A 576716-nucleotide genomic window follows, 5' to 3' on the forward strand; every position below is an offset into this window, starting at 1 on the left:
AATGCAAACCAGCTAGAAGTAGTCCAAAAGTTCAGCTATTTAGGTTCTATAGTAACCACCAACCTCTAACTGGATGAAGAACTAAATGTTCACATTGGAAAGGCTGCCACCACCTTTAGCAGGCTAACTAAAAGAGCATGGAACAACTCAAAGCTTACCATCAAGGCCAAAATGCTGGTGTACCAAGCCTGCATCCTCAGCACCCTCATGTATGGTGGGGAAACATGAACAACTTATGCTCATCAGGAGAAAAGGTTAAACAGGTTTCACCTTTCAGTTAGCTCCCTTCTCTTGGAGTCTTCAGGGCACAGGGCTCATGAAGCCAAGTTTTCAACCAGAACAGCAGAACGGTGTGCAGAGAGGAGCCACATGAGTGATTCTAGGGCTGGAGAAAATGCCGTACAGTGAGAGACACAGAGTACATCTACACTGCAAAAAACACCCACAGCTGTGAGGCTCAGAGCCTGGGTCGACTGTTTCAAGCATGTGGGGCTCATGCTACAGGGCTAAAAATGGAGAAGTAGACATTCTCAGTGGGACTGGAGTTCAAGACCTGAGTCCTGGTGAGGCAGGTGAGTCTCGGTGCTTGAGCTCCAGCCCCAGCAGGAATGTCTACACTGCTAGTTTTAGCCCTGTAGTACGAGCCCCAGTCATCGGAGTCAGCTAACCCTGGCTCTGAGACTTCTGCAGCAGGGTTTGGTGTTTTGCAGTGTAGACACATCTGCAGTGTACCACACGGTTAGTTTATCACAAAGAAGATGGAGAGGTGACATGATTACAGGGAGAAAATACCAGGGACCAGGGCTCTTTAATTTAGCAGGAAAAGACATAACAAGCGCCAATGCCTGGAAGCTGAAGCCAGACATTCTAATTACAAATTAGGCATATGGTTTTAATGATGAGAGTGATTAACCAATGGAACAACCTGCCACAGGAAGTGGTGGGCTTTCCATTGCTTGCTGTCCCCAAGTGAAGAGGGGAGGCCATTCTGGAAGAGATCCAAACACGAACCATTGGGCTCAATACAGGGGTAACTGGGTAACACGTCCTGGACTGTGCTATACAGGAAGTCAGAGTACATGATCTAACGGTCCCTTCTGCCCTGCAACTCCTTGGAGTCTATGAATCTCCACTCTGGCATTGCTTTATGCAGCCCCTTCCCCCATCCATTTCACAGGAAAGTCAGTCACAGTCTGTCAAGTGTTTCTTTCAGATTTAAATTTTAACCAACTGTACCATTGTGATCACCCCAAGACTGAGGCAGATGAGATGATTCCCATGCAGAGCACATCTCTGTTATCAGCTGCCTTGTCAGTGTTACTAGACAATTTTATTACTATCCACATCAATTAACTTCTTCAGTGCCCTGGCATTGCTCCCAGCTGCAGTGGGTCCTCGGAAGCTGAGAGCTGCCAAATTCCATCCAATTCTGGCGGGCAGTCAAACAACTCGTTAGTGCGCAGAAGGTGATCACAGAGAGGGGAAGATCTTCTAGGATGTCTGCATCCTCAGTGGCAACGTCATCTGCTCTGGGGACCAATCACTTGGGAGCTGGTTTTATTCCAAGACTAAATGAATTCTTGTACACACTCCACCTCCCTGTGAGGTACAGGCTGTCCCGTCGATCTGTCCGAGTACATCTTCTGCAGCTGCGACTGGGTTTAGGCCAGATGTCATAGCTGGCTGCTTCAGCTCTTAACTGACCAAACAGCCCTTGGGCTCAGTACAAATAACTGGGAAAGTCTCCTGTGCAACTGCCGTCCCGTGAACCGAGGCTGGGATGGGAGATGAATGGAGTCTGGGTGAGAGAGTTGGTGGCGTGGACAGAGAGAAAGGAATGGATCTGAGAGATGCTACATAAGAAGGAACAGCAAGTTTTGGATGTGGCCTGGATAGGGAAGCCTAGATAGGGCGGAGGTGAGGCTGATGCCCAGGTTATAGGCCTGACGCACAGGGAGGGTGTGGTGTCAGTCCATTTTCATTAGCACTAAAAGAAATCAACCAACAATGAAACATCAGACCAGTTCTGATGATAGGAGCTGACCAGATCCCTCACCCCAAGCTGGCTTGACCCCAGCCAGACCGGTGCTAAGTGAAGTCAGGGATGTCATGTTCCGCCCAGAGCCCCAGTAAAATGTTTACCCAGTGTTGATGCTGCACAGAAACTAACACCTTTGCTCATTATTGATCACAAAAGAAACACACAGACCAACACAAAGATGATGAGTCTGCTACGTGTTGCCCTGCCTCCGTCTGCTCACCTCTGACCTTGGCCAGTCGGTGCCCTTCTCCTGCTGCCTGATCATTCCATATGTCTCTCTCTACCCTCTCCAAGGGAGTCCTCTTGGAGACAGCGGCCTGGTCACCTGGCTTCTTGGGCCTGGGTCTGGGCCTTTTCCACTCCTCTCAGACAGTAGGAGGATGTACCCCCCACCTGGGTGGAGCAAACTTATTTTCCCCAGGTGCTTAACTGATGATCACTGAGGACTGAGAACCAACTCCTGTCCCTGGCCTGATAGATGCCCCAGCCCTGCCGGCTGGTGGTGGACACACATGCAGAGGGACACTCATGCTACAGCAATCTGCACAGTGACAACCTGAGAATAACCTTGTCCTGGCAATGAGAATTCACAAAGTTGTACAGAGCCGCCACCTGGTCACATCCCATCACTAGCTGTCTCGTCCGTCAGCATCATCCAATGAGGTACTTTCTTCCTCTTCAGACAGCAGGGCCACTTCCCACAAGAGCTCCCCAGGCTGCAGGGGTCAGTGGGCTGGCAGTGACAAGACCTTGGCTCTGTCCCCAGCTCTACCATTGACCTGCTCTGTGGCCTTGGGTAAGTCACTTCACCTCCTTCCCTGGGGGGAGCTGAACTGTTCCAGACTGGGGGTGGAGTTTGGGACAAGGACGGAGCCTCCAGGGGAAAGCTTTAAGCCAAATGTTTAATGTGCTGCCATTCCAGACTCTCCTTAGCATTAAAGCAGCTTTGAAGCTGGTTCAGCCCTGGGGCACGGGGCTCCTACACAAGGATAGCAATTGATCCCAGGTAGGGGTCAGAGCAGCGCCAGCTTGAATTCCACACCAGCACCATGTGGATTGGGCAAAATCAGGGTAAAAGTCTCACTAGTGCTGCCCCCGGGGGAATGACACTTCAGGATGTCCTGTGGGCAGCGGTGTCTGGTTCTTTGGCCCCTTTCTCTATCTCCCCAGGGGGCAGTTTTCCAAAAACCATTGTGCAGTGCAGCTCTGATATTTTCTGTAGCAGCGGCTTTCCAGGGGAGGGAGCAACTCTGCACTTCTCTTTCCCCAGTCACACTTGCCATTCCCTCATCAAGCTTTTATCTATGGAGCTGACGGTTCCTCCTCTCCATGCTCCATGTTGTACACTCCAGGGTGTCTCTGTGCAGCTCCATTTGCTCACACGCCTGCAGGTTTACATCCCCGGTAGCCCCCTTTGTGCCCTGATCACTGCTGGACACACCCGTATGTGCTTTGAGATCTGCCATGCATTACTCACCATGTCCTGGGGACAGCCCCGGCCTCTCCCCGGGCACTACAGGTCAGGGAGGGTTGCAGAGCTGTAAAGCAGGAGAGGCCTGTTTGATTGGGATTCTTCTCACCTTTGCTCCTCCCTGTGCTGGTTTCCTGGCAGGATGTCAGTAGCAGAGCCGGGCAGGCTGCCTGCTGGCTGTGGAGGAAAGCACCTGCCTCTGGGAGCCGAGCAGAGAATGAACCAGCACCAGGCCAGCCGGCTCCGATCATTACATCAGTACACAAATACATATCTAGGCTGTGAGCTCAGCCCGCGCCCTGCCCCTGCTGAACCCCACGCAGGAGAATGGCAGCTCTGCAGAGGATGCTGCTCAGGGCAGCCAGCAGCACTCCAGGGCAGGAACTGATCGGGATTTGCTGCCCCATTGCTCTGGGGGACCTGCCTGGGACTGCACCAGCTGATGCTGGAGCACTGGTTCTACCAGTGATGATGGGCGCCTGGTCCCTGGTGCTTCATGACTCGCCTCTGCCGCTGTGCTGGGGGGCGGGGGTACCATGGAGAGCTAATATCGAAGAATGGGAATTGTGAATATGACATAAAAAGAAGAAGTGGATACTAGCTCTCCATGGTACACAAATTATTCCATTTGTTCTAGTTCCTTGTCTCTGAGTTTGTTCTTTCCCTCTCTCTCATCTTCTAACTGCCATAATTTTTGTCTTCTCTGTTCTTCTCTTCAACCTGAATTTTCTGCTTTCCAGGTCTATCATGCTAGTTATGTTCTGTGAATCCTCCTTGGTTATTATCATCTGCAAATCTAAGGTTATATACTGTCTTACCACATAACATGTCTCACGTTTCATCTCTCAGTGCTACAGCCATTACAGCTTTGAGTACCTAGTTGAACACCTCTAGCAACAGTGTGCATCCTAACACGTGGAAAAGTGGTGCACAAGCCATTCAACAAGATTTACAAACAAGAGCAAGTGCTGAATGAATGGAGAAGAGATAATAGTGCCAATCTAGGAAAAGGGAGATAAGAGTAAGTGTAATCAGCTTATTGAGTCTGCTGGGGAAAACATTCACCCAGCCGTGGCAGAGAAGAATGAAGAGGTAAGTGGAAGTGGTGCCTGCTGGATCGGAAAGGCTGGATTGAGGCCAGGCTGAAGTACAATAAATCAGTTATTTCTGATAAGACAGATATTGGAGAAGTACATAAAAACACAATCAAATCATTTACAACAATTTAACGGACTTCAAACAGGCTTTTGATAGTATGTGGCAGAAAGTGTTATGCAAGTTATGAGAATCTATGGCATCCCTGAACGCTTGATAAATCTGATAGAAAACATCTACAGCAAGTCGATGAGTGCAGGACAAATAGACAAGAAACTGATGGAATGGTTCAGGATGACTGAAGGAGTGAGACGAACGCATTACAACCTGCCCCTACTCACCAACATCACAGGGGGTGTGGATGGCCCCTCCTGGACCCTGTTAATCCACCCCATTAATCAGTATCACTTTGCATAGGGACAGCAGCTCCGAACCCCTGCAAACCTGCCCCTACTCACCAGTATCACATGGCATATGGACAGGCCCTCCTGACCCTGCCAACCCACTGCTACTTACCAGTATAACGTCATATGGACGGGCCCTCCTAATCCTGCCAACCAGTCCCTACTCACCAGTATAATATGAGGTACGGACAGCACCTCCTGGCCCTGCTAACCAGCCCCTACTCACACATAACACATGGGGTATGGATGGCACCTTCCAGACCCTATTAACCCAACCCTACTCCTTAGTATCACATGGGATATGATGGCACCTCCCGAACCTGTTGTCCAATCCCTACTCAGAAGTATCACATGGACTATGGACACCGCCTCCCAAACCTTACCAACCTGCCCCTACTCTCCAGTATCATATGGGGTTTGGACGGCCCCTGTCAACCCTGCTAACCTGCCCCTACTCACCAGTAGCACATGGATTTGGACAGCCCCTTCTAAACCCAACAAACCTACCCCGTCCACATGAGTTTCTCCTACTTTCTGATGAATTTGTTGTGGGCCTAGAAGTTTCTTAAAATTCATTTCCTGCTGTGACAGGGTGGGATGGTCCCATTTTTCTGCCGTATAGCAGATAGCTGGGTCCTTCTGGAACACTTCCCTTTCTGGTGAGAGAAGGGCCAATTTGGAGCCCGTGCCTCCCACTCATAGGGTTGCTTTGGGCCCAGAGCACAGACACCTACCCTAGGCTTACAGTAGCAGAGCCGAGTTCAGGGACTTGCACCGGAAGTACATGGAGAGAGCAATACAAGCTTCAAAGAGACACATGAATCCCAGTGCATTCCTGCAGCTTGGTGCATGCAGAGCACTCTCTCCTGGGTCTGCCTGGCTGGCCAGGCCACGTTCCCATCCACAGATCCATGTTTCCCATTGACACACAGCAGGCTTCATCACTGCACTGTGGCCCAATGGCCCCTTGGCATGGAACACTGCCCACCAGTGCAGCGCCAGCTCTGCCAGCCTTGCCCACTACCACAGAGACCCAGCAGGAGGAGGTATAACCCAGACGCCTCCTGGGTGTGGTGCTCTGTCCCATGTAGTGGCACTGAGACCACTTAGAGAGAGATTAATGAGTCTGCTCTATAGCCTTAGCTAACAGGCTTATGGCTTTTAGCTCATGCAGTAGAGGCTCATGCACTAAGCTCCAGAAGCCCCAGGTATGATCCCGCCCACCAACGACCGGGTCTGTTGGTGTTACAGAGGCAGGGCATGCGGAGGCTGGAGTGGGGAGGGGACACGCTGGGGCAGACATGCACACCACTGTCACAAGCCCCTTGTGGGAGTATGGAGGGGGAAGGTGGAAGTTGCCCATGCTCAGTCCCTGCTCCAGCACAGGGTGACTCTGGCCTGGTTCTGAGTGTCTTATATAAACTGACAAAGGAGACAATGTCAATGAGAGCATGGAGGGGGGCAATGGCTCAGCAAGGGGACAGCAGCCTCTGCCTCTAAATGGTCTCTCTTGCCTGTAGGTGCTGGGGAAGACACTCTTCAAAGGGTTGAGAGCGGCAGCATTATTAGGTCCCTGGTGTCCCAGGGTGGACCAGTGCCCAAGGGCCCAGAGAGAAAAGGGCTGAGTTCTGGTGGAAGAGGCAGTGACATCCCATTGCATCCCTCACTCCAAGCAGCTCCACCGGCCCTGACATTCTCAAGCAATTCTAGTTTGGAAATAAAATGACTACTGGCCTTTTTGACCAATATCCAGCTCCTTGGGGTTAGACATTCAACATGCTCACCAGTAAATCAGCCACTGCACTGCATCACCCCCGCCATCCTCAAAACAGGTGGTGGTGGGGGGTGTGCTCAGGGCGCCTGCCATCCCCTGTACTCCTTCCTCATTAATCAATGACTCAATTAGCTTTTCAAAGTCAGACAGTCCACAGAACGCATTCAGTGAGACACCACAAACAGCAATTTATCTCTAATTATCTAATCCACCTCCTCTAAATCTGTTTCTTATTACCAATAATCTGATTAACTCCAGAGCTCATTAAGTACACAGAGCACAGTAAAAGGGTATACATCCCAACTACTTGTAAATGCCATCTAAATCGGGTAAGAATGGGGGATGGAGAAAGCTGAGGCAGGATTTCAGAAAATGACATTGTGCCGGTAAGCCCTATTCTGATCTCTAGAATATTTATGTAAATATCTCTACATATTTATGTAAATATCTAAAGTACAGATTTCCCAGACTTGTGACAAAACTGGCCATTCACTTCAATAATTAGACATAAATTCACATTGTTGAATTCCAGACCGTCTTAACCCAAACTGTCTCTGACCCATCGCGTCCCCAGTTATCCAGACTCGCATGTTGACAAATGTTTTTGATCTCCCCAGAACAAGAGAATACAGTAAACTCTTGTCTCTCTTGTCAGAATGTTTGTCTGTGAGCACCCTGTCCTGAATATTGTCACTCTGCTGTCACAATCCCATCCCTCAGCTGTGCGTTGTGGGGCTTGTGGGGGACATAGATGAAGATGAGGATGAATTGGGATTTTGCTCTAACACCTCAGAGACCAGGTTTCTGTTCCTTCCTCTTCCACAATCTTCCTCTATAACCTTCGGTAAGTCACAAACTTTCCATCTGGCAGTGGTTCTGGAAAATTATCTTATGCTCATTCCCACTAGGCCCAGGGTCATTTTGGTGGGGGATACAAGAGAGGGAACGGCATTACAAAAGTCTGGAGAGTAGGTCACAAAGTTGGTGTTTTTCTTCACTGACCAATTGAGATCTCATTGAAGAAAATAGTCTCTGACACTAACAATTTTTCTCCATTGATTTATCTTACAGAGAATCAGGTCTAGTTTTCAAATGACGGTAATTTCTTAAACATTTGCGTATTTCTTCCTTTGAAAACTGCTTCTTGCATTGGCAATATCTACCTACAGATGTGTTGGAGAAACAGAAGGATACATAGGGTATATCTTCACTGCTATGGGAGATGTGATTGCAGCTGGGGCAGATGTTACCACTCTAGCTTTACCTATGCAAGCATGGCTAAAAATAACAGGAGAGCTCTGGCAAGCATGGGCTTTGACGCAGGCTGTACAAGTGTGCTCGAGACCCTGGCTAGCATGTGAACCGGAGTGGCAATTACACCTCCGACTGCAGTGCAGACAGACCCAAATAAACATTTGACACTTTTTTGCAAAAATATCAGAAAGGAGTCACTTTAAAGTGTTTTCAGCTAAAAAAAAAAAGAAACACCCTCAGTTTAATCAACATTTTTCAAATGCACTCTAGTTGTCAAGGAGACAAGAACCTCTCTCTTTGAAAGCATGGGGAGTTTTCTTTTCTTATGCTTTGGAATCCCAAGAGGGATAGGCAGGGCAGTTTTATAACAGGGCTGTGTTTGCTATTAGCTCTCCATACCAGTTAAACACTTTTGCAAAACAGGACTAGAACCCTGGTCATACATCTTTAAAAAAAAATCCACAGGTCTCTGGCGTGCAGGCTACAACAAAAACCCTGTGTGCTTGCTAAACTGCAGCCAGCCAGCAAAACAGAAGGTGTACAATATTGTGCCTGATCCTGCTGTCACTGAAGTCAATGGTAAAAACCACCCATTGATAAGATAAGTCTCCGAACCAGACACAACAAAAATTATTACAAACTTTATAAAGTTACAACTTATTTTCTATAAACAGACCCAGTACCTGGGTTTCCAGGAGATGCAACATATGGAAAGTCTAACCAAACTAGTTTTGAGCTAGAAGGAGACAAAGAAACATGGAGAAAAGACATGCCCAATCATGATAATTTTTGATAACTTACAAATAAAGAACAATTTGATACATTTTCTTTAGACTCTGCAGAAATTCCCTCCTTTGCCTTCCAACTATATCTCATAATTTTCAGGCACAATGCATATTGCAAGCCAAAGCTGGAGGGATGGGCAAGTAAAGTTGGCCTTTGCAATGGAAATTATGTGCAACCTTAACTCTGGAGAGACTAATAGCTCTTCGTGTTTTGCACTTTTAGAACACCTGTCAGGTGAATGTCTGAAGGCACTTTGGACTGTTCACTTCATATTTCTGTTGTGGTGGTCTTGGCCTGCCTTAAATTTAGAACAATCCTCCTTTTGTGGCCAATTTTGTCACAGTTCCAGAATTTAATGGAACAGTTTCCTTTAATTTTTGCATTATTGCCAATTTCCCTTGTTTCATAAAGCAAATTTATCAGTTTTTCTAATTGTTCAATATAGTCTTGAACCAGATTAGAATCCTCTTTATCATACATATTAGACAGATACCAATTGTACTTACAAGGATGATGGTGATCAGCAGCCATCCTCCTCACCAGTGGCTGCTTCCTCTTCTGATGCACTGCCATAGGGTGACCAGATAGCAAGTGTGAAAAATCGGGACATGGGGTGAGGGGTAATAGGAATCTATGTAAGAAAAAGCCCCGAATATCAGGACTGTCCCTATAAAATCAGGACATCTGGTTACCCTACACTGCCACAAAGAAAGATTCAAGTTCTGTTGCAAATTCCATAGCTTCCTGGAGTGTCTTTGGCTGATCTTGATCTGCAAGTCCAAGTCCAGATGAGTATCTATAAATTAGTCCATTGACAGTTTATCCTGGAAGATCTCATTGATATCTAGATATGCCAGGAACAAAGTCTTCACAGGTCTTGTTTTAATTATTGCTGGCCATTTCTGATTTCTGCAAATACTTTGACTGTTTGTTCCATCTTGCTTCCCCAGGTACACCAGCTCATAATCTCTCTCTTTGAAAGTTGGATCCCATTTCTCACACCAGTGTTGCCCCTTTTTGACCCGAGCAGTTAGTTAAAGTTCGGGGCCCTGAGGATGGTCTAGTTAGGCAGATAAATTTGTGATAAGTATTTACTTTGATGCAATCTTGTTAATTCACAAGGAATGTACAAAGTCCTGCTTCTCTGAAGGCAGGAGGAACCAGGAACAAAACGAGCAGTTTCTTAGCTTGCCCCAAGCCTCTTTAGCCAACAGACCCAAAAGCTGTTGCTCTAGGTTTTTGCAGGGTCGCACTGTGCTCACAGGCTACTCCTTGGCTTTCTTGCTTTCTGTCTCTGCCTCTCTTTCTGTCTGGTCTGTTCTTCATTTTTGTGTGTGTTTTGCTTTCCCCATACTCGCCCCCACCCCTAAACCATGCGCTCACCCATCCTGAAAACAATACTCAGCAAAACCCCTCCACCCCTCAGTCCTAACTCTTGGGCAGGTTCACAACACCCTTTTGCTCTAGATTGGTGCTTATCCTTAAAGTTATGTTAATTAAAAGGTGAGTTCACTCTTGCCACTCTCAATGAGGGTTTTACCTCAGTCCACATGTGATGGGGTTTACAGACCCCACTCTAAACCAGAGCAAGGCATGGGACAGTACTGGGCCAGACATGGCCCACCCCTAAGCAGCTGCAGGGCATGCTCCAAGTGGAGGGACATTTTAAAATGGCTCTGGTCTCCCAGGGGAAGTGGGAAGGAGTTACAGGCTGCACCAGATGCCTGGAACTGTGGGCAGAGTGACTACAATGTTGGTAAGGCCACTCTGCAAAGTGGTGATCCATATCCAAATTTTCAGATGACACAAAGCTGCGGTGGGGGGTGTGCCAAGACTTCGGAGGATAAGGCTAAAATTCAGAGGAATCTTGATAAATTGGAGAACTGGGCTATAGACAACAAAATGAAATTAAAAAAAGACAAACTAAGGTGCTACACTTAGAGAAGAAAAACCAACTGCACAATGATGGGTAACTGGCTTGGCAGCAGCGCAGCTAAGAAGGAGCTAGGAGTTGTGGTGGATCACAACCTCAACATGAGTCAGCAATACAATGCTGTTGCAAAAAAACAAATGCAATTTTAGATTGCATTAATAGAGACATAACATGCAAGTCACAGAAGATGATAGTACAGCTCTACTCAGCGCTGGTCAGGGTTCACATCCTTGGGCTATCTCAGAAGGGCTCTAAACCCAGATGTCCAGCATCCCCTAGAAGTGCCCTGGCTAGTAGGTATCATGGGCTTACCCTAGCTCTGGCTTTCACAAGAATGGGCTGCCCTTGGCTTGGGCGTTGAACTCCAGCACAGGGTTTACAGGCGGGAATCCCAGTGGAGGAAGGTGCCCAGAGGGCCAGATGGTGGGAGTTAGGATGTAAAGACCTTTCAGGATTTGGGCCCGAGCCCCACCCCTGTGCTCTGCATGTCACTCCTGGCTGGCTTAGGCGGCTCAGCATGCTGCCTTCTGAGGATCCTTTTCTGAGGCACTCAACCCTTCCCAGTGCAGTGGGAGGACAGACCACCCCCCTTTCCCCCAGGTAACAGGGGATGGGGAGAGAGCAGGGGCCTGGGCTGGGGATGGGGTGGGAAGGAGTCACATGGGGGGTTCACATGGCGGGTCTTGTGGGGAGGTCATGTGTCGTCCCCCCCTTTAGCTGGTGTCCCCCTTTGTGTCCCTCCCATGATTTGATACAAATCCCAAAGTGGGCAGGAAATTTGGCAGCTTTGCAGCCTTTGATAGAGCATTAAAAACGAGTCCCAGGTTCGTGCTTTGCTGCTGTGTGTGATCTCTGGCTATTTCCAGCAGCTGGCTGCAGCAGCCAGCAGGGGTGGGGCACAGACTGTTCCTCCAGATACAGCAGGATAAATCAGTCACTGGCTGAACCAGTCAGCAGGAGTGCTCGCCTCACCCAGCCTCTCCTCTCACAGGCCAGCCAGGTGAACCTCTTGTGGTTTGTGCCATCAGTTCAGACAAGCAACCAGGCTGTTGGATGCCTATTGTTCTGCTCTGAAAAATCGGACTGCAGGCCTGGAGCACAGGACCCGGCAGGGCGTGCTCGGTGCTGCCCACACCACCTAAATGGGGGAGCAAGTTAACAAACAAAAGGAAACACTGCTTTGTACAGTGCACAATCAGCCCGTGGAACTGCATGCCACAGGACTGTGTGGAGGCCAAGAGCTAAACAACCCCCAGAAAGGCCTAGGCATTTCTCTGGCTAGTGAGGACACAAACTGGTATATTAAAAAAGACTAACAAATCAGGGCTGGAATAACCCCTGCTCCTTGATAGCCATAAGGTGAGTGCAGGGCTCCCCAGCTTGTGGTCCTGGGGAGTGACTGCATGAGCAGATCCTGTGCTTGGGGGTAGTTGAAAAACAAGCCCCAAGCCACCCTGACATTCCTCAGTGGAATCAGCCCCATTGTTGAGGGGAGGCAGGATGGGGAGTCGCCTGCCCAAGTGCTTCCCACCCCCACAGCTGGGCCAATTCCAGGGGTGCCACCTCAATGCCCGCGTCCTACCCACCCCTGCAGTGGGGCTGGTTCCACAGAACTTCATGCACTCACTCCTGTAATAGACCCCTAACCACTGGCTGAGTTACTGAAGTCCTCAAACCATGGTTTAAAGACTTAAAGTTACAGAGAATTCACTATTTACACTAGTTTAAACCTGCAAGTGACCCCATGCCCCATGCTGCAGGAGAAGATGAAAACCCCCTACAGTCTCTGTCAATCTGACCCGGGGGGAAATTCCTTTTTGACCCCAAATATGATGATCAATTAGACCCTGAGCATATGGGCAAGACCCACCAGGCAGACACCTGGGAAAGAATTCTCTGTAGTAACTCAGAGCCCTCCCCATCTAGTGTCCCATCTCCAGCTGTTGGGGATTTTTTCTACAGGCAGTCACAGATGGGCCACACGCCACTGTAGGCAGTCCAGTCATACCATCCCCTTCATCAACTTATCAAGCTCAGTCTGGAAGCCAGTTGCCTCCACTGCTCCCCTTGGGAGGTTGCTCCAGAACTTCACTCCTCTCATGGTTAGAAACCTTCACCTAATTTCAAGCCTAAACTTGTTGATGGCCAATTTGTATCCATTTGTTCTAGGGTCCACACTGATGCTTAACTTAAATAACTCCTCTCCCTTCCTGGTATTTATCCCTCTGATATATGTATAGAGCGCAATCATATCTCCCCTCAGCCTTCTTTTGGTTAGGCTAAACAAGTCAAGCTCTTTGAGTCTCCTCTTATAAGGTAGGTTTCAATTCCTCAGATCATCCTAGTAGCCCTTCTCTGCACCTGTTCCAGTTTGAATTCATCCTTCTTAAACATGGGAGACCAGCACTGCACACAGTATTCCAGGTGAGGTCTCACCAGTGCCTGGTGTAATGGTACTAACACTCCCCTGTCTCTGCTGGAAATACCTCGCCCGCTGCACCGCAGGACTGCATTAGCCTTTTCACAGCCGCATCACATTGATGGCTCATAATCATCCAATGATCAACCAGTACCCCCAGCTCTTTCTCCTCCGCTATCACTTCCAACTGATAAGCCCCCAGCTTATAGCAAAAATTCTTGTTGTTAGTCCCTAAATGCATGACCTTGCATTTTGCATTATTAAATATCATCCCATTTCTATTCTTCCAATTTACAAGGTCATCCAGATCTTCTTGTATGGTATTCCAGTCCTCCTCTGTACTGGCTGTACCTCCCAACTTTGTGTCATCTGCAAATTTTATTAGTACACTCCCACTTTTTGTGCCATGGTCAGTAATAAAAATGTTAAATGAGGTTGGTCCCAAGACTCATCCCGGAGGAACTCCACTAGTAACCTTCGTCTAGCCTGAGAGTTCACCTTTCAGTATGACCCATTGTAGTCTTCCGTTTAACCAGTTCCCTATACTCCTTTCAATTCTCATATTAATCCCCATCTTCTCCAATTTAAGTAATAATTTCTCATGTGGAACTGTATCAATGCCTTACTGTCATCCAGGTAGATTAGATCAGTGGTTCTCAACCACAGGTACGTGTCTACCAGCGGGTCTTCCGGGGGTACATCAACTCATCTAGATATTTGCCTACTTTTACAACAGGCTACATAAAAAGCACTAGCGAAGTCAGTACAAACTAAAATTTCATACAGAAAATTACTTGTTTATACTTCTCTATATACTATGCACTTAAATGTAAGTACACTATTTATATTCCAATTGATTTATTTTATAATTATATGGTAAGAATGAGAAAGTAATCAATTTTTCAGTAATAATGTGTTGTGACACTTTTTTACTTTATGTCTGATTTTGTAAGCAAGTAGTGTTTAAGTGAGATTAAACTTGGGGGTACTCAAGACAAATCTGACTCCTGAAAGGGGCACAGCAGTCTGGAAAGAACCACTGGATTAGAACTACTGCATTTCCTTCATCTAAAAACTCAGTTATTGTCTCAAAGAAAGATATTAGTAACTTTGTTGCCATTTCTTGAATACAACAATTGAAACAGATGTAGAAAAAAACTACAATTACTTTCTATCATTTAGGCTACTTACTTTTTGCAGGTTTCAGAGTAGCAGCCGTGTTAGTCTGTATCTGCAAAAAGAAAAGGAGTACTTGCGGCACCTTAGAGACTAACAAATTTATTTGAGCATAAGCTTTCAAGCGCTACAGCTCACTTCATCGGATGCAAGCTTATGCTCAAATAAATTTGTTAGCCTCTAAGGTGCCGCAAGTCCTCCTTTTCTTTTTACTTTTTGCAGTTCACCAAGCTTGGATCAGATCATTTAACTTTAGGAAATATCTTTACAGCCCTTTCTTATCTTAATTACCCATTAATCACTCTATTTATAAACAACATTCTGACTCCCTGCCTCAGGGGAGCAAACTGGGAGCAGCACATCTCCCCTCCTCTGCAAAACTCATTACATTGCACACTCAGGCTGCCGGCCTCCGAGGCTTGCAGTCTGGGGGGTGTCAAGGTTCCTTCCCCACTCTGAACTCTAGGGTACAGATGTGGGGACCTGCATGAAAACCTCTTAAGCTTATTTTACCAACTTAGGTTAAAACTTCTCCAAGGTACAAACTATTTTCCTTTTCCCCTTGGACTTTATTGCTGCCACCACCAAACGTCTAACAGATATATAACTGGGAAAGAGCCCGCTTGGAAACGTCTTTCCCCCCAAAATCCTCCCCAAACCCTACACCCCCTTTCCTGGGGAAGGCTTGATAAAAATCCTCACCAATTTGCATAGGTGAACAGAGACCCAAACCCTTGGATCTCAAGAACAAGGAAAAAGCAATCAGGTTCTTAAAAGAAGAATTTTAATAGAAGAAAAAGTAAAAAGAATCACCGCTGTAAAATCAGGATGGTAAATACCTTACAGGGTAATCAGATTCAAAACACAGAGAATCCCTCTAGGCAAAACCTTACGTTACAAAAAGACACAAAAACAGGAATATCCATTCCATTCAGCACAGCTTATTTTCTCAGCCATTTAAACAAACAGAATCTAACGCATATCTAACTAGATTACTTACTAAGTTCTAAGACTCCATTCCTGTTCTGTTCCCAGCAAAAGCATCACACAGACAGAGAGAGCCTTTGTTTCTCCCCCACTCCAGCTTTGAAAGTATCTTGTCTCCTCATTGGTCATTTTGGTCCGGTGCCAGCGAGGTTATCCTAGTTTCTTAACCCTTTACAGGTGAAAGGATTTTTCCTCTGGCCAGGAGGGATTTTAAAGGGGTTTACCCTTCCCTTTATATTTATGACAGGGGGGCAATGCCGTCCCTTCCCCTCTCCCCTGCCCCGAACTCTGTGTATACCTAGGGCAGCCAGGAGAGGAGAAATGAGAATAGGCTGAGATCCAGCAAACAGTTACACTCCCTGAGTATTGGTGCCAGCCCAACCTGGGGCTGCTCTAACTTGTGCCAGGTGGCAGCAGACCTCCAGAGACCATACACCAGTGGGGGAAGAGCCAGAGCACAGCAAGTACTAGCCTTGCCCCTCCTCCTGCCCCCCTGCCCCCCATCCCCAACACGTCCCAGTACTATTGACTGGGGGAAGAGAAGGCAGGAGAGACCCAGTGTGGGTCTGTTTGTAGGCAGTTCTGCTCCCCTCACGTCACCTGAATGGTGCCATGGGGTGAAGCAAGACAGAGAATCTGCCCCAACCTTGACTGTAGTCCCTTGTCCTTTATGAAATAACATCTTCTACCCTCCCTCGTCCCACACCTGTTGTCGTAGACATTGCCCTGCCCTCACCTCAACCCCGCCCACCCCCATTTAGGAAGAAATGTCCCCTTGGTCAGGTTATGCCACTATTGTCTATGGCAGTGATTCGTTCCTGGGCCATGGCTCATTTTAATTCATGCTGCACCCTGGTGGAGCCATTGCAGATGCTGAGGCCCGGAGCACCAAGAGGGACATAGCTATTGCGATCCTTACGAGTTACAACATCTAACAAGAAAATCATAGGAACAAGAATGGGATCCCCAGAGCCTGAGCTGGGCTCCCAGGCTCCTACACAGCAAATGGGGCAAGACTGGCACCTCACAGACTGCGCTACATAAAGGCTAGCATGCTAGGCAGGAAGCCTCCTAAGCTAGCCAATAGGAGATGCTGAGGGGAGGGGTGAGTCCAAAACCCCACCTCTCTCTCTCCAACATAGGTGCCTATGTCCCAGCTGCAAGGAGGTGCCTAGCTCTGCCAGCGATCCATGGACAGGAACCCCTCTCCTGGAGCCAGGCAGCTTCGGCACCTCTGCCACTTTTAGTGAGAATGACTTTGGCTCCTATCTCAGGCCACACAAAATGGTTGGAGGCGAAGACCAGGGCCTACCTATCACATCTAGCCCAGCAGTTAGTGCATTTGCCTGGGGTATGGGTCCCCCAAGTTCAATTCCCCCTCTGCCTGGGGGAGAAAGGATTTAAACAAGGGCCTTCTGCCTCTCAGCAGACTGCTCTAACCACTGAGTTATGGGATGTTCTGATGCAAGGCTCCCCCAGTCTGTCGGGTTGAAACTGCTCCAGTATGGATAAATAATTAAAGAGTGGAGGGAGCAAATGCTGGGTCCTTCACCTCTGGGTGTCTACCCTAACCATCACTCTACATAGTTGTTCGCTCTGTTTCTCTGGGAGAGAGGAGAATTGAACCTGGGTCTCCCATGCTCCAGAGAAGTGCTCTCACCACTGAGCCAAAAGTCATAAGGAGAGCATTGCCACCATTGCTTGCTCCTCCAGCAAGCTTTCGAATGGGACTCACTCCAGTAAGCGGCCGCCCAGTGTGAGCCACACACCTCCTGGGTGTGGTGCTCTGTCCCATGTAGTGGCACCGAGACCATGTAGAGAGAGATTAATGAGTCTTCTCTACAGCCTTAGCTAAGAGCCATGTGGCTTTTAGCTCATGAACTAGAGACTCAGGCATTTAGCTCCAGAGGTCCTAGGTTTGATCCTGACTGGGGACTGTTGGTGTTACACCAGCACGCCTAGCAGATTGGGTCCTGCACACAAGTTAGGCAAATGCCTCTCTTCCCCTGATTTATGGATTGCTCTGAGATTTAGGCAGGAGATAGGTGTCCAGGCACCATAGGACAGGCATCCCCAGAGGCAGAAACATAGATACTGAGGAATCATTTACCATGCAAATTTAAGCTCAAGAGAGTTTAGGCGCCTCTGGGGTTTGTCGAGAGTTTTGTGGATCACAGTGGAGCCTAAAACTGGACTGAGGTACCTAAATCCACACTTGAGTCTGAGATTTAGGCACCTCAGTAACTTTGTGAATCCCACCTGGGATCCACTGCAACATATGGCTCCCCAGACCAGCTCTGCTCCACTCAATGCTTTAAAGGGCAATATTTTGCAGTTAGGAAGCTAATCCACTCACCCTGGACTAGCCCACTCTCAATCCACCCCTTGAAGCTCTCTGTAACAATCTTGATGAATAGGCTGAGAGTTTCCAACAATGAACCCTGGAGACATTGAATGTTGGTAAACAGGCTGCAAAGAGGCCCCAGACATGTTAATGCTTCACACATGCTTTATAGCCCCAAACCATTCCTCCACACAACAGGCATAGCCATTGCTTGTTGTGTTATGAGGGCTGCCCATGGCTCCCTGAAGGTCTTATCTCTGCAAGAAACCATTTCAAATAAAGTGCACAATCCTTAACAAAGTAAATGCATTTGTCGAGTTGCTTGACCAATTATAGCCATTTCAGAAACCATTCATAATAAACCGCACAAATCTAATAACCCAGTTCTAATTACATGTGCTAATTCTGCCATTCTTATGATAAAGGAAATGCATCTGGAGCTGATGAATTATGGCTGGTTTTGTACACTTATTTAACCATCACTGTGGGCTGGCTATCAATGGGATTTGTAATGTGTTCATTAAGCATTGTATTAACTTTGTCCCTAAACAAACCCACTGTCCATCAGTCCTTGATTCAGCTGGGGTTGCTTCCCCCTTTCATACCCTCACCCTCTTCATACCTTTACCCATGCCTCTCGTCTCTCTTTGAGAAATGGTTGCTGATCTGTTGTACTGTGGGGTGGGGGGGGTGACCCCCATATTTAGATTGTCTAACACTTTCCATGATACAGGATTCTTGTCGCCTTTTCTTTGAAAAGTTCTTGCACTGCCCTTGTTTGTAGCAGGCCTTTGAGATTTAGCAGGCAGAAAGCCCTCAGGCTAGAGAAGTACCTTTTCTTTGGCCCATGACATTTTGTTCAGCATTTGCTGAGATAAATTTTTGAAAATGACCATTTCCCAGCTCTTGCTTTCATTCCTTAGGGAAATTTTGGCAGCCTGTCAACATGTAATAATCGATTTAAACACTGTGAAGAGCGAGGCCCACACTATGCCCAAAGCTGCTCCGTATAACGGACGCATACACTGCACAGTGAACTCCTGGGAGCTGCCAGAGCAGCTGTAGAGTGGGAAAGCTGGGCTGGGCTGACCATTGGACTCCATACATGGGCCCAGTGGCCAGTGGCACCTCATGGGGTGGGAGCTCCCCCAATGCTGAGGCTGGGGAGGAAAAGAACACGCTGGCCCTAGCAGTCCATCCCCACAGGGGGGTAAAACCTATCTCCTGCTAGCAGTTAATGACCTTAGTGCTGCCAGTGGTGTCAGCCTCTGCTGAAGACACAGGGTTGACACTCGGCTGGTGCTACAGGAGGAGGGGTTGTACACAATAAGATTGGATTTTACCTTTTTCCTTAAAAAAGTCCCTAAGAAATTACATGCAAAGCCCCTGTTAGTTAGGCTGTAACCTAAAGCTCTCAGAAGTTAGGACATGCCAGACTTACAGGTGTTCATACAACTTTAATTCCCGCCCCCCCCCCACCCCCTTTTGCATATGCACCCAGAGACAGCTTTAGTGGCATGATCCCGTACCAGTTTTTTCCATAGGACCCCTGCCTCATTCAGTGCCCAGGCTAGATGCATGAGGGGGCTGAATTGAAGTTGTTCAGGGAGCCTCAAATACGGCATTCCCTCACTGTCAGTGCTTGGTGGGCTCTAAGGCAGTTTACAAGCCTTGCTTTGTCCTGGTCGCTGCAGTACAGGGGACTGGAACGCCTGGCACTGTAGTGGATCTGTCATAGGCATGACAGTGAGGCAAATCAATTGAAACAGCTTTAGTGCTACATGCACTCAGCTCAGGGATTACACGGTGCCATAAAGGTGACATTGTACAAACCAGTATTAAATGGAGACACCCACACAGAGAATTGGTCCTTAGAATCAAGGGCACTGAAATTCATTTCCTCTGCACTTGAAAACTAAACTGGACAAAGCAGAGGACAATAAAACCTGCTTTAAACAACGGAAAGTCCTGTACCAAATGGGCACGTGGGGCCTATTGCCACCAGGCCTTTTAACAGGCCACGATGCAGGTCCTACAGCCCAGAGGCATATAGGTACGTCTTAATTTTCATCTGGCAGCAGACTCAAGCAGTTAACTTGTCTAACATTGTTCCAGCGCTGCCTGGCTATGACAAGCATAAGGTGCTTCAGTTATTTTGGCTGGCAGCTGGCTGATCCCCCTCTCAAAGCACCCTTCCCTTCAGGCAAAGGCTGCGTGCTTCTTTCATGGCAGTTCATAAAGGGACGGCATCCTCATTTCCTCTTGGTCTCCAGTGGTGCCCAGAAGGCTCCAGGTGTTTTCTGAACCCGTGGCTCCGGGAACGCAGTAGGGATGGGTGAACTGACCAGACCCTGAACTGAATCTTGGAGCAGGCTTGAAAATGTCTGTGTAAGGCCTTTGGTCTGCGTAAGGCCTGTGCAGTGTCTCCCCTTAGCCCGAGCCACACAGGACACAGGCATACTGCAGAGCTGGGACCCTTAGCTCAAGCTGCCAGTCTTTCAGCCCTGGTGTTGGGCAAGATGGCGGCTGTCATATTTGCATTATGGCAGGTGTCTCAGCATGGTAACGCTGTCCAAGCTCTGTGTGACACTGCACCTCCACACTTGAGCTGGGAGCTCTCCAGAGCACTGGGTCTGTTGGGCTGCACAACACTGTGCCTATAGCTTAGGGGTTTATCCTGCGACCCAGGGCTGTAGTATTTGGGCATCTTCCATGTAAAAGCAATAGCAATAGAGAATTTCCCTAATGGGGACTGTCAAGGGTCCTTCCCCACTCTGAACTCTAGGGTACAGATGTGGGGGCCTGCATGAAAGACCCCCTAAGCTTATTCTTACTAGCTTAGGTTAAAACCTTCCTCAATGTACAAAATTTGCCTTGTCCTTGAATCCTATGCTGCCACCACCAAGCGTGTTAAACAAAGAACAGGGAAAGAGCCCACTTGGAGATGTCTTCCCCCCAAGCCCTACACCCCCTGTCCTCAGGAAGGCTTGATAAAAATCCTCACCAATTTGTACAGGTGAACACAGACCCAAACCCTGGGATCTTAAGAACAATGAAAAAGCAATCCAGTTCTTAAAAGAAGACTTTTAATGAAAGAAAAAGTAAAAAGAATCACCTCTGTAAAATCAGGATGGTAAATACCTTACAGGGTAATTAGATTCAAAACATAGAGAATCCCTCTAGGCAAAACTTTAAGTTACAAAACGACACAAAAACAGGAATATACATTCCATTCAGCACAGCTATTTTACCAGCCATTAAACAAAAGAAATCTAACGCATTTCTAGCTAGATTACTTACTAACTTTTTACAGTTCTGAGCTGCATTCCTGATCTGTTCCCCCAAAAGCATCACACAGTCAGACAAACCCTTTTTCCCCTGCCCCCTGCCCCCTCCAGCTTTGAAAGTATCTTGTCTCCTCACTGATCATTTTGGTCAGGTGACAGCGAGGTAATCTTAGCTTCTTAACCCTTTACAGGTGAAAGGGTTTTGCCTCTGGCCAGGAGGGATTTAAAGGTGGCTACTCTTCCCGTTATATTTATGACAGGGACCCTGTCTGGAGAGAGCCCAGCTGGAGATTCTCAGGCTCTGTGAGCGTTGATTGATCCCTGTCTGCTCTGTATGATCAGAGCAAGTGCTGCTGGGTAAATGAGCAGCACCATGCACCAATGCTCTGTTCAGGCACGGCACACATGGAGGCATCAGGGTCTCCCAGCCTTCTAACCACAGGCTCCACCCTCCCTCTGGGCTTCCCTGCTGCCCCAGGAGGGTGGGGGAATCCAAACGCTTGTTAGCCATCACCCATCTCCTGCATTCAGCCAGTAACCCCAGGGTGCCGTATGAATGATGGGAAGCTGGCTCCGTGTACTGCTGCCTTCTGAAGCTGGGAGCAGCTGGGTACAAAGCATGACTGTCTTGGGCAGTAATCTCACCAAATACCCAGGGCAGCTGCAGGCCAGCTCAGTGCTGGGGAGGCAGACCACAGTGTAGGTAGCGATGGACACTGAGGTCTGTGTACTATGCCTGTACATTTCTGAGAAGCTGCTATCTGCAGAGCCAGGTGCCATTCTGTGAGCCTGTGGCTGAGCAAAACACCCACCATGGAGCATAGAGCTGGGCAAATGTTTTCTGTCAGCCCAGCAGAGAGCGGATTCGATGGAATTCAAACATTCCATGGAAATGTGGCGATTCTCTTAAAACTTTCAGTGGAAACCTGGCCAGCCTGCCTTTCCGCCCACCCACCTGCCTCCCATGGCTCCTGAGCTCCCCGGGCTACTGATTTGGGTTGGAAATCTTAAAACCTTGATGTTTTTCACAGTGCTGAAACCCCATTTCTTGGCCAGCTCTAGTGGAAATTTTGCTTTTGTTCTGTCTTCTTTTGTTGTTTCCCTTAGTCGAAGGTAAAAGTCACTCAGGCTGAGAGTAAGTGGCTGTTCCCTGTGTGGAGGAAAAACCTAGCACAGACCACTAGGGAATGCCCAAGGGCTACAGTGATCATTTGTGGTAGGATTTTATCCTGCTGGCCATCACCATAGTATCTGGGAGCTGTCTATGTAAAATCAATAGCAAGAGCAAAGTCCTTAGGGCACTTCACGTCTTTTCTGGCTCTTCTTCATTTTTCGTTCCAAACACTTCATGGGAGAGGATGGTTGGGTCTTCTGTCCTTTTAAAAAAAGATTTTATTAAGTTTTCTTTTTTGTGTGGTTTGTTTTGGGGCAAAAAGGGCTTGGGAGTCAGGCTTGGGAGTGGAAGGAGGGTCAAGGGTGGGAGGCGGTATCAGTATATGGGTGTCATTCTTGTGGCGCAGCCTTGTCCAAGAGGGAGGTGTTTGCAGTGTTTCTTGAAGCCACCCAGATGCTGGACGGGCCTGATAGCCTCTGGAAGGTGACTGCACAGTTAGATCCCCTCAGAGAATTTTGACGGGACACACTCATCTCCCATGAGCGCCTCCCGTTGGGTGAGTGTGAAACTGTACTCTCTCTCTTTTCACAGTGCCCTGTGGGCTGTTGCCCTCATTAGGTGGGTCCTCAGTGGCTCAGCTCTCCGGCAAAGTCACACAAAATCTAAAATGGATGAACCCCTTCTGGGGTAACAAAGTCCAACACAAAGTCCAACATACTCCCATCTCTGGGCCTTCAGTACTGAGTCTTATCCCCCTTTTGGGGCTTAACCATTTCCCTAGTGGCCAGTGAGGGTCCGGCTCTGCCCACAACTCCTCGTCCCAACTCAGGGACCCTACAAATAGCAGCCACATGCTGCTTTCTTTAATAGTTGCTGTGACTGCATTCGCTGAGCTGCTTCCCACTCTGTCTCATCACCTTCTTGGGTCCTCTGTTTGTTTCCCATTTGAGCAGGCTTTCTCCCAGGTGTCCTTTCCTGGAGAGTTTCTCAGTCTCAGTCCTGTTTCTCAGAGTCTTCTCCCAGGCTTCCACTTGGGGAGCTTGTGTGACAGTCTCTGCCCCCTTTTAGTCAGGATTCTCCCTCCCAGGCCTCTGCACCTGGAGAGCTCCACAGTCCTGTCCCTCCTTGAGCACGGTTTCGCCACAGTCTCTACCTGTGGTGTCTCACAGCCTTCTACTCCTCCTTTACCCATCTGGTCACAACAAGCAACTGCCCTACTCTGCCCCTGCAGCACCTTTTAACTGGGCCTGCTTCACTCTGATTGGCTGCTTCCCTGCAGCCTCTCTAGGCAGGCCTGGAGGACCCACCTTCACTGCTCTGTTCTTGGGTCCAGGTGTGGTAGGCCTGTGAGGCCTCCATCAAGGGGCCTCAAAGGGCCTGGTACACCCAGTCACAAGAATGCTTTAGCCCTGGCTTGCCTGGGCTTTTGGGCTCTCTGATCCAGGCTGCCCTGGAGCACTGCTGTGGCTCAGAGCCGAAGGCCTCTTTACTGCAGCCAGGGCTTGAGTCTCAGCCCTCCCTGATGTACATGGGAGCAGGGCCCTAGCCACCACTCAGTTCCTTCCACTCCTATAAGGCTCCACAGAGTGGGGAGGGAGGTGGGCAGGATAGCTCTATGCAAGCAATTACCTTGAAGAGCCATGCACAGCTCATGCCCAGCAGATGCCCACCGTAGACTAATGCATTGCTCCAAGTGAATAGCCTGGCCAGCTGCATTTCATTACCTATTTTAAAGCCACACAGTTAGGAAAACACATAGTTTTTTTTCTCCTAAAGCACCAAATGATTTGCTCTCGAGTTTCTTGAAACATTTCCCATCCGAATCCTAGCTGCGATGATTTTCAAAAGGATGAGTTGAGCACCCGGGTGACATTTCTAGTGTCTATAAATATCTCCCAAACACCCAGCTAGCCCAACTGGTGAATTATGCAGGAAGAGCTTTATCCATAATAAAACAATTGGAGCCGTTTTGGTGTCGGCATCCCATTCTTTTTCAGATGGCAGGAGAGCAGAACAGGCGATTTACTCTGGAAAGAGCAATCGGTGCTTGGGGAATTTAATGAACTTTTCCCTTTCCTGCAGATAAGTGGGCATCTCAGAGGGCAGCACTGAGCAGAAAGAGGGGCTAGTCCACTGAAGAAAGGATTTAAAATCAATTCAATGCAATACAATGGGCCCAGCATTTATACACACCCAGCCTCTATAACATGGTCCAGAGTTCCAGTAAAGTGAACGTACAGATCTCTGGCCTTGCAGTATTAAAGAGAGGTGTCAGGCCATGCAAAAGTTAAGGCTTTTATAGCTACACCACTAGGCTCTAACCACTATGCTACTAGGGCATTCTTGTGTCTTTGCACTCACTTTCTCTGGCCCAAATGACTCTTTAAGAAAGTGAGAGACAGACAGAGCTCACCCCCATGAGCATGCCTCCATAGCCTGGCGGTAGGGTTGCCAACTTTCTAATCGCACAAAACCAAACCCTTGTCCTGCCCCTGCCCCACCCCTGCCCCGAGGCACCACCCCTGTCCCTGCGTTGCTCACTCTCCCACACCCTGATTCACTTTCACTGGGCTGGGGCAGGAGGTTGAGGTGCGGGAGGGGGTGAGGCCTCCAGCTGGAGGTGTGGGCTCTGGGGTGGGGCCAGGGATGAGGGGTTTTGGTGCAGGAGGGGGCTCTGGGCTGGGGCCAAGGAGTTCAGAGTGTGGGAGGGAGTGTGGGGTGGGTGTAGGGTCTGGGAGGGAGTTTGGGATGTAGAAGGGGGCTCGGCTCGGGCAGGGCATTTGGGTGCAGGCTCTGGGAGGGAGTTAGGGTGTGGAAGGGGATTCTGACCTGAGGCAGGGGGTTAGGGTGTGGGAGGGGGTTTGGGGTGCAGGCTCCAGGTGGCACTTACCTCAGGTGGTTCTCAGAAGCGGGCAGCATGTCCCGCTGGCTCCTAGGTGGAGGAGCTGACTGGAGCCACCAGGGTCCTTTTCAACCGGGCGTTCCGGTTGAAAACTGAACACCTGGCAATCCTATCTGGCAGGTACAGCACTTGTCGTGCCCAGATCAATGTAGCTATAAGAGCCTTAACTTGTGCATGGCCTGACCTTTCTCTGAATCATTGCAAGGCCACGGCCTGGAGCCCTAGGATGCAGGCCCGCTGCTCCACTAGTTCTTTCATTATGTATCCAGCAGGCAACAGCTTCAACCGGTGAGAATGAGGGCGCCCCACAGCAGAATAGCCCAGAGCCTGATACTTCGAGCACTTCTGTGAGCCGTGTCAGCTCCTTGTTCAAATCCCTTCTCCCACTCAGCCAGAGGGGGGGCTCCCACATGATTACCGGTGAGGACCCTCACCACTGGGCTAAGCATTAAGAGGGAAGTTTTTGCCCTGATTTGTGTGATGTTGCCTGAGGGGCCCACCCTGTCAGGAAGTCTCTGAGAACACCCACCAGACCGGCCCCACATGCGACAGGGCTGAATACCTGGCTTACCCCAGTTTGAGACCTGCTCCGCAGCTCAGGTGGGAGATAAGCCCCTGGACGACTGCACTGCACATGTCCAGAGGCAGAAACATAGATGTGGAGGGAACTTTTACTGAAATCTTAGGGGCCAAGTGAGTTTAGATTCTGCCAAGATTCAGTGGGAGTTTTATGTATCACACTGATTCTCAAACTGGGACTTGGGCACCTAAAACAGGGCCATAGGCACCTACCACCTTTTGTGCATCCAGGCCAAAGTCATGCAGCTTTGCAAGACACTCGAGCTGTGGTGAGGCATGCACAGAAATGCCCATAAGGCAATTCAGCAGCCTGTGCAGGGTTTGGGTGGTGGCAAGAAGCCACGTGCTGAATGATGAAGACAAAAAATACTAAGCAGTGGAATTAGGCAGGTTGCCTGAGGGGGAAAAGTGTCTGATCATGTGACTGAAGACTGGTGCAAGCACACGGGGGCAGAGTTAAGGCTGCCTGGGAACCCATATTCTGGCATTTCTGGACTTTCTGCTTGACTTTGCAACCTAAACACCAGTCTAGTTTTCTGTGTGATCTCATGTATAGTCAGCATGGTCATTGGGTTTGCGGCCCAGGATCACACTGGCTCTAACCACTTCAGGATACACTCACAAAGAAACGTAGGTGCAGTGGCCCTCAGTGTCGCCATCTCTAACTTTTAGGCACCTAGAAATCCCCGGAATTCACAAAGCCTGGGTTAGGCGGCACTCCGGCTCCTGGTACAATGCACAGGGGGAGACAGGCACCTAGACTGCAGTTCACAAAAGCCAGCATCCTAGGCCTCTCCTTACCTCAGCGATCCTCTGGGAGGTGCCAAGCCAAGGGGAGGGCAGAGCCCCACCATTCCCCTCTCACGGAGGTTGGTGCCTACATCTGGGCTGCAGGGAGGCACCTCCCTCTGCTTGGGACTCTCAGCTGTGAGCCTGCCCGTGGGGGTAGGTGCCTACACCATTTGCTTCATAGGCAGTGGCGGCCCTTCTTTACGGCTTCTCAGGGACCCCCAGTTCAAGTCCCCTCAGCAGCTGCAGGGGAGAAAGGGTTTGACTGTGGACCTGGTACCTCTCTGGTGAGTACGCTGGGCTTTGGGCTAGTCTGATGGGGAGTCTCCCAGTCTCTCCTGTTGAAGCAGTTGCATGCTGGATAAATAATTTTTAAAAGGCATTGAAGGAGGAGGACTGGCTCCTGGGTCTCCCCGGTGAGTGCGCTAACCCCAGGCTAGAGTCAGGCCCATGTTTATGCTCTCTCTCTTTCATTATTAATCTACAGCAGGCTGAGGGAGCCCCACATCTGACTACCCCATAGCCCAGCCGTTAGGGCATGCCCTTGACAGCTGGAAAATCCCGTAGCCCGCCCAGGTGAGTGCCCAGATCAATGGGCTAAACGTTATGAGGGAGCACCTGGTTGGCTCTTTTGTGTGTAAGCAAAGTCAGAAGGAGGAGGGACAGCTTAGTGGTTTGAGCATTGGCCAGCTAAACCCAGGGTTGTGAGTTCAATTCTTGAGGGGGCCATTTAGGGATCTGGGGCAAAAATTGGGGATTGGTCCTGTTTTGAGCAGGGGGTTGGACTAGATGACCTCCTGAGGTCCCTTCCAACCCTGATATTCTATGATTCTATGAGAATGAGCTCTACCCTGACATCTGCTTGTTTCCCAAGCAGAAGCCTGGGAAACAAGCAGGGAAAACTGGAAGTCCTGGCACAGTCAAGGAATTAGGATGTGATTGGAATAACAGAGACTTGGTGGGATAACTCACATGACTGGAGTACTGTCATGGATGGATATAAACTGTTCAGGAAGGACAGGCAGGGCAGAAAAGCTGGGGGAGTTGCACTGTATGTAAGAGAGCAGTATGTCTGCTCAGAGCTCCAGTATGAAACTGCAGAAAAACCTGAGTGTCTCTGGATTAAGTTTAGAAGTGTGAGCAACAAGGGTGATGTCATGGTGGGAGTCTGCTATAGACCACCGGACCAGGGGGATGAGGTGGACAAGGCTTTCTTCCAGCAACTAACGGAAGTTACTAGATCTCACGCCCTGGTTCTCATGGGAGACTTCAATCACCCTGATATCTGCTGGGACAGCAATACAGCAGTGCATAGACAATCCAGGAAGTTTTTGGAAAGTGTAGGGGACAATTTCCTGGTGCAAGTGCTTGAGGAACCAACTGGGGCAGAGCTCTTCTTGACCTGCTGCTCACAAACCGGGAGGAATTAGTAGGGGAAGCAAAAGTGGATGGGAACCTGGGAGGCAGTGACCATGAGATGGTTGAGTTCAGGATCCTGACACAAGGAAGAAAGGAGAGCAGCAGAATACGGACCCTGGACCTCAGAAAAGCAGACTTTGACAACCTCAGGGAACTGATGGGCAGGATCCCCTGGGAGAATAACATGAGGGGGAAAGGAGTCCAGGAGAGCTGGCTGTATTTTAAAGAATCCTTATTGAGGTTACAGGGACAAACCATCCTGAAGTGTAGAAAGAATAGTAAATATGGCAGGCGATCAGCTTGGCTTAACAGTGAAATCCTTGCTGATCTTAAACACAAAAAAGAAGCTTACAAGAAGTGGAAGATTGGACAAATGACTAGGGAAGAGTATAAAAATATTGCTCAGGCATGCAGGAGTGAAATCAGGAAGGCCAAATCACACTTGGAGTTGCAGCTAGCAAGAGATGTTAAGAGTAAGAAGAAGGGTTTCTTCAGGTACGTTAGCAACAAGAAGAAAGTCAAGGAAAGTGTGGGCCCCTTACTGAATGACGGAGGCAACCTAGTGACAGAGGATGTGGCAAAAGCTAATGTACTCAGTGCTTTTTTTGCCTCTGTCTTCACGAACAAGGTCAGCTCCCAGACTACTGCACTGGGCAGCACAGCATGGGGAGGAGGTGACCAGCCCTCTGTGGAGAAAGAAGTGGTTCGGGACAATTTAGAAAAGCTGGATGAGCACAAGTCCATGGGGCCGGATGCGCTGCATCCGAGAGTGCTAAAGGAGTTGGCGGATGTGATTGCAGAGCCATTGGCCCTTATCTTTGAAAGCTCATGGCAATCGGGGGAAGTCCTGGACGACTGGAAAAAGGCTAATGTAGTGCCCATCTTTAAAAAAGGGAAGGAGGAGGATCCTGGGAACTACAGGCCGGTCAGCCTCACCTCAGTCTCTGGAAAAATCATGAAGCAGGTCCTCAAGGAATCAATTCGGAAGCACTTAGAGGAGCGGAAAGTCATCAGGAACAGTCAGCATGGATTCACCAAGGGCAAGTCATGCCTGACTACTCTGATTGCCTTCTATGACGAGATAACTGGCTCTGTGGATGAGGGGAAAGCGGTGGATGTGTTATTCCTTGACTTTAGCAAAGCTTTTGACATGGTCTTCCACAGTATTCTTGCCAGGAAGTTAAAGAAGTATGGGCTGGGTGCATGGACTATAAGGTGGATAGAAAGCTGGCTAGATTGTTGGGCTCAACGGGTAGTGATCAATGGCTTCATGTCTAGTTGGCAGCCGGTATCAAGTGGAGTGCGCGAGGGTCAGTCCTGGGGCCGGTTTTGTTCAATATCTTCATTAATGATCTGGAAGATGACGTGGATTGCACCCTCAGCAAGTTTGCAGATGACACTAAACTGGGAGGAGAGGTAGATATGCTGGAGGGTAGGGATAGGATACTGAGGGACCTAGACAAATTAGAGGATTGGGCCAAAAGAAATCTGATGAGGTTCAACAAGGACAAGTGCAGAGTCCTGCACTTAGGACGGAAGAATCACATGCACTGCTACAGACTAGGGACTCAATGGCTAGGCAGCAGTTCTGCAGAAAAGGACCTAGGGGTTACAGTGGATGAGAAGCTGGATATGAGTCAACAGTGTGCCCTTGTTGCCAAGAAAGCCAATGGCATTTTGGGATATATACGTAGGGGCATTGCCAGCAGATCAAGGGATGTGATCGTTCCCCTCTATTCGACATTGGTGAGGCCTCATCTGGAGTACTATGTCCAGTTTTGGGCCCCACACTGCAAGAAGGATGTGGAAAAATTGGAAAGAGTCCAGCGGAGGGCAACAAAAATGATTAGGGGACCTGAACACATGACTTATGAGGAGAGGCTGAGGGAACTGTGATTGTTTCTTCTGCGGAAGAGAAGAATGAGGGGGGATTTGATAGCTGCTTTCAACTACCTGAAAGGGGGTTCCAGAGAGGATGGATCTAGACTGTTCTCAGTGGTAGTGGATGACAGAACGAGGAGTAATGGTCTCAAGTTGCAGTGGGGGAGGTTTAAGTTGGATATTAGGAAAAACTTTTTCACTAGGAGGGTGGAAACACTGGAATGCGTTACCTAGGGAGGTGGTGTAATCTCCTTCCTTAGAAGTTTTTAAGGTCAGGCTTGACAAAGCCCTGGCTGGGATGATTTAGTTGGGGATTGGTCCTGATTTGAGCAGGGGGTTGGACTAGATGACTTCCGGAGGTCCCTTCCAACCCTGATATTCTATGATTCTGTGATTCTATGATCTGGTGGTGAACTGTGGAAAAGGACTTCAGGGGCTGATCTCGTTTGCATGGGCACACCCATCCTGCCTAGCATGATGGACTGCTTGCCCAAATGGTCACTTTGGTTGCTGTGGAATCCCCAGGCTCTTTGTTATTGGGGCAGGAGTAATAAAGGGTTGTTATCCTGGTTATGTGAATCAAGGACAGTAGAACTGTACTTGGCATTTTATGACAGAGGGACTCGCCCTCAACTAAATAGCACTTGCTAGGCAAGGGACATGGGTTCCAAAACCCAGTGAATGGTGAGAGGCTGGGGACAGGTATGTGTACCTGGTAGTGTGGTGCCCTTTTGAGGGTTTGAAACACTACTTTGACTGTGTCTCTCCCCCCTATGTAATAACAGAGCTAATTTTGGTTCTATGGGGAGTCTTGTTACATGCTGTAGAGCTGAAATCACTAATACCTAGGTCTAAGTATTAGACCTACTTTGGCCTACTGGTGCCACAGCACAGAAGCTCCTCTACTACTGCCTAAAAATCACTGAGAGCTGTGTTAAGGTGGGGGGCTGAAGACAAGTTGGTGAGCGGACAGCGGGATGGCTAGTATGGAGAGTGGAGCAGACAGCAGGGCAGATGGCGGAGAGGAGCGGACGGCTGGCAGAGAGGCGCAGCTGCCGGTGAAGACTGCAGCAGAACCCCATGGAGAGGTGTGGCATTTGGCCATCGACCTGAGCAGTGGAGCCTGTAAGATGCCCCCCATGCCTCCCTTCACTTCCAGCCTGGATGGGAGGTAAACTCTGCAGATGAACTTCTGAACTTGGGGGGTGCGGGGGCTGCACTGACCAAGGACAGAAACTGGGCGGGGTGTGTGTGTGTGTGTGACTATTGGGTTGCTGGACTTAAGACCCTGAGGGGAAAAGGACACTGCCAAATTTACTTGGGGGTGGGTCTTTTCTTCGTGGTTGGTGTTATGAATCCTGTTTGTGGTGTTTCCCCAACAAAAGGCTTTTGCTTCACTCAGACCCTGTGCTTGCGAGAGGGAAGTATTGCCTCTTAGAGGCGCCCAGGGTGTTGGTATGTAATTGTCCCAGGTCACTGGGTAGGGGCTCAAGCCGGTTTTGCATTGTGTTTTTGAAACGGAACTCCTAGATACTGAACCCGGCCCTTGTTGCTGCCAACTCTGACCGGCAGAAGGGTTATATGTGTAAGCTTGCCTATAGGGCCTGATCCAGTAGGTGTGCTCTCAGCTCACGTTCCAGATCAGTTAGGTGGATGAGCGCCTATCTTTCCCCAGTTCCTGACCCGCTCTGGCTGCCTGGCATGGGGTTGCAGTGCGCATGTGCAAAGGCAGAATCATTTGCTGCAAAAATTAGATGCTAAGCAAATTTACGTGTCTACAGGGTCCAGGAGTAGTTGGGGCAGAGGGGTTGTGAGTCCCAGTGGGGCCTGATTCTGGGATTTAGGCTCCTAAAGTGGCAGTCAGGTGCCTAAGTCCCTTTTGTGAATCTAGCCCTTGCAGTAGTGATCATGAGATATTTCTAAGCTGCAACTACCTGCATACTTTCCCTGGCCCCTTACGTCATACACATGATTCATACTCCCCGTGCAGTGGGATAATGTTGATATTTGAGACAAAAAGAAACAAACGGGAGTTCTAGAGGCAAATCCAAGAATAAAGATTTTATTAGGAAATGTACACCATTCTGAAATGGTTTGCTTTACTTAAATAATCTGCATCTCCCTCATTCAGCGTCATTAATAGCCTGGCGTCGTTCTCTCTCCTTGCAATGTTCCTAGAGTCTAAAGGGATATCAGTGAGGAATCCTAAATCATTTAAAATCACTTATTCCCCTAAGGAGTACTGGGCTCCCTGGCTTTCTGAATTTTTCTTCACAGGTCACTGAAACATTTGGTTGGATTAAAAAAAACCAGCGTATAAAGAATTAGAAAGCTTATTCAATTTAGCCAGATCCAAAGCCCATCAAAGTCAATGGAAAGACTCCCTCTGACTTCGACTGGCTTTGGATCAGAACTTACACAGAGAAAAATATACATTAGGTCAAATTTGAGCCTAGCAGCCCTTTAATCCTCTGGATGTGATAGATATGGGGCCACTCCTTCAACTGGTTTAAATCCACATAGCTCCATTGAATGAATGGCAATACCCTGATTTGTAGCAGCTGAGGCTCTGGCCACAGTGTCCAGTCACATATAAAAATACCTAGTTCTTATGCAGCACTTTTCATCAGTAGATTCCAAAGCACTTTACAAAGGTGGTCAGTATTATATCCCCTTTTTACATATGAGGAAACTGAAGCACGGAAGGATAAAATCATTTGCCTACGGTCATCCAGTAATTGAACTGGGAATAGAACCTAGGTCTTCTGAGGCCTACACCAAGATTCTATCCATCAGGCCACACTGCCTTTCCCATAGATGCATCTGCTACTGCATGCTACATCCTCTTAAGAATTCATTTGCCAAGCTCACTAAATGCCCGCACTCGAAGAGTTAAGAACACAGGGGTTTTTTTTACTCTACGTATATTATTTTAGAAATTCCTTGAATGTGAAATGGTTCAACGCTCCCATTGAGACATTCTCTGTTGGTGAAACTCTGTGTCAATTGGGACCTAAATTTGCAGAAGCAGGGCCACACCGGCGAGGACCCACTTGGAAGGGTTTTCTTTAGTTTTCAGGTTAAAAGTCCACACATAGGTTGGCCCTCTCTGACGTGTTTTGTACACGGGACATGGGTACATGCTGCGAGGGTCCTGTTTGTCAGCGGGAATGGCCTTGATGAAAATAACGGGCATGGCTGGAGTCAGATCCTTCAGCCTGGCATCCGTCATCATCCCTGTCTGCAGAGGAAAGAAGAAAAGGTTTTAAATGCTCTGAAGAATGCCAAGACTTACCACCAACTGTGTCCTCAATATGCATGATCATTTATAGCCTCCAGCTCCTTCCACAGCCTGCCATGTTTCCTGCCATGTATTACTTCTTGTCTGTGCCCTTTTACAACTTCTGCTGCTTGTGCCCTGGCCCAGTGAGGACTATATTATATCAAAGTAAAATGTCAGATAATTCTAACCTCTGCACATCTGCCATCTCACCCTCCCCCACTCCTGCACCAATCACTTCCCCCAGATTAGATCCCCGCTCCACTTGAACTCCACAACACTGTTCTGTGCAGACACCCCCTCCTACCAGGCCCAGAGGGAAGAGATGATCCAATTTGCATGGCTGTACATTGAGCATCTAGTCATTTGGTCTGACTAGAAAAGACCCCAGGAATGATGCTCAGTGTCAGTTCGAGGGGTGACAGGCATGAATGTTTCAGTGCAAAGTAAGCATGTGACTTCGGTCAGGTAAAAGCATCTTCTGTGGGGTGTTAAACTATGCATGGAGGTGCCAAGATCACGTGTCCAGCCACTTTCATCAGCTGCCTCTCTCTAATATAGCTTATTCAAAGGGAAAAAATGCAGTTATATCCTGACTCCAGCTGTTCTTACATCACAGGGTCCCCAAACCCCCTGGATCAGGGCTCCCCAGGGAAAAGACTCTAAGATTGGGGGACGAATCCTGAAGTCCCCATGCAGTGGTTTTTCAATCTTTGACCTCACTGGGCTCTTTGCCAGAGCAAAGACGAAGAGTGGCTTCAGGATCAGTCTGTAGAGTTGTAACCAATGGGCTTTTACGGCTATTGCTCTTGAAATGCACTACAAATGAATAATAGTAACACTCCAGTTACATCCTGGAGAACATGACCCGATCCTGGGGGCTGTGTCCAGCAATGCCCCTGGCCTGGGAGAGTGAGGAAATCAGTCCTCCCCACCCCCTCACCTACACTCTTCTCCTCTGGCTTGATAAACACCTGATCTCAGACATAGGATTTATGCACCAACATGAGCAAACTCCCCATGACAATGGGATTGACTAGGCTCTGATACACTAAACTAGAAAACACAGTGTGCTAAATTGCAGTGACTTTCATCTTGTGAAACTCACTGTGGTTGCACTGGGTATTTTCAGGGCAAAATCTGGCCCAGTGTTAAAACATGTCCTAATAAACTTGTATTTGACCAATGTGAAATGATGGCGTTTCCCAGAAATGGGGGGCTCCAGCTTATTTATTGGCTCTCAGACAATGTCCATAGGGACCCACAGCTGGGCAGGGTGCTGCTGGTTCTTTTTTAATATAAGCCCTGACTAATTAGCTGTATACAAAGCACAGCACCCAAAGGGGCAGAGAACATTAACAAGAAAGGAGCACCAAGGGCCCTGTGGGCTCACTGTATCCTTGGCAATTAGAAGGGGCTTCAGGAGGCTCATTCTGAACCCTGCATGGGGATTAGTTGAGTGGCCTCAAGGGCCCTGCCTGCTAGAAGAGCCTGAGTTCTACTACCAGGGATGCTAACGTGAAGAGCGGGGATACGCATGGGCCATTCTGATGGAGAATTGTCTGTAGTGAGTGAGTCTCTGGTGTCCTCTACAGCCCAGCTCTGCATCGGCAGGTTGCCATGACCTAGCGGAGGAGGCCAGTATGTGGGGAGTGCATCAAACTGGCTGGTTTGCTTCCTCCACTCTGGTCTCTCAGGCAACCATTGTCCCTTTTTCCGACTGTAAAATGATTTGTCTATGAGTCCTCTTCTGGGAACAGCTTGTATAACTGCCTAATGTGGGTCAGAGAGAGGGAAATACAAACAAATATGGAGTAGGGACTCGTACCTCACTGTGCTACAGGGACTGCCTCTCTGAAGATTAGCTTCACAGATGATTTTCTTTCAAATGTCCCCAAACCAGAGTTGTGTGTTGAGATTGAACCTATCTAGTGATTTATTCAGTCCTGGCAATAAGCGAAGCGAAGTAATCACTCTTGCACATAACCCCGCAATCTTAATTTAATTTTAACAATACCATTTGTTATAATAGGATAGTAATGATAATACAGGGCTCTTATATAGGACTTTATATTTTCAATGCACTGTACAAACACTCAGTAATCCTTGCAACTGTTCTTGAGGGTGCTACATGGCAAGTGTTGTTATTATGTATTATTTTTACACATATCCCTTTAATTTTTTATGACTGGATTCTGATCAGATAGGTTGTTTATTGATGGCAATAATGAAAATAAATTTTCCATGAAATATTCCATCTGTTTCTAGGTTGACAAGGGTTTCAATCTCTCTGAGATATCTCAAATGCACTTATCCCTGTTCTATCTCTGGACTGATTTTCATTTGCATTTTTATCTCCCTGATGATCAGAAATGAATTCTGCTTTGAAAACAACTGTCCCTAACTGCTAGCAAGGTGCGCTTGTTACATAGCTGCCCTGGGTGTCCCCAGAGACACAGTCTCTCAGATCCCAATGGAGAACTCTTCTCCAACAGCAGTTTGATCTGATCTGCCTTTTCAAAAGTTAGTTGGAATGATGGACAAATTATATTGCCACATTACACGGGAATGGGAGCCCAAAGCAAGCTACAAACTGGGGGATATTAGCAGTAGGATTAAATCTATAGATCAGTGCAAGAGTCGCCTTTCCCCTGGCTGTATCTACAGGTTCTACCAGCACAGCACCATTTGCACGCCATCAAGTTGGGGTATAATTGCCTTTATATCGTTTTCTTGGTTTCTTTACAGCCCCATCCACACTGTTTCGCTGCCTTTTAATTGGACTTGCCTCTGACCTCAGGTTATACAGGTTGTGTGTGTGAAAGGTGAGATGATATGCTGGGCGCATGGGTTGGTGACACATGGGCAGATGGAGGCCAGGGGAGAACCCCATTTCAAGTTGGGGCAGGTGAAAGTTTTCAGTGCCTGCTGGCTTCGGGTTCTGCAGGAGATGTATAGGGGGGAGAGACTGTCCCTTGGCCAGGAGCAGTCCTACCCATTTTGCCAGCCAGAGTGGAAAATATTTTTGGTGACTCCCACCCCTCACGAGTGGCTGAGCCAAAAAACCAACCCCCAAAACAAACAAACAAAAAAACCCAAAGAAAAAGAACAGAGGGAAAAAAAGCGACTGCTCTCCTCTCCTGCCTGAGAATCAGCTGTGCCCTTGTGCTCATGTGTCTGAGCGACAGGCAGAATCCAGCAGTGGGAGGGATGCTTGATTTGTGCTACCGAAGTGGGCATGTGGGAGATAGTCTTGCCCTGGGTTGATTGTGGGGTTCAGAGACAGAATGGGGTTGCCAAGTTAACTCTACATCAGATTAACCACAAATAACAGCCCATGCATCAGCAGGGGTTGACAAGTATTCCCTCTGAATCTGTCCTGAGACTTTGGGGCTCTCAGCTGCAGTGAGAGCACCCAGTGTGGGCACTAGCATGGTGGCCATGGAAGTAGAGCAGCATTGTTGGTTGCTGGTATCTGGTGGACCGGGTACATGACATGAGCGGAGACATGAGCTTTCAGTTCATGTGATTCAATGCACAGGCAGCTGCCCATAGGAATGTATCATCCACAATTTACTGGGGAATGGAATTCCAGATCTTTCTTGTATTACAGAAGCCTGGATGGGAATGCTGCTGGCCCTGTTTGACTAGCGTTTGTCTGGCTAGGGCCTAAGTGCAGGCCTCAGATAGGTCAGGCAGAGTTTGGCCAAGCTTCTTTGCATTGGTCTTAGCCTTTGGGATGTGCCCCTTCCTAAACATGCACTCGTCAGGAACTATGGAGGTGCATGGGCCACCTCGCCATCCCCATGACTCTTCTCCAAGCTGACTATTAGAAGCATCTAGGCTAAATTCAGACTCTGGTTGTTCCTCTTCAGGGTGGACCCCATCACAGGGATCTAAGCCTTTGTAATTCCCCCACAAGCTGGTTTACTGCCGCGTGCTTTACACGGAACTACTACGGAAGCATCAGCTGGTGCCAAATGCAGCAGTCTCTTTGTGAAGGCAGCATGGGGCCATGAGTGTGGAACACCATGCTCAGTGCACTCTTCAGTAGCCGTGTATTTGCTTCCAAGGGCAATTCAGTGTGTCACGTATGATCTGCAGAGCACCAAGTGGAGTGATGCCCAGTTATCAGAAAGATCACCTCTCCCACTCTGTCCCATCTTGGTATCATTATTACAGTCCCCTGGGCTGGCATTGCTGTTGGCTCCTAGGATTAACCTCTCTATGGCTAGTTGCAGGGCATGCAGTGAGCAGACCAAAACTGTTAGAGCAGCCTTGCACAGCGCGTGTCTAATCAGCTTCATGGCACCATTAACCAGATTCTCTGCAGAAACTCTACTGACTTCAGTGGAGCTACACCAGCAGGAAATTTTGTCCCCTGTGAAATCTGGTGGGTTTGGCTTAGTTTAAAGCTGGTTGTTATTTATAATGATTGATTTATAAATGGAGGTAGCCCAGATGCAAATACAAATAGAAACAGTAAAAAAAAATCTATAGAGGAGTTTTTTATCTTCTTCCTCTGGACATAAAATTGGAGGTATCGTCTTAAACATGAAATAGCTTTTCTAAAAGCAGAGAAACTCCTCAAAATACTTACTCTAAATACTAGTTGTCATTCTTATCAGAGGATAAATTTGCAATGGATATATAGCCCAGATGGGCTGTGCATCTGTGATACAAATTCTTCATTGATTAATTTATACTGGCCCCCTCTAGAATGCAGGTAAATGAATAGCTCCATCAGATGTGGGATTGATGGTTCAGTGTGAACTACAACATATGAAAATGTTCTTTTTCTTTCTTAAAAAAATGGAAGTGAAATGCTCTGAGATTGTGAATGGTTCTATTAATGTTTATGTTCAGTGCTTTTCAACTACAGAAAACAAAATAACTGGAAGCATACATTTGTAAAAGATGAGATCGTCTTGGGAACACATCGCTTGAGCTGAACAGAGTTACCTAGACGTGAGAATTAGCAGCAGTTGGAACCACGGCATGATCCATACATGATTGCATGGAATATACTAGCAAACTTCCCACCTGTGATCCATCACTGATGCAGCTCCAGCAGTGGTAACAAAGGTGCAGGCTGAGCCCCGACAGGACTCAGGCATTTTGGTCACCATGTTATCTAACCCTGCTCCGACGATAACTGCAAAACTACCAGCAACCATTTCACTAAGTTTTCAATAAGGCAGGATTAGAACATTCTTCCCAGATGAGCTGTTCTACAACCAAGGCTCCATTATTCTGCTTTATCCTTCCTGGTTGATATCACTAGTTGAAAAAGTCAGTTCCTGTGGGCACTTGAAATCCAGTGGCGCTTACAATAGCGTCAGGATCTCATGCCCTACAAAGGGGTCAGGGCTTTCTGTGGACCCACCCTGTTGGCAGTGGTTAGAACCCTGCACACAGCTGCTGAGAATATTCCACAGATTAATTGTGGCAGGTGTATCTTGTTAATTTCACCAGACAAGGAGGGAGGTGAGTGTGAATCTCTGGTCAGAAAGAATGGGGGGCAGAGAAAGCGAGGATGCAGGAAACCCTAGGGAACAGCCAGATTCAGGAAGTGCGCTGAGGTTGGTGTATGTTCAGTTACTGAGATTTCAGTTACCAGTAAGGCCAAACCCAGCAAGGAGGTAAGTCTGAGCTTATGCAGTGTGTGAAGTCTTTATCTGGAGCAGGATATGAACTCCACCTGCTCACAGTTCGTCTGTACTGCTGTTACTGTCAGAGTTCCTAGCCTTCCAAACTCACTGTGCATTGCTACACACCCTGAGATGGAACGGGATCTGGAGCCTTATCTTTCCCTGTCCTCTTACAGTGATCACATTTTGAGCCTTTTCTAATTTCCCATCCTCAGTGATAAACTATTTTAAAGAGAGAAAGCTTAGAAGCTTAAAACTCTTCGGAATGCATTTGATTTGAACTGCAAGGTCAGGACAAGATTCAGCATTTGAGACTTCAGCCTTTCTACACGGAATCCTAGTACCAAGCCCCATCAGGGGGGATGGTCTTCAAGGTTGAGTCTGTGCACCTTGACAAGAGCTGCTACTGAAAGAAAAACTTCCCCATGCCAGGGGGTGGAGGGGAGAACTCAGCATAGCTAAGTGAGTGACCCACTTTGATCAGAGCTCACTCACAGAGCACTGGCTGCAGAAGCATAACACAAGCTGCCTAGAGTAAGAGCTGCATGAATCACTGTCACTTAGTTCCTGCGTGCAGCACAAACTGGGAGTTATGCTACCACCGGCATGGCAACCTCCAGGAGCAGTCTTGATGGGGATTCGTCATTCTAATGGCTTCCACTCTGCAGACTGAAATCCCAGCAGCTGACAACTGTCAATGGGAATGTCAGTGACAATTGTTCTCCTTCAGGATGCTGGCCCCAACGCAGTACACTGTAGGAGCAGTCTGGCTGGCTGTGTAGTCACCAAACAATGTCTGAGCACTCCTGTGGGTAGGGAGTGTGGATACAGCCCTCTAGACCTGCCTTCTACTGACTGATACCCCACCATGGTCAGGCCAGCCGCTCCTCTGCACTGGGACCACTTTCAGATCCATCTGCACAAAGGCTCAATCCCTTGAAGCACTTTGGTGAAGGGTATGCCTGAAGACTGATGTATCTTTGGAGCCGACCCAGTCCCTTCTCTTGTGGGATCCACCATGGCAGCATTGACAGCATTCAGACCAGACCTGTCACCTGGACTGAGGAGTCCATGGACACTTAGGTCCGTGCTAAGTTGGTACCATCAGTGGGTCCTTGGGATCCTGGGTTCTGGCCACATGTGGAATTGCATTTGGATCTGTGGGACTCTCAGAACTGAGAAAGCTGGTTCCATCCCATCCTCTTTCTGCTACTCCCAGGGCTCCGAAATTGGGCACTAGAGCTTCTCTCCAGCCATTGCTTTCTGTCGAGTTGACAGGCTTATCTGGGGCAGTGTCAACTCTAGGGTATTGCACCCCTCGTGCATTTTGGCTGCTTGGTCCTCCAACTCCTGCCTCTGTGACATTACTGAAAGTGCAGCTTCAATGGGAGGGGTGATAAAAGCCCTGGCTCTCCCTCCCCAGCTCCACTCACATCTTAACTCCCTTATCTTCATCCTCCTAGCTCTGTGCTTTTACAAGCTGAGGTGCTGAAATGTTCTCTGGGAAGGGGAGTGCATGTGTATCTCATGGCAGATCTTGACCCCTCATGTGGAAAACTGGTACAAATTGCTCCAAAAGTCCTGGAGCCCCTGGAGAGAGGAGACTGTAGCAAGCATATCAGCACCAGTACAGTAACAGTTTGCCTTGTAACACGTGTAGGTCACGTGTGCAGCGATACCATGGCCATGTAGAGAGCCTGCAATATCCACATGTGCAGGGATGTCATGGTCACGAGGAGACTGTGGTCTCTATGGGCATGTCTACACAGCAGCTGAGAGGTGTAATTCCCAGCTAGCTCGAGCAGAGCTAGTACGTATATATCTACCTGAGCTGGGCATCACCCCGCACCGCTCCTCAGCTGCTGTGTAGATGTTCCCTAGTTATGCAACAATAGCACGAGTGCCAGTAGCTATTTTTAGTGCACTAGCTTGAGCAGAGTTAACATGTGTCCATCTGCGCCGATAAGCCCCGCCGACCTGGTGTGTAGATACACCCTTAGGTGAAACAGAATGTGGGCTTCAGCTGTAACCATAAACACCCCAAACAAATAGTGTATACGCTGCAGTGACTCGTCTCCTCATCAAGCAATTGCTAAGATTACCTGCATATCCCAGCGTGCACCCTCCATGAATAAACCATGTACGTAGGCGCCCTCACGGGGAGGGCTGCTCAAATCTTCGCGGTTCCTCTTTGTCACATCGCACTGTAGAGTCATTTTATCCAAAGGCCACTCGTTCTTTCGGGCCATGGACTGCATGATGGCTGTCAGGAAAGACTGAGGATTGAAGAATCCCGCTAGCCACACAACAGAGGGCAAGACAAAGTCTCCTGTCCACGTCTCAAGCTCCTTGATGCGGCTGAGCAGGTCAGCAAACCAGCCAGCCAGGCCAGCCATGGAAGGATAAGCCCTCCTAGTCCAGGACTCGGGCACAGTGTCCAGGAAGATGGCATTCTGTAGGTTCTCCATATCACTTGTCATTGTCAGCTCTCCCTGGTGGAGAAGAAGAAGGAAGAGGATAATAAGCGGATGCACACTATTGAAATGCAGCCACTTCTTGAGTGAAATATGGCAGCTGTTTAACACTGACCACCAGCTACCTTTATCAGGCTCTGCTTTTGAAGTCGCACCAGTGGTAAAAGAAAGGCCTAAGTATTGTCTACACCAGCGGCTCTCAAACTGTGAGTCGGGTCCCCAAGTGGGTCATGACCCCATTTTAATGGGGTCGCCAAGGCTGGCTTAGACCTGCAGGGGCTAGAGGCCAAAGCAGGTCTGATCCTGCAAACCGTCCTGTAGGTGTGTAGTTCCTACATGCCTCAGACTTCAGCTGCATAAGTATGGCACATCCTGTGAGTAAAGGTTGCAGGAATGGGACCTGCAAAGGTGACTGGTCTTGAAGTTAAAGGCAACAGGCCAAGTTAAATGAAGATATTAGAGGAGTCGGGCCATTTTCAATTAGTCCTAAATCAACAGGAACAATCTTTTTGCCTTTCAAATATGCGGGCTTACTTAGTTCCACAGGCACTAAGTGCCATCAAATGGCCCTGAAATGACAAGCTTACCTGGTCTGTATAAGTACCTGACATTAATTCATCTAGTTAGTTCTGTCCTGTGTGTGTATGTTCTCCTGGACTAGTTACCCGGTAAGAAATCTTAGAAGTGCCTGCTAATTTCAAATATTAGGCCCAAGCACAAATGACAAATCTCTCTTCCTTTGGTATTTGTCATGTAATTACAGAGGAGTAATAGGGCTATGTGTGCTCTGTGAAATAAAGGGCAATTGTGTATTTCCCTTTATATATTTCAGCTGTTTTCACTTGCCAGTAGCTTGTTTTATTGCAATGTGCTGAACCACAGTTTAAAAAAAAACAGAAAAGCAGGGCCAAGATCAGGGGGACTGGTAATGGGGCTCACCAAAGTGCACCTTTAAGGCCAAAAATTTGGATCTGATCCAGATAAGTGGTGACTAAAACGCTTTACTATCTAATGGCTGTTTGGTGGAGAAGGTGTGCCTCTCACCAATGACACTGGGGGCAGCCATCTCAGCAGAGACCAAGGATTGAATGGACCACTTCCCTCACCTCTTCAGGTAGATCTTTCAACTCTAGGTTAAAGCCATTGGCAAAACAGGCAATGAAGTCTGGGAGAGAAAGTAGTCTAATGGTTACAGCAGGACATTAGGAATCAGGAGACGTCAGATAAAATTTTTCCAAAACATGTGAGTCACTTAAGAGTCTAAGGGCTAGATTCAAAAAAGGATGTAGGCACCTAAGTCCAACTACAACGGTTAGGTACATGTTAGGATATAGATATTCAGGCCTGTCTGTAAAGGCCTGTACTTTAAGAATTTAGGGGTATTCTTATCACTTCGCTAGTTCTAGAAGTATAAAAGAAAGAATCAAAATCACTGTCTGCTGGTGTAAGGGCTTCTCTTACTGTGACAGTTTGAGGCCCTGTTCTTAGGCTAAGGCCTTTGGCTAAGCAGCAGAGGCAGCCATAAGCTGGGAAGTGACCGGTCACATCCTCACATTCCAACCTAGTCACATTGAAAGAAGGTGCTATTGGGCTGTTAGGAATACAATCCTGTCCTGATAATGCCTATCACCTCCAGAGAAAGGGAAGTGCCTAGAAAATGTAAAAGGAAACAGCATCCTGTCTGGCAAGAACTCACTTATCAATACTGGGATGTGAAATCCTCACTTCTGTATTGTTTTGTCATTATAGTTCCCACTTTGCTATTGTTTGTCTGTATAATCTCTGTCTGGTTCTGTGATTGTTCCTGTCTGCTGTATAATTAATTTTGCTGGGTGTAAACTAATTAAGGTGGTGGGATATAATTGGTTACATAATCATGTTACAATATGTTAGGATTGGTTAGTTAAATTTCAGGAAAATGATTGGTTAAGGTATAGCTAAGCAGAACTCAAGTTTTACTATATAATCTGTAGTCAATGAGGAAGTGAGTGGGCGTGGGTGTGTGTGTGTGAGGGAGAGATGGGAACAGGGTATGGGGGTGGAGAAATTGGAACCATGGTTTGCTAAAGGGGGAAATGGGAACAGGGAATGGGAGTAAGGAAACTGGAATCCTGTTTGGTTAAAGGGAGAAATGGGAACAGGGACACAGGTGTAAGGCTCTGTGGTGTCAGAGCTGGGAAGGAGGATACTAAGGAAGGAAACTGGAATCATGCTTGCTGGAAGTTCACCCCAATAAACATCGAATTGTTTGCACCTTTGGACTTCGGGTATTGTTGCTCTCTGTTCATGCGAGAAGAACCAGGGAAGTAAGTGGGTGAAGGAATAAGCCCCCTAACATCTTGGTGCCGTGACTCGGATGCATCGCATTGGATAGGTGAGTGGCAGCCTGTAAGTCCCCTTCCCCAACAGTCCGCGCAGCTGCTTGGAGGGGGTATCGCGAACTCTCGTGATGGTAGTTGCGGGTTCTGGCAAGCCAGGGTAAAGGATTTTTTGGATAAATGGATAAGGAAGAACCAGGACCCATACCAGGTGCAGGGGTCAACCTGGGATGAGATTAAAAAGGAAATGGAGGAAGTGTTAGGGGACTCAGAGGTATGGGGGGTGGCTGAGGAGCCCACCCTCCTTGGTATATGGGTAGTGGAAGAAGGTCCCTGCCCATGGGGACTGAATGCCTTCCAGGGAAAGGAGGCACTTCAGTCTGCTTGTGAGAGGTTTGAAGTAAGGGCAGCATTATGGGGAGTTGCCAGTAATCTTTCAAGTTTGGTGCTGCTTCAGCAAGGGCTGCTGAAGGGTTGTAAATTAGTTAGGGGTAGTGAAAGATGATTTGGCACAAAAGGGTTTATAGTCAAAAGCAGAGTTAACAGACCACCTTTAGAGACTGGAGCTGGGACTTGGTCCTGGAGGAGTGGAGAGAGAAGAAAAAAGTTTCAAAGTGCAACCTGCCTTTCCACACTCTTTTGTTTTTCTGAAGTTTTAATGGAAGGTACTTTGGATACTTATGTGAGATGTCAAGAAGGAAGTTTTTGTTTAATGATAAAACCCAGTTCTATAAATGTAACTGTATGTGCAGCTCTGTGCAGTCACATTGGATGGAAGCTTGGTAATTAAATTTTCCAAGGGGGTCAGGTAGAGTGGCTACTACCACCACTATGCTTCTGTCCCCAGAAGCCTTTACAGCTATTCTGAGGGAAAATGGGCCCTTTTCCCACAGAAATGGTCTATAGGGGACTGCTGCAGGCAGCAGGCAGAGAGAGAATCTGATCAAAATTATTTGACTTTTGGGTAATGTAATCAAAATCAATAAAGGATGTAAGGGGTTTCTATTGGAACTTAACTTGGCTGCCCCTGGTTGTGTCTAGTTGTACAAGATGGAAGTGTAATTGGGGTACAGTTGTGTAAAAGAGTAATCACAGTGCAAGGGATGTTAGGCAAAAGAGAATTTTGTGTGTGCGCACAGGTAAAAGAGAAGGAAAAGGGGAGGAATGAAGGGAACACTGAGCCTTGGGGTGGCTCTGGGAGATCAGATTGTTGCTTTGGTGGGTGTGCATGAAAACTCTGTGGGCATGGGGGAGGCAGTTACACCTTGTGTAAAATTAATATGGCTAATATGTTATGGAGGTCAAACTATATGGAAGGAATGTGCATATTCCCAGGATGTGTGCAGTGTGTATTGGAGAAGGGGTAAAAGAAATGCAAATAAAACATGGTACTTCATTAAAATCCTAATAGGGCTCCAAAAGGAGCCACAATAGGTTGTGCTTTCTTTTTCAGATCTGTGTGTTTTGGAGCAGGAGATGAAAGTGGAAAGTAATCAGAACTCTAGTGGAAGTGGAATGTTTCCCTTTTAAGACACTCTCTAAACTGCTAACAGCTTTGGATCCAAAAGCAAGCTAGTAAGCCTCTGTGTGTAAATGCAAATTACCTAGCTGATGGGCACAAAGGAGCTGCAAATAATGAATACATCTGGTCAGCAAACAGGCTACTAGAAGACTCAGATTAAGGCCCTCCAGGAAAGGGAGGTGAAAAAAACAAGTCAAGCCTGAAAATAAGGGGGACAGGTTAACCTTAAGGGGTGTGTGTGTGTGTGTGTGTGTGTGTACAGTGCTAGAATCTGAAGCTGTGTCTCAGCTATTACCTGAGAATAAACTTAAAGCTTGGTACAGCAGAGAAACTATTGCAAACTTGGTCTGTTGTACAAGAGGGGAAACTGAGGTACACCATCTCATGAATTTCATAAATGACCAGTGAGTGAGGTAATTCACTAGCCTGACTATAGAACAAAATAAGGACAGCCTGAAGGTAATTCTTCTGTTTATCCTGCAATTAGCAAGGAAATTTGTAAAAGAAAGTGGTATTATTATTAAGCAATAGTCTGTCCCCACCATGGGGACGGAAATTGTTTCTTTTGTTTTTCAGACACTCTACAAGCAAGCTGGCGCCAGCGGGAAAAATAACCCAGAATACCATGGATCTGTGTTTTGTGTTTGTCTGTGGTGTTTGTCTTATTGCTTGCATTGCTGTGTTTTAATGAACAGAAAATCTCATGATGTGGGTGGGGGATGGCTTCAAAAGGCTGACCTTGGGGGGGAAGATGTGTATGGGAATGCAAAATGCTCAACTAGGAGGCCAGCACCTGTGTAATAGCTACCGTGGTACCTGGAAAAGCCCTATGGAACTAATGAGAAGGGGAGGAGCTCACTGGGAATCAATGGAGGGGTGTGTAAAATAGTGTAAATCAACAGAAGATGTTTGGATGTGCCCCTCTCCTGTGACTATAGAGGAGCCTATGCAAGGGGTGGACAATTGGGTGTACTGTGTATAAGGGGTTTTGCTGGGAATGTACATATTACTGGGGGCACAATTACACCAGCCCATAACCAAACTACACACATTTACATGCTGCTATCTGGACTTTGGTGCACAAATGGATCTGTGAATCTTATTGCTGTGAATAATCAAACCAGGGCATACTGCCTGATTCCACACCAAGTGGTCAAGCTGGTTTGGACAATGTCCCATTTCTCTGTGAACATTCAATGGACTTATGATATGGACAAAAGCAAACAAAACCTCCAGGGGCAGCTTGTTGCAACTGCCAGCAACTGGACACATCAGATCATGACCCCGTCGAAGGAGGAGAGGCAGTGTTTTGGGGGTGTCTCGAATGTTGGACCATACTGCAGTGGTCAGGACTCGGTGTTGCTGTGGATTTTGTATTGTTAACTGTACTTGTGTTACGTTGCATAGGGAGATAACCTATAAGTAATGTAGTAAGCCCTCCAAACCCTGCAGTGTACTAGACAACCCAGACTCAACCTTCTCGGGCCCACTCTAATGGGAAGTCTGGAACACTAATTGGAATAGGTGTGGTATGCCCGTACGAGAGAAGGTGCAGGGCACTGTACTACACAAGGGGCAGTGGGACAGATGGAGCATCGACACCTTCCACCTTGATGCCTGGCCCCATCAGGAAATGTGTCGCCATATGTCCTATGCTTTTCCAGGGATACCTGGGCAGGAGGATCCCAAAAGAAAAAAAAAAGGGGGTGGAGTGTTAGGATATAGATATTCAGGCCTGTCTGTAAAGGCCTGTACTTTAAGAATTTAGGGGTATTCTTATCACTTCGCTAGTTCTAGAAGTATAAAAGAAGGAATCAAAATCACTGTCTGCTGGTGTAAGGGCTTCTCTTACTGTGACAGTTTGAGGCCCTGTTCTTAGGCTAAGGCCTTTGGCTAAGCAGCAGAGGCAGCCATAAGCTGGGAAGTGACCGGTCACATCCTCACATTCCAACCTAGTCACATTGAAAGAAGGTGCTATTGGGCTGTTAGGAATACAATCCTGTCCTGATAATGCCTATCACCTCCAGAGAAAGGGAAGTGCCTAGAAAATGTAAAAGGAAACAGCATCCTGTCTGGCAAGAACTCACTTATCAATACTGGGATGTGAAATCCTCACTTCTGTATTGTTTTGTCATTATAGTTCCCACTTTGCTATTGTTTGTCTGTATAATCTCTGTCTGGTTCTGTGATTGTTCCTGTCTGCTGTATAATTAATTTTGCTGGGTGTAAACTAATTAAGGTGGTGGGATATAATTGGTTACATAATCATGTTACAATATGTTAGGATTGGTTAGTTAAATTTCAGGAAAATGATTGGTTAAGGTATAGCTAAGCAGAACTCAAGTTTTACTATATAATCTGTAGTCAATGAGGAAGTGAGTGGGCGTGGGTGTGTGTGTGTGAGGGAGAGATGGGAACAGGGTATGGGGGTGGAGAAATTGGAACCATGGTTTGCTAAAGGGGGAAATGGGAACAGGGAATGGGAGTAAGGAAACTGGAATCCTGTTTGGTTAAAGGGAGAAATGGGAACAGGGACACAGGTGTAAGGCTCTGTGGTGTCAGAGCTGGGAAGGAGGATACTAAGGAAGGAAACTGGAATCATGCTTGCTGGAAGTTCACCCCAATAAACATCGAATTGTTTGCACCTTTGGACTTCGGGTATTGTTGCTCTCTGTTCATGCGAGAAGAACCAGGGAAGTAAGTGGGTGAAGGAATAAGCCCCCTAACAGTACAGTACCACTGAAGTCAGCAGGAGTTCTGCAATTGATTTTAGTGGGACCAGGATTAGGTCCCAGCTGTATGGCAGAAAGGGAGAAAATCAGTAAGGAGTTCACCTGCCTCCACAGTCAGTCATTACTCTGGGTGCAACACTATGCAGGAGCATCAGTCACATGGAAGCTATTCTGAACTAAGGCTTTTTAAACATGAAGCACCAGTCATTGTGGATGGTTACCATCCTAACTGGATGGCTCCTATTCCTGGACCAGACAATGACTTTGTAGTTAGATGCGCACAATGAACTATTCAAAGATTAAAATTAGTCTTGAAATATCCAACTCGCCCTCTGTTAGCAGATACTCAGTGAGCAGCAAAGAGGCATACTTTCTCCCCACGATATTTATTCTACTACAAATCCATGGTCTCTGCTAAGTAAGCTTCCTTTCTCCTCTGAGTCCTGTCAGTACAGATCCCCAGCTGTGGGAGGTCAACAAGCATTAACAACTCGCCCAGGAGGGGTTTGGGGAGTAACAATTACACAAAGGTTTCACTCCTAAACTGGGCATGAGTCTGAAAGGAACTCCAGATAGTAGCCTTATATATCCTAATAGAGACATTCAAATCCTCAGACATGCAGCAGAGGTGGCTTTGAACCAGGGAGAATGAGAAGATGAAATGCAAGAGGCATGAGTTGATGATGGACATGCCTGCCCAAAACCAGACAAATTCCTGGGATGGGGTAGAGAGTAAGTTCCCGCTATTGGCTGATGTTGCCCAAGATTATGGTACTGTCCCTGGTGCTACACTGCTTTTCTCCTGATTTGCGTGAGAGGTTCTGCCAGGTGAATTGTTGACTCAGCTCTAATTTCCATGCAGCTTGTTTTCTGAATTTCCAAAGATCTTGAATTGTGAGATGGCCTGAGTGAGCTCCCCATGCTGCCTGCAGCATCTGTCACAATCACACCTGAGGGTAGAGGAGAGCTGAAGGATACGTCTCTGTAGATGTCTCAGGCACTGTCCACTGCTATCAAGTGTCCCGGATCTTTTAGGGCATGTCACAAGAGACTGAATGGGTGGGGTTTAGTGCAGGAGGTCAGACGGGATGATCTGGTGGTCCCTTCTGACCGTAAACTCTATCATCACTGTTGTGCTGAGGCTGATATACTGACCTTATCAAGCGCCAGTACATCTCATTCTGAGTCTGGCACACAGCATTTACACAGAAGCAAACAAAAACAAAACTTAGAAAGTCTCATGAAAAATCACATGGTTGATTTATTGACTGAGAGTTCTCACAGAGTCCACTGATCTCTGCACCTCCAGAAACCTCTCTTCTGGTGAGTGAAGTCCACAGTTTGAGTCAGAGAAATGGCAGTCTCCTCGCTGGACGATCTACCGACTGGAAGAGGGGACAGACACGATTCGGGATGAAGAGTGTGGTCAACATTTCCAAAGGTGAGTGTCTAGTGTTAGGCACCTAAGCCCATATTTAGGCATCGAAATAAGTGATCTGATTTGCCAAGTTGCTGGGGACCTGCAGTTCCCATTTCCCATGCTGGGCAGTCAAACGAAGGATCAGATATAACACGAAGGATCAGACTGTCTGGGTCTCTGTTAACGTATCATGCCTCTTTGTGTCTCTTGAGACCATTCCTCACAGTCAGGATTATGACTCAGCTGCAGACAGTGATGTCATGTTTAGACTGCTGGGCCAAGCACTGCACTGGGCAGTCTGAGCAGAGTGTATAGTCATTTCAACACACTGGCCGGAGGCTTCTCAGCCATGGGGTCTCTCTATACATCTCTGCATCTCACTCAAAGGGTTACATTACATCCCTGCTGTAGTTTGTGGCAGCGTTTCTGGAAGACGTGCATGTTCTGTTACTGCCTAAACTCTGTTCAAAGCCTTTGTGGTTTAGTTCAGGGCCATTCTTCTCATTGTTTTCCCTGGCCAATATGTAGTGGCTTGCGTTTCTCCATATTAAATCTAATTGCTACACATTGTCCCGTTACAATAATATCTTGTTTGCTACTCAAAGATCGAAACATTAAATCACTTCTGTTTACCTGTCTCAAGAAACGGAATTTCCAGTTCAACTGCCAAATACTGGTAAATAAAGTAAATCTGTTTAAAATAATTGGCAGCATAAATATCAGGCTATTTTAAAGTGGATTGTGTATATTGCAGAACTACAAAGCACACACAACAACATTTTTATCTCTTTAGTCAACAGAACAAACACAAATTTTTCAGCAGTAGACAGATGTCACTTAAATGCTTGAATTTCAGTTTTTAGCACCTTCTATTTACAGGAAATGCATATGAAAAACGTGCTTTGTATTCACCACTTGGCTATTTTAAAAATAAGAGACAAACTGATTAAAACAGATGAGTTTTTCCATGCCATACTGATCCCATACTTTCACTTTCATGTGATTTTCTAAATGGTGGGACAGCTGAATTATCTGCAGCATATTAATCAGTCCACAAAATTACGATAATAAAATAATATTTCTAGAACTTTCCTCCACAGATTTCAAAGATCTGCACAAAAGTGGTTAAGCATCATTATCCCCATTTCACAGATGGCAAAACCGAGAAGGGGGGTGGGGGTGCTAAATAGACCAACATACCAGAGTCCAGCTGGAAGAGGTTACATCAGCTGTGTGTTTCAGAGTGTACTAATAGTAAGCCTCTTTTAACCCAGGAAGCAGAGTGTTACTATGTAAGCAGGAAAAGATGCCAAAGAATTAAATGGCAGTTTTTTTTCTGATGTTAAATTTCTAGTACAGCAGGCTGGAAACGAGTTTAAGAAATACTTCGTCTGATTGGTCACTTTCTCTTCTTTGAGAAGGAGTATATCTGCTGACCTTTTATTTGCAGGTCGAGTTCTCACTGCTGATTTGACTGGAGAAGTTACAACTTTGCATTGAGCGAGTCTGGTAAGAAAGGAGCCTGCCCTCCACCTTCCCATCCAAATGAGTTGCTATAAACTCCAAGAGTTCGTCAGCTATCATAGGTTCTGCGGAAGGGACTTTGCTGTAGGGAACAGAGTACAGTTATCGGGCTGTACATATGTTTCTCAGGAGACTTCCCTTCTGATGTGTCCTATCCATAAGAGCCAAGGGTAAGAACGGCATCTCCATCGCCATATTGCCCTCACAAAGTGACTGATGGATTGGTTCTATTAGCCCCTCTTTGGAGAAGAGGAACAGACAGGCTTTCTCTGTCCTTCGAGTGATGGCACGTCTGCTGATCCTCTACTTGTAGGAAGCTGTCAGTAGTAAAAAGAGTAAAGGCAGGGCTGATGAGGATATGGAATTTAGGAGCTATCCAGACTATGCAGACAAACAGGCTAATAGTGCTACCTGTGAATTGAAGATCCCTCTGCCAAAGGCTCCATCAGCAGACCTGGAAGTTGAGATTATAATGGTTACCAAAAGTATGAGTGCTGGACCAGGCAGCTGCCTCATTGCTCACCTGCTGGTCCTTTCCACCCATGATGCTGTGGTTATTTGGGACAAGTAACCTCCAGTTCCTTCAAGCACGGAATTCCTTTGGCTGTGCATGCCTCACTGACACAGCTATAGATCCAAGTACAGCTGCTATTCTGGTGTGTTTCCTGGCCCACACACCTCACATAATAGTTGCTAAACAGGACATTTGGGAGTCCCTCCTGATGTCTAATGGGCCATAGTAATGTCTTGACCAGGCTCGGGGGAGTGTCCATAGCTGCCTCTATGCTGGCTGTTTTGCTTCGGAAATATCCGAGTTGTGACACGGAGGCAAAGCATGGGGATTATTACTGCAATGCACTGGCGATTGCAAGCAGGCTGAGGAGTGGCTTAGTGACCCCGCTCCAGGGCATAGATTCTTTGCTTCTGCAGTTAGCTGTCTTGACAACCTGTCCAATGAAACAGCAGCATCACTTCCCTGTGGAACCTGGCTCCTGCCTCCCCTCCTCTCTGAGGTAGGGTGTTGCTCCAATCCATTCTTCCTTTTCTCTCAAATTCTCTGTCAGTAGCTCTGTAAAGCTTTGCAGTTAGGGGGAAGTGAGAGGTGCCTGGGGTCTGTATAGACAGCAGTGGAATCCATCAGTTCTTTGGCTTCTTGTTCCCAATAGATGACCCTACAATACCAGCTGTCATGACAGCCTCTTATGGGATGGCAGCAGCCATACAACAAAGGAATGTTAACTCTGTACATTTGCATGTTTCACAATGTCTCAATTGTCTCACACCAGACAATGCATTGTTTCGGTGACCTGTAGCGTCCCACCATCTGTTTGGGATGGGATTCGAGTGCACTGAACTACACACCGGAGTTAGCATCCACCAGTCCAGCAGTCTCAACTCATTGTCACTAATATTACTGAATCAAAGAATCTCACCGGTTTGTAGCCCATCATCCATGCAGGCCACTCACTGTTTTGCATAAAAAACCTTCCAAAGCAATAGCTCCTAGGAACATGGGCGTTGCCATCCTGAATCATAGAATAACAGAGTTGGAAGGGACCTCTGGAGGCCATCTAGTCCAACCCCCTGCCCAGAGCAGGACCAATCCCAACTAAATCATCCCAGCCAGGGCTTTGTCAAGCCTGACCTTAAAAACTTCTAAGGAAGGGGATTCCACCACCTCCCTAGGTAACGTATTCCAGTTTTTCCTAATATCCAACCTAAACCTCCCCCACTGCAACTTGAGACCATTGCTCCTTGTCCTGTCCTCGTCTACCACTGAGAATAGTCTAGAACCATCCTCTTTGGAACCACCTCTCAGATAGCTGAAAGCAGCTATCAAATCCCCCCTCATTCTCTTCTGCAGACTAAACAATCCCAGTTCCCTCAGCCTCTCTTCATAACTCATGTGTTCCAGTCCCCTAATCATTTTTGTTGCCCTTCGCTGGACTCTCTCCAATTTATCCACATCCTTCTTGTAGTGTGGGGCCCAAAACTAGACACAGTGCTCCAGATGAGGCCTCACCAATGTTGAATAGAGGGGAACGATTACGTCCCTCGATCTGCTGGCAATGCCCCTACTTATACACCCCAAAATGCCATTGGCCTTCTTGGCAACAAGGGCACACTGTTGACTCATATCCAGCTTCTCGTCCACTGTCACCCCTAGGTCCTTCTCTGCAGAACTGCTTCCTAGCCATTCGGTCCCTAGTCTGTAGCGGTGCATTGGATTCTTCCGTCCTACGTGCAGGACTCTGCACTTATCCTTGTTGAACCTCATCAGATTTCTTTTGGCCCAATCCTCCAATTTGTCTAGGTCCCTCTGTATCCTATCCCTACCCTCCAGCATATCTACCACTCCTCCCAGTTTAGTGTCATCCGCAAACTTGCTGAGGGTGCAATCCACGCCATCCTCCAGATCATTAATGAAGATATTGAACAAAACCGGCCCCAGGACCGACCCTTGAGGCACTCCGCTAGATACCGGCTGCCAACTAGACATGGAGCCATTGATCACTACCCGTTGAGCCCGACAATCTAGCCAACTTTCTACCCACCTTGTAGTGCATCCATCCAGCCCATACTTCTTTAACTTGCTGACAAGAATACTGTGGGAGACCATGTCAAAAGCTTTGCTAAAGTCGAGGAATAACACGTCCACTGCTTTCCCTTCATCCACAGAACCAGTTATCTCATCATAGAAGGCAATTAAATTAGTCAGGCATGACTTTCCCTTGGTGAATCTATGCTGACTGTTCCTGATCACTTTCCTCTCGTCTAAGTGCTTCAGAATTGATTCCTTGAGGACATGCTCCATGATTTTTCCAGGGACTGAGGTGAGGCTGACCGGCCTGTAGTTCCCAGGATCCTCCTTCTTCCCTTTTTTAAAGATGGGCACAACATTAGCCTTTTTCCAATCTTCTGGGACTTCCCCCGATCGCCATGAGTTTTCAAAGATAATGGCCAATGGCTCTGCAATCACATCCGCCAATTCCTTTAGCACTCTCAGATGCAATGCATCTGGCCCCATGGACTTGTGCACGTCCAGTTTTTCTAAATAGTCCCGAACCACTTCTTTCTTCACAGAGGGCTGGCCACCTCCTCCCCATGCTGTGCTGCCCAGTGCAGTAGTCTGGGAGCTGACCTTGTTCGTGAAGACAGAGGCAAAAAAAGCATTGAGTACGTTAGCTTTTTCCACATCCTCTGTCACTAGGTTGCCTCCCTCATTTAGTAAGGGGCCCTCATTTAGTAAGGGGACCAGTGCTCTGTCTCTGCAGCTTCACAGCAAGGTGCAAGAACCCTGCAGAGGCAGTTATGGGATAAGCTGTCCATAAGGGTAGTTTCTTCTTGTCCCCCTTCATTTAGAGATTAACTCATGTCCTGATGTAGAAGGTGTAATGTCCCTTCCAAAACTCTTGGCTTTTGAAATCTGTGCCATTGTTACTATTTTTTTTATGTAAGAAAGATGTGGACAAATTGGAGAGTCTGGAGGACAGCAACTAAAACCAGAAAAGGTTTAGAAGACATTGGCATTTTTAGTCTTGAGAAATGAACACTGAAAAGGAGGACCTGATTAGCGTCTTCAAATAAGTTAAGGGCTGTTATAAAGAGGACGTTGATCAATTGTTCTCCATCCCCACTGAAGGTAGGACAAGAAGTAATTTGTTTAATCTGTAGCAAGGGAAATTTAGGTTAGACATTAGGGGAAACTTTCTTACTATAAGGATAGTTAAGTGCTGGGATAGATTACCAAGGGAGGTTGTGGAATCTCCATCTTGGTGAAACATCCACAAAAAGAAAAGGAGTACTAGTGGCACCTTAGAGACTAACCAATTTATTCGAGCATAAGCTTTCATGAGCTACAGCTCAGACTCATTGTAGGCCATGTTCTCCATCAAGATGGAGACCTTTGGTGGGGTATGGGGGACCATGTGCATTTTTCATAGATTCCAAGGCCAGAAGGGACCATTGTGATCATCTAGTCTGACCTGTGAAGAGCAACTGTAAGTTTTCCCCCATGGACTCAAGTTACCATTGCAGCACACTGTGCTATTTGTTAGGTACCATTTTAAAACTGTTTAAAACGTGAGACACTTTTGGTTTCTCTTCACATCCTCATCACCTCTGCTTTCCAGTCATTCAGCACGCACATGAGATTTCATAAGGCTGCAACCTCTAGCAGAGAGAGCGCCTACCTTCAATCCCAGATCTAGCTCCTTAAGGGAGCGCTTTATCTCGCTGGTGAGGATGTTCATGCGCTCACATTCCTGGAAGGCAACCACAATGTAGGGCGTCCTCTCCTCCACCTTTGCCATCAGCTCCAGGATGTTAAACTCATCTGTTAATTTCTCTAAAATCTCATCCAGAAGAGCCTTCACCTGTTTGCCAAAGGGAAGAGAGAGAGGAGTCAGTGAGTGTCCCATGTGCTTCCTCTACTGAATGGTGGAAGAGAGCTCCACCTGCCACTTACTGCATCGGAAAGTAATCAGTGTCTTGCTGAATCACACATGGCAACTTTCAAAACAGCTTGTCCCAGCCTAGGAAAATTCAAATGCCTACCAAACATCATGTCAAATGAGGCTCTTTTAAAAGGACTACTTATAAATGCCCACGTGGCATGGCATACTCTATTTTGCATCCAGGTTTGCATTGCTACTTCTTCCAAGGCCAGGTTCAATGCAAGAAGATGGATGAAGCTATAAAGGTAAAATCAAATACTGGTGCCTCCAGGATTGCTGACTTTATGAACTATTCTTTAATGTTTTAGTGACAAAACTTGGAGATTATTTTAAATGGAATTTTAAGCTGAATTTGGTATTCTGAATGAATACAACATGGGGGAAAAAGCATAACAAAGCAAGTTATTTCCTGTCTCCTTCACAGCTGCATTTGGAAATATGATCGTTTGTGTGTAACTAAAACAGAAAATGCACCAGGAAAAACTCCAAAGCATCAGGCTAGCATTTTGTGTACGGTGCGTCCTGGGAGCCTGTACGTATGCCAGCCAGACTGCTATCCCCCATGGTTGATGGCTGTGTGCCAGCAGAGGCCACAGCCCGGTTTATTCGCAATGCTCTCACATCATCATCTTCTTTCATATGGCTTGGGTAGGTAGCAATGACTACAAATTTGTATGTCCTCACATGATGATAATTAAGACACTGGAGCGCAGAGGACCAGTTAAAGTCAGGCCCTAGCACTGGCTATGATACAATTACACTAATCATGGGGAACTCCTGAAGAATGCCAAACTGGTTATTTCTGTTTCTTGTACGCACTGTACAAAGGCTGACCAGGTTATAATAAAGGGTCATGAGAAAAAACAGAGACTAAAATGCAGCCAAATTAAACAAAGTCACCCAAGTGGGAATGGCTCCCTCCTCTGCCCATCTTACCTTTTCTTCCCTCGTAGCTCCTCCTCCTTCACCCACATTACTGTCATGAGGCTGCATCTCCAACACGGTGCGGAAGAGTTTCTCTGAGGTCTGGGTTAAGAAGCCGATTTCAGCGTTTGGATGGAGACCATACAGGTACGGAGACTCGGCAGGCAGGGCATCGTCTATGTACTACACAGAAAGATCACACCTCCCATTATTGTTACGTACAGGGTTAGGGACTTTACACGTACTGATTGCATTGATGGGCTGGACAGCCATCACACACAGTCAGCCCAATGCAGTGTATCCAGCTGGACTGACCTGCGGTGCTAACAAACTGCTAGGAAGCAGGAGGGTGGAATTAGTAAAGCTGTTGGAATAATAATAATTTCTGCCACAAGAAAACAAGCCTGGCCGTTGTTGCAGGATGTCTTGGCTACATATCTCAGAGATGAGCCTCTTCTACCTTTTTGTTTGCTACATATTTGGGCATCAGTACTCTGAACTCTTTGCTGGGAATTTCACTTCCAGGAGTAGAGATTGTTTCACCAACTTTATGAACAAAAACAAACTAATACGCCAGCCCCTGCTGCTGCCTCTGCACATAAAGAACGGATGAAATCAGTAAGTAGACATCCAAGAGTCTTGAGTGTTTCTCATCAGACCCAATGCTAAAAGGAGCTTGAAACGGCCATTTTAACAAACGGTATGCGGATGTAATTTTCCACTAGACCTGCTCAAGTCCCAAGAACTAATACAGTTGTTCTATTCATGCATGAACAGAAGAGCTCATGATGAAGTATCAAATTACCATTAAACTTGGCTCATCCAAGGGGATGCTTAACAGCTACAGAAAAAGAACATAACAGGAAATAATACAAGATGAGCTGGAACTCTGCAATCCTATTCACTGTCTCCTATGACAGATTAAAAGGTGATTATGGAGGACATTAACTTCAGCAGTATAAATAATACCAGCAAACAAAGAGGCTACCTGATGATAACCATTGTAGTCCATGTTCCCCGGGAGAGGGAATCCTGGAGCTAGGAAAAGTTCTCCCTCCAGCATTTCTGGCTTAATAAATTCCTCCAAGTAGGTTTTGCACAGTCGTCTGTCCCAGTCATCTGTGATGTGACCTCCATACATAATCTCACCAAAGAGGTAGCGCAAATCGTCATAGGGGACCTAAATAATGAACCAAGAGGGAATGAAAGAGTCCACGCAGATGCAACTCCACTGACCTCATCATGGGGCTGCAGACAGGAAAGCAAAGAACTGATCTACAGGGTGAATGTTTTCATTTCACCACTTCATTTTTCTAAGTAATTGCATATCATGTAGCAGTTAAATCACTACATGCAGGAGAGCAGCCCAGAGAAACCCAGCCTGTAGAACAGATTTTGTGGGGTTTCCCGATGAGAAGTGAATCTCTCTTTGAAGTTCCATACATTAAACATAGATGCCTAGGCAGCCAAACATTTCCAAACATTGTCCCTAAAATGGCAGTGAGGAGACTTGCACATGCCAGAGCTGATATTTTATCTAAGTGTAGTTTGTAAGCTGCAACAGATGCAAGTGGAGCAGAGGCCGCTCAGTATCCCCCTAAGATACACTGAGTTCTTAAGCTAGAAAGCCTGACGATGCCGGGGAATTGGCACTTAATGAAAAAGATTTCAGACGTTTCAACAGATGTGTAATAAGCATATGGGCTACAATCTGCACACATAGCTGATTCCTTTGTTTCATGCACCTTTGAATTGGCCTCCAGGTAATTGTACAGCACATTGACTGAGATAGTGAGGTCTCCAGTGTTAAAGGGGTAGGAGCGGTTCCAGCCCTGGGGCCCAAACTTGCGTCTTTCTGCCACCACGGCATGGAAATAACAGAGGGCAAACAGGATGCTTTTGAACTCGTTCTCCCGAGCACACATCTCCAGGGTGTCCTGAAATGGAAACAGATCAGCAATGTTGTGCATTTCCACCATACCCTCCATCTCAGGGCTCTACAGGGGTCACAAACACTAATGAACTCAGGGTCTGGCGAATCCTCTTGCCCAGTGGCCTTGCAACATAGCAGCCTCATCCACTCATTTCTGCAGCAGCTAAGCAGTTTGGGGTTTTAAATTAAGCTTTGAGCCCATATAGTACTGAACAAACCTTCCAAATGTTCCCTGGTACAGTGATGAGTGCCCAGGTCTGCAGACTACAGAGTGCCGTGAGCTAACTGGGGTGCAAAGCTTGGGCAGAATGCATGGCCTGGGGGGCTGGGCTGGGCCCTGGTGAATTCCACCAAGGCTGGGGGAAGAATCTCCCTTCACCACATACACACACTTCACAGCCCTGCTCCTGCCTCAGCTAGCCAAGGGGGAGCCTCTCTGAGCTCTGATTAACTCATGAATCAGGGTAGGTCCCTGGTTTCTATGAGACTGGAAATGCTGTGGCAGCTTTCTATGTTACTGCAATATTAAATACCCCCTGAAGCACTGAGCGAGCAGGTCTAACTATTGACTGCAGAGCTCTATTATTGAAGTTGTCATGGGGACAGCAGAAGGTTTGGACAACCAAGGCTTTTGGTCCCTGGAAAGGTGAGGGGACAGCTTGGGCTTTTGGCGCCCAGGGGGAGTTTAGACCTTTGACACTGAGAATAGACACATCTCCTCTCCCCCTCTCCTTATGCATAGCAATCAAGGGGACCTGATGTTCTTTGCTGTGCTTGAATTCCTTGTTCCCCATCTCACTAGCTCTTACAGCAACTTAGCTGCCTCGCTCTCCTCTGCTCCCATATCTGCTGCTGCACCTAGCAATAGTGGATGAGCACTTTAGCTGGATGTTTCCACTGAAATGATCAGCAGTGAACCGACACCACACTGAGATCAATGGGGCAGTTCACATCTCTTCTGCAGGAGTGCTTTAAGCAGACACTGCTGCCAGGGTTACACAGAGGTTTCTCTCAGAGGTTTCTTAACCATGGCAATTGCTACGCATGAAAGCTCGGGGTCTGGCAAATGATTCTTTGGTCACAGAATCATGGGGCATGGAGGGCTGTGCTTTGACTCCTCAAAACTGTTGTCTGTCAGGGACTTCCAGAATGCTTCAGCCTTCCCCTCCCACCTGTCCCAAACCACGCATGCATTCACCCATTGGCAGTCTGCTGGCTGCAGACTGGCAGGATGAGTTGTCAAAGGCTCAGTAAACTGATTAAAACCAAAGAGATGTAGTGTTGAGGGCCCCAAAGAGAAGAGAACAGCCCAGAGCCTTTCACCCCTGCCTCAGTCCCTGGGTCTGAGACTCCTGGCTTGTGAACTGGCACTGCCCACCTGCCATAACCATAGGCCTCTGTAGTGGGCATGCCTAAAGTACTGACTCTGCCTTCTCTGACTAACGTAATCCACCACATAGACTGGCTGCCTGCAAAGCCCTCTTGTGTTCCGAGCTCTACGGGTGACTAGTGCCCGCACAGCTGACTGGGAACGAGGGGTGCAGCAGGCCAGAGCAGAGATCTAAGTCTGGGACAGAGAACTGTCCAGGAGTCACCGTTGTAACAGAAGCACTGTAGCACTGCGGCCTGAAAACAAACTCTTTGGTGCTCCAGGGTTTCATTAGCATTATTTACCCTGAGGGAGGTCAGGGCCAGAGGAAAGAGAGGGGCTTCCTTTCCATGGATGATACATTCTGAGGAAAACAAGCCTAACTGCCCTCTCTCTTCCAGCATGTTCACCTGATAGATACAACCTTCTTGTACTGAGCAACACACCCAGCATGTACCAGCAGGAACTGCCAAGTAGTGGGGAGAATAACAAAACTGGACCTCTGACGCTATGCACTGAGGGCAGCTCTGCTGCCCATCTTCCAGGCTGCGCTCTGCATAGTGAGTAGGTAACGGGCAGTGTCGAACTATTGGCAGGCTGGGAGGTGGAGGGGCGGAGAGCCTGAGTCATTGAGTCACTGAAGAGGAACAAAGGAAGCCAGCTTTCAGGGCTGAGCTGGGAGCGTGCAAGCGATGGTTCAGCGATAAGGCTTTGAGTGGGAGGCAAGCTGCCTGGGTCCATCTCTAGTGGAGTGAGTCTCTCTAACAGCAAGGAAGAGGATGTACAGGGCATAAAGTCAAAACACAGAGCTCTACACCCCAGCAGCCCCTAAACATGAGGGAATTGGAGCCCTCCCAGCAGGGAATTGTGAGCCTGATCCTACTTGGGATGGGAGGCTCCGTTAGTTGAAAGTGGGAGCTGATTCCATCGCTCCCAGCCCAGCTGGGCACCCGTTGTAACTGTCACCTTGTTTCCCCGTGTGACTGTCATTGCATCTTTGACTAAAAGCCAGAGAGGATCAGGAGTTTTTGCTGTAGCTAAGACACCATCCCCCCACTATGGCTTCTGGCACACGAGTGCCAGAGGTACGGCTCTACACTGCTTCTGAAAGCTGGTCTTTCTGTTGGTCTCTGCTCCCTTCATGCACCCAAGTCATGGTAACGGCAGCCACGGGAGCACCCTTATTGCCATGGAACTGTGCATTGGAATCCAAGCTGCCATTTAAAAATATTTCTATTTCTTGTGACTGGGGAGAAAACCTTACAGTGCGACGACCCTGGTGTGAGCCAGTGCAGTGATGTCTCCTTGAGTCTGCAGTCAGCCTGAAACCATAGCTCAGGGAGGAGTGTATTACCCATTCACCTCATTGGGGCATTCACGTGGAAAGCTAATGACAACTATTTTAGTGCCTGCCTTGTTAACTATTTCACTGCTGATTTTTTGGGCAGACACATCCAGCCCATGTTTTCATCCCACAATCCCAAATGGCCTTCCATGTCTCCTCAGTGCCAAAACTTCCAGCTTTCCACCTCTCTGATGCAGCTGTGTGTTGCTGATACATTGAGAACTGAAGATGGGAGTGAGGTTAGCATAAAATAAACAAAATTTAATAGCAAAATATGTAAAACAAAGGGTTGCTGTACTGATTATATGATTCAACTTCACACCCATTCGTTAACAATTTCCATTTCTTAGGTTACCCAACTCTGCAGCAGATTCCCAGGCTGCTGCACTGCCCCACTGCAGAATTCAGGGACCTTGCTAGGGAATAGAGGTCCTGCTTGCCATGAAATGTGCCGATCCTTGTTTAATGGGAATCATGGGCATCATGAGCAATCACTGCTCTGTTGTCCCCTCAGTTAGGGAGCAGCTTCTAAACTCCCTTGGTTTTTAGGGCACTGCTTTGCAGATATTATGAAAGAACAGGGTCAAAGCATCCTACCATGCTCGGAGCCCATTCTTTCCTCCGGCAACCTCCCAGTGACTTCAAGGGGACTTTGGTCTGAATGAAACCTGAGAAAGGATCTGGCTCATAGCCTCATTTGGCCTCTCTCTCTATTTAATCCCAACCTTTTCTTTAGCTACAAAACCAGAACAATATTCCCCGTGTACAATAATAAGCCTTCTTGTGGCTTTCAGCTGAGCTAAATTTGAACATCCATTCCGTACGCTGAGCAAGAATGGAACACAAAGCAGTGAAATGAGGTGTAAAAGTTCTCCTCCCACACATTGCAGGATTTTGTGATAAGAGGCATTTTATAATGCTCTAGCAATTTAGAAAATGTTAATTACTATCTGATTGAAATGAGTACAGGCAGGATGAAAACATTACTTTGGGGGAAGGTTCCCCCTCCCCTATTCTGTGGGACTTTCTGTGCAATTCAAAATGATGAATGGCTGTGGATAAAAATGGAATAATCTTCACTGACTGTTCACATTAACCCCTACCTAGAACCTCCCACCTGTACCTCCCTGGAGGCTCTCTTCCTTATACTGCAGATGCCTTCAAAATCAGAGCATCTAACAGAGTACACATGACACAGCACCTTCATCTGACAGGCCTGGATCCCCTTGTGCTCCTGGGCTGCAGGCTACACTGCAGCTGGACCTGAACAACTACACAGGGGTACACCCTGCAAAGCTTGATGCTTGTGCTCCCAACGAGCAATGACTGGCCATGCCAACAGTAGCCTTAAAACCTTCTCTACTGGCCAGAAGCACCATGTGGGCACAGGGGGCATCTTTTAAGGAGCATTCCACCTGCTGCTCTGTCATGCGTAGAAGCAGCTGACAAGGTCAGAATACCCCTAGGGACTGCTCTGGGGTAGATAGTCTCCATCTCCCTCACTTCCCACAACAGGGGCTCTAGCTGGGAGACCTCTGCATGGGAAAGCGTGACTTCACTGCCCAACTGTGGGTGGATCAAGGCAGCTGCTCTGCACCAGCTGGTGATCCAGGGCTGTCGTAGGATAAGTGAAGAATAGCATGGGGATTTAGGGAGACAGAATACAGCTAGCCAGCTGGGATTTGGCTAAGCCTGGGGATAATGCCCCAGTCTCTAGGGAACGATGCCATAGGATTCTTGATACACATGAGTGGCCAGGGCCTTGGCTTTATCCCATCCACAAGAGAGGACAGGCAATACCACAGCAGTCCCTAGCATGAGAAATGGCATTGCCCCAGTGCTGACTCGAAGTGAAGACGGCTCTAGACTGAATCTCCATACCAGTGCCCAGGGATTTCCTTGTAGGCTCCTGTCCAAGCAGAGCGCATGAGATTCAGGTGGTTTGATCACTCACAGGCTATCAAGTTGTTCCCTCTTTATTTAAATATTCAGCTGAAAAATGAATCTAATTCAGAGTCGGTCCCTATTCTCCGTACACAGTGGTTACCAAGAAAAAGGACATTTGTGAACAGTTCCCACACTGTGGTCTCAGAGATACCATGTACTTAGAATAAGAGACAAGTGCCATATCTCAGATACCACGGTACAGTAATAACTGGGGGCCCATGCTGAGTTTTAACGTCTACTCTGTGTGGTTGTCTATTGATATAGACTGTGTATAATACTCGTGTAGTAACATACAGACATAAAATTAAGGGCTTCCTACCAACAACTGCTGTTGTTCTTATGGGGCTGGGATGTTGAAGAGGGCCTACTTGTCCCTGGTTGATAATGGAGCCATGATCTGAAGAGAGATCTGAGGGTCTCTCTCAGAGGGTCTGACCTCAGTGAGGCCTGCAGCTGAGTTTGCCTGCCTTTTTGGGCCAAGGCACAAAGCTCGATACTTTGAATAACAAACAAGAGCATGGCCTGCCCCAGGGCACAAGCACACATGTGCATCTGACTCCAGGTACAGAGAGGGGCAAAAGATACCAGGCCTTCTTTTCCAGGTCTTTGGGGCTCAGATCAGACCCAGCATCTGCCTTAGTTACTGTTGGAATGCAAAGTTTTTCATATGATACAAATACATCATCTGGCTTTTTCCTAAATATGGAACAGAAATATTTATTGAGCACTTCTGCCTTTTCCGCATTATTATGGACAATTCTACCATTTCCATCTAGTTACAGATCAATACCATTGTTAGGATTTTTTTTGTTCCTAACATACCTGAAAAACTCCTTTTCTCTGCTGCCCATAGATTTCTCCTCGTATCCTTTTGCTTCTCTTTTCAATTTTGTACAATTCCTAGCTTCTGATTTATATTCATTGCTATCAAATTCCACTTTCTTCCATTTGTTATACACATTTTTTGTAAAGGGACTGCTAAGTGCTAATATGTACAAAAAGAAAAGGAGTACTTGTGGCACCTTAGAGACTAACCAATTTATTTGAGCATAAATTGGTTAGTCTCTAAGGTGCCACAAGTACTCCTTCTCTTTTTGCAAATACAGACTAACATGGCTGTTACTCTGAAACCTGTCAATATGTACAAACCAGCTGGAGGAAAACACACACTAACTGAAAAATCAAGTAAGGGGAGAAGGTGGCGTATGACTCTAACCCAAAAAACTTTGAGTAACCTAGTTACCCCTTAATGAACACTTTACTACAATTTATTTTTATTTTTTACACTTGCTTTTACTTTCTCTCTAAGCCAGGTTGTGGCTTTTTAGGCATCTAGTAAAATGTCCTTAAACAATTTTAAATTATCATTGGGTTTGGTGTTATTTTGTTTGTTTCTTTGTTTGAATTCTCTCTCAACTGATCTGGCTCATAATTCTTTTTAGCTTTTTGAAACTGGCCCTTTTAAAGCACCAAGTATATATTACTGATCTGGACTTTATTCTGTTGGCACTTTATTCTTTATTCTGTTGGCACTTAATAAATGAGATCAAATCATGATCACTTTTACCTAAGTTAGCAGTAATTTTAGTTCTTTGATCAATTTCTCTTTATCTATCAACATGAGGTCTAATACAGAATTCTCTCGAGTTGGATGCAACCCTTTTTGAATTAGGAAATTATCATCTAAAATCTTTAGACATTCCAAGGAGATTTTAGGACTGGCAGCATGAGACCTCCAGAATGTGTCACTCAGATTGAAGTCCTCCATGGTCACACAGCTTTTTCCCTACACATTTATACATAGTTCTGTAAGGAGCTGATCACCTATAGCAGACATCACGCCTTGTGCTTTATCTGTTAAGACAGTGATCCATAAGCATTCTAGATAAGAACATAGTAACATAAGAACGACCATACTGGGTTAGACCAAAGGTCCATCTAGCCCAGTATCCTGTCTTCTGACAATGGCCAGTGCCAGGTGCCCCAGATCACTTACTTCTGAACTGTCAGTGACTTGGAAACAGGTAATGCTACTTTGGACACAGAGTGCCACTCCCCCGCCCCTTTTGCCCACTCAATGCTGCCTAAATAGATTGTAAGCAGAGATTCTACAAGGTTATGCAGTGGCCACCTGGGAGCAGAAGATAGCAGATATGCCACGTACATTGTGCTGTGCATCTGGATACACTCATTCTTAACTAATCCAGCAATCTGTTTGGTTACTGTAGCTACCTCATGAAGGGAGCCAGTGATTCCTATAGAATGTCACCATACCTGGTTGAAGTTATCCAGGGCCTTGTGCAGGTTGGCATGCATCCCAGTTGGAGGTTCATTGGTGATTTTGATGGAGTTCTCCAGGATGCCCTGGGGGATGATGTGGCCATCAGGTGAAGGAGCAGGCTCTGCACTAATGAAGATGCGGAACTCCTGGTGGCTGCCTTCACTGTGCTGCTCAAGTTTTTTCTCCAGAGAACTCAGCCACTTGGCCACCAGATGGATGTTCTAGTATGGAGAAATTGGACAATACTTTGTCAACTGCTGGCATTTACATCTGGAGTGAGCAGCCATCAAATATAGCACCAAGATGAGATTAAGGAGTCCCCTCACACTCCAGAAGTCAGTACCTTTCCTAACAGAGAGTGTAATTCATGTCCGCAGACATACAGTGGGCTTAAGGCCTGAGATTTTATACATTCTAAAATTAAAAATAATCAAGACAAAGAACTAGCGATTAGAGAAACAGCTCTCAGATTGTTTGTTTTCTTAGGCATGATAATCTTCTGTTTGTTACATTAATATAAGGCTGTCGAAGCCGCATTATTTTCCCAGAAAAGGGAGAGTTTCCTTAGACAGATGCAATGAAACTGTTTGATAATTTTTAGTAAAATAATTCACGCTCAGTATCAATAGATGTCCATTCCCAGGAAACCAAGTTTAACAGGCTTTTCAGCATCACAACATCCAAGCTTTGTTTATTCGTACAACTGGGCTTCTAATGAGAATGGGCTTCTAACGCCCATCAGTAAATTAACACACGCACTCGTTCAGGGCTACACAGAGGTGGGACATTGGTGGAAACCCTGTAGTGTTTCCCCAGCTGACCATTCTACTGACATGACAGGAAATGGGCCTTTCTTCTGAGAGACTCAGGAGGAGGCAGGGCACAGACAGCTGGGGATTGTGGGTAAAAATGATCTGGCAGCATGACTCGCCTTTCCCCAGTTATTTATTAGTTGAGGATGACAAATACTGGAAAACACCTGGCTAAATTCTGGAGGCCTGGGACTGATCCAGACCCTTAGTTGAGGGGACATAAGGTGGATAAAAGCACAGGTGCCATAGAAACTGACAATCCATCAAGATGATCAACACCACCTAGAACACAGAAACCAAAAAGAGACGAAATCTTACACAGAGGTTAATGGGGATAAGAAGAAAAGATGCTTTGGGAGGATGTGACCACTGCTGCTCCAGACTCCATTTCTGGTCCCTCTTGTGAGACACGGATGGAGAGGTTGTGGCCAGGAGCAGAGGAGAAGGTGAACAGCAGTGTTGGTTTGTTTGTTTGTTCCATGGGAAAGGAGGGAAGCCTGAGACAGTATGATAACAGCATGGATCAGAACCACAGCTGTTAGTACTTTTGCCCAGGAATCTGGTTCGGGGATGATCTAGCACTGAGGCACAGAACCTGACATGAGGCACGAAGGACTGGCTGGTGTTACATTATCTGCAGGCTGCTGCAGGTGGCACATTGAAGAAAAGGCAGAGTGTGCTAGGTTATATATAGAAACAGGGCTGTGCGGTGTGCTAAGCTGGGCCAGTGAATGTGCCCTTTCCAGTTGCCATGTCATGACTTTGCATTTAGGGGCAAAGGTCCTGTGTGCAAGTACAGATTTCTTTACTGATATTGTACAATAGTTGCCATTAAAAGTCAGCATTTACCCAGGGTATCTGAGATACTGCAGTTATATCCCACTGATGTGCAAGGTACCTACTGGCAAAGATTGACCCCTAATGGAGACCACAGCCTGTATATAGCTGATGCCAAAGAGTGAAAGGAGACACAGAAGCAAGGCTTCCTCCAACCTTGCTGATTAACTCAGTTAGACTACACATTTGCTATGCCCAGAAACCACTCCCTGAACCAGTTATCTTGCTAGTATCAGAAAATAGGAGCCATATTCTCTTCTGGTGTTACTTGGGGTAGCTCCACAGACTTCAGAGTAGCTTTCTGGATTTGCATCTTGCTGTGTGAGAACCAGATATTCAAAGGTATATAGGCACTCCAAAATAGGCAACTGGTGGGACTGTCAGAAATGCCTGTGGAGGTTGGGTATGTAACTCCACAGATTTCAATAGACATGTCCACTAGACATGTTTGAAAATCACACTAAGTTCCAGTCTGCATTTGTAGGCACCTAATAATCTTTGAAAATCTGTCCCTGAGTGTCTAATTACTTCCCACATCTTTTTAGTGCTACCTGCAGCATGCTTTGCCTGCAGTTCAGCGTGGAATGTGCCACAGCAAAGCCACAGGGACTGTTTAAAATATCGGGAGGCAGGGGGAGGTGCAAAGGGGAGGCAAAATGCAGAGACCACAACAAAACCCATGGGGCTGTGTTTAAATGGGTAACAAGTCAATGGGTCTCTGTTTCTTTGACCCAGGCACCGTGTTTTTCAAATGCAAAGATCACTATCCTTGCAGCGTGGGGCTCTTTGTAGAAGGCATTCATCCAGGAGCTGGGACTGAATTCTCTCTTGGCAGGCACCTAGTGATGACGGTGCACTTTAGTCCAGTTTGCAAGGCAGCTAGTGTGTGTATTGTGTTTTGATGTTAGGCAGATTTTTATTGAGGCCTGTTATCCTACGTCAGTGGTTCCCAAACTTGTTCCGCTACTTGTGCAGGGAAAGCCCCTGGCGGGCCGGGCTGGTTTGTTTACCTGCCGCGTTCGCAGGTTCGGCCGAACCGGCCCGGCCCGCCAGGGGCTTTCCCTGCACAAGTGGCGGAACAAGTTTGGGAACCAGTATCCTACATACAAGGCAGTGTTTAATCAATACAAAAATCGACATTAAAATGTTATATTAAAACTTCAAAGTCATACTCAGAAGCTAGGAAATGTCAGCATTTAGGCTGTCCATGGACCTTTAATTTGGCCCCCATGTGCATATGCATCACAATGCAATCTATGATTATGTGATCACCTGGTTCTTTTTCACAGGACCTCTGCTGGAGCCTAGTCTGGGCCAGAAGTGAGGTTTATGAATAAGTATGCAGCTTCCGCAGTGGTGGCACTTCAGGAACGCACGTAGTACTAAAGAGAAGAATAATTGTCCAGGGAATGAACAGACACTGGATGGAGAGGTTAGATACGTCTCTCCCACAGGAAGTGGCTTGCATCCCTCAGTTCCAATCAAATGAAAACCCAGAAGGAGAGGGTGTGGGTATGGCTTTCATTCATGTTGACAGGATGCAAGGTTTCTAGTTTAGAGCTTAAATAAATAAAATAATAAATAAATAAAATCACAGCTTTCCTTTCCTTTAATGATTTGGGACCATGCTAGTATTAAGTGGAGCAGAAGGGAATCATGGGTCCCGAGGGGTCCTTTCTGTTGTAAAATATAACAGTGAGAAAAACAGCGGACAAAATGCAATTATACCCTGAGCGTTAATGCAGCAGTTCTTTCCCACCGCAGTCAGGGCTAGAAATGGCAAGGAAATCCCACAGAGTCCAGGCAACCAACATGCTCTATTACTACTAGTCCAATAACAAAACAAGAATTGAGAGACATACACAACCAGCCATAAAGAGCTAACATTTTATGTATAAAGCTCAACACCAACACCAAAAATATTGTGCCTTAAGTATCAGAATAGATACAGAATGACAATGGTTTTATTTCTACATCAGTTTTTTTTACAGAATCATGTGGTTGAAAAAAATCTTTTGATTCAACTTGTGTTGATGTGATGCTACTGAATAATACTTGCCAGTATTGCTAGCCTTCTTCTGAAGATTGAGGCAAAGAGCATTTCTGATCTGATGGCTAATGGAGGGTCAGTGCTGGGAGAAACAACTCCAGACAGTCTATTTATGCTTTATTCCTTCTTTTTTTATGTAACTATTAAAATTTAAATAGAGTGAAGGGGGGGAAAAAGGAAAACAGATAGTATACAATTTGTTGGCATTAAGGATTTATGGCCTCGGTCAGATGAACAGTCCCTCAAAGGAAAGAAGTAAATAAGAAAATGGGGCAAATTTTCATAGGAAAAAAGTCTGTAATACTGTGAAGATGATTTATAACTCCAAGGGGAACTCTGCAAATTGCTCCACCGCATGAGCCTTTCCCGCCAGCCAAACAACATTCTCCACCACACTTCTGAAAGCGTATGTTGCACCAGTTTTCTATCTTTTTCGCTTCCACAAATTAACTCTGGAGGCCCCATAGTAAATGGGGTTAAATAGTCATGTCATTCCTTTCCCATATATTTTTCTATGTCAGATTTTGAAGCCTGTGACAGAGTCCTTCTGTGAGTCAGGTCTGGATGAGTGCACATCAGTAGGCATCGGAAAGCACTTCTGAATCCCCCATATATTTACAGCTAAGGCTTATGGCTAGCCTGCATGCAGAGGGATGCAAATCTCGCAGGCTGCGTTTGCGGAATTGTCTCAAGTGGAAGTGAAATTGAAGTTTCAAGTGATTTTTTTCCTTATTATTTGTTTAGCTAGCCAGATCTTGCAGCTGGATCCATGCAGAAAGGCCAGCGCCTGCTCCAAGCACTGGTGAAGTCAAACTACTGGAAAGGCAGAAAAAAGGAAGCTAAAGAGAGAATTACCACAAATTTACCCCTGCGGTAACGTCACCACTTTTGCAATAAAATGACCATTTGTTCTACAGAGGGTGTGTCAGCCAGAGCGAGTATGCCTGTGTACACAAGTGAACCTGAGTGTGCATGTGCAACATCAAAGTGCTTCTTCAGCCATATACTTCAAAGCAGCTTTACTCTGACAGAGGATGTATATCACACGATGCTGGGGTTGCCATAGTAATGATCAGAAATAGTAACACACACAAACCAGCATTTACTTAAGAATTCATTCCCTTCATCTACAGTGTGAGACTGTGTGGAGCCCCTTCACATTTTGGAGACTGCTGGGAATTTCTGCTTCATGCCTTATCCCAAATTGCCTTCCAAAGTAATGACAATTAGCCATTTTTACAAGGTCTGATCATCTCAAGAAACACACTGTGAAAACCATAACTCTGTACAGTAAATCTGAGAACTAGGCTAGACAATGAGAACCCCTAGCATACAGTCCAGGGAGGGCTCCCTTCATCAGTTAAAGATGGTTACCTACCTGTATTGTAACTGTTGTTCTTCAAGGTGTGGGTGCAGAGGTGTATTCCACTCAGGTGTGTGTGTGCTCAGCACACCAAAGCCAGAGAACTTTGCTTAGCAGTACCCTTAGGGGCAGTGCTCAGGCCCTCTGGCTCCGTAGCTCCTCCCTGGGCAATTTAAGGGCACTGTTGCCCTGACCAGTCTCAGTTCCTTTGCACCGAATTGCAATGGGGCTCAGAGCCTAAAGAATGATTGCAGAACTGCCTCCCTAAAATTTGCATCTTATCAAGTTGCAGTCATAATAGCATACTTGGCAAAAGTACATATTGAAGACAAAGTAGCAGTTGTGACTGCCTGTATCTCCATGTGTACACATTTTACAAACCTAGGATGGATTTTGTACCAAGTATGCCTTCTGAGGTATCATTTGAAAACTCACAGTTTGCTGATCATTATTGTCCTGGTAAAGTATGTGTGGCAACATTGTATGTAAAGTTATAAGAGTCTACTGTACAACATTTGCTCAAAGTTTAGAAAAGCAGACACAAACCAGTTCCTCAAAGACAAAAGGTAAACTGACACCTCAGCCAGGTGTCAATAAAATCAAATGGACTATCACCTGGTTAAGTGGCTATTCCTTGGCAGAAAAAGAATCATCAGCAGATGATGTTCAGGGAACAGAAAGTCTGTGGAACAAAAACCTCCAGTTGTCTTACATCTTGGCAAAGAAACAACTGGAGGTTTCTGTTCCACAGACTTTCTGTTCCCTGAACATCATCTGCTGATGATTCTCAGAGAGGAGGAAAAAAATATAAAAATGGAGAACAGAGGCCCCAAATGATCTCTCCCTTCATCTATACTCATGGCAATGACAACACTTGAAGGGCAAAGGAAGCATTATTAGACTGGGGAGAGAGCCTGTCTAAAAGGAGTTCAGCCAGTGAGACTGCTACAGCATGTGGTCAGAGAGATGCTTTGCTTTGAATTCACTTAGCTTGTTAAATTAGGTATTAGATGCATTTTACCTTTTGTTTACTTGTAACCAATTATGATTTTATGCCTCATTACATGTAATCACTTAAAATCTTTCTTTCTGTAGTTAATAAACTTGTTTTATCTAAACCAGTGTGCTTGGACTGAAGTGTTTGGGAAACTCCATTTGAGATAACAAAGTTTATGCATATAATTTTCTATTAATTAAATGACAGATTTTATATGAGCTTGTATTGTCCAGGTAGGTGTTGGGCAGTACAAGACGCACAATGCTGGGGGAAGCCTGGGACTGGCAGTTTGCTGGTGTTGCCCTGCAGTGTAATTCATGGGTGGCTGGCTATAGCTGGGAGTGATTCACACGCTGGACGCTGTGTGAGAGCAGATCAGGAGTGGTGGCTCTCACAGTGTAAAACGCAGTGTAAAACACTGCAGAATTGGGGGGACACAGTTGTTCAACAGACTATATTGAACCCTTGGGAATATCACACCTGCTAATGTCCAATATAAAAACATCACCGAGAAATGAGATCGATGTTGCTTTGGCCCTTGTCTAATGAGCTCATAACCTCTGTGGAGGCACAGTCCAACCTATCCCTTACACCAGTGAAAAGCAGGATGTTATCCACCTGGAAAACATTTGCATGGAGACTGCTTGACCCTTCATCCCATCTTCAAAGAAAATAAAAAGTCAAGGCTATGAAAAAGGCTGCAATTCTGTGATGAAGGTGGTGGGAATCACAGATTCCATGACTTCCCTTGACCTCTGTGACTTTTGCAACTGCAGCTGACCCAAGGCTGCCCGAGCAGCTGGCCCCAGGGAGCACCCAAGGAGTGGTCCTGGGTGCTGCAGGGTCAGTCACATCAGCCACTGCTGGAGTGGCCCCAGGGCCAGTTGCACTGGCCACTGCTTGGGCGGTCCTGCGGCCAGCCGCATCAGCCACTGCTGGCGCGTACTCTGAGGCAAGCCGCACCTGCTGCTGCTGGGCAGCTGGCCCTGGGGTTGCCTAATCAGCGGCTGGTGCCACTGTTCCTGGGAGCTGCCAGAGCAGCAGTGGTCCCAGGGGCCGCCCTGGAGGCCTTCAGAGCAGCAGTCCCATAAGGCCTTGGAGCAGCAGGTGGCTGGGGGCAGTTAGCCCCTGTTGCCAGTGAAGGGGCTAGCCATTGGCCCCGTGGGGTTCCCCAGAGCAGTGGCCAGGGCCCCAGGAACTGCTAAGTATTAGTCATGGGTATTTATATAATAAAGTCATGGACAGGTCATGGGCCATGAATTATTGTTTACTGCCTGTGACCTGTCCATGACTTTTACTAAAAATACCCTTGACTAAATCTTAGCCTTAGTGATGAATGAAATGGCTTAACTGTTTCCAAATACAATGCCAAGCAATGTCTGACATCCAAGGAATGAAGATGCTGTAGGTCTGTATTTGAATAAAGCTTTGGAAAAAATACAGGTGAGTGTATTGTCTGGTTAATATGAAATTGTGACATCATTTTAAACAAAGGGCTGAGGCCTCAAGGCCACCTTGTTTTTGAAAAACTGAGTCTAGGGAGGGTCTGCCATTAAGGACTGCAGGTCACTAGCTCTCCTTGTGGAAGTTACGGCCTCAAGAAATGCTATCTTTCAGATGAAATCCTCTTTTTTCTGAGCAAGGCTGCTACTACAGCCTGCATTTGGTCGCATAGAGCTGAGGACAGGCCAAAGGGGAGCACAGTGTACTGACCGTGTTGACCTGCCAAGACAAATCTCAGAAACCACTTGTGGCTTGGGGAAATTGCCACATGGAAGTAAGTGTTCTGAAGATCCAGGACAGCAAGCCAGTCATTGTGATTCAGTGTGGGAAGAACAGAAGTGATGGTGACTAGGTGGAATTTCACGTATGTGATGTACTTATTGAGATTGTGGAGATCGAGGCTAGGTCTCATTCCTCCCGTGGATTTGGGGACCAAGAGGAGGAGGAGGAGAATCCCTTTCCCTCCTGCTGTGGGGGGACCTCCTCTCTGCTCCTGAAGAATGCAGAAACGGAATCTGCGGAAGGAGCAGTGGCTTGTGAGAGTGGTCCCTGAAGAGAGAAGGAGTGGGAAGGGGGAATCCAAAGAAATTGGATTTCTGAACCCAATCTCACAGTGCTTAGGATCCATTTGTCCATGGTTACTGTGTGCCAAACATGGTAAAAGTGAGACAGGCTGTCCCCAAACTGAAGAGATGGGGATTGAGAGATCGCAGTTGGAATGATGTCCTGGATGTGCAAGTCAAAATGGCTGCTTGCTTGACATTGGAGGAGGGCGGCCTGGCTGGTTAAAATTGGATCCAGAAGACCTCCTCCTCTGTGACCTATGACCCGTTCTGGAGAAGTCTTGCTGTCTAACAGTAATGGATGACTGCTGGAAAACCCACTGTGAGCAATACTGCTGCTGTTGCTGAAAACCCCCATAACGACGTCTCTTTGGGGATGGGGTATAAGACCCCAACAAACATTCCGTAGCCCAGTAGTCCTTAAAAGAATGTCAAGTCTTGTCAGTTTTTTTGGAAAACATAAAACAACCATCAAAAGGCAAGTCTTCTATGCTCTGCTGAACCTCAGGAGCAATGCCAGAATTCTGTAACCATTAGGCCCTTTTCTTAGTCACAGCTGACACCATAATTCTGGGGGAAGCATCTGCCACATCCAGTGCTGACTGTAATAATGTTCTGGCCACCAGATGGCCCTCCACAATGAACAGCAAACTCTTACCTGGATGATTCTGGCAATTTATCAGTTAATTTCGACACAGTGTCCCAACCAACGAAGTCATATTTAGATAGCAACGCTTGCTGATTTGCAATGTGCATCTGTAACAATGAGGCTGAATAAATTTTCCTCTCCATCAATTCACTCTCTTAGATTTCCTGTCCTTAGCGTGGACTTGTATCTCCCCTGCAATGATCTATCATTTACCGTCATTACAACAAGAGTGTTTGGGGGCTGGATGGGAATAGAAACACTCAAAACCCTGCATCAGGACATAATATTGTTTGTCAGAATGCCTCGCTGTAGGTGGCAATGAAGCTGGGTATTGCAGTCTCCAAAAGAGCGTTATTTATGGGAAGAGCTACTCTGCCTGAGGTTGAGGACTGGAGAATATGCAACAACTTATGGGTATTCCCCTGCACGAACTTGGCCTGCATGCTCAAGGTGGAAGCCTAACACCTCAGGAGGTTCTGCTATGACTTGAAATCCTCAAGCACAGGGAAGGAGAGCCCACTACTGTGAATCACTCAGTGAGGAGAAGGAAGGGCCAGTGGAGGCTCCCTGTGGCAGCACTTGTTCCTGTATGAGGGGTTCAGGCTGAAATGGCCCAGGGGGAATGACCTCCAACTGAATCTGCAGTGGAGGTGGGTCAGAAGGACAGGCTGCAGATTTGGTCGGCAACCTTATCCTGGACTGGGTCGAACAGGATCTTGTAGATCAAGGAAGGTCCCAAATATTCCAAGGAGGCCACCGGGGAGAACGATATGGCAATTATGTCCAGGAGGTATGGGGCCAGGAGTCCCTGTCCCTACTGCAGGAAAGATGCCTATCTTAGTACTGATGATGATCCAAGGATGGCCTCAAGGACTTCCGAGAGTGTTGCCTTCAAGGAAAGGGAGAGGAGAAAGATGTCCCCAAATGTGGACCAAGCAAACAACCAGTCTCATCCAAATGCCAATATGGGAATGGCATCAGAACCAAGGATGGAAGAACAGTCAGCAAGTTGAGTACTGTACCAAAATAGGCATTGTACTTCCACCTGACACAGGAGCAGACAACGATACTGAAGCTGGGACTGGTATCAATCCCAAAAATGAGGTGTGAACTGAAGCTATTATCGGTACTGAAGAGAGTGTCTGTGCTGATGGACCCCTTGGTACCAAAAAGGGGACTGACCTCAACTCCGCACTCTGCATCTTAGGTGGTGTGGAATATGGTGCTGCCGACTGAGACAATTCTGCAAACAGACCAGGCAGCACAGAGGACACAGCCAAAGCAGAAGAAGCCACAGCAGCTGAGTGCTCCTGAATTATCGATGAATCAGGAACAGAGAGGCAGAGCAGGTCTGATGTAACCTGGGATGCCAACAGTGTAGAGACAGTCAGTGCTGATGCCAACATTGTCAGTGTCAGACTCAACACATGCCCCATGCCCAGTACTGAGGTCGATGGTACAGTGTCCAACAGCTCTTGGTGTGGTACTGGGAAGTGGTTAGATGGGCCAACTCCATCCCGCGAACCTGAAGAATCATGGTGCAAGTTAAAAGATGAAGAGGAATCTCTCAAGTCCTGGAATGGCCTCGTCTGTCTTGCAAGACCTCTTCTTCAGAGGACCAGAGGAAGGAGAATAATCCCCCTTCCTCTTAGGGGAAATATCAGACCTTGAGCCTGGAGCAACATCTTGAGTTGGGACTGGACGATCTGTGGAAGTCCACAGTGCCAAAGTGGATCTCATGTCCTGTTTCAGAAGGTATTGCTTGAGGTACAAATATCTTGCTACCTGTGTTTTCTTGAACCATTTACAGATGGAGCACCTTTCCATAATGTGCCCTTCACCAAGGCACAATAAACACTGAGTGTAGGGATCATTACTGGGGATAGCCACCCCATATGACAGATGGCGTTTAAAACTTGGTGAAGGCATCTCAGCAGGCTAAACCCTACTTAACTAACAAAAACTTAAGGGTGTCACTATAATTAACTATATACACCAGAATCACGGAAACTCTGGTGACAGAAAAAAGTGAGGTAAAATACCACACAGAATGTTTCAACTCAAGCAGCGGGTGGCGAGAAGGAACTGAGTAGAGTTGGGGTGGTACTGCCCTTACATAGCTAGAGGAGGGGCTACAGGACACAGGTACTGTGGGCACTGCTAAGAAAACCATAGTATCTGAGCTCCTTCCAAACGTGTATGGCTTTATCTTCACGACCCCCCTCTCAAATATGGAAGGATTATGGGGTGCATGAGTAGTTCAAATATTCTCCTCCAATGTCTATTACTTTGTATTTATCAACATTTAGTGCCATGTGCCATCATGTTGCCCAGTCACCCTGATTGGCTGGGTGCTTTCGAAGTTCCTCACTTGTCTAACCTAAATCATGTTGTGCCATCTGCCAATTTTCCCACTTCCCTGCTCCCTCTCTTTTCCAGACAAGAACTAATCTGAGTACAGAACTTTGTGGCTGCCATTGTTAACTTTTTGCCAGGATGAAAATTGACCATTTATCCCTACTCTTTGTTTCCTATCTCTTAGCCAGTTTCTGACCTATGACAACACTTTGCCACTTTGCTTCTCACTTCAAGGACTACTTAGTTTCTTTTAGTAGCCTCATGGAAGGGACCTTGTCAAAGGCCTTTTGAAAGCCAACATGAAGGAGTTCTCCTTATTTTCTACCAGACTCATATGCTCAAAAAAATGAGAAAACAAGACTGATATTTGAAGAAGCAGTGAAATACAACTGTTTTGGGGGCACCTACCACACTTCACCACTGTTGTGTCCCTAGAAAGAGTCAATTACATGTGCACATTTTTCAGGGCTTTCTAGGAGCAGGGAACTGGGGATGGCAAGTAAAAGATGCAAGATGTACCTGAGAGTCATCTGTTTTAAAACCAGAAGGGATCCCTCTGATCAACTTCTCTGGCCTGCATGACACAGGCCAGAGGATTTCACCCAATGATTCTTGCAGCAGAGGCAATGTTAATGGCTCTTTTCTAGAGATGTGCTGGTGTCACATTAGTTATTATTATTAACTATTCCGTGTATTATGGTAGTGCCTAGAGACCTCAGGTGAGACTGAGGCCTCATTGTGCTAAGTGCTGTACAAATATATGCTGAGAGATGGTCCCTGTCTGGAAGAGTTTATAGTCTTGGTAGACAAGAGAGATACGGTGTGGGGGAAAGAGATACAACAGAGTGATAGTCTGAAAGTGCTGTTCCATGATCTCTGTTGTCAATTTTGGGGTGGGGCATTGTTTATTTACATTGTATTTTATAGTAGATGTTCAATGTGTTCTAGGGCAAGAGTGGGAGAGAAAGGAAGACAGGAAAAGATTAGCTAAAGGAAGAAAAGGAAGAGCGGTAAGGGGATTGGGGATGAATGAAAGGGAAGACGATGGCAGGCATGAGGATAGACAGAGAGATACTGAAGTAAGCTGAATGGCAGGGGTTAGGATTGGGGTTGAAATTGGCAGGTACTCAACAGAGAGGGAACAATATTCAGAGTATAAGCTAGCCAGCTGTCTGATGAGTCTGAAGGTCCCTGATGAAACTGCTTCTGCAACTGTAAGTGGCAGCTTGAGTCTCTGGCTCTCTCCATCCTCAAGGATTTTTTTCTTTCCTTGATCCCATATCTTCGGTGGGGAGATGGGCCTGCCTGGCAGAGTTCTGGGCCTAAGGGGTGATGGAGGTAGCCCCAGCAAGGCCTCCTATTTCCTGTTTCCCCCACCCTAGAGCTGCAGCACCTACCACAGCCCAGAGTTCAGATCTGGAACTGAATCCGAATCCAAACCTCCAAGGAGTTTGAAGCTGCTGGGGCTCGGGGTTCCAGTTTGGTTCTTTATGAAAATAGGGTTGAATGGCAAAGTCCCTATCTTGATCTGACCTTCCCCAGAGTTTGGGACGGAGAGCTCTGGTCTGACCCAGTTGTGACAGTGCTATGGGACACAGCTTACGCTGCAGGGCAGTGCTGACAATCTGACCAGGAACTAAGTCTCTCTGCTGAGCAGTGCTAAGCAGTCAGATGAGGAGAGGCAGGGAAGGCAAGCAGGCATCAGAAGTCTCACCCCACCCACAGCCTTGGTCCAAAGGTATGACTAGAGGGGTCCTCTCCCAGTTTGGAGCACTGAAGAAGCCAAAAGGGCAAGCCGGAGACACGGATTGGAGGTGGTGGGGGTGACACCATCTCTACTCTTTTCAGCTGCACCCAGCGACGAGAAGGTCCTGGGGACATGAGCTGATCAGCGCTGTCATTGCTTTGCTGGGGCTCTCCTGAAAGAGAGCGATCTCTTCTTTATTGATGGAGAGGTATACTGGACATTAGTGGTCAATACATGTGCGCCCTCAGGGGAGTGTATCCCACAGTTCTGCTACACTCTGCTGCAATGTAAACACCACATGCTGAGAGAGGTCCCGATCGGTCCTTGGGGAGAAGCATACGGCATACACCACACGTGGCTTACACTGCGTATGGAACGCACACTGAAAAGGGCCGAGTGTGTAACATGTAATAAGAAGTGCTCTGCAGCCTTTAGATTTGCATACAGCTTTGGTCTAGGAGCTCATTCTTATTTAATGCAATACATGACCCTATCTTAGTGAAGCAACAGTGTATGAAAATGGAAAGACACTCAAGAAAGAATTAAATTAACTTGATCACAAAGTGAGGGAAATGGCATTTTGGCTAATGGATGGGGACTGTGGTTAAATTGGGAATCACTAGCATTTGAACTCTTCCTGGCATCAAATTGTCAGGATCTGCTAATGGCAGATGCTAATGCGGGGAGTTTATTTCTCTGGGATTAGGCTCGTGAACATTGTTTACTGATTGTGATGGCTACTTTCCTAGCCTGAGGTTCTGAAGTAGGAGCAGAGAGTTTAGCTCAAAGGTCAAATGTGGCCCACAGCATCATAAAATTCAGCTCCTGGGTGCTCCTGTCCTGCAATGGGAGGCTCTTTGCTTCTGGAGAGTCTTCCTGTGCAGAGGAGACCCTCGGGAGGCCAAGTTAGCCACCTGAATAGCTGCTTTGCACTAGGGGGAATTGAAAAAAGCTGCCTTAATGAAGCTGAAGGTGTGGCCCCTGCCTTCTGGCTGCTCTTTGCATCTGAGGCTGGGTTTGTCTGGAGACAGATCCACAATGGAAGTTTGTATAGAGGGAGCCCATTCTCCCAGAGGGACTGTGTTAGTGAGGGGCTAAAGGTAGTGCTGTGCATATGCTGCTGTGCTGCAGAATGGATCCAGACGGAGTTAGCTTTGGAGAAGGCAGGTGGGAAGAAAGGGGTGAGCTGGAGAGACAGGCTGCCCAAAGCAATGCTCTTGATGTATATATTTTACCTCAACATGGTCTAGTGTTTCTAATTGCTCTCTCTTGAGACCATAATTATTACTATTCTTCTGTGATAGTGCCCACTATGTAACAGGTGATTCCCAAACAGAGAGAGGTCAGGCTAAGGGGAATCACAACAGATAGAATTTAGACAGGGATCCATTTTGTAATAAGAACCCCACAGGCCTTGAATGCTGAGCCTGCAGTGTGGCAATAGGACTGTTCTCTCCCACCCTTTTCTCCCCATTGCCCAGGGCAATGTGATGGACAGTTAGTCATCTAGCAAAGGCCTTCAGGAGTACAGCCACTGACAGATACTGGGCAGCTTCCTTTCAAGGCCAGCCAGAGAGAACAGCTGTTGGATCACCCAGGGGCCAGCACAGGACTACTCCCTACTCTGGGGTTACCGGTCCAGTCTCAAATGATGGATTGACCACTAGGTCTAGATCCATTTTAAAATTACATGTCACCTCTTCACGCATGAACAGAAAAATGGAGATGAGGGAGAATGCTGGAAAGATGCTCTCAGTGTGACTTTGGTGATAGATTATGTGGACCCCCCCTGTGTGTATAACACAAATGGACCAGAGCCATCCATTTCCCCTATTCCTGTGCCTTAGCGTGCTGATTTGGGGGCACTGTCTGTACAACCTAGGAGTTCTGGTTGACATTATGAAGTTATTCTAAAGTTATCAAGAAATTGCTGAATCATTGAAAGCATCTGTGTATGTATGCAGCACTGTGGACAGGACCTGCAGCAGGTACACACCCGATTGAGGACAACAAGGAGTGCTTAGCTTTAATGACTGTGCTTTGACCACACAATAATTATGCTAGCGATAACTGCACACTAAAAGCAACCAGCTTTACCCTACCTCTCAGAGGGGAGCAGTGGAAAACATAGAACAAAGAAAGTCAGGTCCTGGTAGGGGATATAGAAATACATAGAGCCACACAGAAGGAGCTTGGGGTGTGACACACAGAATGTCTGGACAGGAGTAAGGAAGACCATGGACCAAGGTCAGAGGGGACAAGCTGAGGGGAGAAGACTCCATGTTTCAGCACACACGTTTCAGCTCTGCAGCCAAAGGACCTGGATGACCCCAATTATCCTGACCCCAGTCCAAACAATGCTCTGGCGTGATGAGGAAACTGAGGCAGGAAAATGTACGTAGGGTTTACTAATTTGTCTGCTCTGTATTCTGTTGTGATTTATCTGTTAAGCGAAAGACTGAATAAGGTGTTAGACTCTGTGCAAAGTGCATCCGTGCATTATCTGCTTCACAACTGCCATCTGGCCCTCTGAGAGGGTTAAACTGTAATCCAGAAGGCTCTCACCTTCGGTGGCATTCTGGAAGAGGGTGTCATTAAGGCTACTGAGGTATCTTGAGGGTCAGCACTGGTCCTGGGGCGCTCAAGCAAGTGGGCTGAGCAGTCCATTGCCATGAAGGGATAGCAGATTGTAAGTCACTGCCCAGGAAATGTGCTGGAAAGGCCAAGGGAGGAAACATTGCTGCAGCCTTCTGAGAACCAAGGGAGCTTAAAATACCAAGGGGCACAGCAGCTGAGTCCCCTCACAGCAGTCTAAAAGGTTTAATGCAGTCCTAGGATGCATTGGACAAGGTATTTCCAGCAGAGACAGGGAAGTGTTAGTACCATCACACAAGGCACTGATGAGACCTTATCTGGAATAGTGTGTGCAGTGCTGGTCTCCCATGTTTAAGAAAGATGAATTCAAACTGGAACAGGTGCAGATAAGGGCTGCTAGGATGATCCAAGAAGGAGACTGAAAGAGCTTGGCTTGTTCAGTCAAACCAAAAGAAGGCTGAGGGGAGATATGACTGTTCTCTGTAAAAACATCAGAGAGATAAATACCAGTGAGGAAGAGGAGATATTTAAGTTAAGTACCAATATGGACACAAGAACATATGGATATAAACTGGCCATCAACAAGTTTAGGCTTCAAATTAGATGCAGGTTTCTAACTATCAGAGGAGTGAAGTTCTGGAGCAGCCTTCCAAGGGCAGTAGTGGGAGCAAAAAACTAACTGGCTTCAAGACTGAGCTTGGTAAGTTTATGGAGGGAATGGTATGATGGGACTGCCTATGATGGCATGTAGCCGATCTGTGACTGCTAGCAGCAAATATCCCCCAATAGCCTTTGATTGGACACTAGATGGGGAGGTCTCTGAGTTACTACAGAGAATTCTTTCCCAGGTGTCTGCCTGGTGAGTCTTGCCCACACGCTCAGGGCCTAACTGATCACCATATTTGGAGTCAGGAAGGAATTTTCTCCTTGGTCAGATTGGCAGAAACCCTGGGGGATTTTCATCTTCCTCTGCAGTGTGGGGCACGGGTCACTTGCAGGTTTAAACTGGTGTAAATAGTGGATTCTCTGTAACTTGAAGTCTTTACATTAGGATTTGAGGACTTCAGTGACTCAGCCAGAGGTTATGGGTCTATTACAGGAGTGGGTGGGTGAGGTTCTGGGGCCTGCAGTGTGCAGGAGGTCAGATTAGATGATCACGGTGGTTCCTTCTGGCACTAGTGTCTATGAGTCTAGTGAGTGGCCAAGGGGGGCAATTCAGCTGCAACCTGTGATGCCTCATGATGATTAATTTTGTATTTTCTCTGTCAGGGCTGCACCGAGAATCCAGCCCTGCCCCAGGCCTGGACAGACTCCTGGGAGCGGGACAGGCACAGACCCTGCATAGGCACAGCTGAGGTGTGACAGGCAGGGAGTTCATCTGCATGAGGCTCCCTTCCCCCGGGCAGCTGCACCGGCCCCTGCTGCAGGGCTCGCCTGCCAGCAGGAGGCTGGGCTAACTTGGCTTCGCTGTTGCACACTGTGAAATCCACGTTTTCTCACATCAGATGTTCACAGTGTTGTGGCCACTGGGTCCTTAGCACCCATTTCAGGGAGCTCCATGACCAAGGACAAGCTATACAAATGCTCCATCCAGCTGCAAAGCCCACCCCATCTCACCCTGTCTGGCCAGGCCTGTTGGAGTGAGAACCTGACCCCCATCATTAGTGTGCCTCTGCCATTAGACTGTGGGGGACGTGCTGCCTTCCCTGAATACTAATTATTTAGCTCTGAGTCCTATGGTGTAGGAGAAAGCAGCCGGTGTTCATCTCCCCCAGCTCTGAGAAACGTAGCCTGTGTACATAAACAAACGGGAAGTGCGCATTACTTGCTGTCCAAGCTCATTATTTTCTTACAAGAAGATGTCAGGAGCCCCCACTGAAAAGGGCTGCATGGCTGATGACAATGATTTCTACATGGATCTAAAGTGAAGCTTGAGAACAGGATGCGCGGTTTGACTTTAATCAGGGCAGGAGGCACCGGTGACACTTGGGAATTCTGAAAAGGAAAATTGTTGTCTCATTAAGGGCCGCTACAGATCTTCACAAAACAGGAAATGACAGAACTTGCTTTTCCCCCTGTGCACAGGACTCCAAAGAATATTTTAAATTCCTGTTTGCTTCTTTCAGGTTCCTGGGCATTTGTAGAGATACATCAGAGGTGGGGAAGGAATCTAGTGTTCGTATTTGTGTTTATTTAAAGCAATCGGGGTTAGGGGGGGGGGTTGTCAGAGAGAGGCAAAGCAGACAGGTTGTATACTCAAAAGAAATGCAATAACAGCAGCTTCACACCCTTCTCCTATCTCAGCTTGTTAATGCTTTCTCAGTGAAGGAAAGAATGTTACAATGAGAAGTCTGATTGTAAGATCTCGCTATGGAACAATCCTGAGCAAAGCATCCACTGCTACCTGCTGGCAGAACTGCCGGGGCCACAAATGGAAATCGGTAACTCATATATAGCTAAGTTAGAGCCCATCGGGACGTCTGTGTCAGAAAATGCTGATTCATCAGACCTGAAACTGCTTGGGCGAAGGGCCAGTCTGATGACTTTCTTGTTTCAATATTTTTTTAAAATGACATTTGGAAATTATCAAAATGTAGCATTTCCACATTTTGAAATGAAAAACTCTGTTTTTCCCTCCTATAGGCTCCATGGCATCCCATGTAACCATAGTCCGACTAGGCCCATACACAACCAACCCACAGCTAGTTGAGACAGAAGGGTGCACTTAGAATAGTTGGTGGCTGCTGTATCTCACACACTGCTTGATGGTACCTGGAAGTAAACAGGAAGCTTTTTAATGGTACAATTCAGAAGGCTTAATCCCACCCGAAATTGGTGGGTATGTGTACAACTGGACCAGGATGTAGATAGTCAGGCCTAGTGGTCAGAGCAGGTGTAAAGTCTAGTGGGTGGAGCAGGCATTCAGCTTAGGGAATGAAGCCGAAGATCAGCACCAGAGTCAACTGCCAGTTACCAGAGCCAGGGGTCAAGCCAGAGTCACAACCAGGAATCAAAGCCGAGGGTCAGAGCCTGGGTCAGGTACTAAATGCCAGAGCCAAAGGTCAAGCAAGAGTCAGGGTCAGAAGTTGGAGGCCGGGGTTGGAGCCAGGCCTGGTCACTGAGGATTGGAGGTGAGGCATAAGGGTAGGAGGAGAGGCAAGGTTCAAGCAAGGAGCAGGAACACAGTGGGAACAGGAGGGAAGCAGGTGTGAGGCAGGAGCCAGGAGCGGAGCAGGAATCAGGAACAGGGCTGGGTGCCGGAGGCAGGCGGCATAAGCAGGGTCCGATACCGCCACAACAGGAAATCAACTTGTTGCTCGGACAAACTTTCTGTTCCTTTTTCTGGCGATCCTCCAAACAGAGCTCCCGTGGGTGGCACTTTGGCTAGGGTTATAACCCTAGTAGCTTCTCAGCCCACTCAATTTAAGTAGCCATTGAATGGAGGCCAGGATGTGGCAGCTGTCTAGGGGCTCCCAGGCCTGGGCTCAAGACCCGGGACATCAGAGTATGTACTTGGCATGGTTAGGCCGTGCCTCTGCTGCTGCCACCCTCTGCGCACAGAGCAGGTAAAGCATGGGCAGATGCAGCACAAACTTCCCGCAAAGGAATCCCCAAAGGCTACTCCATGACAGCAAAGGGACTTGAGCCTTCAAAGCAAAAGCAAAGCTTTCGACACGGTCTCCCACAGTATTCTTGCCAGCAAGTTAAAGAAGAATGGGCTGGATGAATGGACTATAAGGTGGATAAAAAGCTGGCTAGATCACCGGACTCAGCGGGTAGTGATCAATGGCTCCATGTCTATTTGGCAGCCGGTATCAAGTGGAGTGCCCCAAGGGTCAGTCCTGGGGCTGGTTTTGTTCAATATCTTCATTAGTGATCTGGAAGATGGTGTGGATTACACCCTAAGCAAGTTTGCAGATGACACCGAAATGGGAGGAGTGGTAGATACGCTGGAGGGTAGGGATAGGATACAGAGGGACCTAGACAAATTAGAGGATTGGGCCAAAAGAAATTTGATGAGGTTCAAAAAGGACAAGTGCAGAGTCCTGCAGGGTTCTAAAGAGGATGGATCTAGACTGTTCTCAGTGGTAGCAGATGACAGAACAAGGAGTAATGGTCTCAAGTTGCAGTCGGGGAGGTTTAGGTTGGATATTAGGAAAAACTTTTTCACTAGAAGGGTGGTGAAGCACTGGAATGCGTTACCTAGGGAGGTGGTGGAATCTCCTTCCTTAGAGGTTTTTAAGGTCAGGCTTGACAAAGCCCTGGCTGGGATGATTTAGCTGGGGACTGGTCCTGCTTTGAGCAGGGGGTTGGACTAGATGACCTCCTGAGGTCCCTTCCAACCCTGATATTCTATGATTCATGCCCATTTCACTGTTGGCCTTGCTGCTGAGACTGCCCACACAGCAAGCTGTAGATGTGGCTGATAGCATGTGGACATCAGGCCACTCTTGGGATAGCGTGGGAAGCTCAGTTCCCACAGGCCACCCCTCATCTGCCATCTGATAGAAATTTGCAGTGCTGTAGCCATAGTTTGAAAGCTTGTCTCTCTCACCATCAGAGGTTGGTCCAATAAAAGTTATTACCTTGCCCACCATGTCTCTCTATTCAGTAGAATTCACTTCCAGTGTTCCTATTTATTTGGTCAATTTTGTAACAGGTGACTCAGAGGTGTTATTTTTAAAGTTACCTTACCTGAAGGATAACCCAGTGACCCTCCTTTGCAGCCATGTCTAGAGCTTCCTCTGCTACTACCTCTTGACCTTGTCCAAGGGAGACATTGTGGAAATTCCTGTTGTTAAATGTGTAACCAAGTTTCTTCCCTATTAGGAGAAAGGAAAATTTTCAGCACTCTTTACCAGAACAGCTCATGAAGCATTGCTGATCTCAAACAGTAATAACAAGGCAGAGCTCATGCTTATCAAAACTCCTTCACAAAACAGCTACCGCATTTCTTATAATTATTATCTTATTTCTAATGCACTCCTTGCCTAGGCATTGAAAACAGCATTGGCTGCTTCCTAATTATTTCCAATTGCAGCATGACATCAACACAGAGGTACAGGGCCACAAAGTGCCTTTGTTTAAAGAACATTATTCCCCCATAACCTTGTGTGGAGATGCATTTTTAAATTATATGAAATTAAAGTCATTTCCATCTGATTAAACAGGCTTTAAGCCAGATGTCATTCAGTGGTGAAATTCACCCTGCCAATCCACACCGTAGTTGGCAAGGTATTTAGAAATACATTCACTCTGGAAAAGGAAACTGAGATGCCTTTAAATATTGGAAATGGTTGGCTGAAATCTGTTCTGGTGCCTTGTGCCCTTAGGTCATTTCCTTCTCTAGTTCCCTCATAACAGCCAGTCCTTCTGGGGCACTGCTCAGGAGGAAGGACTCCTGCTATCTACTGGCTGTGTTCTTGTACCACACACGGGTGGTTCCACTCCCCCATCTCAAGAGAATATATCTCAAGAAATACATTTCCTAAAAGAGCGCTAGCCACTAAATCCCACAACAGTTTGCATTCAATACCAATGTGGCTTAGATCAAACCAAAGATCTAACTACTGGCAATTTACAGGAGAGAAAGCAGAATTCATCACAGTGAACTCCTGACATGGAGGAGACATAACATCCCTTCGAACTCCACTACCCTCACACTGAAGAATCATATTGTTTACTTTGTCCCTCACATGGTAGAAATCCCAGTAGGCTTCCCAGCAGCCAAAGCTGGATCTCTGTTTCTACCCAAACTGTCAAAGCTGGCTGTGGGAGTGATTCTCGCTGACTGTGGTGCAAAATTTACAACATCTGTGACAGAGATGGCAATTTCCTGCAGTATCTTTGGGAGCGCTCAGTGCATTAAGTTTCTGTATCATTGTGGGTCAAGGATTGTATGTAAGCCCATGGAGGAGAGTGACCACAGCTCCTGCAGGAACTAAGCATCATGGGAGGTGATTAGGCAGATTTACACACCTCCAGAGAAGTACCCCCACATAGAAAGGTTCACATGTACTAGTTCAAACTGCATTCTCTGGAGACCAACAAACAAAGAAAGGACTTTTGGATAAATAGCCTGAATTTAAATTAACTCAGGGCCTGCTTTCAGATCCAGCAAATGGACAGGACCTTCTGTCCAAGGAGGGGTCCAGTTCTTCCTGGGAAGGGTTGGAAGGACTTTAGCTTATTGAATCCCTGTAAGACTGATGAGTGTCCTCTGGCAAGCTTTTAGTGTGTGTATAGGGACTTTTATTGTGTTTAATATATTTTCTCTGTAATGCTTTCACCTCAAGAATAAATGTGCTTGCTTACAAAAAGCTGTATGGGAACCTGTAACTGCTGCCAATTACAGCTGTTCATAGCCAGCAGGGAGAGAAGAGCACACATACTGGCCTGGTTAGACAGTCTGGCTTGCTGGAGATATCACAATGCAGGCATGGAACTGTGCAGCCTGGAAAAACCTCTGTCAGGAAGGAGAGAACATGGGTCTCCACCCACAAGAGGGGATGGCTGGGGCTGGGAGCCGGGAACCTGAAAGGGTTGCCCTTGGTGGACCACAGGTGCAGTTGCCCTTAACTGTGTCTAGTCCATTAGCTTTTGGATTACCACATTTTCTGTTTTGGAGTCAGTCAGGTCAGAAAAGTATAATTTCCTCCTCCCTGCTGTCAGGCACATGACATATGATAGCAATAACTTATACCCAAGACCCTGCAGGGTATGATTATTTCAGGCCCTGGTGGGGCCTGTGGTTATTTCTATAGGCTGGGGAGCTACAGAGAGGAAGGATGGTCTAATGGTTAGCATGCTAGCCTATGAGTGGGGAGAGTTGGGTTCAAGTTCCTGCTCTGCCATAGGCTTTCTGTGTGACCTGAGGGAAATCTATGTCCCACATAGACAGGAACACCATGGGAGTTAGGCACCTAGGCACTGTTGGAAATCTCACAAGGCACCAATCTTCATCTTTAGGCACGAAAAACACTTTACAGATGGGGAAGTGCAGCCCAGAGAGACTGAGGGCCAGATTTTTAACAGCTCTGCCCTACCCCATAGGGAAACTTAGGGTTGTGAGGCGCTGTGCTAATGGGGACCTGAGTAGTCCACTGGGATCATCCTGCACAGAACACAAGCCATCAGGAAGGCATTCAGTTACCTTCATATTTGTCCAGGGACCCTTGTTACTTCTAAAACATGCACACATGGAGCCCTAGTGGCTGGTGGTGTGGAAAGGCACCACCTTGGAGCATTTCCTGGAGGCTCTGTGCCAGGTCCGTCTGCTGTAGCAAGGGGGACCGGGACACTGCACTACTCTGTGTAGGAGACAACATGCGCTCTTACCCCAACAGGATCAGCTCTGATCGAGGGAGAATGGCCAGTCCATGGCACTGACCCTGGGGAATCTAGTGCCAATGGGAAGAAATCTACACTATGCAGGGCTGCAAGGTGCCAGGACCCCTGCCAAAGCTGGGCACAGTTGAACCCATATTCTGCTGGTGATTGGCGAGTTCAAATTGCTATATTGTTAAAGCAATTCTGTTCCCTTTCCAGTGGACCTGGACCTGGGGGTGGCGGGGGCTGGATCACTATGGTCAAGAGGTTGGCAAATGGCTCCATTATGCAACTGAAAAACATTGACAGCAGAAGCCGAACATCCATGTAACCAGATTGAACCAAGATAATACTGCAGCAGGGTTGGGCATACTCTGTTTACAACAAACTCTCCAAACTCCTAAGGCCTGCACTGATGGAAGAGGAAAAACAGAACCATATCATTGATATGTAAGGGCTGTTGCAGCCCAGGAAGATGTATAAAACAGAAAATATTCTTATAATATTGTTATATGCTGGGGTTTGGTAATGACACCAACTTGCTGAAAGTGTTGGACATGACACACCCACCTCCCTAAACGAGGGAACAATCAAATGCCCCTTTGTTCAGTGATAGTTGAAACAATGGAAAACCAGCACTCAAGGACTCAACCACAAGCAGGCCTGGGCAATGGGTGTGGGTTTCCTGGGGGTGGGGTGGGGGGAAGGAGAGTCTTATAACATACACAGGCATGTGAGGATTGATTTGATTGCAGTTGTGTGTGAGAGCACAAGGAGACAGAAGAAGACAGCAGAAAAGCCAAAGAAAGTAGGAAGAAAAGTACTTGCAATGTTGTCCTGAGAGAAACCAAAGAGAGAGAGCTTTTTGGGCAGAGTCCTGGCTGGAGAGGTTTGGAACGGTGAACAAAGAAATTGCCTCCTGTCTGACTGCTACTGTGTCCAGGGACTCTGGACTCTGTGAATATTCTTTACAAACAAACAGGACTGCTTCAAAGAAATACCATCATCAACTTCTCCTCCTAATGGAAACAACCCACCTGACCCCGAATATTGGCTAAGTGCTTGGGTCAAAAGGAATAGCACTATAATCTTCACCCTCTGGGCAGACTTTAAAATGTGCTTACTAGGACATACCTGAAATATGAGGATGTGTAAGTGGACATTTGCACATGTAAATCAGACAACTGTGAACATAAGTACCTATTTGCATACACACTTTCCTGTTTTGCATATGAAAATGTTGGCACCATTATTTAGTAATGTGACATTAAGCCTGGCATTTTCAAAGGGTCCTCGGGGAGGTGCCCAACTCCTCTTCATTTTAATGACACATTTCTTTGAACTTATTTTGTTTTTTGAAGGAAAAAAATATGGAAACTAGAAAACTGAAAGTTTTTGGCAATGAAGATTTCAACAAGCATGATATGTTTCTTATGAAAATCTCAGTTTCATTGAAAGCCACTTATTGTCAAAAAAATGTTTGGAAGAAAATTTTCAACCAGCCCTCTCCAAAATGTTATACTTGTAAGCCAGTAGTCTGAAGGAGCTCTCCCCTGGCATCCAATGATGAATTGGGGGAAAATATATCAGGCGCAGACCATATTTGCAGAGACACCTACTCTGCCTAGGTGATCAGCAGACAGACCTGCTTTGCCAAAGTGATCAGTTTTTGCTATTTTGGCTTAAAATTCACTTGAGCCTTGGATGCCGGGGTAATGAAATATCATACTTATTACATGACTAAAGGGCAGCAGAACTGTACTTAATATGCCCCGAGGAATCATCATAATGGAAACCTCACTAGTTAAGCAGGTGTAGTAATGCCAAATGCAAGTGAAAGGTGAAGGGAAGGATTGAGAACAGGTGTCCTTACTTGGTGGTGTAGGTGTCTCTGTTCGAAAGGTCTTGTATGTCATTTGATCTCCACCCCCTCAAGTTTTTAAAACAGAGCTGACTGGACTCAGCTGAGCCCTTGTTTCTTCTCAGTGATCATGAGAGCTGAAATCACTGATGAGCAGGTCTAAGGGGCTGAGCCATAGATGTGGTGCAGTGACAGTGTCGCAGTGAAAGACAACACAGAAGATGCAGCAGCAGTGGAGTTCCCCACTAACTGGTGTAATCACTAAAAGCTGAACTCACCTAGGACTGGGCGAACTACTGCAAACTCAGAACACGGTTTCACAGCTAAAGGTGGCAACAGCAGAGGCAACCTTGGTGATACTGGCAGCAAAAAGCAGTGACCGCGACCAGGTAAGTGGCATCACTCAAACCTTCCATCCCCCTCAGGGGCTGAACCCACCCAAACGCATTCCGGGACTTTACTGACCTCGGATATCAAATGTGAATGGGATGTAGCGGAGGGAAAAGAAGAGGCGCATGTTAAAGGGACATTTGTCTGTTGGACTTTCACATTGCAAGGTGGGAAACCGAGGCAAAGGACACTACCCAAGATACTGTGGCACAGGTGTTTTACTTTGCATACTTTTCAATCGCAGCAGTGTTTCCCCAAATTATTGCTGTGTTCCCTCTTCTCTTAATAAAAGTTGTGGGGGAGGGGTTGTTATACACAGACTCTGTACTTGCCAGTAAGGAAGTATTGCCTCTTAGAGGCACCCAGGGGTGGTGTGTAGTTTCCCCACATATTTGGGTTGAGGCTCAAGCCAGTTCTGTTTTGTAATTTTAAGAACACCCCTCGGTACGGGACCCAGACTTTCTTGCGGCCAACACCACCTGACAGAAGGGTTACATACGAATATCTCATAGACAATCTTTGCCTTAAAGACTCTCAGTCTGAGCAGGCAACAGAGGCACAGCTGCAGATGTAGCTAAAGCAGGTGCTGGTACACTGGGAGGAAAGAAGGTAAAACTGGGCCCTATTGGGGCCTTCCCTCATTCTAGCACCCGCTGGACCTAGAGTGGTGTAGGGACATCTCCCTCCCTCACCACGTGGCCTTGTAGAAAAACAACAACAGAGAGGAGCCAGCTAGAGACCGAAGCAGGCAGGGCTGCTGCAGAAACAGCTGAAGTCAGGCCGAATTTTCAACAGTTATGACTAGCTTTTCTCTGCCCAGTGCTGACTGGCTGTTTGCTCCAACCCTCCCTTCACATCTGGCCCTCTTACTCTCTGCTCCCCACCCAGCCCCTTCCCTTGGATGTCCCAGCACCCTTTACTTTCCTTTCAAGTCAGCTCAGCTGGTGTAAACACACAAACACACACACACACACACACACACGAAAAAACCCTCCGTGGCACCAACGTGACGTTTGCCACCATCACATCGTTCACTCTGCTGGTGTGTGCTACCTCATCCCCCACTCTGTGTCTGTCTGGTCTATGGAGACAGTCGGCTCTGTGGGGCAAGGACCATCTACTGCTTTGTGTCTGTGTCTCAGGTAGCACAATGGGGCCCTGTTCTTGGCTGGTCCTTTGGTGCTACCACAATACATAGGATTAATAATTATAAGTAACATCATTACTTCCACTTTACAGGTGGGGAGCTCAGGCACAGACAGCCTGGGCAATTTGCCCAGCATCACTCAGAGAGTCTGCAGTACAGCAAGGAGCTGAGCCCCACCTCCTGAGCCACAGGCCAGCCCCATAACCATAATGCCCCATAATGCCAGCCTTCCTTTCCAGCAGGCTTTAGAATCTTCCAGCTCAGACAGAAGAGGAGAATGTGCACTCAGGATCCTATGGCTAGGGAACTCGGAAAGCATCTGGAGTTAGAGTTATAAACTTGTTGCAATGTCTGAGCAGAAAGCGGTGGGATTAGGACAGGACTCAGGAAAGGAGAGCACCTGGAAGGAGCTCTCTTCCATTTGCAAATATCTATCCTGAGTTTCAGAGAGACTTTAGTCTGCAGTAAAAGCTCATGGAGGACACATAAAATATTAAATAGAGAGATTGAACCAAAGTCCCAGTGGGCCAGGTTCAAGACTGGTGTAACTGCATGGAAATAATGGCTTTGTTTTCTTTCATTTTTTCCCCTTTTTTTCCATGCATAAACTTTGATTGCTGACAAAAGCCTGGTTCTTAATTACATGAGCCCTTTGCAATTCCAATTAAATCACTCATGTTGCAGGTCACAGTGCCTGACTCTTAGTGCAAGAACAGAACATAATGAAGACAATTTCACCTGCAGAACTATAAAAGTACAGGAACAAATACTCATTTTCCAGCTACTGCCTTATCTTTTGAGGAAAAACATATAAAGGACAGGGCTCTCTTTGGGGTTCTGGCAAGCTCCATTTTCATGTAATTCAGTATTAATGGGACTTGATGACAGGAAAGGAAGGGAATAAAATGTACAGAAATATGTAGGGCTCGTAAGCGCAGACTCCTGGGCACCATGCAATACACCACAGGTAGGTCTACACTTGGAGCTGGGGATGTAATTTCTACCTCGAAGAGACATACCCATGCTAGCTCTGATTGGGCTAGTGTGCCAAAAATAGAAATGATACTATTGAGGCATGGGCAGAATGAGCAGTGGTCGCAGCACCATGGCTACTCCTCTATTTTAGCACACAAGCTCTGATGGAAGTAGTATGGGTATGTCTCCTGGAGCTGGGAATCACAAGAAGGAACTGGCTACAATGATCTGGGCATGCCAGCTCAAAGTGCAGACATGCCCAGGGGGCCCTTTCCTCTCCCAGTGCAATGAGAGCAGAGGCCCATCATGTGCCTCGTGCTGCATTCCAGGAAGCCGTTTTCTTTCTGCATCTTATTAACATTCTTGACAGACATTTATTTGACTTTAGTGCTGGTGAAAGGGGCTGGGCAGACAGCCCTGGAAACTAAAGTCACTCTCTTCATATACAAAAAAGGTGCATTGCACACAGAAGCAGAGAGAGCCCACTCCCTGCAAACGAGTCTTAGCTCTGGCACTAAGGGACCACCTCTAGGGAGATAGGCTAGTTCAATTTCACTACCTTTGTGGTGCCTGGATTTTCTGCTGAGGCTACCAGCTTTGTTGCTGTTTGGTGTGGACAGTGACCCACTAAGGATTGGATGGAAACACATTGGCTTTGTGCATACAGGCCACTTGAATAACTGATGGTTTTTTTAATATTCCACCTCCCACTCCGAGGAGCCAAAGCCTCCCCTGCATTGGTGAGGTCTGAGGTCACCAATTACAGAAGGGGAAAGCATATTGGATGAACATGACGAGGTCCTGAGAAGAGCTGGAGCAGTGGCCAATGAACAAAGGATGTAGCCATACTTATAGGACGGGGGGAGTCTATCCTGGGAAACAGTGAATCTGAAAAATATTTGGGTTCATGGTGGATAATCAGCTGAACATGAGCTTCCATGTGACGTTGTGGCCAAAAGGGCTAATGTGATCCTGGGATGCATAAACAGAGGAACCACAAGTAAGAGCAGAGAGGTTCTTTTATCTCTGTATTTGGCACTGGTGTGACCACTGCTGGAATCCTGTGTCCTTGTAGTGGGGCGGCTGCCCCACTCCTGGAGAACAGCGATTGAGAGCAGCTGAGTGAGTAGGTGACCACAGCTGTGGCCAGCTCAATTAGGGCCCAGCTGGCCCTGATAAGAGGGCTGTGGGCCAGGACCTGGAAGTGTCTCACTCTAGCCGTGGAGTGGGAAGGGCTAGCTGCTTGGGAGCAAGGTACCTGAACTGGAGCAGTGCTGAGGAATAGGGTAAGGGAACTGGGGAGGTCCAGCCTGGTAAAACTCCAGGCTACAGGCCTTGTTGAAGGCCTACTGAGGTACTGGGACTGCAGAGATACAGCCTGGGAATAGGCAAAGGCAGCAGGTCCTAACCCCTTGCCAATGATGAGTGGCCATGACAGACTGCAGTCTGCCCCAGTGAGCAGGGGCTAGATGATGACTGGCAGTAGCCACTGAGGCAAGGTGGGTCTAGAGGGTTGGGGGTTCCCCTGGGAGGGGAGACCGAGGGGGTACTGCTGGGGCAGAACCCTGAGGTAAAGGGCACCGGGGCCTGGGAGGGACATAGGGCCAGCGGCAGGTGAGTCACCGGCCTGCAGATGGTGCTCCGTATGCTGGAAAAGAGCTAATTCCCAGGCAACCAGCAGGAGGCGCCGTGCTGGTGAGTCCTCATCTTGCTGCAGTCCTGTTCAACTGCCCACAATTCAAAATGTTGATAAATTGGGGAGGGTTCAGAGATGAGCCACAAGAATGATTGAGTTCTTTGAGTCTGTCATGATAAGGCAGGTTTTCTCATCCTTTAATCTATTGTGCTTAACAAAGAGAAGGTTAAGGGGTGACTTGTTCAGACTATAATTACTTACATGGGGAACAAGTAATTAACCATTAGAACAATTCACCAAGGGTTGTGGTAAATTCCCCATCACCGTCAATTTTAAAATCAAGATTGGATATTCTTCTAAAATCTCTGCTCTAAGAATTTTTTTGGGGGCCGGTCTCTGGCCTGTGTTATACAGGAGATCAGACTAGATGATCACAGCGGTCCCTTCTGGCCTTGGAATCTATGGATCTATGAGATTCAGTGTGACAAAAGGAGCCTCTTTGCCAATGGCAGTCAAGAAGGAACTGGCTACAATGATCTGGGCATGCCAGGAAAGGTCCTGCAGGGATCTGGGCTCAGGCTCTACCTCATGATCACTAAATTCAAGGGGAAAGAAACCGTAAGGATTAGGGTGTTCCTGAAGCTTACACTATGGAGCTTAGCCCTTCAATGAGAATCCTGCATAGCTACCAGCTTTGCTAGAACATGTATTGACAACAGCAGTTCAGTATGTCCCTGAAAGCAGTGCTTTACCAAACGCAGCACCCTTCTAGAAACCCCTTCTGCTTTGTAGTCAGCAGATCACACTGGCCAAGGTGCTAGCACAGCAGAGTGAGGGAGAGGTCAAAAACTGGAAATTCTGCTAGTCTTTTTGGGGGAAAATGTTATAGGAAAGTGGTTACTATTTGTAGCTAGCTGATAGCAGACTAAAAACCTCTGATGTGGGTTATAAGTTGTATGGGAGACAAACTCAGAAACTACAGCAGTGTGAACAGTGTTGTATTCTAGGCAATACACGGCAGAGAGAAGTTTAACTTAAGCTTTCGGTGAAAATTCAGAAAACTCTGTAAAGCACACTCTGGGCATTATCTATTTTTAACAGGTTGCTCTATTATCCATGAGGAGCCAAGAGCAAACCCAGGAGATTCATGCCAGGATAATGACATAGAAGATAACAAACCAGGATGCTGTGGATTGTTCAGAGACTTGATTTATTTACCTTGTTTCTCCACATCCTTCAGAGGGTCAACCCCTGGGGACAGGATAAAGAACATTGGGGTTGCGGGTCCTGACTCCTCAAATGACGTTGCAAAATCTAGAGATCTTCCAACCACATATTTACTTCCCAGCTTTTCTTCAACAAAATCTCTGCCAGAAAAACATTGCAAGACTGTTAATATTCAGAAAAGCCAGAAATACCCAGAGCAGACAGTATATTCCTAAGCCGATGCACAATCTATTAAGTGTATTTATTGTATCTTTCAAACGCAGAGAAATAAGAAACCTCATGATAAGCTGGATGCAAAATGCAGAATCCTAATCAGGATTTGTAGCTTACCATTAGGAATTGCTATTTCAGTAGAAGTGTCCCTGCACATGATATATGTTTTTGAAGCCCCTGTGTGACATAAACAAACAGAATGAGAGGAAAAGAAGAGATAACCAGCCATGGCAGGGGCTTGTCAGGGCTGTTGTGGTGAGAGGGATATGTTGGGAGGTTCTGGTGACTGTCTGGATCACAAACCTCTTTGAGACTGGATGTGAACACATCATCAATTAACTATCAGGATTAGTTAATCAGAAGCCCCCCACTTGAGATAAACGGTGGTTGTGAACCCACCCAGGAGTTTGAATGGAGTGGAGGAAGGGGTTTTGTGTTTTGTGGGGTGGAAGGTAGGCAGAACAGACAGAAACTGAGGACACACAGAACAGAGACTGGAAGGCAAAAAAGCAAGAAAGCCAAGCAGAAGCCTGTGAGCACGCTGTGACCCTGGGGAAAAGCTAGAGCCTTTGGGTCTGTTGTCTAAGGAGGCTTGGGGCTGTACAGCGAGAAACAGCTCCTTTTGTTCCTGGTTCCTCCTGCTCCTGGGTTCAGAGAAGCAGGACTTCATAAATTTCTTGTAAATAAACAAGATGACATCAAAGAAATTACCAGCCTCCATCAATTTCTACTTCCACCTGGACATCTCCAGGGTTCCAAAATCTGATTAGCTGCTTGGATCAAAACAGTATAGAACATACAGAATGGCAGAACAGGAAGTCAAATAGAATCCCCATTTTCTGGAGTCCCTTACAAAGTTAGTATTTTCAGCTGCCATTTATTTTCTCCCCTATCTCGGGTCAATGACATTAACCAGCCTCTTGAAACTACAGCTGTTTCCTCCTCAAACTCGGTGAAGAACTCTGTGGTTCCCTAGTAATAATTATACTTCTCACTTCCCTCTCAGGGCAATGGGAAGCCCACAGTGATGAAGAAGGACAAGCTTCTGTTTCAGACCAATGGGGCTCATTTCATTAATGATGAAGGGCAGGATCCAAAGACATGCACATGATAACAGACAGCAACACAATGATGGAGACATCAGGAGAGCATCACACACACATACACAATTTGTATGTGACACTGTTGCTTTCTAGGCCAGGCTGACATACACCCAATGGGATAGTCTATTAGATCCTGGTTGTAGAAGAAACTGCATCTCATTAGTCCATGCCCCTTTTCAGGGTACAGTTCCTATTTCTGACACGAGGCTAATTTTAGCAGGAAACACCCAGAAAAAGTGCATGAAAGGAACATGATCACATAGCACCTAAGCCATTTAAATGGGGTCATTCCTTGTCTCAACGATGCCTGCAGCAGTTACCTAGGGAATGGAGGTGGGAGAACTGAACTTAGCCTGTCTAGCAGTGTAGGTGGGAGTGGTCGATCTAGCTGGTGTAGGGATGCAGATGTGAGAGCCAGGTGAGGACTGGATCCTTTCGGGAGCAGTTAGGTAGCTCTTGGGTGCTCTCATACTCAGCATGCAGAGCGTTTACCTTGAGGAAAGAGGAATAGCTTCTCTAGAAAAACATGGCTGACTTCCATGAGAGTAGGATGTCTCAGCCTCTGGAAGGCAGGCCACTTCTACCTAGCTACCTAAGTGTGGATTCAGAAGCTTAACTTTGGGTATCCAGGTTGGAAAATGTTGGGCATTAGAAGTATATTGGCTTCATGTTCATTTTGTATTTAATGTCCTTGGTTATTTTAGGCAGCCCTACAGTAAGCATCTATAATACGGAAGTCTTTAATGAAGGCATCATGAATTACCCTTATTGTGCTCTAAAACAGCTCCATGATAAGTACAACATATTCTAATGCATTTACAGTAACGTCAATTTTACATGCCCAGAACTGTACAGATACTCATCTGATTTCTTCCACCTTGGATTCTTTTTCCTTATCATCAAGAAGTACTGTTACCAGAAGCTAAACTTCCCATTTCTAGGTTCAGCCATTTTTGAGTAATGTGAGTACAAATATTCCAGTTGGAATGAGTGGGGGAAGACTAGTAAAATGTAATACCTATTCACATAAACTCAGAAACAGCTTAGTTGATGTTAAACTTTCAAGAAATAAAAGTTACCTTTGGGATGAGACAAGGCAGGACAATCCAGCCCAAAAGGAGTCTGAGAAATGTGACAGGGTCGGGCTAGATGGCTACAGGAGAGTAACAGAAGGCAGATATATTAGCCCCAGGCTAAGTAGGTCCCTTTTCCCTGGGTAAGGTAACAGGGAAGGTTTTTTTTTTTTTTTTTTTGAAACAGAAAAGAAATTTATTTGTAACAATTACAGAGATTACAAAAAGATAAAGAAAAACTTAGCAACAAAACAACGCAATCAGAAGGTATAACACAACAGCTTTCAGGAGGGAGAGGTGTTCAGGCTAGCCCAGGCCCAGAGCGGGGGGGCTTCCTCGACACTCGTGGTCTTCCACCCTCCTGAGTTACCTGGTGGCCTAGAGCGGGGGGGCTTCCTCGACACTCGTGGTCTTCCACCCCCTCGAGTTACCTAGTGCCGCGCCCAGGGTCACCGACCCTCCCTCTCCTGAGAGTGCCCGACAAGATGGGCACGGCTGCGGGGTGGGTGGTTGGGAGGGAGGGGGGCACACCCATGTATTATAAGACCCCTCCTAAATAACAATAATGATGGTATTCACAGCAGCTAACGGCTGTGGCTGGCGTCTCTCGCTCTGTCCCTCAATCAGAGGGTCAGACGGAGGGAACCGGACGGGGTCACCGAGCAGAGAACCCCGGACAGCGCCCACCTTTCCTCGAAGGTGTCAAGGGAGTCGGTGGACGCCGCCCAGAGGAACTCCGCCCGGATGCGTGAATGTACTGAGGATCGGAAAACGGCCCTACAATCGCAGGACGCCTCATGAGCCAACCTCCGCTCTCTGGTCTTATAAATGGCTGTCTTAGCCAAGGCTAGGAGGAGGCTAACCAGGAGATCTCGCGACTTGGTGGGGCCACGGATGGGGAGTGTATAGATAAAGAGGTGAGGGGAGAAATGAAGCCAAAAGCGCAAAAGAATATTTGTGAGGAGCCGAAAAAGAGGCTGCAATCTGGCACACTCTAAATAGACATGCGCCAGGGTTTCCCTCACATTACAGAAGGGGCAAGTCTCCGGAACGGAGGTGAAACGTGTCAAAAACACGCCCGTGCTCACGGCCCCGTGAAGGAGCCGCCAACTGATGTCCCCGACGGGTCTCGGGACCAAGGTGGAGTACAGGCTGGCCCACCGAGGTTGCTCCCCCTCCAAGGGTGGTAGGAGATCTCGCCACTTTGTGTCGGGGCGGGACACCAGGGTGCGGGCGTGAAGGGTATGGAGCGTGAGTGTATATAGATATTGCCGCGATGCAACTTGAAAACCGACCGGTTGCAATTCATGCAGCCGGCTTGCAGTGAAAGGATGAGGGGTGTGTTGGGATCGGCAGGGCAGGGGCCCGATGGAAAGGTCCGGCGGGCCTGGGGTATAGGATGGGCGGGGTGCGCCCTCGCGCAAGGCTCGGCTGACATAAGCCCGAGCAGCGGGGGTCAAAGCGGCCTCCACCTCCTGAAGCACGCGCCGGGGGGTGCGAAGGCTGGAGAGCCCCATGCGTCGAGCGAGCGTCAGGGGATCCAGCCAGTCCCCCCGGTCGTAGTCCAGGAGGTCCCCGACCCTCGTAACTCCCGCCAGGACCAACCTCTGGCGCACCGTGCGGGACTCCGCCGCCTGCACACGAAGTTGGGGGTTGTGTAGCAGGGGCTCCGTGAGGAGATCTGCCCCCACGATGGCCGCCACAGACCTGGTGGTTGAAAACAGTTTCCAGGTCCGGAGGAGGTCCTGGTAGAAATCCGGCAGCCCGGAGAGGTCTCGTGGAAAACCTCTCGGACAAAGATAAAAGAGCTGCCGGTCATATCGGAGCCCATGGAAGCGGCGTAGGAAGGCGTGCGCCAATATGCTCCACGTCGAACTACCTGCACTATAAAGGAGCCTCTGCAGGGCCTGGAGGCGGAAAACGCGGACCTGAGTGTACAGACACTTCAGGCCCTGCCCTCCTTCCTTCAGGGGCAAATGAAGAACTCCAACAGGGGCCCAGTGCAATCCTGACCAAAAGAACTCCAGAATCAATCTCCGGAGGTGGGACAGGAAACCCGGGGCCGGGGCTAGGGTGTTGAGCCGGTACCAGAGCGTGGACAGGACTAGTTGGTTAAGCACCAGTGCTCTCCCCCGAAGGGAGAGACAGCGGAGTAGCCTCGTCCATTTCCTGATCCGCTCAATCACGCCGCCTTCCAAATTTTGCCAGTTCTCCGGCGGAGAAGGGTGCGTGGCAGAAAGGTAAACGCCGAGATAGAGCAGAGGGCCGGCACTCCACCGGATGGTCTGAAGCGCGGGTGGGAGGGAGCTTACCTGCCGCCAGCCCCCCACCGCCAAGCCAGAGCTCTTGACCCAGTTGACTCGGGCGGAGGAGGCTGCTGAATAGATGGCTTGGCATGCCTCCACTCGCGCCAAGTCGCCCGGGTCCTGGACCACGAGGAGGACGTCATCGGCGTACGCCGACAGGACCAGCCGCAGCTCCGGCTCCCGCAGCACCAACCCCGTCAACCTCCTGCGGAGGAGACAGAGGAAAGGCTCGATCGCCAGAGCGTACAGCTGGCCCGAGAGGGGGCACCCCTGCCGCACCCCTCGCCCGAAGCTGACCGGTTCGGTCAGGGTCCAGTTGAGCCTAACCAAACACTCCGCGGAGGCGTACAGCACCCGGAGAAAACTCACAAACTGAGGTCCGAATCCAAACGCCCGCAGGGTGCTCAGGAGGTACCCATGATCCACTCTATCGAACGCCTTCTCCTGATCGAGAGACAGGAGGGCGAACGACAGACCGTCTCTCCGCCCGAGTTCCAAAAGGTCTCGGACTAGAAAGAGGTTGTCAAAAATGCTGCGACCCGGGACAGTATAGGTCTGGTCTGGGTGGATCACGTCCGCCATCACGGACCCTAGCCGCAGCGAAATTGCTTTCGCTACGATTTTGTAATCCGTGCTAAGGAGTGAGAGGGGACGCCAGTTTCGTAAGTCGCGGAGGTCCCCCTTCTTCGGCAGCAAGGCAAGCACCGCTCGCCTGCACGACAGAGGGAGGACCCCGCCCTGCAAAGACTCAGCCCAGACAGTGACTAGGTCTGGGCCGAGGATGTCCCAGAACGCGCGGTAAAACTCCACGGTCAGCCCGTCCATGCCCGGAGATTTATTGGTGGGCATGCGGCGGAGGGCTTCCGAGAACTCGGCCAGGGTAAGAGGCAGCTCTAGCCGGTCTCGGTCGCCCACGCTGACCGTGGGGAGTTCCTCCCAGAGCACCCCGCGAGCGCCAGGATCGGTCGGATCCGGGGAGAAAAGACTTGCGTAGAAGTCACGGGCCCTCCCACACATCTCCTCCGGATCCGTGAGGGGGGTGCCGTCTTCCGCTAGAAGGCAGGTGACGTGTTTTTTGGCCCCCCTCGTTTTCTCCAAGGCATAGAAGAAGCGGGAGCCGCGATCCATCTCCCGAAGGAGGCGGATGCGGGACCGGACAAAGGCACCTCGGGCCCGGTGGTCCTCGAGGGCTCGAAGTTCCTCCCGCTTCTCCCGGCACGCTCCGCAGAGGGACGGGTCCCCGGGGCTGGCGGCCAGGCGCCTCTCCAGCTCTAAGACCTCCCGCTCCAACTGCTCTATCGTTGCATTTCTCCGTCGGCTGGCGCCCCGAGTGTAGTTGCGGCAGAAGAGCTTGGCGCGCACCTTCCCTAGATCCCACCAGCGCCGCACCGAGGGAAAGGCACGCCACTGCTCCCGCCAGGCCAGCCAAAACTCCCGGAAGGACATCACAAAGCTCTCGTCCTCCAGCAGGCTGTTATTAAAGTGCCAGTAGGCCGGCCCCGGTCCCTCCGCACGGAGGGAGACCGTGACGGTAACTAAATGATGGTCGGAAAAAGGGGCCGGCCGCACGGTGGAGGAGTGGGCCTGTGAAAGATGGAAACGGGATAGGTAAATACGGTCTAACCGAGAGCGGTGTGACCGATGGGCCTCCACCCGGACAAAGGTAAACGTGGAAGTGTCATCTGGGTGATGGTCACGCCAGACGTCCACTAGGGAGTGATAATCGACTATGTCTCGGAGAATGGTCGCGGCGGCCGGGCTCGGCTCGGCCCCCGAGCGGTCCCGCTCCTCGAGGGTAGTGTTAAAGTCCCCTCCCAGGATCAGGCACTCGTGCGAGTCTAGGGTGCCGAGAAAATCGGACACCTGCTGGTAGAATTGTGGCCGCTGTGAACTCACTTGCGGGGCATAGATATTAACAAGATTGACCACGAGCCCCTCCAGACGAACTCGGAGGTGCAACAAGTGGCCCGGTACGACCTCAGTGACCCCTAGCACCTCGGGCCGCAGGGCGGGGGAGAACAGGGTCGCCACTCCAGCTTGCCAGGTCGTGCAATGGCTGAAGTATACCCCGTCCCCCCACTCCAGCCGCCACCTATCCTCGGCGGTTGGGTCCGTGTGGGTCTCCTGCAGGAAAACCACAGAGTACCCCCCCTCCCGAAGGTAGGAGAGCACCTGGGACCTGCGGAGAGCCATCCTACAGCCCCTGGTATTCAGGGTTACAATAATGAGAGGCGTCATGCGGAGGGCCGGGGGGGTGGGGAGTTCTCATTGGTGGGGGTGCTCATGGCCCCCGGCGGGTCGCGTAGCAACCCGTGTCCCATCCCGTAAGTAAGTAGATCTTTCCGGAAGCCGCGGGCCCGCTCGTAGGCCGCGGCACCGCGCCTCCCTTGCCCTCTGCCCTCCTTCATAAGGGCCCTTGCGGCCTGAACGAGTTGATCGAAGTCCCCCCATCGCTGGAGAGCCAGCTGTGCCCTATTGCGGGCACCACGGGTGTGCTCTAAGAACTTCCGTAGTGCATGCCGCAGCTCATGGGGGGATGGGGTTACGGTTTCCGGGGTACTCCCCGATGGGATCCTTAATACAGCCTCGAGGTCCGCTAAGGCGGGTAGGCAGGGTGCGGACCGCCGACGGGGCGTCTGACAGGCTGGGGTTATTAAATCCATCTCGTGCCTTGGGGTGGACGGGGATGGCAGGGGGAAAAGCGCAACTCCTGATGAGTCGCAACTAGAAAACGTAAAGACTGCTCCCTGGGGGGAATCTGCAAAAGGCGGAAAAGAAATAACCCCAGGGGCGGCAGTAGCCTTGCAGGAGGAGGGAAATTGAACCGGGACAGGGGGTGGGGGCAGGGGCAGAGGTAAGGCCCTGGGCTTCAGGAGGCGAGCAGCAAAAAGAAGGTGCCTCCTGAGCAGGGTCGGGGGTTAAGGGGCAAGGGAGGGGGCTCCGAGTAATGCTAGATGCTGGCTCCGGGGTGGTCGTGGCAGCCATGGCATCAGGTGGTAAACCACTTTCCGTGGGGTGCTCACCCGGAAAGGCAGTCAGGGGGAGAGAACATGGGGAAAGGGGGCCTGGGGTGAGATTGCCTAAATCGAGGCTGGCCGGCAGTAAATCATCCCCTCCCTGGGTGACCGGGGTCAAATCTAGGGCCTCAATCTCTGCATACACAGAGGAGAGGCCGACTCCTACTACCCTGGGGGCCTCTCCGCTAGGGCCCGCCTCAACGGTCACGTCGGGGTTCGTAGGGAGTTCAGGTGGTATCCGGTTAGAAGGGGCTTCCTCCGGGGCTTCGGAGGGGAGGGTCCCCCGCAGAGGGGGGATTCCTCCCTCCAATGCCAGTCTATCTTCACCTCCCGACACCAGCGAATGGATCTCACTCGTGGCCGAAGCGGGAGGCTCAAGGTCAGTACCTCCCTTCCTGGTCTTCCGGGGGGCTTCCGCGTCAGATGGATGCAGCGGGGCTCGAGCCCTCCGCTTGCCTCGCTTCCCCTGGACTACAGTCCAGCCCTCCATAGCGTCATCTGGGGGTTGAGTAGCAGGGGGCGGAGCGGGGCGCGGAGGCAAAGGTTCAGCGGTTCGGGGGGATAGCGGTGAGGCAGCAGGAGGGGCGGGGGGTTCTCCTTGGGGCGAGCCCTCTCCTGCACCTGGTAATAGCTGTGCCACACTCTCCTCCAGAGGCTCTGCCGAGGTGGTTACAGCAAGAGCGGGACTCCCGTGGTCGCCCGGGCGTTGTTGGAAAGGTACCTCTTGGGCCCGGACGGGGGCAGCGTTGGATCGGGTGGGAGGAGGGGTGGTTTCAGGTGCCGGGTGGCCAGGGGTGTCGGCAACGACAGGGCCGATATCCTGCCGGGTCTCGGGGGTCTCAGGTGCCCCTCTCCCCCGGGCCAAAGGGCAGTCCCTGCGGACATGCCCCGCCGAGCGGCAGAGGTAGCACCGGGCCTCTCCGGTGGAATAAAAGACCCTATAGCGGGCTCCCTGGTAGGGAACTAGGAAGGACCCCTCAAGCGCCTCTCCGTCACGCACCCCCGCCGGCAGTGAAATCTGCACTTGCCGGCGGAACGAAAGGACGTGACGGAGGGCGGGGTCCTTGCAGCCTAACGGGAGAGGGCTGATAGCAGAGACGAGCTTTCCCAGGGCAGAAAGAGCGGGTAACAGGGCAACATTAGGTAAAAAGGGAGGAACGGAGGTGAGGACGAGGCGAACGCCCAGATCTTCTAGCGGTTCTAGGGGGATAAACACCCCTCCTACCACTAGGCCCTTCTCCACCGCCTCCTGGGCGGCAGTCTCCGAAGCCAGAAAGAAAACGACCTTCCCATACATCTTGGAGGCCGCCACAATGGCCATGGGTCCTACCACCTTCGCCAACGCCTGCACGTATGCCTCCACGTGGGGCGAGGCGGGCACCAGGAGGCAACGGACACCGTGCTTCCTGGTCAGGGCGGGAAGAGGGCCCCGGGCGCTAGTGATGGTAGCGGAGGTAGTGGGTGGGCGAGATGAGGAGGCGGCAGGCGAGGGGGAGCCTGCCGCCGCCCGGGCATACGTCCTGGGGGCCGGGGGAGGGACGGTCGCAGAGCTGGTGGAGGGAACAGCTGGGAGGGGTGCCACGATCGATGATGAGGCCACAGTGGTGGGGGCGGCCTCTGCCATGGGGGGCCCAGCGGCATTAGCGGGGCCCTTTCCTTTCGGCCCGCCCCGACCTTTCCGTCGAACTGGGGGGGGGTTCCTAGAGTCTAATGGGGCAAGAACCAAAGCAGCAGTAGTAATTGCCCCGGTGCCTCCCACTGCCGAGGCCCCAGCGGGGGCGGGGGCAGGGGTACTAACAATGGAGGCGGTGGGGAAATCCTGAGGGGTGGGCAGGGGGGTAGATGGGGAAGGGACAACCAATTTCGTTGGAGGGGCCTTGCGTCTCTCCATCTCTGCCATTGTAAGCAGGGAGAGACAGGGAGACACCGGAAGGAGGGGGGGGGCAAAAATCGGGGTCCGGTAGTAGGGGTAAACTATGGGATAAACAATCTGGGGGGTGGGGGTGGAGGGAGGACGACCCACCACAATTGTCCAAAGAGTCTCGTTTGGTTGGTTGTTATGCCCGGTCCGAAAGGCAAAGTCCAAAGCAAACAGCTGGATCCGAAGGCAGATGGCAGATTGCCAGCAGGGACGAGGCAGCGGGGGCCGTGATAGTCGTAGTAGTGGTGGGGGGGTTGGGGGCACCGGTGGATCTGGGGGTAGCTCCCTGCTACACCCCTGTGCCGCCACAGACGCAGCTGGAACGCAGTCAACTCCCCCCCCCCCGAGGGTATAATTCAAAGGAAATCCCTCAGTCTTACGGCCTCTCTCCACGATGATTCATAGCTGCTCGGGCGAGTTCTCCGGCCTCTGGCATCTGTTGCAGCTGTTGGCTCTGTCCCAAGGCTCTCGGCAGCTAGGAATGTTGTAATGATAAGAAAAAAGTCCAGGCAAAAAACAAAACGGCTGGGTCTGGGGGCGTCCACTCCCCTCTCTGGACAGCGGGTCGGCAGTCCTCCCCCCCTCCTCTGGGGGTTTCAATTAAGCAAAGAGCAAAGTCCAAAAGCAGGCGTCTGGGGGGGGGTGCTGGCGACCGGCCAGCACACTGACGCAGCTCAGAAAAGCGGGAGAAAACGAAACCAAAAAAACAAAGCGTCCGGCCCAAACGCGGGGGGGGAAACTAAGCGAAAGGAAAAGTGTGAAAAATCTGGGCCAGGGGGCTTCAGGAAAGAAAGGAAAGCAGATAGCTCAGGAGCGAGCGAAGAAACGATTCCGTCTCCTAACAGGGAAGGTTCCAGAACAATCAGGAACCTTCTGGAGACAATTAAGACAGGCTGATTAGAACACCTGCAGCCAATCAAGAAGCTGCTAGAATCAATTAAGGCAGGCTAATCAGGGCATCTGGGTTTTAAAAAGGAGCTCACTTCAGTTTGTGGTGTGCGTGTGAGGAGCTGGGAGCAAGAGGCACTAGGAGCTGAGAGTGAGAACGCAGACTGTTGGAGAACTGAGGTGTACAAGCATTACCAGGAGAAAGGTCCTATAGTGAGGACAAAGAAGGTGTTGGATAAAGAAGGAGGCCATGGGGAAGTAGCCCACGGAGTTGTAGCTGTCGCACAGCTGTTCCAGGAGGCACTCTAGACAGCTGCATTCCACAGGGCCCTGGGGTGGAACCCAGAGTAGAGGGCGGGCCTGGGTTCCACCCAAACCTCCCAACTCCTGATCAGACACAGGAGTTGATCTGGACTGTGGGTTCAGAAAACCGGCCAAGCTGAGGGCTGCAGTGAAGCTCCAAGGCAAGCAAATCTGCCAATAAGCGCAAGACGCACCAAGGTAGAGCAGGAACTTTGTCACAGAAAGTTGTGAGAAAAGGGTGGGTTAGAATGACAATATTTTTATTCTACTGTGGTATCTCCCAAACGCCTCAGTCAGGATCTTGGGGTACAAGTACAAACAGAGATCTAGTTCCTGCATGGAGCAAGTTACAATGTGGACCTCAACCTAGATATACATATATAGGATTGTATAGCAGTATAAAGCTATTCAACAACCTTTTCAGTGAAAGACTAATGTCTTACAGAAATGCCAGAACTTGGAAGACAAGGACAATATACATGAAACAAGTCCTGATGAGTGAAAGACCTTTAATTTTTCCTGGAACATCTGTCCTGTGTTGTCCGCCTAAAGTTTGCCTATTTTCCTTCATTACACAATTTATAACTACAACTTTTAGAACCAGCATCACATATTAACCCAATCACCATTAACCCAATCTATGAAGTGAGCTGTAGCTCACGAAAGCTCATGCTCAAATAAACTGGTTAGTCTCTAAGGTGCCACAAGTACTCCTTTTCTTTTTTCTTTTTACCAATCTATAAGACATCTCTTTACTCCAGCACCTAAGGAATAACAGCTATAAACAATTTAATAACTAGTATCAATTATAATGAATTATACAGTTTGATTCTGCTAGAGTTATTTATTCTTAACCATTACAGACAGGGACTGATGTGTAAAACCAGAGAATGCTAGGATGAAAAGGACAATTGCTGTGGAAGTCACAGCCTGTTCTTGTTTCTCTTCTTGAATCTACAGTTTGTGAAGCAAAACTTGAGTAATTATGGTAGATAGTATCCCACAGCCATTCATAGTAAGTAACTGTAGTGAGTCTGCTGCTTATTCAAAGCAATAAGACAAATCCATTAATACAAAAATAGGCGAGTTTTCTGTTTGATTTGATGTTGTAAACAGCAAGGCACTGACACAAACAATAATAATTGTGAAGTATTCTGCTGCAGCTGTGCTTTATTTTTCATGTATAATACAGCAGAGGTATTATAATGAAATCATGTCTGTTCAACAAGAGGTTCCATACAGCCCAATCTGTTCATCTCAGATTCTGTGGGTGTTTTTTTCATCCATTGCTGAAGAACTTATTGTGAAGTAGAAAAGCTTCTCTAAAGATTTAGGAATAAAGGACCATTTATGCACAAAAAGGTGCACAATTCCTGTTCGATATCCCCCAGTTTTTGACCATATATGTCTTCTCTTCACACAGTTTAAGATGCTATTACGTATGACTAGGTTCCCTGGCAGTCATCCTGATGAAATGGGTTTCCTGATTAAGAGGGTCCTGATTAAGTGGAGTGGGTGCATTGCACTGCAGTTAGAGATGATTCATTTAGGACCATGAACAAGAATCTTTTAGAACAAGATTGTGTGAGATTCATATATTAAGGTTAAACAAATGTGAACACATTTTCTGAATCAGCTCTGCTTTCTTTAGCACATGGTTAAATAGTTTCCCACCCTGAAAGGAGAGCATTACAGGGAGGGCCACTGGGTACCCTTACCGGACAGCGTAAGTCATGCGATCAGGCCGGATGGCTCTCAACATGCACAGCCGCTGCAGAGCTGACTTGCTCTTCCATTCCTGAGGGAACTTCTCCTTTTCAGGGCATTCAGATTCTACAAATTTTTTCCAGCGTTTGGCAGATCCCTCGATATCCCGATCCAGGTTCCGGAATTGCTCCATGGACGACAGGCTCTGGAAAAGTTCAGTGAACCCCATTTAGGACAGACATAATATGTGCCCCTGGGAAGCATTTCTTACAGCTACTAGCTGCTACAGTTTTGCTATGTTGGAATGGTTAAAGCAGAAGCCAAGGAACCAGGCTCCTGGGTCCTATTCCCAGTTCACTCACTTCCTTGTTGTCAGTCATCTAGCCTCCCTATGGCTCAGTTCAGCCATCCGTACAAGGTGAAGAAAAAGAAGAATACAGTACTTTATCTCAGAGGTGTGTTGTGAGGCTTACTGAATTAGGCCCTGATTCAGGAAGGCATCCTACTCATGACAGCACTTGAGCATGTACTTAAACTTTAAGCCAATGGGACTTAAACCCATGGTTAAGCATTGTCCTGAATCAGGGCCCTAATTAATAGGTATAAAGTGCATGAGATCCTTAGAATCATAGAACCATAGGGTTAGAAAGGACCACAAAGGTCATGTAGGATGAAATTAACTCTGTAAATGCAAAGTATATTACGTATCAGCCCAAAACAAAATCTGGACACCCCTGAACTATGGGGAAGTTCAGAATAAGAACTGTATTGCTCAGAGCCATTGCTAATTACTATGGGATACATCCTGAGAGATGCTGAGCAGTTATAACTCCCATTTACCTCATAGGTAATATAATGTGTCATCCCAGGCCACGTGAAATATGCACCAAAACAATAAATCAGCAAGCGGATCTTCACACAGGCCACTAGAAATGGTATTTGATGTTTTGGCAAGTATAATTCCCTGCTGGATACCCAGGATTCTTGAGGTGATTGCACATACCAAATCATAGCCTTTGGCTATGCACAATCAGCTGTGTGAGTCTCTAGAAAGCAGGGTCTACTAGATCCCTTGTTGCCCATATAGGGTTTGAAGGTAAAAATGGAAGCATGGCCTGAACCTCCCTTCAGCTCCTTCTGCAAGAAGCTTTAATCAGACACTCCCAAGATGGGTGAGGAGAGTGGGTCCTAGGGGCAATCATTTTGAAGCAGCATAGGGAGGAGGGTAAGGAGCCGTTTTTTTCCTCATGGATACCCACTCTGGAGATTAACAAGTGGCAGTGAGCATCACTCACTCCATTTTCCTCCCCACCCCATCCCTCAGTCCCACCACATCCACCCATCTGGGTTGTGACCTTCTCCCAAGCACCAGACACATCAAACGTGTCTATAACAGACATCACAGTGTCACACTATGCACAGGACTCAATGTCAACTTTCTTAGCCACCTCAGCCTGTAGGATCCAAGGCCCCTGAGGAAAACATCTCAGCAGGGAAATCATCCTGGCAGACTGACAGCAGGAGACAGGGAAGCAGCTCCAGAGGGCTGAGCCCAGACCATGTCCACAATGGTGCAGGCCCTGACAAATACTGCTCTGTAAAGAGCAACAAAAGGGGCAGAAGCAGGGGAGCGTCGAGGGCTGGGGGTGAATTCCCAGCCCACTACCAGACAGAACTAAGAGGCAGTTGGGGCCATTCCTGTTTTTTGCCCCTGGAAACCCTCTCCCTGGGAGGCGCAGGGGAGTGGGGGCGGGGAGGAAGAGGACTATTGTGTTCCAGAAGATTCTGAGCTCATGGCCAGCACATTATCCCAGCTATGGGAATCAGCACCAGGCATTCCTGGGGACAGTGAATATCCTCCCACATCAGCATGCACAGCTGAGCACAGAATTTGGCTCAGGTGGTTACTTTATACACAGTTCAGATTCAGACCCATGCCTGGCTTTGCTGCAGTCAGAAAGCTACACCTCTCCTTTAACTCTGCATAGGATCTCAGGCTCCGCTACCTGCACCTCCTCTCTAGTGATCCTGGGCTTGATTGCCTTTACAGGCTGCCTCATGGGGTACTAACTGGAAACCAAACTGCACCTCACTTCTCAGTCTTGCCTTTGGTGTCCATGCCTGCACTCTATCCAGGGACACTGGGGAACTGATGCCCTCACCCACCAGAGGGGGTAATGACTCTCCCTATTCCCAGCCAATATAGAAGTGATGTCCATGGACTGCATCTAGGCCTCCATGGCTAAAATATGATCACTGCAACGGAGAGTTTGGAAGGAAAGGTATAAGCCAACAGAGAAAAAGATTAGACATATTCTACAGAGTATCCACCTCAAATAAATAGTTAAAATAAATCTGCATTCACATATCCACGCAGACGGTCTCTAAAATGCCAGGCAAGAGACACTTCTTCCTGGGCACGCTGCTGTCAGCAACAGTGACACAAATGGCTAGGACTGGAATTTCTGGGCCCAGTACTGGCAGGAGGTGCTGAGGGTGATATCTCTACAGAGAATGAGTGTGGAAGCAATTCCCTTGTAGCATTAACAATCACAAAAAAAAAAGGGAAATGGAAATGTTAACACTGCAATGAGCATCAGAAGGGAAATCTGGTTAGCTTCAGCACTGAGATATTCAATGGCTGCAGCCAGCCACAGGTTCAGGAACACCATCTTCATCAACATGTGCAATTTCAAATAGATTTGATAGCTGAAATCTGTCTCTTTCTACCCCCAAACACACTTGCTGTCTCTCCCCACATACACACTCTCTCTCTGCCTGTCCAGCTTCTCATGTTGGTGCTCATCACCATCACATCTGAGCACTTACAGCAGCCATAATACATCACTCTTCCCAGAAGGAGCTCAAAAATAGTGCTGATGAGCACACATAGGCACCACTCCCCAAGCTATGAAATACAGCCATTCTGCATCAACATGCCATGACAGCGTCAAAGAGGGAAAGTGGAGAGTAACTTCTCCAAGTTAAGCCTCTGAGGCAAGGGAGAGAGACAGAATGTATTAACCATGTTGGGATGTGGCCAGGAAGGGACCAGGGCTATTGTTCCTTCTCTTGCAAAGGTGCCACAGCATGGTTAGCGGTTGCAAGTATGAAGGCCCTGAATTTGTGTCTCACCCAAAAGGTGGCCCCTCCAGCAGCACACTGCCACTAGCAGCACAATGAAGCACCACATCAGTGTTATCTCGGAGAGAATTCCACCCACTGAATCATGTATCACTATTGTTTTCATCAGAAATCTCACATCCGAGTCGTGAATGGGTCCAACCCTGATGGGGCGTGGCTCTAGGTCTGTGAATTTCACATATTCACATATGCAAAATGAAGTCCTCCCCTGCCCTCACTGTAGCAAACACAAGGGGCATGCTAACATTTTCCTTTGAGACAGAATTACCATTTTCCATCACAATACAATTTGGTTTATTTTTACATTGTGTCCTTTATCTGCAGTATCGCAGGGAGTTGATCTGAGGGCAGAGGGAAAGGGAGAGCTTTACAGAGAGATGAGGATGTGACAGTGTGGCTCAAAGGGATGAGAAGAAGAGCCAGGCAGATGGGGCAGCAACACACAATGCCTCACTGGGCTGCTGCCTCTAGGGAATGGGTTGAATGTTTTATGCACAAGAACAACTTCAAAGGTTTGGTGTCATTGTTACTTCATAGAACTTATCTTCCAGTGCCAGATACACAAAGGCCTACAGTAGTGTATTTATTGGAGAGAATACTTATTCTTATCACTGAACGCAGTCATTTTTAAGGACACTATCAGGTCAAATCTGACCCAAAATGTGTCGCTAAAACGAGTTTTTACAAAGCCTAAGACAAGTAGAAATAGGTCCATGGATTTTTTTCATCTTTAGTTTTAACGGAAATAGTTTAAAATACAAACCAAATAACCCTCCCTCTGTAGACTTTCAACCCAGACACTGCAGCATTGTTCTGTTGCACCAGAATCTGAAAGTGAAAGTGACAAGTCTAGTTTCCATGTCCTACCCTGGGGTTAATAATATAAACAAGTAAAATAGTATCAATAGCAAACTGTTTGCCATCCCCAAGTGTTTAAAAATCATGAATTGGGCCCCCCAAAATCCTGAGACTTGTTTAAAAACGAGTTTTTTAAAAAGAATAAAATGTGGGCTCTTCTTATATGCCTTCTGCTTTTTGAGCCCTTTGGGTTCACTTGGTTTCATGTTTTCAAGCTTTTCTCCCTAACCACGAGCACTAGAAACTCCCTATGGGGGAAAAAAAAGAGAAAGAGAAAGCTGAGCGTTTCACCTAATCCCAGGCTTCCAGCTTCTGCGGCTTCAAGAAACACCCCAAATGCCACAAGACTCATGACAGAATTGTGAGAGTAAGCAACACTGTGAAAACTAGGAGATTTTAAACACCCGAGCAGTTTGAATAATCTAGGGTATTATTTGTGAGATGTGTTTTTATCAAGTATCCTGCTTTGAACATGAGATTGCTCCTGTACTGTCACTATTTTATATTGAGCACCTTTGAACAGGTTTTAGGAGTAACTGCAAGGTTGTAGCTTGTAGCCGAGGCTCTCAGCACAGAGCATTATGGTCTCTGTGATTACGTTTAAGGAAAGATCCAGTACACAATGGTGAGGAGAAAGTAACAAGCAACACAAATACATGTAATTTATTTGTGATTGTTATAGGTTCTACATATGTTTTATTTAACCTTGGAAAATTCTCCTCCCTCACTCCAGTCCAGTAATTTGTCAGGTGAATAAAAATAGCCTTATTTTGTTCATCATTATTGTTATTATTATACCTAAGTGTCCCACTTTAATAACAGATCCTGTACAAATAAATAACACAAACACTCCCAGACAGCTCCCAATCTAAGATTTAAACAGTGCATGATAGATGAGTAAACAGGCCAATGAGGAGGACAAGGTTATGGTGGACACAGATGTGTTTGCATGAATTGCTCATAACAATGTTGCCAGTAGTCACAGGTGGCCACCAGGCTAGGCAATGCCAGACCCTAGTGATTTATAGGCATCTTGGCAAAGGCTGACTTTAAGGAAGACAAACTGGCAGTTTTGTGAATGTTGACAAGTAATTCTGAATGGCAGGGGCAACCCACAGAATAGTCTGTGAAAACTTACAGGGTCCTGGCTAGCCGTAACTGAAGCCAATGGCAGATCAAATTATTTCAGTGGGAGCAGCAGGACTATATCTGCAGTCTGGGAATGTTCATTTCTATTCCAAAGTTCTAAATGTTCAAGCTCTGCATTTAACTAGTCGTCTAAGCTATGGATTCTCCAAGTGTGCCATAGTATTACTCTACCAATGGGCCAGAGATGCAGGCCTCCCCAGTGGAAATAAGGGAAAGACTCCCCACAACCTTAGCATCCCATGATGTGTTTAGAGCAGTACTCGGGGGAAGAACATGCAGTCAGTTCATTACGGTCCTTGTTTGAACTTTTAGAACTTGGCAAAAGCAGAATTGCTGAGTTAATGTTCAGTGTTTGATATCTTACTTAACTAGCTGGGATATGACAAGGCTCTTCTTACCACTGCATTCCTATCTTGGGCACTGGGCACTCAATCCCTCCTATTCTGTGCCTGTGGCACATAACAGTGTAGTCTCCTGGGGGCTGTAACACTTTGGTCTAATTTCAGTTCAGTAATTTAGTCTTGAATTTAGCAGGTGCTGGCTGGTGTTGGTGGCCTGTGATATCAAGAGATCTGACTAGATGATCTGATGACCCCTTCTGGCCTTAAGCTCTATGACCTTATACCTTCCATATGCATTAGAAAGGTCTATTTTCTTGAGTGTAAATACATTTTTCCATTTCTCTCCTCCATTTGCTGTGGGTTTGCTCATGGCTCCTCAGGGAAGCCAGCATCCTCACAGCTCAAGATACACCGCTCCACGGAGGATGGTAAAGCCATGCCTATGTCCAACTGAGACTGATAAATTGGGTCGTGCTGGAAGCTGACACATTGGCAAATGAACTATTCCATTTGAATAATGTTAACTAGATGGATTAGAGAATGATGGATTATTTTCCATCTTCTCAGACTAGGTTTTGTTTTGTATTATTCATTTGCCGGAGGTGTTGTTTTTGTTTAGCTGCACTACCTGAATTATTCAGCTCAGGAGTACAAAACTAATGAAGGTAAAAATAAAGACATGATGCGTTTGTCAAACTTCAATCAGCAGTCAACACAAGCGGTACATTTTAATCATCCTCATTACTTTTATAGAGGCTGACAAGCTCACTGCACCTTATGCCCCCATCTTCCTTCAAAGCGTTCACCACTTTCTCCCCTTGACTAAGTTATTACTGTTATTTTGGGATTCAAGTGTGCATAGCACCATTAATTTATGTGACTCAGTACAAACACCTCCTTCAGCTCATGCGCACCCCCTTTCTGGGCTACCATCTGCTGCCATTTTAGCTGGCCAGCCGTAGGTGTTCTAGGAGTGATGGACCGCATCATGAAACTCCCAGAGAAGCCTGAGTAAGGAGTTAGGAAGTAAGGACTCCAGGACTGAGGCGGTTAGTATATTTGTGTGGGTATCTCCATTGAATAAAAAAGGTCAAGAATGAAAAATTATCCATAAAAAATCACCTGACCTGGGACCACAATGTTGCCATCATATGGTCATTGCATGGTGTCACTCATGGGCAGACTTAAGGGTGTGGTAGTGTGTGTGAACTTTGTATTTCCATCATCTAAATGTCTGGATTGCTTTTAAATTTACCCTTAACTCCAGAATGGGATTAAGGCACAGCCATTATAGGCCCACCTCTCAGGTCCCACTCCCTGGAGTCATGTGATTACATCCGGCCCTGGGGTTGTATTTTAAAGAGAGTCACTAGTTCTCATGGTTGAAAAGAAAATCCTGAAATCCTAAAAACATGCCCTGAGTGTAATCAGTTCACGGGTATCTGCCTGAGTCTGCAGACTACCTGAAACTATAGCTCAGAAAGGCAAGAATGGTGCCGCCCCAAATGACCGGCTGCCCTGCCAACACCTCCCCTGAAGAGGACTCTGTATGTGGCAGACCCTGCCCATGTACCCTCCCAAGCAGTTACACTCCAGCTGCTGGGGTAAGTACTGAAGAGGCCCCCTCCTGCCATTCCTGTGGGTGAGGTGAATCTGTGCCACTGCCCCTGCTTTTGGGGGGGGGGAGGGGGGGAGAAAGTGTATATTTGAGGATATGCTGTATTTTTCATATAGAACAAAGTTGAATTCTTGCTTCAAGAGCAAACTGCTCATTCTTAACACTCTGTGGCTGTGACAACCACCTCCATAACATACAATCTGCTATTTGTCCAGTGTCCATACTTTGGTATCACAAGGTTTCTGGCCCCTTAAGGGGAGTTGCTCCTCAGACCCACTTGTGACAAGTTTAGCTCTTCTCCCCAGATGGGGAGGATGAGTAACAATGAATGATGTCATGTGACAGATGGCTCAGGTGGCTGAATCAGGTCTAAGGTAGATAAGGAAGAGGCCTAGAGAGAAAAGGTGTGTGTTAGCAGATGTCTGCAGACACTGCAGAAAGTGAGTTCTCCTGCAAGGCCCTGCGTGAGCAGGAGAAAAGGCACAAAGAGAAAAGAGGCTGTTGAAGAAGGCAGACAAGGCCTTGGGTCCTCTCCAGGACCAGAAGGCTTAGCTCTAGGAAAGGAGGCTGGGGAATTACTGCTGGAAGAGCAGGAAGACAGATCGTCAGGAAGGAGGGGCCCGGACCCAGCTTGGGACTGGGGTGAAGACTCTGTTGTTTGAGTTTTATTTTGAAAGACTGCAAGATTTAACCATTTGGACCCCACAAGGGGAATGCTTTGAATGTTTCGACTGTATGGAGTGACTAAAGTGCCCTGAACAGAAGGTGATATTAAGGCAGGGCACCATAGAGCCATCCAAGGTCGTGAGGGGGAGCTTGTACAGCAGGTGACCCAATTACACTTGGGATGAATGCCAATCTTGAGCAGATAGCACAGAGCTCTGGAACCTGGGATATGTTAACCTTCTGAAGGACTGCAAACAGAATCTCCATGGAACTTTTGATCCTTCTAGAGTTTGCTGTCCTTCTAAAAGTGCGGCTCTCCAGCTCTGCCTGTCTTTCATGTTTATAAGAGCAGATATCCAAAAAGGGACAAATCTTGGCCCCAGCTTGGTGTGTTAAGCCAAATATCTCAGCTCCCTCCCCACCTGCCCTCCCCCGCCCCATACACAGACTGGAGCAGAGAGATCTGGTTGGCAAAATTATTACCAAGCTTAGCTGAAATAACATGTGCACTTGAGCCTTTTCCTGTGAATTGCCAATTAGGAGCTGTCTCGCTAAATGGCTTAGTACAAACTTGTCATGTAAATTGAAGATCATACTGTAGAATCTGCACTTATGGATATCATGTGGATTTATAACCCCTCCTGAAGGACTTTGGGTCCATAACCCACTGAACAGATCATACTCATCCTGCCAGGTAATTTCATTAACATTTATATTAATCTTTATATAATAATGAAGCCAATTACAATTACAAATATATTTATCGTATTACTCAAAATTCAAATAATGATACTTGATTAAAATATTGAACTGATTCCAACTACCACACAGGCATGGTCACAACAAAATGGGAATGGCTTCTATAAAAATGTTGCAATATATTCTACAGTGGTGAGGTACAGAATCTGACTGGGCTTTCTCTATTCATTTTGTGATTTCAACAGTCTCTATTGGAATCGAGAATAAAAGACCATTTATTGAGAAGATGGTAAACTGGACCCTATTTGCAAGGTTACCTAATACTTCACGTTATAACCTGTTTTCAATTGCTTTTAACTTTACCAAACTTTAATTAGTTGGTCTGAAATTTTTCATGCTTTGGCAGATATATTTTTTTTAATTTAAACTGAAATGTTTGAGCTGTTTTTGAGATAAGGTTAGGAAAATTAGGTTGTTTTGCCACTGTAAACGTATTTTCCCAACTTTTTTTTTTTTTTTTTGGAAGAGCTCTAGCACTACAAGGGTTTGGAGCAGGAACTTGCAACTTGGCTGGGGGATAGTGCTGAGGGTAGGGAGGTGAATTTTGCTGTGTTTCTGAAAATCCATCCAGATTTGGCCAAGTTATAAATTATAGAAAATCACCATCTGTACATGCGCAGTAGAACCTGTTAGAAGACTGCTCCTAAAATCTCTGACCATTCCATCTACACTGAGCATGTGCCCAAGCCCCCTTAATCCTTTTGTATCATTCTAAAGCAGCCCCACAGAACTGAACATTTGGATGGGACATAGACAAAATGGCTTGTTTCTCCTTCCCCTATCTAAATATCCTTTGGCCTAAGGGGTGACGCACTGGGCTAGAAGACTATGAGTTCCCGTCTCACTTCTCTTGACCACTGTTAATCATTTTGTGCACTTCACAACTCTGAATGTGGAGCAAGGCTTCATTCTCATACCTGACAAATGAGGCAAATATAAGCCACTCTCTTTTACAGATGGAGTAACTGAGGGGCTCTACTAGCTCATTTCTGGCAGAAGTCAAAATAAAAGCAAGGTCCCTAACATGGCAGACCCAAATCTAAGCCCTGGTCTACACTAGGAGTTGAGGTCGAATTTAGCAGCGTTAAATTGATTTAACCCTGCACCTGTCCACACAACGAAGCCCTTTTTTTCGACTTAAAGGGCTCTTAAAATCGATTTCTTTACTCCACCCCCGACAAGGGGATTAGCGCTGAAATCATCCTTGCTGGGTCGAATTTGGGGTAGTGTGGACGCAATTCGATGGTATTGGCCTCTGGGAGCCATCCCAGAGTGCTCCATTGTGACCGCTCTGGACAGCACTCTCAACTCAGATGCACTGGCCAGCTAGACAGGAAAAGACCCGCGAACTTTTGAATCTCATTTCCTATTTGGCCAGCGTGGCAAGCTGCAGGTGAGTGCAGAGCTCATCAGCAGAGGTGACCGTGCAGCGCTCATCAGCAGAGGTGACCATGATGGAGTCCCAGAATCGCAAAAGAGCTCCAGCATGGACCAAACAGGAGGTATGGGATCGGATCGCTGTATGGGGAGAGGAATCCGTGCTATCAGAACTCCGTTCCAGTTTTCGAAATGCCAAAACATTTGTCAAAATCTCCCAGGGCATGAAGGACAGAGGCCATAACAGGGACCCGAAGCAGTGTCACGTGAAACTTAAGGAGCTGAGGCAAGCCTACCAGAAAACCAGAGAGGCAAATGGACTCTCCGGGTCAGAGCCCCAAACATGCTGCTTCTATGATGAGCTGCATGCCATTTTAGGGGGTTCAGCCACCACTACCCCAACTGTGTGCTTTGACTCCGTCAATGGAGAGGGAGGCAACACGGAAGCAGGTTTTGGGGATGAGGAAGATGATGAGGAGGAGGTTGTAGACAGCTCACAGCAAGCAAGCAGAGAAACCGGTTTTCCCGACAGCCAGGAACTGTTTCTCACCCTGGACCTGGAGCCAGTACCCCCCGAACCCATCCAAGGCTGCCTCCCGGACCCGCCAAGCGGAGAAGGGACCTCTGGTGAGTGTACCTTTTAAAATAGTGTACATGGTTTAAAAGTAAGCGTGTTTAACGATTAATTTGCCCTGGCATTTTGCAGCCAGTACAGCTACTGGAAAAGTCTGTTAACGTGTCTGGGGATGGAGCGGAAATCCTCCAGGGACATCTACATAAAGCTCTCCTGGATGTCCTCCCAAAGCCTTTGCAAAAGGTTTCTGGGGAGAGCAGCCTTATTCCGTCCACCATGGTAGGACACTTTACCACTCCAGGCCAGTAGCATGTAGTCGGGAATCATTGCAGAATGAAGCATTGCAGCGTATGTTTGCTAGCGTTCAAACATCATCCGTTCTTTATCTCTCTGTGTTATCCTCAGGAGAATGATATCATTCATGGTCAACTGGTTAAAATAGGGTGCTTTTCTGAAGGGGACATTCAGAGGTGCCCGTTCCTGCTGGGCTCTTTGCCTGTGGCTGAACAGAAATGTTCCCCACCGTTAGCCACGTAGTGGGGGGAGGGGGAAGTGGTTAGCCACGCAGTGGGGGGAGGCAAAATTCAACCTTGTAACGAAAGCACATGTGCTATGTATGTAATGTAAACAGCAAGGTTTACCGTGAAAGAGTGTACCTATTGTTCTATAAAATGTGTCTTTTTAAATACCACTGTCCCTTTTTTATTTTCCTCCACCAGCTGCATGTGTTTCAAGGATCACAGGATCTTCTCCTTCCCAGAGGCTAGCGAAGATTAGAAGGCAAAAAAAACGCACGCACGATGAAATGCTCTCTGACCTCATGCTGTCCTCCCACACTGACAGAGCCCAGATGAATGCATGGAGGCAGACAATGTCAGAGTGCAGGAAAGCACAAAATGAATGCGAGGAGAGGTGGCGGGCTGAAGAGAGTAAGAGGTGGGCTGAAGATAGGTGGCAGCAGTGTGATGAGAGGAGGCAGGATTCAATGCTGAGGCTGCTGGAGGATCAAACTAATATGCTCCAGTGTATGGCTGAGCTGCAGGAAAGGCAGCTGGAGTACAGACCGCCCCTACAGCCCCTGTGTAACCAACTGCCCTCCTCCCCAAGTTCCATAGCCTCCACACCCAGACGCACAAAAACGCGGTGGGGAGGCCTCCGGCCACCCAGCCACTTCACCCCAGAGGATTGCCCAAGCAACAGAAGGCTGGCATTCAATAAGTTTTAAAGTGCTGTGTGGCCTTGTCCTTCCCTCCTCCACCACCACACCCGGTGCTTCCCTCGTCCACCACCCCTCCTGGGCTACCTTGGCAGTTATCCCCCTATTTGTGTGATGAATTAATAAAGAATGCATGAATGTGAAGCAACAATGACTTTACTGCCTCTGCAAGCGGTGATCGAAGGGGGGAGGGGAGGGGAGGGTGGTTAGCTTACAGGGAAGTAGAGTGAATCAAGGGGGGGGGGGGCGGGTCATCAAGGAGAAACAAACAGAACTGTCACACCGTAGCCTGGCCAGTCATGAAACTGGTTTTCAAAGCTTCTCTGATGCGCACCACGCCCTGCTGTGCTCTTCTAACCACCCTGGTGTCTTAAAGCCAGGGCATTAAGGGGTAGGCTGGGTCCTCAAGGATAACCATAGGCATTTCAACATCCCCAACGGTTATTTTCTGATCTGGAAAAAAAAAAGGAGTACTTGTGGCACCTTAGAGACTAACCAATTTATTTGAGCATAAGCTTTCGTGAGCTACAAGTGAGCTGTAGCTCATGAAAGCTTATGCTCAAATAAATTGGTTAGTCTCTAAGGTGCCACAAGTACTCCTTTTCTTTTTGCGAATGCAGACTAATACGGCTGTTACTCTGAAACCTTTCTGATCTGGGAAGAAAGTCCCTTCCTGCAGCTTTTGAAACAGACCAGAGTTCCTGAAGATGCGAGCGTCATGTATCTTTCCCGGCCATCCCACGTTGATGTTGGTGAAACGTCCCTTGTGATCCACCAGAGCTTGCAGCACTATTGAAAAGTACCCCTTGCGGTTTATGTACTCGGCGGCTTGGTGCTCCGGTGCCAAGATAGGGATATGGGTTCTGGCTATGGCCCCACCACAGTTAGGGAATCCCATTGCAGCAAAGCCATCCACTATGACCTGCACATTTCCCAGATTCACTACCTTTGATATCAGCAGATCTTTGATTGCATTGGCTACTTGCATCACAGCAGCCCCCACAGTAGATTTGCCCACTCCAAATTGATTCCCGACTGATCGGTAGCTGTCTGGTGTTGCAAGCTTCCACAGGGCTATTGCCACACACTTCTCAACTGTGAGGGCTGCTCTCATCTTGATATTCTGGCGCTTCAGGGCAGGGGAAAGCAAGTCACAAAGTTCCATGAAAGTGCCCTTATGCTTGCGAAAGTTTCGCAGCCACTGGGAATCGTCCCAGACCTGCAACACTATGCAGTCCCACCAGTCTGTGCTTGTTTCCTGGGCCCAGAATCGGCATTCCACGGCATGAACCTGTCCCATTAGCACCATGATGCCCACAGTGCCAGGGCCCGTGCTTTGAGAGAAGTCTGTGTCCATGTCCTCATCACTCTCGTCACCGCGCTGATGTTGCCTACTCGCCCGGTTTCGCTTTGGCAGTACTGCTGGATAATCCACGTGGTGTTTAATGTGCTCCTAATTGCAAAAGTGATCTGAGCGGGCCCCATGCTTGCTGTGGTATGGCGTCTGCACAGGTAACCCAGGAAAAAAGGCGCGAAACGATTGCCTGCCATTGCTTTCACGGAGGGAGGGAGGGAGGGCCTGACGATATGTACCCAGAACCACCTGCGACAATGTTTTTGCCCCATTAGGCATTGAGATCTCAACCCAGAATTCCAATGGGCAGCGGAGACTGCGGGAACTGTGGGATAGCTACCCACAGTGCCACGCTCTGGAAGTCGACGCTAGCCTCGGTACTGTGGAAGCGCTCCGCCGAGTTAATGCACTTAGAGCATTTTGTGTGGGGACACACACAATCGACAATATAAAAATGATTTCTAAAAAACCGACGTCCATAAATTCGACCTAATTTCGTAGTGTAGACATACCCTAAGTCTCCTAGCCACACTGCTTTTCAGAAAGAAGCCACCACATCCATGTGCTTGAGTATGCTGCCTGTAAAATGGGGCTACTCCTGCATATGCCAGCTGATTCTGTAATGTCTTTACCTCAAGTGGTAGAGGTGTGTGCTATAGACCCTAGATTTAAACACTGCTGAGGACTACTCTGGAGAGTTGTTACAGCTGCACATGATGGAATTTGTATTTATTATTTTAAAACCCTAGGAAATTAGATTAATCTGCCCCCCCACACCCAAAAAACCCCCAAACCCTACAAGCTGGTGCGCCTGTGTATTCTGTGACAGTTTTGCACGATTCCCTCCAGATAGAGGGTGGATTAATATTTCTAGAGAATGGACATGACCTTTGCTTCAACAAATCCCAAGACAGTAGAATCCATATTTGTGATGGTGGGTTAGAAATAACCCCCCACACTCTAGCAGGTTATGTCCTTGTTTGGAGAGTTATTGAGGCACAAAGGCTGCAGGAATCATTGTGAGAGGCATGGAAGCACCTGAAGAAGCCACATTTCTATGCTGCCACCCAGGTGAGAAGTCACCACTTCAGAGGTTCATCTCTGATCTGCCCAGCAGCAAACCTTAAGATGGAGACCAGTGTCAGTCTGCCAATAGGAAGAGTTCAATCAGATATAAAAATTATTTCAGCTAACAGGTTAAAATGAATAACTAAGTGTTCCCATGCAGCACAGAACATTTCAGTGAGGATAGGTCCATCAATGGCTATTAGCCAAAATGGTAAGGGACACAATCACATGGTCCAGCTGTCCTTAAACCTCCAATTGCCCGAAGCTGAGACTGGGCAATAGTGGATTGATTACTTGAAATTCACCATTATATTCAATCCCTCTGAAACATCTAGCAGTGGCCACTGTAGAAGGCAAGTGGATTAACTGGCTGCATTGGGTCGTACCAAGGGCCCATTCTTATGCCCTTAGGAAAGTTTCAGATGAGCACAGATAAATACATGTGGGAGAGTTGTAATCTGTGTGTTTGCCTGGACACTGCTTTTGAACCCAGGCCCATGGGGTCTCTAGATTGCATCCTTGGCCACAACGGTGCACTGAACCATCAGCCATAGAATTACAGAATCATAGCACTGGAAGGGACCTCGAGAGGTCATCAAGTCTAGTCCTGTGCACTCATGGGAGGACTAAGTAGTATCTAGACCATCCCTGACAAGTGTTTGTCTAACCTGCTCTTAAAAATCTCCAATGATGGAGATTCCACAACCTCCCTAGGCAATTTATTACAGTGCTTAACCACCCTGACAGTTGCAAAGTTTTTCCTAGAGTCCAACCTCAACCACCCTTCCTGCAATTTAAGCCCATTGCTTCTTGTTCTATCCTCAGATGTTAACGAGAACAATTTTTCTCCTTGTAACAACTTTTTATGTACTTGAAAACTGTTATCATGTCCCCCCTCAATCTTCTCTTCTCCAGACTAAACAAATCCATTTTTTTTCAATCTTCCCTCAGATTATATTTTCTTGACCTTTCATCATTTTTGTTGCTCTCCTCTGGACTTTCTCCAATTTGTCCACATCTTTCGTGAAAGGTGATGCCCAGAACTGGACACAATATTCCAGTTGAGACCATATCAGTGTGGAGTAGAGCAGAAGAATTGCTTCTCATGTCTTGCTTACAGCCTGCTAATACATCCCAGAATGAGGTTTGCTTTTTTTGTAATAGTATTACATGGTTCAGTCTTATTTAGCTTGTGATCCACTATGACCCCCAGATCCCTTTCCGCAGTACTACTTCCTAGGCAGTCATTTCCCATTTTTATGTGTGCAACTGATTGTTGCTTCCTAAGTGGAATACTTTGCATTTGTTCTTATTTTCTCTTGTGCACTGAATTGCATCCTATTTACTTCAGACCATTTCTCCAGTTTGTCCAGATCATTTTGAATTTTAATCCTATCCTCTCACTTGCAACCCCTCTCAGCTTGGAATCATCTACAAACTTTAAAAGTGTACTCTCTCTGCAATTTTCTAAATCATTAATGAAGACATTGAACTGATCCCTGTGGGACCACACTCAATATGCCCTTCCAGGTTGAATGTGAACCACTAATAACTACTCTCTTGGGACAGTTTTCCAACCAGTTATGAATCCACCTTATAGTAGCTCCACCTAGGTTGTATTCCCCTAGTTTGTTTATGAGGAGGTCATGAGAGACAGTATCAAAAGCCTTACTACAGTAAAGATATACAACATCTACCACTTCCCACCCCCACCCCCCAGCCACAAGACTTGTTATCCTGTCGAAGAAAGCTCTCAGGTTGGTTTGACATGATTTGTTCTTGACAAATCCATGCTGACTGTTAGTTATCACCTTATTATCGTCTAGGTGTCTGCAAATTGATTGCTTAATTATTTGCTCCAATATCTTTCCAGGTACTGAAGTTAAGCTGACTGGTCTGTAATTCCCAGGTCCTCCTTATTTCCCTTTTTATTGATTGGCACTATATTTGCCCTTTTCCAGTCCGCTGGAATCTCTGTCTTCCATGACTTTTCTAAGATAATCACTACTGGCTCAGATATCTGCTCAGTCAGCTCCTTGAGTATTCTAGGATGTATTTTATTAAGCCCTGGTGACTTGAAGACATCTAACTTGCCTAAGAAATTTTTTAACTTATTCTTTCCCTATTTTAGCTTCTGATCCTACCTCATTTTCACTGGCATTCAGTTAGATGTTCAATCACTACTAACCTTTCTGGTGAAAACTGAAACAAAAAAGTCATTTAGCACTTTTGCCATTTCCACATTTTCTGCTAGTTTCCCCAACCCCTCATTGAGTAACGGGCCTACCCTGTCCTTGGTCTTTCTCTTGCTTCTAATGTATTTGCAGAATGTTTTCTTGTTACCTTTACATCTCTGGCTAGTTTAATCTCAGTTTGTGCCTTGGCCTTTTTAATTTTGTCCCTACATACTTGTTATTTGTTTATATTCATCCTTTGTAATTTGACCTAGTTTCCACTTTTTGTAGGACTCTTTTTTGAGTTTCAGATCACTGACGATTTCCTGGTTAGCCAGATAATGACCATCCTTCCGATCTCGCCAAACTTCCTATCTTTCCTGTGCAGTGGGGTAATTTGCTCTTGTGCCCTTAATAATGTCTCTTTGAAAAACTGCCAACTCTCTTGAACTGTTTTTCCCCTTAACCTTGCTTCCCATAAGATCTTACCTACCAACTCCCTGGGTTTCCTAAAGTTTGCCTTCTTGAAATCCGTTATCTTTATCTTGCTGTTTTCCCTCCTACCATTCCTTAGAATCATGAACTCTATCATTTCATGATCACTTTCACCCAAGCTGCCTTACACTCCCAAATTTTCAACCAGTTCCTCACTATTTGTCAAAATCAAATCTAGAACAGCCTCTCCCCTAGTAGCTTTTTTCCACCTTCTGAAATAAAAAAATTGTCTCCAGTACATTCCAAGAACTTGCTGAATAATCTGTGCTCTGCTGTGTTATTTTCCCAACAGATGTCGGGGTAGTTGAAGTGGCCCCTCACTAGCAAGTCCTGTGCTTTGGGTGATTTTGTTAGTTCTTTAAAAAAAAAAGCCTCATCCACCTCTTCTTCCTAATTAGGTGGTCTGTAGTAGACTCTTACTATGACATCACCCTTGTTTTTTACCCCTTTTATCCTTACCAGAGACTTTCAACAAGCCTGTCTCCTCTTTCCAGCTTAACCTCATTCCAAATGTATACACATCTTTGATATATAAGGCAACACCTCCTCCCTTTCTTCCCTATATTTCCCTCCTGAGCAAACTGTACCCTTCTATACCAATATTCCAGTCAGGTGCATTATCCCACCAAGTTTTTGTGATGTCAACTATGTCATAGTTGTGTTTAGTAATTAGCATTTCAAATTCTTCCTGCTTATTCCCCATACTTCTCGCATTAGTATACAGACATCTAAGATACTGAAATGATCCCCCATCCCCGCCATGTTCTCTCTGGTCTTTCCCTTATCCCTGCTATAACAGCCCATGCTCCCCCCAGATTCCAACCCTTCTCCCAGGTTTCCATGTTTTTGACTTACCTGTGGGCTTTTGTCACCTGCCCCCATTGAACCTAGTTTGAAGCCCTCCTCACTAAGCTAACCAGTCTGTATCTGTTACTGGGTCAGCACCCAAACTCTTGCTAGCGCCCCCTTTCTCTGGCCGACAATGCCTGTATACACAGTTCTTTTTCACAGGGTGGCACCCACCTCTCATGGATGGTCCCCTTTTTCTTGGTTGGGTGTGAGCCTATTTTTGTTTTTTGGTCATACATCGAGTGCCGTGCCCCCCAGCCAATGTTCTTTTGGCAGATCTTCAGCAGCTCAGCCCTCCAGCCGAGCTGCACACACTGTCCCTCATTCAGGGGTATACAGTCCAAGTTCTTATCATGGCCCTGGTATGGGTCCATAGCTCTAAGGCTTCTCCCAGAGGCACTCCCTTCTTCAGCCAACCAGCCAGGGCCCATCTCAGTACCCGCAGATGGTGGTTTTTCAGCTGGCCTCCCTGGGCTCAATTCTCAACCAGACCAGTGGGGCACATCTTGGCACCCTTGCTGGCCTTGCCAGGCCCTGTGCTCAGTCCCCCTGGGCTTCAGCCAGCCCACATTGACCTGTCCGTGGTCCTGCTGCTCTTCCCGCCAGCCAGGCAACGGGTCTTCAGCAGCCTTCCCTGGGCTTCAGTCCTGTCTGCAGGGAGCTGTCCATGGTCCTGCTGCTCTTCCTTCCTTCCTTCCTTCCTTCCTTCCAGCCAGCCAGCCAGCCATTCGGTCTTCGCTCCTCAAACGCCGAGCTCTGCTGCTTGTCTTATATATGGCCTTTCTGGCTCCTGATTGGTCTCTCCAGCAGCGTCTTTTATTGGCTACTCCTCTGCAGCCCCTGTAAGCTGCCTGGAGGACGTCTCACTACTTTTATTCTGGGGCGGGGTAAGGCAGGGCCATGAGGCCTCCAGCAGGGGGCCTCTGGACCTAGTCAATCCTCCCACAGTATCCAAATATGCTCTTCCCCTTCCTCGATAGATGGACCCCTTATCTGCTTAGCAGTCTTCTTCCCGGAACAGCATCCCATGGTCAAGGAAGCCAAAGCTCTCCTGGCGACACCATCCTTGCAGCCAGGCATTCACCTCCCAGATGCATCTGTCTCTGTCTGGGCCCCTACTCTAACATCCTGACAAACACAGAGCAAAACCTTAGTGCAAAAGGCCCACAGCTGCTATACCCCCAAACCCCTGATTGGCCAGACAGACAGCATTCTCACAGGTTACCTGAACTATACGAAGACCTCAACAAGAAGTGGAAGCTGTCTGAGAAACACGCTGTTCCCACTGGTTGCTGCCTAGACCATCTTGTCTTGCTGCCTTGCCTGACTTGACTTTTCACCTTGCCTCCCTAATCCACTGACTCAGCCCCTTGGATTGGATCTTCCAGCTACTGACCCCTGCGAGAACTCTGAGTGTTGCTCCGACCCTGAACTCCTCTGATACCAACTGGCCTCCTAGTTAACAGACTATCTGCAGACACTTGACTACTGCTCTGGACTGCCCTCTGGCCCACCTTGGCCACCAGGCATTACAGTTTGCTCAGATGAGTTTGGTCTCCTTCTAGGCATGGAATCCACAGATATGGCATCACAGGTGCCCCAGGGTACGCTGAGCCTCCAGGAGTAGAACACTTGCCTACAGGTGGAAAACCAAGCCTTACAGGCCACAATGGATCAGTTTGGGGTGGAAAACTGCACTCTGAGGGAACAGATCACAGAACTACAAGTGGGAAGGTCTTTTGAGGCCCCACGGCCTACACTGACCTTCAGGACCCAAACCCACGGTACTGTTAACAGAACTCTGTGATGGATATGGCTTGGAATGAGCCAGCCCAGCTACACCAATTTCATCTTGGTCTCATTGAGGAAATAAAAGACGAGCTTGCCTGCATGGAGCCTCCTGCGGATCAAGATGCATTTAATGAGCTGTGCCTCCGAAGCAACACCTGATTTAGTGAGCAGTGACATGAGAGGAAATGGATTCCATCCCACATCCAGGCACTGCCCACATCCCTTGTAAAGGCTCCCTCCCCCACGCAGGTGAATACAACATAGGCCTGACTGGACCCTTCCAAACAGGAATGCCAACAGCATGTGAACTTATATTTTTATTGTGCTGGCACCAGCCACGTGGTGTCTGTCTGTCCTAACAAGTCCCCGAACTGCATGATTCTGGGAAATGACCATGCCCAGCCTTGTTAAGGGGGTCAAGCCTGGGCAACACTGGGAAAACTCCACAAAGCTTCCTCCAGCAACCTATTCCAGGTGCCTGGCCTGACATCTTGAAAATATCCCACACCTACCACTGTAAAATGCCAGCTCCGGGATTCTGGACAGGTACGTCCCACCAACAAGGCCCTGACTGACTTTCAGGCTGGCAATAACTTCATGGGCGCTACCATGCCTCACATACTTGGCCTACCAATACAGCCTAAGACTGCTCCTGATTTAGTTGAGATGGATGATGGATCCATCACTGGATCACTGCTTGCCTCTAGCCCCATCAGTCAAGAAACTACAGTTTTGGAGGTCATAGCTGGGGAGCACCAGCAGCTCCTTCAGTTTAACCTGATCTGGTCCCCACCCTTCCCTTGGATACTCAAGAATCCCATGGTTGGCAAAACATGACCCTCATATCTCTTGGCGTCAGAACACTGTGGCGTTTCATTCCGAGTTTTGCTGAGACAACTACCTCCTGACTTTCAAGCTTGAACCACTGGAACCTCAGGCTGGACTCCTTGCTCAGGCTTTGGAATCAGGGGGAGATGCTCAGGCAACAGAGTGGGCTTCCTTGCTCTTAGGGTCAGCCATCACACTCCCCTCAAAATACCAAGAGTTTTCAGATGTATTCACAAACAAAATGCAGACACGCTACCCCCACACCAGGAATCCAACTGCCTGCAGCCTGACGCCAAGATTCCATTCAGCCGAATATATTCCATGTCAGAACCCAAATTAGCTGGCCTTAAGGGCTACATCCATAAGAATCTGGAGAAAGGTTTTTCCTGTGTTCTATGTCCCCAGCCAAGGCCCCTGTCCACTTTTTGAAGAAGAAAGATGGCTCCTTAAGACAACGTGTGGACTACCATACCGTAAATAAAATCACCATATGGAATCAATACCCTCTACCCTGATCCCAGAGCTCTTGGGCCAGGTAGGAGCAGCCTGTGTATTCACCAAGGTAGATATCAGAGAGGCTTGCAATCTTGTCAGAATCTGCTCAGTATGGCCCCTTTAAATACCTGGTGATGCATTTCAGACTTATTAACATACCCGTGATCTTTCAGCATCTACTCAATGATGTCTTACGAGATATACAGCACCACTAAAGCTGGTACCTCACCCACCTCATCTCTCTAATGTCCTGGGACCAACACAGCTACAACAACGCTACATACAATCTCCTAGATGACAGTAGTACTTTGTCCAAGAGATCCTAGACTTCCATATATGAAGAGGGAAGATATGTTACCTGTTGAGTGGGAAAGGTACAGGCCACAGGTGCAGTTCTGGGAACAAAACCATTATGTGCACACTCCTGAAAAGATTGGAGCCTTCCACATGGATAAGTCCAGTCCTTTGGAACCCCCAAGGTCACCCCAAGGGATGGGGGTGATGTGAGGATCCCAGTATTGAACCCAGGCTTGCTGTGTCTCTAGATGGCCTCCATGCCACAGCAGCACATTGAGACACTGCCTCTCATCGACAGCCTTAGTGCTAAAGGCTTACAGCTCCACAGCAGCCACACTCCAGGCCCCCGCTTGGCTGCACAGACATCATTCACATTAGATATATGGATATATACAGACCCCAACAGGAAGAGGAAGCTGTCTGAGCTACCGGCTGTTGCCTAGACCGCCTTGCCTGGCTGCCTCACCTGACCTCACATTCCTAACTCTCTGACCTGGCCCCTTGGATTGGATCTTCTGCCTAGTGACCCCTGTGAGAACTCTGAAAATTGCACTGGACACATCTGATACTAATTGACCGCCCGGCTACCGGACCACCCATGCACACCTGACCACTGCTCTGGACTGCCCCTTAGCCTGCCTCAGCCACTGGGCTTTACAGTGTTCTATCAAAGATATTCCAAAAAATACCATTACATATTTAGAATGGAGTAAATGAAACGGATTTAATTAAGACTATGATATTCTGTCATTAATATTTTGAACATACAATGTAGCCAATGAGCTGTTAGCCTTTTATATCTGACCCACTTGATCAAAAGACCCTGGCGATGTTCAAAGAACACAATGTGCATTATATATATGCAGCAGTTTGTGTCAAAATGAATCTTTGCGAAGAATGGATAATATAAGTGACTAAAAAGTACTCAGAGGGAGAAGCAAAAGAGAGTCTTCAGTTCCTTTGTCAAGAAAGCAGTTTTCTTAAATGCAAAATATATGATTCAGTATTTTATCTCATAAGCCACATGCACAATCTTATCATCTGCATTTTGCAAAATTATAAATATGGAGTTAATATGCTACTTTGTCTACTGCTGTTCTCCTCAAAAGCTGAATTCAGTATTTAGAGCTTATTATTTGACATCACATTTATTAAACTATGTCCTTTCAGTTCCTTTTTCATATCTACATAATGAAAATTCTTCCTTTTCAGAAAGAGATGATGGGAGTGATTGAGATGAAAAAGTAATCCTAGTCGGCCAGGTGTATTCTTACTTATTATAATACGTTTTACTTATCCTATGGGATGCATTTGCATTCAGTAAGGAATAGAGGCTGCAGAAAATATCACAAAAGAAATCAGACCTGGAAAATGGGCATCTACATAAAGAAGACCAAAAATGCCTGGGTAGAGTCATCAGGCACAGGATCGCATAGGGGGAGAAAGGGTTAAAAGAGGAGGGGTCCGAGTCAAACGACATTTATTGCAGCCCTAGCAGAGGGTGGTGGTGGCAGAGAGTCCATCAGGGGATGACAAAGACAGGGAGAGGGAAGAATTGAGATGGGAGCAAAACGGGTGTTGTGGCAGCTGGAGCATGAGCTAATTCAACACCTTCACCCAGGAAGACCAAGGCAGCACTTAAAGCTGTCCCCTCCCACCACCAGAAAACCTGAGGAGCAGCAGCAGTGGACACAGCACAGGTGGGATTTCTCCACCTTGGGCACACAGAGGCCAATTTCCACGACCCTGCCCCAGTCTGAGCGTATGTCTACACTGCAATTAGAGACATGAGTGCAGCACGCGTAGGCATACCTGAGCTAGCTTTGATCTGCTAGCTCAAACAACAGTAACAGTGAAGCTGCCACAGCACAGGCTAGCCCTAGAGTACATACCCAGAGTCCTGGCTGGCTCGTACCCTACTGCTGCCTGTGCTGTGGTGGCTTCATTGCTATTGTTACTCAAGTTAGCTGGAACAAAATTAGCTGAGATATGCACATACTGCAATCACATCTCTTACTACAGTATATACATACCCTGAGTGGCTCTGGTCTGCGACCTACAATCAAGTTATTCTAAAAGGAGCTGATTTGGATCCACTGCACCATGAAAATGAAGGACATTTATACATTTTTATCTTAAGCCACAGAATAATCTGAATTGTAAGAAGCCATATTAACAGTGCATCAGAGGTTTCCTATGATTTGGCTGTTGTGGAGAAATACTAATCTCTCTCTAATTCAGTTGAAGAACAAAAGAATGGCCATACTGGGTCAGACCAAAGGTCCATCTAGCCCAGTATCCTGTCTTCCGACAGTGGCCAATGCCAGGTGCCCCAGAGGGAATGAACAGAACAAATAATCAGGTGATCCATCCCCTGTCGCTCATTCCCAGCTTCTGGCAAACAGAGGCTAGGGACACCATCCCTGCCCATCCTGGCTAATAGCCATTGATGGACCTACTCTCCATGAACTTATCTAGTTCTTTTTTGAACCCTGTTATAGCTAGCTTCTTTCCACCACAAGGCTGATTTTGCCCCATTCCCCCTTATTTCACCCAAGTCAGACAGATCCACCTATTATTTCAAAAGGATGTTTTATGCAGAAAGATTAGCATTGCCTCTTAACTCCTTCTTAATAAAGTTTCTTGCCTGATGATTCGTATTTAAAGCTAACTACAGAGCCATGCAAACATAAAGATATTTTCTAATAAACTCTGCACTACAGATTCCAATCCCCTTTCTTCTTGATCCAGGCCCAGACTGGGCTTCAGGGCCTGTGACCATTTGGACTATGACTGAAGCACTTTTACTACCAGGTCTGATGCCTGAGAACTTCATCATCAGCCGGGTCCTGCAAAACACACTAACAGTTGCTAAGGGCAATCTGGAGTCTGATCTGCATTTTTTTGTCATTGAACTCCTTTACTGTTATAACACTCTTTTTGTTCATCATTGTGATCTTTTTTTAGTTTAAGTTGTAATCTGGCCACTAAAGATAATTATCTGAGCCAACATCTGCTCCTCTGCTGGCTCTGACATCCCTCAAAGAAGGTGCCATCTCTGAGATACACACATCGTCTATTTGGTTGACAGTCACATCATCTGGTGATTTCCATGTGGGCTTCTGAATCCTCTTGTTCTGGAACAGACTGTCGCCTATGTTTGTGCCACAGAGATTCAAGAGCCATTCGCCATTATCAGTTCAGATGTCTTCCACTGCTGTACCCATAACTTCTTCCCAGATACTGGAGCTGTTGCACACCTATCATCAACTTGATGTCTTATTTAGGCACATAAGTCAATATTTGCTGTATCTGCTTGTAGAATGTGTCCTTTTCAATGTCACCTGCTGCATTTGTTTGCAGCTTGACTATTGTTATTCTGTTGTTAACTGGCTTCCAAAACAGCAGGGTCTTCAATGTGATGTTATCCTGCATAATTCCTACACTTCTTTCATGCATTCCTCCTCCTGAGTATAAGAACATAGCATCATCTGACACCATCTTGCCACTCCCTACCCATCTTGTCTCACCAACACCAAGTATATTCAGATGGTATTTTTTTCATTTCTCATGTAAACTGTGCCAGGTTACATATTAAAGTATGTACGTTGCATATGCCTGCTCTTGTTACGATTTACTTATCAGGATTCAATGTCTCAAGATCTTAGCATCCATTTGGCTTTTGCTGAGATCTGTCATTCTTAGGTTATGAGCTCCCTCTGCATCTACAGTCCTCAAGTTTTGGTTTAACTTAACTGAACAGTTTCTGTTGCAGGAAGGTTTTACCTACATGAAAGAAGTGGAAGTGGGAAGAAAAGTGGGAGGAAAAAGTGGAAGAAGACAGTAGTTGAGACAGCAGAGAAGGAAGTGGGCCACTAAAGAGGGTGGAAGAAAGATGCATGGATTACATCTGGAAAATAGATAGCAACTGAGGAGCTTCTAGCTCTGAAAGAAAAAAAGGAACAGTGCAAGACACAGGCAGAACTCTTACAGGTGGATGCAAGATACAGAGAAAATGACAAAGAGATAAAGAAGAGATATAGGCAAGATAGAAATGCCTGGGCTCAGGAGAAGGCTGCAGAGGCAGAAGAAGCAGCACAGAGAAGAGACTTCAAAAAACTCTATAGAATAATGAAGGACCATTAAGAAAGAACCAGACTAATGCAGATGATGCCCATCAGGCAATCTCATGGACAAATGTTGAAAATGCATGAAGAACAAGTCAGAACATGGAAAAAACATTTCCATTCTATATTAAACTGTCCAGAGCCAATGATCATGGACAGATTTGAGAGAAATGCCAATGCTAAGTTAGAAATAGAAGAGGAACCAATAACACCTGATTAAATTAAAGCAGCCATGTAACCCTCTTCCCCCTCAGGGTGACAGCACCCTCTTCCAGCAGCATCAAGAAGTTGGCACGGAAATTCATTGGGTGGAGTCTTGACCTGCAATTGTGCAAGTTGGCCTAATAGCAGTTCAGGTCTCTCACAGGAGGATTTGGCACACCTCCAGTCAGCATCGGCCTCCCGGTCTCGCCCCCTGGGCGTGGGCTAAGCACTTAACCAGTCTATAGCCCTCAGCCTCCAGGCCAGGGCAAACAGCAACAGTCTATGGTTAAGGCCTTCTGGCCTAAGGTGAGTGCACAGCCAGTGCCACGTGTGGGGGCAGGAATCAGGGGTATGGAGACCCGGGTCCACCCTACTCCACTGGGTCCCAGACCAGGGCCATAGAAGTGATGGGCAATCCTGCCACAGGGTCAGCATGGAATCGTGTGGCTGCTGATTCATGTCTTGGCAGCACAACTGGACCAATGTCTTGCTTCCCTAGGCTATTTCCTACCAGCTGCTGCTGGCACTGCTCTGTCACCACTAAGACTTGGCTCTTAGTCTCACAGACAGGCGGCCCTTCCTCCAGTCTCTCCCCAGAGTCTTCTGCCTCCTGAGCCAATGGTTTGCCTGTTCTCTCCACTGTCGATCGTGGGTTCAGCTAAGGGTTCAGCTCCCTAGGAATGACATCTGCCTCCTTCCCTAGTCCATCCCCAACTGAGTGCAGGGCCCTGCTCTTATATTTCCTGCCCTGCCTCTGCACTTCCTGTGAGGGAGATGGGATGGGGTTAGTTGTGCCCACCAAGAGGAGTTAACCACCTCCATACTGGAGGGTGGCTACTCTGCCTCACTACAAGCCATCAAAGGCCTCAAACAGGAGAAAGCTCCTGGGGTTGACAGAATTCAAGTAGAACATGTTCATCAAGAATGGAAAGATGGTATCATTAAGGCATTGCCCAAAAAAGGGTGATTTTACTCAGTGCAGGAACTGGACAAGTATTGCAATGTTATCAGTCCCAGGCAAAGTATTCACTACTGTTATGCTGAACAGCATGAAGAAGTTAGTGAATGAAACATTATGAGAAGAACAGGCTGGGTTCTATCCAGGTAGATCATGTTGTGAACAGATATTCACTCTGAAAGATCATCAAAAATCCATCCTAACCAACTTTAAAGGAAGTGTTCAACCGTGTCTACACAGAGACCTTGTGTAATATGGCTAGAAACTATGGGACTCCAGATACATTGACCAAGGTAATAAGGAGTTTATATGATGGAAGTACATGAGCACTAAGATCAGATACAGGCCTTACTGAGTGGTTTTTTATCTGTGCATTAGCTGGCAACAAAAGACATAATGGACAGGGTAAAACGTGTTAGCCAAAATGAGTTACATGACCTTGACTTTGCCAATGACATTGCTTTACTAAATATGACATGGAATGGAATGATTGCCTTTACATCAGAGGTAGAAAAGGAAGCAACAAAAATTGGATTGAAAGTAAATGCAGAGAAAACCAAGATTATGTAGGTAGGAAAGTGGACAACAGATGCAAAGTTGTACATGGACAGAAAAGAAATCAAACAGGTGGACGAGTTCTGCTACCAGGGGAATGTGATGACATTGGAAGGTGACTCTGATAAAGATATTCGTATGGGATTAGGAGAAGAAACACCATTTTTGGAAGGATGAACAACATCTGGTCAGAGCTCTCCACACCAAATTAAAGTTCCACCATATGGAAGATGGGAGACATGCTAAGCAAGCATTGAATTGGGTACCAAAGCGAGGAAAGAGAGAGCAAGGAAGGCCAAAGAGGAACTGGCAGAAGACAGTAACAGAAGGTACTGAATGAACTGGCATTGCCTGGGAAGGAGTACAACAACTAGTGAGCAACCATAAGTAATGGAGGAACTGGACGTCTCAGTGTATTAGCGGCACAGGTCTTTTGTATTAACGGCCCAATGTATTCGCGGCACTTTCCTTCTCACGCATCTTTGAGAAGGAAAGTGCTCAGAGGGATACTTGAGAAGGAAAGTGCTCAGTTTGACTCTTGGATCCCAGGCTAAGTGTGAAATGTGCAATTAGAAAAAAAACCAAACATGTTTTTATTATAAACTAAGCTAACTTGCTCTAGAATCAATGAGACACAATGACCACTGACCCTCCTGGTGCTATTTTTACATCTCTTTTCCAAGTAGAATTGTGAACAGTAGGTTTTGGCTGTGTGAAGTACCTGGGGAACAGATGGGCAATTAGACTACATTTTGAATGGTGTCTGATGGGCTGGGAGTACATCAAATCTGCGTGAAGTGATCTTGATCTCTGGCCTCCAAGAAGTGGCGTAGATGAGTTTGGAAAGGACTCTCATTCAGCCCTCCTCCATTGAAATACAGCCTCAGTGATGGGAGGGAAGAAAAATGGGGATGATCCTCTGCAAAGTACCCCAAAGACAGAGTCAAGTAGGAGTCTGTTTAATTTAATGTTGCCGTGAGGAACCTGAGTATTACAGTGCACAGGGCTGTGCATAGCCCTAGACTGCTGCCATTTTGTACAGTGCCAGTTGGCTCAATGGTTAAAGAGGGCAACAGGGATCCAAGCTTCCTGAGTTCTGTCCATGGGTCTGTGAAACCTTGGACGAGTTCACAGGGAGCTGTGAAGATGAAATCACGATTGTCTGAGATCACTGGATGGAATGAGCTATAGAACTGTACAGCATGATTAGTATGCATGCATTAGTAATAAAGTAATGATAATAGTTAATTCTGACATGGCTGTTTGTACACCAAGTCCCCCAACATGTTAATAAGGTTTTCTTCAAAGTCACTATGCCCGCCCAAAATGGGCCTCAAATATTAACGTCAGATATCCTTTGGCACAACTATCTTAGCCTGAAACCTCTGGCAACTGCAGCATTTAGCATAGTAACTTTTCAATGTTCCCATAAAAAAATTAAATAGAAGCCTAAATTCTATTTAGAATTTGAAATATGAATCTGAAATATACTTTATTCAAGCTTTATTGAAGAAACAATTTATTACAGCATTAATCTTCCTGATAAAAGGAAAGGAAAGTTTAGCCTGCTAATAAGCTGTATGGAAGCCATGACTAATTAACCTAATTATAGCAGACTGTGACAAAATGGTTGTACGAGAACTGTTCCTCAAGTAACCACAATTGCCAAAACCTCAAAAGCTAATAAATCAACACACAGTAATGGAACATAAACACTAATAAAGTCTACATCGTGCATATAATTTGTAGTAGAATCAATACTGTAAACAATGATCACAGAGGACAATCTAATGGCTATTTAGTAGTATTTGGTAACAAAGAGTTCATGAGCTGAACAAAGATTCTTTTACTGAGATATTTACACAATGCAACATTCTGTTACAAAAGGGTGAATTTGCTATGCTCAGAAACACGTGTTTTTATTGTGCACTAACCTGAAATAGTCATTGAATTTGTTTTTAAAAGGTCAAAAATAAAATGCTGCCATCTCAACATGTAAAACACCTCACTGAACTATGGAAGAACAGACGACTTGTGTTTATTTTTAAAAAAATCATTCATTATTATGCAACATCTCTGCAAGAATGAGCAGGGCTAGTTTGGCCTCAAAGTTCCAACAACATTTTACATGGCACTGCCAGTTAAAACTTAGAGCAGTGAGGACAACATTGACAACTTTGAAACAGTTCAGTGCATGTGTAAAATGGAGCAGATTTCAGCTACCTGCATCTTTAATATAGAGGTACAGCCTGTGGAGATGACAGGTCTCAGCCTGTGGCCAAGTTCACGCTGAGACCTGAAGTCCCTGGGTGCCCATCTTCTGCATTAACAATGAGGGGGATGGGGTGCATTAGCTGCCCTGGTTCATGAGCCCATGGTCCCTTTGCATCTTGAAGCTTTGATCCAATGGTTTCCCAAAAATGAAAAATGGGGGGAGGGGGGTTAATCAAGATGGTAGCAGGGCTCTCTGTTTTTTAACCACAGTCTAGTTTGAGTCTGTCCTGGTTCATAAGAATGTTTGATCTCAGAAGCAGTGGTTCCCACACTACATTGTACCACCTCACCCCAGCACAGAAATTAGGGGTCATTAATAGACAAGATATCAGGTCCAGAACCCACTGCAGCGCAGAAAGCTCAGTGGCCATGCTCCAGAATGCTTTAAACTAACACCTGCATGGGCATCAGGAGAGATGTGTCATAAAGTTCCACAAACAAACACCTTCATCACATTCCTAGATCACAGCAGTTACCAGAGATTGGTCATCAGCAGCAATACAACTACAGATATGGCTCCCGATTCAGCAAGATACTTAACCATATGTATAACTGTAAACAGAGGAGTCACCCACTGACATCAGTGGACTAGTCATATGCTTGAAGTTAGGCATATGTTTAAGCACTCTGCTGAATCAGGAAGTACATTCCATGCTGGTTGGCTGGCAAGCAGTCAGGCAGTCCAGAAGGGTCACTCCTTCACCCTCCCTCCCCCCACTGTGGCAGCTCTTAGACCGTTCCATTATGTCCATGTGCACAAGCCTTGCTAAGGTCATATCAGCTGGTATTGTCGGGGCTACAGCCTCCTGCAGTAGTGTCTGCACCACAGCCTCAGATACTTGTCTCAGCCTTAAATTGCCCATATCATCTTGACCATGCATAGCACCTGGGCACCAAAGGTCCCAAAGTGCTTTGCAAACTGTAACCACTCAGCATCTGCTGAGAGGTTACAGAGGGGGAAGCTGATGCATGGAGAGGGAAAGTGACTTGCCCAAGGTCATGCAGGGAGCCAGTGGCAGAGTGAGGAATAGAACCCATTGCTCTCACCACCAGAGAAAACTACTTTCCTAAAGCAACACTTTGTGCTAGCTCTAGACTGTGGCTGGTGTTCCATCTATTGACTGCTAGAGGGATTGATCCAAAGCCTACTGAATTAACAAGAAGACTCCCATTTACTTCACTGGACTTTGATTCAGAGATATCGATACGAGATATTGATGACATTTATTTTAAGTTAAACAGTTACCTTGATGCCACCCCATGAGTGATTAGACAGGAACTCCACTGGACTCGTGACTCCTGGCTGTGCTGGATATCGAAGCAGGAAGTCCAGCTCCACCATGTTAATTTCATTATTCATCAGAAGTATCTGCAATGTCCAACAAATGATGTACCTTAGCACTGCTATACGGATTCCTGGAGTGCAGCAGAACAGATTAGAACATTCATTGTAAGAGTCATCACATGCCAGAATGTGTGACTAAAATGTATAAACTGCCACAAGCCAAATGGGGCTGGCAAAATATGCATCACAGAGGCGTGGAGTAGAAAACTGAGGAGCTGGAACAAACACATGGAGTCTTCTGACCCAACAGCGCTAAGGTTCTAAAACAGGACTTGCATGGGGCTGTGGACCAGGTCCAAAGGGGCAACAGAGAGCAGCTGGGAATCCCTCGTGGCACGGAGGAAGCCTTAGGGATGTGGTTGGTTCTCCATCATTTGCAGTCTACGTCAAGACTGGGATCTTTCGCAAAGATATTTTATAGATCAAATAGAAGTTATGGGCTTGATGCAAAAATTGCAAGGCAAGGTTCTATGGTCTGTGCTATGCAGGAGGTTAAACAGTTACATACATAAACACAATGATTCCTTCTAGCCTTAAAATGCATGACCTTAGGGACAATGAGGTACAGTGAGCAGCTGTTACATAAACAAAACAACTACATGCAAGCATCCTTATTCCACTAAAGAAATTAAAGCATTTGCCCTTCTTTTTTCCAAGAGCTAATACATTTGGTATACAGGAATCATCTTAAACTAAATCCAGAACTTTATCAATGTACAGTCAGTAAACTGGCATCCAACCCAAATCATCTCAAAGTGATTTGTTGGATTTTCACATGTTCCACTGAAAAGAATTTTCAGTTCCCCAAAATACCATGAAAACTTAAACCTGGGTTGGGGGTGTGTGTGTGTGTGTGGGTGAGCACAAAATCACAAGAAAGGAATTGGCCAAAAATTTTGCACGATTTTTCACACAGATTATGTCACTGCAATGTGCCAGTTTTGGCCAGCTCTAACCATTTTGCCCACGTGGGATCACTTAGCGATATGAAAGAAACATTCAGAGTATGGTGAGAGCCTGTGGAATCTAAGCGAATAGTTCACATTTCCTGAGAGTGGGGTCTGCAGCAGCTGTGGGCTGGAGATGGTCATAGAATCATAGAATATCAGGGCTGGAAGGGACCTCAGGAGGACATTTAGTCCAACCCCCTGCTCAAAGCAGGACCAATCCCCATGTCTGCGACATGCACCCATTATTATTGTTCACATGTTGTCAGGGGATGATTGGTGACTTTATACAGTAACATCTCTCAAACTGTCACTCACTGCACATACTTTATAGCAATTTTACGGCATAACAGCAGTCAGTATTTATTTACTTATTTTCATTTCAATGTGTAGGCATAAAAAGGACTCGCACTCTGGGCTGTTGACATACGAACAAATCACTAAAAATACAGTCAAGTTAAGATGAAAACAGCAGCAGCAAACCAACTACCCTTTCTCCACATACAAGCCGCCTGTCCCTAAAGGCCACCTTCCCCATCAGTTCCTTGGGTTCCACAAGCAGGCACCACTGCTTAAACAGCAATTTGCAAACTTAATGCGAACCAAAGCATCTGTGATTGTTAGCAGTGAGAGAAGCACAAGGGGAAAGAACTTTCCCAGGCCACAAGTATTAGCTGCACATATGCTGAAGGGCAGGAATGGGGCTTGGGTTTTCTCCTGGAGGACAGCATGCAATGCCAATAACTTGACTTATCACACATATTATTCCATCTACATGAGGCTGCGCCTGTTCTTTACCTGGAAGGTCACTTGGGCGGTGTAGGTCAGTTTGTCACACTCAAACAGCCCCCGGGTGGTATACTGGAACACAGAGAAGGTGATGCTGTCGATCAGGTTTAGAATGCGCTCTTTGAGGCTCTCGTCTGGAGAGGCCCTCTCCACTGCCTTCTGAAACACGACACTGAACGCCTGGGTCAGGGAACAGGAGGAAGATCTTCGATGTTTTACAATTACTCTTTTAATGCCCTGAATATTGTATGTAACATTCCCACAGTTTCTTCTATTTCATATACAAAGCGAACAGCCAAGTGGTATGAACTGACAGCTCTAAACAGCTGTGTAATGGGATTGGACACTAGGACTTGGACCAGCTTTTTTCACACACACACACACACACACACACACACACACACACACTCTCTCTCTCTCTCTCTCTCTCTCTCTTTTCTACGGCAAAAACATTTACTTGTTGCTCTTTTGAGAAGTATTCAGCCATAAAACAATGACACTCTCCATGAAATTATGCTCATTTGGGTTCAAGAAGGTAGTACATAGGCAGGCTCACTGAATTAAAACAGAATGTCTAATGGAAATATTTCACATGATCTGTCATAGGGATTATAGAGCCCGTTTTGCAAACATTGAGCTGAAAGACACTGGAGTCCCCAGAGGAGAACACACCTTTACATTGCAACAAGACATGTGACGTGGGAGGTAACAAATTCCCTTACGTACAAACCACCCCCTCAACCCCATGACTTTTTTACTGCCTGGATTCAGCAGAAATGACAAGAGAAGACGGGTAGATGATACCCAATGATCTGGGAATTATATTAACCCAATAAGGTACCCTCCCCCCTTGAGGAGGAAGCTATTATGTAAAATATGAAACATTTCTGATGTAAATGGGAAAAGACTCAAAAGCCTTTGGAGCACGCTGGAGAAAACACATTTGCAAATTACCAAATGCTACTGAAGAAAACCCCAACCACAGCTTGGTTAAAAACGAGAAGACTCCATAGAGTGGAAACTAGCTAATCTGAAATAACCAGGCCAGTACATATTAATAACACTAAACAAGCCAGATATGGCTGTGCAGATAGAGTTATTTTTAGGATTTTATAGGCCCAAGCAAAGAGAAAACAATACAGTTGTAAATTAGACTAATATTGATACATATTTTATTGCTCAATTATTTGTAGAATGTATTTTTCCTATGTAAATTTCTTGTTAGAACATGTGCAGAGACCCATGTAAATCTTATGTACTCCAATTTATAACGGGCTTTGTAGCTAAAGTTATAACATCATTTGTGAAGTATTTTGCAATCATCTCTGCACATCTCTACAAGATAAATTATAATGAGAAATTATGAAGTATTAGTTAAAAACATTTTAGGAATCATTTTCTAGGTATTTATACACACTATTAATGTTACTGAAAAAACTCCCATAGTACAGATGAAGTGAATGAAGGGTGAAACCTCAGATGTTTCTGTACCTGCTATGTGTGGAATGGATCTACTAAAATGTGTTCTTGTAAGGAAGATACTCTGCACATTTCCCTGACAAAATAATCTCAGCATGTGTGACAGGGTCGGGCTGGATGGCTACAGGAGAGTAATAGAAGGCAGGTATATTAGCCCCAGGTTAAGTAGGTCCCTTTTCCCTGGGTAAGGTAACAGGGAAGGTTCCAGAATAATCAGGAACCTTCTGGAGACAATTAAGACAGACAGGCTGATTAGAACACCTGCATCCAATCAAGAAGCTGCTAGAATCAATTAAGGCAGGCTAATCAGGGCACCTGGGTTTAAAAAGGAGCTCACTTCAGTTTGTGGTGCGCATGTAAGGAGCTGGGAGCAAGAGGCGCTACTAGCTGAGAGTGAGAACGTGCATAGTGTTGGAGGACTGAAGAGTACAAGCATTATCAGACACCAGGAGGAAGGTCCTGTGGTGAGGATAAGGAAGGTGTTGGGACGAGGCCATGGGGAAGTAGCCCAGGGAGTTGTAGCTGTCGCATAGCTGTTTCAGGAGGCACTCTAGACAGCTGCATTCCACAGGGTCCTGGGCTGGAACCCAGAGTAGAGGGCAGGCCCGGGTTCCCCCCAAACCTCCCAACTCCTGGTCAGACACAGGAGGAGTTGACCTGGACTGTGGGTTCACGAAAACGGCCAAACTGAGGGCTGCCGTGAAACTCCAAGGCGAGCAAATCCCCCAATAAGCACAAGACCCACCAAGGTAGAGGAGGAACTTTGTCACACATGTGAACCAGTCCCATATATTGCAGGAGAAAACCTCCTCAAGGCTCTAAGGGGTTTTTCAAGCTCACTTAGCAGGGTTTACAAACTGTTTGGAAGAAGTCCTAGACCAGGAGGCAGACTCCCCTTCACCCTCACAAAGCTGGACTCCATCAATCAACATCTCCTGTCCTTTGTGAGCGTGTAGCATTGTTATATTTACACTGGAACTAGCTTGTCATCTGAAAGACCTATGCAGTAATTGCGCCGAAGCTGCCATGGCCCAAATGTGTGTCCTCCTCTGATGGACTTCTTTGCAGGAAAAGACCCAGAAGAGCCTCTGGGCACCATCTGACTGGCCATGAAGACGACTCTGGAGGGTTATTTTGTCAAAGCAAAATTTTTAATTATTATTATTATTATTTGAATTGCAGTAGCAGCTAGGAGCCCCAGTCAAAACCTAGGGCCCCATTGTGCTAGGTGCTGCACAACCACAGCATACAACAATAATCCATACCCCAAGGAGCTTACTGACCAAGTATACATCCTGAAAGTCAACCTCTTTCCCCACCAGTCAAGGCAGGGGGAACTGGCTGGTGAAACAATGTCCAGACTTGAAACCAAGAAACAATTAACTATGAATTTACAGCTAGCCACACATTTTAACATATACCAAAAGACTAACTCTCCTACTCTAAATCCCAGTGTAGAGCAAATACTGGATTCTGTGTCCACTCAGGCTGGCAAAAGAAGGGAACTTAAGGATAGAAAAAAAAGATGAGTTCAACAAATTGGCAGCTGGCCTGGAGGGCTGTGATCTGAAGCTGACATTTTGATTCTCAGACGAGGGGTTTAGGCTGTACAGAATTGGGAGGTTCTCTTTTTATGTCTGTATGCTGTCCCTTTTGTGACTGTGATTTCTGGTTATTGCCATCAGAGGAGTGAAGTTCTGGAACAGCCTTCCAAGGGGAGCCGGGGGGAGGAGGGGGCAAAAAACCTATCTGGCTTCAAGACTGAGCTTGGTAAATTTATGGAGGAGATGGTACGATGAGTTTGCCTACAATGGCATGTAGCTGATCTGCGACTGCTAGCAGCAAATAACTCCAAGGGCCAGAGATGGGACACTAGATGGGGGAGGCCTCTGAGTTACTACAGAGAATTCTTTCCCATGTGTCTGGCTCATGGGTCTTGCCCACAGGCCCAGGGTCTAACAGATGGCCACATTTGTGATCGGGAAAGAATTTTCCCAAGTCAGATTAGCAGAGCTAGCTTGGGGGTTTTCGCCTTCCTCTGAAGCATGGGGAATGGGTCACTAGTGTAAATGGTGGATTCTCTATACTCTGAAGTCTTTAAATCAAGATTTGAGGACTTCAGTAACTCAGCCAGAGGTTAGGGGTCTATTACAGGAGTGGGTGGGTGAGGTTCTGTGGCCTGCAATGTGAGGGTTGCACCCCCCCCTTACCCCTGTCTGTGCCCCCCGCCCCCCCCCCCCGGTGTCTGGTCGGGCATGGGGCTGCGGCTCCATGGCGGGGGGGGGGAGCAGACATGGACACATTGCACAGCTTTTATCTGGGTCTCTAAAAGCTCCTCAGGGTTATTACTGATTTGGTGTAGCCAGGTTAATCATGGATGACTGTGTGGCCACTGCCAGCCAATGGCCAGCCAATGTCCCCTCCAAGTCATCATAGAATATCAGGGTTGGAAGGGACCTCAGGAGGTCATCTAGTCCAACCCCCTGCTCAAAGCAGGACCAATCCCCAACTAAATCATCCCAGCCAGGGCTTTGTCAAGCCTGACCTTAAAAACTTCTAAGGAAGGAGATTCCACCACCTCCCTAGGTAACGCATTCCAGTGTTTCACCACCCTCCTAGTGAAAAAGTTTTTCCTAATATCCAACCTCAACCTCCCCCACTGCAACTTGAGACCATTACTCCTCGTTCTGTCATCTGCTACCACTGAGAACAGTCTAGAGCCATCCTCTTTGGAACCTCCTTTCAGGTAGTTGAAAGCAGCTATCAAATCCCCCCTCATTCTTCTCTTCCGCAGAAGAAAGAATCCCAGTTCCCTCAGCCTCTCCTCATAAGTCATGTGTTCAGGTCCCCTAATCATTTTTGTTGCCCTCCGCTGGACGTTTTCCAATTTTTCCACATCGTTCTTGTAGTGTGGGGCCCAAAATTGGACATAGTACTCCAGATGAGGTCTCACCAGTGTCGAATAGAGGGGAACGATCACGTCCCTCGATCTGCTGGCAATGCCCCTACTTATACATCCCAAAATGCTGTTGGCCTTCTTGGCAACAAGGGCACACTGTTGACTCATATCCAGCTTCTCCTCCACTGTAACCCCTAGGTCCTATTCTGCAGAACTGCTGCCGAGCCATTTGGTCCCTAGTCTGTAGCGGTGCATGGGATTCTTCCGTCCTAAGTGCAGGACTCTGCACTCGTCCTTGTTGAACCTCATCAGATTTCTTTTGGCCCAATCCTCTAATTTGTCCAGGGCCCTCTGTATCCCATCCCTACCCTCCAGCGTATCTACCTCTCCGCCCACTTTAGTGTCATCTGCAAACTTGCTGAGGGCGCAATCCACGCCATCCTCCAGATCATTAATGAAGATATTGAACAAAACTGGCCCCAGGACCGACCCTTGGGGCAATCCACTTGATACCGGCTGCCAACTAGACATGGAGCCATTGATCACTACCCGTTGAGCCTGACAATCTAGCCAGCTTTCTACCCACCTTATAGTGCATTCATCCAGCCCATACTTCTTTAACTTGCTGGCAAGAATACTGTGGGAGACCGTGTCAAAAGCTTTGCTAAAGTCAAGGAACAACACGTCCACTGCTTTCCCCTAATCCACAGAGCCAGTTATCTCGTCATAGAAGGCAATTAGATTAGTCAGGCATGACTTGCCCTTGGTGAATCCATGCTGACTGTTCCTGATCACTTTCCTCTCCTCTAAGTCTAATCAAGACCTCAAGTCCAGTCTTCAGGGCTCAGTGTGTGGAGACTTTATCTCTGAGGTGGGCTATATGACCAAAAATGCCAGCTGGCTGTGACAGCTGATGACTTGAATCTTATTGAGACCAGTTCTCAATAATACATTCCAATCACTGATAAAATCATACCATCTTGTGCCCTGTAGTAACCGCTGGCAGTGCATATGAAATGCCTCAAGCAACCTGATGTCTTGTTTAAGGAAGACAGATCATGCCCTGCAAACATAATGCTGACTCCTAGGGATGCCACCCTTCAATCTTTAATTGAACTATCGCCACCTAACACAACACACTACTGCACTGCACAGGCATGACTCACATAGTTGGGAGGGGGTAGCTTGTCTCTTTCAGCCATGTAGACTGTGCACTGTTTGTAGGAGAGACCATCTTGCAGATGACACAAAAATTGGGAAAATGGTAAATAATGAAGGGGACAGGTCACTGTTTCAGAGCGATTTGTATCACTTGGCAAACTGGGTGCAAGCAAGCAATATGTAAACGTATACACCTGGGAACAAAGGATGTAGGCCATATTTACAGGCCATACTTACAGTAGTGACTATGAAGGTGATTTGGGGGTCGTGGTGGATGATCGCTGAACATGAGCTCCCAGTGGCCAAAAAAGCTAATATAATCCTGGGATATGTAAATAGGGGAATATTGAGTAGTAGTAGAGAGGTTATTTTGTCTCTGTATTTGGCACTGCTACAACCACTGCTGGAATACTGTGTCCACTTCTGGTGCCCACAATTCAAGAAGGATGTTGATAAATAGAAGAGGGTTCAGAGAAGAGCCACGAGAATGATTAAAGGGTTAGAAAACGTCTTATAGTGACACAGACTCAAGGAACTCAATCTATTTCACTTAACAAAAAAATGATAGAAGTGATTTCATTACAGTATCTACATAGGGAAGAAATATTTAATAATGGGCTCTTCTATCTAGCAGAGAAAGGCATAACACAATTCTGTGGCTGGAACTTGAAGCTAGACAAATTCAGATTGGAAATAAGATGTAATTTTTTTAATAGCGAGAGTAATTAACCATTGGAACAATTTACCAAGGGCTGCGATGGATTCTCCATCACTGACAATTTTTAAATCAAGATTGGACATTTTTCTAAAGGATCTGCTTTAGGAATTATTTTGGGGATAATTCTCTGGCCTGTGATCTATAGGAGATCAGATTAAATGATCATAATGGTCTCTTCTGACCTTTGAATCTATGAGTATTTCTGTTGTGTTTGTAAAGCACCTAGCACAATGGGATTTGCGGGGAGGAATAGCTCAGTGGTTTGAGCATTGGCCTGCTAAACCCAGGGTTGTGAGTTCAATCCCTGAGGGGGCCATTTAGGGATCTGGGGCAAAAATTGGGGATTGGTCCTGCTTTGAGCAGCGGGTTGGACTAGATGACCTCCTGAGGTCCCTTCCAACCCTGCTATTCTATGATCCTGGTACAGGACTGGGACTCTGAGGTGCTACTGAAACAATAAAACCATGAAGTGCCTTTAGAAAGCCATAAATAACAGCAACCTCCATGAAAACCAAGTAATAAAAGGGATTAGGTAATATCTACTTTTATAGTGGGAATTAAAATACCCTCTGCTCCACCTAGCCCAAGAAAACAGATTCCATTCCACCTTAGTATGTTAATGAGGTAACTAAACTGTCCAGCAGAACTCTGGGGAGCTGGGAGAGCTCTTGTCACTCACAAGGGCAGTACCTTCAAAGAGAACTGGTACATGGGGTGAATGGCGTTGAGGTCATTCATGATGAAGTATAGCAGAGAGGCCCGTGCTGCCGCAGGCCGGTAGTGCTCCCTTGCCTCGTTAATCTTTGTTTCTGTCACCTTGGACTCCTGGACCTGTGAGGAAATTAAAGACCAAAACAATCACGAAACTATTTTAATTGTGCGACTCTCTCTCACCTCAGAAAAGATGGGGATGGGGAGAGCAGAGCTCTTCTGCTGCCCCTGTGAGAGGTTAACGCCTACCACAAAACTGGGTGACCAAAGACAGGACAAAAGCCCCTCTGATCATGGCTACACAGCAATTCTCTGTACTGCCAAGCAGTGAGAATTGGCTGCTGTGATTTCACACAGACTGCAGAGTGAGAACTTGAGTTGTTTAGCCATTCAAATATTCCCCCTCTGAGCCACGCAGGTTTGTTTTCTGGGTGGTAAGCAGTGACAGTTAGATGTGGACAGTGCTTATACTAGGAACAGCTGGCCTTGGCTAATTTCTTTGGGTTGTGTTCTGTGAGGCAGGTTTTGGTACATGTTTGTGTCGGCTCCTCCCCTGCCTGTCTCTTTCTGGAATTGAAAAGTGCTGTCACAAAGCGGCTGGGAAAACCCAAGATCTGCCAGCTGCAGGTAAGCACTCTGCTGTATTTCATTTGACGATGCCCAATTACCTGCTTCCACTGGACCCCTCTGAGGTTCCCCACAATACACCCTACTCCTGACAAGCCTTAATCATTTTTGTCATCAGCTAATTTTTCCTCACTAATCGCCCCCCACATGTGGGACATTAATAAATGTAGGGTACCAAACAATTCTAGGCCTAGCTAGCACTGCTTCCAGGGTGACTCCGATATTAACTCCACTCCAAGCTGAGAACTGATCATTTACTTCTATTCTTTGATTTGCTTCTCAAAGAATTCAATCCAGGACAAGACCATATCTCTTGCCCGTGTGGCTACCAAGCTGTCTTCACAGCCTGTTGTGAGGAACTTTAGGAAAACTCTTTTGGAAGTCTATTAAACCCACCTGTTCTCTACACCCCCTTGTTCTAGTTAACTCTTTCACAGCACTTTGATGGGTTGAAGATGCATGACTGAGCCTTACAGAAGCTATTTTAGTTTGCCCTCCTCATCATACATGTATCTAAGGATTTTCTTGACTAATTCATTCACATTTCCTCTTATTCAAATAAGGCTCATCCATCTGTAGTATCCAGGATCAGCCTTAGCACCACATTTAAAGGTGCGTACAAACTGATATGGTTACTTGGTACAAAGCAGAGGTCGTAATGTGGTCTATTTTAATAAATGAAGATGTGAGCCAGTGAAGGGTTTTCCTGGGGAGTGGGGGGCCCTGACTGGCAAGGAGAACGGATTAATGCTACAGACAAAATGTTGAGGCCTGATCAATACAGGCTGCATGTGCAGGGTTCTGACAAGCAAGGTGCCGGGAGGCAAAACACTCCCATACTGTCTTGCACAGCTGGCTTAATGACTCATTTATTTTTCTTCACCTTTACCCTGCCAGTTTTAAGCTGCAGCTAGATTACAGATTGACAATAGAGAGCTGCAGCATGAGGGTCTGTGCAAGCAGCTTGCTGCAGAAAAGATGACAGAGAAGTTGCTAAATGTCACTTTTACCCTCAAGCTGCAGGACTTTTATTGCAGTTCCACCTTTACCTGACAGCAGATGCATGACTCAGAGGGAATTCGTAGCATACAAAAGAGGGAATCCATGAACTGCTATGAGAACTCCCATGATGGTGTTTGCATTTCAAGATACATGGAATTTAATATGAATAAGGGCCACAAGTGTATGGGGGTCAGGTACAAAAATAAATCTTTCCATTGTTAAGAATTAAAGTGAGAGACAAAGTTTGATTTACAGATTTGTAGAAACTTTAGGCCTTGTCAGCACAAGTAAGTTGCACCAGTTTAACTGAAATCAGTTTTTAAACCAGTGCAAGCCCCCATGTGGACACTCTGATTTTGGTTGAACAGCAGCTGATTTTGGTTTAGCAATTCCTAATCAACTCCAGCTAACCCAACATAAGCCATTCTGCCAACCCACAGCTCCCACACTATAGCCAGTAGGAGCTCGGGGACCCAGTGGGGGCAAGGCTACCAGAAACGGGGACTTTTAATGTCCCAGGAGGATGTACGATTTCCTGGGACAGTTACCTAGAAAAAGGGACGATCCCAGGAAAATCCGGAGAGGTGGCAGCCCTGCCTGCTGCTCCCATCCATCCTCCTCCAAACTAGGCTGGACAACTGTCAGTCACGCAACCACCTAAGGCCATGTCTAAGAAATGCCCACTAACGAGCAGCCTTCTTCTCTCTGGCTGCTGTGCAAGGAGGCATCTCCTGTGTGTGGAGTCTCTTCTACTGCTGCTTCTGGTTGGGGAAGGTAGCAAACACAGGCATATCTCTGAGACCAGTGTATCAACTTTATAAATGTTACCGGCATCTATGGGTGCCAGAGGTTGTATTCTAGCTCCATGGGGGAGGGTCACCAAGCTTCCCTCCAGGAGCTACAGCCAGTGGGAGGTGATTACTGCACAGCCTAGGACAGGTAAACAACTCCAAAGAACACTCCCCCAACCAGGGATTTTTACATATACTGGGTCAGGTCAGTTTCCAAAGGTCCAAAGAACAAAGAAAGGCTTTTGGCATAAGAAAGGCTTTTGGTCTGGCTCTTGTTCATGATCTGAATACTGGCATGAGCCTTTGTCCAAGAGGGCAAGCTCTGCTGGAAGGGTCTGAAGGACCTTGCCATCTACCTGACCCCTATGTGGAAGATGGGGGATCTCTGGTAAGCACAGCATGCATTTAGACCTTTTACTGTTTTATCTATTTACTCTGTAAATAAATGTACTGTGCTCTGTGAAGGCTGCCTGGTCACTGGTACTCCACTATTATGGAACCTGCAAGTGCTGAGCTACATCAGATGTGCTGGGATAACCACAGGGAATGGCAGGGGAACTGGAAACCTAAATCCCCAGTCTGGAGGGAGACAGTTGTGGGGCTCTGCCTGTTGGCTAGTTCTACACTTATTGCGGTGTGTAGAATACTTACTGCAGTGTGTAGAATTATACCCAGCTAGCTGGGGCATAACCAGTCGTGCAGTTGGTGGGGCATGGCTCAGGCAAGTAGAACAGAGAACCCTATGCACCTGAACTCCGGAGTATATACCTTACACTGGCTTTCTACATGCCCAGGCAGTGTCTTCCACATCTACCCTGCTATTTTTAGCAGCGTAGTGTCCTGCTGCTGGAGCCTTTCAATGCAGCAAGTAGCTTCACATGGTGGTGAAAAGTGTGGGCATGGCCTGTGTGGTCTACACACCACCATAAGTGTAAACATAGCCATAGAGAAGGCGATAGCTGGTGGCATGAGACCTAAGGGGGCATCTCTGCAGCAGAACATAGAGGGGTCCAAAACTCTGAGAGGTGGCATGGAAATTAACCTGGCAGCTCTTGTGTTGCAAGATCCATTGCCAGATAGCAAAGGGCTCTTACGCCTCGCGTTCCGCTAGCACTGTCTTTCCAGAGTGAGCATGGAGTTGACCTGCAGCATGTTACCCAGGAGTCCTGCCAGTAAAGCAACTCAAAGGCCACATAAACCGGATCCCAAGTGAGGTCTAATTCCAACATTCACCACCCCCAAAACAGGATGGGTGGAATTTGATTGTCCTTGTTTTAGAAGCTAAAACTGCTGGAAACCTGCATTTCGAAGGGAAAAGAGAAATGCTGAAAGAACATTGCATTCTCTCCACTGGAGCCTGATTCGGCCCCACAGCAAAGGCTAGTTCCCATCCCCAGTGGTTTGCAAGGAAGGTGCAGCCACATGAAACATTGCAAAGCTGAGGACGGAGGTACATAAAGTATTTCAATGGGTGTAAGCAAATGAGAAGGCAAACCATCCACAAAACAGAGTCAGAGGGAAATACACTGCTGGCTTTGGCTTTCCCAGACACCATCAATCAATGGCTCAGTCTTAAGGCTATGAGGACACTTGTTTCTAGAATTCACACAGCCTTGCTAAGATGTCCCCTGTGTTCTCCTTTGTGACTGAGTCAGGCCTGTAGGAGTTCAAACAAAATATCTTTGTCAAGCAGAATAAATATGATTTCACATTCAGAGCTGTTAGAAACTGCCTAAGAGTGGATGGGAAACTGTTAGCCTCTCAGCGAGGGGGGGGGGTCCCGTGCTGAGAAATGAGAGCTGTTGTTCATGCTTGAACCCCAGGCAAAATGATAGGGAAGGGATGGCTTATGCCTCACAGATACCGGGAAAATGTACAAACAGTAAGACAAGCTGTGTAAATAATAATGGTGACAGTGCAGACCGGTTTAAAAACCAAATTTACACCCAGGGGAACTGCATGGGAACTAAATATCTGAGTTTCTGCAGTCTGAATCTGGATCACATAAACACCAATGGATTCCAGCTTGCACCTGAGCTAAAATTCTGGCTTAATTGAGGAAGTGTAATGTCTTCAGAATTAATCGAATAAGTAAGTAAATAAATAAATAAAGGCCACAGTATTAAGCTGCAGCAGTGTAACCCATCTTGATACAGTGTTTAAGTTTTATTGTTTTACATCAGGCACTGCTGTTTTCTCTTCTTCCTAAATAGGCAATTTAACATACACACGCTCTTAAGAATTGAACTGCTCAGAGCCAGCCAGATTAGAGAGCACAGGAATTTATACTGATTTTGATTCTCTATGCAGCAGAAGGGGCAAGAGGAGCATATTCATCTTTAAGATGAATAACATCACCCGTGTTCCCTTTTTCTGGCCCAGATTTTGCTTTTACCTTTTCTTCAATTTCTGCGGCTGTCTGTTTGGTGGTCTCCAGGTTTTCCACCAAGGCCGTGTCCCCCAGGAAGTTCCCAGATGCTGAGGAGAGCCGGGAAAGCAAATTGTCCTCCAAAGTTTTTAAGGTGATTTTGAATCCATTCTGCTGCTTTGTGAGGTCTGACTGCAAATAAATAATGAGGGAAGTTTTAGCCACAGACCAGTGTCAAGGACAACATGTCAGTGTTAGATTGAAATTTTCACAACCCACTCGCACAGGCCAGTGTTTATCATGGCCTTTTGCAGCAAAAATCAATCCAATCCCTACTATGCAGCTCTCTCCAAGAAACACTGAACATGTATGGACTGAGAAGGGACAGGAGATGTACGCCCCACAGCTAAGAGAGCGCAAACTGGTTTGGAGAAAAAGAATTGGGTGAGATCTCACACGCACACACACCCTACATTCTCCCCACTGACACCTCCTGTTTCATGCTTGAGTCAGTCTCGATAAGGATGGCCTTCGGTGCAGTCCGACACTGCTAGCATGGCCGCCACTCTCTCCCATCCCCAAAGGTCCCAGTACCCCTGCGCATGACACATCAACACACGTCATCTCAGAACTGAGAGTAAAACAGGTAAAAGGCTGACAACTAGAAGCAAAAATGGCCAAAAAGCAGAAAGTTCACTTCTATTCGAAGAGATTAGTGCAAGACACATTGCCAGATAGTTCAGTTTCACAACCCAAGGCACAATAATGCCTCCACTTTGCTGTTACTATGGTTTGTATTCTAGTAGTCCCCAGAGATAGAGCCCCATTGTGCCAGAGAATCGAAGACAGTCCCTGACCCAAAGAGTTCACAATCTAAAAGACAAGACAATCAATCAGATATAGGTAAACAACTAAATAGTCACTTGCTGAAGTACAGACCTTGTAAATTACAGTGCTATTACAGTTTTCCTTCAGACAACAAATCCCTCCATAACAACCTGCTCTGCGTACAACTGCCACTCCATAATCTTTCCTCTGTAAATAATGGTTAATAGAAAATACGGTTTATGGTGAAATGAAGGTATCTCTTCCTCAGCTTGGTTACCCTCCACAAGTAGATTCTGCCCTTGCACAAGTGATTGCATTTACTGCTCAGCCTTTGCCAGGGGGCACAGTACCTGTACTGGGATGAAGGTACATTATCCAAGAGAGAAATTGTATTACAAATTCTCATTTTTTAACACTGTAGTGAGGCAGACTGGCCTCGCACGGACCCGGAGCAGGAGGAACCCCTCACTAAGCCCTGGTGGGCGGAGCCAAGCCACGCTCACCCCTCCTGCCGGAAGTCAGTAGGCGGGACAGGAAGTATAAAAGGTGGGTCTGAAAGCTCAGTTGGGCTGCAGTTGCTGGAGGAGCCAGATGCTTCCTGCTTGCTCCTGAGCTTGGGAGACCGCTGCTGGACCCTGGGGAGCCGAGGACTGACCAGAGCTGCCGGAGCCATACGCTGACCCGACAGTGGAGGAACTTCCAGCACTACCACAGGCCTTCTACCCGGATGATCTGGATGACCCTCTACAGGACCAGGTACACTCTGAGGGGAGGTCAGGAAGTGGCCCAGGGGCAGCTGACCCTAGTCTAACTGCAGCACCACCTGAGCATAGGTCAGTGTGTTCCTGTCAGGATCCCTGCTGACCCAGTGGCAAATCCTGCTGCCACTGTTAGGGCCCTGGCCCAGGGTGCAGAGGAGTGGGTGGGGCACAGGCCCACCCTGGGGTGGCAGCCTCCCCCTCTCAAGGCTAAGAAGCCACCACTTGTCGGCCATCTGCCTGAGCCAGGATGCCCGACCCCCTTGCTGCTCGGCCCTGACCCCAGACCCGAACTATAGACTCATTGCTGTGCCCTGACTGAGGACCTGGGCTACCTGTCTGCCTTTTTTGCTCAGACCCTGACTGCAGGCCTGAGTTATAGACTCTTGCCATGCCACTAATTCCCCAAGACAGGTGATGCCCATAGATGTAGTGAGGTGGACTGGCCTCCCATGGACCCGAAGTGGGAGAAACCCTGCTGCTGAACCACTACAAACATTATCAGACAAAAAAACATCCCATGGCAAGCCATGCACCTGTCTTGTGCACTGCTGGGTATAATATAAGCTTGGCCTTTCTGCTACTGTGCTGTCAAAAGGAAATAATCATGAATATTTTAGCACATAGAGAAGCCCTTTGAAAGATGAAGGCATTTAAATCCCCAGACTGTATTGAAGTAACATTGCTTTATGGCTCAGAGAACAGGCAACAGACAAGGAGCTTTTCAGCACTAAGGATCCAACCCAATTCTCACTAAAGAGAGATTTCAAATGCATTTGGCGCAAGCCTGAGGTCAAAGCTGCCATCAGATGGCAATTCAGTGTCAGTATGAAATGATCTGGTTTTCTGAGCTCGTTCCAGGCACACAGGCATCCATGCCACCAGAAAGCAGCATTTCTACCCTCACTGTGGTTGATAATCTCATTTGAGACAAGGGACAGAATGGTCCATGGAAACCAGCCTTTCCCTTTATTCTTAAACCCCTCTCAGTCCAGGGCTGAGGAGTTATGTACCAGGAGCCCTGCATTGCTCCCCAAATGGTATTTGTTTTGTATATAGAGGGGTTCAGGCTGTCTATTCTGAACCTTTAATAATAAATCAACTTGAAATCTTCCAAAATACAGGACTGAAATATTGCATATGATATTCACTCACACACTGTATACATGTTCCATATCAATGCAGCACCTACTGTACGTAGGACAGCTAATGCACTGAAGTGTGCAGGTTGTTGGCATTCCAACTAGAAATCCTTGTTTTCAGGGATGTATTTCTTGGGCATTACATGCAGGACTTTGCCCAGGGAAGTAAATATTTTATAAGTTTTTTGACACAGAAAACTAATTTGGCTATGATATTGCACGTTCCTGTCATTCAAATGTGGCCTGCATTTAAAACGACATTTTGCAGGCTATTAGTAGTCTAGAATGTGAGCTGGAGGCCCTGGAGTTATGAATAAGGATGGATGCTTCTCCCGCCCCCTCCCCCAATAGCTCATAATTCCTATGTAATGCCCTTAAGTGCAAACAGCAAACTGCACATGATGCTGTATTCCCCACAGATGTCTATACCTGATTACTGGTCTGTTATACTATTGTTTTTAATGTCACTGAGGCTATGGTTAGTTATTTGTGCAATGGCATTGTCCATTGTTTGATATTTCATATACTACAATGAAAACGGAATTTCTGAAAAAACAGGTTATCATGGGGCATTTTCTGTTTTGTTCCACCACCAAAAGTTAATCCCTTCTATGGGCTAGCTCTCTTCAGGGCTCACAAACCGCCTCCCCCTCTAGCCTCACTCACAGATGAAGGAATTTCTCTATATGCGCAACTATTGTCAGAGATCAAAACTGCTGTGCCTGCCTAGCTGAGCCGGCAAACAGCAGCCTTTCCCAAGAGTCTAACAAAGTTCATTCCATTCAGTGATGCTGCTGCTCTAGTTCTTTTGTCAAGGCCTCTCTCTCTCTCTCTCTCCAACCCTGTGAGGAGCAGTCTCCTCATCCTGTTCAGGGGAACGGTTTTCTAATATATCTGTAAAGATCAAGGTCTATTTTTGGAGTAGATTGTCTGTATAGCTCAACACCCTTGAAGTCTGTCCATCCTTGGCATCTAGCTGGAATCCTGTTAAAATTGGAGCCTCCCCATAGCCTCTCACATACCAATACTCAGGCCTGTGGGCAGCAGGGGGTCTTGGTTGCAGTGAATCATTGCCTGCTAGAGCACACTCCTGGGTCTTTGGAAACATTCAGATGATAGCTATGCTTGACGCTTCCACTCAAAATGGAATTCCATCTTTGACCTTTGGGGGGTTGATACTGATCCGAAATCTCAAGGTTTATCTAGAATCTTTGGCTGTCTCCATTGTAATATCACTGTATTCCACGACTCCTGACATCCAGACACAACCACTTGGCTTCTAGTAATTTCTTCTGGAAACTGGTTTCCTAATGCAATAACTCTGTCCCAAGGCAAGCGGTTGTACCATGTGAGTCCCATACTAATGTATTCCTCTAATTTGAAGCATGGCAGAGGAATATAATTTTCTCCATAGCAGATTGATATTTCTTCTTGTGTGTGTGGGAGGAATAATGAACCTTTCCTTGCTTCAATTTCTCATTAGCCACCACAACTCAAATCCTTATGGCAGGACTTTACCAAGTCCTGCCACAAGGATTTGAGTTGTGGTGGCTAATGAGAAATTGAAGCAAGGAAAGGTTCATCAGCCTATTAAGACATTGCCAGGACAGAGAGAGGGGTAATTCAGGGGATGAGCCACCTTGCCTTCTGCTGGAGTTTGGATGCAAGACTTATCATAAACTGTCGATAGCTGCCAATTTCAGGAGTTCTCATGAGTTAGGATCTGTTCCAACCACACTGAAATCAATGAGAGTCTTTCGATTGACTTCAGTGGGAGCTGGATCAGGCCCTAACTCGGGAAGATGGCAGTAGCAAACATACCTGACCTTCACATAGCCTGCTCTGGTGAAGAAGAGAATGGAGCAGTAATGTGACTGACTGCGCTCCTCAACTACACCTACTATAAATAAACAATGGCGTTTTAGGGTTAAAAGAAAAGGAGGACTTGTGGCACCTTAGAGACTAACAAATTTATTTGAGCATAAGCTTTTGTGAGCTACAGTTCACTTCATCGGATGCATTCAGTGGAAAATACAGTGGGGAGATCTTTATATACACAGAGAACATGAAACAATGGATGTTACCATACACACTGTAACAAGAGTGATCAGGTAAGGTGAGCTATTACCAGCAGGAGAGCAGGGCACGGGGGTGGGGGGCAAAAACCTTTTGTAGTGATGATCAAGGTGGGCCATTTCCAGCAGTTGACAAGAACATCTCAGGAACAGCGGGGGAGGGGTGGGGTGGGGGGAATAAACATGGGGAAATAGTTTTACTTTCTGTAATGACCCATCCACTCCAGTCTTTATTCAAGCCTAAATTAATTGTATCCAGTTTGCAAATTAATTCCAATTCAGCAGTCTCTCATTGGAGTCTGTTTTTGAAGTTTTTTTTATTGAAGAATTGCCACTTTTAGGTCTGTAATCAAGGGACCAAAGAGATTGAAGTGTTCTCCGACTGGCTTTTGAATGTTATAATTCTTGACGTCTGATTTGTGTCCATGTAGACTTTTACGTAGAGACTGTCCAGTTTGGCCAATGTACATGATGGCATATATCACATGGGTAGATGTGCAGGTGAACGAGCCTCTGATAGTGTGGCTAATGTGATTAGGCCCTATGATGGTGTCCCCTGAATAGACATGTGGACACAGTCGGCAACGGGCTTTGTTGCAAGGATAGGTTCCTGGGTTAGTGGTTCTGTTGTGGATGGCATAGGACAGATTCTTCTGCTGGGCTATCTTGGGGCCTCTCCTTCTGCCCCTCCACCCCCACGAACATGATATAGTTCTGTGGTGACCTAGAATCCTGTTTTCAAAGTCTCCTACTCAAGGAATATTTCCAACACACCTCTGAACAACATACTAACCCACAGACCTTCCTACCAAGACTACAAAAAGGACTCCTCCTGAAGGTCAAAACAACAGACTGGACTTCTACATAGAGTGCTTCCACTGATGTGCATGGGCTGAAATTGTGGAAAAGCAGCATCACTTGCCCCATAACCTCAGCCGTGCAGAACACAATGCCATCCACAGCCTCAGAAACAACTCTGACATCATAATCAAAAAGGCTGACAAAGGAGGTGCTGTCGTCATCATGAATAGGTCGGAAAATGAACAAGAGGCTGCTAGGCAGCTCTCCAACACCACTTTCTACAAGCCATAACCCTCAGTGGGATCGGAGAGTAACCAAAAACTACAGCATTTGCTCAAGAAACTCCCTGAAAAAGCACAAGAACAAATCTACCCAAGATCCATAAACCTGGAAATCCTGGACGCCCCATCATCTCAGGCATTGGCACCCTGACAGCAGGTTTGTCTAGCTATGTAGACTCCCTCCTCAGGCCCTACGCTACCAGCACTCCCACCTATCTTCGAGACACCACTGACTTCCTGAGGAAACTACAATCCATCGGTGATCTTCCTGAAAACACCATCCTAGCCACTATGGATGTAGAAGCCCTCTACACCAACATTCCACACAAAGATCCCCCAACTAAAAGCTCTCCAACGCATCAAGGGTCATCCTTCAGGATAGGTTGTAGATCCATCACTCTCACAGATCTTGGGAGACAAGCCAGTCCTTGCTTACAGACAGCCCCGCAACCTGAAGTAAATACTCACCAGCAACCAGACACCACACAACAGAACCACTAACCCAGAAACCTATCCTTGCAACAAAGTCTGTTGCCAGCTGTGTCCACATCTATTCAGGGGACACCATCATAGGGCCTAATCACATCAGCCAAACTATCAGAGGCTCGTTCACCTGCACATCTACCCATGTGATATATGCCATCATGTGCCAGCAATGCCCCTCTGCCATGTACATTGGCCAAACTGGACAGTCTCTACGTAAGTCTACATGGACACAAATCAGACGTCAAGAATTATAATCAAAAACCAGTCGGAGAACACTTCAATCTCTTTGGTCACTCGATTACAGACCTAAAAGTGGCAATTGTTCAACAAAAAAACTTCAAAAACAGACTCCAACAAGAGACTGCTGAATTGGAATTAGTTCGCAAACTGGATACAATTAACTTAGGCTTGAATAGAGACTGGGAGCGGATGGGGCATTACACAAAGTGACACTATTTCCCCATGTTTATTCTCCCCCCCCCCCCCCCCACCCCGCTGTACCTGAGACATTCTTGTCAACTGCTGGAAATGGCCCACCTTGATTATCACTTCAAAAGTTTCCCCCTGGCCCTAGCCCCGCTCTCCTGCTGGTAATAGCTCACCTTACCTGATCACTCATTACAGTGTGTATGGTAACACCCATTGTTTCATGTTCTCTGTGTATTCCACTGAATGCATCCAGTGAAGTGAGCTGTAGCTCACGAAAGCTTATGCTCAAATAGATTGGTTAGTCTCTAAGGTGCCACAAGTCCTCCTTTTCCTTTTGCGGATACAGACTAACACAGCTGCTACTCTGAAACCTTTTAGGTTACTAATTTTAGAATTAAACTTTCTCCTGATCCTGCCCATGCAGTTCATAAGGACCCAGTCTAATCCAGTAGCTCTGGAATTGTACTGCCTTACTCATTTTCTTCTATCACAATCTTTAGAGACAATGGCAGAATATTATCTCTCAACTTTGTGCCTTTTAACAGTAATGAATCAGCTAATGGTGCCAGGCTAGTTTAATATGCTGCAAGTAGAGCACTTTAGGTCATTCTGATATGAGTGACTTGGATTTTTTATCTACATGTAACAGTTTATCTACACTTTTTCAATTATTTTCCGCCAGTTTTTGAATAACTCTCCTCTTTTTCTTAATAGGATTGCACACACAAAGCTAAGTTAAATGGAATTTCCAAGAGGAAATTAATAGTTCTGTATTGAGAGCAGGGTTTGAACAATGTGCAATAAATAAGGCCTGGGGCCACACAGGGAACAAGGAGTAACAAGATATTGCATAACCGCTCACTCAGGGAGCATGTTCAATCCTGTGGGAAAATAGCATGTGACCATGTAATTCAAGACTATCAAAATGCATACACATCTGCATTCCGGGGGTTCCTAGTTTTTGAGTGCTTCAATGATCTGATAATTTATTAGAACAACTGAAGGATTAGAAGAGGGTTTGCCCTAAAGTGGTGATTTCGAGGAGCTCAATCTATTTAACTTAGCAAAGAGAAAGTTAAGGGGTGACTATCACAGTCTGTAAGTACCTATATGGGGAACAAATATTTGATAATGGGCTCTTCAATCTAGCAGAGAAAGATGTAACATGATCCAATGGCTGAAAGTTGAAGATAAGGCATACATTTTTAACCATAGGAATAATTAGCCATTAGAACAATTTACCAAGGGCCATGGTGGATTGTCCATCACTCATGATTTTTAAATCAAGATTAGATGTTTTCTAAAATCTGCTCTAGAAATTATTTTGGGAAAATTCCATGTCCTGTATCAGAAGTCAGAGCTGATGATCACAATGGTCCCTTCTGACCTTGGAGTCTATGAATCTGACTTTGCGACATTAATGTTTTTAAATATAGCCTAGATATTACACCCAAAAATGTTTATAAAAGGAAATTGAAAGCACAGAAATTCCATCAGGTGGAATCATACTGACACCCAAATGGGTCATTAGCATGGCTGAAAAATTATTACTACTTTATAACCTTCTATATGCATTCTACTTAGGTGACTCACAAGCAGTACCCCAGTCTGGAGGCACGGCTTAGAGTCTACTGGAATGGAGATTGCAGGACCACCCTTCCAAGGCCTGCATCTGCTCTGGAAGATGTGATAATAGCATAATGGTCCATAAACGTATCTATGGACAACCACATGGCTGCCATGCAAATGTCCAATATGGAAATGTCACTGAGAAACGCTATGAACATTGCTTGCTCCTTCATGGAGTGAGCCCATTATCTGTTGAGCTATCTCATATGCAGTCTTGATATACGATTGTGATGGGTTTGGTCACTGAGACCCCCTTGAGACTGTCACCTGATGTGCTGAGACTATCTCTGAGCCCTCTTGGGACTTCAGAACCCTGTCTTGTTGAGCCAGACATGCCAGCCTGCTGCAAATACAGACCCAGGTCTGAACCACATCCCCCAAAGCTGTAGACTTAACTGAAAACAGATTAGCAAGTGCTCCTGTCGCTAGCACGTAGACACCCAGGTCCCAATGGGATCCAAACCCCAAATGAATCCGTTTTACCCTGTATAAGCTTTATACAGGGTAAACTCATAAACTGTCTGCCCTCTATAACACTGATAGAGAGAGATGCCCAGCTGTTTGCTCCCCCAGGTATTAATTACTTACTCTGGGTTAATTAATAAACAAGTGATTTCATTAAGTATAACAAGTAGGATTTAAGTGGTTCCAAGTAATAACACAGAACAAAGTGAGTTACCAAGCAAAATAAAACAAAACACGCAAGACTAAGCCTAATACAGTAGGAAACTGAATACAGGTAAATCTCACCCTAAGATATGTTCCAATAAGCTTCTTTCACAGATTGGACTCCTTCCTAGTCTGGGCCCAATCCTTTTCAGACTAATGTAGGTTATGGCCTGGGTCCAGCAATCACTCACACCTCTGTAGTCACTGTCCTTTGTTCCAGTTTCTTTCAGGCACCTCTTTGGGGTGGAGAGACCATCTCTTGAGCCAGTTAAAGACAAAATGAAGAGGCTTCCAGGGCCTTTTATATTCTCTCTCTCATATGGGCGGAAACCGCTTTGTTGTGCAAAATCACAGCAACAAGATGGAGTTTTTAGCCACCTGGGCAAGTTACATGTCCATGTATGATTCAGCTTTTTGCAGGCCGAGGCCATTGTTTGTTAGTTTGAACGTCCCCAGGAAAGCTCAGATGTGGATTGGCATCTCATATTTTTGTAACACAAGCTTTTTGCCTAGTGACTGATTTGTTTTGTCAGCTATGTAACATTTTTTGATTGACAGCTCTCTAACTTTTGAGTATAAGAAGGGAACTGTGGGTTTGAGTCAAGTGGATTGCTTTGTGGGCACATCGAGAAGATCTCCAGCCACCGACAGTAGACCAGCCACTGGAAATCTGTGGCTGAATCACCCAAATACCACTCCAAACTCCTGAGGCACAATCCTGAGGAGGTAATTATCAGTTTGGGGTGCTCTATAACCTATTATGTTTGTGTGTGCTTGAGACTAAACAAAGCAGTGACTTCGTGTAAAGGTATTCTAATGGGAATGCTGGAGACTAATGAAGTATTGGCTTTCAGTCAGTGGTTCCCAAACTTTAACCGCCCATGAACCCCTTTCACTAAATTGTGAAATCTTGTGAACCCCCTCCTAAAAATGAATGTTTCCAGGTATTTAGGTTTAAATTTCCTCCACGCTCCATGAGGCTCCTGTTGCTGGACCCCGTTGACCGCCCTAGTCAACTGAGCTCCACTGAGCTTGGGCTGCAGGTCCCGCTGACTGCCGGGGCTCAGGTTGCCAGCCCCAACTGCCTGGCCCCGCTCTTCCTGGGACTTGGTCTGTCAGCCCCGCACGGAAAGCTGGGGTTCAGGCGGCTGGCTCCCCCGCTGACGGGGGCAGGGCTCGGGCTGCCAGCCCCAACTTCCCTGCCCTGATCTCTTTGGGGATCAGGCTGTCAGCCCTGCAACCGGGTCCCACCTGCTGCCTCCAATGCCCAGGGTCCTCTGGCTGCCATTAGTGAATTTTTTCTGGCAACCCCCCTGTAATGTTCTGTGAACCCCCAGTGGTTTGCAAACCCTAGTTCGGGAACCACTGCTCTAAGTGAAAACATGTGGTTTTGATTTGTTTGTGTCAGCCCTAGAGCAGACAGAAGTGCTGCGTCTCCCTTGGTCTGTCCTGATACCACCTTGTGGAGAGTAAAGTTACCGAGAGCTTTGGGTTCGGGGGAACTCTGGGTAACATGGCTGTGGCTGAGTGAGCAGGTCGGGATGAAGTGGTATGGGAGGCTGAACTGACAGAGCAAGGAGGTCTGGGAACCAGCACTGTCTCAGTCATGCTGGAGCAATAACGATAGATTGGCCTGATCTGCCTTGAGTGTGAGGATGACCTGAGGAATGACTGGAACAGGTGAAAGGCATACAGAAGAGTCGACTGCCAGCTGCAGTAGACGGTGTTGGAGAGGGAGCCTGGACCGGAGTCTCCTCAAAAGCAGAAGTTGACACTTTCTGTTTTCCCTCATTGCAAACAGGTGTCATGGAGTCCCCGGGCAATGCTCTGGAACTGCTTCCTATGAAGCCAGTCAGGACTCTGGTGAAGCCTCCTCTCTGTGAGCAGACTGTCTCCAGGGCAAACAGCTCACACAGCTTCCACCTTCCTGGGTCTGACCTCGGAGCATTCAGCATTCTCTGCCCCTCCGTGCACTTCCCACAGCGAGTCCACCCAGGTGGGGCTCCCAGGGAAGCCAGAGGGTCCTGCACCCTAACTTCGCAGTCAGACGTGACTCTCAGCCAGCCAGTAAAACAGAAGGTTTATTAGACGACAGGAACATGGTCTAAAACAGCTTGTAGGTACAGAGAACAGGACCCGTCAGCCAGGTCCATTTTGGGGGGCAGTGAGCCAGACAACCACATCTGCACTTCACTCCATGTCCCCAGTCAGCCCCAAACTGACTCACCCTCCAGCCATTCCTCCTCTGGGCTTTGTCCCTGTCCCAGGCCAGGAGGTCCCCTGATTCCTTTGTTCTCCAACCCTTTAGCTATCACACCTTGCAGGGGGGAAGGGCCCAGACCATAAGTTGCCAGGAGACAGAGTGTTGGCCATTTATGTGCACTGGCCCTTTTCTCGCCAACAATTACACCCCCTTATCCCACCGCCTAGAGACTTACAAAATGCATTGGGGAAACTGAGGCACCCCTACAGTATTCAGAGGAAACATTAAGCACAGTCCCACTTTGTCACACAGGTCAATCATAGGGATGCCCCATGTTGCAAAGACAATCCGGAGGACACTACTTCAGGGACCACTCGTCACTCAGAATCTTGCTGGGATGGTCTGAGATTTTGTAACCACGGCAAGTGGACTGTTACCGAAATGATGTCATCTTTGAGAGAGTGCCTCCAGAATGCACTTCCCCCTTGTTTGTTCACATAGTACATTGTGGTGGTATTGTCAGTGAGTATGTGAACCACTGAGTGCCTGATGTGATCCCAGAAGGCATGGCATGCATTGTGGATGGCCCAAAGTTCCAGTGCGTTGATATGAAATGAGGCTTCCTGTTCCAACCATAGGCCCTCCACCCTCAGTAAAACCAGATGCACATCCTAATCCAGAAGGGAAGCATTGGTAACTGAACGAAGGGGACTCCTTGGCACACATTCAGTGGGGACTTCCACCAACGCAAGGAATCTAGGACTGGAGGAGGAAGAACATAAGAACGGCCATACTGGGTCAGACCAAAGGTCCATCTAGCCCAGTATCCTGTCTTCTGACAGTGGCCAATGCCAGGTGCCCCAGGGGGAATGAACAGAACAGGTAATCATCAGGTGATCCATCCCCTGTTGCCCACTCCCAGCGTCTGGCAAACAGAGGCTAGGGAGACCATCCCTGCCCACCCTGGCTAATAGCCATTGATGGACCTATCCTCCATGATTGATGCCACATCTGAAGAGGGCAAAGGCACAGCCTGGTGAACTGGACCACCTGCATGCAAGCGGACGTGTGACACCACAGGCTTAGACACACCTGGAATGTCATGGAGGGCTGAGATTGCAGACTGAGACAGAGCTGTTAAATCACCTGGAAGTGGTCAGTCGGCAGGAACGCCCTTGACCTTGTGGAATCTAACAGGGCCCCAGTGAACTTGATTTTTTGAGAAGGAGCCAAGGTTGACTTCAGTGTTTAAAATGACAGCCAGACTCCCACAATCATGCATTTGGTGAAGAGTAGAGGGGCAGAAGAGAGGCCAAGTGGGAGAACCATATACTGAAAATGGCATTCCCCTTCCATAAAAATGAAGAAACATCATGTGACTCAGAAGAATCGCCACATGAAAGCAAGCATCCTGAAGGTCCAGAGCAGTGAGCCAGTCATTCTGAGACAGCATGGGGAGGATAGCCGATTGCTCATGTACTTCATGAATTTGTTGAGGCCGTGAAGGTCGAGAATGGATCTCATTCCAACCATGGGTTTTGGTATTGGGAAGTACCAGGACCAAAAGCTGTGTCCCTGGTGTTCCAGCAGTATTTCCTCTACTGCCTACTCCCCATGTCAACAGAAAGCTGACCTGCTTGATTAGTGTTTTGTGAGGGGGATGAGGAAGGGGGGAAACGGGGCATGGAGACTAACTGAATTGTGTAGCCTGATCTGACAGTGTCTAGGACCAGCTATCGAAGGTAATCAAATCCCATGCATTGTAAAAGCACGCCAGACTGTCCACAAAGGGACAGGCAGATAGAGAGGATGGAGTAATGACTGGGCCAGTGCTCTGGACGTAGGAGTCAAAATGGATGCTTAGCTGGCACCAAGGGAGGGAATGTGAACTGTCCAAAGATTGAGCCCAACTGCTGCTTCTTGTGAGACCTACCCCTCTTTCTAGAGTAGTCCTGCTGTTTTGGGGGGAAAGGCTGAGCAAAGGAACGCTGCCGGTGATGGTGTCACTGCCTCTGCGCCCAATAGTGGCATCTTTGCACAGACAGCATGTACATGCCCAAGGACCTCCAAGGTAGTCCTGGAATCCTTAAAGGAGTGCAAGTGTCATCAGTCTTGTCTGAGAACAAGACTCAGCCATCAAAGGTAATGCCTCAATGGCTTGTTGGACGTCCAAACGATCCCAGAGTTTTGCAACCAGGAAGCCCTCCTCATAATTACCACTGAGGCCATGACCCTGGCCGAGATGTCCGCAATGTCAAGGGCAGACCTCAAGGATATTTTGGCCACCAAGCAGCCTTTCTCAGCGAACGCCTGGAACTCCTCACACGAGGCCTTGGGCAACTGGTCTTCAAATTTAGATATAGCTGATCAATTGAGAAAATCACACTTGGACAGGAAAGTTTGTTGATTTGTGATCCTCATCTGTAGGGACAATGAGGTATAGTCTATAGATCTTCTGGCCCAGAAGATCCAATCACTTGGAGTCCCTATCCTTGGAGGTAGACTTGAACCTACCCTGCCAAGCCATGTTTTATCACCGTTACAAGCAGGGAATTTGGGCTGGGTGGGAATAGAACACCTCAAATTCCTACATGGGGGGTAAAAAAAAGTAGAGCTTTTCCATGCACTTAGCCACTGGCGGTAGCAAGGCCAGTGTACTCCACGGGACTCTTGCGGGCTCGAGGAGCACATCATTGATAGGGAAGGCCACTCTCTCAAGGATGGTGGGCTGTAAAATGTCCACCAGTCTGCATGCGTCCTCTTGGATGCCCAGGGATGTGGCTATATAGTGTTAAAGCTCCTGGTAGACCTTGAAGTCCTTCAGAATAACAGGGGAGAACGAACCAGGCACACAGCATCATCTGTCGATGGGGATAAAGGTCTCTAATTGAGAGCCAATTTTGTCTCATACAGGGAAGATATACCTGGAAAGGAGGACTCCGGCAGCTCTGGGGAGGAAGACCGCCAGTGCCTGAACTTCTGACTGATCCAAAGCCACCACCATTGACCTGGTGGGTGACTTCAGCTTTGAATGGGATGAAAAGCGGGATCTCCACAAGAAAGGAGCATCCCACTGAGTCCAAAGAGGCCACTGACATGGGTAGGGCATTGGTGGCCAGGAGAGGCCAGGCCCAGGGATCTCTGTACCAACCACAGGGCACACACCAACGCTGGGAGCCACACTGATCCATTGGCAGCCTGTGGAGTGGGAGGATGAGAACTCTGACTGGGAATCAGAGCCCCAGGATCTCGGTAATATGGGCAGAGTGATGCCCGAGGGAGCCAATAGGTGGTCCAATTCATCCATTACCCAGAACAAGGCAAGAATTGGCACCCCTGATAAAGGCGGTATCATCAGTTCAAAGCATGCTGGTGCTGCAGGTGTCAATGTTGAGGGTGATGAGACACACCATGGGAGCACCTGCAGCACTGAATGCAGCAGGACCAAAGAGGCTCTCACTGCCAAGGTTCCCCTCACCAATTCCGGTACCAGCTCAATGCCCACCATGGGGAGGGGAGCATCTTGGCACAGTGCAGAGGTACAAGTCCTGGACCAGCAGTGAGGATACAGTCAGTCCGGCTTCAGCCTTATTGGTACTGGAGTCATCAGACACCTGGAGGCCAGAACTGGAATCAACAGTATTGGGCGCCTGCCCTTGCCACTCAATACTGGGGAAGGGTCCGAGGTATCTGCACCATCCTGCATGCAGGAACCGATCCTGTGCTGGTCTGCACTTTTTCTGTGACCATCAAGACAGGTCCTTTAAAATCTGCTGAATGTCAGGGACTATATCAGAGTTCAGCAGCCATGAGGCCCTTTTCGTTGCTATTGCAGAAGGCATGACTCTGATGGAAGCATCTGTGATGTCAAGCACCAGCTGGAGTGACTTTTTGCTACTAAATGAGCCTCTATAAGAAAGGTAACTCATTTCATGCATCCTCGAGGAGTTTAACAACAAATTTTGATGCGGCCAATTTAGAAAATCATACTTCAGCAGAAGCACTGGTTGATTAGCTATGTGCATCTGTAATAACAAAGTCGAATAAATCTTTCTCCCAATAAATCAAGTCTTTTGGACTCTTTTTTTTCCTTGGGTGTAGACTTGTACTTGTCCTGACAAGATCTTTAATTGGCAGCAGTGGCCTCAAGGGTGTTGGGAGGTGAGTAGGAATAAATACTCACAGCCATGAATAGGAACATCATAGTGTTTTTCAGTATGCTTAGCAGTGGGAGCAATGGAAGCCTATGTATTCCACAAAGTTGTTATGGGCTCCAAAAAGCTTCATTTATTGGGAGAGCAAGCTTCCCAGGGGCTGATGATTGCAAGATGTCCAGAAATTAGGGCTGTCAAGCAATTAAAAAATCACGATTAATTGAATGATTAAAAATAATTGTGATTGTGCTATTCATGCTATTGAATATTAGAATACCATTTATTTAAACATTTTTGGATGTTTTCTACATTTTCAAATTTATTTCAATTACAACACAGAATACGAAGTATACAGTGCTCACTTTTTTTATTACAAATATTTGCACTGTAAAAAACTAAATAGTATTTTTCAATTTCCCCCATTACAAGTACTGTAGTAAAATCTCTATATCATGAAAGTTGAACTTACAAATGTAGAATTATGTACAAAAATATGCATTCAATCACAATGCAATGTAAAACTTTAGAGCAGGGATCAGCAACCGTTTGCATGCAGCCCATCAGGGAAAGTCCCGGCGGGCTGGGCCAGTTTGTTTGCCACGTCCGCAGGTTCAGCTGATCGTAGCTCCCACTGGCCACAGTTTGCCGTTCCAGGCCAATGGGGGCTGTGGGAAGCGGTGGCCAGCACATCCCTCGGCCCACTCTGCTTCCCGCAGTCCCCATTGCTGGGGAAGGTGAACCGCAGCCAGTGGGAGCTGCGATCGGCTTAACCTGCGGATACAGAAGGTAAACAAACCTGCCTGGCACGCTGGGGCTTTCCCTGATGGGCCGTATGCCAGAGGCTGCCAATCCCTGCTTTAGAACTTACAAGTCCACTCAGTCCTACTTCTTGTTCCCCAATCGCTCAGACAAACAAATTTGTTTATATTTGCAAGACATAATGCTAACTACTACTTGTTTACGTCACCTGAAACTGAGAACAGGCATTCGCATTGCACTGCTGTAGCTGGCATCTCAAGATATTTATGGGCTAGATGCACTAAAGATTCATGTCCCTTCATGTTTCGACCACTAGTCCAGAGGACTTGCATCCATGCTGATGACGGGTTCTGCTCAATAACAATCCAAAGCACTGCCCATCGATGCATGTTCATTTTCATCATCTGAGTCAGATGCCATCAACAGAAGCTTGATTTTCTTTTTTGTGGTTTGGGTTCTGTATTTTCTGCATCAGAGTGCTGCTCTTTTAAGACCCCTGAAAGCATGTTCCACACCTCATCCCTTTCAGATTTTGGAAGGCACTTCAGATTCTTAAACCTTGGGTCGAATGCTGTAGCTATCTTTAGAAATCTCATATTGGTACCTTCTTTGCATTTTGTCAAATCTGCAGTGAAAGTGTTCTTAAAATCATAGAATATCAGGGTTGGAAGGGACCTCAGGAGGTCATCTAGTCCAACTCCCTGCTCAAAGCAGGACCAATCCACAACTAAATCATCCCAGCCAGGGCTTTGTCAAGCCTGACCTTAAACTTCTAAGGAAGGAGATTACACCACCTCCCTAGGTAACGCATTCCAGTGTTTCACCACCCTCCTAGTGAAAGTTTTTCCTAATATCCAACCTAAACCTCCCCCACTGCAACTTGAGACCACTACATCCCTCAATCTGCTGGCAATGCCCCCCTACTTATACATCCCAAAATGCCACTGGCCTTCTTGGCAACAAGGGCACACTGTTGAATCATATCCAGCTTCTCATCCACTGTAACCCCTAGGTCCTTTTCTGCAGAACTGCTGCCGAGCCATTCGGTCCCTAGTCTGTAGCTGTGCATGGGATTCTTCCGTCCTAAGTGCAGGACTCTGCAGTTGTCCTTGTTGAACCTCATCAGATTTCTTTTGGCCCAATCCTCTAATTTGTCTAGGTCACTCTGGATCCTATCCCCACCCTCCAGCATATCTACCATTCCTCCCAGTTTAGTGTCATCTGCAAACTTGCTGAGGGTGCAGTCCACGCCATCCTCTAGATCATTAATGAAGATATTGAACAAAACCGGCCCGAGGACCGACCCTTGGGGCACTCCACTTGATACCGGCTGCCAACTAGACATGGAGCCATTGATCACTACCCGTTGAGCCCGACAATCTAGCCAGCTTTCTATCCACCTTATGGGCTGGATGCATGGACTATACTTCAACTTGCTGGCAAGAATACTGTGGGAGACCATGTCAAAAGCTTTGCTAAAGTCAAGGAACAACACATCCACCGCTTTCCCCTCATCCAAAGAGCCAGTTATCTCACCATAGAAGGCAATTAGATTAGTCAGGCATGACTTGTCCTTGGTGAATCCATGCTGACTGTTCCTGAACACTTTCCTCTCCTCTAAGTGCTTCAGAATTGATTCCTTGAGGATCTGCTCCATGATTTTTCCAGGGACTAAGGTGAGGCTGACTGGCCTGTGGTTCCCAGGATCCTCCTCCTTCCCTCTTTTTAAAGATGGGCACTACATTAGCCTTTTTCCAGTTGTCCAGGACCTCCCCCGATCGCCATGAGTTTGCAGAGCCATTGGCCATTATCTTTGAAATCACATCCACCAACTCCTTTAGCACTCTCGGATGCAGCGCATCCGACCCCATGGACTTGTGCTTGTCCAGCTTTTCTAAATAGTCCCGAACCACTTCTTTCTCCACAGAGGGCTGGTCACCTCCTCCCCATGCTCTGCTGTCCAGTGCAGTAGTCTGGGAGCTGACCTTGTTCGTGAAGACAGAGGCAAAAAAAGCACTGAGTACATTAGCTTTTTCCATATCCTCTGTCACTAGGTTGCCTCCCTCATTCAGTAAGGGGCCCACACTTTCCCTGACCACCTTCTTGTTGCTAACATACCTGAAGAAACCCTTCTTGTTACTCTTAACATCTCTTGCTAGCTGCAACTCCAAGTGTGATTTGGCCTTCCTGATTTCACTCCTGCATGCCTGAGCAATATTTTTATACTCTTCCCTAGTCATTTGTCCAATCTTCCACTTCTTGTAAGCTTCTTTTTTGTGTTTAAGATCAGCAAGGATTTCACTGTTAAGCCAAGCTGGTCGCCTGCCATATTTACTATTCTTTCTACACTTCGGGATGGTTTGTCCCTGTAACCTCAATAAGGATTCTTTAAAATACAGCCAACTCTCCTGGACTCCTTTCCCGCTCATGACAGGATTCAGAGTGGCAGCCATGTTAGTCTGTATTTGCAAAAAGAAAAGGAGTACTTGTGGCCCCTTAGTCTAACAAATTTATTTGAGCATAAGCTTTCGTGAGCTACAGCTCACTTCATCGGAGCTCACGAAAGCTTATGCTCAAATAAATTTGTTAGTCTAAGGGGCCACAAGTACTCCTTTTCTTTTTCCCCCTCATGTTGTTCTCCTAGGGGATCCTGCCCATCAGTTCCCTGAGGTTGTCAGTCTGCTTTTCTGAAGTCCAGGGTCCGTATTCTGCTGCTCTCCTTTCTTCCCTGTGTCAGGATCCTGAACTCAACCATCTCATGGTCACTGCCTCCCAGGTTCCCATCCACTTTTGCTTCCCCTACTAATTCTTCCTGGTTTGTGAGCAGCAGGTCAAGAAGAGCTCTACCCCTAGTTGGTTCCTTCAGCACTTGCACCAGGAAATTGTCCCCTACACTTTCCAGAAACTTCCTGGATTGTCTGTGCACCGCTGTATTGCTCTCCCAGTAGATATCAGGGTGATTGAAGTCTCCCATGAGAACCAGGGCCTGCGATCTAGTAACTTCTGTTAGTTGCTGGAAGAAAGCCTCATCCACCTCATCCCCCTGGTCCGGTGGTTTATAGCAGACTCCCACCACGACACCACCCTTGTTGCTCACACTTTTAAACTTAATCCAGAGACTCTCAGGTTCTTCTGCAGTTTCATACCGGAGCTCTGAGCAGACATACTGCTCTCTTACTTACAATGCAACTCCCCCAGCTTTTCTGCCCTGCCTGTCCTTCCTGAACAGTTTATATCCATCCATGATAGTACTCCAGTCATGTGAGTTATTCCACCAAGTCTCTGTTATTCCAATCACATCATAATTCCTTGACTGTGCCAGGACTTCCAGTTCTCCCTGCTTGTTTCCCAGGCTTCTTGCATTTGTGTATAACTCGCTGTTTGTCCTGCTTTCTTAGTATGAGGCAGAAGCCCTCCCCTCTTGCGCGCTCCTGCTCATGCTTCCTCCCGGTATCCCACATCCCCACTTACCTCAGGGCTTTGGTCTCCTTCCCCCAGTGAACCTAGTTTAAAGTCCTCCTCACTAGGTTAGTCAGCCTGCTTGCAAATATGCTCTTCCCTCTCTTCATTAGGTGGAGTCCATCTCTGCCTAGCACTCCTCCTTCTTGGAACACCATCTCATGGTCAAAGAATCCAAAGCCTTCTCTCAGACACCACCTGCGTAGCCATTCGTTGACTTCCACGATTCAACAGTCTCTACCCAGGCCTTTTCCTTCCACTGGGAGGATTGACGAGAACACCACTTGCACGTCGAACTCCTTTATCCTTCTTCCCAGAGCCACGTAGTCTGTAGTGATCTGTTCAAGGTCATTCTTGGCAGTATCATTGGTGGTGCCCACATGGAGAAGCAGGAAGAGTTAGTGATCCGAGGGCTTGATGAGTCTCGGCAGTCTCTCCGTCACATTGTGAATCCTAGCTCCTGGGAAGCAGCAGACTTCTCGGTTTTCCCGGTTGGGGCGGCAGATGACTCAGTCCCCCTAAGGAGAGAGTCCCCAACCACCACCACCTGTCTCCCTCAGGAGCAGTGGTCATGGAACCCCATGTTCCACATGAACAACATGTGCTGAGTCCTCATCCGAAACTGCTATAACATGAAATATATGGCAGAATGTAGGTAAAACAGAGCAGGAGACATACAATTCTCCCCCCAAGGAGTTCAGTCACAAATTTAATTAACACTTTTTTTAACAAGCGTCATCAGCATGGAAGCATGTCCTCTGGAATGGTAGCCAAAGCATGAAGGACATATGAATGTTCAGCATACCTGGCACATAAATACCTTGCAATGCCAGCTACAAAAGTGCCATGCATATGCCTGCTCTCACTTTCAGGTGACGTTGTAAATAAGAAGCAGGCAGCAGTATCTCCTTTAAATGTAACCAAACTTGTTTGTCTTAGCAATTTGGCTGAACAAGGAGTAGGACTGAGTGGACTTGTAAGCGTTAAAGTTTTACATTGTTTTGTTTTTGAATGCAGTTATGTAACAAAAAAACCCTGTATCTGTAAGTTGCACTTTCACGATAAAGAGATTGCACGACAGTACTTGTATGAGGAAGTGAAAAATAATTCTTTATTTTTACAGTGCAAATATTTGTAATAAAAAATATAAAGGCAGCAGTGTACCCTTTGAATTCTGTGTTGTAATTGAAATCAGTATATCTGAGAATATAAAACATCCAAAAAAATTGAATGCATTTCAATTGGTTTTCCATTGTTTTATGGTTTGATTAATTGCAATTAATTTTGAGTTAATTGCATGCATTAACTGCAATTAATGAACAGCCCTACCAGAAATGTATGTATACGGTCTTGAACATATTCAGCCTGAATGTCCAGTGCTGCTGTCATACTACTTAAAAGGTCCTGGAAAGACTTGAAGTCCTCTGGTATGAGAGGGGAGGAATCTGGTACCAAAGAGTCATCAGGCAAAAAGGAAGAAAGTAGCACAGAAGGCTCCTCCTATAACACAACTGGAACCTGGGGCACAGGTTCAGGTTGACGTTGTGATGGGTCAGTAGAACGTGCCTGAGTGTGCTGCCCTGAAACCAGCAGCTCTGGAGGGTGGTTTACTGGAGGGAACATCCTCTGGAGCAGGTTGAAGATCTGGTCCTCAACGATCAAGGACACCCCCTCTGAAAGGTTCCAATAGGCCCACTAAGCCAATGAATATGGAATTGGAGGCCAGTATGGACTCAGCCAAGATGGCCTGTCTCTGTTACCAGAATGGTCCCATTCTCAGTATCAATGATTCCTTTCCACAGATAACTTAGAGACACTGAGTTTCAAATAGCAAGGGAAGATTATGAAGAGGAGGATGATTCTGAGTTAAAATGCAAAGAACTTTCTGTATAGGCTGCATGTAGTGGAGAAGCTATCAGTTGTCCTGATGAGTCTGTAGCCCAGAGGAAGATGGAAATGTCAATGCCAAGATTGGTATCCAAGATGCACCCCAAGATGATGAAGGGGCATCTCAAAAGTTGATGCTGGCCTCATAATAGATGAATGAGTCAGTGCTGTAGCTGGAGGTGCTGGACAAGCCATTGGCACAGAAATCAAAGTCAGGCACGGTACTGATCTGGCAAATGATGGAACCAAAGTCAGTTCCAGGGAAGCATCCTTATTATCTCTTCACTTGGAACCAGTACCTGTATCATCCATGGATTCGGCACCAGGTTACAGAACTGGACAGACCCAGAATGGCTGAAGGCAGATCCTCAACTAAAGAGTCTTGTGGCACCAGGGAACCCAGGACAGAAAGGCGAAGCAGGTCAGATGCCGCTTGAAAAGCCTGAAGGGTTGAAAGGACCTAAAAGGCTGGTGCTGGAGTTGAGTCTGTTGGTACTGAACTCAATGACTATCCCTCTTACAGTGCTGGAGTTGACAGGACAGTACCAGTAAGGTCCCATCCTCAGTACAGGGAGCCACATGACGAAGGCCTGACTCTACCCTGGGCACCGGAGGAATCCTGGCAACGTGTAAAGTTTCTCCTTGACATAAAGAGGGAGTCTCCTGGGGACTTTGAATGGTTCCTGTCCACTTTATGGGCTCTCTTTTGTGGAGAGCATCTTGAGGAGGATCTATTCCTTCTTTGCAGAAAGGAATCCAAGGGCTTGTCAGAAATTGCTGTTCCCTCAGAGGCTAGTTGTGGGGCTGGATCATTGGCCAAAGGCCCTGATGCTGAAGCAGGTCGCATTGCTTGCTCCATGAGGTGCTGTTTGAGGCTAAAGTCTCTGGAGATCTGTGTTCTCTTTTTTAAAAGAATGACAGATACTGCCCCGCTCTTTAATATGCCCCTCACTGAGGCATATAAGGCAGCATGTGGGGATTGCTGTTTGGGATAGCGACTGCACACGACCAGCTATGCCAGTGTTTTAAGCCTGGTGACCAATGCCACTGGGCTTTATCCTCAAATGATCTAAACTATAACTAACTAGTGGGTACTACTACTGAGCTATAACTACAAAAAACAGATATAGGAAAAAACCCTCTAAGTGCATAGCAATTCTGAAGTAAACTACAAGGTAAGCTCCAACTCAGGCAGTGAGAATGAACTATGAGGGATCAGGATAGCATCTCCCTTAAATTGCCCTGGGAGGGGGCACAAAGAGGCATAGTGTGCATGAGCCACCGCAACGGGTATTGCTATGGAAAACTCTCTGGCTTTGGACACACTGGGTGCACACACACCTCAGTGGAATACAGATGTGAATCTCTCGGTGAACAACTTCTGATCTGTCCCTGCATCCCTAGGCTGGAGCATGCTCAGTGCAGATGGAATCTTTAGGGAATTTAGCTGCCAAATCTAACAGGTCTCTGTGACGTTGCACCCTATAATGCTTTATGGAAATATGCTTATGAATATAAATGACATAACTGGCATATGTTTTATGCTACATATGCCATCTAACACATCTCTGCAAAGGTTATGATCTGCTGAATATATTCATCCTATTTGTATGCATGTATCATTTTTGTATTCGAAGTTATGAACATTGGCTGTGTACATGTTTGATTTTAAGTAGCCTTAGTAAGGCATTTGGGCAGCTTCTTTAGAAAGGAATTTGCACACTAAGTTCCCAATCAAGAAACACTTAATGGACAATGGATCTTGGAAGGCTCCACATAAGAAGTCTACTTGAGGACGTTCAAGGTAGCATGTGAACAATAGCTGCTACCTGTAAGTTCTGAGTGATGCATGGACATGTGACTTGCCCATGTGACTCCAAAACTCCATCTTGTAGCTGGAATTCTACACAGGGGGAGGGAAGGGTGTCCACCCACAAGAGAGTCTATTTAAACCTCTGGGAGACCCCTCCATTTTGTCTTCAGTTGGTTCAAGAGAGAGCCTCTCCACCCCCAAAGGATACTTGAAAGAAACTGGAACAAAGGACAGTAACCACGGGGGTGTAAGTGATTGCTGGACCCAGACTAGAAGGAGCCTAGTCTGTAAAAGAAGCTTACTGGAACATCTCTGAGGATTAGGTTTCATCTGTAATCACTTTCTTACTGTATTAGGCATAGACTTGTATGTTTTTTTATTTTGTTTGGTAATTTACTTTGTTCTGTCTGTTACTACTTAGAACCACTTAAATCCTACTTTTTGTATTTAATAAAATCACTTATTAATTAACCCAGAGTATGTATTAATACCTGGGGTGGCTGGGGTGACAAACAGCTGTGCATATCTCTCTATCAGTGTTATAGAGGGTGAACAATTTATGAGTTTACCCTGTATATGCTTTATTTGGGGTTTTGGACCGCACTGGGAGTTGGGCATCTGAGTGTTGGAGACAAGAACACTTCTTAAGCTGTTTTCAGTGAAGCTTGCAGCTGTTGGGGGGGATGTGGCTCAGACCTGGGTCTGGGTTTGCAGCAGACTAGCAGGTCTGGCTCAAAACAGGCAGGGCACTGAAGTCCCAAGCTGCCAGGGGAAACGGGCTCAGGGGTAGTCTCAGCACATCAGTTGGCAGCCCCAAGAAGGTTTCTGTGATCCAACCCATCACAGTCTCTACTGAGCATATGCACACTGATTTTCCAAGGCTTATATCTTAACCAAACTGGGTGGTTCTACATGAGAACAGCAAAAAGAACATTCTTGACATGCAGGCAACTCCCCTGCCAAAATTCAAATCCTTGCCCAAAGCACCTGAGCTCAACACTGCAATAGTTGTAAGAACTTTATTAACATGACCTAACCAATGTATTTTCCACTAGTTTTGGTCTTAGAAGCAGCTGAGTTATTTTTGCTGAAACTTTCCAGAAGTATTCACCCTAAGGCAGAAAATTAATGGGAATTGTCAGCTCACCCAGTTAGTTTGGCAAAGTTAGAAGCAGCTGGAAACAGGGCCTTCCAATGGGAAGTGTTGAGCAACCTTAACTATAGGCAATGCTACAGGCTCCACTTATAATTATGCAGTCTGAGGATGCTGCAGGCACTCTGTCCTGATGTGCTGTTTATACCCTTGCAAAGCAGTGCCAATCATTAACAGCTTCATTCTTGTTTCACAGTCTTTTTCCTCCACTCTAATTGTCTTAGCTCCCTAGTTTTGATGAGAGATTTCAGAGAGGCATCAGGTACAAAGCATGCACCCTGGTGAAAGCAGACATCATTGAAAAGGTTAATTGTGAGTGAGGCCTCCCAACACTGGATATTTGTCACACAGGGATAAATTACCTGTCTGCCTGTGGCTAAAGGGAACAAATTTCATATACAAAAATTCATAAAACACTCCCTGGATTCTCCAGGTGGTGCCAACATGATGGCTTTTTTTAAATTTTTTTACATGGCTGTCCTTTCCAAAACTATATAAAACATCATCACTGACAGATTTGCAAAAGAGATACCATGAAGCTGTCTCTGCAAATTGTATATAAACTTTAAATATTAAATAACCAATGAGGTCCCAGATTTTCAGAGTCAAACATCTCTCAGTAAGGTTTGTGCTCAGTGAAATGCCTAACTCTTTGATCGCAATGTCAAACTCTTTTCCCTTTAGGCCAGTGAAGCTGACTCTTTCATAACGTGATATCATGTTCCACACTCTGACACTTGTTCATTTCTCTTTCTGAGAATGTGAAGCAGGCTGGGAGGTTCCCCCTGTCTTTTTGCTTGGCTCTGTCAGAGTGACATGGGAGAACTCAAGAACCGGTCCCCTGACATGTGCAGTAATTGAAAACTATTTAGCTGTTATTTGCATACTCCAGCTTTTACCCAGAAGTGGAATTTGTTCAGTAATCATCTTGGTGTTTATTTCTAACCCGAACACACCCCCAAGAATAATATGTTCAGTGATCAAGTCAGATCTTTCTTTTGCTGAATTAACTGATTTTGAGCCTCATGCAGGGCCTTAGACTTTAAAGGGATGTGCACAGATTTAGAAGCTTTTGTAGACTTGTGAGAAAAAGGGTCAGATCCTTGATACACACACCCAATCTCTTTGGGCTGCTGGATTAGGACAGCACAAAACAGTCCTAACTGGTTAGCTGGAGATTCTGTTGGCAAAGGTCATGTTCAACACAGGAGAAAACTTCCCCCAGCCCTGGGGACATTGAAGGGGGAATGCGGGACATTCTTCTGCCATGTGCCCTCAGGGTGCTGTGCTCCAGTGACCTGGGACTGTTACTGCTGGTGGAAATTAGAGCAGCTCTGAGGTTACTCTAAATTGCAAAGGAGACCAAACTGCCTGTAAGAACCCATGGACTTACAATTGGGGTCTGTGGGGTTTCAGGCAGGCATTGTTTCCTCATCGCCACCAGGGCCCAGATGGGCTTGCCACCAAGAGGAACTGAGATGACCTGCAGGAAATCCCACCATAGGGGGCATGAGCGACAGCCCTCTGGGGTTTCCTGATTGGCTGGCACTTCCCACATAAATCAGGAAGCCATTTCTGGGAGTTGTCTGAGTAATGCAGACCTCTGTCGTGCCTCAGACCCTGCTCACCACTCCGCACTGTGACTCACCGTGATTCCTGGTGCTCGACCTAGGCTTGGCTCTCAACCCTGATCATGGGTTACTGTGTCTGGCTTAAGACCACTGCTGACTCCTGTGAAAAAGTCTGGCCCAGCCCCACCCCAGTTCTCGCTTCACTCTCTCACTTTGGTAATGGACTCTGACTTTGCGGTTTGGACCTGGCTTGGCCCTGGACTGATCCCTGGCCTTTGGTCCTGATACTGAGCAGCTCACTCTGTGCCTCTGACCTTGTCCTGACACTGGCCCCCAGAAGCACAAGCATGGGGTGGGGATATGGGGACTGCTGTAAGTGAAATGGGGCCAAGGAGCATGGAGAAAATATCCTGAGAAATTAGGACTGGACTTTGCAAAATAAACTGCTTGATTTGTCTTGTACACCCTGTGGCCAGCAGAAGTGCTTGGAAGTTTAGCTTGTGGAGCACTCACTAACATTTTTCTTCCCCTCCACTGAAACTTGAGCCCAAAAGTTTCAAAGCAAATAAGTGCCCTGGTTTCCGAAGTGCTGAGCACCCACAGCTCGCATTAGAAATCAGGCCACTTTTCCGTAGGAACCTCAGAACAAATTTAACATTAGGGATGGGAGTTTGAAAATGCTGGCCTGTGTGCTTATATGAACCTCCAGCAATGGAAGATGAATTCCCAACAGAGGAGTGGAGAGAGGTTTGTGGCATCCCTAGCATTAAAATGCTCCTCATGCATTTTCACTTAACCTGATTCAAAAGCCAGCCTAGCAATTCTGTGACTTGATCCCTCACTCCCCACGCCAGAAGCAGCTTTGACAGCAGTGAACCCTTCTGGCCAGTCTAGGAGCTGTGCTGAGGAGCTGCCTTCCAATCCTCCTCCTTAAGCATCCACTCCCCTCAATCACTAGGCGCTTAGAAAGACCTGACCTCCAATTCACATCGTTTTCACGTCTCTCGCTAATACAGGCAGTTTCTCTTTTAAAGCAGAGATGTAAATTCCACAGAATCCGACTGAGCTAATAAACCCCAAAGCGTAATATTGCATTTGAGAGTTGCACGGTGTATTGGATTTGCCTTTCCCATTGTGTCATTATTTCATTAAAATGCAATGACTTTGAAGCTGGGCGGAATGCATCCTAGTTAGTGGCACAACTGTGTTAATCACGTACACTCTACATCAACCCAGTCCTACATGAATCAGTAAAGAGGAGTGTGTTGACTGCATTTGTAACCCACTGGCCCGGGTGTGTTCCAGGTCCCCCTCTGTACCCGATGTACACAGGATATGGGTCTGTTAGAGCCCCACCTGGATAGTGTTGGCTTGCACTTTACAGTACACCAGTGGGTTACACATTTCTGCTATCTGGGATTCCTGTAATTCCTCCTGTATTTCAAAGGCCACAGAATTTCATCCTGTTATACTTTGGGCTCAACACAGGGGCTTTAGTACATATTTCTAAATTGCTAAATATGTATAATGAAATATGCAAGATGTGCAGCATGGCCAGTTAACTCTGTTCTAGAAACTTAATGTCTGTAAGCTCTTTTTCATGGATTTATAGATTTTTAAAGCCAGACAGGATGATTAGATCATCTAGTCTGGACCTCATGTATTACATAGGCCAGAGAATTTCATCTTGTTACCCCCGTGTAGAGTTGGGCATGTCTCAAGTTGGGCACCCATCAACACTAGTCACATGTGTGAAGAAGTTCTTCCTTTTGTTTGTTTTAAGCCTGCTGCCTATTAATTTCATTGGGTGACCCCTGATTCTAGTGTTATGTGAAGGGGTAAAGAACACTTCCCTATTCACTTTCTCCACTCAAGTCATGATTTTATAGAGATCTATCACATCCTCCCTTAGTTGTCTCTTTTCCAAACTGAACAGTCCTGGTCTTTCTAATTTCTCCTCATACGGAAGCTATTCCATACCCCTAATAATTTTTGTTGCTATTCTCTGTACTTTTTCCAATTCTAATATATCTTTTTTGAGATGGGGCACCCAGAACTTGCATGCAATATTCAAGATGTGGGCATACCATGGCTTTATATAGTGGCATTATGATATGTTCTGTCATATTATCTATCCCTTTCTGAATGATTCCCAACATTCTGTTTGCTTTTTTGACTGCTGCTGCATGTTGAGTGGATGTTTTCAGAGAACTATCCACAATGACTTCAAGATCTCTTGCTTGAGTGATAACAGCTAATTTAGATCCCATCATTTTGTATATGTAGTTGGGATTACGTTTTCCAAAGTGCATTACTTTGCATTTATCAACACTGAATCTCATCTGCCATTTTGTTGCTCAGTCACCTAGTTTTGTGAGATCCTTTTGTAACTCTTCATAGTCATATTTGGATTTAACAGTCTTGAGTAATTTTGTATCATCCACTTCACTGTTTAACCTTTTTTCCATTTAAGAATATGTTGAACAGCACTGTCCCAGTTCAGATCCCTAGGGGACACCACTATTTACCTCTCTCCTGAAAACATTTATTCCTACCCTTTGATTCCTGTCTTTTAACCATCCATGAGAGGGCCTTCCCTCTTAGCCCATGACTGCTTACTTTGGTTAAGAGCCTTTGGTAAGGGACCTTGTCAAAGGCTTTCTGAAAGTCCAGGTACACTGTGTCTACTGGGTCACACTTGTCCACGTGTTTGTTGACCCCCTCAAAGAATTGTAATAGATTGGTGAGGCATGACTTCTCTTTACAAAAGCTGTGGTGGCTCTTCCCCAACAAATCATGTTAATCTGTGTGTCTGATAATTCTGTTCTTTACTATAGTTTCAACAATTTTGTCTGGTACTGAAGTTATGCTTACTGGCCTGTAATTGTCAGGATCGCCTCCGGAACCTTTTTTAAAAATTGGGTTACATTAGCTATCTTCCAGTCACCTGGTACAGAGGCTGATTTAAGCGATAGGTTATATACCATAGCTAGTAGTTCTGCAATTTCATATTTGAGTTCCTCCAGAACTCTGGATTAAGTTTAGAAGTGTGTGCAACAAGAGTGATGTAGTGGTGGGAGTCTGCTATAGACCACCGGACCAGGGGGATGAGGTGGATGAGGCTTTCTTCCGGCAACTCACGGAAGCTACTAGATCGCATGCCCTGATTCTCATGGGTGACTTTAATTTTCCTGATATCTGCTGGGAGAGCAATACAGCGGTGCATAGACAATCCAGGAAGTTTTTGGAAAGCGTAGGGGACAATTTTCTGGCGCAAGTGCTAGGGGAGCCAACTAGGGGGGGCGCTTTTCTTGACCTGCTGCTCACAAACCGGGTAGAATTAGTGGGGGAAGCAAAAGTGGATGGGAATCTGGGAGGCAGTGACCATGAGTTGGTTGAGTTCAGGATCCTGACGCAGGGAAGAAAGGTAAGCAGCAGGATACGGACCCTGGACTTCAGGAAAGCAGACTTCGACTCCCTCAGGGAACGGATGGGTAGGATCCCCTGGGGGACTATCATGAAGGGGAAGGGAGTCCAGGAGAGCTGGCTGTATTTCAAGGAATCCCTGTTGAGGTTACAGGGACAAACCATCCCGATGAGTCGAAAGAATAGTAAACATGGCAAGCGACCAGCTTGGCTTAATGGTGAAATCCTAGCGGATCTTAAACATAAAAAAGAAGCTTACAAGAAGTGGAAGGTTGGACATATGACCAGGGAAGAGTATAAAAATATTGCTCGGGCATGTAGGAAAGATATCAGGAGGGCCAAATCGCACCTGGAGCTGCAGCTAGCAAGAGATGTCAAGAGTAACAAGAAGGGTTTCTTCAGGTATGTTGGCAACAAGAAGAAAGCCAAGGAAAGTGTGGGCCCCTTACTGAATGAGGGAGGCAACCTAGTGACAGAGGATGTGGAAAAAGCTAATGTACTCAATGCTTTTTTTGCCTCTGTTTTCACTAACAAGGTCAGCTCCCAGACTGCTGCGCTGGGCATCACAGAATGGGGAAGAGATGGCCAGCCCTCTGTGGAGATAGAGGTGGTTAGGGACTATTCAGAAAAGCTGGACGTGCACAAGTCCATGGGGCCGGACGAGTTACATCCGAGAGTGCTGAAGGAATTGGCGGCTGTGATTGCAGAGCCCTTGGCCATTATCTTTGAAAACTCGTGGCGAACGGGGGAAGTCCCGGATGACTGGAAAAAGGCTAATGTAGTGCCAATCTTTAAAAAAGGGAAGGAGGATGATCCTGGGAACTACAGGCCAGTCAGCCTCACCTCAGTCCCTGGAAAAATCATGGAGAAGGTCCTCAAAAAATCAATCCTGAAGCGCTTACATGAGAGGAAAGTGATCAGGAACAGTCAGCATGGATTCACCAAGGGAAGGTCATGCCTGACTAATCTAATCGCCTTTTATGATGAGATTACTGGTTCTGTGGATGAAGGGAAAGCAGTGGATGTATTGTTTCTTGACTTTAGCAAAGCTTTTGACACGGTCTCCCACAGTATTCTTGTCAGCAAGTTAAGGAAGTATGGGCTAGATGAATGCACTATAAGGTGGGTAGAAAGCTGGCTAGATTGTCGGGCTCAACGGGTAGTGATAAATGGCTCCATGTCTAGTTGGCAGCCGGTGTCAAGTGGAGTGCCCCAGGGGTCGGTCCTGGGGCCGGTTTTGTTCAATATCTTCATAAATGATCTGGAGGATGGTGTGGATTGCACTCTCAGCAAATTTGCGGATGATACTAAACTGGGAGGAGTGGTAGATACGCTGGAGGGGAGGGATAGGATACAGAAGGACCTAGACAAATTGGAGGATTGGGCCAAAAGAAATCTGATGAGGTTCAATAAGGATAAGTGCAGGGTCCTGCACTTAGGATGGAAGAATCCAATGCACCGCTACAGACTAGGGACCAAATGGCTAGGCAGCAGTTCTGCGGAAAAGGACCTAGGGGTGACAGTGGACGAGAAGCTGGATATGAGTCAACAGTGTGCCCTTGTTGCCAAGAAGGCCAATGGCATTTTGGGATGTATAAGTAGGGGCATAGCGAGCAGATCGAGGGATGTGATCGTTCCCCTCTATTCGACACTGGTGAGGCCTCATCTGGAGTACTGTGTCCAGTTTTGGGCCCCACACTACAAGAAGGATGTGGATAAATTGGAGAGAGTCCAGCGAAGGGCAACAAAAATGATTAGGGGTCTAGAGCACATGACTTATGAGGAGAGGCTGAGGGAGCTGGGATTGTTTAGTCTGCAGAAGAGAAGAATGAGGGGGGATTTGATAGCTGCTTTCAACTACCTGAAAGGGGGTTCCAAAGAGGATGGCTCTAGACTGTTCTCAATGGTAGCAGATGACAGAACGAGGAGTAATGCTCTCAAGTTGCAATGGGGGAGGTTTAGATTGGATATTAGGAAAAACTTTTTCACTAAGAGGGTGGTGAAACACTGGAATGCGTTACCTAGGGAGGTGGTAGAATCTCCTTCCTTAGAGGTTTTTAAGGTCAGGCTTGACAAAGCCCTGGCTGGGATGATTTAACTGGGAATTGGTCCTGCTTCGAGCAGGGGGTTGGACTAGATGACCTTCTGGGGTCCCTTCCAACCCTGATATTCTATGATTCTATGATTCTTGGGTGAATACCATCTGGTCCTGGTTACTTAATACTGTTTAATGTATCAATTTGTTCCAAAACCTCCTCTCGACACCTCAGTCTGGGACAGTTCCTCAGATTTGTCTCCTAAAAAGAATGGCTCAGGTGTGGGAATCTCCCTCATATCCTCTGCAGTGAAGACGGATGCAAAGAATTCATTTAGCTTCTCTGCAACAGCATGTCTGCCTTGAGTGCTTCTTTAGCACCTCGACTGTCCAGTGGCCCCCACTGATTGTTTGGTATACTTCCTTCTGATTTTTTTTGCTGTTAGTTTGAGTCTTTTGCTGGTTGCTCTTCAAATTGTTTTTTGGGCTGTCTAATTACACTTTTGCACTTGACTTGCCAGAGCTTATACTCCTTCGTATTTTCCTCAGTAGGATTTGGCTTCCCATTTTTAAAGGACTCCTTTTTGCCTCTAACTGCTTCTTTGACTTTGTTGTTTAACCATGGTGGCATTTTATTTTGGTCCTCTTACTATTCTTTTATTTGGGGTGTACATTTAATTTGTATATTTCTTGCTTGTAACTTCTATACGTTTTAATATTTGCCTTTCAATGGTCCTGCTAGGCTTTGAAACTCATACTTGATTGAGGAGAATGAGACAAAAGAGGCATTGCTCAAATTTATGCTGCTGCTCTTTTTTTACTTAAGACATTTTTTAGAAAGACTGGGTTCAATGGACAGCTGCATATTTGTGTACATTGCAATGGCGATATCTGGCAACTTTAAAAACTGCAATTTTTAAAATGAAAGCTTAATATTTGCCATATATTACAGAATGGAGAAAGACTGCAAAAGGACCCTAAAATAGCATGTTTGGTACATTTTTCTCATGCCCATGACTTTCCTCATTGCCTGATGGGAGGCATGTTTTTCTGGGACACGTAAAAATTATATCATATCCATCTCTTCCATAGCACTTGTCAGCCACAGATCTCAGAGCACGTTAAAAAGGAGGTGAGTATCATTGACTCCATTTCACAGAGAGGGAAAGCAAGGCACAAGGAGATGAAGTGACTCATCTGAGCACACTAGTAGCAGAGGTGGGACTAGAACCCAACAAGTCTTTGGCCAGGGTGCTATCTCAGCAGCCACACTACCTTCTGTTAAGCCACCCCTGCAAAAATTCGCTGTCAGGATTTCCTGAGGCCTGTCAGGCTGAAAAGGGAGAAAGTACAAAATTGTCCCAAAGAGGGTGGGGCTTTTAAAAAAATGAGAGAAAAGGTGTGGCAATAATATTCTGCAGTGTGTATGTTGTTTTATTCAACCTCATATCAATGAAAAATGACTGAGTGGAATCTCCTGAAGACTTTTTTTACAAGTTTACCTTTAAACTGAAGCCTGTGAAGTCTGAGCTCCAAAGGAGAACTTTTTAGCAAGTTAGGAGCAAGAGTTATAACTGAAAACCTTTTCCATCCTTAGCAGCATTGCCAGCTCTCAGTATTTTACTGCAAATTGCACAAGTTTTGATATTTTACGTAAAGCCCTAGCAACTGGAGACGTGGCTCCGAACCCAAAAAGCAAAGAAAAAGAACCAATATTTTATTAAAATCTCATTATTTTAATGCCAATCTCATGATTTTGGGTCCTGACTCATGATTTTTGAATGTTTATCAACAGTGTCTTAATTATAGTGGTTGCTACCAGCGACTTACCTTTAGTTCTTCCAGGTCAGGCCGCTCCATGCTCACTACAGCTGCTAGCAGCTGGTCTTCCAAGCCATCTCGAGTTACAGTGAAATTGATCAGGGTGCACTGTGCCTGCATCTCAGGTTGGTAATGGGGGTTTGCTAGCTTTGTGTGGAGGATGAGATGGAAACTGGGGTTGTATTCACATTCTTTGTCTCCAATTTTAATATACCTGAAACAGAATCAACAGATGAAAACGTTCATGTGGCTTCCAAAGCTCTTTTAGCTCACTTACTAATGTCATTCATGTCTAATAGCATTTAACAGCATGACATTATATATGCTCACTATACATAGATATCAATTTAAAGTTAAGAACAGTTATGGTTAGATGGCATTTGAGACACCCTCTCGTTGAGATAGTCTAGACTTTCACGCTGTCTCCATTTGGGGGTGCTCAATCTCAAATGTAAGTCATTCCTAGTTTTGAAGCAGCCCAACAGTCTGTCATAAAAAAAAAAAGTTTCGACCTGATGACTTTAAAGAGTCATAACTTTAAATCTATGGAGCCTATTTTCTTCAGACTAGGCTGGGTCCGTAAATCTCACAGAGATTTAAAAATGAAGCCAAGGCTGGAGACTGGCTGTGCTGCACTGTCTCCTGTGAGAAGTAAGATAACAGACAAAATTCCAATTTGTTTTATATATTGCATGATTTGACAAATTGGTTATGGTTTATAACGACAGGGAACAGACAGTGCAGAAGGAATATCAGAGCACAGCAAACCTAGGAATGAATGCAACCAGCAGGAATCAGAGCAGAAGAATTCCCAGATGAATGTGGGGTACAGTGATGTTGAATGTACATTTATCTTAGGCGTGCGCTACACAGAACTTTGTACTGGTATCAGTATTTCAGTCTGGGGTGTGATTTTTTTTTTTTTTTTTACTGATACACAGGTATAGGTAAAGCCGTATAACTTGTGTGTGTAGACACAGCATCAGTAAAAAGATAAAATGTCATTACCCTTTGTATCATAGTAGTGCCAAACAGAATCCGGGCCCAACTGTGCTGGGCACTGTACATAAGAACATAGAACGGCCATACTGGGTCACACCAATGGTCCATCTAGCCCAGTATCCTGTCTTCTCACAGTGGCTAGTGCCAGATGCTTCAGAGGTACCGAACACGTCAATTATTGAGTGATTCATCCCATTGTCCGCTCCCAGCTTCTGGCAGTCATGGGGTTGCATACAGTGATGAGCTGCCAAAATCTTAACAATGGGTTCCCTCCTCACTCCACGAGGGGGTTGTTGCCCACCCCCGCCCCCCGGGACTCCTGCTCCATCCAACCCCCCAGTGTTCCTTGTTGCCCGCCCCCCCAGGAACCCTGCTCCATCCACCCCCCTCCTCTGTCCCCTGACTGCCCCCAGAACCGGGCAGGAGGGTCCCGTAGGCCATCATAGTGGGTGCCCACCCCACCCCTAAGAGCCAGAGGTACCTGCCGGCGGGCAAGGTGGGGAGTCCCGGAGGTACTTACCTGGGGCAGCTCCCAGGAAGCATCCAGCAGGTCCCTCTGGCTCCTAGGGGTGGGGGAGCAGCCGCTCCCCCACTGATCACATCAAAAGTGGTGCCTTAGGCGCCGACTCCCTGGGTGCTCTGGGGCTGGAGCACCCACGGGGAAAATTGGTGGGTGCAGAGCACCCACTGGCAGCTCCCCACCCTGCGCCTGGCTCCAGATCACCTCCGCTCCGCCTCCACCTCCTCCCCTGAAAGCACCGCCCCGCTCTGCTTCTCCGCACCTCCCCCCCCGGCTTCCCACGAATCAGCTGTTTGGCGGGAAAGCGTGGGGGGGGGGGAAGAGAGAGAAGCAGGCAGTGGCTTCCCGCTCAGGCCCAGGGAGGCGGAGGTGAGCTGGGGCGGGGAGTGGTTCCCCTGCACGCCCCCCCCCCGGTTACCTGCTGCGGCGCGGGTGGCCCTCCTCGCGCCCCCCCACCCCAGCTCACCTGCGCATCCCTGGGCCTGAGTGGGAAGCCACGGCCTGCTTCTCAGCCTGCCCCGGCTTCCCGCATGAATCAGCTGTTCGGCGGGAAGCCGGGGGTGGGGCAGAGAAGCAGGCAGCGGCTTCATACTCAGGCCGAGGGTGGCGGAGGTGAGTTGGGGTGGGGAGCGGTTCCCCTGCACGTCCCACCCACCCCCGGTTACCTGCTGCAGCGTGGGCGGCCCTCCTCGTGCCCCCCTGCCCCAGCTCACCTGTGCATCCCTGGGCCTGAGCAGGAAGCCAGCGGCCTGCTTCTCAGCCTGCCCCAGCTTCCCGCGCGAACAGCTGATTCGCGGGAAGCCGGGGGGGGGGGGGCGGAGAAGCAGAGCGGGGCGGCGCATTCAGGGGAGGAGGCGGAGGCGGAGCGGAGGTGGGCTGGGGGTGGGGCAGGGAGCTGCCGGTGGGTGCTCTGCACCCACCAAATTTTCCGCTTGGGTGCTCCAGGGCTGGAGCACCCGTGGAGGTGGCGCCTAAGGTGCCACTTTTGGCTGGTTAAATTTAGAAGCCCTTTTAGAACTGGTTGTCCCTCACGGAACAACCGGTTCTAAAAGGACTTCTAAATTTAACAACCCGTTCTAGCGAACCGGTGCGAACCGGCTCCAGCTCACCACTGGTTGCATCCCTGATCATCTTGGTTAATAACCATTGATGCACGTAACCTCCATGAACTTGTATAATTCTTTTTTTTAATCCAGTCATACTTTTGGCCTTCACAGCACCCCCTGGCAATGAGTTCCACAGGTTGACTGTGCAGTGTGTGAAGAAATACTTCCTTTTGTTTGTTTTAAACCTGCTGCCAATTAATTTCATTGGGTGACCCCTGGTTCTTGTGTTATGTGAAGGGGCAAATAACACTTCCTGATTCACTTTCTCCATACCAGTCATGACTGTATAAAGAGACCTCTATCATATCCCCCTCAAATGCCTCTTTTCCAAGGTGAACAGTCCCAGTCTTTTTAATCTCAGCTTCCCGACTCCTAATCACTTTTTCCAATTCTAATATATCTTCTTTGAGATGGGGTGACCAGAACTGCATGCAGTATTCAAGGTGTGGGCGTACCATAGATTTATACAGTGGCATTATGATATCTTCAGTCTTATTATCAATCCCTTTCCTAATGGTTCCTAATTTTCTACTACCTTTTTTGATTGCTGCTGCACACTGAGCAGATGTTTTCAGAGAACTATCCACAAGGATCCCAAAACCTCTTTCTTCAGTGGTAACAGCTAATTTAGATGCCATCATTTTGTATGCATAGTTGGGATTACAGTTTTCCAGTGTGCATTGCTTTGCATTTATCAACACTGAATTTCATCTACCGTTTTGTTGCCCAGTCATCCAGTTTTGTGAGATCCCTTTGTATCTCTTTGCAGTCTGCTCTGGACTTTACAATCTTGAGTAATTTTCTATCACCTGCAAATGTTGCCATCTCACTGTTCACTCCTTTTTCCAGATCATTTATGAATATGTTGAATAGGACTGGTCCCAGTATAGATGCTTTTTACCTCTCTCCATTCTGAAAAATGATGGTTTCTTCCTACCCTTTGTTTCCTATCTTTTAACCACTTACTTATCCATGAGAGGACCTTCCCTCTTGCCCCATGATTCTTACTTTGCTGAAGAGCCTTAGGTGAGGGACCTTGTCCTAGGCCTTCTGAACGGCCAAGTACACTATATCCACTGGATCACACTTGTCCACATGTTTGCTGACCCCTTCAAAATATTCTAATAAATTAGTGAGGTATGATTTCCCCAAGAAATCATGTTCATCTATGTGTCTGAAAATTCAGTTCTTTACTATAGTTTCAACTAATTTGCCTAGTACTGAGGTTAAGCTTACTGGCGTGTAATTGGAAGGATCACCTCTGGCACCTTTTTAAAAAATCAGCATTACATTAGCTCTCTCCAGTCATCTGGTACAGAGGCTGATTTAAGCAATAGGTTACATACCTTCATATACATAGATACATATACGTACATATGCATAGATAGTGAGAGACAGTTCTTGCATCAAAGACCTTACAGTCTAAACAGATGGAGTGGGAGAAAGGGAGTATTATCTACAGTCACAGAAGGAGCCTGTAACATAGCCCGGAACTGACCCCAGATACGCAGAGTCCCCATCCAAAACCTTGACCACAAGACTATCCTTTCTCTTGACTTCAATGGGACATCTGTCCATGTGGATCAGCTTGCAGGATTGGTGCCTTGGTGTGGAGTTCCTGAATATGAAAGTCCCTTTTCCCCAGGATGCCCAGGAGAACCACCCAAAGACCAAGGAGCAAGCTAGACATTTGGATGGCCAACATTCCCTTTTTCAAATAGTTACTGTTATTACCTCACAGTGACTTTCTAGAACTGAGTAATATACCACTGACAAGGGAGTGTTTTAGTTTTGCCATTGTCAGAAGAGATTCTAGTTTCATGTCACATCCACTACAAGCTTGTCTCCTTTTTCAAATTTTTCTGCTCTAGCTGTCACTTTTGGTACTGAAACAGCCATCTTGGTTGTGATGCTTTACTTTCACAATAAGGACAGGTTTCACAGTAGCAGCCATGTTAGTCTGTATTCGCAAAAAGAAAAGGAGTACTTGTGGCACCTTAGAGACTAAAATTTATTTGAGCATAAGCTTTCGTGAGCTACAGCTCACTTCATCGGATGCATTCAGTGGAAAATACAGTGGAATACCCACTGTATTTTCCACTGAATGCATCCGATGAAGTGAGCTGTAGCTCATGAAAGCTTATGCTCAGATAAATTTGCTAGTCTCTAAGGTGCCACAAGTACTCCTTTTCTTTTTTCACAATAAGGAGAGCCTAGTTTTCCTAGAAGTTTACATCATTCAACTGTATTTTAAGTGTGTTCAATAGTAAGGAAATAATCTCTGAGGATCTTAAGCTTTGGGTTGCACATTCCTTAACAGGCTCTTTGTTGTTTACTATTCAAAGCCACAAGTGAGAGTGCATCTAAAGCTGGTGCAGAAGCAGCTGAGATCACAGAAATGCTGTGATCCTGTTAAGCTAGATGTAAAGAGCGTTAAAAGTCTGAATGACACAGATGTATTGAAAGAAATACGACTCCATTGTGTGAAAGTCAGTGAGATGGGGATTCTTTGGATGCTAAGTTAAGTTCACCACACAGCTCTGCACACACACATTTGTTTGTTGCTATTATTTGAACACGGGTCTAAGAACACAGTCATCTTAATTCCACCCAAAAAGAAGCAAAAAAGGAAACACTGCTCTCCTGCCCCTTTGTATGAATATCTTCATGCTGAAAGGCACCTGGTCATTCCCCAAGAACCATCTCCCAGTATGTACTGCTCCCTGTGTTTCTGATACGTAAAGCTGCAACTTTATTCCCGAATAGCCAATAAAATGAGGACACTTTTTCTTCACAATCTGTGTGACAATAACTTGAAGTAAAATTACCCAACCTATAAATATTAGGAATGTCCAGAGGTGTCTTTGCCACATAAGGGGAGAGGGATATTTGTTTCTATACAGGGAGCCAAGTGATTAAGGGAACCGACTAATTAAGAGAGCTAAAGGTTTATTTCAACCCCAAGTGACTATCTATGATTGCCATGATTTAAAATCTCACCCCCAGTCCCAAAGGCAGAACACGAGTGAAGTGAGAAAGAAACACACACACACACACACACCCCCAAGCTTGGCAAAGGCAAGATATTAACATAAAGAACCCATCTCTTCTCCTGCCGACACTGGAAAAGGCCAGACAGAGAGATGGCCACAGACACATATTTCATTCACTCTCTCAGACTCTCACCTTCCTTTCTTGATTGTTTCTCGGCCAAGTAATGCTCCCAAAACTGGATCCACAGATTCCTCCAAGTTTTCAATCAAAACCACTTCACCTGCAGCAAGGGCTCGTTCCATGGTGTCCAAATACCTAGCACAGATGGTATTGGGACAATATCAGCATGTAGCACAGACTCTACTCACTGCAGCAAGGAGCATGAGCCCTGAGGGACACCAGAGAAAGCTGTGGAAAACCACTGAACAATTAGAACACAACAAAAACAATGAGGGGCAGGAGTGGGGGAGTCAGTTGGCCTCCTGTAGAAAAACCAATGGGGTTTCTACTACATTTCATAGAGAGCTTGCTGACCAGGGTGTCTGTGTATCCACACAGCCTTAGATGGTTAGGCACAGGGTATGTCTACACTGCAAACACCAGGAATGGCTGCAGTGAATGGGGTGAATGGAGGTATTTGACTCTTCTCATTGCACCTCTAAATACAGTGTCCTCCTGTGCATAACTGACACCCTGGCATGCAGCTGGAGATGGGGAAAGGAGGGACTGCACCACAGGGTAGGCAATGATGGCAGACAGAGTGGACCTTATGGGATTTTTTCTGTTCCCATCTAGATGTCAAGATGCCTTCTCCACTTTCATCACTTTACATTTTACTGCTTTAAACAACTAAAACGCATGATGAACAGCCAGGAGCACCCTCCAGGGGCTCTTAAAATGCTTTCAAACCCCCACCTGATCTGGCCTGTTTCCGGGGCTGGAATTCCAACCAGCCAATCACCTTGATCCCCTTTGAAACCGATGATGTTTCAGTACTGAGTGGTCAGTCTGGCCATTTGACAAGCAGCTTGCACAACCAATGAGTAGCGGAAACAGAGTAGGTGGGAGTTCTTTCCATATACACCTTGTATACTCCTCCTTTGTCTTTAACCCTGAGTTCATTGCAAGGCCACATGGCAGAGGGAGTGGGCCTGGCAGTTTCCCTAACCCCCTGGCAGCTCTATTCTATTCGCTTAGGCTCTCCTACTTTCTAGGACCTGCAGAAATGAGATCTGCTCTGCCTTTGTCCCACTGTGGAATGGAGTCAGGTGGGGCAGAATATAAGGCATGTGCTAACACAACGGTAGCCTGAAATGGACTAAGTCCACAGGGTGGAGAGTTACCATCCCAAGTGCAGAAGATTGGTATCCAGGTGTGCCCACATACATCTCTTTTCTCCTCCTTTTCCATTTTAAGGAGGTTTCTATTGCAACTAGGCCAAGCATTGAACAGCCCTGCTTATATTTAAACAGAAACAAAAGCAATAATGGTAATCATCTTGGTAATGAAAAAAGCAGGTTAATACACAAACAACTTTGGGAGCTTTCCCAGCCACTTGAATTTGCTCCAGTAGTCCTTACGCTGAAGTTATACACATGCAATACCTCAAGTCTGACACCGTAGCTAGCAATTAAAATACATGATTCTGTATGGTGGCTTGCATTTACCCCTTCTGCCCGATTCTGATCACTCTGAGATCTTCACCATACTTGGTTTTGATCCACTTGATCCCCTGGAGTTGGGGATCAACCATAAGGGGCCAGCGTTCACAGTTTGTGAGGATTGTGGCATTTTCCGTGGACATCCGATCAGCTGGAAGGCCTTCGTTCTGCCAGGCTGCTATATCAGCATCATCCGTCAGCATTGTCAGAGGGTCTAATGATGGAGTTACAGGGACTGGAACCTGAAAGCAAAGGAGGAATGTCCCCAAGCACATTGTTAAAAACTTGTGGAAGAAGCTGCCACATATTCCAAGGATGGGCAAGCAGAACCGAATCTAGCAATTTAGCTTAAGTGTTATTTGTTGGTGGCCTACAGTTTTACAGGATAGTTTCGATCTAGCATTAAAAGCCTCACTCATTCCTGATATATAGAAAAAAAACAAAGAATAATGCCTGCAGCATGCTAAGCACACCAAGTCATCACAGCTAAGCAGAGCAGGTTCAGATCACAAATTTCCATGTACAAACTCTTTGAAATGACAGTTTTGAAGAATATAATTAACATCCTCATAGGTCTGCTGTTTGTTGCAAAATGACATTGGCAGCTCTAGAAACATTTCTACAACAGGCAAGCCCCTTTCTGGGCCAGCTATGTTTACCTAGGAAACCTGGACGTGACAACTGATAAGCAAGCATTACTTGCTATGGGAAATGGAGATGCCATCACTTTTAGTGAAGCTATATGGATTGTCTTTTTAAATGTCCAACAGGAAGTCAGGCAAGCAGGTGGGAAGTTTTAGGAGAAGTTCTGCATTAAAGCAGAGAGACAGGATGGCTTTAGGGATAATACTGGCTCTCTTATTCTAACAGAGGTCCTTGTTCAGTGTTACAGAAAGAGAAAGTTACTGACCTATAACTGGAGATTCTTCAAGATGTGTGGTCCATATCTGTATTCCACTAGTGCCACCTCCCTTTCCTCTGCTTCAGAACCTTTCTGGTTTGCAGTAGAGAAGGAACTGGAGAGATGAGTCAGGTTCATCCTGCGCTTTATCTCTGACCAAGAGGATAAAGCGCAGGATGAACTGACTATCTCTCCAGTTCCTTCTCTACTGCAAACCAGAAAGGATCTGAAGCAGAGGGAAAGGGAGGTGGATAGTGGAATACAGATATGGACCACACATCTCAAAGAACCTCTACTTACAGATTAGTAACTTCCTCTTCTTCTTCAAGTGATGGTCCCTATTGTATTCCACTGTGGGTGTCTGACAAGCAGTACTTAAGCAGGAGGAGGATGTAGATGGTAGAGCTTAGCAGAGGACCGCTATCCCAAAGGAGGAATCATCAGAGGAGTCCTGCACCAGGGCATAATGTCTCGCAAACGTGTGAACCGAGCCCCACGTGGCCACTTTACAGATACCAAGGATACTTACTTCCTGAAGTGATGCCAAAGTTATTGCTTGTACTCTTGTCGAATGAGCTCTTAACCCATGGTGGCTGGGGGAAGGTTCAATAGCTGGTAGCAGAATAGAATGCAGCCAGAGATCTGTTTGTAGATTCTCTGGATGGAGATGGCACACCCCCTGATTCTCTCTGCTATAGAGATGAATAGTCCCCGGGACTTCCTAATTGGCTTTGTTCTTTGCAGGGAAAAGGCCAAGGCGCACTGAACAATGAGGGAATGGAGTCTTTGTTCCTCTGTGAAAGTGTGCAGTTTTGGAAAGAACACAGGGAAGTGAATCGATTGGTTAAGGTGAAATTCTGAAACTACTTTTGGGGTGAATTTGGGTTGTAGATGCAAAGGAACCTTATCCTTCTGGAATAAAATATAAGGAGGATTCATCATCATTTCTCCAAGCTTGACAGCCCTTCTAGCTGAGGTAATGGCTATGAGGAAAGCAACCTTCATGGAACGGAGAAACATGGAGCAAGAAACTAAAGGTTCAAAGGTGGGTCTTGTGAGTGTTGAGAACAAAGTTCAGATCTCCCTGGAGAGTACACTTCTGAATAGGCAGGAAGGGTCTGATTAGGCCTTTCCAGTATCTGGTAGTCAGTGGATGTGTGAAGACCAAGTAGCCCTGAGAAGACGGATGGTATGCACTGCTTTTTGCAAAGTGCACTTGCAAGGAACTGATGGACAGGCCTAATGTCTTCAGACAGAAGATATGATCCAAGATGAGAGGAGTATCTGCATTTTCTGGGAGAATGCTCCTTTGACGAGCCCAAGAAGAAAGCACCTCTATTTAGCTAAGTAACATCTTCTAGTAGAGTCCTTCCTACTATGAGAAAGGATGCCTCGCAGGCTGTGGAGCATGAACATTCTAAGGACGCTGCCCATCGAAATACCAAGCCCTGAGGTGTAGTTCATATGGCTCAAGGGGCTTGATCTTGTCATTCCATTGGGTCAGGAGCTCAAGAAACACTGGGAGGATGATAGGTAGTCGGGATGACATGCGTAGGAGGTTGGGAAATCAAAAATGTCTGGGCCAATAGGGGGACATCAGGATGACATGTGCCTTTGCGGCTGGATGTTGCGTAGAACTCATGGCAGGAGCAGTAGAGGAGGGAAGGCATAGTTTGAATTAGTTCAACCAAGGAAGAAGTAGAGGGTCACTCTGGGAGTGATAATATGGTCCTGTCCAATGAGGGAAGGAGAAAAGGGACGCCCACACATGCCTGATGAGGATTTGTGCACCATAGGAGGGAAGACACTGCCTTGGCTGGAACTGTTACCATGGCGATGGTAGTTTGGAAAGTAAACTGTTGCCTTCAAACATAGCTGCAGTCAAAGGTGGAGCTGTACAAACAGGGTGATTTAAGTGCATGAGGCCATATGATCTAAGTGAGACTGACATGTCTTGACTGGTACTCAAGGGTTTTCTGTGATCTGAGTTATTATTGCTCATGGTCTGGAACCTGTCCTTGGGCAAGTACGCTTTTGTGGTGATAGAATTGAAGGTGGCCCCAATTAAGTCCAAAGATTATGTGGGGGTAAGAATAGATTTTTTTGGTGTTTGTGCTGACTCCTAGTGAGGAGAGCAGGTGCGGCATTACAGAAGTTGACACACAGGCTTCCTGGCAGGACTTGGCAACAAGAAGCCAGTCATCGAGGTAGGGGAAGACCATGAGACTGTAACATCTGACATGAGCTACTACTACCAAGAATACCTTGGTAAAGTCTCCAGGGGGTGGTTGCTATGCTGAAAGGGATAACTCTGTACTGAAAATGGCCGGAGCCCACCATGTATCTGAGGAAGAGTCTGTGAGCGGGATGAATGCCTACATGAAAGTCCTTCAGATCCAGGGCTGTGAACCACATGCCCTTTTCTGAAGATGGGATTATAGATGGCAAGATGACCATGCAACACTTGAGTCTGTGAATGAAATGGTTGAGATGGTGGAGATAGAGGTTTCTATCCACGCTTCTTTTTGAGTACCAGGAAGAAAGTCAAGTAAAACCCACTCCCTTGGTATTGAAGATACACATGTTCTAGCGCTCCTCGCTCTAACAGGGAGTCCACCTCTTGTTTGAGAATACTCTCGTGAGAGCTATCCCCGAAGCGGGGTGTGGAGTGGGATTTTGGGGGAGGTGGGCATGCAAACTCTATCATATAACCAGAGTGGATGAAGTTCAGTGTCTACCTGTCTGTTGTTATTGCACTCCAGGTGTTGAAAAAGAGTGCTAGATGACCCCCAAATGGTGTGTGGAGGTTGGGAGGTGTTGAGCTTGGTGGTTCTCAGCTCTCAAGTGGGAGCTGAGATTGAGACAGAGCCTGTTGCCGAGGGTGTGGGGAAGCAGCTCTTGTGAACCCTCTGCATCTTGTGTGGTGGTTCATAGGGCCTCTGGTGGAAAATCTTCCTCTTTGGGGGAGGCATATATATCCCCAGGGAGCAGAGGGTAGCCCTAGATTCCTTCAATGTATGGAGGGACTTGTCTGTCTTTTGGTTGAAGAGCTGTGGTTCATTAAAGGGGAGATCCTCAATGGTATACCATAGGACCACCCTAGGTAACTCTGAGGCATGGAGCCATGACTCCCTGCACATAACAATGGCAGTAGCCATCGGTCTAGAGGAGGTATCAGTGGCATTGACTGTGGACTGGCGAGTAGGATTGGCTATCAGTTTGCCTTCATCTATCAGAGCTTGGAAAAGAGCTCTGTCTGGTTGAGGAAGGCGGTCAGAAAATTCTGCAAACCTGGCACAGTTCAGGAAGTCATATTTAGCCATTACATAAGAACAACCATGCTGGGTCAGACCAAAGATACATCTAGCCCAGTATCCTGTCTTCCGACAGTGGCCAATGCCAGGTGCTTTAGAGGGAACAAACAGAACAGGTAATCATCAAGTGATCCATCCCCTGTCGCCCATTCCCAGCTTCTGGTAAACAGAGGGTAGGAACACCATTAGTGCCTGGTAACTGGCTATCCTGAACTGTAGGCTAGATGATGAAACAACATTTCCCCCCAGTAGATCCAATGGTTCGCCCTCTTTATCCATAGAAGTAGACCAGGGGTGTTGCTGCTTAGCCCTTTCAGAAGCAGCCTGGACCACAAGGGAGCAGGATGAGAGAACAAAAATTCCGCTTCTTTGGCCAGCACATAATAACAATTCTTCCAATTCTGTGGAAGCACAGGTGGCAGGGGTGTGCCAAAAAGTCCTACCTAGCTCCACTTTGGCTTCATTAATGGGGAGTGTTATTCTGTTGGATCTGGAGGAGTGGAGAATGTTTTGGAGTTCATGATGGGAATCCTGGACCACTTCAAGAGGAATCTGTAGTTCTCCAGCGAAGAAGATCTCTGCAAAGATGATTCTGGAATTGTCTGAAGTCATTGGGGTGGAGGGGGAGGGGGGAGGGGGTGGAGAAGGAGACATTACGGGGGAAGGGGGGCGCGAGGTGTCATTGCTTCATCTGGAGATGAAGACGGCTGTTTTACCTGTTCCAGCAGAACAGCCGGATCTGGTGCACAATGCTCCTCTTCCTTTGTAGGATCCAGGGGCAGATCTGAGTGTCCCCATAGAGAGTTGGCAAGGGGTGACTCCCTGGCAGATTGGCCCAACTCTGCATGGTGGCACTGGTTCCAAGGCCCCAAATAGGCCAGTAGGAGGGGTCAATAGGGAGTTGTGGAGGCCCCCATGGCATAAGGTACCTGCAGCTCCTAGTTAGATGAGGCAAAGCGTGGTCCCAAATTGGTGCAAATCTTTTGGGTAGCGGAGGATATGAGGGGTGGGGGGGAAAGGTTCATTGGGTGGCTCGGAATCTCCCGTTAAAGAGAAGACCAATTCCAGTTCCACTAGCAATATTATCGGTGCTGCTGGAGCAGAGTTGTATTCTGTGTATCGGATGGGTGACAAACTTCTTCCAGTGGTCAACTCCCTTAATTATGTTATTTCCTCTTTGGAGACAGAAGGACTCAATGGAGGAGGGGATTCCAGATCTGGGAGAGCAAAAATGTCCTGTGGCACAGCAATGGATTCAGATCTCTATGATTCAAGAGGGAGTCTACTTGTCTGAGCTGCTGGAGCCGGAGGAGATTGTGTCACTGCTGCGAAAGATGATCACATGGATAGACAAAGCTGATGATGATCAATCTTCATCAGTGCTGTTTTGGAAATGCTGAGGATGATGGTATCAATGGATCATAATCCCGTACAGATGTATCCTAATGCTTATGGGCTTTCATTTTGTGCCTTTGGGACGTAAAAACATAAGAACGGCCATACTGGGTCAGACCAAAGGTCCATCTAGCCCAGTATCCTGTTTTCCAACAGTGGCCAATCTCAGGTCCACAGAGGGAGTGAACAGAACAGGTAATTATCAAGTGATCCATCCCGTCACCCATTCCCAGCTTCTGGCAAACAGAGGCTAGGGACACTATCCCTGCCCATCCTGGCTAATAGCCATTGATGGACCAATCCTCCATGAATTTATCTAGACTTGGGACATACTGACTCCTCATGGGCCAAGCTAATGGGTTTGCTCAGAGCTGAATCCAACTTTTGGAAGTGGAATTAGAGGAAGACTTAGTCTCATACTTAAGAGAGTGCTTCCTGGATTTCCGACAAGATCCTGCCAGGGGTTCTGTGGGAATAGACACTGCCACACCAAAGTCAGACTTCGCACCAGAAGCAGACTCCTTGCTGAATCAGACTGATGTACAGAGGATACTCCCTAGCCTGGATCTGTTTGAGGCCTCATGGCCTTCTCCACAAGGTGCTTCCAGAGACCAAGTTCCCACCCTTCCAGGGTATGGCTGGGGAATGACTGGCAGATACTGCACCTCGCCCTGATGTGGGCTTGCCCAACGGAGTCCAGGCAGTACTGGTGGCTATCGCTGACTGAGAAGGATCACTGGCAGGAAACGCAGAGTTTAAAACCCAGAGTCCTGGGCATAGTCCAGTACCCGAACGGTATGTGGGGAGGTGAGTTGTTTCCCCAAAGAGACTAAATCTAAACACTAAGAGATCTATAAAACACTAAACTGTAATAAATGTACAAGCTGTTAAAACATTTACAAAGCTAAATGTAGATCTTATCTTGTAGGATGAAGATGAAGTTAGTTCCGCCCTGCACCACATGGTGGTGAGAAGGAACTGGAGAGATGGTCGGTCCCCCCAGCCCTCTATCCCCTCAGTCAGAGGCACGAAGAGAGCCAGCGAGCATGAGCAGACCAACAGACACTACTTTCAAATTTTCCATCCCCAGGCACATGATGTGGATGTGAAAACTCACAGTGAAAGATGGACCATCTCTCGAAGAAGAAGGGATGTATCATGATTTTTTGCTATCATCACTTGGCACCTGTTGCTTTCTCAAACTTTCAGGTATGGGGATCACTCAGCTCAGTTTGTGCTATATTAAAAAGCCTCTAAGCATTTCACCTCTGCGTGTAATGTTCACTAAGTTACTGCTGCACAAAGGCTCAACTCTGCAAGTTGCTGAACACTCTGGTTCCGATCCAATACAGCACAAGTGGCTCCACTGAAAACACTTTGTGACAAAGCCACCAATTATGTCTGACTTGCTCCTGCCTGCATCAGGTTACTGACGGGGTGACGTGGGCAAAACACGTTGGGAAGCAAGTCCACCTGAACCATGAAGTGAAGGCAGGACTTCTGACACATCAGGGCAGCCCCAAATCCAGACAAACCGAAGGGCCCTTACACATTTCCCGTGAGACACACATAGAAACACGCAGCCAAGTATTCATGAAGCCAGCATCAACTTCATCAAATGAAAGCAGGTTCCCATTCTCAATGCACAAGAATATGGAGCTCTCATGCCCACCTGCCAGCCTAGAATAGGGCTAGACCTCTGGATCTGCCCCACACTCATGGGGCCCAGTCTCTTGCTACCTTCCTCCCTCCAGTCTGTTTTCCCTTTGGGAGCCTCTCTCTTATTCATGGCCAAAATTCTATACGGCTAACACAGATGCTACCTCCAGAGCAGCCTCAGCTCCCAGTGGCTCAGTGCATGCTGCAGATGCGCTGCACCTCTGAAAACCAGTCACTTTTATAACTCAGTTGCTAGGAGGGAATGGGAGTAACAGCCCCATTGAGAATGAACACAGATTACTGCCCCCGCCCAGAGCAAGGTGAGACCAGGGACCAGACGGTGAGCTCCAGAATCACCATCTGGTTACTGGTGTGCATGTAGGGCAGCACAACTGTATGTTGCCTCTTACTCAGACCTGTGGCAAATGCTCAGTGGAAGCCATTGTTCATCAGCGATTTCTTGGGCATCAAATATTATGCTCCTGTAAGAGACAGGGACAATGGTTATCCGAAGTAGTCAGTGCTTACTTTTAGTTGGCGCAAGTATGGCCTCCAGACTCCATCCATCAGGTCTTGTCTGTATTTCTTCGTAAAGTAACCCAGGTAGGAGATGAAGGCTGTGATTAGTAAGACATCTCCACACAATGTGCTCTCCTGCCCTTTGAAGTCTTTCACAGCCTCTGCCCATCTCACGTTTTCAGAGGCGAGTCCCCCAACCTAAAATTCCAACATAAAGTTAACCTTTAGATGGACTTCTCAAGCATTTTTTCACTGCACAAGCAGTTTAACACATCTTTCAGAGTAACAGCCGTGCTAGTCTGTATTCGCAAAAATAGATAAGCTATTACCAACAGGAGAGTGGGTTTGTGGGAGGGCCGGGGGGTACGACACCTGGATTTGTGCTGGAAATGGCCCACCTTGATTATCATACACATTGTAAGGAGAGTGATCACTTTAGATAAGCTATTACCAGCAGGAGAGTAGGGTGGGGGGAGAGAAAACCTTTTGTAGTGATAAACACCCATTTTTTCATGGTTTGTGTGTATAAAAACATCTTCTGTATTTTCCACAGTATGCATCCGATGAAGTGAGCTGTAGCTCACGAAAGCTTATGCTCAAATAAATTGGTTAGTCTCTAAGGTGCCACAAGTACTCCTTTTCTTTTAACACATCTTGTCACTCTTTGACTTCAAATAACATTTGATGTGTTTTTAAAACCAAAGATGGAAAGATTTGTTAGGCAGTTTGCCCATTCCTCCCCATCCACTAAAAGACCACCCCCTACAGTACATCCCTAGAACATTTGCCAGTCTAGCTGTACATGACCCAAGAAAAGGGTCCACCACTTTGTTGGCAAGAATATTCCTCACTCTATAAGGAAGTTTTACCGAGTACACTGCCAAAAATGTTCATTTTCACAGTTTCATCCATTCACTCCTAGTTACACCCCCTTGGACCACACTCAGTAATTCCTCTCCCTCCTTGAGATTTAGATCCTTCAGTTATTTCAGACAGTTATTATTACCCCAATTCATGCCTCATTTGGCCAAGATATACTCAGGGTTATTTTAATTGCCTCTAATTTCTAATCTTCATAATCCACTTGGTCTTTGTCTTGCTCTTTGATAAGACCTCAGTCCTGAAAACACTTAACTTTAAACCCATCATTAGTCCACTGAAGCAAATCTCTGCATGTGTCGCTGGTTTTAGATTGCTGAGGAATGTACATGCACTTGAGCTATGATCTCACCAGTCTCGGAGAAAAGGACTAGCATGAGCAGGATGTCTCCATCCATCAGCAGTGTTGCCAACTCCTGTGGCTTTATTACAAGACTCGTGAAATTTGGTGCTTTTCTTAAAGCTCCAGCTCCTTGCATGATTAAAAGAAAATCTCAGCTTCCATTTTTTTTAAGTAAGGCTTTTACCCTCCCTGTCATGGAGAAAAGCTGGAAAACCTGAACTGAATGTGCACAGGGCTGTCCCTAGATATTCTGGGGCCCTACCCAGCCCCCCCACAGGGCAGGTTGTGGGGGGACCCAGGCCTCTGCGGGGGCTGGGGGGGGCTGGCTTGGGAGGCAAGGGGGAACCACCTCCCAGCACTCACCGGCAGTGCGGCTGCGGCCTGGACGCTGCATTTCCTGCCACCGGTGAGTGCAGGCCTGGCCCTGCTGCAGAGCTCAGGGGAGTGGGGGTGGGGCAGAGCAGGGGTGGGAAGAGGCGGGCTGGGGTGGGGCTGGAGCAGCATGCAGCTGCGCAGGGCACCGGGAAATTTGGTGCCCCAAATTTCATGGTGCCCTATGCAGCCGCGTACTTTGCGTATGGGTAAGGACGGCCCTGAATGCGCCCCCCAGATTCAGGAAGCAAAAGGTACAGAAAAAGAGCCCAAATGTATTCCTCATAAAAATCCTATGATTTTAAGCCAGTCTTGTGATTTCTGAATGTCTAGACTTGGCAATACTGGAGGTTGCAGTCCCAAATCACACTCCCTTTCCCTGCTGCAATGGTGTTCTGAAAACCTATATCTAAATCCCAGGTCATCCTCAGCAGTGGCGTTTTGTGTTGCTTTCGCCCACTGAATGGCCTGCCTGTGTTTGGGATGATTTTCCCCTACATATATTCCCTCTCACTTTTCTAGACTGAATCTGTTTTCTGTCCATTTTTCAAAAGCCTCCAAGGTCCTTTGTGTGATTTTTCTCCCTTACTTGGTATTTGCAAAGTCTCCCCAACTAAGGAGCTCCTGACAATTTCATTCATATGCTGCTTTTGCAGTCTTCAGGTCACTAATAAGGCGTTAAATAAAACCAGACCTTACATGGATCCTTATCATGCCTCTGGCAGACATCTTTCCAACTAAGCACACTGCAGTTCTTGGTCCTTCAGCCAAGTGGAGATCCATGGGACAGTACTTCTATCCAAGCCAATTTGAATTAATTCTGTGAGGTTCTTTACTAAAATTCAGATACACTAAAAGTAACAGAAAGAAAAGGAGGACTTGTGGCACCTTAGAGACTAACCAATTTATTTGAGCGTAAGCTTTCGTGAGCTACAGTCTCTCCCCGCCCCCCGCCCCACTCTCCTGCTGGTAATAGCTCATCTTAAGTGATCACTCTCCTTACAGTGTGCATGATAAACACCCTTTTTTCATGTTCTGTGTGTATATAAATCTCCTCACTGTATTTTCCACTGAATGCATCAGATGAAGTGAGCTGTAGCTCACAAAAGCGTATGCTCAAATAAATTGGTTGGTCTCTAAGGTGCCACAGTACTCCTTTTCTTTTTGCGAATACAGACTAACACGGCTGCTACTCTGAAACCTAAAAGTAACAGCATTCCCTTCATCCACGGGTTTGTCTGTCAATCCAGAACAGCCAGATGTATTCTTTATAAGCCCTCAAAGCTGTTTGTGCAGGGTTCTGCTATCTGCTGTGGGCTCAGTTCTGCCCTCAGTCACAGCGGTGGAAGTCCCACTGAAGCCACATGTGAGTAACTGGTGGCAGGACTGAGATCTAGATGTTTGCATTACTGGGTTAGACTCACTGTGCCAGACTCAGAGGCCTACGTATTGGAACTAGAGGGGGGCGGGGGTTGCCGCACTCCTTGGCTTGAAATGGTTTCCATTATATACAGGATTTACAATTTGGTTCAATGGCTCTCAGCACCCCCACTATACAAATTTTTCCAGAACCTCTGCTCGGAGGTGATAGGGAAGAAAATTTGAATTACCTGCTGAGAAGTGGGTGTGAGTTTAGGACCTTGTCTGCACTGCAAAACTGAACTCTTCCAGACAGCAGCCTGTAGCCAGCCCTGGTGGTACTAGCACCAGCACTATCTGTCCTTGTCTGCACCTCCAGCTAAACTGTGCTCAGCACCACTTCAGCTGCAAGTATTGCTAAGAGCCGATGTCTGCACCAGCTCCATTCTGTAATGCAGCCAAGGCTAATGGGAATCTAACTTAGCTTTAAGGGTCCAAACTCGTACAGGTTGAGGGGGCTGGGAGAAGGTGTAAAGCACAACAGCTCAGATTCCCTTGGCCTGGCCCCTGAGTTCAGCCCGCCAACTTCCATCATCATGGGAAGGCCCTTTCCTATTGTCATCTGCACTGACCCTGCTGTCAGCCCTTTCTCAGGTCTCAAATTACCCTGGATTCTGTCCATCTCCTTTTGCTCCTGCAACTGGTGTCACAACCCAATGCCCTCCCTGCCATGGGAACCCCTGGGTAAGCAGCTTAGCACTGTATGTTGCTAGCGCCTGTATATGTAGTGGAATATATTGTGGGAAGGGTTGAAGGTGTAAGTGTGGAGTAAAAAATTCTTTTGCAGGTTGAAGGGGGAGGAGGGGAGAAAGGAACGGGTTGACTCGACGTTCAAGCCAGGTCCAAAAATAAGATGCTGACTCCAGCCCAAGGCCACGGCACACAACTGACTCTTGGCTGCCTGCCAAGAAAGACGGGGGCCTGGATTCCAACCCCAACCAGCCATAAAAACAAAGCAGTAAACTAAACAAAACTGCAGGGGATTGCAAAAACTAATAGACAGTAAAGGCTAGCAAGAAGGAAAACAACAGTTTCTTGCGTACCTGAAGCCGGTGTGTTTTGGGAAAGCTGAGGGAGCCACAGAAGGCCAGTTTGCACTGGTATAAAAAGCACGGGGGACTGAGGCCCCTGAAAGAAACGCCCCCAAAAGACCTCAGGACTTAAAACCCTCCTAAAATCAACAGCGGACCCTGGATGACCTGTGCACAGGACAGAACTCCTGTCCATCTCTCTGCCTCTTCTTATATTACACCCAGGCTTGGCCAGCCTTGGGTAGTGTGTGTGTGTGAGTATAAAAGTGGGTTAGGGCTTGGGGCACTAATGCTTTCTTCCTTCCTCTGAGTGATGTGGGGAACCCCCAGCACTCTCAGCTGTTATTTTGCTTTATTTTATTAATAAAGTTTTAAAACTTAGACACTTGGTGTGCTCCTTCATTCCCTCCCCTAACAATCCTGCGGCTTCAGCCTGATCACCTGATGCCTCAGGCAAATTGGTAACATAAATCTGTCACAGTTTTGGTGGAGAATTGTGGAGTGGGGGGCCCTGCAGAGCGCACCAACTGTTCTGCCCTTGGTATTTCATGTTTGCTCTGCCAGCGCTGTTGGTATTTCATGTTGAGGATTTTATAATTAAAGGTGTGCCTGTTCCTTTTTAGTTAGTGAGCCTTTAGAAATAGCGAAAAGGCCACTGCTTTTGGGGAATTTTTGTTATGAGAGGTCACCACTTAGGTTTTTAGATTTTTTTTTTTATATGGTGGCTAGGGTTACTGTTGCTTTTTCATATAAACAGCAACATAGCATGAACAAAATTGTTAGGGTGGCAACAATTGCATACACTAGCCAGTAGTGGCTTTTGGCTTTATTAGTAATATAGCATGACACATTTTTTTGTTGGCATAGATGCCCTATTTGGATGGCTGTGACAAAGGCTGCTTTTTTCAGATTAAACATGTGCTGCAACTCCATAAAGGAGGAGGCATCTGTCTGGAATACAGCCAGTTGTTCTCGGGTGTGCGTTAAGGGCAGGAAAACATTGGGTGTAATTCATGAAAAATTAAACACAACATAGTTAGAGATATTAACGATACTTCGCACAACCACGGGCCAATGCACCGAAAGATGTTGTGCCTGAGAGTGTAACAGCAAATTAAGGGGTACCCTGGGACAGGTGGTCCTCCAAACACATGCAGAGGTATTGGTAAACATATGGGCTTTAGTGGGGGCCTATTTTTATGCTTCCCATTTTTAGCAGATGTGCTGACCCACCTTATAAAAGCGGCCTGGAATTGCCTTTTTTTAATATATTATTTAAAAAGCCGGGGACCAACTAGCATGGAATTCTGTGTGCTCCCAGCTCCAACAATATTTAACCCAATAAGTCCATAGCATCCAAATGTGCTCCATAAAGCCTAGCTTGGGAAAATCCATCCCCACTCAGGGATTCCCCGAAAGCAATGGCCTTTTCGCTATGTCTGGAGGGTCACTAACTGGAAGTGCACAGGCATAGCCTGCTCCTTCACGGCCTTTGGTCGCATAAAAAGAGTATGGGCCCCTGCTATAAAAATCCAACCAGGCCTTTAAAAAGGCTGCCTCTAAAACTAAGTGGTCCATCGCAATTTATAAAAAGTGGTGCCCCCCAATGACACAGCTAAGCTGTATGTGCTGACTACGTCTGCTAACTATCAGCACATATGAATTGCAAAGGGCAACACTTAGCAATTGTGGCCTATAAAACCCCCTCAAATAATATATTAAAAAAAGGCAATGCCAGGCCGCTTTTATAAAGTAAGTCAGCACATCTGCTAAAAAAACCCAAAACATCAAAATACACCCCCCACTAAGGCCCATATGTTTACCAATACCTCTGTGTGTGTTCAAAAAACCACCTACTCCAGGGTACCCCTTAATTTGCTGTTAAACTCTCAAGCACAAATTTTTTCAGTGCATTGGCCTGCGGTTGTGCGAAGTATAGTTAATATCTCTAACTATGTTGTGTTTAATTTTTCATAAATTACACCCAATGTTTTCCTGCCCTTAACGCAAACCCAGGAACAACTGACCGTATTCCAGACAGATGCCTCCTCTTTTACAGAGTTGCAGCAGACGTTTAATCTAAAAAAAGCTGCCTTTATCACAGCCATCCAAATAAAGCATCTATGCCAACAAAAAAGCATGTTATGCTACTAATAAAGCCAAAAGCCACTACTGGCAAGTGTATGCAATTGTTGTCGCCCTAACAATTTTGTTCATGCTATATTGCTGTTTATATAAAAAAACCAACAGTAACCCTAGCCACCGTGTCAGAGGAAGGGTAAAAACCTAAATGGTGACCCCTCAAAACAAAATGTTGATTCGGGGTCAAAGGGGGAAATGTCACAACCCAATGCTCCCCCCTCCCCCTATGGGGACCCCTGGGTAAGCAGCTTAGCATTGTATGTTGCTAGCGCCTATATATGTAGTGGAGTGTATTGTGGGAAAGGTTAAAGGTGTGAGTGTGGAGTAAAAGATTCCTTTGCAGGTTGCGAGAGGTGGAAGGGGGAGGAGGGGAGAAAGGAACGGGTTGACTCGATGTTCCAGCCAGGTCCAAAGAGAAGACACTAACTCCAGCCCAAGGCCACGGCACACAACCGACTCTCAGCTGCCTGCCAAGAAAGACGGGGCCCTGGATTCCAACCCCAACCAGCAGTAAAAACAAAGCAGTAAACTAAACAAAACTGCAGGGGATTGCAAAAACTAGTGAGACAGTGAAGGTCAGCGATGGGGGAAACAATAGTTTCTTGCATCCCTGAAGCTGGCATGTTTGGGGAAAGCTGTAGGAGGCCAGTTTAAACTGGTACAAAAAGCACGAAAAACAAAGGCCCCTAAACAAAACACCCCCAGAAAACCCCAAAACTTAATACCCTCCTGAGAGCTGAAACAAATCAGAGATCAACAGGGGACCCTGAACAACCTGTGCACAAAACAGAACTCCCGTCCACCTCTCCCCCTCTTCTTCTTACATTACACCAGGGCTTGGCCAGCCTCGAGTACTGTGTGTGTAAGTATGAAAGTGGATTAGGGCTTGGGGCACTAACGCTTTCTTCCTTCCTCTGAGTGACGTGGGGAACCCCCAGCACTCTCCGCTGTTATTTTACTTTATTTGATTAATAAAGCTTTAAAATTTAAACACTTGGTGTGCTCCTTCATCCCCTCCCCCTAACAATCCTGCAGCCTCAGCCTGATCACCTGACGCCTTAGGCAGATTGGGACAGATTTATGTAACCACTGGTTCCCACATGCTTGACAGCAAGTGAAGAATCCTGGTGGTCGTCCTTTGCCCCTCGGGTCACACCCTTCTGGCACCAGGAGGCAGCAGCAAGCCAGTCATTGCTTCATATCTGAATCACAACGTGCCAAGGCCACAGCATCTCCACAGCAAGAGGCCAGCCAGGATCACAGGCTTCTTTGTCTATGCTGGGGGCTCCCAGTGCCCTTGGTTCACTCAGCTGTCTTGTTCTCATCTTCCTGCAGCTCCTCAAACACTGAAAAGTGCAGGGGTGGTTTGAATGGCTTGATGTGAAGACAGCTACGGCAGCCTGCAGTTGCTCAGAGGGATTTCATGCATGGAGCTGAATGGTGTGCAGGGCTGCTTTCCAATGGGTTTCCCCAAGTCTTTGTTGTGACCAAGAGCCCTTTAAGATCTGAGTTCTGAGCATGGTAACACATCATGAAACATATGACTGTGTGACAGATCACCTCCTCATGGTGCCACCCATACCTCTGCAATCTGGTTGCAAGGCAATCTCCACTGGAACTGCATCTCACGTTGGTCTGAAGCTGCCTGACTTTGCTGACCTTGTGGGCAAGCTGCAAGGCCTCTCTGTCTGTTCTGGCTTTTCCAGTGAGTGTGAAGAGTGGGAAGGGCTTTCAGGAGTGGCTGGGGGCATTATTAGCCCCGTAACTGACATTATGTGAATTCTGAGCATTACTGAAGTATCTGTTTTCAAATCTTTCCTTACAGCACCAAGAGACATTGCAGTAGCACATTGTGTACAGCAAAAGAGCAGTTTTGTTTGTCACATCCTCCCATCCATTCTAGGGTGCACATTCTGTGGGGTAGGGAATGTGTCTGTATATATCCCGAGGTAATCTAAATAACAATATTAATGGATAATCCTCTTTCTCCCTATCAAAGCACAGGGGCACTATGTGCTTCTCTAAATACTCTTATCTCTAAGCAAAATATGTGACTGTCAGGATTGGAAAATGTGTCCAGCGCCAAGAGACAGAAGATGCTATCTCCTGGCCAGACACCAGCATGGAAGATGCTGCCCTTCCCAGTGGAGTCCCGGGATGTCACCCAGCACACTCCACCTTCCTGGCTGCTTGGGAGGGCGTGCTGGATTGCTGGGGCCTCACATTTTTGTACAGCTCTGGCTGGCAGGTGTCTGACAATTGAGACTGCTCCTCAGTCAGTTTCTCTCTCCTCCTCTCTCCTCCATCCCTCGTCTCGATCCCTAGGGTGTAGGTCTTGCTGGAGCCCAGGGCATAACTAATGGTGTGAACCAAAGCTGTGAACCAGAGCAGGCCTGGCCCTGGCATAATAACAACACACTAGGTATCAGCTAACCAAGTAAGCACATTCCTGACCGGAGAGGATGGTGCAAGAACACCCAGATTTCTCAAGTAACTACGTAAACACATTCTTAAGAGATGGTATTGAGACACACCGACCCCTTCTAGGACAAGGATGGCATGACAGGATAACTGCTAAGGATGTTTTGTTCAAACTAGTAGGTACAAGGAGAAGGGTGGTAACTAGCAATGTCTGGAGAGTAACACGTAACTTTCTTGTACCAGTGTATAAAGGAAGTCATAGGAGGGGCATCTTTATCCAGCCGAGAAGGCAGCGCCTTGGTGGAGCCAAAAGGGGATGCAGATCACAGGGAAGAGAGTAGTGGGAGCTAACTTTCTTTTAACGGGATGGGAGGCCACAATCTAGTGGCTTCACCAGGGGGTTAAATTTCCTGTTTCCAGCCCATCCTGAGGACATGGCTTTGACAGGCTCTGGTGGGGCTGGAGCCGGAGCCGGAGCTCAGCTCTCTCAGCCAGAAGGATGGACAGGCATGGTCCGGAGGAATTCTTAGGGATTCTGGAAAGGACAGAAGACCCTTATGGCCAGGAAAGTTAAGTCCTCTGAGTTTCTAGGCTGAGAGTCCAGATTTACATCCCCTTCTCACTTTCATTGTGTGTTGTTATTTTTCAGACAGACAATGCAAAGCTCGTTTCCAAGTGTATTTCTCTTGGCAAACATGGGAGGCTGTGTTCCTCAACACAACAACATGCTGTACTGGGGCAGGGACCATTTTAATTTCAACTGTATTAGTCCAATGTCATGTAAATCCCAACAATGACTGGCAGGACAAAAAATCCTGGTTAGAAATATAATGCCTGAAGTCAAAAAATGTCCTGCATATGGCCACTAAACAAAGCCCTGCACTCCACCAGCTCTCTCTTAATTACACCACCATTCTACATGCTTATTCACTGTTCCTGCTCTCTTCTTACAGTTTTAATTGGCTTCACTATGATTGACTTCGACAAGTGCCTTGAAACCTAATTGTCTATAAACTTTTTTCTCTTTGCAAATAAAATACTGAAATGGATTTAGAAATTTCTAGTGACACCCACTGGTGAAAAGACGGAACTGTACAACATTTATGCTAGTTTGCATAACGCCAAAGAAGAGTATGATGGGGAAAGTGTCTAGTACCTTCTGTTCACTGTTTGTTTTAATTATTTCATGTACTTGGCGTACATGAACTCTGAGAGCCAATTTTCCTAATATGGATAGTTATGGTTCTCTGAGATTTTAAATGACTTGTTACCAGTGCTACTACTCAGTTCCCACCCTCGGGAGCACCTGGACCATAAAGGGTTGCTGCCCATACAAAATCTGAGGTACTGCCAACTGCCCCCGGCCTGACCATAGATTTTTGGAGGGGAGACTCCAGAGCTGCTCCTGTCAGCTGAAGGAGAAATTAAAGATCCCAAAGTCTCCATACTGGAATGTAGGATGTCCCTATGGCAAGAGATCTCATGTCTTTTTGGAAATATTCCTTTGTCTCTAATGTTTCCTAATAAAAATAGTGAGACTAGAATCGCCCTTTCCCAGTGCTGCTGATGCACCTCCTCTCTGCTCCCAGTTTGACAAGGAAGGCACCATTTCTATGCCCTCTTTACAACACAACAGCCAAGGTAACTCATCCACTGGCATGAGATTTCACAGATATATATGAATCTAATGATTAACTATTGTAAGCTTAGTAAAATCGCAAGCCAAAATCTTCATTTACAAACAGTTAGAGTTGATGAGAGAGAGCAATGTTATTATCTTTCATATCACTTAAAAAAACCCTACACAACAAACACATTACTATCAAGTATTGAGGAGATGCATAAACAACCACCTTACCTCTGACCCAAGGATAGGGTTTTTTCTTAATTGCTTTTTTAAAATGTATTATTTGTGTTTCCTTGATTTCAGAAGCAAAGTGTTTCCTTTCAGGTCATTTTGCTAAACTGGAAATATTATCAGTTAACATATTCAACAAGTAAAGAGAGAGAATTTTGTTAAAGCACTTACAGTTGTTGGTTCTTGACACTAATTCTGTCTGTGCAGTTTAACAGGAAAGGTGTATAACACTATTCCCGATTACAGTTATGTATGACTGTAGACTAGCACTTCAAGCTGATCAATATATGCAATTGATGTGCACGTATAGGAGGCCAGATTCTGTTCTCAATCCCATTGGTAGAAATCAGGATTACTCAGCTAAAGTTAATGTATCACACGTGTAAGTAAGGGCAGAGCTGGAGCCAGGATTTTTAGGTTTCTTTTCTGGGAGGTTTACATATTGAGTTTACTGAGGAAAGAACTGTACGTAGTTTTGGATTCGAGTGAAGCTTGGGGTGAATGGCTGTGCAATTCTTTATACTTGAAAGGAAGAACGTGTTAGTTTTGTATGTGGGCGGTGAATAATTGTATCATTCCTGCCTTCAAAAACTGAATCTTGCAGAATTTTCAAACAGTAGAGTGTAATGTGACTTCAGCGGGGAGATGGAGGGTGTCACAGCTCTGATCGAGCTCTTGGCCACTCACTAGACTGCTGTGAGGGAACCCAGCTGCTTTACACCTCTGGGGGCTGAACAGAGCCAAACCACTATCCCATGTGGGGTCCCTAGGCACCTTTCTGAGGTACATATTCTGTGGCAAGCACCACTCCTCAGAGCTGGAACCTGCTGTCCAGCCACCTCACCTCCGGACTCAGTACTGGCTCTTCAGACACCCCCACAGCTTCAATACCCCCTTGCAGAACTCCACCCCAAGATGTGAGCCTTCAGGGTTACCTCTTCCAGGGGCCACATGTAGGTGTAAGTGCTTAACACATCCAGGCTTTGCAGAGACAGCCAACAGATTCTTGCTCTTCAAAGCACAAGACACACTCAAAGAGCACAGAGCATTTAGAAAACAGCAAACATCCTAACTGCAGTGCCCCTCACTAGCTCCCGGTTCCCCGGGGAGTCCTTAGGGACCATCTGTGTTTCAGGCAGGTTGGCAGGGTTCCCCCATCAGACTCCTACGTGCTGGGCTACTTCTCCTCTCTCTTGAGCTAGAGAAAAAGGGCATACAGAAGAGCAGCTCCTCCCTTTTATACCTTCCAGCCCCCTTTGTCAGGGGACATCTTGCTCAGCTTCCTCAGGTGATCACAGACCCATGCCAGCTCACTTTGTTGCCAAGGCGATCCCTCCCTTGACAAACCAGTTCTCCTTTTGTCTAGGTGCATCCTTTGTGAATAGGGGAGAAGCAAGGTTTAACAGCCCTTTGTTGTTAGGCCTCTGCCACTACCCCTGTTGGAACTGCAGTCCAACATGGAGGTGAAAGAACAACAGAGAAGAAAAAAGTCTGCACCTTCCAAATGGAGCTTGCCGCTTGGTAAAGATGCATCGAGAGCCCATAACTGCACACAGAATTCACAGCTTGTACAACCAGACCTCCCGATCCTCACAGAGGGATGGAAAGAAACAGTCATGTTGCAAAAGCTCCCAGAGGAGCTCTATGAAAGTCTTTTCATTTCAAAACATACTTACTGGATTTAAACAAAATGTTCAGAAAACCTTCTAGCTGCTTGTGAGATTTAACCCTAGAACTCTGGAAGTATGAGATGTTCTCTTTCTTCAGGTACAAAGGAATCAGCCTCAGCCTGAGAACGGGACTGTCTGTTTCAGGTGCTCATCTGGCACCCCCTTGCCACAGTACCTGAGCACCTCACAGTCTTCAATGCAGTTACCCTCACGGCACCCACAGGAGAGGGGGAAATGCTGTTATTCCCATTGAACAAATATGGCACAGAGAGACTGAGGGCCCAATTTTTACAGCTATGCAGGCACCTAAAGACGCAAGCATTTTCCAAAGCACCTAGGTACCTAAATCCAATTGATTTCAATGGGAGTTAGGCAACCAGGAGCTTTTGAAAACCCTACTCAGTGCCTGTCTACATCTGTAGGTGCCTAAAGACCTTTACAAACCTGGGTTTAAATAGCTGACATAGGCAGGTGTATGGTGGAGCAGGGAACTGAGTGCAAGTTTTCTGCATCCCAGGCTAGCCCCCTAAACCATCGATGCTGCTGTGAAATGAAGCCTGGAGCAAACACCACCTCTGTGGCACAGCCAGGACTGGGGTCCTCATGCTCTAGCAACACCAGCCTCCAGCCATTTGAACTACAGAACGATGTGTTTCAGCTCTCCCCTACAGAAATACCTGCATGTCCTTTTCAGCTGCAACCAGCCACACCTATCAATCCCAATGAAGCTCAATCCCAACGAAGTCAGCAGGAGTCTTTCCAGTGACTTCCAAGGGCTTTGGATCAGGTTCATAGTGCCCAGTCCTGCTTTCACAGAAGTCAATAGCAACACAATTTATATTGACCTCCAGGGGAACAGGAACAGATCCCAGAATCACCGCATCCAAAATCATTAACAGCTTTGCTGAATTACAATGTATTTTCTTCAAACATAACCCATGCCTGAGGTGAAAAGGAGATTTAACTATTTGAAGGAGTAGTGACCAGCTGCTTTTCAGCTAAGGCGAACAAAGAGGCATGAGACAAAGGCCAACATTTCAACTCAGGATAATTTTTAAACGACTTGTAACTCAAAAACAGTTTCATGATTTTTCTTCCAACTTTGAACCCACATTCTCCTTTGCCTTCCGAGTCAATCTGGAAATTTTCAGCACAAACGAGCTTTCTAACCCAAAGTTATGGGGCTAAAAATAGAGCTTAATAGCAGCAGCTATTGCAGTGTTAGGACTAGATTGTCACTTTGCACTGCAACCCTGCGTAAGGGATAGCGTGTAGCTGGTTCCCCCTTGCTGCAGAACGGGGGAAGGGAAGTGATTTGTGCCATCCCGCTCCCCCCTGCAAAACACTCCTTGTGAGTGAATGCTCAGAATGGTCCAGTACTTAGGGCAGTGATTTAGGAAACCAGGATTCAAGTTTCTGCTTTGCCACATACTTCCTGTGTGATCCCGGGCAGGCCACTTAGTCTTTCTTTCCCTCAGCTCTCCATCTCGGCAATGGGGATAACAGCACTGCCCTGCCTCCCAGGGATGCTGAGAAGATAAATTAAACCCAGACTGCAAGCGCTCAGACATAACTGTAGCAGGAGGCCACATAAGCACCTTTATGCTTTACCACTTTCTTCCTCTTATTACTCTTTATTAATCATTTCTATTAATTTTTAAAACTGGAAAAAATATTAAAATGTTCATGTGCTTTTCAGTATATCATTACATGGAGAAGCAAATACAGCTCTTGTCTTATTAGCATCTTGTCTTTAGTCCTGCAGTTCTGATCTATCACTAACTGCTCAGAAAATTAAGTGAGAGAGATAAGAGGCTGTGCCTCTATCATTGTATATGTTCCGTATATTGGAAATGCAAATGTGCATAGAACATACCCAGATGTATACAGAGAGTTATGGGAATCGCCACATCATTAGTGCTGGAAGTACTGTAAAATTGTTTTCATGACTAAAGTTTGCAGCTATGCAGGAAGCATCACACATTCGGAAATGTTAGAAGACGCAATGTACTGTGTTCTTATAGTATACATCTCCATAGCACATGACAACTTCCACTGCTATGATAAAGTTCCAGCTGTTGATACTCACCAGTCGATTTGCAAGCGAGATGGTGCATGCTGTAGCTTCAGCTTCTTGCTGACATTTCAGTTTGTCTGAAGTAGCCCTCTCAAATTTGGCTGTGAGTTTTGCTAGGTTTTCATTAAGGTGCTGTTGATGAAACAAATCAGAACATCTTCAGCAAAACCCTTTTCATCACGAGACTCCGACAAAAACTGCTGTCACTGCGTGTGTCTCTGCAGTGGTGACACTAGCTAGCCTCTCTCACTACTATTCTGAATGGCCAGTGCAATGAGAGAAGGAAGGATTCCTGCACAGAGCGCTCATGTCTGGGTCTCAGCCTGCAAGCACTGCCTGCAACATGCAGTGTGCTGACCACTTGTAGGAGACCCTCAGCACCAGCAGGATACACCACTTAGGCTCCAATTAGAGTTACCAACCCTCCAGGATTGGCCTGGAGTCTCCCGGAATCGGCATCAATCTCCCAGTGACTACTGAAAACAATCTGGGAGATTTTAATAGGATATTTTAAGAAAATGACATTATGTCATGTTGTAAAAAAAAAAAATCTCCTGGAATAGCTTCAGTCAGAGTTGGCAGCCCTAGATCAAATCCAATGTCCACTGAAGTCAGTTGGGGTCCTTCCATTGACTTCCAGGGGCATTGGATCAGGCCTTTGCAGAACAGTGTGAGAGGGCATGGGAGGAGCAGCATGCTGGGGAACTCCGTTTACGTGATAGGCCACATAATTTGCAAAGGACTGTGGACAGACAGTGCAAAGGCTGTTTATCTTGGGCACTGCAGTGATATGATTTTGGACTAAGGGAGGGGATCACAGGCTGACTAAAGATGGTGGCCGGGGTCCTGAGCTCTGGCCAAGCAGCAATTAGTGTAGCTCAGGAGGAAGAAGCACAAAAGTGGATTTTAGCAACCTTTGCATTTTCCTGATGTTGTGTGCATTCTGGTGCTGGCCTGCTCCTGAAGGCTGCTCCAAGTTATGCTTGTTGTTCACAGCCCCAAGGGACATTCTAAATGCTGAATGTCAGTCGGACATAAGGGAGTATAAAGCATCTGGACTAGATGACCTCCTGAGGTCTCTTCCAACCCTAATCTTCTATGATTCTATGATCTGGCAGCCAGGAGTGAGAGTAACCAAGGAGCTGCTACAATTACCCTTCTCCTACTGAGGGAGGTCCTTTCTGTGAGTGCCTTAGGACTTTCCATTCCAGAGTGGGGTGCCAACCCTCCCCGCTGTACTGGAGAATGGGGCCAATACACACTCCGGTCCAGCTGGGCGGTTTCTACACTTGGGCCACATCCAAGAAGAGCCAACATTTTGGAGAAAGAACAGAGGGAACCAAAGTCTGCAGGGCCTCATTGCAGCCGTGCTGCTAGCTGAGGAGGACTCATTGCACAGATTTGGTCACGTTCTGCTCTAAGACAAACTCTAACTGCTCCCAAAGGTGCTGGAACCTTTCACTTCTGAGATAAGAGAACCAGAGTTAATCATTGATTTTATCTGCACCCAGCACAAACATCTTAAGGCTAAATGCCTTTAAATCATTTTAACACTGTTTGAACAATGCACTAGAAATAAACTTGAATATGGAATAGGGATTATTGTAGTGGCCTCTGTAACTATGCTCTCAGTTGCCAGTGCCCATATAAAATACAGTCTCTTTCAAACTAGCTTGGCATTAAGCCATATAACTAAAATATTGTTAGAATATTTTCATATACATCTTCCATCTATATGTATAGGTGTATATATATTTTCATATTTATGTGTATATCTCTGTATAAATACACACACATGCTACACTATTAAATGTTTTATAATGACAGATGTGTGTGTGTGTGTGTGGGTATATGCATCATATTTTTTTCAGAAATTCTGAGCACTGCAGCACATGGGAGCTACATGTGCTCTGTACTTTTGAAAATCAAGTCACTTTCATTTACGACCAAAATATGGATTTAAGCACCATGCCACTAGGCAGGCCAGATTCTCATCAGGCATAATTCTACTTAAATCTATGGAGCTACGCCAATTTATGCCAGTTGAAAGTCTGGTAAAATATCAACATTCACATATAAACATGATTGTACAGGTATATATTACTATACTACACATTTAATAGCATAGCATTGTACATATGCAAATAAAAAGTCATTTAAAAAGTTAAGGTTGAAAGCATGTTTCAATGGAGTATTACTAATACCCCAACACAGTTGCACTTTCTCTGCAAAAATCCTACATCTTTAAAAAAGCTCAAACTTGAAAAAGTGTAAATAAAATAACAGTGAAGGGTGCTCTGTGTTTTGATCTGCAGGCAGTGAAATTATCAGAGATGGCTCTAGATTTTATATACTTTGAATTGAACGGATAGCAAGGATTTCAAAGGTACTAATCCTCTGGATGCATTAAGTAATGTCAGAGTATTATGTTTTCGAACAGTGTGATGTTTTGGTGAAACAAAAGTATTTTTTATTAATTACATTGGAATAATTGTTCTGTTTGATGTTACGAGGTGTTTCCATTACAAGGGACTGTGGGTTGGTACACCTTGCAAGTTTGTATTTTTATCTCAATTAACTATTGGTGTAGCAACTAGCACACACAGATTTTTTGTAATGCGTTATGGTGTAGTATTATAGCATATTGACGATACATCTTTTGAACAAGAAATAGGATTCCATAACTACCCAGGAATATGTTCTTTTGAAATTTGCAAATTTGTGGTGTGTAGGCGGGATGGGGTGATAATGAGTGATGCAAGGTTATAGCGGCCAGGGACTGGCTGTATACTTTACCTTCTAGGCTCACTTCCAGACTTTTCAATGGTAAGGATTTTTAAAGGGTATGGAATTTTTGGAATGGAAGGATAATTTTGAGGAAGAAGTGGGTGGGAGCTGCTCTCTATTAAAACATATTTTTAACCATCTCTCTCTCTTTTAACAAAGTTTTTTGCTCAGGGATTTTCCTGGATTTTTAATGAGTGACAAAAGTTTAAATGGAGGTGGAATATAAGATATGCCAGTTAGAAGCCCGGCTTTGACAGTTCTTTTGAGTCTTACTAAAGTGGAGTTGACTTCCTGCAAAATTTAACAAGTGCACAGAAGGTGTGTTGGAGACAAAAGAAGAAAAACAGTCCTAGTACATTTTTTTAAAAAGCTCTCTCAAACTTTCTCCAGTTTTTGTTTTCTGTAATATATGTGGTAGATATAGAACATATGTGGTGTGGTGTGTGATAAAACGGCATTCCAAACTCATGCTTGAAAATAATTCTAACAGTTTAGGTGGGAATAATGAGAGGTAAATACTGAGCCTTTCTATTGAGGAAGAAGCAAATTTGAAACAGAGCTAAGCGCCCTTCTTTAGAAAGCAGGGAAGTCTCGAAAAAGTCTAACAAGACCAGATAAAGGACCACAATCTGCCCAATTCTCAAATCCACTCTTTCAGAAATACCAGGTACCATAAAGAAGCCCTTCCAGATGCTGAGGGTTTCCCACTGAGCAGTGGCAGCTCCCAGTGAAGTGCATGCATGTGTCATGTGTCTTAAACTTACAGCAATTTTGGCTTTGATGTTAGCCAGCTTCTCCTGCGCAGCAGCCAGTTCTGCGTTGGCTTTGTTCAGAGCCTGCCGCTTGGGCTCCACATCACAGTACACCTCATAGAACCTCACAATATTTATGACCCAAGAACAGAGACCGGCAGCTGCATAGGACTTGGAGGTCACAAACTCGGGGTTAAATTCTGGATCCTGTAAGTACGGCTGAATAGCTTTGAGACAGTTCTCATGGATATTCTCCTTATCAAAGTGGATTAAGGAGTCCAAGAAACCATCTACTCTGGCCATGGAAACCTTAGCTGCTTTCCAGCTCCTGTCCTTGGGAACCTTTCCACCTGGAGCCATGAGTACCATCACAGCAGCAGTGACATTGCTGACAGCAGAAGGCGGTGATCCAAATGACTTCAGTTCTGTCAGATTGTTCTGAAAAGGGAAAACAAGGTTGTTAGGTGAAAATGAATGGGTTTTCTTTTTACTTAGCCACTAATGGAGTCGGGCTCCCAAGTTATCAATCTGAGGGAGTAGCTTTGAAGCCTGAAGCAGCACTCTGAATTTTAAATATTATGACTCATCCAACGTAAAGCAATGAAACCCCCTAGTGGCACCACAGCCTCCACTGGTTTGTTGTATGTGCATCAGTCGTGTCCCTTCAGCATTTCAACTAATTCTCAGACCATTAAAAATGCACAATTATTGCAGATTTATCCCGTATGAAAATGACAACAAAAAGCTTCATGCTTCATGAAATTAGCCAAGTATCTTCATCTAGAGATGGGCTTCAAAAACAACTTTTAATTCAGAATGCAGATCCATGGGGCTGCTGTCCGACTGAAACTCACTAACTTTAGTTCAGTGTTATACTAACTGTGTTGAATTCTGTTTATCCTGCTAATATCAATTCCTAGTCAGAAACAATAGAGAAATGGCAGTCCCTCCCTAGGTTGAAAACCAAAATGTTTTGATTTGGAAGTGGCACTGTGGTGCCTCATCAAAGTTGTATTTCAGGTACCTCCTGTCCCCACTCTCCTCTATGGGCTGGGCTCCCCAGCCAGACATCAGCTCCCTTTTTTTAAAGTTAGATTGTAGCCGTTTGGGTGCAGAGGAAAGCTTGGGAATGTGAAGCCCAGTGTGACCTAACAGCTCAGAATGCAGAGGGAAAGAGTAAGAATCCAAAATATTATTTAAAAATTATTACTTATTACCCAATAATTATGAATGTTAGGCTCCTGACTCATCATTTTTGAATGCTTGGCGTTAGAAGGGGGGAGGGGCACCACAACTAAAAAAATGCTCAACTCAGTTCGTTTGAAACTCAGAAAAGGTCCTGGTTTTGTAAGAGCACTGGGGGGAAGCGTGATGTTGGTTCTCCTTGTATCTGAAACATCCAACCCATTCAGATACAGAGAAAAACTGACACTAAGATTTCCAAAGTTGCCTAATTCTGACGGGAACCGGGAGCCCACATCCATTCGATGGCATTGAAAGTTTGAGCCTGAAATGTTGACTGCACAACCATCCTGTGCTGCTGGTGTACCAGGGATCGTTCTGCACAGAGCTGCTGCTCGTCACAGTACGGGCACCATGGGGGAGGCACGTATTCAGCAGGGCCTGGAGTTAGGACTAATTAGCTATTCTGCCAAGGATCTGTCATACCCAGCAGAGAGAAAACACAGGCTTTGTGCTGACACCCACCAAACATGGAATCCCTGACAGAATGAGCTGTGCTCTACAGCAGAGATGCCTGCTTTGCTAGCTTATTTGTATGTTTGCTCAGGTTACACTCTCTAACTGCACAGACATCTCATATCTGTGGAGAACATTCACTTTGTACGTGAACTGGAGGCAGAGGCACATGTGAGAGGTACAAAGAGGCTGAGAGATGGGCTTCCCATTGAGAAGCTCTTTGCTCAGATTCAACAAACCAGCTCCTAAATTGGCACCTACAGCTGCATTCTGACATTTGCAACAGCATGACAGGCACAGCAACAGGAGAGAGACATGCTAGGGGGTTGACGTAAACTAGATACATTTGTTTTTCAGCACTCCCAACAGCCATGAATCAGTGAAAGAGGAAAGCCCCTCTAGCAAGGGAGCTCTAACTAGAGCTGCACCTATCTTCACACGGAGACCCTGAATATGCAGCTTTTCAGATGTACCATTTTCCTATGCACTGGAGGGGCCCAAATGTTAGCTACTAGCCAAGATCACCACAAATCTGTACACAATGGAGCAGACTGTCTTCACAGACTGCAGCTCCCAGCATCTACACTCCATTTTGATCCATGTGCTTCTCTGCTCAAATCAAGATGGGACTGTATGGAGGGACCTACAGGCCTTTCCCAGTACTATAGGTGGCTCATAGACTCACAGTGGCTGCTGCTATGGACTGCACGGCACAAGCTCCGGGGTGACATTTGGTGCATGGATGGCACTTTGGCCACCTGTGTTCTGAAATCACCATTTTGTTGGCGCTTGTGGCAGTCTAGAAGCAGGGGGTGGCTACTGCATAGGCTGCAATAAGACCAACACTGTCCTTTCAGCAGCTCCTGTCATTGCTGCAATTGGCCATTATGAGGTTACACGCAGGATGTGACGACAGCTGGATGTTTGCTGTATGCAGGGGTGTAGCCCCTTGGCGGAGGGCGTGAGTGCCATTTCCTTCTGAACACAGACAGCCTTGGTACCAGCTACTCTCTACCAGCAAGGAGCTCCACAGACAGAGGCTGCCCCAATGGTGCCTGTGGGGGTGCTCAGTGAGCACCTCCCCCATATAGACACAGGCCACTGCTGCGTTTCAGACTCTATGACATGTCTGCCTTGGAGTGATTTAGTTATAAACAGACACTACTATAAAGACCTCCACATTCTTCTACGAGGTGGGAATAATTTTAGCTTGATAATTAGCTAATAGTAAGACACTGTCTGCATAATCCACAATAATGTGGCTTTTGCCCCCAGAACCACCCACCAACTCAATACCTTAAAAATCTATCCTGTTTGTAATAGACACTGCCAATGGCACCAGCACAAGTGCAAAAAAGCAGCAGGGACCAGGGACTGCACCTTGCTTAGTGCCTATATATGACCAGGCACGAGTCAATTGTTGTACATTCATCTCACCACTTGACAAGGAAAGACAAAAAGAAAAGCTTAAAATACTAAAATTACAGAAAGAGCTAAATCCTTTCGGCAGCATGTACACTAACTGCTCTCAGAGCTGCTCGGTCCCTTGAAGAAAACAGAATGGTTAGAAATTAGTTCAGTGGCAACAAAGAGGATTATTTTAAGCTCTGGATTGATAATTCTTCGATAACAGAACAGAAAGGGAAATCTATCTTGACTTAAGTGGCACCCTATGAGAGGGAAATACACAGACTTCTAGAGGTTTTATTTGATAGTATATGGAAGACATTTATGGACTATATTCAGGTCGAGGAGCATGATTTATAAACTCAGGGGTAAAATGTATAATTGGTATATACAATGTTATGTGTTTGGGAAGTACCTGTCAAATAGTGAATGATACCACAAAATACAATTAATCATTTTTAATTAGTTATTATTATTATTATATTCACTTTGGTATCATCTGGTTAAAACTCTCTTTATGAATTAATGATGGCATAATTTTGCTAGGGACTTTGCTAAAGCCAATTCAGATACAGTGGTGATAGGCTGTAGTAAAAAACCCTACAATAAATAGATAAAGACCATATGCTGTCTTTGATCTTTGTGAGAAACAACCTCTGGCAACAATGAGAGATCCTTCTGCAGACTGAGGGGTGGATAGAGTCCTACACTTATATCCCAGCCCATAGATCATATTTTAAATGGAATTTATACCCCCCACACACACACTCCACCAACCCTCTCCACAGTCAGTTTGATCCCTGGAAGAAATCCTCCTAACAACACTTCCACATTCATGAGAGTTGAATAATCCTTTTTTTAGCAAAGTCTTTCTGAAATCGAATGCTTTCATGTATTGGCTTGTTAAGAACAAAGACATCAGTTTTGAGACCACAAACCCGCAGGATTCAGGTTTTTTAACTCTAAATTAGTGAAAACATTCCACAGCTGGAGTAGAAATGTGAGGCTGTGAGAGCACATGCGATCATATTCTGCAGCAGAACGTTCCTGTCACTGGGGACATGCATCCCGCCGCTGCGGGGAGTGAGCCCCTGACCCTGAGTTACTAGGGAAAAATATAGACTGTAATGTTGTTACACTGTAGAGGTTAACAAGCCTGTTACCACCTTAATTGTCTTCCCATTTTTGCCTGTGAGTTCCCCATGGTCCTAGAAAAGTCAACATCACCATCATGGCAAATCCCAAAGGGACAGCCTCCTTGCCCACTGAGCACTACCCGCATTGGTCTCTAGCTAGGGCCTTAAGGTGGTTTGACTGCATAGTCAGTTTCTATCACTGGTGATCTTATCGCACCGCTGATGCTTTTGGCAGCCACATGATTGCCAGCCATGCAGGGGGGTTCCTTGCTAAATACATTTCGTAATTTGTTGGTCTTCCATCCTAACAGCATGTCCACACTAAGAAAGCCCCCAAAATCGATGGAGGCAGTTGTTACACAAATATCCTCAGTTCTGACCTTCCCTAAAGGTTTCTAACTCTCCCACTTGCCAGCTGCCACATACTTTACTGGGCTCCTTGTCCTGCCAGGAGCGTGGGACTCATGGCTTATGCAAAGATACTGATGGTGTCTCCCTACCAGTTCCCAGTAAAGGACATGTGACACCATACAGCATGGGGCGGGTGCCTCTTTCCAGGAAGGCAGCTGTAATGCACCTGATGCCCATCATCCAGCGAACAGGGAATCCCACTCGTCGTCTACCTGAGCCCACTTTTCCCACAGAGCAATAGAAGAGGCTGCAATGTGCCTCTGGAATAGTTGGGCTGTTCTGTGCGGCTCTGTTGCGGAGCTCGTGCAGTTACAGGCTGGGTGATGTCACATATCCTTTGCTGGGGATTAATGGGGAGGCTTCATCTGTACCTTGGCCGTCCTGAACTCACCCCCTGTGGTGCACTGCATTGTCTGCGTACAGCAAGGCACAGGCATTGCGCAGACATGGCGATTGTTCTCCTGTAGCTATTTGCTGACTGAAAATGAGCCAGAAGCACCTGGCCAGAAAGGGAAAGGAAATGTATCCAAACAATTACTATTAGCCTCTCACTATCAGACCATCTATATTTCTTATTGCCTTCTACTCTACAGTGTTACTTATGGCTTCATCCATTACTGCTGCATTTAACAGTAAAACATAAATACATTTATATTACTGGTCAGTATGAACACGTCAGGAGAGTTGATTCTTCATGTCAGCAGACAGATCAAGCTCTCAGAAGCATCTTGGAGCAGCAGGTGAAAGAAGGACATGACTTCTGGCACTCTGGAAACACTGCTTCACAGGTCTCTAGAAACTCCAAGCCTTCTCGAATGAGTTACTCTACAGTGTCAGCAGGAAACTAAAATTGATGAAGGGGTAAATATTTTCCCTGTGTTGTTGTTTGTTTCCAGGCCCAGGAACCGAAGCAGACACATCAAAAATGTTGCTATGCCTCTCCTGAATGGCAATCACCTGGAAAATTTGTTCCATTAGGACTTTCTTGTCAGTATCCCGAAACTGAGACATTTGGGTTGTGCCTCTTGTTTTGCAGATATGGAGGCAATTCTGACCTGTGCAATGGACTCTGGACACTTCTCTTCTACCCATGCACCAGAGGCTTGATCCTGCAAGACGCTGAGTGCCTCCTGATAGGTGCTGAGTGCCCTCCCTTCCCAGTGATGTCAAGGAGGTGAGGGTGCTTAGCAGGAGTGCCCGGTGCCTTTCAGCGTCTGGCTCCAGAAGACAACTTCCAAAGCTTTGTTGAACAATAAATTCTTAGGAGCAGATTAAATATGAACAGACACTGCACTGAGCTGTTATGACTTTACCAGGACTCAGCAAGGCTGACAGAGAGACCTGCAGCACTCAGCTCAGGACAGGTGGAGGTGGCAGCGATCAGTCCCAGAATGGATTCAGCAGGTGACCAATTCTCCATTCCAGATCCTGATTCTCTCCCCCGTCTCAAGACATTTGGGGTTAGCAGGCAGTAATGGGGAAGGGATAAGGAGTGGTGAAGGAAGAAATCCCTTACCTCAAAACAATCCACTTTGGGATCCCCCATCCCCCGCCTTAGGAACCTTCCTGCCAAAGGACGTGCCTGCTGAGGGACAAGGGCGGGCCTTTGTAACTGTTCTCTGTAAGTTCTGTGTCTAGGATATATTGCCCAGCTCCTTATCTGTCTGCACCACAAGCACCCGCGGGGGCAGGAGAAAGGGAAAAAGCAGCGAGAGGAGTACCATGGACACAGCGTGCTCCAAGCTCCTGTCTTCATCACGTCTATTGCAGTAATGCTGAGGGGCCATCCGAGAACTGGGCCCCATTGTGCCAGGTGCCATACAGGGTAGTAAACAGTCAGTCCCTGCTCCAAACAGCATATAGTCTAATAGTCCAGACCAGATGCTGGCGGGGGGAAGGAGGGGAGAACACAAACAAGCAGAGTGAACACAAGCAGCAAATGCTCACTGCACCTTGAGTGATCCAACTCACGGGACACTTGGGGCCATTTCCCCTTTTCTGCCCTTGCAAACCCTGCCTGGCACAGGAAGGGCGTCAGGGGCCCCAACCGACCCTGCTGCATAGACGATCTGCATTGGTGGCCCAGGGTACAATTATACTAAAGGGGGTGGGGGGTGTCACACCTATGACTTTAGTGCTAACTTGCTGTGTGATCTTGGGAAAGAAACTCAACCTCTCTGTGTCCCAACTTCTCCAACTGGACCGATGCACTCAGGGAGCTAGGCCTGGCGTGTTAAGACAGCACATCCTCAGCACTCACGTGCTTGATGCTGCGAGCTGGGCTGGGGAGCAAACGGCCATACAAAGCTTCACCTACACAGTTCTGGCTGTGTTGGGCTCTTTCTGGTTACCTTTTAAAGGGACTTAGGGAAAGAAAACTCTTCCTGGAGAGAGTGGAGAGGCCACCACTGTACATTTCAGATTGTACAAGTATCACAAAGGCGTTTGACACATACAGCACTGAACATTACAAATTACAGCACCCATCCCTTCAGCCCCGGGGCAGTTATCTGGAGACATCCTGCACTGTGCTGACTGGGCATGGGGGAGACACAAGCTGAAGCCATGGAATAGCCCTGCTGTCACAGTTCCTGCACTGTGTAGCCTGTGAGCTCAAGCATGAAGTAACAGAGGAGTGACTCTAAACTTGGTGTAGAATGAAATACTGGCAGCATTCCTGACAGCCACGGTTACCCCGCAGGCAAGGCTGTTTTATGAGTTTTGTGCAAAATTTTACCAGGATAATAAGAGTTTGAAACTCCAGCTAAAATGTTCTGTTTTAAGTGAACTGGAGAAAAATCACACAAAGTAGATGGATTATAAAACACATTTAATCGGTATTTCAGGTGTCTTACAGCTCCTGCTGTGCTGACTCTGCACTTGCATAGAAATAACCTGGGAGCAAACAGCTAGAGCTGATAACATCTTTTCAATTAAATGAGATGTTACAGAAATTGCAACAAGATCAGGCCTGATCTCTTGCCAGCGGCCTGATCTCTTGCCAGCAGCCTGATCCATGAGAGTCATCATGGAGCAAAGCAAGACAAGGATTGGCAGAAATGGTGACAAAAGCAGCTTGCCTTGGGAGAAAGCAAGACCAGTGTGCTCAAGGGTGCTCTGTCCCATGGGGGAGGATGTGTTCCAGATCCCTCTCTGTGCACAATCCATGGAGGATATGAATCTGTTACAGCCCCAGGTAGAGAGCCGTGGTGCAGGTTGTAGCAGCTTATGCTTTTAGCTCTGAAGGTTGGTGGCCCAATCTCTGGTGTGTTAGCCAAAGTGGAGACCATCCCACCTGCTGGCTGCTATGGTAATTGATTTGCATGGCAGCTCCCATGCAGGAGTTCGGCAGGCACAATGCTGTGTGTTCCTAGGTGCTACGATAATATAAATGTAGGGAGCCAGGGTGGTCCCCTCCGAACCAGAGGGTAAAGAGCCACCCTCTCAGCCTGAGTGGGCGGGGCCAGACCAAGCTTCCGCCAATCCCCGGAAGGGGAAGGGTGGGACAGGAAGTACAAAGGGCGGGGCCCTCTGCCCAGTGAGGAGAGCACCAGGGAGGGAGGGAGACACAGGTTGCTGGCTGCTCCCTCGTGATCCTGCTGCTGACCCAGGCGAAGCCCTGGGCAAGGAGGAGCCTGACCGGGAGGAAGGCCTGTGGCAACCAGGACTGCCAGCCGCTGAATACCCAGAGGACCTGGAGGGGCCTGACTGCAGCCCGGGCCAGCGTGAGTCCGATACAGAGGGGGAGCGGGAGCGGGAGTGGCCCGCAGCGGAATACCTGGACGAGATGGAGGGACATGAGCTGCCCGCAGCGGAATACCTGGAGGAGATGGAGGGACTGGAGCGACCCACCTGAGAGACCGGGTAGGAAGTAGCCCAGGGGCCGAACTGCACCGTGGGGTGGGTGTGTTTGGTCAGCGGGCGCGGATTGCCCCGCTGACCCAGCGGCGGGACTTTCGCCTCCCGCCACTGTCAGGACCCTGGGCTGGAACGCAGTGGAGTTGGGTGGGCCTGCGTTCCCCTACCCCAGTGCTCCCCTGCCCGAGGGGCGCGCTACCGACTCGTGCCGGCGCTCCCCTGCCCGAGGGGTGCGCTACCGACTCGTGCCGGTGCACCTTCCCCGCTAATTCCCCAATTCCCGGAAGGTGTGGCTGAGGCCTGCCAGTGAGACCATAGCTCTCCATCGCCCCTAGGGGCTCGGGGGATCGACCGAAACCTGTCACAATAAACAATAAGGTATAAAACGCTCAGTGGCAGAGGGCAGTGTCTAGTGCCTGAAATCTGCTGCTGTTCTCCAGGTGCACAGTAGGTGGTGCCTCCCACACTGATAGCATCCCTCCCTCCCTCATGATCAATTGCCAGGCCAGACCTTTCTTTGCTAGAAGTCGTCTGAGCTGCTGATGTACAATTAGCTGGCCAGCAGTACCTGCACGCTTTCTGCACCCTGCTGCTCCTGACAACCATGCTCCTGCCCCCTGGCTGCGGTCCTGATGACTCAGGTATAAGTTAGCCCTTGGAAGCTCTGCAGCAAGACCCCCATGCCTGGCCCTCCTCACCCCTGACCAATTCAGGCCCTGGTGCCTGGCCCATTCATATGCAGCCCTAGCTCCATCTCCCTCCATTATGCACCTCACTCCACCTCTGCAAACACAGGGCCAGTTCTCTGTTGCGTTCGGCTCCATTATGCTGCTCAGGCAGCAAGATGGGCCATGGAGAGGAGAGAAATAGCAGCCCCTGAGGAGTACCAGGAATGTCCCTGTCCCCGTGCTGCCCTCCAGGGCTTTAGCACCACAGCCCGAGTACTTTACAGCAGTACATCTGCTGTGGGAGCAGTCCAGTGCATCTTTCCAGCTGCCTGACTGCAATTCTACTGAAATCTAACCCAGCGGCCCCTCTGTACCGATATGGGGCCGCTGGGCCAAAGTTCAGCGCGTGGTTTTCTGCCCTGGCGCCCAGGGAGTTTGTTACTGCATGGCAGAGAGCAGGGAGTCCTCTGAGAACTCAATTCCTGGCAGCACCTGCAGCATGGATAAGAGAAAGGGGAGACTGCCCTGCCAACGGAGACCCAGGTCCCTGTGGGAGGAGGGGTGGATGAGTGGGGACCACTACCAGGCAGGGGGGACTGGAATTTCCCCTCTGCCCGAGGAATATCTGAATTGGCACCACCATATGCCGGTGGAGCGGCCGTGCGTCAGCTCCGCTCCTGGCCCTGGTGGGGCAGGGAGAGCGACGTGCAATGGGCCAAAGGCAGAGGGGTGTGTGGTCAGAGCACAAGAACTCCAGCTATTCTCTGCTTCCCATGGCCAATAAGCAGGTGTCACTGACAGCAGCCTGGAGATGGCTCTGAGTTACACCAGGGACCAAACAGCCCCAGAACAAGGAGCACATAGCACAGACGCAAAGGAACTTGGGCTCCAGCATGTGTACACCCGCCTGTGATTCCCTTGCATGGTGGGCTGTGATGGCTGACCTCAGAGGCAAGGCCCTTATGGGGCTACGTCTCCAACAATCCAATCGTAACTGTGCTGGCTCAGACAGCAGGAGATACTGTGAGTGCCCTGATGCCTGCCCCATACCTTATTGAGTGTGTTAAGAGCCGCCTGGGCAGCAGCAAGGGCTGGTTCTGCTTTAGCCAGATCTTCCTCACAGTCCTTTTGCTTCTGCTTGACCTCCTGGGTTATCAGCGCCACCTTCTGCTCCTCCTCATCAGCGATGGCTTTCTCCGTGCTCACCTTCTCCGTCTCCACACCAACCACCTGAATCAGCTTGTCAGCATCTTCATTCTTCTGCTTCAGCTCAACTTCCTGGGCTGCCAGCTTGGCTTTCAGGCCATCTACCTACAGTGGGAGAAGCACACAGGAGGGGCATGAACCCAGCCGGCTCCAGTGAAGCATGTGGAGAAGAATTATATAAGCAAGAGAGTGCAGTAAACGGATGGTGGATGGCCCGCAGCCAGGGAAAGGGCAATGCAAGGATTGCCACATGGCTCATCCAGACGCACAGCTCATCTCCAGCAGTGGCCAGCACCAGCTGCTCCAGAGGAAGGTGCAAGAAACCCTGCAGCTCTTTGCAGGAGGAACAGGTAAATCACTGCCCCACTGAGGCAAAGAGCTGAGCAGACCCCCTTGTCCACAACGAGGGGAGGAGCCCAAGCTTTAGGTGAACACCCTAAAGTTCAGATGCTTCACTAAACAGGCTTCACTGGATTCTCGCCACACAGCCAAATGGCCCTGGCTCCCCCTGCCTCTTGCTGTGTGCTTGTGGCCCCCTCCCCGGGGGGGTGTCAGAGAATGGCCAGCAGCCCTCCCCAGACTCTGGGGAGAGGAGGACTGCGCCTCTTCTCCTGACAGTGTTCTGTAGGGCACCTCTTCTGGCTCCTCAGAGAGGTTACCCCATTGAGACGCTCTCCCTGAGGCATCACTCCCCATGGCTTTGGGTCTCCCTCTTATTAGGTGTCTCCCACTAATAATAAATTGCTGCCTTCCCCCCTGGGTCTCCCATTCTCCCAGGTCTACCACCGCCACGGCTGGAGAGAGAGGTGGCTGGTAAGGCTCCTCCTCAGCTCTCCCCTCTCCTCCCTCCTCTGCCCTGACTCCCTGAGAAGGGTGAGCGAGAGCAGAGGAACACAAGGTTGCACCATCCACAAAGGGAGCAAAGCCCAAGAAGCTCAGCAGAACAATAGCTCCTAGTGCTAGCAGGACAATGCTGTTGGGCAGTCCTTTATCCTTTACTCCAAGCTGGCAGGAGCACAGACTGGGGGCAATCCTGGCCACCCTGGGCTGCTGGCGTGTGAGTAGTGTCAATCCCAGGAAAGATACAGCCAGCAGGGTGCTCTCGCCAGCCCTGGCTCCTTCCACTATCCTGTGGACATGGAATATACAACTGGAAACCAATGCCCACATCATAAGGTCCAGTTGCTGTTCTGAGCAGGATCCCACTGGGAGGTGACTGAAAACTTACATTGTATTAATTAATTTAATTAATTAATTATAGCATCTAGGATCCCTGGTTCTGGAGCAGTAGCCTGTTGTGCTAGGAGCTGTGCAAACACCTAACAAACAGACAGCTCCCATCCAAAGAGTTTACAATCTAAGTCTGAGATAAGAACTGATAGGTGGAGACAGACAGAAGAGGGAGCACAAGAAAACGACATAATGCCAGTCAGCGTGACAGCCAATGGTCTCAGCACTCCAGCGGCCTAACCACTGTCATGGTTTTTGTAAGCACCATCACAGGAGCGGCAAGTTTTGAGGAGGAAAATGAGGTGATTTTGCAGATATGCTCCTCCCATTGCAGAACAAAATATATACCCAATTCGATCCCCTAATCTATCTGTGAGCACAACTTATGATCAGCTCTCTCTTTCAGCAGCTTATCCCACCACATTCCTGGGAAATACAGCATGTCTGTGCGGTGCATGTGTGCTTCATGACAGAGGCAGTGTGCACTGCAACCCACACAGTGCATGCTAGGTACGACCATTTCAGTCTGGACATTTACAGACCAGAACACAAAACACTTTTCAGCCTTAGTGATTTAAATTAATATTCACTCATTTTCTCTCTGAAATTACCAACTTCAGTGAATATACACAGTCACTTAGTCCCTAGATCTCAGAGACCAGTTTGTCATGCAGTCTACCCAATGAAAGACTGTTCATAACACCTGGGGTACCTCTTGACCTGTGTAACAATACTTAATACAAGTCAGACCTTAGCTTTTGCTAATAATTCAGGGGTTCTCAAACTGGGGGTTGGGACCCTGCAGGGGGTTGCAAGCTTATTACGTGCGGGGTTGCAAGCTCTCAGCCTCCACCCCAAACTGTGCTTTGCCTCCAGCATTTATAATGGTGTTAAAAATATAAAAAAGTGTTTTTAATTTATTGGGGGGGTCACACTCAGAGGCTTGCTATGTGAAAGGGGTCACCAGAAAAAAAAGTTTGAGAACCACTGTAATAATTCCATTTTCATAACAGAAAAGGGAACACAATTTTTAACGCAATGTAATCACATAAGCTGCAGCTATTGGCATTTTGGATTAGCTTCAAGCAGAGGCTGTTCCTAGAACACTCTTTGTATTCCCACGCTGAGCAGTTGATCCATTTTCACCTCCTGTTGTTCTGTTGTAGACGGCTGTTTCCACCAGCACAAAGAGGAGATTGTAAATCAAAATGACTCTGAGCTTGCTGGGGTGCGGAATCGCTTCAAGCAGCAAACTGAGCAGCATCTTTTTGTTCGTTGTTTAAATCTTCTGAGATTTGGAAAAATTGAAGTGTGAGGTTTCGCTGATTGCAGATATGGCCTATGACCTCCTGCCCAAGATAAGTAACACTATACTCGATACATGTGTGAATAGAAGCTTTATGTGGTTTAAATGGCTATGACAAGACAAACAAGGGATTAACCTGCCAGGGCTACACAAGTCTTACAACAGCTATATAAAAGGAGTGGATGTACACTCAGTTACAACACTTCTTGTGAGAACATTTCCAGACAAAATCTGCCTTAAACTGGAGTAAAGGCTGAGAGCACACAGAACTAATTGAAGGGCAAAAGCTTTGCAATAACAAACGCAAGCAGTAGAAACCCAGGAAATTCAGAGTTACGATTACACTCAAAAGAAACACAGAAAGTTGAAAGCATGGAAGGCCATTCTACATAAGGCGAAGGTTGTGTTTTAACATATTAGTTAACGTTAAATTCCTAGTGTAGACAAGGCAAGTTGTTGTTTTAATGTGTTAACTGGTTGCAGTGAACCCACAGTCTTCTCATAGAGTTTACCTTGTATGGCTAACACAGGGGTCGGCAACCTGCACTTCTGGAGCAGCATGTGGTTCTTTGGCTGCCCCCTTGTGGCTCTTTGGCAGCCTCCTTGCTGGCAGCCATTTTTTGAGAGGGTGCGAGGTGCAGCTCCCGTCCGGCAGCGCAGCAGGGCTCTGACCCCAAGCCACTCCTGGAAGAGGTTAGCTCCTGGCACGTCTCTGTGCGCCTCTTGTGCGAAGAGGGGCAGCGGGTCTCTGTGTGTTGCCCGCCCCTGCAAGCACCGCCCCCGTAGCTCCCTTTGTCCAGGAACCTGCCAACAGGAGCTGTGAGGATGGTGATAGGGGCAGGGGCAGGATGCAGACCTGCTCCCCGCCAGGGGCATACAGAGACGTGCCAGCAGCCAGCTGCTTTTGGGGCGGTGTCGGGCCAGAGTCCTGCTGCGCTGCTGGCCAGAGCCTGCATCTCAAACTTCCTCCCGTACCCCAACCCCCTGCCCCAGGTCAGAACCCCCTCCGGAAACCCAATCCCCTGCCGCAAGCTGGAGCTCTTTATATTCAAATTCAAACAGCAGAAGTCACATTAAAAGTATTGGTGAGTAGTAATAACTTTAATATGTTCAATTATTATTAGTTGATAAATTCTAACTCTACAAGTAGCTTTGCGTGTGATGTGGCTCTCGTGATATTTTGATCAAAGACAAATACAAAAAAAAGGCTCTTCTTCTTTGAAGTTGCCGACCCCTGGATGCTAACATGTTAAAATGACACCTTGCCTTGTCTACACTAGGATTTTGGCACATGTTAAAAATATACCTTTTTTCCTAGTGACAAGGCTGAAATGTACAGTTTAACAATGAATGTTTAACTGTGAAATGTTCAGTTTGTTCAGTGGAAACATAATAATAGGAAAATGCACCAAAATAACTTCACCTTCCCCTGCAGTGAAGCCCTGGGTGAAAAAAACAAACACAAATGGAGACAGCCTTATCCATACATAACAAACAGTTTTATCTCATCAGGACTGCAAATGCTGGACTGCAGCACTCTTAATCCTATACTGTTTGGGCAAACTCCAGCCTTTGGAGTTACAATGTCCATAGAAACATCATTTATCTTCTCAGGCTATCCACTTCTCTTGCCCCCATTACTGCAATATCCAAGCTTTACAAAATCCTGATTAGACCACAGCAGACTGAAGGGTCTCATTCACATTCTTCATTAAGGCCTGATGAACAAAGAACCTTAAGCACATGAGTAACCTCAAGTGAATAGCACAAGTGATATCAATAGGACTGCTTATGTAACCCACACACCTCGTGGGTGTGGTGTTCTGTCCCCTCTAGGGGCACCGAGACCACTTAGAGATAAATGAGTCTGCTACAGCCTTAGCTAAGAACCTTGTCGCTTTTAGCTCATACGTTTTTCTTCAGAGGTCCTAGGTTCGATCCTGCCCACCGACAACCGGGGTCTGTCAGTGTTATACTTACATGTTTAAGTACCTTGCTGAATCAGGGCTTAGGACACCATGTGTCACCACTTACACAAGTTGTGTGATGCATCTACAGTGCTAATGCATCTGTTAAATGGCCCAAAACTTGTCAATGCTGAGTTCAGGTTGCCAATGGTGCCTTGTGCCCTTCCAGAATGTGGAGAGAGGCTAAACCAAACCTATCTCTGAGAACCAAGAAATAGGAAGGTAAGGGACACATCACCCCCATAGCGCAACCTTAGTTCTGCCCTCTTTGAGCAATGCCCCAGCATGCTAGTAACACCCGTACTTTACCCTTGCTGATGCATGGAACACTCTGGGGACAGCTCCCTGTAGGACACAGTCTAACACCTCATTTTTGCTCATGGTTAGGTCAGGCATAGTGACCAGGCGCTGCCTACGCCTGCCCTACACTCAGCCATCACACAAACCACCCCAGAGTTCCTAAATGTTACCTCCCCTTCACCCTTGCCCTGAAGATTCCTTCTGAGCCTTCACTTAAACCCTATTGGCCGCTGTCACGTCTGCCATCAGACTGCTGACAAGCTCCATGGCAGTAAGATCTCTGTGCACTGCAACTGACACAACCTACAGAACTCTGTACTGAAATGAGGCAGACTTGATCCCTCAAGGCACATGTGCACCTCTCCTCATATACAGTGACGGCTCTGCCAAATTGTTTCAAATAATCTCTCCGTCATTTAATACAGTCACAGCTACCACAGTGAACACAGCTGGAGTGCATGCAGGTAAGTGATGCAATTCAAATCTGGGACAAAACATGACACCTTCCCACAGTCCTTCTCCAGGCCTACTTATGATGGCATCAACACTACTTAAGCATTCCCAGCAGCTACTGCCAGCTCCAGGGGGCAGAGTTAAGGTTGCTTGGGAGAAGCATGTACCTTGATTCTTCATTTCCTGGTTTTCAGTGGTCTATGTTTAGCCACTCACCACATTCTGGAAGGGCATGAGGCAGCACTGGGCAACCTTAATTCTGCTTTAATGATGTTTTAGGGCATTTAATGTTTTAGGGCATTTAATTTCTTTGGCTTTTCTCAGCATCACCATGCACCACAGCCCACTCTCACCCTCCAGTGCCTCTGGCTTGTCAGCAATAATTACCCCAGCCAAAGAATGCACTTCTGCATGTTAGTCCCTTCACTGCCCCTACAACGTCTTCTCATCTCCTGTCCCTCTGCCTGTCCATCACAGCCTGGTTCTCTGTCCTCAGACCTCCTCCCCATGGAGAGGCAGGTCTTGGGATAGAACCTGCAGGTTGAGGAACTGGGGAGACAGGGCGGAAACAGTGCAGGGACTCACTTGGTGTCAGTGAAGGCATTTCTAGGAGAAAGGGGGACAGAATGGGGTGGCATGGATGTGCAGGATTTTGAGAGGAAAAGCTGAAGCTCCTCATTATCCTTGACTGCACAGCTCAGACACCTCCTTTCCTACCCACTCTTCCATGCCCTGCTCCAACAGCCCCCCATAATCTCCCTCTTCTGAGTTAAGAGCCTTTCTACCCTGGAGTTTGAAAACACTGACATTGAAACACTGACTACCACGTCTTGGCTACCATACAGCCTTCTGAAACTAACACCTTAAACTCTTCCCTGGGGGCTTCTGGCAACTTGTCCACAAACTTATATTGCCCTATTAACAACGTTGTAGTTATAGAGCAATGCCTGCTGGTTCACAGTGCCCATCTGCATGGAAGAAGAGGTATAAATCTTGCTCCCCATCAAGTCCATCCTTTTGGACTCTTTGTCCTAAGACATAGATTTATACCTTCCCTGTTGTGCCCTGTCATTCACTGCAGAGAGTTAGGGGCCAAGTGGGAGTAAAGGCCCTCAAAACCCTGCATGTGGATGAAGTACCGCTTCACTGCAAGCATTGCCATGAGATGGAACTAAGTGGGAATATTCCAGAGGGCCTCTGCAGGCTCAAAGACAGCCTCATTTATTGAGAGGGCTACTCTCCCAGGAGCTAATGATTGGAGAATATCTTGCAGCTTATTCATATTCTCCTGCACAAATTCAGCCTGGATGCCTAAAGGCCATGTGCCTAAGGTGGTCCTGATATGCCTTAAAGTGCTCAGGCACTGCGGGAGAGGAGGATCCCAGCATTGTACAATGGTTGGAGAGGATGAAGAAGCAGTTTGCTGTGCCAATGATGGATCCTTTTCTTGAACCACAAGATCCGATCAGGATAACCCTGGAGGCCCACAGGGAACAGACTCAGAGGTTGCTTGCAGCTGCGGTGGTTCAGGAGTGGGAGCCCCCTATGGGACTGGCGATTGTTCTGGAGTGATCTTGCTCAAGGATTCCAAGGAGGCCACTGGGCAAATGGATACGGCACTGGTGGCCAGTTGGTACCAGGCCAAGAGCCCCTGTCCTTTATGCGGGAACAATGCCGACCTCGGAAGCAATACTGATTTGAGGATGGTCTCTGCCGCCTATCAGGGACAACAAAGGAGAAGACGACACTGACCTGGATCTCCAGGAGTCCCAGACATTCTCTGACGATGGGGTGAACAATCAGTCAGACTCATCCAAAGCCCAACATGGGGTGGTATCAATGCTGAAGAGGAACAGGGAATTGGCACAGCTGGTACCAAGCAAGACACACTCCAACCTAGTACAGGAGAAGGCCCTGGCACCACAGCCAAGGACAGTACTGAGCTCTACAATGGGATCTGCTACCAGGGCAATGACGGTGCTCAGGGATGGACCAGTGTTGAGGGTCCCTCGGTGCCAGGCATGGCATCCGTCTCAGTTCAACAGCCTGAGACAAGGACAGTGCGAGTTGAAGTGGCCATGAACCCAGCAGCTCTGCAACACGTCAGAAGGTGCCACGGGCACAATGGAGGATGAAGCAGTAGAAACCACAGCATTGGAAAACACCTGAACTAATGGAGAATCAGGGACTGAGGAAGCCAAACAGGTCTGAAGCCATCTGATACACCACCAGCATTGAGACAGTCAGTGCTGGTACCGACGTCATTGATACTGACGACACATGGCCAGAACTGGAGTCAACAGCACAGGCTGATGCTGATCTTCGTGCGGTAATGGGAAGGGGCTAGATGGACCTGCTCCATCCTGTGTGCTGGAGGGAGCATGGTGCAGAGTCTCTCTGAGCTCTGGATCTGTCCTGATTAATCTTATGGGACCTCTGCCTCACTGCACCAGAGGAGGGAGAACAACTCTTGTCCCTACTGGGAGAGACAGCAGAATTCGAATGTGGAGCAGCATCACTTGCTGGTTCCACAGGCGACCGCCGATCAGACCAAGGCCTCGGTGCCAAAGCAGGCCTCGAGGCCTGCTCCAGAAGGTGCTACTTCAATCCTAAGTCTCTTGCCACCTGAGTCCTCTTCCTGATGGACTTACAGAGGGAGCACTCTTCCTCAGCGTGTCCCTCACCAGACACAACAAGCACCTAGCATGGGGATCACTGCTGGGGATGCCCCCCACATGACAGACAATGCTTGAACTCTGGGGAGGACATCACACAGGGAAGCCAACTACTTTAACTGACATTAAACTAGACCTAAGGTACTACTATTATCTAGAGGAAAACCAAAAACTCTTAGAAAACAGACTGAAAACATGATGCCGAGCTCAGACTCTAGCTGCCAGCGGTGAGAAGGAACTGACAGGTGTCGAGGCAGCGCCACCCTCATATAGCTGGTGTGGAGCTAGGGCCGCAGGGCACAAGCACCGCCCCTAAGGGTACTGTTAGGAAAAGTTATCCAACTTCGGTGTGCTGGGCGTGTGCACCCTACAAGGAATACACAGCTTCATCTACTCAAAGAAGAACTTCTCTACCTGTCTTGCTTGGCTAGAGGCATCTCGCTGGACTCTTGTATTGTGAGGCAGTCAAGGTCACAGAGGTGAGTGTTTTACTCATAACACCCCAGAAGTGACACACAAGAGTTAGTGCTGCTTCTGGGTACAATGAGACCTACAACATTAACCCTTCATGTGCCTGCCAGCATTGATGCAAGCATAAGAGACATTTTTTACCAGAAGATGGCAGAATGGCAATGGGAGGAGGAAAAGACTAAAATGGAGAACAGCCCTCTAAGGCCATGACTGGGAACAGAAAGAATGAGGTGTTGAGAAATGACTGTAAGTGAACACCCCAAGGAAATTAGAAAATTTTAGCATGCTCCTTCCCACATTATCATCTGAAGGCCGATCAGATCAAAGTGTTAGCAAAAAGATCCAAGAGTGCCTCAGCATAGATGAGGAAGTTATTCACCTTGTGCAGTAACAGTTCTTCGAGATGTGTGTCCCTAAGGGTACTCCACTTTAGGTGTCTGTGTGCCCCTGCACCTCTAATCGGAGATTTTTGGTAGCAGTGTCCCGTTGAGCCCGCGCATGTGCTCTCCCTCCCTTGTGGTCTGCCTTGAGGGTATTTAGCACTGCACGGGCGAACCCCCCTCACTTCCTTCTCTACCACAGAGCCCTATAGAGAACTCCAAAGTAGAGGGGAGGAGGGTGGGTTGTGGAGCACCCATAGGGACACACATCTCGAAGAACCATCATTACTGCACATGGTGAGTAACTTCCTCTTCTTCTTCGAGTAGTGTCCCTATGGGTGCTCCCCTTTAGGTGACTCCGGAGCAGTACCCACCACTGGAGGCTGGGACTTCGGAGCGGAGTCTTTTACTACAGAGATTACTGTGGAGTCAAAGATGGTGTCAGCGGCCAAATCTTCAGTGATCACAATGTTCTGCGAAAGAATGGACAGAGGCCCCAATCATTGCTCTATAGATTGGGGAGATGGGGTATCCCTATGGAATGTGATTGAGGTAGGAACTGATCTCATGGAGTGCATATGGATGGAAACAAGTTGCACCCTTGCTAAGTGATTAATGCAACTAGAGACCCATTTGGATAGTCTTTGAGGAGATATCACAGAGCTTTTGGATCTTTCTGTGGACGAAAGGAAGAGTTTAGGGGATTTCCTGAAGTCCTTAGTCCTGTCCAAGCAGAATGCTAATGTCCTTCTAATATCTAACATATGCACAATTGTCTCCCAGTTGTCACAGTGTGGTTTTGGGAAAAAACAGGGAGATGAATCTGATTCATATGGAAAGTCCAGAAAAAGTAGGAAGAAACTTAGGATATGGCCTTAGAGTTGTTATTATTTATTTAAAGACAAAGGCCATGAATGATGGATGTGCCATCAGGGCCGCTATTTCTCCCATGTGCCTAGTTGAGGTGATGGCAATTGGAAATGCTGTTGTCATGGACAGGTGTAAGAGAGAACAAGTTGCCCTGGACTCGGAGGGAGGTCTAGTCCAAGCCTTGAGAACTAGATTAAAGTCCCAGACTGGAGCAGGTGGTGTCACATGGGGGAAGAGAGTCCCAATGCCCTTAAAGAGTCTACGCATTAGTGGTTGAGCAAACTCCAAGTGGGAAGCCATTTTCGCCATGAGATGTACCTTAAGGGATCTGAGTGAGAGTTTAAAATGTAGTGCAAAATCAGAGGGAGGAAAGATGATGTTGAGTCTGTCAGTTTGGAATGGTACAAACTTGGAGTCGTTTCCATTTTGTAGATAGGTATGTGGAGTGGTCAACTTGTGGTTGTGTTGCAACATGTGTTTCAACTTGTCAGAGCTTCTAAGCCTTGGAACAAAGAAAGATCCAAGCCTGGAGGCGGAGGACCCATGGGTTCAGGTGAAGGGTCAGCCCATTGTTTTGAGAGAGCGGGTAAGGAATGGGCTGACATCAGAGGAACAGGAGGGCATATTGCCATCTGCTTCAGGTAAGGGAGCAAGACTTGTCATAGTCAAGAGGGGCAATCAGAATAACTCTCGCTTTATTTTCTTGAATTTTCAACAGAATCTTGGATAGGGTAGGAAACTGAGAAAAGACATGCAAGTGGGTCCTATCCGCTGGGAAGATGAGGGCAACTGCCAGTGAATGTTTCCCCAAAGGGTGGCTATATCTTGAAGCACCTGTGAATTCAGTATACACTCATTGTCGTGAGAAAATTCCAACTGAGACTGTTGGTTACCCTGTTCTGTATCCCTTGTAGACAGACAGCTGAGATGAGCACATTGTGATGGGTGCATCAATTCCAAAGTTTGAACGCTGTCTTGCAGAGGGAGGGAGATCTGACAGCTCCTTAGCAATTTATACAAAACATACAGGTCACATTAAGTCCATCAAAACCTTTGTGTGTTTTTGATGAAAGGCAGAGTTTGTGCACAGGCACTCCTGACAGCCGCTAACCCCAAAAGAATGATGTGGAAGGCCATTAGTCCTGAACCTTGTTGTTGTGTAGGTGAGCTCCCCAGCATATTAGGGAGACATGTGTCCCAGGGTGGTGAATGTGGGTAGTGAGAGGAGCGCTCTCGCTTGTACTGCATCAGGTTGGTGCTGATAAAGTCCAGTCACTGTACCGGGGTTAGTATGCCACTGCAATGAAGTGAACCTTGGAGACTACCCTGTGTGGAGCAGTCTGTACCTCTAATGCTCCTGCCCCAAAGGTAAGCAGTAGGAAATCTCCTGTACGATGGTTGTATTGAGATATGGAAGTAGGCACCCTGTAAGTTCAGGGCTAGAAATCACTCTCTTTTCTCTAAAGCTGGTCCTAACTGCTGTGAAGTAAGGTAAGGTGACTTCTGAGTGGCGTGACAGGTGTATAGATGGCAGCTGATGCTGTAAGGTATCATTGTTCAGGCCCCCGACCAGCTCATCAAAGTGCTTATAAGAGGCAGTTTGAGAGGTCATGGACTGGGGTGCAGACTGTTCTCACTTTTGAGCCCTGGGCCTCTTACACTGTGGCTCTTTACAGGACAGAGATGGTGAATATTGAGAAGATTGTGATCTGTGGTGTGGTTGAGAGGTATATCTTCTCTTCTGTTCCACATTGTAGATTCCTAAGGAGTGTAGTGCGGTCTGAGAATCCTTCAGGATGTGGAGAGAAAATCTGTCTTCTCCGCAAAGAGTTTGGCCCTTCAAACTGGAAGTCTGTAGCTCTTTGGGCAATCTAGAGAGGTATAGCAAAACAAAAAAACCCCACAACCCACCCCAGTACCACTGTCATGGAGACTGGGCAGGCAGCTGTAACAGCTACATCCAGTGGTGTCCCTAGGACCAGTCTGGCTATTAACTGACCTTCTCTAAGAATGGTCTGAATCTGTTCTTTTTGTGTTTCCAGTAATGTTTCAGAAACATCCTGGGTTTCCCAAGATTAACAAAATTGTTTTGGCCATGACAATTTGGTAATTTATGACTCTAAACAGTAATGTTGTTGATGAATACGCCATCTTGCGAAGCCTGATCATATGGAGTTGACTTGGCATTATGTTGCTTGCTTCATGCATTAACCACATCCACTATGATAGAGTTGGATTGCGGATGTTGAAAACAAAGTCTGCCTCTTTGGGTAGAGATGTAGGGTTGTTTTTGTTTACACTCTGTTGCTGGTTGGTGCAATGGAAGCTGGCTCTGCCAGATGATTTTGGTAGGATTTAGAATCAGCCCATTAATTGGGAGGATAGTTCTAGATGAGAAGGTAGTGTGCAGAATTTCCACCAACTTGTGATGTGTATCTGCCACCTCCTGTAAGGGAATCTGCAGCTCGTCTGCCACACTCTTTGTAAGATCCAGAAAGTTCTTAAATCTTCACCTAGTGATGAGGGGTAGGCAGCACAGTCTCATCTGGGAGAGATGAGAAGTGTACTGAAGAGGTAGCTTCCTCTTCAGGTGTGATTGTTTGTTTTTTTCCCCTTCCCCCTTCTTTCCTGTTCTGAAAAAGCTTTCTCCTGTCCTGGCTCAGGTGCCAGGCTGTAGCAAACCATCTGGTGGACTCTCCCTGAGAGACACCGGAGACTATCACACCATGTGTGTGTATATACCCGAAGAGTTACAATATGGCCTTGGGAGGGAGAGGCAGGAAGGCAGGCATGAGCGGTTGGCATGATGGAATTGGGGATGACCCTTGTAGTGTGGTGGTGGGCTACCTTGAGGGGCCAGGGAATGATCTTCTCCTGGCCAGTGTCAGATTTGTCAGTGGGTAAGGGTGCTGCTGACTGGCGTATTGGCAGTATACAGCCCAGTGCTAAGAGCGATTCTGGGTGCCGGGATGTGCTCGATACTGGGGTCCTGGTACCAAGTAATGGGGATTGTGGTTCTTTCCCAGTCATCAAGTCTCCAGGGTATCAGAGCTCATGCAGTACCATGGGTTCATTTGGTACCACAGAGGAGGGTCCGTGGTGCATAATCAGTACCGATAGTTGAGCAGAGCACTCCCTAAATGAGAGTTTTGCCCAGTATAAAAAATTTGTTGGTGCCACTTTTTAACGAGACAGTATGGTAATTGTACTGAGGCCACAGGTCTCCAGAGTATCAAAGTACTTGTGTTACCATGGGTTCATCCGGAACCCCAGAGGAGTGTCTGTAGTCGGTATCAATGGTTGGGAAGATGCAGAACACTTCCTAGGTGGGAGTTTTGTTGCATCTGGTACCAAAGGGTTTCTCTATGCCGCTCTTTTAGAGATGGTACGGTAACTGTCCCTTCTCCTTAGGGGACTGTATGGTTGCCTCAGAGCATGAGGATGGAAGCCTCTGGTGTGTCCATGCAGAAGCAGAGCTGACAGCAGGGCTTCTCTGCGTCGCTGTTTTAGAGATGGTAGGGTAACTGTGCCCTCTCCATGTAGTAGTTGCCCAGAGTAGAGCTCAGAGCAGCACAGAGCTTACAGAAGCCCCTTGTCCGTGCTGAGAGCAGAGCTCAGAGCAGGAAGCCCCTTCTCAGGTTTCAGCTTCCAGAACTTCCCAGCAGACCAGGAGCAGCAGCTGAGCTCACAGCAGGAGGTTCCTCTGCTGATATTGTCCTATTGAGAGGTTTCAGAGTAACAGCCCTGTTAGTCTGTATTCGCAAAAAGAAAAGGAGTACTTGTGGCACCTTAGAGACTAACCAATTTATTTGAGCATAAGCTTTCGTGAGCTACAGCTCACTTCTGAGTGAGCTGTAGCTCACGAAAGCTTATGCTCAAATAAATTGGTTAGTCTCTAAGGTGCCACAAGTACTCCTTTTCTTTTTGTCCTATTGAGGTGGCCGCACTGGGGAACACCCCTCTGGCTGGCCAGTTGCTCAGAGGAGCCTTTCCAGGGGGAGTCTGCTGGTGGCTTCTTTGTTTCTCTCGCTCTCTTCTCCTCTTCATCACTCGACCCCTTTTGAAGCGAAGGCTCCGGGGATGATCTGGGGTCAACACCCCACGGAGTCCCCTGCATACTGAAGTGTTTTCGCTATTGGGAAGAATTTTTACTTAAGCTCCCAGCTCCTGTGAGGCTGCAATTTCAGGTGTGGCAGGTAAAGCACTTCTGTGAGGGTCTCCTAGGCACAGTGAGTGTCTGGCCATTACAGGAACTGACTCCTGGCAGGAGAGGCACCGCTTGGAGCAGAGTGAGCCAGGCAAGCCCCTGGGCAGGGGGTGTCATCCTCTAGCAGGGAGGAATATGCAGAAGAACATAGTCTTTACTTTTTTTTTTTAAACTGAAAAAGAAATAATTATGAGTCTACTAGATGCCAGGAAAGGGGGGGGGGAGGAGAATGCCCCCAGACAGGGAAGGAAAGTGAAGTTCTTTTCCTTTTTCTCTTTTCTTTTTAACCAAAGGAATAAAATAAAAACAAAACACTAGCCTGAGTACTTTTAGGGAGAACAAAGGTAACAAAAAAAACACTACTTATGCTAATGACACAGATAAGGAAGGGACAACTGCTCCTTTGGTCAGAGGCCAAAGGTGGTAGAGAAGGAAGTGAGGGGGGTTCCACCATGCAGTGCTAAATAGCCTGGAGGCAGACCATGAGGGAGGGAGAGCACATGCCCGGGCTCAAGGGGACACTGCTACCAAAAATCTCTGATTAGAGGTGCAGGGGCACACAGACACCTAAAGTGGAGCACCCATAGGGACACTACTCGAAGAAGAAAATGAGATAATCAACTAATAGCAATACAGAGTGTGCAATCATCAACTGCGCTAAGAAATGGGAAGATTCTGTGAGACGCTTCTATATGTTCTGGGTAGGCAGATAAGCAATTTCTAATGTGGAGGAGAAAGGAAAAGAACAAAGCAAGCCACACATTCAAGGGAACTTCACTGTGACTTCAACTGGGAGAGAGGAAAGACTTGACTATGACCAGGAACACAGCAAGAAGAATTATTAAATAACAGAAAACCTGGAGGGCAGGCTCCCAGCAGGCACATTTAATCTGAATGCCCATGCTGCGTTTCAAGAACACAAACACTGCATCACAAAGGTCAGCAATTAATTGGTACAGCAGGCAAGACCTGGATCTAGAATTCAGCGATGCAATTTTAACAAAAGTCATATTAAAAGTTAACTTAGCAACAGGGCTTTGAACAGACCTCTTTTTATTGAGCATAGCTCTGAAAAATAAATTACTCAACCAGCAGACTTGTCCAATTTCACTATCTGGGAGCTAGCCCGTGACTTTCCTGGAAATGGAGGACAGTCATTGTCTGAAGTTTTGTTTAGTACATAAGCTAATGAGAGACAGCTACTTAAAACAGAAGCTAATCACGAATGCCAAGATTTCCAAATCCCAAAAAGGGCGGGGGTGGGGTGGGGAGATTTAGAAACTAGAATGGCTAATTCAAGAAACACCCTGAGAAAAGACTGCAAGTGCCCAGGTTAAAATCAGTGTCCCAAGGTGCCACGACGTATTCAATACCGATAATTAACTAGCCATTAACCGCCAGGCACCAAGAGCAGTGAGAACTATGTTGGCAATAGGAGCACAAGCCTGGATCCACAAAGGTACTTTGACACTGAAGATCCAATTTTAAGACACCACTGTTGTCCACAAAACTCCTGATCAGCTGCTGTCTAACTCTGCAGGCATCTACAGTCACTCGACACCTTAGTTTTCAAGGTAAAAGTTCTTGGCACTGATGTTTCCGTCTTTGGGCAGGTGCACTGCTGACTCATGCTAGGTCTCCAGATGCATCTCTCCTGCAGGAGCCCCAGAGCGATCCAAAAAGTGGGAAAGGATCAGTGGAGGAGCACCTAGCTCACCTGTGAGGCCCAATCCGGTAGGCATGCTCAGAGCCCATACCAGATTAAGTCCCATTCAAAATCAGGCCAGAGAAAGAGGGGGTGGCCAATTTATAGCTTCTAGACAAGTGGTTAGAGCATTCACCTGGGACGGGGGAGATCTAGGTTCAATTCCCCACTCTGCCTGTGGAGGAGAAAGTACCTGAATAGGGGTCCCTCACCTCTCAGGTGAGTGATCTTACCACTGGGATAAAGCAATAAGGTAGGCACCACAACCACCTCCTCCTCTTACCATGGCACTAAGCAGCTGCCTAAATCATTCTCACAAGAAACGGCTTCGGCACCTAAGCTGCCTGACTCCAGGAGAGGGACACTCAGTGTCACAAAGCTTAAGTCCCTTTGTGGATCAGGACCATCGCCCTCAGCCTTGAGACACAGCCTGTTCCCTACGTAGATGTCAAAATTCTTTTTCCCTGCTTAAAAAAAGCTTTCAAAATCCCATTTAATAAAAACTCCAGACTACACACTTGAGTAGGACAAAGCATCTGTCCCTTTGCACTTGCAGTCACTATGCGCAACAGAACTCGTGTCATTTCCATGGAGGTCAGGCTGATGTTTCCAAACCAGGCTGCTTGCAGTTGGGCATCTACATCCATCTTCAGGGATCTAAATAAATGGACTGATTGTCATCAGTGTTAAGTATCCAGAACTTGTTCTGAAATCAGTGGCAGCTGTGATTACTCAGCACCTCTGAAAATCAGGTCAGTTTTAGCTAGGTGCTTCATTTTGCACATCCAAGTTTGAAAACTGTGGCTTTAATCTCAGTCAACTCTATGAACAATCACTCCTTGCTTCAATTCTAGTCCAAAGTGAAATAAACTTCAAGCTTAATGATAGCCTATCCCACAACACCAGAAAACTCCCAAGGAAAAGAGAAGGCAGGAGAAAGCCATGCTGAGCATTAAAAGCTTCACATTTCATCCCAGACTCCTGGGACACTGCCGATATTGTGCTGGAGCTTATAAATAGATGCCCACTGGGACATCTAGGAAACCATTCCTGAAGTACTAGGGGCTTCGGTGTTTGTATTAATATTAGAGTCAGCTGCCAGTAAGAAACACAGATGCGAACCATCTTCTCCACCATTAAATGTCATAAAAACTGCAGGCTGCGGATTACAGAAGATGCTTTGGCCCCCAACTGAGCAAGCTACACATAGGGCTCAATTTATAAAAGTGCTGAGTGCTCGCAGGTCCCTTTGACTTCCTTTGCAGTTAGGAGTGCTCAGCAGTACTGAAGATGTAGCCCATAGCCTGTCTGCCGCAACCTCCATTCTCCATTGGGCACCAGAGGGAATGCTTCCATCACCACTGTTATCCAGTTAGTTCAAATGGAAAAGATGAAGCCTGCTGGTTCCTACTGGGGTTTTCTCAGTATCCCCCTCTTCCCCTCATTCTCCATTCTGGCTGGGATGGCATCAAGTTGGGCCCATTTCCCTCAGCACTAACAGGTAAATAAGAGATTCCTTACCTAGCCTAATACCTGGGAAATGTGATGGACATAATATTCCTGGAGTTTAGCAAAACTTTTGACATGGTCCCACATGACAATCTCATAAGTAAGATGGAGAAATGTGGGCTTGGCAAAACTACCATTAAGTGGAAACATAATTGGCTAAACAACCACAATAGGAGTAACTATTGATGGAACACTGTCAGATTGGAAGGAGGTCTTGAGTGGGGTTCCACAGGGATCTGTTCTGGGTCCGGTGTCATTTAACATCTTTATTAATTATCTGGATTTAGGAATAGAGAACATACTGATCATATTGGCAGATGACACAAAGTTTGGGGGGTTGCCAACACTTTAGAGGATAGAACTAAAATTCAGAGGGATTTTGATAAATTGGAGAACTGGGCTATAGATAACAAAATGAAATTCAACAAAGACAAATGTAAGGTGCTACACTTAGGGAAGAAAAATCAAATGCACAAATACAGAATGGGGGATAACTGGCTTGGCAGCAGCACTGCTCAAAAGGATCTGGGAGTTGTGGAGGATCACAACCTCAACATGAGTCAGCAATGTGATGCTGCTTCAAAGAAAGCAAATGCAATTTTAGGTTGCATTAGCAGAGGCATAGCATGCAAGTCACAGGAGGTGATAGTACCACTCTACTCAGCACTGGTTAGGTCTTAGCTAGAATACTATGTCCAGTTTTGGTTACCAATGTATAGAAATGATACAGAGAAACAGGGAAAGATGCAGAGGTGAGTGCCCAAGATGATCAAAGGGATGGAATGCAGCCATATGAGTTGAGAGAGTTGCCAAATACCCAGAACAATATACAGCCAGTCATCATTTTAGCAGTTTAGCCAGCTAGGTTCTTTACAAGTGGATTTCAGTCTACTGGGTTATTCAGGAATGCTCATTAACTAAGGTTTCTTAAAGACATGTATCCTGATTTGTAAGGGAAAATGATCCAATCATTACCCATTTTTATCACACACCCATGGCAGTATGAAAAGATACAATGTGTAGCTGAAGCTGTAGATGCTGATCTGGTGTAAGCAGTTGCAAACTCATTGACTTCAGCTCCCTTGACCTTACTCCAGGTCTCACTCTGGCCCAGACTAGGCAAACATACTATATTATGTGTAGCTGAGAAACAATTACCATAATTACATAAACCTACTTATCAAATTGATCTCTACTTGATTCTCTACTTGTGCAGTGATTAGTTTAGAACCACAGCAGCTGGCTTTACACACACACACCCTCTCTCTTTCTCTCCTTCCCCCCATGGAAGAGAAACATGTCTCATCTGAGAATTGAGCCCAAGCCCTGGAGGGGAGAGATGGGGATGCTAAAGCCAGGATCCACCACAGACATTCACTACCCGCATCCCACTTTTAATCTGTAGTTTTTCTTCCAAACTGAAGCACAGTATGCATTGAGCTGAGAAACAACTAAACAAATCAGCATTCAGACCAGAGACGAGAGAAGGGTCTTCTCACCTGTGCAGATGTGCTGTTGAGTTTCTGCAGGCCATTCTCCAGTCGCTCCATTTTTGCTGTAAGCTCCTTGCCCTTTTTAAATAATAAATTTTGGTAGAGTTTGATTTGCTCGAGGAATGACTTGGGTGTGGTGTAGTTATAGCGACGTTCATTGCTCAGATAAGACCGGGACATCTCATTGACACTTGTATGGACATAGGCCATAAACTTGCTTATTGAGTCTTTCACTGAAAGCTAAAATGAAAGAGACTATATTTTAAACAAAACAAAAAGTAAGCAAATCTATTAATCATTGCCTTCTACTACCGCATAATTGAATGTGTAGCATCTCATTTGGGCTCTTCATTAATTTACTCTCTCTAGAATTTCTCCAGTTGCTTGTGCTCTACATTTGAACATACTGTACTGAGTAATTTTTATACTATTCATTTGTACATAATAACTCCCTTTTACTAATTAAAATAAGGACAGTTCTGTACAGACAGGAAAATACATACGCATTAAAAGAGACGTTCTAGACAATATGACTCAACTAAATACTATGTAGAAAAGCTAAATGAATAAATCCATTTAGCTGTTAATTGAGTATTAAGTAGCCGTCAAACTGAGCTACAAATGTATTTGCTCTTGAGAATACCTAAAAATTCTCAGACACACATGCAGCAAAGGAAGTATATTCTGGGGAATAATTATGCAAGTGTCAGCAGAGAGGAACCAAGTCTGGTTACTGTCCGGATTGATTTGTAAACCTCAATTTACACTACCTAAGCCACCAACACAATCCTGACCCCTGAAAGGGAGGGATAAAGGGTGTGTGCGCGTGTGTGTGTGTGTGAGTGCACGCACGCGCACACACACAGTGTTCCCGGCCCAGCGCCTACTAAGGTCTGCGTCTCTCTCAGATGTTGGCCAATATCTGTAGCCCGTTCCAGGGCAGCTTGGTTTGATTTAGATTAGCAGGATACAGCACAGTCAGCAATTTGTCTACAATGTGTGTTTGGGAGCAGTAAAGCTGTGTCTTTTGGTGGAACGGAGGCTCTATTGTAACATTACTGGGAATTCGGTCTGAATGTACTGCTTACAGTAACAGCGGGTGCCTGCACCCAGTGGCTGAGTTACAGCCCTCTCTCACAGGGGAGTTCAGGCTGGGCTTAGATGCAGCAGCTTCTCACTTCTGCTAATGAAGCCAAGGCTACAGCCGCTCATGACTCGCTGATGAGATCACGGCAAGTGCACTGAGGCACTCAGGGTCCATCTCTGGCTGGAAAGACTCTCGGCTGACAGACCAGGAGCTGCAGAGTCAGCAGGGGTTACCTCTGCTGGAACCTCACCTCAATGTTCTCAGTTTCTTGCAGGAAGCGCAGGCTGACAGACTCCAATGCCTCTTGAGGCCACTCGTGGAACCAGTCTATCGCTGTGCAGTTCACCACCGCTGGGAATTTCCTGCTGCGAACTCTCAGCTTGTTACCAACGGGTGAGAAACAAAGAGCAACCTGAGGAGCAAGAAGGATAAGAGCACTGAGAAGAGGCAGGGCAGCAGGCTGGGAGGCACCCAACATAGCTGCAGCTTTGGGTTTTCCCTGTTGGGAGAATGACTCCCCGGGAGGATTTCAGAGTAAGATCAGGAGCCGCACCCAGAATGACCTCTTGAGCTTTGAGCCTTTGCAACTTTGGCCGGTGCGTCCGCACTTGGAAATTCCATATAAAACAGCATAACCAAACAGCAAGCACTCCTTTCTCTCTGAAATAACAGCAAACTGCTTCCCTGAAGAACTGCTTTTGTAATGCCGACGGATCCCGGTCGTCAGCAGGCGGGACTGAACCTGGGACATCTAGAGCTAAATGCATGAGCCTCTATTGCATGAGCTAAAAGCCATATGGCTATTAGCAAAGGCTGTAAAGCAGACTCACTAATCTCTAAGTGGTCTCGGTGCCACTAGAGGGGACAGAACACCACACCCACAAATGGGCCAGAATCACCCTGCTGGCAGCACCTAGCAAACTTTCACTGTTACTCAATGCTGCATATTTAGGGCCTGGCTCTCATTCATACACCACTCTGGCAGCATAACGGGGCCTTGAAAAGGCTGTAAATAGATATAGACCCTAGGGTATGGAGTGGTGGAAAGGGGCCCTAGCATAGAATCAGGCCCTTTATCTACTGTATCTTGTTTCAGTATGGCTTACTGAGTATTATCATCTAACTGGCTTTTACAAACTCTGTCTCTCATACACAGAGCAGTATACAATACTCCAAGATCCTATACGTGTCTATCTCAGGCTATGTAATCCAGCCTTTAACAACCTGATCACCCACTACCTCACAACCACCACCAACACACTGTTCTTTCTACATCCTTAGATTTAGATGTGGAGCCTCTTGCAGTTGTCTGTGTTACTCTCTGTGTGCTGGGCAAAGATCAGGGTCCTAACCCTCAGGTACTGCCAGGCTATGCTCCATTATTAATTACTATTGTTGTTGTTATTAAGTATTTGTATTATTGTAGGAGCCCTAGTGATGGGCCAGAACCCCACTGTGCTAGATGCTGTGATACAGGCCCTGAGTGGGGGGAGGCAAAATGGCTGTACATATTGACATTTGCTCTCCTCCAGTCTGCTGTTCAGTCTGAGATCCACTCCTGTGCTGACAGACCCTGTGCTGATCAAATCTGGGACACTCGATATATAAGGCATGCTATAATCTGCTTCTTGGTTTATTACACAGAGCGCAGATTTTCATTATTAAATGCAGTAAATAATTTAGCAACACTTAACAGCTGACCCCAGAACAGCTGTTCCCTATCATGTTGTTAAAGAGAAAGAACAAGGAAATGGAAACATGGAACCAGGTCTCAATGAATCAAAACGTTCCTCTCTTCATGAAAAATCCAGCAATCCTTTGACCATAGGGTACATTTCCACGGGGGGCACTGGTCATGAGGGGACTCAGGTGGCCCAAAGAAGCCATAACCTTTCCACAGATGCCCAGCATAGATTCCTGTACCACAGGGGAACACTGTTGGTGCAGCTGTTCCCCTACCTCCCACTTTCCTGGCCTAGGGGATGTGTCTGGGAGACGGGGGCATGGAGCTCTGCTCTACCATAGCAACGCTGCACTGGGACCTCAAGCAGTGGCAGTATTTAATGCTGCCTGTCGGGAGCTTCACATTGCAGAGGGGCTGGGGCTGGCCCTCAGACACTTACAAGCTCCCTGATACTCCCCTTTCTGCTCCTGAACCAACTGGATCTAGCCTACATGAACAGCTGCCATTGACAAGCTGGATACCCAGTTCTCAAGCACCTCACTCAGACACAAACACAATAGTACAATACGGCCAAGGAGCTAGTTTACACCAACACAGGTTGGGAAGCTCCTCACTCCCAGCCCTGTTTCACTGCCCTAGGTATGCTGCTGTACTCTAGCCTGGCTGTGTTCTCTGTCTCGCTCTCTACCTCTGCTTCCTGGTGGTGGTATCATTATTATTATTTATTACTATGACTGTTTCTGCAGAAGCACCAGATGCCCCAAGTTGAGATTGAGGTTGAGGTTTTATTGTGTCAGGCATGGTGCAAACACCTCGCAAGAGACACAGTCCCCACCCAGGGAGTTTGTGTGTGGGAGTGACACAGAGCAAGTCTCAACAGGAAGTGGGGCATTGAGCGGTGTCCTGCAGGAGGTGTGCTTGCTTTCAACTTCCTGCTGCTGCTTAGCTCCTTATCCCACAGTGCTTTCTCTAGCGACTAGGGGGGCCCACCCTTTGGCAAGTCTTTAAACTGTTTTTTTCATATTTTAGCAAGTTGAAATAACATGTGAGTGAGCTCCCAACGGCATGTCTCTGTGCTGTGCATGTTCTAGGATCCCCTGAGCTCCCAATGTATTTACCACCTGTCCTCTCCAAGGCTGATAGCTTAAACAAAGCTGTAGCCAAAATTAGGCATATTTCCAAAAGATCTTCCGCAAACTTCTCAGGAACCATGTTTCCTACCGTAGGATGCGGTGTGTGAAATTCTGAGTGCGTTTGTTTAGTTGTAGCAAAGTCAATATCGCACTTGCAATGTAAGGGTAGCCTCGTCCTGACAAGGAAAAGACTGGCTTCTCGGAACAATAACACTGTTTAGCACTGATGCAACCGCTGCAGATGTAAAGTGATAATGAGCTGGAGTGAAACAAATTATTTAAAAAAAAGAAAGAAGACTTCCTGTTGGGTAATGATTGGATTTATTGAATGATGACCTATTGTCCAGCTGGCAGGCACAAAGGTTAAGGAAGTTGCCTGATACTCTAGCACGAGTCATTTTCCTATGCAATCCTACATGCCAATCAAATAAGAAACCTAGGGATATTAAAACCCAAAGAGTCTTAAAATGAATATCAGATTCCCCCCCGCCCCCCATATCAGATTGGGGTCTCTTTATTTATAAGACCTTCCAGATTTGAGAAGTTGTGCTATAGGTAGAAGCAACACTTTAGAGCTGAAATGTCAAAACTCATCTCCTTTAGTCTAGATGCCACAACTCATATGATTGAAGACAACTGATTTGAGTTCCCATAGCTGCAAAGCATCAAGTTACCAGGCTTATATGACGTTAAGATGGCTCCTTTGGCCTAGATTTTCCAAGAAGCATTCAAGGATTTAGCCATGTGACTCCAGGTCTAAATCCCAATGTACCACCTAAAAAATGGAAAGGTCTATGATATTTTAGCAGAGGTCTGTGGGGAAAAATCACCATTTTTGGGGAATGAGAGATTGTGTTTAATTAAATATGGAGAAATGTTTAAAAAAAAGTCTTTAAGGAAATGTTATCAGTCACTGTGTCGCCTTACTAGTTCAATATATTAAAAAGATTGGACAGAAATTCCTAATCATCATATTACTATACAAAGGTACAAGGTGCAATTATCAGAGGTGGTACATTCCTTCAGTTGAAGCGCTGTTTGATGAGTTTTGGACAATTCATGTATTCATAGACTTTAAGGCCAGAAGGGACCATTAGATCACCTAGTCTGACTGCCTGTATATCACAGGCCATGGAATTTCACTCTGTAGGGTTACCCCTGCATTGAGCCCAATGGTAGGGATGTGAATTCTCCCGGGCATAGTCCTACCTTTAGCTGTCGTCGAACACGGTCTATGAAGAATTTCCAGCAGGTTTCCCTGGTGTCCACCAGTCCTTGGCTTTTGACTTCGTTTCTCACACTGCTGATGATGTTTTCAACTTCATCATCAGTGAAAAGATCAGGAATTTCACCTGGGAAAAATGGGATCACATTTTTACAAACTAACAGGCAAACTGGAATTTTTACCTTGATGGTATAAAGTTGTTTGTGGAGCCGAGCTCTCATACAGACTAGGTCACTGGATTCCATAGCACAGATCCAAGTGAGCCTCTTTCATCAGATTGGAGATGATATAGGAGTAAGCCACATCTGCCCATGAAGAGCTGATTTACTGGCAATTAATTAAACCAACTTTCGCACAACCTTAAAACAAGCAGAAGTTGAAAGTACTTTCTAATCTCAGAATCAGGAATATAGCAACTGCATTGCTTTCTGATTGACTCTGCTATTTAGATTTCAGGAAATTTAATCCCCAATATGCCTTACACAACAGTGAATCATTTCAGTTTTGCAAAGTAATTTGTGACATATTCAAGTTCTGCAGCTCTTTAAAAATGCCATCTGCAGCTGTATTCAAATAAATGACAGATCACTATGGTTAAAAAGCTAATGGTACATTCAGTTAATTGCCAAGAATGTATGCATGCAAACAGAATTGTAGCGATTCCTTACTTTACTACTCCCTAATTTATCTCCTTCTGACCCCTGTCTGGACTGAAATGATCATTATCTGATCAGACTGCTGAAAATCTGAGCTTTATTTGGTACTGTATTAACAATTGAGGGGGGAAACAGCAGCTGATCAGAAACCAGCAAAATGTTACTCCTCTTTATTAAGTTATGATGATAAATACAACAAATAAAACAAACAAAAACATGCAACCAATTAGAAGCAAGCAGCCAAGTCAACCAATCAGAAAACATCCTTTCCCACTGAGCTGCTACAGACATTGCCATGAAAAGTCACAAGTTACCTACAGTTATTGCTTCATTTAAGGTTGCCAGGTGTCTGGTTTTCGACCAGAACACCAGGTCGAAAAGGGACCCTGGCGGCTCTGTTCAGCACCGCTGACTGGGCCGTTAAAAGTCCGGTTGGTGGCGCAGTGGGGTTAAGACAGGCTCCCTGCCCTCCCTGGCTCCACGCAGCTCCCGAAGCGACCGGCATGTCCCTGCAGCCCCTAGGCACAGGTGTGATCAGGGAAGTTCCGCACACTGCCCCCACCCTGAGCTCTGCAGCTCCCACTGGCCAGGAACTATGGACAACAGGAGCTGTGGTGGCAGTGCCTGTGGGCATGTGAACTGCACACCACGCAGAGCTGCCTGGCCACACCTGCGCCTAGGAGCCGGACATGCCAGCTGCTTCCAGGAGCAGCACAGAGACAGGGCAGGCAGGAAGCCTGCCTTAGCCCCACTGCACCCCTGACCAGGAGCTGCCTGAGGGAAGCACTCCCCGGCCAGAGCCAACACCACCCACCAACCTCCTGCCCCATGTCAGAACCCCCTCCTGCACCCTAATTCCCTCCCAGAGCCTGCACCCCACACTCAGCCCCCCTGCCCCAGCCCTGAGCCCTCTCCTGGAGCCCATACCCTAACCCCCTACCTCAGTTCGGAGCCCGCTCCTGCACCCCAAACCCCTCATCTCCGGCCCCACCCCAGAGCCCACACCACCAGCCAGAGCCCACTCCCACACTCCAAACCCCTCGGCCTCAGCCCAGAGCCTGCAACCTCAGCTAGAGCCCTCACCCCCTCTTTCACCCCAAACCCCTGCCCCGAACCTGCTCCTTAACCCCTAATTTCTGGCCCCACCCTGGAGCCCGCACTCCCAGCTGTAGCCCTCACCCCCTCCTACACCCCAACCCCTGCCCCAACCCAGTGAAAGTGAGTGAGGGTTGGGGAGAGCGAGCGATGTAGGGAGGGAGGCTGGAATGAGTGGAGGCAGGGCCTCAGGGAAGGGGCAGGGGAGGGGCGGGGCAGGGGTGTTTGGTTTTGTGTGATTATAAAGTTGGCAGCCCTAGCCTCATTGGGTCTGAGATACCAAGATATTTCCTTGTACCTAGAATAGGGGATAGCCCCTGCATCCCCACTATCACATGAGGTAACTCTGGGGAAATACAGGCCTTCAAAAGCAACCATAATATCATCCTAATGCCACAGAAACAGGATCTATCCCTTTTCCAGTCACGGGAGCCAGCAGGCCTTCTAAGCCAGTGACACAACCTTTTCTCCCCTCTGGTCCATGGTTAAGCACAGGTAGTCCTCAGTAAGTCGAAATGTCGTAACTCGAAACCACCATCCATTCTATTGCAGGACCGAGTGTCGTAAAATCTAAATCAACTGTGGTAAGTAGAATCAGGGTGTCAATTAGAAATGTTGTAAGTGCCGTTCATCGTAAGTCCAACGTCGTAAAGTCAAGGACTGCCTGTATACACTTTGAGCTGGACGTATATCTGCACTACCTCTCATTGAACTAGTGTGCTAGAAACAGAAGTGTAGCTGCTGCTGTAGCACATGTGCCAGGATGGGCCAGCCACCTGAGCAGGTACCTAGGTTCTCAGCTGGCACTGTATGTGGGGCGGCTAGCCCCTCCCTCCGCTTATGCCTCTGTGGCTACACTGCTATTTTTAGCACGTTAACTTGATCAAAGTTAGTATGGGTATGTCTGTCTGAGTTGGGAATGACACCCCCAAACCCTTAGGTAGCCTGGACCTCCTTAGTCGTAACCATCTCCAGGATACAGGCAGCTTTCTCATACAAGGATAAAGACAGACAGACATACACACACATTCCCAAAGGAAAGACCAAGAAAACTCTAAGGAAGAGAATAAGCAGGAAAGCACCAGGCCTTCCTCCTCCTTCTATGTACTTCCAGTGGGTGGCCACAGCATCAGCCCCTCCCCACTTATCCTCCCCCATTTTAAGCAAGGAAGGGTGAATCAGACATGGGCAAGCAAAGGGGGAAAAGGAGAAGGGGGGTACAATCAAGATCGCCACTCTAGACAGATGGTGAATGGCGGAAGGAGTCCCCTCCGCCCTGCCTGGGGCTAACGGACAGGGAGGTCTGGTCTCATGGGTCCTTCTAAGCAAATAAAAATAATTCCATGTAAGGAGCCAGAGGACTTCAGAAGCCCATTATACCACCCCATCAAAGTCCTCACTGATCAGCTAGCACTGACTTGCTGTCAGAAAGATCATGTCTTCGTCTCAGAGCAGACCCATTGAAACAAACGGGCAGCCCTCTGGTGACTGGAAGGGAAACAGAAAGCTGTAAGAAAGACTGTGTGGGCCTCCTCCATGCTGACAGGCAGCTACAGTGCTGTAATTAGGGCTGGGGGATGCTCATGTTGTCCCCGCAGGAGGGCAGTGCATGGGGCTGCAGGGGGAACTATACACAACACACAATTTACCCAGCAAATTAAACCCCTCTTCTGGTTAGGAATTATCCACAAACAGTCTCTGGCATCTGCAAATTCATTTGCTGTTCAGATTGTTTGAACACTATATGAACAAATTTCAGACAGTGGGCTGTCCACAGACTTCACTTCAGCTATGAATGCAATACTAATATTCTATGTCAACTCTTGATTATTCACTATTTGTGGTGTATCATTGGTCACCTACGTCCATTGTATTGATTCTGTGCCCTGCTAAGCTAACTGAGAGTGAGGTGAAATGCAAATGCTGAACTCACATGCAAATGTCATGGTCTCCACAGAAATTGGGGTATTCATGGGAAGAACAGCTATTTACCAACCACACAAAGACCAGCCATACACATTTGTCTAGAAAAATGAACAAGAAAGGAACGTGGTTGGACTGAATAGCTATCTGACATTCGAACATGTGGTCTTTCAATGGCTTTGCATTAATCACCCAGCTCTCGCAAAGGGTGAAGTCAAATTCTTTAGCCAGGACTAGTGGGAGTTATGTCATACAACTAAACTGCCTCTCATCGGAATGGACACTGCACATCTTTCAATGAAACATTTCCTCTGACTCTACACTCCACTAGCATATTGCCCCACACAGAAAAGACTTAACAATTATAAGTAGAATTAAAGAGCTTTGAAAGTAGGGCGCAAACTAACTGACTGGGTCAGAGATGTCTGAGAAGGCCAAAATCTTCTAGCTGCTTTCTTCCTTGAGATTTAATTTACAAATTGTGTAGCTTATTTTGTTCAGTTATCACTTTTAGCAAATGTTACAATCTCTTCTATGGAACAGCTGCAGACATTACTATGTGCACATTTATGTGGAAAAGGAGACCGGAAATAAAATCAATGAGATGCATACCTGAAGCTAACAAGTCATTTACCAGCACTAAGAACCTTTCATCAGACACCTGGGCATCAGTCATAAGGAAGACAGTGCCAACATTCTTCACTCCAGTTTTAATATACTGGTTTGCCAAGTCTGCCTGTAGATTGAAAAGAAAGTAGAGCGTTTGTGTTTATCTACTGCAAAGTCTCGGTCACAAAGTGCGTTTTCATTGGCGACATTTCAAGCAGGATGTTGCCTGTTCAAAATCTTCTGATCAACTGAAAACAAAACAATCGGAATTAATTAGCATGAAGGTTTTCTTTATATCTTCTCCACTTTATGGCAGAACATTTCCAAGGATACTGCTAGTATTAATTAATTAATTTATTATTATTATTAGCTAAGCATTGACAACATGCTCTGTGCTGTACAAAAGACAAATAAAAAGACAGACCCTGAGAAAACTATACATCATTTTCTGAATCATTTTATTCAGGAAATGATCTTTTTAAAACCTTTCTGATTGGAGACAGGGCATTTAAAAATCACAGATTATTGCTGAAGATGGAGCACTGTTGCTATTTCTGTTAAACTTGGATGGCAGAATCCCTGATTAGTTTGAAGTATAGATCGTGTCAGATTGCAGAGACCTTTCTACACAGTGATCTGCTGCTGGTGGCTGCTGCCACAATATTTGAAGTCTTGTGTTTCACAAATTATGGACCGCAGTGAATCATATATGTGATGGGACAGAGGTATTTGGGAGATGATCTCAGTGGCTGGATATGCTGTTCTTTCTGTCCCTATTCTCTACTTGTCCCTTTTTATTTCAGTGATAACAAAATAAAAATAAAATAACTCATTTCTTAGTTGAGAGCCCCCAGCATGGCATGTTCCCAACACACTGTGCATTTCCACTGCATCATTTCTTCTCCCCTGTGGAGGGCATACTGGGAATATTTTTGATAGGACTAGTTAACTGTGCTGTTTTCCTTCCTTCATCCCTTTCCATCACAAAGCATACAAGTGCAAATAGATTCTGCCACACCTTTATGATCGCATTTGCGAGAAGGGCTCAATTACTATCTCAAAGTCACATGAGCCCTCTAACATAGACTCATAGACTTTAAGGCCAGAAGGGGCCATCATGATCATCTAATCTGACCTCCTGCACATTGCAGGCCACAGAACTTCATCCACCCGCTCCTGTAATAGACCCCTAACTTTTGGCTGAGATACTGAAATCCTCAAATCATGGTTTAAAGACTTCAGGTTACCATTTACTCTAGTTTAAACCTGCAAGTGACCCATGCCCCACACTGCAGAGGCAGGCAAATAAAAAAAAACAAAACCAGGGTCTCTGCCAATCTGACCCAGGGGAAAATTCCTTCCCAAGCCCAAATGTGGTGATCAGTTAGACCCTGAGCATGTGGACAAGACCCACCAGGCAGACACATGGGGAAGAATTCTCTGTAGTAACTCAGAGCCCTCCCCATTTAGTGTCCTGTCTCCAGTCATTGGGGATTTTTGCTCCTGGCAGTCACCAATGGGCCACATGCTATTGCAGGCAGTCTCATCATACCCCTCCATAAATTTAGCAAGCTCAGTCTTGAAGCCAGTTAGGTTTTTTGTCCTCACTGCTCCCCTTGAAAGGCAGTTCCAGAACTTCACTCCTCTGATGGTTAGAAACCTTCACCTAATTTCAAGCCAATACTTGTTGATGGCCAATTTATATCCATTTGTTCTTGTGTCAACAATGATACTTAACTGTAATAACTCCTCTCCCTCCCTGGTATTTATTCTTCTGACGTATTTATAGAGAGCAACCATATCCCCCCTCAGCCTTCTTTTGGTTAGGCTAAACAAGTCAAGCTCTTTGATTCTCCTCTTATAAGACAGGATGATCAGAGGAATGGAAAACCTATTAGCACTTCTCTGCACCTGTTCCAGTTTGAATTCATCTTTCTTAAACATGGGAGACCAGCACGGCACACAGTATTCCAGATGAGGTCTCACCAGTGCCTGGTGTAATGGTACTAACACTTCCCTTTCTCTGCTGGAAATACCTTGTCTAATGCACCCTAGGACTGAATTAGCCTTTTTCACGGCAGCATCACATTGACAGCTTGTGGTCATCCTGTGATCTCCTATTCACATACATGTATTCATGCTAGCTCTCATCAAGTGTGTGTGAGTACAAATAGCAGTGCAGCCACAGTAAGACGGGGAGCAGCAGCAGTGCCAGGATGGGTACAAAAGCAGTGGGGATATACTCAGCATGGCTTAGCCATGCCGCTGCTGCTGCTACCCATGCTACCGCAGCTACGTTGCTATTTATACTCGCACTAGCTCAACCAGAGCTAGCGCACATGTGTACACGAGCTGGGGTATCACACCCCTAGCTTGAACTGTAGACACAGCCTAAGATACAGGGATGTCCCCATTACCATGGTAGCTGAGCATCACACAATTTTCAATGTTATGTATCCTCCCAAACCCTATGAGGCAGGCCATGGCTCTTATCCCTGTTGTACAGAGGGGGAGCTAAGACACAGAGAGACTATCTGACTTACACAAGGTCACTCACACAGAGAGGTTGTGGTAGAGCAGGGACTTGAACCCAGGTGTCCTAGCCCTAGGCTAGTGCCCCAACCACTGGACTATCCTTCCTCCCCTTTTCAGAGTATCTACCTCACAATTATGAACATGAAAGAACGCTATTATTTAAAACACAGTAATAGCAAAAGCTGTCACTGTGATTCCGGGTTTTTTTCCCCCTACCAACTCAGCTGGACTTTCCCATTAGTTCATGTGCACAGAATACAGTGGGACTAGAAGGGCGCTCAGGATAGTACATTGACCCTTGCTTTTGAAACACGTTTAGAACTTCAGTAGGCAAATATGGTTCTACCAAACACAGTCAGTTGTTACATTTCCTACAGAATACCTAGAATAAGTGAATTATAACAATGTTACGGGTCAATGGCAGACTAAACCATCTTGTTCTTCTAGACCCAAGAAAAAATAATTAACCAGTATTTTTCATAAATTCCTGTAGAATGGGTACAGAGTGAAGGGAATGTCAAAAACCTTCCGCCATCACAGAACCTGAAACAGGAACATGCTTTGAAAACAAGTTTCTGAACATAAGAATCAGAGTATAGTCTTTGTGGGAAGAGCAGGCTATCTAACAAATGAGGAGGTCAACCCCAGATTATCCCAGGAACCTTTTCACGGGTGGAACTGAATGGGTGAGAAGAGATAGGCTTAGGATGATTACACAGACATGTCAGAAAGCAAGACAAACTGATCAGTGCTGCAAAGTTATCTGAAGGGAGAAAATGATGTAACATTAAATAAAAACTCCAGTGATTCCTCATAATACATTTGATTATTAAATAAACAATGTCTAAAAGCCAAATCTTGCAGTCCCCACTGAAGTCAAACCCTAAATAAGAAAGCAAATGCATTTAAATATGTGCTTCCAAAACTTGGTAGAGATTTGCTGCTGATTTGCTATCACCAGAGCCATAACTGGCCTCTCAGTGGAAGCTGTCCATTCCAGCAGGAGCCCCAGTCTGATGATGCAGGACAGGACTTGGACAATGTAGCTCCAGTTTGCCTTGGTGGGAAAGCAAAAACAAGTAATCTACAATCATTTGCCAGCAGGTAAAACATTTATAAATCATTCCATTTGCATAAAAAAAAAAACTGTCTCACAGCTTCCAAGTCACTGTTTACCAGAAAATGTATTGTTAGAATCCACGTGCTGTTTCCAACTCTTATAGCATCCAGGAAGTTGGAGATGAACTGGATATGACTTAATAAATCTCTCCCACGTCTAGCTACATCATTCCATAGTTGATTACTCCTGGGTTGATTAAGTATTCTTTTTATTGTCTTAAAAATAGTAATAATTTATTATTATCTTAATCATCATCATCTCTCTATAGCCCTTTACAGGTACAAAGCCATGAGAAAACATTAACTCATGAATTTTGGAGAGAATGACCGTTCTTTGCGATCCGATTGGAATCTCTTTTCATTTACACTGGAGGTTTCTCCAACACATAGAAAAGACAAAGCTCTGTATGGAAGAAGTACAAGTTTCTGTTTCCTCTCCCTTCCCACCTTTCAATGCCACCTACCTTCAGGTCAGGGATTCCATAGCCTTTCCTCAGAGTGATCTGGAAAACCTCCAATGAGCTAATGAAAGCTGCAAGTCTTGTCAGGCTCTGCTTGCCACTTCCACCTACGCCAACCAACAGGGCGTTTCCTCTGGGGGATTCTAAGATACGATTGATGCGGCAACTAAATTGAAGCAGACAGAATCTCTGGTCAAGAAGACTTTTTTCCATATGAAGCATTTCAATACATATTTTACTGAGTAACAAATTAGACTGAGAATAGGAGCAGAATCACAGCAGTGGTGCCAATCTAAGGGGCACATTTGCACTCGATACTCTTTGGGTGAGATCTTTAGTAAACAATGCAACCAACCAGTAAATGGTTCTATGGCAATTCAGAGCTTCCCATCTCGGCTATTTCTGGATTCATATGCTGTGTTATGATGTTCAGGAACATCTTACAGTAAAGGTCAGTCCTCCATTTACATGGAACATGGGTCAAACCAGAATAATTTGCTGGGTAAATGTGCTCTAATTAGTCCCGCTAGTAGACATTTCCTCTCAGAAAATTTCCAAGGATCCACATTAACCATGGGCTTGATGACACTGGTGAGCTATTAGTCACATGAGGAATCCCATTATGTATTATTAATATCTTCATGTATCTAGATCAGTGTAATTCCCTTCTAGGAAAGCTCTGTCAATATGTCTTCCTTATCAAAACTACTAATTCTTTAAGGGCCAGATTCTGTCATCCTTGCTCAGACTGACACATGGAGTAGTCTCACCAATGACATGCACAAGGATGGGGCACTAAATAAAGATTAATCGATTATAAGGGCAGATCACTGTGATCATCTAATCTGAGCTCCAGTGTAAACAAAGGCCAGAGGTCATCCCTGAGTTAATTCCTGTTTGCACTAGACTGTATCCTTCAGAAAAAGTGTGCTAACAAAGAAGAGTGAGCTAATCATGTGAAGATGACACATTTCTGAGAACATTCAACAGGAAATATTGTAGAAGTAAATCACTGAACTCTGCGATGGAAAAATTACTTGCTATTCCTTGGCATCCTTGTTTGTTTATGACACAATTTATTTAAAACAGTTTTGTTCAATGAGATGCTTTCCTTTAAATTGTCAAACAAGTGGCTCAGGCATGGGGATGGAGTATGTTGGTGAAAACTCCAAATTCCATCAAAATATCTTCAATGTAAAGGCAACCTACAAAGTTTTTTTTAAAGTTTCTCCACTTTTTTTGCATCTGTGATTCATGGTTCAGGGAGATCCACTTCTGCTTTATTTATTTTGGTCAGAACCTCTGTTTTCATGATCGTTTAAATTAAAAATAGTGGCTCTAACCCCTGCTCAGAAAAACTCAGAGTGAGAGGAACTTAAACTCCACCTCTCATGACATCACTGCTATCTGTGGGTTGAGCAGATGCAAACAGCATTCCCCTCTGTCTGCATCACACCTTCTTCACTTATACATTAATGACACAGTCTCTTGGCTACAGTTGTTACAGGGCTGCCTCCCAGCAGGGGAGGGGGAAATCTCACTCACTAGCCAAAGTTTAGATCCCAGTGCAGTGATTAACATGGCCATGGAGCCTGCGATGTCGCTATTTCACCAAAAGCGAAATGACACAAGCTGCTGAGATCAATGGGGCATGTCCAAGAAGCTAAGTTCAAGGAGATATGGGGAAATGGCAGGAAAGGGTTTATTTACTTTTTGGAAATATAAGGAGAACTTAAATGTACATGAAACTTGTGGTAGCAGTTAGACTGCAGGTCACCTTTAAAAAACATTAGGGTAGTGGCAGATTGACCCCCCCGAGGACTGAAGTCTCCTCTACACAGCACTGGCTCAGCAAAGACAGTGGCAATGCAAGTTCCACCCAAAACTAGCGCTCCTTGCCCATGTGCTTCAACTACGGCCTAGGGAGGCCATCATGAAAGGCATCATCGTGCCCAGGCTCATCAGTATATAGCTTTTCTGTTGACACTGCCAACAACGGAGGGCAAGTGGGATAAGGGGCTTTTAGACACTTGCCCTGAGATCCAAACTGAGATCATTACCTCGGTATTCCAGAATAACCCACATGCTTCTCCATTAGTTAACTTTACACCATGGCAGATTTTGCCAGCAATAAAAAGTATGAAAGCATGATCTGATAGCAAGCATCCAGAGGCATGCCTATCCCACCTGGCATGCACAGCGAGAAATAGTAGAGAGGTTTTCTGGAAACAGTTCCATTGTCTGCCTACATCTATGTCTGGGCCTTAATTTCTATACAGCAAAGCCAACAGGATAAAATACTGATTTTTAACTGTTTGCAATCAGTTGGGATCTTTCTTTTGAAGATTTAGACCTGCTGTTATCCTTTTCATTCGGGTAGCTAAGAACACAATGAAAGCACCAGCCATTTTTGTTTCTCTCCAAAGTAACTTTAACTACTTGTAGTTCGTATTCCATCAGTCCGCTCTCCCAGAAACGTCTTGAATAAGAGAATAATTCATTTGCATTTTAAATAAGGTCAGGATGCCATGAGACGCCCTCACTAGACTCAGCTGGCCTACTTGTTTAATTTAATTTCTCATCAGGTTCTTCATTACTTTCAGAGCAATAAGCAAAACACTGATAAAATCAGTAATTATGAAAGTATAGGTGTGTGGGTAAGGCCACAGAAATGTTTAGTGATTAGCACAGATGGATTTGAGCTCTTGAACAACTTGGTGATTTAGCCACTAACTGTATTTAGCTCCTGAAGTTTAGGAATTAAACCTTGGGTCAGGACTACCAGCTCATATCTGTGGTACTGTCTGACAGACCATCTGCCGGGGATAAAGGAGGAGGGGAACAAGGAGGAATGTGAAAATAAACTTTAAAAATCAGAGCTTTTTCTCTTGATCTTTTACAATATTTAGAGGGAGGCTGCAATCAGATTTGGTCCAGCAAGTCCTCTCTGGTGCACAGGGAGCACACACGAGAAAATGACAGAGACAACATTTACATCACAATCTGAAAAAATTCTAATACCCAGAGTGCTTGTGTGTGTGTCTGCCTTATGCATGGAATACAAAATCAAGTACAGTTTGATGATCCAAGCAAGCCTTTGCTGAAGATAAACTGCTACTTCATAACTGAATGGAATAAAAGCATCATAGCATGAAGCAATATTATGGTTTTATTAAATATCAAGACACTATGCTGCAGGAAGTGAAAGGATGGTGAGCTCCCAGGACTCAAAGGAGTAGCTGGGTAGATCAAAGGATTGTATCTGTTGTTCTTTTCTATTATAGTAATTGGATTGGTTTCCTGGTACTTAAGGAACTGTGAGACCACCCTTTCCTAATGAAAAAGTACTGCTTCAGTGTAGCTAATGGGGCTCTAGGGCTCTGTTAGTTCAGAGATTCTTATATACAGTATATATACTCACCAGGTAACATTTTCAAAAGAACCTAGACTCCCAACTCCCATTGATTTCACTTAGATGAACCTAATTCACTTAGGTGCTTTTGGCAATCCCACTAGGCACCTATCTGCATTTTTAGGTGCCTAAAAAACTTTAAAAATCTGACCACAGGAACCTAAATTCCATTGACTTGCAGTAAGACTTAAGCTGCTAAGGGCCACATTTTCAAAGGTATCCAGGGCCTACAGGTGCAGACATGTGCTTAGTGGGATTGTCAAAAGGGCTTAAGCATTTTAGGTGCTTAAATTCCATTGAAATCAACGGAGGTAGGCACCATATCTGCTTAGAAACTTTTAACCATCTGCCCAGGCACCACTCTGCAGCTTTAGGCACCTAACACCTCTGAAAGTCACTTGAAAGTGTGACATAGGCCTGAAGGTTTCAAAGTGCTTGCCAAACATCAGTGAGAAAAGGCTTCCAATACCCCCTAGGAGATAGGAAATCCCCAGTGGACAGATGAGAAACTGAGGAGAGATTAATGTCCGCTTTTTCAGCTCTTCCTGACATCATCTGTGATTATGGCTGCTCATCCCCTCTGAAAATGTTAACAGAAATGCATTACACAGACCAGCTCCAAAGACATTTAGGCTGATGACTCTGTGAGAGTACAAAGATAGAAAATCTCCTTACACATGGCACATGGCATCTTCAAAGAGCACCAGATTCATGACAGCATTGACCTCATTGTGGTTATCCAAGGCTTCCACAAGGATGCGATTCAGTGACTCCCAGGTCTGAACAGGCATGTATTTGGGTTCCCCAACGCCTCTAGCAAAATGGCAGTACATGTTCATCTTCTTGGTCTCCTCTATAGTCTCCTCGATTTCCTGCCATGAAATGCAAAAGGGAAATACAGAATGTCCTGTTCCTATTGCAACAAAGGGAAAGCTCTTTTCAGGAGAACAGATCAATGCAATTCCTCCCCAGGTGAGATGAGGGGCAAGCCTAGTTTGAGGATCCCACTTGGTTTAGATGTAACCTGGCGCCTAGACTGAGGTAGCTGTGCACAGGCTCATTGGCAGTTCCTCAGGCACCATGGGGACTTCAATAGTGAAAATGTAGATGCCTAGGAAATTTAGACACCTACAGAAGTAAGCAGCAGCTGAGTGGAGATTCTGAGGATCTCAGTGATGTCTAAATCTTGGGCTAATGTGCCTAAAACCTTATCTGGATCTGGATCTTAGGGCCAGATTTTTAAACATACTGAGGCACCTAATGATGCAGTTAGGCAGCTACTGGGATTGTCCAAAATGTTTAGGCACCTATCTCCCACTGATTTAAAAGACAAAGGGACTTAGACTCCTAACTCACTTATGCACTTTTGAAAGTGTTGCCCCAAATCTCTGGCATAGTGAACACAAAGTATTTCTCAGATGATACAATGGTTTTCTACACCTGAGCTTTAAATTTGTATCTAACCATAATCATAGCTCACAGATTCCAAACCAGCATTTCAAAGCATCCATGTAGTGGTGCAGAGTAAAAGGGGCTCAGCAAACCTTCACTTTTGTGTTTCCTGACTTTGGGGTGTTTCATTATAAGCTCAGAGGCACTTACAGGAGCCAACAATATAATTTCAGGAAGTTCAGCCATTTAATGGCAAGGATCATAATGAAAACTAGCACTGGGACATTACACTTTAAAAAGGGAGGGTTTTCTGTAAAAGGTCCCAAAAACTTTAACATAAAAAATGAGGAAATTAAAATCCTTTGGATTCAGCATGGTGGCTGCTCATGCATACCATAGCAGCATCATGGAAGATCTATCTATGCCCCTGAACTCAAAAGAGAAGCAGGAAGGTTGAGTGACAAGGTACAGGAGATTACTGAAGCCAAACAGGTATCTTTCAAAAAAGTCAAAAATCAGCCCAAGTGAAATGAATAAAAAGGAACCCCATCTACACTGAGTGAAAAATGTAAAATTGAAATTAGGATGGTTAAGAATAGGGTGACCAGATAGCAACTGTGAAAAAACGGGACAGGTGGGGGGGGGGGGTAACAGGCACCAATATAAGAAAAAGTCCCAAAAAACGGAACTGTACCTATAAAAACAGGACATCTGGTCACCCTAGTTAAGAAGGAATTTGAAAAGTAATTAGCCATAGTCATAAAAACAATGAGGAACACAGCAATTGCCAGACTGAATCAGACGGTGGCCAGCGTAGACGCTGGAACTAGGGGTGCTGCCGCGCCCCCTGTCTTGAAAGTGGTTTCAATCATATACAGGGTTTCCACTTTTGGTCAATGGCTCTCAGCACCCCCACTATACAATTTGTTCCAGCACCCTGGTGGTTGGTGCCAGATGTGTCAGAGGAAGGTGTAAGAATCCCACCTATTCAGGTGTGGGGTAATCTGCCTTACACATAGGTCTGAAGCCCTTAGGATGAAGGGTTAATCTTCCTTCCAATTTTTTATTGTCATTAATTATTACCACTCTGGATATTCTTGTGATCCATCTCAACGTCCAATCTCTTTTTGAATCTTGCTAAATTCTTCGGCTCAATGACTTTCTGCAAGTGAGTTCTACAGGCTACTTACAAGTTATGTGAAAAAGGATTTCCTTTTACCAGTTTGAACTTCCCACTTTGTTCATTTCATTGACTTTTCCCACGTATATGGGTTGTGAGATAGAGAGAACAGAAGCTCCTGGTCTCCCCTCTCTAGACCATCCATTATTTGATAGACTTTTAACATGCGACTCTTATTTCTCTCCTTAGCAATGTGACAATCCCAATCTTTTCAATCTATCTTCAGATGATGGTTTTTCCAGGCCTTTCTCATTGCTCTTCACTGAACCCCCTTCAGTTGTAAGATATCCTTTTTGAGATGGGATGACCAGGACAGCACACAGTATTGTGAGATAACTGGTGGCTCTGCTGCACCACAAGAGGGCAGAGGGAGCACGTAAGGAGAATAAGGGCATTGAAAGGAAGCTATACCGAAGGTTGTGGCAGAGTCTATATCGCTGACAAATTTTTAATCAAGAGTGGATGTCTTTCTGAAAGCGCTGCTCTAGGAATTATTGTGGGTAAGTTCTATGGCCTGTGTTATGCAGAGGGTCAGACTAAATGATCACAATGGCTCCTTTTGGCCTTGGAATCTATACTATTTCTCTGGCATCAGTTGTCACAAGAGGGGGCTCAAGGAGGTGCCTATCCTTTTCAGGGGATAGAAATGAGTCCCTGTCACAGGTGGGGCTATAAAAACAGCTGATGCTGAAAAAAATCAGCAATGATCAAGAAAAGGGGTGAGCAGTGAGGTGGCAAAGCTTACAGAAGACACCAGATTATTTAGACTAGGCCAGACCGGAGAAAGCACTGAGGAGCGTTCAACACCCCTGACACTGACAGTTGGGCAGCACTAGTGGAGATGAAATTCAGTCGTGATAAATGCAATGTTGTGCACACTGGAAGGAAAAATGTGAAGTATCCACAACCCTCACTGGGCTCTAAATTAACTCCTCCCACTCAGGAACCAGAGCTGGCCATTGCTGTGGACTCACTTCCATGAAAACCTCTCTTCTATGGGCAGTGATGGCCGTAAAGCAAACAAAGTGTGAGGGCACTACAGGAAAGGAATAAAATATAACACTGATATATTATAATGCCATTATATTAATCCATGGTTCATGCTCTCCTGTAGAACTGTATTTAATTCTGGTCACTCTATTGAAAAGGATATAGTGAAAATAGAGGGGATTCAGAGACAAGCAAAGAAAATGATTAGAGGCCTGGCTAAACTTCTTTTAGGAAGAGGGGATGAAAGGATTGGGATGGGTTAGCAAACAATCAAGTACATGTCAAAATACAGTTAAGCCCATTAAAGACTAAAATGTGCACAAAAAGGAGAAATTTGCACATGGTACTTACAACACCATGTTTTTAAGAACATGGTATATGAACCAATAAAGTTTGGAAACCACTGATTTAGAGAGAAGATGAGTAGGGAAGCCTGTCAAACAGTCAGTGGGGCCACTGGACAATCGAGGTGCTAATGGAGCACTCAAGGACAATAAGGCCATTCCAAAGACGCTAAATGAATTCTTTGCATCAGTCTCCATTGCAGAGGATGTGAGGGAGATTCCCACATCTGAGACATTCTTTCTGGGTGACAAATCTGAGGCACTGTACCAGATTGAGGTGTCAATAGAGGAGGTTTTGGAACAAATTGATAAATTAAACAGTAATATGTCCACAGGACTAGATGGTATTAACCCAAGAGTTCTGAAGGAACTCAAATATGAAATTGCAGAACTACAAACTGTGGCATGCAACCTATCACTTAAATCAGCTTCTGTATCAGATGACTACAGGATACCTAATTGACACCAATTCTTAAAAAAGGTTCCAGAGGAGACCCTGGCAATTACAGGCTGGTAAGTCTAACTCCAGTACCAAGCAAATTGGTTGAAACTATAGTAAACAATAGAATTATCAAAGTGGCAAAGAGTCCTGTGGCACCTTATAGACTAACAGACGTATTGGAGCATAAGATGAACAGACACACAGATGAACATGATTGGGTGGGTAAGGGTCAACACGGCTTTTGTAAAGGAAATTGTGCCTCACCAGTCTATCAGAATTCTTAGAGGGGGTCAACAAACAGGTGGACAATATCAATCCAGATGATATAGTGCATTTGGACTTTCAGAAAGCCTGGACAAAGTCCCTAACCAAACGCTCTTAAGCCAAGTAAGCAGTCATGGGATATGAAGAAAAGTCCTCTCATGGATCACTAACTGGTTAAAAGACAGGAAACAAGCATAGGAATAAATGATCATTTTTTAGAACGAAGTGACATAAAATAGTGGGTTCCCACAGGAGTCTGTACTGGGACCCGTGCTGTTCAACATATTCATAAATGATCTGGAAAAAGGGATAAATGATGAGGTGGCAAAGTTGGCAGATGATACAAAATTATTCAAGATAGTTAAGTCCAAAGCAGACTGTGAATAGTTACAAAGGGATCTCACAAAACATGGCAGATGAAATTCAATGTTGATAAATACAAATTCAAAAAAACGAACAGAATGTTAGGAACCATTAGGAAAAGGATAGATAAGACGACATAAATATCATAATGGCACTACATAAATCCACGGTAGGCTCACACCTTGTATACTGCGTGCAGTTCTGGTTACCCCATCTCAAAGAAGACATATTAGAATTGGGAAAGGTACAGAGAAGTGCAACAAAAACGATTAGAGGTATGGAACAGCCTCCATATGAGGTGAGATTAAAAAGACTGGGACTTTGCAGCTTGGGAAAAAAGGTTAAAGGCAGATATAATAGAGATCTATGACATCATGACTGGTGTGGAGAAAATGCACAAGGGAGTATTATTTACCTCTTCACATAACACAAGAACCAGGATCACCCAATGAAATTAATAGGCAGCAGGTTTAAAACAAACAGAAAGGGAGTACTTCTTCACACAAAACACAGTCAACCTGTGGAACTTATTGCCAGGGGATGTTGTGAAGGCCAAAACTATAACATGGCTCAAAAAAGAATTAGATAAGTTCCTGGAGGACAGGTCCATCAATGGCTATTAGCCAAGATGGTCAGGGATGCAACCCCATGCTCTGGGCGTCCCTAGCCTCTGACTGCCAGAAGCAGGAAGTAGACAATAGGGGATGGATCACTCCATGACTGAGTGTCCTGTTCATTCCCTATAAAGCACCTGACATTAGCCTCTGTCAGAAGACAGGATACTGAGCTAGATGGACCACTGGTCTGACCCAGTATGACTGTACTTGTAAGTAAAAGGGGACATGATAACATAACACAAACTGGCACAGAGCAAGTATATTGGGTTCTCCTATTAACCCTCCTTCTTAAGACAGAGCAAAGGGGCAGTCACTGAAAATGAAAGGAAACAAATTTCAATCTGGTAAAAAGAAACTTTTTTATGCAATGCATAATTCAGCCACGGAGCTGATTTCCACAAAGTACTGCTGAGAACAAACGTGCCATTGGAATCCCAGAATTAGGCAGTTATATGGAAGGGGAGAACATCTGCAGATAGCACAGTTATGAGAGATAAGCTCTGATCTGATCCTCTATTCCTAATACTGGGTGCCTCATCGGGGACAGGAAGCACTGCAGGGAAAGTAGATTGCATGGAGCTGTCAGGACAGGGAGTGCCACGTGTGTGGTGAGAGCTGGAGGCCGAACAGTGCATGGCTGTGGATTGGCTACCAGTGCCCAGGATGAAGGGCAGGGGGTCTGATGGCTCTTGTTCTTTTCAGGGGAGGGAGTGAGCACTAAAAGAGGGAAGGGCCCACTCATAAGCACAGGTAGGACACGGGATTAGAGAAGCCCCCTCACCTTCAGTACCGCTGGGATCCCTGAGGCTGGATCCCTCAGAGCACTAAGGCCTGGCCTACACGCAGCGTTGGTATTGGTTTAACTATGGCAGTTGAGGGTGTTACTTTATACTGGGATAATTAAATGAGTACAAGCCCTAGTGTGGACACAGTTATGCCTGTGTAAAAGGACTTATCCAAGTAGAAGCACCTTTAACTGCATGCACATTAGGAGGACCATACCATTGTAATCCCAAGGGGTTAGAGTGCAGAGGTTTCCTTGGAAAGATATTGTTGGACTGAGGAGTGCCAAGGACTCCATGCTGCGTCTTGACCCCAGCCTCCTCCTGCTGAGACCAGGGAACTCAGCCCAAGCTTGACCCTTGTCTCGAACCTATCACTGGAGACTCCTGAAGCACTTTACTTACATTACTTAATTGAGCCCCGCAGCCCCCTGTGAGGCAGGAATCCATTACTTTACCCATTTGACAGACTGGGGCCTGGTCTACCTTAGGAATAATCCACACTCCTGAGTGACATAGTTAACCTGACCTAACTGCTGGTGTAAACGGTGCTAGGTCGACGGGAGACTTCTCCTGTCAACTTAGCTACTGCCTCTTGGGGAAATGGAGAACCCCTCCCATCAGCATAAGTAGTGTCTTCATTGAAGCGCTGCAGTGGTGCAGCTGCTGTGTTTTAAGGACTGTAGACAGTCCTTGGGAAACTGAGACACAGAGAAATGCACAGTGACTAGTCTGGAGTCACACAGTCAGTCAGTGGCAGAGCTGAGGAGACACCATAGAAGTCTGGGCACCCTGCCCTGTGTTCTCCCCAACAGGGTCCATCTCCAAACACATAAGATGTCTTGAGCAGACTTCTGTCCAGTCATTTTTATCCTAAATCCACCTCTGCCTCCAGGGCAGCTAGCCCCTGAGAGGTTATCCCAGAGCGCGTTAATCTGACGAACACCAACTGCAATACTTACATCATAGAACTTCTTCACCATCTCCATCTGCATTTTATCAAATGTGCTGAAATCTGTCTCATCAACCATCTTATCCCGGTACACACGGTTTGACTCATGCAGGTAGAGCTTCACCAAGTCTTGGGGAGCCTTCAGACACTCCAGGGTAGAAAACAGAATGCCCTGTAGAGAACATACACACACACACACACACATATCAGCTACACACAGCACACCCAGCTTCTCCTGTATCTGCACTAACATGCCGGGCTTGGGGGTGAAGAGCAACGAATGCAGAGCTACTGTGGTAAGCATGCAGCAGGACTGCTCAGTAACTCCCTACCCAACCAGCCCCTGGAGAATGCAGACTGTGTTCCCCAGGGCTTCCCAGTGTGCCTGCAGCAGAGCATTTTGTGCTGCTTTTGCTTTGTTCTGTGCACGAAAGACTCCAAAGATCAGTACAAAGAATAATGGCAAAGACGGTCACAGGCCATGGAAGATCTGACCTAAATACTTCGGCACCATCCTACACTGCAGTCAACCATTGTGCACTGCATTGCTGAGGAATGCTAGCCCTTGGGCCAGCATACGAATAATTCCTAACTCCTACAAAGACCCGCCCACCAGCAGATCTCAAAGCACTTTACAAAGAAGCTTCGTATCATCATCCCCATTCCACAGCTGGGGAAACTAAAGCAAAGAAAGGTGTGTGACCTTCGGGGAGTCACTTCAACAGGCCAATGCTGTAGCCAGGAATAGAAGCCAGGCCACCCGAGTCCCAGTACAGCACTCTATCCACTATGCCATACTGCCTCCCTGTACCCCAGCCCCAGGAAGATCACCCCAGTCCATGGGCTCTTCCCCCTCCCTGCCTTGGCTGCCAGGACAGAGAGTGCGGCTGGGAGGAAGAGGGTGTGGTTGGAGTTTCCTACCAAGAGAAGATTAGAAGGTGCAGTGGGCCTGGCCCGCCCACCGACCCAAGCAGGTGTCCTGCGCCCAGCAGCTGGGGTGTTAGTGCTCTCTGGACCCCGCTGCTCTTGAGGGGAGAGGCACGGCGGAAGCCACCACTCCTGGGGGCAAAGGGGTCCCCTGCTGCTGTTGTTGCCTCTCTGGGAGGTAAAGGTGGTCACCTGCCATCACCACACCAAGTGAGCAGCAGAAACATGAGGGCTCTGAAGCGTCTAAACCAGGCCCTGCAAAGGTCTTGGCCCAGTGCACTGTGACTGAGGCTCAGGAGACCTCTCCAAGCTGCACCGACTGCTCTTCAGCCCAGAATCAGGGCTCTTCACCTCCCCAACATCTCCCTTGTGCTGCCAGCCAAGAGGGAAAAACCAGTTTGGAAATCTCGAGTGAGTAGACTTAAAAAAACATAAAATAAGTGACTTTAATTAGGCATGTGCTGTCTAGAGGAAGTATTAGCTGCTGTCAGCTTACAACAGTATGTTTACAATGCACCCTATTAAAATGCACAAAAGAATGATATTTCAAAGAGATGACGCCTATAACTAAACCTATTAACAATACATAAGGTTTTTAATGACATGAATTAAACATAAAGCTTTATTCCTTATGTCTAATTATTTATACATAAAATATAAAATGCGCTAAAATGCAATCTAAAGTGCTCTTGCTCATCAAGTGCCCATAGGTTGGTTGGGGTTTTTTTACATTTGAGGATTGGCAAATTGGCATATTTTTTTTTCTGAACCAAACTGTGTTTTGAAAATAGCTGACACCTGAAAGCTTAGAAGGGTTCTGTCCAGCATGTCAGCCTCGGGATGACAGGGATCACTGGGCCTCTCTGAAACCATCAGGTCTGGTGACAACCTCCAGGTCTTAAAGAGACAAGGTGGGTGAGGTAATATTTTTTTATTGAACCAACTTCTATTGGTGAGAGAAACAAGCTTTGGAGCTTACACAGAGCTCTTCTTCAGGTCTGGGAAAGGTCCTCGCAGCTCACAGCAAAATGCAAGGTGGGAGAGATTGTTTAGCATAAGTAGTTAGCATGTACTGTAAGGGACCCTTCAAGGTAGAGTGGCCCGTTAACACCTCTGCAGTCACAGGACAAAAAGAGGGTTTAGCGGGTTATAGATAGTTGTGACAAGCCAGAAATCCAGTGTCACTGATCAGTCCATAATTTTTACTCTTTAGCAAAGTTATGAATTTAAGCTTCCGTGCCTGTCTGTTTACGCAAGTTTTCTTTGAGGATAAGGACTGAGAGGTCAGGCACAGAGTGATCGCTTTGTGAAAAAAGTGTTTGTCCACAGGTGATGGGGTGGTTTTGCCCTTTATCATTTTCCTGGGTGAATTTACTTGAGAGTGTAGTGATTGTCTGGATGGATGGAGCTGCCAGTAAGTTTCACTGTTCTGCCTAGCACATGCAGCTAGTTTAATAGATCTTGGCAAAGATTGTGTGTGTAGCATCCAAGCCCTTCTCTGAATGAGCTACTTACCTCTGAGCATTGATGTTAGCCTTACAAACCATATAACATGATTATCTCTACACAAGGAGACAAATCACTACAACAGTGCAGTTCAGTCCATCTTATCCCCCTGCGCTTCCACAGCAGGTTACACCTGCCTCTAATAGTCCTCAGCAGCAGCTCCCCACACTCACAAGCTGTTTTGCTACCACTACACTCATTAATAGCTCCCTTGGTCTGGGAGCAGATGTCTTCACAGCCTGTGGCTGCACATAGCATGATGACAAACATCAATCAAATCGCATTTACATGTCAGCGCATCTGTCTGGCTCCCAGTGCCGGGATGAATGCAGGCAGGATAGGAGCATCCCCATGGATGGATTTACAGTACAGAAACCCTGACTTCATTAGTGGGTCCAGACCTTGGTCTGAGATATATTAACTAACCAGGCAAGGCCATAAGAAAACAGTTCAGATAGGCTGCAGCATGCACTTAGCCACTGCCCATCAACAGCGTGACTTGGTGGGGTTGCTGGACAAGACTCAGCTCCCAGTGGAAAGGAGCCCTGAATGGAAAACCAATCATTGCACTTTTCTTGGTTTATGACAGTGGTCCTCAACCTGCGGGCCACTTGAGGTCTAATCAGCACACAGCTGCAGCCCATATGCCATCCTCAGAGCAATTCAGGTAGTATATATATTGTGTGGATGTGACCCACATAACACAGAGAACTGCATATGCGGCCCACAATGGTAAATAGGTTGAGAACTACTGGTTTATGTTTACTAGTTCACCCATGCATATCGTTTGGGATGAAGCGTGCAGCCCCAGAATTACTCTCTGGTATGGCCTAGGGTACCTCATGGCTCTGTGTTACACCGCTAAAGAAGCAATCCTTCTATACCCATGGGCTCCTCTGAGCAGACATACATTCAGTACTACATGGCTGCAAGGGGTTCATGTGATGGAAGACACCAGGAAGTTCCTTCTTCCTTCTGCTGCCACCATGGCACACATGAAAGACATTGCATCATCTTCACATGGAAATACTGCTCCCCTAGACAGCAGAACTAGCAACAGTAAAGCCGTCTGTTGGGAATGTGCGTGCAGTACAGCCTTGGAGCAGTCTGGACCTCCATCGGCCTTTCCTTTGCATACTGCCATATGCTAGGAATAAATATACTGGGAATAAACAGATGATTTGCAATCTTGTTTTTCAACTGTTTGATGTTTAATAATTCAACACTCTAAGCATTCATCCAAAACCTGAATTATCACCACACTCATTCCGGACTTGAAGTGCAAAGAGGTATAAAATGAACCATGAATGCTGGGTTTGCTTTGTTTTGCTCACAGTTCCTATCTCCTGAACACTGCATCCTGTAAAACAAAGTAATTGGTTCACTGGGGCTTTCTGGACAGGCAAGCAAAATTTTGTGGAGGAAATGGAGAAAACAGGACAGATGGCTCCTAGCCTCCATTATCATAACTATGCCCTGCTGAGATGATGGCCAGTAGTGCCATGCCAGGGGTCACAGCACAGCCTTCCCTGCTTGCTAGGGGTATGGATGGAGCCCAATATTACGATACAGTGGGCTGATGAGAGGCGCAAAGGGGGCTGCGAGGAGTAAACGTTGAAGTTTCCCTAGCACAAGGGTAAAAATCACAGCTTGTACTGTATAAAAATGACCCAGAAATAAATGACTTTTAATCCTCTTAGTTCAATTACAAATTAAAATAATTTCAGAAAATAGCTGGCTCTGTGAAGTGACCCTTGTCCATGTGGTCGACATGGAAGGAATAAATCTAGGTACTGTTATTACCTCAGCAGCGGGGTGGGTGTTTACAAGCTACTCCTCCAGGGCTACTGTTGTGTCCTGTGTGCACACAACAGGAAGAAATCACACAAGCACAGTCAGGTTCCAAGTCAATAGTGAGTGAGCCCTCTAGTGGTGCTCTCTGTGTTCTCTTTAAAGAGACAGTCCCAGTTCCTATACACTACAGCTACAATTCTGGGGTGTGCAATGGGAGAACAATGACATGGAGGGTCAGGGAAAGAGAGGGGAAAAGCAGTCAGCCAAACTGGAATAGAGTATGCATGGAGAGTCAAAACACATACACCCAGCCTCCATATGGCCAGCCACCAAGAACAGGCTGTTGGGTTTTCAGTGGGGTTGTTCCCAGCTCAAGCAAATGCAGTGTGTCACCATGTCTGGGAAAGCATGTGGACAGCGTTCCCTTAGGAGTCCTTTGGCACAGCACAGTAAGGCAGAATAGCCTTTCTCCTATTGACAAAAACAGAGCACAAGCCATTTCCAAAGCATTGTCCTGGCGCTGCTTCGGAAGACCTGGAAAGGCATTCTGGGAATGGCAGGCAAGTCACACAGTCGCAGTCCCACAACAGAGAGAGACATGAATTGGAATAGGGATTTCCTGAGCTGAGATAGCTGGGATCAAGGGACAATGGAGGAGGCAAGACTGATATGAGGCCTGCCTGCCCATAAGAGCCCATGTGGTTGAGCAGTGCTGATTTGCTAGTGTGTGTTTGTCAAAGGTACTTTTTATATGGCCCCAATTCCCATAGCCTCAGAGCACCTCTCTACCTTTAGTGTCGTTAACCTGACAACACCCCTGTGAGGTGGGGAAGTACTGTTCTACATGGCGAACAGAGCTCCAGAGCCTCTAAGGTATTTAGACTCCTAATTACTGTTGAAATCAACGTGAGTTTGGAGCCTAATGACTTCTGAGGATCTGGGCCAGATGCTAAGTGACTTGCTCAAGGTCACAGAGGAACTCTGTGGTAGAGCAGGGACTTGAACCCAGCTCTCCTAACTCTAGGCTAGCATATAGCCAGGGACCATCCTCCCTCCCAAGCGATGAGCATCTCTGTTGGTAGGTGATGTATGTAGGTACGTCACTTTACACTCTAGCTCCTAGGTTTTGTGGGTTTGAGTTTTGCATTCTTGTCTCTTGGTCCACAGAAAGCAGCTGCACGCTCCTGCCACCAGTTTGGGAAACAGTCTCATTATTCCTATTCAAAACCACAAAGGAATGCCCACAAATACATTCCACATGCCCTTTTCCATTCCATAGCAGCTCTAAATGTACTTGCCTATTGGCCAAAGAAAGCCCTGTCATAGAATCATAGAAGATTAGGGTTGGAAGAGACCTTAGGAGGTCATCTAGTCCAACCCCCTGCTCAAGGCAGGACCAACACCAACTAAATCATCCCAGCCAGGGCTTTGTCAAGCCAGGCCTTAAAAACCTCTAAGGATGGAGATTCCACCACCTTCCTAGGTAACCCATTCCAGTGCTTCACCACCCTCCTAGTGAAATAGCGTTTCCTAATATCCAACCTAGACCTCCCCCACTGCAACTTGAGACCATTGCAATGTCCCTCCACTGGCTCAGTGCTTCCAGTTGCAACTCTCTCCTGGTCTTCCTGTTTCTATCCAAAGCAATTGTCAGTTTCTCTTCTGATTTATCAAAGCCAATCCCCAACTCATCTCCCTACAACTTGGCAATTTGTCCAGTGTGCTCCTGTGCAGACGAGAGCAATTCTAAAGCAAACCAGGTATCGGGCAATAGTCTGCAGGGTCACATCCGTGCTGTGACAAGCTGTTTCCAGGGTCACTTTGGCATGCCAAGTGTAACAAGTATAGCAAACCACCCTGTAAACATATTTTGCCCTAATTATATAATGCCAACTCATCACCTAGCCGCTGGACCATTGTGGTTCATCCTGGCCTGGCCAAAGGGTGACAAGCAGGTGAGCAGTGGAGGAAATTACATCCAATAGCAATATTTGGGACCTGTGACCACTGCTATAGAATATCTTGTAGGTGCTCCAAGTCCCAAAAGGAGGGCACTAAACATTCTTGTCTAGTCAAGGCAAATTTGAGCAGCATTTGACACAGTGTACTCAGGACTGCCAGAAGAACCTCCAGCCACTAGGTTTGTGTCAGGTTCCTTCACATTCAGCCATGTCTTTTATTTGTGTAGCGTAAACCCTCTAGCATTTTGGAGAAAAATGGAGTGAATTCCACTAGGATTCACCTTCAGTGCAATCCATAGTGAGTCACTCTCACTGTGCAACACAGGCCATTAGCCTGCCAATCAAGCTGGCGTTGAGTATTACATATACAGGCACTTTGAAAGTCTGAACAACATAAAAGCAACAAGTCAGCAGATCTCTGTCAGAAATGATTTCTGCAGATGGCCACTTTGGAGCATCCTCTTCTGGGTAATATTCACATACACAGGTAGACTTGCATTCACTCATTCTCCATTAGCAGCAGCAACTAAGGCAAAGGTTCCTGGAGTGAGACAATTAGCACAGTCCTTGTAATAAGGACTGTCAGCCTGTTTTGAGAAAAGTAATCAGGCAGGGATTGTAAGTCACTGATTCAATATTTAGCTACAGCTAAGATAATGTGATAATGACAGATTCTTTCAGCAGATCACAAGTGGAACAGCAGTTAACCATCGGTGCAGAGTCAGCAGTAAAACAAGACAGAGACAGAAAGTTCCAAAGGTAGAACGCTCAGGAGCTTCAATGTGCATAGGTTTTGTGCCACATACCTGTTACCATGAGCTGCTCCTGCATTTAGAAAATAGCTGGTGGAAGAACATTTGCTAAAGGTCCTTTGTAAATGAAGCTATTATATGCTCAAGCACTTGATTGTTTATTCAGGATTAAACTGAATTTTAAAAGGCCTTTATACTACTGCCTACAGTATTGGCAGCTGCAAATTTCTTTATCCATCCAAAGGATAAGGCAAGTGAGATTTCTCTATCTGCTTTTCCTGATGACTGAGGATTCCACGCTATGGCACAAGAATGGTTTTTGCATTTTCTGTTTTTCAGTTTGAAAATGTGATGCATTTACTGTAGCTCGGTGTGACTGGAAAAGCAAAGCCAGAGCTCAGTGCTGATTTCAGTGCTCTCCACATCAGCTCCCACAGGGGCATTGGCGGGGGGGGTGTGAGGGCTCCAGCTGGGATTGCGGGCTCCGAGGTAGGTTGGGGAGGAGGGGTTTGGGGTATAGGAGGGTGATGTGGGCAGGGACTGAGGGGTTTGGAGGGTGGGAGGGGGATCAGCGCTGGGGTGGGAGGGGGGCAGGGGTACAGGCTCCGGACGGTGCTTACCTCAGGCAGCTCCAGGAAGCAGTGGCACGTCCCCCCTCCGGTCCTATGTATAGGTGCAGCCAGGTGGCTCTGCGCACTGTCCCATTTGCAGGTGCTTCCCCCGCAGCTCCCATTGGCCATGGTTCCCAGCTAATGGGAGCTGCAACGCCGGCGTTTGGGGCAGGGGCAGCGTGTGAAACCACTGGGCTGCCCCTATACACAGGAGCTGGAGCGGGGATATGCCGCTGCTTCCAGGAGCCGCGCAGAGCCACGACAGGAAGGGAGGCTGCCTTAGTCCCACTGCTCTGCTGACTGGACTTTTAACAGCCCCGTCAGCAGTGCTGACCAGAGCCGCCAGTGTCCCTTTTCGACTGGACGTTCGAGTCGAAAAGCGGACACTTGGCAACCCTAACCATTTTCCTCACTCCTCAGCTGATTTCACAGGCTTGAATGTCTAACAAAGGGCAAACCACATGGGCAACAGGGAAATGAACTTCAGGCCCCAAGATCCTCCAAAGTATTTAGGTGCCTAAGTACCCTGGAGGATCTAGGTCTTAGTTACCACGTGAAAAAATATTTTACTCCAAAAAAAAATGTGTGTTGTCATTTTCTTGGAAGACTGGACTGAACGACACATGGCGCATATGCAGCCCTGGTGAGGTTGCATACCCCCCATTAATGTTAATTGGTGCTGGGCTGGCGGAGAGAGGGGACCACACTCCCATAAATTCCACATCCTACCTTTAGTCAACCTTCGAGTGCCCCAGGAGGAAAGTTACTGCACTTACTTGAAAGATATTGGAGAAGTCTCTGAGGTTGAAAATATAATGGAATTTGATAGCCGTTGGCAGGAAAGTAGCAGCTACTTTCTGGTGCAGGCCCAGTGCCACGTGTATCAGCTGCTGAGAGGATTTCTGCACAGGCCCAGAGAAACGCCCCCGTTTCAGGTGCTGAGTTAGAATGACACTGTAGATAGTGGACAAAGCTTCCGATCCAGGGAAGGAGAGAGCAAACACACTGAAGTGGCGCTGGGGAGCGAAGAAAAACAAAGAAAGGTTTCAGACTGGGTTGGCCTCCTTTTTTGCTGAATGGGGGTTTGGGCTCATTGAGCTGATCAGAAAGCAATCAGTATTTTTACTGTGATTTCTCATCCCAATAGCTCAAGCTGATGAGCCACTTCTGAGGCATCTGCTCCCAAAGGGTGGAACTGTCAATTGCATTTGATGGTCATTTTGTTACAGATTTAAAGTCAAAATGGCAAATAAACAAGCACAGTGAATTGATTTTGCTGATTTTCTGGGTATATTTTAGAAATGTGCAGCCTCCATTGACTACGAGAGACCTGTGGGGTCCCGAGCACTTTGGAAAATCTGGCCGTTTTATTCAGGTGCCCAAATAGGAGTTAGCTCTCTGGAAAATCTGGTCCTTTATACCAGGATAATATTTTGTCCAAAGGACAGTATCCTTCATGTAAGGTGCTGTATTCAGACCATTACTCAAACAAGGGACTGTGGGTTCCTTGTCCCTCTCAGTAAGAGCCAGGCTGATGGAGATGGGTAAGTCACAAGTTTTCAAGAGGTCAAAATATCTCATTTTACCAAACTATGGCAGCTCATTTAAGGAGGTCAGGATGCTGGATAACTCCTTTCACAGAGGGGATGGTCAAGAAATGGGGACAAATTCGGCTCTCAGTTCTACATGTTCACATAAACGTTCTAGTGGCACCTGCTGGATTACATGTATGTAACCGCTGAGAGCGGGATACAGTTCCCATGCAGGATACAATGCATCAGGTTGTTGTGATCCTTCTCCTAAGTCCTATTTGAGATCCCTGTTTCTCTTGTAAGTACTAATAAAACCCAGTGTGTTTTCATTCTGCTGCCTGCCAAGGTGATCTGGGTATAGCTGACAGATACTTAGCAATTCCCTGACCCCTCTGGGGCTCATTTGGCAAATGCTATCCCACCAGTGTCAACAGACAAACAGTGCACCTTGTGATAAGAGAACACCTTTCACAAGTTAAATAGGACAACATAAGAATGGCCATACTGGGTCAGAGCAATGGTCCATCTAGCCCAGTATTCTGTCTTCCTACAGTGACCAGTGCCAAATGTTTGAGAGGGAATGAACAGAACAGGGCAATTATTGTGTGATCCACCCCATGCTGTCCAGTCCCAGCTTATGGGAGTCAGAGGCTTAGTGACACCCAGATCATGGGGTTATATCCCTGACCATTTTGAATAATAGCCATTGATGGATCTATCCTCCATGAACTTATCTAATTCTGATGTGAACCTCATTACACTTCTGGCCTTCACAATATCTCCTGCCAATGAGTTCCACAGGTTGACTATGCATTGTGTGAAGAAGTACTTCCTTAAATTTGTTTTAAGCCTTCTGCCTATTAAACATAGCAATTGACCGACTGGATCAGAGCTGAGATCCAGCTAGTGCACTACCCTGTCTCTGACATTGGCCAGAACCAGATGCTTCGGACAATGGAGCAAGCAACCTGGCCCAAAGCAGATGTGGTATGATCTGCCTCCTATGTTAGGTCTCCTCCTAATCCCTGACAGTCAGTGACTGGCTTAAGCCCTGAAGCATGAGGTTTAATATCTCTTCCCAAATTCATGTTAGCATTAGCTATTATAACTCTGGATCATCTTCTTTCCTGTTTTCATTGTATTTTATCTCTTTGGCAAAGGAAAATGTAACTGGTTGCATGAGGATTTTTACAACCCAAACCAGAGAAAATGAGTACCTACATTCCAGGGATAACACTAGATAAATAAAAACAAACTCAATCTGTATTACTCTGAAGGATGTTGGCTGGCTGGCAAAAGTGAAAGTCCATCTCAAACTGCGAGCAGTAATGTGTGAGGAAATATGGTGGGAAAGGGGCCAAAAATGAGGAATAAGGGACAATTCTGCTTTCTGTTCCATCAGTGTAAATTAGAATAACTCCACTGATTTAAATGAATTTACATGGATGTAAGTGACAGCAGAATTTGGCCACATTTCTTAAGGCTGGAGTGTTAACTACAACGTCATGGCCATAATCTGCCCCTCCAGGTTATTCTTTTAAAGACCATTCTGATGACATTCTAACTCTCCCAATGATTTAATAAATTAGCAGTGTGTCAATTAAGGGACTCTACCTGAAGCCGTGGGTTGATGGTGAAACTCCCTGCAGTGGGGTTCATACATGATACGTACTGCACGTTCATGATCTCCTTCAGGGACAGTTTGTTTCTGTCGTACCTGCGGCAAACAAAGCAACACAATAATTGCGGCCAATTAGCAACAGACTTATAGCAGCACACCCTCTTGTCAGGGCCAGGCCTGGAGCAGTGGCAACACGCCTGTGTAACCCAGATGACTTCAGTTCATGCACCAAGACTCAGAATCAAAGACTATGCTCTTTGGGACAAGGACTATGCCCTCCTGTGCGTCTGTACAGTGCCTAGCTCAACTGGCTCCTGATCTCAGTTGAAGACTTTTAGGCACAACAATTCCTATTGTTGTTATCCCTCGGTATTACATCATGAGGACTTTTTTTTTAAACAAACAGCCTTTACAACATACAAAATCTTTAAGCATAGAAAGTGGAAAGCTATTGTCTAAAATTTATCCCCATGAGTCACCAATAAATCCTGACCATGATCCAACTCTAGGATTGATTAGTCAGAATTTGTGTGAAATTTTGCAGAATTCCTGTATTGTAGGTGCTGAAATTCACTTGTTCTCCAACAGTGCTGTTCTCTGGAGGTCACTGATCACGATGTCTTGCAATCTAATGTGTTCTTGAGCTGCCCGTTCATACCCTTACAAATTGCTCCAAGTGATCACGGAGATTGTATTTGTTGTAGTTTTTCATTGTTTTCCTCTTCATGGCAGAGTTCTTCATACTTCACCATCTTCTCTTCTTGTTTCTTTTTTATCTTTCTGTCTGCTGGGATGGAAATAGCAATTAACAGGGTCTTTTTTTCTACAACAACTCTGTCCAGTCTGTTTGCCTGCACCATTCGTCCTGTGACAACTGCCAGATCCCATAAAATCTTAGCCTCTGCATTCTCTGGAGCACTTTTGATTTGGTGGTCATACCACCACATGGCTTGTTTACATCAATACTTGCCACAGAGGCTCCAATGCAGACACTTGGTGATTTCATTGTGTCTACTCCGATATTCTCTCCCAGCCAGGCTCCTGCAAGTGCTCAATATATGTTCCCCCACCTCTTCTTTTTCAGAACACACACTGCAGTTTGGGGAGCAGTTCCGTCAGTCAATTTTGTTTCTAACATAATTACGTCTTAAGGACTGTTCTTGTGCACTCACACTGAGGCTCTTGGCCTCTCTTTTCAGGTATCCTCCTACAAAACATGAGTCTGTTAATCTTTGATCACTAATGGGTTCGAGCTCTCCAGCACTGTCTGTGCATTGATTTCTGTGTAAATCTTTCCAAGTCTTTCTTTGGCAGTGTGCTTTCTCCTTTCCTTTATGCTTTCTTGGGCTGGGATGCACTCTGCCTTAGCTTGTTATCGCAACTAGATGATCATTTACTCTGGCTGACTTCTTACATATTTTGATATTATACAGTATTCTTCATTGTCAATTGCTACCTCTCCCTATAGCACACCTTTTGCTCCATCGCATCGTTGGATGTACATCCTGTCCATGTCTTGATATATATTCATTATTCTGTATATCACCAGGAGGTTTCTTGTTTGGACATCATTTTTTTTCTCCTCTTGACTCCACTTGATCACACCGGCAGTTATCCGGGTAGTCAAGTGACCCCAGATTTATAGCTTCACCAAACGTTTCTACATACGTCATCGCTCTCTGCATCTCCTTTTGTGATGGTCCATATAATTTCAGATCAGCCATGTAAAACAAATGGTTAACTGGTTGTTGCTCTTCGCTGATTTAATAACCGCAATTTAGCTCACGGAGAATTCATGTCAGTTGCGGCATCACTACCACGAACAGCACTGGTGATAAGTGCTTGAAAGATTCCTCTTTTAATTTGGATGCCATCAATGAGAGTCCCTTCCTGGCTGAGCTAAGTGTTCCAGTTAGCTGTAGATTGGGGCACAAAGGAAATGAACTTTGGATGAACCTATTGCATTTTCAGTGTCTCAATGATTCACGAATGTGGAACCCTGTCATGTGCTTTCTGACAATAGATCCACAGCATCTCTCAGTTTTTCTTTTTCTGTTTTGCATCTTCTGTGATCCTCCTGTTCATCCTGAGGCAGTCCTTATTCCCTTTTCATGTCACTGTGAAGCCAAATTGTTACTATTAAGCACTAACTAAAACCTGCAAGCTACCCCTCCCCACATATAGAAATGGGAATGGAATGGTGCCTTATGTCATTGTTTCAGCTTCCTGACTGGGAACGTGGAGGGAATCTGACACATAATGCATGTATTGGTGACAGTGCTGTGTCTGAGTGCATCGGTGAGAGTCTTGCAGTTGTGCACGTCCGCCCAGCCCCAGGGTAGCACTCCACAGTGCCAGAGCTGGAGTATCAGATGTATGTGTCTGAGGAGCATGCGTACAACAGAGTAAGTGTGCTATACACACACCAGTCCTAAAGTATCATCTATGAATAAGGACAATGCAGTTCAGCTTCCAAACACAGTTGCATGGATTTGACACCAGGTCCTCCCTTGGCAAGTAATTTTTCTCCTTTAAGAAACCATTTTCCAACACTGAGTCTAGGTACATGAATCTAGGGCTTATCTGCAACTATTTCAATATGAACTAGCAAGGGATCATTGAAACTAAACAAACAAATGAACTATGAGCACCTCTGAATAGGAGACAACAGGAAACTACAGATTTTTGGACACCAAAGCAATTCACAGTTAATATGGACATGCTAAATGTTGTTAGTGACGCCTCTTCTGATACTATTAAATTCAACAAGAGCATGTGGGAATAAGTGTCCAGTGCCATGGTAGCTCACAATAGAGACAGAGCTGAGGCCCAGCTCCAATTCCAGGTCAGGCACATAACCGTTCAGACATAAACTGACAGTGGTTAGGCCATGGGCATGTTGACGCCACTGCCTCTCATGCTGACCAGTATTGTCCCATTGTTTCCTTGTACTCTCCTGCTTGTCTATATCCATCTGTTGTCTCTTGTTCTGTGTCTGCACAGCACCTAGCACAATGGGGCCATGGTCCCAGGCTGGGGCTCATCGGTACTATTATTTTTATTAATTATTATTATTAATTATTTTTATTATAGAGAGAGGTATGACCCACACAGTCCAGATCTGGATACACATTGCCCCAAGGCGTAGGGGGGTTCAGACCCATTCTCTACTTTTCATCCACAGTTTCTGTGAAACATGCCGTTGCTGTGTGCACATGGCTTCTCAGATCAACAGGTGCCCTCATTTGTACCAGCCTGATGAACCCATTATTGAATGGCTCCTCCTGCATCTCCACTCAGGTCATAGCATGCCACTGACGGGTCCAGCACTGGCATGCAGACCTGCACCCACTGATCCTCTCTCTCTCTAGGACTCTTTCTGAATTGCAGAGAGGGAAAGCACGGGAGCTGTGACAGGGACAAAGTGCCAGTCTAGCCTAATGCGTTCCAGGGAACCTTGTTCACCTCATACTGGCCCATCTAGTCTGACTGTAATAACAGCACGGGAGGTCGAAGGGGGTTGCGCGGAAAGGCAGGGATGTGGCATCCAGATGCGTTCTTTGGAACGTGCCCGATAGCGACAGTTGCATCTGGGCAGAATGATGGAGTGTGAAGGGGGACATATTTGGTACAGGATGCATCCTTATGCCCAGAGAGGGCAGAGCAGAAGAGTTAGGGAAGATGGCACAGCATGGATCTTGTCTGAATAAGCTCGGTCTTTTTTTATTTAATCCGTTCTTCACCACTTTGCAGTCCTTTCACACCCCGGTGCCCAGGCTTCTGCTCCCCGGCACTTTGGTTCCTCTCATGGACCCACACAATTTCATCCCCCTTCACGATAAGCCTTTGCTGGATGTGAGTGCTTGGGCGTCAAGGGGCTGATCTGGACAGCACATTGGGAAGCAAATACCAACGCCCTTTATTTCCCAGCGGGAAGGGGCAGGTGCATGCTGTGCTTCTGGCTGTAATAACACGGGGCCACCACTTTGAGAGACATTGGAACTGGTTTTCTTCAACATACCTGTGCTGGGAAATGCTCGCTTTCATGCTAACTCTATTACTCAAGAAACAATACCAGTTCTTTTATAGTAAAGACTTGTGGTCCAATGATAACACGTTTATTATCATGGCAAATCCCAGCAGGACACAGCCACCTTGTAGATCGAGCACCACCTGGATCAATCTCTAAGTAGGGCCCTAAGGTAGTCTGTCTGGACATACAATTTATGTCCATCACTGGCGATCTTACCACACCAGTGTTTATGGTGAATACATGATCACTGGCTGTAGAGCGGCATTCCTTGGTAAATATGCATTGTAACTGTATCAATCACATAGAAATCAAATCCCAGGCCAGGCAACTGGTCTCAGTGCTATGTATTGCCTGTTGCAAGCAATCAGTTTTCAAAGCAGCAGTTATGATGTAAGCCCAGAAAAGAGTGAGGCTTCTCCAAAATGGGCCACATTTTAATAACATCTGCAAATTATTGTCAGAGAACAGTGGCAGGAAATCACAGGACTTGGACAGTTTCTTGAATGACACTATATGAGTCATTCCAGTGGCTCTAACTGAAGAAGAGCCATGGAGCATGTCTATGGATGTGTGTACAATTAAGGTAAGCATGGGCGGCACGTGAACCGCCAGTTGGGGGAGGCTAGCCCCTAGCCCTGTCCCTTCTGCCTGAGGTCCCCCGACTTCCACCTCCTGCCAGAGCCCCACCACCACCACCACAGCCACCAGCCCAGTCCTGCCCCAGGCTAGCCCTCCAGCCCCAAAGGAGTACTAGGAGGGCAAACAGTGCGTGGCCCCAGCCTCCCCAGCCCCGAAGCACCAGGACGGCAAGCGGCGAGTTGCCCCAGCCAGAGCACTGGGGGCTGGAGCCGCAGGGAGTGGTGGTAAGCAGGGGGCAGGATTGCGCCTGACTGTTTGGGGAAGCACAGACTCCCCCAGCTTATACAACCCGCCGCCCATTAAGGTAGACAAAGAACGACACCAACAGTAGAAAGGAGAGCTGCACCCTCATTCCACAATCAGAATGCCGTGCTCATCCAGTGCACTAAATGCCCCAATAACAATTACACGGGTGAAGCCAGACAATCACTATGCTCTCGAGTGAACTCACCCAGGAAAATGATAAAAGACAAAAACACCCTATCACCTGTGGGTGTACACTTTCCACACAGCGATCACTCTATATCTGACCTCTCTGTCCTCATTCTCAAAGGAAACCTGGACAACACTTTCAAAAGATGAGCCTGGGAGCTTCAGTTCATAACTTTGCTAGACACTAACAATCATGGACTGAACCGACACACTGGATTTATGGCTTATTACAACAATCTGTAACCCACTAACAACCCTGGATGCTTCCCCCAGTCCCCTGCCCTCCACTCCTTTCCTCCCCATAACTGGAGAGGTGTTAACAGGCAACTTCACCTTGAATGGCTCCTTGAAATGTGTTAAACTACTTATGCTAAACAATCTGTTCCACCCAGCTGTGCCACTGTGAGTTAATTTCCCAGACCTGAAGAAGAGCTTTGTGTTACCTCAAAAGCAGAAGTGGGTCCAATAATAGATATTACCTCACACTTCTTGTCTCTCTAATATCATGAGTCCAAGATGGCTACAACAACACTGCATGCTTAGTGCCAGATTAACAGCATGAATAGCACGGCGCAGGGGAAGGCACCTACCAGTGGCCATAGTCCATGTGTTGTCTGATCAGTGTGTGGGGCTGCACTGTTCCATAAGTGTCCACTTCAGGCATGTTCATATCGTCAATGAAGTAGATGAGTTTCTTGGTGCCAGGTGGGCCATAATTTCTACCAGCCTTTTTATCCAGAGGCTTCTCAAGTACAGCTGTATGGGAACAAAGGCAGATTGTTACAAACATTGGGCTGCAATCGCAGAGGATGTAAATAGTGGTATGAACGGTATGATTGGTGCACGCCAGTCATCAAATGTGTAAGTGGACAAACCCCAAAGAAGGAAGGGGTTAATGGTCTGTGTTAGAGGTGAGGGCTGTAGCCAGCTCTACCAACAACATCAATCCTGCAGGGGATAAAGAGGAAGGAAGCAGGTTTTAGATGTGGGTTTTCCTGACAGAAGTATCTTGGGTCTGAGGCAAAAGAAGTAAGTGTTGGACGAAGCAGCCCAGAACTAGAACCTCAAAGTGCAGCCAAGCTTGGGAAAGGCTTGGACTGGCCATCATGTTACCTGAGTGTCTGTCCCTCATCTCACGAACACATTGTTTGTGAATTAAGTCAAACCCAAGAATGGGGGTGAGTTTTGACCTCACATAGGGCATGTGGATTTGTCCTGTTCTCAACAGGTAGAAAAAAGCCTCCCTCACTATTGCCTGCATCAGGGGAGCTAGTAATTTGCCTTGCCCCCTTCATTAGGGGAAGGCTGAAGCAGTCTCCACTGGCTTCCACCAGCTAGGAGAGGCAGGAGTCTCCCTCACCAGTGGTGTCCAGACACCTTTCAAAACTTCCAAGGCTTCACATTGTGTGAGCAGGCCAAACTCCAGCCAGAGCTGGCAAATGCTCAAAGGTTTCTGTTTCTGTCTTCTGGCTGGGGAAGACCATTTCTTATCAGTTGTTTCAGGTCCTGTGAAGGAGGACAGAGCTTTTTGCAATGAGCCTAGGAGGTGGTGAAGGGTTTGGGGTGTTGATTGTTTTTCCTGTAAAGCACCATGCAAATGTATAGTTCTATAAAAATATTTAATGAAAAAAATCACAGCCATATCATCCAACAACAAAGGATCCTGCATTGTCCTAGGTTATCATTTCCTTGAACACCTATGTGAGCCAAGCTTTATTGCACTCAACTGGTACAAAACCAAACAGGCAAAGCCATATTCTATACCCCCTTTTTTCCCCTTGTCTGTTTACTTTGGGAACTCTTTCTATCTCAAGGTGTACTATTTTTCAGTACATGCCAACTAAATTTGATTTGTTTATACAGTTTTTAGTCTTCAGTACACTTATAGCAGTGCTATAAAAACATCACAATAAATAGCAATCATTTATAATTACAGAGGATTGGCCACAATAAAGGACACTGGGAATTTTAAAATAGTCATTTGTTAGAATATACGTTTAGTACATGCATTATCATGTGGAAAAAGTTATTAAGGGACATTTTGTCAGAATACCAATTATAGGTTTATATGTTTAAAAATGCCTTTTTTTCACTGCACTTCAAATGCCTTTTCTTTACTACTGCTCAGAATCCAATGGATTTCTCATCTTTTGACAGCTTGCTGCAGAAAAACATTTAAAACTCTAGGAAAAAAATGATGAATCTCCTTTCAGTGGAGTAGCTTCCCACAAACCCCCCTCCAAAAAACCACAATTTGTGAGGTTTCTGGTAGCAAGTTAAATTAAGTGTTTCAACTAAGCATTTACTTTAAATTTAATTAGTGTTTAATTAACATATAAAATCAGCCATTTTTGAGGTTTAACAAATACGTAAGAGATATATCAAATTGAAATGCAATTACTGGGAATCAAATGACAAGTCTGGAAGAATAGCCTTTTAATTTGAAACAATTTCTCCTAATACTAGTAAAAGGAGATGTTTCACTATCTTTGAAATCCTGACATATTCAAATTAGTGTCTGAAATAAACATTCACAGTAAATGAGATTTATTAAGAGTTCTTTGGGTTTTCCAGTGGCTGTCAGTCAAAGAAAGCCAGGTTGCATGAAACTCTCTAAGGGCAAATTTATACTGTGCAGAGAGCCTGCACAAGGCCTATACGCTGCTTAAAATGCTATGGTTCTGAAGCAGAACTCAGTGGCCTTGCGTAGGATCTCTCATAGTTTACAAGCATTAAACTCCATACATAATGGCACCAGAAAGCTCCCGGGGCTCTATGGCAGTCAAGCTAGTACGACAGCCTGAGCTAAAAACTTTGGGATGCAACGTAAGCCTTCCCATAGTGTACCTGTCAGGAGTGCTAGTGATAATGTAGGATTCAGGCCTCTATTTTTGCCTGAGATAGAATTCTATGTCTTGTTTGCCCGTTTGATTCTTGATAGACTTATATTCTTACTAATATGTTTGAACAAAGGGATCCTTATTAATATGTAAAAAGAAAAGGAGTACTTGGGGAACCTTAGAGACGAACAAATTTATATGAGCATAAGCTTTCGTGAGCTAATATGTGTAAACAAAGGACAAAGACACTGTATATGTTGCTTCTGCCTAGCCAGATGGGTTTGTTGGTATAATGGGAACAGATAAGAACAGTTAAAGTGTTACTGGGCATGGTGGGAGTATAAAATACGAGCGCACACTTTAAGACTGCCTCAACTCCTATCTCAAGGCAAGGTCAAGCAACCAGTCGGGAGGGGCAAGGGGGGATTGGGGGAAGGTATAAAACACTCAAAGGCCAAAGAAATGCCTGTCCCTGACCGTAGCGCAACCTCACTCCTTACCCCTCCCATGGGATACAAAAGAGGTGGGACAAAGACCTCCAGACTCATGACCCCTTCCCCCCAAAAAACAGAACATGACCATAAGTTGTAAGGGGTGGGACTGAGGGCATGCACTTCATGTATAATTATGCCTGCTAAGGAGCGAGGAGAATGGGACACTGGGAAACAAGGCTCTGCAGCGTCAGAGTTATGGACATGCTTGCTTGAAACTAACCCCCCCCCACCCAAAATTGTGTTGCCTGCACTTCAGACTTCTGGTCTTCTGCTTTCTGTCTGCGTGAAAAGAACCAGGGGAGAGGGTGAAGGAAAAGCCCCCTAACATACCCTCTCCAATGTGGAGTCACTGCCTCCACCCAGGGCCACTTACATAGCCAATTGCACCAGACTCAACGGCCCCCCTTGCGGGACCGAAGTCGACGGTGTTGGCTCTGTAGTTTTCAGCACTGGGGGCTCCTCCTTTGGATGCGCCCCATTCGCTGGTTCAGAGGGTGTCATAAATATAAAGGGAAGGGTAAACACCTTTAAAATCCCTCCTGGCCAGAGGAAAAACCCTTTCACCTGTAAAGGGTTAAGAAGCTAGGATAACCTCGCTGGCACCTGACCACAATGACCAATGAGGAGACAAGATACTTTCAAAGCTGGAGGGGGGGAGAAACAAAGGGTCTGTGTCTGTCTGTGTGATGCTTTGGCCGGGGACAGAACAGGAATGGAGTCTTAGAACTTAGTAAGTAATCTAGCTAGATATGCATTAGATTTGGTTTTCTTTAAATGGCTGCGAAAATAAGCTGTGCTGAATGGAATGGATATTCCTGTTTTTGTGTCTTTTTGTAACTTAAGCTTTTGCCTAGAGGGATTCTCTATGTTTTGAATCTAATTACCCTGTAAGCTATTTACCATCCTGATTTTACAGAGGTGATTCTTTTTACTTTTTCTTCTATTAAAATTCTTCTTTTAAGAAACTGAATGCTTTTTCATTGTTCTTAAGATCCAAGGGTTTGGGTCTGTGGTCACCTATGCAAATTGGTGAGGATTTTTATCAAACCTTCCCCAGAAAAAAAGGGGGTAAGATTTGGGAGGATTCTGGGGGGAAAGATGTTTCCAAACGAACTCTTTCTCAGTAACCGATGTTCGATGTTTGGTGGTGGCAGCGAAAGTCCAAGGGCAAAAGGTAAAATAGTTTGTACCTTGGGGAAGTTTTAACCTAAGCTGGTAAAAGTAAGCTTAGGAGGTTTTCATGCAGGTCCCCCACATCTGTACCCTAGCATTCAGAGTGGGGAAGGAACCTTGACAGAGGGGTTGGGTCCTGAAGTTGGGGAACCACTCCTCCCTTGTTTCCGGTGCCGTTTCCGACCTGGGGAATGGGACTGGTGCCGAGTCACCTCCAATGGTTTCTGCACCTGGAGAACGGCACCGGACACTCTTCCAGAGTCCTTCCACAGTGCCGTCTCCACCGCTGCTGGGGTACTACACACCGATGCACTTGGTGCCGGGTCCTGCCATGCCAATGCTGGCTGCGGTCTAAGTGCTGCCTCCATGAGTAGCTGCTTCAGTCTAAAGTCCCGCTCCTTCTTCGTTCTCGGGCAAAATCCTTTGCAAATCCTGCACTTATCTGCCTGATGTGTTTCCTCCAGACACTTCAAGCAAGTGTCATGGGGGTCACCCATTGGCATAGACTTGTTGCAGGACTTACAGTGTTTGAACCCCTGGGACTTAGGCATGCCCTGAGTCCCCAGGGAGTGCACGGTCGGATTGAAGGGGAACTCCCCACTCCTGGCAGCGAACTAATAACACTATACTAAATAATAAGTAACTTAACTAACTAAGGAAAACAAACAAAAGTAAATAGCGCTAGGGAAACGTGAAGAGCTTGCTGAGCAAGATGCCACAGTTCCAATGACCATCACTGGCTGTAACAAGGAATTGAGGAGGCACCAGGTTGGCAGGGTCATATACAGAGTGCTATGGAGGTGCCACTCCAGGGGGCTCCACAGTCGACCCGACGGGTGCTGCTGGGGAAAACCTTTCCGACGACTGTGCACGCACACCTAATTGGAATCGATATGAGCAATCACTCAAAGAAGAACTACTACTTCATGAAAAATTGTAAATGGAGAGTCAGTCATTAAGGCTCGAAGTTCACTAACCCGCCTGGCTGATATTATTGCTATAATAAATGCAGCTTTAACTGAAAGATGAAATAGAGAATAAGATGATAAAGGTCCAAAGGGTGCAGACATAAGCTGTGTTAGCACTAAATTTAAATTCCATGGGGGAACAGACTCTCTCACAGGGGGATAAATATTTAGTAAATCTGTCAGAAACCTCTTAACAATATCATGCAAGAACATAGATTTACCACATATTGATATATGAAAAGCCACAACTGCAGCTAAATGTACCCTGAGCGATGTAACAGATAAACTCATTTTCTTCAGAGACAGCAAACACTCTGGGTTGAATAGGAGCTGACACAGGATCAATACCCTTATCAGCTATCCATAGTGAAAATCTTTTCCATTCAAAATCGCAACATTTCCTAGTTGATTGTCTTCTAGTATTAAGTAAAACACTGTACAGCCACCAAGAAAGATTTCTCTAATTCTGTCAGAGACCTATTGCCTATGCTGTCAGGTGCAGTAAAAGTGGATCTGGATGGTGTGCTTTCCCTTGCTGCTGTGACAGAAGGTCCGGCGACACAGGTAAGCATCTGTAGTTCCCATTGGAAAGAAGCAGCAAGTCTGTGTACCACTGCTGTCTCGGCCAGGCTGGGGTGATAAGTATCATCCTGGCTGAGTCCTGTCTAACCTTCTTCACAAGCATCAACATTAAAGAGCTTCTGCTCCTGAACAAAAACAATGACACTTGGGGTTTTATCTTGGGGCAAATTTCTATATGATATAAAAATTCATATATACTACCTATGCTGAGTATCCCAAAGAGCAAAATTGCCCCAAATTGTCTTGTATCACAGAGTCTTTCAAGGACCCTTCATACATTTGGGAAGAGTCTCCGATTAGTTGGGCCACTAACTGATTCAGAGATTCTGCCACATGCAGAGCTACTGGATAAATCTCGTGAATTATACACCAATCCCCAAAGCTTCACTGCCTCCTTGCAAAACTCTGAGGAATGGGCTCCTCCATGTTTGTTTACATAGTGCATTGCTCTCAGATTGTCTCTGGCTGCTTGAACCACAGATCCTTGCACCTGAGGGAGGAATGATCTGAGTGCCAAATGAATTGCTCTTAGCTCCAGAAGACTGATATAAAGGTGACACTCTTGCTGATTTGAGAGACCTCTTGTTAAAAGGTTGTTGAGGTGTGTACCCCAGCCCATTTTTGAGGCATCTGTTCTAATGATCATGGAAGCAAAGGAACGGTTGAACTACACTCCCTTCCATACATGTTCCTGGTCCATTCACCATAAGATTGTTTTCTGGATTTTCTTGGGAATGGTATTAAGTTTGTGTCATGTACTGCAGATCCAGGTTTCTTGCCAGTGTTGAGGGGGTCTCAGCCTTAGCCCTATATATGTTGTGACATATGTGGGTGATGCCATAAGACTCAGCAGAGAGAGGAAGAACTTCACATTCTGAATGGTAGATTTCCTCTTCAGGAATTTCTCCTCCAGAAGTTCAGCTCTTGCCATTCTGGAGTCGAGATGTACTCCTATGAAAAGGATATTTTGTGAAGGCTTCATTAGAGATTTCTTTTTAGTGATCAAAAATCCCAATCTTTGGAACATAGAGCATCTGAATTGAGTGACACCCTTTGGTTCACCTTCAGAAGTTCCTTTTAGGAGCCAATCATCTAAATATGGTCTTCTCAGAAAAGCTGCCACTACAGCTAGGCATTTTGTAGAGTTTAATGCAGTAGAAAGGCCAAAGTGGAGGACCCTGTATTGGAAATGGTGCCTATGGCAAAATACGGGAACTTCCTGTGTGATGGTCTTATTGAAATATGAAAGCAGCTTCTTTGAGATTGAGAGCGGTAAAACCAGTTTAGACAGGAGAGGGAGGGGATAATGGATCCTAGAGTTAATATTCTGAAGAGAAATCTGGATGTACCTATTTAACTTACTCAGATCCAGCACTGGAAGAAGTCCATCATCTTTCTTTGGAATTAGGAAATAGTGCGAGTAGAAACCCCAATTTCTTAGATTTATTGGGACCTCTTCTACTACTCCTTCCCTTAGTAGGGAGTTGATTTCTGTTCTTAGCATTAATTTGTGAGAGGAGTCCCTGAATAGGGAAGAAGGTCTTGAACTGGATGGTATAACCATCTTTTATTGTGTCCAAAACTCATCTGTCCATGGTGATCTTTTGCCACTCTGTAAAAAAATGGCATAAACAGTCTCCAAATATGAGGGGAACAGAATTCAAGGTTGGCTTGCTGCCCTTAAACCTCAGGTTTGACATGAAGTTCAACGCAATGTCATGGGGTGCTCCACTCCCCACTGGGCTGCCACCTCCTCCTGACTCTCTTCTTACTACAGCACTTACGTAACTTGCCCAGGATCTTGAATCTGATAAAGGCTCACATCCACCTGTAGTCAGTGGCTGGAAGGAATTGAAGTGGCAACCGCTGCTTTTATATGTAGGTGGGATATTACGTTTTTATAGTGCTACCCTCAGAACATGCTCAAACGCTGATGGGAGAGGTGGGAGGGGATGCATGAGCACTCTTATAGGCACTACTAGTAGAAGGCTGCATTATTCAATGGCACCAGTCAGCGCATATCCCAGGAGTGGGAATGTGCAAAGAACACTCCAAGTATAATTTATATTTATATATATATAAAATCTGCATTGTATTTGAGTTTTACAAAGTTAAATAGGTGCCAGCTGGAAACAGCAGGCAACTGACAAACTACACAAAAAAGAGCAAATTAACTCTAAAATATGAGGAGTGGAGAACAATGTAGAGCAATATAAATCATGCCTAACAAACACAAACACTGCAGCCACAGCTGAAATCTTTCACCCACACTTATTCATATAGCAGATGACTTATTCATATGCTTAGAGAAAGAGAGCCCCAAACTCAAACCATAGCTCACAGTCCAAGGAAATATGAAAAGGCTGCCCAGATCTGTCCGTATAAATCTCAACAACTGCACCATCAGTACTGAGATAAATGAGCGAGAGAAGCTTCTTTTACCCTGCTAGGAAAGCTTCAAGACAGAGTGTTTGAGTTTGTTTTTCAATCTTCCAGAGGACCTATATTGACAAATTACGCTCTAGGAAAAATTAAAACCGCATTTGGAGAGGAAGTGTGTTAATGTTTGAAGATCATTCACAATTTGGATCAGACGCCAAGGAAGGTTTGTTTCACTTGAGTTTTGCTAGAAAGACGTGCTGTTCAAGTGGTTCACGTAGCGTGAAATTCACCCTATGCACAGGGCCAGTGGGATTTCAGGGGCGCGTAAGCCGCGTGCCTAGCCTTCTGCATTTGATCCATAGTGTAAGCGAGAGCACTAACGGGCAGCAGTGTGGGGAACAGTGAGAGGGGCTAGTGATCACTGGGAGAGCAATTTCCTGAACACAGAAGAATCCCATTGCTGTGCTGGAGCAGAGCTGACCACTGGAGCCTAGGATCAAATATGGCATTGGGCAAACAGCTCCCTAATGTCATACATGAGGCTTTTGCATGGATTTGTGAAAGTCTACCGCTTTGCATTCACATGCACTTGCACGTATAAAAGGCATTCTGTTAAAAGTGGCCCTTGTTGTCCAGCTCATTCCATCTGACCTACTCACGGCATGCAAGTTCAAGCTCACCTGTACAGATCTTATACAGCAGTTAAAACAGCTGGATGTTAATAATCTGACTGTGCTTTGTGGCTATATAGTAACCATCCAAGCCTTTTAAATATAAGCTAAATGCTTATCGGAGTCATTTAATTTAAACTGTGATCAAATTTCTAGCTGGCCTCATGCAGCTTTGCAAGCTATGGCATTTTATTCTGCTGCAGCAGAGTTATGAATTATTTGTGTGCTAACATTACCATAAGCTCTTTTCCTCTTTCGTAAATGATATAGGGCAATATGCAGGGGAAGTCAAATAGAACTGAGATATATAATCATTTGCATGGGCTGATGTAGGAGCAACAATGAGCATGGGCATGCCTGTCATGGAGAAGGGAAGTCGAGAAGGCAGTGCCCAGATTGGGGCGGGGGGGTGGGGGGTTTACAGGCAAAGGGCTGCTCCCCTTTTCTTTTCTCCTACATGTTGTCACCAACACTGCCAAGTTCCCACCCCACCCAATAAATAAATGACTGACCCCTCTCTCACCCAGTCTGGACTCAGCCCTGCTCTAAACCAATGGGAATAGATGGCACAAACCAGGCCTCTCTCACCACACAGGGTAGCCCTGCCCCTCTGTGTATTACGGGAAGCAGGGCTTTTTCCTGGGCTTTGGTAGCCCCAGCAGACTAGGCCCCTGAAGGAGCCACTGGATGGTTGAGCTGGTAACACAGGCTGGGAGAGCATATACATACCCCAACTCTGTCAGACATTAATGCTGCTCCTGATCCTCTAGGGAGCCTCCCAGTGAGTGTTCCCTCAAACCATTCCCACCCCCACATGCTGTCAGATCTGGGGGAATTGGGAGGGTGAAAATCCTGGCCTCACTGAAGTCAATGGCAAAACTCCCTTTGACTGCAACAGAGCGAGGATTTCACCCTGAGACCATGGGCCCTGATGTGAGCAGCAAGTCTACACACCTATGTTTCTGCTCACCCAGACCTTCACCATAGAAGCACATTGGGCTGGGGCAGGGCACTGAGGGTAGGGACTACCTCTCCTCATGTGTATGTACAACTCCCAGCGCAATTGGGTCCTCATCGTGACTGGGCCTCCTAGGTACCACCGTAATACAAACAACAATATAATCCACATGGTTAGATTCAGGCCTGTCCCTATTCAGCAAAACTTTTCAGCCTGATCTTAACTTTAGACATATTAAAACACATGATTCTAGTTAAGCACGTGCATATGTGTTTTGCTGAACAGGGATAAATTTAAGCAGATGCTGAAATGGAGCCTTGATGTTTAACTTTAGGCTCTGGAGGTTGAAAATCTGTTCCTCTCCCAAATCCAATCCCATGGCTCAGGTTTTCCAGACTCGCTGGACCCTGCGTGGCTCCAAGGGGACTATGACTCATCTGTGATCTTCAGGGAAGAAAGAAATACGTAGGACTTGCAGCCTGGTTGGGCCATCAGATATGCAGATGTGCCCCTTTCGATACAAAATTCCACCATGAAAGCCGAAGGCTGAGGCAGCCTGGGCATTGGCACTATGTAGGGCTTGGTGGAACTGACTTGTGAAGGGATCACTGGACAACAGAGAATGTATGGAGGGTAGCAGGTCACAGACTGTGGTACTGGAAGTGGAATTTGATGGTTTGAGGATTGTGGATGGAGCCTCTTGGTCATGTTCACAACACTCCCCCATCTGGAGAAACGAATCCACCTTCCCATTCCTGGTCCCAGGGAGGTAGGTCACCACAAAGTAAAATCATGTAAAGAACAGGGTCCAGTGGGCCTGTCGCTGATTTAGGTGCTGAGCCATCTTCAAGAATTCCAGGTTCTTGTGCTTGGTAAGGACTTGGATCAGGAACCTGGAGACCTCTAGTAGATGCTGCCACTCCTCGAAGGCTGCTTTGATGGCCATAAGCTCTTTACTATCATACTTTTGCTTCACTGGTGTGAGCCCGCTTGAAGAAGGCACATGGGTGAAACTAACCATTCAAGGCTGCCATTTGGACTCCCAGCACAAAGTTCGAGGCATCCACTTATACCATAAATGGCCAGCCCAAGTTGGGGTGAAGCAACCTGGGTTGGGGCTGAGATGAATTTCTACTTTAGACACTCAAAAGCCAGTTCCATCTCTGGAGACAAAGAAAGATGGGCTCCCTTCTGCAGGAGGGCTGTGATTGGGGTGACCACCCCTTAGAAACATTTGATCAAGGGTCTACAGAAACTGGCAAAGCTTTAAAAGCGTTGCACCCACAGACTTCCCTGGGCACCACCAGTCGGTGATGGCTGTCAATTTATGTGGTCGATGGTGTGATCGGCTTTACGGACTCCTCACTAAGACTAAAGGAAAGATAGAGCTGCACTAGGCAAGAAGGCTCCGCCCCTCAGAAGCTGCATAGCATGCTCCAGATGGAGGACATACTTAAAAAGGGACTCTGGAAATCAAGCAGATGAAGGCTGAAGGAAAGGCTGTCTGCAGGAAGAAAGCCAGTTAGTACCTTCTGGAACATAGAAATCCACAGGGCAAGGGCCTGGACTGTGGGTAAGACCTGACCAGGCAGCCAGGGGCCTGATCCCTTTTGCTTTCCCCTTCTCCCTGACAAAGACGAATCACTGAACACTGAGAAGGGAGCTGGGAAACCCCCACTGCATAACTGAATTGCTGAGACTGCTTGAGCAACCCTCCACAGGGAGGGAAACAGAGTGTTGTGACCATGCCCCAAACTGAGGAGAGCACAGGGGAGGTAGGAAGTGGAGGCTGGTCTGGGACACTGACACCCTTCCCCCTTGGGCCCTGTGCACCCCTCCCCTTCCCTCTTCCCCTTGTCTGATCCGGGAAACACAGAGGAGGAAGAGACTGTAACTTGACTTCCAGGTCCCCAGATTGCTTGACAAGCTTGGCCCCAGGAATTTGGGGGATGTTGAGCCATGGTCTGCCCACTAGGCCTTTTGGCCCCTAAGTGCACCACAGTACACATGGCCAGTCCTTCCGAGGTAGGGTGGCCAGGTACCCAGTTTTCAACCAGAAAGTCCGGTTGTAAAAGGGACCTGACCATGTCCGGTCAGACCTACTGCCTGGACACCCAAAGTCCGGTTACTGCTGGCAGGGAGGTGCCGAGTCATCACCCACGCCAGCCCCTACTTAGCCAGGCCACCTCCTGCCTGCATCGGGCAGCTGTAGCCCCCAGCCACGGCTCTGCAGGCAAGTCCCTCCTGACCTGGGCAGAGGTGGGGGAGAGAGGGGAAGAGCAGCGAGCAATGGGAGGAGGGAGAAAGAGGAGCAAACAGGGGTGGGACCCAGGGGGCAGATCAGGAGAGGTTCAGGCACTCCTGCTGGAGTGTCCAGGTTTTAAATTTTACAAAGTTGGCAACCCTATTCTGGGGAGATGATATAGCCAAAAAACTCTACTGTGCCACAGTCAAACTGTCCTACAGGCAGTGTTGGTGAAGCCTCTCTAAGACTCTCTGTACATGTTGGTGGTGCTGTGTTCGGCCATTTATAAAAATAAGGGTGTCATTGAGACGGATAATAATGAACTGATCTAGCATGTCCTGAAAAATGTCATTGATAAAATGCTGGAAGGTCATGGGAGAATTACACAGACCGAACAGCATGCCCAGGTATTCAAAGCATCCGTACTGGTTGCGGAAGACGTTTTTCCTCTCTTTTTCTCACCCACATCAGGTTAAAGAATACAGAAATATCTACATTCGTAAAAAACTGGGCAGAGCGTAATTGGTTTAGGAGTTCAAGAATGAGGGGAAATAGGTAACTTTTCTGAACCATCACCTTGTTGTGGGCCCAGTACACAACGCAGGGCCTCAGGGAACCATCCTACTTTTTAACAAAGAAGATTGTGGCTGCTGTTGTAGAGGTGGATGGCCAGATAAACCCCTTTTGCAGATTTTCCCCCATGGAGCATAGATGTGGCTAAAGGGGACTTGAGTGCCAGCCGGAAGGTGAATTAGGCAGTCGTATTTATGGGGCAGGGGCACGGTGTCCACGGTTCCCTTGTTGATTATGTCTGCATGGTGATGGTACTTGCGAGGTATTTCGGCAGCAGCCAGTGGAATGGTTGGGAGTGTGCCAAGCTCCCGTCAGCCCATTCCCTTGCAGGAGGGGTTCCCCGGATGAGGACATGAGCTCCAGAGGACACACTTCCTCTCTTGGCCTTGGGAAGGCAGAATTGTTGGCAGTATTGGGAGCAAAAAAGGGTACTGTCCCCCTGATACAGGGGTCATGGGCAGCAAGCCAGGACATTCCCATGATGACCGGAGAGTGGGGTACCCAAATCAACCCAAACTGAAGGGTCTCCCAGTGTCGGTGGAGGGTAACAACCCCTAAGGGGGGTCATCTGATGGGTGACCAGACCTGAGGCCAGAAGCAACCAATCAATGGTTTCCCCCAGATCCAGGGAATTCTTACACACGGTAGGGATCCCATAGGCCTTAGCCACATCCTGGTCCATAAAATTGCCTGAGTCAACCAGAACCTCCAGGGGCACTGCTGGGCTTATTGGGAGTAGGAGCTGCAACAAGAGTGGGTTTGCAGTTGCTGCTGTCTCGACAGAGGTGCATGGAGGTCAAGAGTCTCTATAGGAGGAAAGGGACCAGCCTGGACCCTCTTATCGGGGCTGGGGATTGGCATTTTCCAACCCCAGTCAGACACAGTCCTGAGGTTTGACATCAGTGTTTCTCAGCCTCAGACAGGCTTGGGCAGGCCTGACCATTCTGCATGGGTTCTGGGTCCTGGATTGCTGTGTGTGGTTGAGGGGCTGGGCCACATTTATGGAGCTGTGCCAGTTCTTCATGTATTTCGTAACGCAGTCCAAGTCGAAACTGATGCTTCTGCACAGCCTCATGCCACTCAGTGTCCAAGGAGAGGTCACAGAATTCAGCCGCTGATCCATCTCCTTGCTGTAGCGTTTGTAGCATGGCTTCAGCAGTTCAGGTACGGTGTGGATCACCGAAGATAACTGGCATGGCCTGAACGAACTGTGCCAGCTGGCCCAGGAGGGGCTGGACTGTTCCAAGCAGTGGGAGGCCCAAGCCAAGGCTTCTCCAGTGAACAGACTAATTATAAGCCCTACTTGGGCCTGGAGTGTGGGGAATAACGGGGATATAGCAGGAAAGGGAGCCAGCACTGGTTTAGGAAACCTCAGAACTGACTATGAGCACCATTACATAAGACTGGGACTTTTCATCTTGGAAAAGAGATGACTAAGAGAGGATATGAGAGAGGTCTATAAAATCTTGATTGGTGTGGAGAAAGTAAATAAGGAAGTCTTATTTACTCCTTCTCATAACACAAGAACAGACTAACATGGCTGCTACTCTGAAACAAGAACTAGGGATCACCCAATGAAGCTAATAGGCAGCAGGTTTAAAACAAATAAAAGGAAGTATTTTTTCACACATTGAGCAGTCAACCTGTGGAACTCATTGCCAGAGGATGTTGTGAAGGCTAAGACTATTACATGATTCAAAAAAGAACTAGATAAGTTCATGGAGGATAGGTCCATCACAGCTATTAGCCAGAATGTGCTGGGATGGTGTCCCTACTCTCTGTTTGCCAGAAGCTGGGAATGAGCGACAGAGGATGGATCACTCGATGATTACCTGTTCTGTTCACTCCCTCTGGAGCATCTGGCATTGGCCACTTTTAGAAGACGGGATACTGGGCTAGGTGGACCTTTGGTCTGACCCAATATGGCCGTTCTTATGTTCTTATGTCTGCGAGTGAGACCTTTGGTTCCCAGAAAGCCAGAGCCAAGGTCCCTGGTGACGATCTGTGTTCTGCATCTGCAGGATGGACACCTCCAAGTTCTGTATGGCCCCACCCACTCCTGAGTGGGGTCTATGCCAGTGAGGTGGGCCCCTACCCTTTGTATTGGGCTGCTCAAACCATAGCCAACCAGGCCTAGTGACTGAAATGAGAGTTCAGCCTATTGGTTAGAGCTGGGTCCAGGGGGGCAGAGTCCAGGAACAAGCTGGGGGTCAGTATCAGAGGGACAGAAGCCAAATGCCAGAGCAGAAGGGTTCACCAGAGTCATAGGCTGGAGCCCGACCAATAATCGAAGCCAGAAGTCAGAAGCTGGAGGGGAACAGAGGCTAGAGCTGAAGTGGGCAGTAGGTGGAGCAGAAGCAGATTCAGAAACGAGGCTGGGGCAGGGAATGGAAGCAGTCGGGAGCGGGACTGGAAGCAAGGGTTGCAAGCAGGAGCAGGGCAACCACAGCAGCAGTCGTGGTACACGTTGAGCAGCTGCTGATCTGCTGCGGGTGCCAGTTTTATGAGCAGGGCTGTGGCTACTCTGTCAGTTCCAAGGCAGTGCAGCTGGGCTTCCTGGTTGCCCAGCAGTGCAATTAGTTAAAGAAGCAGGCCAGGAGCTGGTCTGGCCCCCGACAGGATTTCACCAGGTATCTTTCTGGAGGATTTAGAGTCCACGGTTCCCTCTGAGGCAGTTATATAATAAATCCAGATACAGCTTGCCAACAGCACATACGCTGCGGTTTCCAGCCACCCATACCCCCCAGCAAATTCCATTACACGCACCAGAGGGAGAAATCATCCCTCATCCCCTACCCCCAAGGACTCCTAACCTTCTGCCACTTTACCTTGCAGCATGGCGGAGCTGGTGTAGTAGTTGAAAGGCACATTCTTCACCATGTACTCATCGGCATCTAGCGAGGAGAGTTTGTCTCCTACGAGCACAGATTTCCCAGTGCCAGCATTTCCCACTAGCATGACTGGCCTCCTTCGCTCCAGGAGCCTATCAATGAAGTATCGCACTCGGATGGTTTCACTGGTGGGCACCAGACAAGCCTAAGGGGAGAATGATGGGAACGTGCTATGAGCCTCAGTGCACCCCCTTTCAGCTATGCTCACGTGGGGTGGGGGAATACTGATCCAGCTGGAGATATGCAAGGAGGCAGAGTGTCCACAGCAAGCACCAGAGAAGAGCTGGATAGACCTCTGCCTGACAGTAAATTAGATTATCTACACCAGCTAAAGTCTTCAGTAACTAACTAGTTGTCTGGTAGCATCTGCGTATCCTCAGTAAAACGTATCTCCCTAGCGCTGGTCAAAATTTTTCCACAACAACTGTTTTTTTGATGGAAAATTGGGGTTTTGACCAAACAAAATTTTTCACTAGAAGTGTCGGTTACTCACAAAAAACAATGTTTTTTTGTCAAAAAATACAAACACTCCAAAACTGATTTTTTTTCAGCTGTCAGCCAACAACCAAAATATTTCAGTGCTAGCACGGTGCTTCTTGCGTGTTGCAGTCAAGTTGTCTTCATTCTCCTTTATGGGCCAGCCTCCCCAGCCAGACCGCATGTCCCATGATGCACTATGAGCACAACTCCCATGATGCACCATCTCCCTTCACCACAAAAAGACAGGTGTATCATGGTAGATATAGGCCAACCAGAGAGCCCAGCCTATGATGGAAAGTGTGAACATGAAGCACCAGGGCAGCATTTCAGAATCAAAATATTTGGGTTTTCAGAACTTAAATGTTTTCTTTTTAATTACCTGATTTTTTACAAAAAATTGAATTTTTCCATGGAAAAATCTCCATTTTCTGACCAGCTCTAATTATCCCCTACAGTGCTGAAAAACTGGTGGTGAATTTGCTACCCTTTGCTGGTTGAAATCAGACATGTGTGCATTCTGCTCTGCTGCCATTCACTAGATGGAATCAGACCACTGCGTCCCACCTGTGAATGTGCCTTGCATATTAAAGAACCGAATCAGTCATTAAAATAAGGCCTTGGTTTGCTTGCAGAGAGCAAGTGTGATTTCTCTCTTCTCCACGCTACCCCTTCTGGTTTAACCGGTGCCCTGCTTTACATTTCAGACAGGAGTTATCAGGACAATGGACTGGCACTGCGGAGATGCGTGCAGCTTGAGAGTGGATATCTGACTGGTAATTGAGATGGCACTATGTTTTGCACACAGCTTTGATTCAGTCCATGGATGTTTGTCATTGCCCCATTCATCAATCATATTCCAATGCACTGTAACAAGAGTACTACTTTCTTAATGAACCTTGTCTTCATAATCAAACCCAGGTCACTTAATCACTTTAGAGTGAATGTTTGTGTCTTAGGTGGAATGTCACCATTACTAACAAACCTTCATTTTCTCATGCCAGTACTAATGAATCTTATTCTACAGAGACAAAGCACACACCGCACACATCTATGTATTCTTTTGTGGCAATGAAACAAAGATTCACGTACCTGTAATGGCATTTCAGGATCAAATTCAAACTTGGGGATGAGTTTGGACCAAGGTTCAAACTTTTTTGTTTCTGGATCAATGTAAAAGTCGAAGACAGTTCCCTGAGAAGGAAACTTGATGGTCTTGAACTCAGTCACCCACCACTTACTGAATTCTACTCGGTAGTCTACAAGCTGCAAGACAAAATGGAAAGCAAAGATGCTAACCTGAAGAAAATCTCTAGTGATTTAAAAGGTTATCTACACCATGTCCCCAACCAATTTGGAACCATCCCCTGCAGTACATTCCCCTGGGCTCTGCCCTGACCATTCACTCAGGACACTATTCCACAGCCTAATAGTACTTACTGTCAGGAGCTTTTTCCTGATGTTAAAACTAATCTTAATTTAATCTCATTACTCCTATTTATAATCCTAAATAAATCCTTTCTCATGATGGCCATTTTAGATATGCCTTAGATTAGATAGAGAGATCCATCTGGCAGAATTAATTACATGTCTCAGATTAACCAGGCCAATGAATTGATCTGGAGTGTGTACATGCCTCCAATAGTAGTTGTGGATGGCTTTCATGTCCCCACCTCCAGCCATGGTGAGCCAAGGCATGCAGATTAAAGTTCTTCCTCAAAAATCACAACAGCCCATTTACTTTTAATTTCTGGATTCTTTCCCTGTCACAGCTCTCCTGTATTGAGAAGCCCAGACTGAATGAAGTATTCCAAGTGCAATTGCAACAGACTTCTAGAAATGGACCATCACCTTTAAGTTCTGATACCTTTGCATTAACATTTATTTGCTGCTATACAACATCGGAAGCACATATCGAATTTGGTCTCTGCTATCTTCCCTACGTTTCTTTCCCACTCATATCCCACACCATCCACTAGTCCTCACAGTGACTGTGAAATCTGGGGGAAGGGAAGAGGGCGATTGGACTGTGCACTCAGGAGATCTAAGTTTAGTTGCCTGCTCTTCCACAGATTCACAGGTGACCTTGGGCAAGACGCTTAATCTCTCTGAGTCTGTTCCCCATCTGTACAATGGAGATATTAGCCCTTCTCTTCCTCACAAGGGTGTAGTGAGAAGTTCATTAATGCTTGGGCTGCATTCAGAGACTATGATGATGAAAGACCATGTAAGTAGTGAATGCCACATTACAGCTTGCCCAGATTCTCAGTGAATTTCTCATAAGGCTTATTTTTCCCCACATCCATTCGCTGTGCCCTCTTGTCCAATACAGCAAGTCAGCTGGGACTGCCAACTCACTTCATGTATGCCACTAAAGCTCCAGAAGAAAGCCAGGATTGTCACCAACTGCTGTATTTCAACTGGTGCCCTCTGTGAAAGGCTCCATGGGGCTTTGCTATCTTGAAGCAGCCACCCCCTTAACAGCAGACCAGAGTATTCTTAAAACACACCATTATTATCCAGGATTCTGCAGTCTGGTGCTGCTCACAGAGGCAAAATCACTAATTCCTCATTTCCTTGTTGCTATAATTCCTCAGCAGTGGCTGTAGTAGCCTTCAACGGGGGTGGAAGTGAATCACTGCTAAAAGCTTTCTCACTAGGGTGCCCTCACCACTGCACAGGAGAGCTGCTTCCAGCTGCACTGTAATGTGTCATCCACCCTCCCTACTATGCCATTTAACCAGAGCAATTTGGTCGCAGCCCACACTGCCAGAGCGATGTTAAATTTGAGCTGCTTCCTTAATAAAATCCCACATGGAATTTTACTAATTTCAGAGCCTTTACCTTGAAATGGAAAATCTATCAACTGTTTTCCTACAGGGAGCCCACTCCCTTCCAGTGAGCACATCAGAGTGGAAAGGCTCTAAGATTGTTTATCCTGACATTTCTGCAGCAAAAGGTCAGAGTGAAGGGCACCGTCAATGGAGAGCAATAGACAGATTTTATATTGGATCATTTTTCACCTGGCTCTTGTTCAGCCTTCTGTACCCTTGGCTTCCCTATTCTGACATTTACAGAGAAGCAAAGGAAGAAGCACGGCCAGCATCAAAAGCAAAATCTCAGGGAGAGATTCTGTGGCTGCAGAGGGCTTCTACTGCACCTGGTGCAATCTGCTAAAGCACACCCTCCCAACCACATGTGCCGCACACACTGAAGGTGTGTCCACACCACCACTGGGAGGTGTGATTGCAGCACGTGTAGACATTCCAGCTAGCTGGGAACTAGCTAGGCCAAGGTAGGCCTAGGTCCCGGGTAGGCCCTGGGCAGGGCTAGCCCCTGCAGCTTCCCAAGCTTTACAGCTTTACTAGCTCAAAGCTAGCTCGGATATGTCTACACGTGCTGCAGTCACACCTCCCAGTGGCAGCCGAGGCATACCCTGAGTAGTGCTTAGGGGAGCTGGGACGCATCATTGCTTCACTAGTAGAGGTACCCATTGAACAAGCTGCAGTGGTGGGAACTAAACGTGGGGAGACTTGGAGACCACACGATTCCAAGGAGCACGAACACTACTAACCACTTAGGAAGTTTGGGGTAATGTTTCTTTAGACCCTGATGTGCTAGGACTGGGCCTTTTGGCAACAAGGGACACAGGAAAGGAGCCTGCACCTGAGCACCTTGGCTGGGATGAAGCTTTCTGAGCCAAAGGGATCCGGCTATGGAACAAATGTCAGCAGAGTATTTCCTTGGCTGTAGGTTCATCTAGTCAGAAGCAAATTTCATGCAGATGAACCAAGGCACAGTAGCAGCTCTAACACTTTCCATTGATCCCTAGACCAGGCACCGCATCGAGACACAGCACAGCTGTCCTCTCCCTGCCCCAGGGGGCCACTTCTCTGGGTGAGATGCATGACTTCTCTGCTGAGATTGCCAGAAAAAGGGCCAATCAGTGTCCAGCTGGAAGTGGACACTGTTCAATAGAAAGGAGACAGAGCACCAGCTGATCTCACCAAGGGCGCTGGTTAGCCACCGGAGGGAACAGCCACGGGTCACTACTGAGGCTAACATGAACTGGATCCAAGCCTGGGATTGAGAGGTGAACTAATTACCCTGGCGGTGTCAGACATTGCTATTGTCATCAGGACACCCTAAACCCCAGCTTTTAGTCACTCATAACGTTGCAAACTGTTTCCCTTTTTCTCTGAAATGACCCACAACCAGTCTCCTCCCAAGGGTGAATATTTCTGGTAAGAAAAAATGGATTTGGCTCTTCCTGTGCATGAGGAGTACGACAGAACCATAGACTTCCCCCTTCATCAGAGCCCTCCTGGGACCTTCCTGGAAAAGCTCAACAGCTAACATAGGTGGGGTGGAAAGCAGAAACTTGGCACAGGGAGAAAAGCTTGAGAGCGTGCCAAGGAAAACGGAGCTTGTTTTAATGGATGACTGGATCAAGCCCCAGCTACACCAGAGACCACATTTTGATCTAAGAATCCCTGTGACAGCTGCGCTGCTCTGTGGCAACACAGATCACAGGATGAATCCCAGGAGAGCGGGAGGCAAAGCGCTGTGGGTTGAAAGGATTGGGCAACTCCCCAAGGAGATAAGGCCAATCCAGAGTCCGACCAGCTTTATGAAATGCTGCAAAACCCTGCTCTTTGAAAAAAAGGCTTTTCCACCATAAAACAACACATACACACACAGTCACCCCCTTTGACCTCCAAAGCCCAGTACTGAACCTCTCCTTCCACCCCCCAAACGACAACACTGACCCCCCCTTCCACCCACTAAACCCCAACACTGACTCCACTTCTACCTCCAAGCCCAACCACTGACCCCCCCAACCCAATCTACCCCAACACTCACCGCCCTTCTACCCAAACAGCACCCTCCTCAAAAAACTCACCCTACCCCAAGCAGAGTTTTTACCCCCAAGAAGTGAGAAGTGCCAGGGGCTCCATGAAGGCCACTAGGGACATCGCTATTGCTTTCACTTTTAAGTGGAAGGCACCCAGAGACTCTGGTGATGGGTGGCAGTACCAAACCCTAACAGCTGTATGTGTGGTACATTTTGCAGGGGTGCTTGTTATACATTCTTTCAGGTGCTTGACAAAGGCCTCGCTGCCCATTCAAACATGGCTGATTGGCCATGCACAGAAAATGGCAATGTGGAACTCAGGAGCTGAGCTAAGAGCTCCAGCTGTCATGCACAGGAGCTCCTCCACTATGCACTTCCCAAGCTGGGCAGTAGAAGAGCTCCTCGCCTTCAGACCTCCTAAGATGCCCAAGAGGGAGAGGAGAGAAGCTTCCCTACTCTGCCCTTCCTACACTCGGAAGCCCCTGCCTCTGTGCACCAGAGGCAGCCTGCAGAGGGTGATGGAGCTGGCCAGAACTAAGGAGCAGTGGATGGGATCTGCTTATGGAGGGAATTGATTTCAATCACTTCAGTGGGGGCTGCAGCTGCTCACACCTCTGGAAATCAGGCCACTTAATTAGTTGCCCAGGTATTCATTACTACTACATTCTGTACGGTGTTACTGCTCCAATCAATCAACTTACTGTTGCAGAATGAAATGTTTGTACATAAGTTAATGTCTCTCTCATCTCTGTTGTTTTAATCCTTGACCCTTCCGTTCTTATACTGTCTCTTGTGTAATGATGCCCTTCACAAACTACCATGCTTTCTCTGTAAACAAGGTAGAGAAACAGCACCGCTCATTGCTCCAGAGGTTTCTATCCCATTGACAATTGTATTCTAGCCCCAGGAACGCAACACCATACTAGAGAATCACACTGAATAAGTATAATAATAATCAGAATAATAAAAGAGGCTACTGTTTAAATGGGACACTACATTAATGAGCCCTACTCTTATAGCTCTCATTTTACCTGGTCCTGGAACATTGCTCCACCAAAGGCCCAGACAGCAGCAAACACAAAGTAAAGCTCGTAGAGTTCCTTGGGGCAGTCTGGAGGAGTGTTCTCCATAGTTAGGAGACACTCAAGGAGGTAACACAACATCTGAACCATACTCTGTTCGGGAACTGGAATAATCTTCTTAAACCTAAGGGAAATTGAAAGCATATGAAGTATAATTGGATTCAGCATGGTGGTCGTTAGCAATACAGAGAAATGTACATATAAATCCTCTTTCCGAACATTAACATTTTACTTTTCTGCAGTGTGTATCTTCCTTATGCAGGGATACAGCGAGAAATAAAACACTCATCCCTAGACCTGGAAGAGCAGGCACGTACACAAGTAATAACAGTAATAAGAAGTTTCAGACATTTAAAAACTTGGATCCTCTTGAAAGTAGTAAAATGGGAAACTCGCTAAGGGCAATGATTTCCTGTGAACACGATGAGTTAGGAACAGTCAAATAGAGGCATTATAAAATAAACCCTTTAATCTTGCTGTTTTACACCAACTTAGGAATTCTGTAAATGTAGCTGAACTAATATTGTGGCTGGCGGGATAACGCTGAATTCTTCCATAAAATAATTATAGTTATTTGAAAGGCTGGTCCTACAATTTCTGAATTAAGCAATCTACAAAAATACCTGGTTTAGAACTGTCGGCAGCTAATCCCTGCAATTTCATGCTCTGTCATAAACCTTAGGAAACAGAGTGAGGACCATCCTACGTGTTGTGCTGCTGATGGCTATAATCACACTGGTCACACAGGCAGCAATCTTGTTGCAAAACTCCTTTCATTACAAATCCCCATTTTCACTAATTCAGGCCTTTCTGCGCATCTGCCTTTTGGGCCGACATTTCCCATGCCTGGTCTCTGCCCCAATGTGCGTGTCTTTCTGCCAAGACTGTTGTTCGTGTATAAGGACTGGGATGGAAGATGCAAGAAGCTGTGTCCTGATGCTGCTCACTAAGTGGACAGAGGAAGTGCCCTCAGAGCCTTTCTTCAGAGCTGCACAGCTGACATCCTGAGCCTCTTGGCTGTCCAGATCATCCTTCGCCATGGCAGTTGAGTAAGCTCAGCCTCGTGGAGGCTCTGTGCAGGCATAACAGTTAACAGAATGGGGCCCCAAAGGCCTCATCATTGATTACTGCTGCTAGAGCCTATAAGCCAGATGGACATCAAAAGGATAACAATCTAACCTGGCCAATGAGGCAGCTTAATGATTCCCTGAAACCCTTATTTATAGCAAAGGAAAAACTACCACTATTGATTTAACTGGTGCCCAGCAGTGAACTGTGCCAGACTGGAAAGGGACGCAGACACAATTTCTTCTGCAGCTGTCATGAAAAGAATTTAGAGAAGAACTGCTGAGGGAGAGATCTCAACCCTTCTCATCAGAGAGGTTCCCCTGTGACAGCTGGAAGCCGGTTACAGCTGAACTATATAGTCCAAGAGGGCATGGGCACAGAGCCTGGGGAGGGAGAGGGTGACGTGTGCCTCAACTTTACTTCTTAGTGGCCAAAAACCTTTTCCCCTGAGCAACTGTTTGAAATCCACATTGCTGAGTGAAGCGCTCTGACCCAACTGACTTAACCTTTTCTAAATTCTTTCCCGTTCCCTCTCAAATTGACAGATAATTGACTCCTGCATCATACAACATCCCAGCATGCCCTGCACTAGTGAGCCCACACTTACTACAGACACAAATTAACAGTAAAATGTCAATTAAAGTGAAACTTGGGCCGCAGCCAAGCAAGGGTGTGAATTTGGGAGCCAGCATCCGCTCCTCCTTCCCCACAAACACTACACTGAAAGAAAGGCAACGCTGCTCTGTCAACGGGGCCTTTTAGGGGCATGGCAACAATCTGCCTGGTAGTGGCCCATGCAGCTGCATCACCCAGCAGAGCCCACAGCATGGTGGGTATCGCCCACAGACTGGTTACGTCCCGTTATACTGTACCTAGTTCTAAGTGTGTCCAGGCAAAGCGGCAGGTACTTGTCAAATAAGATGGTCAGATTAGCTCGTTCTGACTGGATTTCTCGTTGGTCGATCCAGCTGCTCACGGGGGGATTCCAGCCCAAGTCTGCTGGGTTAATGTACAGAATGCCTAGAGACACAGTGCAAGAGAGACAGATACAGCAAGGATGCAGCGGGGACCGGTATCTTTCTCCACAAGAACTGTTTCACCTTCCCTCACTAAGATCATAGTTTAAGTAGTACAGCAATGTACCATGTTGCACAGCCTGCTGCTCCTACACAATTGTAATTTAGCCCAGATTTTTAAAGGTGTTTAAAAACACCTTGAAATCAGGCCCTTTTCTCTTGGGCCTCAGCTCCCATCCATAGAAAGGTGAGAACAATCCTTCCACTCTCCTATGTGTCTCTGCCTTGACTATTTCAGCTGTAAGCTCTCTCTCTCTCTCTCTTTGCACAGTGCCCCAATCTCAACTGAGCCATCTACACGCTACCCGCATCACCACCTTCGTTGTCAGCCATTCATCAGGGAGTGCTGGGTTTCTAGGTTCTGCTGCCCACTCCTCAGTCACACGCCCTGTCAGCCAGTGGCACTGTGAATTAAGGCTGCCACTTTCAAAGGGGCCTAAGGAAGTTGGGCACTGAATGCCAATGGGAGTCAGGTGCCAAACTCCCCTGGGCCCTCTGAAAATCTCAACCCTAACCTTCACTTCGTGCGAGTGGAAAGGGAATGCCCTCTTATTCCCCCTTGACCTACCTGCTCTGGACACGGTGGCTGGAGTTGCTGTGCGTAGGTGACTGATCTCAAAGAGCAGCCTCATGGTTGGGTTAAGCGGAATTCTTTCATTGCTTGCTAGTGTCAGCACCTGCAAAGGGCAGATACATTCAGAATATAAGCTTCATGGCAGCTGCATTCCTCAATCCTGCTGGTGAGAATTGTTCATTCCTGTGCTATCGCTGTATTACTCAGTATGGTCTTGCTGACATGACTTCTGCACTGCTTGGTTAGGATTTCATTCAGCTCTTTTATGTGATGCATATGCAAAGGAAGCCATGTCCTTCCATTTTGCTTGCTTACTGTGCAAATCCTTCTAGTCTGTTCTCAGATATAATTTATTACGTGCTTTGCCATCTTGCTTCTCAGCACCTATTTGATATTTTCCTCCAAATATCCCACCTCCAGTTTAGCGAAGAGGATTTCAGGAAGTCTCCATGACTCCCTAAGATACACAAACCTCCTCACATACCTTCTAGGATGTGTTTGGTAGATATAACCTTCAAGCCTTCTACTCCCCAAGAGCAGGAAAATGACATCCTGGGGGGACTTCATACTCTCCCTACAACAACACACCTGGAAACACTCAAGGAATAAAGACTGAACAGGGGGGAAGTGATGGTCCCAGGCTAAAGAGATTTCTAGCCTGTGTATAAAAACCTGGGAAACCCAAGCTGCAAAAACAAGAATCTGACAGCCTGTTTATCACTCAGGGTGAGGAGTATGTTAAACTCAATTTGCAGTTTTGTTTATTTACTAGGTAATCTGCTTTGATCTGTTTGCTATCACTTATAATCACTTAAAATCTATCCTTTTGTAGTTAATAAACTTATTTTATGCTTTAATCCAAACCAGTGTGTGTTTGACTAAGGTGTCTGGCTAAGCTCCCTGTAAGCTGCATGGCCATGGAGCAGTCTATCAAGGGCCATGCAGGCGGGGAGAGGCACCCCTCCCTGGCCCAGCCCAGCCCCGCCAGAGCTGCCAGGGAGAGGAGCCCCGCCCCTGGCCTGGCCCAGGCCCACTGGAGCTGCAGGGTAGAGGAGCCCCTCCCCCACATTGGCCCGGCCCGGCCCAGCCCAGCCCCACCAGAACAGCCGCAGCCCAGGACTGGCGTCCCTCCCACGGCCCAGCCCACCCCACCCCAGCCCAGCCAGAGTTGCCACGGCCAGGGAGAGGCACCTCTCACCCAGCCCCCAGCTGCTGCGGTGAGAGAGGGCTGGGGGGAGTCCTCTCTCCCCGCTGCAGCACTGGGGCAACCTGCACCCTAAACTCCTCATCACCAGGCCCACCTGAGCCCACACACCAGCCCTCTGCCCCAGCCCCACCCCAGAGCCTTCACCCATAGCCAGAGCCCTCATCCCCCAGCACCCCAACCCTCTGCCCCAGCCCTGAGCCCCCATCCACACTCCAAACCTCTTGATCCCACCCCTGCCACACATCACCTCCATATTGGTGCACATAACAAAATTAATTCCTTACATGGCCATAAAAATTAGAGGGAACACTGGTGTCTGGGGAAAATCTCAGCTTGGTTAACACAAGAGTGCATGGTCCTCTTCACATTGTGGGAGAAGCAGACCAGGTGTTAAACCCATATACTGGCCAGATTTGACCAGGCCAGGACAGTACTGCTCTGGGATCCTAGGCTGGGAGGCTGGTAGCTAGAGAGCCTGCATGTGACTGCAGCTGGGTGTGTCCCCACCTGTGTGAATGCTGATGAAAGTGCAAGCTTGGAGGGCTTTGCAACTTATCACAGCAGCACAATGAGTGGGATCCCAGGCTGGTGGGTCAGAGGGCTCAGTGGTACCCACGTTCCAGGTGGCAGCCCCTGGGGAACCCGTCACAGTGGGGTCCCCCATGATGTCACTTTACCCCTTTTATATCTTCTTCCCAGTTGCTGGAAAGCTCTTTTGCTGTGACCTGGGTCAAACAGTTCCCATTGAGTAGTTCTCTCTCTGAGAGGTTTCTATTGTACACAGTTCCTGGGGTAATCCTTGTGCTTGCATGCATTTCCTCAATAAGCCATTAACATTGTTTGGCCTTTTTACTGTTGTACCTGAAAGGCTGCTTGTGGGTGTTTTCAACCTCTCATGTTTCAGTAACACATATACAGCCAGACTTCATAACTTCACATACAATGATAGCACATACAATCCAACAAGCTATTAATGTCTAGCAGATCAAGACTTTTAGAATGATACTTCACAAGGCATTCTTTGTACAAAACATATTGTAATTACATGATAGTGGTGAATATTGGGATGCCAAGGTGTCACAACAACAGAAACATGGTGGAATGGTTGTCATGCCTGGAGTACAGGGATTGAAGAGTATGTGCTGTTCAGGAAAGACAGAAATAAAGGTACAGGTGGTGGAGTAGCATTGTATATTATAGTGAGATAGACTGTAAAGAAATTAGTGTTGTAGTGGGCAGGGGCGGCGAGTTACATGGGCTCATGGGTGCTCAGGCTCCAGCAATATTCAGGGCTGGGGGCGCTGCTCCACCAACGTTTGGAGCTGGGTCTCTCCCCCTGGCGCCCACCTCCCCCCCGCCCCCCCTCCCCCCCCCGGCCCCTGGAGCGTCGCTGCCTGAGTGAAAGTGGCACTGCTCTCCCTCGCCTGCCTCCGCTGCCAGCGCCGGCTGCTGCCTAAGGCTACAGCACAGCACAAGAGCAGCGCCGGCAGCTGGCTGAGGCAGCTGGCTGCTGCTGCTGCTGCACCTCAGGAGGGGGAGGCGGAGGGGGAGGAGGCACTCACATGCTTGGCAGCCCTCCCCTCCCCTCCCCCGGCACAAGACATCTGGAGTGGACCTCACTCACCTGAGCAGCTGCTGGGGCTTCGGTGAGTGTTTGACCCTGTGATCCCCCTCCCCCGCACAGTCACCGCTCCTGCCCCACACTGGGCAAGGGGCAGCCCCATCCCCCACCCCCAGTGAGGCTACAGCGAGGGCAGCAGGGGAGGAAGGAAGCCACATGTCATGGCAGCCCCCTCCCCCACAGCACCCACCACCCCCTCCCAGAGCCCACACCCCCTCTCCAGCCCCCAAACTCCCTCCCAGAGTCTGCATCCAATCTCTGTCCCAGAGCCTGCACCCCTCACCCCTTCCTGCACCCCCAGCCCCTGCCCCAGCCCAGAGCCTGCACCCAGCACCCAAACTCCATCCCAGAGCCTGCTCTCCCACCCCTTCCCACACACCCTCTCCTGCCCCCAAACTCTCTCCCAGAGCCTGCACCCCAGCCCTCCGCACTCCCTCCCAGAGCCTGCACCCCCACCGCTAGCCCAGAGCCTGCATCCCTCCACCCATCCTGCACCCCCACTCCATGCCCCAGCCCAGAGCCTGCACCCAAACTCCAACCCAGAGCTTGTACTCCCACCCCTTTCCCACCCACCCCCTCCTGCATCCAAACTCCCTCCCAAATCCTGCACCCAAACTCCCTCCTACACCCCCACCCCTTGCCCCAGCCCAGAGCCTACAACCAAACTCCGTTCCAGAGCCTGCACCCCCTCCCTCAGCAGCCCCTCCCAACCCCAAACTCCCTCCCAGAGCCTGTACCCCCACGCCCAGCCCAGAGCCTGCACCCCTCCACCCATCCTGCACCCCCACCCCATGCCCCAGCCTGGAGCCTGCACCCAGCACCCAGACTCCATCCCAGAGCCCAACCTCTCAACCGTCCTACACCCTAATCCCCTGCCCCAACCCAGGGCCTGCCCCCAGACCTCCTCCCGCCACCCAAACTCCCTCAGAGAGCCTTAGGCAGGTGGGGGGGTGGGCTCTGAGCATTCTGGGCACCACCAAAATTTCTACAAACCTGCCGCCCCTAGTAGTGCGTGAAATGGAATCTGTTTAAGTCAAAATCACTTTGGGGAAGAAAGGTAATAGAGGCTCCACTGGAATAGTGCTTGTGGTATGCTACAAACCCCCTGAATCTAATTTGAATATGGGTAGAAACCTCTTTAATATTTTAATGAAATAAATACTACTGGGAATTATACAATTACAGGAGACTTCAATTTCCCAGATACAGATTGGAAGACAAGTGCTACTAATAATGGTCAGGGCCAGACATTCCTGGATGTGATGGCTGAAAGATTTCTTCACCAAACAGTCACCAAACCAACAAGTGGCAATGCCATTTTAAATTTAGTACTAGTAAGTAGCGAGGACCTCATAGAAGAGCTGGTTGTAGAGGACAACCGTGGTTCGAGTGATCATGAGCTTATCCAGTTTAAATGAAATGGGAGGATAAACAAAAATAGATCTGCAACTAATGTCCTTGTTTTCAAAAGTTCAAACTTTACAAAATGAAGGGAAGTAGTTAAGGAAGTGGACTGAAGAACTCAGGGATCTGAATGTGGAGGAGGCTTACAATTACTTTAAGTAAAGGTTGCAGAAACTATCTGAAGCCTACATCCTGAGCAAAGGGGGAAAATGCACAGGGGAAGGGTTGCAAACCAAGCTGGATGAAGCATCTCAAGCAGGTGATTAAGAGAAAGCCTACAAGGAATGAAAGGTAGGCTGGATCAGCAAGGAAAGCTACCTCTTGGATGTTAGAAAGTCTAGGTACAAAGTGAGAACTGCCAAAAGCCAAGCAGAGCTGGACTTTGCAAAGGAAATTAAAACCAACAGTAACAGGTTCTAAAGCCCTTCTAGCCTTAAAGTCTATGAGTCTGTGAGATTTCAATGTACTGACTGCATCAGAACAACGTTACCTGCACCACTCCAGTTCAATAACATGTTCCTGAAAATTAATGCCTTGTGCTGTTTTCCAGATGTAACATTTTCTTTGCATGATATTGTTTATTTTTATTTGAAGAAACACAGTAACAACTCTTTCATACTATGAGCTATTGTCTCAACCTATGTATTTCTCTTATGTGTTGATCAAAGAATATCAATTACCTTATTATCATCCATGACAGTATTGAGAGACTCAATCCACATTGGATCGATATCACCATCCAGCACCATCCACTTGGGACCATCATGTGTGACGTTGGCCAGCTCTCGCATGATTGATGAAAACAGTCCTAGAAAGATGACACACACTCCTTCATGATCACGGAATCTGGAACTTGCCCAATCAGTTTTCTACAACGTCCTTCTTAAATGCCAAATTAAAATCTCAGTGCATTTTATGATTCAAGTCATAATAAAACATGTTACAGGATATCAGACTAATCTGCTTTGGGGGGAAAATGAATGTTATCAATTAATATCAATGAAAAAGATGGCAGGCCGGTGTGCAACTCATTACTGTTGGGGAGTGTTGAGGGCAAGAAAACAGTGACTAGTGGGTACTCTACACTAACAGGGAAAGGAGGAAGTATATTAAACAATATAAAGGTTTGGAAAACTGTTTTGAGTATAACTTGGAATTTCTTAAAACTGCTTCCTCAGCTGGAAGTACTGCCAGGGAACTCAAGGTGCATTAAGCACTGGGTCATAGCTTTGAATTAGAGAGATGGGGGGTGAGAACAAGAACAGAATGAGTGAACGACAGAAGCACGTGCTAGTGAAATCAAGGAGACTGAGGAAATAAAATGTCTCAGGGGAAGCAAATAATTAATGATAAGAACAAGAATGCTGGGAATATAGCAATAATGCTGTAGAACAGAACAAAATGCCTCAAAACTATCATTTGTCAGTGCACAAATACTTTCACATTAAAATACCAAGAGAGACTTCGGGCTGCATGAAAAGTATCAGGCAAGCAGAAAAAATGTCTCTCTTTTGGCAAATCCTCAAAACCATGGCTTTTGTCCAGGGTGAGTATTTTCTTGCGCAATCCAGAGTAGAGGAACTGGAGGCAGGCAAAAACCAAAAAGGAGGAAGAAAAGGAGTTTCTCAGCTGGAACTGGAGTTCTTGGAGAAGACTGTCAGTACAGAGCCCTCTGCTCTTGGGACACACCTACACATTGCACCAAAGCCAGAAACCACCGGAAAGCTGTGGCCCTTGATTACGTCCCAAGCCATGAAGAGTTAAGGAGGAGAGCCGTAATGTCTAAAGCAGGTGTGGCTGCCATGCACACTCAATTTATTCCACTTCTTCACAATCCAACATGGACGCCAAAAATATGGAGATTGGAGTTGGGAATGTCAATCTGCTCCGGCACTCTACTCCAACACAGAGGTGAGTTTCAGGTAAGACAACTTAAACAACGGCTGCTGGGTGGCTCATTGGAAAAAGGCATCCGATTTTGAGGTCAGGTCAAGAGAATAACGCTTCATAAAGGTATGAGCTGAACTCCCGCTACGCACAAATTCCACCACAGGGACATTATGGATGCATGCTCCAGAAACTGCCTCAGACTGAGTTGTATTTGTTCTGATACCATTGGGGACGGAGACGCATAGCATCTCACAGTGCAGATCCCAATCCATTATGACAGCGGTTGAGAAGAAACCACCCCTCCACTAACCTTGTCTCTATATGCCATAAACTGGGGAGAAAGGGAAATCAACACACAAGTTTGGTTGTACTAAGTCCTTTTAGAGTCCTATTAAGGGACCTTTTAGTAGGCAATGTGTGAAACCTGCCCTCCCCTAGGAATGAATGTAGTTTAGGGAAGAAAACAGGCAAAGAGTCTGATTCAGAAGAAAATCAGTGACTGAGTGGGGGTCAATTTAGCATGAGAATGCAGACTTTTGTTAGGCTGTGTAAGGAGAGTGAGCCGCGGAAGCTCTCTGACTCACCTCACTGATGTTACAGCTACAAGAAACACAGTTGTCGGGGCAGCTGATGAAAAAAAACATTGCAGTGGGGAGTTCCTAAGCCTGGGCAGAATGAGGACAAGCTCCCGCAAAAGCACTGGCTCAGGAAACATCAGCCAGTCCCTTTACAATGTCCCTAAAAGCAGAGGCCCCCTTGGACTGGAATGTGATTTGCAGCTCTGCCTGGTGTGGGCTCACTCCAGGCACTGTTTGACCAAAGCTAGCCCTGGCCTTCACTCAGGTCAGACTCCACAGCCTCATCTGTGACCTGCACTTTGTTTCTGTCACTTGTGATTTAAGGTCTGTAGTTACAATCAGATGAAACTGGCACTGTAGGGGGTCAAAGGCAGAACACATTCTAGGGACGAATGGGCAGTTATCTCTTGGAAGGAGGACAGTTGGGAATGATCTATTGGCAGCCTCTTCCTTCGCCTTCCTCTGCTTAAAGGACCAGGGCATAGGCGGTCTGGCCTAGTGGTCACAACTGGGCTGAGGTCTGCCCACCAGGGCCGGTAGTCGCAGGCAGGGGTTGGAGGGATTGCAAAGGCCCGGTTCTGTAAGCAGGAGTCAAGGTCAGAGTCAGGCCAGGGTTGGAGACCAGAGATCAGAGGCAGTACCACATTAGTACTGAGAGGTAGGAGTCAGGGTCAGAGTCAGGCTGGAGTTGGAGGCCGGAGATCAAGCAAAGTCTGGTGCTGCAGCAGGCCAAAGTCTGTGTGGTTGCCCAGACAACTTCCTAGCACAACCCCTGGGGTTAAATAGGGTACTTGGCCAATCAGTGGACCGCAGGGTACCATCACTCTAGGTCGCTTGGGCACTACTTCCTGCAGCACTTACTTCCACAGTGCTCCCTGGTTGTGCCTCTGCATGGCCTCCCAGTGGCACTGAGGGACTCTCAGCCACCACAGGTTCTACAGACATGGGTTCTAGTCCCCAGGGCTGTATGCCCTGCACCTCCCAAACTGCAATCACCATTAAAAACTAGCACCAATGTACATAACAAAAAATAATTGTCTTAATTTAAGCTTCATGCAGCCTTTTAGCAAATTTTTTACTTGTGCCTTTTTCCCCCAGACCCTGGGAAGACGTGTCTCTCTTACTGTTAGCCAGTCAGCAGCGCTGGTGGGTTAAAAAGAGAGCATGTGGCAAGCAGAAGTAATTTCTGAGGCCAGAGAAACCTTTCTGTAGTGGGGTGGACACCCGCTCGGGCCCAGAGGGGTTTAAGATAGCCCTGGGAGAGGGCTGGGGCAGGGGAAGAGATGGGCTGATTGGCAGAGCAGCCACAGCTGGGGGCCATGCCCCAAACAGACCCAGCGGGCCTTATAAAAGCCAGGGAAGCCCCAGAGCAAGAGAGCACTCTCTCGCTAGCTCTGAGAGGGAGGGACCTGGCTGCAGAGACCTGAATAGAGGACCTAGTTTGGAGCAGGGCTGGGGAAAGGCTAAGGGAGCCAGGGAGCTCTGGCCTAGGAAAGCCCCAGGCTGCAGGCCTGGGAAGGCCTATTAGGTACGGGGGTTGCAGGGGCAGCCATGGATAGGCAGAGGCAGTAGGTCCAAACCCAACTTTGCCTGTGATGAGTGGCTCATACTGCAGTCTGGCGTGGGGGCTAGCTGGTGACTGGCAGGAGCCTACGACTGAGGCGAGGTAGGGATAGTGGGTGGGGGGTTCCTCTGGGAGTGGGAGACCCAGAACTGTGGGGTAACGCCAGGGGGCAGCACCCAGTGAAAGGGGCACTGGAGTCCTGGGAGGGACACGGGAGCCAGCAGCAAGGCGAGACACTGGCCTGAAGAGGGCGCTCTGGAGGCTGGAACGCTAATTCCCTGAGATGACCAGCAGGAGGTGCCGCCGGTGAGTCTGCGTCCGGTTACACTTTCCATAAGTGCTGCTGTGGCTATGCTATTAATGGTGAGAACATGGTGAAATGTGTGCACGGAGAGGGTGAGATGGAGTGGAACATGGTACCCAGCTTATGCTCACCATAGTTACAGCATTCCTGGTTTGAAAGTACTCAGCGCTTTCTAGTTTAGCCCATCATTAGCAGCAGCCTGTCCAGGTTAGGAACTTTGAGTCTCTTGTATATGGGCAGGACAGCTGATTCTTAGGGTAGCTAGGTTAAAACAAGATTTATTCGAGAGCAATTTTCATCTGAAAGTCAGACTGGCTAAAGAATCCCATGTGCTCCATCAGCAATAAAGCATTAATACACTGTAGATATTAGATGTGTGTTTGTGCTTTGAGATCTATTGAAAACCACCACATAAGAGCAATGACCTATTAATATTATTGTTGTTGTTTACAAAGTTTACAGAAATACCCTTTCTGGTCAGTGGTTTATGTGAAAACACACCTACCATCTTTCCATTCTCTCGTTGCTGGGTTGATGATGCCAAAAAGTTCATCATTGGTGACTGCTTTGGGGTTGAGGTCTGTCCAGACAGGTCGTCGTTTCATTATCTGGTAAGTCTTATTCAGAGATTTCAGTACCTGAGATTTGCCTGTGCCAGCATTACCCACTACAAAGACAGAGTGCCGCACAGCCAGTAACTCTTCCAGCTGCACCACCTGCAAGAGACATCAGCTAGAAAGCCCACCAAATTTCAGACTAAATTAACAACCACAAGTCCTGCTTTATTGAGCAGCCACATGGGACTATTAAGCCAGTTGCTCTCATAACAGTGTCTCCTTGCAAAGCGGAACAGAATCATTGCATTATTGTTAAGGATACAATTTAGTCACGGAGGTCACAGAAATCAGATTCCATGTTTTTACTGGACCTCCGTGACTTCTTTGGCTTCAGCTATCAGGAGCTGCAGCTGGGGCCAGAGCTGGGACTGTGTGGCCCCATCCTAAGACTTCGGCCAGGGCTGGAGCCCAGGCTGTGCCCCCACCCAGTGGTGATGGGGCTTGGATTATCAGTCCCCCTACCCCCGCAGCAGGGCTCGGGCTGTCAGTCCCCTGCACCCATGGGGCTTCAGCTGTCATTCCTTCCCCCACCCCCAGTCATTTTTAGTAAGTCACAGGCAGGTCGAGGGCTCCTGTGAATTTTTGTTTATTGCCCATGACCTGTCCGTGACTTTTACTAAAAATAACAGTGGCAAAGTCTTAACATTAATTACTGTAATACCAGCACCGAGCTAGCAGTGGCCAATGTGCGGTTTGTAGAATTCTACAATATGGCTCAATTTAAAATAAGGTGTGGCCAGTCAAGACCTGTCCATGACTTGAACTATAAATACCCCTGACTAAATCTTAGGTGCTCTGGGGGGCTCCAGGACACCACTGCTGCTCTGGGGCAGGTGCCGGGGGGCCTCTGTTGCTCTGGTGGGGCCTCTGGATTGCTGCTGGTGCTGGGGGAAGGCTCCAGGGCACTGCTGGTGCTGCTATGGGGGGAGGAGCTGGGAGCCATTGGTGCTGCTCGGGGCGGCCCTGGGGTCAGCCGCACTGGCCACTGCAGAAGTCCCAGAAAGTCACAGAAACCGTGACTTCCCTGACTTCTGTGACAGACTCACAGCCTTACTTATCAGTTAAGAGAATACTGAAGGTTAAGTAAAGGTCTGAAGTTGGGATGAAAGAATCTCTCGCTTACTTTGAGCACAAAGTTGTCTTCAGCCTGCAGTTTGAGGTTTAACACAGCCTGTTTCACAAATGATTCAAAACTCAGGTCTCGCTTTCTGGGGACATCCAAAGCAGGAAAAAGATCCCCGATCAGCCCCATAAACACTGGCATATCGTCTGTCACAATCTTAGGAATGTTGAAGTCACGTAGAGAGCGCATAAGAACCTGGTCTTCGGGACGATCAGGGTCCCCTCTCTTAAGGGAGCCAGCAACAACCAGCACTGACTTAATTGCACGCAGGCCCCAGTCATAGTGATCCTAAACAGGGCAGAGTGAAAGGAGTCGTTTACACTTAGCTGTCTTGCCAGAATACAAAACAAGGAAGCAGACAGTTCAAAATGGCCATGTATCCCAACAGCAGAAATTCATCTGAATCTTCTTCCATCTGCAGAGTCCTTGCTACAGAATGCAGTAGCAGTCTGGCTGCTAGGACTTCCAACCCCATCTTCCTTAGGTGGGATTCAGCTGATATAGGATTCAGTAAGTACAGCAGCACTGGGAGGAGCTGAGGAGATCAGACCCTACCCCTCTGCCCCTCCAGTGCTCCCCTGGACCCCAGCTCCAGGGGCACTAGGCCCCATGCAACTTCATCCTTCCCCCAGTCATGTGGGCCCAGAGAAGGAAGGAACACTAGGGTGGAGCCAACCCATGGGCAGAGACTCGGCCAGCAGGAGCCAACACAGAAGCAGTAACAGCAGCAGGCATCTTGGGACACTGATGATGTCATCAGGCTGCTGATGAGAGTTTTAACTCGGAACACTCATACCTCTCTGCTGATTGGCTGCTGGGTCACCCCCTTTATCCCCCTCTCAAAGTCTCTCCATCCTCACTCCAGCTGACCTCCAGCCTTCAGGCCCTCCACCCCCCTCTCGTGAGACTGACCAATTCATTTCATACACATTCCAAGGACGCCATCATATGGCCATGAAGTCCTGTTGCTACAAACCTGCGCTGGATTTTAACTACCTGCCAAAAGATGAAAGGCTCCTTCTTCCATTACTAAACCTGAGACACTCAAAATGATTATGATTCAGCATGTTTATTATGATATGAGAAGCTGCTGGCTGTGGGGCAACCAAGAACGGGGCCCATTGTGCTAGCACTGTACAAACACAGTAGCAGACAGACCCACATTCCCCCCCCCCACCCCGTTTACACAACGTGCCAATTACAGTACCCCATGCATGTCTTCCCTTAATCAGCAGTGCCTGCATGCAGGGAATCTTGTGGATGTGCACTTACATGTGTCAGTCAAGTTGGTCAGAGCTTAGAGTAAAAAGAACAGGAGGACTTGTGGCACTTTAGAGACTAACAAATTTATTTGAGCATAAGATTTCGTGAGCTACAGCTCACTTCATCAGATGCATTCAGTGGAAAATACAGTTGGGAGATTTATATACACAGAGAACATGAAACAATGGGTGTTGCCATACACACTGTAACGAGAGTGATCAGGTAAGGTGAGCTATTACCAGCAGGAGATCGGGGGGTAGAGCTTAGTGTTACTGGTCATTAGGAGACTGATATATTTAATTGCGCTTTATAGCTCATGAAACAGACTCACCTGTTTGGACAGGAGCTCTTTGCATAATTGGTAAAGGGTAATGAATTTCCTGGCTAACAACCGTGCCTCAATGAACCCCTCAGCCACCAGCATGATTTCACAGATCAGCTCAAAGTCTGGCACAACCATTGCACATGGCCTAAAAGCAAGGGTGGGAAAAATAATTACAGAGCTACATTTCTGCTTCAACCAAGGAACAAACACAACTTTGCTGGCAAGAGTTTCAGCACTCTGACAGAGGGATAGCTGAGGCTGGGGTTGGTTTCGATTCTGAGGAGGCATGTAAAACAGAGTCCACAAAGCTACAATTGTAGAATCAGAGAGATGTAGGATTGGAAGGGACTTTGAAAGTCATCTAGTCCATGCCCCAGGATTAAGTACACCTGGACCATCCGCAACAGAGGTTTGTCCAACCTGCTCTTAAAAACCTCCCATGAGGAGGATTCACCAATAATGTCTCCTACACCAGTTACAAACAACTTCATATCGCAGCTACAGAATCAATCTTCGAGACAAGCAGCAGCTCTGTGTACTCACCCTACCTCAGGCACTAACTGATACAGACTGATGTCAACGCAGGCAACGTGTGATGTGAGGGGAAGGGAGAGAAACACTGACTTCACCTCGGAAGTCTAAGCGCCACCCAGACTAAGGCATTTCCTTTCACTAATGCAAAGGCTGGGACGGATCACTCCCAACACATTGCCAGTGCCCAAGCTCAGAGACAAAGGAGGACAAGCTGGCTATGGTCTCTTCACATGCTGACAGGATGGGAGGGCAGGGGAGAGAGAGCCTGAGGCACAGAGAGAGTCAAAGACAGAGGGGCTCATGCTGCTGGCACATGGGTCTCTCTGGCACCCCTACTCATTGCAGGACATGGCTGGAAGCCACTAATTGATACAGATAACCTCATTCAGAACCCCAGCCCTCTTTGAGCCCAGGGGTGTAACTCCTGGTATTCCCATTCCCATCCTACAATACTCTGGTGGCAGCTCTGTTTGTCAAATAGCTTGGCATGTTTGCAAGAAAACATGAGGGCCTACAAAGCAGGCAATAGTGTTCTACAGAGGTGATGGCCCTAGGGAGCAGGGTGGTGATGCTGACAGCAGATGTGACTGTCAGATAGTGAGGGTGTTTTGCCAATATAATGAAAGGTGCTTACCGAGCTCTGGCCACACAGGTATGTCTTCTACACCTATGGTTGCCCTGAGTCAGCTAACTCGGGCTCATAAACTTGTGGCATAGATGTTTGGACTCTAACCCGACCCCAAATGGCTACACTGCAGTCAAACAGCCCCTTAGCCTGATCCCTGCAAGCCCAAGTCAGCTGACATGGGCCAAACGTGGGTGTTTAATTGCAGTGCAGACATACCCCAAGGGACAGATTTCAAAGGTATTTAGGAACCCGAAGATGCAGATAGGTACCTACCTGCATCTTTAAGTGCTTAAATATCCTTAAACAACTGGCCCTAAGTCTCCTCCGCATCTAGAAGAGGTACGGAATGGGCCATGGTGAGGCAAGCCTCCCAGGACTTACTACTCTCCAGGGTGAAAGGGGTCATCACAAGGGTTGAGAGGGCAGCTCTGTCAGCATGGTCTGTGCCATTCTAGGCCCCTCTGCTGAGACAGACATTGAGCTAATCAGAGTTGGGCAAGATCTTCTGGACAAACAGTAAGTTCACCAAAAAAAAGCATTTTGTGGGCAAGAATGGGGGCTGAATTTGGGAAACAGTTTTGGCTGAAAAGCAAATAAAAAATAAAATTGGAAATGTCAAACAGTTCAATTTGACATTTATACTGTGAATCATTTCGACATTTTGTTTTCAATCAGTATTTTGTTTAGAAAATGTCACTTTGAATAAACAATAGAAACATTTTGTTTGACCTAACAAAATGTTTTCAGTTTTTTGTTTCAGAAAAAAAAATTTGCTTAGAAAAACTGATTTTTTCCCTCATCTTTTCAGGTCACCCACCAATGATCAATTCTTTGCTCAGCTATGAATGAATGAATATGAACTGACAGTAGGGTTTGTAACGTGTCACACTAGGAACTGGACTGGCCAATCCATTTTGCAGAGGCTGCTGAATAACCATGAGGTGGCAACAACCTTTGGCCACCACCAGCCTGGGCCAGATTTGACCTTGTGATAAAAGGATTCCATCACCATGCCCCTGAGCCAGCCAGCTGCCAAAAGCTGCTTTTAACAGCTCAGAGACTTGTGCCTCTTTCTCTTCCCTGTACGATCATAAACCAAGACTTTTTGTCCAAGATCTGAGCTATCTATTAATAAAAGTGAATGGAAAGGCAGCTGTGTTCTGAGTCCCCTGATGACACTGACAAAAGTGAAGGAACTAGTTTATTAAATGGGGCACAAAAGCTGATCTGAACCTTACCTGAAAAGAGCTTTCAAGTTCTCGGGCAGTTCAGTTCGTCCAGCATAGCCAGGGTTCATTGTAATGAAAATGCCAACAGAAGGAATCAAATTAATGTCTTCTCCAAGGAAATTGAAACGTTGCTTTTTGTCCCTTATGGCATCCTGTATACTTTTCACCTGAGAACCGGAGTCACTGTTTTAGTTTGAGCATTCAGCTATAAAGAACAGACCACAGTATAGTATCTGTGCTAACTTATTTCTGCTGGGTCCCCTTGAGAAGTCTGTGGTTTATAGTTGTTCTTTTACTAACAACTTTGTACAGTTTGCTGGGCAGGAAACCTATATGACACTGGAATGCAAACTAAAATAGGGACAAAAATCCCCAGTTATCATAGATTCATAGACTCCAAAGCCAGAAGGGACTACTGTGATCATTCAGTCTGACCCCCTGCATAACACAGGCCAGAGAACTGACCCAAAGTAATTTCTAGAGCAGATCTTTTAGAAAAACATCCAATCTTGATTTTAAAATTGTCAGTGATGGAGCATCCACCATGGCCTTTGGTAAGTTGATACAATGGCTAATTACTCTCACTGTTAAAAATGTACGGTATGTATTCTTTCCCATCTGAATTTGTCTAGCTTCAACTTTCAGTCATTGGCTTGTTCTGTACTGAAGAACCCATTTTTAAGTATTTGTTCCCCATGTAGGTATTTACAGACTGTGATCAAGTCACCCCTTAATCTTCTCTTTGTTAAGCTAAATAGACTGAGTTCTTTGAGTCTGTCACTGTAAGGCAGGTTCTCCAATCCTTTAATCGTTCTTCTGACCTTTCTCTGAATCCTCTGCAATTTATTAACATCCTTCTTGAACTGTGGGCACCAGAACTGGACACAGGATTCCAGCAGTGATTAATAAATCAATGTATAATGTACAAATGTACCTATTTTATAGACTAGACCAAAGGCTCCCGAACTATGGTTCACAGAGCCCTGGTGCAATCCCAAATATCAGGGGAGGGGACCTGTGAGACAATCAATATATTAAAAACATGCTCTGTGCTGTGGTAAAGTTTGAGAACCCCTGCCCTAGGCAGATGTAGTCCAAAAGTACTTTCCAATAGGACAAGCTGCACTGTCATTAAACATACACCTTCACTTCGTTTTCTTGTGCTCCAATGCAAATAAATGAAACACAGAAGCAGTGTTACATATTCTCCCTGGGAGTTTCAGAAAAGTACAACCATTTCATGTAAAAACTGGTGCTACTGTATGATACTGTAATGTTATTTATTTATTTACTACTTCCAGTTTTTAGAATACAATTTCAGGAGCCCATCTAGTGCTCTGGGCGCCTGTCCCATAAAGGAGAAATCACCACACAAACAAAAGCACTGCCCTTAAGTCTCTCTCTCAGCCCACACTAAACCTCAACAGCCTGAGCCCAGAGTGGGAAAATCTGGGCTTTGCAGCATGCCTGGAAGGCTCACCACTCCAGGCTCTGGCACACCAAGGCATGGGAGAGCATTCCAAACCCATGGCCCCTCCCAGAGAATACCCTGACAGACACTCCTTCTCGTTCATATTCAGGGAGCTCCCAGCTTGGGCACCGCTGCTGATCTCCACTGTGGTGGTATGTCACAGAGAGGTGATCTCTCATAACAAATGCACATTACAGAATATGGGTCCAATGTGCTGTACAGTATCAAGGGCCTTGCCTACAGAGCCCTCCTTTGCTCTCCACCTTTATGCTCCATAGCAGGAAGACTGCTACCAGTCAAAGATAAGGATAAGAATGGCCATACTGAATCGGACCAGTGGTCCATCTAGCCCAGTACCCTGTCTTCCAGCAGTGGCCAGTGCCAGATGCTTCTGAAGGAATGAACAGAACAGGGCAATTTATCAAGTGATCCATCCCCTGTCGCCCAGTCCCAGCTTCTGGCAGGTGGAAGTTCAGGGACACCCAGAGCATGGGGATGCATCCCTGACCATCTTGGCTAAGAGCCATTGATAGACCTATCCTCCAAGAAAGTATCTAATTCTTTTTGAACCCACTTATACTTTTAGGATGATACAACTCTGTCTAAGATTCCACTATTTTAGGATAGCGTCTGAAATTTCACAGCCAGCCTTGCTCTCCTGGTAGGCAGGACCATTTGAAGGCTGCTAAAACCACAGGAGAGACACAAATCATCTGATGGTTGAATCCAATTGACACACAGCAGGAATCTAAGTAATCTGCAGACAACCCAAAAGCTCCACATATTTCTTCTCAGAGCTAAAGAAGATAATCTGATGGCACTTCTAACCCACTAATATAGGAACCATCATCTTTCAGGACAGCTATGGAACTCTCCCAAAGTAGCCATTTGTCCCAGTCACACAGGTGGAAACACTCTCGACTTAAACTTTGCCTATGACACTGTTTATCAACCTCCAACCGTTACAAATGAAAGCAGAGAACTGATACACAAAATAACTTACAAGTGGTTCATAAAAACCTGAGCCATCACTATACAGGAAGGATGATTCTCCCACAGCCGCAACCATAGAACCCCGTCAGAACCACTGCAGAGATTACAGCATCTCACCAGCTCAACTTAGCCCACCCAGAGTGCTGGTACCTGACCTCAGCCCTCAACCCAAGGATGGTCTGAAGAATTATCATCACACTTCACACCAGGATGAAGTACCCACCCACCCTCCTTGTCTAACACTGGGCCAGACACAGCGACAGAGGCTGGAAAGGCCTGAGGGTTGTCCATGGCACCATCTGTAATTCGCAATTCCCAAGGCAATGTCACCAGCCTGACAGAAGTACTACAAACCCTCCCCGCCCCCCCATCTGCTATCTGATGCCCCCCATCCAGTACTGCTCACAGGTGCCTGGGGTGCAACCAGAATTTTCCTAAGAAGGGGGCCCAGGTTACCTGCCACGTGGCATGGGCACAGAACAGATGGAGGAGGAAGCATGAGGAGATGGCAGCCCAGTGGTTCTGGGAAGCAGGAAGCCAGGTGAGAGAGATCAGCTGGGATCTCTCTCGTCCACTCCTCTCCCATCAGAGAGACTAGGACCAACTGGGACCTCCCCTCCTACTGGGCAGTGTCTATGGCCAAGTGGGAGAACCTGGGGCCTCCTCATTGCACTCCTGCAAGATGCTGTAGGGAAGTTTTATTATTCCCAAGCAAACTGGCACCTAACTAGCTGAGCACTTGAGTAAGATCCCTTAGGTAATATTTCATGAGACACCGTATCAAATACTATATAACAAATATAGCTATGTGCCACCTACTCTGTTCCTTCTATTAACTTCCTGTTTCTCTTTTTTGCTCATTTTATTGATTACATCTCTATACTTCTCATTTATCAAGTTCACAGCAGATCTGAATCTTTTAATGCTAGCTAATGTTTTACTTAACATTATTTTCAGTGAGGGAAAGGATCTCCCCATTTTTTCACTAGTGGAATCAGAACAGCACTAAGCTGTCTTAAATTGTGACCAGTTGCCTTTCTTCTGTAAGAAACCATACTGACATTAGCAGTATGACTAAGACAACCCATGACATATTGCCACGGCTGCTCCTAATGGCAGCTAGCAAACATGGTGACGGAACAGCACTAGTGCTGCTCATTCAGTTGCAGCATTCTAACTCCTGGAGAAAGAACCATTCAAAGTTGAGTCATCTCTGGGTTTCTTTGGTCAAGCTTCCCTTTTTATTTATATATCTTCAAGGACCCCCTTGAGTGTGGACTTTAAACTGTAATGTGACAGAACACAAGTTAAGAAAGAATGATTCATAAACTCATCTAAGCAGTCAGGTGCTTCTTTGGGGATGTCAGGTGATCTAATGCTTATGACATGCCAATATTATCTAGACTGTCCCAATATTATGGGCTTTGTTTTATATACACTATACCCCCACACCCTGAAAAAAGTGTCCCGGTTTTTCACACTTGCTTACAAAATGTAATGTGATGTAAGAGAAATCCAGCCAGTTAGCGTGATCTTGTCCATTTAGCCCAGGGGTTCTCAGCTCGGGGGTCAGGAACAAGTGTCAGGGGGTTGTGACAGCATTGCCCTTCCCATAGAGCCAAATCACAGCTAGACCCCAGCTACACTAGAGGAGAGTCTCGGGGGTTCTTGGTGTGGAAAATCAGACCCCAGTATGAAGAGGCTGAGTACCAGTGACAAAGAAATGGGCACTTATAGCTTGGCCAGTTTGACCTCACCAAATTTTCTGGGTGCAGCTTGCAGGTTTCACACCCTCCGTGTTTTGTTCTGAGTTTGGAGTCATATGCTCTCAACACTCAAAGCATAACTCAGCTGAATCTGCCAGGTTTCAGTGGGTCCCTTGGGGAACCAGCAAGGAAATTCACTGGTTAGGGGCACACCTTTCAGTGACCCCCCTTTTCCTGCCTGTGGTGCCAAGGGTGAATGTGAAAAGAATGTTCAGCAAAGATTTGTATGGACCTGGGCTAGTTTTGCTGCCGGGCAAAAAATGCTTGTTTCATCCAAAACTAGCACAGCTCTAACCTCCTTACTGGTTACTATTTCCTGATGTCACCTTTATCTTACTATGACGTTGACGCATGTAATGCAAGCCTTAGTATGCAACCTCTGGAATGAAAATTCAAACTCTCAGGCTAGGGATCATGAGAAAAGGACCAGAAACATGTTGGAAGGAAGAAAAGCAAGAGGCAAAGCGGGGAAGAAGATTTAATAGCTCTTTCCCATCTCTGCTTTCCATGGTTCTGTGCTATCAATGTATCCTCAATATATACATGCATAAAGGCTGTAGCTCTCCCTGGGAGATCCAGCAGAATGACTCCAACTGACTTCAGTGGGCTTTGAATCAGCCCAAGAATCCCTCTTCCCCACATAAAAACCTATTTCCATCTCATCTCCATATGGTAAGAGAGACAGATTTACTGGCCACGATAAGCATGTAGGTTACAGTAAAGTCAGTAAAGCTTTGTAATTGTTGCACAAGGGGTTAATAATACAAATTCTCATCATCCTAGTAGAGTAATTTTGCATGTGAAAAGTTGCCATAAGAAATTCCCTCAAAATGATCAAGCATTGCTTTGCTTGGTTCCACTTTTCTGTCCGATGGAGAAAAATAAGGTGCCTACAACAGTGGGTGCATGAAGGGTCTGGGCTATTCTAGCTATGAGGTACCAGTTTCAGCCACAGCATCATGCAAAAGCAAGTATCTGGGGTAACCCAGATGTGCAAATTGGGAAAAAATCTATCATTTGGAAGAACTGGCTGAGCAAGGGCATCATATGGCTCTTTACACTGGTCAAGGATGAGGGCTGTGTCTCTTTTCTAATTCTAAAGCAAAGATATGACCTGTCACCCTCAGCAGAGTGCAAATACTTTGTGGGAAGGGGAGTTATCACAGCCCGTGAAAGAACCCCAATGGCAGAGCATGTTACAGCATGGTAATAATGCTTCAGTGGCTCTCAGGCTACACCTGATCTAGCAAAAGTCTCTATTCAAAATGTACAGGACACACAGGAGTTGTGCAAGAAGGGGCCTGGCCATCTGATGTTTGTTGGTGCAGTATAAAGAAAAACAAACCCTGATGCATATGCTATGGGACTGTACAACGATCAGGCAACTGTGGAAAGTGGTGGACACGAGTGAACTTAATTTCAGCAATCAAGCTTCAGCTGAAAATTACACCTGGGTTTAACTCCACCACAAAGACTTTGGTGCTTGATGGCTGCAGTAATCACCAAGTTCATTACTGAGAGTATTCTTCACTTACCTGTACAGCCACCACTGAAAGGACCTCCACTGAGATTCTATTAAACTCATCAAAACAACCCCAGGCACCCGTCTGGGAAAGGCCTTTGTAAATATTTCCACAAGACTGCAACAAAAGAAGTACAAGAGCAAAATTACCAATGGCATTAGTTTCAGAGAAAAATGGACAATCTATTTTCCACCCTATTTATTTATAACAATCTCCGGTATACTGTGGGTGTTCAGAAAAGTGCACCAAAACAGCAGGCACAATAAATTATAATCTTTATAGCTCTCCATAGTGTGCTACATGATTTGTTAATTGCACATTTTCAATATACATGCTCTAGAATCCCTTTTAAAGGTCACTGGTATTGAATTACTGATGCCCTGCTTCCTGGGAGGCCCACAAACTGAATAAAAGATGATTCAAGGATGTCAGAGTCATTCTACTGCACCAGATGAACAGGGATAAAAATACATTTGGACAGCTTAGCTCGATGCAGTGATTGAAGGTATGGGAGGTTTCACAGGACCCTCTCAAGGCCAATGACCAGATCCCCACACTAGAGAGAGCAGTCAGTGTTCACAGACAGCACTGAGATGGGACATGCGCTGAGGTGTCCATAGAACTTCAGGCCTTAGCTGAAGGAAACCAGAACAGAACAAGAGAAGCAATCTCAGCAAAGAAGGGAGCAAATGTTGTTCCTGGAGAGGAGGAAGGATGACGCAGTGACTGGGGTGCTAAGCTGGGACCTAGGCGATGCGGGTTCAATTCTCTGCCTGACCACAGACTTTGACCTTGGGCAATTAACTTAGTGCCAGATTTCCACGGGTAGTTTGGTGCAGATAGGTGCCAAGCTGGATTTTCAAAAATACCTGATCAGGTGCCTAACTCGCTTAGGTTGCTCTGTACATCCCACTAGGCACCTAAATACCTTTGGAAATCTGGCCCTTAGCCTTTTTGGGTATTGTCTGCCCTGCACACTAAGGCGTGAGACCTGGGTCCAGCAATTGTAAGGCCAGGTTTACATTGTAATATGGATGCTCAAGTGCAGTCTTGGAAACACTGAATCCACAAGCTGGGGTCCCACAAACCCAGGTTTACAATGCAATGTAGACAGACCCTGACTCAGTTCCCATCAGTTCAATGGGAATAACCACCCTGCCTCACAGGGGCATGAAGAAAAATGGAAATGGTGCCATATCAGCACCCATAGATCTAGTGTTAAGGACCAACTGCTACCTGGCTATGAACTCAGAGAATGCAATAAATCTGGTAAGGAGAATGCATCAGGGGGATCGGGGTTTTATGTAGGTTTCTTAAGGAAAGTCATGCTGTTCAGGTGGACACCTAATACTGGCCATCTTAAGATGGAGGGCTATGCTGATATAAGGCCCGGGAGGTGACTGAACATATCAGCTCAGGTGGCAGACACTATTTACTGAGTAGGAGGAAGGCTTAGATTGGAACTGATACCAGCTGGTGGATGTCATTTTCAGACATGTTTTCTCTGAACTGATGGACCATTATGCAGGAGCTGACAAGGGCATCATATAGCATGCTCAAAAAAGTACACTTGTTTAGCCTGTGTCCTCAGTGCAAAGTGGGCATGTTATCAGACCAAGGTAAGCATGTCTTCAGCTTTAGCCTACACTCCAGCCAGGCCAGAGAGCTTCGCTGTAAAGCGGCAGCAGCAGCATGCTTGAGTTAGGGGTCTTGTGTGTGGAAGGGAACAGCACTAGAAGAAACACAGGAAAAGCCCAAATTAATGCTGCACTGAAGACATGTCCTAAGAGTCAGATCCTGCTCTGATTTACATCATATACACTGATTACAGTAACAATGGGGCTACAAAGGGTGGAAGCAAGTGCTGAGTTTGGCCCTAAGAGGATATATTAGCTAGTAGTTGAGGTCTAGCAACTCTTACCAAAACTAGCTGCATTGCTCTGAAAATAACTGTTCCTTTGGGTGGAACAAATCTAAACCTAGGGTCAGGGACATGCACCATGCCCAAACCAGTTAGAGTGAAATCTAGTTGGGTTTCAGACAAGATTTCTCCCTTACAGTCCAGTTTATCCTCCTCTTTGATCCTACAGTGAAATCATAATGCTGAATTTATGACATCACAGGCATTTCCAAGCAGGAGGGGAAGCTGTACTGCAATGGAGGAAGATTTACAGACAGAAAGAGGTTATGGACCTTCCAATTACTTGAGTTCTTCACAGTATTTTGTCCCTATGGGTGCTCCACCATAGGATGTGTGCACTTCCATGCACTCTCAACTGGTATCTGGAAGGTAGTGTCCACAGGCTTGCACCTGTGCAGAATCATGCCTCATGCTCTGAGTGAGGGCAGATAGGGAGGCACGAGCCTGCTACCACTCAGTTCCTTCTCAACAGTGATGCCTAACTCCACAGCAGAAGGAAAGGAGGGCGGGCAGGAGACAAAACACCTTGAAAAACTTGAGTTACTGTAATGTAAGTAACCTTCTTCTTCTTCAAGTATCTGTCCCTATGGATGCTCCACCGTGGAGACTCCAAAGCAGCCACTCATTGCGTGCTGAGAGATAAGTCCAGGACAGTTTGAAGGATGGCATCACCAAAGGTGGCTTCATCTCTGGAAGCAGGTAAGATGGTGTCATGTTTGGCAAAGGCATGGACAGAAGATGAAGTAGCAGTCCTGCAGAATTCTGCTACGGGAGCATCTTTCAGTGGAGCCATAGATGTGGACGGAGCTCCAGCAGAGCACGCTGTTACTCTGTGAAGGAGCTGTGCCACAGTATCATCACAGCTGGTCATGAGGCAACCTGAAACCTATTTAGACAGTCTGTGTGTGGAAATCAGTTGGTCTTTCATTCTATCTGCAACTGATACAAATACTCAAGGAGAAGCCCCAAATGGTTTTATCCTGTTCAGACAGAAAGCATGGGCCCTCCTAACATCCAGTGCATGAAGGCTTGATTCTTCTCTGGAGACGTGAGGCTTTAGGTAGAAAACTGGTAGGTTAATCTCCTGGTTGATGTTATGTTCTGAGGAGACCTTTGGGAGGAAGTAAAGATGGGGAACCAGAATAACCTTCTCTTTGTAAAAGATAGTGTACAGTGGGTCCGCCATGGATGCTCCCAGCTCCCCCATTCACCTTGCTGAGGTGATGGCAATTAGATAAATGTCGAGGAAGAGTTGGAGGGCAGAGCAGGTCACCATTGGTTCAAATGTGGGGGAGGGGTTTCTTAGGGTGTTCAAACCCAAGTTGAGGTCTCATTGGAGGGGGGTTGACAAATGGGAGGAAGCAAGTTGTATAGGCCCTGAAGAACTCTGTTTGCTGCCAGACAGGCAAAGATTGAGAAGCCCTGGATGGGCAAATGGAGTCTGTGGTGGTGGCCAGATGTACTCAGTACAGCTCACTGAGAGACCCTGTGTCTTTAGTGCTAACAGACAGAATCATAGAATATCAGGGTTGGAAGGGACCCCAGAAGGTCATCTAGTCCAACCCCCTGCTCGAAGCAGGACCAATTCCCAGTTAAATCATCCCAGCCAGGGCTTTGTCAAGCCTGACCTTAAAAACCTCTAAGGAAGGAGATTCTACCACCTCCCTAGGTAACACATTCCAGTGTTTCACCACCCTCTTAGTGAAAAAGTTTTTCCTAATATCCAATCTAAACCTCCCCCATTGCAACTTGAGACCATTACTCCTCGTTCTGTCATCTGCTACCACTGAGAACAGTCTAGAGCCATCCTCTTTGGAACCCCCTTTCAGGTAGTTGAAAGCAGCTATCAAATCCCCCCTCATTCTTCTCTTCTGCAGACTAAACAATCCCAGCTCCCTCAGCCTCTCCTCATAAGTCATGTGCTCTAGACCCCTAATCATTTTTGTTGCCCTTCGCTGGACTCTCTCCAATTTATCCACATCCTTCTTGTAGTGTGGGGCCCAAAACTGGACACAGTACTCCAGATGAGGCCTCACCAGTGTCGAATAGAGGGGAACGATCACGTCCCTCGATCTGCTCGCTATGCCCCTACTTATACATCCCAAAATGCCATTGGCCTTCTTGGCAACAAGGGCGCACTGCTGACTCATATCCAGCTTCTCGTCCACTGTCACCCCTAGGTCCTTTTCCGCAGAACTGCTGCCTAGCCATTCGGTCCCTAGTCTGTAGCGGTGCATTGGATTCTTCCATCCTAAGTGTAGGACCCTGCACTTATCCTTATTGAACCTCATCAGATTTCTTTTGGCCCAATCCTCCAATTTGTCTAGGTCCTTCTGTATCCTATCCCTCCCCTCCAGCGTATCTACCACTCCTCCCAGTTTAGTATCATCCGCAAATTTGCTGAGAGTGCAATCCACACCATCCTCCAGATCATTTATGAAGATATTGAACAAAACCGGCCCCAGGACTGACCCCTGGGGCACTCCACTTGACACCGGCTGCCAACTAGACATGGAGCCATTGATCACTACCCGTTGAGCCCGACAATCTAGCCAGCTTTCTACCCACCTTATAGTGCATTCATCCAGCCCATACTTCCTTAACTTGCTGACAAGAATACTGTGGGAGACCGTGTCAAAAGCTTTGCTAAAGTCAAGAAACAATACATCCACTGCTTTCCCTTCATCCACAGAACCAGTAATCTCATCATAAAAGGCAATTAGATTAGTCAGGCATGACCTTCCCTTGGTGAATCCATGCTGACTGTTCCTGATCACTTTCCTCTCATGTAAGTGCTTCAGGATTGATTCTTTGAGGACCTGCTCCATGATTTTGATGCTCCAGAATCATGGAGAATGGAACTTCTGAGGCTTGAGAAGATGGGAGGGAGCACCAGGGTTGGAAGCACTTCCACTTTTGCAGGTTCGTCTTGCAAGTACTGGGCTTTCTACTGGACAGGAGGACTGACTGAACTCTATCCAAGCAGGGCAATTCCATGCCTGAGAGCCACTGAGGAGCCATGCTCTCAGGCTCAGGGAGGAGGGGCTAGGATGAGTAAGGAACCCTGAGTTCTGTGGCAACAGGTCCTTAGTGTTAGGAAGTTTGAGGGTTGTTGCCTCCAAAAGGCAGATGAGGTGTGAGTAGCACACCTGTCTTGGCCAAGCAGGTGCTAGGGGAATAGCTCTTGCTCCGTCTTGGCATAGCTTGAGAAGGGTCTAAGGCAGTTTGCAGAGAGGCTTTCGCAACCACGTGTCCTTCAGTGATAATAGACGGGAATTGACCTTTCTGATCTCATGGAAAGCAATCAATAATGTGTGTAAATTTAGAGTATGTGTTGAAATCATATTGTGCTATGAAGGCCTGGTAGTTGGCAATGCCAAACTGGAGAGCAGGTGATGTGTAACTCTTCCTTCCCAGCAAGTCCTACCACTTGGATTCCTTATCCGATGGAGAGAGCCTAGAGCGAGCTTGATGGTTCCTCTCACTGGTGGCATCCAGTGCAAGGGAACTGGGGCTAGGATGGGAGAAGTAGTACTCCATTCCCTTTGGAGGGATGTAGTATTTCTGCTCTGCCCACTTACAGCTCAGTGGGATTTTGGCAGGTGTTTGCCATAGGGGATGTGCATTTGGGCAATCTTTCCCTGGGGACTTATGTTCAGGATGTCCACCAAGGAATGTTTACATTCTTACACTTCCTCCAGCGGGCTTTGAAGTGAGTCCATTAGTCTTTTCATGAGGTCCTGGAAGGTCTTAATATCATCAGCGTAGGAGTGAGGTGGTGGCACTATCACGTCGTCTGAAGAGATCTTTACAGAAATCTCCTCAGCCTGAAACTCTCATTCCTCCTGTATGTTGGCTGGTACTGGAGAAGTATACGGTTCCAAGGTGTGCAGTACCTTAGGACAGCCTGTGAATGCTGGGGGTGCCAGTGCTTTCTCTTAGGCTCCCCATGGAATTAGTCACCATAGTGGCCCCACAGGTCCCAGTAATCCCGCCGGGCAGGGAGATAAAGGAAGGAACTGCAGTGATAATCAATCTCTGGGCCTACAATGTCTGGTAGATTCCGTAGGATCCTCTTCATGAAAGAGACTCATGGGAGTAGGCTAGCACAATACTGAGATCTCCTAGTCTGAGGAATCTTCCCCTGAACTAAGGTGTGTGTGGGGGGAGTCCTCTGATGTCCTACTTGGTACCAAAGGCTGGAGACTTAAGCAAGTCTCAACTTGTTGCTCTTGCAGCGGTGCCGGGAAGTGGCTCTGGTAGATCTTCCCCCGCACTGGCGAGCCAAGTTCATCAGAGATAATGGGATCCACAGAAGAAAAGAACGTGGAAGGGGGTGGAGGGCTACGATAGCCTTCACACAAAAGTTAGTCGTGGTAATTGACCTAGTGGTAGGTATAACCGAACGGGTTTCTTCCGCAGTACCAATGCCTCAGTACTGGACTCAGTGGGAGTCTCTGCCGCACCTTTAGAAGGATGAGAAGTCTCCTGAGAGTGGGTCTTATGAGCTGATCTGCTCCTTGCTCAGAGAGGTAGATTGCTTTGCCCAGGACTGCAAATGAGGCAGTCAGTATGACCAAGATGCTCTGCAATATGGATGCTGATGGAGGAAGCAGACCCCTCTGGAGCTGGCCATAATCCATTAATAAGAGCTTAAGTCTAGTCTCCTTGTCATTCTTGGCTCTGCCTTTGAAACTCACACAGACCATGCATTTAGAAGAGCCCCAAACACTACAGGCAGCTGGAGTGTCCATCACTGCAGGGAAAGGACCAGTGGCAAGTCTCACAGGTCTTAAACCCTGGGGACTGGGGCATAACAAATTACACTATAACACAAAACAAAAGATCAAAGAGGAGGAGGAGGGGAAGGAGCTTCCATCCTGAACATACAACAGAAGATAAATAAAATAAAAGCATCAAACAGAAACAGATAACTAAAAGAAACTCTTAAAAGAAACAAATGAAATAAAGAATTCATTAGTTAAAGTGGGAAGCTGAGGGAAACAGACAGCAGAACTCTTCATCTTGAGCTGCAGGCAGCTGAGAGGGAGCAGAGTAGCACTGGGCTTTGCTTCCCTGTCTGACCTCGTTCAGACCACGAAGCACTGCTCTGTGCAGGCGTGGGCCTGCGGACACTACTCTGCAGTCTCCAATTGAGAGCGCACGGGCGCACGCACATCTGATGGTGGAGCACCCACAGGGACTTATACTTGAAGGAGAACGCTAACCGTAACAGAGCAAATACAGAAAGCGAATGGCAAAGTAATCTGGGTTTTGCAGTCACTGTCACTCTTTCAGACCCGACCCAACATGAAAATCCCTAGTTGCATTCCTTACCAGTAAAGTGTGCTATGTTGTTGTTGTTATTTATTTGAATTATTGTAGCACCTAGGAGCTGTAGTCATGGCCCAGGTCCACACTGATCTAGATGCTGAGCATTATTTATGGCGTGAATTACAGTAGAGCCCAGGAGTCCGGTAATGGACCAGAACCCTGTTGCGCTAGGCACTGTATAAATAATGGGGCTCCTGGACGGTTACGTATTTGTCTTAAGCAAAACTGGCAAGTCAGGGGTGACTGCTGTAACCCCCATGCTGGGTCAGCCTCAGGACTTTTGTAGCCAGCCCCATCAGAGGCAGAGAGTCGCACAGGGAGAATGATCCCCGGGGACAGCAGAAGGCTGGCCTCTGCCTCACTAGAGCATTAGCCCCTGCGGAGCATATCCTTGGCTCCCCAGGGACTAATGTACATGCATGCAGCTCAAACTGGAGGAGGAGCAGCCTGACAGTTGGCAGAGTGGCAGATAACCAAAGGGACCTCACGCTGACCCATAAGATGTTCCTTAGTGCCTTAGGCTTCTGATACGTTTCAGCCCTGCCCCTCCCCTTGGATGATCCCCTGACACAACCTGACCCTGGATCACGTCAGACCCAGTACCTTGTAGTCCATCTGTTCAGAGCAGTTAAACACATACACCATGATGCCAAGGGCACGCCCCAAATCTTTGGTCGTCTCAGTTTTGCCAGTCCCTGCTGGCCCAGCTGGGGCGCCGCTCATGGTCAGGTGCAGAGACTGGGTGAGGGTGATGTAACATCTTCCAGCAGCAAAGAGAAAAGAGATCTGAATGAGTCAGAGCGCCCAAAGTGCAGAGTCACAGTATCAACATGGCCTACAGGAAGGCTGCTATGGTTTATTGGGCCAGCGCGTACCCAGGTAGCGCTCACTCAACAGGCCACCGACACAGCGCAGGGTAATGGGACTAAACTCATGCATGTTGAGGGAGCCCTTACTCTTCAGAATTGAATCTGCAAATGCAGAGTGAGTTTGCAAGCTGAAGAATCCTCCTGTACCATAGTTACTGCCTCTGCCTTGCTGTGCTTGCTCTAGGGGATACCCAGCATCCTTTGCCCAAACTCTCCATGCCAAGGGCTGGATTTTCACAGCAGTCTGATGACTCTACGCCCTATGTGGCTGATCACGGAGAGGTGGCTGTGGGGCCAAGCTAGCTTAGCTGCAGAGGAAACCCAGCAACCTGCTTAGTGTTTCACACCAGCACCTGAGAGTCCCAGGTTCAGAGCACTCTGATTCACATCACTGTGCAGCGACCCCTTTTAACAGACCTAGGGGTGACACCAGTGGATTCTGAAGACCCCCTTGAGCTCTACGAGCAGCGCTGCACACCGGCAGAGGAGGTAGAGAGAGGTAGTGTGAGAGCTGTGCTGTGCAGGGCAGCTGGAACATGGAGAGAAGGAAAGCACTTGTGAACTATTCTGATGTCCTAACCAACACTTCTGTGCCACGCACAGTGGTTTCTTACTCCCACGTGGGAAGCTCTGATGCTGCAGTATGCCAGGAGAAGGATTCTAGACATTCTGGTGACCCACCTGTCCGTAAGGGGCGTGATCACGAGCCGAGGTGTATTGCCCAGGTATTCGTAGGAGTACAGAAACTGGGCATCACAAATGTTTGCAAAGCAGTGCTTCTCCTCATCAGCCCATCTGTGCCGAAGCTGCGACAGCCAGATGAATGCCTGGGCACTGTCGACCTGCAAATGCACCCACATGTTCACTGACATTCAACAAGCAACAGGTTAAAGATGCTGGGCCAAGTGTAATCCTGTTATAAGTCCACTGGTTTCAATGGAGTTACCCCGTGACTGAATTGGGCCCAGTGTTTGATGATTACAGCAGACCTCAAGTCACTGAACTGCTTAGTGCCTCGGTTTCCTATCAATAAAGGGGGACAAATCCTAGGTCCCTCCCTTGCAGCGGGATGAGGGAACAGATTAAAGGTTCCAGGGCAGCATGGAGGAAGGTGCAAAGAAGGGCCTGAGAGAAGGTGCAAAGGGAAAGATGAGGCAGGAGGCAAGACAGAGAGCTGTGTGAGGCTATTGCGGGGGGAGCCAGAGCAGATGGGAGCCATTTCAACCTCCCTCCCACCCAGCACACAGCCTCCTGCAGGAGCAGGACCATCCCAGATAAGAGGGGCCAGGCTCCTGTGAGAGCTGCCATTGAGATCAGTTTGCCGCTAACGAAGCTGAGCCCAAGGTGCAAAGCGCTCCACGGTCAGCCAGTTGTGAAAACAGCGTGTCTGTCTGTGAGGCACTGGTGCAGGGAGGGGTATGGATCCCAAGCCCCTTCAAGTCAATGGGGATCTTTCATCTGCTTTCAGTGGGCTTTGGATCCCGCCCTGGAGGGAGACTGAACAAAAGCTAGGGCTTGCATGTGCCCTGAAAGCACCTGCCTTTGTGGCTCCCTCAGGGGGTAGGCTCCAAAAGACACAGTCTGATGCTTTGTTCACATTTTAAAAATGCAACAACACTGCAGTGTCCAGTAGGCACCCCAGCATGTGTTTTATCAGCCCATTAACACATGCCTGGGCTGGTGGAGGCACAAGGTCACATAATACACCCACAGCTTGTATAAATGGACCAGTAAAACACAGCCTGTAATGCGTCTGTGTCATGGTACACTGCAGCACCACTGGTTTATTATCAGCTTCTCTCAAAAAATCAGCTTGCAAAAGGGAAAATGTTCATGCTCTTGCACGTGAAGAAAGTAATAGAGGTGATGTGCGTCACAGGGAGGAGGACCAGGACACGAGTGATATAGAGGGGACGTGTGTCACAGGGAGGAGGACCGGGACACAAGTGCTATAGAGTGGATGCGTACTACAGGGAGGAGGACCGGGACACGAGTGATATAGAGTGGACGTGTACTACAGGGAGGAGAACTGGGACACAAGTGATACAGAGGAGTACGTGTAGCACAAGGAGGAGGACTGGGACATAAGCTACTGGGGCAAAACCACATTTTCCTATTTCAGGAAGATCAAAGATGGCACCGTTTTCCTTACTCCATTAATTCGTTGGGAGATTTGCGCTCTAATATCAGACACTGGTAGGACACAGTAAATGACAGTGCTGAAAAGGCATAATGTCTTGTGGTATATCGGCAAACCTTTTGAGCTATCATCTTAGCTACGACATCCCGAGCATGTACGTCAATAGTACATATGGTCATGATTTTCTGTCTGTCACCCTTGGAGAGCTGACCGATTAGCATGGTGATGAGGGTATTCAGCTGGGTCACTTGCTTCTTGTAATATTCCTTCATTGCATTCTCATATCCTTCTTCCAGTCTGGCAAAGGCAATTCCAACTTCCGTGGTCCACCAGATCTGGGTACAGGTCAGTGCCACCTTAGAGAAGGGAGTTAGTTCATCATCCATTGCATAATAGCCCTGACACCATGTGTTGTATTTAACAGCATGCTCTTGGCAAAGCTGTGGGGTTGTGAAAAAAATCAAGCAGCTGCGGCATAAAATGAAAGTATTTCCCAAAGTGGTAACAACAACAGACACTGCAACATAGAGCTGCACTGAACTCGTACCCTGGGACACCAACATCAGAGACAAGGCCAAATTCAGCAGCTATTCATCAGTACATAAGTGTCTTTTACATGCCACAGAGTAGCAGGGGAGGGGGTAGCAGAAAAAGCAATTCACAGGAGGGGATGAGAACCTCCAAGATAAAGGAGGGGAGGGGTTGCTTTATTTCATTCGCTCACGTAGACTTTTTTTCCTGCTGCACTCCCCACTCAGCCACCAGGCAGGTAGAGTATACTCACTCCCTCTGGCATGGGACTAACCCCTTCCAAGGTAACGAGCTCTAACACCTGTCAGAGTTTAAGTCCATGTAATCCTGCCTCAGCACGGGAGGATGGACTAGAGGACGCGTAAGGTCCCTTCCAGCCCTACATTTTTATGATTCTATATATGCAGCACTGACACTTCTGCATGCTGGTCTCATTCTACAGCACCCTGTCATTAAACACACAGATACTGTACCCACACTGAGCTCACAGAACCAAACCACTGGGCTCTGCCTGAAACCCCAGCTCAGGAGTCTCCTATGACCAATGGAAAGCATGTCCTTGGGGCAGGTGGCACATCTGGAGTTCAGGAGCAGTAGCCAGACAGAGCTTCCCCACCCACCCCAGGGACTGACTAGAGGCCCTATACTAGAATAGTGACCCAAGAGGCTAAACTGAGAGCTGCTTTCTCTAGAGGGCCAGTCGAAGAGGAGACAAGTGTGACGTTATCAAATACCTGGGCAGGGTAGTCAAAGAGCCACTGTTCTCTTGGTTTCTCTTCATAAGCAGTCACTCCTTCTGTCATCTCATGTCTCACGGTAGCCCTCATGCTGTCCAGCACATGATTTAGCCAAATTTCAACCTAGCAAAGGTATTAAAACACAGTGACACGTCTGATCCACTGAGGAACCTTGTGCAATAGGTAATTATATGGGACTGTATTAATGTCCTTTAACTGAATATTAAACACCCCCCATTGGTCCTAGGCCCAGGACTACTGAGCTGAGACTTGTGTCTTCGCCTTCGCATGCATTCACAGGATTCTAGCTGGCATGAAATCAACACTGATAACGCAATTGTGACATTGCTAGATCTCCAACTGCAGCAGCACTATTCCGAACTGCACCGGTGGGTAATTTGCTTCAGTATCTTCCATCGCCAAGGCCAGGAGGAGAATTGCTCATGTGACTTGGGCACAATCTGCCAGCACTCGCACAAAGTCAGTGCTGGACATGGGGGGGAATTCTTGCTGTGATGAATGTATCACAGTAGACGCTCTCTCTCCCGGCCGACTCTCTGGGAATTCAGTGTATGTTGAGACACAACGTATCATTCTGTGCCCATCAACTGCGGAATTCTAAGGCTAAAATTAGAGCTGGTCAACAGATTTCAAATGAAAAAAAAAAACCACAGTTAACAAACAGCTTTAATGAAAATCCCTGTGATTTTTTTCCCCAAAATTGTGCCTTTTTTCCCAACAAACACCCCCGCCCCCAAAAAATCCTTGGTTTTCAGTTTACATTTTGTTAGGTTTAGGTTTACTTGACCCTTCAGTGCTTGAAAGAGAACAAGAGGAGAAAAACCATCGTTGTCACTACCGTGGGCAGACAGGACTCAAACAACTCAAAGGGGGGGTGACCTGTGCAGTAGGGAGGTGCCATTTTTATACAGCACCTTTTCCAACTTTTAGGACACTTTAATGATAGCTCTGCAGGCAGCCTGGGTCAGACAGGCCGTCTCATTGTTTCCTTGTACTCTCCTGTCTGTCTCCATCATTGTCTCTTGTCTGATGCATAAATTGTAAGGTCTCTGGGGCAGGGACCAACTTTGTGTTCTGCGCTTGTATAGCACCCAGTGCAATGTGGCCCTGGGCCATGACTGGGGGTTCCTAGGCACTACAACAACAACTGACAGGGATAAAAGCACCAGCCGCAATCTAATTCTGATGATAGGAAATGAAGCGGCTTCATCTCACCTGCCCGCTACAGTCACATGGCTCACTGAAGCTGACATATTCCTCCTCTTTACTGTACATCCCCAGGCCAGTTTTGGTCGGCTTTTGCTCAGAGTCCACCTGGAATTTCATCTTGGCCATGTTGTCAAACAGTTTGGAGAGATGGCGCTGGACCTGCACAGGGAATGGTAGTAGACAGGTCATTCAGGTGGGAGGATCTATGTGTGCTCATCAGCAGGGCAGCTCCCTCAGTCAGGCTCCCAAAAGTTCACTCTCATCTCATCCCACTTTGGCCAGACATATTATATGATGGGCTGGTCACATCCTTCTGACACAGCAGGACTAACTCTGTAGCTCTGGAACAGACACAAGCACCATCTACTACTTCTTCACTTAGGCTAAAACAGAAATACCTTTCAATGGCAATACTCTAGTAATAACGATATATTTTATTCTTTATGTTGCAGTTACCTGCCATGGTACCTTTTGTACAGCACAAACACACCCACACCCCTACGTACACACACACACACACGTGCACACAAAGCAAACATTCTGAACATTAAGTGATCAGTCGCAGGTCAGCCTAACAAGGTACAATGATGGTAGAGCAACGGTGAGGAACCTATGCAGTCCTACGCTCAGGTTTTTGCTGAGCATTGCTGGGGAAGTATTGAGAACCCAGCTATCTCAGCCTGTGGACCAAAAGAGTTGTTACTGGAAGTCAGTTTTGTGCCAGGGAAAGGTGCTCAGCCTTGGAGACTGAAGGCCTCTGCTCTTCCCCAGCAAAGGAATACTATGAAGAGCAGCAGTGCAAGCTTAGTAGGCTATAACCCACCATGATACCTCCACCTCACCCTAGAAGGGTCACATCTATGAGTGAAAGACCAAGTCAGACTCCATGGCCTGTTCAAAGCTTGTTCAACTCAGTGGCTCAAAAGGAGCAATTAGGTAGAATTGCTCGGCAGGGTTTCTTCACCATGAACATCTGTCTGCTGGAAGATGAACAGACCACCAGAGCTTTTTCCAGCCTTCGGACAATACAAATTTTAGTCACTGACCAGCCTGGGTTACAAGCAAACTAATACCGGAAGTAAAGGCTCAGGAACTTCCCCCCCCCCCCCAAGACATATGTTCTCAACCTAGGGTCACACCACCATGGAAGTCATGAACTGATATCCAGCTGGTCACTCAGACCTGCCCTCCCCTACTGCTAAAGGAGAGGGGCTCTCTGCTAAATCTCAGTAAGATGGAAAGGTTGAGAACCCCCATCCTAAGGTACCCAGTCCTCTGCTACAAGCACTGACTGTCTAGAAAACCATATAAACAAATGGATTTCTCCAGTCTATCACAGGTCACTGTCTCAGATAGAGAAAGGATTAAAAAAATTTCAAGCAGCATTGCAGAGATAGACCTTTATTATTAATATTTTTTATGCTGTTTGGTTCCACAGCATTCTGGAAGGTGATGGGCTGCAAGTGTCAGTTGGCACTCAGCACATGGCAGGATTGGCCTCCTGGCTTTCATGATCTTGAGAAAAGGTTTCTGTGGTTTATTTAATGTGCAGAACTTTCCTCTGAGCGAATCATCCAATCAGATTCCTATGCCTAGCCAGTCTAGACAGACTCTATACAACACTCTGACACTCAGTTCAACACCACCAGAAAAACCTTGGATATACCTGAATCTTTACAAGTTCAATGCCAGATCTGCTATGATAATATTGTTGTGCTTTTAATCCTCCATTAGGAATGATCAGACAGCCTCAGAGACTACAATGGAAAGGCCAAGAGTTTATCCATATTTGATCCTTCTTGACATTTACTTGATTTTATTGTAAACAGTTTTAAATGGGTATAACAGACAATGCTCACAGAATTCCTTGCAATACCAGTGAGCATTTCAAGGTGGTATTTTTTCTGTGTTTCTCCTGTTTTTTCCCCCTGTCTTTGTGGTATTGATCAAATGCACAACTGTGAGGTTTCAAGGGTTGAAAAAACCAAGGAGCACAGAAAAACTATAAGAAATATTATATGTCAGCAGAAAATAATGGCATTTCTATATATGCACTGAGCCCTGACTAACCTGAACTTCATATAATCATATATCTCCTTATCTGAAAGGTTTCTTAACTGGAAGAGATTCTCCACTAGCTAACAAAAAAATAGAAATGCTAATTGAGTCTGGATTGAGTAAAGTTCAGCATTCACTATGAAAACGTCTGTCAATTTTACAAATCAATTTCAAGATGAATCAGAACATGGCATCACAGCCCTGTTATTCAATTGCTAAAGAAAACGGGTTTAGCTGGAGCTTCCTGACTGACGGGAGGTATGTCTACACTGGAACTAGATGGTTACGTTTCCACTCGGGTGGATGTACACAGGCTAGCTCTGACACAGCTAGCATGCTAACAACAGCACACAGTTGCAGTGGCACAGGAGGGGCTGGCCAACTGAGTATGATTCCCATCCGAGACGCTAGGTACATACTCGGGCACTATCCCGTCCTGCCACCCACACCACCACGGCTACCCAGCTAGTTTTAGTGTTCTAGTGCAATCAGAGCTAGCACATGTACACCTGCGTGAGCTGGAAATGACACCTCCAGCTTCAGTGTAAGCACACCCTGGGTGCACACAGCTATCCCGCCAATCTCCCGTTGTGCCAGCCAGGCACTCTGACTTAGCTGTATCATGGTATAGACATCCAGGTGTTACAATGACGACGAACTCCTATAAAAGTAATAGTCTACCTTACCTACATTGGTGGTATATTCACTAATGAAAAACAGAGCTAAGATTTTTCTACAGAACTTCTTACCACACACTTCCAGAATATGGGGATTCCAAAGCACAGCCTGTAACAATGAAGGTAATGCCTCCCACACAACTCCCATACAATGCATCCCATACAACTCTGCCCTGCTGGGGACAGGAAAAGGAAACAAAACCTAGGAACACCAGGAAATGCAGTTAAGGGAATTTCTTTAAACAGCAATATCATTGCAACTTTCTCTATAGTGCAGTTCCTCACCATGCCATCCCATAATCCAGTCAATCATGTGGATGTCATTCCTTGTAGCAAGAAGAAAAGGAGTACTTGTGGCACCTTAGAGACTAACACATGTGTTAGTCTCTAAGGTGCCACAAGTACTCCTTTTCTTTTTGCGGATACAGACTAACACGGCTGCTACTCTGAAACCATTCCTTGTAGCAATACCTTTAGAATGACTTGATTGCACTGGCGAGTCCCTAGAAATACTGCTTCTGGAAGAGGCATTTCCTGCATTCGAACCTCCAGAACGAATGTCCCTGATGGTGAAACATCCACTCTATTAACCTAGGTCCGCATACACAAGAACTGGAACTCACAAGAGCTTGATCTGCATTTGCTTTAGCTAGGCTCATCATTTGATTGAACACCTGGATGGCCCAAATTTTACAGTTCCTACTGTTCTCCTTTATGTGTAATGGGTCTTCTGTGGCTGCCTGTAAGGGAGAAACACCTGCTGCATGTGCACTGCTTTCTAGTCAGCGTCATCATTCAAGGAGCAGAGACTACTGGGAGTCTTGTTCAAACTGAAATATGCCACAGAGAAGTCACTTTAAACAGCACTGAGCTTTCCTGAAGGCCTCTGAACACTCTTGTCCTAGAATCTGCCAACCACTGCCAGCCATATCCCCTCATAAATACACATCCATTTACAAGCTTGGCCTTGCAAAAACAGGTTATGTTTCATTTTCAACCACAGACACCTCAACCACTGCACTTTTTCTCACTATCAGCTCCATCCAGAAGCATAAATTGACCAAACCACCCCAGTGCATCCTTGTCAGAGTGCAAAACCCTTCTCAAGAGCTGCTGCTTAATGCTAACCCACACTGAGAAAATACATTCTCCATGGAAGGTCAAATGAGTTCAAATGGGAACACTGCTTGTGTTGCAAGCCTGCTTCTCTGAAGAGAGCATCCTGCCAAGATTCTCAGTCCTGGCTCCGAGCTCCTCAGAGCCCAACTGCTGGGAATCCCCTAAGTATTCCCTTTTTTGTTACCCTTTCAGGCAGTGGGGGTAGAGTGCAGGCCAGGCCTCCTATTGAACATGCCATGCCAACGTGCCTTGAGTATTACTGCTGGCCTCCATTCATTCCTGCCAGTCCCTTTGACTGTGCAGGAGGCAGGGCTCCCAGAAAGGAAAGTCAAGATTGATGCAACAATGTGAGAGGGGCCTGCCATACCTCCACCGGCAACTGGTCCAGAAAAGTGTAAAAGAACAGAGCAACCTTGCTGGACAGGTTTCCTGGCCCAGGTACCTCGTAACTGTGGACCCTGCAAACAGTGCTTAATGTGTAGTGAAAGAGGTGCAGGGGCTCAAGCAATTTTTTTTACAATCATAACTGATGCAGCCAGCCCAGAGGTGCTGGGAGTATGAACTGCCAAGCCTAAAGGTGCCAGGGCTCAGCCCTGGCAAAATTAAGCACTGCTTGCTAATCCCTGGAGCGGGTCTAACAGGAAATGTTGATTGTATTTACACAGTAAGCTCTTCAGAGCTGAGACCATCCTGTACTCCACGTGTGCGCAGTGCCCAGCACAATGGCACTAGTACAGCACAAAACAAGGAATGAGAACGACAGCATCAGCTGTCTGGGGCACCTTTGGTGGGGATTGGGGAAAGGTCGAGTCCTCCCATGCCCTGCAGTCACTGTGCTGATGCTTCTCTGGAGTCAAGACACATTTGGCCTCAGAGGAGCTCTCCAGATAACTGGAGCCCTCATCAGCCTGTCCCTCAGCCTGCCCCTTCTCTCTTGGCACCTCCTGCCTTGGTCCCGTCTCCTGTGTGGAGACTCCAGCCCATCCAGAGCCAGAGATCGTTGCCATCAACCTCAGATGCCAAGGACACTGAGGAGCCATCAATTAGCAGGGGCCTTGGCTTCCACTGGATGGAGCCCTGCCTGGCACAGGCATTGCTATCACTGAGCCTCGTGCTCAGAGTTCAAGGCTGACTCAGATTTAGATTTGAAGATTTCCCCTTTGAAGCATTCTGAGTAGTGCAGCAAGGGTGGCACATGGCGTGGTGTCCCCGGGGGCCTAACTTGTCCCTTCTCCTCTACTGGATCAAACAACGCAAGAGCAAAAGGAGTGTCACCAGTCTCACACTAAGGCGCCCAAACCCAGGGTGAGAATACTGCAAGATGGAGCTTTCTGAAATGATCAGTTATTTTAGGTGCCTCCATTTTGGGGCGCCCAACTTGAGACTCCTTCAAGGGCAGGTGCTTGGCATTTTCTGAAAATGGCCCAAAACTGAGCCATCCAAATTCCCAGTCACTGTTGCAAGCTTTCGCTGAGATCTTTAGAGAAAGTCTGTTCCTTCAAACCTCAGAGCCTCCGAGAACAAAGTCTGTCCCTCGTACGGTGTCAAAAACATACACTAATCAGGATTAAAGGAGCTTTATTAGAACAATCGGTAATGCTTCCCAACCTTTAGAGACGAGAATGTGATGTACATGCTGCCATCTAGTGGAAAGTTATATACCAATAACTCTAGAGAAATTATCGTTCATGTTACTACTGGGGGGGAAAACAGAAAAACATTACTTTCTAGAACAAGCTACAGGCATGTTCTGGGCTTGTCACTCTATCCACCACTCCACTGTTCAAAGGCAAAGGCAGTAATGTGTGAGACTTACTAGCTGCGGGTTGGTGCCATTGGAAAGAATGTCCAGTAGATCCGCAGAAGAAATGAAGTAAAATCTGGGAAAGGCCAACCTCTTGGTGTCCAAGTATTCAGCCAAGGCCTTCTCACACAGAGCCAATCTGGTGCAACAAAGCAGAGAAACCAAGTCCAGAATCAACAGACACACGTTCTGCTTAGCATCTAATATTGTAATTCACGTTCAGAGGCAGAGTTTTGACCCAAAAAGTAAGAAGTGACAGAGGCCTTGTCTACACCTAACATTTACGTTGCCCTAGCTACATCACTCAGGGCTGAGAAAAATTTTGCACACTTAGCCCATAGTTAGGACAACCTAACCCACGGGATAGACCTTGGTCAAGGAAAGAGTCTTCCGTTGACCTAGCTACCACCTCTCAGAAGGTGGATTACCTATGTTGATGGAAAAATCCCTTCTGTCGATGCACAAAGCCTCTCACTATCGCGATACAGCAGGAGTGCAACAGCTGTGCCGCTGGGGTGGCTGTAGCATAGACATGGCTATAGACTCCAGGCTCTCCACTAGGGATACACCCAGTATTATTGATTTTATGTGGAAGGTGCCCAGATACTATGGTGATGTGAAGCAGTATAAAGCCCTCAGACACACAAGTTCAGAAGACTCCTGCAGTCTGACCCAGCCTTTTGGAACTACTCACAACTCCCCCAACCATGTTCATGTTGGGATGAAATTGCTCAAGCTTGGTCTGACCTAAATCTGTTCAGCTGTTTGAGTTTATGAGATTCCGAACTTCCAATTTAAACCTTGTGACTTTTTGCACTCAAAACTAAAAATGGCTAAAATCATAAATTTCATATATAGCACTTAGCTACTCCTCAGTGAGGAATATGGGCCTTGTAGAGCTGAGAGGTTTGTTTTAAATTAACAATGTTATTAGTAGTGGAATACTACTGACCAAAACAGCCTTCACACTGAGTTTTCAAGTGTGCACTTCCGAGTCAAATTAGCACACTGAAACGTATTTATTTATCTGCCTCAGTGCAACAGGGCATTCCTCAAAGTATCTAGCAGTCTCATGTGGCAAGGCTATCTCTGCAGCACTGAGGGGGTAAATGTAAACACACCATAGTTAAAGGTCTCAAAAGAACATGGACGTAGCCATGCTGCAGATGGTTTGCATTTTTTAGGACTGGTTACACTGCTCTATAGAGATACAATGTACATGTGAGATGGGTGAGCTCACATTGCACTCAGCACCTTATGTTTTGAGTGTCTGGACTTCTGTGTACAGAACTTCTCAGCCTGAACATTGCGATAACAGCTTGTTGGGTTACAGATTGGTGGATCACAAACACAAAGTCTAAATAAAGTTTAGTGTTGTTGTGACTGGCTGAACAGAGATGGCCATCACCGCCCAGTAGAGAGATCTGAGAACACAGAGTAAGTAAACTTATCGCAGCTAATTGCAGTGTCCCTCAAAGTCTGAAAAGTGTTACTCACCTGCTCTGAATATCCTCCAGTTGTTCATAAAGACCTGGCTTATTAGTAGCCTCAACGACATTCGGCGTTTTCTCCGCATCGTAGGCCAGTTCTTTAAAATCAACATCAATTCCTTCAAAACGCTTGGAGTCCTACAAATGGCAAGAGAGAAGCTACAGCCACCGGTCAAACACGCATTTCTTTACTGAAAAGACTCCATCATCTGGCCACATTGATGAATAAAGTTCTGCTTCTAGTGCACTTCAGTGAAGAATAAATACAGCCACATTCAAAATCCTGGCCTCACTGAAGTCAATGGTGAACCACAACCACCCCTGGACTTCAAAGGGGTCAGGATTCCGCCCCAACCTCTCAATGAAATGCTCAGAGATTTCTTTGTCAACAAAACCAAAAGCATCTATTTGCCTTTAATGCTGGTGAAAAGGACCTGAATGGAGCTTGTCTGCACAGAGCAAGTACAGCAAGCTTCATGGACATTCCACCCCGGCCAACGTGCTCTCACTCTTGATTGTGGTTTCAACCTCCCATGTCTGTTGGTAGCTGGTGTAAGTCACAGCAATGTTCAGGCTGCTCACACTTATAACAGGGGGTTGGCCCTGCACACAGAAACTAGTCTAGCAGAGTGCAAAAGTGAACTTTACACCCTGACACATTGGCACACACAGAACTGAGCTCTAGACTGTCTACACTGGGGGCGTGCAGTTCAGCTGGAACCTGGGGCGGAACCTGGGGCAGATCCTGGATATTTCCCCATATACCCGCATTTACGTAAATCAATAATAGGACAGGAAACCAATAGTAGTTTAGATTTTCCTCTACAGGCCACCAAAGGAGAGTGAAATCCTGGTATAATTAATTTGTACTGCTTTTCAGAGAATGAGCAGTGGAATGCCTGGCCCAGCTCTCTGTTAAACACTTTTACAGGGATACTGTCAGGGCTAAATACTGTCAGTGGCCCACACTTTATATCTGCAAAATCCATGTAATGATCTGTATTTCCTCTGCCAGCACAACCAGGCCAATATGTTTCCTACGATAAACAATGCCAGCAGCCCCACACTCACGTGCAGCCCTACAGTAACAAACTCTGTATGTGCAGTGTACAGGGGAGAGGGGAGATCAGTGAGGGCTTTCAGCCTCCTGGGACAACCCAAGAAAGAAACAAAAGCACAACCTCCTTTATCCAAATGTCCTGGGGATGCTGAATAAGCCCAGGCAACTAAGGTAATTTCCAGTGTGACAAGTAGCCAGCAAAGGGTTTGTTGCATTTCAGATAGCTCTGGTTGGGATAATGGAGGTTGTCCTGCATTCCTTTCTGACTGAGGAGAACATGACTCCTGTCATTCTGCTGCACACCTCAGGAAGCTGCGCCCGGATATCTTCTGAGCCAATAAATATGCTTTCCAGGTGAGACCATGTCCGCTGCACTTCGAACCAGATAGAAATAACTGTGTCTGCTGTGGACAGCTTCTTTTGCCATCCGGATACTTCCTCTAAGAAGAATGCAATATACTTGGATGTCATCAGATTCTGCAGCTGCACCTGGTTGTCTTCTAAAGTTTCAATGAGCTCCTCGTCGGATCTCAGCAGGGGGATGTTCGTCCGGGGGTGCAGTTCATACTGGAATTCCATGCTGCTCCAAGTGCTTTTTAGCTCTTTCAAGACTTTCTCCATGCTCATTTCCTTAACTGCTTTATCCACTATGCCCCGAACCTCATCCTCAAAGTTATGCAGGTTGAGCGTCAGGAGGTCGGCCAGTGTGGTGTCTGCATCCATGGTGAATGTCACACCTGTTGCCTGCATCAGCTGGTTCCAGTGCCTTTCCCGGATGGCGGGATTCTGAAGCTCCGCCACAGCCCTCAGAGATGTCAGGATGTTCTTCACCCTGTTGTCCAGCCCAGTGAATGCGTCCCACACCCTCATTTCTTTATCCAGGTTCCGAATATCCTTTGCAAACTTTTTGCATTCAAGGTCCATGTTTTCCACATTAATATCCTTCCATTTCGTGGCCTGCCAGTCGTTTATGCTAGATGTCACCACAGAGATCATATCCCAGAGTTCCTTGAGAAGACAAACTTCCTTCCTGCATTGCTTTAGCTGTTTATAATCAGGAACATTGACTTCAAACAAACCAGCTGATTCGTAAAGTGAGGCCATGGTTGACTCCATTTGTTTTATCTCAATGTGGTTTGCATCCAGCATTAGGTAAGGATTTTCAATGTCAAACCTATAAAGCAAATTTTCATTCTTCATAAGTAAGATTATAAACACTTCAAATAAAATATAATGCAAAGCGGCTTGTACAAGAGACACAGTAAAGACATCACAGCTCTAGTATGCTCTAATGGTTATTCCCCATTGCAGAACTGATGCCATTTTAAATTCCCATTTGTACCCTCATTCTCTTTTTCAGAGCATAGTCATCTTTCTGCCTGTAGTCTCTACTAACATGGAGTTACGTGTTAAATAATGGCTAAATGGGAGGTAAAATTGTCAGAAACACTGATACTTTAAAAAAGGAAACAAAAAGCCATTTTTTCCTCTTTGTGCCCCAGATTCACATGCTCGCTGTCAGCCTGAGGTACGAGCTAATGGCAAGACAACTCAAAAAGCTAAGTGGCTCACCCACGCAAGGGCCATTACAGCCGATCTGGTCAATGCAGCTGATTCTACCCCAGCCTCCAGAGAATGACATTCACAGAAGCGAGCCCAGTTCAGTGGGGTAGAGTTATTCCTCTCTCATGTGCGCAGGGGGGATTTTATGAATGTATTTTATCACACTGCTACATGAGTGCAAAGTAGTGCGCTTTAAAGGAGAGTCACTTTCACAGAGGAGGGAGACACAACATGAAGGGAACTCTCATTCATTCATTTACACAAGGTTTCTAAGAGCATTTCCATTCATAAGCCTTTGTGTTTCTGGCCAAGTAGGCCTCTGGATATAAAAACTGTACAACTATTGGAAGAACGTTCTTTATTCAATGCAGGAATCAACAGGAAAAGATTAAAACAATGCTTGGACCTGGAGCCCGGGAAAGCCTCACTCCAGGTTCAAAGCTGCTCTGCTGGAGCCAGGGAGCTGGTCTACGCTACAAAGTTATGCAAGTGGCCAGGAGTGCGATAAATCATCCCATCGCCCTAGCTGACAAAGCTATACCAGAAAAAAAAATCGTGGAGATGCAGCTGTGCTGACTGAAGAGTGCTTCTGCCTACATCTCTAGTACACTTGCACACATCCTACACCAGCACAACTCCTCCTTCTGTTGACATACCCTGCATTTACACTAGGGGCTATCCTGGCATAGTCTGGGGGGTATAGAAGCACCTATAGCTGTCTCCCTAGGTCCCAGCACTGCCATCATCCTGGCAATGGGGGGGTACTGTGTATCCCACAACAAATAACAGCAATATACCTAGTAGTAAGGGGCACTTGAACTACCCAGACATCCACTGGGTAGTAATCTGGCAAAACACAAAATGTCCAGTAAGTTCTTGGAATGTATCAAGAATGACTTCTTGGTTTCAGATGGTGAAGGATGCAACCGGGGGGGCAGATGTTTTACACTTGATTTTGACCAACAGAAACGTATTGGCTGTGAATCTTAAGGTGAAAGGGAACTTGGTAGAAAGTGATCATAAAATGATAAGATTTCATGAGTCGAAAGAAAAGAAGGAGTGAGAGCAGCAGAATAAGAACAATGGACTTCAGCAAAGCAGACTAACAAATTCAGAGAACTGGTAGGTAAGGTCCCATAGGAAGAAAATCTAAGGGAAAAAGGAGTTCAGGAGAGCTGGCAGTTTCTCAGAGAGACATTATTAAAGACACAACAGCAAACTATGCTGATGCAAAGGAAAGAGATGACAAATAGTAGGAGGTTAATATGGCTCCATTAGGAAAGCTTTAATGACCTGAAAATCAAAATGGAATCCTACGTAAAGAGGAAACATGGAGAAATTGCTAGTGGTGAGTACAAAAGAAGAGCGCAAGCAGATAAGGATAAAATCAGAAAGGCAAAGCCACAAAATGAGGTACACATAGCGAGGGACATAAGAGGCACTAAGAAGAGGTTATATAAGTACACTAAGAGCAAGAGAAAAATGAAGAGCAACCCCATACTCTGGGGGTCCCTAAACCCTCTGACTGCCAGAAGCTGGGAATGGACGACAGGATGGATCACTCGATAAATTGCCCTGTTCTGTTCATTCCCTCTGAAACATCTGACACCGGCCACTGTCAGAAGACAGGATACTGAGCTAGCTGGACCATTGGTCTGACCCAGTATGGCCGTTATTATGACCTTAATAAAAGTGTAGGTACTCTACTTAGTGGGGGAACAGAGCTAATAATAGATGACACTAAGAAGGCTGAGCTGTTTAATGTCTATTTTGATTCAATCTTCACTTGAAGGGTTAATTGTGACCAGATGCTTAACACAATTAATATTAACAACAAGGCGGCGAGGAACACAAGGCAGAACAGGGATAGAAGAGATTAAAGAATATTTAGGTGAGTTAGATTTATTCAAGTCAGCAAGGCCTGATGAAATTCACTTTAGGGTATTTAAGGAACTAGCCAAAATCATTTTGTAACCATGAGCAATTATCTTTGAGAACTCATGGAGGATTGATGAGGTCACAGAGAACTGGAGAAAGGCAAACATAGTACCTGTCTTTAAAAAAAGGAGAACAACGAGGACCCAGGAAATTATAGACTAATCAACCTAACTTCAATGCCTGGAAAGACATTGGAACACATGATTAAACAATCAGTTTATAAACACCTAGAGGATAATAGGGTAAGTAAAAGCCAACATGGATTTTTCAAGAACAAATCATGCCAGACCAACCTAATTTCCTTCTTTGACAGGGTTACTGGCCTAGTGGGTAGGGGAGAAGCTATAATTGTGACAGATCTTGATTTTAGTAAGGCTTTTGATACAGTCCCACATAACATTCCCATAAGAAAACTAGGGAAATATGCTCTAAATTAAGTGTACAAGTAGTTGAAAAAACATACTCAAAGAGTATTTATCAATAGTTCAAACTGAGAAGACATAGCTATTGGAGTCCCACAGGGGTCTGTCCTGGGTCACTTACTATTCAATATTTTCATTAATGACTTGGCTAATGGAGTGGAGAGTATGTTTAGAAAATGTGTGGATGACACCAAGCTGGAAGGGGTTGCAAGCACTTTGGAGGGCAGGATGAGAATTCAAAATGACTTTGATAAATTAGAGATGTGTTCTGAAATCAACAAGATGAAATTCAATAAAGAAAAGAACAAAGTACTATGCTTAGGAAGGAAAAATCAAACGCACAACTACAAAATGGGGAACAACTGGTTAGGTGTTGGTACTGCAGAAAAGGTCTGGGGTTACTGCAGATCACACATTGAATGAGAGCCAGTAATGGGATGCAGTTGCAAAAAATGAGAATATTGTAACCAAAAGCACCCCTGTATTCACACCCCACACATTATTGTAATAATCTTTGTGGGAAAATATGCCTTGTGAGGTATCATTTAAAAACTAACACCACATTGATCATTGATATTCATGTGTAGCCTATGCATGAAATGTGTATTATGAGTTATGAACTAAAGCTGAAATTATGACTAGAAGGGGTTACCAGACAAGTCTGGGGAGAGGATAAATCTGTTCCTCAAAGACAAAGGACAAGCTGACGCCTCTAGCCAGGTGTCATCAAAGCTGATTGGCCATCACCTCTCAAGTGGCCATTCTTTGGCAGGAAGGGGGAAGGAACAGATCAATGTGCATTTTAGCAACAACATGGAACCTCCTTCACCACGAGACTCCATGTCTCCGTCGGAAGGAACTTTATCTAGGGGTAACCCTCAGGTACAGACATTTTGAAGGGTGAGTGGACTTTAAAAGTGAGGGACAAAAACACCCAAGGCTCTCTCTCTTTCACCTAAGACAACAAAGGAACCAGCCTTTTGACTTTTTGGGGGGGATCCTGACTGAGAATTTGAGCAGCAATGTTGCTGGGATCCTGTGGTAAGGATTTGACCTTGAACCAAGACTAGCTGGTTACGTTTTAGCAACTAGAAAGTGTTTTATCTTTATTTCTCTTGTACCCATTTCTACCTGTAATACCTTGTACTTATATGCACTTCAAATCTCTCTCTTTGTCATTAAATAAACTTGTTTTATTTTTTAATCAAAGCTAACTCAGTGCTGTGTTTAAACTGAACTGCTTGGTAATGCCAAGGGAGAGGATTTAAAGTAGAAAACTGTTGAATATCAAACCCTTACAGGGGCAACAGACTTTTAATATGTGAAATGCCCAGGAGAGGGATGGACAGTGCAGAACATAAACATTTGGCACTGGGAGTGTGTTGGACTTTCAGAAAGCCTTTGACAAAGTCCCTCACCGAAGGTTCTTAAGCAAAGTAAGGAGTCAGTCATGGGACAAGAGGGAAGATCCTCACATGGATCAGTAATTGGTTAAAAGATAGGAAAGAAAGGATAGGAATAAGTGGACAGTTTCCACAGCAGAGAGAGGTAAATAATGGGGTCCCCCAAGGATCTGTACTGGGACCAGTGCTGTTCAATATATTCATAAATGATCTGGAAAAAGGGGTACACAGTGAGATAGCGAAGTTTGCAGATGATACAAAAATACTCAAAATAATTAAGTCAAAGCTGACTTTGAAGAGCTGCAAAGGGATCTCACAAAACTGGGTGATGAGGCAAGAAAATGGGAGATGAAATTCAATGTTGATAAATGCAAAGTAATGAACATTGGAAAAAAATAATCTCAACAATACAAACAAAATGATGGGGTCTAAATTGGCTGTTATCACTCAAGAAAAAGATCTTGCAGTCATCATGGATAGTTCTCTGAAAACATCTGTTCAATGTGCAGCAGCAGTCAGAAAAGGTAACAAAATGTTATGAACCATTAGGAAAGGGATAGATAATAAGACAGAAAACATAATGCCACTATATAAATCCATGGTACACCCACACCTTGAATACTGCGTGCAGCTCTGGCTGCCCCATCTCAAAAAGATATATTAGAATTGGAGACGGGCAACAAAAATGATGGGGGGTGTGGAACAGCTTCTGTGTATGGGGAGATTAAAAAGACTGGGACTGTTCAACTTGGAAAACAGACTCTTAACTCTCCACAGTCAGCTTTGGACTTAACTATCTTGAATAATTTTGTATCATCTGCAAACTTTGCACTTCACTGTTCACTCCCTTTTCCACATCATTTATGAATATGTTGAACAGCACAGGTCTCAATACAGATCCTTGGAGGGACCCCACTGTTTAACTCACTCCATTCTGAAAATGGACCATTTATTCCTGCCCTTTGTCTCCCATCTTTTAACCAGTTACTGATCCATGAGAAGACCTTCTCTCTTATCCCATGACAGTTTACTTTGCTTCAGAGCCTTTGGTGGTCCTGCCTCAATGAAGGGAACGGACTAGATGACCTCTCAAGGTCCCTTTCAACCATACATTTCTATGATTCTATGATACTCTGACATAGCATGACAATACTGTGTTGTGACGTGTCAGCACAACATCAAAACCATTGTGATAAACAGATTACACTGGTGAAACTGGCAACCCCAGGTATTTAACACTGATCATTTGCAAGTCTGTACCTAGAATGCTCTTCCATCCTTCAACTCTCTGATGGCAGCCTGGGACTCTGTGTCCTGGGGATGCATGGAATGGTTCTTTGTCCTGCGTTATTGTCTATGCACAACCCTGGAATCATGGGACTAAGAGAAGGGTTTGGCCATTTTAGGGTGCTTATAGTTAGACACATAAAAGACCCAATGCAAAAATTTCAAAAGTGCCTAAGTCACTTAAAATCCTAAGTCCCACTTTCAAAAGAGACTTAGGCACTTAAATACTTCTTACAACCTGGACTTATCTCCCAGGGAAATCAATGGGAGTGAGGCACCCAAAGAGCTTTAAAAATCTGGGCCTTAGACACTTTTGGTCACTCTTAGACTCCCATGCACCTAAGTCACTTTTGAAAATGGGACTTAGGCACTTTTGAAAATTTTAACCCTACTCTCGCTGAATCCACTCCCTACCCACTACAGCATAGAGACCCCAGAAAAATGCTATATCAGATATTATACCTGGCCTTCTGACTAATTGGGAAAGATAAGTGGATGTTAGACAATATGCCTAGCAGAGCACAAATGATATAGTAAGCCCTTCTCTCTCTTATTTCTGTGGTGCTGTAATTAGTCTGTACCTGAATGGTGCTTCTTTGCGAAATCTCTCTCTGAATTTCTGCTGTTCCACATCAAATGCTGCACAGTTCTTGCGAATAACTGTCACTTCATTTGCCTGCAAAGAAGCCACTTGCTGTTTCACAGTTATCGCCAGCTTCTTTATATTGTTCCATTTTTCTGGCAGCTCCTGCAAGCAAAAATTAAATGTTGGCTGACAGTATGTGCCACTTGACATAACATGTATCTGACTTCTTTATGGATAGTCCCATGCTGGAAAAATACCAGATTTTCTCTCACACACAATCAAGAGGTTTTTGCCATGATATAAAGGGCAAACACATGACTGGGAGTAAAACAGGGAATGAATTTTAAGCTTTGAAGATAAATGAAGATTTTACCCCTTATGAAGGTGTAAACCCTCTTCCCTCATGAAATGTCCTGCCATGTTTTCTACACACACCAGAATCCTGTGAAATGTGGACAGCCCAGACAGAGGTGACCCTAAATCTTGCTCCTAGGGTACATGAAGGCTGATGTACAAAAAATCTTGCTCCTAGGGTACAAAAAATACTGATCCCAATTCAAAGTCCAGCTGGCTCTTGTGCATCCCCTGGGAGTGGATGGAAGCAGGAAGATGGGCTCAACAGGTAAGCTGATCTTTTCAACTTAGCTAAAAATGAAGACTGGATGGTTCTATAATAGATGCTGTCCCGTCCCCTCTTAGAACGGAAGAGGGAAAGGTGGTTATAGTCAAAGGACCTGTCTGGAGAGACTCCTAGGGTAACATTTTCAAACTTGGGTACTTAATGTTACCATCTAAATAAAAATGGCCCAATTTTCAGAGCTCCCATGAACATCACTGGAAGTTGTGGATGCTCAGAACCCCTGAAGTCTAAGACACTTTCATTTAGGTGCCAAGAAAAGAAGCTTCACAAGGCAGGTTCTTTGTAAGCTGTGTATTTGTCCGGAGAATGACTTCCTTTGTCTTTCATTAAAAAAACACAGGTCAGAGCCTCAGCCAGTGTTGTGACCCGAGTCCTCCACATCTCTCAATTCCCCTCTTCCCCACCAGTGCTCTCAGAATAATGGTTCTATCTCATAGATCATTCACAGTCTGTAACAAAAGAAACTTTCCAGCTTGTTTTTGTGCCTGTTCACTTGGGTCAGAAGAGTAACTGAAAGTTGCCAGTGCTTGCCAGGAGAGAAAAAAAACGTCTGGGATGAAACTCGACATGTTCAGAGGTTGCATTCAGTTTGGATAGTTACCCACACCTTCCAAAGGGGAAAATCTCCTGGCAACTGGCTTGCCCACCACAGCGGTCCCAATGCTTCCTACTTTCACCTCTGAGAGAATCCTTGAAGAGTTCCATCTCTTATGAGGATACTTTGCTCTTTCTACTTCCTTTCCCAACTGAAACCACAATGGGGGAAGTAGCAAGAAAAAGGCAAAATTCAAGCAGAGCTTCGGCCCACTTCTTACTTTAACAGCTGTCTGTCCTCCCCTTCAGTTAGACTCTATCCATTTGTATGGACTATTCATGCACCAATCAGCTTAAGATCTAGGTTCCTCAAGATAGCAGGAGAGAGCATTATATAAAGGATCTTATTTGCCTCTATTTCTCTCGCTGTATGTGGAAGTAAAGATACTGACTGGATCTCTATGTAACTGCATGGAGCTGAAAAGTTGCTGGACAGAAAAAAAATGCTTCCCCAGTTCTACTCCTAAGGACAGCCTTGGTGTTTTAACTCCCCTGCAAAAAATTTAGTTGCTGAAATTTACTTACAAGAATACAAGCACTAAAAACCAAGGAATTCCCAAGATAAGGCAACTATCACACCCAACAAAACTCCACCTATAATGCTTAACTGAAATCCTCCTTCCACAAATCCACAAGAGAGTCACTTTGTGAGGAAGATCGCCTTTAGCCCTAGAAACCGGCACCGGGGCCCCAGGAATATTTAATAATTGGACTTTGTAATAAGCCTCTCATTTTGTATTTTTCCATTTTAACAGGATCTAAAAGATTTCTCAGGCCCCTGTTAACCTGGTAACTGAGCACCTCACACCTCAATGTACTTCACCTCACAACACCCCTGTGAGGTTTGGAAGGACGACACGGAGGGAACTGAGGGCCAGAGACTAAGGGCCAGACTTTTAAAGGTATTCAGGCACTAAAAGATGCAGCCCCGTGCCTAGTGAGATTTTTCAAAAGCACCCACTGCCTAATGCCAAGGTGGTTTGCACAAGGTCACACAGGAATCATGCAGCAGAGGTAGGAATTAAATGCCAGTCTTCCGAGTCTTAGACTAGTGCCCTAAACAAGGGACTACCCTTTGTAACAAGAACATAAGAATCGCCGTACTGGGTCAGACCAATGGTCCATCCAGCCCAGTACCTTCTCTTCCAATGGTGGCCAATGCCAGATGCTTCAGAGGAAATGAACAGTCCAGGGCAATTACTGAGTGATCTAGCCCCTGTTGTCCAGTCCCAGCATCTGCCAGTCAGAGGCTTAGGGACACCCAGAGCATGGGGTTGCATCCAAGCACTAATGCCCTCTCATTACAGCACTCACCAAAAAACCTGCTTAATGGACCTATTAAAAGTAACTCCATAAAGTAATTAAGATCTACCTGAACATGTGTTCTGTTCTTATGCAGCGAGTGCTATCCATCTGGGGAGGGGCACTGCATCGTTCACACTTAACAACAGGCTAAATCTCTGCTGTAATTGACAATCTTGATGTAGCTTTATCTAGGGAGCTGCGATGGCACATCCACAACAGATGTTCTGCCACTTGGCTATCAAAATAATCTGCCCACTGAGGCCTACTGATTACTAAGCCCGGGTACTTAACATTCGCTAATATACACTGATCACTTTCTTTTTTGGTGTCTAATATTTTGCAGTTTTGTGTATTGGTCATAAGTTTTCACCAACCTCTAATTGCTTATACACTTCATCTGTAAGTTCTTGCTCATATATCTTCAGTAGCTCAATTGTTTGCTTCAGGGGCTCAAACATCTCATCCGTGCTGGTCTGTCTTTCTTTAACAGCCATAAGATGACCCATAATCTCCACCAAACCATCATAATCTCCTTTTTCAACCTCTTTGTTCAAACCTCTATCAGCATTCTTTATAAATTCTTCAAGATTAGCCAAGCTAAATAATACAAAACAGGAAAACACAGTGAGAGCAGTTTATATAAAACGGTTACTCACCTTCTCATAACTGTTGTTCTTCAAGATGTGTTGTGCATGTCCATTCTAATCAGGTGTGCATGCACTGTGTGCATAACAGCCAGAAGATTTTTCCCCTAACAGTATTCATAGGGTCGGCCTGGGTGCCCCCTGGAGTCGCACCTTCATGGCACCCAATATAGGGCCCCTGCTGACCCAACCCCCCCTCAGTTCCTTCTTGCTGGGTACTCCGGCAGAAGGGTAGGAGGGTGGGTATTGGAATGGACATGAACACCACATCTCGAAGAACAACAGTTACGGAAAGGTGAGTAACCGTTTTTTCTTCGAGTGCTTGTTCATGTCAATTCCAGTCGGGTGAATCACAAGCCCAAGTTCAGGAATGGGGGTCAAAGTTGTCCACTGATTGGAGTACTGCTCTACCAAAAGCCGCGCCATCTCTGACCTGCTGGGTAATTGCATAATGTGCAGTGAAAGTATGTATGGAGGACCATGTTGCTGCCCTGCATATTTCCTGGGTAGGCACCTGAGCCAGGAGAGCCGTTGAAGAGGCCTGCACCCTGGTGGAGTGCGCAGTGATCGGAGGGGCAGGCACCCCTGTCAGGTTATAGCACTCTCGGATGCAGGACAAGATCCACAACGAAATTTGTTGAGAAGAGACTGGAAGACCCTTCATTCTGTCCACCACAGCCATGAATAGTTGAATGGACTTTCGGAACAGCTTTATTCGCTCGATGTAAAAGGCTAATGCTCTGCGGACATCCAATGAGTGGAGCCTCTGCTCCCTGCCACTAGAGTACAGCTTAGGCTAGAACACAGGGAGGAAGATGTCCTGGTTGATGTGAAACTGGGAGACAACCTTTGAGAGGAAAGCTGGGTGAGGCTAGAGCTAAACCTTGTCCTTGTAGAACACTGCGTAAGGGGGCTCTGATGTTAGGGCCTTGAGCTCAGACACCCTCCTAGCTGAAGTTATTGCCACCAGAAACACCAGCTTGTATGAGAGGTAGAGCAGGGAGCATGTTGCTAGCGGTTCAAAAGGCGGCGCCGTCAGTCTGGAAAGAGCCAGGTTGAGGTCCCAGGCCGGGACCGGCTGCCTGACTTGTGGGTATAGTCTGTCGAAACCTTTGAGGAAATGGCTGACCATAGGGTTGGCGAAGACTGACCATCCCTCTGCACCTGGACAGAAGGCAGAGATGGCGGCCAAGGGAACCCTTATTGATGACATGGACAGTCCTGCTGCTTGAGATGGAGGAGATCATGCCACTTATATTAGACTGAGGCAAGCATTGGGGACGAATGGTGCTGCGCCGAGCAGACTGAAAATCTCTTCCACTTGGCAAGGTACGTAGCCCTGGTGGAAGGTTTCCTACTGCCAAGGAGGACATGTCTAACCGGGTCCAAGCAAGAGAGCTCCTTCGGGTTCAGCCATGGAGCTTCCACGCAGTGAGGTGCAGTGACTTGAGGTTCAGGTGTTGAAGACGGCCACGATCTTGAGTTAGTAAGTCCGGGACGAGTGGCAAGGTGACTGAAGATTCCACGGACATTTCCAGGAGTGATATGTACCAGTGCTGGTGGCACCAGGCTGGAGCTATGAAAAAATCACCAAAGCTTGTTCCCTCCGTATCTTGAGGAGCACCTTGTGAACAAGAGGGATAGGCGGAAACACATATAGGACATAGCCTCCCCATCATTGGCGCCAACTTTCCTTGGCGCCAGTGGGTGCTCGCACCCGCCCTTGGCCCCTGCCCGACTTCACCCTCTCCCTGCCCCTATTGGACCCTCCCCAAATCCCCGCGTCCGCTGCATTCCTCCTCCTCCCCCCTCCCTCCCAGCCTTTGCCGCACAAAACAGCTGTTTTGCGGCGCAAGTGCTGGGAGGGAGTGAGGAGAAGCAGGACGTGGCGGCGCGTTCAAGGGAGGTGGCGGAGGCGGAGTGGAGGCAGAGGTGAGCTGGGGCGGGTCGAGGAGCTGCCGGTGGGTGCAGAGCAACCACCAATTTTTCCCCGTGATTGCTCTAGCCCCAGAGCACCCATGGAGTCGGTGCCTATGCTCCCCATGGGAGGAGCAACACGTCCACGATGGAGCCTGGGCTGTGATTTAGGGAGGAACAGAACTTCTGGCACTTCCTGTTGCATCGCGTAGTGAACAGGTCTATCTGGGGAAAACCCCACTGATGGAAAATTGAGTTTGCAACGTCCAGGGAAAGGGGCCACTTGTGGCCGTGGAACAACCTGCTGAGATATCCACCAACTCGGTCTGTACTCCAGGGAGGTACGATGCTTGTAGATGTATCAAATGCTCTACACAGAAGTCCCACAATGTAAGGGCTTCCTGTCACAGGAGCATGCACACCCCTGTTTGCTCATATAAAACATCGCTGTGGTGTGGTCTGTCATAATTGATACACGTCTCCCTGTCAAATGGGCTCAGAAAGACTGGCATGCCAGGTGCACTGCTCTCAGCTCTCTGACATTGATGTGGAGAACAAGTTCCACCTGAGACTGGAGGCCTTGTGTTCTGAGCTCTCCCAGATGTGCTCCCCAGCCCAAGGCTGACACATCCATCACCAGCGAGAGAGATGGCTGGGGGATAATGAAGGGGACCCCTGCACATACTATCTGTGGGTCAAGCTACCACAGGAGGGAGTTGAGTACTGTGCAAGGCAGGGTTACGATCCTGTCCAAGCTGTCCCAGACTGGCCGATATACTAACGCTAGCCACAACTGAAGAGGTCTAAGTCTGAGTCTGGCATGCTGTACTACGTAGGTACAAGCCGCCACGTGTCTCAGGAGTTTCAGGCAATTCCTTGCTATCGGTGGTGGGGAACTGCCTAAGACCTCATGTGATGTCGCCAAGGGACCGAAACCTTGCTTCCGGGAGGTATGCCCTGGCTCGTGTTGAGTCCAGTACTGCCCCTATAAACTCTATCCTCTGAACTGGGGACAGCGGTGATTTCCCCTCGTTCAGAAGGAGGCCCAGTTCATCGAACATCGTTCCTATGAAGTCGACTTGTGCCTCCATTTGAGCTCTGGAGCGGCTCTTGATGAGCCAGTCATCGAGGTACGGGAACACCTGTACCTGCCGCCTGTGCAAGAACGCAGCCTCAACAGGCATGCACTTGGTGGACAACTGAGGTGCCGCTGACAGACTGAATGGGAGGACTGTGAACTGGTAGTGGGTGTTGTTCACCACAAACCTGAGGTATTTTCTGTGGGACCGAATTATTGCTATGTGAATGTACACGTCCTTCAAGTCGAGGGCGGCATACCAGTCTCCTGGATCCAGTGAAGGGATGATGGAGGCCAAAGAGACCAGGCGGAACTTGTGTTTCTTCATGAACTTGTTGAGTTCTCACAGGTTTAGGATAATACTGAAAGCCAGAGGGGGGCTCAGGCCTAGGAAATACCAGGAATAGAAACCCTTGCCCTTCTGCTCCTGAGGAACCTCTTCCACTGCCCCAGCGAAAGGAGTGAGTGCATCTCCTGTATATGTTGTTGCTTGTGAGAGAGGTCCCTGAAGAGGGACAGGGAAAGGGGGTGGAAGGGTGGGAGGGCACAAAATTGGATGGAGTATCCCCTCTCTACCATGCAGAGCACCCAGCAGTCCGAAATAATACGGGACCATGCACAGAAAGGGGACAGTCGGGGGGAAAAGGTAAGGCGGGGTCGATCCAGTTCTTGTTCTGGTACACCATCCTCGACCGCACCTTCAAAAGGCCGGTTTGGGGCCGGAAGGTGCCTTGGGTTGGCCAGAGCGCTGGCCTGAGGATGGGTGTGGTGTCTTCCTGCCGCCCCATTCCTCTTCTGGGAACCATCCTGTCGATTGTTGATAGAACCACGGAGGAGGCTATGGTCTGAAGTGCCTGTGCTGTGTAGCGGGGGTGTGTATGCCCAGGGACTTGAGGGTGGCCCCTGAATCTTTTAAACTGTGCAGTCTTCTGTCTTTTCAGAGAATAGGGCCTGACCTTCAAAGGGTAGGTCTTGAATAGTCTGTTGGACTTTGTGAGGGAGTCCAGAGACCTGGAGCCAAGAGGAGCTTCTCATGGTCACCCCCATAGCCATGGTTCGGGCAGCCGTGTCAGCATCGTCAAGAGCTGCCCGAAAGGGGGCCCTAGAAATGAGTTTGCCTTTCTTCACCAAGGCATTAAATTTGGAGTGGGAGTCTGGTGGTAACAGCTAGGAGAACTTGGCCATCGTTCCCCAGATGTTAAAGGAGTACCTACTAATGATGGCCTGGTGGTTTGAAATGTGGAGCTGCAAACCACTGGTGGAGTAGACTTTTCTCCCAAACAAGTCCACCTTTTTCGCTTCCCGATTTTTAGGGGAGGGTCCCTGAAACTCCTGATGCTCCCTTTCATTTGCAGCATCCACCACCAAAGAGAAAGGTGTAGGATGAGTATAGAGATGCACGTATCCTTTTAAGGGGATGAAATGGTGTCTCTCATTCCTCTTCTCTGTAGGGGGCAAAGAGGCTGGAGTCTGCCACAAAGCTTTTGTGGTCTCATTTATAGTTTTAATGAGTGGCAGCACAAAACGCGAGGACCCAGGTTCTGGGCCACCCTACGCAACAACTGTTGCAGGACCCTGCTATCCTCCAAGGTCAGGGTCGTTGAAGTGTCCGCAAGGGTCTTATCTGGGGAAGGATGTGAGCACCGGCACATGGCCTACGTCACTGCCCTCGGTACCAAGAGGGTCACGTTGTTTGTTGGGCTCCTGCATCTCCGGTGTCGCAGAGGTCGGTGCCGAGATGGTCGCTGGCGCCAGGATGGTCACCAGCGCCGAGGCCTGAGCGGCAGGTGGAGATATCGGCGTTGTCTTTGATGCCAGCTGCTGCGAGGGAGTGAAGGATGTCAACACAACCAACGCCGACCTGGATCTCAACGCCTGGCTCTGACCCTGGGCTTGACGATAGGCCCAGGGAGTCCAAAAGGGCCACTGAGTTGGTGGTTGCCATTGAGGTGGCCATGGCGCCGGAGGAGGCTGGCGGTGTCGCTGAGATCTAGACCGCCTGCTGCTGGACCTATCTGAACGATGGGACTCTGCCTCAGACCCTGAGGTCTCGGAAAAGGAAGACCATGGAGGAGCAGTACTGGGTGGTGCCAATGAGCAGTGCTGGGCCTCTGGGGATTGGTGCAGTCCCCGCACATGGGCGGCTGGCACCGGGGAATGGTGCAGCGGAGATGGGGAGTGGTGTGACATCATCACCAGCTTGCCCCTAGATGGGATAGGTGGCTGGGTTATCACCGGTGCCTTGTCCCTCCTTGCAGAAGGTGGTACCATCAGGCAAATAAGTCCTGAGCTGTCTCAAAAGTCTCCAGAGTGGAGGGGAGTTGAATGTCCCGGACACGAAGGTCCAGAGAACGGTAGTGGGCCGGACTCGACTGGACTCTAAGGGCAGGAGTTGATGAGCCCCTGGAAGGCTGCAGACCCGAAGTAGGCTCGATGGACTGAGGCCTCCCTGCCACTGGCTCCTTAGGCTTAGGAGAGGAAGAGCACCCCCTCTCCCACCTCTTTTTCTTCTGGGGCACCAGGGATGAAGATCGGCGCCTGCCAGAAGTTTAATGTTCAGAGCCGTGCTGGTGCCAGGAGTCCTTAGCCTCCTTTCTTGGAGCTGGTGCGCTGCGCACAGAGGCTCCGCCAACCTGAGGTCGGACTGTGGATGGAGGGCTGCCTCCATGAGGAGAATTCTGAGTCTCTGCTCATGATCCTTAAGGGTCCTCAGCCGAAACTCCTTACAAATGCGGCACTTGTCCTTTTGGTGACTCTCCCCAAGGCACTTCAAAACAAGAAGTGTGTGGCTCGCTCTTTGGCATCAATTTACTGCAGACTTCACACGATTTGAACCCCGGCGACCAAGGCATGCCCCGGTGTTGGGGAACAAAACGGGGGGGAGACCCCCGCAACGGAAACTTAGAGAACCTACTAACACCACTAATACTACTAAGAATCTAACTATGTACAACTGACAGTGGGACACTGCTAAAGGCACTTGCAGATGCAAGAGTGAGGGAAGTTCCATGTAGCCATCACTGGCGGTAAGAAGAAACCGAGCAGGGGTCGGGTCAGCAGGGCCCTATATTGGGCACCATGAAGGCACGACTCCAGGGGGCACCCAGGCCGACCCTATAGATACTGCTAGGGGAAAAATCTTCCGGCTGTCGTGCATGCAGCACGCACACACCTGCTTGGAATTGACATGAATAAGCACTCGAAGAAGAATTACACATTATGTACCTTAATCCAGGCTCTGGACTTGTACAGAGATCAAAGAGAGAAAAACCTTTCTAATCCTGCCCATCTCATACACCCCCAGTCTATAGGGCCCCAATTCAGCTAAGCAGATAAGCACATATTGAACTTGTAGCACCCCCTTAAATCCTATGAAGGTCAATAGGACTAAATATGCTAACATGCTTTGCCTCACAGAAGTGCATTGTTGAATCAGGACCTATGTACAAAAAGATTTAATCATCTTATGAACTAAGTTATTCACAAAGAGTTAACATTTCAGGGAAGTTGAGGACATGGTTGCCATATTACCTTAATGCATGCACGGAAAGCAAGAGAAGTTTAGAAATAGGAAATATCCAGATTATACCTTTTATTTCTGGTAATGACAGGTGGATAGGATAGGGTGGGTAGGTAGATAGATTGTTTGGTGTGTGTATATATATATTTCAAGAAATGTGTATATACTGTGTGTATATTTTTGTATAAATGTGTGTGTATATATATATGTTTCTCTTCGTTTTGTATAAATGTGTGTGTATATACACACAGAGAGAGAGAGAGAGAGAGAGAGAGAGAAACATATATATACACACACAGTATATACACATTTCTTGGATGGAAGGCATTACAGGAGTGTCAAGTGTGTGTGTGTATATTATATATACATATATATACATTGTGACAAAGTTCCTCCTCTGCCTTGGTGGGTCCTGCACTTATTGGTGGATTTGCTTGCCTCAGAGGTTCACGGCAGCCCGCAGTTTGGCCACTTTCGTGGCTCAAATCTGCCATTCACTCAGTTAGCCTCATCACTGGCCAGCACGGGGAAAGGAAGAAGAACAATCCCCGCAGTCTCTGCTGATCCACCTAGTGGATCGGGGAACAGGCCAGAGACCTTCCCCTCTGGTGGAACCCACAGTTCAGTTCAACTCCTCCTGTATCAAGTAGGGAGTTGCGGGGGATGGAGGGATGGGGGGAACCCGGGCCCGCCCCCTACTCCAGGTTCCAGCCCAGGGCCCTGTGGATTGCAGCTGTCTACAGTGGCTCCTGTAACAGCTGCATGACAGCTACAACTCCCTGGGCTACTTCCCCATGGCCTCCTCCCAACACCTTCTTTATTCTCACCACAGGACCTTCCTCCTGATGTCTGATAATGCTTGTAATTCTCAATCTTCCAGCAGTACACCTTCTCACTCTCAGCTTCTTCATAGAATCATAGAATATCAGGGTTGGAAGGGACCTCAGGAGGTCATCTAGTCCAACCCCCTGCTCAAAGCAGGACCAATCCCCAATTTTTGCCCCCGATCCCTAAATGGCCCCCTCAAGGATTGAACTCACAACCCTGGGTTTAGCAGGCCAATGCTCAAACCACTGAGCTATCCCTCCCCCCTTGCGCCTCTTGCTCCAAGTTCCTCGCAGGCACACCACAAACTGAAGTGAGCTCCTTTTTAAACCCAGGTGCCCTGATTACCCTGCCTGTTTTAATTGATTCTAGCAGCTTCTTGACTGGCTGCAGGTGTTCTAATCAGCCTGTCTGACTTAATTGTTTCCAGAAAGTTTCTGATTGTTCTAGAACTTTCCTTGTTACCTTACCCAGGGAAAAGGGACCTACTTAACCTGGGGCTAATATATCTGCCTTCTATCACTTCTATCCATCTGGCCTGATCCTGTCACAACATATACACATATGCATACACACTTACTTGACATTCCTATACATAATGCCTTCCATCCAAGAAATCCTTCATTAATTAGGCCTTCAAACATCCCTATAAGCTATAGTTAGTATGTGCATCATGATATCTACTTTTAAAGCTGAGGAAATAATTGGTAAGAAATATTTTATCTGGCAGATTGAGACTCCTTTTGTGCTCTTGGAATAACCATAAGAAGATCACATTTTCTTCCAATGTATTTGCTCTTCAGGACTATCTACCAATATTTAATGTGAATATTTTTTAACCCAACGGATTGATTTCAAACAGTCCTCTGTGAGTATTTGATAATCAAACTGTGTTCTTTTGTTGTAATTGGTCAAATAAGTCACATGGTATTGTTTCTCTTCCCTGACCGGATGAGTGAGCAGGCACTTCTGGCATTTAACCTATGTTAATTTAAAATTTCTTTCCTTCCTCACACTTGCGACTTTGAAACTCACTCTCCAGGATCCCTCATGCCAACAACCCTAGATGAAATGTTCAGAGAAAGGAAACACGAAAGAGAAAATTCATTTAAAACTTTAAGGAACTATTCACAGGAAATATCTTGCAGTATTAGCCCAGCTTTACCTGTGGGGGAGCTAGGTACAGACAGGATAAGTATAAAAACAATAGACAGACAGAAAGAGCAAGTCCCTGGAATAATTGGAAGTAGGACCTAAGAGCCTAGCTCAGCAGAGCACTGTCCTAGCCACTCAGCAGCACCACTCCCCCAGCCTCAGATCCAGTGCAAGGCCTCACGTCAGAGTAACACTTTCAGGGAATGCAACGTGTAGGGGACATGATGGTGCTTCACTCCTCAGGACAGTATGGGGTGGACAGAGAAAACAAATCCCACACTGCTCAGTGTAACCTCCTGGATGGAGCCCAATGAATGGTGATCTGGAGATGGGGCAGACAAATCTTTGTTACCTGTGTGTCACATGATCAATGAGATGCTGCTTAAACATCAGGCTCCACCTTTTGATGACATTCAGCAGGGACGCTTTGAAAGGCCGAGCATCAATTTTCATCCAACTGTCGAAGATGTTCACTGGTTCCAGGCGGTTGACTTCATCATAGATTCTCTCGTAGGAGTCAATTTGCTCCCTGAACTGATGCAATGTGGGAGGGCTCTCTGGGACTCCATTGTCCGCGTGGGCTTCAATTTCTGCCGCAGTCAGGACGTGCCCATACAACAGGAACTGGCGTATGAATTCCTTCCTGTCATCCCCATAGAGGTAAGAGTAGTGGTCGAAGGAGTTGCGATAGTCATTGCAGGTTGACATCATGTTCTGCACACGCTCCATGAGGCTGTGGCGCATGTCAGCTAAGTCACCCATGTCCTCCATATCAGCCTGGGAAATGACAGAGAGGCCTTGTGAGTGGATGCTCATCCAGAGCACACTTTGCACATTGCTGTGCAACAGGAAATCATGCACTGGGGCAAGAGACCTGATAGTGAGGGAAAACACTGTGCTCAGCCAGCCTGGACACCAGGGACGAGATCCGGTAGATGTCATTGAGGAGTCCTTCGACCATGTCATAGAAGCCATCGTTAGCACCAGGATCCAGCGCGGGATGGAATACCAAATCGGGGATCACCAGATCCAGCCGCACCTCAAACAGGGGAGCCAGTGCTGCCTTGGAATCTGACAGAGAGCAAAAGAGATGATGGGGTCTGGGCTAGAGTAAGACAAGAAGTGACTTTACTCCATCACCACGCCCCCCCCCCTCCGCCCCCACCTTCACCCAATGGACACTAGAGCTGAACGAATAATTGATTGGTGGTTGCCCAAGGAACAGTGATCATGACCTGATTATATGCATTATGGGCAAACAGAGGACAGTTCCAACCAATAAAATAAATACCTAATGTTTCAAAACACCTAATTTCCCCATGCTGAGAAAATTTAGAAGTGAAACTGACTGGGAGAAAACATTTAGACAGAAAAATCTGAATGAAAATTTGGAGTTCTTAAAAGAAGAGTTTATTAGGTTCCACAATCAAGAAAAGATGACAACTCTGGCTAACAGCCCATCCTCTTCAGTGATGATGGCAGCAATTAGTAATAAAAAAGCAACAAATAAATGTAAAAAAGCAAATATACAGCAATTAGTATAAATTACAATTATGAAGTGTAGAATATTGATAAGGGAAACTAAAGATTGCAGGGAAACTAAAACTGCAGAAAAACCTGAGAGTCTCTGGATTAAGTTTAGAAGTGTGAGCAACAAGGGTGATGCCGGGGTGGGAGTGTGCTATAGACCACCAGATCAGGGGGATGAGGTGGACAAAGCTTTCTTCAGGCAACTAACAGAAGTAACTAGATCACAGGGAGTACTTCAATCACCCCGATATCTGCTAGGAGAGCAATACAACAGTGCACAGACAAGCAAGGAAGTTTTTGGAAAGCGTAGGCGACAATTTCCTGGTGCAAGTGCTGGAGGAACCAACTCGGGGCAGAGCTCTTCTTGACCTGCTGCTCACAAACCGGGAACAATTAGTAGGGGGAGCAAAAGTGGATGGGAACCTGGGAGGCAGTGACCATGAGACGGTCGAGTTCAGGATCCCGACAAAAGGAAGAAAGGAGAGCAGCAGAATACGGACCCTAGACTTCAGAAAAGCAGACTTTGACTCCCTCAGGGAACTGATGGGCAGGATCCCCTGGGAGAACAACATGAGGGGGAAAGGAGTCCAGGAGAGCTGGCTGTATTTTAAAGAATCCTTATTGAGGTTGCAGGAACAAACCATCCCGATGTGTAGAAAGAATAGTAAATATGGCAGGCGACCAGCTTGGCTTGACAGTGAAATCCTTGCGGATCTTAAAAACAAAAAAAAAAAGCTTACAAGAAGTGGAAGATTGGACAAATGACCAGGGAGGAGTATAAAAATATTGCTCAGGCATGCAGGAGTGAAATCAGGAAGGCCAAATCACAATTGGAGTTGTAACTAGCAAGGGATGTTAAGAGTAACAAGAATGGTTTCTACAGGTATGTTAGCAACAAGGTGGTGGTCAGGGAAAGTGTGGGCCCCTTACTGAATGGGGGAGGCAACCTAGTGACAGAGGATGTGGAAAAAGCTAATGTACTCAATGCTTTTTTTGCCTCTGTCTTCACGAACAAGGTCAGCTCCCAGACTACTGCACTGGGCAGCACAGCATGGGGAGGACATGACCAGCCATCTGTGGAGAAAGAAGTGGTTTGCAACTATTTAGAAAAGCTGGACAAGCACAAATCCATGGGGCCGGACGCACTGCATCCGAGGGTGCTAAAGGAGTTGGTGGATGTGATTGTAGAGCCATTGGCCATTATCTTTGAAAACTCATGGCAATTGGGGGAGGTCCTGGATGACTGGAAAAAGGCTAATGTAGTGCCCATCTTTAAAAAAGGGAAGAAGGAAGATCCGGGGAACTACAGGCCAGACAACCTCACCTCAGTCCCTCGAAAAATCATGGAGCAGGTCCTCAAGGAATCAATTCGGAAGCACTTAGAATAGACGAAAGTGATCAGGAACAGTCAGCATGCATTCATCAAGGGCAAGTCATGCCTGACTAACTTAATTGCTTTCTATGATGAGATAACTGGCTCTGTGGGTGAGGGGAAAGCCGTGGACGTGTTTTAACTTGACTTTAGCAAAGCTTTTGATATGGTCTCCCACAGTATTCTTGCCAGCAAGTTAAAGAAGTATGAGCTGGATGATGGACTAGAAGATGGATAGAAAGCTGGCTAGATCATTGGGCTCAACAGGTAGTGATCAATGGCTCAATGTCTAGTTGGCAGCTGGTGTCAAGCCGAGTGCCCCAATGGTCGGTCCTGGGGCCAGTTTTGTTCAATATCTTCATTAATGATCTGGAGGATGGTGTGGATTGCACCCTCAGCAAGTTTGCAGAGGACACTAAACTGGGAGGAGTGGTAGATACACTGGAGGGTAGGGATAGGATACAGCGGGACCTAGACAAATTAGAGGATTGGGCCAAAAGAAATCTGATGAGGTTCAACAAGGACAACTGCAGAGTCCTGCATTTAGGATGGAAAAATCCCATGCACTGCTACAGACTAGGGACCGAGTGGCTAGGCAGCAGTTCTGCAGAAAAGGATCTAGGGGCTACAGTGGATGAGAAGCTGGATATGAGTCAAAAGTGTGCCATCGTTGCCAAGAAGGCCAACAGCATTTTGGGATGTATAAGCAGGAGAATTGCCAGCAGATCGAGGGACATGATCATTCCCCTCTATTCAGCATTGTTGAGGCCTCATCTGGAGTACTGCGTCCAGTTTTGGGCCCCACACTACAAGGACAATGTGGAAAAATTGGAAAACTTGCAGCGGAGGGCAACAAAAATTATTAGGGGACTGGAACACTTGACATATGAGGAGAGGTTGAGGGAACTGGGATTGTTTAGTCTGCGGAAGAGAAGAATGAGGGGGGATTTGATAGCTGCTTTCAACTACCTGAAAGGGGGTTCCAAAGAGGATGGATCTAGACTGTTCTCAGTGGTAGCAGATGACAGAAAAAGGAGTAATGGTCTCAAGTTGCAGTGGGGGAGGTTTAGGTTGGATATTAGGAAAAACTTTTTCACTAGGAGGGAGTGAAGCACTGGAATGGGTTACCGAGGGAGGTGGTGTAATCTCCTTCCTTAGAAGTTTTTAAGGTCAGGCTTGACAAACCCTGGCTGGAACGATTTAGTTGTGGATTGGTCCTCCTTTGAGCAGGGGGTTGGACTAGATGATCTCCTGAGGTCCCTTCCAACCCTGATATTCTATGATTCTATGAAAGACATCAGGGAAAAATCCATGGCTGGAAAGACCGAGGACAAAAAGGAGGTTTTTTAATAAGTATATCAGGAACAAAAGAAATCCTAACAATGGCATAGGTTCATTACTAGAAGATGATGGCAAAATTATTAATGATGCAGAAAAGGCAGAAGTGTTTTAAAAAATTGTCTTTTTCTGTACTTGGAAAAAAGCAGAATGATGTACTCATATCACATGAGAATGATGAAGAACTTACCAGCCAATTAGTAACTACGTAGGATGTTAAGAAACACCTACTAGGGATAAACATTTTTAAATCAGTAGGCTCATATAACTTCCACCCAGGAGTCTGAAAAGAGTAAGATGAGGAGATCTCTGGCCCACTGACATTAATTTTGAATAAATATTGGAACAATGGGGAAATTCCAGAAGACTGCCAGAGTGCTAATGTTGTGTCAATATCCGAAAAGGGCAATTGGGATGACTGTGGCAACCATACGCTGGTTAGCCTGACATCAATCCTGGGCAAAGTAATGGAAAACATGATACGGGATTCAACTGATAAAGAATTAAAGGATAGGAATATACTTAATGCCAGTCAACATGGTTTTATGGAAAATTCTTCAAGTCAAACAAATTTAATTTCACTCTTTGATTAGATTACAAGTTTGGCTGATCAAGGTAACTGAGCAGACTCTGACATTCTTAAACTTTTATAAGACATTTGACTTAGTATCACATGCTATTAGGATTAAAAAATTTGCACTATACAACATCAGGAGAGCACACATTATGTGGTTAAGGACTAGCTAACACACAGATCTCAAAAAGCAGTTGTCAGTAGGGAATCAGGACGTTTCTAGTGGGGCTCTGCAGGCATTGGTACTAGGCCTGATGCTGTTCCACATTTTCATCAACAACCTGGAAATAAATATAAAATCATTGCTAATAAAATTTGTAGATAACACAAAGCCTGGCAACGTGGTAAAGAATAATGAGAACAGTGCAGAAATACAGAGTGATCTGAATCACTTGAAAAATGGGCCCATTCAAACAAAATGCGTTTTAATACAGCCAAATGCAAGCTTACACGTTTAGGAACAAGGAATGCAGCCATCCCTGCTCAATGGGGGGACTGCATCCTGGAATGCAGTAACACTGAAAGGATTCAGGGATCATGATGCACAAGCAACTGAACACAAGTTCCTAGTGTGATGCTGTTACAGAGTTCATGCGATCCTTGGATGTATAAACAGGGCAGTAGCACGTAGGAGTAGGAAGATGATTTTTACTTCTGCATACGGCACTGGTAAGACCAATACTGGAATACAGTATCCGGTTCTGGTGTCCACATTTTTAAAAGGATGTTGAAAATTTGGAGAGGGTGCAGAAAAGAGTCACACAAATTATTTGAGGCCTGAAGAAAATGCTGTACAGTGAGAGACAGAGCTCAGACTGTTTAGTTTACCAAAAAGAAAACTGAGAAGTGACTAGATTACAGTACAGAAGTGCCTTCGCGGGAAGGAAATACCAGGTACTTAAGGGCTCTTTAATCAGGAGGAGAAAGGCAGAACAAGAACCAATGGCTGGAAGCAGAAGCCAGACAAAGTCCAATTAGAAATAAGACACCTTATTTTAACAGTGAGGGTGATTAACCACTGGAACAAATGGCCCAGGGAAGTGGTGGATTCTCCATCTCTTCAGATCCAGACTGTAAAAGATGCTTTAGTCAAACAAGTTACTGGGCTCAATACGGGGGTGACTGGGTGAAATATAATGGCCTGTATTATGCAGGAGGTTAGAAAAGATGATCTAATGGTCCCTTATTAATCACAGGGAGGAAAGTGCCTGGCATGGCAAATGCTGTGAAGAGATTAACAGAATTCACCATATGGTCATAGCAAGCAGAAGAAATACACTTTACTTGTGTCATCTCTGTGCTGCACAGGCCCTGGGGTGGGTGACTGGGACCAGATCTCCTCGTGGGCCAGGTCTCTTATTCCATTTGACCAGTCACAAACTGGACCGTTGAGCCCCTCCTGGATGTGGAAGAGGGTGTCACGCAGTGCCTAGGTCCTTTGCAGATGGGAGAGAGGCTCTCACTGGTGCCAGCACCACTCAGCAGAGCTGGGATCACGACTCTAAATTACATTGTCCATCGTCCTGTTAATATCTGGTGTGGTGCTCTCCACCTCCGGCCCATTAGCACTAATCTGCTCTACAGATTTCTCTGCCTCCACTCAGCTTATGTGAGGGCTCCACACGTTAACGGGCTTCTCAAACACTTGCTGCGACTAGCCAGCCTATGGTGATGCCAATGGTACAGTGTCAGCGTAAGCACAGAGGCAGACCGAAAAAGAGCATCTACTGGTCTCCAGGGAGAGTGTGGAACAGAAATCAGGCAACACAGTGCTATTACCCTTCCTCCGTCTGTGCTGTGTTCCTCCAGATGGGAACCACAGCCTGGTAACGCCTGGGTCTCGAAGGATATGCTACGCTGTAATTAAACACCTGCGGATGGCCCGTGTCAGCTGCCTCAGGCCGAATGCCAAGCCTGAATAGCTATACAACAATCTTATAGTCCCACAGCCTGAGCCCCGCAAGCCCGAGTCGCTGACATTGGCCAGCCACAGGTGTTATGTGGCAGTGTTGGCATACCTGGAGCTAACAGAAACTACGTACATGTGGAGACTCTCAGTGCAGCCTGGAGCCATCCCCAGGAGCTCTGACAGGGCAGCTCAGCACACAATGACTCCTGCTCTTGCTGCACAGCAAAACTGCACTCCTTGTCCAGCTGCCTCCCTTCTGCCCAGACACAAACACCTCCTAGCCATGGACAGCAGGTCAGGACGTTCCGGCTACACACTAGCAATGAAAACCTCGCTGAGAGCAGAGAGGGGAAACCACCCTGGGCTGAGAAAGGACAGCTCAGTTACCTGTGTTTTCCAGGAGGTATTTGAGGGAGCACTCAATAGCATTAAAGAATCCATCCAAGATCATTTCATCCACATAATCAACATAGGCTTCCCAAACTTCGGAGGTGGGGTCTGCGGCAAACAGACTCAGGTTTTCCTGAAAAAAAATGGAAGTCACCTTCAAATACAGCCAGACTGAATTCATCTCATGGTAGAATGACCCACTGGACCATTATTAAAACAACAGATACAAATTAATAGAGAGAGATTAAGCAGGTTGATAGCCTTCAGGAAGACAGAGAGCAGATAGGAAGGATGGTCTAGCAGTGAAGGTGCTAACCTAGCACACAAGTGCGCTGGGTTCTGTTCCCTCCTCTAACACAGACTTTTGTGTGACCTTGAATAAATCATTTAGCCTCTCTGCACCGGAGTTCCCATCTGTATGATGGGGCTAATAGCCCTGCCCTGCCTCACAGGAGTGATTCAGATTGCTCTGTCTGACTGCATTGTCACCCCCCGCCCCCAACACACCTTTCAGGATCCCTGGGTCCTACACACACCCATCACAACATGATCCAGTGCATTACATGCCCCAATAACAACGATCAGAGTAACAGCCGTGTTAGTCTGTATTCGCAAAAAGAAAAGGAGTACTTGTGGCACCTTAGAGACTAACCAATTTATTTGAGCATAAGCTTTCGTCAGCTACAGCTGACTTCATCGGATGCATACTGTGGAAAGTGTAGAAGATCTTTTATACACACAAAGCATGAAAAAATACCTCCCCCCACCCCAGTCTCCTGCTGGCAATAGCTTATCTAAAGTGATCACTCTCCTTACAATGTGTATGATAATCAAGTTGGGCCATTTCCAGCACAAATCCAGGTTTTATCACCCCCCCACACACACACACAAACCCACTCTCCTGCTGGTAATAGCTTATCTAAAGTGACCACTCTCCTTACAATGTGTATGATAATCAAGGTGGGCCATTTCCAGCACAAATCCAGGGTTTAACAAGAACATCTGGGGGGGGGGGGTGCTAGGAAAAAACAAGGGGAAATAGGCTTGAATAGAGACTGGGAGTGGCTAAGTCATTATGCAAGGTAACCTATTTCCCCTTGTTTTTTCCTACCCCCCCCCCAGACGTTCTTGTTAAACCCTGGATTTGTGCTGGAAATGGCCCACCTTGATTATCATACACATTGTAAGGAGAGTGGTCACTTTAGATAAGCTATTGCCAGCAGGAGAGTGGGGTGGGGGGAGGTATTTTTTCATGCTTTGTGTATATAAAAGATCTTCTACACTTTCCACAGTATGCATCCGATGAAGTCAGCTGTAGCTGACGAAAGCTTATGCTCAAATAAATTGGTTAGTCTCTAAGGTGCCACAAGTACTCCTTTTCTTTTTAATAACAACTATGTGGGTGAAGCCAGACAATCACTCCACTCTCGAATGAACTCACACAGAAAAATGATAAAAGATAAAAACACCATGTCACCCATGGGTGAACATGTTTCACAGAATGATCACCCTATATTTGACCCCTCAGTCCACATCCTTACAGAAAACTTGAACAGCACCTTCAAAAGATGAGCCTGGTAGTTTAAATTTATAACTTTGCTAGACATTAAAAATCATGCTCTTCATAAAGACACTGGATTTATGACAGGTTTCAGAGTAGCAGCCGTGTTAGTCTGTATCCGCAAAAAGAACAGGAGTACTTGTGGCACCTTAGAGACTAACAAATTTATTAGAACATAAGCTTTTGTGGGCTACAGCTCACTTCATCGGATGCATAGAATGGAACATATAGTAAGAAGATAGATAGATAGATATATACACATACATACATACAGATAAGTTGGAAGTTGCCATACAAACTGTGAGAGGCTAATTAGTTAAGATGAGCTATTATCAGCAGGAGAAAAAAAACTTTTGTAGTGATAATCAAGGTGGCCCATTTAGACAGCTGACAAGAAGGTGTGAGGATACTTAACATAGGGAAATAGATTCAATATGTGTAATGACCCAGCCACTCCCGGTCTCTGTTCAAACCCAAGTTAATGGTATCTAGTTTGCATATTAATTCAAGCTCAGCAGTTTCTCCTTGGAGTCTTTTTTTTTTTTAAGCTTTTCTGTTGCAAAATTGCCAGCCTTAAATCTTTTACTGAGTGGCCAGAGACGTTGAAGTGTTCTCCTACCGGTTTTTGGATGTTTTGAATGTTTGCAACAGAAAAGCTTAAAAAACAGACTCCAAGGAGAAACTGCTGAGCTTGAATAATAGCTCATCTTAACTAATTAGCCTCTCACAGTTTGTATGGCAACTTCCAATTTATCTGTATGTATGTGTGTGTGTGTATATATATATATCTTCTTACTATATGTTCCATTCTATGCATCCGATGAAGTGGGCTGTAGCCCACAAAAGCTTATGCTCTACTGGATTTATGGTTTATTAAAACAATCTGCAACCCACTAACTCCCCTTTTTGTCCTATGACTGCAGAGGTATTAATGGGCCAATTCACCTTGAATGGTCTCTTAGAAAATGTGCTAACTACTTATGCTAAGCAATCTGTTCCACCATTTATTTAGCTGGGACACTAGTACCTTTCCTAGAGCTAAAGAAGACCTTCGTGTAGCTTGCAAGATTGTCTCTCTCACCAACAGAAGTTGGTCCTATAAAAGATATTACCTCACCCACTGTCTCTCTAACCCAGTGGCTCTCAAACTGTGGGTCAGGACCCTGTTTTAATGGTGTTAGACTTGCTGGTGTTAGACTTGCTGGAGCATGGGGCCCAAACTGAAGCCTGAGAGCTTCAGCCTTGGGTGGCAGGGCTCAGGTTACAGTCCCCCCTCAGGCTGAAGTCCTTGGGCTTGGGCTTTGCCCCTCCCCCACCCCAGTGCAGGGCAGTGAGGCTCAGGCTGTGGTCCCCTCCCCTGAGGTCATGTAGTAATTTTTGTTGTCAGAAGGGGGTTGCAGTACAATGAAGTTTGAGAACCCCTAACCAAAGGCAACGTGTTGCATTTGCTACAGAGGGAGGTAAGGGAAGCTATAACAGACACCAATGACCTCCGGTAGAATTACTCAGGGAAGGGCCCTTTGTTTCCCGCTTACTATTTTCCGGCCATACCACTCTCTGTGCTTTCCTCTCCATGTTATTAGTGCCTTGATTGTAATGCTGCTGCTTTTGAATCTGTAACAGATTTCTGAGCGGTGAAGAATATTTCAGCCAATATAAAGGCTCCTAGGAAACATCCAAAGGAGGATGATAGGGATGCAGGCACATGAGAGGAATTCCTTGCCACAGGCTGTGTTCTGATGGGGAGTTGATGAAAAGAGAGGGGCTTAGCACTGAGAACTTCCCTTCTGCATTTATATACCTGAACTGGGCCCACATCATAGAATTGTAGGACTGGAAGGGACCTTTAGAGGTCATCTGTGCTCATGGCAGGACTAAGTATTATCTAGACCATTCCTGACAGGTGCGTGTCTAACCTGCTCTTAAAAACCTCCACTGATGCAGATTCCACAACCTCCCTAAGCAATTTATTCCAGTGCTTCACCACCCTGACAGTTAGGAGGTTTTTCCTAAAGTCCAACCTAAACTGTCGTTGTTGCAATTTAGGCCTATTGCTTCTTGTCCTATCCTCAGAGGTTAAGAACAACAATTTTTCTCCCCCATCCTTATAACAAACTTTTATGTACTTGAAAACTGTTGTCATGTCCCCTCTCAGTCTTCTTTTTTCCAGACTAAACAAACCCAATTTTTTCAACCTTCCCTCACAGGTCATGTTTTCTAGACCTTTAATTATTTTTGTTTCTCTTCTCTGGATATTCTCCAATTTCTCCACATCTCTCCTGAAAGGTGACACCCAGAACTGGACACAATACTCCAGCTGCGGCCTAATCAACGCAGAGCAGAGTGGAAGAATTACTTCTTGCGTCTTGCTTCCAACACTCTTGTTAATACATTTCAAATGAAGTTTGCTTTTTTTTTTTTTTTTTTTTTTTTTTTCTCGCAAGTGTTACACTATTGACTCATATTTAGCTTGTGATCCACTATGACCCCAGATTCCTTTCCACAGTCCTCCTTCCTAGGCAGTCATTTCCCATTTTGTACGTGTACAACTGACTGTTGCTTCCTAAGTGGACTACTTTGCATTTGTCCTTATTAGAGTTGCCAGGCATCCGATTTTCAACCACAACGCCCGGTCAAAAAGGGACCCTGGCAGCTCTGGTCAGCACCGGAGCAGGACTGTGGCTCCATACAGTTCCCGGAAGTGGCGGCATGTCCCCCACTCTGGCTCCTAGATACAGGGGCAGCCGGGCAGCTCTGTGCACTGCCCCCACCCCAAGCGCCAGCTCTTTAGTTCCCATTGACTGGGAACCATGTCCAATGGGAGCTGCGGAGGCAGCGCCTGCGGATGGGGCAGTGTGCAGAGCCACCTGGCCACACCCCCACCTAGGAGCCAGAGCGGGGACATGCTGCCACTTCCAGGAGCTGCCTAAGGTAAGCGCCGCCTGGACCCTGCACCCCTCACCCCCTCCTACACTCCAACCCCCAGCCCTGAGCCCCCTCTCACACCCAAACTCCCTCCCAGAGCCTGAACCCCCTCCCACACCCCATCCCTCTGCCCCAGTGCTTGGCCCCTCCCGCATCCAAACCCCTTCCCACACCCCAACCCCAGCCCTGAGCACCCTCCCACACTCTGAACCCCTCAGCCCCACCCCCGTCCTGCACCCCAAACCCCTCAATGCAAGCCCCACCCCAGAGCCTGCACCCCCAGCTGAAGCCCTCATCTCCTCCCACACCCCAAGCCCCTGCCCCAGCCCAGTGAAAATGAGCACGTAAGCGCAGGTGGGCAAGAGCAAGCAACGGAGGGAGGGGGGATGGAGTGAGTGGGGGCAGGGCCTCGGAGAAGGGGTGGGGTAGGGGTGGGGCATTGGGGCAGGGGGCAGAGCAAGGGTGCTCGGTTTTCTGTAATCAGAAAGTTAGCAACCCTAGTCCTTACTGAATTTCATCCTATTTACTTCAGACCATTTCTCCAGTTTGTCCAGATCATTTTGAATTCTAATCCTGTCCTCCAAAGCACTTGCAACCCCTCCCAGCTTGGTATCATCCACAAACTTCGTAAGTGTACTCTCATGCCATTTTCTAAATCATTAATGAAGATATTGAACAGAACCGGACCCAGAACTGATCCCTGTGGGACCCCACTCAATGTACCTTTCCAGCTTGATTGTGAACCACTGATAACCACTGATAATTGAATAGTCAGAGTTGTGTATCTTTGGAAGGGCCTTTCTCTGGGAAAAATCCCATTGGCTCAAGCTATCTATATGAGCTACTTATACAATCCGCATTGCCATAGTGTCTGAGCACCTCACAATCCAGTGCATTAATTCTCACAGCACTTTGCAAGGGAGGGAACAGCCATTGTCCCCATTGTACAGATGGAGAACTGAGGCCCAGAGAGACTTAGGGCATGTCTACACTAGCACTTTTGTCAGTATAACTTATGTAGCTCAGGGGTGTAAAATAAACACACCCCTGAGCGACGTAAGTTACACCAACAGACGCACCAGTGTGGACAGCGCTATGTCAGCGGGAGATGCTCTCCCACCAACACAGATACCACCGCTCATTGGGGGGTGAATTAATTATGTCGATGGGAGAGCTTTCCCAGCAGCACAGAGCGGCTACATGGGAGATCTTACAGTAATGCAGCTGTGTCGGTACAACTGGGCTGCTGTAAGGTCTCTAGTGTAGACATGGCCTAAGAGATTTGACCAAGGTCACACAGGAAGTCTGTGGTAGAGCAGGGAATTGAACCTCAAGTCTCCTGCTAGCACTTTAACCACTGGACTAAACCCAAAACGTACGTCACCTCCTCTGGTCAAAGAAGCAGAGACTATTCTGGTTCTGGGGACTGAAATTACACATTCTCGGGAAATAATTCAAAATGTGCAAGTCAGACTGTTGATTAAACAGCTCAACAGCACTACAAAGAGATTCAGAGTAATAGAAAATATAACATTTAGAAAAGCAGAACAAAGACTTTTGGACCGTCTTTCAGCAGACTTGCCAGATGGGGCTGTTCCTCTTGCATTAATTTAGTAGCTAAATCTGAGTCGATTTGACACTTGAAATGCGAGCCTCCTCCCTGAGCCATGAAATCGTTTAAAGTGCCTGCTCTGAAATCTAATCACCAGGTATCAACAGAAATTTTGACCCCGGAACAAACTCTGCTTATCGTATGTTTATTGTTACTGCTTGGAGTGCAAGTGAGGGCAGAAGTCGGGAAGGCAATGGAAATGATGGATTTGGGGTTGTGGAGCCACATGCTCACTAAGCGGACAGGGGTATAAAACCGACTGCAGTATTGCCAACACTGAACATCCAAAACCAGGAGTCAGGTCCCGCACAATCATGAGATTGGCTGAAAAATCATGAGATTCTTTATATTTGCCTTCTGGATTTTGGTCTTTACTCAAACTTTTCTCCAGAATCATGAATACTAGAAACTTAGTGGGAAGAGAAGCAGGCTCTATGGACAACCAATATCCCCCAGCAGCATTCTGTATCTGCTCTGTAGCACGGTAAAACTATGCCAGGACTCTCTTCACCTTCACCAGCGCATGGATTCTCAGCCCCGACTCTTTGATGAGGTTGTAGCGCTTTTCTAGCCGTTCAGGCCGGTCATCCAGACTGAGCACATTTTCCTTTTTCCCCTCTTTCCTCTCAAAAATCGGTGAGATCCACGATCTCATGATGCTCTGAATCTCCTCGACATTGTCCTTGGCTTTCTGGATCCTTCGCTCAAGGTCATGAACGCTCTCGATCACCATGGAGATGTGCTCCCACAGGCCTTTTCAACAAATAAAGAGGGTTTGGTTCAGGCTCTGTCTATGCTACAGACTTCTGCCGGCATAGCTACGTGGGTGCGGAGAGGTGTGATCTCTGCCTGACACAGCTGTGCCGGCGGAAGCCCCTAGTGTAGACACAGCTGTGCTGGCGGAAGCTGCACTTTTACCAGCGTAGCTTGTTTCATGTGGGGCATTGGAATCAGCAGTACCAATCGAAGTGCAGGTTTGCTGATACAAGCTGCATCCACTCCAGGAGTGCTTAGCTGGCACCGTAGACTGGTTTCACTCTACCAGCAAAGGGCTCCTAGTCAAGACACTGCCTCAGCATTTTCATAGCAATTCAGCAGGGCTTGTGCATATTCTCAGTTTGGATTCTGTTAGGAAATGCTCCTGAATTTTCCTTATGGTCACACGAGTCCCCCATGACCACTGCATAGGTCCCAACATGGGGCAGAGCTAGCCCTGAATGCCAGACACCACCAAGCCTCGTATCACAAGCAAGAGGGTCGTTGGTCTCTCCCGGCCTTTCCCTAATTCTTTTCTCCCGCCAACAACTCACAATAAAGGCACCCTGCTTCCCCTGGTTTCTGCCAACAGTACTGTCCGTGTTCCAGCCAGGCCCACAGGCCCTGCTTCCCAGGAGTGGGAATGCCCCTCTGACCAGAGCTCTGCTGGAGAAGCAGCGAGGCATGGGGGACAGAGTATCCTCTGTGTGCAGGGTGTCACTGAAGTATCAAAGACAGGGCAAATGCCAGAGCTGGGAGCCAGGCCAAGCAGGGGAAATGTTCAGGGGAGAACAGGCTTAACAATGGTTCTCCTACCCCAACCCTGCCCCTCCCCAGGCTCACTCTTGATGTGCGCCCTCCTGCCCCTGAAGAAGAGACACACCCACACCACAGCCCCTCAAAATTCTCCCCTCCCCCATCCCTCACACAGAGGAGCCCATTAGGATTGCCAACTTTCTAATCACAGAAAACTGAATACCCCTGCCCTGTACCCTACCCCAAGGCCCTGCCTCCTGCCCCATCCCTTCTCCAAGGCCCCACCCCCACTCACTCCATCCCCCCCCCGTCACTCGCTCTCCCACCCCCACTCACTCATTTTCACCGAGCTGGGGCAGGGGGCTGGGGTGTGAGGGGGGGGTGAAGGCTCTGGCCGGGAGTGTGGGCTCTGGGGTGCGGGAGGGGGCTCCAGGCTGGAGCCAAGGGGTTTGGAGTGTAGCATGAGGCAGTGGGTTGGGGCGCGGTAGGGGGTGAGGGCTCCGGCTAGGGGTGCAAGCTCTGGGGAGGGGCCAGGGTTTGGGGTGAAGGAGGGGGTTCTGGGTTTGGGGGTGGGACCGAGGGGTTTGGAGTTTGGGAGGGGGCTCTGGGCTAGGGGTGTGGGCTCCAGGGTGGGTCCAGAAATAAGGGGTTCAGGGTGCAGGAGGGGGCTCTGGGCTGGGGGTGTGGCTGAGGGGTTTGGAGTTTGGGAGGGGGCTTTGGGCTCAGGCAGAGGGTTGAGTTGTGGGAAGGGATACAGGCTCTGGGGTGGAGCCAGAAATGAGGGGTTCAGAGTGGAGGGGGTATTCCAGGCTGGGGGTTTGGGTGAGGGAGAGTGTTAGGGTGCAGGCTCCGGGTGGCACGTACCTCAGGTGGCTCCCGGAAGCGACCGGCATGTCCCTCCAGGAGTCGCGCAGAAAGCCTGCCAGCCCCGTTGCACCGGCAGCGCTGCCAACCAGACTTTTAATGGCCTGGTCAGCGGTGCTGACCAGAGACGCCAGGGTCCCTTTTTGACCGGGCGTTCAGGTGGAAAACCAGACACCTGGCAACCCTAGAGCCAGTTCCACTGCCAGGGGACCCTGCACAGCCCCGGGGGTGGGGCTGGATTTGCCCCGTGAGGCCCTCTGGCCACCACCACTGCCACCAGCACATGCGCTTCTCCATCCCAGTCACAGCAAGCGCTTGCATTTAGAGGCAGGTGACTCAGGGGCTGACATGGGGAAGAAGCCCTGTCCCAGGCTTTATGTTCTGTCTGAAGCGAGGCAATTTCTCAGCACCTGATCATCCCCAAAAGGTGGTTTTGCTTTGCAGAGTCATAAGAGCAAAAGTGCTTCTGATCACCCCCTGGATTTTTGGAAGGAAACGAAAGGGCATCTTCCACCAGTTCATTTTCAAATGGGAATATTCACCACCAGGAAACTGTTCTATTTGCACTTAAAATTAACGAGGTAAGAACCGACGTAAAAGCATCCTGAGGTAATGGTGCATATGAACAGCCTGTGCATTATTAATCGTACTCTTTATTTCACGCTTCTAGAAAAAAATCTATTTGCTGCAGTGACCTTTCCTGGGAATAATCAGGCATCAGCGCTGCACAGGCCTCCCTGGCTCTAGAGGGGTTCAATCACTTTCCATTCTGGTGTCAGAGCACCATTGGAAGAGTGACCAACCGCCCCAGAAATCACCACTCTGGTATCCCCGAAAGCAGCACCTCCCCATAGCAGTGGTTAGCAGCACTGGGGAGACCATACAGCAGGGTCTCGCTTTTCTTGTGTTTCAGCCATCAAACTGCTTTATTTTTAGCAAATTAAAGAGGTCAGTGACAACAGCCCGTATAACGGCCCTCCTCCAATAGTAACACTGCTTTTCTCGTGAGCTTTTAAATGTCCTTAAACACAAATCTATCAGTCCCAGATCCTCCTCCAGAAGCCACAGTGCCCAGGAAGGGAGTGGATGGCCATAGTGGAGGAATGTGAGCACATGTCCATGAACACATCTGACCTGGGAATCCCAGCTGAGGAGTAGGAGGGCAATGACTCACCTGCACTTCCCAATCAGTGGGTTTGTGGACTTACCTTCTGTCTTCCAGTTCAGTGTCTCTTCTGCCTCTTTCAGCCTGGAGTCAATATCCTGCAGTTGCCCCTGTACCAGAGGGTATTCCACCTCGAGGACTGTCCTCAGGATCTTATTGTACCCATTCACCATCAGCTCCAAGTTAGCCACCAGCTTCCGGTACGACTCCTTGGAGGAGTAGATTTCTGCTGCTGTTTCGGGGATGCTCTCCACCTGGTTTGCCTCCAGATAACTCACTTCCCTGAGCACTGAAATCAGCTAGAAAACAACCAGTGCAGATAGACTCATTGTGATAGGGTGTCCACCCCCACACAGGCCCTGAAGGGGTTAAGGTGGTCAGGTGGGCCAATTAACTGCCCAGGCTGCACCTGGATGAGAAGCCAGGGAGCAGGGATTGATTAAATGAGGCTCAGCTAGACAGAAAGAGGAGGGGCCTGTATAAAGTCCAGGAGCTGAGGGCAGAAGGAGGCTGCAGAGTAGTCTGGAGTCACTCACTGGGAGAAGGGAGGTGTGTTTTGAGCAACAGAGGCATGTAGCCTACAGTTCTCCCTGGGATGAGGCAGTTGTGTGACTGGTAAACTCAGAGAAGGGGAAACAGCCAGAAATTATGGCAAGGCTCAGGGAAAAGCCAGTAAGGGCCAGGATAGAACAGACTTTTGGTGCTGACTTGAGGGCCCCTGAGCTGGAACCTGGAGTAGAGAGTGGGCCCAGGTTCCCCTGCCAGCTACTGGGGAAGTGGTGCAAACCAGACAGTGGAGAGCGGACTGCCTGGGACAGTTTGCCCAGGACAGCTTTGATACCCCAGAAGGGGAGGACCATAGTGACCTGGCCAGAGGGCTGAGTCACAAAGAAGAAGTTGCAGCTCCTGGAGCGAGAGGGGCCACAGGGCAAGACAGGACAGGTGAACAGAATGCCAGAGGGGGTGCAGCACCTGGAAAAAATTAATCCCCAAAGCGGCCAGGGGGAGGCACCCTAGTGGTGAGTAGACCCCATGGACTCATTGTTTCTTCTGATGACACCTACAGAACTGCAGTCCAGGGACTGACCCACTCACCTTCTCTCAGTTAGCTGCCACTTTTCTAATTCTGAACATTTTATAGTTTTCAAAAGCAATGATTTTGGGGTGGCTTTTTACTTATAGGGGAGCTTTTCTCTGACAAGTGACCCACAAATCCATCGTACTGAATGTCTCCCACCAATCTCTATACCAATGTACTTTAAGAACAAGTAAAAAGATGGTTTTTCTAGCTGCCATCCCAGCAAATTCCTTGCAGCCCCTGAAAGCCATGCTGGGCTTTTTCCTTCTCAAACATCGACCCAGTGACAGCTGTGCAACCTTCTCACCTTCATGGAATTTGCACAGGTGTAACTCACTGGAACTTAGCAAACAATTTTCTTGATGATGCACAAAAAGGAATGGACTCATGCTTCCCCCCCTTTGAGCTATGTGGTCTCTGTGATGCTAATGGGAATATCAGAAAAGCAATGATAAAAACTTAGGTTTTTTACCAGTAGATACAACTATAAATGCACTGAGAGAGCAGAACCAAAAACCTCTGCTTAGCCACATGGCCAGCTTCAACACAAACTTCCTATAAACAAAATCCTCTTTCCCCTACCCCCAACTAAAAATACATCAGAGCCAGAGCCCCTTTGTGTGCTTCATGGACCCTGCCTGGATTTTCTGTTGAATCCATCCCCAAGGACATATCCTGTTTTATACCACTGAAAAAACAGGTCACCCTAACACAAGGACAGTGAATTCTTAAAAAGAAAAGGAGTACTTGTGGCACCTTAGAGACTAACCAATTTATCTGACCATAAGCTTTCGTGAGCTACAGCTCACTTCATCGAATGTATACTGTGGAAAGTATAGAAGATCTTTTGCATAGTAAATTCTTACAGTATGAAGCATGCAGGCTCCAAAACAGCTGAATTAGGATTTGTGTGTGAGGTACATAGGAATTTCCACTGGAAGGATTCACTTTGAATGTGATATTTAACAGGAGACATGGCCCAGGAGGAGAAGAGTAAATCCAAGTTGTCTGTCAGGGAAGATGCTGCATGGTGCTGGGAATGCACTTTTAGCAGAGCGGGTCCAATGCATCTTCTTGAACCCCGGGTAGCCCCAGTGAAATACAGTCACATGACAGGGTGCAATGTGCAGTAAGTCTTGCAGTGAGATTAATTATCTTCATATTTTACCTGCAGATCAAAATTGACTGTGATCAGCTTGGTCTCTGGATCTCGTCTTATAACTGGCCGAGTGAGATTATACTGTGATTTTTCAGACACTGTCTGGGACCAATCCTTATAGAGCTTCTCCTGATACCTGCCAGAGACAACGTTCATCAGGCATCTGCCAGTCAGCCAAAGAGGCAGGTCTGAATGAAAGATAAACCTACTTCACAACTCAGAAATACGAATGAATTTTAAGAAAAAATATCCCACAGCATCTCCACAAAGACCAAACCTGCAAATACATGCATGAGGAAACTGGGAAAATGCAAATCAGAACGTCAAAGATTTCAGGTAAGATATTCAAAAGCACCTGAGTGATTTAGGAGACTAAGTCTCATTTTCAAAAGTGCCACACCAACAGATTTTCAAAGGTGTTTGGTCCCCGAAAGCTGCAGATCGGTGCCTGGTGGGATTTTCAAAAATGCCTAAAGATGTCGTGTGTTTAACTACCATCAATGTCATTGTTGACAATCCCACTAGGTGCCTATCTACATCTTTAGGCACCTGTGAAAATCTGGCTCTGGGGCACTTAGGAGCCTATGGGTATGTCTACACTTTGAGCTGGGGGTATAATTCTCAGCTCAAATTGACATACGTGCAGTAGTTCTGAATGAGCAAAAACAGCAGAGTAGCCATGAGGGCATGAACGGTGGGAGGAGCTATCCTCCCTGCATACAATCCCATCAGAAGCACTAGGTAGGCATGCAAACAGCTAACCCCTCCCACCACTCGCCCAGCCATGGCTACATTGCTATTTTAGCATACGCTGGTATGTCTCTTTGAGCTGGGAATCACATCCCCCGCTCAGAGTGTAGCCTTATGCTAAGTTTCTTTGAAACCAATGGGACTTAGGCTCCTAAACATTTAAGTTGCTTTTGAAATGGGGACTCAGGATCCTGGACTGTTCTGAGAGTTCTATCCCGTGTCATGACAGCTGGCACTGTTGAACCATTATTTGAACATTTCTAGCCCCTCACCAGTTAGGAGTAGGACACTGAAATCTGGCAGGCTGGTAGTCCTGAAGTCAGACAGAGTTTCATGGGGACAGTGAAAAGCAGCTATCTAGATTATGCCTAATTATACGCCATACAGTCTCATCATTTGTGTATGTGCAGTTTGCTCACCTACTGAAAGTTTATAGCAGCACTTCAGTTTCTGCTAGGCTGTACCGCACATGCTCCCTGGCACCAAGGAGACTCCTGCGGCATTCCCAAGACATCAAAGGGGTTGTAATTCTATATGGGGCACAGTCAAAAAGTTTCTTCCTCCTCCTTTTACCACCAAACCGAGGTTTGGCCTAGAAGCTTGGAGCATGGTGGGTGGCATCTTGATGGAATGAGCTTTCCACCAGTGAGAACTTCTTAATTCGGCCAAGGCTGGATTCTCAGTTAATTGCATTGCCAATTAACACATTCCTGAATGGTGAAATTTCACCCCAGTAACAAACAGCAAATCTTCATATACTTGCCCCACATGAAAAGTCACAATTTTTGATGGAAAATGGCAGGTTTTTACCCATAATAGTTAATATTAATTTGTGTGGGAATCACACCACAACTGGGGCAAAACCACAAGGTATTCTGAGTTTTGGGAAGCCGGTAAGAGGATGTTTTTCCACATGGCTGAATTTCTAGTCCTAGTTGAGTGTCTAAGAGGAGAACATAATGTTTGCTGCCTGTACACTGGTGTGCACTCAATAGTGCTACCATGGCAGAGCTGTGCTGGGAAACATTGTCAAGAGATCCACATTCTGGATCCGTCCTGAAGGGTCTTTTATAGGGATTCTTCACTACATTGATTTCATGTTGTAATTAAAACGTCTACCCTTTTCATCATCCATTTAAGAGCCAGCTCTTCTAATAAGTCTGTATCAGGAAAGATACTCCAAGGAGGCCAGCCCTGTATTTCTCATTAGCTGATTAACATCAGAAAGCGATTCTGTGATACACACCTGCCAAGTGAAAACCTCTGGAAAACAAGCCAATGCAGAACAAAATAATACAGTGCTTCTAATCACAGAAAAACAAAACCAAAGGCATCCGATTTAGAGATTACAACTGCTTAATGCAAGCTACAAAGTAACAGATTGGCTGGAAGCTAGGGCTCTGCTCCAACGCCCACGGGAGTCAACAGGAACCTTTGGATACTCCTGTGATGTGCAGCTGCATCAAACCCTTATATAAGATAGGGCTAAGTGAACAGACTTACCTTTCTAGCAACTGTACCATGTCTTTGTACTTCTGTATCATTCTTTTTCCTTCAGGGGACTCCAGGCAGCTATCAGTGGAACAGAGGCATTGTTACACAATGGATGGAAACTGTAGATTACCTCCTTGTTTCAAACACCTTTTTTTGAGAGCATTTCATGCCATGGGCAGGTGCCATTTTAACAATCCTGGAGTTTTAGATTCTATACATGTGCTTTCATTTAAGATTAAATCTAAGTGTATTTGAACTCTTCAGGGCAGGGATTGTCTTTGTTCTGCATAACAGGGCCCTGGGTTTTGACAGGGGTCTCTAGGTGCTACAGTAATAAAAATAATAATCACAGATGATTTATCTGCCTTCTCTTAAATGTTTTTATACTGCTAACGGCTCAGGTTTAAGTGCAAGACCCGTGCCATTCTTAATGTAAGGTTCATCACTTTTTTTTTGCTTCTTTGTTTTTTAAAAATACCCCACATGGCCAATATGACACTTGGGGGCTTCCAGCATTGCAATTCTGCAATTCCCCCATTCCCTGGTTCTCCCCTTCTACCTAGCCTTAGTGCAGCGCTATTGAGCGTGGCAATTACCCTACCTCCTCCCAGATGCCACTGCCTTATGGAGCTCATGAGTGCCATAGCTCTTTGACTCTCCTAGCCTCTCTTTGCCCAGCAGAGCTTGGACGGATTGCAGACTCTTCACGTCCCCAGCTTGGATTGCCCTGTGCAATGTAGGAGAGAGCTCCAGCATTCCCATTTCTTCATCTGCATTTTTGGTGGCTGAGAGTTTTGCAGAGCACCCCCACAGCTGTGCTCTCTTTGTGATGCCTGGATTACTGTACCAAGCAATAGCAGGTTTAGTACATAAGTCTTTACAGTTGGGACTTTTTAATTCACCTTTGTCCATGTTTTAGTCTTATTTAAATCCATGTAAAGTTTGAAAATCAAGCTATTTTGTTAAACTAGAGAGAACAAAAAAGTCAAATGCTACGTAAAATGTCCCAAGTGTCAGATTGAAGCATCGATGGCTTGCAAATGGCCTGATCAGCTGCCTTCAGCCTTTAAAAAACCTTTGATTGTACCCTGGATGTAAACCCCAACCTCAACTCCTCAGCAGTCACGAGAGGGGAGAAAACGGAGCTCAGGAGCAGCTGCCTGTGTCCTGACTCTCCCTTTGGGATTGTGGGGGGACAGGTGGGGTCTGGGCAAAGCTGAGACTGAGAGGACTGCGTAGGGGGCTCTGAGGAAGGCAGATTGACCTGTGATAGAGCCCGTGTTCCAAGCCCTCAGGACGGTGGCCTAGAGCACTGTGGGATTGCACTGGGCAGACTTTGTACAACTACAGTGCCTGTGCTTCCCTTACACAAGAACTAGCATTGCAATGCCTTAAAGTGAACCACTGAGGGCTCAGGCATGTCATACAGCTATTGCACTGGACACACCTGTGACACGCTGGAAGCATAGGCGTGATGTGTTTCATGTGGTGTCCATGCAAATGCTCTCTAATGTAGAGAGCCTGAGGGTACCAGTCCAGTGCTGTGCTGTAAAGCGATGGCTAGTGACTGAATTCAGATGGAATTTTTTTTCTTTACAAATGTTCAGGTTTATCATCAAAAAATGTGAGGGACTTTGGTTTTTTGATGAAAATCTGAAATTTTTTTCACAAAAACCAATATTTTTTTCACAGAAATTTGCATTGAGTTGAAAGGCCAGTGTCTGCCAAACAAAAGTTTTGGACCAGCTGTAACTAAGGCCCAGAACTCCTTCACACAGATCACTGTGCAGTCACCATACAGGAAAAATATTCACATATGTCAGGGCCAGATCTGAACAAGGCTTCCTCACCCCACCACAAATGCCCTGAGCTAGTCAGTCCTCATCTTCCCTTTTTATTTTTATTTTACCTTACAAGCTGCACGTCTGCTACAGCAGCCTCTCACCTACAGCTGGAGGGCAGGTTATTAGCTGAGCCTAATGGAGTGAACAGAATCTGTATAAAATGCAGATCTGGCCTTTCTTCACGGTGTATAGCATTTGCTGTGAAAGCTTCCAGGGAATGCAGCAGATTTGGGTTATGTGTTTGGGGCAGTGGGTATGGGCTTCCATTCTCACCCTGTTAATGTCTTTATTACTACAAACTAGCAGTATAGTTAGGATGGCAGCACTACAGGCTATTGATACCAAAACACTGGACAGAGCAAAGGGAATGTCTTATTAGAGGACTGTTTCAAAAATGCAGACCCATCACAGTTTATAATCCCTTCTAGCAAGAACCAGCAGCCAGAGTCGCTCCAAGGTAATGCCGATGGAGTTCTTTCAACCGTCATGAACCAAAACCATCAAACTCCTTTGCTCTTAGTTGCTTTCTGCTTCCTATGGCTTTATCAGGTGTGCCTACAACCAGCCTCAGGCCAGTAAGAGATGAAAGCAGCCAGTGTGTGGGGACTGTTTTTACAAGATGACCCACAAATAACAAAAAAAGAAATGTTCTGATGGAAAAAATTTCAATATCTTCCAGGTTTGCCCCTTAATGGAGGGTGCAATTGTTTTCAATCCTTCTCATTTGTGGACAAGCAGCACCCCCACCGACCTCTGCCAATGCACTTTAATCCTGACCTTTAGCCCCCTTCCTGTTTCAACCCTGGAAACTCCACACAGTTCTGCCAGTGCTGCTCGGTCTAGTACTACAGCTGTCGCTGCTGCAGCAGTGCAAAACCCCTTTCCCTTCACAGCTCTGCCAACGTGCCTTAATCACGACCTGAAGCATCCCTATTGTTCTAGTCCTGGGCTCCTCTTGAGCAGAGACTATCTATGCAGGATTGTAATAGTGGTGGGGAAAAGGTCCAATAACTCCTTCACTTCGAACCTAAAGCTATGTTTGAAAGCTGATAAGCCCTGTGCATCTACCCACTGTGCCTCTTAATCATTTTACAACGAATCCAATTAAGGAACTTATTAAAAAATGATTTCAGGAAAGCTGAAAACACAATTGTAATTACTTCTCCATGACAAACACACTTTACCTTTCTGGCTAAAAAGGATTTTTAGCTCGAACTAGAATACAATAGTCAACACAGGATGAAATTCAGATTCATTGAGAAAGGGGATCGAGATAGTTAAAACAATAACTTATCTGTGATAAAGATACGCACGGATGTGTGATGTGCCTAAAATGACTGAATGGGACCTGGATCCGGTCTCTCAGCTCCTGAGCCCAGCGCAAAGCCCCAGCTACCAAGGACATGTTCCTGTGCACGGAGGGGTAGCCTGAATGAAGACAAATGTAACTTAAAGTGAGGATTTGAAGGTATTTACTACTCAGCTCTGCACAGTATATCATCCCCGACAGCAGAGATCCCACTGATGACAACATGTCTATTTAACGTTTCCCTGATTTCCTAGGATTTCTCTTCGAACCCAGCATTCTGGAATCATAATATAATCCTGGAGCAAAGGCAGGCTTTAACTGCCTACTTGATGGGGGATCCCAGTCAATGTCTGTCTCAATCTCTTTGCTCTGCTTTGTGAGTCATTAATGACTTTGGGAACAATGCCTCACAGCAAACTCAACAGGTCCTGAAAGAATTGCAGTGGTATCTGGCAAGGCAAGTTAATGGCATGCTGTGATTCTGTGTAACACTAGTGCCTCATGGAACATACTGTCTTTGATTAAATGGGCTGCCTGATCCCCTGATTTGCAGAATCACTGCGCTCCAGACTAAGAAATCTGCAAAACTTGCCAGGGCCCGAGGACCTCGTTGTGCCGTCAGTCAGGACGCAATAACAGCAGTGGTGTTGCTGGGAGCTGTGCATGCAGAGCAAGAGCAGCACACAGCTGAGAATGATCACATCTTTTACACAATTCAACAAAATATTTCTATTGACTTAGAAGAACTTGCAAAGCAAACACGGCCAGTGATGTCCTGGTCCCATTAACATCAACGAGAGTTTTGCTGTTTACTTCAAACAAGTCAGGATTTCACCCCACATATTTAACCTAGTGCCAAATAACCTTTTTCGCCTGACTCTTTCAAGATGTTTAGGATGATTTATTACATCTTTGCAATCATCAAACTAGGAGTGGCAAGGACACAGTGTAAAAATACACAGTGCTTCTAACTCACGCACCTTTAAATGTGTTTACTTCAGATTAAAATATTTTAAGCCATAAATATTTTCAAACCACAGAGCATTAAAAGCAGAATAAAACAAAGTAACTGTAGCACCAATATAGCACAGCCCACACTGACACAATGTGGATCACGGTCCCCATCTAGTGGCAACCCATATATAGAAAGGGTCATGAGTCAGTTTCAGCAGCTGAGTTACAAAGCCTGCTTCTTTAACTCAGGCACTAGAAGCTCATACTTTAAAATCCTGAGGTCCAGGTTCATTCCCTGAAGGTGGTGTAATCTGGGTATCATTCAAATAGCTAGTCTTTGATTCTGATAATCTGACAGGAGCCTGTCTCTTCCATCCTGTGTCACTGTTCATGGACTGAGTAAACCAATAGTAAAACTCATGGCGATCGGGGGAAGTCCCGAACGACTGGAAAAAGACTAATGTAGTGCCCATCTTTTAAAAAGGGAAGAAGGAGGATCCTGGGAACTACAGGCCAGTCAGCCTCACCTCAGTCCCTGGAAAAATCATGGAGCAGGTCCTCAAGGAATCAATTCGGAAGCACTTAGAGGAGAGGAAAGTGATCAGGAACAGTCAGCATGGATTCACCAACAGCAAGTCATGCCTGACTAATCTAATTGCCTTCTATGACAAGGTAACTGGCTCTGTGGATGAGGGGAAAGCGGTGGACGTGTTGTTCCTTGACTTCAGCAAAGCTTTTGACACGGTCTCCCACAGTATTCTTGCCAGCAAGTTAAAGAAGTATGGGCTGGATGAATGGACTATAAGGTGGATAGAAAGTTGGCTAGATTGTCGGGCTCAGCAGGTAGTGATCAATGGCTCCATGTCTAGTTGGCAGCCGGTATCAAGTGGAGTGACTCAAGGGTCGGTCCTCGGGCCGGTTTTGTTCAATATCTTCATTAATGATATGGAGGATGGTGTGGATTGCACCCTCAGCAAGTTTGCAGAGGACACTAAACTGGGAGGAGAGGTAGATATGCTGGAGGGTAGGGATAGGATCCAGAGGGACCTAGACAAATTAGAGGATTGGGCCAAAAGAAATCTGATGAGGTTCAACAAGGACAAGTGCAGAATCCTGCGCTTAGGACAGAAGAATCCAATGCACCGCTACAGACTAGGGACCAAATGGCTAGGCAGCAGTTCTGCAGAAAAGGACCTAGGGGTTACAGTGCACGAGAAGCTGAATATGAGTCAACAGTGTGCCCTTGTTGCCAAGAAGGCCAATGGCATTTTGGGATATATAAGTAGGGGCATTGCCAGCAGATCGAGGGATGTGACCGTTCCCCTCTATTCGACATTGGTGAGGCCTCATCTGGAGTACTGTGTCCAGTTTTGGGCCCCACACTACAAGAAGGATGTGGAAAAATTGGAAAGAGTCCAGCGGAGGGCAACAAAAATGATTAGGGGACTGGAACACTTGACATATGAGGAGAGGTTGAGGGAACTGGGATTGTTTAGTCTGCGGAAGAGAAGAATGAGGGGGCATTTGATAGCTGCTTTCAACTACCTGAAAGGGGGTTCCAAAGAGGATGGATCTAGACTGTTCTCAGTGGTAGCAGAGGACAGAAAAAGGAGTAATGGTCTCAAGTTGCAGTGCGGGAGGTTTAGGTTGGATATTAGGAAAAACTTTTTCACTAGGAGGGTGGTGAAACACGGGAATGCGTTACCTAGGGAGGTGGTGTAATCTCCTTCCTTAGAAGTTTTTAAGGTCAGGCTTGACAAAGCCCTGGCTGGGATGATTTAGTTGGGGATTGGTCCTCCTTTGAGCAGGGGGTTGGACTAGATGACCTCCTGAGGTCCCTTCCAACCCTGATATTTTATGATTTCTGCTAATGCACTTTGCATTTACAAGTTTCAGGGGAAATGCTGGAAACGCATATCCAGGCAGCGTACAAGTCTCTCTGTTCAGACATGCAAGTCCCATTAACTAGGAGAGGCAGTTACATGAGCATGTGGTGATGGGAGAAACTCCTTCCTCTCACAGGCTATTTGGATGTAAAACTAAGCACGTGTCACCAATCCCAATTTCAATTTCAGGTAAAGTGGATTTAAAAAAAACATGATTTAAAAAAGAATCTGACTTTTAAAACAATTTGAATCCATTTTTTTTATTTCAATTAGATTTTTATTTATATGTTGCTAGTTCTTTAATTTCTTCTCATTTTGTAGGCCTTGGCTGATAAAGTGATGCTTTTCAGAGTTGGTCAAAAAATGTCCACTGAAACATTTTTGCAATGGAAAATGACTTTGACAAAACAATTTTTTTTGCCAAAACATTTTTGCTTTCATCAAAAACTTTCAGCAATTGATCACACATGCAAGAAGTAAGGAGAATAATCAGAAAGAACTGGAAGTATTAATATATAAGCTAAATTATTATGTAATTGGTGTCACAGAGATTTGGTGGGAAAGGTCTCATGACTGGAATATTGCTATAAAGGGATACAGCAAAATGTCCCATAAATCCTTGGAATGTATTAGGGACAAGTTTTTGTTTCAGAAAGTGGAGGAAGTAACCAGGGGAACAGACATTTTAGATTTGATTCTGACCAACAGGGAAGAATTGGTTGTAAATCTGAAGGTGGAAGGCCTTGGGTGAAAGTGATCATGAAATGACAGATTTCATGAATCTAAGGAAAGGGTGAGAACAGCAGAACAAATTAAAAAAAGAAGACTTTAACGAACTCAGTGAACTACTGTGTAAGGTCCCATGGGAAGAAAATCTAAGGGGAAAAGGAATTCAGGAGACCTAGTAGGTTCTCAAGGTGACAATATTAAAGGCACAACTGCAGACTATCCCGATGCAAAGGAAAGTTAGTAAGAATAGTAAGAGGCCATTATGGCTCCATCAGGTGCTCTTTAATGATCTGAAAATCAAAAACAAATCCTACACAAAATGGAAACGTGGGGTAATTGCTAAGGAGGAGAACACAAGAACAGCACAAGCATGTAAGAAAAAATCAGAAAGGCTAAGGTGCAAAATGAGTTACACCAAGCAAGGGACATAAAAGGCAATAAGATGATGTTCTTTAAATACATTAGGAGCAAAAGAAACTTAAAGGAAAGTGTAGGTCCACTACTTAGCAGGAAGGAGAGCTAATAACAGATGACATCAAGAAGGCTGAGGTGTTTAATGCCTATTTTGCTTCATTGTCTTCACTAAAAAGTTTAATGGTGACCAAATACCCAACACAATTAATATTAACAATGGGAGGGGCCACATCCTCACTCTAGTCAACAAGAGGCAAGTGAGTTCTTATGGGCTCAGCCCAGCACTAACCGGACACACCTGTATGGCTTACTCTGCCGGGAGGGAGGGAGGCTGAAATGGGAAAGCCTGCCACACACTAGGGGAACACTGCTGTGCTTCAGAGACAGCTGACTACAGGGACAGATCAGCAAAGAGGAAGACAGTCACAAACCCTGCCACCCCTGAGACTGCACTGACCAGGTACAAAGCAGGGGTTACCAAAAGGAGAACCTGGAAGCAGACCCTAACCCTGATCAATGACTCTAGAGCCTGCAGATAAGCCAAGCCCCAAAGGGATGACCAAAAGATTGCCAAAGAGTCTGATGACCTTTGTCTTTTTCTTTTACTCTGATTCTCCTTCTCCCAGAGGAGGGAGAGGGAAAGGAACCTTTTTATTTGTCATGTTTGAAGAATCCCTTGTGTAAGCAGCCCAAATCATCATCTGGCTGGGACTCAAGGGGGCCCTCACCCACCACAAACAACAAGGGGGAAGGAACACAAGTCAAAACAGGGTAAGAACAGGTTAAAGACTATTTAGACAAGTTGAAGGTATTCAAGTTGGCAGGGCCTGATGAAATCCACCCTAGGATACTTGAGGATCTAGCTGAAGCAATCTTGGAACCATTAGCAAATATCTTCAAGAACTTAAAGAGGACGGTTGGGGTCTCAGAGGATTGGAGAAGGGGAAACACAGTACCTATCTTTGACAAGAGGAACAAAGAGAACCCAGGGAATGATAGATTAGTCAGCCTAACTACGATACCTGGAAAGATACTGGAAAAAATATTAAACAATCAATGCATAAACATCTAGAGATTATAAGGAACAGCAAATACAGATGTCAAGAACAAATCATGACAAACCAACTGAATTCTCTTCTTTGACAGTGTTACCAGCCTGGTTGATATAGGGGAAGCAGTAGATATGATATATCGTGATTTTAGCAAGGCTTTTCACACAGTTCCACATGACATTCTCATAAGCACACTAGGGAAGTGTGGTCTAGAGGAAATAACTATAAGGTGAGTGCATAACTGGTTGAAAGACTGCACTCAAAGTGTACTTATCAGTGGTTTGCTGTGAAACTGGGAGTGTGCATCTACTGGGGTCCCACAAGGGTCAGTCCTGGGTTCGGTACTATTCACAAATTTCATTAATGCCATGGCTAATGGAGTGGGGAATATGTTATAAAATTTGCAGATGTCACTTAGCTGGGAGGGACTGTAAATTCTTTGGAGGACAGGATTAGAATTCAAAATAACCTCGACAAATTGGAGAATTAGTCTGAAATCAACAAGATGAAATTCAATAAAGATAAGTGCAAAGTATTTCACTTAGAAAGGATAAATCAAATCCACAACTACAAAATGGAGAATAACTGACTAATACTGCAGAAAAAGATCTGGGGATTAGAGTGGATCACAATTGAATGCAAGCCAACAATGTGATGCAGTTGCCAAAAAGGCTAAGATCATTCGGGGTGTATTAGCACGAGTGTTGTATTCAAAACATGGGAAGTAACTGTCCCACTCTACTTGGTATTGGTGAGGCATCAGCTGGGGTACTGTATGCAGCTCTGGCCACCACACTTAAGGAAAGATGTGGACAAATAGGAAAGAGTCCAGAGGAGAACAACAAAAATGATCAAAGGTTTAGAAAACCTGACCTCTGAGGAAAGGTTTAAAAAACTGGGCATGTTTAGTCTTGAGAAAAGAATACTGAGGGGGGAACTGATAAGTCTTCAAATATGTTAAGGGCTATTCTAAAGAGGACAGTGATCAATTGTCCTCCATGTCCACTGAAGGTAGGACAAGAAGCAATGGACTTAGTCTGTAGTAAGGGAGATTTAGGTTAGATATTAGGAAAAACTTTCCAACTCTAAGCGTAGTTAAGCTCTGGAACAGGTTTCCAAGAGCAGTTGTGGAGTCCCCATCATTAGAGGTTTTTAAGAACAGGTTGGACAAACACCTGTCAGGGGCAGTCTAAGTTTACTTTGTCCTGCCTCAGGTGGATATGAGGACTTCTCAAGATTCCTTCCAGTCCCACATTTCTATGATTTTTTGGTTTTGGGGTTTTCATTTTTCTGATCAAATATTTTTCAGCAATCATTCCCTGATCAGTTTTAATGCTCTTGTTTCTTTATTTAGAGTTTCCTAATTATTAGCAGAATTTCAGATCTTACACACAGGCTTTTTCTACTAAGAAGTTTAATCTTTTTGTAGTTTATGTTTCTGGTTGAATGCAGAATATTCTGGAAAAGTATCAAGTGAGGGAAAGAACTATTGTTTTTAATTTCTGAGAACATACAGGAGAGTTTTCTACCTAGCTGAAATGTTAACCTTACTTCTACATCTGATTGGGGCGTCCTTTCACTCCCCCAGAACTCAGACCAATCACAGCTCACAGATTACACTCTGCTAGCAAATACTCTGTTGTTCATAAGATTATTAACTACAGGTGTACACATGTATTTTGTATTATTAAAAGGGAACTGAATAGTTATTTCAAATATTTATTTTAAATTATTTAATATTAATATTTAACTATAATATTAAGTACATTTATCACACAAAGAATAATTTATAATTTTAAGAGTGCTCATGTTTAAGAGTAAAAGGGGGAAAAAATTACATTTGGTAGGAGTTTGTAGCAAAACAATGTTAATCTTTTCAATATTTTCTTCTTTGTCTATGGCAATCTGTAAAATGCTCTAATGTAGTGAAATTGAAATAAATTAGTTTAAAAACCTGCATTCACAATTTTAATTATAAAAATTATATATTTTAATCTAAAACCACACTAGTACATATTTTCAAATTAGTTTGAGGATTTGTAAAACTGATTTAACTAATTAATCTTTTTTAAAAAATCAGATTTATATCTTGATTAAAATCAATTCAAATCATCTTGATTGCTCTGCTGTTGTTTCTGGTCAAACAATTTTGCACAATTACTAACACGAACCTAGCTCCATCTCCTCCTGAATATGCCTCAAGTAGATCAATTTAGCATCATCCAGGTCTCCGTCAAACATGGTGATAAGCCGAGGATATTTGTCAGAGGCACTTGCAGCTATCACTGGTCGTTCCAGAAGGCTCCCAAATATGTCCAGCAACTAGGGAGAGGAACAAACAGAAAAGAAAAGGAAAAAAAATCACAGCCCCAGCTTCTCCAGCAGCCCCTGGTTGCCATGAACCTCTTTAAAGGCCATGAACTCTCAATACTGTATTCAATAAGGGACGGTTTTGAAAAAGAAAAATCTGCACTGATCACACTCATTTTTCCATAAAGTCCCATCTCTCGTTCACAAGCATTTCTCAAGCTTTCTCCACAATATGCAGTGCATCGCAATAATCAGAGCTGGTCAAAATTTGTCAAATGAAAACTATTTTCATCGAAAAATAGCGTTTTTTCCCCCGAACAAAAATATTTCACCCCCCCAAAAAAGTTGACACTTTCCATTTTTCACAACATTTGTTATCAACTTTTTTATCAAAATGTTAGCGAAATCATTAGTGACAATTTTCACTCACCGAAAACCCCGTTTTTTCATAAACAAAAGATTTTTATTTAACAAAACCTTGGTTTTTTTGTGTACACCACATTTCAGGAACCATAAAAACATCAATAAAATCATTTCATGAAATAGTCTTAAAAATGAAAAATGGGTCCTTTTGGACACCTGCTAAATGGGACCAACATTGACCTTTTGAACTTGCTCACCAAATGTTTTGCCATTGTTCTGTCAGCCCCAGGGCTGAGAGAAGGAGTGTCTTGTGGACTAGCTCCCTTCCCAGTTCATCTCCCAACTCTTCTGTTCCTCTCTCTGCCTCTACTTCTCCAGCTGGTCCTCGCCTGCCACTCTGCCCTGAAATGGCTGCTGGCTCCTTATTTCCTTTCTACCCCAACTGTTCCAGTCCCTGGAAGCCACTGGCAGTTCTAGTCCCTGAAGGTAACTCCTGTTTCCTCTCCTCAGAAATGAGAAGCCTGGAAACCAAAACAAGCAGCTTCAAACAGGGAGGAGAGCTAAACAACTCTTCATGCACCATAAGCAAGTGCTCTGCAGACCAACACTAGCCCACAGGCTGCAGTGTGGGAATCTCTGCTCTGTTGGCTTGTATAGCAGCACAAACACACAATGCATCTCCCTGGGCATCCAAGCTGTCACCTTATTAACCCTTCACAAACAAAGCAACAGACAGGAAACTAAACGGTCTATTTTAGCTAGAGAAATGCTTTGCATTTAGAAAAGCAGCCTGCATGTCCTGAACATGGCACTGTCAGAACACAGCTATGGGACATGTAGTTTGTTTGGGGGAGGACGGGGTACCTGTACAAAAAGAGCTTCATTTCTTTGGCAAGAATCACAGACCTTGAAGGCATGCTCCAAGCCAGCTGCATCATCAAAAGCCTGGCCGAAAATAGTCCCCAGCCTTCTGTCCATATCTTCCACTTTCTGCTTAAAGTCAGAGACATCATGTTCAAACTCCTAAGGAAATGGAGCACATCAAGCTGTTATACAATGTTAGAGTGAGGAACACTGTTCTTGACAAGAATCACCCTGCTTTGGACACTGTTCCCCACCCCTTTCCCCATGCCAGGAGCAGGAAAGGGCAGTTCCTCGTAAGAGGCAGATCCTCAGGGGGTGTAAATCAGTGAAGCTTCACTAACTTCAATACAGCATCATGATTTTACTCCAGCTGAGGATCTGGCCCTAAGTATCTTCAAGCCCATTTGTCTGTGCACCTTCATGACTTGAGTGATGTTATTTTTCAGCCATGCAAACTGTAAAAATGTTTATTTTGGGGAGTGTATCGTAAGTCACATCTCTAGGTCAGAAATCTTGCAAATGCACTTTTTGCATTAAAAAGCAGACATACTTTTAAACCAAATTCATGTTGTGGCTCTGATCACAAGCTTACTGTAAATGGGACCGTGTTGAGGCAATGCCATTATCTTTCAACCCATTCTTCATGCATCGATTTTAATAAATGCTTTGAAGTTTGAGAGAGAAAACTAGGTTGTTGGTTTTTTTAAAAAGGTAAAATAATTTTGAACCACACAAAGAATCACAGGGACTTGGCAAACCCGCCAATCAGATTTCAGGCTTCTTAACCTGGACAAAACTTCTTAGCCAGCATCAGCAAGGTCCTGGAATTTTGGGTCTCAGATTTTCTCTAGATTCCCTAACAGCACTGGCTCGTGGCTGGCACAGCTGTGAAGGGGCCATAGCTGATTCATTAACAACCGTGGTTCAGAAAATCCCGTGACAGGCAGGGGAGAACAGGATCTAAAGCCAGCCTCTTCCAGAGGCAGATTTCTGATCCTAGCAGCCACCTTTGTGACCTTCTTCCCTAAGTAAGAACTGTCTGGAACAATATCAGTCTGACAGCTGAGCTCAATAGTAAAACCCTGACAGCCAGCACAGATGTTAGACATACCACAGGGATTCCACTGCTGTGGACTGCAGATGGCAAGACACAGCCAGTGACTGGAGGGGAGTCCTTCTATTACCTCGTTGGCCCCATCCCCAAATTGGACAGTTCCAATTACTAATACTCAGGGAAGGGAACAGTTATTTTAACTTGTCTGTAATGCACCATTATATACGTATATCACAGTACAAGAAATAAATATAATTCCATATAATAACCATGTCAAAAGAATATCAAGCTCATTGAGGCACTGAACAATAAAAAAATGACATCTGCAAGGTGGCCTGTGCAAGCTTAATTCTGCCCTTTGTGCATATGCATGACACAGTCTTTAAATACATGAGCACACAGTGTAGTTTCCACAGGACCCATGCTTCTTTCAGTGAGCAGTGAAAGAAGCAGATACCCAAGGTATTTTTATCCTCATTGTTCAATGTGTAGATTGCCCACACACATACCCGTTGCCTCGTTCAGGTCAGCCATCCCTTCCCTTCCTTCCTTCTTCACTATGTGCTATCCAGCTTCTGCAGTGCATGAGATGGGGGACATATGGAATCTCGGAGGACTTTTGTTACTGTGCTCTAAGCCTGTATCACCTCGAGGTTAGGCTATGCAGTATGCTCCATGTGCACCTGTAGCTTAAATCAGCTTGATGACTGAAGCTGGCATAGAATGCAGCTACTTGCTCATTAAGCAGTACATGTCCCTGGCAGCACATGGCACCCCTGCTTCCGGATCAGCACTGGCTGCCTTTTGGTTTCCAGGTGGAGTTTAAGGTTTTAACCTCGAACGTCCCAAACCACCTGCGACCTGCTTTGAGATCTACTAATGAAAAACACCACAGGTGCCTGCTTCCTACTTGCCCTGAGGGTGCTCAACCCCTGCTCTTCCCAGGCTCGGCCCCCACTCCACCCCTTCCCCTATGCCCCCACCCCACCTCTTCCCGCCTCCACCCTGCCTCTTCCCATCCAGTTCCACCCCCTCCCCCGGGTGCGCCCCAGCCTCAATCCTCCTCCTCCCCGCAGCGCCTCCTGCACACCACTGAACAGCTGATCGCAGCAGGCGCTGGGGGGAAGGGGAGGAGCTGGCTGCCAGTGGGTGCTAAGCACCCACTAATTTTCTTTCCGTGGGTGCTCCTGGGCTAGAGTGCACTGCTAACTAGCTGCAGTGGACAAGCAAACCAGTCAGTGAAGACACCATCATGACTGCAATTGCAGGATGAGGTGAATGATGGAAGTAAGAGAAATCAGGAGTTCCCTTTGCATGATATATAACCATGGGCAGCAGACCCCTCAGGAAATGTAATTCCCACTCTGGCTTTCTTATTGAAAAGTTGACAGTAGGCTACTGAGTTTACTGCCCATGGTATAAAGTCTCCAAATAAACTTTAAAATAAAACAGCATGCCCAAGCAAGTACTGGCATGAGCCTTAGGAATCAGGATGGTCTGTGAGCACCAAGATCTGTCTGTTAGATCCATTACCTGGAGAATATTTGGAATATTTGCAGTTATTCTTATAGTAGAAAGAGACCCTGAAACATAAGCCCTTGTATCAGAGCCCTGGTGTGAGGCCTGAGGCCTGGGCTAAAGTAGTGGTCAAAACTTTGCTAATATAAAGCAAAATCAGGTTGTGAGCAAGAGGCAGGCCCTGCTCACAGAATCTGGCAAAAACAGGGTTGATATTGCAAAAAACACACATGCCTAAGAGGTGCTAGGCACAGAGCACTCATGCAAACACATTCCAGAAGGGTAGTACCAGAACGCCCCATACCAAGACGATGGTACAAACACATTCCCTAAAGAGAACAGGAACACACTGACCCATCCTCAAGATAAGTTCAGGATGCCAGTTTGATGGATAAAGATGTACAAGGTAACGGGTGGTAACTGGCTATGTCAGAGGAGCAGTATGTAACTTGTTTGTATTAACGTATAAAAAGATATCTCAAAGGGAGTGTCTTTGGCTGGCCTAGGGGATGATGGAAAGTTCCACCATTAACTAAGCTAGTCCATTGCAACGGGCATACATGTGTCAGTGTACCTGTAACCATTGAGCCAGGACATTAGAACCATGCTTCGTTGACAATAAACCTGAACAAGTGCCTTCGCTACAAACCGAGTCTGTGGTTATTGGGCAGCTTGATCGGAGCCTGCTGTATGGGCTATCTGGCCAAAGTCAGTACAGCACGCAGACAGAACACACACACACGGTCAGACATCTAACCACAGTTCTGTTATAAGCGTGTAAAAACGTACCCACTGTAACCTCTGGGAACCCAATTTAGAAGACAGCCTTCTCATGCAACCTGCCAGGGGCTAAAAGCACCTTTTAATCTAGGGGTGAAAAAAAATCAGGAAATGATGCACTGAGGGAGGAAGAGCCTGGAAACAAAGCTAGAGAATTTCAAGTGGATTTGGGGATTTATCTAGAAAGAACATGCTTCTTTGAAAGCATTTACAGACATATAGTTCTCCTGGAGTCCAGTACCACCTACCACGTTGTTTGTGTCGAGACAGTCATAGCTTCGGTCTGAAAGTACTTTGTACATCTCCTGGAACTCTTCATACATGCTCAGGACCTGCTGGCTCAGCGCCTTTCCTCTTATCCCACTAAACTCTAGCTTTTCCAGCTTCATTATGTCCAAGGCTGTTGCTAGGAAATCCTTCAGAGTCAATCAACAGAGGAACAAGTTAAGATGTTGACAAAAGAAGATGACAGCAGCTCTCACAACAAGGAGGCACATTCACGCTGTGAAACCATGTGGACAGCTACAGGGACACTTTATAAGTGATCAGCATGTGCTTAGTGCCAGATATGGACTGACATAGGGCTGGCTATAGCACAAGCCGTGCATCTCATGGGCTGGTCATATCTTCTCCTTCTCTGCTGCTAGAGCTGGAAGCATCTATTCCCTCTCCACCGGTGCTGATGCAAGGGGAGGCAACTCAAGGAACAGTTTAGTCCTTTCCAATGTCTTCTCAGGGATTCTGCAAATTGTGAAGTCAGTCTTGGGCTGAAGATTAGCCAGAGGGAGGGTAATGAGATACATAGCAACATGTCATACAGGGGGTGGGAGAATAAGTACCCCAGGGAAAACTATTAAGTCTTTGGCAAAATTTTCAAAAATGTCTAAGGCCTGGGTGCACAAAGGGAGTTAGGCACCTACAAACCTGTTTTGGGGACCAGTGCCATGCACAAAACTGCGACCAAACCCTCCAGGTGCCTAAACTCACTCGGCGCCTAAGACCCTGCAGTAAATGTTCCCTAGCGCCTACGTCCCTGCCTCTGAGTATGTGCCCTGCTGCCTCCCTGTGGGCATCCAGCGTCTAACTCCCACCTAAGCTGTGAAGCAATTCAGAAACCAGGGGAAGAGATGCAGATAAGAAGCAATTTAGCCACCTAGGACCAGATTTTCAAAGGTATTTAGCACCAAAAAGTGCACATTTGTGGGATTTTCAAAAGCAGCTGGGTGCATACTCCTGAGATCCAGGGGAGTTCTGTATATTCCGATTAGGGGAATCACATGGATCAGCAGACAGTACACCAGGGGATTAGCAGATCTAGGGGAAAGTCTGGGAGTTTTGCTATTGACTTCCAGAAGGTCAGGATTTCATCTCTGGGGTCCAATCCCAGTTTTGTAATTGACTCGCTGCGTGACGCTGGGCAAGTCACGTAAGCCCAGATTTTCAAAAGTGGTCTCTAAATCAGTACCTTAATTCAGGGATGCCCATTTTAATATGCCTAGGTCTGGAGCTGCAGCCACAGCTCCCATCAATTTCAGTTGTATCAGGAAATAATTTTCTGTCCAAACAGACCACAGCTTCCAGGTAATTGGTAATTAACTAAACTGGATCTTTCAAAGATCCTTCCTGCACTGCCTGCAGAATACATGCTATCGGAGTACTAGTTCAGCGCGAGAGCAGATTCGTTAGATAGGTACAATTTAAAACAGGACAAAGTGGAAGGGAAGGGAAAGAAATGAGCCTCTTTCCATGTACATCTATCTGCCAACCCACATTTAATAGCTATTACAGCCATTGTGCAATCTATTTTAATTTGCCAAATATCTTAAAGGTAAAAATAATAAGTCCTATCTCACACTGTTCTAGTAGGGTTGCTTGGGAATGAAAAAGAAAAAAAAACAGAAGAAAGGAAGAAAAAAGAAACTCAGGAGTTTCCTGTGGATTTCCTCATGAAGAGGCTAGAGACCATTAGGTTTTTAATTATGATGAGGCCTAGGACACATTTAATTGCATCTCACGATGCATGCAAAGCTGAGTATAATTGGGAAGATCCCAGTATAATAATCGCAGATCCCATGGCACTTTCATTACACCTTGAAGGGTATATTATGAGGCACACATTGGTAACTATTGCCCAACTTTAAATAAAAAAAACTAAGTTATCTGCAGCCACAAGATGCAGATTGCAGCTGAAAAATCTCTGTTTTCTTTCTAGCTCCCACCTTCCTAGCATCTAAGCAACAAGCAGTTGGTGCACCAGATCCTTAGCAGAGTTACGGTGCATAATTACTTCATTGTTCCTATTGTTCTCATTATGAATTGTAATTACTAATGTTTTTATTTATGTTTGTCTTGATAGAATGGCCAGGGTAATTTGGTTTACTGCATACCAGCTCTTACTGGAAAACATCATTCTGAAAAGCTTTAATATAGACATTAGTGATTGGGAGTTTTCTGCTGTGTTAATTAAATGGGGTGCATAAAAAAATACAGTGAGCTGCAATCAGTAGGGCTTTGTATTCAGTTGCAGTATATCCTCTGAGAGACAGCGAGAACAAAATGTTCTAATTTAAGCTGTCCTTTTGCTAAAATGAGGCAAATGCCAGCCCACTACATTTTATGCATCTGCTGACGTGGGGCTGAGGCAGCAATGAAAGAAGAGAGTCCCCTTAAAAGTGAAGTGAAAAGTTTCTTAATATATGCATGTGTGTCTCAGAATGCAAATCCTTAACAGAATTGCATCTGCATTCAGCTCCTGGCACAATGGGCCCTGCTCCCAGGCCAGAGCTTCCAGGCACTACACAACACGGGTAAAGTCAGAACTAATATATAAAGCGTAGACCTGGCAGAGTCAAGACCTAGATACACGTCATGCACTGTTCCAGGAGCCCATCATCAAGTTTGAAGCTGGCAAGTGATTGCAGTGGTGAAATCTCCCTCCCCTGAAGGCCCTCTCATTTTGTTTCTCCCGACTTGTACCAAGCACTGTAATGTGCAGTTGCATACCTTTGTCCCTACAACACTCTGAAAATGTGTGATGCTCAAGCCACAATATCATCAGTTGGTAGGGTTGCCAGGCGTCCGGTTGAAAAGGGGACCTGGCAGTGTTACCGGAGTTCAGTTACCGGAGTAACCGCCTTCAGCCTCCTTGCCGAGAACATGGGAAGAGCAGCAGCTGCTGCTGGAGCCTGGAGGAGCTGCTCAGCTGCTGACGAAGAGAACTGACTGGCTTCCAGACCCAGCTCCAGCTTCTCCAGAGGCCACTGCTGGGCAGCTGCAGCAGGACACAGCTCTGGGCTCTCTTAGCAGCAGTGTGATGGGGGGCTGCCTACCATCCCCAACTGAGCCCATGCAGAACTTCAGGGGGTACCTACTCCTGCCTAGCACCCCCTGACTCAGTGCAGTGAAGCGCAGGCCAAAGACACCAACAGGGGATTAGCAGTGTGTGGGGACACGGGGCACAAGGCCTGCGGGGTCCTCCACAGACTGAATGGATTTAGACAAACATCTAAACTAAATTTAGATTAATACACAGCTAATGTGGGGCTGTGGGGGGCTGGAACAGACAGTTTCTTGGTCGGGGGGAGAACTGGCTGGGGCTGTAGCAGGCAGTTTTGCTAAGGGGTGGGTGGCTGGAGGTGTAGCAAGTGGTTTGGCTAAGGGGCTGGGGTAGAGCTGTTGAATTGGGTTGCAACTTTTGAGGTACCAAAACCAGGACATCTAGAACAATCCCAAGCCCACATACCTGGCCAGCTGGCAGTGTGTACTGAGCACCGTACAGATTTCCCGGGACAGCTACCTTAAATAAAGGGAAGATCCTGGGAACACTCAGACAGGTGGCAGCCCTGCTGTTGAGCGGCACCCATAGCCCCAGGACTGAGATTGTGCTGATGGATTTCTAGCACCTGTGTGCCATGAAACCTAGTAAGTGCCACACATTCCCCTATAGAGGGCTCTGCTTCTTTGGAGTGACTCTTGTGAGCAATAAAACACCAATGCCAGCACAGAGAGAGGACCCAGGTGTGTATTCCGCATGTTCTTTAGCCAGGATATGGTGCCACCAATGCCCCTGCCCCACTTCACAGAAAATTGACTGGAAAAATGAGAAGGCTCCTTACCTACAAGGTGGATGAAGGTTATGAAGGGGTTTGTTGTCATAAGTGGATTTATCTCTGCAGAGTGCTGTCTCGGGTTTCACCATATTTCAAGACCAAATACTCACCTCCACCATCTCAAGTCTTCTTAGGAAGCTGTCCAGCCGTGCAAACACCAGGAGGGATTGGAAGTCCCATTCTTTCACCCCTTGGCCTGGTTTAAAGTAGGTGTGGAGATTTTCCCGTCTTCCCTCAAACGTCTGCTTGAAGTATCTCAGGATGCTGAGCACCTCCCGCACTTTGCCCAGACTTTCTTCTGCTTCCCCCTTCAGAATGTCTTCTGGGGTCAGGTAATTCCAGGCCTACAGTGACAGAACCAGAATTGAAGTTCTGCTGCCCCGAGGGTCCGGTTGGGTTTTTGGGCTGGCTACATTTAAATGTGTTTCTCAAGCTAAACAATGTTTTAAAAAATCATTATATGGGGGGAGCCTCAGGGGGTGGGGAGATGATGTGGCTCTTTTTAAAAGCTTTTCTGAGCAAATCTAAAGATCTGGGGATGAAATCTGGGGACACTTTTCCACAACTCCTGCCTGCCATGAACACAGACGCCAGAACTCCATCTCCATGGACTATTCTCAGAGCCCAGAACCCAGTCCTAGCATGAGAGAGCTAGAAGGCCTTTCTAGGTGATGGTCTGACACCCAGCCTCTCACTTGGTTTCAGGACTGACGGCTCCACAATGGGGTGGAAAGGCAAACCTTACCTAGCAGCTGACTGCTAAAGTGGGGGGCTGGTCCTTTCCCCTCTGGAGAAGCAGCAGCCTTCCCCTCAGGCTGTAGAGTCCAGGAAGCCTGTGGAGAGCCAACAGGCCAGCTGCCATTTTGTTTTACAAAACCGTGTAATGAATTCTGTGATGCCGTAAGCTTTGTTTTCACCTGGCTTTTTTCATTGCAATCTGCTGGGGGCTTGATCATTATTATTTATACAAGACCAAGCAGAGCTCTAAGCACTTCACTGTGCTCTGCCCTGCAGACTCTACAAACTGGGGTGCGTGCAAATGCCATAATCAGAAACAAACAGAGTTCCCTCAGCATTCCTCTGTTGAGCAAACAGGAGAGTTTGTGCCCCATATAGGCCAGAGATTCTGCTCTTAAACCTGCAGATCTTGACAGGATCCACAGGAGGCAAGGGGTATCTTCACAGAACTACCGCAGCTGCTGCTGCCTCCGGGATCCCCTGGGGGCAAGCGAAAAGGGGAAAGGCAAGCATTACTGCGATAAAAACGCAGCTGAAGGACAGCTGGGATGCAAGATAAAAGCCAAATGGCTGAGCAGCTCTCTTTGGTGCAAAGCATTAGCACTGCAGTACTGACATTTCTCTAAACTGTTCTAAGCAAATGTGAGTTCTGGCACTGTGGGGCACAGTGGTTTGAGATGGCTTTCATGTCTAACATGGATGGATGTGCAGCCCAAACACTACATGGCTGGCAGAATCAAGTGGCTGCTTCTTGCTTCAGGTGAAAGAAATCCCAGACAAGTCTAGTGGAAGATGTGAAAGCGCTGATACCTAGGGTCAAGGTGCAGTGTTGCAAGTGGGGCGTATCCTGACCCTGACTCCTACCCCACGTGTGGAAACCCTGAGACAGAAACTTCTTACTGAGCTCAGGTTTCAGAGTAGCAGCCGTGTAAGTCTGTATCCACAAAAAGAAAAGGAGGACTTGTGGCACCTTAGAGACTAACAAATTTATTTGAGCATAAGCTTTCGTGAGCTACAGCTCACTTCATCAGAGATTTATCAGATGAAGTGAGCTGTAGCTCACAAAAGCTTATGCTCAAATAAATTTGTTAGTCTCTAAGGTGCCACAAGTCCTCCTTTTCTTTTTACTGAGCTCTGGGGCTCAGGGAGTGGTTTAAAGTGTCCAGGCCACCTACTTGCTGGATGAGAAGATTGCAGATCTCCTGAAGCAGCACTATGATCCGTGCAGGCGTGTTGTAGTAATTGGACGTGGCCCAGATTAAACAAACCACGTGGAGCAAGGGACTGATCAATGGCTTCACCTCATTAAACTCAACACTCTCTATGTCCTCCAAGTGGCGCTGGAGAGGTGTCAGGTGCAGGTTAATATCCTGGGCCTCAGTCAAAGCTGTGAGAAAAAACAGCACACATGAAAGGTGAAGTCTGTGCCTCCCTAGCATGCAGCTATTGCCTGGGCTCTGATTACCTCTGATCTCACTTCACACCAACAGGCAAAATCTCAGCTTGCAAAATAAATGAAGCCAATTTATTTGGAAAAATGAACAGCAAAGGGAAACAGAACACAGAAAACAGTACAACCACCAAAAAAACCAACAACACTCTGTCACTCCTTGGGACTCTGAATAGAGCCAGCTTCTATCTGTTTCTGCATCGGTTTTACCAGTGTAAAGTACACAAAAGCTGCTTATGAAGCGGTTAGGATCGCTATGCACCTAACATGCCCCAAAGCCTTGAAGCCATAACCATTGTGCCTTTGAATGTTACTAACCTAGATTAGTCTAGAGCAGTGGCTCTCAACCTTTCCAGACTACCGTACCCCTTTCAACAGTCTGATTTGTCTTGTGTACCCCTAGTTTCATCTCACTTAAAAACTACTTGCTTACAAAATAAGACTTAGCAATAGCAAAGAAGGGTACACAAAAAACAGTTCTGCAGGCTATAAACCTGCTTGCCAATTGATACAAGAGTGTTAGTTGTTTAGGAGAGTAATACTTGAAGAACTAATTTAGAACAGACAGCTTGTCTCTCTAACATTAACAACGATTAGAATGGTTATGAAGGAGTGAGAGATACTGGCTGCGATGCTGGCAGACCAGGTGCCAGCTCATGCCTCACTGAACACTGACAAACGCATAACCAGAAACCAGTCTGGCTCACCTGTGAGTTAATACAGTTAAAATGGGTATTAGTGTAATAAGGAAGTGTTTAGACTTTATGGAATGCTTGTAGGATGCTGCATGCATTCATCCTACTTATATCTGTATGCCATGGTATGAAGTTATATTGAGCATTTGCATTGTAACCCTCTGTCACTGTGTAACTCACCAAACAGGAAAAGCAGGAGTTGATCAAGTTGAGCAGAGCAGGGATTTGAAACTAGGTTTCCCGCAACCTGGAAGAGTGCTCGAACCATTGGGTATGGTGGGAATGGTACCAACCACACCTCCTCATTTCTTCTTGAGAAAGGTGCTTAAGCCAGGTCAGCCTAACTCCAGGAGCGGGTTCAATAGCGGTGAATGCCGAGCAGAGGGAAGCCCCTACCTCTGACCCAGACTTAGGCACTAAAGTTCTTTTGAGGGGGTGGGGCTTAGGCGCTGTAACGCTCAGCCTAAATCCCCTTATCAAGCTAGCCCTCATGGCCATCTCAGAGATTCCTCCTTCCCCAATAATGAAGGAAACTATCGTGAATTCTCAGGATTTTGTTTGGGCTGGACTGGATTCCACTGGGCATGGCTTACTTGAGAAGACTGAACTTCTGCAGAGTTGGGCATTGCTTGGCTGTAATTTTGCTTCTCAAAGACAGACAGTAGAAAACTTCTTAGAAACTATGCTTTTTTTTCTGTAAAATGACAAAATTACTGAATAAATGTGTCAACATTCTTACAATTCTGATTTAAATAGGGAGGCAAAGGTCTTTTGTCTGCCCAAAGGAGTAGTTCCTCTTGTTCCAGTGTAAATGCACTGGGAGGGCAAAATAAGAAGAGGAGAAAGGCTGGAATGTTAATCCCCTGCATCACCTAGAAGACACTAACCCAGGCTTTAATCTTTTATAACTACATCTTCTTTAGAAGTGATACCAATTAGGACAATGGTCTTGTCAGATCTTATGATCTAAGCAGCTCAGTACTGGATGGAAGATCTTGAAGAAGATCCCAGGAGCTGTATGGAGTGATTCTAAGGAGTCCAACATAATGCTAGAAGACACTCTTTTCAGATGAAACATAAAACCAAGGACCTGACCATTTATTGCACTCAGACCCATTGCACTTTTCCTGGAGATAGTGCAGACTTTTTGTCAGAGCAGAGGACTCAGAATCAAAATCTGAGTTATCTACTCAGCCAAGCCACTGACCTGCTGTGTGACCTTGGTCATGTCACATTTCCACACCTGCAATGACTCCTCAGGAAAAACAGGGAGAACAATATTTTCCCACCTTTATCAAGTGCCTTGATATCCTCAGACCAAAAGGTGCTCTGCCTGCAGCAGTTGCAAACTATTATTTTCACAAGACTTGGGTGTGAACCCTGGTGTCCAGGCTAAATTCCAGTTTGGGCAATAAGTAGTCTAATGAAAACTCCCCTTGTAGTTCCAGTTGGATACAGTATTCAACTTTTCTTACCCTAAACTGTTGTGAAGGGCTGTGGCTTGCTGTAAAACAGTCACCACGATCACACTGTAGTAGAAGGTGACATTAATCCATCAGGATGAGGCACTCTGGATTAATATGAGATTATTATTAAAGGTGGAACAAATCCCAAAATTCCTCTTCGTGACCTTTGGAAGGTTTCTGGATCCACAGACCAGTAATCAGACTGGTCCCAGTATGGTACCAAAACTGCAGAGTCATCTACAATTCCAAACCTCTAACCCTTCTGCCCCTTCCTCCTCCAGGATGCCCTTCCCAACAATCCCCTCCCCCACAGGCTCCAAGGCTCCACCAGGACATCAAGGACCAATGCCACTGCAGACCAGTCGTGTCGGGATTGCAGCTATAAAAATCAGGGGATGGGGAAAAGACCAAACATGAAATCAGCATAGCTAAGGCAAAGAGGGTGCCCAAATCTCACCTTCTAAGACATCTCTGAACATGGCTTTGAAGGCTGGGAAGTAGCTGCTCTGCACTCTGTCTAGCAGTTCGGCCATGTTTCTAACCTTCTTAGTTTTCAGCTGATTGTAAATGCATTCCAGGTCCTCACACCTACAGCAAAGCAAGAGAGATGAGAGCTCAAGGTAGAGATCACAGCAGCTGAACCCAAGCAAACAAACGTCCATCTCCACTCCATCTGCGTTGAGCAATTCACACCCAGACTACATGGGTGCTGGCTCACAGGCTCGGGCCTCATGGGCTCCAGCACTGTGAAGGCTGCTCCTTATTCCGAGGGGAAGCCCAGTCCAGGGGCCAAAGTCAGTGACCACCCCCAGTCCAATTGCCAGGTGCCCCTCCTGAAGTACCAGGCAGGAGGGGGGAAGGACAGGAAATTAGCTCTGTATTTTTAACTGAGTTGGCTGAGCACGTTAAACCACTGGAGACTTTTGTAAATAAAAACAGCTTGGAGCAAGTCTGATTCCTGAGTCAGGGTCTGTCGCTGCCACTGGGGCCTCTAACCCCTCACTGCAAGCAGAGAAACAGATTCCTTTTCATCAGAAAATGTAACATGTTCTGGGCTTCAAAAACTGGCTTTGAGTTTCTTGGAGAGAGGGGAAGAAGCCCACTGAGAGGCTTCCATTAGCCCTTACGGATGTCTGTGACACACTGTACCTCAAAGTAGCACCCTGTAACCCCCATACTAATCATTTGTATATGGTTGTGATATTTCATACAAAGTGTGCCATGTAAGGTATCATATGAAAGGTCATGATCTGCTGAAACCCACTGTTCTTTCAAAACATGTATATTGTTAGTGTGTATGAAATGATGATATTCTGCTATATGGTTGTTACTGAAATACTTTGTGTGTCTGGGAGACATCCACAACTAGCTTTCCAGTGGCAACAAAGGAGGTGACCCTCACCCAGGCAGGCGTTAAGCAACCATCGTGAGCCATTGACCAGCAGGGGAATTGTAAACAAGAGATTTATAATTTTGAGAGAGACAGTTGTACAAGCACCACACAATGGGGATTGCTCAACTCTGTGACTCATCAAAGCCTACTAGGACATGCCTGGGCCAGTATCATTCCTGGGACATGAACTGAAAGTATAAAATAAGGGACAGTGGCATCATGTGATTACCTCTCTCCTCCCCCACCTACACTAAAGGCAACAAGAACGCTGAGAAGACAAAGACTTCAAACTGATACGTTTGGTCCCAGGCTGAAAAGGAAATTCAGCCGGTGCATTAAGAACTGTAACCTGCCTGCAATATCCAGTGGGGTGAGAAAAGCTGTTTGATTCAAATCTTGCTTAGTCTAATGGAGTTTAGGATTTAGACTGCGATTTTACTTTTATTTCTTAGTTAACTATCTCTGACCTTTATGCCTACCACTTATAATCACTTAAAATCTATCCTTCTGTAGTTAATAAGTCTATTTTAATGGTTTATTTTTACCAGTGAGTTTATCTAAAGTGCTTGGGGAATCTGCTCAGATTACAAAGGCTGGTGCCTATCCTTTGACGAAGTGGCAAACTAATTAATACATTTGCACTGTTCAAGAGAAGGTCTTGAGCAGTGTAAGATGGTACATTGTCTGGGGTGCAAGCCTGGGTGCTGGAGAGATTTGCTGGAGTCTCCCACTTTACAGTTCATGAGTGGCTTAGAGAGCATTCATGCAACTTAGCTGGGTGTGTCTCTATGCTGGTGGCTGAGTGATAACAGTACCTGCTGCTTGTCACTAGCCAAGCATTGAGAGAGACAGCCCAGGCTGGAGAGTTAAGGGGGCAGAGCGGTCTCACGGTTCCAGGTTGTAACCCGGGGTCCCCGTCAAAGTGTCACCTGTTCTTAGCGGTGATGGAAGGGGGATTTTAGAAAAGCTCCCTTAGAGTTGCAGCCCCTACACTGGTGCTCAGTTGAAATACTTCCAGCTGCACCAGCAGTGACCTCCTATGTTTTTTTCAGCTCATGGTTATTTTATGAGCTTGCATAAACTTCTCTATCTTGAGTCTTTATATCTTGTCTGAGTAGTGCTGGCTGCTTGCAGCATTTCCCTTCCATGCAACATGAGCTTCGACTAACAAACACACACTGCCAGGCTGCCTGCAACGCACCTGTTTTTCCAGAATTCTAACTCCACCTTTGGATTGGGGTTGCTGCCTTGCAGAAGTGGCTCTGATGACTCTCTTTTCAACGCTCCCTGGATCTGGTAGCTCCATTCTATCACTGTTGACTCAATGGCGTGTACGAGAGATTTATCCACCAGTTCCACACTGCAGAAAGTAAATATAAAGTCTCCCTGTGAAGTTTGGCTTTTGTCTGACAATGCACTGGAATCAGATATGCCTGTGCAAAATAACCAGATGCCAATGTTTATTTCGCAAGGTGCTGTGTATCTTAAATCCCCACGCTTTTTTTTAGTACAGTACATTTATTCTGGAGAAAGTTTCTAAAATGCCTTTATAGCAGATAACACCATCTAAGCCAACATCCTGCCACCAGCAGTGACCAGTACCTGATCATTCAAGGGAAGGCAGGTAGAAACAATAATGCATCCAGACATCTTCCTTTCTGACCCCCTGAGGCATATGTGAATGCCCTGGGCATGAGACTCGCTCGTGTTTAGTATCTGAACTTGCACACCATGGTCAAGACTGAGGCATGTATGCTACTGCCCAGTAGGGGGTGGTGTGGAGTCTCCCATCCCAGGAGGAGCACTGGGGATACTATGCGTCAAGCAGAATCATCTCTCCAAATGCTACTCTTTGCACAACCTGCTCCATCTTGCCTCCAGTGACTTACTAGATAGACTCAGCTAGGGGAGAAACCATGCAAGGTGGCTGCCAAGCTGAAGGAGCAGAGGAAGTGCCGGCTTGCTGCCCAGAAGGCTGGAAATGGGGAGCACAGCTCATGATAACTGTTGGATGTCACAATGTTCCTCTACCTGCTGCACCAAATGGGCTCAGTCTTTAAAGGTTATTGTGTGTCAGACAGAAAGACAGACAAAGAAATGCCATAGAGCAGAGTTGGGCCTCCGTTTGCTCAGCCAGCTATGGGGACCAGCTTCTCTCAGGACCTGTCTATCCTGGGTTTCTCTGTAGCGCCTGTCACTGCAGTATTTAATCACTGAACCTCTCAGTTACAATCTTTGGCTTGATCCTGCTCTTCTGAACAGGAGTGGGAACAGGCCCCTAGGCAGGAAGATGCATCATCTCAAAACAGGCAGCAGCACTGTGGTGAGGCAAAGAAAACAATAAAGAACAGGGTTTGTTTCCACTAGACAAGAGGGTTACACGGTCCACTACTGCTGCCAGCAGAGCTGGCAAGTGTGGGGAGTGGCAGGGACACAGTCTCTATCCCTGACCCTGTAACCATTTCACTTACACTGAATGTTACCTAATCTAAGCCACTCCTCTTCCTCTCCTTTTTGCTTCAGCAGTTTCACAACTTCCCATGGAGGCCCTTATGGTGCTGAGCCTGAGCAGTAGCACTGAGGACACCATAGATAACTCAACCAATCAGCACTCCCTCCCTCGAGAAACCCAAACCCTAGTCTTAAACCTCAACCTCTAACCCTGCTGCCTGCCTTGGTCATCTCTCCCCTTGACAGTGCCCCCTGGCTGGTAAAGGCAAAGGAATCTCTCTACCTGTGGCACCAAATGGACATTGTCTAGCTAAACTACAAGTTTTGAGTGGACAAAGGTAAAATGATCTTGCCTGAGCCAGGCATAGTGAGGCGGGAGCCACAGTGCAAAGCTCCAGCCTAACTCCAACACAGCTCCCGATCTGAAGCAGCTCCCACTATTCCAGCCCTGAACCCCCACGCCTCCCCACTCTGTCAGAGCACCCCAGTTCTGACCTGCAGGTATATTTTGCTGGTGCATTTCAAACAATAGGACTGAAGTATGTAAATGAACTAGACTAGAGGGTGTGAATGATGACTGGCTGCGTCATGTCTGATGTCACAATCCCCATCTGCCTAGAGCATCAAATGGACACTGTAAGGAAATGAGGCTTTTCCAGTGTTTTAGTTTCCTGACTGCCCCCAAAATCAATGGGGTTCTTCCCACTAATGCGTCGAATGTTCCCAGAAATTGTGGAACTGATTGGATGTGGTCTTCAAAAGTTATCGTGTTACAGGCAGACAAACAGAAATGCCATCAGGTTGAGTATTAGGCCTCACTTCTTTGACTGACTAGCAAGGAGAATGGACAGTGAATGAGGAAAGTCCTGCTTATTTTTACATGGGATTCCTAGCAGAAATAAAAACAAACATGCGGTGAGCAAAGTAGATGAAAACTCAAAACTTCACTTACGTTTTTTCATTTTCACAATCTATACACTCCATTCTCTCGGAGCCTGCTGGAAGAGGGAGCAGGGTCTTGCCTTTTACTTGACCAATAACCACAAAAATGTTACTTTTCAAGCTGTGGACATGACGCATAATGTCCTGTGACACCACATGTGGCCAGCTGTGGTGGTTCTTCTGGTTTGCCAGGACTGGTGCTACAACCTGTAATATAAACCATTAAACCAGTTTACAGCAGACAAGTAATAAAGAAGAAAAAGCCAAATGGGGCTGGATAGCTCATGGGCCCTGGAGCCTTTCATCAGCCAGCCACCAAACTGGATCCCGTGTGCCCACATGAAATGAGCATGGAAGGGGTTCAGGCTGGTTTCTAATTGACTGGCATTCATATAACACCCATTATAATTGTCAGCCCTGTTGGCAATCGGAGCAGTATCCAAGGACTGAATGAGCCACGGCAATTTACTTCTTCTCTACCCCACAGTAGCAGTCCTTGCAGTTTATATTTGGGACACGTGTGAAGAAGCCTGCATCTCTGCCCCCAACACACCACCTGTTTTGTGGATAATTAGAGGGTTTGTAGGCTCAGCACCTTTCAAAAGGACACAGTTTAGTTACAAAACGCCAGAACTCCTTTGTAGGCATTATTTGCTCCTTGCTTCTGCATTTATCAGTGTCTAAAACAAAGAGCTCAGAAATCTAAATATTATTCCCAAATAAAAAGCTAATGGTTCAGCAGGAGTTATGCTGGAAAGTATGTGATGCTGGAGTCCCACCACACCCCAAAACAGTATTTCTTACCTATATTCTACACCTTTCAAAAACCCAAATGTTTGAGAGTCTGGAAAAGAACAGAAAAGGGACCCAGCCAATTCCACACAGCCCTTCATCACTCTCTATCTGTCCACCTGCTTTACACCCACATGGCTCTAACTAGGAGTGGGTGAATGGATGGCTCTGAGCTCTTGTCCTTTTACTAGTCATTTTAAAATGTTCCTTGTCTTTACTGGATTTGGGTTTGGCTTCCAACTCCTCCTTGCAAGAGGGCTCAGTCTGTGGCCAGCCTTTTAAAAAGAGCATGTTAAAGGTATGAGCACCATGTATGTTCAAAACCAAAAACTGTGACTCTAAGGAACTGCAATCCTAACTGCATCTAGGCTATGGGGGATGCTTCAGTGCCTCTTGGTATCTGCTCCTTTCACCTGTCATTGGAGGTTCCTTATGACAGGAGACTTGCAGGTGCAGGCTTTGATGACAGTTTTCTTAAGGGGGAAGCCATCCTAACATCCCATCCCAAAGCCTGGACTGTGGTCCCATATTTTGATTGAAATAAGACCGTTCCTGTATCAATTGTTCTTAAGCCTCGTGATCTTCCATGCTAAACTCAGTTGCACACTTCAGGTGTTCAGACGGCTGTGGGGACAATACCTTTCAAAACCTCCCCAATATTGCCTGTGGCTTTTGCTGAAAAGGTAAAGGCCTGTCCCATTCAGTCCACAAGCGATCCAATGGGATCACATTCTGTATCCACCCATGCTGTGTGCTCAAGTGAAGTTCTTCCACCAAAACAACTTACAGACCTTTCTACTAGAGAGTGGGTGGCGGTCACTTCCACAGCATTTATTCATCCTGTGCTGATTGAGATCTGCAAAGCTGCTACTTGGAGCTCAGCTAAAGCATTATTGTCTTGATACTGTGTCAAGATCAGAATGGATCTTCTGTTGCTAGTGAAGAAAGCCAAAGCCTAGGGAGGACAGCATGCCAGTCTCTCTTACAATACTGTTTTGGGGTGTGTCTCCTTTGTTCAAAAAACCAACACTTAACTTTGACAATCTAGCTGACAATTGCCCAGTGTCTAATCTTCCAGTTCTAGTTAAGATTATAGACACAGAACGCCTTGCAGAACACCTAGATGTCACAGGTCTCTTTGATCCTTGTCAATCAGGGCACAGAGCAGAAACTGCTCTAGCAGAAATGATCTCACCCTAGTGATGGAAGGAGACAGGGTGTCCAGGCTGATATGATTAAATCGACAGGCTGCTTTCAGTAGCATTTGTCCTAAGCTGCACAATGTAACAGGAGCAGATGGGGTTGCTCTCTGGTGACTCCATTCCCTCCAGAAGGTGGCTTTAGGAGACTTTTCTTCATCACTGAGGACACTCATCTGGAGCCCAGCAAGATCCCCTCATGTCTTTACTCTTGTTCCATTTGTGTGCAAGGCCATTAGAAAGGGTAATGAGAGGATACGAGAGACCAGTGCTTTCGTATGCTAACAGCCAGCAGTGCATCTGTCTGATTCAAACCAGCCACTGTTCTGTGATGCATGTGTAATGGAACTGTTGCCCCCTTACTAACATTCAGTGGGGGTGTTTTGGTTGGCTATCTCCCAGTACTAAAAGGGGAAGGGTCTATGGGAAATCAGGACCCTGAGACTGACAGTCCCCAGGAACAATGGGGAGAGGCCAATGCTCCAAGTCAGCCTGAATGACAGGGCGGGCACGCTAATCAGGGAGTCAGGAGGCCAGGGGGGTCCCGTCCTCCTTGTGAGCTAGAATTGCCTGGGTCAGACAGAGTGGGGCCAAGCTAAGGAGAAAGCAGGGACCCACACTGAGCTGGGGAGCAGAGCTGTGCCAGATCCAGAGGGACCAGAAAAGCAGCCCAGAGAGAGCAGACCCTGTCCTGGGAGCAGAGCTGCAGCCCCAAAGCCAGAGGCACAGCCCAGAGAGAGCAGACTTGCTCTGGAAGGAGAGCTGCAGCAACCAGAGCCAGAGGGGCCAGAAAAGCAGCCCACGAAGCAGGTCATTGCTGGGAGCAGAGTCACAGAAGCAGCCTGCAGAGCAGACCTGTCCTGGGAGGAGAACTGTAGCAACCAGAGCCAGAGGGGCCAGAGAAGCAGCCCAGGGAGCTGGAGGCAGGGCAGCAGCCATGCTGAGGCAGAGCGGAACCGGCGCTAAGACAGAGTGGAGCTGGAGCTGGGGCTGGGGCTGGAGCAGTCCGGAGCTGGGTGTCTTGAGCAGCTGGGGAGAGCGAGGGGGACCCTGGGCAGTGGGCCCAGGACAGGGAGACGCCTCAGCCAGGAGGCTCTGCAGGCCAGACTCGGAGGGGGATTGGTAACCCTGAAAGGGCTGGGGCAACACTGTGAAGAAGGGCCCTGCCATCTAGAGCCTGAGAGCGTGTGGCCACCACCAGAGCGAGTGTCCAACCCACAGCATCCCTGCAGCACAGCCAGGGTCTGAGAATGCGGTCTGGGACTTACCAGGGACAGACTGTGAACTGCCCTGACATTCCAGAGACACTGTTTGTGATGTTCCCTGCCACAGAACGGGGTGATGTGTTTCCTTTAACCTTTCCCATTTTCCCTTATTCTTTTTAAAATTAATTGTTGATTAAATAACTTGCATTTGCTTTAAATTGTATGTAATGATCAGTGGGTCAGAGAAGTGCCTAATGCAGAGAAAGTACCCCGGAGTGGGGACACCCTAGCTGCTGTCCTAGGTGACCACAGCAGGGTTGGGGGTCGAGCCCCCCAGGAATCCTGGGCCCAGCCTTGTTGGGGTCATGAGGACTCTGCCAGACAGGAGAGTGGAAGGGGAGTCTTCAAGGACAGGGAGGCCTCTGGGTAAAGGAAGTGGGAGCGAGGACTCATATCCTTTCCGTAGCCCACTTCGCCAGGGTAGTGCAGAAGCCAGGAAAGTTCCCCACAATAGCGGGACTGTTCCCCCGCTTACACATGGGCGAGATTGGGACTTGAATGAGAGGTAGCTGGCTGAAGCTCAGTCCAAATAAGACAGAGGTAATGCCTGTTGGTTGGAGGAAGCAACCAGAAGATATGGCAAGGACTGTATTAGCCACTGTGACTGAGGGAATACTGTATCCTAGCTCTTGCTAGATGATCATAATCATATAGCAGCATCTTTTAGGAAGGCTCTTGTCCATCTTCATCTGTACTGAGGTTGTGCGTTTCTTTCAGATGAGGACCTGGTTACCATTATTCATGGTGTTATCACCTCGGGATTAGAGTATTGCAGTGCACTGTACATGGGGCTTGGCCTTAAATCAACCCAGAAACTGAAGCCAGTGCACAATGCAGTGCATCTTGGCAGCAGCACACGACATCCGTGCTCTGGGACCTCTACTGGCTGCCTATTGGTTTCCCGGTGAAGTCCAAAGAGTTGGTTTCGCCCTCAGTTAAGATGGCATTCTCAAAATGGTCACCATCTCAAATTGTTCTCAATAGGATTGAAGCCATAAGCTGTCCTTACCAAAGATGGACACTTCCTCCCACGGGTCCCAACTGGAGTGAAGCTAAGCTGGACACAGAGAGGTGCAGCAGAATGCAGGGGTTGGCTACCTTTGCTAAAGGTAGCCTGTGGCTTCAGTCCCAATGAGAACAGGAGATGGCAGCCATTTTGAAAGAGGGCAATTCTTCGTAAGTTTTTCTAGAGCAGAACTTTATCCCTCAGCCTCTGCTGAAGGGGAAACTTTCAATTATAAGAAATAATGGCTCAAGTTACCATTAATCCTAAATATCTATCTATTCATCTATCTATATCTTCAAAAACAACTAATTATTGCACCAGATTTTCTCAAGATCCATCTCTGCCAATTTCTCTGTTAAAAGACAATGACTGACCAGATTCTAACAAGCTGCTAAGGTTCTTAAAGGACCCATTTTTAAATTAATTTTAATTCATAAACTAATTAATGGATTTATGTTTAAGTTCTCTGAGAAGTCATTCGAAGCTCAAGGAGCACGCGCTGTAATTGTGGGGAGGGTGCAGGGAAACTGTCATATGTAACAAAAAAGCTGAATCCGTGTCATTTGCGGAAAAGTCAACCTTTACTACAGAGCTGCGGCCACCAAGTCCATAGTTCCTGTGTTCACTCTGTACAGTGTTCTCACATTAACAGCCACACAGAAATTATTTTTAAAAAATGAAAAATCCCCAATAAAACAGTGAACTTAATTGCATGACGTCCCAGCTGCTAGGGCCATACACGTTACTGCAGCACAAAAGGTGCCGCGACACTGGGCTCTGGTCAGGTGCCCTGGTTAGCAAAAGGAGAGACTCTTCAGACTCCTTCAAGTCCTCCTTGCAGGTCATTGAAGACAGTCTGACCTAGCCAGCAAGACCAGTGTTCATTACCTCTTGGGGTACTGCTCTCCTTCACAGAGGCAAGGGCTTGGCTGACAGGACAGATTAGGAGAATGGGAAGATGAGAGAATCACATGAAGATCTTCAGCAGAGGGTGGAGCCTGCTCAGCAGCTTGGGCTGCTCCTGCACTGCCTTCAGGCCCAGCTCGGTCCCTCTACCAAAGAGCAACACATGTGACACAAGCAGAGGCGTTCCCATAAGAGGCATCACCCCAGAACTGGGGGCTCATCTGCAAGGCCTGCCCCACCCTGGGTGGAAGGGCCTGCTCCTGTCCCCAGTGTGAGTGGCTGATCCAGCTCAATAGTGCAGTTTGTTCACATCATAGAAGAGTCACGAATGATCAATCTGAGTGTGGATTTTCTATAGCACGTTGGGTTCCTGAGTGAGCACAGGGACCAAAGGGGAGGCTTTGCAACTCCCTGATGTGATGCTGGGGCAGGCAGGGGACAGAGGCCACAGTAGCAGGTTAGAGCAGCCTGCGGACAGCCCTAGCTTGCCCTCCCTACCTCCCACTGCCATAGTCCCTATGGGCATCACTGTACCTGCGGATCCCTGTGGTGCAGGCCTGTCTCTTCCTGCCCTCGATCTGCTCTGAAACATCCCCTGTGCCAGAAGAATCTGTGGGGTTGGCACTGAGCCCTCGGTGCAATTCACCCAGGGGAGCCATGCAGCCCTTGGCACCAGACCAGCTTCACCCCACTCTGCACACCCAGCAGGTGCAAAGCAACTGCACATGGGAGGAGGAGGAGCCTCCTTGGTTGAGTCCTCTTGAGCCAGCCTCGCTCTCTCTATTTTCAAGAAAACCGGGAAATTCAAACACAAAAGACACTTTGTGAAAAACAGTTCAGGTGGCTGAGAGACAGCAACACAAAACCCAAAAGCACAAGGCCAGGAAACACAGCACAAAGCCATTCATCTACATCCCTCCTCTTCTCTCTCTCACTCACACACTTCCCATTCCCTCAGCGGACCAGTCCTACTCACCTATTGTCACCACAGTCAGACCCTTAACTCTACCCTCTGTGGAATGCCACAAAACAATGCTTACATCTCCTGGACAAAAAGCTACATAAAGAAATATGCACAGCAGAGATCAGAACATGCACCGTGCTCAGGACACATGACCAAAGGGGTCCCAGTGACATCAGTCTAAAACTATTCATTACACCCAAAAAATTCTACATAACAGCTGGAGTTTACAAGTCCTCTCATATGCTACCTATCACCATTTACAAACAAAGTCACAGCACACGAACACTGCAATCTGTGCAATTATGACTTACCAAATTGCAGAACCCATCAAAAAGACTGAGATGTAATATTGCTCCACATAAACAAATATACTACCCCACAAAATCAAAATAACTTGGTTGGTAGCCTACAACTGTGAGCTGAAGGTTCAATGTCTTAATATAACAATGCCAACTCCAAAATACTGCCACATTCACACCTACTTCCACATACACTCTTATCATTGTGTAGATTTCCCCATCTTAAATCCTTACTGAACACATTCAAAATAAATGTTTATTTTAAAAAATGTCATTAGGTGACACCTCTATTGGGAAAAATACTAAGAACACATCCTAGTTCACAGTATTAAGATTACAAACAAAAGGACATATTGGTTGTGATTCTTGACAGTTTCTAAACATAAATAACCCAGATTCAAGCTAACCATGAGAAATACAGATTAATCCCACAGGAACACTGGCATTAAACAGGTCCTGTCTACAGGTGTGTTTTGGTTTTGTAAACGCTTCCCTTCTGGGCTAGCCTGGACTTACAAAGGGCAGAATTAAGGGTATCTTGTTGGCCTGTGAGTTTGGATAAGTAGAGCAGATTTGCTCTGGGAATGGATGGTATCTGGGAGCTGGGATATGTGGGGCTGATGTACCGAGGTACACAGCATTACACTGTGTTGTGTGGGTTCCAGTTTTCATTGTTGTCCCTTAGCAACTTGTTCTCCTTGATGTTACCTTAACATTGCACACAACCCCTTAGCAACTTGTTTTTCACCATGGTGACCTGTGTCCCTGGGGGACACCCCTGGGTGAGTCCCCACAGCAGGGACTGACCCTGAAATCTGCTTCCCCAAGCATGAGCTGCTGCTCCCTGAGGTAAAAGACCCCACTGCTTGGCCAGGCTACAGCTCCTTAACCTCCACTGGCTCAGCCATTCTGCGGGGTGGACAGAGCCTCCAGGGTCGGGGTGGGTCACAGATCTCTGAACTAAGGTGAAAAGAAAAGGAGTACTAGTGGCACCTTAGAGACTACTAGTACTCCTTTTCTTTTTGCGAATACAGACTGACACGGCTGCTTCTCTGAAACCTGAACTAAGGTGGAAACCAGAGAGGTTCCCTCCCGCTGCCAGGCCAGCCCAGGGGCCAGGGGCACTAGCACGGCCAGGCTGGGCACTTCGCCGGCTCCCCCCAGCTGCTACATACTTGGAGCCAGGCCAGATGGGGGGCAGCCCCCTGCCAGCCGCCCGGGCCTAGAACCGCCGAGAGGAAGGGGCTGCTCCTGGGCTCCCATCCATCCGCGCCCCGCTTACCTCCTCCACCAAGGCGGCGAAGTGCTCCAGGGAGGAGGCGGGCAGGTCCCCGTAGAGCAGCTCTCCGGGGCCGGGCGGGTCGCTCAGCGGCCCGGGCCCCCTGCGCAGGAAGAACAGCGCCTTGCTGCGGCCGGGGCTGGCGGGGAGCTGGGTGCTGAGCGCCAGCTGCCCCGCCGGGCTCAGCGTCACCAGCAGCAGCGGCGGTTGCCCCGCGGCGCCCTCCAGGAAGGCCCGCAGCAGGGGCTGCGCCTCGGGGCTGCCCGCACAGCGCTCCCAGCGCTCCGGCTTCAGCCGCAGGCTGCGCACCACGCGCTCCCCGAGCAGCCGGGCGCGGGGGTCCGAGCCGGGGGCGTCCTCCGCGGGGGACCCCTGCTGCTCCTCCTCCTCCTCCTCCGGGCTGGCCATGGCGCTGCAGGCAGGACGCCCCGGAGCGGGGGCTCTGCGCTCGGGTCCCGGGGCAGGGGGCTGCGCTGGGGGCCCGGGGCTGCGCTTGATGCTCCGCGCCGGCTGCCCGCGGAGTCTCCCTGGCGACCGTGTGTACAGGGCGGAGCTGCGGTTGCTCTGGGGACGGGGCAGGACGCGGCTCCTCCCCCGCCTGAGGCAGCCGCCGGGGCCGCTCCGGTTCGCCAAGCTGTGAGCGGCAGGAGGCGGCGGCTTGTGGCTCTGCCTGGGTCGGGGCCCCTGGGCCACCCTGAGCCGCCGGCAGGTGGCTTCGGAGCCCCGGCACCTCCGGCTCCGTGATGAGAGCGAGGGACTGTGGCACCTGCCTCCTCACCCCGAGCCCAATTTTGTGAGCATTCATGGCTCGCCATACAATTTCTATTCCCAAATGTGGACCTTGGGCCAAAACGTTTGCCCACCCCTGAGCTAGCAGGTGTCTGTAGACCCAAGCTGGGAATGACATCTCCCCCAGGCTGAGCTTCCTCCTCCCAGAGGCCAACGTGGCTAGTGCAAGGAGGGTGGTTGTGGGCTTCCTGGGGCCATCGACAGGGAGGCGAAAATGAACAGGAGCAGGCTCAGACTTTATGCTGTTTTTTACCCCCCAAGCAGGGTTTGAACCTTCAGATCCAAGGCACAGCCACCTACCGCACTAACAGCTTATGCGGTACAGTGTCTGAGCCAGGGCCTCTGGGTTTGCAGAGTGGTAGCACAGTGGGGTCCTAGCCCATGACAGCTCCCCGGCACTACCACAATGCAAATAGGTTTCAGAGTAGCAGCCATGTTAGTCTGTATCTTCAATAAGACAAGGAGTACTTGTGGCACCTTAGAGACTAACCAATTTATCATGAAAGCTTATGCTCAAATAAATTTGTTAGTCTCTAAGGTGCCACAAGTACTCCTTTTCTTTTGACAATACAAATAATATCAGAAAAACTGCTGGTGAAGCCTTGCTATTATCCTCTGTGAGGCGCAGCCCATAGAGGGAGCTACAATACACTTTTTACCACTGGGTGACACAACTATTTGTGAACTAGTGCTAGAAATCTGGGTGTGAGCTCTCCCCCTGGCTCTGGGGGTGGAGTATGGTCTAGCAGCAGAACAGCCAAGTGTAACAGTGACCTTGTGGGTCATCTTCAGGGGCTGAACTTGTATTCTCTGGATCTAAATGCAGGTTCCTCAATTACTTGAGCTGAACAACTACACCCAATATCATGCAAGCAGCAACAGACTCTTAAAAGCTAAAGCCACTTTAGCAGGACAGAGATTTGTGGTGTGTTTCACAAGGAGATAATTGAGTCCAACCTTCCCAAAAGACAGCATGGCAAAGAAAGAAAGCCTTGAGACAGTCACATTACAGAGCTTCATTCTAGTCTCTGCTTTGAGCTCATCCAGCCCCTGGGCTCTTAGCTGTGAAGCAGGAGAATAGCAGCTATTCTCTCCCCGAAAGGGCTGTGAGAATGAAGGAAACGGAAACATGAAGAGCAGGGATTACAACCCAGGGGCTCTTGTCTCTGCTAGTAGTCAAGTGCCCCTTCTACCAGGCATTATGTGGGGGAAGTCTCTCTCAAGACAATCAGCATGAGCTAGTTTGCTGGTTGTGTGGGAATATGTGACAGACCTGCAGACTGTGTGAGTATCACAAGAGGCATAGTGCTTTCCCGGTTTGGGTGAGCAGAAGGGTAGAAACCAGCCCGAGGTCTAGACCAGTAGCCACCTGCTTATGGCTTCATGGCATATCCCCACCCTATCATCTCATTCACTATCAAGATGTCTAATTCCACTTCTGATCACCCCCTTGTTATTTTTAAATAAGCCCCTTTGTGCTCTCTCTCATGCTGCCCCACAAGCTTGGAAAAGCTCCCCATAAATATCTGCAAAACTAAGAGTATGGCTACACTATGCAGCACAGTCATAGCGCCATAGGGTAGATGCTTCCTACATCAACAGAAAGGGTTTTTTCTGTCCATGTAATTAATCCCTCAGATTTGGTAGCTAGGTTGACGGAAGAGTTCTTGGACATGACATTTTTCATAGCCCTCAGTGATGTAACTAGCTCTAAGTTGGAAGTGTAGATCAGGCCTAACTTGATTACACTCCTTCAAATTCTCCAGGCCTACAAAAACTTGACAAGTTAGGCTGCTGGTGTCCTGAGACCACTGCCCTTCACACTGCTCACTATTGTCTCCTTGTACTCCCCCGTGTTGTCTTGTTTTAGAGACTGTAAACTCTTTAGAGGCAGGAACTGTTGTGTTTGTACAGCACCTAGCACTATGGTACTACAAATCATGTTGGGGTCAGTGCAGCTAAGCTGGCTGTAGACATGCTACTCACCACAGGACCTACAGTCTCAGGGTGAAACCCTGGGCCATTGACTTAAGGGGCTAGGATTGTCACCCTCCAACTCCTCTGGATCTGACTCTGTATGTGGAGGTGGAACTGGCCCAAGAAGATACTACAGGGAGCATCTCCCTGTAGTAGAGGGAGCAACACTATATTGGAACTGGAAAAGGTACAGGAAAAGGGCAACAAAAATGATGATGGCATGGAACAGCTTCGGTATGAGGGGAGATTAATAAAACAGACTTTAAGGAAGTGCTATTTTCTCCTTCTCATAACACAAGACCTAGGGCTCACCACATGAAATAGTCTGCACATTTAAAACAACGGGAAGTGTTTTTTCACACAACACACAGTCAACTTGTGAAACTCCTTGCTAGCGGAAGCTGTGAAGACCAAAAGCATACCTGGTTTTAAAAAATGAGAAGTTCCTGTAGGATAGGTCCATCAGTGGCTATGAGCCAGGACGGGCAGGGATCGTGTCCCTAGCCCCTGATTGCCAGAAGCTGGGAGTAGATGATAGAGGATGGATCACTTGATTACTGTTTTGTTCATTCCCTCTAGGGTACCTGGCATCGGTCACTGTCAGAAGACCAGATATTGGGCTAGATGGACCTTTCGTCTTGGCTCTTATGTAACGTTTTCCGCCAGAGCTGGTCCTTGCCCTGCATGTGCTCAATCTGCCTGTGGCAGCGGTACCACCTCAGCCAGCAGCTCGTTGTGGGGCACTTTGCTGGGTCTCCCAAAACCAGCACAAAGCCCCGTTTCCTGTAAAACTCCCAGAGCCAGAGGGCAGTTCTGGGACATGCAGCCCCTGGCAGCGGGGGGGCACACAAGGCTGCCCAGCCTAGTGAGAGGAGCCTAGATTGTACCAGCCCTTCTTGCAGAGCAGGGAAAGGGAGGTACCAGGTTTCATTTGGGCAGGGTGGACAGAAGCCAGCTGTGTTTCTAGACAGGGGCTGCTGAGTGTTGGGCAGTGTGGCAGAAATGACAGGTGCAGCAGCAGGGAGAAAACAAGAGTATGTGGGTGGGGGTAGCAGCCTGCACTTCAAAGTGGGGAACAAGAGGGCAATCTCACCCTGGGGAAGCAGTTAGCCCTAGCCAAGCTCCAGCCAGAGCAATTCACATGTGCACCACAAGAGGTGTCCCTGACTTTGCAGTTAGAATGACAGATGAGTGGAAATAGTGTACCTAGCTTTAGCCCTGCCCAGCCCCTCCACTGCAGCTTTCCAGAGGGTACTGAGTAACTTTTCCATTTATTTACTAAGTAATGAGCATAAGTAAAGAGCCAGGATTGCTCTTGCCTTGGTGTGGAAGACTGGTACAGCACAGGGGGGGGGGGGGGGGGTTTCTATTCTTATTCAATCCCTCCGTTTATCCATGACTTGGTGGCAATGGCTCTACAGACTTGTGAAACAATTCCTACCCTCAGCTGGAGACTTGCTGTATTGGATGGGTTCAGATTTTCCCAGTACTCCTTTGCCTGCATTTTAGTAATAGCTTTACCTAAAAATTCTTTATTACTTCGTATGTGTCTCAACCTTTTGAGAAACAGGAGACTTCTTACGAGTGTGCTGTCACTGTGCCTTGTTGACGAGCAGCTATTTTACACTACACAGGGCTGCATGCCTAGGGGATAAATAAGTGTCACATGGTCTCAAAACATTGAGACTTTGTGCAGTATTAAATTGTACTTATTATAGCTTCCCTTAGTAGATGATGTTACAGCCCTGCTAAACCACAAATGATTTGTTATTTAGCCAATTTGTCTCAATTTTCACTCATACTGAAGATTTAGCATTCTTAAAGCTTTGCTACCACCATTTCATGAGCAAACCTTTCATATAGAATTAGTTGCTTAAAATTAGCTTTCAGTACAGGAAAAAACTTCTGATTAAACCAGACAGTTAAACAGGGTCTGCCCATACATGCACATGCAACTGTTGCAATAACCACACAGCTGAACCAAGTAAGGAACACCACTAGTTTGACAGCATCAGATTCAGAGATCCAAGGTCAGAAAGAGCTACTGATGATCTAGTCCAGTGGCTCTCGAACTTTTTTACTGGTGACCCCTTTCACATAGCAAGCCTCTGAGTATGACCCCCCCCCCTTATAAATTAAAGGCTTTTAAATATATTAATCATTATAAATGCTGGAGGAAAAGCAGGGTTTGGGGTGGAGGTTGACAGTGTGCAACCCCCCATGTAACCACCTTGTGAGCCTGAGGGGTCCCAGCCCCCAGTTTGAGAACCCCTGATCTAGTCTGACCTCCCATAGAGCACAGGTCACAGAACACCCCCACTAATTCCCTTTGAACTAAAGAATCTCTTTTTTAAAAAATCCAGTCTTGATGGAAAATCCTTCATGGCCCTTGGTAAATTGTTCCACTGGTTAGAACAGCACTCCTTTGCTGTCAGTAGCACACCCTCCATTATGTTAGTTCACTTGTGACCCTTCCCTTTCCCCTTATCCAGTACTTGATCAGCTAGATGAACTCAGTCCTTTGGAATCTAACCAGCCATGTGGCCCTTTGACTGAAAAAGCGATGCTGTCCTTTTTAGCACTTCAGTCTCTTCCCCCTGGGGCAGCAGAGGAGAAGCATCCAACTCTGGGATCAGCTCCTTATTTACACTAACAAAATGAGCTGATTGTGGGCAGAGGAGATTATTTTCCCTGCACTGAAGTGATACAGAGTAATGCTAGAGGGGGCATGAATCCCTACCCATAGCTCAAGCACATGTGAGAATCTGGTCTTTCCAGCAGGGCTACGACAGCAATTTGGGATCAGGGTCATACTCAGCTATTCCCAGTTTGTTTTGTTCAGATCAGCACTATGAAGAGATCACATCTGCAATGATCTGCTAGCAAGCATAATTTATAGAATCAAACTGAGAAAGCCATAGTAATAAAGATGAACACTGCAAAATTACTCGAGATTCCTCTGTTCCAGTGGAGCTCAAGCTCCAAAATAAACTGTTAATCAGGTCCCATTTTATTATGGAATTACCTCATCTTACCCTCTGGGTTCAGACCCTTATTTACATTGTTATATTCCCACAACAGTAAGCAGGGGCTTTCCCAACATACTCTGGGAGATTCCATGGCCCCAAGGGGGTTTTGTGGACCTCATCTTCAGCGATTTCCTGTCACCACAACTGTTGTTACATGCAACAGCTTCCAATCTAAAACCAAAAATAAATAAAAACACTTGAGGGAAGAAAGGCAGCTGGAAGTTGACAGATGGGCTGGTAGCACTGTTGAGAAACATGAACTGCATGTGTGGACATGGGCCAGAGACCTTGTCACTGCTTATTATATGCTTAGTAACATCAGTACAATGGGCAATCCCACCCATGTAGCAGTTGCAGGCATTGCCAGCCCATCACCACCAGCACACCAAGCCCTCACTTGGGGGGTCTGCAGAACTCCAAACTCCCCAAAGCTTGGAGGGAGCAAGGCAGGGAGCGTGCAGCATGGTCAGAGCTACTTTCCTTCACAAGCCATATACCACTCAGCTCAGTTTGCTGTTTTAAGCTTCTTGCTCGGCCCTTCCTGATGGTTCTCTGCATGTTCCCGTTTCTTTGAGGCTGGGGTTGACTTGCTAGCATTGTTCTCGCTGTCTGCCAGCTTCTCTGAAGCTACAATGGCCTCTTTCAACAGGCGCAGCTCCCGCTTCTCCTTCCGCTCCTCCATTTCCACGATCTCATCGGCAAACAGAGCCTTCAGGGGCTGGATTAGTTTAGGGATTGTTACAAAGTCCCCAAAACACACCTGAAAGGTGATCAGTCACAGATTGACATTCACAGAGAGAAGACATAGCAGAGGAATAGCATTTTGCTCTGTGCCGCTGTTTCCCCTTCCACCCTTTGTCTTGCCCATTTACACTGCAAGCTATTTAGACCAGGGACACTCATTATGTCTGTCCAGCACCCAGCCCAGTGGGGTCCAGATTGCAATACAGGAGCAGTGGGTGTTTCCTTTTCTATTTAACTCAGAATCCCCAGAGAAGGCATTATGTAAAAAGATCTCTTCCATGCACAAGGCAGGGAATATACAATATAAGAGTCAAAGGGCACCAACCCTTCAGCTAGTTAGTATTTGTTCAGTTCAATAAGCAAGGAGCAACAAGTTTGTGTTTAGTAGCTTTTTGCCATGTAAAGACACCCAGAAAGAATGCAATGAGGTGAGGGGAAGGGGAGGATGGCACTCAGTGCACTGATTATACCTAAGGTAGCAATAATTCTTTGACACGCAGAGGCACTTTGGAGAGGACACAGCGGCCCACAGACAGGCAACGCCCCTCGATTGCACACAGGAGCATATCTAGAACACCGATTTAGAGAGGGCCAAAGCTTACAAAGACATCTTTCTGGGAGACAACTTGACCCATTTAGATGTGGTAATTACTATGCAAGTGCTGTGGTGGCACCAGAAAATACTGGAAGGGTGGGCAGGAGGAAGGGGTGCAGCTCTCTCAGAAGCCCACATTAGAGGCACTTTGCTATGCTATTGGAGACCGGAGGGCTTGAACCCCCATTCTGCAGAGGATTAGGTTAGTGCCAAGGGGAATTCAGATCCTAGATGTGTATCCAAGTCAGTCTCTTACTCCTGACAAGGCATGCACCTCGCCCACACAGAGGGAGGGTTCCAGTGTCACCTGGGAGCGGCTGCTCTAACAGTGCCCTACAGGGTTCCCTCTGGACAAGCGGCTTTTCAGTTCTTACTGTGCAAGTGGCACAGAAAAGCCCTCTTTTCACACTCCTCCTCTTGGCCTCTACACCAGTGGGACCAGGCAAGGCGGGCTCCTGGGCACGAAGCTGGCAGCCAGCAAACACTGCAGACGTGAACTCCCCTACGTTTGCAGCAATGCCATGAAAGGCCAATAGCTGCAAAACTAGCCTTCTTCAGAAGAGCTCCCTCTGGACACCTCCCCAGCTGTCAAGTTTACCCAAGCATACTGATTGTGGCAACTGAAGACTTCACCTCCAGCTGCTAAGCAAACAGTCAACCTCTAGTGGAGATCCCTGTACCCAGGAAAGTGCTGCCAGTGGAACCCACCGTGCCGGGGAAGCTCATTGAAAGCCTACTATCCTGGGTTCAGCAACAGATCTGCAAACGGCCTGATTTTCAGCACAGCCCACCTCCCTTGAGAGCCTGGCTCCAAGTTCCCAACTTACTCTCATGTGATCAAATGCGATTCCAACCTTGTCAGAGAAATCTGCACTGAAGAGCGGGATCTTGGCATACCGCTGGCTGAAGTGATTGAGCATGATGAATTCTGCATTCATCTTCATCCCAACCCCAATCGCCTGGGATGTCGTGCTGCAAGGGGAGCAGGGAACAAGACTGAACTGTTAGTAGAACTCTGGTGACCGGACAACGGCCAGACCGCACAGCCCTCTCCATGAGGGACCGGGAGGCAGCGTTACCAAGTGCTAATGCCCCTAGCCTTTACCCAACACGGGCAAAACATGCCAGCTGGAGCTCAAGTGCATGAGAACTTGAATTGCTCGTTTTATCAGCCAGTGCATGAAGACAGCTTGCTCATCAGCAGATGTGGCATACAGCAAGTGAGTTACACTTGCCCCTCCAGCAACAAGGAGGGGGCAAGCAAGGCTGCAGTGAGCTGGGTGTTCATTTTTTAGAAGAATTCTGGGAGCATGGGGTTTAGTTGCATGCTTGTCACTGGTGGTGCCAGCTTGTCGATCCCAACTTCCTTCCCCCGCCCCCCCATCCCATGTACCAGAACCACACCCACATCCCCCCCCTTACCCAAGACGCTGTGCTTGGGTCTTGTCTGCATCCACGTAGGGCACAGTGCTCCCCTTCTCACCCCCTTTGAATTGGCAATCACAAGGCACAAACCAGTCCTGAGAGACACAGCTCAGATGGGTCCCAAAGTGAATTGAAGAGTAAGAAGGGTGCCAAATGATCCAAGTCCTCACCCCAATGCCAATGGGTAAACAGCTAAGGGCCCCCTCTAGCAGAGCACATTTCTCCAGCTACTCAGCTGTACAGTAACAGCTCCCTATCCTGAGGGGATGCCCCTTGCATCCAGGTTACAGAACCAGTTAGTTCACCATCAATAAGAGGTGGAACTCTCTAACTGGGATCCTCCAGAGCCTAGAGATGTGCGCGCACCCAGGACATCCTGGGAAGCAGAAACCTCCTCCATCACCAGCTCCGAGGGCCAAGCCCAGTTCTGTATCTCACTCCTAGGGAGAGAGAACCAGTTCCCAGAAATACTCTACCTGTGCGTCTTCTCTACTGCCTCTTCTTCCAAGCCATCCTCTAACGTTGCTTCATGGATCAGCAGCGTAGTGTCTTTCCCTGTGTAAGACCACATAATCATTCCCTCCTTCTGGTAGAACATACCATGTCAGACGGGGGAATTTATCAAGTAGACGTGTACTATGTTTATTAGGGGACAAGTGTGCTTCTCTACCCCCAATATTTCCAGCAGTGAACCCACAAAGAAAGGCATAAAGAATGCATCCCAATGCTTGTCCCCCTGACCAGCATAGCTAGGTATCAGAGGGGTAGCCGTGTTTGCCGCTTTTACAGATCCAGACTAAGAGTCCCGTGGCACCTTATAGACTAAGGGACGTGCTGGAGCATAAGCTTTTGTGGGTGAATACCCACTTCTTCCGACGTAGCTAGTGTTAGTCTTAATACTAATAGCACATGGGTCAACATACAGATCTTGTTCTGTTCTTAGATTAGCATAGTCTCCACTCGGAGCCCAAGACCGCTTCCCTGCAGCATTTTGAGATGCCACACCCCAACACTTGCAAGAGCAGATTAGGGAGGGTTTACCGACATCTCTTTCACTCACTAACAGGCTAACGGCGGTTGGCAAAGCGATTACAGTGTGTTTTCAACTCACCCATTTGGACCAAGGCCTCACAGGGCATCGTGTCACCAGAATAGACTATTTTCCAGCCAGATGTGTGTTCCATCGAACAAGCAAAGGCATTTTTACAGTGCCGCACCTCACAAGTCTGGAACTGAACAGGACCACAAGCGTTATCCACCATAGGTTACCCCTACACTCTTCTCGCTGCCTTTTCCCAGCCGCCAGCCATCTTACCTCCGCAAAGTTATACTTCTCCAGCAGTGAGCTAATCAGAGCTTTGGCTTTAGGTCCGATGACTTGCGCCCCTTCCACCAGAAATTTGGCAGGAATCATACTGCAGAGGAAAAAGGGGAGATGTTTAGGAAGTCAAGGCTACACTGAAAACTGTTCATGTCAGCAGAGCAGCACATACCATTTGGGAAACTGCAACCTATTGTAGTACAGCGAGACTTCCCCAGGACATGTCTACTAGGTCTGTGCTGGGGTGTTCATGTTTTATTTTTCCAACTTCAGATTGTTAATCCTCACCAAACCCTGCCCCGAGTCCCAGGGCAGGTGCCTTGCCCAGGAGAACACCTTCCCTCCATGCCCTTGCGCACAGCTCTCCTCCCCCACCCTGCCTCCATAAGCAGGGAAGACTCATCCACCAAATACCCTCTTCCCATCTTCAAATTAATTTCCCTTCCTGGAATCCTTCCTCCCTTGTTCTCACACTCTCTTGCCTGGGCTGTTGCTTCATACCCATTTGTTTTATGCTCAAGGTCTTGCTGGAGTGCCATGCAAGTTTTCCCATCATCTCATAAATGACTAGTACAATTCAGCAATGACAAGCCCCATACCCTTTTCAAACTACAGCATATGGAAACATGCACTGGGGAAAGTCAGAGCATCCTCCGTTGTGTTAGTGGAACTGCCTGCAAAGCACCCTGGATGAGCACCAAAGAGAGCACAGGCCTAGAAGGAGCCTATTCTGAGCAGATCTCAGCAACTTCTAAAGTTATATGGTGCTGGACTGCTTCCCCCCTGCCGACTGTTGGGTCACAAGGCCCTGTAACTCCAAATACACAGTGTCCAGGCCCACAGTGTAACAAGGGGGGAGCCTGGCCGCTGAAAGATCAAGTCTAGCTACTGGTATGCAACTGCAAAACCTAAAGTGATCCTTTGACATAAGGCCTCAGCAGTCATGACGCCTACAAACAAGCAGGAGCTTTTCCCAAGTGCTCAGCATTGGCCTGACTCTGCCTCTACTGAAACGAATGGGAGTTTGGCCATACACCTCATCAAGAGCGGAGGTAGGCCAACGCTGGCAGTCTGAAAAGCCCACACAGTAGAACAGAGCAACCCGTCTCCACACAGTGTTGTGGATCATTTTCTGAAGTTGTGTTTACTGTAACTGGAGAACACATCCATGAGGTTAAACCCACAGCAGCTCTGTGAGGGCTGGGTAGAGCTCCTGGAGTTTTCGGGAGGCCTTACTGGGCTGGGCTGGTGAAGGGGTAGTTCTGACATATTACACAATGCAGCTCAGACCTGCTAACCAATTCTACTAGGGCAGTGGTTTTCAAACTTTTTGGGCTGCATACCCCTTTCCAAAGGAGGTAGTCTACTGTGTACCCACATCTGAGACAGGCAGAAACAGTGTGGGGAGATTGGGGGAATGCAGAGTCATGTGCCCCCCCTCCCAGATTTCTGCCTTCCATTTAGCAACAGCTTCTAGAGTTTTTCAAACTGTGGGGCGGCCCCCTTGGGTGCATGGAGAAACATTTTGGGGGAGCAGCAACATCGTGTGGCAGGGCTCGGGAACGGAATGTCACCTTCACCCCTCTGAGGTGAGCCATCTAGCCCATCTGGCTTGGGGGGGGGGGGGGGGGGAGCCACTCAGCTCAAAAACTTTGAAGACAGTTGCCTGCTATCACTACTTGCTCCCATAAATGCTCCTCTGAGCCTCTCTAGGGGGGCATACCCCAAAGCTTGTAAACCTCTGATTTGGAGTTGCACAGCAGAAAGGAAACTTACACCAATACAGTTTGATTGAAGGGAGAGATTCAATGTTGATTAGATTGCCAAGTTTTACTAAATAAAAGGCAGTGTCTGTCATTACAGGATTTTTCTCACGTACCCGACGAGGGTCAGCGTATGTGTTTGCAAAACCACTGTACTAGGGTCTGCCTACACAGCAACTAGACACCTGCGGTGGCCTGTGCCAGCGGGGCTCTCTCAGTACTGTGTAGACTTCCGGACTCAGGCTGCAGCCCAAGCTCTGGGGCCCTCCCACCTCGCAGGGTCTTGGAGCCCTGGGAAGTCTACACAGCAATGAACCTGCTCAGCAGCCTGAGCCCCATGGACCAGAGTTGGCTGGCACAGACCAGCCACAGGTGTCTAGCTGCTGTGTCGACATCAGCTCATTGTGGTACATTTAGGGTGGATTAGAAGTCTGACAATTGGTTGTTTTGCCCATATCATGGGCCATCCATTACCTCCTATGGTCTGCCATCAGAGGCAACTGGGAACAGAGCTTTCTAATGGGCACCGGGGAATGCAACAGGACTTTCCTCAGAGAACCCCTGCATTGATGGTTGGTAGGACTTTATGATCGGAGCGTTAACAATCAGTGTCCACTGGGACACCTTCCCCCCTCAAGGATCACCCCTCTAAGCACGTGACCTATGACAACTCAAAGAGGAGTGCAAGTTCCAGGCCAAAAGCTGCTGGAGTGCAACCAAGTTCCTTTGTGCTTATGCAGTAGCCAAAGAAAAACTGGATTGTTGCCTGCAGAGTCCTGATCTTTTTCAAGAGGTAGGCAGCCTGGCCAGTCTGAGCTGGGTCTGCCAGGTGGCTGATTACAGACCCTCACATCCTAGAAAAGCTTTGTCATTACTGTGAGAGTTTGAATTGCAAGGATCTAGACGAGACTCTGCTGTGCATGCTCACAGGGAAAGCTCTCAACGCCCAGCTTTCTCAGCTTGGTTTTTGGCCAGTGGCACTCTGAGCTGTTGGACGAATACTGGATACTGGAGCTGTTGGTGGAATTTAGTTCCATTCTCCATGCTTTGGCCCCCCGCATCCTAGCTAGTTACCACCCATCACAAGGTGTTGACTAGCAGCAGCAGAGGGGGCTGCTCTTAAGCAAATCTATTTCCTTCCTGTCAGAGTTCCCAGAGTAGTTTTGGGCAACGGCTCTTCCTCCAAGGAGGAATGCCCCAGAGTTCCATTGGTCCCCCTCCGTATGTATCACACTGTGGAGGAAGGGGGTGGAAGAAAAGAGAGACTGGCGGCTTTGGCACGTAGATGAGAGTCAGTGGCTGAGGCTCGATCCTGACAAAGATGAGGTGACATGACTGTCAGATGACCATCACACGTGCCACCATCAGCCATGCCTTTGTCAGCTTGAGATTAGACACAGCAATGGCCTCTATCTGTGGGACACCTAAAAACCCCCTGGGGAGCAGATACATGACATGGCAGCTCACTGCTGGGAGCACACTATGCCAATGGCTCCAGAACCTGCCTCTGCCTCTCTCAAAACGGAGGCCCCATTTTTACAAGATAACCTGTCACCAGTCCTTCAAGTACCCAGTGAACCTACCCTAGGGGGCTTTCTACCTCTTCCCTCAGGATTTAGTGGGCAGAGTTGGGTGACTATAGCCCAAGAGTACACACCTAAAAGGAAGGGACTATCATCCAGAACCAACAACAACTAGCAGGTTAGCCCATTAAGGCAACAGGAGATTGGGTAAGTGGGATCGAGGCAAGGAAGGGGGTGAGGGCTAACCAGCAGATACTGACTAGGAATTGGCTAGCCAACTGTTAATGTTGACAACCCCTGGGTGAGTCCTGGTTGGGTTGTTCATAGTCATGCTGACCCTTTTACATCCCTAAGTAGGGGAGAGCAGAATCCCTAAAGGAACTGCAATCTTCACTTGTCTGGAGCCGTGGGTCAGAAGCCAGCCTGCCCACTCAGGCTCTGACACAGGAAATGGCAACACCGCATCTCGGATAGACATATAAGATCTAGCTTTGAACAAGCCAGTGTGCTAAAAATAGCAGCATGGCTGTAAGGATGAGCCACCCGAGCACTATCTGGTCCATGATCCTAGGTATGTACATGGGTGTCTAGCCTGAGTCGCTGTGACCACAATGCTATTTTTAGCACATTAGCTGGATCAGAGCTAGTTTGTGTTTTCATGTGGTCAAGGGAGCATGCTCCCCAGCTGCAGCCTAAATGTACCCAAAGTGTCAGGGATGGGCTGCCTAACCCAGCAGCAAGAACCTCTCCCCCTTCGGCCTCGGGATTCCTGGCCTCAGGGCTGGTGACAGAGCTGGCAATGAGGGGCTGGGGAACAAACGTTACCCTATGGGGCAAGGTCAGTGCTCTCCTGCCCCCAGCTGCTGCAGTGATTAGTGGCTAATGCCTGGCTTCCAGGCATGTGCCCTTGGAATACAATCACCTGACCCTACACACTGAGTCCCAAGGGAAGACAAAGGAGAAACCAGCACCTCCAAGTACTCTACAGCCTGCCACAAGGCCTGTGATTTGGAGCTATACTCCAGCCCCAACAGTGCAGGCTGCAAACCCCACCTGTGCTCTCAGGCTCCAGGGGAGGAAGGAGCAAAAAGTCAGTGTCTGAAGTGGGGTATTGGAGATCAGCCCTTTTGGCTAATTAGTTTTTGCAGTGAGGTGACATTTTGCTGCTAAGATTCTCTGACCAGCTGCATTTAAGTGCTCGTCAATTGCAGAGATCAATCGAAATACAGCAGACAGGGCCTGTACGGCATGCCGCACGGGCAAGGCAGCGGTTTGCCCTGGCCCATGAACGACAAGGACACAGCGAGAGTATTTCCCACGAATGCAACTGCCTGCGACTCGCCAGGGAGGCACTCACTTGACATGACCAAGAATCTCTTGGCAGTTGTTGTGATACTGGTGTAGCCACGCCATGATCTGCGTGGGCGCTATCAGCAGCAGCGGGCTGGGTGGCTGACCAAGGGATGCCTGAAAGCAGAACAGGCAAGGAAGAGTCAGTACCAGGGGGCGCTTCAGAAATTTACACAAGGCAGGACATAGTCTAGGGAGAGGCAGGCGTTGCTCCACTGATGTCAGTGGAACCACATCCACTGGCACCAGGGGTAACCTTGGCCCCAAGGTTTAAATGGCAGGGAAAGAGCTGTGGTACTTACGAATGCTCGCTGTCTCTCCAGCAGAATGTTCAACAAGCCCTAGAAGAGAGAATATGGAAGAACCATTGTCAGCCGGTTACTGTGTAATAAACAAAAAGAAAAGGAGGACTTGTGGCACCTTAGAGACTAACCAATTTATTTGAGCGTGAGCTGTAGCTCACGAAAGCTCATGCTCAAATAAATTGGTTAGTCTCTAAGGTGCCACAAGTACTCCTTTTCTTTTTGCGAATACAGACTAACACGGCTGTTACTCTGAAACCTGTGTAATAAACCCACATCAGTGAAGCAGGGCTGCGCTAACAGAGCCGATTTCACAGCCATTCCACCAGCTCAGTGAAGTGTGGAGCACCGCTTGAGGGACAAACTAGAGGAAAGTCACATGTAAATTGGAGCATTGCTCCTAGCCCTCCCCACCAATGCTGCCTCTGCCCAGATGACCTTTGCCCCCCCAGAGCAGCTGAGAGGAGGCAATCCTGTAGCCCAATCCCTCATAAATCTGTGTCCTAAAACCTCATGTCTGAAAGCTACAACCCTTATAAAGACTGGCGGGGGGGGGGGGGGGGGGGGGTGCCCGGGGAGGAGAAAAGGAGAAACTCTGCAGCTGAGGCAATGTCAGCCAGAAAGGAGAAAACCCTAACCTCCTTTCTGAGTTCTGTCCAACAGCTGTGTTAGCGAGCAGCAGAGAACAGTCTGATCTAACGCCCACTGGTTCTGAAGAGCTAGTGACAAACCACTAAATTACTTGATATTAGACCTTACCCCGATTCTGCCAAGGATGTAGCTGCCCCTTTTCCCCACAACCCTTGGAGAAAGGGAAGCCCTTCTGTGAAGTGCAAGCTATCAGGGCATGAAATGCAGCCTGCCTGGATCAAGCCAGCATGAAACAGGGAGCCTGCTAGTTTGCTGAAGCTTCTTGTGAAAGCACATTCCAAGCAGTGAAGAGTGCTGAATTTATACCCTGGGAGGTCGAGAGCCCCCAGAAACCGCTACTGCAAAAAATCCAATTTATTCACCCAGCCCCAGAAACATGCCTGAACCCAGACTTGCAGGGACCAGTGCTAGGAAGAGACAGGATTAATAGCTGAGCAGAATTCAGCAAGGTTTGGGGATTCCACAGTGGGAAGAACAGCTTATGAGATACAGCTAGGAGGCTAGAACCAGTATTAATTCCAGGAATATCTAAAAACAGGGGCAACAGAATCACATGCAGCAGAGCAGGGCAGAATGTTTGATGGAGACACTGGAATGGTTACAGAGCTAAAAACAGGAGTGAAACACTCACAGGAGAAAATGAACAGTATACGGCAGAACTTTCTGTGACAAGAGCCACCACTGAAGTGGATACAACCCACACCCAGCTGGGAACTCACCTACTCTAACTCAGTCACCCCCAGCGATACTCACTGTGTGATGATCGGCATGGATGTGAGACAAAAACACGGCTGCTGTGTTGCACAGGATTTTGTCCACCTGGTCCCCGTAGTGGCGACAGAGCTGGCCAAACGTTCCCTCCCCACAGTCCAGGAGCAGTGACTTGGTAGGGCTGGCAAGAGGAAAGAGCGGGTGTATTGCTGGCAGTAACCGGAATGGATGACAACAGATGAACGCTGCCCAGCACGCCAGCTCAGAGTGTGATCTGGGAAGGCAGCAGTTGGGGGTGAAAGGCAGCAAACAGCATTTCTGCCACTAGTGCTGTCTCTCCGTAGAAAGGACGTGGAGGGGCCAACTCTGAAAGTTCAGTCTCCATAGCGGCTTCAGCTCTTGTTCTCTGACCTGATGCTGACAGGAATGGGGACGCCTGATGCCAAGCAGAGTGGCTGTCTGAACACGCCCTGCAAAGGCAGTCACAAGACCACATGTGGGAAGCACTTTGCCCTTCTACAATGAGAACCTTGAGTACCGTTTGAACTAGTGACCAAGGTTCAAACACTCCCAGGCCCGTTCCCCATCCCTTCATTGCCTGCCTGGTTAATAGGTCCATGAACTCCAAGTGAGGCACACATCCAGTATGCTGGCACATCTGTATAGCCATCCACACAACACCCCCCTGCAATTCCACACGTACTGGAAGGGAAAGGTACAGAGAGCTAGTATCTACCTGCTATTTATCAGGGTGGAGCTGACATTCCGGATTTTCATTGGAATTGCAGAGCCTGTTCCTAGGAAGACTATTTCCGGGTAATGCTCAGTTTTACCTAGAGAAAATACGTAACATGCTTTGCATGAACGCTGGCAAGAGCCTGCTGCATTGTAGTATGTTTAGCTCCCAGCCAGGTTAAAAGTTCAATATTGAAGCATAAAATTTCCAGATCCTGCCTCAGGCTAGCCAGCTCATCCAACTGGGTTTTGACCCCCAGCCTCCAAGCTCCCCACAGCATCAATACTAATGGGATGGGGAAAAAATACAAAATCCTCTGTGAAATGATAGCAGGACACCTTGCTGCATGTCCACCCAGAATGGAGGCAGATGAGTCAGGACTGGGCTTGGTAGTGACTGACACACACGGCTATCCAATGAGAAGGGACATGGCCCTCTTGGCAGGATAGCAGACAGGCAGTGCTGGCTTTTCCTGCAGTCATGGTTTAGATGTTGATTCACTGCCCGTGTCACACAGTGACATCAGTGCATAGCCAGATGACCAGACTTGGGCTCCAGAGGGAGCCAGCTGTGGATTAGATGCTGCTCCTCCCATACTTCACTATATGGGCAGCGTTCTAACATGCTGGCCATATTTGGGATCGCAATTTTAAAAGCCCAAAGCAACTAGTGTTGAGCAGAGCACTGCAGTAAAATGCAATGCTGGGTTTTTGTTGGTGATTAAACCCTCCCCCTGCAGTGCTGGAGCCCCAAACCCAGCACCCTCAAGAGCCAAGAATGCAAACTGGCTTGTGCCATGCTGAGTGACAAAGAACATGTGGGAACAAGCCCATCCTGTGCTATGCTGGGCACTTGAAGCAACCCTAACAATATGCTGAGTTCATTAGCTTGCAGGGTGATGGGAATATTTCACTGTACAGCATCCTCTTAGAACGCAAGTCCCCAGTTTGTTTCTATCCAATGACTCAACCCACCTCCCCAGTCAAGCCAGACTTATCTACTACTCCAATCAAAGGGCCCTGCACGCTCTCCTCACCTGACTTGACCGGCTCAGCCTGCAGGCTCTCTCTGCACTCCTTCACACGGTCCTGGAAGCCAGGGAGCTCCAGGGCTTCAGCCACAAATTCACTGGAATTGCAGACAGCAACCACATCCCTGAAAGGATCCACAGACCACAGATCAGGATGTGGCTGGGTTGGGAGGGGGGCAACTGAAAACAGTTTAATTTATGGGGCAAAGTGTCAAATTACTACTTAGATACTAGCCTACTTTGAAAGTTTCCTTAGTCCCCAGAGGTGCCTGCTTTAAAACTACAATCCACCAGGATTGCCAGCAGACTGCAGGAGGCGCATGGGCTCTTGGAAATGGGCAACTAACTCCAGCAAGAGGGAATCATTGCATGACCTCAGGATTTGAGGGCTACATTGTGCAGGACTTGCTGGGACCCAGTGCACTCTTCAGGGGCAGCGTACAGCACCTGTGCCGGAAACTTCACTCACCCATGCTAGTTTCAGAGCCCACCTTCTTGCATGTATCCTGACAAGGTTTCAGGACAGCTATCGCATGCAGGTAGAGTGAAGGAAGCCTAAATGTTTAAACAGAATACATTCCCCTTCCTCCCAACTGAATTTGGGACTTCCTTCTTCCTCTGAAGCCATCAGCCAACAGTTGGAGACAGGACACTGGACAGGGAGGACCAGTGATACAGAGACCTTTCTTCCATGGCTGGCTGGTGGGTCTTGCTCACACACTCAGGGTCATAATGTGGGGTTTGGAAGGAATTCTGTCCCCACACCTTGCCAGACTGGCAGGTACTATAGCATGTTTTGTTTTCCCTGCTGCAGCATGGGGCATTTCACCTGCTGGAATCATCTGGGTATGTCTCCCCTAATCAGTTCCTTGCTGTTGCAGGGGTCTTGGGCATTGGTACCCCCAGGCCTCTCCTGTTCTCAGCCTGGGGCACACCACTGTTTAGTATCTGGAGGACAAATGCTTTAGTCTAACCCAAGCCATGGGATTTGATACAGGGGTAACAGTGTAATGTAATGGCCTGTGATATACAGATCAGACTAGATCAGTGGTTCTCAACCAGGGTATGTGTGCCCTCGGGACACGAAGAGGTCTTCTGGGGGTACAATCAACTCATCTAGGTATTTGCCTAGTTTTACAACAGGCTACATAAAAAGCACTAGCTAAGTCAGTAAACTAAAATTTCATACAGACAATGGGCTTGTTTATCCTGCTCTATACACTGAAATGTAAGTGAGATATTTCTATTCCAGTTGGCTTATTTTATAGTTCTATGGTAAAAATGATAAAGCAAGCAATTTTTCAGTAAGTGTGCTCTGACACTTGTATTTTTGGGTCCGATTTTGTAAGTAAGTAGTTTTTAAAGTGAGGTGAGCCATGGGCTATGCAAGACAAAAATCAGACTCATGAAGAGGTACGGTAGTCTGGAAACACTGAGAACCATTAGATTAGATCTAAGGATTCCTTCTTGCCTTAAAACTATGAAATCTCTAGGACAGAAGACATACATTTAGGCATCCACTTGAACATTACACCTACGGGTCCAGTCAAATGTAGAGTCTAAGTGCTCTGGAGCACAGAGTCTTAGTAGAGACTTGTGTAGCATTCAGAAAATGGGGCCTTGGATTTCTTTGGGGACCCCACAATGCAACCCCCCTTCACATCCAAACACACCCACCCCACAATGAGCTGTTGAAAGTTTCTCCAGGGGTCTGGTCCTGCACAGACTGGCCCATAATCAGAGTGCAAAGGTGACTTCAAGCCACCTTTGCTTCACCACCATTTAGATGCTGAATGCTCCTTGGTCTCAACTCATCATCTGATCTTCTAAAATGACTTCTGCTCCCATGCAGATGCCTGCGGCAGGAGGCCAGATCTCTCTTCAGTTTATATATTACCAAGGGTACCAACCTCTGCCACTGCGGTTTCGGTCTCAGCTGGTATCTCAGGAGGCACTCTCCCCGCACAACAGGCACGCTAAAAGTGGCCTCTTCTTCCTGGAGAGGAGACAGAAGGAGCAACCTGTAAGCATGCACGAGATTGCCTCTGCAGACACCTGCAGACAGGCGCAGCCTCTTACCCGACTCTGGTAGCTAGTTAACAGTGGGAAGATTTCTGAGTGAATGAGGTTCAGCTGGGTTTGGATCTTGTGGCTGCGGAGATAGTGCACAGTGTTTGCATTTTCATTAAGTATCAAGTGTTCAGTTGTGCGTCCAAACCTGGAGAAAGAAAAAGGAATAGTAAGATGTGTTCAGATACAAGACTACTTCAGCTCCAACCCACTGCTGGGCACCCGATACCATTAACTAACCAACCACTGTTCTCTGAACCAACCACACATGCCCTGACCCATGGCTGTTATTAGCCAGTCTGGGATCACGGAGTTTGTGGGTTAGGCTTCCTTTAAGGTTATTTTAAGTCAACATAATTAAATAAAAGCAATGTACCTTTCCAGCCACTGTTTGTACCGGCTGTCTCGAAGCACTGACTCTGGGGTGATGTGAATAACCAAGGCCACGTGACCCTCAGCCTTCCCTTCTTGGTACCTACAATAGACATTTAAGATCAAAGATGACAACAATGCTTGACTCCTATTACACAGAGATCTCACCTCCTCACCTAAGAGGACAAGGCTGCTCTCCAGAATCTATTTACTACCAAGGACTCCATAGAGCAGAGACTATTGCCTCCAGGAAGGAAGCCCAGCAGAGAGAGGTTAAAGCTCAGATCTGAGAGTCAAGGAGTTCTGGATTCTACTCCACACTCGCCAAGATCCACAGTTGCCTTGGGCCTCTGATCCCACTGCCTCCATCTATACGAGGGGGACAATTGCTCACAAGCAAGAGGGAGACCAAGGACAGGGTAGGCCCATTACTCAGTGAGTGGGGGAAGACAACAGAAAATGTGGAAATGGGGGAAGTGCTAAACGACTGTCTCAGTTTTCACCAAAAAGTTTAGTCGCAGTTGGACATCTAACACCGTGAACGCCAGTAAAAATGAGGTAGGATAAGAGGCATTTAGGATAAGGAAAGAACAAGTTAAAAATGACCCAGGCAAGTTAGATGTCTTCCAGTTACCAGGTCCTGATGAAATATATCCTAGAATACTCAAGGAGCTGACTGAGCAGATATCTGAGCCATTAGCGATTATCTCTGAAAAAAGTCATGGAAGATGGGTGAGGTTCCACAGGATAGGAAAAGGGCAAATATAGTGCCAATCTATACAAAAAAAAAAAAAAAGTAAGGACAACCTAGGGAATTACAGACCAGTCAGCCTAACTTCGGTACCTGGAAAGAATGGAGCAAATAATCTATTTGCAAACACCTAGAAGATAATAAGGTGATAAAGTAACAGTCAGCATGGATTTGTTAAGAACAAACTGTGTCAAAACAACCAGATAGCTTTCTCTGACAGGGTAACAAGCCTTGTAGCTGGTGGGGGGTAAGCGGTAGATGTGGCATATCTTGACTTTAGTAAGGTTTTTGATACTGCCTCGCATGACCTTGTCATAAACAGCTAGGAAAATACAACCTAGGTGGAGCTACTATTAGCTGAGTGCATAACTACACTCTGGGTATGGCTTTCCAATTAGTTATCTGTGGTTCACAGTCCCGGTGGAAGAGCATATCAAGTGCGGTCCCGCAGGGATCAGTTCAGGGCCATTGTCAGCCTCTGTTTGCCAGAAGCTGGGAATGGGTGACAGGGGATGGATCACTTGATTACCTGTTCTGTTCATTCCCTCTGAAGCACCTGAAGACAGGATACTGGGCTAGACCGACCTTTGGTCTGACCCAGTATGGCCATTCTTATGTTCCTAAATGATTTAGAAAATTACATAGAGAGTACACTTAAAAAAAAAAAAAATAGTGGACAATACCAGGAGGGCTTGCAAGTGCTTTGTAGGCTAGGATTAAAATTCAAAATGATCTGGACAAACTGGAGAAATGGTCTGAAGTAAATAGGAAGACATTCAATAAGGACAAATGCAAAGTACTCCACCTAGGAAGGAGCAATCAGTTGCACACGTACAAAATGGGAAATTACTGCCTAGGAAGGAGTACTGCGGAAAGGGATCTGCGGGGGTCATAGAGGATCACAAGCAAAAAAGCAAATGTTCTGGGATCTATTAGCAGGAATGTTGTAAGCAAGATACCAGAGGTAATTCTTCCGCCCTACTCCATGCTGATTAGGCCTCAACTGGAGTATTGTGTCCAGTTCTAGGCGCCACCTTTCAGAAAAGGTGAACTGGAGAATATCCACAGAAGAGCAACAAAAATGATTAAAGGTCTCGAAAACATGACCTGTGAGGGAAGATAGCCAATTTTTCTCAATCTTTAGTCTGGAAAAAAGAAGACTAACAGTTTTCAAGTACAGAAAAGGAAGAGGGAGTAAAATGGTTCTCCTTAGCCTCTGAAGATAGAAGCCGCAATGGGCTTAAACTGCAGCAAGGGTGGTTTAGGTTGAACATTAGGAAAAACTTCCTTTCAGGGTGGTCAAGCACTGGAATAAATTGCCTATTGAGGTTGTGGAATCCGCATCAATTGAGATTTACAAGAGCAGGTTAGACAAAAACCTATCAGGGATGATCTAGAGCAGGAGTTCTCCACCTTTTTCTTGCTGATGCCCCCCTCAACATGCTATTAAAATGCCAGGGCTCAGGGAAGGCAGGGAACTCGGGGCTCAGGGCCAGTGGGAGAGAACCCTTGGGCATAGGAATAGTTTTACTTCTATTGGGGGGGTGGGGGGCGGTGCAAGGACTGGCAGGGCTTGAGCCAGCTCCACACAGCAAGCACCACCTCCACCCCCACAACTCATTCAGGCCACCCAGCCTGGCTGGGCTATGGTGGGGACACAACCATAAAATAAAACTCAAAGCGGTGATTCAGTTCAAAAAGTTTGAAAACCACTCAGGGTGCAGGGAGGGGATACCTAGGGCCTGTGTACAGGCTGGGGGCTCCTGCTTCAGCTCCTTCCTCCCCCTGGCTTGGGAGGTTTTCCGGCTTCAGCCCTGCGCTTTGCTCCTGGCTTGGGGGGTGGGGGGGGAGAGAAAAAGAAGAGATGGGACTCAACAGCCCCTCACGCCGCTCTCAGCTTCAGCGCTGGGGCTCGGGGAACTATGTTTCAGCTACAGGGCTCCAAGTCCCCCTGAAAGGGCTTGCAGAACCCCATGGGGCCGCAGACCTCCGGTTGAGAACCACTGGTCTAGATAATACTTAGTCCTGCCATGAGTGCAGGGGCCTAGACTAGATGACCTCTTGAGGTCCCTTCCAGCTCTACAATTCTATCTCTGCCAAGTGGGTGTGACATTAACAGCCAGTGTTCATTCAATTGCACTGTGGGGAGGATGCAGAAACTAAGAAATTTGCATTTTGGCAGATAACCCCAGTAGGGAAAGATTCCATGTTGCCTACCCCTCACCTGGAAACTGACTTATCTCGAGGTATTCTTCAGAAGAATCCATTTCAAAGATTCAATGGACTACAGAAGAGAAGGGTACAGAACCCCAAGTTATCAGTCTTTCACCTAAGACAAAGTTACCAACCCTTTGACTTTGGAGGATAGATCCAAAAGGAGCTTGGTCAAAGATATTGACAGAAACTTGCTGAGGGGATTTTACCTTGAACCCAGTCTAGTCTGTTAGATTTTAGTGCCCAGAAAGTGTCTGTCTCTCTCACAACCATTTCGAACTTTAATCCTTATGCTCAGTTCAAGTCTCTCTGGAATTCAATAAACTTAATTTAAACCAATCCAGTACTGTGTTTGAACTGAACAGTTTGGGGACTCCAGTTACAGCAATAAACTGCTGGATACAGACTCTTTAAAGGAGCAACAAACCTTAACCTCCCTCTTATTGTTCCAGGACAGGGCTGGGCATTTCAGAACAGGTTTTTGGGGAAATGCGGGGCTGAGGAGAGTGTGGAGTCACCTTACCAGTTTTTAACCAAGGCTGGTGGAGACCAGTAGAAGTCTGATGCTTCAAGTACGCTCCTGGATCCAAAGCGTTGGGCCAGGGCTGCTCAGTACATAGAGCAAGTGCATGCTTGTTGCTGACTGTGGGCATCCCAGACAGACATCTACAGCAGCGAAGCATGAAGGCACTGAAGAGTTACAGGGTAAGAGATAACTTCCCACATTCTGGGGTGAGATCCAGACTGAACAGTAGGTAAGCTCATTGTATGCAAAGACCTTTGAAATCTCAGCTACTTAGGATGCAAGAACCCACTAAAAGGTGCGTATCATGCAGTCCAGTCATGTGACTATTTAAAACTAAGACAGTGGCAACCTCATGAAATATAGTAACTTACTAAGAGCACCAGAGAGAAATACTTTCCCCTCCCACCCCCAGAAAGCCCCTCTCCCAAGTAAGATGGGCCTTGCAGGGTGCCCTGAAGATAACTTCCAGGCCCTGGGGAAATGAGTTCTAAAGTCAAGTACCCTGCACAGAAAACACCCTGTCACAGCCCTGCCTCTCATACTTCAACTTCTGTGCCTCTGCTCATCTTTTTTGGTGGCTCTATATCTCGGTGCGCTATCTGCAGGTTTCCTAACCAGGCCATTCAGGGTGACTTTGCTGTCTGTGGCTCTGGCATTAGCCCACGAAGCATGTCAAATTCCATTCGTAACCAGGCTAACAGGAGATTTTCAGTTTCATAAAAAAGTACTCAAGCCTGATACGCCTCCTCCACCAACCCTGTATTCCAGGGAACACCCTTCCCTCCCTCCACCTCCACTATACCTGCGGAACATGTCATTTTCACAGACGGCATCCACAAAGCCTTCATGAGGACATTCCACTACAATGAACACAGGGCCTGGATCAGGAGGAGTACAGACCTCTTCGGGCAGGATCTGCAATGAGGCACACAAGGGTTACACCCTGGTCAGTCTATGGTACCTGCTGTCCGAGCATGCCTGGGTATGCAGCTCCCTTTTGGCAACATAACCAACAGCACATGCTGCTCAGTCACCAGCCTCACTTCATTCCTCTTCCACAGCCAGCTAGGGACCTCACAGAACTTGCTTGCTCACCAGCTAGGCGCCAGGGTGCTCTGCTCAATGGTCAGCAAGTCCAAGGACTCATGCTCCAGTTACCCGTTCTGGCACTGGAATCATTTTCTCTCCTCCTCTCTCATTGATTTTGCTGGGTCACATTGCCCAATGGATCCCTCACAATGGCCTCAACAAAGCAAGAAGCCTCTCAGCTGCACCTGAGGGAAATTCAGCTGCTTTCCCTCTGTGCACTGGGGCGTGCACCTGTGAGCTACTTTGGGAAGCAGGGCCAGTTGTTGCTCACTCATATCTCCTGAGGGGGGGCAGTGATTTTGTTTATGGATCCACCAGAAACACCCACAGTTAGGGTCTCTCCCCCTCACCAGCCACTAGCCTTGGAGATTATCCGTCTTAATCTATCCCCAAACAGAGCCTTTTAACCACGGGGGGGGGGGGGGGGGGTGTCACAGGATGATGAACAAGTGTAATCAGTGAGGGGGACCCCTGTTTATAGTGGGTCAGGTGTAGGCACTCTCTGGGTTTGAAAGCATAAGCACCCCTACTGCCTGAGCTAATGGACCAGCTTCATTAGCTCACAGGCTGTCGCAGACTCAAATTGCTACAACTGGACCAGCCACTGAAGCAGAGGAACAAACCACCACACTGTTGGCATGGGATACATGGCATTTCCGTGTGTATCGCCAACCCTTTTCCTGGGATGGCAGATACTGTCCCATCTGCAGTGACAGGGACCCTGGGACAACCTGTTACCGAGGGAATGAGCCTGGGAAAGCTTGGAACTGAAACAAGCTGCCAAGGAAGGCTATTGAATCTGAACAAGCACGCAAGGCTTGTACTTGCCACTAAGAGGTATGGTTCAGGGACAGTTCAACCAATCCTACCACGAAACAGGAGAGCTGAGAGGACTGGACTGGTTACAGCTGCAGTCCGTTCTGACCCAAAAAAGGGGATGATTGTGGTTGGTGTATGAGTGGCATTTAGTTACAACAACATTCTGGAAGAGATGGTCCCATAAGGAGCACTGGTTACAAACCCAGCCTGCAACACAGCTGGGATAGCCTAGAGCGTCATACCTCTCTGCCTTCAAACGTGACACTCTTTCCATCTTTGACCGCCGCAATGATGGGGCCAATGGCTGCTGTCCCACTAAGGATGAGAACACAAAGACAGCATTAGATTGACAGCTTCCATACGACCAGGATCCTCCCACCACCCAAGCACACAGGCAGGGCTCTCATACTTACACTGGCAGGCCCAGCTCCTTCGCTTTGGCCACCAAGAAGTTTCCCTTCTTCGGGTGAAGCTGAAAATAATTTAAAAGAAAGAAGTGTTTCTCAAAGGTCCCATGGAATGAGTTACCAACTCTTTACAATGTTTAAACATGGATGGAAAAAGGGGAGGGGCAAAGATGGGGTTCATGCCCTTACTGGCTCTGAAATGAGCCATGAAGAGGGCCTTTGGGAGAGATTTTTCCTCAGGAATTTATTTTATTTATTTATTTTTTTAAGTCTCAGGCACATCAAGTCCTCTCTGTCCTGCCCAGAGGTATGGTTCTGGAGCTCCAACCCATAGAGGTAGAGAGTAAGTTTTTCTTTTGAGTGTTCAGCAGCTGACTTACAGAAGTGTTACTTTGGGTAGCTCTTTATTTTTGTATTTTAAACAGCAACTAAAAGTCTTCCTACTCAAAATGAGCTTTCACTGCCATTATGCGTCCAGTCTCAACCTCACTAGTTCTCCAGTCACCCATAGAGTCTTCTAGGAAGAGCAGGGTCAACAAGACCTGAATTTGTAGGGTAATAGACAAGCAGAAATAAAAATCTTTCTAGCCTTGATGAAGCAGCAAATTAAAAAAGCTTCTCCTTTTGTGGGTCACTTCTAAGTGTGAAGCCCCAGATGGCATTCCAACCCCTCCGATTCTCAATCGCTAGATTTGAGTGCAGTGTTACTGGATACAAAGGTTGGCATAGAATAACTATCCAAAAAACCCTACCCTGCTAGGTGGTGGTATTTGTAATTAAACTGGTCTAGATTAAAAAAAAAAAAAAAAGTAGGAACTCCTATTCCATAGGACATTTCTTACTTTGCAGATGAAAGCCACCAACAGGGTTGGGTCTCTGCTGCCAACTCTCCTGTTGCCATCTTTAAAGAAAAAAGAAGGGAAAGTTACACAGGATGATGCAGTTTCAGCATCTTTTTCCTTAAACAAAAGGTGCCAACTTCCTACAGCATCCCATCCCTTCCAGTGGAGTTCATACACAAGGGCCATAAAGCAGGCTAGGATTTAGTCATGACTTGTCCATGAGTTCTACTAAAAATACTCATGTAATAAGCTAAAAATCATGGCCCATGACCTATACTATAAATACCTGACTAAATCTTAGCTGCCCGGAGCTGCCTGAGCAGCGGCTGGATTGCGGGGCTGCTTAAGCACCACACTGGCCACTGCAGAAACCATGGAGGTCACAGAAAGTCATAGAATCCATGACTTCGTGACCTCTGTGATAGATACAAAGCCTTAGGCATAAGTGACCATTATGATCATTAAGTCTAACCTGTTGTATAGTACAGCCCAAAGAATTCCAACCCAAGGATTCCTCCCTCAAACCAAAAACATCTGAAAGACGCCCAGTCTTGATTTCACAACTTGAGGGGGACAGAGAATCCACCTGGTACCAAGGCAAGTTGTTCCAATGATTAATTACCATCAATGTTAAAAAAAAAAAATCTGTGTCTCATTTCTAGTTTGAATTCGTCTAGCTTCGGCATCCAACCACTGGATCTTGTTTTGCCTCATGTTCTCCATCTGCTCAAATTACCCACAAGCAATATGTCAGCAGAGAGGACCAGCACTTTCTGATCTGCACCAAGAATATTTGTGTAGGAGAGAAATTACACCAACATTTCAGAGTTTTTGTTCCAATTACAAGTTGAAGTACAAGAAAATACAAGTTCCTGCACCTGTTTTCTTCAGGGCTTCTCTATTCTCGGCGCCCTCCGGACACTGCTGCTCAGCGGCGGGAGATCCAGGCTCTGGGGCACATTTGGGGCTGACTCCACCTTGGACTGACCTTTCAGGACTCTGATGCAGCCTGTGCTCACTGGCTAAACGCCTTCCTGTTCCAAACCCAAGGGAAAAAAAAAAACAGGCTTGCTCAGGAGGCAGGAGTGAGAAAACACAAATGGAGCCTTACTCAGAAAGTTTCTTCAAAATGCCCTGAGCAGTTTAAAAAGGGACAAGAGAGCCCCTGATTCCTTGTTTCTGCATATTGCACTTCACTCATTTCAAGAGCCTTCCTCAGCAGATTCTCCAAGAGCAACAAAACCTTATCAAACTCAAGCATGTGCTCTCAGTACAGCTGCTTGTACGAGCATACCTAACATGGAAAGCCAGTTAAGTATGAATCACAGTAACTTCCCATTTCTCTTCCATGGACTATCATCTGAAGGAAAATACCAGAGTTCTTAGAGGAGGCAGCATCCTTTTATCCTAAGGTCTGGCACCGGCTCAGGTTTCTTTGAAAGCTACATTCTCACTAAAGGAGAAGTAACCTAACACAACCCTGTAGTTATAATGTCTCAGGTTTACAAACAGTAACCAGATACCAAAACCAGTTCAAGGAAGTCCTTACTGCAACAAGTAACCCTGCTCCTCCCTCTCCAACTGCAGCTCCAGATACTCTTTGCTTCCTACTATTCCAGTCAGACGTCCGTACTCACCCACAAGAGGTACTTGATAGACTGTCATCGTCTCATCCTTATACTCTGGCTCTGTATGGGGCCGCACAGCTAGCAACAAGAAAGTTAAAACATTAGACATCAGCGTGGCTATGAAGCAGTTACTACAAACAGATGCCCCAGACTCCAGGAACGTTGACAAAGCACCCTGGAAATTAGAGACATGTTTTAACAAACATTCAGGAGCATGCATCTCACAGAAGCTAATCAGGCAGTTTCCTCAGGCCAGCTGCTGAAACTCTCCACTACTGCAAAGACAAATATACATGATTTCAAGAAAAAGCAATTATACTCACAACTGCTCTAAGTGGCAGAGATTAAAACAATTCATCATTGCACATCCCTGAACAGGCCAGGGTTTCTGTGGCCTCAGGTTTGTTTGTTTTTTTAAAAAACAAAGGTTTCCATTCTGCCTTTATACAATCCCAAGATGATGCTTAAAGCAGGGACAGCCCTAAGTCTGGCTCTGTAGATAGCAGAGGTATTATATATTTATGAATTGCTACTTAAACTCTGAAGAATAAAACAAGCACTCACATAATTACAAACTGTTTTCAGTATGATGTCAATAGATGGCAAATGCTGCACTGCAGCACCAAAAAGATTTATTATAATCAGATAACATCTTATTTACTTTGAATAGTACATTAGGAAGTTGTATCAGAGTTTGTAACACATGTAATAAATTAACAGCAATGGGATCAGGAGTGGATCTGTCACAAGTCTGTATCTAAAGCAATAGTGGAAAGCTGCATTACATCCCCCCCAGGGCAGGGAAGTGCAAGAAACCTGCTCAGTATGTTATAGCTCAGAAATGATGCTCCTTTAAAAAAAAAAAAAAAAAAAACCCACTTCCTGCTCACAAGAATGGAGAAATCCCAGCAGCACATGCACAGGACCTCGGCCACGTACATGCTAAGCTAGCCATGCGATCGCTCATCAAATCGATTGCTGCATTAGAAGATGGGAGGGGGACAAATGCCATCACTTATTGTTTTTAAAAGGTGATGAGGTTGGTCCTGGAAATTAATACAACTGAAGGGATTTAAATCATAGAATATCAGGGTTGGAAGGGACCTCAGGAGGTCATCTAGTCCAACCCCCTGCTCAAAGGAGGGCCAATCCACAACTAAATCATCCCAGCCAGGGCTTTGTCAAGCCTGACCTTAAAACCCTCAAAGGAAGGAGATTCCACCACCTCCCTAGGTAACGCATTCCAGTGTTTCACCACCCTCCTAGTGAAAAAGTTTTTCCAATATCCAACCTAAACCTCGCCCACTGCAACTTGAGACCATTACTACTCGTTCTGTCATCTGCTACCACTGAGAACAGTCTAGATCCATCCTCTTTGGAACCCCCTTTCAGGTAGTTGAAAGCAGCTACCAAATCCCGCCTCATTCTTCTCTTCCGCAGACTAAACAATCCCAGTTCCCTCAGCCTCTCCTCATAAGTTATATGTTCCAAGCCCCTAATCATTTTTGTTGCCCTCCGCTGGACGCTTTCCAATTTTTCCACATCCTTCTTGTAGTGTGGGGCCCAAAACTGGACACAATACTCCAGATGAGAGCTCACCAATGTCCAATAGAGGGGAACGATCACGGCATCAGGGCATAAGCCAGCCATTGGCTTCCCCTACATGCAAGTTAGTTTTTCACTAGTTGTCCAGGTGGTTTTGTGCACCTTCTTCTGAAGAGTCTGGCATTGGCCTTTGTCATAAACAAGATAACACACTAGTTGGACCATCAGCTGATGTGTTGTATTCTTCTCTCCCCTCCCCTGGAAGAGCTACCCCGTATCAAGAGTAAGGCAGAGATTATTCCTTGGGCCCAGTCAACCCTTGGCCTTCCATTTCCAAACATGCCCAAAAATGAGAGCTGTGATAATGTTTGAGATACATAGAGAGCTGTCTACCAGGAATTGGACTGGAAACCACTCATTTCACACAGGTCACCAAACAGCATGCTGGGTTTGAGCCAGTGACTTGGATGGGATAGGATCTGTTGCCAATTCTCAATCCCTGAGCCAGGCAGCTTGTCACTTTCTTTTAAAACTGAGTTATCATCAAGACATTACCAACGTGTTCCTGATCCTGGAAAACAAGATGTCAAGACAACCAAGCATTGCGGTGACTCCTGTGTTTTCTGATATGTGGTGAAACCAGGTGACAAAATGGAAATGCCCTTAAAGCAGCTTGGAAACCAGACCCCAGAGGGACTCCAAAACAAACAATTAGAAGAACTCATTCTCTTTTCATTTCTCAGAGGCTGCAGTGGCTACAGCTTGGAGCTTTGCCTCAGAAGAACACAGGAACAGCCATACTGGGTCAGACGAATGGTCCATCTAGCCCTGTATCATGTCTATAACAGTGGCAAGTCCCAGCGCTACAGTTGAGTGATGCACCCAGTCTTCTCGTAGTCAGTGTAGGGCTGCACCAAACATGAGGTTGCATCCCTGACCATTTTGGATATTTCTTTTTTTAACCTAGCTATATTTTTGGCTGTCACCGCACCCCCAGCAATGAGTTCCAAAGGTTAATTATGTGTTGTATGAAAAAAATACTTCCTCTTCTTTGTATTAAATCTGCTGCCTATTAAAGTGATTGGGTGACCCCTGTATTTTGTATTGTGGGAGAGGATAAACACTTCTCTGTTCACTTTTCCCATACCATTCACGATTACGTAGACCTCTATCGTATCCCTCCTTAATTGTCTCTTTTGTAAACACAACAGCCCTAATCTTTTTAGTCTCTCCTCCTAGGGAAGCTGTATCATACCCTTGATCATCTTTGTTACCTTTTCAGAACCTTTTCCAGTTGCACTATATACTTCTGAGATGGAGCAACAGAACTAGACACAGTATTTAAGGTGTGGGTGCACCATGGATTTATATAGTGGCTTTATGATATTTTCTGTTTTATTTTCTATCCTCTTCCTAATAGTTCCTAACAGTTAGCCTTTTTGACTGCTGCTGGGCATTGAGCTAACATTTTCAGAGAACTATCCACAGTGACTCCAAGATCTCTCTTGAGTGGTCACAGATAATTTAGAACCCACAGTTGTATAGGTGTAGTTAGGATTATTTTTTCCAATGTTCATTACTTTGCACTTATCAACCCTGAATTTCACCTGCCCTTTTGTTGCCCAGCCACCCCATTTAATGAGATCACCCTGTAACTCTCCACAGTCAGCTTAGGACTTAACTACCTTGAATATTTTTGTATCATCTGCAAACCTTGCCACTTCAACATAATCATAAATCTGGAAAAGGGAGTGGACAGTGAACAGAACAGTCCCAGTACAGACCTTGGGGGACCTCGCTTCATTGTGAAAACTGACCATTTATTCCTACCCTTTGTTTCTGATCTTTTAAGAAGTTACTGATCCATGAGAGGACCCTCCCTCTTATCCCATGTCTGCTTGTTTTCCTTAAGAGCCATTAGAGAGGGACAATGTCAAAGGCTTTCTGTAGTGCGGGGACCACTCTGGGTCATATGCTTGTTGACCCCCTCAAAGAATTCTAGTAGATTGGTGAGGCATGATTTCCCTTTACAAAACCCATGTTGACTCTTCCCCAACAAAACATGTTTATTTATCTGTGATCATTCTGTTCTGTACTATAGTCTGTCAATTTGCCCAATATTGAAGTTAGGCTTACCAACCTGTAATTGCCAGGATCGCCTCTGGAGTCAGCGTTACATTAGCTACCTTCCAGTCATCGGGTACAGAGGCTTGTTTCAGTGATAGGTTATCTACTAATTAGTAATTCTGCAATTTCACATTTGAGTTCCTTCTGCTCCTGGGGACCGATCAATTAAACAGTAATAAATTTGTTCTAAAACCCCTTCTACTGAGGCATTTAAGAAGCAATGGGCTTAAATTACAGCAAGGGTGGTTTCGGTTGGACATTAGGAAAAGCTTCCTAACTCTCAGGGTGGTGAAACACTGGAATAAATTGCCCAGGGAGGTTGTGGAATCTCCATCATTGGAGATTTTTAAGAGCGGGTTAGACAAACACATGTCAGGGATGACCTAGTTAATACTTAGTCCTGCCATGAGTGCAGGGGACTGGACTAGATGACCTCTTGAGGTCCCTTCCAGTCCTACGATACTACGATCAATGTGTACCCCGAAAAGGACAGCTGTGATGTGAGCATCTCCCCCATATCCTCTGCAGTGAAGACTGATTAAGTGAATTCATTTAGCTTCTCTGCAATGGCCTCATCGTCCTTGAGAGCTCCTTTAACACCCTGAGGCTGCTGTTCAGACAGATATATGCATCAATAAAGTGTAGACATTGCAGACAGTAAGTGCACACAGATGACTGCTGTACATACCCAGGTCTATTCCTTTCAGTGGGCCAGAAAACATTTTGATAGCTTCCAGGTAGTTTCGCTGGGGGGGGAGGCGGGAAGAAGAGTAGAAAAAAAAAAGACAAGGTGAAAAATCATCACCTACAGAGAGGTCATTGCCTGCTTATTACTCAGATTAGGTAACTTTTTCAAGCAAAGACTCTCTCTCAGGTGCAGAGAAATCATAAGCGCAACTCCCAGCTAGCAGGAAAAAAAAAAAATGGATCCCAGCCTATACCTTGTACCTGTTAGTGTCACCAAAATATCTCCGTTCATCACCCGGACCTTATCTTTAAGAAGACTCAGTATGTCCCTGTATCATCTTCAGGGAGCTTGTTTATACCATAACTTGGTATTGGGGTGTTCTGGCACCATCCTTCCAGACTGTGTTTATGCAAGTACCCAGTTCTTTGCACTTCTTAGGAGCGTTTTGTGTTTTTGCAAAATCAGCCATGTTCTTGCCAAGTTTATATACCAGACAGTGAATCTGCAAAGCAGGCATCTGCTTCGTAACAAAATCTGATTCTAGGTTAGGCCTGATACCGTGCCCCAGGCTTCAGGCTCTCTTTCTACTACAAGGAGAAAAAATGGACACTACATTTCTTCTTACCATAGTAGTCCGCCACAGAAGTACATTCGGTTTTGTACATTAGTTTAGGACAGTGTCTCCCTGGAACGGACATATGGTCCTAACAGCTTCAGAATGAGCAAGCTGGCCAGAGATCTCTAGAGAGTTCTCCTGCCTCGCAAGCACTTTCTGGGACAGGGGTTAGGAAAACAAATATGAAAGTCAAAATTCAATTTTGAAATTCAATGCTGAAAAGAGGAACCAACAGCCCAGATACTGAGACCAGCATTTGATCTATGTAACCAGTGCCTCCTACCAGCACAGCAGATTTAGAACTTGTTCAGACACTTGCAGAGACCCTTAACTGCTGCTTTAAAAAGGCACATCCAGAAGAACTGCCCCATCATATTGTTTAGGGAGACAGGTGGAGAAGGGCTGTTCCATCTACTAGTGAGCCATTAGCAGACAAGAGTGTTCCAAGTGGTGGCAGTTTGCTGTTGCCTAGAGCTGTTTTAAATTGGCACAACTCACAAGCGAGCTGTACACACCGTGAAGCCAGCCCCAAAAGCAGAACCAAACAATTACAGGTGGCACTTCTTCAGTTAGAGCAGCACCTCACAGAAGGAGCATTTTACAAGGTCACTCAGCACCCAGCCATAGCTCTTCGCTCACATCCGATGAAGTGAGCTGTAGCTCACGAAAGCTTATGCTCAAATAAATTGGTCTCTAAGGTACCACAAGTACTCCTTTTCTTTTTAGGAGAAAGTCTGACTCTTAGAGGGTCCCCACTTTCCAAAAAGCAAAAACAAAAACCCCAGAAAAACAACTACTCACCAGCTGTGGTGGCCCTGAGAGAACACACTTTGGGAGCCCCATTTCCTTTAAGGTGAGAATCATTCCTGGAAGAGAGAGCAGGGAGAGTGCAGCTTTGGAAACAGCCTTCATCATGAACCCATGGAAGTGTCTCCAAAGCAAAGATTGTAATTCACTTTCCACTATCTGTCCAATTTACACCCTTTTTCACAAGGAAATGTCATACCCTGTGATTAAGGTCCTGGTCTGAGACTCAGGAGATCTGGGTCGAGTCCTTAGCTCTGCTTTGTGTGACCTTGAGCAAGTCACTTCTCTTGGCACCCAGATCCTTATCTGTAAAACAAGGACCACCTCACAGGGATGTTGGGAGGATAAATCCATAAGTGTTGGGAAGGGACACAGGTGCTACAGTGATGGAAATTACACTAAAAGAATGAGCTGTAGTGGAAAGTACTTCAGAGTCCCAATTTTGGGAAGTTTATCATCATTTACTTCTGAAACACCTTTCCACTCTCCCTTGCTGCAAAGAAACCCTACCAACAAAGGGGAAATGGACTACTAAAGGGAAACAGAATCTGGCTATATACCAAGTACTAACACACAAAGTAAATTGACAGAATAGAAAGAATTTCCCCCACCTTTTCCTGTTAGGAGAATCTTTGGTATTGCTAGCAAGTACGGAAGTTTAGACAGACATGACATTTTGAGAACCATTTACCACATTAGTTGGTCCGGTCCAAGCATGAAAGCTACATTACAAGAACAGATTCATCTATATTGCAGTTGGGTGCTAGATGACAAACCAATATGTACAGCACAAGGCTGGAAGCAACTCGGTTTAACAACAGACTCCACCAAGGTATTAATTGGCCAACTTGAGAGTCCATATGCACAACTTAAAAGCATTTCTCTGTCTGTAACACATTAAATGTTAAACACCACATCTGATCAAATCGCAAACTTCCAGGAATATTCTAGGCATCAGTGAGTGGGCAAGACCCTATTTTCTCTTTTTTTTTTCCAGGGGGTGGGGGGGAGGGAAGAGAGAAGAGAAGAGGAGGACCAGAAAACCACAAGTGGGAAAACAGGGAACACATGAAGCCCTCATGAGCTCTTTAGCAGAGTCACAGCTGATGACACCCATTAAAGCTTTCTAGTTGAATAATACTATTGTTTCATCTCTTCCTACCCACCCAGTGGAGCTTAATTAATGTGTTACAGGGAGAAGGGGCACCGATAAGGAGTGAAGGACAGACCGAACTCCTGGCATAGGGTAAGAAGAGGGGATCCTGAAATGGGAGGTACACAGAATCCCTGGGGGGCGTGTGTGACTGGGGACCATGCAACAGGGGAAAGAGGAAAATGGGGTGCATATAGAGCCCCTGCCATGGGGATGCACACAGAGCTGCTGTCCTAGGGGAGAATGGTTGGAACACAACCTGTGGTGGGAGGTATATTGGAAGAACCCGCTATGGGGGACAGGGTGCATGCAGAGGCCTTCCTATGGCGGGAAGGGAAAATGGAGGCACACACAGAGCCCCTTGCATAGGGGGCGGGGGCACCCCCAGAACTCCTGCCAGAGGCAGATTGTGGAAGCTGCAGGGAGCCCCTGAAATCGAGGGAGCTGTGAGGGAGGCACACAGGAAGCTTCTTGTAGGGATACGGAGGGAGGCAAGGAGCCCCTAGTGTATGCAATAAACTCAGCCTAAACAAGCTACAAAGTGTGCACCTCCAGTCCCACTTACCCGACAAACCACCAACATTCGCCCAGTTCATTCTAGTCAGAAAGATGTTGTCTAAACGAGCTACTCTTAACCTGAGAAGAAAAAGGTTTGGATTATGGAATAACTGAAATGCAGCCTGTACGTTCTTACAACTTTTCCTTTAACAACACAGTAAGGACAAAAATAAAAGGAGGACTTGTGGCACCTTAGAGACTAACCAATTTATTTCAGCATAAGCTTTCGTGACCTATGAAGTGAGCTGTAACTCACGAAAGCTTATGCTCAAATAAACTGGTTAGTCTCTAAGGTGCCGCAAGTCCCCCTGTTCTTTTTGCAGCAACAGACTACCACGGCGACTACTCCGAAACAGTAAGGACACTTACTTGTGTTCCTGCATAAGGCGCTGGATCCCTTCCCCGCAGTTAAAGAGATACCTGGAATGAGACTAGAACGCTTATTAGAGAAAGCGGCAAGTTTTTATATCAAAATAGTTTAATTTTATTTGCCCCACTTTAAGAGGAAAGCTCCGCAGAGGGGGGTGTATAAATCCTGCAGCACGGATAGGGCCGCGCAGACACCTGGCTGGGCCCAGTGTAGCATCCTCCTGTTTGGGGAGCCAGCAGGCTCCGCAGGGGCAGGGACACTTCACCGGAGGGCGGGTGAGTTTACCCCGGCCCCCAGGGGCGCTAAGTCGGATACAGCCCGGAAGGGGCGTAGAGCCAGGGAGCGCTACTGGCAGGGTGCCGAGGGCCTGGCCGGCAGGAGGAGCCGGGCCGGGCGCCACACGCGGTTTCGTGGGGTGGGGGCGCAGCCAGCGACGCGGGGAAGTAGGCGGCCCAGGCCGGCGCGGAGAGCCCAACGGGGGAGCGACCCAGCCCCCGGCACTGACCGGTTGTACTCGGAGAAGACGTAGAGCGCGGCGCCCGAGTCCCGGCTCCCAGCCGCCGCCACCTGCACGTAGACGATGCTGGGTCCGGCCAACTCCGAGCTCCGCCGCTTCTCCCGGGCCCGCAGGTGCCGCAACGGGTCCTTGGGCGGCCGGGGCCGGCGCGGCGGAGCGGGGCCCCCGGACATGGCGCGGCGCAGCGGCGTCCAGCGGCGCCCCAGCCGCAGCCCCAGCGAGCAGCCCCACATTCAGTAGCCCGGCCCGACCCAGCCTCCTCCACACGTGCCCTTCGGCCGGCCTCCCTCCCCTCCCACATGCTACACATTTACCAATCGCGCAGCGCTCCCCGCATCCATGGCGCACCTTCAGCCAATAAACATTCGGCATCAGCGGCAAGCTTCCCTCTCATGTGACGACACCGCCGCCCAATCGAAATCGAGCATTTGTTCCCCTCTTTCCCTTACCGGACACCCATCAGCTAATGAGAATTCAGCATCTTTTTTGTGTCACATCCCAACCAATGGGATTTCAGTAGCCAGGCCCGCGACCCCCTCATATGACACAGGCTGGCCAATAGGACGTGTTCTTTGACGTCTCGAGGGACGTCATATGGCTCAGGGATTATTGAGAGGGATCAGCTTCCCCTCCCTTCCCGGTGTCTGTTGGCAGCTCCCTGCCTCAGAGCAGGGGTGGGGAAACTTTTTGGCTTGAGGGCCAGAGGCGGGCCATGAATGCTCACAAAATTGGGGTTGGGTGTGGGAGAGGGTGCGGGCTCTGGGGTGGGGATGAGGAGTTTGGAGGGCGGGAGGGGGATCAGGGCTGGGGTGTGGGGAGAGTCTGAGGGGTGCAGGCTCTGAGCAGTGCTTACCTCAAGTGGCTCCCAGAAGCAGCTCCAGCTCTGTATGCTGTCCCATCCCCAGACACCGCCCTTGCCACTCCCATTGGAGCGCGTAGTAGCCGGAGTGGGGCCATGCTGCGGCTTCTGGGAGCCGCATTTTGCTGCCCGCACCCCAGCCGGAGCAGGACCGAGTCGTGTGGTGCCACCCCGACCCAGCGCCCTGGCCGGAGCACCGGAGCAGGGCCGAGTTTCTCAGACTGTTCTGCTGCTCCTTATTTAAGTGTATGGCATTGTGCTGGAATAAGTCCAACAGAAACTCTGAGAGCTTACTTTCATCCCTTTCCCTCTTCAAATTTTTTTCTGTGCCTTCATTTACTGTAGCCTCTGATTCACCTTTTACAGCTGTGGGTCCATTCTTTTACCATGTATTGTTTGTCAGAAATATTCAGCAATCGAAGAAGACTCTATTCCTCCTTCAGATCCAATAGGACTTTTGTCAGCTAAGGTCTCAAAGCAAGTTTCACCCATTCACTACTACGGCATGTAACTAATATTGTGGTTTCAGCCCCTGGGCGACAAGTTGTTTACTGCAAACCAGTCCCCTATTAAGAAAATTTCCACAGATTGAATTTCCAAGACACCGTTCTTGATATTTCACAGTTAGTAGCTATAATAAAATTCAGACTGATTATTTGACCATCCACTGTCTTGGCTATCCAGACTCCTAGCTAAATTCTAGAGGTCCAGTTTTGAAACCCAGTTTTCTCTATTTGAGTACAGCTACAAATTTCTCAATCACTCTTATCTATTTGGGACCAATCAGGTAGTTCAATTCTGGATGCTCCATTTCCTAGTATTTGTAGCATGTCTGGTTTACATTTGAGTCAGCGTCCACAATTCCTGTGCATGTCACAGCTCCTTTTACACATTCACTTGACAAACTCCCAATTATTGTTGTTTAGTTGCTCAGATCTAACCAAAAACTGGGGCTGATTTTTGTACCTACAAACTTTGTCCCTTCAGCTTGGTGTTTCCTCCTTTCCCAAATTGGGAGTGGGACTTTCACCAGACACTTGCGATACTCTGTCCTGGCTTAAATTTATAACAGTTCTTTTAATAGCCAGTTTTTCACAGAACTGGCATTTAGCTGAACTGCTTTCTTAAAAAAAACAAAACAAAAACCTCTTGCTAATCTTCCTTGTTTTACAACAGTGGATTTCTCACTTTTTGACCTGAGCCCACCCTTTGAGTTAAAATTTTTCGTTGCGCCTCCCCGCCCCAGACAAAAATAGACATCTGCAAAAGTATGCTTGATAGTTAAGTCATGGGTATTTTTAGTAAAAGTGTTTTAGTTATGGGTATTTTTAGTAAAAGTCATGGACAAGTTACAGGCAGTAAACAAAAAATCCCAGGCAATGGGAGCTGCGGGGGCCGTGTCCTGGGCGGAGGCAGTGCACAGAGCTGCCTGGCCACGCCTCCGCTAGCAGCTGAGCGAGGGGCATGTTGCTGCTTCCGGGGAGCCCAACAGGTAAGCCCGCCCAGAGCCCGCCTCACCCCATCCCGTACCCCAATCCCCTGAACTTTCCCACACACCCAAACTCTGCTGCTGCTGTGGTGCGGGGGCCTGAGACTGCCCCAGATACTTCAAATACACAGATACTTAATGTGAAGGGTGTACCTGTTTCTCTGTGGACAGTTTATCAATTTTTGAGGAGATTTTTGAAGCAGACACTCTAAAGTTCTCCTCTTCCAGTCTCGAATGGTACTGGTGTTTAGCACAGCCAGTGCAGAGAATCCAATCTCAAACAACTAAGATGAACCAAATGGTAAAAGAGGTTTGATCTCACACTTTGACAAAGCTGTATATTCTGAGACAACTTTCAACCAAAAATCCCCCATAGACTGTTTTTAAAATTGAATTTCCAGTGTCCTATCACTCTGCAGTTAATCAGCTACTCTTGAATGTCATTTGAGAGATGGGACAAGGTCACTGTCTCAGTTACAAAAGGTTGGATAATCCACTCATTCAGAGGTGCATTTCCTTTGGGAAAAATATTTATTCAAACTGGCTCTGAGAGGAGTCTAGTGGTTCTTGATTGGCTCCACAACACTCAATAGATCAGATTCTCTTTCTCGATAGCGTCAGTTAACAACAGGAATGGAATGCTTAAACCAGTTTCAATCTTTGTTTTCCAGAGATCTACCTTTCTCTTGAATGCCAGTATCTTGTTGTGCAGTTCAAAAATAGTACTTTCTGCTCCTTGCAATGAGACATTTAGAGAATTCAGTTTGTCTAAAATATCAGCAAGGTAAGCCAAAAGCACAAGCCAGTAGGGATCAAACAGCCTGTCTCTGTTCCTGAAATTCTAATCCACTAGAAAAAGTCAAACTTCATTTCTCAGTTCATAAACATGTTTCAACACTTTCCTCATGGGTAGCCACCTGACTTGTCTGTGAAACAACAAAGCAGCGTGCTCCACTCCTATTTCTGCACAAAGCATTGCAAAGAGATGTGCCTTTGTGGGCTGCATCTTGATAAAGTTCACAATTTTAACAGAAGAACTCAGAACATCAGTAAGTTCCTGATGCATGTTTCAAGTTGCAAGGACTTCACAGTGTATCATACAATGAGTCCATTATATATGTAGAGCAATTTCAAACACTTTGACTTTCAAGCCTGCCCTATCTCCAGACATAGAAGGGGCTCCATCCATGCAGATTCCAGTGCAGGCTTCCCGCTTCAACTCATGAGAAATTAGGAAGTCGTTTAAAATGTTAAACAGTTCAGATCCAGTTGCACACATCTTAATTGGCTTGCAGAACAAAAAAATCTTCCAATATTGATATTTCATGAGAGTACCATGTATGTACTATATATGTACCATGACAGTACTATGTAAGCAATTAAATGAGCTTTTGATATATCCATTGTTTCATCCAACTGGATTGCAAATAAACTAGATTGCAATCGAGAGAACAGCTGTGCCTTGATATTTTCTGACATGTCAGAAATTTGGCAGCTGACTATGTTGTCTGACAGCGGGATCATTTTTAACTTCTCTGCAATGCCGTCAGCAAGCATCATCCTGCAAATGTCAATTGCAGCTGAGAGAATGCGTTCTTCCCCAGTTTTTGTAAGGCTTTTTATTCTTGGCAATGTGGTACGTAACTTGATACGATGCTTTTAAAGCACTTGTGAGGTAGATACCAGATTTTTCATTGTGTTTTTTTTATTATTAATTTCTTGTAGCTTTCATTCGAAGAAATCTCTGTTCTTTCCTACCAGATCACCATGTTTTGTTTCTAAATGGTGTTTTAATTTGTTGGTTTCAGGCTATCATGTGCTAAAGTTACTGCTCACACTACCCATTGATTTCTCCATTAACTGCAATGGAAGTGAAACCAAAATCCAAATATGCTTCATCATATTTTCTTGTTTTTGCAGATTTTTTTCTGTATCAACTTTAGCCATTTCAGCTTCTGGCTTTTGATTTGGAACATTAACATCTTCTGTCAATAAGTACCGATTCATTTTTCGCCACACAATGATATGAAAAAATATCAAACTCACCAGCAAACTAAGTAGCACACAAATGTTTGTTGTAAGGACAGCATATGATACTAAACTGGAAGGCGGGAAAGGTAGATGTTGCTATAGAAATGATTGGCTGGGGGTGGGGCCTCCCATTCTCAACCCTGGGGTGGCTAGCACCCAGGGGTCCCGCATCTTCTGGAACGTTCCTCCATGCCCTCCCACCCCGGTGGGGTATGCCCACACTTTGAAAACTTCCGTTTTATAAACTGAATTTAAGAATTTTTCTAACCATTCAAAAATCATAAAATCATAGGACTGGAAGAGACCACAGCCGGAACCCTTTCATTTGGCCAAATAAACCGCTCCGGTAGAGGGCATTCTACGTTTGAAGAGGATGAAGGCACAGTCTGCCAAATTAGACTACCTGTGTGCATGCAGCCATGTTACCCTAGCAACCTCAGGCAAACTTGGCTGTGGTTGAGGGTTGAGACCGCATTCCAGACATAGGTGGCAAATTGCATGGAATTGGTCAGTCGTCAGAAATGCTCTTGAACTCGTAGAGTCTATCAGGGCCCCAATGAACGTGATTCTTTGAGTTGGAATCAGCGTTGACTTCCTGCTGTTTAGGATGAGACTTTTTTTTTAAGTTAAATGCTACTGTGGTAGGGGTTTTTTTGTATTTTCCCCTCCCACAAGGATGTTACATTTAATTACATTATGGTCACTATCATAGGTGCTGACTTTTATTTTTCCCTGGGGGTGCTCCATCCCTGCTCCTTCCCGAGGCTCCGCCCCCCACTCTGCCCCTTCTCCTGAGGCCCCACCCTCGCTCTGCCTCCTCCCCGAGGCCCTAGCCCATCTGCCGCTCTCTGCCCTCCCCCAAGCCTCTTTCCCAGCCTCCCAGCAGCTGATGAGTGGAGCCCCACCAAACAGCTGTGGCTGGGGGGTGCTGAGCACCCACTATTTTTTTCCATGGGTCTTCCAGCCCTGGAGCACCCACAGAGTCTGTCCCTATGGTCACTATTACTAAGAGGTTCAGCTATCTTCACCTCTTGGACCAGATTCTGTGCTCCATGTAGGACTAAATCTAGAACTGCCTTTCTCCTTGTGGGTTCCAGGACAAGTAACTCCAAGGAGCAGTCATTAATGATGTCTAAAAACTTTATTTCAGCATCCCATCCTGAAGTGACATGCTGAAATCCCCCATTATTACTGAGTTTTCTATTGTTATAGGCTCTCTCAGTTCCTGGAACATTTCACAATCACCATCCCATGCTGGTCCAGTGGCTGGTAGTATATTCCTACTGCGATACTTCTAGTATTTGTATACAAGCACTTATTAAGTTTGTCACTCTTTAGTTGTCTGCCTTCATGTGATGTAATTGAATGGGACTCTTTCATTTAACTGTTTCTCTTCAGTTCTTACCTGTACTTTATCAACTTCTATCCTCTCCTCTTTACTAGAATATAGAGAATCCCTGTTAATAGATCCTCCCCTAAGGGATGTCTCTGAACAGTATGCTTCTCCGCACAGTCGGCTTTCCCCCAGCCCTTCATTTAAAAACTGCTCTATGACCTTTTAAATTTTACATGCCAGCAATCTGGTTCTGTTTTGGTTTAGGTGGAGCAGAATGAATTCTTTGCATTGCTCTTCACCACAAAGGATGTGAGGGAGCTATTCTTTTTAGGTGTCAAATCTGAAGAACTGTCCCAGATTGAGGTGTCGAGAGGAAGCACTTGCCGGTTCCAAAGGGAGAGGAAGTCTTGGAACAAATGGATAAATTAAATAGTGCATCCAGAATGTCACTGTGTCACTGTGTACGTGCATTAGAGCAAGGTGTGTTGGTCTTTTCTGGGTCATTGTGCTACGTATCCAAGTGTTAAGGTGACGGAGGGTAGAAAAATATCACTCTGACCCAGCAACTGACACTGGTAAATACAAGCTGAGTTTAATGATATTTTCAGTTTCTTTAAAGAGTTCCCTTGTTTGGGGCTGTAGAGTTCCAAAAAATGCTGCAATCTCTGGAACAGTATTGAATGACTTTTCTTTGGTGAGATCACCCGGCATTACTAACTACATGTAAAGTTTGGATTTATGAAATTGATGTGGAAGATGAAGTTGAGAGTTTGCCTCGATATCTGCAAAGCTTATCTTCCCCGTGCTGCATCAATAAGAATTTTCTCCCTGTATGCTGCAGTTTTCATTCCATCCTGGTTGACACATCGCTGTAGCTCAGCCTTTACCAGATTCAGGGCTTCGTAAAATTCTTGGTTCCATAGCATTTCATTTGTTTCAGATACGTCTTCTGTTTCAGTAGTTTAGCGGAAGCAATCTGGTGTTTTGCTGAGCCTAGTTTTACGCTGTGGAATCTTTAGCGTGTTCTTGGCCGCACAGTAATTCATTTTGGTCATCATCTTTTGAACTGTGGCATCCTGTCTTAGTACACTTATCCACTCTGCCAACAATTATACACATTCAAATGCTCCAAGTGCACTTGCATTAACACTCTGAAGGCTTTTAGCTAATGTTTCACAGGGTCCAAATACAGCTTTGCAGCACAGTAAACCGAAGTATGTCCTTGCATTTTTAGCTCGTTTATAAAGCCCGGCTATCTTTGCTCGCGTTTCACTTCTAACACTGCTGTCATGCTGAAGGGTTAGCAGGGTCTCCAGGAGTACACTGTAAGTGGAATAAACCCAGGAGATTGCTACTGTACAAACGCACCATCTAGTGGGGCACAGACCTAAAGTATTGCATGACGCTACACTGCAGCCAAAGACAGATTCATAATGTGTTTATGCTTTGCAGATTCTCAAGTAAGAACAGACACATCCCGAACAAAGTTTAGTGTATCTGCCACAAGACGTACTTCCTGGCCCAACTCTTGCAGAACAAGATCCAGTGAATGGTTATTACAGTGGACAAACAGTGAATCCAGGTATAGGCACCGACTCCGTGGGTGCTCCAGGGCTGGAGCACCCATGGGGAAAAAATGGTGGGTGCTGAGCACCCACTGGCAGCCCTCCTATCAGCTCCCCTCCCCCCGTGTCTCCCACCCGCTGGCAGGCCCTGCCAATCTGCACCTCCCCCTCCCTCCCATGCCTCTCACCTGCTGTGATCAGCTGTTTCACGGTGTGCAGGAGGCTCTGGTGGGGAGGAGCGAGGATGGGGCATGTTTGGGGGAGGGGTTGGGTGGGGACAGGAAGAGGCGGGGCGGGGTGGGGGTTTGGGGGAAGGGGTGGAGTGGGAGCAGGGCCGGGGCAGAGTCAGGAGTCGAGCACCCCGCAGCACATTGGAAAGTCAGCGCCAGTGAATCAGGACATATTTCTTTAAGACGAGATTGCACACCCAAGTACCGACCAGTCATGTTGCTTGCGCCATCAAATAATAACCCTGCAGACATTTGGGAGGCAGATTCCATTGAAAGAAAACATCTTTAATACACAAAAATAAAGTTTTTGTTGTAGTGTTAGGCGCATTGTAAAATCCCAGAAAATTACTTTGTACTTTAAGGGTTTTATCTGTAAACTGTAGGTTACATGGAAACTGCTCACATGTACTTATATCTGTCGTTCCATCTGCAGTCAGTCCGAAGAATGGACTTTCTAGAGCTTGTAACACTATTTTCCACTGAACTGCATGAGCAAAAAGTTCAATAATCTCATGGTGGAGAGTGCCTGATATCCACTTGTCCCGTCTGTGTAGCCATTCTCTAGCAGTGAGTTCAGTGTATGTCCGTTCTAACATTACCTGGCAGAATATTCATCACGATTTTTGTGGCTTCTAAAAGGCAATTTCTGACAACCAAGGAACTTGATGTACCCAAACAACAGTTCTAACACAGTTCTTGCAGTGTTTTTGTTCTTTGGCAACACAATCAGACAGAAGAGCATTAATGGATGTACAACCGAGCCCGGCAATCTTTTTCACAGCTTCTGTGTGAAAGTGTGATCTTTCATGCTTCCTAAACTTTTCAGAAGCTTTCCGCCAGTTTGAAAAGCCGCCTCTAACAAAAGTAAATTCATGCCTGTCACTGATCAGTCTTTTCTCAGTTGCTTTTAAACAAGTAAAACGAACATAATCACTTCCCTTTACTGTATATAGTGTAGCCATGGCAATTTTTCAAACCAACCAGACTGAAATCATCAGGTGAAATTTTCTGTCCAAAAGCACCTTGTAGGAGAACTGTTGTCCCTTGGCTGAAAAGGCTGATCCAGTGGCTCCTGTGTGGCTGTGGTTTCTGGCTGAGGCAGACTGCTGGTGGGAATCATGGGATCCGCCTTCCCCGGAATCGGGGAACTTGCATTGTTTGAATTACTGCTCAAACCAGCACCCCCAGTTAGCAGAATTTGTGATGAGCAGATTTTAAATTGGTGGTTCAGCTGAGCAATTCACAAAAAAGTCTGATTTCTTTTTTGTGACATTCTTGAATGACTACATGCCATTGACACGCCATATGTTAACAAATTTACACTTCAACTGCTATCTGACACTTGAGAGATTGCAACTACTGTATGTGATCTTCAAAATCTCCCGCACCGCCCGCCCCGCTGTGACAGACAGCAATGCAGCATTGATTTGATTGCTTTTGAACACACATAGACCCACAATAATAGACCAAAGTGAAAAAGCACAATTACCACTCACACCACAGGGGTGCAGCACAGCTCCAGGATTCTCAAGAATCACAAAATGTGAGCTTCCGACAGCACCAGCGAACTTCTCAGAGTGAAACCTAGGTGCAGCACCCCCCGCACCCTAGTTCCCATGCCTCATGGTCCAGTCCGCTTCACTAACTGCTTTCCTTAATTTTTTTAAAGTTTGCCCTTTTGAAATCAAGGACCCAACTTGCAGATCTATTTTGTTTATCCTTCCATTTAGTTTAAACTGAATTAGCTCATGATCACTTGAACCAAGGTTGTCCCCTACAACCAGTTCTTCTATGATGTCCTCACTACCCACTAATACCAAATCTAAAATGGCATCACCTCTTCTTGGTTCGTAGACTGTTTGGTGAAGAAATCCGTCAGCTGACACATCCAGGAAAATCCGGGCCCTGCTATTATTAGAAGCATTTGTCCTCCCATTTATATCTGAAAAGTTAAAGTGCCCTGTACAGTTATTGATATTAAAGAATAGAAGGGGACATACAATCTTTTACATGAAATCTCACCACTTCTTAATCCTGGGTTGGGTGTCCACATGGTTGGACTGGGTGTCAGTCACACTTAGTATTCTGCAGCGTCTTGTGGTTCAGCCAATTCCCCCGAGCACATCCCTTCAGTTTTATATACCCTAGTTTCAGGGCTTGTAAGAGAGGGCCACGCTCTGATTCCTACTGGACCTGTGCCAAGCAGTTCCTCAGATTTTGTTCTTAGTTTCTCTGTTGCTTCCATTGGTATCTAGTAGATGGTGCTGGTGTATAACACATGTCCTTAATCCTTTTCTTATCCAGAGGCTTTTTAAGTCTGATTGATTTCAGGGACTATATTTCATTATTTGCCCCTACTATCAGTTGGGATCTCCCCTTTTAAGCAAGTTCCAGAGTTATACCCTGGATTATATCTTTCAACATTTCTCCTCCCTTGTGTCAGACAATTCCTATTACTTCTGCATTGCAACAATCATTTATAATGAAAACCAACAAAATTCTTATAGCCTTCTTAATTTGGAGGCCATACTCCATACATCCATTGAGTATACATATGCATTTCACATTATTTAGAATTTACACTAGATTAGGAGACATTTTCCACATAGAGAAGGATGTAGATCTGATTCAAGGCAAACAAACGTGCAGATTCTAATTTGGGATGAAAGAGATTATCCATGGTATATTTGATTTATAAGGAACACAATGCAGAGTTTATAGTTAGTGTGGGGTGAAAACACTCCTCATATGAAAGCAGGGTATGACCTTTGCGTGATAACTTGGAGTTTTTAGCTAGACTGGGAGGGAGAAAGAGGATTATATGTATGCAAATTATGAGATTCTTGCCTAGGTGATTAAAACCCTCACCCATTTGAGTTTCTGTAGCTGGGGAGGGGAACGCCTGACCTTGGTTGATCTGTGGGTCTTCAGACACTTTAGGCAAAGTGTCTCACGTCATATGAACAATTTTCTTATTGTTTTCCTACGTGGGACTGGGTCCTGTTTTGGGTTAAACAGAGGTGAAAGCTTTTCTAATTGGAGGGCCTGAAGGAATTATTAGTTATTAAACATTCAAGGTATATCTGTCCCATATATCCCTTACAGGGTGCTCAGGAGGCTGCTGGCCTGTTCTCCTTCTCCAGACCCTGAAAAGGGAGCAACAGAGGCAGTGACTGGTCCAGTCTCAAGCAGCAGGTAACAGTCTTTACCTATCCCCCCAGCACCACCACCTATGTCAGCTGCCTGCTTCTCAAATGGGTATGGGGCTCGTTCCCACCATACTTAACATGTTATGCCTGGGAAGTGGCCTCTGAGGAGCTCACTACCTTGTGTCCACTGATGAAAGTATAAATGTAGAGGCTGTAGAGAGGCAGCTGGCTATGTCCTGCCCATAGGGTTGCCACCCGTCTGCTTTTCCCCTGGACAGTCTGGGTTTTGGCTTGTGTGTCCAGGTGCCACTTGACAAGCCCTGATGTCTGGCTTTTGTGATCTGGGAGGGAAGAGGTGGAGCAGGGGCAGGGTCTTGTGGCGGGGAGGGGAAGAGGTAGAGGACGGGGCAGGGCCTCAGGGGTCCAGTTACCAGCCATTAGAAAGGTGACAACCCTACGCCCATGCCCACAGCAGGGATGCACAACAGGCAGAAGGATGTTGGTGTTCGCATCTGACCCTGCCTGCCATAGCAGGGCAACAAGTGGAGACGATCTGTGGATAGGGCACTCCCTAACTGGCATGTGTTAATAGGGGCCAAGGACTTGCTTGCTGCTGGCATTGGCTCTGCAGTGGTGGAGCTCTCTCTCCTGATCCCCAGCTGGATTTGCAGCCAGCACTTTGCCCACTTTCTTGGCATGTTCTCCCCGCATGTGAGTGGCAGGTGCCGGTGCTTGGGGCCTGCTACCCAGGGCCTTGCAAGTTGCTCAGGTTTTCAGGGTCTCCAGAGGAAAGGCCTAATGCCTAGGTCCTGTTTGTCTCCATCTGTCGGGCTCTGAGTCCAGTGGCTCTGAAGTGTTATCCTGTCATGTAGCTAGAAGACATCAGGCAGATACCAGGCCTCTCATCCAGTACCCTCTACAAAGGTCAGACCCTAGTGCTAACTGCAGATAAATATTCATGGTATTGGGTGTCTTGCTCTGTAACTGCCATTGCCTTTCTGGCTTGTACATGCATTTAGCAAGCAGACAGGGCATGTGCCATGTGTACCCAGTGCTGGGCTGTGGAGATGGGCAATGGCCGTCCCCCTATGCTATGTAAAGATGGGGGAGCAGAGCACCTAGCAGACAGGAGCTTTCTGGAATCCAGGCTCTCAGGCCTTTGCTTGCCCTGTGTCATAAGGCTAAATTATGATCTAATTTCTCCCTAATGCTTCATCTTTTCAGCAGGTGAAGATCACATGTTGTAATCATCCCCAGCTTAGGGAGTTGTTATGAAATCAAAGGGCCAGATGTTGCAGCAGGTTTGAAGGGGAAGCTTTGAAATAAGCCCCAGCTGGGCCATCGGTACTTAATCACACACAGTAACGCAGAGCTTGGTTAACTGCTGTGATAGCATCGCTGTGTCAGAAGAGTTTCAGAGTAACAGCCGTGTTAGTCTGTATTCGTAAAAAGAAAAGGAGGACTTGTGGCACCTTAGAGACTAACCAATTTATTTGAGCATAAGCTTTCGTGAATTGGTTAGTCTCTAAGGTGCCACAAGTACTCCTTTTCTTTTTGTATCAGAAGAGAGATTTAAAAGCAATATCCCAATAGATACCCTGAGTGGACAAGGGGGATGGTTAATGCTGAGACTTTCCCCCAGGTGACACTGATATTTCAATTTGTTTGCTAACACAGAGGCTGTTTATGATAGTGATTATCCACCATCCCCCATCGGTTTGGGTTTTATTAAAGGAACAGATTTCAGTATAGATTAGATATGACAGAGAACAATAGAAAGAGCTTAGGTGGCTCAGGGGCCTTTCAAGCTGCTTATGAAACTTGTTGCTCTTAAAGACAACTAGGCAGGCCAATGTGAGAAGCAACAATAGCAGAGGAGGGAAGGGAAGGAACGTGAAAGCCAGGCAATAGCCACAGCGAGCCAGAGTTTGGTATGGGGGACCTCCTGGAGGCTCAGGAAGAGCAGGAAAGAAGCATATTCCACTTATTCATGGCACCAATACCACCAAGGCCACTTGGCTTTCCAGAGAAGGAAAGGCAAAGAGTAGAGTCTAGGGAAGTCATGTCCACTCTGGGATGGGGTGCGGGATGAAGGAGGCTGGGGGTGGGGAGGTGAGTGGTGTTTTGAAGAGTTTGCAGTCACGGTGCAGTCTCCTTTGGCTACAGGTGCACACACACAATTGATCGATTCAATCTGTCATCTAGGAGCATTCTTGGATTCCTTGTTGATGCTGAGTTCTCACACAGTAGCATCAACAATCTCCAGCTAGCTAGGAGACTCTGTCCTGTCCTGGCAGACGACAACCTGGCCTCAGTTATTCATGCCTTTGTCACCTCTTGGCTGGACTACAGCCCTGCGTTGTACCTGGGCACAAAGCCTTCAGCACTTAGGAAACTCCAGCTAGCACAGGGAACTTCACCGCATTTCCTCAGCTGCTGTGAACACCTCAGACCTGTCCTATGCTGTCTTCCCCAAGAATAGCAACCCAGGTTCAAGGGCTCTGTCCTTATTGCCAAGGTACTTCATGGCCTAAAGCTCCTGGATGGAGACTGTGGTCAACAGCTCTGCTCCTCTGGTCCAATGAAACTCTCCACAGTAAGGGTACAGCTTATCTGTGTGGGAGACAGAATGCTCCAGGGGCTGGTCCCAGACTGAATCAAACATCCCCAGAAACTAAGGATCATCTCTGATCACTGATTTAGGCGCCTGAGTCAGCAGCCTCCTGAGCACCGCCTTGTTGCCAGAGGTCACTCTGTGGCACCCTGCCTCAGTTTCCTTCTCTTTATGGCCCCTCAAGAACAGCACCCAGGCAACTCTCTGGTGTTCCACCGCCCCTGCCTGTGGCTGGTTTAATAACAGAAACAGTTCAAACAAGCCTCAGGGTCCCCAGTAGAGTCCATCACCACAGCACAGAAGTTCATACTTAGCTCTGGCATTTTCTGTCACAGCTGAAACTCTTCTGTCCCAGTCTCTTCTCAGAGCCAGTCCTCTCGGCTCTTCCTAGCAGAGCTCAGCCTTCAGGCTCTGGCCTCCAGGCCAAACCTGGGTGGGACCTGGAGCTGGATGGGAATCTGCACGTGTGGCTGGCAAGGGGTCCACCAGTGCAGGGGCACATATGGGCAGCAGATGGGATCTGTTTGGGGAATTTGCTTTCTGGGTTCTGTCCAGCCGTGACTCCTCTATTGGGGTTGGAGTGGGTGATGTCCTGATACTGTAGTGGGTCTGGGTTTGTGGGGGCTTCCTGAGGTGAAGTGGCCACCATCTCCGCAATACAGGCCAAGGCCATTTCGGCACCAGTATTCCTTCTCTTGGCATGTGAGGCACCTCCTGGTGGTGTCGAGGGGCATGGGCTCTGGTTCAGAACTGGGAAAAGGGTGAGCACAGGGGCCCTCAATACTAGGCTGGGGATGGGCGGAAGTCTGTTCCTTTCCAGGAGACACTTGAGCAGCCAGTTCTCTATTCTTATGCAGAGTTTAATGTAGGGTGGCAACTCAACAGGGCATCGATCCGAGCCAGCTCATCTTTTATGGCATTGTTCAGTCTCTGACAAAAATGGTAGATCTGGGCCACCTTCTTCCAGGCTGTATCGGTGGCCACGTGCCAGAAGTAGGCTGTGAAGGTGCAGTGGTCAGGGACCCTGTGTGAGGAACTTGTAGGGCTGCTTTGGCTGTGAGGACTTGGTTGGAGTCACTGAATATTATTGAGAAGGAATGGATGAAATCCTCAGAGCAGCCAAGCATAGGGCTGGCACGTTCCGGAGGGTTGGGGGTGGGTGGGTGATACCCCATCTAGGGCTTCTCCACACACTAGACTGATAACTTGCCCCAACTTCACCTGATCGTTTGGGTACAAGGAATAGCAAGCGGCAGTGGTTAATGGCCCCCTGAAACTTGTGGAGTCACCATGGAATGGCTCTGGCAGGTGGATTCTTGGACCACATTCTGGGGCTGGCTCTATGGGTACTTAAACCTCAAGTTGCCGTGGCCATATTCTTTGTGGACAGGTCATTCTCCAATGTAACTCACACAGTGGGGCACCTTCATTCAAACATGCCTTGATCTTTTAATCGGAATGTGCTTGTAGGCTGGTGGGGCCATCCCTCCACGTCTTCGTCTGAGGGAGGCCACATCTCCTCGCAGTTTGGGCCTGCTAGAGCCTTCTCCAAGCAAAGGGGAAAGCTGGGAATCAGCGGTTCTCAGTGGGCCCTGGCCTTCAAGAGGGGCGGGGCTGTAAACAGTCTGGGCTCTGGCCTGCAGTCAGGCAGAGCTGTGGCACCAGCCCAGTCTCTGGGGCTCAGGTAGGGGTGAGTGCCACACCCAGTCTCTGGGGCTCAGGTAGGGGTGAGTGCCACACCCAGTCTCTGGGGCTCAGGTAGGGGTCACAGAGGAGCACAGGCACCCTGGCCTAAGGAGGGGGAGTACTGGCACCCTAGGGATGGGGTGGCAGCGGGGATGCGGGCCTGCTCAACTCCACCGCATCCCAGCCCAGAGCCCTAACAGCGGTGGAGTGGTCTGCCACTGGTCAGCTGGGATCTGCCCACAACATGCTGATCTTGTTTCAGGCCTGCTGTCAACCAGACTGTTGCTTGGTTTCCCTGGGCTGCTTCCTACTCTACTCTTGCGGCTGGCAAGGAGTCCACCAGTGCAGGGGCACATGTGGGCAGCAGATGGGATCTGTTTGGGGAATTTGCTTTCTGGGTTCTGTCCAGCCGTGACTCCTCTATTGGGGTTGGAGTGGGTGATGTCCTGGTACTGTAGTGGGTCTGGGTTTGCGGGGGCTTCCTCCTGTTGCTTGGTTTCCCTGGGCTGCTTCCTACTCTCCCCCTCGGGTGTACTTGTGTCCTGGGGTCGTCCTCAGTCTCCCGGGGATACACCGCCAAGGGTAACAGTAGCAGCTCCTCAGCATTGGGAGTGTCAGGGCTCTCAGGAAGCTCAGCCTGGTCCCTGGGGCAGCAGCGGTTCTCCTTGGCGTCCCACTCCAGCAGCAGGGACGAAGCATCTGTCTCCTGCGGCACCTCCCTCCCAACTGAGCTACTGGGCCAGCCTTTTATACTTCCGCTTCCTGTCCTGTCCCTCTGCTTCTGGCGTGTGGGCGTCGTTCTCCTGGCTCCGCCCACCAGGTGACTTGCGGCATTCCCTCCGCCTCCATGTCTGAGGGAGGCCATGCCTCCTAGCTACAGTGCTCTACAGAACAAAGTAGATTTGATTCTTCGACTTTCGCTAGTTGGGGCATTATTTGGGCCATGCTCATTTTCTGAGAAGATGCCCACCTGAAACCTTCGTAACTCTAAAACCACCAGATGGATTTTCTTCAAAGATGCCTTCGTGTTTAGAACTGGATAAGATCTACAGAACAAGTCAGGTGGGTTTGAAGCTATGTAAGCACAATCATTCTGAGGCAAGCAGTACTTCTGTTAGCCTTGGCTATTGTCCTGAGCAGAGGTCGATTTTAGTGGAAGAAAAATTCTTTCACCTTGGAAATAGTGGTTTTGCTATGCACATGGTGAACTTCTGAATTGAGATCATTCACTACATTTCACCATATTTTCCAGTAAGTGACGTTTTGCAAGTTTTTTTACATAAATCAGCAACAGCTGATGGAAACAGAAATATTTTACACTGCATCTCAGTGACAAATGCTTGCAAACATATCCATTTTGTCACGTGTAAATTCTGATGAAGCAGAAATTGTTCATCCGATGAAGTGAGCTGTAGCTCATGAAAGCTTATGCTCAAATAAATTTGTTAGTCTCTTAAGTTGCCACAAGTACTCCTTTTCTTTTTGCGGATACAGACTAACACGGCTACTACTCTGAAACCTTTCATTTTACAGGTGGCTCTCATCAGGCCAGTGAAATATTTGTAGAGACACAGAACAAATGGTCAAAACCCTGTAGAACTAGCATAGGAACAAAGACAGGAAAACTCCAAACACTTTTTATTCAAAATTGCAATTTTTCTCCCCAAAATCAGTTTTGTTTTGTGCTTTATTAACACACCAGCAGCTTCCAGAGTCAGATACTGAACAACCACAGTGAGCACAGACTAACAGTGAGGTATAATCTAGCAGAGTTCTTTAAAAAAAAGTTTACATTTCTTATGTTTAATTTTGTCAAGAACTCTGCTTTTTTCTAGTTGCCAAGAAAGCAGATGTATGGATGAAAGTGACCCCCATGGCAGCAAATCCCTCTCATCCAGTCACTGGGCAGTTGGGGAAGGATTGCTTTCTGTTCTTTCAATAAGTGATCGGGGGGAAGCAAACACCTAGCGCTCCACAAGCAATGAGTCATGATTATTTTATGTTCTGACAACCAGCCTAGAAATTACAATCATCCTTGTTGGTCTGAATGGCAGCAGGGCCCTTTAAATAAGTTCCTCCTTATTTTCTGTCCCTGGTGCAGCTGGTATGATTTAGCTGAACCTGTCACAGGGTTTTAAGCAGTTTAAGCAAGCAGCAACATAACTTGCTCCTATCCTGTGCTGAAGGCATGGACTGCTGAAAAGCTGAGGCTTTTACCACCTTGATGAAATGAAAACTCCACATCTTTATTCTGAGCATGGAAGCGATGATGAGGGTGTCAAAGAGCATTACTTGGTGAATGTTACAATATTCCCCTTTAATCCCAGTCGTCATGCACAAATGTAGCAGCAGCCTGTTCCTAAGGTCACAATAAGCAGCCTTCCCGTAGCTTTACGTTGAAATCTTTTAAGTGGCCTGTTGAATCAACAAGGAAGGCCAAGATGCTCATGCTTGTAGCATCCCTCAAAAAATCATGTAGCTCTTCTGCCTTTTCCCCTAGAATGTTATGTAGATATTCTTCCACGTGAACTCGAATTTCCCGTGGCCTTCTTAGTACTTCCCCTCTGCTCAGCCAGCGGATGTCATTATGAACCAACAGGTCGTCGTAATCGGCAGACACTTCTGAAAGAAAGCTTCTGAACTGTCTGTGTTGCAGTGATGATTTGGACTGAAGGAAGTTGACAGGTTTAATCACCATTGACATTACATTAGCATACTCATCGCTAACCTTTGCACAAAGCGCAGTTTGGTGGATTACACAGTGACAGGACACCAAATTAGGGTTCAGATCTTGCATACGTTTCAGAAGCCCTCGCTGAGTACCAATCATTGCAGGAGCACCAGCTGTTGTAATTGACCCAATCTGAGTCACATCCAAACCTTCATTAAACAAAACAGTTTGAGCAGATTTAAACAAATCCTCCCTTGCTCTGTGATTGTTATGCGGTGTACGGGGAAAATGTGTGCCTTTCTAATTGGAATGTGTCTGGTTTCAGCTTCCAGCCACTGCTTCTTGTTCTGCCTTTCTCTGCTAGCCCTTTAGGACCCAGTATTTCTGTAAGCAGTGTCAGGATGAGCTCCACCCTGACATCTGGTGGTGAGGTGTGGCAAGTTGTGGAAAAGAACTTCAGGGGCAGATCTCATTTGCATAGGCACACCCACCCCGCCTAGAATGAGGCCATAGCTGCCCAAATGGTCACTTTGGCTGCGGTGGGATCCCCAGTGTCTCTGTTATTGGGGCAGGAAGAATAAATTGTTATTACCCTGATTATGGGAACTGTGCTTGGAACTGTACTTGGCCTTTTGTTATGATGGAGGGACTCACCATCAACTAAGTAGCACTCGCTAGGCAAGGGTCATGGGTTCCAAAAGTCTGTGAATTGAGAGAGGCTGGGGACAAGTGTTAATACTTGGTGGCATGGGCCCCTGGGTGAGGGCTTTACATGCTAATTGCACTTTCTCCTCTCCCCACTGTGGCATATCAGAGCTAATTTTGATTCCATTAGGAGTCTAGTTACAGGCTGCTGAGCTCACTTTGGGCTAATAGTGCACCAGCACTGAGACTCCCCTACTACAAGCTGAATTCACCAAAGAGCTGAACTGACTAAGAGCTGAAATCACTGATCATTGTGTTAAGTAGTGGGGGAGCCTGAAGATATATTGTGGAGCAGTTTGTGGGACGGCTGGAGTGCCTTGTGGACAGGCTGGCAGTTCATTGGACGGTGGGAGCTGCTTGTGGGATGTGGAGCGGAGCAGTTTGTGGACCGGCTGGTGGAGCAGCGGAGCGGAGCCGAGCGAAGCAGTTCGTGGGGCGGCTGGCGGAGCGAAGGCCTATGGAGCTGTGGGGCGGTCAGCTTCAGATCATGTAAGGTGCCCCTTACCTCTCTTCCCCCCCCCCCATCTCCACTCAGGTTGGGAGGTAAAGCTCTGCAGATAAACTTTCGAACTCTGGGGCTGCCCTGACCAGGGACAGAGACTTTTGAGTCATTGGACTTTTGGGACTTTGGGTGATTTGGGGTTGCTGGACTCAAGAACCAAAGGGAAAGGACATGCCCCAATTTGCTTGGGGTGGGTTTTTTTTGCTCATGGGTTGTGTTACGAATCCTGTTGGTGGTGTTTCCCCAACATAATGCCACATTCTTTCTCTCTGTTATTAAAAGGCTTTTTGCTACACTCAGACTATGTGCTTGCGAGAGGGGAAGTATTGCCTCTTGGAGGCGCCCAGCGGGGGTGGTATATATTTGTCCCAGGTCACTGGGTGGGGGCTCGAGCCGGTTTGCATTGTGTTATTGGAATGAATCCCCTAGATATTGAACCCGGCCCTTGTTGCTGTCAACTCTGACGGGCAGAAGGGTTACATTTCCTCCTGTGATTGTACTTATGCACAGTGATCAAGTGACTTCTTGGTCTTCCTTTTGGCAAACTGGACAGATTGAGCTCTGCAAGTGCCTCTGTAGGAGATTTTCTCCAGACCTAGAATCATTTTTGTGGCTCTTTGCTGCACCTTCTCCAATTTATCAACATCTTTTCTATAATGTGGACACCAGTACTGGATGTGGTATTCCAATATCGGTCTCACCAATGCCATACACACAGGTAAAATCACCTCCCTCCTCCTCCTCATTCCAGCCAAGGGTCCCATTAGCCCTTTCTGCTCCAGCATCCCACTGTGAGCTCAGCTGAGCTGATTGTCCGCGATGACCCCTGAATCCTTTGCAGAGTCCTGGCTTCCCATTCTGCAGGGTTGGCTGCATTTCTTGGTCCTAGAAGGATGACTTTGATTTTGGCAGTTTTAAAACCACATGTTGTTCGAATGGGCCCAGCTCCCTGAATGATCCTGACAGCTCTGTGTGCTGCATTATCTACCACGCCGCCAATCTTTGTGCCAGCCGCACCTTTTATCAGCTGTGATTTTATCTTCACAGCCAGATCCCCGATAATCTTGAACTGTGCCAGGCCTCATTCCAATTCCTCTGGACCTCCCAGCACGTGCAGTGGAGTTGGGTGCTGGGGCAAGGAATCCTTGAGGGACCTCCTTGGGAGAAGGGGCACTACTGCAGCTGGGGGAGCAGGGCCCCCTAGGCCCTGACTCACCAGCGTGGAGGCTGTCACTGGGGACATGCTGTGGGCACAGTAGGTAGTAGACACAGCTGCCCCAAGGGAGTGGGCAGTACCCAGTTACAGAGCCTGGTAGCCTGCACTCCCTCCCTCCAGGTGCTGCAGAGCCCTCAGGTGGGTGATCCGAAAACACTGGCCTGGGAGTGGGGCAGGAGCTGGGGGAAGAGAGCAAATGCCCCTGCTGAGGATGGGCTGCACACTTCTGCTTGCCAAGAGGATCTCTGCCCAGTGCAGGCAGCACAGAGCAACAGGAGAAGGGAGGGAAACAGGGGTGAGGGGTGTTGGGCAGCAGAAGAGGAGCGGAGAAAGAGACTGGGGAGACAAGGAGAGGTGTGGGCAGAAGGAAGGAAAAGGGATGGATACAAACAATGGGGGAAGTGGGGAGAATAAGTGGGGGCTGGGTCCCCTGAGGCCCTTCTTCCATTTGCATCCAGTGTTCCACCCAGTCCTGGGAGGGCTCCAGCCTGGGTGCTGGTATCAGTCAGTGTGTGGGCCCTTCCCCAGACTCAGTCCCCTACAGGTACCATGTCTCGGGGTGCAGTGCCTGGATGCTGGGGGCCCAGCCCCCCTGTGCTGCTCTCTGGGTTAGGAGAGGGATTTTCTGGGGCCACAAAGGGCAATTCAGTGTTCTGAGTGGCCATACCCAGGCACATTCTGCCAGACAAGGCCCTACTGTCAAGGGTCTGGCTTTGCAGACCGGATTCTGCCCAGCCCGTGGGGCTGAGCAGAAAGAGAGAAGTTTGTTTGCACAGAGAAATGGAGCTGGAGTAACCCTGAAGGCTGGATACAATTGCACAGGTCCTCGCCATGGCGCCCCCTCATACTTCTTCAGCCCTGGGTGCAAGCTCCTTAACGTCCCTGGCCACTGCTCCCAGCTTCAGCAGAGGGCTATCCCATGGCTCCCGACCTGAAGCTCCAGGAGCTGAGTGTCTCTGCCCACAGGGCTGTAGGGCTGTTCCTGCTTGGCTTCCAGAACCCGGTAGCAAGGGATGATGAGCAGAGATGGCCTGGGCCCAGGGAGCACCGTGAAATGGGCCGGGCTTTGTCTAGTGGCAGCTGTGCATAGAAACCTAGAGCAATGGAGGCCATGGTGTCCTGCCCAGGCATCCTCGCCCAGCTCTGAGGCCCAGGGACTCTGGCTGCTCCTGAAGGATATGCCCCAGTCCTGGGGCCTCAGCAGCCCCTCGATTGGCTGCTCCATGTTCTCAGACTCACAGCCATGCATGTTAGGATCCCATAGGGCCTGGAGGTCCCTGGCAGGGCCCTTGGCATGAGCCTGGTCTTCCCCATGCCAGGACCCACAGAACAATGGCCACTCCAGGGGTTCCATACAAACAGCAAAGGGTGCAGGTGTGGGGCCCTTTGTTGGGCAGGGACCAGGCAGCATGCAAGCATGGCCCCCTGCCCCCCAACTCTCTTCTTGGGGGATGGGCAGCCTGCCAGGCAGGTCTAGGAGCTGTGGCAGTTCTGGTACCTTGAGGCCACTGTTCCTGTTTTCCTCCTCCCCCCCCCTCGATGTCCCCTCCCCCCCCCAAAGTGGGCTGTGTCTGCCCTTGTTCCCATTTCAGGGACAATGCTGCCACCATGCTGCTTGGGAGGGCACGGAGCCCAGGAGGCACCACTGGCACAGAGAGTAGCTGGTCATTCAACCATAGGACTCAGGGAAACCCCCAGGCTGTGCTGAGGCTGCAGGAGCAGGGAGTTGGACTCCATGCTCCTCAGATACACAGGTGGCACTTTGCTCTCAGAGTCCGCTTTGCACCTGTGGTGTCAGCATGGGGATCTGTGAGCCAGTGCTGGGCCCGGTCCTGGCTGGCAGGATTGTCTGTCCCTGGCAGTACGTATTTGTGCATTGTACTGTGCATTCCTGCTCTGTCTGTGCCCTCACTCTGTGCCAGGTCATGCAGGCCAGCTGGCAGTGGCGCATGCATGCCGATCCTGGGCAGTCCATGCCCTGAAGTTGGGGGCTGCTTGGCAGAGCTCCCAAACCAGTTTCAGTTCCTTGTAAGCTCCCAGACTCTCCTCTAGGTGGCAGCATTTACCACCTGTTTTATCAGAGGCTCTGCACTGGCTCACGGCTCTGCCTGGCCCTGCGGTCACCAGCCTGTCCCAGATGCTCTCTGGCTGGGAGCTCCCGAGAGCTGCACATACAGAACCCAGATCCCAGGAGTTGGGGACTGAGGGCCCATTGAGGGAGGCATCCACATCTTTGTAGCCACATGGCCCAGACAGGGGCCCTCTGGCACCGGGTCGACCCTGGGCTCTGTGGGAGTCACTGGCACCTGGAAATAGATGAGGAACCAAGGGTCAAAGAGCAGGGCCCTTCGGGGACCAGCAAAGCCACACAGATTGGGGCCCAGGGCTTCATTCTCCCCCACAGGCAGGAGCTGCCCAGGGCAGTGGCTGTTGTGCCATGGGGAGCTGTGGACACTGATTGCCTGGTCTGTTAGATGGGGGGGCGGTTGCTGCCCCTGGCACTGTCCCCCTGATTGGACGCCCCAGCAAACAGCTGCTCTGACCCAGTCCCTTCTAGGAGATGCTGAATCCTCCTCCCCTGGCCCTTTCCTTTCTTTCCCTCCAGCTCACAGTATTCCACCCCATGACCCCACAGGGCGTGTGCCAAGTAATGACTCTGAGCCCTGCCAACAGGCAAGCTGCTCCCAGCAGATGGGCAGGATGGTGCAGCCTTTCCCCAGCCCAGCGTAGCGTTGCTCCCTGCAGCTCTGTCTCAGGCAGCCCCACATCTCCCAGGCTGTGTGCCTCCCAGGATTCATTGCTGGCAGCACTTGGGGTGGCTCCTGCTGACACCCAGCCTCATGGGTCCCACCTTGATTCCAGCCTCGCTGACACCCAGCCTCATGGGTCCCACCTTGATTCCAGCCTCGCTTTTTCCAGGCCCAGGGAGGGAAAGGGGGAGTGGGAGTGAGCTGGAGCAGGGAGCCAATGGGTGATACTGAGGCCAGGTGTATAGCAGTGGCTCGCACTGGTGCTGGCCCAGTGCCCTCGATTGCTGGTTCCCTCCTGCCCCTCTCTCTGCCTGCATAGGCACTCAGGCACTTGTGCAGTGTGAGTGATGACATGGGTGCAGGAGGCAGCAGCTGGGGCAGATCCCCTCTCCCTGCGGTGGCATGGAGCTGCCTGCCTGGCCTCCCCAGCTCTGTTCACAGTCACATCCCTGTACAGGCCGCTGTCACCCATCAGAGCCATGAGTCCCTCAAGCCTGTGAGCCACAGAGACTAACGCCCCAATTGCCATGCTGGATGGGGTGGAGAGATCTCCCTGCCCCCTTCCCAGGCACTGGAGTCACACTCAGATCCACAGTGCAATGCTGACTGGCTACAGCACCAGGCCTCCGGGCAGCCATCATCCTTAGGGTTGCCAGGGGTCTGGTTTTTGACCGAACAGTCCTGTCGAAAAGGGGACCTGGTAGTGTTCAGTTAGATGTACTGACTGGACACTAAAAGTCCGGTTACCGCGGGGGAAATGGCAACCTGTCGCCCGGCCCTGAAGCCATGGCTCCCTCACAAGCACACATGCACCAGCTTGGGTGGCCCCTTTGAGGAGCACAGTTTGCAGGGCTGCAGCGGAGGACAGAGTGAGGGACCCATGGAAGCGGGGAAAGGGGCTCCCAGCAGGCATGGAACCTTCCCTGGGAGGGAAGAAACACGAGCTGCCCCAGCAGCCAGCACTTCCTCTGGCCGTGCTCTGGGGCAGCTCTGGGACAGAGAGGACTCAAGCGGGCGAGGAAGGGGGCTGGTGGGCAGGCAGCACAGAGGGAGGCGGGAGGCTGTCGTGCAGGAGAATCATGTCCTAGCTCTCCAGCAGGGCTGCCTGGCGGCTCCCGTGCGGCCTCAGCACTCTTCTGACCTGCACTCCCAGGCAGCGTGCTGGAGCTGGGGTTTGCAAGTCCCTTGGGGCAGCTCACACTAGAGTTGAGGGGAGAAGAGCGAGCAGGGGGCAGGGCCTTGGGGGGATGAGGTGGGGCAGGAGTGGGGGCTGGGAAAAGATGTGGAGCTGGGCCTGGGGGAAGAGGTGGAGCAGGAGCGGGGGCTGGGGGAAGAGATGTAGTAGGAGTGGGGCCTGGTTTTCAGAAATAAGAAAGTTGGCAACCCTAATTATCCTGCCTCTCTGGGGTGCCATGAGGCAGAGGAAATGTCTCCTTGCCACTGCACCTGAGCCAAACACCACTTGTTCATGCAGCCCAGGAAGGCATAGCCTCCTCCCAGCGAAGCCCGGTGCCCAGTTGGCAGCTGAGCTAGGCACAGATAACAGCGCCACGGTCCCTGTATCTGACAGCAATGGGCACAGCCTCCTGGCCATGGAGAGGGGACCACAGCCACCTTGGCTGTCACTACCCTTCTCCTCTACCAGCAGCTGGGATCTAGCCAAACCCCCAGATTGTGGGCCGGGCTGCCCAATGGTGTGGCTCCCTGGATGAAAGTGGTTGGCATTCTTCCTGCCAGCTCCTCTCCTGGCCAGCCAGCAGCCCCCCATATTACCCTGCTACATGACCAGGGCTCCTTGGCACTCTCACAATCCCAGTAAATCAGAGCAATGCTCTGGGCTGGTCCTCCGCCCCAGCCCCAGCCCCTCAAGACAGTGGAGCAGGGGAGGACAGTGCCCTCAGCTGCAGGAGTCCAGGGGTCACCCCTCCAGCAGGTGGGGGTCAGTCAGGATGGGCAGGGGCCCATCTGCTCTTCGGTAGCAATGGCCAGTACCTGAGGCAGAGATGTCTTTGGCTTCTGTCCCTCTGGGAGAGATGCCGGCATGAGAGGAGGCAGCTACCCACACAATGGCACTTTATTCCTGTCCAGAGAGCGGAGGAGTGGCCATGGGCCAGTCAGGGCATAGGCCAGGCAGTGCTAGAGACCTTATGGATGACCCAGTCCATCCCACATCACAGCCCAACCAGCAGGCAACAATGTGGTGACGAAGGCAGCCCCATGCATCAGGTTAGAGCCCACACAGGCCCCCCTGACCTGGGAGGTGAAGCTGGCACTTGGGGACATAGAGTCATAGAATATCAGGGTTGGAAGGGACCTCAGGAGGTCATCTAGCCCAACCCCCTGCTCAGAACCAATCCCCATTTTTTTTTTTTTTTTTTTTTTGCCCCAGATCCCTAAATGGTCCCCTCAAGGATTGAACTCACAACCCTGGGTTTAGCAGGCTCATGCTCAAACCACTGAGCTATCTAGCTCCAGCTTCCAGCCATTTGGTCTCATCCAGCCGTGCCTGCTCAGTTCAAGAGCCCTCTGCATCTGTGGCCTTGCAGGGTTATCAACTACACACTCCACTTCATTGGCCAGGAATTGTTCTTGATAGAAATGGCCTGAACCAACACCCAGGTGCAAACCTGCAATGTGTCCTTTGGGGGATTCCAGCTGCTGATGCAAACTGTGGCTCAGACATGTGTCTGGCCCATGCAGGCCTGTGGCCATGGCTCCGCTGCCCTGCCCACAGAGAGCGGGGTGGATATAGTCATAGTTGCTCCTTTCTGTTCTGAATGGTGGGAGTTCCATTTACAGGACAGGACTGCCCTTCTGTCCTGTTTGGAGGGCAGAGCCATGTGTCCGTCCCAGTGGTCTCCCCGCAGCTCCCACGAGGGCTCCATGCTCTGGTGCACTTGTTAGCTAGTTCTCATCGCTTGTGTCCCACTGCCATGCCCTAGGACATCTTGTGTCCCCAACCCTGCTTTAGAGCAATCGCTAGAGTTAACCTGCCTTCCCATAACTGGGTTGCCAGCCCGCTTCACTGGGATTCTCTGGGTAAAGACATGTTGCAGAAGCTGCTCCATGGTTAATTCCTTCTTCCTCCTCGTGTACTTATAGGCCTTGGTCTCCAGCACGTCTTCCCCCGGCGGACAGTATGTGTACACGTCCCTTCCATCCAGACCATGGGGCTCTGCAGCCACTTCTCTACTTACTGCAGTTCTGAGCTCAGACACAACCAGAGACTCCCACCCTGTCTGGGAGTCTCAGCACAGGAAACAAGACTAAACTATTTTGGGATGTTTTTCCCTTTTCCTCATACTTGGGTGCTTTCCCATGTGGCTAAGTCACAGAGCCCTGGGGAGGGTGAACCTGCTAGATTGTCCCAGAACTTCCCCAGAGCCTTCCACACACATTAACCCTGTGCTGGCCAAGCACTTGTCCCACACCAGGCGCACTGAGTTTATCCAGAGCTAGGAATAAGCCAGGAAGTCAGTGTGAACATCACACTGTCAGCTTGTCTGGATATGCCCCCAACACCAAGGTTGTTGGGCTGAGGCAGGACTCACACTGGGCTAATTCTGCCGTCCCATAACCCCAGCAGGAGCCGATCTTCCCCATCCAGGGGCAGAATGGGACCAGAGCTCCAATCCATTTTTCTATTAGCTTCCTGGAACCCAAGGGAGTCCAGGAGAGCACAGCCTTCGCAGTCAGGGCTCCCATTTTGGACTGGTCCTTATTGCACAATACAGCCTGCCCTGCGGCTTCGCAGCCAGGCAGACTTGGAGTCACTGTGAGTCGACAGCGAATGCTGTGCATGGGGTGCAGTGTTCCCCATAACACGCCATGCCCCCCAGTCACCCCAGTGGTAACATGGCTCTCCACAGCCATATCTCTGCGGAGCTGGGCTGGGGGTACACGCTGGGGCCTGTCAGCCGCTGTTCAGTCCCTGGTGTCAGTGCTGGGCTCCTTTACTGTGCAAAGAGGGAAGTGCAGAGCCGCTAACGAGCTGCCCTTTGACCCCGGCGTGTGCGGTGGGCAGGGATCAGCACACCCAAGGAGGCGCATGCCGGTGGCTGGGCTGCCTTACTTCCTGGCCACGCCGTTCTGCAGGGGCCCGGGCAGCCAAGGGGTTCAGACTGAAGTTTACTTAAAAGTCTAATAAAAATTTTAAACTGGAAAAATCATGAAGTGGAGGTTTCGTTTTGTTTAGAGGAAAAGACCCATAAAGATAAAGCTGAGCCCGAGAGCCACTCTGCTCCCAGTGCCAGAGGCGACGGGGCTGGGCAGCGCCGCGCTACGCCCCACGACGGAGGAAGAACTTGTTTTCCTAACAAGAAGTTTGAAGATTAAAGGGGAAAAAGTCAGCCATTTGGAATCCTCCACTGACGCTGCAAATACTCTTGTTAATAGATATGTCTCGGTTTGTTACCTCATTTTAATTAATCATTAAACAACGACAGCTGCCAAATTTTGGCCCTGGCTCTGAGCCTACAACTGCCTCGGGGCCCTTGAAAAATAGACTATTTATGGTGCCTGGGTTTAAAGCTTAAATGTCTTGTATAAACTTTCCCTTTCCTAAGAATAGCTCAGGGAGCACACTGCTGGCTGTATCTGCAGTGCCCAGCCCCAGCCCCCGAGCCATGCTGCTGGCTGGGTGAGCCCTGATAAGGCCGGAAAGAGCAAAGTGGCCTTTCCCTCTGAATGGCCCCATGTAGCCATTTCCACAGAGGGAGGGTTTGATCCTGTGACAGGGTAAGGGGTGGCTGGGGCTGGGTGTGTTCTCAGCAGTGCTGGAGCCCTGCAGCCCATTGACGTCAATGCTGGGGACAGGGGCAGACTCAGACCTCCTGGGCATGCAGGTGGCATCAACAGGAGGCAAGGCTACGGCATCAATGCCTGGACATGTGGAACCCACCTGGTCTATGCTGTGTGTGGGGCTGAAGAGAGCCAGAACCCATGTTCCCTGTCCTACTGGCTGGGTGCTGTGCTGCCTGCAGGAAGGAATGTACGCTTCCCCCCAAGGACTGCCTCACTTGGGGGGAAGCATACATTGCCTTCTCCTGCAGGCCCTCTCCTGCCTCACTTGGGGCCTTACAGACTGGTGAAGGGCCTGGCCGGCTCAGCCAGGAGGGGGATCCCCCCGCAGCTTCCTGAAGTTTTGGGGGTGCGGAGTCAGGCTGGGTCACCCTCCCCCCATGCAGATATCAGCCCTGACGCTGCAGGGAGGTGGAGCAGGCTCCCCGATACCATGGTGATGGCCAAGGGGAAGGAGCTGCCCCGGATCTTGCTGTCTTTGACTTCCTAGCAGCATCGCTGCCAGAGCTGTGAGGAAGTGGGGTATGGCCTGCAGTACGGGGCAGCATGCCAGCTGGCTGGTGAGGGGCATATTCCCTCCCCTGAAAGTGGAGTGCCCTGGGGCTGGGTTTCCTGTTGGAGCCTGTGGTCTGGCAGGGCAGCGATGGCCAGAGACCATCCCAAAGGCCCTGTGCTGTCAAGGGCAAGGCTGCCTCTCCTCTGGAGGGGGAGCCTGTGCACCCCACTGACCAGGGATGTGGGATACAGGGGACCCATCGGGCCCAGCGTGCTGGCAGCTTCTTGTGCATGTGGGAACAGGGCTGCCAGAGGGTCCTTAATACATGGGTCTGGCTGCTGTGAGCCCCTCACAAAGGGGCTCCAGTCTAGATGCAGAACCTGTGCTGGAGATGGGGGTAGGGTGTATATGGAGCGAGCCAGACCAGCCCTGAGTGGCTGCCATTGGACTGGTGAGACTCCGCAGTGGAAGGTGCTGCTGCTGGTGAGTCCGGGGATGGGAACCTGGCCCTTTCCTGGTAGGCTGCTTTTCCCTGAACAATCCTAGGAGAGCTGGGCGGGCTGCTGGGGCTGTATTTGGATTTGTACTTTCCAGAACCCGACCAGGAATATTAATAAAAGAGTAAACAAAGCACGGAGCAAAGCTTTGCCCTGCAGCAGTGTACAGCAGCCCCAGGAATTCCATGGGCCCACTGGCCAGGCCGCGGTCTGGGGTTTGCTCGGCACTAGTCTTGGCATGGAGCTGTGGGAGGTGGGCTGCTCAGGTCCCTTGGGGAGCCATTACCAAGAATAAAACTCTGCCCCATCTACTCTGGTAGCATGGCAGCTCCTGGAGTGTGGACAGACCAGATCTCATGTTGTTCTGACCCAGGAATGACTCTCTTGAATCAGTGACAAAAAAAACCAACACTAATAAAAAAAGCCAGAGAATCCGGTTCACTGGGGCTTTGAATGCAGAGACCTAGAAAGGGGCAGAATCCCCTACTAATTGCAGAGCCTCATCCCGAAATCATCCTGTTCTGCTCTTCCTCTGCCTCTGCACCCCACCCCGTTCCCTTGTGTTCTTGTCACATGTGTTTGAGGAGTGCCAGCTCTCAACAGGCCTTAGGCACAGGCCTCCCCAGTGTTGTGTCTGTGGAGAAGCCAGCGATTTGGGGACCAGACACCTGATCCCCTAGCTGCAGTGATTAGCACACCAGCCATGGATCTCCTTACACACAGCTAGCCTGCCAGGGTGCACCGCAATGTCTCAGCATGACCCCCATGTGTTTGTCTGGAATTCAGGCCTGGCTACACAATCCAGGTGTTCACGAACAAATTCGAGCTGTCATGGCTGTGAAGAAAACCTTCCACAGGGGACCCAAAGGTAAACCTATGGAGTGACGTCTGCCTGAATCTGAAGGCAGCTTGAAACAGCAGCTCTGAGGCGTGACCTGCCCCCTTCACTGCGGGGGAACGTTAACTCTGAACCCTAAAGCTGACAATTAAAATATCACCATTGTTACCTATGTCACCGCCGGTGACTGTAGCAACAACATCCAGCTAACGTATTTATCCAACAGCCCCACCCCTCCTGCCCATCCCCAGCTGAGAAACGATCTAATTTGTCCTTGCCTTGCTGTCAAAGGCCTCTAGCTTCTAGACTGACAGCCTCCAGCCAGCAGCTGTGCCTCAGCTCCACACTGAGAACGGAGCGTGGAAGGGTGGTGGGAGAATGGCTTCCGCCGGGAATACTGTGCCAGACGATTCGCTCGCAGGCTGGAACTGGTAAAAGCCTCTGTTTCAACTGTCCTGGAAGTTGCGCCCAGATGAGAGGCTGCTGCATGCAGGGGGCTTTTGCCAGGGGAACCCAGTTCACTTTGCCACAGAGCATGCAGGGCCTTGCTTATGATATGTGGCTGAGCAAGGGAAGAACTGCTGTGTGATTCAGCCGTACCCATTTGCCCAGCCAGCGGTCTGTGCCCTGGCTGTCTGCTGCACAGAGGTGTGGGTCAGCGGGAAGGGTAGAGTCACCCCAGGGTGAGTTGACTAAGAGCAGGATATAAACCAAGGGCTGAGGAAGGACTTGCCCTGCCCTTGGGGAACAGTGTTACATACTGAACTAAACTCCTATGCATCCCACTGCATACAGCCCTACCTGCCGAGACTGCGCTCACAACTCGAGCTGCTGTAGGAAGCAGGGCTGGTCCCTCCAAATGTTAGCAAAAGCAAATGGGGGGCAATTTTTAAAAAGGGTTCCAGAGGTGATCCTGGCAATTACAGGCCAGTATGCCTGATTTCAGTACTAGGCAAACTGGTTGCAACTAAATAAAGAACGAAATCACCAAACACATAGATGAACATAATTTGTTGTGGAAGAGTCAACATGGTTTTTGTAATGGGAAAAAATGTTTCACCAACCTACTAAAATTATTTGAGGGGGTCAACAAGCAAGCAAGTTAAAAAAGTATGGATTGGATGAATGGGCTATAAGGTGGACAGAAAGCTGGCTAGATCGTTGGGCTCAACAGGTAGTGATCAACGGCTCGATGTCTAGATGGCAGCCGGTATCAAGCGGAGTGCCCCAGGGGTCTGTCCTGGGGCCGGTTTTGTTCAACATCTTCATTAGTGATGTGGATGATGGGATGCATTGCACCCTCAGCAAGTTTGCAGATGACACTAAGTTGTGGGGAGAGGTAGATATGCTGGAGGGTAGGGATAGGATCCAGAGTGACCTAGACAAATTGGAGGATTGGGCTTAAAGAAACCTGATGCGGTTCAACAAAGACAAATGCAGAGTTCTGCACTTAGGATGGAAGAATCCCATGCACTGCTACAGGCTGGGGACCGACTGGCTAAGCAGCAGTTCTGCAAAAAAGGACCTGGGGATTACGGTGGACAGGAAGCTGGATATGAGTCAACAGTGTGCCCTTGTTGTCAAAAAGGCTAATGGCATATTGGGCTGCATTAGTAGGAACATTGACAGCAGATCAAGGGAACAAAATAGCAGATGAAATTCAATGTTGATAAATGCAAAGTAATGCACATTGGAAAACATAATCCCAAATACACATATAAAATGATGGGCTCTCAAGTAGCTGTTACCACTCAAGAGAGAGATCTTGGAGTCATTGTGGATAGTTCTCTGAAAACATCCACTCAGTGTGCAGCGGCAGTCAAAAAAAGCAAACAGAATGTTGGGAATCATTAAAAAAAGGGATAGATAATAAGACAGAAAATATCATACTGCCTCTATATAAATCCATGATAAGCCCACATCTTGAATACTGCGTGCAGATGTGGTCGCCCCATCTCAAAAAAGATATATTGGAACTGGAAAAGGTTCAGAAAAGGGCAACAAAAATGATTAGGGGTATGAAAAGGCTTCTGTATGAGGAAAGATTAATAAGACTAGGACTTTTCAGCTTGGAAAAGAGATGACTAAAGGGGGATATGATTGCAGTCTATAAACTCATGACTGGTGTGGAGAAAGTAAATTAGGAAGTGTTATTTACTCATTCGCATAACACAAGAACTGTGGGTCACCAAATGAAAGTAATAGGCAGCAGGTTTTAAAACAAAGAAAAGGAAGTATTTTTTCAAACAACGCACAGTCAGTCTGTGGAACTCTTTGCCAGAGGATGTTGCGAAGGCCAAGATTATAACAGGGTTAAAAAAAGAACTAGATCAATTCATGGAGGATAGGTCCATCAATGGCTATTAGCCAGGATGGGCAGGGGTGGTGTCCCTAGCCTCTGTTTGCCAGAAGCTGGGAATGGGCGACAGGGGGTGGATCACTTGATGATTACCTGTTCTGTTCATTCCCTCTGGGGCACCTGGCATTGGCCACTGTCGGAAGACAAGATACTGGGCTAGATGGGCCTTTGGTCTTACCCAGTGTGGCCATTCTGATGTTCTGTCAACATTGATCTGCAAAGAGGTTTTTTTTTTGGTTAGGTTTGAAAAAATAAAAAACCTGAAAACTGAATTTTTTGATCTTCAACAACTGAAGAACTGAAAACGTTGGCTGATTTTTTGCTGGTTTCAGTGTTTCAGGTTTCAGTTGATCAAAACTGAAATTTTTTGGAGGGGGGGTGGGTAGAGTTCAGTTTCTTAACAAAACCCACAAAGTGCAGTTGCAAACATACATTTCCTACAAAAAATTGCTGGTTTTGATGACAAAAACCCCAGACATTTGAATGTAAAATCTCACGCAGCTCTCCGGGAGGGCTGGTGGGATCACGTAGGGCTGCTGCACACCTGCTGTTCTCAATGCTTTCACACTTGGCAAGAGCGCTGGCTTCTCCACGCAGCCCGGGCTGGGGATTTGGCCGTTTGCTCCCAAACACACGGGAGCTGGGGCTGCCCCAGACTCAGCTTGGAGCCCTCATGGCACATTTCAGAACATGGGTCTCTGTGTCAGAACATGGATCTTTGTGTTGGTGCTGAGTGAGGCATGGTTCTGGGTGAGGCAAGGCTCAGAGACATTGCCTCTGTAAATCAGCCTGCCCCCAGCTTTAGTGTACGTGCAGCAAGGAAGGTGCTGTGTGAATCTAGAGCTATGGCCTGTGAACAGCGGAGCAAAGACGAGACAGGAGCTCAACTGTACCCTGAATGCAGAAAGGGTGAAAACTCAGAGCAAGCACAGGAGTTACTAACCTGCAGAACAAGATCTGGGGGGTGGGGGTGTTAATTCAAACCAAAGGGTGGAGGTTAATTCGTCAAAGGAGACGAAGACCAAGCGTCACGTAACTCTACAAGCCCTGTGGCCTGGAGCCTTTGAGAGATGGGAGCTCACTACTGACACCAGTTGGTAAAAAGTAAGAGGAGTGGCTTGAGAACCGCGGCCGAGCAGGGAGCTCTCTGGAGGTGTCTGGTGGGGAGCAGCAGGAATTGACTGATTGGGCCAGGCCTCAATTGCATTTCAGTGCGTGCTAGTCTGGGGCATCTTGGTTAAAGTACAGCGGAGTTTGGGGGCTGTAGTGTGCTATGGACCCTATCAGGAAATGGAAGGACAAAGACTCGGCCTGCGGTCTCCCTGACTGAGGCTGCCGTCTGGGGGTGTGGGGGTGGTAAGGTTTTTACGTCTGTGAGCAGTGCCTTGTGGGTGATAAGACCCCTGTTAAGGGTGCTGGTTGCCACTGAGCCCTCCTTAGAGACCCAAGCTACGGGGTGGGGGGGCGGGAAGGCGTGGAAGGCTGCGGAGGAGGGAGTGGAAGAATGCACAAGCCACTCACAGCTGCCAGGAGGATTGAGGCGGGGACTGTTCTTACGACACCCTGCGGGATGGGGTCCTGCCCTGTAGATATTGTTGAGTGATTAATTGCTGGCTTTCCCAGGTTCATTCTCTTTTCCCCCTACCCCCACTAACAGTCCATTTGTTTTAAACCCCTGGACTCCGTGCTTGCGAGAGGGGAAGTATTGCTCATCAGGGCACCCGAGGGTATATAGGGTTGCCAACTTTCTACTGTCACAAAACCAAACACCCTTGCCCCCACCCCTTCTCTGAGGCCCCATCCCCACTCACTCCATCCCCCCTCCCTCTGTCGCTTGCTCTCCCCACCCTCACTCACTCGCTCATTTTACTAGGCTGGCTCAGCGGGTTGGGGTGTGGGAGGGGGTGAGGGCGCCGGCTGGGGGTGTGGGATCCAGGGTGGGGCAGAAATGAGGAGTTCAGAGTGCAGGTGGGGGCTCCAGGCTGAGGCAGTGGGTTGGGATGTGAGAGGGGGTGAGGGCTCCAGATGGGGGTGCGGGCTCTGGGGTGGGGCCAGGGATGAGGGGTTTGAGGTGCAGGTGGGGGCTGGAGAGTGAAGCCAAGGGGTTCGGAGTATAGGAGGGGGCTCCAGGCTCAAGGCAGGGGGTTGGGGTCTGGGAGGAGGTACAGGCTCTGGGCTGGGGTGTGGGTTCCAGGGTGAGGCCAGAAATGAGGGGTTCAGGGTGCAGGAGGGGGCTCCTGGCTGGGGCAGGGGGGTTGGGTATGGGGGTATGTGAGGGCTGTGGCTAGGGGTGCAGACTCTGGGATGGGGGTGAGGGTTTTGGGGTGCAGGAGGGTGCTCTAGGCTGGGACTGAGGGGTTCGGAGGGAGGGAGGGGATCAGGGCTGGGGCAGGGGGTTGGGGCATGGTGGGGGGAGTCAGGGCTCCGGCTGGGGGGTGCAGGCTCTGGGGTGGGCTGGGAAAGAGGGGTTTGGGCATGCAGGAGGATACTCCGGGCTAGGACCGAGGGGTTTGGAGGGTGGGCGGGGGATTAGGGCTGGGGCAAGGGGTTGGGGTGCAGGAGGGAGTCAGGTGTGCAGGTTCTGGTTGGCACTTACCTCAAGCAGCTCCCGGAAGCAGCAGTGTGTCCCCCCTCTGGCTCCTACACGGAGGCACAGCCAGGTGGCTCTGCGCACTGCCCCGTCTGCAGGAATTGCCCCTGCAGCTCCCATTGGCCATGGTTCCCGGCCAATGGGAGCTGCGGGGGCGGTGCTTGGGGAGGAGACAGCATGTGGAGCCCCCTGGATGTCTCAATGCATAGGAGCCAGAGGGGGACATGCCATTTGCTTCCCAGGAGCCATGTGGCATGGAGGCTAGCAGGGAGCCTACCAGCCCCGCTGTGCAGCGCTGCCAACTGGACAGTCAATGGCCTGGTTAGCGGTGCTGACCGGAGCATCCAGGATCCCTTTTCGACCTGGTGTTCCGGTCGAAAACCAGACACCTGGTCACCCTAGGGGTATATTTAGTTTCCCAGGTTACTGGGTGGGGGCTGGAGTTGGTGTTAGTTAAGGCTTTAGAAGGACCCTCTAGAATATTGAGCCTGGCACTTTTTGCTGCCAGCGACACCTGGCAGAAGGGTGAAGTGTTACAAGCTGTGTTCATGTTGCCTGAGAAACTTGCCTGTTGGCATTTCTTGGCTGTTTCTGAGTGTTCCTGTTCTGCATGGTGCTACATTGTCTCTCTTTAAGCCACTGAGGCTAATGAGACATGGTGACCTGGCCACTTCATGTATGATGGAGTAAGTAGCAGCAGTCCTGTTACTTTGTTGTTGTTTGTTTGTTGTTGGGTGTTAGCTGCTGGTCATGTGCAGCTTGATTGAAGTTTATAGTGTGGTCTGGTTGGGGTTCCATATGAGGAGAGATTAAAAGACTGAGACTGTTCAGCTTGGAAAAGAGATGACTAAGTGGGGATATGACAGAGGTCTATAAAATTATGGCTGGTACGGAGAAAGTGAGTAAGGAAGTGTTATTTACCCCTTTGCTTAACACACATGACCACAATGAAATCAATAGGCAGCAGGTTTAAACAACATAAGGAAGTACTTCACACAACACATAGTCAACTTGTGGAACTCATTGCCAGAGGATGTTGTAAAGGCCAAAAGTATGACTGGGTTCAAAACTGAATGAGATAAGTTCATGGAGGATAGATCCATCAATGGCTATTAACTAAGATGGTCAAAGATGCAACCCCATGCTCCGGGTATCCCTAAACCTCTGACTGCCAGAGTGGATGACAGGGAATGGATGACTCAGTGTTCGCCCTGTTCTGTTCGTTCCCTCTGAAGCACCTGGCATTGGCCACTGTCAGAAGACAGGCTACTGGGCTGAATGGACCACTGTTCTGACCCAGTGTGGCTGTTCTTATACTTTTCCCCAGTGCCCCGGGGCACTGCTGGGTAACCAGGATGCACATCGTCCTGATCCACCTGCCACACTCCCCCAGGGAGGGCTTTGCTGCAGTCCCATAGTGGGGCGCTCACTGGTGCCTTAGGACAGATTTTTACATTTAACATGTAGCACAATGTCCTGGGTGAGTCTGGATTATCTGACACAGAGTGCTTTTCGTGGACAGCTCCCTGCAGCGACTGTGGCTGTGGTGAGCGATGGGCAGGGCTATATGTGCTCTGCATGCTGCTGGCACCTGGGTCTCCCCAGTTCTCCTGGCTGCCTGTAGATGTTGACTAGGACCAGAGAGAGAACTGATCCTGGTGGGGCCCCATAAGAGAGGAGTCTAGCAGCAGAGGTGCCGTTTCCCATTGGTGCCCTTGGGTGTGCCCCTCAGGAAGGACTCTCTCCATTCCAGTGCAACCCTGAGCCACTGCCTCCTTCCTTGGCAGTGTGGAATAGCTTGTGCTCCACTACTCAGCACTGCCAAATGCTGCAGCAAGATCCAGCAGGCTGTGAATGGGGGTCTGACCGCTGTCTGTCCTTCCATGGGGGAGATCATCCATCAGTGCCAGCAGAGCTGCTTCTGGCCAGGCCTGGATCCTGACTGTCAAGGGCAAGGGATCCTGGCCTCAGCTAGATGAGGCTGAAACCAGCTTTTGCTGGCTTGTGTGTGAGGTGAGGCTTAACCCTGGTGCAGCCAAGAGGGATCCCTTAGCACTGGCAGGACTATCATCGGTTTCCTTCATTGCATGTGCCCTTGGCTGTCTCCTAAGAGACCCATTGTGCTGCTGACTTGTCCTCCAGGAAGGGCCAGGTGCAGATCTGACTGTGGGTTGTGTCTCCTTTAGTGTCCCACACTCCTGTGCTGAGCGGGCTGGTTGTTGGTCAGCAGTTGGGTCTCCAAGCCAGGCACTCAAGAAGCCACCTGCAATGCAGTGAGCTCCCAGAGCCGGAGGCTGGTCGTGGGGCTGGCCCTGCTGCCAGCTGTGGTCATTCTGCCCCGATTAGGATCTAACCCCATTCCATTCACTCACCTCCCCAGTGTGAGACAGAACGGGACCAGTAACCACGCTGCACCGTACCCAACCATATCTTGGTTACAGGGCATAGCAGGTGGCAAAGGCTGCTTCCCTTAGCACAGCACTGATAGGGGTGAACACTCTTTTGCAAGAGGCTCTAAAGCAGATGGGGGCGGGGATGTGTCTGCCAGCCCCTGCACAAACTGAAGCCGTAAGTAGGGAAAGCTCCTGAGTGAGAGTGGGCGGGTTTATAGCAGAAGCAGACTTGAGGGTGATCTGTAAAGCTGCACCCTGTGACTCCAAAGCAGTTTGCTTACAAGATCCCAGTGCAATCTGAGGGGGATTCAGGGTGGAAATTGAGGAGGGTTTGGGGCAGTGACAGCTGGAGCTATTTGGATTAAAGGCAAATCGAGACTGATTTGGAAATTAAATCAAGAACTAGACCCATAATATAGCCGGCAAGGAAAGAGCAGCCCAGTGCCAGCCAGGCAGCCTTCTCTGGTGGGCTTGCTGCACATCTGAAGGGAATGCTGCAGCTACTGCTGTTATCTGAGCCCTTGGAGAGGAGGCTCCTCCTCTTCCTTAACTCTTCCCGAGTCAGGAGAGCTGTGACTGCTCCTTGGATGCTGCCCCAGCGTGACTGTATTGCCACTGGTGGGGCGCTGGGAGCCTCTCATGCTCAGGGGTTGGCTATCGCAGTGCACTGTTCGGGGGGGGGAATTACAGCTCTGACGCTGCAATTTGTTGTGCATGGTGCATGTGCCCCCTGCGTCTAATAACACAGACTCTGTTGTTCTCCCTGCAAGGTTGGATGCTTTCCCCATCCCTCACCTGGTGAGGTGGTTCAGCAAGGTACAGGCCACTCAGACAGCCCCCCTCCAGCAGCGGAGAACCTGCGCCAGGTGAGCCCTCGACATCCCCTCGCCTGCACTGTGGGCTGCAAGAAGTTAATTAATCGTTGGAAAAGCAGCTTCCAGAGTTTGTCTAATTCCACCCACACCAGCTTCTTTCACTCTGTTTTAAACCGGTTCTTACTCTGCTTCAAGTTTTAAAAAAACTATTCACTGCTCCTCTATAAAAGCGGCCATAAGCCTCGGAGAAAGCGAGGAGTCACAGTTCCAGCACCTCGGCCAAGAAGTTGTAGCTCAGCTGAGAAGTCTGCAGGTAATTTATGTTTCATACTTAATCATCTTTCTGTTCTTCGAGTTGCTTTCTCTCATGCTCGGGTGGTTATCTGTATGCATATTGCCTGAATAGTGTGGTGACTGGTTCTATAGGGGTAGAGAAATAGAAAGAGAGAGAACTCTTATTTCTCCGTGTTATTTAATATTTGGTTATTCCAGAGACAGCTTTGCTGGCCAGTGCACCTGGTGCATGCTGGATGAAGTGCATCCACACTTGGCAGTAATTTGGAATAGAGAATAAATGGTATTTTGCAAAGTTAAAGAGCTGGCTAAATAAAAGTCCCAGACACATCCCTCCAACCTTCAAGAACTTGCATTGAATGAAACATTGAAGGGACTCAGTAGCTGGGTTTGTAAAGGAAAGATGATGATGCAAATCCATGAGGGGTCTTACAGGAGTCTGGCCTTTGCTTTGTTACAGCTGTCTAAAGGCTGGTAGGAAAGTTAATTTAATCCCCCGTCGCTCCACTGTGCAGGTTGTTCAGAAAATGACCCTCCCAGAGGTTTGGTCTGTGTGTGATGGACACTGGAAGGGGGCTGGCCCCACACTTTTATTCCTCTTCTTGCCGGTTTGACAGCAGTATCATGTCGCGTCTCTGTTAAACTTGGAGGGGTTGTTCCTCAGGTTACACATGCTGAAAGATCTCCGTGACTCACACACGCATCCCACAAACTCTTAGAACACAGCTCCCAGAAATCCACGGCATTAAGGAGCTGCTATGTCTCTTTTCTTTTTTAAAATGTATTGCAAAAGCCTGGTTGACAAAACTATTGGTCTCCCTTGTTCAGGACAAAAACATACGGAGACCACTCCCTCCCAGGTGCCAAATTGGACGACCTAGGTTGTGGGCAATCCAGGGCAATCCTTGTGGAAGGCCCATCTCAGCAGCAATTAAGTAGTTACATTTTGCAAAGGGTAAATTGTGGAGCAAAGGAAATGTGGATGGGGCTGTGAGTGCAGCACTCCTGAAGGCAGAGTGGAAAGTGGAGGCTGCCCAGCTGTGAAGGCAGCGCTGACACTAGCAGCAGTAAGGGTGGCAAGACCATGCCATGCCATCCTTACGTCTGCCCAGCGTTTGACCTTTGTGCTGGGAGGGGTGGCTACAGGGGTGCTCAGACGAATTTTGAGGTGGTTATAGCTCCCACAAGCACCCACCCCGTCCCTGTCTTCTAATGGCTCCACCATACTGTGAGGAGAAGGGACTAGTGTTTGGCTGGATTTGGGTGTTGAGTGTCATGCGTTCGACTGCCCTAGAGCCCCTCTGGCTGCAGATCAGCTTTCCCCAGTCTGCTAAGAAAGCTCCTATCATCTCAGTTACCTCCGTGTTCAAACACCTGCCAGAAAAGGAGGGTTCTTCCCAGGTTGTGATTAACAGTATTCTCCTGCAAATGCCTATATCTCTCCTAGCCCAAAGGCAACGTGAACGTCTGGTACTCCGCAGCCACATGCCAGCATCTCTGCTACTGCGGCCTTGCCCCACGCTCTAATGGGGATGGTGGTTCAGTGCAATGAGGACGGCTGTTGTGGCTCTTGCGTGGTGTATATGGGCTATAGCTACCCTCCTTTGCGCCACACAAATAGACAGCCATATGTTACTGTAGATAGACTTGTCTGATGCTCACATTTAAATGTACCGGTAAGTAGGGTGACCAGATGTCCCAATTTTATAGGAACAGTCCCAATTTTGGGGTCTTTTTCGTATATAGGCTCCTATTACCCCCCACCCCCTGTCCCAGTTTTTCACACTTGCTGTGTGGTCACCCTAATTGTAAGAGACAAAATATCTTAGTTATGGCTTTGTTCTGCGGCTGACAATAGGTAGCTAAAAATATCTGACTTTGTTCCACCCAGTAAAGGTCTCTCAAGGGGCAACACTAACATTTTGCCGGATTTGTGTAAAAATAGAGAAAAAAAATCATATTTTTGCCAATAGCATCTCACAAAACATGTAACTAATATACCTGGTGTATTGATTAATTACGTTCTAAGGGCCGGATGGCTCCCATGATTGATAGTACATTGCTGAGCCCTTCACCGTGCCATAGCGCTTGGCTAGTGCAGTGATGAGTGCCAGTACCAAGAGGTGGACACATTGCTGGTTCAAGCCCAGCCTGGGTTGGTAATGACAGCAAGTTCTTACTGACAGCTAGTTGGTAGCCTCTGTGAAATATAGTCCCCTTTCTTCCACATTTCTATCACAGTAGCAGCTCGAAGCTAGGCAGGCTGAGGCCCCATTGTGCTAGGCCAGGGGTGGGCAAACAATGGCCTGTGGGCTGGATCCGGTCTGCCAGCCATTTTAAGCTAGCTCTCGAGCTCCTGCTGGGGAGCGGGGCCTGGGGCCTGCCCCACTCCGGCGCTCCAGCCGGGGAGCAGGGTTGGGGGGTCGCTCCACGTGGATCCCAGAAGCAATGGTATGGCCTCCCTCCAGCTTCTACGTGTAGGGGCAGCCAGGGGGCTCCACTCTGCATGCTGCTCCCGCCCCAAGCGTCGCCTCAGCAGCTCCCATTGGCTGGGAACCACGGCCAATGGGAGCTGCAGGGGCGGTGCCTGAAGATGGGACAGCATGCAGTGCCATCTGGCTGTGTCTCCATGTAGGAGCTGGAGAAGGGACATGCCACTGCTTCCGGGAACCGCTTGAGGTAAGTGCCGCCCAGAGCCTGCACCCCTGATCCTCCTCACACACCCTAACCCCCTGCCCCAGCCCTGATCCCCCTCCTGCCCTCCAAACACCTCAATCCCAGCTCAGAGCATCCTCCTGCACCCCATATCTCTCATCCACAGCCCACACCCCCAGCTGGAGCCCTTACCCCCCCCATGCCCCAAACCCCGCCCCAGCCCAGAGCCCCCTCGTGCACCCTGAACTCTTCATTTCTGGCCCCACCCTGGATCCCGCACCCCCAACCAGAGCCCTCACCCCCTCCTGCACCCCAACCCCAACTTTGTGAATATTCATGGCCCACCATACAATTTCTATTCCCAGATGTGGCCCTTGGGCCAAAAAGTTTGCCCACCCCTGTGCTAAGCACTGTACAAATGTATCGAAGATGACAGTTCATGCCCTAAAGAGCTGAAAGTCAGAATGTAGCAGGAGGATGAGGAAAACAAACCAGCTAAGGAGGGAGAGGTGGGGTAACATGGATCAAGGGATTGTGCAATTCTTAGCAAACAAGGAGCAATGAGCACAGTCGGCCACCTGCCTGGCCATTCACCGGTCCATTGACTTTCAGGCCAGAAGGGACCATTGCACTCATCTAGTGTGACCTCCTGCATAACACAGGTCATTGTACCCACCTAGAGATTCCTGCCGTAAGCCTATTGAGTGAGCTAGAACAGAGCTTTTCAGAAACACGCAGTAAAGACTCCAAGGGACAGAGAATCGACCATGTCCCTTGTCCTAGTTACTCTCCCTATTAACCAGTACTACCTTACTTCTTGTTTTAATTTGGCCAGTTTCAACTTCCCGCTGTTGGAACTTGTTCTGCCTTAGATGATAGTGCTGCTACCAGCTTCTCCCCCTGATAATAATAGGCAGTGATCATGTCATCTCTTACTCTTCTTGTGGACAAACTAGAGCTTGAGCTTTTTTAGTCAGTCACTGTAAGGCAGCGTTTCCAAGTCTCAAATTGTTCCTGTCGCTCTTTTTTCCACCCTTTCCAGTTTTGCAGTGTGGGCACTAGAGCTGGACACAGTGTCCAGCAGTGGTCTTACGAATGTCGTGGACAGAGGTAACATCACCTGCTTGCGCCGGTCAATATTCCTCTGCTTATACATCCAAGGATCGCATTAATCCTCTTAACCACAGCATGGCACTGGCAGCTCATGTTTCTGCCATGACCCCTCAGTCCCTTGCACAGTCACTGTTTTCCAGGATACAGTCCCCCATCCTGTAAGCATGACTTATTTCTGGTTCTTAAAAGTATGACCAGGCACTTGGCTGTATTAAAATACACTGCAACTCACTTTCCTGTGTGCACCATGGCAGGGGGAGTTCTGAGGAGCAACTTGCAGGAGACCAGGGGGCATTATGGATTGGGGCTGGGAGTTTTTTCTGTGTGTACAGGGCAGCCTGGCAGGCAGGAATTCTAAAGGGGCTTGTGGGGGAAGCAGAGATGTGGATGATGCAGGGAAGTGTCAGGGGTGGGCTGAAGGGATCTGACCTCGGAGTGAGATAACAGGTTGGCTAGGGAGGGCAGGCTAAGCTGTGGAGGGCTTTGGCTGGAAGGAGGTAGGGTTTGTATCTGATGCAGCTGAGAAGGCAGAGCCCCTGGACATACTGGAAGCGGGGGAGCGGGACTCAGAGCGATGGGTCAGGGAGATGATGTTAGTAACAATATTTTGAGGGGTGCTGACATCGAGGCCAAAGGGGATTGCAGTGTGGAGGAGTGCTGGGGCTTGGATGAGACTCATTTCTAAGAGTTTTCTTGTGTCCACACCCTGATGACTGGCCCTAATTGGCCTCACGTCCGCAGGAACCAAGGCCAGGATGGGCCCTGGAAGAGGAGCTCTGGACTGGCCAGACGCTGCCCCCACCACTTCTGTGGCTAAACAGGAGGCTTCATTCTTCAGGGTCTGTTAATCCAGCACCTTTTACCAGCTCTAGAAAAACAGTGATTGGACTCTGCAGCAGGTGGGGCCCAGGAGCTCAGGAAACGTTGTATTACTGTGTGCTCCCCAAGTGAGTTTCCCTGGCCTGGTCCCAGACCAGGAGACACATCGTGGCCCAGCCTGCTCACAAGGTCAAGGCACTAAACTTAGACTCCCTCTCCCATACAGCAAATGTGTCATTAGGGAACAAGCTGCAGCTGGAAGTGATTCACACAGTGTTTGGCGCCTCCATATTTTCAGAATGTACCTGCTTTATTTCTTGGCTTTGTTGTCTGTCATTGGAGAGTAACCAAGTTACAGAGTGAGACACACGAAGATCCATCGAACCTAGCCCCCTGCGGACCTTGGTAAATATGTTAGCAAACGGGGTAGGAAGAAACTCCATCACTGAGTCAAGTCATGTTAGTCTCTTGTCCTTAGAGAGAGGCCCTGTAGACACTTGCTAGTTCTTCTGGTTATTATCAGTTAGTATCTGGATGACGGTAGCACCGCCGAGTTCCTGGGTGGGGACCCATTGTGCTAGGAGCTGTACAAACACCATACAGAAGAGTGGTCCCTGCCCCAGAGAGCTCACAATTTCAGTCATTAATTCTTGTGATCTTGCCCTGCCAGACACAGAGGTTCGTTAGGTTAGGAGGGTGGGTCTGGAGGGGCGTTGTGGCCTGGAGATACAATGTGCACAACTCAGAGTGGAAAGCTGGCCCTGGAGGCTGGCCCAGGATCCTTAGCTTCAGTTTCACCCAGTGTTTGGAGGCTGGTTATTTGGTCCAGCTATCAAGGCTCTAGCAAGGGCAGCCAGGTGAGCCAGAGTATTGCAGGAATTACTGCCACCTAGCGGGCAAGCTGGGCTGCTGCCCAGAAGGTGGCACTGCAGCACTGGTGGCCGGCGCTCTCAGCAGCATGAGAGAAGCCTTCCAAAGCACGCTGCAGACATTGACTCTAAACGCTGCGTCTGTGTACATCAGTGTCCTCCTGCTGGCAAACACGGAGAGCATGAGGAATCCACCGTGCCATAGCAGCTGTGGAGCTGAGCACTCTTCACGGGAGACTTCTCCAAATAGCTGGGGCATAACCAAAATTTTGCTAAAGAGAGGACCCAGGTTACCTGCTTGGCCAACCCAAATTTGAGTGGCATTGCCCTGTACACCAGGTCACAATGCTACTCACTCAAATTTGGCTCAGCTCCCCCTCATTTATCTGGTCAGGAGCCAAAAGGGGGTCCTGGCCCCCATATACCTCTTTCATTGCATCCCTGCCAGCTAGGTGGGTATCTCATGTGCTAGGAAGCCCTAAATGCCTCTCAGCTACTGCATAGCCTTTAGGTAGGTGGTCATGACTATGGGTTTGTATATCTGGCCCTGCAGTGACAGAATATTAGCCAGGATGGGTAAGGAATGGTGTCCCTAGCCTCTGTTTGACAGAGGATGGAGAGGAATGGCAGGAGAGAGATCACTTGATCATTACCTATTAGGTTCATTGGCCACTGTCAGCAGACAGGATACTGTGCTGGATGGACCTTTGGTCTGACCCAGTATGGCCATTCTAATGTTCTTATGACTCCTGGCCTTCCTCATCTCCCACATGTCCAGCAGCAGCCAGCTGCTGAGTTGACAACATGTATTAGTCGTTGCTCCTGCTCTTTGAGGGGGTGTCTGAAGCTTTGGAGTGATTCCATGAGCCTGCGATGGAGCCACACTGGTGGGTGGCTCTTGGGCTCTTCTCCATGCCCATGTGATTGTACGTAGTATGGAGGGGTTAATCGTCAGTCTGCTCCTCTCCATACTACATGGGGCTCATTCTCTGGGGGGTACATCATGGTGCTCTGCACATGGCTCATAAGCTCCAGCTCAGAGTGAAAAGAACATGAGTGCTTAGTGCAACTCTGTGGCCAAAAGAACTAATGTGATCTTGGGATGCATATACAGGAATAAACATGGTTTTGGTAATTAAATATTCATGGTAAATAGGCCCAATGGCCTGTGATGGGATATTAGATGGGGTGGGATCCGAGTTACCCAGGAAAGAATTTTCTGTAGTATCTGGCTGATGAATCTTGCCCATATGCTCAGGGTTTAGCTGATCGCCATATTTGGGGTTGGGAAGGAATTTTCCTCCAGGGCAGATTGGAAGAGGGCCTGGAGGTTTTTTGCCTTCCTCTGTAGCATGGGGCACGGGTCACTTGCTGGAGGATTCTCTGCTCCTTGAAGTCTTTAAACTACGATTTGGGGACTTCAATAGCACAGATATAGGTGTGAGGTTTTTTGCAGGAGTGGTGGGTGAAATTCTGTGGCCTGCATTGTGCAGGAGGTCAGACTAGATGATCATAATGGTCTCTTCTGACCTAAATATCTATGAATCTCAAGTAGGAGTAGAGAAGGTTATTTTACCTCTGTATTTGGCACTGGTGTGACGGCTGCTGGAATCCTGTGTCCTGTTCTGGTGGCCACAATTCAATGAGGATGTTGGTAAATTAGAGAGGGGTCAGGGAAGACCCACAACAATAATTAAAGGATTAGGAAGCTTGCCTTATGGTGACAAAACTCTAAACACACCTTATAGTGATTGACACAAAAAGCTCAATCTATTTACTTTAACCAAGAGAAGGTTAAGGGATGTCGTGATCACAGTCTGTAAGTACCTACATGGGGAACAAATATTTAATAATGGGCTCTTCACTCTAGCAGACAAAGGTAGAACATGATCCAATGGATGGAATGTGAAGCTAGACTGGAAATGAGGCGTAAATTGTTAATAACGACAGTAACTAACCAATGGAATGATTTACCAAGGGTTGTGGTGGATTCTCCATCCCTGACAGTTTTTAAATCAAGCTGGGATGCTTTTCTAAAAGATCTGCTCTGGAAATGGTTGTGGGGCAGTTCTCTGGCCTGGGACCCACAAGGGGTCAGACTCAATGATCATGGTGGTTCCTTCTGGCCTTGGAATCTAAGATTTACCTTCTCAGCCCATAACATCTCGGGCAATAGTAACATGCGCCTAGTGTAACCATGCCTTCGTGGGCCACAACTGAGAATACCAAATTGAGGACAAACTGCTGAGAAATAGGGCAGACACCCCTGAAACTGGTGGTTATTCTCCCATAAGATATACCAAACCAGCAACAAAAGTAAACTTCCGTTTCACCACACCGGCTGACAAGAAGTCAGAAAAGCAGTTTCTAGTCCTTCTATCACTACCAAAAACACTAGACTTAAAGATGAGTGGTTTTTTAAAACCAATTTCATCAAATAAAAGGTTCTTCTGATCCCAAAGGACCAACCACATACCCAGGTCAATATACAACTCAGCTCTTACCCAATAATCATGCTGTTGCCAATCCTTTAATATCTAAAATCAAAAGGTTTATTTATAAAAAGAAAGAAAGGTGAGAGTTAAAATTGGTTAAAGGAATCAAATACGTACAATAATTGCGAAGTTCTTGGTTCAGGCTTGTTGCAGTGATGGAATAAACTGCTGTCTTAAGTCAAGACTCTGGTTGCTTCCAAATTATTGGAAGGTCCTCAGTCCTTTGATTAGAATGCTCCCATTAGTATAAGTTCATAGTCCAGAGGTTTGAGCAGGAAAGAGGCTCGAGCAGGAAAGAGGCAAAATGGAGATGTTTCTAGCACCTTTTATATCTTCTGCCATGTGGAGGAAAACCCATTGTTTCAAACAAAGCCCTCAGCACAGCTAGTGGAAAATTACAGGTAGCAAGAGTGTGTTTGGAGTCACATGGGCAAGTCACATGTCCATGCATGATTTCCCTTAGTCACAGCAGGAAAGTCCATTTAGTGTTGATACGTGTCTTCTATTGTGAATTAAGCATTCTTTAATGGGCCCTTTAACTTGAAAAGTCCCTTCAGGATTTGCAGGCTAAATACTTTGTGGGCGCTACCACAGGAGCAAACATATTTGAAATACAGGTATAGAGCCAATACTCATAACTTCAAATACAAAAATGATATATGCATACAAATAGCAAAATCACATTCAGCAAATCAATCTTTCCATAGACACCTTACTTGACACACTTTGTACAAGATTTGTTGCAATTATAGAACAGTGGTAGCAACAATGATCTACATGGTCATATTTTAATCAGATAACATCACACCTAGTAACTGCCCCTCCCATTCCCAACCTGTGGCCTTGCCCAGCCCACATGGCCTCAGCTAGGACGATGCTGGTACATGTTGCGCTCAATGGACAATGAGCCCAGGCCAGTGTGTCTTCCCGAGCTACGCATTTTCTCTCTTTTGTTGATTTTTGCCACAAACTAAACGAAAAATACACTCTGCTAGTTTGGGTGTCTTGAGATGCAGAGGCACTGGGTTTATCTGCTGCCAGCAAGGGGTTTCCTGCTTCCTGCCAGGGATTAGCAGTGTCTGTAAATGTGACAGTCCTGGAATGGGCTGTTCACTCGCTCTCTGTGGCAGGTGAGTCCCAGGCCTCCTCCCAGCAAGGCCCTAGTCCCGTCGGAACTTGGACTGGACAAGCTGATTATACAATGGGCTGCTCATAAAGATCCGTCCCACGGAGACAGTCCCCTGCCCAGTGGAGATGCTACCCTCGAGGGGGTAGCGGGGATCTAAGGCCCAATTCTCAAAACCAACTCAGTCTTGATTGGAAAGATTCCTCTTTCAGCATGGGGGACTCTGTGCTTTACCATCATGGCATGGGCACTAGTCTCACCAGGCACATGCCATTGACCAGCCAATAGCAGAGTTTGTTATCCACGAAGCAGAGCACCCTGCATATGCACTGGGCTGGTGGGGGGACTGGCCCAGCCTGGAGCCCCTGCACAAGGGCTAGTCTCAGCCTTTGTGCCCCACAAATGTCAGGAGTGCTCAGGGTATGAACCCTGGTTTCAAGGGAGAGAGAGGCAGTGCAAGCATCCCCCTTCCCAGTGGGCATCAGGGCTGCTCTGGCTCGCATGCCCCTGCAGGTCCAGGAGAGATTGTTCCTGTCTCCAGCTGCTGCTGGGCTGGAGCCTCTACCACCCCTCTCGCAGGGCCACTGGCTAACCCAGGAGTTGTTCTCTCCTCAGGGAGAGCACACCAAGTGCCTGCCCATGGAGGGACCGAGGGGATAGATAGAAGGTGCCACGGGGTTGATCTCCCTAACTCCATGGAACTGTTTTCTTGGCAGAGGCAGGGTGAGGGGAACACTGGAGCAGCCAAGCCACATCTCACTGAAGCTGGGCTGTGGTGAACACTTAGCATTCAGGAGAACACTGCAGCCCATTGGGGTCTCTCAGCCTCGTGTCCATCAAGCAGAGTCCAGAAGGATGGAGACTCACCTCCATGGCTGGCAGCACTGGCTGCCCTACAGTTCAGTAGAAGGGCCTGTGGATGGTCGCTGTCTCATAGCACCCTGGCCTACACTCTGGGCTGGGTGCGCTGGGAGTGATATGCTCAAAATCTTTCTGCATCTCACAGGCTTGGGAGTGTTTGTTTCGGAGGCCACCAGTCACGTGTCTGACTTAGCCTGGGGCTTGCTCAGCAGGGAGGGATCAGAGAGAAAAGGTCCGTGACTCCCTGAAAGGAGTGTCCCTTTGTTTCACCTACACCAATGCTCATCACACTTGAGGCCTCTGGGGTGGTGCAGTGGGCCCGACGGGTTCTTTGAGGTGTCTATGCTCCTTTTGCATGTCTCCCATCTGATTCCACCTTGTGTTGTCATTCCTACCCCGTCCCCATACCCACATTCAGGCTTGCCCCTGCCATTCTGCAGGGCCCTGGTGTCCTGTTTGTGTATAGAGCCCCACAGGCAGTGTGGAATTCCAGTGGTACTGCCCCATGTCTCAGGCATCCAGCTTTGGAGAGCTCCCTTTCACTGCATGGAAGTGACAGGCTGAAGGTGGGACCCACAGGAGTAACTGGGCCACCCCCAGCTTGTAACCTGGAAGCTGGGTGCAGCTGTGCATCAATTTTAAGTGGTTGTTGGAATCTGTTCTGATTTCTGCAGGGAGGCTGCCAGGATTCTTGACATGCCCCCAAAGGGGCTTCTACAATATGCTGAACCCCTGGAGAACCTGCGGGCTCTCCTAGTTCCTTGACAAGGGCTCAGCCACTGTGGCATGTTCTGCATTAGGTATAACAAACATTCTCTGACCTTTAAGGAGAATCTTGCCTCGGCCTTTATATGTATTAACAGCACAAGCGTCTTCTAATCTGTCACTGGCTTGACATTATCCAGACCCTGCAAATATCTAGTGAATCTCTCACACATCCAGATGTTTGCCAGACATTCTATGCAGTTGGGTGTGATCTTGGCACCTGACAGCTATCTCGCTGGAGCAGCACGTCCTTTGCTCACAGGCACCTCCATGTAACTGCAGGAACACACGCCATGAAATAGCTGGGGGCATCTGCTGAGATGGGAATAGACTTGGGTTGGTCATAAAATGCCCTCGCAGTCCATAGGTTCTGTAAACCCTCAGTAGCACCTCTGGGGCTAGGTCCCAGCATCACACAATCTGCTCTAAGCAGCTCAGAAAGAGAAAGGGCCAGGGGTTGATTTGTTCCCAACTGGTATCAGTCTGAGGAAGCAGCAGCTGTGATACACTGGTAGACAGTGGCATTGCCATTCCTGCTTTGACTTGCTCTGGTTTTGACCTCTTCCCCCTTTACCAGCCACATGCCCTGAGAGCCCTAACTGGGTGTGTGCTGGTATAAGCCACTGTTCAGTGTGTGTTACAAATCTGTGCCAATCTGAAGAGGATGGGAGTCTGTTACAGTTGTGTTTCTAGAGCCCCCTTTCTAGCCAAGCTGTACAGCTCATGCTTTAGCTCTGGGATGCATGGTTCAATGCCTGGTGTATTGGCCAAGATGGCAACCCTCACATTGGCATAGGACTTTCTCTATTAATTTTAGTCCAGCAGCTTCATCTACGTTCAGCATTTGTTTTAACCTGATGTTATGTCCTTTTTCAGGCGTCCCATAGGCCATTCAGTCCATCCCACATATTCCACTGCTAGTTCTGGGTAGGTTTTACACCAAAACCTTCGGATAAGCATTTCTACCCAGTAGACTCATAAGGCATGTCAGGTGGAGTGTCACCCAAGAGCCACCAGTCCTAGAAGGCCATGGTGGCCAATACCAGTCAGTGGCACTCAGAACAATGTGCCCTGAAAACCACACACCAATATAACTGCTGATAAGGACTCCGAGGGCCCTGGTACTTTTGTGTTTCATAACTGAGATACTGGGCTTGATGGGGGACATGTCAACGTGATGCTAGCTTTGGTGCACCCCAGCAGTCCTGAAGCACTAATGCATATGCAAGCATGAAAGGAGGGTAATTTTATGAATTTCCCTGGGTGCCAATTAGATTTTAATGCTGAAATTTAACAAACTAGATTTGCCAATTTGCTGAGTGGTATAGCCAATACAGAGTTTGAATGAATAGGATAACCCTGTTTCATTGAGCCCAGGGAGCATTAGGGTACTAATTTATACTAGGTTATTTTCAGGTCAGCTTTTAACTTAAACAGTATTTCTCAAATCAGGAGACTTGGTTCCAGTTAAGAATTTATTAATTTACCCAGAACCACATCAATATACAATCAACAGTTCACTACTCAGGTGCAGACACAACCAATGTTCTAGGCATGTACTGAACACACCAATACAGCCTTACAAGCAACTGTCAAAGACTAGGGTTGACGGCTCAGCAGTTTCACCAAGAAACAACGCAAATCATCAAGATTTCTTATTACATTATTTAAGATCATCAGTTCTTCAGCAATACATTGATCACCCTTCTCCAAAGAGTACAGATGTACTTGGCTGTAAGGCACTTTTAAAAGTTTGGGGGTGATATGGTCCAAAAGGGACCAGTTTAGAATATCAAAAGCAATTGCTTAAAGGTATGGTTCAGATCTCTCTGAGGCCAATTTGCTTGGCCTTATAATGGAAGGTGTGCATATAGCATTAGTTTAAATCTAAAATATGGTTACCTGAGGCCTCAGTATAGAGTGCAGACTCAGCCAGGTAACCTACAGTTATTTATATTAAAGAATAGAAGTAGAAATACCAATCTTTGAAATGAAATCTCACCTCTTCTGACCTGTTAACCCTGGGATACAGTGAGAGTCCTTTCCACACAGCTAGTCCAGGCATCCATCACCCTGGGGGTGCTGCAGCTTCCTTATGTGTTCAGTCAACTCTGGGGTCCCACATTGTGACCTCAGTTTTATATGCCCTGTTTCTCAGGTTCCTTGGAGGAGGCCACTCTCTGATTTCTACTGGGCATGTGCCAACTGAAGGCTCAACTTTCACAATTTCTCTGCTGCTTCTAGCTGATGCAGTAGATGGTGTTGGTGTATAACAAATGTCTTCAAGCCTTTTATTATCGGAGGCCTTTTATCTTTGGTCCTTTTCAAGGTTTGTATTTCAATATTAGCCCACATTATTAACTGGACTTTCCCCCCTTTGAACAATTTCTTTTAATAATCCAAAGTTCTGTGCTAGTTTATATCTTTCAACAGTCCTTCTTCATTATGCAACACAATTCCTAGTACTTCTAGAGTACCACAGCTATTTAGAATGATCAACAAAATCCCTTACAATCTTCCAAATTTGATGGACATAATTCATACATTCTGTGATTGAAGGTAAGCATTGCATGTTATTTACAGTTTGTACCAGAGCAAGAGACATTACCCACCTATAGAGAGATGTGGATCTGATTTACAAAGCAAACAAACGTGCAGTTTCTAATTATAATCTAAACAGGATTATTCATGATGTATTTGATTTACAAGGCAAACAAATGTACAGTTTATAATTTGGGGTGAAGAAACGTGGTTTGGATTTCTGGGGGTAACAGGCGGTTTGCCCTATTTGACCTTCCATCTCATGAGCAAGTTATTTCTCATTTAGTTAATGCACAGTTTCACCCTCCTCCCACATCTCCTGATCTATTCACAATGTGCAATAGGCCACTTTGCACAGGAAAGTAAGGTGTTACCTTTGCCCGTTCTTTTTAGCTAGGTTGGGAGGGAGAAAGAGGTTTTCTCCAGGTGCAGATTATGAGAGGTTCTTGCCTATGTGAGTAACAATCATTTCATATAGCTGTTTTAATTCTCAGGGAGTGGAATTTAGCTGATCTATAGATCCTCAGACAAAGTGTTTTGCATGATGTGCACCATTTTCTTACTGTCTTTACTTCCTAGGTGGATCCTATTTTGAGATAAACAGCAATAGAGAGCTTTGCTAATTGTTCAGGGTCAGGAGGAATAATAGTTATTAATTAATCAAAGCATGTGTTCTCTATACTTCTCACACATGGAAATGCCTCCAGATGGAAGTAAGGCCTTACTTTTGGAGGGAGGAAAGGGGTAAGAAAGGGGAATTGGGTTTTGTTTTGTAGATTTTAGGTGATGCTCTTGGAATTTAAAAGTCCAATGAAGATGAATCTAAATATGAACTGACTGGGAAAGCTTTTTTTTTTTTTTTTTTGCTTTTTTTTAAACCCTGTGTAGGAGCTGCAGCCACTAATAGAATACTTTCCATCTGTCTATGTATGCGAGCGTGTGTGTGTACATTTGGAAATGACAGCACAGCTGTCCTGTCACATATTTTAAAGCTGAAGAGCTGAAAATCAGTCTCTTCTTGATTCACCTGCTGGAGTCTGTTTGGTGCAGCTGACTAAGGGCAGAGCCAATGAAGGAGCAGAACTCTCTGTCTGTGGGAGGTGTCTGTTGCTGGTGTCATCAGGAATACCCAAACTAGTTTTAGTCAAATATTAAACAGCTGATTTGTGGATCTTTCTTCTGATACAAGTCCCTGGTTGATTTGTGGGCTCACATGGCTTGTTACTGGTGATGATTCAGGCAGCTGCTGGGTATTTATGAAAATATTCCTGAATCCTAAACATTTCATGGATTTTAGCAAAAGGAGTATTTGTCCAGAAATTCATGCAAGGAAGTGTGTTATTCTCTATGGGTCAATCGGCCAAACAGGGAACCCAAATGATGCTATATGATGTAGGGAACCAACCATGCAGAGTGAAAGCAAAGAGGAAACAGGTTACTAACAACCCACAGGTTGAAATCTGGTCAGCCAACTACTTGGCAAATACTTACAAACAGCAAATGCACCCACAGACACTGCAGACAATGTGTGAACAGCAAAAGGGCTATGTTCCTGAATATTACCCCCAATGGATCAGCAGAACAATTTGTAGCTCCTTCCCTAAACTCACAGAAGCTGAAGAGCAGGACTGGGAAGATGCCCTGGTGCTGATGCAGAGCTCTCAGCCAGCACTGTGCTCCTAGATCCCTTCCCAGCAAACACAGCCATGGGGAGTCAGTGATTTCACAGGGCTTTGACCGCAGCCTAGCCAGTGATGGACAGTGTGTGGAATTTAACTTGCTCAGACCCACAGCAGCTTTTGCTGCCTTGCTAATTTTCTAGGGTCAGTAACAATAAGAGTTCAGGTTTCAGAGAGGTAGCCGTGTTAGTCTGTATCAGCAAAAAGAACGAGGAGTCCTTGTGGCACCTTAGTGATTAATCACTACAAAAAGTTTTTTTTCTCCTGCTGGTAATAGCTCACCTTAACTGATCACTCTCGTTATAGTGGGTATGGCAACACCCATTTTTTCATGTTCTCTGTGTATAGATATATCTTCCTACTGTATTTTCCCCTCCATGTATCCGATGAAGTGGGTTTTAGCCCACGAAACCTTATGCTCAAATAAATTTGTTAGTCTCTAAGGTGCCACAAGTCCTTCTTGTTCTAATAACAGTTCAGTGTCTCATTGCCACGTGGGACCCATTTGCAGCTCAGGCAATGTTCCTGAGAAAGTCCTTTCCTTCCCAGTGTTATAAGGAAGGGCTTGACTTCATTATTTGCACTTTTTGAGGTGGGGCTGAGTTATATCTCCCCAGAGAAGCCCCAAATGCTGTAACAGGCACATTACAATGAGCTCCAGCTCCAGCTGACCTGCTTTGTTCTGTCACTGCGAAACCCTCCGTCTGTCATTGCTGCTGAGCAAACAGCCCCTATGCATCCCTCCCAGAGCTTGCCATCCCTGCTCCAAAGAGCTACCACTAAATGCTGCCCTGATTGATACTGAACAAAACTACCCCAAAGGCCTGTGCCCTTGTGTTCTCACTGCTGTACCATAACAGTGCCCCCACCCCTGGCCCTGCAGTGACAGCTGCACTCCTCTGAGTATCGTTTTATGTCCCTCGGGCTGGGTTAGCAGGGAGCAAGCGTGGTTGCAAGCGTCTTTGTGGATGGTGAATGGCATTTCAATGTGCCCATAGCTGCCCCTTTCTCAGATGCTTCACTAACATCCCCAGAGCTGAGTGCAAGTGAAGCCAGGCACGCTGGGGAGCTGTCCCAACAAGTCCCAGCCCAATCTCCAGACCCAGCACAGAGCGATTTGGATCGGGCTCATGTCAGGCTCTCAGGCAGGGTTTTCAGAAGTCCACACCATGCATGCTCACGTGCACCACCTATAGGAGACCAAGGGTTGTGTACAGCAGGTATTCCTCTCTTCACAGGATTGCCCTTATGAGAAATCCCCACAGAAATGATCACCGCTATATAGGTTCTTTGAAACACCCTATAGAATTTAATGGAAAATGGAATCCCACTGTAGGATTCTGTTAGGAAGGAGATCTCTGCTATATTCTTTCCATTTTGGGGTAATTTCTATAGGAACACATGCATTGCTTGGCTGCATCGGATCCCAGGTTCATCCGGCCCAGTGTCCTGCCGCTGACTGTAGCCAGGATGAGATGCTGCAGAGGAAGCTGTAAGAATCCTGCTGGAGCAGATGCGGGGTAATCTTCCCCCTTGTTAGGTCTTATCGTCGTCTCTAATAATGAGACATTGGCTGAAGCCCTGAAGCAGGTTTACTAGCCCTTCCACAAAGCTGGTAATCATTAGTGGGGATAACTCTGGATCCTTTTTTTCAATCTCGCTAAGTTCTTGGCCTCATCGATTTCCTGTGGCAGTGAGTTCCGCAGCCTAACTGGGCCATGTGTGAAAATGTATATCCCTTTTCAGGTTTGAATTTACCGCCCTTCAAACTGCATTGACTGTCCCAATGTTCTTGAGTTGGGCCAGGGAATGCAGAAGTCCCTGCTTTATCTTCTCTAGACCACTTAGTATTTTAGGCATTTTTATCAGGCTCCTTCTGATGCGACTCCTCTCTAAAGTAAACAATCCCAGTCTTTGCAATCTCTTTCCATAGGAGAGTTTCCCCAGGCCCACGATCACTCTCATCACCTTTCTCTCATGCCCCTGTTGTTCTGCGATACCCTTTGGAGAGGGGTTGATCAGTGCTTCACAGTCACTCCATGAGTCTGTACCATTGATTCATATAAAGGCATTACCATATATCCAGTATTCTTCAGGCATCCTAACAATCGGACCCTATTGGTTTAATCTCTATTGAATTCTATAGGACTATTTGGTAAGGTGGGTTCAAGCCTACATTCAAACACGCTTTTTATTCAACGTCCACAAGAACGGTCAGAGTTAACAGGGCCATTGACACCCCCTCGAGTGCAGGTGCCTTACTGAACTCAACTTTTAGGGCGGTTAGCCCCCTCTCCTTAAAAACACAATGGAACAAGTAATGACAAAGGAGACCATGTCCAAGCGTGTTTCCAGCCTCATAGATCACAGCAATAAGCAGTCAAACTGGCTGGACAGGCAGTCCCTCGGGGCAGGAATTGGCTCTTGTCCATGTTTGCCCAGTGTCCAGCCCCACAGGGCCCTGATACCAGCATAGAAACATCTAGTAACAACAACAACCGTTTCATTCCTACTTTGAACTATCAGAAATGGCTTTCAGCAGCAGAGCAGGGCTGACCCCCGGAAACTAAGCCCTGGCCAGACCACATACAGCGGGCTGCACCTACGTAGGCTGCGTCGGAAGAGCATGCCTCATGCCATGTGCTATCCAGTTCCCATATGCTGTGGGGGTGGGGTCTGAGTGGCCTCTCCAGGGATACAGCCGGGAGCTGCCCATTACTGAAGTGTTTCAATAACCCATCTGGCAGGGAAGGTTGGTGGCGGGGATGGGAGTCAAACACCACCGCGGGGATGGGAGCCAAACACTACTACACTCTCCTGTTGGATCACTGTAGAGCATTGCCATCGGCAGGATGAATTCTCTTCTGACACACCAAAGACGGGGGTTTACTGTCAGGTTACAAGGAGCACTAATCAGGGTTTGAGAGTCAGAGCGTTAGGGCCGAGAGAGATGAGAAATGTAGCAGTGACACGAACAGTGAATGGTTACCTGAGCAGTGCAAGGTCAGAATACCTGTGCATGTGGCTGTGAGAGGCGCAGTGGTATAATCTGGCTGTGCACAATTAGTGTAACATACACTGACAGGGTGTTCAGTTGGGTTGTGCGGGTTATATCAGTGTAAACTACGCTGATTGCATATTCTACCAGGTGTTTGGGTTGTATTAGTGTAACATACACTGACTGGGTGTTTTACCAGGGTGTGTGGGTTATAATAGGGCTGCTCTACACTAGAAAGTTAGGTCAGCTCAACTACATTGTTCGGGGCTGTGAAAAATTTAAAGCCCTGTGCTATGTAATTAAGCCAGCCTAAGCCCCAGTGTAGACACCCACTAGCTCGATGGAATAATTCTTCTGTTGACCTAGTTACCACCTCTCGGAGACGTGGATTTATTACAGTGCCAGAAGAACCCCTTCCGTTGCTGTAGTAAGTGTTTACATTACCATTTCTAGTGTTGACATAACCTAGGTATAACACACACTGATTGGGTGTTCTATGGGGATGTGTGGATGATATTAGAGTAACACACACTGATTGGGTATTCTGTTGGGATGTGTGGGTTATATTAGTGCAGCAGTTCCCATGCTGTCAGTTGTTACCCCAAATGGGGTTGTGTCATCAGCAGAAGGGGTCGCGACAACCCCTAGTGTGCGGAGGACATCTTTTTCCTCCTCACAGCTCAATCTCGCATGTACAGTGTAAAATATCATGCTGCATGGAGGACGCCATTTTGCTCTTCAAAATGGCGTCCTCCAGGCTGTCTGGGCTCCTGGCAGGAAATACTTCATTAAAATGGAGTTGTGCAGGCAAAAAGTTTAGAAACCTCTGTATTAGTGTAACATACACTGACTGGGTGTTCTGTCAGGGTGTGAGGTTGTATTAGTGTAACATACACTGACTGGGTGTTCTTTCGGGGTGTGAGGGTTATATTAGTGTAACATACACCGACTGGGTGTTCTGTCAGGGTGTGAGGGTTATATTAGTGTAACATACACTGATTGGGTGTTCTTTCGGGGTGTGAGGGTTATATTAGTGTAACATACACTGATTGGGTGTTCTTTTGGGGTGTGAGGGTTATATTAGTGTAACATACACCGACTGGGTGTTCTGTCAGGGTGTGAGGTTGTATTAGTGTAACATACACTGACTGGGTGTTCTGTCAGGGTGTGAGGGTTATATTAGTGTAACATACACCGACTGGGTGTTCTGTCGGGGTGTGAGGGTTATATTAGTGTAACATACACTGATTGGGTGTTCTTTCGGGGTGTGAGGGTTATATTAGTGTAACATACACTGACTGGGTGTTCTGTCAGGGTGTGAGGGTTATATTAGTGTAACATACACTGATTGGGTGTTCTTTCGGGGTGTGAGGGTTACATTAGTGTAACATACACTGATTGGGTGTTCTGTCAGGGTGTGTGTGGGATTATATTCAGCCCCTGGTATAAGCAAGTGCAGCTCCTACTGCAGTGAATGGCAGTCCATTCCTACCATTGCTAAGGCAAGAAATAGGTTAATACTAAAGACACTTGTGGCCAGAAGGCAGATTATTTGTATATAGAGAGTATGTCATGGGCTAGCGCTTACAGTAATTAGCCCACAGAGTACAGTAAGAACCGTTATAAAAAATACGGGATGCTGAGGATCAGACTGTGAGGCAGCATCACCGTGGACGAAGCTAGGATTTACATGCCAAAAACTCGTGCTCTGGGGGATGTAAAGGTGTTGTTGGTCCTGTTAATAAATCTATAGAGATTTTTTTACAAGGGGTCTTCTCCTGAGCTATGAGATTCCTGGTATGTGTTCTTCCGCACTGCATTCCCCAGGGCCATCTGACCACAGCACTGACACTTTGTGCAGCCCAATGATCCGACCGTTTGTCACTGAGAAATTTAACTTTCTGCGGTCTACAAGCCTGCTAAGAATAAACTTAATAAATTAGTAAGCGTATTGAACGTGCACCACTGTGGGCTGATCTGGCATTTTAATCTGCTTGTGAAGCTATCCAGAGGGTTTGCTTAGCGTGTGGCCAAGTTCTGAAGTATTTGCATACTGCTTTTGTCAGTACATCTCCTGACCCTTTGCAGAATGATGGCAGGCAGAGTGAATTTATAAGAATCTTCCACTGGCGAAGGTAGCGGAGCTGTTCCTTCTAACACACTCAGTAGAATTATCTCCCTTAGATCTTCTTCGCCTGTTATTCCGATCTGGTTGATGAGATGCTATTAAACAACACAGCTGTATTTTATGCTCTGCAGGGCTGCAGATCCTCCTTGCTGACACACATTCTTTGCAGGTCAGTTGTAAAACATGTTCAAAGTTGGCACAGACGTGGCCTGTGCAAATCCAAGCAACTCTTTCCATTTGTACATGGCAACATTTTATACATGGTCAGCTCAGCCTCTGCCCTGCTATGCGATGCCAGGTCCTGCTAGTGTTATTACCATCTGCATGCTGAGTCCTAGCCGCTGGCAGGTGGACTGAAGGGAGAAGGTTATACTGCAAAAAGGAAGGAAGATGAAACATCTGTGTTTAATGCAACTGGAGCTGGTGCTCTGCTCGAGACACCCTCTCGCACATTCACTGCCCTCGGCATGCACACAATACAAGTCAGACTGAGATCACTCATGGCCCCATCAGCAGAACCCCCTGCCTTTAGCGACAGCCATGTGACATGTGTCCCTGCAGTGGTCTCACTGAGTCCCAGTGATCAGGAGGAAGAGGGCCTGGGCCATCTGGGTGACTTGTTACTATGATCACTGCTCTTCCCGTTGCTCTTTCAGCATGAATGGCTCCCTCACAACGTTCAGCTCTCCCCCTGGCAACTCCAAGCAGAGCCTCCTTCCTGTCACAGCGCACTGCCAATAGAATGCAAAAATGTCAAGCACTTTCCTGGCATTGACCAACCGAGCCGCATTGTTAGACCCATTTTACACATAGCACAGAGAAGTGACATGAGTTTTTGTATATCACAGGGGTCAGTGGCAGAGCTGGGATTGGAACCCAGGAGTCCTGTACACAGTGAATGGCCTTTTGGTATGACAGCACCTTGGTAGCTGCCTCCTCCATCCTGGTAGATCTTCATCCCAGCCACCTAGGTTCTACTCTTCATTTCCCTCGAGTTCCATTTCCTTGGCTGGCTATGAGCACACAGATCGGAGCATAGCCTTCCTCAGTGCCATCACCGGGTCAGCTGGCAGGGAGCCGAATGGGAACATTAGTGTTGTTTGGAGGTGGATTCAGACACAATCTGTTGTGCAAATGCCAGGCTTGAGTCTCATGTGTGATGATGATTTGTATTGCAGTAGCACCTAGAAATCCAGTCGAGGGTCAGGGCCCCATTGTGCAGGGCGCTGTACACAGAAATACTGGAGAAAACTGTCCCTACCTCGGAAGCTCACAGCCTACATGTCAGCCAGTATGGACTGCATGGATGAAACAGGCAACAGAATGGGAGGGGGCCAGGGAGGATGAGAGAACAATACAACAGAGCTGAGCAGTAAAGCAGGAGTGACAGGCTGTCACTTGGCCAACCAATGCCCGGCTGGGCTGACCTGTGGGCATCCCAGCAGAGGGAATTTTTCAGGAGGGATTTAAAGCAGCAGAGGTGGCAGCTTTACAAACATTGACAGGCAGTTGTTCCCCTGCACAGGGGCTGGCATGGATGGGGGAGAGCCCGAAGGGGGTGGGGGAAGAGCAGGCAGGTGTCCGATGGGGCTGCCAGCACTGTCACAGCAAAGGCGGGACTCCATGGCTCAGTCAGCTACGTCTCAGAAGGTGTAGATGTTCCAGCTGGGGCTGCAGCCCAAGGTCTGGGACCCTCCCACCTCTCAGGGTCCTAGCACCCAGGCTCCAGCCCAAGCTCAAACGTCTACACCACAATTAAATAGCCCCTTAGCCTGAGCCCTGTGAGCCCAAGTCAGCTGGCAAGGGCCAGCCACTGGTGTCTAACTGCAATGTAAACACACCTTAAGATCCCTCCTGGCAACATGAGGCCAGCCTGTCCCCGGGGACGTGCCCTCCTGCACTGGGGACAATTCCTTGTACAATTCAGAGGAAACAACTTGTCAGATGGATTTTTACTCCTAAGAAGGGCCATCACTTGCAGGAAAACAACCGTCCCTCCTCAAAGCCAAAGCCTTGGACAGCAAGCATGCTGTAGGGCATCGGCTTGGTGAATCCCCCCCGAGAGTGGTGGCTGAGGAGCAGCCGATGGAACAGTGAGGTGGGACACAGTCTTGCTAGGGGAAGCAGGCTGAAGCTAAGTCAAGGTAAATCAAGCTCAGACAATTTGTGGCTGGCAGGATTTCAGGGGATGATGATTACATAAAGAGCAGTTCTACTAGCTCTTCTACTGTAGACGTCTGAATAGCTCCTCAGGATATTAAATCAAAACTCCCAAAATGATGTTGAAAATGAACATTCCTCACTGGAATGTCAGTTTTGAGGGGGAAAAGGCCATTTTTCTTTGAAAAAAAAATCTCAATTTTTTTTGACCAGCTCCACGCCAGATGCTTCAGGTGGGAGGGAAGCTCCTGGGGCTCAGAGACCATGTCCTGCGTCCTGGCAGGATTGATCTCATTGACTTGAGCCATGCCTCAGAAATGGATGCCCCTCTTCACTTACAGCATGGACTATCGAATATGTTTGCTGTTTGGCAAAGTCGCTCTGAGAACGTCTGATCCAACAACCATTGAAATCAGTGGGAACCTGCATGGGTTCAAGCCCATAAAAATCATTCCGAACGTTAACCTAAATTTCCGCTGCTGAAGCCTGTTGCTTTCTGTCAGGGGTGGCTACTGAGAATGCCTGAGCCCTCTCCTTTTAAAACAATCCTGTGCACATTTGCAGGCAGCTGTAGTGGGTGGGTGAATCTATGTGACCTGGCCAGTTAGATCTGGATGTTTATGTGGCACATGGTGCCTCACCTTCTATTTGTGAAGTACCCATGAACTGGTTTCCATCTTTACTAATTTGTTTGTCATTCAGAATTACCCAGCCAGTAGCTTATGATGCCTTGTGTCAGCTGATGGGTCACTCATGACTACGGCTCTGAGCATTAACTATTCATAGTTTGTTATTTGTGCTGTGTGGCTGGACACTAAGTCATATGGGATTGTTTGTGCTCCCTGTCTGGCTGATACCTAAAGACAGAAAGAGCTTTCAGTCTGGCCATAAGAACACTTCTGCCCTGAATACTCCACGTGTTCATGCCAAGAGGAATTCACACAAGCATGTACAACATGTTCTCTTTCCACAAACATTTGTGTTAATGAAAGTTCCTTCCTATGAATGGTATCTGAAAGCTCCAAAAGAGGCCGCAAACACTGGCTAAGGGACTCCAGCACTCTCATTCAATGGAGGGTTCACAACTCCCCTGGAGTTTTCACTCAGCTCTGTTATTCCTCAGACCCCCACATAGTACAGACACTGCCAGGTAGCCAGTTTACAGACCCAAGAAGCTTTCTCTGCACACAGCTTACTCACAGCCTCTGGGGCAGGATTTCACAGGTCAATGGGACTTGTGATCCTAAGACTGAGGCACTTTTGAAAAGCCCACCCCATATGTTTATGCAGAACAGATGAATAGATTCCAAGGCCAGAAGGGCCCGTTGTGACCTCCTGCCTAATACGGGCCAGAGAACATCACCCAGGGGTTCCTGCATCGCACCCAGAACTTCTAGTGCAGCTAGAGTATCTCATTCAGAAAGAGTCGTACAAGCAGTGACAGAGGATCCACCATGTCACTAGGCAAGTTGTCCCAGTAGTTAATTACCACCAGTGTTAAAAGTTTGTTCCGTGTTTCTAGTTGGAATTTGTCTAGCTTCAGCTTCCAGCCAGCGGCTCTCATTCTGCCTTTGTCTGTGGTATTAAAGAGTCCTGTGCCATCAGAAATTGGCTCCCCATGTAAGTATTAACAGACACTAGCATACATACATACCTCCATATCCAGATCCAAGCTTACCTGGAGAGGATTCTTAGCCCATCCAGAGTCTTTGGGTAGGCTGCCCTTGGTAATATTTCAGGGCCTCCAAAACCCCTGGGTTCGCAGCTTCCCTCCCATCTCTAGTCTCTGCTACCTCAGAACTTTTTGCTTCCTCCTGTACATGGAGCAGCAGGAGATGCGATTGCTTCCAGGGTCACAAAAGCTCCCAGTGACATCTCTTCCCCCTTCTCTCTGTCCTTTAAGGGACGCTGCTCATTTTGGGGGGTGTTTCCCACCCTTGGATTCTTTTTTTGTCCTATTCTGAATTCTCTACCATTTGATGTTGAAACCTGAGTCCAAAGGTGAGCACAGAACTTCAGCCGAGACCTGCTGATTGCAGGGCTGAGCTGGAGAAATGCGTGGCAGTTTGTACATAGGCTACCCCAGTAGCATTTAGCTACCTGGCAGGAGCAAGGCATGACTGGCTTATTCATTTTATCAGTTCTCACAGGACTGCATCCTCCAGGCTGCCCGTGAAAGCATTCAGTTTTGGGGCCCATATGGCTGTGAGGCCAGGCTCAGGATTAACCACGTTAGCTGACTTGGCCTTCTTGTTAGATGCTGGAACCAGTTCCTGTTTGCTGTTGGGACTCCACAGAACCTCATGTTCTGGGCAGCTAGGTCCGGTGCTCAGAGGGGCTGTGTTGCACTTTGGGATGGGAGCTGCTATGGAGCAGCATGACTATGACAGGCAGATCTGGATGGACTTGGCCTTTCCTGGCTTCCTGCTCCTCTGAACTTGGGAGCCTGTTGACTGACCCTGGACAATGGCCAGGACTTGGGAGACACCAGTGTGCTGGCTCCTCCAGGGAGATGCCCATTGCTGCATTTGGGGTGTTTCTTTCTCTCCTCCTCTCCCAGCACTCTTCAGTCACGTAACCACACACGCTCTGTGCAGGCCAGACGGACTCTGGCAGACTCTCTGGCATCGCTTTCTCAAGCCTGATTAATGTGGCCAACGCTCCTCCAGTCTGAACTCAAGAAAATACCATTATCTCCCGTGAAATGACTCAGATATTGTGCTGCTGCATCTTGTTGGTAATGTCAGATCAGAGGCAGCAATATTAAAAATGAACGTTTTACCCTGGGCATGGTATTAACTATGAAATTAAAGCTGTATTTATTGCCTTTAGCCATTAGCCTCTAGACTCTTCCAGAATAAATGTTTTTAGTTCCTTGCAGGAAGATTCTGGCATTTACAGGGCTAGACATTTCTAAGCAGAATATGTACCCTGTGTGTAGAGAGAGAGATTCTAAGCGGGTGCGCTGCCATGCCTTGTGATGTCATGGGAGATAAGTTAAGCTCCATGTCTTACACCTCATTAAGTCATGCTGAGATGGAATACCCACGATGCCCTGCATCTACAAGGAAAACATTTGTTTCCAAGCAAGTACATGCTATATATATGGATCTAATATATTTGTCTTAAAACTTTTGGCAAAGACCTATAAAAACCAAGTCTGTGCACTTACGAATGGGAAGGGCTGTCAATGGGAAAGGCTCAGCATCCCACTAGCACTGCATTTGGGCCTGGGCTACTCCATGGAAATAGACAACCACAGGCCTTCCCCTCCAGCATCTGTCTGCTTGGGAATATAGGACTAGTGCTTATCTCAAAAACAAATTCATTTCATGCATTGCCAGAAGCTGGGAATGGGCGACAGGGGATGGATCACTTGGTGATTACCTGTTCTGTTCATTCCCTCTGCGGCACCTGGCATTGGCCACTGTCGGAAGACCGGATACTGGGCTAGATGGACCTTTGCTCTGACCCAGAATGGCAGTTCTTCTGTTCTTATGTTCTTATTACAATTACACTGGGATCCCTGGTATAACGGCTAATAATATTTCTTCAGTGAACAAGCTCAATTACCCTAGGGAAGTGCCTGGCACCTACAGGAAGCCTGATATTAGAAAGGTCTAATTACACAAGAACCCACCTGAACCTACTTCCCACCCATGCATCTTGGCTTAGACTAGATGACCCTTGTGATCCTTTCTAACCCTATGGTTCTATGAGTCTCTGATCAGAAGCTTTGTGGTCAGAGAAAGTTCTATTAAAAAACCTTGATTCCAGCTGGGCAGGAACTAGAAATGGTCACTTCTTTGTGAGTAATCATCCTGGAGCCCAGTTAGTCCATGGTAGAGCCATCGGTTACCTGTATCCAAAGGGTAAGAATAGGGCACCTTGGAGTAATATATTCCAGCTGCCCTTCAGAGTGTCCTGTTACAGAAGCTCAGTTGTATTGCTGCAGGGCAGGTGGAATTATAAGAGTTCAAGACCGTACTGTGCCCAGTGCCTGAGTGAGGTGAAATTCACGCTGCGTGAGGGTCAGCACACAGCCTCAGCACCACTGCATTGATGCACTGACCACTCAAATGAGGCATGAGCCTCATGCTGATCCTCTGCACCGGGGAGAGCAGAGCTCATGGTATTCCAAGGTCGTGGAGCCACTTCACATGCCAGGCGGCTGTCAGGCCTGGGTTACTTTCCATTGCCAGCTTGTGATTAACAGAACAACAGTCAGGAGGAGTTCATTCCTCCACAACATACAAAAACTAGTAGGATTTTGGATCCTAGATGGTCTGGCTCCCCACCATGCCAGCACTGAGCACACAGCCAATGGCAATATGGCACTGCACCACCACCTTGGAGCAGCAGGATTCAAACTCTGCTTTGCCCCTCAGATTATGGTGCTCTGCTCCCTGGATTCTCTATTACCTGGTCCAACCTTTGTGTTCAGGAAGTTTGCCTGCTAAAAACAGTTTCATTGACACTGAAACTTTTCACAGGGAAATGCCATTCTGGTAAGAAATTATGATTCCCTTTAGGAGTTGTCAAACAAAGTGTTCATTTTCTTCTGATTTAAAGTGTCATTTTGTTTTGGCATTTCAGTTGAAAAGCCTAGGATTCCTCCCCTAGGTGGTTTGTGGCACAGGACATCACAAAATGCATTTGATGTTTTTAGGAAACTGGAACTGAAATCCAAAATCAGCAGTCTGAGGAGGTTTCCAGTGCTACATTGTATTGGCTGGATTGGAAATGCAACAAAAATGGCCATTCTCACCCCCAATTTTAACTTTGCCATGTAGTGGCCCCATGAGGAGAAAGAAAATGAAAAAATTCAATGTCTTTAAAATTCAGTTTAATATAATCGGGGTCCGGAACTAAAATGCCTAAATCGTAATGGTAGGATTTTTGCACAGTCTCGCTGTAGGGCTGAATTAAGGTTTCTTTCTGCTCAAGGAGACACTTCTAGTTATCAAGACTGGGGTGGGAAGATACCATTAATCTTTCAAATGTTGCCTTTGCACAAAGTTTCAGTGAGTTTTAATTAACTGGAATGTTTGAAGAGCCTATTTAGAGACCGGTTTCAGAGTAACAGCCGTGTTAGTCTGTATTCACAAAAAGAAAAGGAGTACTTGTGGCACCTTAGAGACTAACCAATTTATTTGAGCATAAGCTTTCGTGAGCTACAGCTCACTTCATCGGATGCATACTGTAGAAACTGCAGAAGACATTATATAGACAGAGACCATGAAACAATACCTCCTCCCACCCCACTCTCCTGCTGGTAATAGCTTATCGCTTATTGTTTAGAGACCAGAGTTAAGGTTCTTTCTGTGCCTTAACTCTGCATTTCCAGATCTTAACGTGTTTGTATTTTATTTAAGTATAACGATAACTGTCAATTCTGTGGTTTTAAATGTTTGATTTTGGGTGAATTACAACATCCCTGTAATGCAGTGCTCCCTAAAATACTCAAATGCACTCTCAGCCTTAATTACATTTTAAAGTGGTTTTGTCTTGCAATTTTCTCTTTTTTTTATTTAAAACACAAATACATGACCCATAATCAAGAAACTGAATGAGAATGTTCCCAAGACACAAAGAGAATGGCACTGTGGCGTATCTCTAACAGTTTAGAGATATGAAACATCAACAGTAAATCTCTTCTTTATTTTGCCGTTTATGGCAGTGGCTCTTAAACTTTTGTACTGGTGACCCCTTTCACATAGCAAGCCTCTGAGTGCAACCCCCCCATACACTAAAAAAAACATTTTAATATAATTAACACCATTATAAATGCTGGAGGCAAAGCGGGGTTTGGGGTGGAGGCTGACAGCTCGTGACCCCCATGTAATAACCTCGTGACCCCCTGAGGGGTCCCAACCCACAGTTTGAGAACCCCTGATTTATGGATTTCCTGGTTCACCTGGCTGCTTTACCCCACTAGGGAGCAGTACAAAATAGCCAGTTAAACTGGATTTACATCTCTTTGTTTTGCCAGAGCAGTGCAAAACAGCTGATATGTGTACTGCAGCTTCCTTCTCTCTCCTGTTCTCCAAATGGCTGGAGGTTGAAGCTAGACAAATTCAGAATGGAAATAAAGAGAAAAGTAGTAACAGTGACAGTAATTAACCATTGGAACAATTTACCAAGTGTTGTGGTGGATTCTCCATCACTGACAGCATTTTAAATCAAGCTGGGATGATTTTCTAAAAGATCCGCTCTGGGAATTATTTTGGAGCAGTTCCCTGGCCCGTGTTATACAGGAGTTAAGACTAGATGATCACAATGGTCCCTTCTGGTCTTGGAATCTATGAAATCCTCACAGCATCTTCCCCATATTCCCCAGCAGGTACATCCCAAATTGCTCTCCCTCCTGCACTGCTACATTCCCCATACACATTCCCCCATATACCCCTCTCTCCTGCACCCCTACATTCCCTTACACATTCCCCCAAATGTGGGGGGTGGGAAGTTCCATGTGCTGCCCCTGCCCTGAGCGCCAACTCCACAGCTCCCATTGGCCAGGAACTGTGGCCAATGGGAGCTGCGGGGGTGGTGCCTGCAGGCAGGGGCAGCGTGCGGAGTTCCCTGACACCACCACCACCCCGCCCAGGGGCTGCAGGGATGTGCCAGCTGCTTCTAGGAGTGGCGCGGGACCAGGGGAGGCAGGGAGCCTCCTTTAGCCCCGCTGTGCCGCTGACCGGGAGCTGCCCAAAGTAATCACTGCCTGGCCGGAGCCCGCACACCTCAGCCACTACCTCACCCTAACCTGCCCCAGCTCTGAGCCCCCTCCAGCACCCAAACTCCCTCCCTGAACCCGCACCCCCTCCTGCAGCCCAACCACCTGCCCCAGCCCGGAGCCCCCATCCTGCACCCAAACTACCTCCCAGAGCCCACACTCCTCACCCCCTCCCACACCCCAATCCCCTGCCATAGTCCTGAGACCCCTCCAGCACCCAAACTCCATCCCAGAGCTTGCACCCTGCACCCTCTCCTGCACCTCAACCCACTACCCCAGGCTCAGCCCGGAGCCCTCTCCCAACACTCCAAACCTCTAGCCCCAGCCCAGAGCCTGCACCTAGAGCCCTCTCGAACGCCAACCCCCTGCCCCAGCCTGGTGAAAGTGAGTGAAGATGGGGGAGAGCAAGCAACTGAGGGAGGGGGGATGGAGTGAGCAGGGTGGGGCCTTGGAGAAGGGGCATGGTAGGGGCATGGCTTTGGGGCAGGGGCAGGGCGGGACAAGGGTGTTTGGGTTTGTGTGATTAGACAGTTGGCAACCCTAGCAGACACCGAGGTTTTTTGGGGCGCGTGGGCAAACTGCCCTCAGGGCCTTCTCTACCACCTCGGCCTGAGCCGGAACCCTAGTGTGTCAACCTAGAGCCTATTCGGCCTTCTGTTTGGATGGCATTTAGGTAGCTCATAGCTGTAGTTTAGTACAGTTATTTAGTTTTAGATGAGAGGACTGTTTTCCCCTCTCTTTTCCCCCCGGGAGACTTGTTTTCTCCTAGTGGGTCGGGCCTGTCTCACTAGGCTTCAAACACTCATCTCTTGCCAGGAGGCTGCGCTGGTAATTGACAGGCACTCCAAGTGTGTCTTTTGCCTGGGGTAGTCTTATGTCTCCCAGACATGTTTCTTCTGCTCATCCCTTAAGTCCAGGGCAAGGGAGAACAGGGAGATAAAGCTCAGACTGTTAGCCATGGAACACTACCTGCCACCTCTGAGAACAGGAAGTGCCCTCTCTTCTGTCCAAGGGAGGTCTGGGTTACTGCTCCCTCGGGGACGCTGTCCTTCTACCATGGAAGAAGAATCTGTTCTACGCCTTTCCCCTACACCCCTAATTCTAAGGGCGCTGAACAAGATCAGGCAGGACAAGGACCAGAGTTATCCTCATAATACACAACTGTCCAAATGAGCTTGGTACCCCTACCTGTTTCACCTCTGTGTCGAACTAGCGATCAAGCTCCCGACAGTCCTCATCTCCTGCCTCAGGGTGAGAGTCACACACTTCACCCCAACCTGGTGGTTCTATGCCTTCGGGCCTGGCTCCTGGATAGTTCTTGGGAATAGAGGCTTCCTGCTTTATGGGGGCGCAGCAGATGTTATTAAACAGTAGAAAACCATCAACCCGCACTACTGACTTGTCGAAATGGAAGAGATTTGCCCATTGGTGCAGTCATCACTACCTTCAGCCTGAATTGGTTCCCCTTTCCCACATCCTAGATTACCTGCTGGATCATCGGGTTTATCCATCAGTTTGGTGAAGATACACCTGGCCATATTAGCCTTTCATCCTCCAGTCAAGGGATTCTCCATTTTTGCTCACTTGGCATTATCCACATTTATTAAAGGTCTGGCTAGTCTCTTCCCCCACTGCTTCCTCACTACAGCCAGACTGGGGCTGGCTCTTCTGTGTGTGTGTGGTGTGGGGAGCTCTACACTGGGCCTGTCACAATTGCAGGGTACTGTGGGGCAGGGGAAGCAGGGAGGGGGGAAGAGGGAGTGGAGCCACTTAAGCTGCTCCCCCCTCCCCATCTTCACTGCCCAAAAGCTCCTCTCAATTCCTGAGGGGAGAGGCTGGAGTTCTGCCTCCCTACTGCAGCAGCTCTGATTGGCTGCTCTTGCCTAGGAGGTGGAGAAGTGGGGGAGGCAACCAATCAGAGAGAGTTTCCCACATGCAGGGCAGAAATTTGGAAGAGGGCTGTCATGACCAGATGGGCTCCAGCCCTTCTTGGCCTTGGTAGATGTTTCCTATCCCTCTTGTAGGACAGGCCATTGGGGAGGTTCTGAGAGTGATATTCACCTTTGGGCCCCCTTGCCAGTCTGGCCTTCTCACCTCTTGCAGTTTGAACTCTCACCAGAGTGTGCTTTCTACTCCAGTTTCTTGGAGTTTAGTTTTCCCTTTAGTTGTCTTTGACTCAAGAAGCTTTGATGTTGGGACTGAGGTTTTTGTTCTGCTAGGTGGCCCAAAAACCAGAGACTCCAGCAAAGAATTGCAAGGTGTATTGGGAACTGTTAGAAGTTTTCAGTGTGGCTCGACCATTAATCACATCCTGTGCTATTGGTCCTGTCTTTTCTGCTACCTCATTTGTCTGTGCATAATGAGGCCTTGAATTAATATCTCACAATGTGCCAAAATGAGCCACGCCTGTACATGGACCATTATCTCTTATTAACTCATCTGGAATCCCATGTCCAGCAAGCTCTGATTTACAATGTGTTATTCCATTGCTACTTCATGCATCATTCAACAGCTCCATTTAAAAACAAAGCTGAGTAGTTGTCCTTGCCTCACAGATAATCTTTCCCATTTAATTCCAATAGTTTTGAGCTGAGGACCATCAGGAATCTCATGCAGTTTCAGTGGTTCTTTGGCTACAGTAGTTCTATATTTGTTCATGATTTCACCCTTGGATTCTTCCCCTTTATGTCTGACCAGAATAGAGTATCTTGGGTACGTGTGTTTTTCACTTCTCAGTGTGCAGATGGACATGGTGCATTACGTGTAGCGTCGCGGAACACATCCCACATGGTCATATGGTACAAACAATTGCCTTCACGTAGAATTGCATCTCGGTAGTCCCACTTAATTGTTAGGCTTGAAGATACCTGGACTTTTTCTGTTGCCCAGCCAGCCAACAATCCTTTCCTCTGAAGCTGTTGTAAGACTGAGTCAGTTTTTGGTCTTCATAGGAGCTTGTCAAATTTTGGTTTGTCAATGGGTAGTTCTTAACGTCAAACTCCTCTTTCCTCCTGCAGCTCTTTGCTCTTGATAGGCACACTTGACAGCAAGTTTGTTATCAGGGGCTCTTTACCTGCTCTTTATTCACCAACCCTTTATGCCCAGAACAATTCCTTGGCAATGTTGTGTGCTTTGCTGTCGTCTTGGCTGAGCATTGCACAATGGTTTCTGCAATTTGCCTTCCAGCTGACCAACGAGCACATTCGTGAGGCTGCTCATAGCCAAGACTACTGGCCAGCATTTCAGTTTTCAATGTGGGCATTGTTCCCTTGTGTTTCAGTACATGCTGTGGAGGCACAAACCCTTGACCTACCATCTTGCAGAAGGACAGCCCCTGCAGATGTTCATCAGCTAAGCTCTTAGGCTCTTTGTACTAGTGGGAGTTTACACAGTGTATATATTTTCAGCAGCACACGAGACACTGTATCACTGTGGTGAATCGTATCCCCAGTGCATCCCAATTAACATGGCACACATTAAATTGATTAAAAACTGGCTAACTGATAGATCTAAAATGTAACTGTAAATGGAGAATCATCATTGAGAGGCTGTTTCCAGTGGAGACCCAAAGAGATCAGTTCCTGGCCCTATGCTGTTTTAACATTTTTTATCAGTGACCTGGCAGAAACCATAAAATCACCACTGGTAAAGTTTACAGATGATATCAAAATTGGAGGAGTGGTAAATAACAAAGAGGACAGATCATTGATTCAGAGTGATCTGGATTGCTTGGTAAATTAGGCTCAAGCAAACAATACATATTTTAATATGGCTTCATCTAAATATATACATACAGGAATAAAGAATGTGGGCCATACTTACAGGAAGGGGGACTCTATCCTGGGAAGCAGTGACTCTGAGAAAGGTTTTGGGGTTGTGGTGGATAATCAGCTGAACATGAGCTCCTCAGTAACACTGTGGCCAAAAGAGCTAGTGCGATTGTGGGATGCATAAACAGGAGAATCTCAAATAGGAGTAGAGAAGTCATTTTACCTCTGCATTTGGCACTGGTGCAACTGCTCCTGGAATTCTGTGTCCAGTTCTGGTGCCCACAATTCAAGAAGGAAGTTGATAAATTGCCATGGGTTTCAGAGAAGAACCATGAGAATGATTAAAGGATTTGAAAACCTGCTATATAGTGATAGACTCAAGGTGCTCAATCTATTTAGCTTAACAAATTGAAGATTAAGGAGTGATATGATTACAGTCTGTATGTACCTACATGGGGAAGAAACATTTATTAATGGGGTCTTTAATCTAACAGAGAAAGGTATAAAATGATCCAGTGGTTGGAAATGGAAGCTAGACGAATTCAGACTGGAAATAAGGCACACATTTTAACACTGAGAGTATTAGAACAATTTACCAAGAGTTGTGGTGGATTCTCCATTAGTAACAATTTTGAATTCAAGATTGGCTGTTACTAAAAGATCTGCTCTATTAATTGTTTTGGGGAAATTCTATATCCTGTGCTATACAGGTCAGATTAGATGATCACAATGGTCCCTTCTGGCCTTGGAATCTATGAATCTACAATATCAGTTTATTTTAAACAAATTTTCTATTTTTATCTATTCACATTTTCACAGCTGCACATTATGAGTTGAAGGATTTTTTCCGTTTTTAATTATTTAAATTTTTACAGCTGTGGGAAATTATGGGGAGGTCAGAAAATATTGGGTCAGTTAATAATTATTAAATGACACGAGATACTGAGATTTAAAAAGTTAATGCTTTAGAACTGGTAAAATGCAAATGGTCAACATCACGTCAAAAATACAACATAAATATCCTTAAATCCAACTGTCATAAGTCTATCTGTAAATTGCTATTAGTATTGATGGTAATATTTTTTCATTCAGTCCAGTGAGAGGTTGTGTCTCTGCCTGCCCTGTAGCCCTGGGCATCTTAAATGCTCTGCTGCTGGGGCTCACAGCTGGACACCAACAGCTGGAAGACAAGCACGTTGTTCCCTAAATGTCTGTGTGCTATGTGGCTCTGGTTCTGTGCTCTGACCCCAGCAGCCTGCCTACCACACAACAGCCCCACCCTGCTCTCCATCAGCCTGGGTCACTACTTGCAGTGTGACCCCAACACATCCCCAGTCCTGAATTTCCCCCAAACCATCTATGCTGAAGTGTCCAGCCGGCTCCTTGAAAATGCAGTGAAATAATGAGGTTCACTGAGCCTTTAAAGAGACAAGTACAGCTTGTCACTTTAATGGGAGTTAACAATCACTTCAATTCAGATACAGCACTGAGTTGCTTTAGATTAAAAGTAAAACCAGTTTGTTAAAAGAAGCGCATAGGTTAAGTGATACCGGGTAGAAGGGACTGAACAGATTACAAACAGCCACTAGAAAGCGTATTTTACTTTTGTTTAAGACCTAATTTAACAACCTACAGACTTTGCTCAAGGTAGTTTTCTTCCCAACCGTTCTTTGTCCAGCCTGCCTGACCAGACGCTCTGGCCAGGACCCAACACACAGAGCACAACATGCTTAGTTTCTTTGTCTCCTCAGGTATAGATTAAAATGGAGTCTCTCTCTGTCACTTATATTCCCAAAGGAATTGTCTTTGTCCTAAAAGTCAGGAAGGCCTTCTGGGAATTCAGTTTCCTGTGTCCCTCTGGGGTGCGGCAGCCAGGTTAATTCTCTGTATTTCAAGGGCAATCTCAAGATAACCCCCACTGGTTTTGCTTGATAGCTTTGTTTAGTGCTAATCTATAAATAGAGGTAAACCCACATTCCTTGTCTAAGTCAAACTGGTTTATTACTTTCATCTGTACTAGGCCATTTGATTTTAAACATGTTCTAGTAATATCACACAGGCAGAATTCACAACTTTACATATAACATTGTTACATATGTTTTAATACAATGGTATTATTGTTCTGTGTGTTGTTAGTTTTCAAATGATACCTCACAAGGCATAGTTTGTACAAGCATCATTGCAGAAGTGTGTAGCGTGAATGCAGGGTACCTAGGCTCATAGATGCATGGATCTAAACTTTGCAGGTGCAGGGATAAGCCCAGGATCCAGATCTGTGCATCCCTGGATCCACTGAGACAGGCAGTCCTGACCCAGCACTGATTTGGGACCACAACACTTGCAGTTTGGCAAAGATACCCAGCAGTCTCTAGCCCAGGACTGATCCTTGCATACAAGGGGCTCTGCCAGCAGGGGAGCCCTCCCAAGAATGGAATAGGGTTTAAATCCCAATATGGTTGCCTGTTTTCAGGATGCTTTTCTTTAAGACTGAAATAAGCCCTGATTTCTGGGTGGGTTTCAACACTCCCCTGCCATGTTTGCAACCCAAAAGCTGCAGCTTTTACTGAGTCATAAGATGCTAAAAGTGAAACTGACCAGCAACCAAAGTGAGTCTGACCAGCTGTTTCCAATGTCCATGCTCCCAGTTCACAAAGCACATGAAGAGGGATTTTGAAATTCTCTCCATTCTCAGGTGGGAGCGGAGTTCAGGGAAGCGTGTGTGCATGAAGAGGGGATGCATGGCCAGCTTGCCAGCCTCACTGATGGTTTCATTGATCAGGCCCCTTGGTGCAGTCGGGGCAGTTAAAGCTGAGCTGGTTATCAAGGGGAGAAGCTGCCAGCCACCTCCTCACTGGTAAGGAGGAACTAAAAATAAAAGCCAGGGCAGCTCAGCCCAGAAGCCAAGAGCCTGTGTGAGCCTGGCGTGAGGGGGCTGGCTCTTAGTTACATTGACTGGTCCAAACAGCTGAGACAACAGCTCTTCATATGTTACCAAATGTGACCCCCAGAGTTTGTCAGTGATTTACTAGTGTGCCTGTCGCTGAAGGGCATTATCCCATCCAGAACTAGCTCTGATTGTCTGCCTCACTTCAGGTAACTACAGGGGCCTTCCTGTCACCCTCCATGGCATACCCTGCTGGAGCAAGGGCAGAGGGGCAGGAGCAAGGGTGCAGGTGGAGATGAGTGCTGCCCTGCCATCTTACTGGGCCTGAGGTGGGGTAGGAGAGCTACCTCAGCCTCCTGGGATGGGTAGGGACAGTACAGCTGCTGGGCCTCAAAAGTTGCATGGCTGGTCCTGGTTTGTGTGTGAATGGGGCAGCTTTGGAGCTACAGAAACCAACGTGAACATGGTGCTTCAGCTAGCAATGCTCTCCTCTCTGTGTCAGTCCATAGCCAGGGTCCCAACCAGATGCTAAGAGCAAAACCTGTGTAACCCTCAGAGGCTGTTCACATAAGCTTCCCTGTATGTGAATCTACAGGGGGTCCCACAGCCCAGCTTTGAACGGGAGCTGCGGAGGCCCCTGTTCCTTCTGGAGATTTGCTAACCTTGTGATGACTGTGAGCTGCCTCATGATGACCCCTGTGGGGCTGGCAATGTGCTTGCTCCTGCAGAGTGCAAGGGGCCAAGTCGTTCCTCCAAGGTCCATCTGTGGAGGCCCCCTCTGCTTATGGGTCTCTCCCAACCATAGGAGAGGGCCCTGCCACCTCCGCATCAGCGTCTCCCTGGGATCCACATAGGAAGGGGTGGTCTGAGGAGGAGTGGGCTGGCCAGGGAGGGTGTACGTCACCCCCTACCAGCCCTGGCGGGCTCAGGGCAAAGCGGCAATACAGATCATGGCAGATCCTTCCCAGGGAGCTGAGCTCGAGGGCTCCAGATAATCCCATCTGCAGGGGCATTGTGTCCTTCCTAGAACCAGGCCCGAAATCATAGGGCTTTAAAGGTGAAAGTCAACAATGGAGATTAGAGCCAGGCACAGTAACAGCCTCTGGATGCCAGACTCTTGAGGAAGCTGTGAGCAGGCCCCCAACCTCTGCTCTAGCCATGGCGCTGACCAATCCCAGCCATCGCTGCAGAAGGCAGCCTTTTTGCTGCCGGCTGTGTCCCACTCGACCTCACTGCTGTGCTGAGAAGGCACTAGCTTGGTGCTGATGCTCTGCTGTGATCAGTTGGATGTTACTGGCATGCTGGCTATGGGGAGGGGCGAGCTAGGAACTGGGTAAGGGCAACCCCAGCCCCAGGTTGCGTGAACCCATAATTTACAATAATGCTGCAGTGTGTGTGTTATCGACCTTCCCCCAGGGTTGCCTTCAACTCTCTCCTGGCTGGTTGGGCTGAGGTGCTAGCCCAGCCCTGCCACCTGCACAAGGGCTTCCTCACCCGCATGGAAATCACCCCTTACCATGCACCATGTGTTACTTGGTCATCATGGCACATAGCCCTTCCTTGCTCTCCGAAAGACGCAATAATGGCAAACCAATAGAAACACTTCTAATCTGGGCGCTTAGCACTTGTACAACTTGAGCCAGGGCACGTTTCTAAGCTTTATTAAGGACAGGGGCATTTCTAAATAACTGCAGCTTTACCTATGCCTGGAGCCGCTAACAGGCAGTGAGGCAAAGTTGCATAATTCAGTGCTGCTTGTGTACATGCTTGAGAAGAAACAGCCACGGAAAAAGTCTGTAACATTCCTCTGCTCGGCCATCGAGTTGATATCAAAGCATTTCCTACACCGCTTTCACCTTTGAATCTTAATCCAATAGCTTTGGAGGAATTCTGGAAAGGGGGTGAGGGGAGGGAGCTGCTTAGTAAAAGCCCTTGCTGTGGAATCTGTAGGTAAAAGCTGGAATGTCTGAGCTGAGTCATGTTATCTCTGACAGAGGAAGGGAGGGATCCTTTGGCTGAGTCGGCCTGGCTCTCTAGGAGATCTATCACCTGTGATGTGCATGCCAAATTGGAGCTCAGCATGCTGGTTATCAGAGTGAGGGCAGACATCTCTGTTAACTGTGGCCGTGTTCCTTTAGGAAAGCTCCATAGCTTATCTCTGGCTCCCCATATATTACATGCACCACCCAGCAGTCTAAGGGGTAATTTCTAAAAGTGCAGTTACACTCCTCTCGCTGAGGATCCTAGCTGTCTGGGCTAGGAATGCGGCGCTCCTCTCAGATTTACGCATTTCTCTCTTCGTGGGACCAATCAAACCATTTCCACTTGGCCCAGCCAGACTGGAGCTCGAAGCCAGGAGGTTATTGTCTCACTTCCTACTCTGTTAGTTAGTAAGGGAGACATCAGGTCTCTGGGGTGTAAGTATTCAGCATGGTCAGCCCCTGATGTAGCTCAGAGTCCATAGTGTCAGCCTGTGGCCTGAGTGGTTCCTGCAGCCCCCGGGGCAGTCAGTGCACTAGTTAGTTCCTAAAAGGTGCTGATTCAAGACAGCTTGGGACGTGCACTTCTGGGACCAGTGGCTACTGGCTCTCTCCTTTGCTTGGAGCCTCAGAGAAACTGACTTTCTGTTGGAAAACAGGGCAGTGTGGAATGAGAAGGTGAGTGGCTGGAACCCCCCAGCCCCACGGAGAGGGACCTGCCTTCGGGAGGGGCCGCTCCCTACAGTTTAAAAAGAAATAACTCGCCATGCAGGTGTCAGGGAGGGTGTGGGGGTGATGGGGTATCACCCTCTGCATTAGGCTGCCACCCTCATTAAACTCCACTCACACTACATCTTCAGGGTTTCACATTACCCCTGATTTACAGAGCCTGTTTCCCCCTGTATGTGTGTGGAGGTGTTTGGCTGGATGGGTGAGTAGTAATAGACATGTTACTGTGGATATCTGCCATGCATGCTGGGCTAGGGCTTGGATGGTTACATTCCTCGAGGGGGTGGTATCCAGCCTGGAGACCCAGGGAATATGTGTCAGGTTCCTTTGCTCTGTAGCAGTTGGTAGGACTATATGGACTGGGTTAAAGGCTTGCTGCATCTCATGGATTTGAGAGGGACATGTGACCTGGTTACACAAATTCTTAAACATTTCCCTGGACCTGTTCTGTGGGCTTTGGGCAGTGATCTAAAGAAACAGGACTAGCACAGATGATGGGTGTGTGAGTGGTGCAGTGCATACGTGTTCTTACCAGCTGTACAATTGGCCCAGGCTGTGGCTGCTGTTATGCAATGTACATTTCCTCCTCCAGGTTTGCAGTGGGGAGGACCCAGTGAGGGCCAATCCACCATGAGGCTCATGCCCCCTCTACTCTCTCTTTCCCTCTGCCTCCCCACCCATCAACTCCTCCATGGGCATTTCATCAGGAAAGCTTAGATCCCCAGCAGTCACGACAGCCATACTAAGCTCACCGGAGGCAGTGGGCCAAAGTAATGCTCCCAGACCAGAACTTCACCACTGTAAAATGTAGACTATGGGCTCTGGGCTGTAGGTCTCAGGCAGTGAAATGTTGTTTCTCTCCTGCTTGCAGATTTGGTTTTGTTACAAACGAGCAGGCTATTTGCACTGAGTACACACTGCTATTTGAGGGCATAATCCTTCAGCAATTCCGTGTCCAATTCGCTTCCAATTCAGGAGACTGATTCACCCTCAGCTTCAGCTCTAACCTACTGAGGGTGAGAGCAAGCCTCCAGTCTCTGTAGGTTTTAGAGGGGGTGGGGTGCAAAGCTAGGCACACTATCAAATCTCAGACCCGTCACTCTGGAGCATCGTCTGGCCTCCCCTAGCAGCTCCTCACTGACACACCTGCCTGTATGGGGACCAGTGAGCCCTGGTACGCCCCTGACAGAACTAAGGGTTAATTCTGCTGGCCTGTGACTAGCAGTATGGCAGCCTCCCTTGACTGCTGCAAATGGCACAGGAGGCCCATTGTCCAGCCACCTCCTCCGTTAGCCAGCCTGGCTCACTGAGAAAGCGCAGATCACTATTTATTTCCATGTGCCTCGTGGGTGACATTCAGCCCCTGCCAGGCCTCGCCGAGATGCTGCATGCCGGTTCCATTATCTGTGTAGATTCACTTTATGAGTCACTCTGCAATTTGATGCATTATGGCCAGATAAAAGATACTTTATCCCTCTGATAAAAACGGATACAAATGATGTAAAAATAAAAGAATGTTTTCTCATCCAAATAAAAGGAGAAGTTGTGGTTCTGGGGTTATTTTTCCTGAAAACCTCCTGAGAAAGCAAGACTTTGATTTTTTACCATTTATAGTTAGTTTTAGAAAATTCAACATTTTACATTGGCTATCGCCCCTCCCCCAGCTCTACAAGAGGCATTTGTAGCCTGGGCACAGCTTTGGGAGAACAGAGAGTGTGCTGCACCCCGAGAATCCAGCCAGTAATGTATGGAGGGTGCTCCAGCTCCTTCCCCAATATTGATACACACCTGGGCAATATCCTGTGCCCTGGCCCAGGGCCTGCAGCCAGAGCCCCATGATGCCAGGAGCTGCAGGAGCATTCTGGGCACGACACACCAACCAGGGCACGCCATGCCACGTGCAGCCAGGCCACAACCAGTGTCTTACGAGGTAGGAACTCAAGTGACTGTTCCCCGAGGCAGGACTGCAGCCATGGGCAAGGCTTGGTCAGTGTGGAAGGTACCTGGCCTGATGGAGAACCCCGGGCTGTGAGGGCCCTGGGTCTTCATGGACTCATTTTGCTGGGATCAGTGAGAAGCAGGGTTTTGAGTTGGTTGGTTGCAGAACAATGCCAGCTCCAGTGGGAGTGTTCAACGGCTCATCTGAATGTCTAACGCCAGCTCCAACCCCTGAGAGATGCATCCCCTAGGGCCACGCAGCTCAACCTATCTCTGAGACTCCTGAGGTACCAGCAAGTGCAGATACCTCCCTGTCCTCAGGCCTAGCTGCTCTAGGCTGTGTCTAGCTGGCTGGTCCCTGGGAGGGAACATGCCCCCTGCTGTGGGCTGAAAGGGTGGGAGCTCTGTGGGGCAGGAACTTCATCTCTGACTCATCTGCCAAGTGCCAACCTGTGACGCTCTGTACCTTGTGGGAACACCCTACACCCCCATGTTCATCTTTATAAAATGATTGTGTGGTATCCAATGTAAAGTTTGTCATGTTGGGTGTCTTTGGAAGGCTCATAATGCACTGAGCATGGTTGTTATAGTGATGTTATAGTAATTGTTACAGTAATGTTACAGTAAGGTTATAGGTTATAATTTCATGTATATAGTTATGAGGCTGAAAATGTATCCTCATGGCTTAAAGCAAGCCCATGCAAAAACTCTCCAAAAACAGAGAGGCAGTTCACAACTCGTCAGGGCATGGATGGGACAAACCCAGCCCAGCCTCACAGGAACAGTGGACACTGGCTTAGGCAGCAACAAAAGAATCTGTTAGATCCTGGATCACCCCCCTTCCTTTGGGCAGTTTGGGACTGCGATGAGGTAATGCTCACCTGACTCTGAAGAGCGGGCGAGCGGGGGGAGGGGAGGCAAAGCCAAGAGGAAAGAAAGGACATGATAAAAGGGAGAGACATTTTGCCATGCTCTCTCTCTTTCACCTACATCTACAGACACCCCCACCACCAGGCGACTGAAACGCTGATCAAAGGGGAGAGTCTGACTGAAAAGCCAGCGGGTGGTGAGAAGCATCTAAGTTTTTAAGGACATTGAAAGTGTTAAGATCAGCTTAGAATGTGTTTTGCCTTTATTTCATTTGACCAAATCTGACTTGTTATGCTTTGATTTATAATCACTTAAATCTACCTTTATAGTTAATAAATCTGTTTGTTTATTCTAGCTGAAGCAGTGTGTTTCGTTTGAAGCATGACAGAGACTCCCCTTGGGATAACAAGCCTGGTACATATCAATTTCTTTGTTAAATTGATGAACTTACATAAGCTTGCAGCATCCAGCGGGTATAACTGGACACTGCAAGAAGGAGGTTCCCACGGTTGGGTCTGGGACCGGAGATATTGGCTAGTGTCATTTGCGTGCAAGTAGCTGGGAGCAGCTTACATGCCAGAGGCTGTGCGTGAACAGCCCAGGAGTGGGGGTTCTCACAGCAGAGCAGGATAAGGCTGGCTCCCAGAGTCAAGGATTGGAGTGGCCTAGCAGATCACTGGTCCAGATAACACCAGAGGGGAATGTCACACCCCCCCTCCCCCCCCATCGCTATCCCCGTCGCCCTTCCACGAGGCTCTTTCCCGGCAGGAATTACGCCCATGGACACGTTCATGGCTCTGCAGGCTGTTGAACAGGATCTCATGGGGGGGAATCCCACCAGGCCTCCAGCCAGCTCCAGCCAATACCAGGGGTGGAGTCTAGCAAGAGAAAATGTGTGTGTGTTGGGGGCGGGGTAAAACCTCACACACCCGGCGTGTCATTTTCAGTGATCTGGAAGTGCCTCTTCTCTGCCCCAGGCACAAGTACACATCAAACCTGCCAGCTGGGGAGGGCTCCCCAGGGCACGCGGGGGGCTACAGCAGTACAGCAAAAGACTGTGGTTCCTCTTTTATCAGCACGCCCTGCCCCAGGCCAGATGTTGCTGCTGTTCTCTTATCCCCACTGCAATGGGAAGGGCTTTATAGAGCAGTCACTGGAGGCAACTCTAATGCTGTGCAAGTGTCAATGCAGGGGACAGGCCCCAAGGGCCCAGAGATCAGCCATGGGGGAGGTTGCATGGGGAAGGTTGCAAGGGGGCTTTGGCCCCAGGGGCTCTCCAACAAAGGTCCCACCCCTAGGGACACAAATCACTCCTGAGGGGTGAGAGGAAACAGGCCCATCCCCACCCCTCTGCGCCAGTCAGTGGAGCTGGGCCCAGCAGGTGACGAGGTGATTACCACACATGGGGTAGTGCACTGTACAAGCTCCCGCTGCATGTTGGGGATCTGCAAGGTACACATGCGCCCTCCTGGAGCCGGAGTGCACCCTGGGTTTAAGCAAGGCCAGGTACTCAGGAAACAAAATGTAAAGGCAACACATTAAAAAGAGAAATCGTGCTTTGCCACCCAACACACATTTCACCTGTGGTACTCACTGTAGCTAGATGGCCGGGGGCCAATTGCTTAGTAGGATTCCAAACAGAAGTGGTTCGTCTGCGAGCAGTAAGAGCATGCTTTGCAGCTACAGTAGCTAGAGTAAAATATTTTAACAGCTGTGGACCCCCAAGCTTGAGGATGTAGTCCAGATACTAACTCCCTGGGGCTACGTAGGAGGTTTCCCCATAGACATGTTACTGCGCTGTCCTGTGTAGCATCTGCTACTGACCACTGCTGGAGAGAGGATCTGAGATTAGATGACAGGTTTCAGAGTAGCAGCCGTGTTAGTCTGTATCCGCAAAAAGAACAGGAGTACTCGTGGCACCTTAGAGACTAACATTTATTTGAGCATAAGCTTTCGTGAGCTACAGCTCACTTCATCGGTTGCATGCAGTGGAAAATACAGTGGGGAGATATTATATACAGTGAGAACATGAAATAATGGGTGTTACCATACACACTGTAACGAGAGTGATCAGGTAAGGTGAGCTATTACCAGCAGGAGAGAAAAAAAACCTTTTGTAGTGATAATCAAGGTGGGCCATTTCCTAGCAGCTGACAAGAACGTGTGAGGAACAGTACGCGGGGGAAATAAACATGGGGAAATAGTTTTACTTTGTGTAATGACACATCCACTCCCAGTCTTTATTCAAGCCTAATGTAATGGTGTCCAGTTTGCAAATTAATTCTAATTCAGCAGTCTCTCCTTGGAGTCTGTTTTTGAAGTTTTTTGTTGAAGAATTGCAACTTTTAGGTCTGTAATTGAGTGACCAGAGAGATTGAAGTGTTCTCCGACTGGTTTATGAACGTTATAATTCCTGACATCTGATTTGTGTCCATTTATTCTTTTACGAAGAGACTGTCCAGTTTGGCCAACGTACATGGCAGAGGGGCATTGTTGGCACATGATGGCATATATCACATTGGTAGATGTGCAGGTGAGCGAGCCTCTGACAGTGTGGCTGATGTGATTAGGTCCTATGATGGTGTCCCCTGAATAGATATGTGGACACAGTTGGCAACGGGCTTTGTTGCAAGGATAGGTTCCTGGGTTCGTGTTTTTGTTGTGTGGTGTGTGGTTGCTAGTGAGTATTTGCTTCAGGTTGGTGGGCTGTCTGTAAGCAAGGACTGGCCTGTCTCCCAAGATCTGCGAGAGTGATGGGTCGTCCTTCAGGATAGGTTGTAGATCCTTGATGATGCGCTGGAGACGTTTTAGTTGGGGGCTGAAGGTGATGGCTAGTGGCGGTCTGTTATTTTCTTTGTTGGGCATGTCCTGTAGTAGGTGACTTCTGGGTACTCTTCTGGCTCTGTCAATCTGTTTCTTCACTTCAGCAGGTGGGTACTGTAGTTGTAAGAACGCTTGATAGAGATCTTGTAGCTGTTTGTCTCTGTCTGAGGGGTTGGAGCAAATGCGGTTGTATCGCAGAGCTTGGCTGTAGACAATGGATCGTGTGGTGTGGTCTGGATGAAAGCTGGAGGCATGTAGGTAGGAATAGCGGTCAGTAGGTTTCCGGTATAGGGTGGTGTTTATGTGACCATTGCTTATTAGCACTGTAGTGTCCAGGAAGGATCTCTTGTGTGGACTGGTCCAGGCTGAGGTTGATGGTGGGATGGAAATTGTTGAAATCATGGTGGAATTCCTCAAGGGCTTCTTTTCCATTGGTCCAGATGATGAACATGTCATCAATGTAGCGCAAGTAGAGTAGGGGCATTAGGGGACGAGAGCTGAGGAAGCGTTGTTCTAAGTCTGCCATAAAAATGTTGGCATACTGTGGGGCCATGCGGGTACCCATAGCAGTGCCGCTGATTTGAAGGTATACCTTGTCCCCAAATGTGAAAGAGTTATGGGTGAGGACAAAGTCACAAAGTTCAGCCACCAGGTTTGCCGTGACATTATCGGGGATACTGTTCCTGACAGCTTGTAGTCCATCTTTGTGTGGAATGTTGGTATAGAGGGCTTCTACATCCATAGTGGCCAGGATGGTGTTTTCAGGAAGATCACCCATGGATTGTAGTTTCCTCAGGAAGTCAGGGTGTCTTGAACATAGCTGGGAGTGCTCGTAGCGTAGGGCCTGAGGAGGGAGTCTACATAGCCAGACAATCCTGCTGTCAGGGTGCCAATGCCTGAGATGATGGGGCGTCCAGGATTCCCAGGTTTATGGATCTTGGGTAGTAGATAGAATATCCCAGGTCGGGGTTCCAGGGGTGTGTCTGTGCGGATTTGTTCTTGTGCTTTTTCAGGGAGTTTCTTGAGCAAATGCTGTAATTTCTTTTGGTAACCCTCAGTGGGATCAGAGGGTAATGGCTTGTAGAAAGTGGTGTTGGAGAGCTGCCTAGCAGCCTCTTGTTCATATTCTGACCTATTCATGATGACGACAGCACCTCCTTTGTCAGCCTTTTTGATTATGATGTCAGAGTTTTTTCTGAGGCTGTGGATGGCATTGTGTTCTGCACGGCTGAGGTTATGGGGCAAGTGGTGCTGCTTTTCCACAATTTCAGCCCGTGCACGTCGGCGGAAGCACTCTATGTAGAAGTCCAGTCTGTTGTTTCGACCATCAAGGGGCGTCCACCCAGAATCCTTCTTTTTGTAGTGTTGGTAGGAAGGTCTCTGTGGGTTAGTATGTTGTTCAGAGGTGTGTTGGAAATATTCCTTGAGTCGGAGACATCGAAAATAGGATTCTAGGTCACCACAGAACTGTATCATGGAGGTGGAGGGGAAGAAGGAGAGGCCCCAAGGTAGGACAGATTCTTCTGCTGGGCTAAGAGTATAGCTGGATAGATTAACAATATTGCTGGGTGGGTTAAGGGAACCACTGTTGTGGCATGTAGTAGTTTAGATAATTTAGTGTCCTTTTTCTTTTGTAGAGAAGCAAAGTGTGTGTTGTAAATGGCTTGCCTAGTTTTTGTAAAGTCCAGCCATGAGGAAGTTTGTGTGGAGGGTTGGTTTTTTTATGGGAGAATCCAGTTTTGAGAGCTCATTCTTTCTCTGTTTGCTGTATAGGATGTTGATCAGGTCGTTCCTCAGTTTCTTTGAGAGTGTGTGGACCATTGGTGTGACCTGGTCTGGCAATTCCTACCTTCCTAGGACGTAGCAGGTGATGTAGGGCTGGTGAGACCATCACTGTCGGAGGAGTTAGTGTGGCAGAGGAGGTTACCAGAATGCATCAAGCACTGGGTTTGAAGAGACCAAAATCCAGGAGCAGCAAGCCCACTGCCACTGGCTAAGGGGAGGAAGGGTTAAGATTCATTCTGAGTTGTGTGCTGTTTGCACAGTGCACAGAGAACCTGTCCAGAGGGTAATTTGCCAATGAAGCAACTTGTAAGGAGGTGCAGAGAGACCGCAAGGAAGAAACAGAATCACAGAGATTTAGATCTGCCTCACCCTGGAAACGAAACAGAATGTTGGCAACTGCACAGCTGCACACGCCGAGCTGGAATCATAAACCTCAGGCAGAGAGGAATGAATTAAACAGAACGAGAGCTGAGGGACTCTAAAGGCTGTCTTGGCCATTTCAGTAGAGTCCTCATAAATCTGCACAATTAGGAGATGCAGTTAAAGAAGCCCAACACAGTTATGCTAGGACATGAGGCGAGATCTGTGAAAACACAGCCCTTTACAGCACGAGCATAAGCCCCCCTTAGCGTGGTGTGACTGACGTTACTTGTTATTATCTGCATAGGGAAAGGCTGGAAGAGTTATGAGGGGTCTGGAAAGAATAGAGCTGGTAACTCATGAACCACAGCCCAGTGTAAATGCTCTTTGGAGACAGAGTCTCTCACTCTGTGAACACTGGTATGAATTTGGAAGCGGTCAGCATCTATCCAGTGCTGCAACCACCAGATGGCTTCCATGGAACACGGGTCTCAGTCCAGCTCCTAGTGGCGATCTGAGCTCAGCACAACCGGTGCTAGTTGACTTCCTCATTACCAATCGACTCTAGGCCCCAGCTGAATGGCCCGCGCAGACAGGATCATCTTCTCACATCTAGACATGGGCTTCCGCTAGCACTAGCTGTCCCCACTAAGCACCCATCATGTTTAAAACAAGGAATAATGCCAATAACCCCAGTATTGCTTTCTCTGCCTTCCTCTCAGCCTGTAGGAGAAGAGGGTAATTAGTTTATAAGGTTGTAAGCTTGCTTGTTTATGTGTGTGTGTGGGTGTGTGTGTGTGTGCATGCACGTTGAGTGTGTGAGCTGTGTCTGTGTTGTGTGTGTTCAGTGTACATGTGCGCATGCTGTGTGGGTGTTGAGTGTATGTGCGGTGTTGAGTGTGTGTGTGTGCAGTGCATGTTGTGTGGGTGTGTGTTGAGTGCACATGAAGACATTACTGAGGAAAACCTAACTCAATGCATTTTATTCAGAGCATGGTGAGGTCAGGGACGTCTTCCCCACGAGGCTCTATAGGCCTGGGCCCAGGGCCCCTCTCCGGCTGTCTTGTGATGGGCTCAGAACCTCAGCTTTCATTTTGGTATTATCACTTAGGAATTCAAAGAAGAAGCTTGACAAAGTGATCTAAGGGAAAGCTGCCTGAGTCTGCAGACAGCCTGAACCAATAGCTCCAGGAGATATGAACTGCCTCATTCATCATAACTGAAATCTACCAGCACTGTAAGGAGGACCAGGTTCATGTTGTGGGGGCTAGCTCAGTTAAAGCGATCTTGGGTCTGTCTCCACGTGCTGAACCTGGCCCCCACCCCGTAGAATGAGGTACCATTTTCCAGCCATCTGCAGTGGGAGGTGGGTTTTTTGGCTGCTGTGGCTATTTGGGCATGCAGCTCAATGAGGAGTCCAGCAATGGATCAGGCCCTGGGCAGCAGGCCTTGCAGCAGCACACGGCAAACAGCTGTGCGGACATTGTGGCCCCAGCAGAGGTGTGGGCTGGCCACCAGGCTTCCCCCTGGATCTGAGCTTGGGTAGCGAGCCTGAGCTTCCACTGGTTCTGCAACATTCACACTGCTGCTTTTAGCTTACTGTGACAAGCCCTGCCCCACAAGTGTGCCTGCTGGGCTGTGGGCTCATTCCCTGAGCAGAGGAGACATACCCTGTGTGGCCATGGGCCAGGGTAGAGCAGCGAGGGCTCTGGTCGTCTTGCAAGGCTGAGTCGAAGGAGACTGCACAGGGAGGGAACACTGAGCTTGTGCAGCCACGTCAGCCCAGTCGCTGGTTTCGCTGTGACCTCTGCACTTGGGAGAGCTGCGAGCTCAGCGTGCCTTGGCAGCGCCGTTAACTAACCGGGGATGGCGAGCCAGCCCAGACCTGAGCACAGCGGCTGCCTTGTGGGACCTTGTGTTCCAGCACTCGCTGAGGTTCAGGGCCACCTTAGTTTTCCCGGGGCCAAAGTCTGGCCATGGAGGCGGGGTCGATAAAAGCAAGAGATCGGGGGCAATTGATAACAAGCCTATCTTTCTAACACATGGCGAGAGTCCTGTGGGGAAGTAAATGAGCCAGCTGCAGCCAGGGTCATTCATAAACTGGAGGGTGGCCTCCGGCGAAGGGCTGTTAACAGAGGTCTTTGTGGCAAGAAAGGCCTGTTCCTTTGCACTGCCCCACAGAGCCACTAGTGGGCTCAGAGCACACTACAGGCCCTGGCAGAGCAGCTCTGCAGAAGGACTGGCTAGGGATTCTTCCCTGTACTAATACAGTGACAGCAGCTTCATTCGCAGAGCAAATCCAGGGGTATTTTCTGCTCTGTACATTTGTTTAAGGAAGTTTAAAAGCAAATTTGGCCCCTGGCTTTGAATCCTTATTCCTATTAATTCAAACACCTTGGACAGAGCATGCCTGGGCAGTCTTACATGTGACATTTCGCTAAAACTACTTACAAACAACTTGCATTACAAGTTTATTCCTTCTCTGCAGAATGTTGGCTCGGAGGTGCGTCTCGCGAGCCATCTGCTGCAGGCGAGCTGCTTATCTTTGCTATCAGAGCCCACTTCTAAATATTATGACCAAACAGAATTCCAAGAACAACATCCATCCCGCTGCACAGAAAATGCGCAAAGCTGATAAACTGTTTATATATTATCAGCTAAATAAGTTGGGTTTATCTGGGAGGGTTTGTGGAAAAATCCCTTCTGTCAATGGTGAGGAATTCTGCATGGAGCGAACGTTTGACAGGGCAAGCGAGGCTAATGAGGGCACTGCCCTCCAGAGAGCTGTACCTGCAGTGACTGCTCCTGATTTCCACAGGGCCAAGCCAGGCTGCTGGGAAAGCTGCCACTTGCCCTGGTCCCATAGAACGGGGCCACACGGCTGGCCAGCGGCTGCCGCTCCCCCAGCACAGCAGGAGCTGGGCAGTGACTGGGACTCAGCTGGCTCTGCTGTGTCCAGCACATCTGACGTGGTGACCCGGGAGGGTCTGTCTGCCCTGCAGCGGGAAGCAAGCCTCGAGCTAGCCCACTAAAAACAGCAGTGTGGACGCTGCGGCTCCGGCTGGAGATTGGGTGGCTTGAGAGCCCGAGCTGCAATGTCCACGGGGCTGTTTTTAGAGCGCCAGCTGGAGCCCTGCTAGCGTGAGTCTGTCTCCCAGGGCTGAGAAGCTTGTGCCCAGCCACAGCAGAGACATACCCTGAGGTGCTGGGTTGAATTTCTAGCCCCCCCCCCACTCCAAGGAAGGATCCTGTCCGTCAACCCCTTGTCCAATCCTTCCACGGGCTCTGTATGTCGAAGCAAACCTCTCACGAGAAGAAAGGCAGGTTTTTTTCCTCAAGGCCCCCAGAACCACGAATTTGGCCTGTTCTGAGGTGAAAACGCTGTTTTCTGAAATTCCATGAAAAAGCAAAATTGTGGAAACCAGAAAATTCCTGCCAAATAAGTCACAATCGCCCCTCCCACATCCAACATCATACGGTCCAAAACTGGGCCTTTCAGATCTATTCTCCCCAAGCCACTCCAGAGGGAACGCTGCTCAGTTCTCCAGTCAGAGGCTTTTCCTATCCAGCTGCCAGCCTGGCACACGATTTGTGGAACTCAAGCTGGGCTCTCTCTGCCCTGGCACCGTCACCATTAGTAACGTTTTCACAGATTGACGGCAGCTGTTAGGGTCTAGTGATGGTGCACGAGGCAGAGCAAACTCCAGCTCACACTCCCATAGCTACACTGGCCCTACAGTGCTGACAGCAGTGACACACTGGCAAGTGAGCAGGTGTCATTCAGCGCCATCGACAAGGATCACGTGCTCACTTAGGTGGCGCCATTTTACTCAGTCGCTTCTCTGAACTGTACGTCGTGGCTGAGGTTGGGGGCTGAGTGTTTCACAGGGGTTTCATAGGGATCAGTTCTTGGCCTGATGCTGTCAACATCTTCATAAATCACCTGGAAGTGAATGTAAAACTGCTGCTGATAAACGGTGCATCCCGCACTAAGATTGGCGGCGTGGTGAATAGTGCTGAGGACAGGGCTGTCCTACAGCGTGATCTGCATCAGTGGTGAGCTGGGCCCATTCAAACCACGTGTTTTAATACAGCCCCCATCTCGGAACGAGGAACGCAGCCAGCCCTGCAGAACGGGGACTGGACCATGGAAAGCAGGGACTCTGGAAAGGAGTTGGGGTCATAAGGCCAAGCACTGCAACACAAGCTCCTGGTGCGATCCAGTGCAGAAAAGCCCTAAAGTGTTCCTTGGCTGTCCAACCGGGAGTAGCCAGGAATAAAAATACCTGGCTCTTTTCATCCACAGATCTCACAGCACTTTACAAGGAGGTCAGTGTCATTATCCACATTTTAAAGAGGTGGAAACTGAGGCACAGAGAGGGGCTGTGACTTGCCCAAGGTTGCCCTGCAGACTTGTGGCAGAGCCAGGAATAAAACCCTGATCTCCCCAGCCCAGTGTTCCAGCCCCTAGGCAACACTGCGTGACAAGAGCCCACAGGAAGAGAGAAACAGCAGGCTTGTGTGGTAAGAAGTAAATAGACGTGAGGCAAAGGCTGCTCACACCCTCAGGACAGCTGCTCGCTAGGAGCTGAGAGCAGAGGGCTGGAGGGGGCTGTCGCTCAGCCGGGGAGGTGGAAGGGCTGACGGGTAGAAATCTTCACCATGAAAGTGGTGATACTGAGTTGCAGGGAGGAGAAGCAGATGTTCTGCAGGCACTAGCCAGCAGGAGGGTGGTTTGCTAGGATTCGGGACCACGCAGAGGCACTAGATGTAGGTTGTTCTGTGCCTGCCTTTTGGTTGAGGGGAAAAGATGGAGAAACTCACCGGCAGCCCTGCTTACTCAGTGCTCTGCCGCTGCCTGGGGTAGCCCAGCTGTGTGCTTTTGGGTGCAGCCCCCTCTGTAACTATGATCAGCCTCCTGAGGACGCCTTCCATGATTGCAGTTAGGCCATGAATCCCTGCCTTGCCAAACCCCACCACCCCCACAGCGCTAGGCCCCTGCAGGCCATGGGGCCTTTCCATTGATTTGAAGAGGCTTTGGTTCAGACCACAGTGAGAACTTTCCCATCATGCATTGCTGGTGCAGTGCAATAGGTTTCCACCACACCAAGGTCACAATCACATCCGACAAAATTCTTACCCCCCCGAGTTGGGGAATGGGTAAGAGGCTTCAGCAGGTCTTCCTCTCCTCCTTGGCGTCCCTGGTGCTTTCATATCCACGGGCAGTACAGCTTGCAGCGCTCACGAGGCCAATATGCCAGCAGTGTGAGGCATGATGTGTGTCAGGAGTTTCACATGGGTGTTCACCATAGCAGTTTGTAGGCCCTGCGTTAACAAAGACAAGAATTTCCATGTGGTTCAATGGAAAGTCATCAGTCCTTCAAAATGGGCTCATTTTCACTTGGAAATGTGCAACATTGTAATCCTTCTGCCAGGTGGAGGCATCACCAGTAAGGGGCCGGCTCAATATCTAGGGGTTTCTCTTAACAATACAACACAGAACCAGCTTGAGACCCACCCAGAAATCTGGGAAAATGAAACACCAGCCCGGGCACCTCTCCACTCACAAGCTCTGAGTGTGGGTATAACAGAAGAGAACTTTGATGAAAAGGGAGGAGTAACTCAGCATTAATATGGGAAAACACCACAACAATACAAACCATAAATAACTCACACACTCAGAGGCGCCAGCTTCCTCTGGGTCCCAGGGGTGCTCAACCCCTGCTCCACCCCAGACCCCACCCCCACCCCACCCCACTCCTTCTCTCAAGCCTCTCAAGCCTCCACCCCGCCCTGCCTCAAGTCACGTTCAGAATCCCTGCATCCCAGGGTAGAGCCCACTATGCTGTCAGTGTGGCCTACATTCTTTGTTCCTGTCTGCCTTCGCTTGGCCTGGGTCTTTTGCAGTGTTACTAGGTTGCAGGCTCCTCTTCCATCGGATTGCTGGCCACTGGATTCATTTCCTCCAGCTGGATTAGCCTGCGTTTGTCCAGGATGAATCTCGTTGCTCATTCATTACCCAATATCTCTCAGATTACCTGTCCTTCCTGACCTGGCTGTATGGGTACATATTGCCTCCGAATTGCCATATGACAGACATGGTTTCCTTTCCATGTCCTCCTGGCTCCTGTATACAGGAACTGAAAGCAGGCTTGTTCCCCAGGAGCTGTGAAACACACAATGTTTGCGATTTTAAGAATTTGAAAGGCAGAAGCTTGTGTCTCAGATAAAATTCCCAGAGAGTTTTTGGAGCTATTATTAAGGAATCTCCTTGGAAGTTTCTTGCTCAACAACACACTAGAGATGCTGTTCAAATCCCATCTCAGTTTGATTGGCTCTGCACCCATTTTCCCCTGCCATGCCCCCACTACTGCATTACAACCACACTCGATCGCACAAGCTGGATTGTCTGAAAATTAAGTTTTCTCTCTGTTGCAGACTCAGGTTGCTGTTCCTCAGGGAATGCAGCATGTCAAGGAGCTGGGAGGCAGAGATGGACCATCGTTCATCTTTCAAGACTGCACTCTTGGCATTCTTTACAAAAAAGGGAATGGTCAAGAACCAAAAACTTTGTCAAAACTCCCACCAGATTTCTGATGCATGCCTGCTTCTCTGGGCTGCGGTGTCTTTGCAGGGACTTGGGAGCACAGCAACGTGGGTGGGCGGAGACTCCCTGGGAGCAGATGACACTTCATTGGGACGCTCGCTGCGTTTCAGCTCTTGCCAGTTACACAGCTGTCTCATTTAAACAAAGTTTATCCGGACATTACTTAGTGTTCCAAGCACAGCTCAGCCAGCAAGTTGCTCAGCTTCAATGTGTGTGACCTTTAGCACCAGCCTAGCTAGGGATGGGACTCAAACTGGGATGCCAAATCCACAAGGCTGGGCTTTGGGGCAGTTTGGAGCCAGATTTGAAGGGTGTGACCCACCTGGCTCCAGCAGGACAGGGCAGGGTGAGGCAGGTCAGGTCTCCCTCAAGTCCCAGGTACTGGTAATAAAAGAGCATCTGTAGGTTTCATGAAGACCTCAAACCTTCAGTGGTGAATCCACCCCTTTCCTCATGGGCACATTCTCCCCTGCTATCCCCAGACACCTGCACCCACACACCCAACTGCCCGACCTCCCAGCCCGGAAACGCGCCACTCCCCCTCACTTGCCCTTTTAGGGGCGCTGAGTGGCTGCTTCTTCTCTGCAGGATCCAGGTAATAGCTGCAGCCCCCAGTTCTAACCATGGTCTTTGGGAGTGTGGGAAGGTGCCACCAGTCCCCGCAGTGCAGCAGGAGAAGGGAGACACTCTCATTGCTCCTGGGTCCCTGACTGGATAGGACCTGAGAGGAGCCCCAGAGCCCCTTGTATGGCAGCTGTGCAGACCAGCGTGACGGTGGGCAGAGCCAGGGAGTGGGTGCAACCGAACCAGGAGCAACTCCCTCTTCCCGCTGTGCTGTTGGGGGAGGAGTAAATGCCCCTCCCCCCTCAGAAGAAGACCCTCCTAAGACCTGGGAGAAGCAGGGAAAAGCCAGGAGAATGATTAAAGGATTAGAAACCCTGCCATACAGTGAGAGACTCCAGGAGCTTAGTCTATTTAGCTTAGCAAAGAAAAGAATGAGGGGCAACTGAATTGCAGTCTAGGGGTACCTGCATTGGAAACAGATATTTAATCATGGCTCTTCACTCGAGCGGAGAAACATCTGACATGATCCAAGGGCTGGAAGTGGAAGCTAGACAAATTCAGACTGGAAACCAGGTGTACGTTTTAAATTGGTTTCCTAAACGTTCTGCTCTAGTCCAAACAGGACTTATTTTGGGGGAGCGGGTGGAAGTCTCTGGTGTGTGCTGTCCAGAGTCACAACAGATGGTCCTGCTGGCCTTGGAATCTAGGAATGTTCCTAGGCATCTCCACCTCACTGAGCCTGCATGGGAGCTGGCCTCCACCACCCCCAGAAGGGCCGGGCGTTGCCTGGCCCCAGGAGCCCCAGGAGGTAGGTGGAGGGCTCTGGAGGGTGTCTGAAGGTGAAGGCTGTGTCAGTCCTAATAGCAGGTCATGCTCACAAATTCTTCACGGTGCCGGGCTGACATTCATCATCAGGGCTCTCCAGACAGGCCGTGCCCTGAGAAATCACCAGGATGCTCTTGCCATCCCCAGAGGCACCAATGCACAAGAACCTGTGTGTGCATCCTGCCATCACTCCAGGCATTGCCCACGCTCGCCTCTGCTCTTACGCTGCGTGGAGCATGTGCACAGCTGGTTTAGAAAGCATGGTGCACTCTCTAGCCACCTCTGTTTGAGCAGTGCCAAGCGAATGGCGTTTCAAACGCTTGTTGAATAATGGACCCTCAGACTGTCACCAAATGAGCAACTCGGTCAGCCCAAGCAGAATCACACTGAGCTAAAGTGTGTCCTGCTGCAGGTCCAGTCACCCCAGCCAGGCTCCTCCAGCAGGTCCAGTCACCCCAGCCAGGCTCCTCCAGGGATGGCTCCAGCCCATTCTCAGCTACTCACTAGTGTGCCCCACTTTGTACAGTACAGTGTGAGGTCCCCCCTTAATGCCTTCCTGTACTTTTGCTGTGCCCAGATGAGTCAATTTGGCCTCCTGGTCTAACACTCTGCCAGTGCTGTGGCTGTCCCAATGCACAGGTCCCTAGTATTTGTCAATCACTGCCCCTGCAGATCACTCCATGTGTCGCACTGCCCTGGACGTGGCAAATGCCAGCTGAGTCTGAGTTTCAGCCATCCCTTGCTCTTGGTTTCTGTGATGGATTTGGTGGAATGGAGCCACTGGTCAGATGCAGCTGGCAGTTCGACAGCCCCCCTGAGCAGAGTGCTGGCCTAGAGGGCACAGTCACTCCTCGCTGGCCTGGAAGAGCTGCTAAAGATCCCACTGGATCATTTCCTTCAGAACCACTGTCAGCTTGCCGAACATATCTGGGCTCCATGCTGTGATGCTGTATGGAGTCTGGGGGACACTTGAGGATATTATGAATATTAATATTGTAAAATTGCAATGAGCTGTGCCAGATATGCCATGTAAGATATCTGCGAAAATGTTATGATTTGCCAAATATGATAATCTCATTTATATGTTTGTATCACCTCCGTATTACGAGTTATAGATCTGTACGTATGTCTGTATTTCAAACTTGGGCTATGCTTCTGGGTGACACCCCCAGACAGGTTGGGCATCAGCACTGCCTAGCCTGCTGGATGGCTCATTAAGGACCATCAGCTATACAACTGACCCATTGAGAGAAGGCAGATACACCTTATGACTCAGCAAGGGATGCATGGGCATGCCTATGGCCAGAAAAGACTTCCAAGCCATGTGCTGGGCAGCTTGTGTTGGAAACAAAGGAAGCACAGGCTGTATGACAAAAGACTAGAAAAGGCAGCTGCATCTTCTCCATTTGGTCTTCATTCCAGCTTCTTACCTCTGGAGGAACTCTGCGACAAACGAAGCTCTGAACAAAGGACTGACTGACCCATCCAAGCTGTGGATGTGTTCCAGAGGGACTTTCAAGCCAGCAAACTCACTAATACTGCTAGGAACCTGATATATGGATTTGAAGTCTTTGTATGTATGTGACTGTTTTACCATTTAACGTCTTTCTTCTTGTTCTTTCTTTTTTCTTTATAATACACCTTTATTATAAAAAAAGGGTTGGCTGGCAGTGTGGCATTTTAGGTAAGATCCAAACCTATACTGAGCTGGTGACATGGCTGGCCCTTTGGGGTCAGAAGAACATTTTGTATAGTGAGCTGAGTTTTTAAATAACTTCTCACTGTACTAGGTGCTGACTGGGAGCCAGAGAACTGGAATGCAATAAAGGGGCTGTGTGATTTCTTTTCTTGCTTCTTGATAACCAGTGTAGGGGATCAGAAACACAGTTTGTGAATGGTTGGGGAGTTTAATTTCAGTGTAACCCACTAGTCTTGGGAGTATCTGCTCTCCCTTTTGCAGCCTGCCCTGACCTTGGCATTTCCAGTTAGGGCTGCTCCAGGCACCACAGGTCACACATGCAATCAGCCAGCAACAGCTCATCTCGGACACACTGAGGGTCACATCTAACAATCATCAGGGGAACCAGGGGGACTGACCCCTGCCATGTGATAGGGCACAGTGCATGTTGTGTGAGTGCAGGCACATCTCCTGGAAGCACATGCCACTGGTGATCATCTAGCATACCGACCTCAGGAGTTGTTCAGCTCTGAGAGTGTGTGAGGCATGTCAGGGCAGTCACACAGTGCGTTCTTTCACAGAGACATGACATTTGTTCTTTGTTTCTTTCCCACTTAATTGAAGATGTCAGTGACTCAGACTGGCAGTGCCTGGCTGCTCTCTGCATAGGGAACTGCTACAGTCCAGTGCCACAGTAAAGTCCATGGAAAAGGGCTAAGAGCTCAACACACTGGGGAATGTTCACCTTGAGATGTCCCCCACTGATGCTCCCCTGAGAGAGTGGGCTGATGAGGCGATGACAAGGGGAGTGGGCAAGGGACTGTCAACATTTGTGCATCCTTGGGAAGGACAGGAGGGACATATAGATAACACTAAGTCAGAGCATTACTTTATTTCTGAGGTGTAGAGCTGCAATGAATCTGCAGGCTCTTCCCACTGTTAGAAAGTTCCTGCCCTGGATAGATCCTTCCACCTGCCCCAAGATAGATCCTCCCACCTGCTCCTGGCAGCCTCCCTGATAGATCCTTTCACCTACTCCTGGCAGCCCCTCCTGGATAGATCCTTTCACCTGCCCTGACAGCCCCTCCCGGATAGATCCTTAACTTGCTCCAAGATAGATCCTCCCAACTCCCCTGGCAGCCCCTCCCAGATAGATCCTTCCAGTGTCATTCTACTTGAAGCACAGCTCTCCTGGGGAGCCATTTGCCCATCCCCAGTGCAGCACCTTCCCACTTGCAGCCTCTGCCTCCAGTAACACGTCAACACCCCTTTTACCTCCCAGGTTCCCCCACTGACATCCAGGCTCTGTGTAAATCTTGCTGATTCCTTCTGCACAGCATCTCTAAGCTACGGCCTTTCCTGTCCATCCCCACAGCTCAAACTGCTGTCCAAGCTCTCCTCAGTTCATGTCTTGATTAAAGCAACATCCTTGTCTCTGACCATGACCAATGCAACCCTGCCCTGCTCATCTCCATGCTGAATGCTGCTGCAAAGTTCATTCTCTGAGCTGTGGCTTTGACCCTTCTCTTTGCATCCTTCCATTGGCTCCCCCTTCTCTAGCCCATCAAATGTGAGCTGCTTGTTTTCACTCTCAAAGTGCTTCACAACCTGCCCCCACCCAACCCAGCACCTCACATTCGCTACTGAGTTCTCAGTGCCCGCTGCTGATCGGCCCATGAGGCCAGCTCCATCGCCCACTTGTTACACTGTGAAACAAGCCCCTTTGCGCTTCCCCCCATGCTGCCTGTCGTGCTTTGGAAGAGCTCCCTGGGAACAGCCACAAAGTCACCTCAGCATCCTCCTGTAAGCTGGCAGGAGCAGTGTGCGAGCGGTGGCAGACGGGGGCTGGAAGGGCGGAATTAATCACTGCGCTGATTGCTGTAGTGCTTGCTGGGCGGAGTGTGCGGAAGCAGTGGAGAAGCTGTGGAATTTGTGATGCCCCCATCTCTTGCCGTGGGTCTGGCATGGCCAGGGGTCAGCTGCTGGGAAGGCTCTGCCCCCTCTCACCAGCCATGCTCCTTTGCTGTGACGCCAACAAGAACTTGACAGTAATTAGGCCTCTGGTGTGCTGAGCCCACTGCGGGTCACTTAGATTGTCTCAATGTTTCCTTGTGGTCCCCCCAGCAGCCTATAGCCACCTGTCGTCTCTTGTCTCACATTTTAAGCTATGTAGGGCAGGGACTTTTTGTTCTGTTTGTACAGCACCTAGCACAATGGGGCTCCGTGGCACTACAACACTACAAATACAGAAATAAATAACACTCTGACACATGGCTGCCCTGCACGGCACTGTCCCTACTAGGCCACGTCTAGAGCAGGGTGCAGCCGTGTGACATTAGCACGTGCTAGCCAATGCGTTTTAAACACCCGGCCTAGAGAAGGCAGTGTGTCTCCATCATAGCAAAATAAAGCCTTGGGGGCAGCTGGAGGAATTCCTCTCTGCCCTCTCTAGGCTCGGCATTCAGACAGTGTTCACAGCTGCACACATTACACCCGTGTCCAGACCAGAACGTACGGCTTGTTTGCAGCAGTGCCCTGTAGCACTTCAGTGTAGACACTGCCTATGCCAACGGGAGGGGGTCTCCTGCCAGCGTAGCTTATCCATCTCCCTGAGAGGCAGGATCTAGGTCAATGGAAAAATTCTGCTGTAGACCGAGTGCTGTCTGTGCTGGGGGTTTTGTCGGCACAGCTACACCAGTCATGGGTGTGGATTTTTCATACCCTCTGAGTGATGTAGTTAAGACGACATAATTTTCTCGTGTAGACCAGTGTTTCTCATTCAGGTTCTCTGGTCAGGGCAGGGATCAAGGTAGCTCTGAATTCTTGGCAGTGGACTTGCTGGACTACTCCATTGCCTGGAGCACAGGATCTGGTCCAAGAAGTGAATATAGCTGGACCGCTTCGTAATAGTTACCAGAATATAATTAAATGTAACATCCCTGTGGCAGGGAAAACACCACAGCAGCCCAACACGGTAGCAGTTAATTTCAGAAAGGGGAACTACACAAAAATGAGGAAGATAGATAAACAGAAATTAAAAAGGACAGCGCCAAAAGTGAAATCCCTGCAAGCTGCATGGAAACTTTTTAAAGACACCATAATAGAGGCTAAATGTAGATGTATACCTCAAATTAAAAAACATAGTGAGAGAACCAAAAAAGTGCCATCATGGCTAAACAACAAAGTAAAAGGGTGAGAGACAAAAAGGCATCCTTTATAAAGTGGAAGTTAAATCCTATTGAGGAAAATAGAAAGGAGCATAAACTCTGGCAAATGAGGTGTGAAAATATAATTAGGAAGGCCAAAAAGAATTTGAAGAACAACTAGCCAAAGACTCAAAAAGTAATAGCAATTTTTTTTTAAGTACATCAGAAGCAGGAAGTCTGCTAAACAATCAGGGAGGCCACTGGACGATTGAGATGCTAAAGGAGCACTCAAGGACGATAAGGCCATCGCGGAGAAACTAAATGAATTCTTTGCATCGTGCTTTATGGCTGAGGATGTGAGGGAGATCCCAAACCTGAGCCATTCTTTTTAGGTGACAAATCTGAGGAACTGTCCCAGATTTAGGTGTCATTAGAAGAGGTTTGGGAACAAATTGATAAACTAAATGGTAATAAGTGACCAGGCCCAGATGGTATTCACCCAAGAGTACTGAAGGAACTCAAATGTGAAATTGCTGAACTACTAACTGTAGTCTGTAACCTATCCTTTAAATCAGCTTCTGTACCAAATAACTGGAGGATAGTTAATGTGACGCCAATTTTTAAAAAGGGCTCCAGAGGTGATTCTGGCAATTATAGGCAGGTAAGCCTGACTTCAGTAACGTCAAACTGGTTGAAACTATAGTAAAGAACAGAATTGTCAGACACATAGATGAACATAATTTGTTGGGGAAGAGTCAACATGGTTTTTGTAAAGGGACATCATGCCTCACCAATCTACTAGAATTATTTGAGGGGGCCAACAAGCATGTTGGCAGAGGTGATCCAGTGGCTATAGTGTATTTAGATTTTCAGAAAGCCTTTGACAAGGTCCCTGACCAAAGGCTCTGAAGCAAAGTAAGCTGTCATGGGATAAGAGGGAAAGTCCTCTCATGGACTGGTAACTGGTTAAAAGATAGGAAACAAAGGACAGGAATAAATGGTCAGTTTTCAGAATGGAGAGAGGTAAAGAGTGGTGACCCACAGGGGTCTGGTCTGGGACCAGTCCTATTCAACATATTCATAAATGATCTGGAAAAAGGGGTAAACAGTGAGGTGGCAAAATTTGCAGATGATGCAAAACTACTCAAGATAGTTAAGTCCAAAGCAGACTGCGAAGAGCTACAAAAGGATCTCACAAAACTGGGTGACCGGGCAACAAAATGGCAGATGAAATTTAATGTTGATAAATGCAAAGTAATGCACATTGGAAAACATAATCCCAACTACACATATAAAATAATGGGGTCTAAATTAGCTGTTACCACTCAAGAGAGAGACCTCGGAGTCATTGTGGTTAGTTCTCTGAAAACATCCACTCAATGTGCAGCGACAGTCAAAAAAGCTAACAGAATGTTGGGAATCATTAAGAAAGGGATAGATAATATGACAGAAAATATTATATTGTCTCTATACAAATCCATGATACGCCCACATCTTGAACACAGAGTGCAGACGTGGTTGTCCCATCTCAAAAAAGATATATTGGAATTGGAAAAAGTTCAGAAAAGGGCAACAAAAATGGTTAGGGGTATGGAATGGCTTCTGTCTGAGGAGAGATTAATAACACTGGGACTTTTCAGCTTGGAAAAGAGATGACAAAGGGGGAATATGATAGAGGTCTATAAAATCATGACTGCTGTGCAGAAAGTAAATAAGGAAGTGTTATTTACTCCTTCTCATTACACAAGAACTGGGGGTCATCAAATCATATTAATACGAAGCAGGTTTAAAACAAATAAAAGGAAGTATTTCTTCACACAATGCACAGCCAACCCGTGGAACTCTTTGCCAGAGAAAGTCGTGAAGGCCAAGACTGTAACAGGGTTTCAGAAGAAACTATATACGTTCATGAAGGATAGGTCCATCAATGGCTATTAGCCAGGATGGGCAGGGATGATGTCCCTAGCCTCTGTTTGCCAGAAGCTTGGAATGGGCGACAGGGGATGGATCACTTGATGATTACCTGTTCTGTTTATTCCCTCTGAGGCATCTGGCTTAGGCCACTGGACTGGGCTGGATGGACCTTTGGTCTGTCGCAGTATGCCGTTCTTATGAGCGCAGCACTAGATGATCAGTCAAAGGAGCAAGAACAGATGTAGGTCAGTATGTGAACCAGTCCCACTAGCTGGGACAGTTGCCTGCACTCCTTGGGGTGTTTCTGTTGGACTGTGAAGACTGTAAACATCTAAATAACACACACACAGAGGATGAAGCAGAGCTGTCAGGCCTTGGACAGACGAAAGAAACTTCCAGCCATGTCTGGCCATGCCTGGGAGTAGGCAGGACTGACCCCACCTCTCCGGGAGGCCCAGGGTCATCTTTGCTTTTGGGGAAATGATGTCAGGATTGCAGCATCCAGTCTGCCCAGGCACAGGGCATGTGTGGTAAAGGAATGGATTTATTATACCTTCAAATGTGACCTCTGCCAGCCCCGCACACAGCTATCCCAGTACTGCTCCAGGCACCATCATTATTATGATGGCAGTGCCTCAGGGCCCCAGCCAGGGGTTAAGGCCCCATTGTGTAGATGTTGTACACACATAGACAAAAACACCAGCCCCTTTCCAAAGGGCTGACAGCCTAAGCATGGAACAAGCTCCTCTGCAAAGCAATGTGCACAACTATTAACTCTGTTATGATGTGCAGTGGTAAGAATCGATGCTGTTCTCATGGCCAGGTGCAGGGCATTTAGCTGCATGCTCCAAAGGACCCAGTGTGAGACTGGGAGTCAGAGAATCACAAACTTCCTGTGTCACCGGGAGTAAAACAGGTCACTTTTCTGTGCCTCAGTTTCCCACCTGTAAAATGAGAAGGAGACTTGCCCTGTGAGAACTCAAGTGCTCTGGAATCTTTTGGGGGAAACATGCTTGGTAACCAGCCTGAGAACTAATAAGAGATTTTGGCACCATTTCAGTACACGTTTGGGAGCTCCTCTCTGAGGCCCTTTCTCTGAGGATATCAAGGAGTTTTACAAGCAGTAATTAAGCTCTCAACCCCCCAGGAAGTGAGATCATTGGGTGGGTTAATGCAGGATACTCCCTTGTTCTCTGGGGCACATCTCCTTTAGCCTTTTCTAATCTGAGCTCCTTGCCAAATTCTCCCCCTGTTGCAAGAAGCCAGGGGCCAGTCCCTGCAGTGGTGGGAGTGCTGCATCTGTTAGCAGTTGACCACCCTGTCAGCGGGAGCAGAGTCGGATGACACGCATGTCCTAGCCAAAGGTACGAGCACTAGCACCACTCCTGCTCACACCATCGCTTCGCCCAGAGCAGCTGGCCTCTTGTGCTACAGCAAAGGTGGGAGACGTGGCCCAGAGCTCAGGACAGCCCCAGCCTGGGGAGATGTCTGGTTTGTTGCAGTGCTGTGTGTGCAGGATTTTATGATGTGAGTGATGGAATCAGCACAGTGGACTTTTGTACTGTTCAGCATAGAACTGGGACCAGTGACATGTCCCCTGGCAGGTAACGACATGGCCTGTCCCATCTAATAGAAATGGAGGCACAGAGAGGGTATGTGACAGCTCTGTCATGTACTTCTGTACCAGATCTGGACTGGCTACAGAGCTTGCTTATACACACCAGGTGTGTTCATCAGAACATCATTTAATGCTCTGCCAGGTATGGCTGAGGTTTGTTTAAATATGGTATTTTACACATAGTGCCACCTAGTGGATGGATGGTATAATACAGTTTAGCATTCCACTCCATCTTCCTCTTTAACATTCCTGCCATTTAGAATATTTACACTATCACGCTGTCTTTGAAGTTCAGTACAGATTAGTCTAAGTGTCTCTGAATCATATTTGTTTTCTAATTGCATGACCTGAACGCATAATAGCTTGACCGTGTGGCTGGCTGTCCATTAGCTGCAATGACTGGTTGTGGTTAGTTTGGGATCCTTAAGTCTTCTTCTTGTTCTGCATCTGTCATATGTAGAGTTTGCTCCATTGATTGTTCTTTCTGAGGAACAAACTGTAGATGTTGACAGTTTCTGCTGAATTCTCCACTGTCGGTCTCTATCTCATATGATCTGGGTGTTGAATTCTTTTTCTTTATGACAGCTGGAGCTGCCCATCCCTTGTCTCCATCCAATTTGACATGAACACGATCACCAGGTTCTAGACCCAGCAGTTTTCTAACTGAGTGATGTCTCTTTTAAAAGTACTTATAAGCTCTAGACTTTTGATCCAATTTGGCTACTCTCTTCATGTCTGGCCACTTTGGAGATAGATTCTTTTCCAAAGTCGGAAGAGTAGTTTTGAGTTGTCTTCCCATCAGGAGTTGTGCTGTACTATACCCAGTAGCTACTATTGGTGTTGATCCATATCTCAGAAGAGCAAGAAATGGATCTTCCTGCTGTAGTATTTTCTTGGCTGTTTGTACAGTTTTCTCAGATTCTCCATTCACTTGTGGGTAATGTGGGCTGTTAGCAATATTATCAAAATCATATTTTGTATGACTTAAATTTTGTTGTAGTGCATTGTGGTGAGATGCCCATCACAAGTTCTTCTGGAATACCAAAGTGAGCAAAAATGCACTTCAGTTTCATGATAACACTTCAACATGTTATGTCTTTCAAGTACATTATTTTATGTACCTGAAAAAAAAGTCCACAACGACCAGGTAATGGTGTCGTCTGAATTCACATAAATCTGTGAAAAATAGATTCTGCTGGGAAAAATATAGATTGGGTTCAAGGGGGTTGAAGAGATTCAAGGGGCTTGCATCCCAAGACGGGTGGAGTTAGGGTTGTGGTATGCAACGGGCTAGTAGTGATATTTGTTTGCAAATGCTTGAAGTATAAATATTGAGAAGGGTGAGCATGAGTGCCTGGTATTAAATGAGGATATTGATATAATGGGCATCACAGAAACTTGGTGGAATGATGATAAGCAATGGAACACGGTAATACCAGGGTACACAATATATAGGAATGACAGAATAGGTCATGCTGTCTGCAGGGGAGTGGCACTATATGTGAAAGAAAGCATAGAATCAAACACAGAAATATCTTAAATGACTCATACTGTACCACAGAATCTCTATAGATAGAAATTCCATGCTTGAATAGTAAGAGGATAGCAGCCGGAATATACTATCGACTATCTGACTAGGATGGTGACAGTGACTGTGAAATGCTCAGGGATATTAAAGAGATTACAAAAATAGAAAACTCAATAATAATGGGGGATTTCAAATATCCCCCATATTGACATGACACCTCAGGATGGGATGCAGAAATAAAATTTCTAGACATTATTAATGACTGCTTCTTGGAGCAGCTAGTCTTGGAACCCACAAAGTGAGAGACAATTCTTGATTTAGTCCTAATGGCGCACAGGATCTGGTCCAAGAGGTGAATATAGCTGAACTGCTCAGTAATAGTGACCATAATGTAATTAAATGTAACATTTTTGGAGGGAGTAATACCAAAGAAGCCCACCACAGTAGCATTTAACTTCAAAAAGGGGAACTACACAAAACTGAGGAAGCTAGTTAAATGGAAATTAAAACGAGTAGTGACAGGAGTGAAATGCCTGTAAGCTGCATAGAAACTTTTTAAAAACACCATAATAGAGGCTCAAATTAAATGTATACTCCAAATAAAAAAACCATAGTAAGAGGACCAACAAAATGCTACCATAGCTCAACAATAGCGTAAAAGAGGTGATTAGAGGCCAAAAAGGCATCTTTTAAAAATTGGAAGGCAATTGCAACTGAGGACAATAGTAAGGAGCATATATTCTGGAAAGTCAAGTGTAGAAATATAATTAGACAGGCCAAAAAAGGATTTGAAGACCAACTAGTAAAAGACTCACAAACTAACAGCAAATGTTTTTAAAGTTCATCAACAGCAGGAAGCGTGACAAACAATCTGTGGGGCCACTAGATGATTGAGATGCTAAAGGAATACTCAGGAAAGACAAGGCCGTTGCAGAGAAGCTAAATGAATTCTTTTAGTGAGTCTTCCCTGCTGAGGATGTGAGGGACATTCCCACAGCTGAGCCATTGTTTTTAGATGACAAATCTGAGGAACTGTCCCAGACTGAGGTGTCAGTAGAGTAGGTTTTGGAATAAATTGATAAATTAAACAGTAGCAAGTAACCAGTACTAGATGGGATTCACCCAAGAGTGCTGAAGGAACTCAGATATGAAATTGCAGAACTACTAACTGTGCTATGTAACCTATCACTTAAATCAGTGGAGGAAAGCTAATGTAATGCCGATTTTTAAAAAAGGATCCAGAGGCAACCATGGCAATTACAGACCAGTAAGCCTGACATCCATACCATGCAAACAGATTGAAATTATAGTATAGAACAGAATTATCAGACACATAGATTAACATAATTTCTTGGGGAAGAGTCACCAGGGCTTCTGTAAGGGGAAATCGTGCCTCACCAATCTATTAGAATTCTTTGAGGGGGTCAAAAACATGTCGACAAGGATGATCCAGTGGATATAGTGTATCTGGACTTTCAGAAAGCCTTTGACAAGGTCCCTCACCAAAGACTCTTAAGCAAAGTAAGAAGTCACGGGATATGAGGGAAGGGCCTCTTATGAATCAATAACTGGTTAAAAGATAGGAAACAAAGGATAGGACTAAATGGTCAGTTTTTACAGTGGAGAAAGGTAAATCGTGTGGTCCCCCATGGATCTGTACTGGGACCATTACTGTTCAACATGTTCATGAGCCGGAAAAAGGTAAGGTGGCAAAGGATGCAGATGATACAAAATTACTCAAGATAGGTAAGTCCAAAGCTGACTGTGAAGAGTTACAAAGGGATCTCACAAAACTGGGTGAGTGGGCTAGAAAATGTCAGATGAAATTCAGTGTTGATAAGTGCAAAATGATACATATTGGAAAACATAATCCCAGCTTCCCCTTCAGAATGATGGGGTCTAAATTAGCTGTTATCACTCAAGAAAGAGATCCTGGAGTCATTGTGGATAATTCACTGAAAACATTTACTCAATGTGCAGTGGCAGTCAAAAAAGCTAAGATAATGTTAGGAACCATTAGGAAAGGGATGGATTGATAATAAGACAGAAAATATCATAATGCCACTATATAAAGTGATGGTACCTACACCTTAAACAATGGATACAATTCTGGTTTCTCCATCTCAAAAAAGATATATTAGAAATAGAAAAGGTACAGAGAAGGGCAACAAAAATGATTAGGGGTATGGAATGGCTTCCATCTGAGGAGAGATTAATAAGACTGGGACTTTTCGGCTTTGAAAAGAGACAACAAAGGGGGGATATGATAGAGGTCTATAAAATCATGACTGCTGTGGAGAAAGTAAATAAGGAAGTGTTATTTATTCCTTTCATAGCACAAGAACTAGGGGTCACCAAATAATATTAATAGTCAGCAGGTTTAAAACAAATAAAAGGAAGTATTTCTTCACACAATGCACAGCCAACCTGTGGAACTCTTTGCCAGAGGATGTTGGGAAGGGTTCAAAAAATAAGAAGATGTTCATGGAGGATAGATCCATCAATGACTAAGAACTAAAATGGTCAGGGGTCATGCTCTAGGTGTCCAGATGCTGGGGCTGTGTGACAGTGATGTATCATTCAAAAATTGTTCTTTTCATTTCCTCTGAAGCATCTGGCATTGGCCACTGTCAGTTGACAGGCTACTGGGCTAGATGGACCATTGGTCTGACCCAGTATGGCCATTCTTATGTTCTTATATGTTCTTATGCTTGAGGTTGGAGGAGGAGATACCACAGGAGGTACCTGTGTGCTGGTAGGGGACTTAACTTTTCATGCCCTTGCTTTTGTGATTTGATGCAAGTCTGCTGTGTGCGTGTGGCAACCATAATGGTGCACAAGGAAGTTTTCTGAGTATGAAAATATATATATATGTGTGTGTATGTGTGTGCGCACATGTGTGTTTTGGTCACACCAATATGTGTGTGAGAGAGTGAGGGAGAGAGCACAGTGTATTTGTGCACTTGTTTATAAACATACATCTATAAATAGGGAGGGAAACGTGAATATATAAAATCATTTTCCATAATTAAAAGATGTTTTAGAGCTGAATATTTCCATTTTAGGCCTAGGGATATCAATTTTATAAATACAAGATTAAAATAAACATTAACATAATTACATCAGCTCACACACACACACACACACACACACACTTAAAATAGGCTCCCACACTACCATTTTAAATAGCTCAAAACAAATGAATTCTCCAAATGTTGTTTAACCTGGCACTGGGCTTTATGATGTCATCTCTGGAGTAATCACAACTTGTTTTCCCGCAGTAAATATGGTTGTTTTTCCCACTAGCAATTGTGTAGGAGTTTCAGTCAATGCAAAAGTAATAACTATGCTCATGGGCTATTTATAATTGCTGCGGGCTCCATGCTAGGCGCCCATCTCCCTCATTAACACACTGGGGTGCTTTGATGTTCCCCTGGTGTTATCTGGACCGGTGATCTGCTAGGTCACTCCAATCCTCGACCCTGGGAGCCAGCCTTACCCTGCTCTGCTGTGAGAACCCCCACTCCTGGGCTGTTCACGCACAGCCTCTGGCATGTAAGCTGCTCCCACTTATGTGAGTGAGCACGTTTGGCCAGCTGCTGCTTGGATTGTGCAACCGAATGTCACTAGCCAATATCTCCGGTCCCAGACACAACCCTAGGAACCTCCATCTTGCAGTGCCCAGTTATGCCTGCTGGACACTGCAGGCTTCTATGAGTTCATCAATTTAACAAAGAATTTGATATTACCAGGCTTGTTATCCCAAGGGAAGACTCTGACACGCTTCAAACCAAACACACCGCTTCAGGTAGAATAAACAAACAAATTTATTAACTCCAAAAGATAGATTTTACATGATTATAAGTCAAAGCACAACAAGTCAGATTTGGTCAAATGAAATAAAAGCAAATCGCATTCTAAGCTGATCTTAACACTTTCAGTGCCCTTACAAACTTAGATGTTTCTCACCACAGGCTGGCTGGTTGCCCTTCAGCCAGGCTCTCCCCTTTGATCAGCGCTTCAGTAGCTTGGTGTGGTGTATGTAGATGGAGGTGGAAGAGAGAGAGCATGGCAAACATTTCTCCCTTTCATCATGTTCTTTCTTCCCTCTTCAATTTCTCAGTACATCATGAGCCTTCCGAAGACACCTGACATGACAAACTTTGCATTGGATACCACACAATCATTATAAGGATGAACATGGAGGTGCAAGGTGTTTTCCTGAGATACAGAGTGTCACAGGTGCTATCAATGATTTCCATTTTTTGTGTGTCCTTTCTCTCTTGGGAAATAAAATGTGGCACTTTGGTCTAAAGCAGAGTCTAGATTTCTGCAGTGTGTGGCTGGATTCCTATCGGAGGGACTGTGACCTTTGTCATTGACTTCACGGAGAGCAGGAGCAGGCAGCCAGGAGACTGCAGCTGATTTGGTTTGGGACCACAGGGATCTCTCGTATGTGGCCATCTCTAAACAAGGCACTGGAGCAAAGCTCCCTGCAGCTTACTGAGCTGGCTGGTACCTGTGGACACCCAGCTCCTGACAGACCTGCCGTTTGCCCAGAGCAGTTGGTTACATGTTTTTCACTAAACTCTAATTAGTTTCAGCTCATTGGTTAGAAATGCCACACAAATCATTGCCCCCAGTGAGTGCCGTTGTCTCCAAAACCCACTATATCCTGGCGCCCAACCCTCCGGGCACTGCGTAATTTGAGCAAGCCTCTTCAGAGCTCAATGGACCATGGTAGGGCCTGATCCTGGAATGTATTGAGCACATGACTTCAATGGCCATTGTGGGTGCCCTGAGAACTTTAGAGCCTGACTTGGTTGCTCTGCATCTCGCATGCTGTTTACACTGGGGCAAAGTGGGTGGAAAATGCTCTGAGGTCAGAGAGGACACACAGGGTGCAGAGCAGGGGAGAATCAGGCGCTGTGACTGGAGCTTGCTGCAGACCTGGGAGCAGACGCAGCTCCTCAAGCTGTGCAGGGACGTGGGACTGGGCTTTCTCGTTGAGTGCTTGGGTCTGAATCGCGATGTGCAGTCTCTGGTTTACAGAGCCCCATGTTATCTCATGTTCCCATACACGCCCTTGTAGAAAATGCCATCCTAGCATGCTGGCTCCACTTGGAGTGCTGTATTCATTTACAGTTATCAGACTAAGGCAACCCGTGTCTCTGAATGACTTAGAATAATATTTGGAAAAATCCATTTTCAGCCGACTAAGCCTTTAAATCTTTACAAGGGCCTTAATTCCAAGGACTCTGCTATGCATATGTGCCAAGGATTGTGCAATGTGGTGACACACAGGCAGCCCAGTTCTTACTGAGCCCCATCCTGCTGCCTTTAAAATGGTTAACTAACTTCTCGATGCTGGAAATCTGTTTCTGTTTAAACGGCAAGCCAAAGGGTTTCAACCCCTGCTCTGCAGCATCCTGCTGGGCAGCTTTTCCAATTCTCATGCTTGGCATATTCTGGGAGTTGTTAAATGATGTTGCACTGGCTCATTGTATTTAGAGTTTAAACATGTTTGTAAGGTTTTTACAAAGAAAAAAGCCGTGTTTCATTGCTAAGGCAACGCGCCAAGTATCTTCTAGTAAATAATCTGTCCTGGAAATACTCTGTGCTCCCCCCGAGGAATTCGTGGAACAATAAACCAGCAAGGTGAGAAGGTGCGACATAGGCACAAAGCTCGGAGCAATGGCAGACAACGAAGAAAGAGAAAATGTAGCTGAACAGTCCGTAAAGCTTCTGTTCGAAGGCAGACTCATGCACCCAGAGGAAGTGCTGGATACCCCTCACTGAGATATTCAGGGTTAGGTCAGAGAACAGACTGTGGGGAACAGGCCCTCCCTGGATGAGGCAGATCTCCTGAGCAAACTGATCCAGTGAGTGGATTCCAGCTACTGTCTATGACTCTAACAGCACCAGGCTGTAGCTAGCGGCTTTCCCGCTCAGTGCACAGGCAATGATGGGTCCGTATAGATTTTGGAAACAGCTTGAGTCTCAGTGAGGGCTGGTGGGAAGTGTGGGAAGGAATTTGGGCCCACACTCTGCTGATCTTCTGTGCAACATCTCCTTGAATCTAGCCCCTGGGTATGCTGGCTCATGTCTCCCAGTGAGTCAGAGGGCCCTCAAATGAAACAGGATGACATGAGGGTCACAGGATAGAGCACACTCTGCATTCCCAGATAGTTGCAGCCCTTGAACTCACAAAACTATGTCTACTCTTGTTGCTGGGGCAGGGGCGGAAGGAGGTAACTTCTAGCTCGGGGAGCCGTACTGGTGCTGGCTTTCCTCGGGCTAGCATGCAGCTGCAGCTGCTGTGGTGGGAGTGGCTAGCTGCCCAGCACGTGTCCATCACAGACACTAAGCATGCCATAGCTGTGCTACAGCTACACTCTATTTGTTGGGTGCTAGCTTGATCAGAGCTAGCCCAGGTATGTCTCCTTGAGCTGCGAATCACTCCCCCACTCATACCCAGTGAGCTTTCCTGACCGCTGCACCTCCTGTGCTTGGGTATTCATAGACTCACTAGCCTTCTGGCTAGGACACCTGAGCAAGTGGGAGAGAGTGCCAGGGGGCAGTCACAGGAGTGTCTGGTGGATCTGCAGCATGGCCAATGTAATGCTGGTCATGGAGACCACACCCTGCAGTACAGGGCCAAAGGCACTCTCATATCCCTGTGTGATGAAGGCCAGTCTGGCCAGGCTGCACATCTCAGGATCAAAGCTGAAAGCTCAAAGCTGAGGGAGTGGGCTACAGCTTGGCTCATAGGAGACACAGAATGGGTCTATGGAGAGTAGAACCTGTCAATCTTTGATGAGATTACCAGTTTGGCCGATAAAAGTCATAGTGTTGATGTAATAGACTTAGACTTCTGTAAGGCATTTGACTTGATACCAGGTGACATTTTGATTAACGATAAAAAATTCACATGGCATGCATTAATGAATTAAGTGCCAGCTAGCAAATAGGTCTCAAAATGTAACTGTAAATGGGGAACCATCGAATGGGTGTGTTTCTAGTGGGTCCCCTGACACTATTTAACATATTTATCAATGACCTGGAAGAAAACATAAAATCAGCACTTATAATGTTTGTGGATGACACAAAAATTGGGGGAGTGGTAAATAATGAAGAGGACAGGTCACTGACTCAGAGTGATCTGCATTGTTTGATCAACTGGGGGCAAGCAAACAATGTGCATTTTAATATGGCTAAATGTATATATCTAGGAACAAACAATTTAGGCTGTGCGTACAGGATGGGTACTCTATCCTGGGAAGTAGCACCTCTGTAAAAGATTTGGGGAGGAGGGTTTGTCATGGTGAATAATCAGCTGAACATGAGCTCTTAGTGTGATGCTGTGGCCAAAAAGGCTAATGTGAGCCTGGGATGCATAAACAGGGGAATCTTGAGTAGAGTAGAAAGGTTATTTTATTCCTCTGTTTGGCAATGGTGTGACTGCTTCTCGAATAATGTGTCCAGTTCTGGTGTCTGCAATTCAAGAATGATGTTGGCAAACTGGAGAGGGTTCAGAGAAGAGCCGTGAGAATGATTAAAGGATTGAAAAATCTGTCTTAAAGTGACAGACTCCAAGAGCTCAATCTATTTCACTTAACAAAGAAAAGGTGACTTGATTCTTAGCTCTTCAATCTAGCAGACCACTTGTGATTCATGTGAATCACAACTTTCCAACAGAAAAAAAAGTCCGGTTCTAGCCCCCATGGCTGTGGCGGAAACATGGCCCGAGTGTAATCCACAGGCTCAGAAACCTGACAGCAAAGAGAAAGATCCCAATTTATTTTTTCTAAATCTGATGGTTTTTAATGCAGTCCCATGGTTCGGGGGCTAACTCTTGTGGCTGGCAATCTCGCCTGCCCTTCAGCTGCGTCCCGCTCCACTCAGTAAGCGCATCGGGGCAATTTACGTATTTGGAGACACTCTGCAGGTCATCGCCACATGGAGTTCCCAAACATTTGTAATTAAACCTCACAACACGCAGCACAACACCAAGGGAAACTGGGGCATGGAGAGGGGACGTGACTCACCCAAGGTCCCACAGGGAGCCTGTGACAGCTGGGAATAGAAGCCAGATCCCTGTCTCCCAGTCCTGTGCTCTAACCACTAGGAAGGGGTGAGTTCTGCAAGGGGAGGAACAGCATCAGCACTGGGAAAGATTTACTAACACTTCTACACCAAATATCCTCCATACTGTAAACGAACTGTAGTTTTGTATTTAAATACCAAATCCTTTGACAATGATCCTTTCGCAACAGCAGTAGTTATTAGTGATATTAGCCTGCACATTTGGAGAACAGTACTGCTTTTATCCAGACAGATTAGGTCAAGTGATCTAAACTTTGAGAAGCAGCAGAAAATACCCCAAAACAAGAAGAAGGAAAATAGCTGTGACATTGCTGTGATGTCTGCACATGAATATTTTTGCACCGAAGGAATGCAGATGCATTTTTGCTCTGTTACAGCACAGTTTTCAGCAGACCAGCAATGATACACTGTAAACAGACCATGCTAAAACACACAGTTCTTGCTAGATCTTTCTGCAAAGTTTTCTCTAAATAGTTATTTTGTAATAGGCATTTTATTTGCTTTGCACAGTCCCTAAATAGTACAATTCCCAGCCCAGGAACATCAATGTGCTGGTTTTTTATATGCTGGAATTTATTTTAAAAGGCTATTTATTTAGTAATATTGCTGGTGACCTGCCCTCCCTGCCTGCCCTTGCACCATGGTGTAGTTCCCACTGCAATAGAAAGGGAAGCAAAGTATCAGTGCACTCCCCCAGCCATGCTGCTGTGTTCCAGAGGAAGTGGCCCAGCTTGCACCAGTGTCATTCTGAAGTAACTGCATGTCAGTGTAACCAAGAGCGGAATCTGGCCTAGTTTTCGGCCATGTGCCTTCCAGAGAATCCTTCTTCTCTGTATTGAACAAACACATTGAGAGCAGGTTAGGGCTGCTCCTGCTGGCAGCCCCAGAGTGTCACAGGACGGGACTGTGGCTCGGAAGCTGGTGGGTTGTGTGTGGGAGATGTCCATAACTTAGGAACGTGTCTGGAGTAGCCCCGTTACTGACAGTGTTTTGAACTACAACACCAAACATCAAGACTAAAACAAG

At 47.2% G+C, this 576716-nt stretch overlaps 2 protein-coding genes across 3 annotated transcripts; both read right to left on the reverse strand.

The window, feature by feature from the left end:
• Positions 1-31750: 31750 nt before the first annotated feature.
• DNAH9 (dynein axonemal heavy chain 9) lies at positions 31751-429102 on the reverse strand. The gene is made up of 69 exons (XM_074971509.1): positions 428698-429102; positions 420995-421191; positions 418793-418951; positions 416656-416786; positions 413763-413974; positions 411960-412193; positions 407989-408156; positions 404431-404547; positions 403023-403173; positions 395821-395935; positions 392673-392741; positions 390429-390555; positions 388226-388481; positions 385153-385394; positions 378541-378676; positions 372305-372501; positions 371783-372207; positions 362666-362888; positions 359748-359914; positions 352857-353727; positions 351501-351631; positions 350016-350142; positions 344352-344504; positions 343113-343238; positions 341964-342203; positions 340389-340549; positions 339442-339598; positions 331596-331700; positions 325840-325997; positions 323446-323584; positions 321852-322139; positions 320617-320827; positions 316456-316583; positions 311538-311646; positions 310766-310913; positions 308775-308949; positions 303981-304154; positions 302349-302556; positions 287225-287390; positions 281524-281626; positions 279154-279393; positions 270837-270998; positions 264176-264372; positions 260092-260254; positions 255977-256100; positions 251675-251817; positions 247899-248060; positions 246568-246801; positions 227840-228100; positions 217624-218049; positions 214085-214204; positions 199870-200058; positions 192079-192314; positions 190604-190726; positions 184799-185003; positions 151438-151602; positions 146602-146742; positions 139664-139834; positions 137820-137942; positions 107414-107607; positions 94863-95011; positions 85002-85129; positions 64826-65053; positions 57703-57894; positions 56946-57137; positions 55970-56140; positions 54770-54952; positions 40689-41078; positions 31751-32896 (listed from the first exon to the last, which is right to left on the reverse strand). Exons 1-69 carry the CDS (start codon positions 429100-429102, stop codon positions 32669-32671), a joined length of 13449 nt encoding a protein of 4482 aa, XP_074827610.1. The 3' UTR covers positions 31751-32668.
• Positions 429103-434741: 5639 nt separating this feature from the next.
• ELAC2 (elaC ribonuclease Z 2) lies at positions 434742-465972 on the reverse strand. Of its 2 annotated transcripts, none has more exons than XM_074970539.1 (24): positions 465728-465972; positions 465222-465272; positions 464860-464930; positions 463136-463200; positions 461719-461776; positions 457368-457436; positions 456609-456764; positions 455731-455789; positions 454895-454953; positions 454724-454796; positions 453376-453488; positions 449087-449185; positions 448720-448858; positions 448551-448636; positions 446647-446765; positions 445611-445707; positions 444917-445055; positions 443513-443551; positions 443218-443327; positions 438569-438668; positions 438365-438485; positions 437730-437808; positions 436656-436800; positions 434742-435249 (listed from the first exon to the last, which is right to left on the reverse strand). In XM_074970539.1, the coding sequence occupies exons 1-24, from the start codon at positions 465970-465972 to the stop codon at positions 434995-434997; spliced, it is 2547 nt and encodes an 848-aa protein (XP_074826640.1). In that variant the 3' UTR covers positions 434742-434994. The 2 variants fall into 2 exon arrangements, with proteins under 2 accessions (XP_074826640.1, XP_074826641.1); XM_074970540.1 differs by having other exon boundaries at positions 436683-436800; positions 465728-465912.
• Between the last annotated feature and the right edge of the window lie 110744 nt (positions 465973-576716).

Source organism: Natator depressus, chromosome 14 (assembly GCF_965152275.1).
Source record: "Natator depressus isolate rNatDep1 chromosome 14, rNatDep2.hap1, whole genome shotgun sequence".
In the NCBI taxonomy this organism is placed as follows: Eukaryota; Metazoa; Chordata; order Testudines; family Cheloniidae; genus Natator; species Natator depressus.

Excerpts from the sequence above, each read along its gene's own strand:
- DNAH9 (XM_074971509.1), bottom strand. The coding sequence starts at position 429,102 with ATGGCCAGCCCGGAGGAGGAGGAGGAGGAGCAGCAGGGGTCCCCCGCG. Across the intron at positions 395,936-403,022 it reads TCAGGAGGAGATGGAGCTAG|GCTACCCCTCCGTGCACAGG; the intron begins GTTCGTGTTAGT and ends GTCTTCATTCAG. Across the intron at positions 392,742-395,820 it reads TTTAGGCACATCACACATCC|CTGCCTGGAGTCCCCTGAAG; the intron begins GTGCGTATCTTT and ends TTCCACTGATAG.
- ELAC2 (XM_074970539.1), bottom strand. The coding sequence starts at position 465,972 with ATGTGGGGCTGCTCGCTGGGGCTGCGGCTGGGGCGCCGCTGGACGCCG. Across the intron at positions 446,766-448,550 it reads CCGAAACCGCAGTGGCAGAG|GGATGTGGTTGCTGTCTGCA; the intron begins GTTGGTACCCTT and ends GGATCCTTTCAG. Across the intron at positions 438,669-443,217 it reads GAGATTCTTGGTCATGTCAA|TATGATTCCTGCCAAATTTC; the intron begins GTGAGTGCCTCC and ends TTTCCTCTGCAG.